At 41.8% G+C, this 576,716-nt stretch overlaps 4 protein-coding genes and 2 long non-coding RNA genes across 7 annotated transcripts in view; 4 read left to right on the top strand and 2 right to left on the bottom strand.

Annotated features, from left to right (window-relative positions):
* The first annotated feature begins 23,231 nt into the window (after positions 1-23,231).
* LOC109878154 (uncharacterized) lies at positions 23,232-24,980 on the top strand. Its single transcript, XR_002253350.2, has 4 exons — positions 23,232-23,334; positions 23,705-24,302; positions 24,428-24,593; positions 24,706-24,980. It is a non-coding gene; the product is annotated as an uncharacterized LOC109878154 (long non-coding RNA).
* Positions 24,981-53,320: 28,340 nt separating this feature from the next.
* ros1 (c-ros oncogene 1, receptor tyrosine kinase) lies at positions 53,321-195,963 on the top strand. Its single transcript, XM_020470344.2, has 25 exons — positions 53,321-53,886; positions 88,952-89,083; positions 96,408-96,545; positions 96,936-97,039; positions 100,995-101,167; positions 103,048-103,142; positions 113,866-114,000; positions 127,769-127,934; positions 136,347-136,494; positions 139,092-139,202; positions 147,192-147,330; positions 148,832-149,002; positions 150,872-150,970; positions 151,392-151,550; positions 155,527-155,640; positions 162,154-162,340; positions 163,683-163,773; positions 168,655-168,719; positions 169,062-169,191; positions 175,949-176,046; positions 181,767-181,859; positions 190,105-190,206; positions 190,738-190,872; positions 191,694-191,784; positions 192,128-195,963. The coding sequence occupies exons 1-25, from the start codon at positions 53,502-53,504 to the stop codon at positions 193,274-193,276; spliced, it is 4,410 nt and encodes a 1,469-aa protein (XP_020325933.2). The 5' UTR covers positions 53,321-53,501; the 3' UTR covers positions 193,277-195,963.
* A 2,033-nt stretch (positions 195,964-197,996) lies between these two features.
* LOC109878137 (CAP-Gly domain-containing linker protein 4) lies at positions 197,997-293,461 on the bottom strand. The gene is made up of 15 exons (XM_020470351.2): positions 293,337-293,461; positions 281,396-281,548; positions 273,709-273,848; positions 272,646-272,739; positions 271,892-272,053; positions 271,051-271,169; positions 264,060-264,302; positions 263,066-263,201; positions 262,640-262,771; positions 248,269-248,451; positions 247,721-247,855; positions 226,989-227,112; positions 208,951-209,015; positions 208,635-208,710; positions 197,997-200,357 (listed from the first exon to the last, which is right to left on the bottom strand). Exons 2-15 carry the CDS (start codon positions 281,532-281,534, stop codon positions 199,970-199,972), a joined length of 2,136 nt encoding a protein of 711 aa, XP_020325940.1. The 5' UTR covers positions 281,535-281,548; positions 293,337-293,461; the 3' UTR covers positions 197,997-199,969.
* A 1,668-nt stretch (positions 293,462-295,129) lies between these two features.
* LOC109878124 (uncharacterized) lies at positions 295,130-302,593 on the top strand. Of its 2 annotated transcripts, none has more exons than XR_002253346.2 (3): positions 295,130-295,929; positions 296,409-296,487; positions 299,862-302,593. It is a non-coding gene; the product is annotated as an uncharacterized LOC109878124 (long non-coding RNA). The 2 variants fall into 2 exon arrangements; XR_002253347.2 differs by having other exon boundaries at positions 295,139-295,929; positions 296,409-296,499.
* A 7,573-nt stretch (positions 302,594-310,166) lies between these two features.
* On the top strand, positions 310,167-321,900 carry LOC109878121 (photoreceptor cilium actin regulator). Its single transcript, XM_020470334.2, has 2 exons — positions 310,167-313,873; positions 321,475-321,900. The coding sequence occupies exons 1-2, from the start codon at positions 310,515-310,517 to the stop codon at positions 321,593-321,595; spliced, it is 3,480 nt and encodes a 1,159-aa protein (XP_020325923.2). The 5' UTR covers positions 310,167-310,514; the 3' UTR covers positions 321,596-321,900.
* Positions 321,901-435,171: 113,271 nt separating this feature from the next.
* Positions 435,172-576,716, bottom strand: part of LOC109878148 (leucine-rich repeat and fibronectin type-III domain-containing protein 2) — a 181,419-nt gene continuing 39,874 nt past the window's right edge. The window contains exons 2-4 of the mRNA XM_031788437.1: positions 536,413-536,514; positions 454,381-455,776; positions 435,172-438,025 (exon numbers count right to left, since the gene is read on the bottom strand). Coding sequence (XP_031644297.1) covers positions 437,008-438,025; positions 454,381-455,756 — 2,394 coding nt within the window. The 5' untranslated portion in view covers positions 455,757-455,776; positions 536,413-536,514 and the 3' untranslated portion in view covers positions 435,172-437,007. The remainder of the gene's footprint in view (positions 438,026-454,380; positions 455,777-536,412; positions 536,515-576,716) is intronic.

Genomic DNA, 576,716 nt, shown 5'->3' on the forward strand with positions numbered 1-576,716 from the left:
AGACAAATCATTACAAACAGTTACCAGCCAAGTAGAGGAGTTACACAAGGAGTTACACAAGTCACTTACCTTTGATGACCTTCATATGGTTGCACTCACAAGACTCCCATTTACTCAATAAATGTTTGTTTTGTTCAATAAAGTCCCTCTATATATCCAAAAACCTCCGCTTTGTTTGCGAGTTTTGTTCAGTAATCCACAGGCTCAAAGGCAGTTACAACAGGCAGACAAAAAATCGGAAAAGTGTCAGTAAAGTTCATAGAGAGATGTCAAACGATGTTTATAATCAATCTTTAGGTTGTTTTTAGTCATAATCAATAATATTTCAACTGGACAAAAACCTTGTCAATATAAAAGGAAAAAAAGAAAGGCGCGCTCTCAGTTGCTCGCATGAAAATCCTCTGGGACACTGCTGTGTCCACTCATTCAGAGTGGTCTTACTCCCTCATTTTTCAGGATACAAGCCTGAAACAATTTCTAAAGACTGTTGACATCTAGTGGAAGCCATAGGAAGTGGAATTTGAGTCCTAAATCAATGGAATCTGTATAGGGAGTCAATGGAAAACTACAAACACAATGGATTTTCACCTGCCATTTCAGTTCTGTTATACTCACAGACATTATTTTAACAGTTTTAGAAACATGCGTGTTTTCTATCCAAATCTACTAATTACATGCATATCCTAGCTTCTGGGCCTGAGCAGCAGGCAGTTTACTTTGGGCACGCTTTTCATCCGAAGGTGAAAATATTGCCCCCTACCCTAGTGAGGTTTATTGACAGCATGCCAAGGCGGATTGCAGAGGTCTTTAAAAAGAAGGGTCAACGCTGCAAATATTGACTCTTTGCGTCAAATACATGTAATTGTCAATAAAAGCCTTTGACACTTATGAAATGCTTGTAATTATACTTCAGTATTCCATAGTAACATCTGACAACAATATCTAAAGACACTGAACCAGCAAACTTTGTGGAAATTAATATTTGTGTCATTCTCAACTTTTGGCCACGACTGTACTCTTAATCATAGGACCTACTGAAGAGATGATTCTTCGATAAAGACAAAGGTCAAGACCGAGTCTGCGTTTCTCACATGGATACGCAGACCATTCTATAGAAATGTAGCTGTATAGGAGACAGCCCTGCCTCCAGCTGTTTGCTTAGAAATTCTAGGGACAACAAGTAGTCAGGATTCTAGCAGCCGTGTTTAGCACTAACTGAAGTTTATGTAGTGCTTTATCCAAGTAGCCAGAAAGTATAGCATTGCAGTAGTCTAATCTAGAAGTGACAAAAGCATGGATACATTTTTCTGCATTATTTTTGGACAAAACATTTCTGATTTTTGCAATGTTAGGTAGATGGAAAAAAGCTGTCCTTGAAGCAGTCTTGATATGTTCGTCGAAAGAGAGATCAGGGTCCAGAGTAACGCCGAGGTCCTTCACAGTTTTATTTGAGATGACTGTACAACTGTCAATATTAATGACCAGATCAAACAGAAGATCTCTTTGTTTCTTGGGACCTAGAACTAGCATCTCTGTTTTGTCCGAGTTTAAAAGGAAATCATTTTCCGCCATCCACTTCCTTATGTCTGAAACACAGGCTTCCAGGGAGGGCAATATTGGTGTTTCACCATGTTTCATCGAAATGTACAGCTGTGTATCGTCTGCATAGCAGTGAAAGTTAACATTATGTTTCCAAATGACATCCCCAAGAGGTAAAATACACAGTGAAAACAATAGATGTTCTACAACGGAACCTTAAGGAACACCAAAATGTACAGTGGATTTGTCAGACCATCCAGAGAGACAAACTGATTTCTTTCCAACAGATAAGATCTAAACCAGGCCAGAACTTGTCCTTTTACACCATTTTGGGTTTCCAATCTCTCCAAAAGAATGTGGGGATCGATGGTATCAAAAGCAGCACTAAGGTCTAGGAGCACGAGGACAGATGCAATGCCTTGGTCTGACGCCATTAAAAGGTCATTTACCACCTTCACGAGTGGGGTCTACAACCAGAATGAAGCATTTCGTATACTTTGTTAGTCTTCAGGAAGGCAGTACGTTTCTGGGCAACAGCTTTTTCTAGAATATTTGAGAGGAATGGGAGATTTGATATAGGCCGATTAGTTTTTTTATATTCTCTCGGTCAAGGTTTGGCTTTTTCAAGAGAGGCTTTATTACTACCACTTTTAGTGAGTTTGGTACAAATCCGGTGGATAGGGATCTATTTATTATGTTCAACATAGGAGGGCCAAGCACAGGAAGCAGGTCTTTCAGTAGTTTAGTTGGAATTGCGTCCAGTATGCAGCTTGAAGATTTAGAGGCCGTGACTATTTTCGTAAATGTGTTAAGAGATATAGTATTAAAAAACTTGAGTCGCTCCCCTGTTCCTAAGTTTTGGCAGTGTTGTGCAGACTCAGGACAACTGGGCTGATTTAAAGAGGAGTCCGTAATTTTATTTCTGATGATCATGATCTTTTTGTCAATAAGTTCATGATTTTATCACTGCTGAAGTGAAAGCCATCCTCTCTTGGAGAATGATGCTTTTAAGTTAGCTTTGCTACAGTATCAAAAATAAAATAAGGATTGTTCTTATTCTATTAAGTTGGAAAAATATGATGATCGAGCAGCAGTGCACAGTACTGTCTTTACAAGCTAATCGGATGACTTCCAGTTTGGTGTAGAACCATTTCCGTTCCAATTTTCTGGAAGCTTGCTTCAGGGCTGGGCTATTTTCTGTATACCAGGGAGCTAGTTTCTTAAGACAAAGGTTTTTTGCTTTTAGGGGTGCGACTGCATCTAGAGTCTTACGCAAGGTTAAATGAAGTTCCTCAGTTAGGTGGTTAACCGATTGTTGTACTCTGACATCCTTGGGTAGGTGGAGGCAGTCTGGAAGGGCATCAGGAATCTTTGGGTTGTCTGAGAATTTATGGCACGGCACGACTTTTGATGATCCTCTGTTGGGGTCTGAGCAGTTTATTTGTAGTGATTGCAAACGTAATAAAATGGTGGTCCGATTGTTCAGGATTATGAGGAAAAACTTTTGGACAAAACCCATTGAGTCAATGATGACTCAGCAAGCTTTTTGGAGTGGGTCTGTGGATATTAAAGTTACCAAAAATGGGAATATTATCTGCCATGACTACAAGGTCTGATAGGAATTCAGGGAACTCAGTGAGGATCCCTGTATACGGCCCAGGAGGCCTGTAAAACAGTAGCTATAAAAAGTGATTGAGTAGGCTGCATCGATTTCATGACCCGAAGCTCAAAATACGAAAATAAGTCTTTTTTTTTTTGTAAATTGAAATTTGGTATCGTAAACGTTAGCAACACCTCCACCTTTGCAGGATGCCCGGGTGATATGGTCACTAGTGTAAACAGGAGGTGAGGCCTCATTTAACACAGTAAATTCATCTGGCTTAAGCTATGTTTCAGTCATGCCAATCACATCAAGATTATGATCAGAGATTAGTTCATTGACTATAACTGTCTTGGAAGTGAGGGATCTAATGTTAAGTAGCCCTATTTTGAGATGTGAGATATCACAATCCTTTCAAGAATGACAGGAATGGAGGTGGTCTTTATTCCAGTGAGATTGCTCAGGCGAACACCGCCATGTTCAGTTTTGCCCAACATAGATCGAGGCACAGACACAGTCTCAATGGGGATAGTTGAGCTGACTACACTGACTGTGCTAGTGGCAGACTCCACTAAGCTGGCAGGCTGGCTATCTCATTGTGGAGCTAGAGGAGTTAGAGCCCTGTCTATGTTCATAGATAAGATGAGAGCACCCATCCAGCTAGGATGGAGTCTGTCACTCCTCAGCAGGCCAGGCTTGGTCCTGTTTGTGGGTGAGTGCCGGAAAGAGGGCCAATTATTGACAAATTATATCTTTTGGGAGGGACAGAAAACAGTTTTCAACCAGCGATTGAGTTGAGACTGCTGTAGAGATCATCACTCCTCCTAACAGGGAGGGGGCCAGAGACCATTACTCGAAGCCGACACATCGTTCTAGCTGATTTACAAGCTGAGGCTATGCTTCATGCCCTGCCTCCAGTCCACTTACCGATATCTGAACAAGAGAGCCTCATCGAAATTGCAACAAGCGGTTCTGTAAAAATGTAATTTAATCAGAAGCCACTGCCAGATTTCTGGAGTATCCTGCCTTGGCAAATCGCGCTGTTACGACACTGATGCCTTTTGCATCCACGTACCTATGTGAGAGTTGTTTGCCCTCACTAGCATGAAAACTAAATACAGGCACAGACTGTGTGGAAAATTATTTAAGACTGAGACTCTCTCCAATACAACCCAACATTGCAGAGTTATGTGCATCCTTTCAAGCACACCCTTCTCATTAACATGTGGTGAGTTATTTGTTCATCGAAAAATGTAAATAAGGTTTTATATGTAAGATCTTTAAATAAAGAGCAAAATATTGTTATATATATTATTATATTATTTGTGCTCCGGTCCTACAAGAGCTCGTTGTCACTTCCCATGAGCCGGGTTGTGACAAAAACTCACACTCATTCTTATGTTTAATAAATGTATTGTATAGTGTGTGTGTGGCAGGCTTACAATGATGGCAAAAAAATAATAATTGTCAAATCAAATCAAAGTTGAATTGTCACGTGCGCCTAATACAACAGGTTCACCTTACAGTGAAATGATTACATACAGGCTCTAACCAATAGTGCAAAAAATGTATTAGGTGAACAATAGGTAAGTAAAGAAATAAAAACAAAAGTTGTTTAGTCCCAGGATCCTTAGCTTAGTGATGAGCTTTGAGGGTACTATGGTGTTGAACGCTGAGCTGTAGTCAATGAATAGCATTCTCACATAAGTGTTCCATTTGTCCAGGTGGGAAAGGGCAGTGTGCAGTGCAATAGAGATTGCGTCATCTGTGGATCTGTTTGGGCAGTATGCAAATTGGAGTGGGTCTAGGATTTCTGGGATAATGGTAATGATGTAAGCCATTACCAGCCTCTGAAAGCACTACATGGCTACAGACGTGATTGCTACGGGTCTGTAATCATTTATCAGGTTGCCTTTGTGTTCTTGGGCACAGGGACTATGGTGGTTTGCTTGAAACATGTTGGTATGACAGACTCAGTCAGGGACATGTTGAAAATGTCAGTGAAGACACCTGCCAGTTGGTTAGCACATTCCCGGAGTATACGTCTTGGTAATCCCTCTGGCCCCACAGCCTTGTGTATGTTGACCTGTTTAAAGGTCTTACTCACGTCGGCTACGGAGAGCGTGATCACACAGTCGTCCAGAACAGCTGATGCTCTCATGCATGCCTCAGTGTTGCTTGCCTCTAAGCGAGCATAGAAGTGATTTAGCTCATCTGGTAGGCTCGTGTCACTGGGAAGCTCGCGGCTGTGCTTCCCTTTGTAGTCTGTAATAGTTTGCAAGCCCTGCCACATAAGACTAGCGTCAGAGCCGGTGTAGTATGATTCAATCTTAGCCCTGTATTGACACTTTGCCTGTTTGATGGTTCATCGCAGGGCATTGCAGGATTTCTTGTAAGCTTCCAGGTTAGAGTCTTGCACCTTGAAAGTGGCAGCTCTGCCCTTTAGCTCAGTGTGAATGTTGCCTGTTTTCCATGGCTTCTGTTTGGGGTATGTACGTACAGTCACTGTGGGGACAGCGTCCTCGATGCACTTATTGATAAAGCCAGTGACTGATGTGGTCTTCTCCTCAATGTCATTGGAAGAATCCCGGAACATGTTCCAGTCTGTGATAGCAAAACAGTCCTGTAGTTTAGCATCTGCTTCATCTGACCACTTTCTGATAGACCGAGTCACTGGTGCCTCCTGCTTTAATTTTTGCTTGTAAGCAGGAATTAGGAGGATAGAGTTGTGGTCGGATTTACAAAATGGAGGGCGAGGGAGAGCTTTGTACGCGACTCCGTGTGTGGAGTACAGGTGATCTAGAATTTTTTTCCCTCTGGTTGCACATTTAACATGTCGATAGAAATTTGGTAGAACAGATTTAAGTTTCTCTGCATTAAAGTCACCGGCCACTAGGAGAGCCGCCTCTGGGTGAGTGGTTTCCTGTTTTCTTATTTCCTTATACAGCTGACTGAGTGCGGTCTTAGTGCCAGCATCTGTTTGTGGTGGTAAATAAACAGCCACGAAAAGTATAGCTGAAAACTCTCTAGGCAAGTAGTGTGGCCTGCAATTTATCACAATATACTCTACTTCAGGCGAGCAAAATCTAGAGACTTCCTCAGCTGTTGTTTGCAAATATGCACAGACCCCCCCGTCCCCCGTCCCCCCCCATCTTACCGGAGTGTGCTGTTCTAACATGCCGATTCTATCTTGCCGTCCCATCTCGTCATTCAGCCATGATTCCATGAAACATAGTATATTACAGTTTTTGATGTCCCGTTGGTAGGATATTTGTGATCGTACCTCGTCTAATTTATTGTCCAAAGATTGCAGGTTGGAATATTGACGATAACGGCAGCTTTCCCACTCACCTTCTGCGGGTCCTCATGAGGCATCCTACTCTGTGTCTCCTGTACCTGAGTTTCTTCCTCTTTCAAATGTCGGGGATGTTGGCCCTGTCGGGTGTTTGGAGAATGTCCTGTGCGTCTTGCTTGTTGAAGAAAAAATCTTTGTGTAATCCGAGGTGAGTGATCGCTGTCCTGATATCCAGAAGCTCTTTTTTGCCGTTAAGATACAGTTGCAGAAACATTATGTACAAAATTATGCAGAAAAAACACATAATAGCACAATTGGTTGGGCTCCCGTTAAACTGCTGCCATTTCTTCCGGCGCCATTTTAGTGTGCTGACCCTGGTGCTAGAGAGGATATACAGCTGGAAGTTGAATGTTTGAAGGTTTACGTGACTATAAAAAGTTTGGGAACCTCTGCTCTATAGGGATAGCACTGTTGTGGTGGGTTAAGGCCGATGGACAATCTGTTCTGAAACTGCATGCACCTTCACAGCAAGTATCTCAAATCTGAGCGCAAACAAGAATACGGCGTACACCTCAAGGTACACTATATATACACAAAGGTATGTGGACATCCCTTCAAATTTGTGGATTCGGCTATTTCAGCCACACCCTTTGCTGACAGGTTTATAAAATCGAGCACACAGCCATGCTGTGTCCATAGACAAACATTGGCACTAGAATGGCCTTACTGAAGAGCTTAGTGACTTTCAACTTGGCACTGTCATAGGTGGCACATGCCACCTTTCTAACAAGTCAGTTCGTCAAATTTCTGCCCTGCTAGAGCTGCCCCTGTCGATGTAAGTGCTGTTATTGTGAAGTGGAAACGTCTAGGAGCAACAACAGCTTAGCCACAAAGTGGTAGGTCACACAAGCTCACAGAACGGGACTGCAGTGTAAAAAATAAATCCAATATCAATTTGTTTAGGCAGGTCCTAAGAAACATTACAAAACTAAAACATGTATTTTCAACACAACAGAATGGCATATTTTGAGTTTAATTATGTTACGTCCAAATTAATGACATATATATTTCATTATTTTGTTCTTAAACAGACAAGACACCAGCCCCAATCACAGTCAACACACATACATTTTGTAGTAAGAATATAACGGAATATAACATCATAAAATACAAATATTCTTCCCACACCACTTGTGTCATGGGTACGTGTGGAACCGCTATCAAATAAAATGTTATATTTTAAAACAGCCCAAGCCCATGCCTTTTGATCAGCATTTCATCTCTTTCCTACCCTCACTCCACTTTGTTAGGGAGCAAGCGTAGGGTCTTACATTAAGAATATTTCCATCATGATACCGATAGAAAATTAGCAGCAATCCTATTTTCAAAAGCCTGTGAGTCTCGTGTTCATATTTCACAACCTTCAGGCTTTTGGAGTTGCCTATACGCGACCGAGCAAAATAGGGTGACACTTGATTTGGCATACATTATTGCATGCTAAATGAGAAAACAAATACATGAGCTCAGGGCAGGGGGGGCTTGCCTGTTTGGCTTGTTATTTTTGGCAATAATACCTGTCGCATATCAGATTGCAACCAATGTAAAAAAATATATATACAAATATTGTGTTAATACAGCTGCATATGAACAAGCTTTCGAATAAAGCAGCCCCAAAATGCAGGTGTTTCAGCCTAGCTCAGTGCTTTCTGTGGTGGTGGGGCTAGCCAGCAGAAAATACAGAGAATTGTGCCTGATCTGCTAAGTTTTCTGTCACTCATGGGACAGTGCGTCATCCCCAATTAGGTTAGACCCATAGAGTTATATTAGAAGTGCCCATCAAAGAAGGCTCAAGGTCTTTGGCCACTGATAGTTATATCTACAGTAGCTTTGATTGGACTGATCATGTCAACATCTTACTTTCAACGTCTTAGCTAGCAGTGATCATCAAGTCAACAATATACTGGCAAATCCTTTTTATTCCTTGTCATATGAAAATAAATGATGAAGAGAAATTATAGATAAAATGTATCGGTGCTCATCAGCCATTGTACTTAAAAATTACACAAGTTGGAAATCCCAAATTCAACAATGAGTCGTTTGGAAGGAGTCAGTTGCTAACTGCAAGCATTGCAAAGAAACTACTAACGTTAGCCTGCTATTCAATGGAGTGGCTGTGGTTTTTTTCCGAGTTCCCACCATAAATCCAGAGAATACCAGACTTTGATGACAAAGTTTGAAGACAAAATTTCCCAACTTAGGACCGCTGTGATGCCTTCACAAGGTAAGCCCAAAATTGTTTTGTATGCTGCTGCATAAATTCTGTAATATTCCAGGGAGAAATGTATACTGTAGCTGACAAAGTAATAATAGGTCTATGCAGTGTAGTAAGCTGTTAGTAGCCCATATGCCTCACTCGAATAATTTGGTCTATTTTTACCAACGCATTATTGTAAACACATCGTTCGCGGTGTGTGCTTGTTTGGCTACTGTTTTTGTACAGCTTTGACAGTGATAGTAGTTGTTGTGCATGGCTTGCACTTGCTAATTCAGCAGGCATAACATTCTGTAATATAATTGTGTTATTTGACATGTCATATTAAAAGCTTATTTAATGCTTCATATAGTGTTATATGATGTGTATCTTTTTGACACGCAACGACCCAAACGGCGTTCAACGTGCCTCACCCTAATAATTTGGTCTATTTTCACCTCTTAATTTCGTCTACTGTTCTAACTTGGTGGTGCGCAAATAGCCTATAACCTGTTTTAGAGAAATGTAATCGTTGAATATTGTAAGAGCTTTAATTGTCTGTTTATATGCCCATGTATTTACACTATGGTTCTGACATGTACAGGGAGGACACTGTAAGAACGGCCCATGTCCTGAATTATGTTGCTGTACATTTCAGAAGTGCTGAACAAATAGTTATATTGACTACGTCCATTGACGCTTGCTCAATAATGTCTTAATCGAAATTACGGATTGCCTCTTATCCGCTTGTTGTCCCCTTTTGCCATAGTTTGAACATCTCAATTGTCAGTAGAAACCACATCAGCTATGTTTTTATGTGTGGGGGCTTTGCTGGCATGCATCCCACCTCTTTTTTTTTTGCCCGACCAAGATATAAATGCTAAAATCGCCACGGATCGTGAGCAGCACTCACCTTCACTTAGCTAACATTTCCCCAGCCTAATTGTAGCCTAACCAATATCCAAACGGAGATTCAGTGAAATCAAAACTCTGATTGATTTAAAGGAAGAAACCACAAAGTTAAATCTAGAATCGGCTTCCTATTTCGCAACAAAGCATCCTTCACTCATACTGCCGAACATACCCTCGTAAAACTGACCATCTTACCTATCCTCAACTTTGGCGATGTCATTTACAAAATAGCCTCCAACACTCTACTCAACAAATTGGATGCAGTCTATCACAGTGCCATCCGTTTTGTCACCAAAGCCCCATATACAGTGGGGCAAAAAAAGTATTTAGTCAGCCACCAATTGTGCAGGTTCTCCCTCTTAAAAAGATGAGAGAGGCCTGTAATTTTCATCATAGGTACACTTCAACTATGACAGACAAAATGAGAAGAAAAAAAACAGAAAATCACATTGTAGGATTTTTGATGAATTTATTAGCAAATTATGGTGGAAAATAAGTATTTGGTCAATAACATATTTACCCTTTGTTGGCAATGACAGAGGTCAAATGTTTTCTGTAAGTCTTCACAAGGTTTTCACACACTGTTGCTGGTATTTTGGCCCATTCCTCCATGCAGATCTCCTCTAGAGCAGTGATGTTTTGGGGCTGTTGCAGGGCAACACGGACTTTCAACCCCCTCCAAGATGTTCTATGGGGTTGAGATCTGGAGACTGGCTAGGCCACTCCGGGACCTTGAAATGCTTCTTACGAAGCCACTCTTTCGTTGCCCGGGCGGTGTGTTTGGGATCATTGTCATGCTTTAAGACCCAGCCACGTTTCATCTTCAATGCCCTTGCTGATGGAAGGAGGTTTTCACTCAAACTCTCACGATACATGGCCCCATTCATTCTTTCCTTTACACGGATCAGTCGCCCTGGTCCTTTTGCAGAAGAACAGCCTCAAAGCATGATGTTTCCACCCCGATGCTTCACAGTAGGTATGGTGTTCTTTGGATGCAACTCAGCATTCTTTGTCCTCCAAAAATGACAAGTTGAGTTTTTAATAAAAAGTTCTCTTTTGGTTTCATCTGACCATATGACATTCTCCCAATCTTCTTCTGGATCATCCAAATGCTCTCTAGCAAACTTCAGACGGGCCTGGACATGTACTGGCTTAAGCAGGGGGACACGTCTGGCACTGCAGGATTTGAGTCCCTGGCGGCGTAGTGTGTTGCTGATGGTAGGCTTTGTTACTTTGGTCCCAGCTCTCTGCAGGTCATTCATTAGGTCCCCCCGTGTGGTTCTGGGATTTTTGCTCACCGTTCTTGTGATCATTTTGACCCCACGGGGTGAGATCTTGCGTGGAGCCCCAGATCGAGGGAGATTATCAATGGTCTTGTATGTCTTCCATTTCCTAATAATTGCTCCCACAGTTGATTTCTTCAAACCAAGCTGCTTTCCTATTGCAGATTCAGTCTTCCCAGACTGGTGCAGGTCTACAATTTTGTTTCTGGTGTCCTTTGACAGCGCTTTGGTCTTGGCCATAGTGGAGTTTGGAGTGTGACTGTTTGAGGTTGTGGACAGGTGTCTTTTATACTGATAACAAGTTCAAACAGGTGCCATTAATACAGGTAACGAGTGGAGGACAGAGGAGCCTCTTAAATAAGAAGTTACAGGTCTGTGAGAGCCAGAAATCTTACTTGTTTGTAGGTGACCAAATACTTATTTTCCACCATAATTTGCAAATAAATTCATTAAAAAATCCTACAATGTGATTTTCTGGATTTTTTTTCTCATTTTGTCTGTCATAGTTGAAGTGTACCTATGATGACAATTACAGGCCTCTCTCATCTTTTTAAGTGGGAGAACTTGCACAATTGTTGGCTGACTAACTACTTTTTGCCCCACTGTACTACCCACCACTGCGACCTGTACGCTCTCGTTGGCTGGCCCTCGCTTCATACTCGTCGCCAAACCCACTGGCTCCATGTCATCTACAAGACCCTGCTAGGTAAAGTCCAACCTTATCTCTACTCGCTGGTCACCATAGCTGCACCCACCCGTAGCACGCGTTCCAGCAGGTATATCTCACTTGTCATCCCCAAGTCCAATTCCTCATTTGGCCGCTTCTCCTTCCAGTTCTCTGCTGCCAATGACTGGAACAAAAATCAAAAATCTCTGAAACTGGAAAACACATCTCCCTCACTAGCTTTAAGCACCAGCTTTAAGCACCAGCTGTCAGAGCAGCTCACAGATCACTGCACCTGTACCATAGCCCATCTATAAATAGCCCAAACAACTATCCCTTCCCCTACTGTATTTATTTATTTATTTTTCTCCTTTGCACCCAAGTATTTCTACTTTGCACACTCATCTACTGTCAAATCTATCATTCCAGTGTTTTAATTGCTATATTGTATTTACTTCGCCACCATTGCCTATTTATTGCCTTTACCTCCCTTATCTCACCTCATTTACTCACATTGTGTATAAACTTATTTTTCAAATGTATTATTGACTGTATGTTTGTTTAACTCTATGTGTAACTCTGTGTTGTTATGTGTCGAACTGCTTTGCTTTATCCTGGCCAGGTCGCAGTTGTAAATTAGAACTTGTTCTCAACTTGCCTACCTGGTTAAGGAGAAGTGTATCTATATTTCCATGCAAAACACTTGTATCTTTTATCAGTGTTTATTATGAGTATTTCTGTAATTTGATGTGGCTCTCTGCACTTTCACCAGATGTTTGAGACAATGCATTTCTGATCATATCACACCAATTTCAAATGAGGTTTTTGGACATAAAGATTAACATTATCGAACAAAACACACATTTATTGTGTAACATGAAGTCCTGTGAGTGCCATCTGATGAAGATCATCAAAGGTTTGTGATGAATTTAATCGCTATTTCAGATTTTTGTGAGCCCTCTTCTTGGCTGGAAAATGGCTGTATGGTTTCTGTGACTAGGGGCTGACCAAACATAATAATTTGGCGTGCTTTCGCCGTAAAGCCTATTTGAAATCGGACACTGTGGCTGGATTTACAAGAAGTTTATCTTTAAAATGGTGTAAAATACTTTTTAATTATGGGATGTCTGTTGTTTTGAATTTGGCGCCCTGCAATTTCACTGGCTGCTGGTGAGGTGGGACGCTACCGTTCCACATATCCAAGAGAAGTTAACAAGTGTCAGGGTCTCATACTTTCACAGCAGTACATGTCAGTCATCCTGGCCCAGTTTTAGTCTACTTGAATGAGAGAATGTGGATCGAGAGAGATTAAACCAATAGATGGATTCATGCACTGCATTATTTAGGAGGAAGTCTTGTCAGTCTGTAACTTCACTCCACCATACATTCTACACACTAACTCTCTCTCTTTCTCTCTTTTTCTCTGCCACTGAGGCTTCATTCACCATGTTTTATGCAATCTATTCAGTACATCACCAGAGTGAAACTAACTGCAATCATACAACCTTTATCCCACAATATTGAGCACTTTGGAGAAGGATGTAAATATTGTATCTCACATATTATAGTAAATATAGTCTTGAGGTTGGAGCTTGAGGGCAGTTACAAACTATGGTGTATTGTATACAGTGCCGTCAGAAAGTATTCACACCACCTGATTTGTCCACATTTTGTTGTGTTACAGCCTGAATTTAAAAAACATTACACCCAAATCAATTAAATAGATGTTGGATGGTGTATCAATACAGCCACTCAAAACAAAGATACAGGCATCCTCCCTAACTAAGTTAACGGAGAGAAAGGAAACCACTTAGGGATTTCACCATGAGGGAAATGGTAACTTCAAAACAGTTAGAGTTTAAAGGCTGTGATATGAGAACTGAGGATGGATCAACATTGTAGTTACTCCACAATACAAACCTAATTGACAGAGTGAAAAGAAGGAAGCTTGTACAGAAAAAAAATATTTGAAAACATGAATCCTGTTTGCAACAAGGCACTAAAGTAATCCTGCAAAAAATGTGGTAAAGCAATTAACGTTTTTGTCCAGAATACAAAGTGTTATGTTTGGGGGAAATACAATACAACACATTACTGAATACCAATCTCCATATTTTCAAGCAAAGTGGTGGCTGCATCATGTTATACGTATGCTTGTACAGTGCCTTGCAAAAGTATTCATCCCCCTCAGCCTTTTTCCTATTTTGTTGCATTACAACCTGGAATTTAAATGTATTTTTATTTGGATTTCATGTAATGGACATACACAAAATACTCCAAATTGGTGAAGTGAAATGAAAAAAAAAAATTACTTGTTTCAAAACATTCAACAAAAAAAGTGGTGCATGCATATGCATTCACCCCCTTCGCAATGAAATCCCTAAGATCTGGTGCAACCAAGTCACATAATTAGTTGAATAAAGTCTACCTGTGTGCAATCTAAGTGTCACATGATCTCAGTAAATATACACCTGTACTGAAAGGCCCCAGAGTCTGCAACACCACTAATCAAGGGGCACCACCAAGCAAGCGGCACCATGAAGACCAAGGAGCTCTCCAAACAGGTCAGGGACAAAGTTGTGGAAAAGTAGAGATCAGGGTTGAGTTATAAAAAATATCTGAAACTTTGAACATCCCACAGAGCACCGTTAAATCCATTATTAAAAACTAAAAGAGTATGGCACAACAAACCTGCCAAGAGAGGGCCGCCCACCAAAACGCACGGACCAGGCATGGAGGGCATTAATCAGATATAGGCAAAAAAGAGACCAAAGATAGCCCAGAATTTCCTGCAAACGGTAGAGTGGCCAGAAAAAAAGCCATTGCTTTAAGAAAGAAATAAGAAAAAACTTTTGGTGTTCGCCAAATGTGGGAGACTCCCCAAACATATGTAAGAAGGTACTCTGGTCAGATGAGACAAAAATTTTGCTTTTTGGCCATCAAGGAAAACGCTATGTCTGGCACAAACCCAACCCCTCTCATCACCCAGAGATGTTTTTCATCAGCAGGGACTGGGAAACTGGTCAGAAATGAAGGAATGATGGATGGTGCTAAATACAGGGAAATTCTTGAAGGAAACCTGTTTCAGTCTTGCATAAATTTGAGAGGTTCACCTTCCAGCAAAAGCAACACTCAAGTGGTTTAAGGGGATTAGGGGAAAACATTTAAATGTCTTGGAATGGCCTAGTCAAAGCCCAGACCTCAATCCGATTTGAGAATCTGTGATCTGACTTAAATATGGCTGTACACCAGCAGAATCCATCCAACTTGAAGGAGCTGGAGCAGCTTTGCCTTGAAGAATGTGCAAAATCCCAGTGGCTAGATGTGCCAAGCTAATATAGAGACATACCCCAAGAGACTTGCAACTGTAATTTCTACAAAAGGTGGCTCTACAAAGTATTGTCTTTGGGGGGGGTGAATAGTTATGCACACTTAAGTTTTCCATTTTTAATTGTCTTATTTCTTGTTTGTTTCACAAGAAAAATATTTTGCATCTTCAAAGTGTATGTTGTGTAAATCACACAAAAAAAAAATCTTCCAGGTTGTAAGGCAACAAAATAGGAAAAATGCCAAGGGGGGTGAATAATTTCGCAAGTTACCATAAATGTTAAGGATTGGAGAGTTTTTAAGGATTAAAAAGAAACGGAATGGTTCTAAGCACAAACAAAGTCCTAGAGGAATACCTGGTTCAGTCTGCTTTCCACCAGAATTGGGAGATGAATTCACCTTTCAGCAGGATAATAACCTAAAACATAATGCCAAGTTGCTGGAGTTGCTTCCCAAGAAGACAGTGAATGTTCGGTGGCTGAGTTAGTGGCTGAGTTGGTTTCTCCTTGAAAATCTATGGCAAGACCTGAAAATGGTTGTCTAGCAATGTCCAACAACCAATTTGACAGAGTTTGAAGAATTAAAAAAATAATAATGATCAAATGTTGGACAATCCAAGTGTGGAGAGCTCTTAGAGACTTACCCAGAAAGACTCACAGCTGTAATCGCTGCCAAAGGTCATTCTAACTTGTATTGACTTAGGTGGTTGAATACTTATCTAATGAAGATATCAGTGTTTTCTTGTTTTACAAATGTTAAGATTTTTTTACACTTTGACATTGCAGAGTATTTCGTGTAAATCGTTGACAATGATTAACAATTCAATCCATTTTAATCCCACTTCATAACACAACACAATGTGAAAAAAGTTAAGGGATGTGAATACTTTCTGAAGGCACTGTATAGCCACCTACAAGACATGCCTCAAAATATGTTAATTAGCCAGAAACAAAAATACCATGCACCTACTAGTACTGTACTGTATTATGTGGGTGGAATTAAAGTACCATTTCGAAATACAGCAATTCTTTCCCCGCCCACATTTTCCGACAATGCACCATCATTTACAGTATGCTGCAGTAAAATGTTGCATAGTATTTTGCTGTTGACAATACCAAAAATTACCATATACATTTATCGTAGACAAACCTTTGACTAACATGAATAATTGTGATGTTCTCATCACCCTTTAAGGGAGCATGAGTAGGTAGTCCCTATGAAATTACACAATTCAACCACACCTACTGTACAACTAAAACCTTTGTTTCCATGGGCTGTGATCTAAAAGCTGTCAGTTGTAAAAGGAATACCAAAGAGACTACCCTATTTTGTAGCATATTGTTGGGCTCGCTAGCTCTTCACTAGACACAGAGAGCTCCACTGTGTTTTGTTCTTCCTATGTACATATGGAACATACTATTTTTAAACAGCACTGAGGGCTTATGCTTTTCGAGATAAATAACAGTTTAAATATTCCCTTTCAAAAGGGAGCAAACACATTTAAAGTGGGAAAAGTACAAAATAATTGGAAGCAATCAAGATGTCAGGAGTAAAATTATGAGCAATACAAACCATACACAAATGCACCAAATCACCTCGGACCATTGAAGGCTCTTGCGCCAGTCAGCCCCACCTCCCTCACCCCCTTCCCCCCCATCGCAACCCTCCCCTATTCACCAAAGCTGTCATTTGGTATAGCAATTTCCTTTGGCTCACTTACGTATGAGTTTGAAGAGTAATTGAATTTGAGGCATAATTCAACCTAAAAAGTGCAAGCAGTTGTCATGTGATGTCTCCCCCATATTCCTTTCATCTTTGTAATTTAATAGCACTTTAGGCCCTAGTTACAATGTTTTCATCACTGAAATGAGTAGTGGGAGTTTCTAAGGATCTATTTTTCATTATATGTAATGTAAGGTAAATCAACAGGCCCTTGTTTAATGTGCCATTGCAATTTAATTTGCTGTTGTGTGTCGGGAACATACGTCTGGCTGGCAAGTGCTTGAACTTGGGAGTGGGATGTGTGTCTGCATCCCTAAGAACTGTTTTTGTGTGTATTAGCTCAGCACCCACTAATGTGAGTACTTATCTTCTCTCATGGAACCAATGCACAGCACATATCATTGCATACTGTTCTGGTACTGCACATCTGGTGTGAGACAGCACATTTGGTATACACATCATCATTTCAGGATGATGTGTATCCCCGGAAATAATCTAAATTCATGAAAACATAATTATTGGTTGTTCCAAAAAAGGGGTCTCTTGGCGCAATTTACCCTGGGGATGGGGTAAACTGATCTGCTTACAAATTTCTGTACTGAATTAAATATTACCTCTTTCTTTTTAAAACCATGTCTATCATTGTCTTTGAGTCATATTAAGCATATTTGTACAACAACAACAAAAACAGGCCCTGGTGTAACCCTTTATCCCAGCGATAACGCCTTAACGTCTGAGAAGAAAACACTTTTTTTGCTCAACTTGCCTTTGGCTCAACCATTGGCTCAACTTGCCCCTGGCCAAATGGACCAATTTACCCCAAAGCAACCACTTAGACTATATTAACCCACACAGCTACAAGGATACACTTTCATGCTAGGTTTAGGACCTCATATTAAAGCTTATAAAGACCTCAAATGATGTATAAAACAGTCTTAACTATTTACTTTGGTTTAGATACAAGTGTCATGAAACCTGCAACACAAATTAATTTGACTTTGTGAAAATCCGTTTTTTGGACCAAATTTTCTCAACTTTTTCCATGTTTTTTATTTTTATTTTATTTTTTATTTCACCTTTATTTAACCAGGTAGGCATGTTGAGAACAAGTTCTCATTTACAACTGCGACCTGGCCAAGATAAAGATAAAGCAAAGCAGTTCGACACATGTAACAACACAGAGTTACACATAGAGTAAAACAAACATGCAGTCAATAATACAGTTGAAAAATAAGTCTATATACAATGTGAGCAAATCAGGTGAGATAAGGGATGTAAAGGCAATAAATAGGCCATGGTGGAGGAATAAATACAATATAGCAATTAAAACACTGGAATGGTAGATTTGACAGTAGAGCAAAATAAATAAATACAGTAGGGGAAGAGGTAGTTGTTTGGGATATTTATAGATGGGCTATGTACAGGTGCAGTTATCTGTGAGCTGCTCTGACAGCTGGTGCTTAAAGCTAGTGAGCGAGATGTGTTTCCAGTTTCAGAGATTTTTGTTCCAGTCATTGGCAGCAGAGAACTGGAAGGAAGTGAGATATACCTGCTGGAACGGGTGCTAGCTATGGTGACCAGCGAGCAGAGATAAGGCTGTACTTTACCTAGCAGGGTCTTGTAGATGACATGGAACCAGTGGGTTTGGCAACGAGTATGAAGCAAGGGCCAGTCAACAAGTGCGTACAGGTCGCAGTGGTGGGTAGAATATGGGGCTTTGGTGACAAAACAGATGGCACTGTGATAGACTGCATCCAATTTGTTGAGTAGGGTGAGTAGGGTGTTGGTGGCTATTTTGTAAATGACATCGCCAAAGTCGAGGATAGGTAAGATGGTCAGTTTTACGAGGGTATGTTTGGCAGTATGAGTGAAGGATGCTTTGTTGCGAAATAGGAAGCCAATTCTAGATTTAACTTTGGTTTCTTCCTTTAAATCAATCAGAGTTTTGTTTTCACTGAATCTCCGTTTGGATATTGGTTAGGCTACAATTAGGCTGGGAAAATGTTAGCTAAGTTAAGGTGAGTGCTGCTCATGATCCGTGGCGATTTTAGCATTTAAATCTTGGTCGGGCAAAAAAAAAAAGAAGTGGGATGCATGCCAGCAAAGCCCCCACACATAAAAACATAGCTGATGTGGTTTCCACTGACAATTGAGATGTTCAAACTATGGCATAAGTGGACAACAAGCGGATAAGAGGCAATCCGTAATTTCGATTTAAGACATTAATGAGCAAGCGTCGACGGACGTTGTCAATATAACTATTTGTTCAGCACTTCTGAAATGTACAGCAACATAATTCAGAACATGGGCCGTTCTTACAGTGTACTCCCTGTACATGTCAGAACCATAGGGCAAATACATGGGCAAATAAACAGACAATGAAAGCTCTTACAATATTCAACAATGACATTTCTCTAAAAACAGGTTATAGGCTATTTGCGCACCACCAAGTTAGAACAGTAGACGAAATTAAGAGGTGAAAATAGACCAAATTATTAGGGTGAGGCACGTTGAACACCGTTTGGGTCGTTGCGTGTCAAAAAGATACACGTCATATAACACTATATGAAGCATTAAATAAGCTTTTAATATGACAGGTCAAATAACAAATTATATTACAGAATGTTATGTGTGCTGAATTAGCAAGTGCAAGCCATGCACAACAACTACTATCACTGTCAAAGCTGTACAAAAACAGTAGCCAAACAAGCACACACCGCGAACGATGTGTTTACAATAATGCGTTGGTAAAAATAGACCAAATTATTCGAGTGAGGCATATGGGCTACTAACAGCTTACTACACTGCATACACCTATTATTACTTTGTCAGCTACAGTATACATTTCTCCCTGGAATAGTACAGAATTTATGCAGCAGCATATAAAACAATTTTGGGCTTACCTTGTGAAGGCGGCACAGCGGTCATTTGTTGGCAAATTTTGTCTTCAAACTTTGTCATCAAAGTCTGGTATTTTCTGGATTTATGGTGGGAACTTGGAGAAAAAAAACACAGCCACTCCATTGAATAGCAGGCTAACGTTAGTAGTTTTTTTTACAATGCTTGCAGTTAGCCACTGATTCCTTCCAAACAACTCATTGTTGAATTTGGGATTTCCAACTTGTGTAATTTTTAAGTACAATGCATGATGAGCACCGATACATTTGATCTATTATTTCTCTTCATAATTTATTTTCATATGACAAGGAATACAAAGGATTTATTGTCGACTTGATGATCACTGCTAGCTAAGACTTTGAAAGTAAAATGTTGACATGATCAGTCCAATCAAAGCTACTGTAGATATAACTATCAGTGGCCAATGACCTTGAGCCTTCTTTGATGGGCACTTCTAATATAACTCTATGGGTCTAACCTAATTGGGGATGACGTACTGTCCCATGAGTGACAGAAAACTTAGCCAATCAGGCACAATGCTCTGTATTTTCTGCTGGCTAGCCCCACCACCACAGAAAGCACTGAGCTAGGCTGAAACACATGCATTTTGGGGCTGCCTTACTCGAAAGCTTGTTCATATGCAGCTTTATTCAATCAATATTTTTACTTTTTTACATTGTTGCAAACTGATATGCGACATGTATTATTGCCAAAAATAACAAGCCAAACAGGCAAGCCCCCCCCAAAAAAAGTGTGGTGCTCAGCCCCACCTGCCCTGAATGACGGGTGGCCACTGCTCATGATCATCTTGTCTAGTTGGCTCATTTATTGTTTTAGATTCCGTCTCTCACAGTTGAAGGATACCTATGATAAAAATGACAGACCTCTACATGCTTTGTAAGTAGGAAAACCTGCCAAATCGGCAGTGTATCAAATACTTGTTCTCCCCACTGTAAGTATTCAGACCCTTTGCTATGAAACTTGAAATTGAGCTCAGGAGCATCCTTTTTCCATTGATAATCCTTGAGATGTTTCTACAACTTGATTGGAGTCCACTTGTGGTAAACTCAATTGATTGGACATGATTTGGAAAGACACACACCTGTCTATATAAGGTCCCACAGTTGACATTGCATGTCAGAGCAAAAACCAAGCCATGAGGTCTAAGGAAATGTCCGTAGAGCTCTGAGATAGGATTGTGTCGAGGCACAGATCTGGGGAAGCGTACATTGAAGGTCCACCAAGACTCTTCCTAGAGCTGGCTGCCCGGCCAAACTGAGCAATCAGGGAGGTGACCAAGAACCCGATGGTCTCACTGAAAGAGCTCCAGAGTTCCTCTATGGACATGGGAGAGACTTCCAGAAGGACAACCATCTCTGCAGCACTCCACCAATCAGGCCTTTATGGTAGTGGCCAGACTAAAGCCACTCCTCAATAAAATCCACATGACAGCCTGCTTGGAGTTTGCCAAAAAGGCACCTAAAAACACTTAGACCATGAGAACAATATTCTCTGGTCTAAGGAAACACAAGACTGAATGCCAAGCGTCACATCTGGAGGAAACCTGTTCCAGAACACTCAGGACCTCAGACTGGGGTGAAGGTTCACCTTCTAATAGGACAATGGGCCTAAGCACACAGCCAAGACAACGCATGAGTGGCTTCTGGAAAAGACTCTGAATGTCCTTGAGTGGCCCAGCCAGAGATCGGACTTGAACCCAATCAAACATCTCTGGAGAGACTAGAAAATGCTGTGCAGCCAACCTGACAGAACTTGAGAGGATCAAATCAAATCGTATTGGTCACATACACATGGTTAGCAGATGTTATTGCGAGTGTAGCGAAATGCTTGTGCTTCTAGATCCAACAGTGCAGCAATATCTAACATGCAACCTAACAATTCCACAACTACCAAATGCACACAAATGTAAGTAAAGGAATAAGAACATATAAATATATTGACGAGCAATGACAGAGCGGCATAGGCAAGATTAAATAGATGGTATAAAATACAGTATATACATATGAGGTGAGTAATGCAAGATATGTAAACATTATTAAAGTGACATTAATAAAGTGGCCAATAATTTCAAGTCTGTATGTAGGCAGCAACCTCTCTGTGTTAGTGATGGCTGTTTAAAAGTCTGATGGCCTTGAGATAGAAGCTGTTTTTCAGTCTTTTGGTCCCAGCTTTGATGCACCTGTACTGACCTCGCCTTCTGGATGATAGCGGGGTGAACAAGCAGTGGCTCGGGTGGTTGTTGTCCTTGATCTTTTTGGCCTTCCTGTGACATTGGGTTCTGTAGGTGTCCTGGATGGCAGGAAGTTTGCCCCAGAGGGTGACGCGTTGTGCAGACCGCACCACCCTCTGGAGAGCCTTGCGGTTGTGTGCGGAGCAGTTGCCATACCAGGCGGCGATGCAGCCCAACAGGATGCTCTCAATTGTTAATCTGTAACATTTTGTGAGGGTAAAGGGTCTGAATACTTATGTAAATTTCATATTTCCGGGGAGGTTTGTTGCAAAAAAATCTAAAACCCAGTTTTTTTTTGTCATTATGGGGTATTGCGTGTAGATTGATGAGGAAAAAAACTAAACAATTTAATCCAGTAGGAAGCTCTTTCATCCATTTATATGCAGATGATGCAGTCTTATACTCAGCTGGCCCCTCCCCGGATTTTATTAAATGCTCTACAACAAGTTTTCGCTACCTTTAATTAAATGCTCTACAACAAGCTTTCTCTACCTTTAACCTTGTTCTGAACATCTCCAAAACAAAGGTCATGTGGTTTGTTAAGAAGAATGTCCCTCTTCCCACAGGTGTTATTATTATCTCTGAGGGTTTGGAACTTGAGGTAGTCTCCAAATACAAGTACTTGGGAGTATTGCTAGACAGCACACTGTCCTTCTCTCAGCACATATCAAAGCTGTAGGCTAAGGTTAAATCTATACTTGGTTTCCTCTATCATAATTGCGCCTCTTTCACCCCAGCTGCCAAACTAACCATGATTCAGATGACCATCCTACCCATGCTAAATTAGATTACGGAGACATAATTTATAGATTGGCAGGAAAGGCTGCTCTCAAGCGTCTAGATGTTCTTTACCATTCTACCATTTACACTCAAACTGGACAGTTCTCTATCACCTTCATTCAAAGACTCAATCTGGACACTATTACTGACAGTTGTGGCTGCAGTTGTGGCTGCTTCACGTGATATAATGTTGTCTCTACCTTCTTGCCTTTGTGCTATTGTCTGTGCCAATAATGTTTGTACCATGTTTTGTGCTTCTACCTTGTTGTGCTCCTGCCATGTGGTGTTGCTGTCATGCTATGTTGTTGTTTTAGGTCTCTCTTTATGTAGTGTTGTGGTGTCTCTCTTGTTATGATGTGTGTTTTGTCCTACATTTTTAATCCCAGCCCCTGTCCCCGCAGGAGGCATTTTTGCCCTTTGGTAGCCCGTCATTGTAAATATTAATTTGCTCTTAACTGATTTTCCGAGTTAAATAAAAATTAAAAGGATCACGGCTGTTTGAGACTAAAAAGCCCTATAATGGTGGTCATGGCTAGAATGGTTCCAGCTTTTGTCAAATGAATGTCAAAAGTTTATTTTAGCTAACCATAACGCTTTTCCTAACTTAACCTAATTCTGCTATGATAATTCTCCTAACTTGTTGTGTGAGTTATCCTAACCTACATTGAAAAGTCAAATCTGACGTTAATTTGACAAAAACTGGATCCCTTCTAGCATTGACCCTGTACGGATTGCCCAACTATGGTTTGCATGCCCTGATGAAGGAACCTATCATGCGGCTAGATGGTTGGAGCTCGTGGTCGACAGTGGTGGTGAGTATACCGGTAGCTAGACCATAGACTTCTGGTTATGTATCTGATTATGTGGTTATATTTTGATAATCATTATGACTATCATCACAAGCATAGCTAACATTAGCTAGCTAGCAACCAAACTATCTAAATATAACTCGGTTTTGGCTTGGAAACACGATAACATTTCAAAAGCAGGGCAAATAATTAGCAGGGATTTTTTTTGTCATGATTGTGACGTAGACTGATTGGCTTAAGATACAGTATAGTTAGCTAAAGCACTTTTGTACATCGCGCTGTAACGTACAATAGACCTTATTTTAGCGCCCCAAAAAGGTAATTCTTCCAGGTCAACTGTAATATTCTAAAGCACTATTTCTCCCGTTTCCAGAAAAATCAATGACGAGACCTTCATGCTGCCCGTCTCTGCATGATTGATGAAGGCAAAGAGCTCCGTCGGGTCTTTAAAAAAATGGTGGGTGGGGAAGCGAAACCTAATGTGTGATAGGGAAAGGGGGAGATATTGCTTTTTTCACCCAATCTGTCCAATTTATCACCTCTAAATGTAAATAAAACATGTCATTACATACCTATTTGAAGGTTTGTGTCGAATTTTAATTGTGTTTTAGGGCGCTGCTAAAGTTAACAGCGGCTGTCGCGGCTTTTGAGAGTCATGATGGCTTGCAGTGATGACGCAAAAAATTAATGCATTCAGTTGTACAACTGACTAGGTATCCATCCCCCCTTACCCTGACCCCGTCCCTGTCCCTTTCTTGTTTTTAATCTGCAAGAGAAGTGCTACACCTGGTGGAGAGGCTGTACCACACAGAATGAGTTGCATTATGCACGTTATGGCATGACATGTCACAATTTAAGGTACAGCGTGAGAGGGGTCCATTTTTTTCTTCTATCCTCTATCCTTTGCTCATGAATGGATGCCGGGACCTACCAGAAAGAGAAAAGATGGGTATCATAACATGTCCAGCAATGTGAGTGCAATTGTTTAGCGACCTCAAAATTATTACATTCACTGTTCACTTGCTATTTTCAAAAAATAATAAAAGTGTGTCATGCAACACAACTATTATTGTGACACCTCTTTCATTGTTGCCAGAGTTTCCTTGGACTCGTATGAATAGGATATGCCCTCATGAGGCCTCTGATAGATCCCTGATGATGTAGATGGCTTCATCAACAATTATAGCTAATGCAAAGACCTCACCTCCAGCCTCACATCTTGCCTGCTCACCAACAGTCGTCGATGGGGAGAAAATAATTAGGTAGGCTTAGGCTGACTTGTTCAAACTTCAACATTGTACCTGATTGTGTGTCAGATATTACCTATCCTATCTGTCATTGGTAATATAAATGTGACTGTGTATGTGTTCACAGAAACATGTTTGGAGCCAGCACAGTCCAGACTGATAGACAGGCTTCATACTGATGTCTCTGAATGGAAAAAGACCAGGCAATCGGCTTAAACATTTTACTAGCCACAACCTTTACTTGTATTGTCTTTTTTAATTATTGAATTGAATGGTATCGGTCAATATGGGGAGAAACCCTTCGTATTCTGCACCAAGATACCACACAGGAAGGTATGACCACTCTGACATGTTTGCCAAGGTAGCCCTATTACCACCAGACAAAATGCAGATAGGCACAGTATATGTATCTGTTGAGAATGACATTGAAATATTTGAATGTGCACATTTGTTATATTAGCAGAACACTGCTTCTATGGTATTATGTAAGTTCTAAAAACACTTAGTTTATAATATCTATATAAATTCAGCAATTGCATTCTTCTCATAATACTTTGTAGACTACTGACCTATTCAAAGCTTCCTCTGGCATTTCCCCATACATCTGCCTGTAGTTATAGAATTCAATGTGCAGGAGGTTTGTTTGTTGTGATTGAGTAGGGGGAAACGGGTGCGGGCAAGGTTCTGACAGATGGGTGTGTCTTGGTGGTGGCAAGGACACACCCAAGAAAAACCCACATCAAAACACACCCCTAAGCCAACTCACATGTGGCTTCTGTCATGGCCGCCAGCATTTCTTGAGGAGCAAGCCGAAAAAAACAAGGCCAAATCAGCGGGTGCAATTCCCCTTCAGAGGGGGATGACAGAAGAGCATAGATGCAGACTCAAACAGAGGGGGTATAAAGAGTGACAGTGAGCAAGAGGAGAGAGAGAAATAATGAACAGAAGGGAGACCGAGATAATGAGAGGGATAGAGGCAAACAAAAAGAATGACTGAGAAGGAAAGAGAGGGAGATAGAGAATTGTAACTAAGAGTTAGAGAGTGGAGAGAAGGAGGGAATGATGGAGTTGTCTTCCACCAAGGATACACTCAGGTAACTGCAGCCATTAGGTCAATGAGTAATCTGCAGCATGCACCACAGGACTTCACCAGAGTGCAAATAACTGTAATAATTTCATTCGTCCTTTATGCAACAAAGCATCTACAGTGCCCTCAGACAGTATTCATACCACTTGACTTATTCTATATTTTGTTGTTTCAGCCTGAATATAAAATGCATTAAATACAAATTCTCACCAATCTACACAAAGTTTTAGAAAATGTACAAAAATATATAATTTACATAAGAATTCACACCCATTTGCTATGACACTGATAAATTAGGCTCATGAGCGTCCAATTTCTTTTGATCATACTTGAGATGTCACTACAACTTGATTGGAGTCCACATGTGGCATATATCTGGGGAAAGATATAAAACCATTTATAGAGTGTTGAAAGTTTCCAAAAACACTGTGGTCTCATTCATTGGGAACTACCCTGACTCTGCCTAGAGCTGGCTGTCTGACCAATCGGGCAAGAATGACCTTGGTCAGGGAGGTGACCAAGAACCCAATGACCACTTCGACAGAACTACAGAATTTCTTGACTGAGATGGGGGAACCTGTCAGAAGGACAATAGTCTCTACAGCACTTCACCAATCGGGGCTTTATGGGAGAGTCGCCATATGGAAGCCACTCCTGAGAAAAAGGCACATGACAGCACTCTGGGAGTGCAAAAAGGCATGTGAAAGGCAAAAGGTTCTGATGAGACAGAAATTGAACTCTTTGGCCTGAATGCAAAAAGCTATGTATGGAGAAAACATGTCTAACAACCCTACTGTGATGCATGGTGGTGGCAGAATCATGCTATGGGGATGCTTTTCAGTGGCAGGGACTGGGAGACTGGTAATGATAGAGGGAACAATGAATGGAGCCAAATACAGGCAAAGCCTTGAATAGAACATATTTCAGAGTGCAAAGGACCTCAGACTGGGGTGAAGATTTACATTCCAACAGGACAATGACCCCAAACAGCCAAAGCAAAGCTGGAATGGCTACAAAATAAGAATGTGAAAGTCCTTGAGTAGCCAAGCCAAAGCCCAGACTTGAATCCTAATTGAAAATCTGTTGAAAGACTTGAAGATTGCTGTTCACTGCCGCTTCCCATCTAATTTAACAGAGCTTGAGACAATCTGCAAGGAAGAATGGGAGAAAATCCCAAAATCCAGATAAGCAAAGCTGATACAGACATACCCAAGTTGACTCAAAAAGTGCTTCTACAAAGTATTGACTCAAGGGTGTGAATACTTATGTAAATGGTGTCAAAGTGCTTACACAGAAACACAGCCTAAAACCCTGTCACTCCCTGACCGTAGAGATCCTTTTATTCTCTATGTTTGTTTGGTCAGGGTGTGACTCGGGTGGGAAACTCTATGTTCTTTGTTTCTATGTTTTGGCAGGGTATGGGTCTCAATCAGGGACAGCTGCCGATCGTTGTCTGATTGGGACTCATACTTAGGCAGCCTTTTTACCTTTGTGTATTGGTGGGTAGTTGTCTTTGTTAGTGGCCTGTATAGCCCTGGTAAGCTTCACGTTCGTTTTTGTTGTTTCTTGTTTTGTTGGCGACATTTATAATAAAGAAAAAGTACGCTCACGACGCCGCACCTTGGTCCGGTCATTTTCAAGATGATGTTCGTGACAAACCCCAAACAACAAGCAATGCAGGTGTAGAAGCATGGTGTCTAGGAAAAACTCACTAGATAGGCAGGAACCTATAGTTGAAGTCGGAAGTTTACATACACTTAGGTTGAAGTAATTAAAACTCATTTTTCAACCATTCCACACATTTCTTGTTAACAGACTATAGTTTTGGCAAATCGGTTAGGACATCTACTTTGTGCATAACACAAGTCATTTTTCCATCAATTGTTTACAGACAGATTATTTCACTCATAATTCGCTGTATCACAATTCCAGTGGGTCAGAAGTTTACAGACACTAAGTTGACTGTGCCTTCAAACAGCTTGGAAAATTCCAGAAAATTATGTCATGGCTTTAGAAGCTTCTGATAGGCTAATTGACATAATTTGAGTCATTTGGAGGTGTACCTGTGGATGTATTTCAAGGCCTACCTTCAAACTTAGTGCCTCTTTGCTTGACATCATGGGAAAATCAAAAGAAATCAGCCAAGACCTCAGAAAATGATTGTAGACCTCCACAAGTCTGGTTCATTCTTGGGAGCAATTTCCAAACGCCTCAAGGTACCACGTTCATCTGTACAAACAATAGTACGCAAGTATAAACACCATGGGACCGCGCAGCCGTCATACCGCTCAGGAAGGAGACGCGTTCTGTCTCCTAGAGATGAACGTGCTTTGTGGCAAAAAGTGCAGATCAATCCCAGAACAACAGCAAAGGACCTTGTGAAGATGCTGGAGGAAACAACAGGTACAAAAGTTATCTATATCCACAGTAAAACGAGTCCTATATCGACATAACCTGAAAGGTCGCTCAGCAAGGAAGAGCCAAAACCCGCCATTAAAAAGCCAGACTACGATTTGCAACTGCACATGGGGAAAAATATCGTACTTTTTGGAGAAATGTCCTCTGGTCTGATAAAACAAAAATAGAACTGTTTGGCCATAATGACAGTCGTTATGTTTGGAGGAAAAAGGGGGAGGCTTGCAAGCCGAAGAACACCATCCCAACTGTGAAGCATGTGGTGGCAGCATCATGTTGTGGGGGTGCTTTGCTGCAGGATGTACTGGTGCACTTCACAAAATAGATGCCACCATGAGATAGGAAAACAATATGTGGATATATTGAAGCAACATCTCAAGACATCAGTCATGAAGTAAAAGCTTGGTCGCAAATGGGTCTTCCAAATGGACAATGACCCCAAGCATACTTCTAAAGTTATTGCAAAATGGCTTAAGGACAACAAAGGCAAGGTATTGGAGTGCCCATCACAAAGCCCTGACCTCAAGCCTATAGAACATTTGTGGGCAGAACTGGAAAACAGAGCCTCTTCAACCTCAGGTGGCTGAAGAAATTTGGCTTGTCACCAAAAACACTCAATCTTCAACAGATGCACAATCGAGAGCATCCTGTCGGCTGTATCACTGCCTGGTATGGCAACTGCTCCGCACACAAACGCAAGGCTCTCCAGAGGGTAGTGAGGTCTGCACAAATCATCACCGGGGGCAAACTACCTGCCCTCCAAGACACCTACACCACCCGATGTCACAGGAAGGCCAAAAAGATCAAGGACAACAACCACCCGAGCCACTGCCTGCTCACCCCACTATCATCCAGAAGGCGAGGTCAGTACAGGTGCATCAAAGCTTGGCCCAAGAGACTGAAAAACAGCTTCTATCTCAAGGCCATCAGACTGTTCATGCCGTCACTAACATTGAGTGGCTACTGCCAATATACTGACTCAAATCTCTAGCCACTTTAATAATAAAAAATTGGATGTAATAAATGTATCACTAGTCACTTTAAACAATGCCACTTTATATAATGTTTAGTTACCCTACATTACTCACCTTATATGTATATACTGTACTCTATACCATCTACTGCATCTTGCCTATGCCGTTCGGCCATCGCTCATCCATATATGTATATGTACATATTCTTATTCATTCCTTACACTTGTGTGTGTATAAGGTCATTGTTAGATTTCCTATTAGATATTACTGCATGGTCGGAACTAGAAGCATAAGCATTTCGCAACACTCGCATTAACATCTGCTAACCATGTGTATGTGAACAATAACATTTGATTTACACCAGATTTGTCAGGAGTAATGGGCCAAATTTCACTCAACTTATTGTGGAAAGTTTGTGGAAGGCTTCCCGAAACGCTTGACCCAAGTTAAACCATTTAAAGGCAATGCTACCAAATACTAATTGAGTGTATGTAAACTTCTGACCCACTGGGAATGTGATGAAAGAAATGAAAGCTGAAATAAATCATTTTCTACTATTATTCTGACATTTCACATTCTTAAAATAAAGTGGTGATCCTAACTGGCCTAAAACAGTGAATTCTTACTAGGATTAAATGTCAGGAATTGTGAAAACTAAGTTTAAATGTACTTGGCTAAGGTGTATGTAAACTTCCTACTTCAACTGTAGGAAGAAACTTAGAGAAGAACCAAGGGGTGGCTGTGAAGATTAGGAGTACAAATGGGAACAAACTACATTACCTTTAGAAATGCCAAAAGCCCACAGTTTGCCAACTATACATCCAGCATGTTGATTGACCTCCTTTTCGGAAGTAAGAATATATATTTTTTTAAACTTTTGATGGCTCTGGCTTGGAGTCCAACAAGACAAAGTCTGTTTTAGTTTGGTATGTGAACTGTTGTGCGAGAACATTTTGGACTACTCCCGGAATCATGGCAATAGAGGATTCAAGGGTTGGCTATTACTTCTAGCTATAGCCATTTTCTAATTATTATATTTAGATAAATGGACATGGGAGATCTGTGAAGCATTTATGATCAATTGTGGGCATTAATATGTAAAGCCCATAGAGGGTTACAGTTTATTTTATAGTCTGCTGTGTACGTGCTATTAACGTGACATGATTACATGTTAATTACATGTAAGTGTCTTTGGGATTCATTGAAACATGAGTTTTGTACCAGGTAGTTACCATTTTAGTTGATTTACTTGAGGGGAAAGTACCAGAAAGTATCCATTCTTACCAATTCATTAAACCAGCTGAAACAAGTCTGAAAAGATTGTCACCAACAGTTGACCTGATTGAACAGCCTTAGCTGAGCCCTTCCCAACTTCCCAGAGCACTATATAGCTGGCACTTAGCACATCGGCCCAGATTTACATCACATTGCATACCAATTACAGGTCTAATGTGATTAGTCCTGCCACTATAAATTGCCCAGATTAGCCCAATGCCACATACACAAGATACATGCAGCAGCAGCAGCAGCACAACGACAACGGAAGCCACCACGCCGCAACTGCTAGCATTCTGTCAGCTGAATGTCAGCCCCCACTTCCCACATTCAGCACTGGCCTGGCGAGCACTGACACAGAAGGACTCAATTAATATATTCACTTAAGTAACCACACACACGTGCACGAGAACTCATACACACACAAAATACACACAACACACATTTCCTATCTTCACCTGTCTTGGGTGACATTCACTGCCTATCTTAACCTCTCTTTCTCTAGATTGACAGACACTCACACAAACACAGTCCACGTAGGATGACAGTTTATTACTGTCAGTTCTGTTTTCGTCACTCTTGTCGGCCCGCACAAGCGTCTTCTAATTTAGTCCATGTTCTGATTCCTTAAACACATCTACTATTATGTCAAACGTCAAATTTTCCTGGCATGTTGACAGTTAGAGCTGTTAAAATGTTTTGTCTGTGTCTTTTAGGCCTAAGAGTAGGAATGGGCTGTGTCGTGCCGACCTGAACCATGCTGTTCTGGCTCAGATATTTTATTTTCATAAATCTTCTCAAAGAATGTTCTATTCGCATCCACTTAGTTGCTGGAACTGTGCTGCAAAGGACAATGCCCTTTCAGCATAGTTTCAGCAACAATAGTGGATGAGTAATGTCGTGACTTTACTTTCATTAATCTGATGATTTATTTATTTTAATCCACTATGTTTAATTGTTACTCAATTAAATGAATCATGTGACAATTAACTCATTAGGATTTGGGGCACCACGGAAGAAGTTGTTTAGAGAGTTACCTTCTCCCGAATTAAATTCTATAATGTCTTTACCTATTTCATCGATAAACAGTCATGTTATTAATCATTACTTCTTATCAAATAATCATTCTGACCAGTCTTAACCTTCTTGGATCTGCAAAAACCCCAGCCTTGCGTATTTTTCAGTACTACACAAATTGGTTTAATAATTTATTTACTAGCTAACAAAATAATACCACAGAATACGCACCCACACTTACATGAGACAAAGGTCCCTTGTGGACTGACAAGATATGACTGCTTGTTACAACATAGATGGAGAGCGGGTGGGGAAAAGACAGAGAAAAAAAGGGACACCTATTCTCCCATTAACCATATACTTTGCACATGAAGCGCCGCCCGTTTGGAATAAGAACATTAATTTATTCACGCGTGAAATGCATTCGTTCATCGTTTATCTTGGTCGGAACCAGGCCTTCTCGGAAAGTTCTTGGCCTTCCAGCTGTATGGCTCTGATTGTTTCCCCTTTTCAGTATTCTACTGCTGTTCACTCAGGAAGATAAACAGCCATGTTGACGATTCCCATTGGTGGTGAGCGTAGCAGGATAGTCTCACTCAGATTTGCTTTTCTCTATATGAGTCTTAAGACAGCTAATCAGCTGTCCCAGTGATTGTCTGAGGTGAGCTACTCGCCTCTTCCTCATTGTGTTGGTATTCAGGGTTCGGACCACGATGGACATGAGCTGCAGCTCTTTATCTCTCTGGTCTAAAAGAAGGTGAGTATATTACTTCATCTCGTGTTGAGTGTCAACGTTTCAACCACTTCCAACATGAAGCTACCTGCCTCACGTTTCCTGGTCTAAAGGTTGATTCCTCTTCCAAGCCTTTATGCTCACTTGGTAAAAAGGGGTGTTCTGTCACGCTACCAAGCTCTCTGACTTCACTCAGGGCATGACTAGTTACTGTGCAAAGGATATCAACCTACCTGGTTAAATAAAGGTGAAATAAGTAAATAAAAAAATAAAAAAATGAACAACTATCTCATTAGAAAATTAAAATCACATTCCTATCAAGACAAATACAGGTGTAACTGAATTAGGTTTGTAGGCCTACTTACTCGCGCACACTTTTTCTGTTCTGCCCACACATTTTCTGTTCTGCCCACACATTTTTTTTTATAGGATTGAGGTCAGGGCTTTGTGATGGCCACTCCAATACCTTGACTTTGTTGTCCTTAAGCCATTTTGCCACAACTTTGGAAGTATGCTTGGGGTCATTGTCCATTTGGAAGACCCACTTGCGACCAAGCTTTAAATTCCTGACTGATGTCAGGATGTTGCTACAATATATCCACATTTTTTTTCCTATTTCATGATGCCATCTATTTTGTGAAGTGCACCAGTCCCTCCTGCAGCAAAGCTCCTCAACAACATGATGCTGCCACCCCCGTGCTTCACGGTTGGGATTGTGATCTTCGGCTTGCAAGCCACCCCCTTTTTCCTCCAAACATAACGATGGTCATTATAGCAAAACAGTTCTATTTTTGTTTCATCAGACCAGAGGACATTTCTCCAAAAAATACAATCTTTGTCCCCATTTGCAGTTGCAAACCATAGTCTGTCTTTTTTATGGTGGTTTTGGAGCAGTGGCTTCTTCCTTGCTGAGCTGCCTTTCAGGTTATGTCGATATGGAACTCGTTTTACTGTGGGTATACAGTTGAAGTCGGAATTTTACATACACTTAGGTTGAGTCATTAAAACTCATTTTTCAACCACTCCACAAATTTCTTGTTAACGAACTATAGTTTTGACAAGTCGGTTAGGACATCTACTTTGTGCATGACACGAGTAATTTTTACAACAACTGTTTACAGACAGATTATTTCACTTATAATTCACTCTCACAATTTCAGTGGGTCAGAAGTTCACATACACTAAGTTGACTGTGCCTTTAAACAGCTTGGAAAATTCCAGAAAATGATGTCATGGCTTTAGAAGCTTCTGGTAGGCTAATTGACATAATTTGAGTCAATTGGAGGTGTACCTGTAGATGTATTTTAAGGCCTACATTCAAAATCACTGCCTATTTGTTTGACATCATGTTAAAATCAAAAGAAATCATGCAAGACCTCAGAAAAAAAATTGTAGACCTCCACAAGTCTGGTTCATCCTTGAAAGCAGTTTCCAAACACCTGAAGGTACCAAGTTCATTTGTACAGAAAATACAACGGAAGTATAAACCCCATGGAACCACGCAGTCATACCGTTAAGGGGTATCCTTTCCAAGATACGGTATTTGGTCCATATAGTTTTTAATAACATCACAAAATGAAAAACAATATGACAGTTTTCTACATCTCCCCACAAACCATTCCACAAATTCTTTACTAGATTCTTTGGTTACATTAACCACTTTTTAGACGTTACAGTTTTGTGCGGGCAAAGGTGTCTGAACAAAGACATTCTTTTGATTGACACTAAAGAGCAAGAGAGAGAGTTCTCTCTTGCTTCAATTTACGAAGGGGTGTGAGCTGTCAACCCGGCAGGTCCCTCCCCCCCCCCCCCTTTGTGGGTGGGAGATGGTCTGGTTATTGTCAGCCTTGGCCAAGCTGATCTGGTCCATTATTGTCCTCACAGGACAGTCATGACTGTAACCAGGCCAGCCTAATATAGCTGAACATGAAGCCAGGTGGTTCCCTGAGCATGTGATGGATCCCTAAAACCTTGTTGAAACTGCAGGCTTTCCATTTTGGAATACTGACTTTCCAAACAGAAAGTTACAGGTGACCAAATCGTATCTGTGTGTGTTGAGATTGTAGTCATTTGCTGCCATGGCTACGCTAGTAGGCTGATTGGTGGTGGTGGTGCTGGGGCTTCCTTTCACTCAGAAGGTTGTTTTGCAAGTTAAGGTGACAATAATGCCTGCCATGAAAGTCTCCCAGCTGCTTTGAATGGTAATACAACTTTCAAAGCTTCAAAGGATAAGATCCAACTTTCAAAATGTGTCATTTTTGGCTAGCCACAGCAGTCAACTAGCTAGCTACCACATGTTCTTGTCAAACTGTCAACACAGTAGCTTGCAAGCGACAAGATACGCCAAATAACAGTATAAAAAAATCAGATTTGACCGTTCAGACAAAAGTCAGGTATCAGATTTGTATGTATGAGTTTAATCGGATATGTAAAAAAAAAAAAAAAGAAAAAGGATTTGAGTCACTTCAAACTGCAGTGTGAACAAGGCTTAAAAAGGGTTTTGGTTTTGAATGGGTTTTGTCAGCTGTGACATGGGGTCAATTTGGGACTCAATGGAAGTGTAGCCTCTCCTAGACTCCCTAGGGGCTTTCAGAGCCTGCAAATCTCTCTTCTTTCTTTCTTTCTCTCTCTCCTCGATCTGTGTCTTATTTTGAGCCAGTCTGGCTGCCTCACCCGGCCTGAATTTGAAATGAGGTTCAAGAGAGCTGATAGAAAGCGATGTGGACTGTATGTTCCTGCCTGTCTCATCAGCTGTTGCTTTTCTGTTTTTGTGAGTGTTTCTAGAGCATGTAAAATTGCCACCCCAACACGAATCCCTTGTCGACTCCTTTTTTCTCTCTCCTCGGTCTGTTTGTTTCGCTTCCCTTTCATCCTCTGTGGAAAAAAATGTACAATGAAATAGCTGACTAATTTGCTTCGCACAGAAAGGCGGGAAAGCCCAATCGCTTTTGTGACTCAGCTGTGAACAACATTGCTAATGCTTAGCCTTGAGCAAATATTCATAGTGGTCAACAAACTGTGTAATTTTCATGACTTCTGGGAAATAAAGATCTGCAGTCCTTTGAGAGATGTGATTTTAGATGCTGCTCGATGTCGACACCACAACAAACAGTCATGACAGTTGACTTTGAATGGAAGATTGGTTTTTTTGCGGAATGTTAAGTTGAGCATGTCAGATTTAGCCATTTCTATTGGTTCCCCTTTGAAATTACAGAGCAAACCCAACCAACCTCTTCCCAATCACACACCCTATTTGAAGGAGGGGCGCAACAGTTTCCCAGCCCCCTCGAGAGATAACATTAAAATGTGTCCCATTTAATTTTGGCTTGTCAAAGCGGTTGATCTTATCAGTTTACTTGGTGCACCGGGCCCCGCTTGTTCTGCAGTATGCTATTTGACAGTCAACATCAATGTGGCTTTAATAGGTACCCTGATCCTGAAATCTCCAAACTGGCAATATTGTCCCAACCACCAACCAACCTCCTCCTCTAGCCTCGATTTCATCTCAGGCATATAAAAAGCCACTGTATTAACCATGCACAGTCCCTGCATGATCAAAGTATTTTTAAGTATGTGTGTCTCAGGGTACAATTCCGTTATGTTAAGCCATGTTTCCATACTAACCTGCTCCACTACAGCCTTGTCGATGAGAATGGGGGCTTGCTTGGTCCTCCTTTTCCTGTAGTCCACAATCATCTCCTTAGTCTTGGTTTCGTTGAGGGATAGATTGTTATTCTGGCACCACCTGGTCAGGTCTCTGACCACCTCCCTATAGGCTGTCTCATCGTTGTCAGTAATCAGGCCTACCACTGTTGTGTCGTCTGCAAACTTAATGATGGTGTTGGAGTCGTGCCTGGCCATGCAGTCGTGAGTGAACAGGGAGTACAGGACGGGACTGAGCATGCACCCCTGGGGAGTTCCAGTGTTGAGGATCAGCATGGCAGATGTGTTGCTACCTACCCTCACCTCATGGGTGCGGCCCGTCAGGAAGTTCAGGATCCAGTTGCAGAGGGAGGTGTTTAGTCCCAGGATCATTAGCTTAGTGATGAGCTTTGAGGGTACTATGGTGTTGAAATCTGAGCTGTAGTCAATGAATAGCATTCTCACATAAGTGTTCCATTTGTCCAGGTGGGAAAGGGCAGTGTGGAGTGCAATAGAGATTGCATCATCTGTTTGGGCGGTATGCTAATTGGGGTGGGTCTAGGGTTTCTGGGATAATGGTGATGATGTGAGCCATTACCAGCCTTTCAAAGCACTTCATGGCTACAGACGTGAGTGCTACGGGTCTGTAGTCATTTAGGCAGGTTGCCTTTGTGTTCTTGAGCACAGGGACTATGGTGGTCTGCTTGAAACATGTTGGTATGACAGACTCAGTCAGGGACATGTTGAAAATGTCAGTGAAGACACCTGCCAGTTGGTCAGCACATGCCCAGAGCACACGTCCTGGTAATCCGTCTGGCCCCGCAGCCTTGTATATGTTGACCTGTTTAAAGGTCTTACTCACGGCTACGGAGAGCGTGATCACACAGTTGTCCGGGAACAGCTGATGCTCTCATGCATGCCTCAGTGTTGCTTGCCTCGAAGCGAGCATAGAAGTGATTAGGCAAGTACAAGACAGATACAATTCAAGCCAGATACAATTAAATAAAGGCTATCTGTTTCATTAGTTGACATTTTAACCCTTTTGAGGCGTACCAACAAATGGGAGAGATCATTCCATAGTGGTCCCAGCAGCATACGCTCAGACAGGTGTGATTAGAACACTTATTAATAAGAACGTCCAGTTTTGATTGACGCAACAGTCAGCATTTGAGCTAGACAAAATGTTTTTGCAAACACAGTCCTTACAAAGTTATGTCCTGAATGTGACCAGTTTTGGATGCAATGTTCAGACATTCAAAGCAGTATCGACAGCATAACACAATCATCCAAACCATAAAATGTATCCTACATTAGTCCTTGCACTAACTGAAGAAAGATTGACATAACACAAGCGGTCAAATTTAGCTAACTCTTGAGTGACAGAAACCACAATATGAATTAGCTAAGAGCAATTACTATTTATAATTCATCACATCACGGGTGAGCTCACCATTGATCGAAATAATTGAGTATAACACTTTCTAAAAATCGAAAGTAATCCAACAATGGGTAGTTTGTGTGCACCACCATGTTTGTTTTTTCGTGTCAACCAAAGATTAGATGACTTTGGTCTGTTTGCAGTATGTATGTTGAAGGGGGTGTGTTCCTTTCATTCAATTGAAAGATGAGTGAAACATTCCTTCACCTCATTATAACATCTTTTGTCTGAGAGATGTTTATATGACACCCAGAATGCATTATATAATATGAACAAACATGGCACCACACATAGCTGGAAAATAGCTTAGCATTAGCTCATCATAATCAGTACAACCTGCAAAGAATTCTTTTTGCACAGATCATAGGTGTCCATCACAATCGATATAATCCATAGAAGTTTTTTTAAACCTTTAGCCCTGTCAATTTGACTATTTACAAATGAAGCATTTGTGTTTAGGGAGTCTGCCAGATCAGAGGCAGTAGGGATGACCAGGGATGTTCTCTTGATAAATATTTGACAAACTAATGTCCTGCTAATCATTCAAAATGTAACAAGTACTTTTGTGTCAGGGAAAATGTATGGACTAAAAAGTACATGATTTTCTATAGGAATGTAGTGAAGTAAAAGAAACGTGTCAGGAATATAAACAGTAAAGTACAAATACCCCCAAAAAACTACTTCTGTAGTACTTTACATCACTGCCGTTTATCCCGAATTGAACTCAGTTCAATCAGTTCAACCTCGCGAACTCCCTAAACCTGATTCGTAGAATCAGGGCTCAGGACGAAGGACTTTCTGTCATCTCCTCTGTCCCACCGCTACAGCGCTGTGCTCCCAGTTGATCACTGTCTGTGAATGCATCCGCACACACACACACACACACACACACACACACACACACACACACACACACACCCACACACACACACACACACACACACACACACACACACAGACATACACACACAGACAGACAGAGAGAAGACATAACCGTAAATCGGTTAACTGTAAACCATAAGCTGCTTATGCTGAAAAGCCTTGTTAGTACATAGCTCAAATTAGCTCTGAATCTGTGAAAAACCTCTATTATACTCTATAGTCCAAATTGTTTGATGTTACATTAAAAGATATACTGTCTGGGACTGAGTTATTGGATTTGAACGTAGAATTGGTGTGTTATAGCCATGTTGATGTCATTGACTTTATTGTAGATGTAAGTTGATTCTGCCAGACTTTAAAGTTTACAGTACAATTTCTGTACAGTTTACAGTATAATTCACATCTGATTGATTGATACTACATGCAGTGTTGCATAAAGACTGTCAATGGAAATAATTCATATTTACATGTTGAGGTACCTAACTAAGCAACCATCAGTTGTTTTCATCAGCAATGTCACTGCTACCATACAGTATGTAACAAGGGGACCTCGGTATCACTGTGTTTGGAAAATAAACGCAGGAAAATTACAGAAGGGTTATTTTACACCACAAAAATAGTAAACAAACAAATATTTGACCAATATGGGGACATTTTGTTAGTCCCCACGAGGTCAAATGCTATTTTTAGGGGGTTTAGGGTAAAGGTTAGAATTAGTGGGTTAGGGTAGGAGTACGGGTTAGGGTTAGGTTTAGGGGTTAGGGAAAAAGGATTTTGAATGGGACTGAATTGTGTGTCCCCACAAGGTTAGCTGTACAAGACTGTGTGTGCGTGTTCAGTTATGTGCTGCCTTTACATTGACTTGAACACCCAAAGACACTCTGGCCTAGCATATTATGATATTTATCTACCATGACCTACTATACCAGCCATATACTGCACTGTTGTTACCATAGACACAAGATGGTGGGCAAGAGTTTATCTTCCTAGCACATTAGTCAATGACATTGGACCCATACCCCACAAGCGAATGTGTACGGATAAAAAGCTAATGCAAAAGAGAGACAGGCATAACAAACATGGTCAATACAGTAATGACCTTAACAACCCCATCCTGCCAAATTACCACAAACAGAGCAAGGCTGCGTGAGCCAAAAATAAATACCCTGTAAAATATGATTTTATATACAGTGTATATAAACTCAGCAAAAAAAGAAACGTTCCTTTTTCAGGACCCTGTTTTCAAATATAATTCGTAAAAATCTGAATAACTGCACAGATCTTCATTGTAAAGGGTTTAAACACTGTTTCCCATGCTTGTTCAATGAACCGTAAACAATTAATGAACATGCATCTGTGGAACAGTCATTTAAGACACACTGCTTACATACAGTAGGCAATTAAGGTCACAGTTATGAAAACCTAGGACACTAAAGAGGCCTTTCTACTGACTCTGAAAAACACCAAAAGAAAGATGCCCAGGGTCCCTGCTTATCTGCGTGAAAGTTCCTTCGGCATGCTGCAAGGAGGCATGCGGACTGCAGATGTGGCAGGGGCAATCAATTTCAATGTCCATACTGTGAGATGTCTAAGAAAGTGCTACAGGGAGATAGGGCGGACCACTGATCGTCCTTGCAGTGGCAGACCACGTGTAACAACACCTGCACAAGATCGGTACATCCGAACATCACACCTGTGGGACAGGTACAGGATGACAACAACAACTGCCCGACTTACACCAGGAACACACAATCCCTCTATCAGTGCTTAGACTGTCTGCAATAGGCTGAGAGAAGCTGGACTGAGGGCTTGTAGGCCTGTTGTAAGGCAGGTTTTCACCAGACATCACCGGCAACAATGTCACCTATGGGCACAAACCAACAGTCGCTGGACTAGACAGGACCGGCAGAAATTGCTCTTCACTGACAGGCCACGGTTTTGTCTCACCAGGGGTGATGGTCGGATTCCCATTTATTATCAAAGGAATGAGCGTTTCACCGAGGCCTGTACTCTGGAGCGGGATTGATTTGGTGGTGGAGGGTACGTCATGGTCTGAGGCGGTGTGTCACAGCATCATTGGACTGAGCTTGTTGTCATTGCAGGCAATCTCAACACTGTGCATTACAGGGAAGACTTCCTCCTCCCTCATGTCGTACCCTTCTTGCAGGCTCATCCTGACATGACCCTCCAGCATGACAATGCCACCAGCTATACTGCTCGTTCTGAGTGATTTCCTGCAAGACAGGAATGTCAGTGTTCTGCCATGGCCAGCGAAGAGCCCAGATCGCAATCCCTTTGAGCACGTCTGTGACCTGTTGGATCAGAGGGTGATGGCTAGGGCCATTCCCCCCAAAAGATGTCTGGGAACTTGCAGGTACCTCAGTGTAAGGGTGAGGTAACATCTCACAGCAAGACATGGCAAATCTGGTGCAGTCCATAAGGAGGAGATGCACTGCAGTACTTAATGCAACTGGTGGCCACACCAGATGCTGACTGTTGCTTTTGATTTTGAACCCCCTTTGTTCAGGGACACATTATTACATTTCTGTTAGTAACATGTCTGTGGAACTTGTTCAGTTTATGTCTCAGGTGTTGAATCTTGTTATGTTCATACAAATATTTACACGTTGCTGAAAATAAACACAGTTGACAGTGAGGACGTTTATTTTTTTGCTGAGTTTATATATTCACACACAGTATAGTAATAGTATGATGAAATGTATTTGATTAATTGGCAAAGGGCAGTAGTCTAGCCTACAGAGCCATCTGTCCGTTTTTGTTTCGGTACAATGAGGATACTTTCTGGTTAATGGATGGGCTTTTTGAGAAATGCGGGAGTAAACAGAGCCTCAAAGGTCAGTTGGTTTAAAGCACTGTGGTCGCTATCATTACGTTCCCTTCTGAGTTTGACTTTCAAATTGCACTCTATTCCCTTTGTAGTGCACTACTTTCAAACCAGGGCCCATAGGGCTCTGGTCAAAAGTAGCGCGCTATGTTGGGAATAGGGTGTCATTTGGGACGCAGCCTCAGAGTCATAATGAGAAATATTATCAGCTGTCTGTTCAGATGACGCGAGTGTGTATATAATCATAATTTCTATAACACATTACTTATTTATATGGAAGGGAAAGCCAGGGCACCGATTGACACACTATTCATTCGATTTAAATGTTTGAGTGATGATATTCAGTGGTTCTGTTCATATCATAATAAAGAGACACTTTAGCATTCAAATTATTTTCCAATTTCGTGAGAACTGAAATGGGAATATGTGATATTAAATGTGTATTACAGTGCATGCACACTGATATAGATTCATAAATCTAGAATCATATATGTTTAGATTAGTCTTTGCAATGCTTATATGAGGTCAATAGATAAACTTCCACACAAGACAGAATACTATGTAAATATAAGAGCATGCGTAGAATGTGTACTAAGTTAGGTTGTCAATAAGCAATAAGCCTTTCTCAATCCCCCCCCCCACACACACACACACACACACTACAGCATGCTAGTTGGCCTTGCCCTCTTCTATTCCATTCATAACCTGACAAAATATTCCTCTCAAGGCTGCTGTATACAGGGTAAACTCTTATCTGCTTTTTACCTTATTTAATTAATTTCTTTCTTATTGGGGCATCAGGTAGCCTAGTGGTTAGAGCTTTGGCATAGTAACTGAAAGGTTGCTAGATTGAATCCCCGAGCTGACATGGTAAAAGTCTGTCGTTCTGCCCCTGAACAAGGCAGTTAAAACTTCTTATGGGCAGGTGGGACGCTAGCCAACATCCGGTGAAATTGCAGAGCGCCAAATTCAAAATACAGAAATACTCAAATTAAACATTCATAAAAATACAAGTGTTATACATCGGCTTAAAGATGAACTCCTTGTTAATCCAGCCACTGTGTCAGATTTCAAAAAGGCTTTACGGCAAAAGTATACCGTTTGGTTATCTGAGGACAGCGCCCAGCTTACAAAATCATACAAACATTTTCAGGTAGAGGAGTCATGAAAGTTAGAAATAGCAATAAAATTAATCACTTACCTTTGATGATCTTCATATGGTTGCAGTCACAAGAGTCCCTGTTACACAATAAATGTTTGTTTTGTTTCGATTATGTCCCTCTCTATGTCCCAAAAACTCAGTAATCCACTGGCTCAAAGGCGGTCACGACATGCAGATGAATACATCCTAATAGTACCGCTAAAGTTCATTGAAACATGATTAATCCTCATGTTGTCTATTGTCTAAATCATTTATAATATTTCACCCAGACAATAGCGTATACAATAGAAAGGAAAAACAACAAACGGCATGCAATCGGTCACTCACACAAACGAGCTCTGCATTTTTCAGAATACAAGCCTGAAACAATGTCTAAAGACCATTGACATCTAGTGGAAGCCATAGGAACTGCAATCTGGGTCCTAACCATTTAGATACTGTATAGGCATTCAATAGAAAAGTACCCACATCAAAAGTATCCCACTTCCTGGATGGATTTTCCTCGTGTTTTCACCTGCCATATCATTTCTGTTATACTCACAGACAATATGTTAACAGTTTTGGAAACTTTAGATTGTGTTCTATCCAATACTACCATGCATATGCATATCCTAGATTCTGGGCCTGAGTAACAGGCAGTTTACATTGGCCACCTCATTCTTCCAAAATTCAAAATACTGCCCCCTACCCAAGAGAGGTTAACCCACTGTTCCTTGGCCGTCATTGTAAATAAGAATTTGTTCTTAACTGACTTGCCTAGTTAAATAAAGGTGAAAAAAATTGAATATAGTGGAGCATTGGCCCTTTATAACAAAGCTTATTCTCTATCAATGCAGAAATCCCCTCTTTCTTTTTCCCAGAGCCCATATTACTATGCTGGAAGGTGGATGGATGTGGGGAGGTGATAGGAGAGATTGTTGTGTTTGAGGATGGTTGGTGTGTGTCTGTGTGTGTGTGTTTTGCCTTTTCCTTAAGAGGATGATTGTGTGTGTGTTTTAGGAAACTGTATGTTGTCTGCAGTGAAGGATGTGTGTACAGATGTAGGATCTCTCAACAAGCTTCATCAGGAATGGTTTTCCAACAGTTTTGAAGGAGTTGCACATATGTTGAGCACTTGTTGGCTGTTTTTCTTCACTATGCTGTCCAATTCATCCCAAACCATCTCAAGCGCTCCTTGCCCAAGCAACTCTCTTCTTCTTATTGGTGTCATTTAGTAGTGGTTTCCTTGCAACAATTTGACCATGAAGGCCTGATTCACGTAGTCTCCTCTGAACAGTTGATGTTGAGATGTGTCTGTTAGTTGAACTCAATCTGAGGTGCAGTTAACTCTAATGAACTTCTCCTCTGTATTAGAGGTAACTCTGGGTCTCCCTTTCCTTTGGCGGGCCTCATGAGAGCCAGTTTCATCGTTGCACTTGATGGTTTCTCCGACTGCACTTGAATACATTTAGAAAGTTCTTGAAATGTTCCTGATTGACTGACCTTCATGTCTTAAAATAATGATGGACTGATGTTTCTCTTTGCTTATTTGAGCTGTTATTGCCATAATATGGACTTGGTCTTTTACCAAATAGGGCTATCTTCTGAATACCTCCCCTAACTTGTCACAACACAACTGAAGTTTTTTGGCATTCATTAAATACGGCAAGGTACTGTATTCCGTGGGGTGGTAATACATTATCATTCAAAATACAGCAATTATTTCCCTGCCCACAACATTTTCTCATAATGCACCTTAATTTACAGTATGATGCAGTGAAATGTTTTAGAGTATATTACTTTTAATAAAACACAAAATTGCTCTTTAATTTACAGTTTTCCATTACAGTTTAGCATAATTTTGGCCAGCTAATAGTCTAACCACCGATCAAGCAACATGACATTGGCGGAAAAGTGTGAATGGAAAAAAAAATCAAATCCTGTTGCTGCAGGATAATGTTGCTGCATCAATAATGGTCATATATGGATCCTACATCTGTATGTACTGGTCCTGAGTTACTTATGTGTCATGCATCTATTTGGTATGGTTTACTGACTGCTCCACCACTCAATGAAACCCTAGGAGGCACTGCAAACATCTTTGGAGATATTTAGTGTGATGTCCTCAGTAGTTCAAGCACTTTTAGTCATGTATCTTCATCGATAACATTATGGGTAACATTTTCTGTCCGCCAAACTGAACTCTGCAAGAAGAAAATACCATTTAAGTCACAATATTGAAGCTGGAGTTATCTTGTAAATGTATCTTTTACAACATCTACATGCGATGATTATCTGCGGTTTTAAAGTAAACAGCAAAGTGTGTCCAATGTAATACCGGATAAGTTCTGCCTACTCAAACATTTTTAGGATACCGATTACCCAAAAATGTTTTAGTTAAGAAACTTTACCCATTTAATCCCAAATTTGTCCCAGACATGAAAATATCCAAAACAAGTGTCATTAGTAACCCTTTGAAGTAATCAATCATTATTTTTGGAAATATTAATGGGAAAGTAGGTGAAAAAGTGTGTTTTATGGTCGGTCACAATTGTGACTGGTGGGATAATGTTACATATACTAAATTAACATATTTCTCCTATGCAGTTATCAAAGTTCTTATATATCTCAACCCAGTTAATTACACATTTAAAACTCTGTCACTAACAGTCCCCAGTGTTGCCTCTAGAATGCCCCGTCACATTCACACATCAAAAATCCTTATACAACACGATATGAATACTGAGAGCAAAGACAAAAACAAAAAAACATCAACGTATTTCAACATTGTTACTTTATTGTAACATACATTGTTACTTAAGTGCAACATATTTTGAAACATTAATATTGTAACTTTATTGTAACATTTGAACTTGTACTTTAGTGCAATATTCATTGTAACATTGTCATTGTGACATTTTAGTGCAACATTCACTAACAATTGTATAGCAGTCGTGTTATTCATTCCCACTGAACGTAAAGGTAACATTTAGGATAGAGGTAGCCTGTAGAACATGCATTCAAGTAGAGGCCTACACTGAACGAAATACAATTATACATGTATATATAAAAAGCTCCACTGCACAATGAGTGCTTTTATATACTGTATATAAAATAATGTCATATATATATATATATATATATATATATATATATATATATATATATATATATATATATATATATATATATATATATATATATATATCATAGAGGTAGGCTTCAGAACCAAGTGCAAGATTAGTTTGTGCATCACTATTTAAACTGTGATCAGTCAGACTTCCTGTCATTAATCGCTCCAAGGTGGCATAGCAGTTCAGACGTCTTTTGTCCTCGTCTTGTCGTGTCCTGTATATATATATATTTACAACTTTTTCACATACATTTTATTTTTATTTTCCATCAACTCTTCTTCAAAACACTCTCCTGCAACCCGCCTCACCAATGTATATTTATAAAAAAGTATTATTTACCTCAGATCTGTAATCCTCCAAGAAGCTAGCCAGAAACTCCAGGAGGCTGGCCTGAAACTAGCCAGAAGCTAATCCAGAAGCTAGTTCAGAAGCTAGTTGGCTCCTTTACTGGCAAGTCGTTGGTGTTCAGCTAACCACGGTTTGTGGTCATCGGCTATCCTTTGGCTCGAAAGTCTATCGCCAGTTCTGTACGGCGCAGCGCGGCTCGGAGCGGAGCATACCGGACCAATTTTTCTCTCCATGTCCCTGGATTTCGACTGCTCTCTGGACATTCATGCCCGGATCTCACAGCTAGCTAGCTGCTATCCGTGTGACTATCGGCCTTCGTCGATTCCGGAGCAAACATCAATTGTTCCGGAGCTAGCAAGCTCCGTCAATCACTCCTGAGTTCCATCAATCGCACCTGGGCTGCAGTCGCCTATCCGGACCCGTTTTGCTGCCTTCACGGAGCCCCACCGGGCCTTCACAACTGGACTGCCGACGTTATCTACCCGAAGGAGTTATTCGGCTGGCTCCTCCGTCGCGACGTTACCTGAACGCCCATCTGCGGCCTGCTAACCGTTAGCTGTCTTACCGGCTGCTATCTGAATAGACAATCGGACAATTTTTTTATTTATTTTAATTTTTTATTATTTTTTATTATTATTATTATGTTTTCTTCTTGGGCCTCTATAACTATATCTATTGTTTTTATTTTTGTTGTTGTTGTGTGATTTGGATTGATCCCCTCTACCACACGGAACCCCACTAATCTACTGACGGAGCGCAGGAGGTGGCTAACAACAGACCTCCATCCTATGCTAGCTTGCTACCGATGCCCTGGCTAGCTGTCTAAATCACCAACCAACCTCTCCACTCACCGGACCCTTTTGATCACTCGACTAAGCATGCCTCTCCTTAATGTCAATATGTCTTGTCCATTTCTGTTCTGGTTAGTGTTTATTGGCTTATTTCACTGTAGAGCCTCTAGTCCTGCTCACTATACCTTATCCAACCTATTAGTTCCACCACCCACACATGCAATGACATCTCCTGGTTTCAACGATGTTTCTAGAGACAATATCTCTCTCTTCATCACTCAATACCTAGGTTTACCTCCACTGTATTCACATCCTACCATACATTTGTCTGTACATTATACCTTGATGCTATTTTATCGCCCCCAGAAACCTCCTTTTACTCTATGTTCCAGACGTTCTAGACGACCAATTCTCATAGCTTTTAGCCGTACCCTTATTCTACTCCTCCTATGTTCCTCTGGCGATGTAGAGGTGAATCCAGGCCCTGCAGTGCCTAGCTCCACTCCTATTCCCCAGGCGCTCTCTTTTGACGACTTCTGTAACCGTAATAGCCTTGGTTTCATGCATGTTAACATTAGAAGCCTCCTCCCTAAGTTTGTTCTATTCACTGCTTTAGCACACTCTGCCAACCCGGATGTTCTAGCTGTGTCTGAATCCTGGCTTAGGAAGACCACCAAAAACTCAGACATTTTAATTCCAAACTACAACATTTTCAGACAAGATAGAACTGCCAAAGGGGGCGGTGTTGCAATCTACTGCAAAGATAGCATGCAGAGTTCTGTCCTACTATCCAGGTCTGTACCCAAACAATTTGAACTTCTACTTTTAAAAATCCACCTCTCTAAAAACAAGTCTCTCACCGTTGCCGCCTGCTATAGGCCACCCTCTGCCCCCAGCTGTGCTCTGGACACCATATGTGAACTGATTGCCCCCCATCTATCTTCAGAGTTCGTGCTGCTAGGCGACCTAAACTGGAACATGCTTAACACCCCAGCCATCCTACAATCTAAACTTGATGCCCTCAATCTCACACAAATAATCAATGAACCTACCAGGTACCTCCCCAAAACCTTAAACACGGGCACCCTCATAGATATCATCCTAACCAACTTCCCCTCTAAATACACCTCTGCTGTCTTCAACCAAGATCTCAGCGATCACTGCCTCATTGCCTGCATCCGTAATGGGTCAGCGGTCAAACGACCTCCACTCATCACTGTAAAACGCTCCCTGAAACACTTCTGCGAGCAGGCCTTTCTAATCGACCTGGCCGGGGTATCCTGGAAGGATATTGATCTCATCCCGCCAGTAGAGGATGCCTGGATATTTTTTTTAAAATGCCTTCCTAACCATCTTAAATAAACATGCCCCATTTAAGAAATTTAGAACCAGGAACAGATATAGCCCTTGGTTCTCCCCAGACCTGACTGCCCTTAACCAACACAAAAACATCCTATGGCGTTCTGCATTAGCATCGAACAGCCCCCGTGATATGCAGCTGTTCAGGGAAGCTAGAAATCATTATACACAGGCAGTTAGAAAAGCCAAGGCTAGCTTTTTCAAGCAGAAATTTGCTTCCTGCAACACTAACTCAAAAAAGTTCTGGGACACTGTAAAGTCCATGGAGAATAAGAACACCTCCTCCCAGCTGCCCACTGCACTGAAGATAGGAAACACTGTCACCACTGATAAATCCACCATAATTGAGAATTTCAATAAGCATTTTTCTACGGCTGGCCATGCTTTCCACCTGGCTACTCCTACCCCGGACAACAGCACTGCACCCCCAACAGCAACTCGCCCAAGCCTTCCCCATTTCTCCTTCTCCCAAATCCATTCAGCTGATGTTCTGAAAGAGCTGCAAAATCTGGACCCCTACAAATCAGCCGGGCTAGACAATCTGGACCCTTTCTTTCTAAAATTATCTGCCGAAATTGTTGCCACCCCTATTACTAGCCTGTTCAACCTCTCTTTCGTGTCGTCTGAGATTCCCAAAGATTGGAAAGCAGCTGCGGTCATCCCCCTCTTCAAAGGGGGGGACACTCTTGACCCAAACTGCTACAGACCTATATCTATCCTACCGTGCCTTTCTAAGGTCTTCGAAAGCCAAGTCAACAAACAGATTACCGACCATTTCGAATCTCACCATACCTTCTCTGCTATGCAATCCGGTTTCAGAGCTGGTCATGGGTGCACCTCAGCCACGCTCAAGGTCCTAAACGATATCTTAACCGCCTTCGATAAGAAACATTACTGTGCAGCCGTATTCATTGATCTGGCCAAGGCTTTCGACTCTGTCAATCACCATATCCTCATCGGCAGACTCGACAGCCTTGGTTTCTCAAATGATTGCCTCGCCTGGTTCACCAACTACTTCTCTGATAGAGTTCAGTGTGTCAAATCGGAGGGTCTGCTGTCCGGATCTCTGGCAGTCTCTATGGGGGTGCCACAGGGTTCAAATCTTGGACCGACTCTCTTCTCTGTATACATCAATGAGGTCGCTCTTGCTGCTGGTGAGTCCCTGATCCACCTCTACGCAGACGACACCATTCTGTATACTTCCGGCCCTTCTTTGGACACTGTGTTAACAACCCTCCAGGCAAGCTTCAATGCCATACAACTCTCCTTCCGTGGCCTCCAATTGCTCTTAAATACAAGTAAAACTAAATGCATGCTCTTCAACCGATCGCTACCTGCACCTACCCGCCTGTCCAACATCACTACTCTGGACGGCTCTGACTTAGAATACGTGGACAACTACAAATACTTAGGTGTCTGGTTAGACTGTAAACTCTCCTTCCAGACCCATATCAAACATCTCCAATCCAAAGTTAAATCTAGAATTGGCTTCCTATTTCGCAACAAAGCATCCTTCACTCATGCTGCCAAACATACCCTTGTAAAACTGACCATCCTACCAATCCTCGACTTTGGCGATGTCATTTACAAAATAGCCTCCAATACCCTACTCAACAAATTGGATGCAGTCTATCACAGTGCAATCCGTTTTATCACCAAAGCCCCATATACTACCCACCATTGCGACCTGTACGCTCTCGTTGGCTGGCCCTCGCTTCATACTCGTCGCCAAACCCACTGGCTCCATGTCATCTACAAGACCCTGCTAGGTAAAGTCCCCCCTTATCTCAGCTCGCTGGTCACCATAGCATCTCCCACCTGTAGCACACGCTCCAGCAGGTATATCTCTCTAGTCACCCCCAAAACCAATTCTTTCTTTGGCCGCCTCTCCTTCCAGTTCTCTGCTGCCAATGACTGGAACGAACTACAAAAATCTCTGAAACTGGAAACACTTATCTCCCTCACTAGCTTTAAGCACCAACTGTCAGAGCAGCTCACAGATTACTGCACCTGTACATAGCCCACCTATAATTTAGCCCAAACAACTACCTCTTTCCCAACTGTATTTCATTTTTATTTATTTATTTATTTTGCTCCTTTGCACCCCATTATTTTTATTTCTACTTTGCACATTCTTCCATTGCAAAACTACCATTCCAGTATTTTACTTGCTATATTGTATTTACTTTGCCATCATGGCCTTTTTTGCCTTTACCTCCCTTCTCACCTCATTTGCTCACATTGTATATAGACTTGTTTATACTGCATTATTGACTGTATGTTTGTTTTTACTCCATGTGTAACTCTGTGTCGTTTTATCTGTCGAACTGCTTTGCTTTATCTTGGCCAGGTCGCAATTGTAAATGAGAACTTGTTCTCAACTTGCCTACCTGGTTAAATAAAGGTAAAATAAATAAAATAAAAAATACAGTATGTCTTGAATCAATTGACCTTCTTTTCCAAAAACATTTCAGTCATTTTGATTGTCTTTTTTGACGACTTTTCTTTTCTTGCGTTGTACTGCTTCTCCTCACCCTTTATCGACTTTTCTATTTTTCTTTTATTGTCTTTTTCAGCCCTTTTTCATTCGCACTTATCACCTTTTCTACTGTCCATGGTATATCTTGAAGCACTCAAAGTGCAGTGGCGCTTTGCATTTCTCACATGCATAGGTAGTACGTTTGTCACAATGACGACTTCTCTGGAACCGGTGCATCGCGTTGATTGGCCAGTGAGAAGCTTTGTCATATCTTGCCTGATCTTCAACAGTAGCAGCCAGTAAAGATCTCCTTCCATGGCTCAGTGGTTTCTTGATGAACATTTGCATATTTGGGCTGTATACTACGTGTTTGGAATCACATCAGTGGCAGGCCTCTTCGATCATTTGAACACTCAATCTCTATTTTTGACCACCTGCAGCTTCCCCTTGGCTCTTCTGGCTGACCCCTATGGCTTGTAGAGGCCCTTGGTTCTTCTGACTGGATCCTCTGACGGGTAGAGGCCCTTGGCTCTTCATTATCAACAATGGAGGGGGGTGGGGGAGGTTGTGGAGGGGGGGTGGATGGTGAGGGGTAGGTCATCATCACTGATAACGTTGTTCCTGTCATGATCTGTTTGCATAGGTTCAGCATATGCATTCAACAGCCTGGCTGGCAAATGGCCTGTCCATAGTCCATATCTGACCCATCGCTATCACAATCACTCACAACAGCATCTTTCACATTTTGAGGGATAACTGCAATGTTGCATGCCTTGTCTGGGCAGTCACCTAGATCCAACATATCCAGAACTTGCCTCAAAGTGAAACTAAAAGAAAGAACAGAGTAGAACGTTAGGTTGAACAAGACCTATGTATGTGTATCAGTACGTGTATACCTAGATGCATGTGTTATCCTGCCTGTCACTATTGTTGCCATCAACATGTTTACACATTCTATGACCACACTGAACAAAGTTGAGTAATTGCAAATGCATATACCAATACAAAAGTGTCCTATCTTTATGTTAACATACATTACTAACCTTTTGTTTAGGAGCTTTGATGCAGCCATCCTCTTCTCAATCAGGAAGTAAACAGCTCTGCTCATGTGACAATTTACACTAAACATGTGACACTGCACATATTTCATTGAGACCCTTGATTTTTTCAATATTTTCTGGAAATGCATTGATACATTTCAGTGACATTTATAGAGCCTTATAACTGGGAATGTTTTTTTACGGTCACAAAGATTAAATTGGTTAAATAGCTGAGTGCTCTCTTGCTATGAGTAATACAAATGTAGTTTTTTTTAATAAGTATACGTCAAGTTAATGCCCCCACTAAGCCAAGCTTCCAATCATTTCCCAGTGTGCCTTGCCTTTTCGATTGAATTGTAGAGTTACCACCCATGACTGTCTTTGTCACTAACAAATACAACGTTGTTGAATTCGTTCATTTTCAGTCCTGTGGTCTTTCTAGGTGAATATTGTCATTAAAATGTAATGATTACAGACAGTGCATTTGGAAAGTATTCCGACCAATTTACTTTTTCCACATGTTATTACGTTACAGCCTTCTAAAATGCATTTAATATATCTATTTTCAATCTACACACAATACCCCATAATGATGAAGCAAAAACTTGTTTTATAATTTTATAATATGTATCACATTTACATAATTATTCAGACACTTTACTGAGTGCTTTGTTGAAGCACCTTTGGCAGCAATTACAGCCTTGAGTCTTCTTGGGTATGACACTACAAGCTTGGCACACTGGTATTTAGGGAGTTTCTTCCATTCTTCTCTGCAGATCCTCTCCAGCTCTGTCAGGTTGGAGAGATGTTCGATTGGGTTCAAGTCTGGGCTCTGGGTGGGCCACTCAAGGACATTCAGACTTATCCCGAAGCCAGTCCTGCATTATCTTGGCTGTGTGCTTAGAGTCATTGTCCTGTTGGAAGGTGAACCTACGTCCCAGTCGGAGGTCCTTAGCTCTCTGGAGCAGGTTTTCATCAAGGATCGCTCTGTACTTTGCTCCGTTCGTATTTCCCTCGATCCTCACTAATCCCCCAGTCCCTGCCACTGAAAAAGATACCACAGCATGATGCTGCCACCACCTTGTTTCACCGTAGGGATGGTGCCAGGTTTACTCTAGACGTTACGCCTGACATTCAGGCCAAAGAGTTCAATCTTGGTTTCATCAGACCACAGAATCTTGTTTGTCATGGTCAGAGTCTTTAGGCTTTAACTTAACAAAATTGGAAAAAGTCAAGGGGCCACATTAGACCTGCAAGTAGGGTTGCAAACTTTCCCAAACTTCCAGACAGAATTTCCGGAATACCTGGAAAAATTTACCATAATCTTGCAACCCTAACTGTAAATCGCACTATGCTGGTTTGCAAAGTGATGTGTAATTCCTATTGGAATCTATCAAGCGTTAGGCTATCCAACAGTTGAAATTTGTATTCACCCGCAACTTGCATTCATAATGAGTGCCAGGGTTAAGAACAGTGGGAGGAAACTACCTAAGTCATTAGAACCATTACAACCATTTCTGCAAAAATTATATTTATTTTATTGTGTAGCATAACATTTAACCAATCAATTACTCAATGTACAGGCAAAAACACATATATTAAAAACAATTCTAAAAAGTCTACCTGCAGTAGAGCAAGCTGGGAAAAAAAGTTCAGTTATCAGATCTTACAAAAAATATACCTGGTGTGACTTCTCATTTAGTTTTGAGTCAGTACCACAAACATTTTAAGTAATAATGACTTTTCATTGACTTTCAGTACAACTTACTAGAAGTGTTGTGGTTGTGGTTTACAGTATGTGTGCATTGTGTTTACCAAATAGCCACAAGCTACTGTACTTCCTCATGTTGTTTATTTTGATCCAATAGAGGGCGGAGAGGCATACAGTATGTCATAAAGAAATACTACAGAAAATAGGCATGGTGATAGGGGTTTGGTAGGGGAGAGGGGGAGGAAGAGAGGGCAAGGGGAGGGAGGAGAGAGAGCGGGAGGGATTAGTCATTGGTCAGTAGCCCGAATCCAACGTGATATCAGCTGCAATTTGCTTAATAAAATTATGGACCACGTTGAACTACACAAAGGCAGGCGGTGGCTTGCTGGAGAGAGCATTCGCTTCAGGATATCCTTGCACACAGGAGCTAGCATTGGTGTGTGTGGCATGCACACACCCTTTCTGACTCTCTCTCTCTGACACACACAGACCTGCACACTCTATTTTTGCCACCTCTGGTACTGAAGTGCAGGGTGTCATCCACGCACACCACCTGTCAGCTTTCGTAAGAGGCTTCGCCAAAAGCTTGTCCACACGTTACCCGGCAGGAGCATGCACCAACAGGCCAAAGATGAGGGGGAACCTCCCAAAATGCAGGGGGAGGAGGGGGACTCGAACACAACATGCTCCACACGAACCCAGTCTACCCCCTCTCCTGAGACCTCCACGGAGGGGGAAACTCAGGTGGAGGAAGAGGGAACTCCAGTCCTGACTCCCTACCCCTACAGTAGGAATGGGGGGCCCTGTCGCCCGGGGTGTCTACTAGTCGCCCTGATCTTCATGCTCATCTCTTTACTCGGCAGCTGGGCAGTGGTCCACCTCACCCTGGGGTCCCGTGGAATGGCGACCTTCAGGATCCAAGCCAGCTATGACCGGCCGAGCGAACAGGATGCCAACGCCACGATCAAACCGGGCTTCACCACCAACTGCACCATGGGTAAGTAAGCGTTTAAGTTAGCAATTGCTGTGTTGTGTGTCTGCACGCTACTGTACTGTGGAGTGGTTAATAGTTTCATCAAAAGACTGACCCAATGTCAGAAATGTTGGTTCTACTAATGGTTCCTAATCGTGAAGGTTAGGATTTTGAGTTGTGCAATCTGACCTTAGATCTGTGGTTATGGGCAGTGTCTACATCAAGTGTGTGCTGTATATCCACATCTAAACTAGGCTACCCTGGGGCGGCAGAGTAGCCTAGTGGTTAGAACGTTGGACTAGTAACCGAAAGGTTGCAAGTTCAAATCCCCGAGCTGACAAGGTACAAAACTGAACATGCAGTTAACCCACTGTTCCTAGGCCGTCATTGAAAATAAGAATTTGTTCTTAACTGACTTGCCTGGTAAAATACAAAAGTATGTGGACACGGCTTCAAGTTTTAGTGGATTCAGCTGTTTCTGAAAGGTGTATAATATCGATAACAGCCATGCAATCTCCATAGACAAACATTGACAGTAGAATGGCCTTACTGAAGAGCTCAGTTACTTTCAACGTGGCACCGTCATAGGATGCCACCTTTCCAACAAGTCAGTTTGTTAAAATTCTGCCCTGCTAGAGCTGCCCTGGTCAGCTGTAAGTGCTGTTATTGTGAAGTGGAAATTTCTAGGAGCAACAACGGCTCAGTCGCGAAGTGGTAGGCCACACAAGCTCACAGAACGGGACCGCCGAGTGCTGTCCTCTGTTGCAACATTCACTACCGAGTTCCAAACAAGAACTGTACATAGGGAGCTTCATGGGTTTTCATGGCCAAGCAGCCACACACAAGCCTAAGATCACCATGGCTAATGCCAAGCGTCATGAATGATGTAAAGCTCACCACCATTCGACTCTGGAGCAGTGCAAATGCATTCATTGGAGTGATGAATCCCGCTTCTGGTGAATCTGGATTTGACGGATGCCAGGAGAACACTACCTGCCTGAATGTATAGTGCCAACTGTAAAGTTTGGGGGGGAAGAATAATGGACTGGGGCTGTTTTTTGGCCCCTTAGTTCCAGTGAAGGGAAATCTTAATGCTACAGCATACATTGACATTCTAGACAATTCTGTGCTTCCCACTTTGTGGCAACAGTTTGGGGCAGGCCCTTTCCTGTTTCTGCATGACAATGCCCCTGTGCACAATGCTAGGTCCATACAGAAATGGTTTGTTGAGATTCGTGTGGAAGAACATGACTGTCCTGCAAAGAGCCCTGACCTCAACCCCATCAAACACCTTAGCGATAAATTGGAAAGCCAACTGCGAGCCAGATCTTATCACCCAGATCTTATCACCCAACATCAATGCCCGACCTCACTAATGCTCTTGTGGATGAATGGAAGCAAGACCCCGCAGCAATGTTCCAACATCTAGTGGATGGCCTTATACATTGGCTGTTATACATTGCCTTCGGAAAGTATAGGGACAATTTGTTAATTGTTTTTTCCCTCATCTATCTACACACAATACTCCATATTGACAAAGCATAAAATGTTTTTTTGAAAATGTTGCATGTGTACAACAAATTTAAAACGTTTCACATAAGTATTCAGACCCTTTACCCAGTACTTTGTTGAAGCACATTTGGCTGCGATTACTGCATTGAGTCTTCTTGGGTGTGACGTTACAAGCCTGGCCCACCTGTATTTGGACAGTTTATCCCATTCTTCTCTGCAGATCCTCTCCAGCTCTGTCAGGTTGGAGTTATCCCGAAGCCAGTCCCGTGTTGTCTTGGCTGTGTGCTTATGGTCATTGTCTTGTTGGAAGGTGAGCCTCGCCCCAGTCTATGGTCCTGAGAGCTCTGGAGCAGGTTATCATCAAGGATCTCTCTGTACTTAGCTCCATTTTTCTATGCCTTGATCCTGACTAGTATCCCAGACCCTTCCGCTGAAAAACACAGAGTCTTTTGGTGCCTTTTGGCAAACTCCAAGCTGGCTGTCTTGTGTGTCTTTTACTGAGGAGTGGCTTCCGTCTGACCATAAAGGCCTGATTGGTGGCGTGTTGCAGAGATGGTTGTCCTTCTGGAAGGTTTTTCTATCTCCACAGAGGAACTCTAGAGCTCTGTTAGAATGACAATCGGGTTCTTATTCACCTCTCTGACCAAGGCCCTTCTCCCCAGATTGCTTAGTTCTAGGAAGAGTTTTGGTGGTTCCAAACTTATTTCATTTAAGAATGATGGAGGCCACTGTGTTCTTGGGGACCTTCAATGCTGCAGAATTTATTTGGTACCCTTCCCCAGATCTGTGCCTTGACATAATCCTGTCTCGGAGCTCTATGTACAATTCCTTCTACCTCATGGCTTGGTTTTTGCTCTGACATGCACTGTCAACTGTAGGACCAAATATGGATAGATAGGTGGGTGCCTTTCCAAATCATGTCCAATCAATTGAATTTACCAGCAGCATACCACCCTGCACCCCACTGCCGGCTTGCTTCTGAAGCTAAGCACGGTTGGTCCTGGATGGGAGACCAGATGCTGCTGTAAGTGGTGTTGGAGGGCCAGTAGGAGGCCCCCTTTCCTCTGGTCAAAAAGCAATGTCCCAGGGCAACGATTGGAGACATTGCCCTGTGTAGGGGGCTGTCTTTTGGATGGGACGTTAAACGGGTGTCATTACTCTCTGTGGTCAGTAAAGATCCCATGGCACTTATCGGGGTGTTAACCCTGGTCCTGGCTAAATTCTCAGTTTAGCCCTCATACCATCATGGTCACCTAATCATCCCCAGTTTACAATTGGCTCAGGTATCCCTCCTCTCCCCTGTAACTATTCCCCGTAAATGAGAATGAGTTCTCAGTCTACTTACCTGTTAAAATAAGGGTTAAATAAATAAAAGTTGTAGAAATATCTCATGGGTGATCAATGAAAACAGGATGCACCTGAGCTCAATTGCAAGTTTCATAGCAAAGGGTCTGAATTATTTTGTAAATAAGGTATTTAAAAATATATATATATATATTTGCAAACATTTTTAAAAACCTGTTTTCGCTTTGTCAATATGGAGTATTGTGTGTGTATATTGCTGAGGATTTTCTTTTATTTAATCAATTTTAGAATAAGGTTGTAACGTAACAAAATGTGGAAAATGGAAGGGGTCTGAATACTTTCAGAAGGCAGAGATGGTAGCAGAAAAGAGGGGACCAACTCCACTTATTAATGCCCATGATTTTAGAATGAGGTGTCCACATACATTTGGTGATGTTGTGTATGCAGATAACATAGCTGATTCTCTCTAAAAGTTAGCCTCTGCTGTTTCCACTATTTAATTGTGAATACATGTCAAATACTTACTAAAATATAAGTATGTGAAGGCATGTTAAATCTAGTTTAATTGTTCTTTAATTGTTCTATAGTCTCGAATCCAGTGTCAAAGTGTTGCTCCTTGCTTACAACATATTTTAGCTTTTTGTGAAATTGACATTTATGTTCTGAGCACGATGCTCTGCTTTGTTGAACATTACAAAGAGAAGAACTGAGCAAGTTGCTTAAATGTAATAGAAATGTAATCTTTTACTATTTTACGTTATTTAAATGTTATAATTTATTATTTCAAATTTGAAAAGCGAACAGGTTAGTACATGTGTCTTTGTAATAAAACACTTACTTGATTTAGCTACTAATGTATTAGCTTCTGGGGAATACAGTGAACTTTGGAAAGAGTTGTTGCTTTCATAGCTATGTTTTGATGTCACTTCTAAGGGTGTTTGAAAAGCAGTGCAAATGTTTTTCAAACTGGAGATTTTTCCGGCTGCTGTTCTGGATGTAAACCCCATTACCATATGTTGTGGAATGAAATGCAGGGTTGGCGTGCTACAGGGGATAATATCTCTCTGTGAACCTCGAGAGGTCCTTAAATTAGGTTAATCCCGTTGATTCAATTTCCTCTGAGCTCTACGCGGAATTGTAGGGACCTTTGCTTTTGACGTTTCGAGGAAGTGTATAATATTGAAGAAATGTGGTATAAAATGTGGATTTCAAAAGAGTTACAGTTGAGTTATGGCTGGTTTCCCCTTTTGGTTATTGGAACAGACAAACCACTGTCACAGCAGCTATTGTGCATCAATAAAAGCAGAGAAACAGAATGTGGACAAATACTTTATGGGATATTCAAATTTAATTTACATGCTCAATTGACCAAGCGTCACAATGGAAGTAGACTGTTAGGGCACAGACATTAGACAAAAGTCAGTTGAGTGAATTTTCCAAACTCTGTCAACTATGTTAACCACCATTCACTCAGTGGTGTAAAGTTTGGGGTATCTGTACTTTACTTTAATATTTCTATTTTTGACATCTTTTAATTGTACTCCACTACATTCTTAAAGAAAATAATGTACTTTCTACTCCATACATTTTCCCTGATAACAAAGTTACATTTTGAATGCTGAGCAGGACAGGGAAATGGTTTAATTTACAAACTTAAACTTCCTACCTACTGCGTCTGATCTGGAGTCACTAAACACAAATGCTTTGTTTCTAAATTATGTCTGAGTGTTGGAGTATGGCTATCCGTAAATTTGAAAAACAAGAAAATCGTGCCGTCTGGTTTTCTTAATATAAGGAATTTAAAATCATTTACACTTGTAATACACTTTTAATACTTAAGTAAACTTAGCCAAAAAAGAAACCTCCCTTTTTCAGGACCCTGTCTTTCAAAGATATTTTTTTAAAAGCTCAGGACCCGCTAATCGTAGCTGTCTTGAGCATATCAGCTGCTATCTGAACAGGTTTATCGAACAATCTTCTTGGGCCACTATAACTATAACTATTTTGACAATTGGATTTGTCCCCTCTACCACACGGAACCCACTAATCTACTGATGGAAATGCATGGGGTGGCTAAAAACAGACCTCCATCTTCTGCTAGCTTGCTACCCATGGCTCGGCTATCTGTCTGAATCGCCGTGACCCCAACCAATCTCACTACTCACTGGAACCCTTATGATCACTCGGCTAAGCATGCCTCTCCTTAATGTCAATAAGCCTTGTTCATTGCTGTTCTGGTTAGTGTTTATTGGCTTATTTCACTATAGAGCCTCTAGCACTGCTCATTATACCTTATCCAACCCTTCAGTTCCACCACCCACACATGCGATGACATCACCTGGTTTCAATGATGTTTCTAGAGACAGTATCTCTCTCATCATCAGTCAATGCCTAGGTTTACCTCCACTGTATTCACATCCTACCATACCTTTGTCTGTACACTATACCTTGAATCTGTTTTATCGCCCCCAGAAACCTGCTCCTTTTACTCTTTGTTCCGGACGACCTAGACGTCCAATTTTCATGGCTTTTAGCCGTATCCTTATCCTACTCCTTCTCTGTTCCTCTGGCGATGTAGAGGTGAATCCAGGCCCTGCAGTGTCTAGCTCCACTCCTATTCCCCAGGCACTCTCTTTTGATGACTTCTGTAACCGTAAAAGCCTTGGTTTCATGCATGTAAACATTAGAAGCCTAAGTTTGTTTTATTCACTGCTTTAGTACACTCTGCCAACCCGGATGTCTTAGCCGTGTCTGAATCCTGGCTTAGGAAGACCACCAAAAACTCTAAAATCTCCATCCCTAACTCCAACATTTTCAGACAAGATAGAACGGCCAAAGAGGGCGGTGTTGCAATCTACTGCAGAGATAGCCTGCAGAGTTCTGTCCTACTATCCAGGTCTGTACCCAAACAACTTGAACTTCTACTTTTAAAAATCCACCTCTCTAAAAACAAGTCTCTCACCATTGCCGCCTGCTATAGACCACCCTCTGCCCCCAGCTGTGTTCTGCATACCATATGTGAACTGATTGCCCCCCCATCTATCTTCAGAGCTCGTGCTGCTAGGTGACAACTACAAGACCCTGCTAGGTAAAGTCCCGCCTTATCTCTGCTCGCTGGTCACCATAGCTGCACCCACCCGTAGCACGCGTTCCAGCAGGTATATCTCACTTGTCATCCCCAAAGCCAATTCCTCCTTTGGCTGCCTCTCCTTCCAGTTCTCTGCTGCGAATGACTAGAACGAACTACAAAAATCTCTGAAACTGGAAACACTTATCTCCCTCACTAGCTTTAAGCACCAGCTGTCAGAGCAGCTCACAGATAACTGCACCTGTACATAGCCCATCTATAAATAGCCCAAACAACTACCTCTTCCCCTACTGTATTTATTTATTTATTTTGCTCCTTTGCACCCCAGTATTTCTACTTTGCACACTCATCTACTGTCAAATCTACCATTCCAGTGTTTTAATTGCTATATTGTATTTACTTCGCCACCATGGCCTATGCATTAACTTTACCTCCCTTATCTCACCTCATTTGCTCACATTGTATATAGACTTATTTTTCTACTGTATTATTGACTGTATGTTTGTTTTACTCCATGTGTAACTCTGTGTTTTTATATGTCGAACTGCTTTGCTTTATCATGGTCAGGTCGCAGTTGTAAATGAGAACTTGTTCTCAACTGGACTACCTGGTTAAATAAAGGTGAAATAAAATAAATAAAACATTCTATTAAGGCATCTTTAATTTTACTAAAATATGAACATTTATTTCGTATATAAAACACAACATGTAAAGTGTTAGGTTATTTCTCTCAAACTTTATGCACAAATTTGTTTACATCCCTGTTAGTGAACATTTCTCCTTTGCCAAGATAATCCATCCACCTGATAGGTGTGGCATTTCATGAAGCTGATTTAACAGCATGATCATTGCACCTTGTGCTGGGGACAATTGAAGGCCACTCTAAAATGAGCAATTTTTTCACACAACACAATGCCACAGATGTCTCAAGTTTTGAGGGAGCGTGCAGTTGGCATGTTGACTACAGAAAGGTCCACCAGAGCTGTTACTTTGGTTTGGACTCATTCTCCGACTCTCCCGTGCTCCAGTTTGCGTGCTAAGAGCCCGGTAGTGTGCATTTTTGAGAAACACCCTATGTATGATCTCGCAAACAATGTAAAGTATGTATAGATAGGTGTAATCAGATTTTTAATCCGAGGGTATCCTGCTATTGGCACACTTGCTGAATAGAACGTGAAAACAACAGTAATTAATGAGGCAGTCTATACAGTGAAGGTGAGTGCAGGTAGGCCTAGACAGAGGATATTTTTGTGGTTGCAGCCCTGTGCACCCCTTTATGTTAATGTATCAATTGCACCCAAATGAATTCATGCAAATACATTTTCTTCATTTTATCACAAAATATAAAATAGATTCCTGTTACCATTAGAACATGAGATCATTCTAAGAAAAGAAACTCTGACATTTTACAATAATTGTAATACCTAAATTCCCACCAAAATCCCCGAAATCCATTATTTGTCTATGCCAGTAAAATGTTTTATGTGTTATAATTCAGTCAATACCTGATGGAGAATCGTTATCCATTGTCCAACTGCTGCATTCATTATAATTGTTTTTAAACCTTTTAACAAGTTTGATTACCTTTGCAACATACATGCAAGGACTGTATTGTTGTTTGTATTACTTCCTCATTTTGCCACATGCTGCACTTTACAGATAATGTAAAAATGCATTTGATGATCCCAACACACGTAGACACCCCCTCCACACATACAACTCATCCCTAACGACTCGTTGCGTACCAGTGCCTCTCAGACCTCCGACAACAGAACAGGTTGCTGTTGCTTATGCAAATCCCCAAAATTAGACAAGGCTAATTGTTCTCCTGTTGGGCAGCTCACAATGGCCCCATTCTGGGGCCAACACACACATGCCCGAGCGTGCGCCCTGGATATGTTTCAACACCCAACCACCTCTGCATGTCTCTCCAAGCTTTAATCTGTTGCGCCAGCTCTCCACAACAAGTATCGGCTGATCTACAATTGAGGTGAACGTTGTAGAGTGTACCTCTTGTCCCATGAGCACCTGTTGCTAAGCCTGGCTCGAAAAGGCCCACTTTTAAAACTCGTATCTCTTGTGCGATTTTTGCGTGTTTTGTTCCAGTCTCAGCCTCCCTAATGAGTTAAGTAGGACTATTAAGGATTGCTATTGTGAAGCTTCAGGGGGGCTAAGGCTGATTGGAGCTCAGGGTTTTAGTCATTGTTTAACTCTCCCTGTGGTTTGCAGTATGTTTGGGCTAAGAGTTGTGCCTCTTTCTCGATGTGCAGGCCACGTTTAAAAATATATTAGATGTACAGACTTGATATAAATTGAGATTTATCAAAAATGGGGGGAGGGGGGGGGGTGGTGGTATCTTCAGTTTAAAGCAGTTCTTTGAATTAGCGATCGTGCTTCAGATCAAATATTTTCCCATTTCCAACCCGCAAAAGCTGAGATATGCAGACTGTTCTGGTCGTCTCACATCTGTGGTCCTCATTTTCAGCTGTGATAAATCAAATTTACGGATTTCAAAAGCACTTATGCCAAGAGATGTTAAAAACCTCATAAATGTTACTAAATGTAATTGAAAATGTAATTATTTATCATGAGGGCACTAAACAATAACTAGTAGTGCTGCATACTCCAAGAAAGAAATCTCACCTTTCTGATAAAAAATTGTTAGTCACTGTAAGGAGTGCGTACTGGCGGCAGAGAAGTCAGGCGCAGGAGAGCAAAGACTGTGTTACAACGGCGCAATTTAATAATCAAAATCACCGTGAACAAAACAAGAAATATATACAATGGGACAAAAACACTTACAATAAACAATTATGGACAAGGACATGGGGGAAACAGAGAGTTAAAGTCACAACATGTAATTATGGAATTGGAACCATGTGTGTGGGAAGACAAGACAAAACAAATGGAAAATGAAAGGTGGATCGGCAATGGCTAGACGCTGGCGACGCTGACCGCCGTATGCCGCCCGAACAAGGAGAGGAACCGACGTCGGCGGAAGTCGTGACAGTCACTTTTGAGGACACAAGCTCAAGCACAAAGTACAAATATGATACAAGTATGGCTACCACAGCAGTCTTCAGCGATACGCCATCACAGCTGGTTTTGCGCTAAGTGGAACAATCATTTATTTTTCAACAGGACAATGACCCAACACACCTCCAGGCTGTGTAAGGTCTCTTTGACCAAAAAGGAGAGTGACAGAGTGCTGCATCAGATGACCTGGCATCCACAATCACCTGACCTCAACCCAATTGAGATGGTTTGGGATGAGTTGGACCGCAGAGTGAAGGAAAAGCAGCCAACAAGTGCTCATCATATTTGGGAACTCCTTCAAGACTGTTTGAAAAGCGTTCCAGGTGAAGCTGGTTGAGAGAATGCCAAGAGTGTGCAAAGCTGTCATCAAGGCAAAGGTTGGCTATTTGAAGAATCTCAAATATAAAATATATTTTGATTTGTTTAACACCTTTTGTTTACTACATGATTCCATATGTTTTATTTCATAGTTTTTATATTTTCACTATTATTCTAAATTACTAATTCTAAATAATACAAATGAAGAGAAATCTTTGAATGAGTAGGTGTGTCCAAACCTTTGACTGGTTCTGTACATATTTGTACATTTAGTTTTAGAGAAAATGTGTATATTTTCTAAAGGGCTCTCTTGATCAAAATATCTGCCCCCATCTCTGTGAACTTGTCATAGAGCTCAGGGCTTCTTGAACTCGGTAGGAACTCATCTTTCATCTCATATTAATCTTGTCGATCTATGACAAACAGAAAGTGTTTTTTGTTTAAAATCTGAATTATTTTAGATTACAGGCCATAAACAAATCTCTGAATTTACTACAGTGACTAAACCACCCTCTCCTGCTGCGTAACAATGTAGGGATTTCTGTTGATAGTGGTGTAGGATTTCTGTTGATAGTGACGTACGTAGGGTTCTGCCAGGAGTTGATGGACAGTCGGAAGAGTGAATGTAATGGTAGGAGGGACATCTGAGCTTCAAGTGGTGTCAGATTTCACATCCTGCTTCACACAGACAGAAGTTACATACTCCTGTGTCTGTGAGAATCAGGGATACCGCTCAATGCAAGCCATTTCGATCTATGCTGTCCACGTACATTACATGACCAAAAGTATGTGGACACCCACTTGTTGAACATCTCATTCAAAAATCATGGCATTAATGTGGAGTTGGTCTCCCATTTGCTGCTTCAACAGCCTCCACTCTTCTGGGAAGGCTTTCCACTAGATGTTGGAACATTGCTGCGGGGACAAGCTTCCATTCAGCCACAAGAGCATGAGTGAGGTCAGGCACTGATTTTGGGCAATTAGGCGTGGCTCGCAGGCTGTGTTCCAATTCATCCCAAAAGTGTCCGGTGGGGTTGAGGTCAGGGTTCTGTGCAGGCCAGTCAACTTCTTCCACACCAATCTCAACAAACCATTTCTTTATGGACCTCGTTTGTGCACAGGGGATTTGGGCCGAACTGATGCTACAAATTTGGAAGCACAGAATTGTCAAGAATCTCATCATATGCTGTAGCGTTAAGAATTCCCTTCACTGGAATTAAGGGGCCTAGCCCAAACCATGCAAAGCAACCAGGCATTTGGCATCATATGTTGCTTCGTTTTGTGTCATATGATATACCAAACTATACAGTTGGCACTATGCATTTAGGCAGGTAGTGTTCTCCTGACATCCACCAGATTCGTCTGTCGGACTGCCAGATGGTGAAGGGTGATTCATCACTGAAGAGAATGCGTTTCCACTCCAGAGTCCAACGGCGGCAAGCAGTATTGCGGATTGGGATCTTAGGCTTGTCAGCAATGGAAACCCATTTCATGAAGCTCCTGACGAACAACTGTGCTGAAACCTGGGACAGGTGATTTTTACGTGCTACGCGCTTCAGCAGTCCCTTTCTGTAAGCTTGTGTGCGCTACCACTTCGCTGCTGAGCCGGCTGAGTTGCTCCTAGACGTTTCCACTTCACAATAACTGCACTTACATTGACTGGGGCAGCTCTAGCAGGGCAGAAATTTGCCAAACTGACTTGTTGGAAAGGTGATAACCTATGACAGTGCCATGTTGAAAGTCACTGAGCACTTCAATAAGGCCGTTCTACTGCCAACATTTGTCTATGGAGATTGCACGGCTGTGTGCTCGATTTTATACAACTGTCAGCAAAGGGTGTGTATGAAATAGCCAAATCCACTAATTTCAAGTGGTGTCCACATACTTTTGTATATCTAGTGTATCGATTTATAAGCAAACGTCAGTCAGAACCGGTACCATAACCACGCAGGCCACCAAAACAGGGGACTTTACATCTAAAAGGTGATAATTATTAACATTCAAACGTAGCATCTTATTTTCATCTGATTCCTACAGATTTCCGTGCCTTAAGGTAAATCCAATCTTGATCGACTCCCCTCATAAGAAAAATATGTCTATTAGCTTGTTTCCGGGTCTGTACGAGTTTGACAGTGTACAATTTGCATTCTGACAAGCTCCCTCCTTTTGTGGCATCTTCCCTGCACTTGAGAACAGCGATTAATCAAGCCGTGGCGGTGTGAAAGACAAGATATTCGTCAGCTAACAGCCATGCGGGCCAAATTAATTGAGCAATGTGTCAAGTTTTTTTTCATCCTCTGCCATGCTAATTAACTCATCTGTCAAGGGGCCAACAAGTGATTCCCATTCATTACCCAGAAACCAACTTGAGCGCTGGTACATCTATCTCTTACACTCATCGTTCCCTTTGAAAAGTCGAAATGTCTTGAGCATATCGTCGGTGACACATTTGTATTTCTCACCAGCTGCTATATTGGAATACAGATTAGCTGGTTATTCAGGAGAATCACAGCCTTCCACACTGTTAGCATCCTCAAATATGTCTTGCACGAAGCAAACAGGACTGTTAGCGAAAAGACTGATGGATGAGTTCATTAACAGATCGTGGCAATAACAAATGTGTTTCAGTTTGTCTCTGTCTTTGTCATGATGTTGACTCTGGTTGCCGATTAACACTAGATTATCAATTGTCTTTTTGTTAATTCCTGTTTATACACTTTCACTCTGAATATATTTCTATTACTTGCACATTGTCACTTGTCATTTTCACAGATGGATAAGTACCTCTGACAAGACAGCAGCAAGTCCCCTCGGGGGACTTCAACCTCTAACCTCCTATTCCCTGGCCCATTTACCTATCCCTTACACCATGCAGCTGCTGGACTCTAATGTGCCGTTACTGCAAGTCTATACTCAGTGATTAGGTACTCAGCGGCGGAAGAGTGTTCCCCTGGCCCATCAATCACTCCTATCCCAGGGAGCCTTGGGAGTGAAATGAGTTAGGAGACTGGTGGTGGAGTAGAAAGAGTGTATATGGATGGATGGAAGGACAGGTTGTAGTGGCAGGGTAAGAGGCTGGCCACACTGATAGAGAACTGTAGACTCATCCCAATGCAATGGCTGTGTGGCATTGAAGCATATTGTGTCGTAACTGCTTTGGAACAAAATATTTCTCACGTACAGAATGTGCACCATGATACGTACTCTTGTACTGTGAGATCTAACAAATTACACATAGGATAGCAACAATGAGCTACAATAGACTGTTGCCGTTCATTCGTAACCGTCCTCTATCACAATACAAGCATCTCTTTGAATTGATCAGGAATCAAGACCACCAGTCTATTGTTTTTTTTTATTGTTTTTTTATTTCACCTTTATTTAACCAGGTAGGCTAGTTGAGAACACGTTCTCATTTGCAACTGCGACCTGGCCAAGATAAAGCATAGCAGTGTGAACAGACAACACAGAGTTACACATGGAGTAAACAATTAACAAGTCAATAACACAGCAGAAAAAAAAGGGGAGTCTATATACATTGTGTGCAAAAAGGCATGAGGAGGTAGGCGAATAATTACAATTTTGCAGATTAACACTGGAGTGATGAATAATCAGATGGTCATGTACAGGTAGAGATATTGGTGTGCAAAAGAGCAGAAAAGTAAATAAATAAAAACAGTATGGGGATGAGGTAGGTGAAAATGGGTGGGCTATTTACCAATAGACTATGTACAGCTGCAGCGATCGGTTAGCTGCTCAGATAGCAGATGTTTGAAGTTGGTGAGGGAGATAAAAGTCTCCAACTTCAGCGATTTTTGCAATTCGTTCCAGTCACAGGCAGCAGAGTACTGGAACGAAAGGCGGCCAAATGAGGTGTTGGCTTTAGGGATGATGAGTGAGATACACCTGCAGGAGCGCGTGCTATGGATGGGTGTTGCCATCGTGACCAGTGAACTGAGATAAGGCGGAGCTTTACCTACCATGGACTTGTAGATGACCTGGAGCCAGTGGGTCTGGCGACGAATATGTAGCGAGGGCCAGCTGACTAGAGCATACAAGTCGCAGTGGTGGGTGGTATAAGGTGCTTTAGTGACAAAACGGATGGCACTGTGATAAACTGCATCCAGTTTGCTGAGTAGAGTGTTGGAAGCAATTTTGTAGATGACGTCGCCAAAGTCGAGGATTGGTAGGATAGTCAGTTTTACTAGGGTAAGTTTGGCGGCGTGAGTGAAGGAGGCTTTGTTGCGGAATAGAAAGCCCACTCTTGATTTGATTTTCGATTGGAGATGTTTGATATGAGTCTGGAAGGAGAAACACATTTTCTATTTCACTAATAAACCAAGAATAGGTGTCTATCCTCTTGGTGAGATAAAGTACAGACATAGGTCTGCGTCCAAAACGGCACCCAATTCCCTACATAGTGCACTACTTTTGACCTGGGATCTCAATCAGCCTGGTAAATGTTAGGCCCACTGGTGAAACACTCATGAATCAATAAATGCATTGGTCTTGTAGATATATGCTCAGCCAAGTGGAGAGAACATAGTGATCAGCGGACCTGTAAAATTACAATGCATGATGAGGGTATTGGTGAATGGAAGTAGTAGGAGAGAAACGCACTAGAGCACAGAGAAACAATTAGTGTGTGTGTGTGTGTGTGTGTGTGTGTGTGTGTGTGTGTGTGTGTGTGTGTGTGTGTGTGTGTGTGTACTACTGCAAATGTAAGATACATATAAAACGTTTTTATGTTTCTTTTTTGGATTGAGATCCATCAAATGTAAACACCTGGAGTTTGCTAAACGGCATTGGCACTCGGTGCTATGGTCAGATGACATGAAAATAGAGCTCTTTGGCCACACACTAGTAGTGTTTTTTGACAAAGAAAGATGCATATGCATCTGTGGTTTGAATTGAAGATGGTAGTCCATAAGCGCAGACAAATGATATCAAGGATCTTGAAATATTCTTTATGGAGAAGTGGTCTAATTTCACAACCAATGTAAAAAAATAAAAAAATAAAAGGTGAGGTATTAATATCAGGGGTGTCAATCATTTAGATCTCTACGTTTTTGAGAAAAAATTATATTACTTGTCAAACAAAATCTGTTTCTCTAAGCAATTATATTAGTTTAAAGTAATATAATTTCCCAATTTTTAGCATACAATATACAGTTGAAGTCAGAAGTTTATATAAACCTTAGCCAAATACATTTAATCTCAGTTTTTCACAATTCCTGACATTTAATTCTAGTAAAAATTCCCTGTTTTACATCAGTTAGGATCACCACTTCATTTTAAGAATGTGAAATGTCAGAATAATAGTAGAGAGAATGATTTATTTAAGCTTTTATTTCTTTCATCACATTCCCAATGGGTCAGAATTTTAAATACACTCAAATCGAATTTGGTAGTATTTGTTCCTGTCATGTCGTAAATCTCAGTTTTGAATGAGACTGACTTTATGACCAAAATGATCTTATTTACACATATAGGCTGTTTTGTGTTGCCTTTGTGCTTGTCTTTCTTACACTAACACTTGCAGTCATCTTTTCTTAATAATTTGTTGATAGTTGCTTTTTTTTAAGGAAAGTTTTATTTGCAATGTCTGTGAAATGTGGTTGTCTTACAAACTTAATTGATTGCACTGACTGAGTCGCTCTGGATAAGAGTGTCTGTTAAATTACCAAAATATACATGTAATGTGTAATGTGATATTACTAGCATGATTCTTTTAAAAATTTGATTTGTGACAACTATATTTGAAAGATTAGGTTTCTGTAAATGTAATGTCCCGATGCTTTGATATGGGCCCATATCACTAACACTCTAACGGGTGGTGGTCTGCATGTAAAAAAAAATGACTGCAACTTTGACTGAGTACAGTAGCTCAGTATTTTAATTAAAATGTTTTGCTCATCTTTATCAAGGGTGTCAATAATTTCAGACCCCACCGTACAGCTTACCCCACAAAAAGACAACAACATATAAACAATCACTTTGATAGCATCAATTAATGATGTTTTGCCTTAAATCTCACTTACCCACAACTTCCTAAAAGATACACCCTTACCGTCTTTAGCTCGCGGTTCTCAGCCTCATCTCCTTTTCTATCCCTGTGACCACTACCCTTGGGCTCTTCCACAAACATCTTCTGTGAAATGTTCCCCCTCTTTACCAATAAAGTAAAATCCACCCTCTCGGAGGCAAATATAGCAGTGGGTCTTATTTGAGGATATTGAGGAAGTCTTCAATGGCCCTGGGCTAGCTGGGTGGAATATTAATACAAAGACAAATGCCAACTAGAACAGATGTCTGGATCAGCCTAGCATTCAGTCAGATTAGAAAACATTTTATAATGAATTACATGTCACATGTACATCTTACAATTACATGTCACACAGTGGTCATGATAAGTGGCTTGTTCATAATAGTATTTCATGAGCTCATACAGTATTACTTTCATAACTTCACTTTGGTGGATGTCTATAAACCCTGCAACCCTTTCAGATCTTCAGTAGACCAGAATGTGGATCAACCCCAAAATGTCTCAAAACTCCCCATACTTCAAAATCTCTCCATCTGTCTGATTATTTCCTTTGAAAGGGAGCATCACTAGCTCCTCTGTGACCCAACGAAGAGAGAGCCGTACATCAAGGTCATTGGACCACCGAGGTATCAAAGCCGACTCTGTGTAGCACAGGGGGCTTTACAAAGAGACAGACAGCTGACCCCTTTCACACTCCCACCATTCTGTGGTGCTTTGATGTACCTCGCCATTCTGTACACTTTTGGTAGCTTCGTATTTCTTTTAGCTATCCCCTTTCTCCCAACTTCCTAACCTTCACAGAGGACTTGGCTTGCCCACGTTAGTCTAGCCATTTCATTCCATGAACATGTCATTTCTGAGACACATTGTACGCAAAAGTATTTCAAAATGAAGGAAGATGTTTCTTTCTGTTCCTTTTCCGTTTTGTCACATTGGTCACCACACTCGCAATGCACCAGGCATACATCCCCCTTCTTCTCCTACTGAGCGGCATCCTCTGACAGAGATGGATCATGATTGGGCTCTATCTACTCTGACCAATCGAGCGTGGCTCTGGACAGTTAATAGAATTCTTGACCGAATGCCTCCTGTCCGCTGTCCAGAGGGAGCATCAGGGGCATCCATCTTAGGATCCCTCCAACTGTAAATCTGAATATCTCCCCATTCTGCCTCCAGTGAATTTGAATGAGTGAAGCGCTCGCCCTTGTGTGAGGGGGCACCTGGAGAGAGGGAAGACCCCAGAGCAAAACTCAGTATGTTAACAACGCAGTCATGTGGTAGTGCTTAATTTCACTCTTTCAGCAGGTACAGTATTTGCCTAGTGTTTACAGTTAAACATTGTGTTACAAATGGGTACTTTCTGGTACATTCAACACAATTGGTAACTACTAATTGAATAGCCCAGTACGGAAACAAAGCAGTGATGTGGTGGTAACCAGAGCAATATACTGTAGATACAGTGATGATCTAGTGATAGAGCATCATTTTACTGTCCTGTTTCAGCGGGTGTTTGCCTAGTGTTTACAGGGAAATATTGTGGTACAAATGGGTACTTTCTGGTAGTTCATTCAACATAACTGCTACCAAATAGTACAAAGTGGTGTTTGTTTTGATGAATCCCAAAGAAACCCTACTATTTAGTAATTATTGGATAATGATTATGTTACCATGTAATAGGAGACTTTAAATTAAACCATTGTCTTTATTGGCGATAATGGGGATGGGGAAAAGGGTTGAAACAAGAAAAGAGAACATGGATATGATAGGAAAGAATATGTGAATCATTTAATTGATATGGATATATACAGTATAAAGACATACAATGCATAGGGAAATTAGTATGGAATTACAACCGGCCAAGAAAATACATGGTTCAATTCATGATATAACTCCGGAGTACTTCTACTCATTGACTCACACGAAAGGTTTTAAGTCATTATAATGAAAAACACAAATAGGGAAGTCCATAGCATTAAGATAACTAAGGTTCTTATTAGAGGCTTGCTAAAGAACGAGCTAGATGTGATGGATTTCAATTGGTTCCCTTGACCTCAGGCCAGACACAATAATTGTGATTAAACTAAGGTGATTCACCCTCTCATGGCAAATAACAAAAACAGAAATGCATCACCCCAGAAGTGAACTTTCGTGTCTGCCACAGACTTGTTGTTGTATCGACTTTTATGATCCATGCTTCAACAGACTTACCTACACAGTCAGTATTCAAATCACTTTTTAATTCTGAACACAGCCGCAGTGAAAGTTGTATTCAAATGAGGTCTTAGAACTTGTTTTTACGTGACCTTACAATCAAAATATTGCCCCCAGATGTACTTACCAGCCTGATCCCAATCTGTGTCTATTCACTTGTCATACTGAGCATGTCACAAGCACAGTTACATGTAAATCTTTTGGCAAATGTGGGTTGGTGTGCTCCTCTTTTTTTTTGTTCTGTTGCATTTTGGTTGTGCATCCATACAGACTAAGAGGCTGTCCTAGTGTGGACACCCGGACAATCATATTAGCATCATCCAAGTATTATTCCAAGTTGTTCAGAGTAGGTTTGCTTGATGAGTTAAAGGAAAATTCTGCCCTAAAACAATCTTTTGTTATTTGTTTTGTTAGTCCATTGTTAATGTAGTCCCACAATGTCTTTCTTGTCAGCAATCAAGTTTTCAAGATTTATAACTTTCAAAATACAGAAATCATCCCTGTATGATGCATTCTGCATCACATGACGCAAAACGTAACAACATATGATGCCAAATGCCTGCCTATTTTTCATGGTTTGGGCTAGGCCCCTTTATTCCAGTGAAGGTAAATCTTAAAGCAATGATATTCTAGACAATTCTGTGCTTCCAACTTTGTGGCAACATTTGGGGAAGGCACTTTCCTGTTTCAGCATGACAATTCCCCAGTGCACAATGCGAGGTCCATATAGAAATGGTTTGTCGAGATAGGTGTGGAAGAACTTGACTGGCCTGCACAGAGCCCTGACCTCAACCCCATTGAACACCTTTGGGATGAATTGTAATGCCGACTGCGAGCCAGGCCTAATCGGCCAACATCAGTGCCTGACCCCACTAATGCTCTTGTGGCTGAATGGAAGCAAGTCCCCACAGCAATCCTCCAACATCTAGTGAAAAGTGTTCCCAGAAGAGTGGAGGCTGTTATATCAGCAAAGGGGGGGACCAACTCCATATTAATTTCCATGATTTTCGAATGAGATGTTCGACAATGAGATGTCCACATACCGTTGGTCAAGTAGTGTATCTTGAAAGGCTTTGCTTGCAAGTGTAACAAGTTGGATATGAACCCAGCTCTCCCACGGGAGCAACCAACGTCTTAAACCATTTTACAGTCTTGGGACGAAAGCAGACCCTGGTTTTGGAGTATGCAGGCATGGCTACCTCAACACATGGCCATGACCGACTCATATCCGCTTCACAAGCAGGAATAAGTAACACTGAAAAAAAATGTTTAGGGAGCGGTAATGAGGTGACCAATAACGGCTGCAATTGAGATCAGCTGTGCTGGTTCATTTAGCGCATATTGATGATGTAACAAGACATCCGCTGGCGATAATCTTGTGCCATCGATGTAGGCTTCTTGTTATTTGATTATATTCCAATGAAAGGTGTGAAAATAATAGGCTACTGTTTCTGTTTCCTGGCTGAGTTGATGACCTGATTTGAGCCATCAGTTGATTGACAGTTGTAGGCGTACTGTAGAATGCTAAACTTTCCTCCAGTGTGTATGCTTGCCCAGGCTTTATCGTTAGGTTATGTATAATTTGTCAATTTAGTTATGGTCTTTGGTGTGGATTGAAAGCCTGTATTGTATGGCTTTAATATTTAATTTCGTAAAGCTGTCAAGATGTTTATGCATTTGAGCCCATTCAAAGACAATTTTGTTGAGCTGAGACTCTTTTCTATGATGTATAAATTATCCGACTATTCGTTTAACTTCTTGAAAACATTGAATTAAATGCAATTAAGTCGTGTCACTAGATCGCAGAGCACTGGTATCGAACTCATGAGGCTCGTAGCCAGACTCGCCTGCTTAGACCACTGCGTTACAGCGGTGAATATTGACGATACCGAAGATGTTATTGATGATACATACTGTACATACTGACTCTGGCATATGTGTGCCAAGGGAAACCGCTGTACCACAAAGGCACTGCAGTAACCAATAATTTATTCTGCCTATTGCTTGCCTTCATATAATATAATAAAACAATTTATTAAAAAAGGATTTTCCCTAAGAAAAAATACATCTACATCCTGCAAATATGTCCATTTATTATAATTCACATAAGAATTCACACAAGATGTGCTGTAGCCTGCTTCCCTGACAGCGATTCTAAATATTATCTTCATATATTAAAATCCTCCATCTGCAAGATTATTTTCCTCCTGCGACGAAAGGGGTCAAATTAAGATCCGACATCTGTAGTTTAAATGACCTTGATGTTTATAATATATACTATTTTTCTTAAAGAAGTACACCAGTAAGGTCAGTGTCAACAGCCTGACTAACATTATTGAGACTATATGATATTAATTGAGTCTAATATTCTAGTTCATTACTTAAATGTTTGCTGTTTTGGCACCTTTCAAAGAACAATAACTGCGCCCCACTGACACTAACCTCATCAAATCTATCATATACTAATTCTTATCATCACTCGTTTTGACAGCTTGATGACGGCAACAGGAATCATAAGTGGGAAAAAGAAGCTTTAGATTACTGGTGATCCATCATTCCTTGTTTCGCAATAATCTAACAGTGCATCATCACTTTAACAAAACCAGGCAATCAGCATTTCATAAGAGAGCCGAGCTAGGTTCCTTATTGCCACAGACGTTGTCCACCGGTGACTGCTGTAAAATACACCATCAAGAAATAACAAATCAAATGGCAGGACTGAAACAGTGGCTTCCTGATTCTGGGTAGTGATATTGGAAATTACGTCATGGGGTGAAACCTAAGCGGCATGAGACCTAGACCTAAGCAGCATGAGAAAAAGTGAGCCATATGTGTTGCTTTGTAGGTCAGTTGATAGAGTTGTACTTGTAACACCAGGGTAGTGGCTTCGATTCCCGCGACCAGACATACATTAATCTGATGACTGTTATTTATCTAATCAACTAACTATGTTTAAGTTTTACCCGATTTAAATTAATAATGTAACAATTAACTCACTAGGATTTAAGGCACCACGAGAGTGGTTGTTTAAAGAGTTACCATCTCCCAAATTAAACTATAAAGGTCTTTACCTATCACATCCATAAAACAGTCAATGTATTAAAACTTCTTTGGGATAGGGGGCAGCATTTTCACTTTTGGATGAATAGCGTGCCCAGAGTGAACTGCCTCCTACTCAGTCCCAGATGCTAATATATGCATATTATTATTAGTATTGGATAGAAAACACTCTGAACTTTCTAAAACTGTTTGAATGATGTATGTGAGTATAACAGAAGTCATATGGCAGGCAAAAACTTGAGAAAAAATCCAAACAGGAAGTGGGAAATCTGAGGTTTGTAGTTTTTGAACTCACCCATATTGAATACACAGTGGGATATTGGTTATGTTGCACTTCCTAAGGCTTCCACTAGATGTCAACCGTTTTTAGAAACTTCAATAAGGATTCTACTGTGATGTGGAGCCGGATGGGAGCTCTTTGAGTCAGTGGTCAGCCTACAGCCTCGTTCTCAGTCACGTGCTTTAACTTGAGAGGTAGCTGTCGTTCCATTGCTTTTCAACAGACAATGGAATTCTCCGGTTGGAACATTATTGAACTTTTATGATAAAAACATCCTGAAGATTGATTCTCTACTTAGTTTGACAAGTTTTTTTGACCTGTAATATAACCTTTTGAACGTTTCGTCCGAATGGACCAGATCGCGTATTTGGATTTGTTTACCCAACACCCTAACAAAAGAAGCTATTGGACATAAATGGACATAAATGATGGACATTAGCGAACAAAACAAGCATTTATTGTGGAACTGCGATTCCTGGGGGGGGGAGTTCTGATGAAGATCATCAAAAGTAAGTGAATATTTATAATGCTGTTTATGAATAATGTTGACTACCCAAGATGGCTGATATTTCTCTGGCTGGTTTGGGCTCTGAGCGCCGTTCTCAGATTATGTTTTTTCCGTAAAGTTTTTTTGAAATCTGACACAGCGGTTGCATTAAGGAGAAGTGTATCTATATTTCCATGTCTAAAAATTGTATTTTCATCAACATTTACAATGAGTATTTCTGTGAATTCATGTGGCTCTCTGCAATATCACTGTATGTTTTGGAACTACTGAACGTAACACGCCAATGTAAAATACGATTTTTGGATATAAATATGAACTTTACCGAACAAAACATACATGTATTGTGTAACATGAAGTCCTATGATTGTCATCTGATGAAGATCATCAAAGGATAGTGATTAATTGTATCTCTATTTGTGCTATTTGTGCTTTTTGTGACTGTTTGGCTGGAAAAATGGCTGGGTTTTTCTGGGAGTTGGTGATGACCTAACATAATCATTTGTGGAGCTTTCGCTGTAAAGTATTTTTGAAATCAGACACTGTGGCTGGATTAACGAGAATTTTATCTTTAAAATTTCAGAAATGTGATTTCTGTTGATTTATATTTGGAGTCCTAGACAGGTTAATCATTACCTCTTATCATATCATCATTCTGAACAGTTGTAACCTCCTGCATCTGCTAAAACCCCAGCCTTACTTATGATTCAGTACTACACAAATCAGTTAAATTATTTATTTACTAGATAACTAAATAATAACATGATAAACATAAACACTTAACACATTAGGAAAAGGTCCTTAGCTGAATGACACAACATGGTGGCTTTTTACACAACAACATGGAGAGGAAGAGAAAGAGACACTTTTCGTTGATACGAAAAATTACTATTCTCACAGTAATCATATACTTTGCACACAAACCGCCACCTGTTTGGAGTAAGAAATCATGAATGTATTTACGTGTGAATGCCTTCATTCCCCGTCTATCTCTGTTGGAACCAGCCCTCCTTAGGAAGGAGGATGGGCCTTTCAGCGGCATGCTTGTAAGGCTTTGATTGTCCGAAAGGGTCCGGACCCGTTTTTTCTACTGTTGTTCACTCTGGACGATGCTCCTTTGAAGATAGGCTAGCCAGCCGTGTCAATGGTTCCATTGGGTGAGGAGAGTAGTACAGTGGTCCCACTTAAATTCAATTTTCTAGGGACAGCTTTTTTTAGGACAGCTAATCAGCTGTACCAGTGATTTGTGTTGATATTCAGAGTTCAAACCACTTTAGACATGGGCTACAGCTCTCCGTCTTTCCTGCTCTGGTGTTAATTTCTTTACCGATCCTTTTATGCACTCTGGTAGAAAGGGACATTTCTGTCAGCCTGACACACTCTCTGACCTCACTCGGGGCGTGGCTACTTACTATGCAAAATTTATAGGAGACATGTGATCTCATGGCTCCTAAAAACACATTCATATCTTAACAAAAATATGTTCATCATTTTTCATATGTCATATACAACGTAGAGGATGGAGACTTCTTACATGTAGTGTATATACTTTTGAAGTTACAGTATTTCCATTATAACCTTTTTAATGACATCACAAAATAAAAACCAATATGACACGACTTTTCTACAGCTAACAACAGACTATTCCCAACGTTCTTATGAAATATTGTCCCAGTATTCACTTTAGAACGTGTTCTTTTGGCGGGAAACCTCTGTGTAGACAAGCATATTCCTCTGTGAAATTTAGAGGGATGTTCTCGCTCCTTGAACTTACAACCCTCCAGCAGCTCCCTCTACTCCCCTCTGTGGATGAGAGAGGTGTGGTTACAGTTGTGACGGCCGTGGATGGGCAGAGGTTGGAACAACACAGTTCGTTCCTGTCGTGAGAACTTACTTTGGGCACAGGTGGAATAGCCCACAACAAAGGATCTCACATCTTCAATTATTCTAGCACTTGAGAACGGGCTCATTGCGGAACTTAAAGTATGCTAGTGGGACCCCCGCCAGGGTCAGGATCTCGGGTCTGGGCTTGTCGATCCGTGGTCTCTATACTCCATAAGACAGGAGCCACAATGCACGAGCTGGGGATGTTGAGCTTAGAGTCCCTCTCCTCGTTAGAGGCATTGTGTTGGCGGGACATGACATCTGCTTTCTGATTCATGGATCCTGGGCTATAGACTAGAGTGAAGTTAAACCTGTTAAAAAAACAGAGCACACATAGCCTGGCAAGTGTTTAACCTCCTGGCTTCTTGAATGGAGACCAAGTTCTTATGGTCTGTCCAGATCACAAAAGGATGCCCCGTCTAACCGGAGTTTCCACCCCTCAAAGGCCCATTAGACTACCAAGAGCTCCCGGTTGCCTACATCGTAGTTGCGTTCCACTGGTGTGAACCGCATGGAAAGAAAGGCACATGGGTGCATTCTCTTGTCCCCCTCGTTCCACTGTGAAAAGACCGCCCCTGCTCCAGTGTCCGAAGTGTCCACCTCTACCTCGAAGGGATGAGTAGGTTGAACAAGGATGGGTCCGGAGGTGAAACGTGCCTTGAGCTCTATTAATGCCCTGTCAGCCTCGGGGGTCCAACCAAAATGGGTCTGGGACTTGCGGGTTAGGGCCGTGAGAGGCGCTGCCACTGTACCAAAGTTATGTATAAAACGCCTGTAAATATTGGCAAACCTGAGGAACTGCTGGACTTGTTTGAGTGAGGCGGGACAGGGCCAGTCAGTGACCACCCTAACCTTAATGGGTCCATTTGGATGCCGGCAGTACAGAAAATGTGGCCCAGGAAAGAGACTTTGGATACATGGAACTCACACTTCTCAATGTAGTTGACTCTGCATGAGGCGCCTGAGGACTTGGCGGACGTCCAGAATGTGTTCTGGAAGGGTCTTGGAGAAGACCAGGAGGTAAACAAAGATGAACCGATTCCACATATCCCAAAGAGTGTCATTGACCAATGCTTGGAAGACTGCCGATGAGTTCGATAATCCGAATTGCATGACTAAATACTCAGTGGACACTAGGGGTGTTAAATGTAGTTTTCCATTCATCTCCCTCCCTGATTCTCACAAGATTGTAAGCATTGCGGAGGTCCAGTTTGGTGAAGAATTGGGCCCGCTGTGCCAGCTACAAGGTGGCGGACATCCGGGGTAGCGGGGTAACAGTTCTTAATCATGATCCTGTTCAGCCCTTGGTAGTCGATGCAGGGACGCAGACCTCCATACTTCTTTCCCACAAAGAAGAAACCTGCACAAGCCGGGGATGTTGAGGAGCAAATGAAACCTGCCTCCAGCAAGTTCTGGATGTAATTGTCCATGACTACAGCTTCATGGATCGAGAGGGAGTAAAGATGGCCACAGTCAGTTGCTCTGTGAACTGAAGTCAAAGGTAGAGGTCTGCTTTGGATTTCAACATGGCCTCCTCAAACTCAATCGATACTGAAACTCTCAGATGAGACAGGTAAATACCTAGCTCCAAGTTCTATAAGACGGTTGATGGTGCTAATGATACCTGGCTGTGAACTACAGCCGTAAGTGTTATACAGCTATGTCTCAAGGCGAGGTGTGATAATGAGGTGTAGATTAGGGTCTAGAAATCCTGTTTTGTTTTCTAATCAAGTTGTGGAATTGTCAGTTCTTCACAGTAAGCAACCAGGGAGTCAGAGTCACATAATTGCTACTGTCAACATACCTAAACACTCAAGGCCATAAAAAGCCCATATTATTATACTTAATTAACTGTATACAAAAGAGCTCACATATATGACCCCCCCCCATAATACACACATATTTCTATTATACTTTTGACTAAGATTGTCGTTCTCATTAAACTCAAGTTGAGCATTAGCAAGCATTTTCCCTCTGTCTAATGTTAGGGAAAAGCATTAACTGCCATGCCGATTACATGAGGTGGTGTTTTGTTTCTCACTGTATGTAAATTAGGCTTTCTAGCCAAGCGTTGGGAGAAATAAAGACCTAACACAAGAGGCAGTCACTGCTGAGATGTTTTTCTGAACATAATTGAAGGTCATTGTGCGAAGAAAGTCATTATTTGCGGGTATACCTTACTGTGCTAACAGGTGGGGGGAAAGCATAGAGATATGTCCCAAATGGCAGCCTATTCCCTATATAGTGCCCTATATGGGGCATAGGGTGCCATTTGGGACGCATGCCAGGTCTACAGTTAGCTGGCTGTACATTTGACCACACAGTTAGATATAAGAGTTTTATCGTTCTAAAGACATCTATTGGAGCAATCTTTGTCATTTGCATTTATACTATGACACATACATCGTTATATTCCTACACCACCTGGTTTTTATTCAATTGGAAGTGTAGAACTCACTGTCTGTGGTGTTTCTTTGGTGTGTACTCATATTCTCAGGTTTTCAGGCCTAACTTAATCTTATATTGTCTTACACAAATCAAGGGCAACTATGGTACAGTACGCGGACGCAGCCATCCACGATAATATCGCTCTTTCTTTCTTCCCTATGTAAATGGAAAAAGTGATCCCATCAGCAAGCTTCCTGCTTTTCTTTTTGTTCTCCCTTTATCTATGATCATCAGCTTCCGATGATGAACTCAGAGCGAGTTGTCAATTTTTACAAGGTCTGCATTCCAAATGTCACCCTAGTCCCTATGGGCCCTGGTCAAAACTAGTGCACTACTTAGGGAATAGGGTGCCATTTGCGACTCAATCAAGTCTCTCTGCTGATGCTTCTGTTTTACAATTTGCATAGATATGCACATTTTCCACAGCTACCATCTCAATGCTCCCGACTGATGGCCATGGTATCATGGTGACATCACACATTTGTCAGAAATCCTATCCCCCTGTGCCACCCTACTGTATGTGGTCCTTGTCCTATGGTAATGTCGCTGTATGCAACACGCGACTGTCAAGAGTTTACGTGATTTATGATGAGTTGGGTCAAAGATGGGATTCAGATATTTATGGCTAGAGTTATGGATTATCCTTGTGTTATACTTTGTCACAGACTTTACAATGTTAATGACAGAGTTTCTTTACATTTTATTTAATCCTTTTGTTATTTCCAGGAGCCATGGTTTATTAGGGGCGTGGCTTTCAGATATATTTTATTCGCTACCCGTAAGAATAAACGTTGTTCCTGTTTATCATATTAAGTTTATATACTGCAAATAATAGTTTTCCTTAATAGTTTTCATTTTACACACTATTCCAGGATATTACAATTATTTATTACCTATTATAATAAGCTGGTATTCTAACAATGCGTTAGTAGTACCCAACTTGCTATGAACCGTCAGATCACTAATGGCCTGGTACTCAGAGATCTATTGTCCCGCTAAGCACTATGAAATCAATGCAAATGCAATCAAAAATCACATCAAACACTGATCATCAAAACAGTAACATTATTTTAAAACTCACCTCACTGTGATGATCAATTTGAAGAAAGAAGCTCAACAGCAGGTTGAAACTGAGTGGAAAGCATGGTTGTTGTGGATGTTGTTTCAAAGTATAACACAACGAAATGGACAGCGCTTTCAAAGGTGATGATTAATTCAAAGCATTTAAGACATTACATGTAGAACACCCATACCCATATTACGCCTTATTCTGGAATGTCACAGTGATCGCGGTGAGTTAGTTGCAATTGTGTTTCTATTTCCAACAACGCTAGCGCATGCTAGTGGAGGGAGGCGAAAGCAGCAAAAGTGGTACTTTTATTTCAGATCTTGATTGTTTTACACTGGCAGAACCGCACAAAATCGTAAAATCTATCAACATGACAAGCATTATATGTTCAGTATGAAGAGGAGGCAATTTTTACAACAACGATGTTTTGAACACCAACCTCTATGTCAATCTGAATGTACCTGTGGAGCCCCATATGACCAGCATCCACCTCCTAAAGATGCAGTCTTTGAGGCTCTGCATCAAAGCGTTGAACCTAAAGAAACCACCAAAACATGTGCTCCTACCACTTCTTTGACAAGAAGCCTACGGTGGAGCATCTTTACCTAGAAAAATGGCTTGGCTGCGATGCTCCACTCGTGAAGAAGCATCGTGTGTTGGTCAGGCAGTCATCAGTGACAGGAAAGCCAAACGCTTGAGCATTTTTCCTGCTCTCATTTTGTGTCTCCCTCTTGCTCTTGTATCTAAGCACAGTCTCATGATAGCACCATTTATTTCCTATACAACTCAATAAAAAAATCCCATTTGATATATAGTGTACTTAATTATTATGATTATTAAATATTATTAGGAGCGTTCATGCAGTATGGTGTTTCATTGTACGGATTTGTTATTAATTGTCCATTGACAGATGACACAACAGGCTCAAGTGTTCACCAAATTGAAAATGGGGATTGGCCAACACAAATAGAAGGAATGGATATGCCTTCAGAGAAGGATGCCCAAACTCAATGGGAAGACCCATCTCTAAGTGATCACAACTACAACTCAGATGATCATATAAAGCCCACTACCTGTGAGGCACGGAAACAGTGCCCAGCAACACCTCTCTACAAAACCCTGCTGAGGAACGAAGCACTCTGTCGACTGCATACAGGCTTGTCTCTTGCTGCCTTTTCTACCCTGGCGGAACATCTTCTATCCCTCTACAAAGGCAGACCAACAGACCAACCAAAGGCAGACCTGACAGACCAACTCTTGATGATACTGATGAAGCTGTAGCTCAACTTGCTGCGGCAGGACTTGTGCAGAAAGTTTTGGTGTTTTCTAGAGTATTGTCAGTCAAGTGATTAGTTATTGGATTGGTATGATGGAAGAGAATCTGAGGATATTCCATGGTTGCCAAGGGAAACGATCCGTGCTACAATGCCACAATGTTTTAAGGACCACTACCCAGGAACAAACTGCTCAGAAACTGCTTTACAGAAGAGCAAGAATCTGAATTCAAGGGGAGAGTCATTCAGCCATTACTACGCCCAGAACACTATCACATACCTGGTGGCCATTGCACCTTGTGATGTTCATTTTCTCAGCATATGAAGGTAGATGTAGCGACAAATATGCAACATCGGATTCTGGGTTCCTGGAGTACCTCTGTCCAGGTAATGAGGTCATGGCTGACCGTGATCTGCTACACGAGAGGAAGGTCACAATTCCAGCCTTCACAAAGAGGCACATATCGGTCAGAGGAAGACACCACATGTACAAAATGGATAGCTAACGTGAGGGTTCATGTGGAACGCGTAATTCAGCGTCCTGCGGCTGGGGCGGGGGTACTGTCACCGTGTGCCAATCAACCTCTCATCTAAAATGGACAAAATACTGAATCTGTGCTGCCCTGTGTAACCTGCGTGGTGATATCATTAATGAAGATGCTGAATGAACTGACCAGTGAAATGCCATTCACAGGGTCGATTTCCCAATATGTATTAAAGTTGTTAAAAGTGTTGTTAAATACATTTAAATTAATTATGTAACAACTGAATTATTTGTTTTACATACTCATTAATATTAATAAAAAGCAAAGCCATAAAAACAATTTCAACAATACTGTGACTGTTGACGCATTAAGTCAGGCTTTTTAACAATTTGTTAATCGCATCTGCAAACAGGAGAGATATCTGACTACATACTTCTACAGAGTTGCATATATTTGTCACTCAGTGACAATCTGCCTGACTGATACTCCTCAACAATAAATGGCAGCATGTGTGTTGACTAGAATGCATTCAACCTCAAGACAACCTCTGCCCAGAACTGTGCATGATAGGGAGCAGGAACGACAACTTGCTGGGACGTAGTCCAGATGAACACCTTACTTTCTTCCAGTCCTGTGCAAAACATACCAATTTGCACCTGCATGTTGTAGCCACATGGTTGCAGTTGGGGTGTACCCTACACCACCTTCACAGGGAGGGAAGCTAAAGTCATTCCACTACTGTCACTTGTGCTCCCTCTCCGGCATCTAGGTCACCTCCCTGATTACCTTCCTTATATGTGTCACTCCCTTTGGTTCCTTCCCCAGACGTTATTGTTTCTGTTTCAGATTTATGTCTGTGCGTTGTTCGTGTTTCGTTTATTAATTAAATCACTCACTACCTGAACTTGCTTCCCGACTTTCAGCACACACCGTTACAAAATAACGCCTCACCTAAGGGAAGCATCAGGGAGCGTTTATATATTTTTTTGTGTCAGGTGGAATGATGTCGGGTCCGGGAGCAGCAATAGGCTTCCATGCCTCAGCCAGATCGCCAGGCTCCCCTGCATCCGCTGGCTCGTCAAGCTCTCTTGCCTCAGCCGGCTCGTCAGGCTCTCATGCCTCAGCCGGCTCGTCAGGCTCTCATGCCTCAGCCGGCTGGTCAGGCTCTCATGCCTCAGCAGGCTCGTCGGGAATTCATGCCCCACCCCAGATCGCAAGGCTCTCCTGCTTCCACCAGCTCGTCAGGCTCTCGTGCCTCAGCTAGATCGTCAGGTTCCCCTGCCTCAGCCCCCTGTCAGATTCATGCGTCCCAGCCGGCGACAGGTTCCCATGCATCAGCAGGGGTGACTGGTGCACTCCTAATCCCCGGGATTGTCCCCTGGGTTGGCATCCTGTGGCTGGAGCCAAACGCGCCGGGAAGGGGGTACCGTCAGGTATGCTCTCTCTCCGGCACTATAGGCCGCCATGCTCCTGTGTCTCAGCCGGATTGACAGGTTTCCTTCACCTCTGCAGAGGTGACCGGGCCAACTCCTGGTCCCCGGGATCGTCTTTTGGTCAGCATCCTGCAGCTGGAGCCGCGAGTCGTGGAGGGGGTACTGTCACGTGTGCTCCCTCTCCGGCCTCTAGGTCACCAGGCTGCTTGTTATGGCGCACACCTGTCATCATCGTTTCGTGCAACTGCGCATCATCACTCACCTGAACTCCATCACCTCCCTGATTCCTTCATTGTATGTCACTCCTTTTGGTTCCTTCCCCAGGCGTTATTGTTTCAGTTTCATGTCTGTGCGTTGTTCGTGTTTCGTTTATTGATTAAATCACTCACAGCTACCGAATAATAGTAAAGCCCCCTTTACTGGCTCAAATAGCCGACCAATCAGCCTGTTACCAACACTTAGTAAACCTCTGGAAAAAATGGTGTTTGACCAGATACAATGTTATTTCACAGTAAACAAATTGACAACAGAATTTCAGCATGCTTGGGAAGGACACTCAACAAGCAGAGCACTTACACAAATAACTGATGATTGGCTGAGAGAAATTGATGATAAAATGATTGTGGGGGCTGTCTTGTTAGACTTCAGTGCAGCTTTTGACATTATTGATCATAGTCTCCTAATGGAAAAACGTATGTGTTATGGCTTTACACCCCCTGCTATAATGTGGATAAAGACTTACTTGTCTAACAGAACACAGAGGGTGTTCTTTAATGGAAGCCTATCAAATATAATCCAGTTAGAATAAGGAATTCCCCAGGGTAGCTGTTTAGGGCCCTTGCTTTTTTCAAGTTTTACTAACGACATGCCACTGACTTTGAGTAAAACCAGAACGTCAGCTACAACAGCGACTGAAATGACTGCAACACTCAACAAAGAGCTGCAGTTAGTTTCAGAGTGGGTGGCAAGGAATAAGTTAGCCCTAAATATTTCTAAAACTAAAAGCATTGTATTTGGAACAAAACACTCACTAAACCCTAAATCTCAACTAAATATTGTAGTAAATCATGTGGAAATTTAGCAAATTGATGACTAAACTGCTCAGAGGAAAACTGTATTGTAAACTGTCATGGTCAAAACATATTGATGCAGTAGTAGCTAAGATGGGGAGAAGTCTGTCTATTATAAAGCGATGCCCTGCCTTAACAGCACTATCAACAAGGCAGATCCTACAGGCCCTAGTTTTATCGCACCTTGACTACTGTTCAGTTGTGTGGTCAGGTGCCACAAAGAAATTACTTAGGAAAATTGCAATTGGCTCAGAACAGGGCAGCACGGCTGGCCCTTGGATGCACACAGATAGCTAATATTAATAATATGCATGTCAATCTCTCCTGGCTGAAAGTGGAGGAGAGATTGACTTCATCACTACTTTTATTTATGAGAGGTATTGCCATGTTGAATGCACCAAGCTGTCTAAACTACTGACACACAGCTCGGACACCCATGCATATCCCAAAAGACATGCCACAAGAGGTCTCTTCACAGTCCCCAAGTCCAGAACAGACTATGGGAGGCACACAGTACTACATAGAGCCATGAGTACATGGAACTCTATTCCACATCAAGTAACTAATGCAAGCAGTAAAATTAGATTTAAAAAAAGGATAAAACACACATTATGTAACAGTGGGGACTGTGAACACAAACATTTGCACAGACACACGCATACACACACACACAAACACGCACACACACACACACACACACACACACACATGGATTTAGTATTGTAGATATGTGGTAGTGGTGGAGTAGGGGCCTGAGGGCACACAGTGTGTTGTAAAATCTGTGGATGTATTGTAATGTTTTACATTTTAAAAGCTGCTTTGGCAGCAGCTAATGTGGATCCATAATAAATACAAATACATCACAGGTTTTCCCAATGTAGACATCATCCAGATATCACAGCCCTTCCCCATGACAGGACACTTGATATCAAACAGTTCTTAGTAGTTCAGCACTCTGTCAGGGCTCTTCCACACTGACAACAGGGCCTCTGTGGTCTACAGAGTATCCACAGTCTTCCAGCCATTGGGAGGCCATCAGCTCATTATCTTCAAATACATTGAAATGGTACAGCCACAAATAAATATTCATTTCAGTTCATTTTGACCTAGGATGCTACTGGCTGTGATGTTATTGTCTGTTCAGCATTAACACACTTATAGAGCAGAGTCCCCATAGGCAGATTCAGGTGTCATTCAAAAATTCCAATCCTTTTCCCTCCTCCTGGTAAAGCCATTTGTGTGTGTTCCCAAATGTGAGCCACGTTTTGTTTTTGTTTATTTGTTAAGATGTGTTAAAGATGCATGTTTTTTAATTATTAGCTAGCCACCGCTCTGAGGTAATTCGCTAGCGTTGACAGAAGTTGTGAAACGGAAAGACAAACACAATTGCGTTTGAATGGAACTGGGTCAAGTGGGCGGGGCTACATAAGGCGGAAACTAAAAAATGAAACAAATTCTAGTTATCGCCTTCCCAGAATGGGGAAAAATTCCCTTTTTATTTTATTTTATTCAGTTCAATTATATTAATCTTAATATAATTGCATTCATTTGCATGACAAAATGTCATGACTGCCACAGCCCCAGCCACACTCCTACTAAACTATGCCTCCAGTCTTCTGATCTGACCCGCTGGGTCATATCTCAATAACTCAGTACCAAAAACCCAGCATCAACAACCCAACCTTGCTCTTTTTACAGAAAACAACCAAACCAATTTGACCCAAAGCCTGCAACCCAGCAGTTGGGTCAACCAAACAACCCATCAGTTGGGTCAACCAAACAACTCAGCAGACACTTCTATGCTGTACAGTTGTAGGGCTATTCAATGATGATCCTGGAGGGCCGAAACATTTAACTTTTTTCTTTCTCCCTGGTAGTTCCTTGATCCTTGACTGGAAGTTGACAGCTTTTGTACAGTATCTGTTGGAAGAAATGCAGTTTGAATCTCTTCTCCTATTCATTTTCTTCAGTGTTACCCTGCTGGTTTGTAATTATGTCCTCCAGCCCGTTATTTCACGTAAGAATATCATGTGACACATTACAAATGCATTACAATAGACTTACACATGCACCATGATGTTATGTATTAAATGGTGTACAGCAGTCTGGCGACATGGCTAATAACTGTGGAGATGTTTCTTGTTCTGATTTGTATTGTTCATGTAGAGACACGTATATGGCAGGTATGAGAGAGGGAGTCAGATAAATAGTGAAGGGGTAGACTGGTGGCCTCTAGGGGCAATATATGTGGACTCCATGGGCGATATACACTGAGTGTATAAAACATTAGGAACACCTTCCTAATTTTGAGTTGCACCCCCTTTTGTCCTAAGGTGTCGAAAGCATTCTACAGGGATGCTGGTCCATGTTGATTCACATGCTTCCAATAGTTGTGTCAAGTTGGCTGGATGTCTTTTGGGTGGTGGACTATTCTTGTGGGAAACACAGGATATTTTTTAGGGTGAAAAACTCAGCAGCATTGCAGTTCTTGACACATTCAAATCAATTTGTGTTTGTCACATGTGCTGAATACAACAGGTATTGTACCTTACTGTGAAATGCTTACTTACAAGCCCTTAACCGACAATGAAGTTCAAGAAATAGAGTTAAGAAAATATTTACTAAATGAACTAAAGTAAAAAAATGTAATCAAGAAGTAACAGAAGAAAATGACATAACAATAACGAGGCTATATACCGGGGGTACCGGTATCGAGTCAATGTGCGGGGTACATGTTAGTCGAGGTCATTTGGGAAGTGACTATGCATAGATAATAAACAACCAGTAGCAGCAGTGTAAAAACAGAGTTTGGCCATTTGATGAATTGTTCAGCAGTAAATTGTCTTGGGGATAGAGCCTTTTGGTCCTAGACTTGGTGCTCCAGTCCCGCTTGCCATGTGTTAACAGAGAGAACAGTTTATGACTTGGGTGACTAGAGCCTTTGACAAACTGGTACACCATAAGCACTTAAATATTTTGTCTTGCCCATTCACCCTCTGATTCTTTTATTTGACCTTTATGTCATTAGGCAAGTCAGTTAAGAACATATTCTTATTTTCAATGACAGCCTTGGTTAACTGCCTGTTCAAGGGCAGAATGACAGATTTGTACCTTGTCAATTCAGGGATTTGACCTTGCAACCTTTTGGTTGCTAGTCCACCGCTGTAACCACTAGACTACCCTGCTCCCCCAGCTACCCTGATAGGCACTCATACCAATCCATGCCTCAATTGTCTCGAGGCTTGAAAATCCTTCTTTATCACGCCTCCTCCCTTTCATCTACACTGATTAAGTGGATTTAAGAAGTGACATCAATAAGGGTTCATAGCTTTCGCCTGGATACACCTGGTCAGTATATGTCATTAAAAGAGTATGTTCCTAACGTTTTTTACACTCAGTGTATGTGATCTGACGGTGGCAGCAGTACCGCAAGACTAACCTCCAGCACTCATTGCTCTGTGTTTCTATCTCTCTCTATGATTTTTCCAGATCCCTCCTCATTCCACAACAACATGGGATCATATTGTAATGAAACAGCAGGGATCAGGTCTCGAACCCTCGACCTTTGAGCCGTGCCGCAAAAGCATGCTCGTGCAGCAGAGTCGATTTCCGTGCTGAAAAACTCCCTCCTTTCAAAGAGCGCGTCCTCGCGCTACCTTGCGACTCTATGTCTTACAGGAACCCGCTCACCTGCCAAGCACACGCACTGTCGTGGATGCAGGGTCCGATCACTTCTGACACAATGGTAATGAAACAGGCAGGGAAAAGGTCTCAACCCTCGACCTTCTTGCCCGAGGTCCGGCGCGCTATCGACTGTGCTGCAAAAGCATGCTCGTGTGGCAGAGTTGATTTCCGTGCTTATAAACCCAGGGTCGGTACAATATCATATGTGTGTGTGTGTCTATGCAAACTACACTTTTCTGTTGTAAATAGTACATGGTAGCAGTTTTGTTTACGGTGTCCATTTCATGACACCCTCAAGCCTCAACCATGTCATTGTGATGATGATTAATTTCTCTCTGTTGACAGATGTGTTTCTGTCTCGCTCTCTTTGCTTCTCTCCAGATCTCTCCCCTTTCCACAACATCCCCCTCCAGGGCCAGTACCATTGTCACCATGGCCCGGGGGTCCCTCTGGGACAGTTGTGTGATTTCACAATGGACTGCCCACTCGGCGACGACGAAGGGGACATGTGCAGTGAGTACAGCTTATCTATTCTGAACGAAAATATAAACATTCAACAATTTCAACGTTTTTACTGAGTTACAATTCATACAAGGAAATAAGACAATATACAGTGCCTTGCGAAAGTATTCGGCCCCCTTGAACTTTGCGACCTTTTGCCACATTTCAGGCTTCAAACATAAAGATATAAAACTGTATTTTTTTGTGAAGAATCAACAACAAGTGGGACACAATCATGAAGTGGAATGACATTTATTGGATATTTCAAACTTTTTTAACAAATCAAAAACTGAAAAATTAATGTACAGACTGGCGGCTCCTTGCAGACTGACAGCTCCTTGCAGACTGACATCTCCTTGCAGACTGACAGCTCCTTGCAGACTGACAGCTCCTTGCAGACTGGCAGCTCCTTGCAGACTGACAGCTCTGGCTGCTTCATGTAGACTGACAGCTCTGGCTGCTCCTTGCAGACTGGCAGCTCCATGCAGACTGGCAGCTCCTTGCAGACTGGCATCTCTGGCTGCTCTATGCAGAGTGACAGCTCTGGCTGCTTCATGCAGACTGGCAGCTCTGGCTGCTCCATGTAGACTGACAGCTCTGGCTGCTCCATGCAGACTGGCTGCTTCATGCAGACTGGCGTCTCTGGCTGCTCCATGCAGACTGACATCTCTGGCTGCTCCATGCAGACTGAACTCTCTGGCTGCTTCATGCAGACTGGCATCTCTGGCTGCACCATGTAGACTGACAGCTCTGGCTTCTCCATGCAGACTGACAGCTCTGGCTGCTCCATGCAGACTGACATCTCTGGCTGCTCCATGCAGACTGACAGCTCTGGCTGCTCCATGCAGACTGACAGCTCTGGCTGCTCCATGCAGACTGACAGCTCTGGCTGCTCCATGCAGACTGACAGCTTTGGCTGCTCCATGCAGACTGACAGCTCTGGCTGCTCCATGTAGACTGACAGCTCTGGCTGCTCCATGCAGACTGACAGGTCTGGCTGCTCCATGCAGACTGACAGCTCTGGCTGCTCCATGCGGACTGACAGCTCTGGCTTCTCCATGCAGGCTGGCAGCTCTGGCTGCGCTGAACAGGCGGGAGACTCCGGCAGCGCAGGAGAGGAGAAAGGCTCTGGCTGCGCTAAACAGGCGGGAGGCTCCGGCAGCGCTGTAGAGGAGGAAGGCTCTGGCTGCGCTGAACAGGCGGGAGACTCCAGCAGCGCAGGAGAGGAGAAAAGCGCTGGCTGCGCTGAACAGGCGAGACGCACTGAAGGCCTGGTGCGTGGTGCTGGAACTGGTGGTACTGGATCGAGGACACGCACAGGAAGCCTGGTGCGGGGAGCTGCTACCGGAGGACTGGAGTGTGGAGGTGGCACAGGATGGGCTAGACCGTGAAGGCGTACTGGAGATGTTGAGAGCAGTGTTGGCACAGGACGTGCAAGGCTAGGGATGTGCACAGGAGGCCTGGTGCGTGAGGCTGGCACCAACTTCACCAGCCGACTAACACGCACCTCAGGACGAGTATGGAGCGCTAACCCAGGTGCCATCAAATCCCCAACACGTTCCGTCGGGCGAATTCCATGCAAAAAGCACCAACACAGCAACTCCCTCATTTCTCTCTCCTCCAATTTCCCCATTAACTCCTTCACAGTCTCTGTTTCGCTCACCTCCAACACCGGCTCTGGTTCTGGTGTCCTCCTTGGCTCCTCACGATAAACAGGGAGAGTTGGCTCAGGTCTGACTCCTGACTCTGCCACACTCTCCCTGAGCCCCCCCCCCCAAGAAATGTTTGGGGCTGATTCTCAGGCTTCCATCCGCTATGCCGTGCTGCCTCCTCATATCTGCGCCTCTCAGCTTTCGCCGCCTCCAGTTCTTCCTTGGGGCGGCGATATTCTCCAGGCGGAGCCCAGGGTCCTTTACCGTCCAGTTCTTCCTCCCATGTCCATTTCTCCAGGTGGTGCAGCCTCTCCCACTGCAGCTGCTGCTGCTCCTGCTGCTGCTGCCTCTGTTGCCTCTCTTGTGGCTCCTGCCTGTTAACACGCTGCTTGGTCCGTTGGTGGTGGGTGATTCTGTAACGGCATTCGTCTGTTGAAGGAGAGTCGGACCGAAATGCAGCGTGGTGGTTACTCATGTCTTTAATGAAGATATAGCGATACACGAAATAACTTAAATACAAAAACAACAAACGAAACGTGAAAACATATACAGCCTGTCTGGTGCTAACTAACACAAAGACAGGAACAATCACCCACAAACACACAGTGAAACCCAGGCTACCTAAATATGGTTCCCAATCAGAGACAACGAGAATCACCTGACTCTGATTGAGAACCGCCTCAGGCAGCCAAGCCTATGCTACACCCCTACTCAGCCGCAATCCCAATGCCTACAAAACCCCAATACGAAACACAACAAAATAAACCCATGTCACACCCTGGCCTGACCAAATATATAACAAAAACACAAAATACTATGACCAAGGCGTGACACCACCTCTCCCTCTCTCCCCCTCTGTCCCATCTCTCTCTCTCTCCTCTCCCAGCTCTCTCGCTCCCCCCTCTGTCCCATCTCTCTCTCCTTCCTATTTCTCTCTTTCTGATCCCTCTCTCTTCTTCAGTCACTTGCAGTTGTGCCCTGCATTTGTGTCCATCTACCCTCCCTGAAACTTTTGTCTATCTCATTTCAATCAAGAGGAATTTATGGCATTGATATTGAAGATGGGGGGTGGATTCATTTTTACACATCCGCCCGTTAGAGGATCGAAGACTATGCTGGTCGATGTGTTAATCATAGGTCATCATTTCCACCCTCCCTTTCTCGCTCTGCCTCGCCTCTGCAGATGAGTCGCAACAGTTGAGCAGAGGCTTCACTGATCATCAATCGGTGGAAGACAGAGATATAATTGCATTTGTGGCCACTGATGCTGATTTGGTTGTGTGTGTTTGTGTGTGTGTGTGCATGCATGTGTGTGTGTGTTTGTGTGTGCATGAACGTGTGTTCCCTTCCCTGTGAGTATCTTTGAGTCTACTTAATTGTGTCATCCAGTGCCAATTAGTGTAGAGAGAACAAGTTACAGATGGAACTATTTCAGCATGGGAACGAACTGCAGGAGTGGTACAGGCCCTTAAAGTGCTAGTGTTGGCAGCATGCATCCTTGCTGAGATGACTTGGTAGAGTCAATGTGAAACAGGACAAATTGTCCTACTAGAAGCCTTGGGCAACTATCTTCCCCCTATGAAGTGGCTTTTAGGCAGCTATATATCAGTGGCGGTCGGTGCCAGTTAACTTCTTGGTGACAGGGGGCAGTATTTTCGCGTCTGGATGAATTGCATGCCCAAATTCAACGGCCTGTTACTCATCCCCAGAAGATAAGATATGCATATTATTATTTTCTTCCTGTATTGAACACAGATCATCCCGTCTTCAATGTATCGATTATTTACGTTAACCTCTCTGCGCACCGAACCCATTAACGGGATTAAATTCGACAACATACGGTGATCGCTACATAAATAGTCATATTAAACATTCATGAAAATACAAGTGTCTCACATGTTTCGAAAGCCTAGAATCTTGCTAATCCAACGGCGTTGTCAGATTTAAAAAAGGATTTACTGCGAAAGAATACAATGCGATTATCTGAGGATAGAGCCCCATTAAAAAACAACTATTTCAACGTAACAAAATCACAAACTGCAATAACATAAATTGTTTACCTTTGACGATCTTCCTCTGTTTGCAATCCAAATGCTCATTGTTACAAAATGAATGGTCTTTTGTTTGATAAAATCAATTTTATAGCCTAACACGAAACATTTTGTGAACCGCTTCTGTCGTGAATTCCGTCTCATTCCATTTTCGACGACACATTCGATGTAAATACACACACGAAACGTGACTTTTCAAGTCATGTTTGGTTACATTGCAATCAACTGGTTTGTTTGTAACACAACCAAACCTGATGGGTCATTTCGCGGGACATATTGACTGAAAGAAACTGATTTGAAGACAACAAGTAATGACATCATTGTGCACCAATGATAAGACCGCTGTTTCGTTGATTGACTGTATTTTAACCCAATGATCACTGATCGTCTTTAAATCTAGCTGGGTAGATAGCCAATGAGCTGAGGTAAACGGCAATATGCAATGTTTATGTGTTGGAAGACCAACCCATATCGTAAACTCTGGCGTAAAGAGGGTCATTCGCTATTGAAGTTTCATACCGGAAGGAGAAACACATAGCGTTGTTTTGGTAAAGCGCGTCTTCAGCTGTTTATATATCAATCAGTATGGCGACTAAGTCAGGGAAAGCTAAATCTAAGTGTAGATATACAGATGTACACACAATTTTAGAAGAAATTGACCGGGAAAATGAGACAGAGATTGTTGGAGGATGATTCATTTAGGGATTCCCAAATGGAGGAATATTTTTTGAACAGAGAGGACATGATTTTGGACTGGTAAGTTTTTCTCATGCCAATGCCGTTGTTTGAAATGAATAATATAACATATTATTTGTGAAATGAAATAGACTATTTGAGGCTGTTGAGGGGAGGGCAGGCCCACAACAATGGCCAAAGTGAAATGGAGACAGTAGATACAGCTGGTCTGTTGTAATATAATAAAGACAGTATATCTAGCTGGTCTGTCATAATATAATAGAGACAGTAGATCTAGCTGAAATGTCGTAATATAAAATAGACAGTAGATCTAGCTGGTCTGTCATAATATAAATGAGACAGTAGATCTAGCAGGTCTATAATAATATATTCAACCTTATATATATGTGTGTGTGTGTGTGTGTGTGTGTGTGTGTGTGTGTGTGTGTGTGTGTGTGTGTGTGTGTGTGTGTGTGTGTGTGTGTGTGTGTGTGTGTGTGTGTGTGTGTTTATTATACCTGTTGATACAGGGCTCATATGTGAAACTATTCTACCTGAACATTTTCTTTCACAGTGACACTGACTCCGAATGGGAGCCCCCAGTGCCAAGCTGTCCATCCCCCACTGAATCTGGTTCATCCAGCTCCTGCCACAAGTGGTGTTCATCTGCCCAAATGTATTTCTGCAGGCATGGATGTGCTATGGCACCTGGCATCAGCAGCAAACAGCATACTGAAAGTGTTATTTTGTAAATGTGTATATTTTTTTCATGTTTTTTCTCCATTTTTGGGGGGTCTGTTAGAATACCATTTTGGTATTTTGTATATAGTTATTCCATTCAAAATGTATAACTTCACCAATTTGGCCACTTGGGTACATTTGGGCTACTTGTGTGGGACACCTTGGTGATTTCATGATAAATGTCATGTAGCACAATCATTTTGGAAGTTATCATTCTGAAACTTTGCACAAGTTCTGTTGCTCTCTTATCTAAACCAGATCTATTGTGTTATATTCTCCTACATTAACTTCACATTTACACAAACTTCAGAGTGTTTTCTTTCAAATGGTACCAAGAATATGCATATCCTTGGTTCTTTGCCTGAGCTCCAGGCAGTTAGATTTGGGTTAAAGGAAAGTTGTATTACAAAAGTACTTTGAAATGTCTTGGCAAAGTTTACAGGTAACTTTTGAGATATTTTGTAGTCACGTTGAGCAAGTTGGAACCGGTGTATTTCTGTATCAAATGCGCCAAATAAATGGACATTTTGGATAAATATCGACAGAATTAACCGAACAAAAGGACCATTTGTGCTGTTTATGAGACATATCGGAGTGCCGACAAAAGAAGCTCGTCAAAGGTAAGGCATGAATTATATTTTTATTTCTGCGTTTTGTGTAGCGCCTGCAGGGTTGAAATTTGGTTTCTCTCTTTGTTTACTGAGGTGCTATCCTCAGATAATTGCTTCATTTGCTTTCGTCGAAAATCCTTTTTGAAATTTGACATGTTGGCTGGATTCACAACATGTGTAGCTTAAATTTGCTATCTTGCATGTGTGATTGAATGAAAGTTTGATTTCATAGTAATTTATTTGAATTTGGCACTCTGCATTTTCCCGGGCTTTTGGCCAGGTGGGACGCCACATATCCCAGAGAGGTTAAGATAAGATTACAGGCCTCTCATCTTTTTAAGTGGGAGAACTTGCACAATTGGTGGCTGACTAAATACTTTTTTACCCCACTGTAGGTCTCAGAAGATTCCTTAACCCCTGTTATAATGTAGCCAGGTAGCTGTTTGTTGGAGTGTAGAAGTATCATGGGGTCATATAGCACTCCGCTAAAAACAACAGAACCCCTTCTGTTGACCTTCTATACCTCATTTAGCATCTACCAATGTGTTTTAATTGCTGGGTTGTTGTGTTTCTGTGGTAATTATAAAAGTCTTGACTAGAAGTATAGCGGCTACAAATGGTTATGGTATGCTAGTAATAGTACACACATTTGCACCATTTCAATCCATTGTTATTTTCGTTATCAACTGTTATCAACTGTACTGTACTGTACTTTGATTGTGGCCCTGTTCCCATTTCCACAATAGCAAACCACTCAGAATGGAGCAATGTATTGGGGAGTTATTTGTAGTGTGGTTATTGGAACCAAGCTGACAACAACAAATACATCCTTGCGATGCTCTCTGGAATATTCCAATGCACTCTTGACATTGCTGTAACACCAGTTTTCTGGATTTTTTTCCCTCATTTTGTCTGTCATAGTTGAAGAGTACCAATGATGAAAATTACAGGCCTCTCTCATATTTTTAAGTGGGAGAACTTGCACAATTGGTGGCTGACTAAATACTCCCCCCCCCACTGTATATATAAAGTGCATTCAACCCCCCCAAATTGACAGCAGGCTTGCATCACCAAACCTTTTTTCTATAATTTATTTTTCATCCTCCCCTTTTCTTTCTCCTCTCTCTCTTCTACACATCTCTTTCATATGTGTAAAAGCTGGTTGGGTGCCCCCCCCCTTTTTTTTGCTCTTTCTCTCACTTTTTCTGAAATTATTAGCCCCTGTATTTTTGCTCCTTCTTCTGGTCTCTCCCCTTTCACCCTTCCCTCATCCCCCATCCCTCTCTCCTTCCCTCCATCAGTCAGTCACTCACTCTTTATAAAGCACTGGGACCAAAAGGATTAGCCCCATATTTTCTCTCCTTCTTCTCCCGCACTCCCCCTCAAAATCTCTAGCCGTATGCTCTCAATTTTCTCTCTGTTTCTCCCATCCTCTCTCCCTCTGCCCTTGCTACTGAGACACTCCTCTCATCATGTCCTCCTCTCTGATGTTCCATCTCTCTCATTGTCTATCTGTATCTCTCTAGGTCAATTGAGCTACAAGGCTACTCACTTTCTTCTCCTCTTTCTACCTCTCTTGCTCTCTCTGTCTTTCTCTCCCTCTCAGGTCAGTTTCTCATTGGCAGCTATTGCTCCTTCGAGGATGGTGAGTGCGGTTGGCAGCCAACAGCGGCCAAGGGATCCTCCTGGAGGCGTGTCCACACCCCGCCAAAGGGGGTGCGGCCCAGCTGTTCATCATCCTCAGGTGAATCATCCATTCTGATATCGATAACACAAGCCCTGTACACAACCCCTAGCTACCGTCGAGGCAGTCTATTACCCCTAAGACACTTGTGAAGATCTGAAACGACTGGATAGATGTAGGTATATATGTGGAAAAAGTAGAGCTGAACCATATTGCTTATACAGTACCAATCCAGTTCTGGAGAATAGGGGCTAGGGGTTGTTTCTGGACTTGGTCATCATCAATTTACTGAATGCCTTTAGTGGCTGTAATGCAAAGTAAGGCCTACACTGTATGCTCACATTCGGGCATAACAGAGAAAACACAACCTATAATCTTCTGTTCTGTCTGTTTATCTGTTTGTATGCATGTATGTGTGTGTGTGTGTGTGTGTGTGTGTGTGCGTTCCAGGTGCCATGTTCAGTGTGGATGGAGGGCAGTCCAAGAGTCATCAGGTGTCAACGTTGCTCAGGAGCCCTCTCTTCCCCCCTCCCCTACGGAACTCTCGATGTGAGGTGAGAGCCCTCTCTCTCTCTCTCTCACACACACACACACACACACACACACACACACACACACACACACACACACACACACACACACACACACACACACACACACACACACACACACACACACACACACACACGAGGAGAGACACAGATACACACACACACACACACACACACACAGAGACAGATACAGATACACCAGGCACTCAGAGACACACCAGACACTCAGGGACACACACACACACACACACACACACACACACACACACACACACACACACGAGGAGAGACACAGATAGACACACACACACACACAGAGACAGATACAGATACACCAGACACTCAGAGACACACCAGACACACACACACACACACACACACACACACACACACACACACACACACACACACACACACACACACACACACACACACACACAGAGACAGATACACACACACACACAGAGACAGATACAGACACTCAGAGACACACACACACACACACACAGAGAGAGACAGATACACCAGACACTCAGAGACACACACACACACACACATACAGAGAGACAGATACACACACACACAGAGACAGATACAGACACTCAGAGACACACACACACAGAGAGACAGATACACCAGACACTCAGAGACACACACACACAGAGAGAGACAGATACACCAGACACTCAGACACACACACACACACACACAACAAACAGAGACAGATACACACACACACAATGCCCTCCTGTTGTGTGCACATTTGGAGACTCAGCATTGGGTAATTATAATTAAGGCGCATAGCGCAAATAGTTCAGATGTAGTCTTTTAAGTCTGACCAACCAGACTGACACACAGGGTGTGTCCCAAAGGGCACCTTATTTCCTTTATAGGGCACTTCTTTTGACCAGGACCCATGTAGGGAATAGGGTGCCATTTGGGATGGAGACACAGAAAGTGTGGAGCACAAACAACAACATGTATGAATGGACAGACTAATTATGTTAGACAGGAGAGTCTGGAAGAAAACAGGCACACCTGGAATAAAAATAGAGCAGTATTACTATTGAAAAACAAAGTTCTTCATGATAGCAGGATTGCCGAAAGACTGAAAATTATTTGTAGGTATAATGAGCAGAGCTCTCCTTACTCCTTAATTCAACTAATGGATTTAAAAGTTCTTGTTGAATATCTTGAAGCAATATCTCTCCATTTAACTATTAGTTTACCTTGTAAGTTGCCGGAAAACAAACAGACAAACAGACAGACAAACAGACAGACAGACCCATGCACCCACGCACGCTTGCACATACACACACATTTACACTGGCCTGGGAAGAGCTCCAGTGGACAGGTGAGGGAGAGCGCATGTGGAAGCTTGCACTGCTTCATTTATCAAGTTAATTCATTAATTGAATTCAACTATTTCCTGAATGCACAGATTGCATGAAATTTGGTCCCAACCCTGATAGTGGCGGGTTAGCAAGCTATCATGGGGATTTCCAGACACAAGGTCAACCCAATTAATAAGAGGCTGGCGATATGGAATGCATTATTCATACCTTATTGGTCAGTCTGCGACCGGCGGGGTTGTTAGTCAGGTCTAGACAGGGTGAGTCCACGGCTATGGTTGTAAATGTCCGCCTCTTTATAGGGGGTGTCTGGCAAGTGGGCCAATATCATATTTAGAGGTATTTGGTATGTGTCCATAGATGGGCACCCCCTTCTTTATTTTGGAGGTGGGGGAAGGTGGAGTGCTGGGGAGAGAGCGTGAACAGGAGAGAGAGAGAGGAGTGTGTGGATAAGCACGACTAGAGAGAGAGAGCCAAAGATGAAGACATAGAAAGATAAACAGAGATGGGGATATCAGTCCTGAACTGTGCTCGCGGCACCGCTACAGCCCAGCTAGCCGCAGTCAGTGGTTCCTTGGCAAGGGTCCAAAGATTAGCCATGATTCCAGATTAGCACCTCAATCTTTCCCCTTACACGACCCTGAGCTGTCCAATGTACGGTACCTGCCTGTCTGGTTTGTCTGACGCAGGACCCAATCTCAAGAGTAGATTGGCTTGGTTATTAGTTGCAGGTCATGTTCACCTCAAAGTAATGCCTGGCAAACACTGTTTGACTTCTATAATCTTGATGTCGGGGAACTTCTCACAGTTTCACAAAGGTGAAATCTGGATCAATGATTATTGAGTGAGGGAGATGGTACACTGCGATAGAATACCTAATACTACATCATTGAAATTATAGTTACACATTTTATCAGAGGGAAACCCTATTCGTCACCTGTGCATACTGGAGAGACAGAAAGATAGCATTTAGTCAGGTGAAATGTTGTGCAGTTTGTTTGAGAAGAATATGAGCAATATGAATCGGGAACTTTGTATAGCAATGTGTACAGCTGAGACAATTGATGAATCTGCAGGTTTAACTTTCATGAAATAAAGACAGATACCCGCACACTGCTACTGCAGTTTTATCTAGATAAAAAAAAATTATACCCAAATGTCTTCCCTGAATGTCTGGCTGGATGAAGACATTTCAGGTTAAAATGTTGCATTTAATAACACTGTGTAACGGTTTTCTTCTGGTGAAAGAGAGGCGGACCAAAAAGCAGCGTGGTTAGTTTTGTACATCTTTAATAAAGATGAAAATACAACAATCTACAAAACAAACGTGAAAAACCAGTCCTATCTGGTGCCACAAAGACAGGAACAATCACCCACAAAACCCAACACAAAACAGGCTACCTAAATATGGTTCGCAATCAGAGACAATGACTAACACCTGCCTCTGATTGAGAACCATATTAGGCCAAACATAGAAATAGACAAACCAGACACACAACATAGAATGCCCACCCAGCTCACGTCCTGACCAACACTAAAACAAGGAAAACACACAAGAACGATGGTCAGAACGTGACACACTGGGGAACATTCAACAGAGTGCAGGTGTTTATCTTCATGATGTACCCTGCAACTGCAAGTAACTGGATGTGGGTACACTACTTCTAAACTAGTAATTATGACAGTAGAGCATCAAATCCAATCAAATCAAATGTATTTATATAGCCCTTCGTACATCAGCTGATATCTCAAAGTGCTGTACAGAAACCCAGCCTAAAACCCCAAACAGCAAGCAATGCAGGTGTAGAAGCACGGTGGCTAGGAAAAAATCCCTAGAAAGGCCAAAACCTAGGAAGAAGGCTAGGAAGGCTAGGTTTCTTCCTAGGAAGAAACCTAGAGAGGAACCTGACTATGAGGGGTGGCCAGTCCTCTTCTGGCTGTGCCGGGTGGAGGTTATAACAGAACATGGCCAAGATGTTCAAATGTTCATAAATGACCAGCATGGTCAGGCAGAACAGTTGAGACTGGAGCAGCAGCACGGCCAGGTGGACTGGGGACAGCAATGAGTCATCATGTCAGGTAGTCCTGAGGCATGGTCCTAGGGCTCAGGTCCTCCGAGAGAGAGAGAGAGAGAGAGAAAGAAAGAAAGAAAGAAAGAAAGAAAGAAAGAAAGAAAGAAAGAAAGAAAGAAAGAAAGAAAGAAAGAAAGAAAGAAAGAAAGAAAGAAAGAAAGAAAGAAAGAAAGAAAGAAAGAAAGAAAGAAAGAAAGAAAGAAAGAAAGAGAATTAGAGAGAGCATACTTAAATTCACACAGGACACCGGATAGGACAGGAGAAGTACTCCAGATATAACAAACTGACCCTAGCCCACCGACACATCAACTACTGCAGTATAAATACTAGAGGCTGAGACAGGAGGGGTCAGGAGACACTGTGGCCCCATCCGATGACACCCCCGGACAGGGCCAAACAGGAAGGATATAACCCCACCCACTTTGCCAAAGCACAGCCCCCACACCACTAGAGGGATATCTTCATCCACCAACTTACCAGTCAAGTCCTATTCTGACTCATAATACTCATACGTTTTTTAAATCTCCTGAACAGGTACGGTTCTTGATGTGTTCTGGAGGTGGCCAGAGAGGGGCACTGTCTTTGTGGCTGGTGGAAAACAGCACACGACCAGAGGAGCAGCGCAGACTGTGGTACTCTGCCAACGAGCCCAAGACCAAGAAAGGCTGGAGACGCATTATCGTTCCTCTCTACGGACTTGTTGACTGGTACGGCGGATCAATTTGGTCCATTGACAGAGAGACAAGTGATTTGGCCAATCCCAGCCTTGGGCAAACAAAGTGAAGTGTATGAATATTTAACAGGGTCAATATGGATGGTGAGATTTTAGAATCATACTACATTGGAAACATGCACCATGTCAAATCATAAAAGAACCTGCAAACCACAGAGATGCATGTGCTTTGTGTATTCTTTTGGGATGAAAAAAAAATATATAGCCTCTCAGGTCCAAAGACACAGTAATGAATAGCTTTTTTCTTCAGTTCTTCCTTCCAAATGCAGATTTTCAACATTTACATTCAATTTTAAGATAACCCTCCCTTTCACCCTGCAAACGTAATGAATCCCAATTTGTTCACTTGCCTTATACGGTGAATTCCATATTCACCTTATCGCTCACTGTATCACTTGTTTAAAAACAAACAAACAAGGTGAAAATCTATACAGAGGCCTCCACTCCTCTGCCTTTTCCTCCAATTAGCTATGGCATTTTTCAGTTATTCACTGTGAGGAGCTGAAATAAATCTAATTTAAAAAAGCTGTACGGCTTGTTTCATCTCTGTGTGCTTGATTGAGCACTCTCTATCGTCAGAGCTGGTGCTATTCCCAATCCTCAGAGAGTTATTATATTTTTATTCACGGTTTTATGGAGTTTGTTCTGCCCATGTTCTTAATTAAAATGCGTGTCCTTATGCCTTGTGAACTCGCCCGGACTCGAGGTATGACCTTTGGTCTGGATCTCTGAAATAAAGGCAGAGGAATAGGGAAGTCAGTGGATAAAGGTTAGGTTGTAGTAGCGACCCATGTTGTTGGACTGTGAAGGGCAGAATGGAAGTAGATGAAGGCCAAGTCAGGAGTTAAATTAGGAGTTACTTTATTAACCTTTTGGGTACTATGAAAAAGACGGCCAACACTTCCACATGGGGCGGCAGGGTAGCCTAGTGGTTAGAGTGTTGAACTAGTAACCGAAAGGTTGGAAGTTCAATATCCCTGAGCTGACAAGGTACAAATCTGTCATTATGCCCCTGAACAGGCAGTTAACCCACTGTTACTAGGCCGTCATTGAAAATAAGAATTAGTTATTAACTGACTTGCCTAGTTAAATAAAGGTAAAATAAAATGCAAATTAAATATTACTTAGATGTATTCTCAATCAGGAGTCACAATGGATGCATTTCGACCACCAAGAAAATGCCCAAGTTTTGGAGACATTTTTGTTAGGCAAGATGGGAGGAAAAGATGAGTGTCTTGATTTTGATAGGATTGTATTCTGTAACAAAGTAAAGTAACAAAGTTGTCTCTCTACAGTAGTCTGTCATGTATCTTTTTTCTGTTCCCTTTGTCTCACCATTGCACACTAAATAGCATGAGCAAATTGAAGGGAAAAGAACAGTAGCTACCTGAAATTCACTATGACTTGAAAAAGATCCTCGTCCAGTAATGTAAACTGGTCTTTGAGGCCATGCATCAGTGTTCTGTCTATTTGTCGTTTCTAATAGAACACTTTAGTAAGGGCAGAAGTCACTCATTCTCTACATGAGGTCTTTATGACATGTTCTAGTACTGGCAGAAAAATTCATTGCGATCAATAATGTTACTTTTGAAGTATGTAGTTGTGCTCGTAGAATATTTTAGTTATGTCATGTTTGAACTCCTTTATGTACTAATTCCAGTAGAAAACTTGAGTCGAGGATGAGAAGGATAAGACAGGGATATCATTAAGCTCAAGAAACTTTTTGCAAGGATATCTACACTCATTTAACATACTCTTTATCTTGTCCTAGACTTGAATCTGCATTGGGAGCAGGCATACTTCATCTTCATCTCATACTAGAGTTGAATGAGATCATATTGTGTTTCTCCTCAGGTTCTGGCTCCAGTTCAGTACTGACAATGGATCAGGTCCAGGATCAGCGATTTGTCTGGATAACATCTCCTTCAGTATGGACTGCTTCCTGGCCTGTAAGTATTGTTGTTTAGGGTTGTAAAACAACAATTTCAGACTGTCAATAGTAGTAGACGATTTAACCCATAAAGTGATTTAAGAACAGATTCTTATTTGCAATGTCAAACATGAAATAGAAATTAGAAAGTCATTTTAAATGTTTACATCATTTAGCAGATACTCTTATCCTGAGCGACTAGGGCTAAGATTTTTCACCTAGTCAGCATGGGATTCGTAACTTTAGTTTCCGGCCCAACTCTCTTAAAACACTTAAACATTTTTGGCCTGTTTCAATTTTTCAATTGTAGTCAAGGTTCTAAATTAAAAAATGTCATTGGTACCACTGGTGTTTCATTGATTGAGATGTAGCATAATTGGCCTATATGAATTCTAGCTACTTTTGAAGCACACATGCTCTAAAAATGATTAGAAACTGGGTGGTTCGATCCCTGAATGCTAGGTACGACAAAACATTTATTTTTACTGCTCTAATTACTTTGGTAACCAATTTATAATAGCAATAAGGCACCTCGGGCCAATATACCACAGCTAAGAGCTGTGTCCAGGCACTGTGTCGTGCATAAGAACATTGTACACTCTTTAAGAGTGTCAAGTTTGTGAGTGACAACATGCAAGAAATCAGTCATTCATTCATTGCTATGACCATTGATCTTCTAAAGAAGTTGTCCCTTTTCATTTTTTTCTGGGCCTCCAAATGTTTAGATACTCTGGTAAAGTAACCAGATTGTTAGCTTGATAGCTAATGAGGTAGTTTATGAACAGGGCCTAAAAAAATAGTCCACCAGCCACTGGGAGGTAGTTTTTACCAGCCAATACATTTATTGCCAGCAAATACATTATTTGCCATAATTAAGGTTTTCACTCTCAAAATCACACATTAGAAATAGAAACACAACCAACTTTGATGTTCTAAGTCCACAACAATGCTTAAACCAAATCAGAAGACCAAATAGGGCTAACTTCTGTATACCACCCCTACCTTGTCACGACACAACTGATTGGCTCAAACACATTATTAAGAAGTAAATAAATTACACAAATTAACTTTTAATAAGGCACATCTATTAATTTAACTACATTCCAGGTGACTGCCTTATGAAGCTCAAATCAAATCAAATCAAATCAAATGTATTTGTCACATACACATGGTTAGCAGATGTTAATGCGAGTGTAGCGAAATGCTTGTGCATGTTCCGACAATGCAGTAATAACGAACAAGTAATCTAACTAACAATTCCAAAAAAAAAACAAAAAAAAATACTGTCTTATACACAGTGTAAGGGGATAAAGAATATGTACATAAGGATATATGAATGAGTGATGGTACAGAGCAGCATAGGCAAGATACAGTAGATGATATCGAGTACAGTATATACATATGAGATGAGTATGTAAACCAAGTGGCATAGTTAAAGTGGCTAGTGATACATGTATTACATAAGGATGCAGTCGATGATATAGAGTACAGTATCTACGTATGCATATGAGATGAATAATGTAGGGTAAGTAACATTATATAAGGTAGCATTGTTTAAAGTGGCTAGTGATATATTTACATCATTTCCCATCAATTCCCATGATTAAAGTGGTTGGAGTAGAGTCAGTGGCATTGACAGTGTGTTGGCAGTAGCCACTCAATGTTAGTGGTGGCTGTTTAACAGTCTGATGGCCTTGAGATAGAAGCTGTTTTTCAGTCTCTCGGTCCCAGCTTTGATGCACCTGTACTGACCTCGCCTTCTGGAGGTCAGTACAGGTGCATTGAAAATGTTTTTTATTTGTTTAACACTTTTTTGGTTACTACATGATTCCATATGTGTTATTTCATAGTTTTGATGTCTTCACTATTATTCTATAATGTAGAAAATAGTAAAAATTTAGAAAAACCCTTGAATGAGTAGGTGTGTCCAAACTTTTGACTGGCTATATATATATATATATATATATATATATATATATTCTTAAAGGTCAAGACTTGGCTGACCTTTCCCGCTTTATCCATATGGTAATTGAGATGGAAAAAAATCAGAGGAGAAACAGCAACACATGATACTCACGTCTCTAATCAGCAGAAAATATGCTGTATATCCCTCACTCTCTCCCTCACGCTCTGAAGTACCTGTTTGAACTGGTCTCACCTGATCTTGCCTCCTCCTGACTACCTTCCAATTTTAAGAAATGTATTTTCATTGTTAGTGCGGCCACTTGAGTATCTGGTCAATAAAATAGATAATCTGTGACTGTGCCCAGAATAGCAAGCTGGGGAGCTCTGAAGCTGTTGCCGCTTGGAAGAGGGACAGTCATTAAGGCGAAACGGGTGGAATTTAACCGACTAAACTCAATTACAGACAGAGACATAATTAGGCTCTGTGTCACGGTGTTCTTCTGTTGAAGGAAAGGCGGACCAAAACGCGGCGTGGTTTGTGTTCATCTTGATATTTAATTAAAGAAAACACTGAATACAAAAACAATAAACAAATAACGACCGTGAAGCTAAATGACTCTGTGATGACTCAAGCAATCAACCTAGACAATCACCCACAAACAAACAGTGCAACCCAGGCTACCTAAGTATGATTCTCAATCAGAGACAACTAATGACACCTGCCTCTGTTGGAGAACCATACTAGGCCGAAACATACAAATCCCCAAATCATAGAAAAACAAACATATACTGCCCACCCAACTCACGTCCTGACCATACTAAATAAATACAAAACAAAGGAAATAAAGGTCAGAACGTGACACTCTGGGGGGTCGTTTCACTGGTTCATCTGCCTGCTTTGAATTCGACACTCAGTGAGATTGTCACCCAACAAACCAGGAACATTCCCAGAAGATTAGTTAAGATTCCCATTAAGTTCTGGTTAGGGTTTTAGCTAACATTGGGATGATAACATTCAAAGAATGTTTTTGATAACAAAATCTTATTTCTTTAGGTTTTATAAAAAATTTCCTCATAATGTTCTCCTAACATTTGTTAGATTGTGGCAAATCAAGCTCCGCCCCAGCAGTCTCCGGTGGGTTTAGGTCAGGTTGCCATTGTCCTGGCCTGCAGCTTTACACTGCTCCAGAGTATGCCCACTGAGTCCCAGTGGTATCTATTTTCACAGTAAAACGAGTCCTATATCGAGATAACCTGAAAGGCCGCTCAGCAAGAAAGAAGCCACTGCTCCAAACCCACCATAAAAAGGCCAGACTACGGTTTGCAACTGCACATGAGGACAAAGATCGTACTCTTTGATGAGGACAAAGATCGACCATCGTTATGTTTGGAGGGAAAAGGGGGATGCTCGCAATCTGAAGAACACCATCTCAACCGTGAAGCACGGAGGTGGCAGCATCATGTTGTGGGGATGCTTTGCTGCAGGAGGGACTGGTGCACTTCACAAAATAGATGGCATCATGAGGATGGAAAATTATGTGCCTATATTGAAGCAACATCTCAAGACATCAGTCAGGAAGTTAAAGCTTGATCACAAATGGGTCTTCCAAATGGATAATCACCCCAAGCATACTTCCAAAGTTGTTACAAAATGACTTAAGGACAACAAAGTCAAGGTATTGGAGTGGCCAATCACAAAGCCCTGACCTCCACCCTATAGAAAATGAAAAAAGCGTGAGCTAGCAAGGAGGCCTACAAACCTGACTCAGTTACACCAGCTCTGTCAGGAGGAATGGGCCAAAATGCAGTATACTTATTGTGGGAAGCTTGTGGAAGGCTACCCGAAACGTTTGACCCAAGTTAAACAATTTAAAGGCAATGCTACCAAATACTAATTGAGTGTATTTAAACTTCTGACCCACTGGGAATGTGATGAAAGAAATAAAAGCTGAAATAAATAATTTTCTCTACTATTATTCTGATGTTTTACATTCTTAAAATAAAGTGGTGATCCTAACTGACCTAAGACAGGGAATTTTTACTAGGAATAAATGTCAGGAATTGTGAGAAAATATGATTTTCAATATATTTTGCTAAGGTGTATGTAAACCTCTGACTTCAACTGTACATGAGTTCTGCCTCTCCGTCAAAGTTGCAGTGAGGTGTTTTATATGCAGACCACCACCCGGTAGATTGATTATGATATGGGCCCATATCAAAGCATCGGGATATTACATTTACAGAAACCTAATCTTTTAAATATTGTAGTAAAAAATTGACTTTTTAAAAGATTCATGCTAGTAATATCACATTACATTACACATTACATCTTATTCATTCCTTTACACTTGTGTGTATAAGGTAGTTGTTTTGAAATTGTTAGATTACTTGTTAGATATAACTGCATGGTTGGAACTAGAAGCACAAGAATTTCGCTACACTCGCATTAACATTTGCAAACCATGTGTATGTTACCAATAACATTTAATTTGATTTAATACATGTATATTTTGGTCATTTAACAGACACTCTTATCCAGAGCGACTCAGTCAGTGCAATCAACTAAGTTGGTAAGAAACCACATTTCACAGACATTGCAAGTAAAACTTTCCTTAAAAAAACCAACTATCAGCAAAATATTAAGAAAAGATGACTGCAAGTGTTAGTGCAAGAAAGACAAGCACAAAAGCAACACAAAACAGCCTATATGTGTAAATAAGATCATTTTGGTCATAAAGTCAGTCTCATCCAAAACTGAGATTTACGTCATGATAGGAAAAAATGGTATGTCACACAAAGAAGGGTACCATAACAGTGGGTAGGGTTTATTTCAATCCTGCTCTCATGCCAATGTTCCCGTGCACAGAGAAAGGTCCATACAGAAATGGTTTGTCGAGATCTATGTGGAAGAACTTGACTGGCCTGCACAAAGCCCTGCCCTCAACCCCATCGAACACCTTTGAGATTAAATTTAACACCAACTGCAAGCCAGGCCTGATCTGCCAACATCAGTGCCTGATCTTACTAATTATCTTGTGACTGAATAGAAGCAAGTCCCACAGCAATGTTCCAACATCTTTCCAGAAGAGTGGAGGCTGTTATAGCAGAAAAGGGGGGGGGGGATCATCTTCATTTTGATGTCCATTTTGTTTTTGGAATGAGATTTTCATCGAGCAGGTGTCCACATACTTTGGTCAAGTAGTGTATTTTAAAAGGTCAATAGCTCCAAATTTCAATGACTTAAAAACCTCAAACAAATACTGAACACATTTAATGAGACAGCTAAAATATATATTGTTCCATTTACATTGTGTAATTTATTGACAGTCTCTTACTAGCCCCAGGGATAGGCTATCCAATGTCAAACCAACTTTGCCACAAGTCCCACACGGGCCGGCTGAAGGTAATTGGCAAAATAAGTTGGCTAGCACTAGCTTGCCTAGGTGACTTCAAGACACAAGACCTAGTTAAGCTGTTTCAAGTTATCTAAAAGGGTGTTTTCGTGTAATTGTGTACTGTTTTGACAGAGTGAATGTACAAACGCTTGCCACGTGCAATCACACAAACACAAGAGACACCCACATTAAGCCACCCCTCAAGACTTTGTTTGGCTTCGGCCTCTTAATTTATTGGCCTCGTTTTTTTTGCTTCGGCCTCTTAATGACCAAACCAAAAAAAATGAGGCCAATAATTAAGCATAAAATCACTATGTTGTCGATATTACTAAAAATATTATCTTAAATATTAACTGTTTGTGTTGACCTGACAATCAAAATGGATGTCTTTCCCATTTTTTCCATCAGGGTTTGGGTCTTGAGTAGAATTTTACAGTCAGTGCATGGCTAAGACCGAAAGGCATGTACTGTACTCGAAGCGGTACGTACCGCACACAGCCATGGCGGGAGCCCCTTGCCATATTATGATGAACGAGAGCAGTTCAGCTCGAGGAGGTAGTGATGGCAGAGCCAGGTCAGGGGAACCGAGGGGGGAGGGTGTTTTTAGGAGATTATTAAAGAGACAAAAATGAAAGGTAGCCATTTTTTACAATGTCCCATAATGTCTGTGGAACGATGCGCGGAGGAAAAGTGGATTATCTGTTTTTTTGGCGAGCCGGCAAGAGCTGGCAAGCCGACATGATGTGGGGAACAAATGGGGCCTGTCATCATAATTAAGAAACATGCAGTTGGCTCTCAACTTGATATTCAGATGAGCTAGTCCCAAACAGAGTCCTCAATGCATTTTCCAGAGATGGATAGATTATGTATCTGGAACAGAAAGGCGCTGTTCTTTCAGAAGCTGCTCGGTGGGAAGTAATACAAAGGACCACCTTTAAAGGAAGTTGTCTAAATTAGTGGCATTATGTTGGAAGAAAGGGCCAGCCCTACTTCATTCTTCATTTTATAAGGCAACTGATTGACCATCTTGAGCCAAAGCAGAAAATGTTTTGATATCATGAGCTCGTTCCAGTTTTTAACTCTGCAAGACATTTAATATAGAACAAAATGCCCACTACTCTAGCAGTGGCTTCACTGCTAGAAGAAAAGGTGTGAAATAGAACCAAAAAGGGTTCTAGGGCTAGCTTCATATATGGCCCTGGAAAAGGCTCTATCTAGACCTGCAAAGCACCCTTTTTAGCAGTATACTATAACCCATTGGTGAGTTGATGACGATGGACACTGGTCTCCTGAAGGACAATCAATCAAGTTTATTTATTAAGTCCTTTTTACAGCAGTTGTCACAAAGTGCTTATACAGAAACCCTGCATAAAACCCCAACGAATAAGCAATGCAGCTATAGAAGCACGGTGGCTAGGAACTACTCCCTAGAGTATTACTCTAGAGTATATACTCCCTAGAGTATAGTATCCTGATAAAGATTATAAGAGTACATGGCCATTAAGGCCAGATCGTTCTTCAAGTTGTTCTAACCTTCATAGATGAACAGCAGGGTCGTCAAATAATAACCACATACAGTGGCAAGAAAAAGTATGTGAACCCTTTGGAATTACCTGGATTTCTGCATACATTTGTCATAAAATTTGATCTGATTTTGATCTAAGTCACAACAATGGACAAACACAGTGTGCTTAAACTAATAACACAACTTATTGTATTTTTCTTGTCTATATTCAAATCAAATCAAATCAAATTTATTTATATAGCCCTTCTTACATCAGCTGATATCTCAAAGTGCTGTACAGAAACCCAGCCTAAAACCCCAAACAGCAAGCAATGCAGGTGTAGAAGCACCTATTGAATACATAATTAAAATATTCACAGTGTAGGTTGGAAAAAGTATGTGAACCCCTAGGCTAAGGACTTCTACAAAAGCTATTTGGAGTCAGGAGTCAGCTAACCTGGAGTTCAGTCAATGAGACAAAATTGGAGATGTTGGTTAGAGATGTCCTGCCCTTTTCAGGGTTTACTAGAAGTGGTGGGCATCCAGGAGCAGACAGTGCTGCTACTCACTGTTTATCATCTATTATCTATGCATAGTCACTTTACCCTACATGTACATACAGTGCCTTGCGAAAGTATTCGGCCCCCTTGAACTTTGCGACCTTTTGCCACATTTCAGGCTTCAAACATAAAGATATAAAACTGTATTTTTTTGTGAAGAATCAACAACAAGTGGGACACAATCATGAGGTGGAACGACATTTATTGGATATTTCAAGCTTTTTTAACAAATCAAAAACTGAAAAATTGGGCGTGCAAAATTATTCAGCCCCCTTAGGTTAATACTTTGTAGCGCCATCTTTTGCTGCGATTACAGTTGTAAGTCGCTTGGGGTATGTCTCTATCAGTTTTGCACATCGAGAGACTGAATTTCTTTCCCATTCCTCCTTGCAAAACAGCTCGAGCTCAGTGAGGTTGGATGGAGAGCATTTGTGAACAGCAGTTTTCAGTTCTTTCCACAGATTCTCGATTGGATTCAGGTCTGGACTTTGACTTGGCCATTCTAACACCTGGATATGTTTATTTTTGAACCATTCCATTGTAGATTTTGCTTTATGTTTTGGATCATTGCCTTGTTGGAAGACAAATCTCCGTCCCAGTCTCAGGTCTTTTGCAGACTCTGTCAGGTTTTCTTCCAGAATGGTCCTGTATTTGGCTCCATCCATCTTCCCATCAATTTTAACCATCTTCCCTGTCCCTGCTGAAGAAAAGCAGGCCCAAACCATGATGCTGCCACCACCATGTTTGACAGTGGGGATGGTGTGTTCAGGGTGATGAGCTGTGTTGCCTTTACGCCAAACATAACGTTTTGCATTGTTGCCAAAAAGTTCAATTTTGGTTTCATCTGACCAGAGCACCTTCTTCCACATGTTTGGTGTGTCTCCCAGGTGGCTTGTGGCAAACTTTAAACGACACTTTTTATGGATATCTTTAAGAAATGGCTTTCTTCTTGCCACTCTTCCATAAAGGCCAGATTTGTGCAATATACGACTGATTGTTGTCCTATGGACAGAGTCTCCCACCTCAGCTGTAGATCTCTGCAGTTCATCCAGAGTGATCATGGGCCTCTTGGCTGCATCTCTGATCAGTCTTCTCCTTGTATGAGCTGAAAGTTTAGAGGGACGGCCAGGTCTTGGTAGATTTGCAGTGGTCTGATACTCCTTCCATTTCAATATTATCGCTTGCACAGTGCTCCTTGGGATGTTTAAAGCTTGGGAAATATTTTTGTATCCAAATCCGGCTTTAAACTTCTACACAACAGTATCTCGGACCTGCCTGGTGTGTTCCTTGTTCTTCATGATGCTCTCTGCGCTTTTAACGGACCTCTGAGACTATCACAGTGCAGATGCATTTATACGGAGACTTGATTACACACAGGTGGATTGTATTTATCATCATTAGTCATTTAGGTCAACATTGGATCATTCAGAGAACCTCACTGAACTTCTGGAGAGAGTTTGCTGCACTGAAAGTAAAGGGGCTGAATAATTTTGCACGCCCAATTTTTCAGTTTTTGATTTGTTAAAAAAGTTTGAAATATCCAATAAATGTTGTTCCACTTCATGATTGTGTCCCACTTGTTGTTGATTCTTCACAAAAAAATACAGTTTTATGTCTTTATGTTTGAAGCCTGAAATGTGGCAAAAGGTCGCAAAGTTCAAGGGGGCCGAATACTTTCGCAAGGCACTGTATTACCTCAATAACCTCAACTAACCAGTAGCCCCGCACATTGACTTGGTACTGGTACCCCCTCTATATAGCTTAGTTATTGTTATTTTATTGTTGCTCTTTTATTTTTTACTTTAGTTAATTTAGTAAATATTCTTAAATTGGACTTGTCTATTTTTTTTGCTTTACAATTATTTTTCTTAACTGCATTGTTGGTTAAGGGCTTGTAAGAAACATTTCACGGTAAGGTCTACACCTATTGTATTCGGCACATGTGACAAATAAAATGTCATTTGACAATTTACAGGACATTTGTCTACTAACTGAGTTTTTTAAATTTCTGATCATGGTCAAACAACATTTTGTGGCTTTTCAGTGGAAATTAATGGATTTGTGAGAAATTTGCAAAGGTGAGACATCCGGAATACTCACGAAATTCTCATTTAGACATCTGACAGTCCCTTTAATGGACAAAATGTCACAGTTGCTCAAAGATTATGTTCACATGTGAGTGACAAAGGCAGGTATCATATAACCTGGCTATTAACATTTGAATGGATCTCACGTGGATATGACAAGGATTCCGACAATAGTCTGACACAGTCTCACAACTGACACTGACATTGTGTTCTTGGGAGCTGTTCTTCAAACTTTTTTAATGGAGAATTTCAATGGTTTAGAACACTATTAACCACATTGGTTTCCACTGCTGGTAACAATACCGTGAAATTGCAATCACTATATCAGCATTTTGATAGTGACTCAATGATCATACGTTTTTTTTACCTTTTTTGTACGATTGGTTCGTTGTATAGTTTCTTGAGGAACGTCACACCTCTTACAATCAGATTGGCTATTTCTATCTTGCCTTTCCAGTTTCTCTGCTGCTGATTGGGGAACAGACCAATCAGAGACTGGGATTTACACCTGGCCCTTGCAGCTGATTATTGGGAAGAGTGTTATTCTTTTTCCCACTGCACCCTAGTCTGTGTGGGTTTTAACCAGAAGTCCAGTATGCAGTCCCATATCATCATAGCCCTCCTCACAGGCCCAATTCACAGCCTCTGCAAGGTCTAGTACTTAATGTCCAGAGTAGCAATACCTAATCAACATCCCTTTTACCTGGGAGATGTATTTCTAGGTTAGAAATTGAGGGGGAAAAGATCAAGGCACTTGTGAGCTTTATGATCTAAGGCCTTGGGGTAGGTTGAGGTGGTTGGTCTGTCTATATGCTTTATTGGGTTGAGCTGGTGGTATGAAAGCCCCGGATCCAATGTACTTACCCAACTAGGGATGGAGGAAGATGGGAAGGAGTTGGATTTAAGCACCCCCAACCTTTCCCACCACCACAACTATATCCAACTCTATTGGTCTTGAGGTAAGAGTGCCCCCTATTGGACAAACCAACACCATGCAACTTCAGATTGGAGTTATCCAGCCAAGTATTCACCAAGCTTAAACCTGGGCCATGTTCATTAGGGCTCAAAACTACAAATGTTTAAAATGTTTAACAACGGAAATGAAAATGAGTGTTTCTTATTGGACAAGTACAGGTAGTCCCCATCTGTCTCAGTTTGCTTTCTTTGGTTTATGGTCCCTAATGAACACAACCATGCTTATCTCCAACTGTTTGGAAATTTAGAGAGCTGTGCAAAGGCATGGTAAGCAAAGAATGTCACTAAGTTGTTATTTGTCTGTTTTTCTCCTCAGCCAATGGTGAATTTCCTCCAACGGTAACCGGCACCACTAAACTGCCATTGAAACCAACCAATCAGAACATTAAAACAACCACCCCGTCCAATGGAAACTCAAGAACATTGTCAGACCTTCCTACTCCAACTGACTGTAAGTGTCCATCTGTTGTCGTATAGTTGTGAGTGTCTCAGGCGTAGGCGCTGTATTTGTAATATACAGAAAAGCAGTCTGAGAGGGAAGATTATACATTTTTATCTCTGAATCTCAAGTTAGAACAATGTTCTCCACTCCCACACATAAAGACACTCTCTCCTCTCTCCATTCTCCTCTCGTGACACGCACACTAACCTAACACACAGACCCACACACAGTTACCCAGGCAGTCTATTTACTCTCACTCCACACATATTATAAAAAAGGCACACTTGCTTTTACCTCAAACAAAGTAAGTGCGCCACCTACCGGATTAGTCCATAACCACGTGTGTAACGGTAGGTCTCTTTTATGGATCAAATGGAGCAGGGCGGACAGTTTTGAAGTGCAAAACGCTCCAATTTGCCTCCAGAGAATGTCAATGTAGCTCGTTTCACCGAGTTCCAACCTCTACTGCATAAATTAACATTGTAAGCTGGAATTGGCTCCTTTTAGAGAACTAGAGAAATGTTAAACAGCACGCAACAATGACTGACGTTTTCCAGGAGTATAGTCAAGGTAATCGTGTATTTTGTCTCGTTGGTTTATCTTAGGGACTTACAGTACCTGTCAAAAGTTTTGACACACATACTCATTCAAGGGTTTTTCTAATTTTTACTATTTTCTACATTGCAGAATAATAGTGAATACATCAAACTATGAAATAACACATATGGAATCATGTAGTAAATAAAAAAGTGTTAAACAAATCTAAATATATTTATATTTGAGATTCTTCAAAGAAACTTTCAAAGTTCTTGAACTTTTCCGGATTGACTGACCTTCATGTCTTCAAATAATGATGGACTGTCGTTTCTCTTTGCTTATTTGAGCTGTTCTTGCAATAATATGGACTTTTTCCAAATAGGGCTATCTTCTGTATACCACCCCTACCTTGTCACAACACAACTGACTGGCTCAAACACATTAAAAAGGAAAGAAATTCCACAATTGAACTTTTAACAAGGCACACCTGTTAATTGATTTCCAGGTGACTACCTCATGAAGCTGGTTGAGAGAATGCAAAGAGTTTGCAATGCTGTCATTAAGGCAAAGGGTGGCTACTTTGAAGAATCTCACATATAAAATATATTTTGATTTGTTTAACACTTTTTGGTCACTTTACATCCAGTTCTTATACAGTACATGTGTAGTAACTTTGTGATTATTACAAAAGCAACATTGTTGTTACATAGGACTTTGGAAATAGCTTTATAATTGCATAATAATTAATTTATTACATAAGTGGAATAAGAAAGTCACTATCCCTTTTGTACAGTAGTTAAGAAAACTCATTGCCATGCAATTAAAATGCAATGACTAGTATTACGTAACAACATGCTAATAAAATGTTGCTCCATAAGTAATTACAGTTTTATTACACAGGCACAAGAAGTGTTTATTGTTAAGTGTTACTGAGAATGCTAACTGTAACAAAATATGTCTATTAAGTGTCGAACGGAAATTAAATATCATTGAATCAACAATAGCCAAGGTAGGTGGAAAATCATGTTAGTTTGTATTCTGAGTAAACTTTCCCTTTAAAGATGGTATAGAATATGTTGGAAACAAGAACACTGGATGGACAATGAGGTTCAAAGTTGTTTTCGCTAAGCTGTTTGCAAATGGCTTTGAATTTCTCTGCAGTATTTTCAGGCATCATAAAATGCATTGCAGCTTTCGATTTTCGAGTCTTACAGTAGTTGAGCGGCACAATTTATTTATACTTATCTGTACAAAATTGGTTAATTGTTTTGACTTTATTATGTACACCTTGGGCAATGGACATTTAGGAGAATGGACATTTACATAATGTTCAGCTAGAAATGTATTCTGTAGATCAAATAGGACTGTCGGATAGATCTAAATAGTATAGGTGAAAACCTACAGGACGGTAAGCTCTTCTGGAACAGGGTTAGAGAGTCCTGGTATAGGTGATTGTGTGTGCTTATTTCATTCTATTTCTATCTTCATGAATTCAGTTCCAGATAGAACCCTGCCATTTGTTGAAGGCAGCCAATCCAGTAGTTTCTGAAAAGTAGTCACTTTCTGAGATCTGTATTCAAGGTAGTTTTGAAAAGTAATGGTTTTTTGGGATCTTTAAACAAATATTTGTAGTCACCTCCAAAGTAACTATTTGTTCCCTCAAAAAAATAGTTACTTTCCACAAAGCATAGTTAAAATTATAGTTATTCCAGGTCTGTACCTTACGGTGATTGTTTTCAATTAAAATGGTCAAAAATAAACTAAATGTGTTCTTAGCAAATAGTAATTTCTGAAGCAAGAATTCTGCTAGGACTGTCTGGGAGTGGTTTGAGTGGGGAGGGGGAAACATAAAACTAGCTCTTACTGGCAGAGAGGCTTGGAATTCTCTTTATTACTGGTCTATTAACTAATATTAACTAATATTGAGTTGCAGTCCCTTTTGCCCTCAGAACAGCCACAATTCATCTGGGCATGGTGTCTACAAGGTGTCTAAAACGTTCCACAGGGATGCTGGTCCATGTTGACTCCAATTCTTCCCACAGTTGTGTCATGTTGGCTGGATGTCTTTTGGGTGGTGGACCATTCTTGATACACATGGGAAACTATTTAGTGTGAAAAACCCTGCAGCTTTGCAGTTCTTGACACAAACCGGTGCTCCTGGCACCTACCACCAGATCCCATTCAAAGGTACTTAAATCTTTTGTCTTGACCATTCAATGGCACACATACACAATCTATGTCTCAATGGTCTCAAGGCTTCAAAAATCCTGCCTTCTCCCCTTCATCTACACTGATTGAAGTGGATTTAACAAGTAACATCAATATGGAATCATAGCTTTCACCTGGATTCACCTGGTCAGTCTATGTCATGGAAAGGGCAGGTGTTTTTAATGTTTTGTATACTCAGTGTATATAAAACACACAGAAATCCAGTTTTTGACTCCACTGGGCCTTTAACATAGACAGGTTGGTTGTTTAGCAACAAATCCAACGTGTGCTTAACTAAGGGGCAAAACAGACGGGGTTGGCTTAGATTGTTGACAACATATAAGCTATATTTAGTTTCCAATGTTTACTGAAAACATTAATACATTTTCACAATGAGCACTTGTTGTTGCTCAAATACATTGTTAAAGTTGTTAATTTCCGGTGGATTTTAGCCAAATTAGCGGAGACGTGACATCAGTCAAATCACCTTAAGACAAGACATGGTACAATAACAATATAAAACTAGCTGAATCAAGCCACCTACAATTTCCCACATGGCAGCTTCTTGACATTGTTGCTAGCTCTCCGGCCATCAGAATTACAACAACACACAGACCTCTGCCCCATTTGAAGCGTGAGCATCGTTTTTGTGACACTGTCAGCTAACCCGTCTATAGCAGTCAACCTATTTCCTGGTTTTTACCCCCCTATGTAGATGAAGATAATGATACCCAAGTATCAGAATTAACCAATATGAAGCTATATGCAAATAACTTACATTCATATGAACTTCGTCGGCAAGAGTCTGTATTGAAAAGATTCCCATGTCAGGGGGGATACCTGTTTGGGCAATCCCTAGCTGCTGGGCTCTCAGTCCTGGCCCGGGGTGGTCTGCCGCACTGTTGGTTGTTACTCTGGCCTTGGCCTAACACACCTGAAACCGATAATTCATGTTTCACTAAGATCCTAAAGTTGAGTGGGGTGTGATGGGTTGGGGTGCTGCAGGGTGGTAGACCCCTAGGGGCAGGACTGGGCGATCCAGCTATATTGTGTGCAAGTAAAAAGAGCTCTACAGTACTATTAGGCCTATGATATGAATTACAGTGCACTCCGTAGTTATTGGGACAGTGAAGCATTTTTGTTTGGCTCTATACTTAAAATCAAACACTGACTATGAAGTTAAAGTGCAGACTGTCAGTTTTCATTTGAAGGTATTTTCATATTGGGGGGAACCGTTTAGAAATGACAGCACTTTTTGTACATAGCCCCCCCCCCCATTTTAGGGGGGGGGGCAAAACTATTGGGACAAATTCACTTGCATGTGTATTAAAGTAGTAAAAGGTTAAGTATTCCGCTCCCACATTCATAACATGCAATGGCTTCATCAAGCTTGTGACTACACGTTTGTTGGATGCATTTGCTGTTAGTTTTGTTTTTGTTTCAGATAATTCTGTGCCTAGTAGAAATGAATAAAGGCTACATAAAAAAATAAAAATAAAAATTCTTTATTTAACTAGGCAAGTCAGTTAAGAACAAATTCGTATTTTCAATGACGGGCTAGAAACAGTGGGTTAACTGCCTTGTTCAGGGGCAGAATGACAGATTTTTACCTTGTCAGCTCGGGGATAAAATCTTGCAACCTTTCGGTTACTAGTCCAATGCTCTAACCACTAGGTTACCTGCCACCCCAAGTAAAAAATAAAATTAATTAATTAATTAATTAATTATTGTGTCATTTTGGAGTCCCTTTTATTGTAAATAAGAATATAAAATGTTTCTAAACATTACATTAATGCGGATGATACCATAATTACGGATAATCCTAAATTTTATGGAGAATAATGTTAAGTGAGAAAGTTTCAGACCTCTCACCATCACAATAACATGGGAGGTTAGCATTTTTTTGGGGGGGAGGCATGATATTTGTGTGTCTAACTTTTTTACTCATCATTATTCACAGTTCATTATCCATAATCATGGTAGCATCCACATTCACGTATAAGTGTTTATTTGTATTTATTTAACTAGGCAAGTCTGCTAAGAACAAATTTTTATTTAGAAACATATTCTGGGCCTAAAATATTATTTTTTAACCACCAGCCACTCAGATTTTTTACTTGCCAAAACAAAATTATGAGCATGCTTTGTAGTGTTTCTAAAACAATAAATGTATTACAAGTAAGAAGTAATGTAGTATATTGTTTAATTTTATTTCATTTTTTGGGACCTGAATCTTTTAACCAAAATATCACAGATGAAACCAATGCCCCTTTAAGGCCTGGTAACGTGACTCCTCGTGTTTGTGCCTGTGAGATTGAGAGTCCGACTAGTAGCAGAGTTGTATTCTCTTCCCTAGCAGTTGAAACTCAAACATTGAAAAACAACCTAGCTTGTGAACAAAACAATGTAAATAGCCAAGAAACACAAGGACAAAGTCTCACTTCAGTAGACTTTTGTTTCAAGTAAATTAGACCAACTTTTATGCCTGTGCACAGCTCTTCTAAAAATGTTCTCTCTCTCAGATCTTTGGGTGGGCACAGTCCCCAGCCAGGTGGTATTTTAGCACAAGGTGGGATAAGCTATATAGGAGTCTGCATACTTTTGGTCATGTAGTGTAGGTTTGAAGTCCTGGAGTGGGGGGAATGTATGTTGTGTGTGGGTGAATGCGGCTTTGAGTCTGGAGTGAAGGAGTTTGTTTGTGTCTGAGAGGGTGCTGATGAGAGGTATAATCTGGAGTTCTGTCTCTGTTGGGGGGATTGGCACAGGGGGTCAGGGAAAGGTTTGAGGGTGGAGGGCGGGGATGGGGATAGGGATACGGACTCAGATTAGGGAAAGGGTTAAGGTGTGGGCTGTTCGCCCAGGTCATGATTCAGTGCCAGGGTTCTGCAGGGAGAGTTATGGAGGTTAAGGTTAGGCTTAGGGTTAGGGTTACAATTAGGGTTAGGTTTAATAATGTTAGGGGTTTGGGGTTATGGTTATGTTAAGGGTTAGGGTTAGAGAAAGTAGGATTTTTAATTGGAATCAATTATTTGGTCCCCAAGGCTTTGCAAAGACCTTTCTCAGAACAGGTGCCCAAAATGAAAAAAGAGCACCCCTGACCTTGAATTGTTTTAGCGACTTTCAGAATTCATATCTCGAAATTCATAACAAACTAACTGCCTATAGTGAATATTTTCGTTGTTGTTGCATATGCCTATTTTTCCTGCAACAACACACTCATTAACAAGCTAGTTACATTGTCTCCTAATGACATTATTGACATTGAGAAAAAAGGGTAGACCATCATTGACATTGATGTAGTTAGCTAGCTAAAAAATATGTTTTACTGATTGTAATTCATCTTCAATGCTCTTAAATAATAACTTTATAATATTCATAATCTTCTAAATCATGATATATGGCTGGCTGGTTTAGTGTGAATATTTTTGTATATGGCGTTAATTAAGCTAGAGTCTAGACTATCTGTGCATATTTGTAAATTGGGAGGTGCCAGAACAAAAGGTGAGCACGAGATGGGGGTGACTGAACACATGAGATAAAATAAAAAAATAAAAAACATGTTTATAATAAAGCATTGCATGCATATCAGCACATGTGCATAGAGCTGTAAGAGAAGAAGAGTTTACAGAAGTCACACATGTGGACCATTTTAAGGTGCCGAGGTCCGGGACGATTGTGGCCTTTTATAAACGCATTTCATGCAATTCTACATAATTTTACATGACTGAAGACTTTGGCATAATCTAACTCACAAACAATCGAAATGACAGCCTAATTTGACACTGACAGACTGAGAATCTGAGACACAACATATTGTACAATATGAGTAGGAAATTATAGTCCTAAAAAGCTTTCCAGTTTCACTGACTCAATGATGCAATGCGTTCATGTTAAAAGACTACCTTTCTCTTGTTTTACTTTGTATAGGGCTATTTTAAAGTTGATAAAACAAATATTACGATAGCCTACAGAAGCAGACAGATTAGTCTTCTCTTTTCAACGGGAGCCATTTGCTTTCCAATCTGTCTTTTCCCATGGTGGTATTTGAAATATTTCGAAAGTTCTGTTTTGTCTGCATGCTGTTCACTGAGAGGGCTACACAATCCACAGCTAGGCACATTTTTTAAAGAAGCTATAGATCCTTTGTAGGCCTACACATGGTGTAAAGGACTATTCTAAATGGAGGGCAGTGGGTTCAGAACAACAACAAAAAAACATGTGAGGGCAAAGGGGCAGGTGCTCAGGCACAGGTAGACCCCTATCTGTGCATGTGCCAGTTTGTCCCCGCAAGGACAGTAAAACCAGTATGTGTGTGTGTGAGAGAGAGAGAGAAAGAGGGTGTTCATATGTGTGAGAGAAGGTGTGCGTGTAGTGTGTGTAGGACTGGCCATTTCTGTGGCATACATGTGTTTGACAACAGCTGATAATCAGAATGAACCAATGGTGGGAATAAACGCAACTGCGCATTAGATGACACATTCTCAGTATGGATCAAATTGTATTTGTCACATGCGTCAAAAACAACAGGTGTAGTAGACCTTACAATGAAATTGTCATGTGTGCTCCCTCTCCGGCCTCTAGGTCATCAGGCTGCTCATTATCCCGCACACCTGTGTCCATCTTCACACGCACCAGCGCCTCATGACACTCACCTGGACTCCATCACCTCCTTGATTACCTTCCCTATATATGTCACACCCTTTGGTTCCTTCCCCAGGCGTTATTATTTCTGTTTATTATTTCTGTTCATGTTTCAAGTCGGTGCGTTGTTTGTGTTTCTTGTTTTGCTCATTTATTGATTAAATGTATTCACTCCCTGAACTTGCTTCCCAACTTTCAGCGTACATCGTTACAGAAATGCTTACTTACAAGCCCATAACTAACAATGCCATTTTAAGAAAATTAAGTGTTAAGTAAAAATAGATAAGGAAAAAATAAGTAACAAAAAATTAAAGAGCAGTTGTAAAATAACAGTAACGAGGCTATATACAGGGGGTAACGGTACAGAGTCAATGTGTGGGGGCACTGGTTAGTCAAGGTTATTGAGGTAATATGCACATGTAGTATGTTGCGACTAGTATGTTTGTTTACTGCACTCATTTTACTTAAGAGTCCGTTCTAAATTGTATGTAGACCAATTAGTACACAGTATGCAGTTAGTGGGTACACTGGGGGCTTCACAGCTTCTTTATCTGGTTTGGTGGCAAGAAGACCAGCTTAAGAACCCATTTACTTTCACTGGATGGTTTAGAGTCCTTGTGTCACGCTCGTCGAAATGATGAGACCAAGGCGCAGCGTGAATAGAGTTCCACATATTTTTTATAAACTGAAACTCACCGAAGCAAAACAACCAAATGAAACGTGAAGCTACTAGTGTGCACACAGGCACCTAACTGTAGACAAGATCCCACACCAGAAAGTTGGAAAAAGGGCTGCCTAAATATGATCCCCAATCAGAGACAACGATAAACAGCTGTCTCTGATTGGGAACCATATCGGGCCAACATAGAAATACAAAACTCCCTCGACCTACAACAACCCTAGACATACAATACTAGAGTACCCAACTTGTCTCACCCTGACCTAACCAAAATATATAGAAAACAGAGATATCTAAGGTCAGGGCGTGACACCTTGCCCCTCTAACCTCAGATTCATGTCTGTTTTTGGGGCTGGTGTTGACAGGTGGGGGAGATATCTAAATGACAGTTTAGATCCCAAGTCTGGGATTTATTCCAACGCAGATCTGGATACAACGAGAGACTTTTAAAAGCAATTGCACAGATGTTTGTGGAGATTGCGCTCACTGTAAATGCAGCAAATATTGACTCAAGTATAAATCTCCTTTACTGTAAATGTCACTCGCAGTACTGGTCGTTTATCTGTGTTTTTTTTTTATCACAGCACAAGTCTCTTGTCAGCAATGATGTCACTGGGTCCACAAGAGGGCATGTCCGCTTGACTAGGGGCAATTATAAAATGTTTTGTCTTTTACTCTGTTGCTCAGAGAACACTTGAACTATGCCAGTAATTTTTTAAACATACATCTGTCTCCTAATCATTCATATCATGTAAAGGTCTGTACATAAGACGAAGAACTGCAAATATGTTGCTACTGCTCTCAATAACATTGGTGCCCTGAGTTTATCAGACGCTGTCGACAAAGGTCAGTGGGAAAAAGCTGTGATGGACTACTTTTTTGGACGACAAATGCTGACTCTCTCACTCTGAAAGGAACACATTTTGAAATCAGTGGAACACAACGGGCCAAACAAGCAGTGCAAACTAAACGGATACACAGGATGTCTGAATAATGGGGTTGCAGTCTGCCATGAAGCTTTCATCCATGTATACAGGTAAGAATCTAGCTACAGATTCAGATATCATGCTTTTCTAATTTTGTAAGAAAGTTGTTTTCATTGCAAGCTAAAGCTTACTGTTAGCTAGCCAGCTGGAGTTCGACGGCTGGCTTGCAAACTAACATTAAACCTAAGGTTATTTGGTTAACTTTAGCTTGCTATGACAATCGGTTTGTATTGCTAGTAATGTTACTCTATGGATTTGGATTATAGTTCATTTTTTAGCTAGCTACTCTAATCCAAAAGTCGTACAGTCATCAACAAGAGAGCTAGCACAAGCAAGCAAAGGCAGCCGCGCAGTCAAATGCATGCACCATTTCTTCACCAAATACGGAGATTGGAAAACACGTTTGGACCTGAATTGTGATAACTGCAGTGGCCAAAACAAGAACAAGTTTGTGCTCTGGTATTGTGTCTGGTGAATCATTCACAAGCTCCACCACAATCTGGACATTCACATCACAGGCCACTCCAAGTTTGCCCCCGACTGATGCTTTGGGCTCATCAAGCAGCTCTTCAGAAAGACCAGAGTGAACACTTTGTCTAAGATTTCTGGTGTTGTGACGGACAGCACTGTGACAGGGGTAAACATCCCACAGCTGGTTGGACTGGAGGATGGTACGGTGCTAGTAGAAAGCTATGGCTGACAGCAACACCTGACTCTGTACCTCAGGCCCGCTGCCACAGATCAAGCAGCACCAGCACTTCAGGTAAAAAATCATTTTCATTGTATGAGGTTATTCTTATCTAAACTTGGGAGGTGAATTGATGTTGTGCAAGGTTGTAATGTCTTCTGATTTTTTTATTCCCTGTTTTACAGCTTCGATGCTCTGGAACCTGGTGTTGTCGTCACCAAGGAGCGTTCTGACTGTCGGGACCAGGTTTTAGCTGCTGCACTACGCTGATGTCCTTCCTCCCATAGATGGTCTCCCTGTAAAAGCACCACCTGGACTGGACACAGCTAGACAAACTATCTTTATGACAAGATCAGGGAGTTTTGCGACAAAGAGGCTATGGACATCACATGCCCTGCACCAGAGTCAGGACAGAAACAGGCTCTCCGAATATAGATTCCCTTGTTCATGCGTGGTTTGGACAGAGCATTCATCAGCACTATCTGCAGTGCCTCTATTCACGACTCTCTCCTATCACACATTGCTACTACAATAATTTTTTTATCCTGCTGTTCAGCCACTTTACCCCTGATTGTATGCATATAACTACCTTGTCTATCACTGATATCGTTATTGATATTGTCCTTGTCTATTTTATTTAAATTGACACAATCTATTTCTGATGTTGCTACTATGCAAGTAAACATTTGGCTGTACCGTTTACACCTTCTGTAGAGACCATCCACTTAGCAAGACAAAATATTGATATATAAAATTAATATTGATGTGTGGTCGTAACATGATTTTGTGACATACCACAACAATATCATGTGACCGTATCAAGTGTCCACCCCATAAATATATGGCGCATCACTCAGATTTCAACTCAGGTTGCATGGCCTTAACTTATGTATGGAATACTATGTGATAAGTGTGTGTGTAACAGTATATAAACTATGCTAATGTACTGGTGTGAAGGCATTTGGGCAGTGGTGTAAAGTACTTAAGTAAAAATACTTAAAAGTTCTACTTAAGTAGTTTTTTTGTGGTATCTATACATTACTTTACTATTTATATTTTTGGCAACTTTTACTTCACTACATTCATAAAGAAAATAATGTACCTTTTACTCCATACATTTTCCTTGACACCCAAAAGTATTCGTTACGTTTTGACAGGAAAATTGTCCAATAAATAAAAAATACAATTGTGCAGTCTGGTTTAATATAAGGAATTTGAAATTATTTATACTTTTACTCAAGAATAACAATTTAGTACTTGCTCCACCATTTGGATGTGGCTAGGGATTAAATCATTTATTTCACATGACCCATCAATTTAGACAAGGTTAAGCAACATCTAATATTTATAAAATATTTTTTATCTGGATTTTTCCATATTGTAGGCTACTACCACTTTTAGTCTTAATCTTTACTACAGTACTCACTGTTTAGCACATGACCACACAAGTAATTCCTTAAAAAGATGCGTGGGCCTGGCTTAAGAGGGTGTGAACAATGCTGAATGCGTGTAGACAAAGGAGAGCTCTCCAGTAGGTAGCAAATATTCAAAGGCCCTTTTCTGAAAAGTGAGGTTACAAGTGTATCAACTTTCAAAGTAAAAATACTTTTCCATTGTTCCTCAAAAATGCTGTATATGCTATTCCATTCTGTAGCTCTGAGTCTCTACTTTTATCCAATGTAAAAAAAAAAAAAAAATCCAATCTGGAGTGCCAGAGCGCTCGCAGTGTGCACTGTAAATTCTGAGGGAGCATTCAGAGCGCTTACTGGAAGTTCTGGCGTAGGGTTGATCTGGAGTAGGGTTAGGGTTGAGGAATAGGGTTGATCTGAGTTTTCTGACCTCAAAACGGCACAAATTCCAGACACAAATGACAGAACACAGCACTGTGACCATTTTACTCGCCCTAGCAGAGCTGGTTAGGCTGTTTTCATGTTATCCAGAGTGTTTGTGACTGTAACTGTGCTGATGGTAACAATTAAATTACACTGCCTTGCAAAAGTATTCATCCTCTTGGCATTTTTACTATTTTGTTGCATTACAACCTGTAATTTAAATAGATTTTTATTTGGATTTCATGTAATGGACATATACAAAATAGTCCAAATTGGTGAAGTGAAATTAATAAAATAACTTGTTTCAAAAAATATATATTTTTAACTATTTGAAAAGTGGTGAGTGCATATCTATTCACCCCCTTTGCTATGAAGCCCCTAAATAAGATCTGGTGCAACCAACTACCTTCAGAAGTCACATAATTAGTTAAATAAAGTCCACCTGTGTGCAATCTAATTGTCACATGATCTGTCACATGAACTCAGTATATATATACCTGTTCTGAAAGGCCCCAGTCTGCAACACCACTAAGCAAGGGGCACGACCAAGCAAATGGCACCATGAAGACCAAGGTGCTCGCCAAACAGGTCAGGGACAAAGTTGTGGAGAAGTACAGATCAGGTTTGGGTTATATAAAAATATCCGAAACTTTGAACATCCAATGGAGCACTGTTAAATCCATTATTTAAAAAATGAAAGAATATTTCACCACAACAAACCAAGAGAGGGCCGTCCACCAAAACTCACAGACCAGGGAAGGAGGGCATTAATCTGAAAGGCAACAACAAGAACAAAGATAACCCTGAAGGAGCTGCAATCTCCACAGCGGAGATTGGAGTATCTGTCCATAGGACCACTTCAAGCCTTACACTCCACAGAGCTGGGCTTTACAGAAGATTGGCCAGAAAAAAAGCCATTGCTTAAAGTGAGAGAAGAAGGTACTCTGGTCAGATAAGACAAAAATGTAGCTTTTTGGCCATCAAGATAAACGCTATATCTGGCGCAAACCCAACACCGCTCATCACCCCAAGAATACCGTCCCCACAGTGAAACATGGTGGTGAGAGCATCATGCTGAGTAAATGTTTTTCATCAGCAGGGACTGGGAAACTGGTCAGAATTGAAGCAATGATGTATGGCGCTAAATACAGAGAAATTCTTGAGGGAAACCTGTTTCAGTCTTCCAGAGAGTTCAGACTGGGACAGACTGTTCCAGCAGGACAATGACCCTAAGCATAATGCTAAAGCAACACTCGAGTGGTTTATGGGGAAACATTTAAATGTGTTGGAATGGCCTAGACAAAGCCCGGACATCAACCCAATTGAGAATCTATGGTATTACTTAAGGATTGATGTACACCAGCGGGACCCAACCAACTCAAAGGAGCTGGAGCAGTTTTGCCTTGAAGAATGGGCTAAAATCCCAGTGGCTAGATGTGCCAAGATTATAGAGACATACCCCAAGGGACTTGTGGCTGTAATTGCTGCAAAACGTGGCTCTACAAAGTATTGACTTTTTGGGGGGGGGGGGGGGGGGGGGGGTGAATAGCTATGCATGCTCAAGTTTTCTGTTTTTTTTTGTATTCTTGCTTGTTTCACAATAAAAAAAGTATGTTGCATATATCCCCCCCCCAAAAAAATATATATATTTTAATTCCAGGTTGTAAGGCAACAAAATAGGAAAAATGCCAAGGGAGGTGAATACTTTTGCAAGCCACTGTACGTTTTTTTGCAGACATTTAAAGACACCGGCCATATTCAATGAGTGTTGCGCGTTCATGAATTCATCAATTATTCTGTACTCTGTCACACTCAGACGAGAGTAAAAATCATGTCAAAAAAGAAATTGACAAAAAGTGAATGTATAGTTTGGAAGTGTTCTTTGGACAGTGACAATAGCATTGGAAATTCTTACTTCAGTGAAACATGATGAAGATGCTTATTTCATTAATGCCATGAATAACCAGGACTCAGACAAGCAGGGTGCATAATTATTTATGCCTTTTCAGTGTGTTGGGGTTTGATGATGTGATAGTATAGAGCATTGGAGTTGCTTGTTGAAGTGAAATAAAACATACATCTGATGAGTTTCAACAGTGTGTATGTGTGTGCGAGTGTGAGAGTGCGTGTGTGTGCATAATGTGTTCATGTGTGTGTACGTGTCCATACGCAAATGTTGATGTATGTGTAACAATGTGTTTTACAGCAACGAAATGGGCCTTTCACACTTGTGGGGCAGTTGGTTCAGAGGGGCCCACCCCAACCCAGTGTACCAGCTCCTATCGGAACAGCAATGTCAATGTTAATGTGGCAACCAGAAGCCCATTCAAAGGCATCCAAATCTGGAGGGTACCAGAGACTGGCATCTACAGGTAAGACAACCGCTGACATTCTTAATAATAATACATTGTGTAAATATACAGTATGGTTCAAAAGTTTGGGGTCAGACAGAAATGTCCTTGTTTTTTAAAGAAATGCAATTTTTTTCTGTCCATTATAATAACATGAAATGGATCAGAAATACAGCGTAGACATTGTAAATGACTATTGTAGCTGGAAACGGATGATGTTTTATGGAATATCTACATAGGCTTACAGAGTCCCATTATCAGCAATCATCACTCCTGTGTTCCAATGCCACGTTCTGTTAGCTAATCCAAGTTTATCATTTTAAAAGGCTAATTGATCATTAGAAAACCTTTTTGCAATTATGTTAGCACAGCTGAAAACTGATTAAAGAACCAATAAAACTGTCCATATTTAGACTAGTTGAGTATCTGGAGCATCAGCATTTCTGGGTTCGATTACAGGCTCAAAATGGCCAGAAACAAATAACTTTCTTCTGAAACTCGTCAGTCTATTCTTGTTCTGAGAAATAAAGGCTATTCCATGCGAGACATTTCCAAGAAACTGAACATCTCGTTCAATGCTGTGTTGTACTCACGTCACAGAACAGCACAAACTGGCACTAACCAGAATTGAAAGAGGAGTGGGAGGCCCCGGTGAACAACTGAGCAAGAAGGCAAGTACATTAGAGTGTCTAGCTTGAGAAACAGATGCCTCACAAATCCTCAACTGGCAGCATCATTAAATAGTACACGCAAACCATCAGTCTCAACGTCAACAGTGAAGAGGCCAGTGATGCTGGCCTTCTAATCAGTTGTGTTGTGACAAGGTAGGGGTGGTATACAGAAGATAGCCCTATTTGGTAAAAGACAAAGTCCATATTATGGCAAGAAGAGCTCAAATAAGCAAAGAGAATTGACATTCCATCATTACTTGAAGACATGAAGGTCAGTCAATCTGGATAATTTCAAGAACTTTGAAAGTGCAGTCGCAAAAACCATCAAACGCTATTATGAAACCGACACAGGAAAGGAAGAATCAGAGTTACCTCTGCTGCAGAGGATAAGTTCATTTGAGTTACCAGCCTCAGATTTATATGCAGCCCAAATAAATGCTTCACAGAGTTCAAGTAACAGACACATCTTAACAGCAACTGTTCAGAGGAGACTGCGAGAATCAGGTCTTCATGTTCAAATTGTTGCAAAGAAACCACTTCTAAAAGGACACCAATAAGAAGAAGAAGAGACTTGCTTGGGCCAAGAAACACAAGCAATGGACATTAGACCGATGGAAATCTGTCCTTTGGTCTGATGAGTCCAAATTGTTTCTTTGTGAGACACAGAGTAGGGGAGCAGATGATCTCCGCATGTGTGGTTCCCACCGTGAAACACGGAGGAGGAGATGTGATGGTGTGGAGGTGCTTTGCTGGTGACACTGTCTGTGATTTATTTTGAATTCAATGCACATTTAACCAGCATGGCTAGCACCGAATTATGCTGTGATATGCCATCCCATTTGGTTTGCACTTAGTGGGACTAATATATATTTTTCTACTGCACAATGACCCAACACACCTCCAGGCTGTGAAGGACTCTTTGACCAAGAAGGAGAGTGATGGAGTGCTGCATCAGATGACCTGGCCTCTACATTCATCCAACCTCAACCCAATTGGGATGGTTTGGGAAGAGTTGGACCACAGAGTGAAGGAAAAGCAGACAGCAGGTGCTCAGCATATGTGGGAACTCTTCAAGACTGTTGGAAAAGCATTCCAGGTGAAGGTGTTTTTGAGAATGCCAAGAATGTGCCAAGGGTGGCTACTTTGAAGAACACTTTCTTTGAACACTTTTATGGTTACTACATGATTCCATATATGTTATTTCATAGTTTTGATGTCTTCACTATTATTCTACAATGTAGAAAATAGTCAAAATAAAAATTTAAACTTAAATGATTAGGTGTGTCTAAACTTTGACTGATAATGTACATATGTAATGGGGTGACAGGTAGCCTAGCGGTTAGAGCGTTGGACTTGTAACCGAAAGGTTGCAAGATCTAATCCACGAGCTGACAACTTAAAAATCTGTCGTTCTGCCCCTGATCAAGGCGTCATTGAAATTAGTCGTGGCCAAAAGTTTTGAGAATGACACAAGTATTAATTTCCACAAATTTTGCTGCTTCACTGTCTTTAGATATTTTTGTCAGATGTTACTATGGAATACTGAAGTATAATTACAAGCATTTCATAAGTGTCAAAGAGTCAATATTTGCAGTGATGACCCTTCTTTTTCAAGACCTCTGCAATCCGCCCTGGCATGCTGTCAATTAACTTTTGGGCCACTGATGGCAGCCCATTATTGCATAATCAACGCTTGCAGTTTGTCAGAAATTGTGGGTTTTTGTTTGTCCACCCGCCTAATGAGGATTGACCACAAGTTCTCAATGAGATTAAGGTCTGGGGAGTTTCCTGGCCATGGACCCAAAATATCAATGTTTTGATCCTCGAGCCACTTTTGCCTTGCATTCGGAAAGGGGATTCATCAGAGAAAATGTCTTTACCACAGGCCTCAGCAGTCCAATCCCTGTACCTTTTGCAGAATATCAGTCTGTCCCTGATGTTTTTCCTGGAGAGAAGTGGCTTCTTTGCTGCCTTTCTTGACACCAGACCATCCTCCAATATCCTTAGCCTCACTGTGCATGCAGATGCACTCACACCTGCCTGCTGCTATTCCTGAGCAAGCTCTGTAAGGGTGGTGCCCCGATCCCGCAGTATAATCAACTTTAGGAAACGGTCCTGGCATTTGCTGGACTTTCTTGAGCGCCCTGAAGCCTTCTTCACAACAATTGAACTGCTCTCCTTGAATTTCTTGATGATCCGATAAATGGTTGATTTAGGTGCAATCTTACTGGCAGCAATATCCTTGCCTCTCAAGCCCTTTTTGTGCATTGCAATGATGATGGCACGTGTTTCCTTGCAGGTAAGCATGTTTGACTGAGGAAGAACAATGATTCCAAGCACCACCCTCCCTTTGAAGCATCCAGTCTGTTATTCGAACTCAATCAGCATGACAGAGTGATCTCCAGCCTTGTCCTCATGAACCCTCACACCTGTGTTAAAACTTCTTAAGGCTAGGGGGTGATATTTTCAAGTCCGGATGAAAAGCATGCCCAAGTAAAAAAAAGCATGCCCAGTAACCTACCTGCTACTCAGGCCCAGAAGCTAGGATCTGCATATTATTAGTAGATTTGGATAGAAAACACTCTGAAGTTTGAATGATGTCTGTGAGTATAACAGAATTTATCTGGCAGGCAAAACCCCAAGGACAAGCCATCCAGGAAATTTAATTTTTGAGGTCACTCAATGAGTTTTCTATGGGGATCTGGATTTCTAAGGCACTTGCTTGCAGTTCCTATCGCTTCCACTAGATGTCAACAGTCTTTAGAAATTGGTTGATGTTTTTCCTTTGAGAAATGAAGAAGTAGGGCAGTTCAAAACGAGGGTCATCAAGTATTGAACACAGTTTTTTCCCGTCTTAAATATGATCGATTATTTACGTTAAAAAACAACTAAAGTTGTATTAGGAAAGTTGTTTGAAATGTTTGGAACAAGTTTACAGGTAACTTACTAGATATTTTGTAGTCATGTTGCGGGAGTTGGAACCAGTGTTTTTCTGGATCAAACACGCCAAATAAATGGACATTTTGGATATGTAATGATGGAATTTATCGAACAAAAGGACCGTTTGTGATATTTATGGGACATTTTGGAGTGACAATAAAAGAAGATCTTCAAAGGTAAGGCATGAATTTTATTGTTATTTCTGAGTTTTGTGTCGCGCCCGGCGGGTTGAAATATGTATGTCATGTGTTTGTTTGGTGGGGTGCTATCCTCAGATAATCACATGGTTTGCTTTTGCCGTAAAGCCTTTTTGAAATCTGACATGTTGGCTGGATTAACAACAAGAGTCGCTTTAATTTGGTGTATTGAATGTGTGATTTCATTAAAGTTTAATATTTCTAGTAATTTAATTTGAATTTGGCGCCCTGCTATTTCACCAGATGTTGTCAAATTGATCCCGTTACTGGGATTTGATCCCTAAAAATTTAAGAGAGAATCACTAACATGATGTCAGCTGGTCCTTTTGTGGCAGGGCTGAAATGTTCTTGGGGAATTCAGTTAATTTGCGTGGCAAAGAGGGACTTTGCAATGAATTGCAATTCATCAAGATCAATCTTCATAACATTCTGGAGTATTTGCAAATTGCCATCATACAAACTGAGGCAGCAGACTTTGTGAAAATGAATATTTGTGTCATTCTCATTTTGGCCACGACTGTAAGAATGTGTTCTTTACTGACTTGCCTAGTTAAATAAAGGTAAACTAAATTTAAAAAATGCGTCGTCATATATAATGTAATTTTAACTTATTATGGCTGCAGGGGCAGTATTGAGTAGCTTGGATGAAAAGGTGCCCATTGTAAACGGCCAGCTCCTCAGTCTCAGTTGCTATTAATATGCATATTATTATTAGTATTGGATAGAAAACACTCAAAGTTTCCAAAACGGTCAAAATATTGTCTGTGAGTATAACAGAACTGATATTTCAGGCGAAACCCTGAGAAAAATCAAAACAGGAAGCTGCTTCTATTTTGAAATCTCCATGTTCCATAGCCTCCCTTTGCTGGATTTAAAGGGATATGAAACAGATTCCTTTTCCTATCGCTTCCTCAAGGTGTCAACAGTCTTCAAACATAGTTTCAGTCTTTTATTTTGAAAAATGAGCCAGAAAAATAACATTGTGTCAAGTGGTAACATGAGTTTTGCTCGCGCAACGGAATTTGGACAGTCACTGTTTTCCACTCTCCTACTGTGAAAGACATTTGCGGTTGATATATTATCAATTATATATTTTAAAAGCAACCTGAGGATTGATTACAAAAAATGTTTGAAATGTTTCTGTGGACATTATGGAAACTATTTGGAATTTTCGTCTGCGTTGTCGTGACCACTCTTTCCTGTGGATTTCTGAACATAACGCGACAAACAAACTGAGGTATTTTGGATCTAAAAATAATCTTTATGGAACAAAAGGAACATTTGTTGTGTAACTGGGAGTCTCGAGCTACCTGAATGCTCAGTGTACTTAATGTTTTATCGTGCGATCGATAAACTTACACAAACGCTTGGATTGCTTTCACTGTAAAGCATAATTTCAAAATCTGACACGACAGGTGGATTAACAAAAGGCTAAACTGTGTTTTCCTATATTGCACTTGTGATTTCATGAATATAAATATTTATAGTAATATTTATTGTATGTAGCGCTATGCTATTCAGTGGTTGTTGATGACACTTATCTCGATATCGGCATTGCAGCCATAACAAGTTTTAAAGACTAATAGGCTGGTGGAACCGTTCATAGAGCTTTCTAGGAAAAACTCTCCAAAGATGAAAGGGTTCTCAGTAAAACCCATCATTGAGGGTTCCAGGTAAAAAACATAGAGGATAAAGTTGTTTTTGGTAGAACCATATACTGTGTTCTAGGTAGAACCCTCTAGAAAGGGTTCTACCTAGAAACAAAATGTGCCCCTATAGCAGGTGTGCCAAACTCATTCCATGGAGGGCCTAGTGTCTAAGGGTTTTTGTTTTTTCCTTTCAATGAAGACATAGACAAACAGGTGATGGGAGATCTTTACTAATTAGTTACTTTGTTTCATCAATCAAGTATAACAGAGGATTGAAAAGACACTCAGCCCTCTGTGGAATGAGCTTGACACGTGCCCTATTGGGACAAATTGAAAAACCCTATATGGTTCTACTAATTTCTAAGTGTAGTGTGAAGACAACAAATGGTTGATTTGATATTTTGCTCTGTTTCAGAAGCCTTGTAGTGCACTGTGCCACCTGTGTGTAACGGCTTATGAATGTATTTACAGTCGTTGTGCATTTGAGATGTTATTATAACAAGCCTTAAAGGTGCAATCACTAGGAATCTATCCACCATTACCTGTTTGCTAAAATGTATAATTGCCGTTTGTGACAAAACAAGCCATGTTAAGTGTAGAGAATGATTTTACAATCTAAACCGCTATCAAATATATTTTCAAAAACCAAAATATTGTATTTTCAACTGTTTGAAAGTGATGTACAAAATTGAAAGTATTTGAATTTGTATTTATTATGGATCCCCGTTAGCTGCTGCCAAAGAAGCAGCTACTCTTCATGGGGTCTAGCAAAATTAAGGCAATTTACACAATTTTAAGACATTACAATACATTCACAGATTTCACAACACACTGTGTGCCCTCAGGCCCCTACTCCACCACTACCACATATTTGCAATACTAAATCCGTGTGTGTGTGTGTGTGTGTGTGTGTGTGTGTGTGTGTGTGTGTGTGTGTGTGTGTGTGTGTGTGTGTGTGTGTGTGTGTGTGTGTGTGTATGCATGTGTCTGTGCCAATGTTTGCGTTGCTTCACATGTGTTTTTTTATGTTTTATAAATCTAATTTTACTGCTTGCGTTAGTTATTTGATGTGGAATAGAGTTACATGGCTCTATGTAGTACTGTGTGCCTCCCATAGACTGTTCTGGACTTGGGGACTGTGAAGAGACCTCTTGTGGCATGTCTTATGGGGTATGCATGGGTGCCCGAGCTATGTGCCAGTAGTTTAGACAGACAGCTTGGTGCATTCAACATGTCAATACCTCTCATAAATAAAAGGAGTGATGAAGTCAATCTCTCCTCCACTTTCAGCCAGGAGAGATTGAAATAAATATTATTAATATTAGCTCTCTGTGTACATCTAAGGTCCAGCCGTGCTGCCCTGTTCTGAGCCAATAGCAATTTTCCTAAGACCTTTTTTGTGGAACTTTGTCAAGGTGCGACAAAACTAGGGCCTGTAGGACCTGCCTCATTTATAGTGATGTTAAGAAGGCAGAGCATCACTTTATTATAAACAGACTTCACCCCATTTTAGCTACTACATTTTAGCTACTACTGCATCAATATGTTTTGACCATGACAGTTTACAATCTAGTGTTACTCCAAGCAGTTTTGTCATCTCAACTTGCTCAATTTCCACATGGTTTATTTCAAGATTAAATTGAGGTTTAGTTCCAAATACAATGCTTTTAGTTTTAGAAATATTTAGGGCTAACTTATTCCTTGCAACCCACTCTGAAACTAACTGCAGCTCTTTGTTGAGTGTTGCAGTCATTTCAGTTGCTGTAGTAGCTGACGTGTATCGCGTAGAGTCATCCGCAGACATAGAAACTCTGCTTTACTAAGTCAGTAGCATGTCATTAGTAAAGATTGAAAAAAGCAAGGGGCCTAAACAGCTACCCTGGGGAATTACTGATTCTAACTGGATTATATTTGATAGGCTTCCATTAAAGAGCACCCTCTGTGTTCTGTTAGACAAGTAACTCTTTAGCCACATTATAGCAGGGGGGTGTAAAGCCATAACACTGTTTTTCCAGCAGCAGGCAATGATCAATAATGTCAAAAGCTGCACTGAAGTCTAACAAGACAGCCCCCACAATCATTTTATCATCAATTTCTCTCAGCCAATCGTCAGTTATTTGTGTACGTGCTGTGCTTGTTGAGTGTCCTTCCCTATAAGTGTGCTGGAATTCTGTTGTCAATTTGTTTACTGTGAAATAGCATTGGATCTGGTCAAACACAATTTTTCCAGAAGTTTACTAAGGGTTGCTAACTGGCTGATTGGTCGGCTTTTTGAGCCAGTAAGGGGGTCTATACTGTTCTTGGGTAGCGGAATGACTTTAGCTACCCTCCAGGCCTGAGGGCACACGCTCTCTAGTAGGCTTAAATTGAAGATGTGGCAATATGATCTGCTATTATCCTCAGTAATTTTCCATTGAGATTATCAGACCCCGGTGGCTTGTCATTGTTGATAGACAACAATAATTTCTTTACCTCTTCCACACTGACTTTACAGAATTCAAAGTACAATTCTTGTCTTTCATAATTTGGTCCGATATACTTGGATGTGTAGTGTCAGCGTTTGTTGCTGGCATGTCATCCCTAAGTTTGCTTATCTTGCCAATGAAAAGGGCGTTAAAGTAGTTTGCAATATCAGTGGGCTTTGTGATGAATGAATGAATCTGATTCAATGAAGGAAGGAGCCGAGTTGGCTTTTTAATATTAAAGACACAAAACTGAACCATGAGGACAGGAAGCATAGAAATAGTGCACATAGAACGGATCTACTGCTTATCAGTTTTGCTTTCAGTGTGGATGACACATATTTAACTCACATTTCTATGTGAATTTGGTCGGGTCGCCCACAAAGTTACATATCAGACCTTTAAGTGAAAGCAAATGTGATAAATGCATTTATAATGCCTTATGTACAGCTGGTTCATACAAAGTAGTAATACCAAAGTCATGCCTTTCTGTTTATGTGTATTTCCAAAACAGGATCACAGCTTGTGGGGCGGCTGGCGGTCGCAGTGTATTGGCCATGACCAAGTCACATGGTGTCCAACTCACAGCGGACTTCCTGCTTCAGAAGGGCGAGTTGCTTTATTTCCTGGTGGGCCAAAAGGGAGAGGACGCTTGCCCCAATGTGAGTACCAACTTCCCAAAAGCTCAGAATACATGTCAAGGCTCAGTATTTTAATTATGCCTCATCCCAAATTGACCCCTAGCCCCTGCCTCCTAGGCAGGCACTTGGATCGAAGTGGACTGTGTAGATCTAACCTTTTTATTTAACTATGCAAGTCAGTTAAGAACAAATTCTTATTTAGAATGACAGCCTAGACCGGCCAAGCCCAGACGATGCTGGGCCAATTGTGCACCGCCCCATGGGACTCCCAATCACTGCCGGATGTGATACAGCCTGGATTCAGGCTAAACCATGGTTCTTAGGCCAGGGGTGCTATAGTAATGCTTAATTTTGCTTTCTAATTAACCAGGTGGAATCATTGCTTCATCACTTACACCTATACGCAATCCTGTCAGTTATTCACGAGTGAATAAGTAGCCTATTATAGACTACAGCATGGCCTAGCTCGATCCAAACTGTAATGTTGAAGTCTCAGGGATATGGCAAAAGAAGAACGTCCTCAAAACTGCTTTGACATTTCCACTGTAAACATTGTTGGATTGAATTGACTCTCATTAGGAATGTGAGAAATGGAAAATAATTATTAACGTTTAAACAGCATTTTTATCCGTTTTCTGTTCAAATTATAACACATTTATAAAATTCCACGTGAATTCACAATGCAGCCGCACTGCTTCCAGTAACGGTTTAGGTCTCACCACATTTTCAATTTGTCACATCCCTAGGTGAGAGTCTCAGTCTAACAATGGAAATGGCAAGACACTTGATTTAACTTCTCAAAGTATTGCCATACAGGACTTCACTAATGTCGCTTGCCTTTCTCTACCATTTTCTCAAATGTGGATGAGGATGACGTAGTGGTGGAGAGTCGACTACAAAATAATTGATTCCTTGACTACTAGCATATCGACTCCCGGTGTTGACTCCCATTTCTAAGTGTCAAGATTAAATTTAGCTACGAAGCGACTCAAGTCCTAAAATTCAGTATTTTTGGAAAGGAGAGTGATTAGTTGCAGTACTTTGGAGAACACAAACACTTATATCTTTCAAAGTGAGATAGCTTGAGAGGAACGGAGGGAGAGGGACACAATATAAAGTCAGGTCTGCCTCCAGGCAGACAGTCAGAACCATGCACTAGGCCTATCTAACGGTAACCAAAAGCTGTATCTCACAATGGAATGCTGTATCTCGTAATTGTTTGGCTTGCAATGTCTCGCAACTTCAGTAAAGCAGGGCTTATCATCAATGAATAGGCTAGGATATTCTACACGGAACAGACCGATTACTGAACACACATGCGCATCGTTAGTGAAGAGAACGAACAGGCAAGCAGACGAGACAGCACGATGGAGTGAGAGGAAGGGGCAGAAAGAACCGTGGGCATATGTCTAAGTAATCTTGTCTTCCATGCCTCAGAAATGCATCAAAGTATATCTAAAGTTTGACTCTTCCTCTCTGGTTTTATTTAAATTTCACAACTTTCCCCTGGCCTTTATAGCCAATCGTCTACTTAGCCTACAACACAGAAAATCATATTTTGTGATAACTGGGGAAAAAACAAATAAACATTGTTTTTCGTTTAGGTATGATTTCTTAACATCAAAAATCCCAATTTTGTTTAAACCTTTACACCCCTACTCTCAGCCCATTATCTTGTTTTTGGCCTCATCCCAGAGTTGACTTTGGAGTTCTCAGTCAGGAATCATTTGGAAAATGGATCAAAATATCTCTGAGAAAAACTTTGAAATGAAAAGCTGAGAGGTGGCCCAGATGCATTTGGAGTCACTTGAGATCTATAATTCTATCATGTCTATAATCCTGAAGGTAGTAGATACTCTCAAAGGGGGCTTTTAAAACTGATTAGTTGAGTGCCGGTGTGTTCTATGTTTCTCACAGCCTCCCCTCTGTAGAAGTATTAATATTCTTTTAGGCTTTTACACACCATATTAGACACTCACTCACACACACACACACACAAAAGCGACAGCCAGAGGTGGGAGGGTGTCGGTTAGGGCGGGGGGGGGGGGGTAATTCTGTGTGAAATTGAGCTCTGGCAATCCACGGCCTCCCATGGGGCACTGGCCAAGGTCGGATTCCATTGCCCCCTCTCTTCCTGCAGCTGTCAATCAAACTCCGTATTGGCCCCTCCCTCTCCAGCTCTGGCTGTAGGAGCCTGAAGTCCAGATTGATGAAAGTGTCGTGGTTGGAAGGAAGAGGACTGACTGTTTGGTTACTATTACCTGTCATCAGCATCGCTGGTCGTTTGGCTCTCAATAAATCTCTCATTTGTTACAATAGCCCAAGGTAGTGATGGGTAGATTGGGTAGAATAAAACATTAGGTGCAGTACTCCTATGCTCTTGGACACTTGCTCCTATGCTCTTGGACACTCTTGGACACTTGGGAATAGGCTAGTAAAGGCCCAATCCTGCCTACAGATATGAGCTTGGAACTTGACTTTAGCAGACATCTTCCATTGATATCAATGCATGATTTGTGAGGAAGTCTGAATTATACAGATGTACAGTGTCTCAAATGTGTTATTTTCCCCTGAAAAAAGAAACTCGGGTATCACTCTCTCCCCATTCTCATTGGTAGACCAACGGGACACTGAACAAGATCTGTGTAGAGCAGACACCATTGGACAAGAAGACACAGGTCAAAGGGGGCGGGGGCGGAGGAGGAGGAGGAGCCACCTATGTGTTCAAGGTAAGGAGAAAAGGCTGCATCGCAAAGCTTTCCCTGTTTTCTTGCCCTCCTTGATCGCTGATAGGTGAAAAGATTGGGTATGCCTCCTCCATGTTGCCCTTCAACTGTCAGATGTGAAGGATGGAAGTAATGGAAATAAAAGAGTCTGGAAAGGATTAGGGCATTACCGCCACTCTGGCAGTCCTGAGTCATGGCCGCAGTCAAATTCCACGTCACTGTTGAGTCACAGTGATCTCCTCCTATGCACTCAGTACATGATTGGCGCTGATGCGTTGGTAGTACCCAACTCACTAACAACCGCTAATGGTCTGGTACTCAACTCTATTGTCCCTCTAATCACTCTGACATCAACACAAATGCAATCGAAAATCACATCAAACACTTATCATCAAAAAAACTCACCATTACAGGCTGACCAAACCGGAAGCACGTGTGCGCCATCGCACGCATGTTGATTTTGTACCCCCATACCAGACACGATCAGGACACGCAGGTTGAAATATCAGAACAATCTCTGCACCAATTATATTAATTTGGGGACAGATTGAAAAGCATTAAACATGTATGGCAATTTAGCTAGCCGGCTTGCTGTTGCTAGCTCATTTGTCCTGGGATATAAACAGTGGGTTGATATTTTACCTGAAATGCACAAGGTCTCTACTCCGACAACTAATCCACAGATAAAAGGGTAAACCGAACTCCTTTCTCGTCATCTCTCCTCCTTCCTCAGGCTTTCTTTTTTACTTCTTTGGACTTTGGACAATTTTACGGTGCATTCTACATTGTTGAATAATAGTGAAGACATCATAACTATAAAATAACACATATGGAATCAGTTAAGAATAAATTATTATTTACAAGGACAGCCTTCCTCCCCATCGGTGAATTGAACCATGGACTCCCAAGTGCCCACGCACGACACAGGGATTCTTTAGCTAAATAGCCCAGCACTGTAGCCTACTTCCAACCATCACGTTGTACATCGCCATATTTTCCGTTCCATCCTAACAGAAACCCAGAGGGTTTTTTGTTTTTCTTGGAATAGAAGCCGCATAATATTAATCAAATTAAGAAAAATTTCATAAAATCAGTCCCATACTAAGTCTAGTACAACCATTATTGAAGGCTATCAGATGCCCTCTGGTGGTAAAACTATCACTAACTAGCATTAATGGTACAAGTAGTTTGCAATTAAATAACATGCCATAGAATTCTTTGGAGCCACGCAAGCTGTGCTGCAGTGCGCTGCAACTTTTAAAGGAAGAACCACTGTACGAGTCCTGTTTACTCTAGCTGTTTTAACGTAACTTACTTATTGGCAAAAAGGCCTACTTCAATATACAGTATATCAATCAATTAGTCATTTAATTGTGCATGTCATCACACAGCATACAAGTTATCCATGTCTCTAAATACAGTCAAGCATTTTTTGTTATACATCACAACATGTCGGCTAAAGCGATTGAATTAACGAATACATTTGGCTGTTTATAATATTGGCTATACTAGAGACTTTAAAACCTTTTCTTGTTCGAACAGACTATTTGGAATTGATTGTAATTTGTTTGTAAATTATTATTGTAATCCTAACATTTCCACTCCCTAATTGTAGCCTAACCAATACCCAAACAGAGATTCGGTGAAAATAAAAATCTCATTGATTTATCAAGACTAGTCCCCATGCTTGTCTCAAAGCAGCGCTGAAATAGTTGACCATACAAGGGCGGGTAGGCTGTTGGTTCAAATCATTTTATAACAATTGGATGACTTTGGGTGTTTCAGTAAGCAACAAGTTGTTGCCTTCAATTCCATTAGCCTACTTTATTCCAATATTTCTGAAATTCAGTGATATTTATTCCATAGTAATTCTTTATGGATCCCATCCAGATGTGGTTAGAAAACAGTGCATGTGGTGGGCTATGCAAAGAGATGGGTGATGTGAAATGCCTCGCAAACACCCATGAATACATTTAAAGTCCCTAAACTTGGCAAGAGTCTCTTGTCCTGCTGACAGACCATCAAGATTGGACAGCTTCTTTTTAATTCACATTTATTGAAAAGGCTGCTAAACCATTTACACCTGGTCCGCAGAGTTGGTGCGTACTTACAGTACAGAGCACTTTTACTCCATTCTCCGCAAGACACTCTACCAATGCCACCAGGTTATTCTTTATATTCTTAATAAATAAAACACCTACATTAAATAGATCAGGTCTTCAAAATATGTGAAACCTTTTTATATGTAAATCTGTGCTTAGTAGCAGAGGCTTCATGTTTTCACCATCAACTTGTTAATTTAGCAGACATCACTTGCGTATATACAGTCAACATATATTTTAAGAATTAATGGAATATAACAGACCATTTTAGTTTCCCTTACAATAAAAACCTTACAGTGTAACAAAAGTTATATTAAGTAATAAGCTTTAATTTTTTAATTTAAATTATTACAGCTTTTTCGGACAGCTTTTTTTGTGTGTGTGTGAGCGTGGGACAGAGAAGAGCAATTCTTACACTACTGTTCCAAATTCAATCACTCTCTTCTTCTTCATCATCATCATTCAGTTGATTCAAATTCAATTATAATACATTTTGTCACTCCTATTCAACAACTCCAAATCGCTTTTGCATTTGCTCCAAAGGGATAACTTGAAATGACATTATATACAGTAGGTTAATTAAATCATCTATAATAATAAAAATGTTCTTTATTATTCTAGTGGATATAATTAGGTACAGTGCCTTGCAAAAGTACACCTGTTCTGAAAGGCCCCAGAGTCTGCAACACCACTAAGCAAGGGGTACCACCAAGCGAACGGCACCATGAAGACCAAGGACCTCTCCAAACAGGTCAGCGACAAAGTTGTGGAGAAGTACAGATCAGGGTTGGGTTGTATAAAAATATCTAAAACTTTGAACATCCCACAGAGCACAATTAAATCCATAATTAAAAAATGGAAAGAATATGACACAACAACAAACCTGCCAAGAGAGGGCCACCCACCAAAATTCAAGGACCAGGCAAGGAGGGCATTAATCAGAGTCAAAGCCCAGACTTCAATCCAATTGAGAATCTGTGGTATAACGTAAAGATTGTTGTTCACCAGCAGAACCCATCCAACTAACAGGAGCTGGAGCCGTTTTGCCTTGAAGAATGGGCAAAAATCCAAGTGGCTTGATGTGCCAAGCTTAGAGATATACCCCAGGAGACTTGCATCTTGTAATTGCTGTATAAATTGGCTCCACGAAGTGACTTTGGGGAGGTGAATAGTTATGCACGCTCAGGTTTTCTGTGTTGTTGTCTTATTTCTTGTTTGCTTCACAATGAAAAAATATTTTACATCTTCAAAGTGGTAGGCATGTTGTGTAAATCAAATGATACAAACCCCCAAAAATCTATTTGAATTTCAGGTTGTAAGGCAACAAAGGAAAAAAGCCAAGGGAGGTGAATACTTTCGCAAGCCACTATATATCATGTCATGTTACATTACAGGTCGAAGAAACTTGTCAAACTAAGTATAGAATCAATCTTTAGGATGTTTTTATCATAAATGTTCAATAATGTTCCAACCGAAGAATTCCGTTGACTGTAGAAAAACAATGGAACGAGAGATACCTCTCATGTGAAATGCGCGTGACTGTGAACGAGGATGCTGGCAGCTCACATCTGGCCCCCCTTCACAGGAGAAGCCTGACACAATGTTCTAAAGATGGTTGACATCTAGTGGAAGCCTTAGGAAGTGCAACATAACCCATATCCCACTGTGAATTCGATAGGGGCTGAGTTCAAAAACTACAAACCTCAGATATCCCACTTCCTGTTTGGATTTTTTTCTCAGGTTTTTGCCTGCCATGTGAGTTCTGTTATACTCACAGACATCATTCACACAGTTTTAGAATCTTCAGAGTGTTTTCTATCCAATACTAATAATAATATGCATATATTAGCATCTGGGACTGAGTAGGAGGCAGTTCACTCTGGGCACGCTATTCATTCAAAAGTGAAATGCTGCCCCCTATCCCAAAGAAGTTAACACGCTTAAATTATTTACTAACATTGGCCACGGAGAAGGAGAGCCCACAGTCTTTGGTAGCATTCCGCATTGGTGGCACTGTGTTATCCTCAAAGCGGGGGAAGAAGGTGTTTAGCTTGTCCGGAAGCAAGACGTCGGTATCCACGATGTGGCTGGTTTTCCCTTTGTAGTCCGTGATTGTCTGTAGAACCTGCCACATACGTCCCGTGTCTGAGCCATTGAATTGCAACTCCAGTTTGTCTCTATACCAACGTTTTGCCTGTTTGATTGCCTTACGGATGGAATAACTACACTGTTTGTATTTGGCCATATTCCCAGTCACCTTGCCCTGGTTAAATGCAGTTGGTCGCACTTTGAGTTTTGCGCGAATGCTGACATCTATCCACGGTTTCTGGTTAGGGTAGGTTTTAACAGTGGGTACAACATCTCCTATACACTTCTTGATAAACTCAGTCACCGTATCTGTGTATTCATCAATGTTATTCTCAGAGGTTACTTGGAACATATCCCAGTCCGCGTGATCTAAATTATCTTCAAGCGTAGATTCCGATTGGTCAGACCAGCGTTGAATAGTCCTTAGCATGGGTACTTCCTGTTTGTGTTTCTGCCTATAGGAAGGGCGGGTGAGGGCCTTGTAGGCATTCCAGATGTTGGAGTAGCAGTGGTCAAGGGTTTTAGCAGCTCGAGTACTACAGTCAATGTGCTGATATAACTTCGGTAGTGTTTTACTCAAATTTGCTTTGCTGTAATCCCCAGCTACAATAAATGCGGCCTCAGGATATGTGTTTTCCAGTTTGCATAAAGTCCAGTGAAGTTCTTTGAGCCATTGTGGTATCAGCTTGAGGGGGAATATACACGGCTGTAACCTAAGATAATTATCTTGGGAGGTAATACGGTCGGCATTTGATTGTGAGGTATTCTAGGTCGGGGGAACAAAAATACTTGAGTTTCTGTATGTTATCACAATCGCACCATGAGTGGTTAATCATGAAACATACACCCACACCTTTCTTCTTACCAGAGAGTTCTTTATTCCTGTCTGCGCAATATACTAAGAACCCAGCTGGCTGTATGGACAAAGACAGTATATCCCGAGAGAGCCATGTTTCTGTGAAACAGAGTATATGTTACAATCCCTGATGTCTCTCTGGATGGAGATTCCCTGAGCTGGTCTACTTTATTATCCAGAGACTGAACATTAGCGAGTAATATACTCTGAAGTGGTGGGTGGTGTGCGCCTCCTGTGTCGGACTAGAAGTCCACTCCGAATACCTCTTCTCCGCCGGAGGTGTTTTGGATCAGCCTTTGGAATCAATTCAATTGCATTGGGGGGTATGAACAAAGGATCCAATTCGGGAAAGTCGTATTCCAGGTCGTAATGCTGGTCTGCCAAAAACATTTCTGTCTGTATATAATAACAGAAAACATTTCTTGGGCTTGCAGACAAATTAATTAATGCAGGAAAAGAGGAATAATAGCCTACTGACTGTCGTCATAAAAACAATTAGACAAAAAAAGGTATATTATTTTGTTGGGTAACGGATCGGCTCTTGTAATTCATTAAGAGGTGGCTTCTATCTTCAATATAATTAGTAATTCAGAAGGTTAAACCCATAGGTCTTTGGCCTACAGTAAATTCAATTCGATTACCAGGTTAATTTTGCATTAGGTTATAATAATCCATGCCTTCTGGGAATGTTTTTAAATCCAAAAGTTATGGGTGGAGTTAGAAATGTGGCTGTCAGAAGTATCACAATGGAAATTAACTTTTTATCCATCAGTCTGCCTATTTCAAGACATGGCATGTAAGGGTGCCGAGATACCATACCCTATGCATTGGACGATACTTTTCTCGTCAATCATCTTGAAAAACATATACTTAAAAACTGAAAATCAACCAATGTCCGCCTTGAAATGGTTTATTATCCAAATGTTGAAAGTGCATGTGGGTGACAGAGAGAAATAAAATGGTGCAGTTTGAGGCCATGTGGCCGAGGGTGATGCGGGCGCTGGAGATGGCGGTGTGAGCAGGTGGATCTGGGCAGGTGTGATGTAGTTGTAGTTTGTATGTGTATGTTTTGTCTAAAAAGATTAAATCAAATCTTACAAAAATATAAATAGGGAAAAATGAAAGGCTTGCAAAACGCATTTGATGATTCATTATGAATAGGATTCATTTGATTTATTTTGTTAACATTCTTCATTGTAACCACATGAGCTGTGGACCTACACAACATGAGCATATTAACTTGGTCAAAACATTTGATGACAAATATAGCTTTATGCTGCAAAATAGCCTACTAAATAGGCCAAGACTAAACAAATATATTAGATTGCCTAAATAAACGAGTACATCTCTTAAATAAATTAAGTAGCTCAGGTCTTGAAAATATGGGCAACAACCACCCCCCTTATTCTCGCTGCACTCTCTTTCATTCAGTTACTTCTTCACATCAGCAAAGAAGGACTTTCAGAAACTCACTTTATACAGAGAGGCTATCACTCTTTCACACTGTGGTGAATAAAGTTTGTTATTTAGAATTATTTATTTCTGTTTTTAGAGGGAGAGAAACCAAAAGCCCACCGTGCCTATTTTTCAAAAATAATCAGTCCACATGTCAAGTGTAATTGTATTTGCCCAAGTCCTCTCTCAACTCCACGACCACCCGGCAGCAACTTTTTGGGGGGCCTGATGCAGGAATCTAGTGCCAGAGAAGAGAGACTCTCGGACTGAAACATTCACACCTCCATTAATTTACGAAAAGATAGTCAGTTGTGCCACAGTTTAGACTACTGATAGATCAGCATTCTAATTCCCCCTTGTGATAGTGTGGTGCAATGAGAGAATTACACAATTTACCACAATCTGACACCATCTACCACAGACGGTCATGGCATAAGCTCAAAACTTTTAATTGAGGAACCACTATATCTGAGAGATTTTAGAAAGATCAGGACACGTATTTATTTAATGTTCTTTTTTACATGCATTTAACACCTTATTTTTGCCCTAAAAAAGTCTCCATTTATATTTCCATAAATGTTTTAACTGGTACTGGGGGCATTCAGATGAGTCTTGTGATTGTGTCCTAGAGCAAAACAACCGATGTGTAAGTGTTTGTGAGAGTCTCACCTTTGCACAGAGGGGTCATATTAGTGTGTATCCCAAATGGTTCGAAAACTACAGACAGGAGTTGGCAAATCAGATGTACTGACTTCAGACGAGTCTCCTGACACTTGTGGAAGTCGTAGAGGAAAACATATGCGCACTCGATCAGGAATGGGAAGAATATCCTTCCAATTTCATTCAGCTAAGTTCAATTATATTTTTCTTACTATGAAGTCATATGATGTAAAAAAAATAAAAAATAATTATGGCACAAAGCATATCTTGTCTGCTGAATGAACTAGTCTCCAGCCTAGGCTGCCATTGACATTGCACATAGCCAGATAACATAATAGGCCGACTCAGAATATGCTATTCTGTTCTTCTTAAATACATTTTCCTCTTATCATAATGTTTCTTTAGACCAACCTAAAATAAATAATGGATTTATTGTGATGGTGTAGGCTATATTAAATGGATTTATTAGACTTTAAAAAAAATGCAGATGTTCTAAATGCACGCATCATGCGTGAAGGCCTGGAGATGCTAAATGTGTTTATGTTAAGTAACGGTTAATTACCCTAAGACCTGCAAGCATTTGTATAACAGTTACCGTCTGACAAAATTTCATGACCGACACAGCCCTAGTAAGATAAGGAAGTTAGGAAAGGAAATGAAAGGGGATATATTAGATCATTTAGAGTACATGTTGTTGTTTCTTTCCTCGATTGAGCACCTGTGCCTTTTTTAAATTTAAGCTGGGTTGGAGCGGGTCTGGGCACACCCACATTAAATGTATAATATATGTTAGAGATTGGTGTCACACTGACTAATTTGCCATGGTAACAGGTGGAGAGGGGTGTCCACATCCCCCTGATCATCGCAGGTGGAGGTGGGGGACGTGGGTACAGCAGCCAATCAGACAGCCAGAATGAGTTAATGGACGACCCCCATGTACCAGGGCGTAACGGGAAGTCTGGAGCGGCAGGTAAAACTTCCAACAACACTGTGTGTTTTGTGTTGTGAAGGACTGCTTGACTGTGTGTGTGTGTGTGTGTGTGTGTGTGTGTGTGTGTGTGTGTGTGTGTGTGTGTGTGTGTGTGTGTGTGTGCCTGCCTGTGTTTGTGTGTGTGTCAGCCTGTGTGCGCCTGTGTTTGTGGGTGTCTGTTTGTTCGTTTTGTGTGTTTGTGGGGGCATCTGCCTCAGTGTGTGCCCCCAATCCATTCTGGCCCCCTGTGTCCCGCTCCCTTGGTGCAGTTTGAGTTCAATATAACTACAGCATTTTAAAGGCATGCTCCCCAACTGAGTTCTATGAACAACTCAATAGAATTATTTACCACTTTCATCTCCCAATCCAGTGTTTTCAGTGTCTTGTGCTCCATTATGTGTTTCAAATACCTTTTCCTGTGTGGCTTGTTTGTACTTACAGCTAGAGTATGCTTTAGCGGGGATAGGCAATTTTTGTTAACAGTATTGTATAAAGTTGGTTTATTTGTTAAGTTTTCTATACATTTTATATGTGAGAAATTGACCGTAGAACGTTGCATTGGAAACTATACACTCCTGTTTTGGGTGTATTCCAGGTTTGTGGTCTGTTTATGGCAAAAGAAAAGGTGAGTTTCATAGGACCCCTACCTCTGTTCATAGTAATTTTTATATTTCTTACTAGTACAATAAGACAGGACAAGATGACAGGTTTGCATGCCTATTAACTTCACAATTTGTCTGTCTCCTTTTCTACCTGGGGTGCAAACACAACGCCTCTACATTACTGTAATTTTTTACACATCTCTGTATCCATTATTCACTCATTGTGAGTCATATTAGGCTGTTCAGTAGGCCTTTGGCTTACTGTGAGTGTAGCCCGGTGAGCGCAAATAATACATTTGCTCTGTCTGGTCTGTTTACTGTTTGTTGCTGGCGTAGGATTTTGGATGTACATGTTTGTCTCATTTGACTGGTGGGAAAGAAGAGGAGAAAATAGGGCAAGTTGCGAGCTGGGAGAGTTTGTGTAGGATTAATTGTGGGTGTCTTCGTGCTAACTAGAGCCGGAGCATGGTTTTGAGAGGAGAGGTGGAGGCCCCTACAACAAACTACTGCCAAGTCTCTATCAGATACAGAGGTGGTTACTGTCTTTCTGGCTCAGCGCTGGAAGCATTCCTGATTCTATTTTAGACATTGACCTGAATGTGAATGGGTGGATGCTAGGGAGTTTCAATCAAATTAATAATAATATTACCATCTGCCATCCCATAAGAACAGCCTTTATCTACATGTTGGTGCCCCATATGAGGATGATCATCCACATTATTGTGCCCATTTGAGTATTTGCTTGCAACATTTAAGGACTGTCCAGAAATCAATCAATCAATCGATCAAGTGTTAATTGATTGATTGGCTATCCAGAAGGTGTCAGTAAATGTGTGCACATGATTTAATCCAGTGTATAACTGTCTTAGTGTTTGTCCTTTGTATCTTTGTGTGTGTAGGTGGAGGCGGAGGTTGGAATGACAGTAACCCTGGGTCTCTGGGTGGGAGACCCCTAATACTTGGAGGCCAGGGGGGGCAACCCTGCCAGAAGTTGGGCTGGAAGACCCGAGGGGGCTTCGGGGGAGGGGGAGGCCCCTGTACATCCGGTGGTGGAGGAGGGGGCTATAGAGGTAGGTAAAAAATATATACAGTAAATATACAGTATATAGTAATATGAATATACAGCCCGGTTCGATCCCGGCGCACAATTGGCCCAGCGTCATCCGGGTTAGGGGAGGGTAAATAAGAATTTGTTCTTAACTGACTTGCCTAGTTAAATAAAGGTTAAATAAAATTTAAAAATAATATAAAGCAGTGCTTTCGGGAAAGTATTCAGACCCCTTGACTTTTTCCGCATTTTGTTACATTGCAGCCTTATTCTAAAATGTATAAAATATTTTTTCCCCCTCATAAATCAACACACGATACCCCAGTTTCCCCCATTATTCTCTGCAGATCCTAACAAGCTCTATTTGGTTGAATGGGGAGCGTCACGGCACAGCTATTTTCAGGTCTCTTCAGAAATGTTCGGGCTCTGGCTGGGCCACTCAAGGACATTCAGAGACTTGTCCCAAAGCCACTCCTGCGTTGTCTTGGCTGTGTGCTGAGGGTCGTTGTCCTGTTGGAAGGTGAACCTTAGCCCCAGTCTGAGGTCCTGAGTGCTCTGGAGCAGGTTTTCATCAAAGACCTCTCTGTACTTTACTCCATTCACCTTTCCCTCGATCCTGACTAGTCGCCCAGTCCCTGCCAGTCAAAAACAGCATGATTCTGCCACCACCATGCTTCACTGTAGGGATGGTGCCAGGTTTCTTTCAGACGTGATGCTTGGCATTCAGGCCAAAGAGTTCAATCTTGGCCTTATCAGATCAGAGAATCTTGTTTCTCATGGACTGAGAGTCCTTTAGGTGTCTTTTGGCAAACTCCAAGCGGGCTGTCATGTGCCTTTTACCGAGGAGTGACATCTGTCTGGCCACTTTACAATTAAGGTCTGATTGGTGGAGGGCTGCAGAGATGGTTGTCCTTCTGGAAGGTTCTCCCATCTCCACAAAGGAACTCTGGAGCTCTGTCAGAATGACTATCGGGTTCTTGGTCACCTCACTGAGGTCTTGGGGACCTTCAATGCTGCAGAAATATTTTGGTACCCTTCCCCAGATCTGTGCCTCAACACAATCCTGTCTCGGAGCTCTATGTACAGTTCCTTCGACCTCATGGCTTGGTTTCTACTCTGGCATGCATTCGTGGGACCTTTATATAGACAGGTGTGTGCCTTTCAATTGAATTTTCCACAGGTGGACTCCAATCAAGTTGTAGGAACATCTTAAGGATGATCCATGGAAGGAAACTGGATGCACCTGAGCTCAATTTCGAGTCTCATAGAAAAGGGTTTGAATACTTATGTAAATAACGTATTTATGTTTTTTTATTTGTAATAACTTTGCAAAAATGTCTAAGAACCTGATTTCCTTTGTCATCATGGGTATTGTGTGTAGACTGATGAGGGGAAAAATTATTTAATCAATTTTTAGAAAAAGGCTGTAACGTAACAAAATTTGGAAAAGTGAAGGGGTCTGAATACTTTCCGAATTGTAGATGTCATGTAGATTTTCAATCACCCTATCTGTCACTTTGTCATTGTTGGTCCATAAAACTTTATTATCATTATTTATTATTAGATAATATCATCAGGTAGCACTTTAGATGAAATTAAACCTACTGTACATACCAGGGGTGTCAATCTAGTTCCATGGAGGGCCTAGTGTCTGCGGGTTTTAGATTTTTCCTTTCAATGAAGACCTAGACAACCAGGTGAGGGGAGTTCTTTACTAATTAGTGACCTTAATTCATCATTCAAGTTTAAAGGAGAAGCGAAAACCTGCAGACAATCGGCCCTTTGTGGAATGAGTTCGACACCTGCTATATACCATGGAGGTACTCTGTAGTAAGTTCGCTGACTGATTGCGTCATTTTATTACCACGACCATCCCCTTCATTTCCTCTAGGTGGCAGCACCTCTGAAGCAAATGACCCAAAGCAGGACGGGGATGACGGTTCCTCTTTCACCAACCCAGAGGGAGAGATCTTCCTGGATGCTCTGAAAGGTAACAGATGATGAAATGAGAGACAATTACAGTACACAGTCTATGAACTACAGGGCGGCGACTGGCAAGGTAGTGGTTCGTGAGGCAGACCAGTAGTAAGGTTGTTGGTTCAAGCTTCAGGCAGGTGTCAGGCAGGGTGATGAAGGTGGGAATTGAACTGGCAATCGGAGGTCTGCTGGTGTCTGCTCCCAGGTACCTTTCACTACTGTTGTGCCCTTGAGCAAAGCGCTGCTCTGCAGCTGACACTGTGCTGCTCCCAGCCTATTCTATTCTATTATTTTCTATTCTAGTATATGGAGGCTATTGCATCTGTAACATTGTATACTGTAGGTTGAGGAATGAAGCAAAGGGGCAGCATATACGGTAAGACATCTGCACGGAGCATATCCATTGACCATTTCCTGTGTCTGTACCTGTATAGGGATGGAAAGTGATGGAGAAGTGATCATCTGCCCCGTGCAGAACTGTAGCCACTGTGAGACGGGCGAGTGTCATGAGAACGAGGAGGGGACAATGTGTTACTGTGACGAGGACCTCGAACTTGCCCCCGACGGTGTCTCTTGTGTCAATGCATCAACAGGTCAGACACACACACACACACACACACACACACACACACACACACACACACACACACACACACACACACACACACACACACACACACACACACACACACACACACTACCTTTGTAATATAACAACCAGAGATGTATGTGCCTTGCTCAATTTGATGACTATAATAGAATTCTACATATAAATTAAAACATAATTAATCTTCCTTAAATCATCCACTTAAAAGTAATCTATTAGCAGGGGTTCTATACTTTATTGAATCTTACTCATAGGAAATGCTTTTTAATGATGTAGTAATAATTCACAAATTGTTATAATTTTTTGATCAATTTATCAATTTTGATCAATACTTAGGATAGCTTGCAGAGGTGAAATCATTGTTCCATATTACTTTTCCAGACTTGGGTCAAAAACATAAGTCACATTCTTTTAAAAACTTTAAAGGTTAGTACTTGAAAGTATTTTAATGTGTGCTTGACTGACCTTGGAGTTTGCATTTTGTGGACTATACCATTGGTGACCATTGTGTAGCGCATGTAAAGTATTGAAATAATATGCCGTATGCAGGCGCTAATAGAAGTTTATTATGGTTCTTGTCTGGGTAAACAAAGATTCTGAGCCAACACAAAAAATTATCCACCACCAAAAGATGACTGCGACAACAATATATTCTGTAGTGGTTGGCACTAATATCAAACATTTTATATGATATAGCTCTCAGATCATTCATACCAGGCGCAATGGGCAATCAGCAAGCAGATGTATGGACTTAACAGAGCTGTGGAAGTCAACAGAAAAGTTAGTTTTTTATATAGTCGATATCTAGCATTATCGTATGGAAAAAAAATTCAGCTGATATTGGAATAGATTTTCCATATTTGTATCCATCCATAGGATTAGCAATTAGAACTTGTGCCCATCACTAATATTCACTTAATTTTGTGATGCTCTTTGTCATGACTGTCCTGTAATGATCTGAATGGGTCAGATCAGCTTGGCAATGGATCACAATAACCAGACCCTCTCTCACCCACAGAAGAGGGGAGGAGGGAGCTGGTGGGGGATTGACACCTCACCTACTGTAACTTGAAAAGTATATACACTAGGTATATGAAGTCTCCATCCTCTACGTTGTATTTTAAATATGACAAAATATCATATATTATCCTATCCTAAGAAAGGAATATGATTTTAGGAGCCATAAGAGATTGTTTGTCTCCTATAAACATTGCACAGTAAGTAGCCACGCCCCGAGTGAAGTCAGAGAGCGTGTCAGCCTGACAGAACCCTGTTGACCAGAGTGCATAAAAGGATTGGTAAAAAGATATTAACATGGAGACCAGAGAGACGTTTTAGCTGCAGCTCACGTCAAAAGTGGTTCGATCCCTGAATATCAACACGAGATAGAGGAGAGAAACTCCCCTCCTGAAAAATCACTGGTGCAGCTGATTAGCTGTCCTAAGGAACGTATCTAGAAAAGCGAATTTAATTGGGACCATTCTACTACTCTTCAAACCATTCTATTCTACTACCCTTTTCAAATCACCGTATTCAACTACTCTCATCACTAATGGGAACCGTCGAAATGGCTGTCTAGCCTATCATCCAAGGAGCATCTTGCAGAGTGAACAACAGTAGAAGACAGAGGGTAGGGGTGACCCCTTTTGGACAATCAGAGCCTTACAAGCTTTCCACTGAAATCTCAACACCCTTCCATAGGACGGCTGGTACCGACTGAGATCCACAGTGAACAAAGGCTTTTATACTTAAATATATTCATGATTTCTTACTCCAAATGGGCGGTGGTTCGTGTGCAAAGTACAGTGCCTTGCGAAAGTATTAGGCCCCCTTGAACTTTGCGACCTTTTGCCACATTTCAGGCTTCAAACATAAAGATATAAAACTGTATTTTTTTGTGAAGAATCAACAACAAGTGGGACACAATCATGAAGTGGAACGACATTTATTGGATATTTCAAACTTCTTTAACAAATCAAAAACTGAAAAATTGGGCGTGCAAAATGATTCAGCCCCTTTACTTTCAGTGCAGCAAACTCTCTCCAGAAGTTCAGTGAGGATCTCTGAATGATCCAATGTTGACCTAAATGACTAATGATGATAAATACAATCCACCTGTGTGTAATCAAGTCTCCGTATAAATGCACCTGCACTGTGATAGTCTCAGAGTTCCGTTAAAAGCGCAGAGAGCATCATGAAGAACAAGGAACACACCAGGCAGGTCCGAGATACTGTTGTGAAGAAGTTTAAAGCCGGATTTGGATACAAAAAGATTTCCCAAGCTTTAAACATCCCAAGGAGCACTGTGCAAGCGATAATATTGAAATGGAAGGAGTATCAGACCACTGCAAATCTACCAAGACCTGGCCGTCCCTCTAAACTTTCAGCTCATACAAGGAGAAGACTGATCAGAGATGCAGCCAAGAGGCCCATGATCACTCTGGATGAACTGCAGAGATCTACAGCTGAGGTGGGAGACTCTGTCCATAGGACAACAATCAGTCGTATATTGCACAAATCTGGCCTTTATGGAAGAGTGGCAAGAAGAAAGCCATTTCTTAAAGATATCCATAAAAAGTGTCGTTTAAAGTTTGCCACAAGCCACCTGGGAGACACACCAAACATGTGGAAGAAGGTGCTCTGGTCAGATTAAACCAAAATTGAACTTTTTGGCAACAATGCAAAACGTTATGTTTGGCGTAAAAGCAACACAGCTCATCACCCTGAACACACCAAACCCACTGTCAAACATGGTGGTGGCAGCATCATGGTTTGGGCCTGCTTTTCTTCAGCAGGGACAGGGAAGATGGTTAAAATTGATGGGAAGATGGATGGAGCCAAATACAGGACCATTCTGGAAGAAAACCTGATGGAGTCTGCAAAAGACCTGAGACTGGGACGGAGATTTGTCTTCCAACAAGACAATGATCCAAAACATAAAGCAAAATCTACAATGGAATGGTTCAAAAATAAACATATCCAGGTGTTAGAATGGCCAAGTCAAAGTCCAGACCTGAATCCAATCGAGAATCTGTGGAAAGAACTGAAAACTGTTCACAAATGCTCTCCATCCAACCTCACTGAGCTCGAGCTGTTTTGCAAGGAGGAATGGGAAACAATGTCAGTCTCTCGATGTGCAAAACTGATAGAGACATTCCCCAAGCGACTTACAGCTGTAATCGCAGCAAAAGGTGGCGCTACAAAGTATTAGCTTAAGGAGGCTGAATAATTTTGCACGCCCAATTTTTCAGTTTTTGAGTTATTAAAAAAGTTTGAAATATCCAATAAATGTCGTTCCACTTCATGATTGTGTCCCACTTGTTGTTGATTCTTCACAAAAAAATACAGTTTTATATCTTTATGTTTAAAGCCTGAAATGTGGCAAAAGGTCGCAAAGTTCAAGGGGGCCGAATTCTTTCGCAAGGCACTGTATATGATTACTGTGAGACTAGTTCCTAAAATGTATCAACGATAAGTGTCTCTTTCTCTCTCTATCTACATCTCCTTTGTAACATGTCGCCATATGTTGTCAGTCCGCTAGGGACCTTATCCTAATGTATTAAGTGTGTATGTTTATCCTATGTTATAATTTAGTTAGCTAGTAAATAAATAATTAAACCAATTTGTGTAGTACTGAATTAGTAAGGCTGGGTTTTTTGCAGATACAGGAGGTTACGACTGTTCAGAATGACGATATGATATGAGGTTATGATTAATACGTTGACTGTTTTATGGATGTGGTAGAGTTTAATTCGGGAGATGGTAACTCTTTAACCAACAACTCTCGTGGTGCCCCAAATTCCTAATGAGTTAATTGTTACATGATTCATTTAATCGGGTAATAATTAAAGATAGTTATTTATTTCGATAAATAACAGTCATCAGATGATTGAAAGTAAATTCACAACATCTTCTAATAAGATGTACTTGACCCAGATCTGAACTCTTCTCTCCCCTGACAGAGGTGTCTCTGCTGCCACCCCAGCCCTCCCTGTCCCATCTGGCCCTGGGTCTGTCTGTGGGGACCTCAGCCCTCATTGCTGCCCTGCTGCTAGCTGTGTCTGGAGTCATGATCAGTGAGTGGTGAAATGCGAGGGATACACACCTATAGTTGTGTGCACACACACACACACGCAAGCTTACGCGGAATCACACAGGCACACAAACACACAAATGTTGGTGTAAGGCATATTAAAAACATGTCGGTATCTATACATACTGTGAGAACACAACACACCATTACATGTGAACACGTTATGTGTGCACAAGCATGCGTATGTGCATACACACACACACTCAGGAAGATTGATGAGCACAGACTAGGTATTTTGATGGATCAATGGCTGATCCTTCGCAGACCTAACACGTCATCAGAGTGCGACGTATGTTTGTTGTTGTTGAACGCTGTTGAATGCCAAAACCTGAACTAGAAACCTCAAGTTTAAAAGCTGACAGTGTTTTAATATACACTGCTCAAAAGAATAAAGGGAACACTAAAATAACACATCCTAGATCTGAATGAATGAAATATTATTATTAAATACTTTTTTCTTTATATAGTTGAATGTGCTGACAACAAAATCACACAAAAATGATCAATGGAAATCAAATGTATCAACCCATGGAGGTCTGGATTTGGAGTCACACTCAAAATTAAAGTGGAAAACCACACTATAGGCTGATCCAACTTTGAAAGAATGTCCTTAAAACAAGTCAAAATGAGGCTCAGTAGTGTGTGTGGCCTCCACGTGCCTGTATGACCTCCCTACAGCGCCTGGGCATGCTCCTGATGAGGTGGCGGATGGTCTCCTGAGGGATCTCCTCCCAGACCTGTACTAAAGCATCCGCCAACTCCTGGACAGTCTGTGGTGCAACGTGGCGTTGGTGGATGGAGCGAGACATGATGTCCCAGATGTGTTCAATTGGATTCAGGTCTGGGGAATGGGCGGGCCAGTCCATAGCATCAATGCCTTCCTCTTGCAGGAACTGCTGACACACTCCAGCCACATGAGGTCTAGCATTGTCTTGCATTAGGAGGAACCCAGGGCCAACCGCACCAGCATATAGTCTCACAAGGGGTCTGAGGATCTCATCTCGGTACCTAATGGCAGTCAGGCTACCTCTGGCGAGCACATGGAGGGCTGTGCGCCCCCCCCCCCCCAAAGAAATGCCACCCCACACCATGACTGACCCACCGCCAAACCGGTCATGCTGGAGGATGTTGCAGGCAGCAGAACGTTCTCCACGGCGTCACCAGACTCTGTCACGTCTGTCACATGTGCTCAGTGTGAACCTGCTTTCATCTGTGAAGAGCACAGGGCGCCAGTGGCGAATTTGCCAATCTTGGTGTTCTCTGGCAAATGCCAAACGTCCTGCACCGTGTTGGGCTGTAAGCACAACCCCCACCTGTGGACGTCGGGCCCTCATACCACCCTCATGGAGTCTGTTTCTGACCGTTTGAGCAGACACATGCACATTTGTGGCCTGCTGGAGGTCATTTTGCAGGGCTCTGGCAGTGCTCCTCCTGCTCCTCCTTGCACAAAGGGGGAGGTAGCGGTCTTGCTGCTGGGTTGTTGCCCTCCTATGGCCTCCTCCACATCTCCTGATGTACTGGCCTGTCTCCTGGTAGCGCCTCCATGCTCTGGACACTACGCTGACAGACACAGCAAACCTTCTTGCCACAGCTCGCATTGATGTGCCAATCTGGATGAGCTACACTACCTGAGCCACTTGTGTGGGTTGTAGACTCATGTTTACACTTGAGTGAAAGCACCGCCAGCATTCAAAAGTGACCAAAACATCAGCCAGGAAGCATAGGAACTGAGAAGTGGTCTGTGGTCACCACCTGCAGAACCACTCCTTTATTGGGGGTGTCTTGCTTATTGCCTATAATTTCCACATGTTGTCTATTCCATTTGCACAACAGCATGTGAAATGTATTGTCAATCAGTGTTGCTTCCTAAATGGACAGTTTGATTTCACAGAAGTGGGATTGACTTGGAGTTACATTGTGTTGTGTTCCCTATTTTTTTGAGCAGTGTACTTTGTTTTGGATGCTGCAGCTCTGTTGGGCTTAGTTGCTGTGAGCGCTGCTGTCTGTCCCAGGATCCTGCCAGATTCCTCATGGGGGATAGACACGAAAGCCTAGCTGGCTCTGCGGTTTCAAATGGAGGCCGCTATTGAACGTTTCCAGCGTTGCAGGAGCTGTGTTTACTTTGCTTTGTTCCGGGACAATGTGGACAGTGCTGACTTTCAATGTAGCAACTGCTTGCTTGCGGAGGACTACAGGAGTGAAGCGGCTACTCATAGCAAGCAAGTAGCAAACCTACACATGGTACTGGGGTATCCACGCCCACCTATCTTTTATTTTTCTTCCACCCAAGTAGCCGGATGCCGCTCTGGTCTGGTGGAAGTTTCGCTCTCCACTGCTTACTGGCCGGTGCTCAGCAGGGTTCCATCCCCGAAGGGGTCTCCCCCTTCCATGGAGAACAGAGCTATTCTCGACCCAACCAACAAGCCATGGAGGTACGTCACCCGCCGTGAAAGACGAAGAAAGCTTCCTCTGGCAAAAGATATCTCCTATGCCACCCTGGATCCAGAGGTTCCGGTGCCTTCTTCCTTGGGGGCTTCCCATTCAACATCAGATCCAGGGGTACCTGCATCTTCGTCCTCAGTTCTGTCTCCCTCTCCGGAGGCTTCTACCTCGGGTTCAGATCCTCGAAGCTCCCACCCTCATCAGACCATGAGGCTGACTGAGAGACCGGCCCATTCAACAACACCAGCTGTCATTATAGGCAGCTTTATGGTGAGAAACATCTCGTCCCAAAGGCAAAAACGCTGTACTACCCAGGAGCAAGAATACAGGACATCACAAGGCTACTTCCGACTGTTCTGCGACAGATGCCGGGTAATTACATTGTCGTAGTCCATGTGGGGTTAAACAACATCAGCAGGGCTAGCTGGGAACAATTGAAAATGTCTGGTCTACAGGAATGACGGAGTCCATCCAAATCATCTTGGCTCCACACATTTCAAGTCTGCGTTGAAACAATGACTTTTCAATAATAATATGAGCAAGTCTACTTCTGATAAGCTTCCCAGTAAAGCATAAAAAAACAATCAAGCAACCAAGAAAAGTGCTACAAATAGCTCATATTAACCTATGCAGCCTGTAACAGATGGCATTCATATTCTGACTATCTGAAACTCACTTAGAAAATTCCTTTGATGATACAGTGGTAGCAATACATGGTTACCTAAAAGACTGAAATGCCAACGGGGGCAGTGTTGCGATCTATATTCACAACCACATTCCTGTAAATCTTAGAGACGATCTAATGTTAAATATTGTAATTACTCTGCCAATCCTGATGTCCTAGCCTTGTCTGGATCCTGGCTGAGGAAGGCCACCAAAAAGTCTGAAATCTCCATCCCCAACTACAACACTTTCCGTGAAGATAGAACTGCCAAAGGGGACGGAGTTGCAATCTACTGCAGAGAGAGCCTCCAGTTCTGTCTTACTATCCAGGTCTGTGCCCAAACAGTTCGAGCATTCTACTTTTTAAAATCCACCTTTCCATAAATAAGTCTCCGGAGAGGCGCAGAGAGTCTCTCACTGTTGCCGCTTGTTATAGACCCCCCTCAGCCTCCACCTGGAACCTGGACACCATATGTGAATTGATTTCCCCCCATCTATCTTCAGAGTTTGTACTGTTAGGTGACCTAAACTGGCATATGCTTAACACCCAGGCCGTCCTACAATCTAAACTAGATGTCCTCAATCAAATTATCAAGGAACCTACCAGGTATAACCATAAATCTGTAAAAATGGGTGCCCTCATAGATATCATCCTGACCAACTTGCCCTCCAAATACACCTCTGCTGTCTTCAAACAGGATCTCAGCGATCACTGCCCCATTGCTTGCATCCGTAACGGGTCCGCGTTCAAACGACAATCCCTCATCACTGTCAAACGCTGCCTAAAATACTTCAGAGAGCAGGCCCGGGTATCCTGGAAGGAAATGTACCTCTTCCCGTCAGTAGAGGATGCCTGGTTGTTCTTTAAAACCTCTCTGGGATATGTGGGACGCTAGCGTCCCACCTGGCCAAGAGCCAGAGAAAATGCAGAGCGCCAAATTCAAATAAATTACTATAAAAATCTAGCTTTCATGAAATCACACCTGTAAGATACCAAATTATAGCTACACATGTTGTGAATCCAGCCAACATGTCAGATTCCAAAAAGGCTTTTCGGCGAAAGCAAATGATGCTATTATCTGAGAGTAGCACCTCCGTAAACAAAGAGAGAAAACATATTTCAACACTGCAGATGCGACACAAAACGCAGAAATAAAAATATAAATCATGCCTTACCTTTTGATGAGCTTCTTCTGTTGGCACTCCAATATGTCCCATAAACGTCACAAATAGTCCTTTTGTTCAATTAATTCCGTCGATATATATCCAAAATGTACATTTATTTGGCGCGTTTGATCCAGAAAAACACTGGTTTCAACTTGCGCAACGTGACTACAAAATATCTCAAAAGTTAACTGTAAACTTTGCAAAAACATTTCGAACTACTTTTGTAATATATTTTTAAAAGTATATAATCGATCAGATTGAAGACGGGATGATACAGGAAGAAAACAAACTGACGCTACGGTCACGCGCCTCTAACAGTACACTTGAAGTGACCCTCATTTTGAACAGGGCTACTTCTTCATTACACAAAGGAAAAACCTCAACCAATTTCTAAAGACTGGGGACATTCAGTGGAAGAGATAGGATTTGCAAGAACGTCCCTTAGAAATCTGGATTCCCAATGAAAATGCATTAAAAAGTGAGTGACCTCAATTATTTTTTAAATCTGAATGGTTTGTCCTCTGGGTTTCGCCTGCTAAATAAGTTCTGTTATACTCACAGACATGATTCAAACAGTTTTAGAAACATCAGCAACTAATCAGCAACTAATAATCATATGCATATCTTATCTTCTGAGTAGCAGGCAGGGGAATTTGGGCATGCATTTCATCTGGATGTGAAAATACTGCCCCGTCACCAAGAAGTTAACCACGTCTCAGTAAGGACCAACACATCTGGATTGGAGCTGTGAACCTACACTTTAAATTGATCTAGTGTGGTAGAGTGGCTAGACGGAAGCCCCTCCTTAGTAAAAGACACGTGACAGCCCGCTTGGTGCCAAAAGGCACCTAAAGGACCCCCAGACCATGAGAAACAAGATTCTCTGGTCTGATGAAACCAAAATTGAACTCTTTAGCCTGAATACCAAGCGTCATGTCTGGAGGAAACCTGGCACCATTCCTACAGTGAAGCATGGTGGTGGCAACATCATGTTGTGGGGATGTATTTCAGCGGCAGGGACTGGGAGACTAGTTAGGATCGATGGGAAAGACGAACGGAGCAAAGTATACAGAGAACGTTGATGAAAACCTGCTCCAGAGTGCTCAGGACCTCAGACTGAGGCTAAGGTTCACCTTCCAACAGGACAACGACCCTAAGCACACAGCCAAGACAACACAGGGGTAGCTTTGTAAAAAGTTTCTGAATGTCCTTGAGTGGCCCAGCCAGAACCCGGACTTGGACTCGATCAAACATCTCTGGAGAGACTTGAAAAAAGCTGTGCAGCGACGTTCCCCATCCAACCTGAAAGAGCTTGAGAGGATCAGCAGAGAAGAATGGGAGAAACTCCCCAAATACAGGTGTGTCAAGCTTGTAGCGTCATACCCAAGAAGACTTGAGGCTGTAATCGCTGCCAAAGATGCTTCAACAAAGTACTTAGTAAAGGGTCAGAATACTTATGCAAATATCATACTTAAGTTTTGTATTTGTAATAACCTGTCATTATGAGGGTAATGTGTGTAGTTTGAAGAGGGGAAAAAACAAGCCTTCTAAATGTCTTATGGAGGCTTTATTATTTATGAAGCCTTAATAAAATATACTCCATTTAAAGAGTAGGCAAATAAGAACGTATGTCTTCCTGCTCACTTTGTCATATTGTTGACAAAGTATCAACTTTAAAAAAAATATTAAATAGTGCTTTATTTTCAGATCTACAGTATCACCACATATTAAATGAAATGCACAAGTGGTTTTGAATGACTTCAGTTGATCCTAGAGACATGAAACTTTCACAATACAATAACTTGATTTTCCATTGGCATGGAAATATATTTTTTTTAGGTCACCATACAGCAGTGGTTCCTATCCTTTTTCAGTTACTGTAGCACCAACTGAATTTCGCTCTGCCCATAGTACCCCTGAAGTACCCCATCATGTGTATTTTACCTGTAGGCTTATGATATCATAAGTCTTCCCAAGCATCCCCTGTGGATAGGCCAAGTGCCCCCAGTGGTCCTAGTACCCCTGGTTGAGAACCACTACCATACAGAATACACTAAATCAAGACACGATAATACAACATACAAGGGCACTGCGCATGGAGGGGAATGACTGCTTTCAATTTATGTGAAAAATAATCCAGGACGCCGACATTGCTCATATTTTACATCCCTTCACATATCTGTCCATGTTTCCTCATAATATATTTATATTCTTGTCTATTCAGTGTACAGACGGAAGCACATAGAGCTACAGTCCATTCAGCTGGAGCTCCAGAGCCCAGACTGTAAACTGAGCAAGCTGAGGGCCTCCACCATCATGACCGACTACAACCCCAACTACTGCTTCGCTGGGAAGACCGCCTCTGTCAACGACCTGAAGGAGGTGCCCCGACGCAACATCTCCCTCACCAGGTAAACCAACCTGTAAAAATTGTCATAAACAACTTCAATATAATATATTCCATTTAGCAGATGCTTTTATCCAAAGCAACTTGCAGTCAAGCGTGGATAAATGTATTGCGTATGGCTGGTCCCGAGAATTGAACCCTCTATCCTGACATTGAAAGTGCCATGATTTACCAACTGAGCGACAGAGGACCACAACAAAAATAACTAGAATACATTGTTGTATACTGTATACACACAAATAAATTGTTTACTTTAACACTGTGGGTGTTCAAATTATTATCACAAATTTGCAGTGTAAATTTGCAACTCAGACTTTTGAAAGTATGGGCATTTCATGTTCAGTATCACTAATTGGCTATAAAAAATATGAGATGAGTTCAAATGGTATCAACAATGTTTTTGTTAAGTAGTGATGGGGAAAACAAAGCTTCCTGAAGCATTGAGGCTTTCCAGCCAATTCTGTTGAAAATAGTTTACTCAAGGCTTTTATCAACAAAGTGTACACTAGTGGCGGCTGTTGGTAAAAATAATTTAGAGCAGCTAAATTATTGTAGATGACATCCCACGCGCCTTAGCGCATGCACAGTATGGCCTTTTTGCATCGACTTGATGCTGGTACGCTAGCAACCAATGTCCCAAACACAGCGAAGGCTGGTCACCAACAAAAACACTATGAATGCTGGTCACCAGCCTATGCTGGTCTATGTTGTTTTTTTCAGCAGAGTTAGAAGTCACGTTGATACGACTCATAATACAGTGAGTATGCATACATTTTTAGCTTGTGAGCCCTGCAGGAATTGAACCTAAGACCTTTGATTTGCTAACACCATGCTCTTACGACTGAGCCACACAGGACCAGAAAGCATATCTTCTGCTGCCATTCAGTGGAATGTCAGTTGTTCCTTCTGCTTTGCAAAGTAAAGCAATTCAGTAAAATGGGCTTCCATACTAAAGTCGGAAATGTCTTCCAAATATCTGAAAACTGATCAAACTTATTTTAATATTATACGGACGGTAGTTTCATACGGTAGTTGCCTGTACAATCCCAATGCAATGTTCTCACAAAGCACCAACATTACAGGTGACCCAGTGACCCCTGAAAGCCATAGTATTTATTGTTCGGAGGCGTCAGTACTTCAGATGTCAGAGGTTATAGTACATCACGGTGAAAAGCTAAGCTAGCCACCTGCTGCAATACTGTCCATAGGCCCACTTTCCTTCCACTCAGTAATCAATGACCTCTACTGAAGAAAGATTACTAAGTGCTGTGTGTGTGTGTGTGTGTGTGTGTGTGTGTGTGTGTGTGTGTGTGTGTGTGTGTGTGTGTGTGTGTGTGTGTGTGTAGGGGACTGGGACATGGTGCCTTCGGTGAGGTGTATGAAGGGATGGCAGTGGGGATACCTGGAGAGTCCAATCCCATGCAAGTAGCAGTTAAGGTGAGCCCTGGCACAAACAAACAAGCAAAACAACAAACAAACAAGCAACTTACAGACAGAATATACAGGGCCTCAAACATCACGAGTATCAGCAAGAATGTGTGTGTATTTTGTACATATGAGCATTTTATTCAATAAGGGGGAATTCCGACCCGAGTTAAGCTTGCGTGAATGGAATGGAATTCCCTTTGTATGCACTTTTCTTTAAATGCGTATTCTGACTTTGAACTTAAAGCATGAGAACAGCATACTATTCACCCACTATTAGTTTGGGGTGGAGATCAAAGAAATGAAATTGTGGCCTTCAGATGAGCCGAATTCTGACCTTGACTTAATTACCTCATAATTTTACCACCACACACGAGGAAACGATGAAAACAGCTCCAAGTGGAACAAAATCGAGTGTATTTCTTCCCTATATAAATAACACCATTCTCCGTGCACTTTAATTTACTAACTGATAAGAGCTATTGATAACAGCTTGATAAATTAGTAAGTCGTTTGGATAAGGGGATTTGAAATATAAATGACAATTGGTTTATATATATTTTACCTTATGGTCACTGGAGACAAATGTGAAACCAGTCATAAGGCAGCAAACTGAAGCATATCAGCATATCACGGTAGCCACCGTCACTTATACACCATACATTCAGAACTGTCACTTTAGTGTTAGTTTCCTTACATTTTTTGAATCATTCAATTACAACGTTAGTTTACCTTTTTTTCCCTCTGTCACGTTTGTGTGGTCGATCCTAAAGATTGCTAGCAATAGTGGGCCATATTAGGCTAAAGTATTACAAGGTGTGCTATAATTTGGGACATGTAGCCTATTTGAGTTACTATGGAATGCAGACCATGCGTAGCAGTTTAAACCTGGAGCCTGACACACGGTTCACAACAGATATGAAGTAAAGTTTGAGAAATCTCACAGGTTTTGCATACCGGTATGCATTTTTCATCGAAACAAATATATATATATAAATAGAAAACTAGGACTGCTGGGCCTTCGAGGCCCCTTCAAGCTAATGGCAGTCATTCTGACAGCAAAATTCTAACAGTGTAATTAATACTTGCATACAGTGCCTTGCAAAAGTATTCACCCCGCCTAGGCATTTTTCCTATTTTTCCTATGTATTTGTTTTGTATTATTTGAATTACACAACATGCCTAACACTTTAAAGTTGCAACATATTTTTTCTTGTGAAACAAACAAGAAATAAGACAACAAAACTGAAAAATTGAGCATGCATAACTATTCATCCCCCCAAAGTCAATACTTTGTAGAGCCACCTTTTGCAGCAATTCCAGCTGCAAGTCTCTTGGGGCTTTAAGCTTGGCACATCTAGCCACTGGGATTTTTGCCCATTCTTCAAGGCAAAACTGCTCCAGCTCCTTCAAGTTGGATGGGTTCTGCTGGTGAACAGCAATATTTACTTCATACCACATATTCTCAATTGGATTGAGGTCTGGGCATTGGCTAGGCCATTCCAGGACATTTGAATGTTTTCCCTTAAACACTCGAGTGCTGCTTTAGCATTATGATTAGGGTCATTTTCCTGCTTCCAAGTCTCAAATCTCTGGAAGACTGAAACAGGTTTCGTTCAAGAATTTCCCTTTATTTAGCTCCATACATCATTCCTTCAATTCTGACCAGTTTCCCAGTCCCTGCCGATGAAAAACATCCCCACAGCATGATGCTGCCACCACCATGCTTCTCGGGGTGATGAGAAGTGTTGGGTTTGTGCCAGACATAGCGTTTTCCTTGATGGCCAAAAAGCTAAATTTTAGTCTAATCTGACCAGAGTACCTTCTTCCATATGTTTGGGGAGTCTCCCACATGCCTTTTGACGAACACCAAACGTGTTTGCTTATTTTTTTTTATCTAACCAATGGCTTTTTTCTGGCGACTCTTCTGTAATGCCCAGCTACAGTGCCTTGCGAAAGTATTCGGCCCCCTTGAACTTTGCGACCTTTTGCCACATTTCAGGCTTCAAACATAAAGATATAAAACTGTATTTTTTTGTGAAGAATCAACAACAAGTGGGACACAATCATGAAGTGGAACGACATTTATTGGATATTTCAAACTTTTTTAACAAATCAAAAACTGAAAAATTGGACGTGCAAAATTATTCAGCCCCCTTAAGTTAATACTTTGTAGCGCCACCGTTTGCTGCGATTACAGCTGTAAGTCGCTTGGGGTATGTCTCTATCAGTTTTGCACATCGAGAGACTGACATTTTTTCCCATTCCTCCTTGCAAAACAGCTCAAGCTCAGTGAGGTTGGATGGAGAGCATTTGTGAACAGTAGTTTTCAGTTCTTTCCACAGATTCTCGATTGGATTCAGGTCTGGACTTTGACTTGGCCATTCTAACACCTGGATATGTTTATTTTTGAACCATTCCATTGTAGATTTTGCTTTATGTTTTGGATCATTGTCTTGTTGGAAGACAAATCTCCGTCCCAGTCTCAGGTCTTTTGCAGACTCCATCAGGTTTTCTTCCAGAATGGTCCTGTATTTGGCTCCATCCATCTTCCCATCAATTTCAACCATCTTCCCTGTCCCTGCTGAAGAAAAGCAGGCCCAAACCATGATGCTGCCACCACCATGTTTGACAGTGGGGATGGTGTGTTCAGGGTGATGAGCTGTGTTGCTTTTACGCCAAACATAACGTTTTGCATTGTTGCCAAAAAGTTCAATTTTGGTTTCATCTGACCAGAGCACCTTCTTCCACATGTTTGGTGTGTCTCCCAGGTGGCTTGTGGCAAACTTTAAACAACACTTTTTATGGATATCTTTAAGAAATGACTTTCTTCTTGCCACTCTTCCATAAAGGCCAGATTTGTGCAATATACGACTGATTGTTGTCCTATGGACAGAGTCTCCCACCTCAGCTGTAGATCTCTGCAGTTCATCCAGAGTGATCATGGGCCTCTTGGCTGCATCTCTGATCAGTCTTCTCCTTGTATGAGCTGAAAGTTTAGAGCGACGGCCAGGTCTTGGTAGATTTGCAGTGGTCTGATACTCCTTCCATTTCAATATTATCGCTTGCACAGTGCTCCTTGGGATGTTTAAAGCTTGGGAAATCTTTTTGTATCCAAACTGTATCCAAACTTCTTCACAACAGTATCTCGGACCTGCCTGGTGTGTTCCTTGTTCTTCATGATGCTCTCTGCGCTTTTAACGGACCTCTGAGACTATCACAGTGCAGGTGCATTTATACGGAGACTTGATTACACACAGGTGGATTGTATTTATCATCATTAGTCATTTAGGTCAACATTGGATCATTCAGAGATCCTCACTGAACTTCTGGAGAGAGTTTGCTGCACTGAAAGTAAAGGGGCTGAATAATTTTGCACGCCCAATTTTTCAGTTTTTGATTTGTTAAAAAAGTTTGAAATATCCAATAAATGTCGTTCCACTTCATGATTGTGTCCCACTTGTTGTTGATTCTTCACAAAAAAATACAGTTTTATATCTTTATGTTTGAAGCCTGAAATGTGGCAAAAGGTCGCAAAGTTCAAGGGGGCCGAATACTTTCGCAAGGCACTGTATGTGGAGTGTACGGCTTAAAGTGGTTACGTGGACAGATCCTCCAATCTCCACTGTGGAGCTTTGCAGCTCCTTCAGGGTTATCTTTGCTCTCTTTGTTGCCTCTCTGATTAATGTCCTCCTTGCCTGGTCCGTGAGTTTTTGTGGGCGGCACCCTCTCGGGGCAGGTTTGTTGTGGTGCCATATTCTTTCAATTTTTTTATAATGGATTTAATGATGCTCCATGGTATGTTCAAAGTTTCGGATATTTTTTTATAACACAACCCTGATCTGTACTTCTCCACAACTTTGTCCCTGACGTATTTGGGGAGCTCCTTGGTCTTCATGGTGCCGCTTGGTGGTGCTCCTTGCTTAGTGGTGTTGCAGACTCTGGCGCCTTTCGGAACAGGTGTATATAAACTGAGATCATGTGACAGATCATGTGACACTTAGATTGCACACAAGTGGACTTTATTTAATAAATTATGTGACTTCTGAAGCTAATTGGTTGCACCAGATCTTATTTAGGGGCTTCATAGCCAAGGGGGTGAATACATATGCACACACCACTTTTCTGTTTTTTAATTTAAATTTTTTAAACAGGTTATTTTTTTTCATTTCACTTCACCAATTTGGACTATTTTGTGTCCATTACATGAAATCAAAATCAAAATATATTTAAATTACAGGTTGTAATGCAACAAAACAGAAAAAACTGCCAAGAGGGGTGAATACTTTTACAAGGCACTGTATATGCTATCACAAAAATAATCATTTGGTTGTGTTTATGAAGGTCTTAGGTGACATTAGAATACAATACAAAACTATTTCAAATAACACAATATTATTGTCATTAGTTTATGTTACTGTAGACTTTATGTAAAACACAAATTCAAGTGTTTCAGGTGTCTTTGTTACATCTATGAAAGCATGTGTTGGAACGTGGGAACAGCACATTTTTATATCTGCAAAAAACAATACCCCAACCACCAAGACTCACGGTCAGCAAGACGTGCGGTCAAATGATGAAAACATCAGTAGCCTAAACATCATTAGAAGTGCCAAGTGTGCTTGATAAATAGTGAAAATCTGCACAAAAGCGATTTAAATGAACATAAGTGTCGATATAACAGCAGTCAATCATGTTTTGTACATTCAGTGTAGATTTATTTAGGGGTGCATGACTAAAAATGGCAGAGTAGTAAAAATAAATAATTAATGAGCAGTCCAGCATATGTTGATAAATTAGCCCCATTGTGTAGATTGCTCCCTAGTACTGTGAGACATTGTCTATGTTCTTTCTGAATGACCTCATTGTATGTTCTGTGTACGTCTAATATAGACACTCCCTGAGGTGTGCTCTGAGCAGGATGAGCTCGACTTTCTCATGGAGGCTCTCATTATCAGGTAACACACACACGTACACACAAACTCACACAGTCTCTCACACACGTAAAAGCTTTTGGTTGAAGAAGTATTACAAACATGCTCCTACCATGGCAGACCATTCTTCCACAACCATGTAATAACTTTTTATTTCTGACCCTTTCCTCCCACCTTCCCCGTCTCCCGTCTCCCCCTCATCCATCACTTTCTCTTTACTCCTTCTTCCTCCTTTGTTTCTTCTCTCCTCCCTCCTTCCGGCTCTCCTCCCTTCCTCCCCCTCTCTCCTTGCTCCATTCCCTATCCTCCCTCCCCCTTTTCTCCCTATTCCTTCCCCCACTCTTTTCTCTGTCTCTTCCTCTGCAGTAAATTCAGCCACCAGAACATAGTGCGGTGTATAGGGGTGAGTCTTCAGGCCCTGCCACGCTTCATCCTACTGGAATTGATGGCTGGAGGAGACCTCAAGAGTTTTCTGAGAGAGACGCGGCCCAGACTGGTCAGTTGAGTTGCTTGTTTGTTCCGTATATTTCAATTATAACAGTGTGTTAGTTGATAGCATAATTACTTTAGTTCACATCGTAGGTATTTTTGTGACATGAAAATGTTGCCCTAAGTGTCTCGCTCACAACAGCAGGAGATGGTTCCTTGGACCAGATATTTCTGAAATCTTGAAAAGTGTGTTTGACTACATTTGCCAAAATATAACAAGAAGATGCATGCACAGAGAGGGCCAAATACACAAGCTACAATGTGTTCTTTGTTATTCTTGGTTGTGGGTCTTTGCTTGCCATCATTAGGATAAACTAGTAAGTACCGAACAAAAGGTACTTAATTTTGTCCCTGCAGGGGAACACATTTTTGGGCTGTGGAGAACCTCTTTATATTGGTTCTTTGTATAGCCAATGATACTGTATGGTTCTTCATTACACTGCTATAACCAGAGGGTTCTTCATTACACTGTTAAAAATGGCCATGCTACTGGTTGTCGTGAAAATACAGTACATTTTAGGAGATGGATTAAGATATTATTGCTATAAGGGACAGTATGCTGCTGTATTCTGATTAATTGGGGGTCAATTTTAGGATTTGACCTCCAAAACTCTTGGTTGCCAGTGAACTGAATTGCCAGTGACCTGAATTTAAAGATAAGAACCAATAGAGTCGGACATTCTGTAATTTGTCCCTATGGGGGAACCCTTTTGGGTGCGACATCGAACCCTCTCACAAGGAACCATGGTGAGGTTCTTTGTTTTGTCCCTGTAGGGGAACCAAATTGCGTTCTGCAAAGAACCCTATCATGAAGAACCCTCTGGTTGCAGGATTTTGTCATATCTCCCTATTGGGGAACCCTTTTGAGTTCCATTTATAACCCTTTCATGCAGAACCTTCTGGATCCAGGTAGAACCAATGACAGGTTCTACAGTTATATAATAATAGGATACTAAAGATGCGCTTATGTCAAAAAATTTCGGTATTGCAGGTAGCCTAGTGGTCAGAGTATTAAACTAGTAACCAAGAGGTTGCAAGATCAAATCCCCGAGCTGACAAGGTATAAATCTGTCATTTTGTCCCTGAAAAAGGTAGTTAACCCCCTGTTCCTAGGCCGTTATTGAAAATAAGAATGTTCTCAACTGACTTGTCTCGTGAAATAACATTTTGAAAACGTACCCGGTACTGGTCGGTACCTTTAAGGGTGGGATAAGGCCCTGAGGTAACTGTCCCCCATCCTGTAATTCTTACAGAAACCACTTTGTCACCATTTTTTCCCAATACCTTCTCTTGCTGCTACTAATCTAGCTCAACTAAAAATGTTATCGGTCTCATAGGTCGCTCCACCTCAAAAAGTGCAAAAAAGGATTTTCCACACACCGTCTCAGATTGCGGAGAAATCATTTCTGTAGTTGTTGTCCTTTAGTAGTGCAGCAATTCGACCATGAAGGCCTGATTAACGCATTCTCCTCTGAACAGTTGATGTTGAGATGTGTCTGTTTCTTGAACTCTGTGAAGCATTTATTTCGGGCTGCAATCTGAGGTGCAGTTAACTCTAATGAACTTATCCTCTGCAGCAGAGGTAACCCTGGGTCTTCCTTTCCTGTGGCAGTCCTCATGAGAGCCACTTTCATCATAGTGCTTGATGGGTTTTATGACTGCACTTCATGTAATGATGGGTAGATTGACTGACCTTCATGTAATGATGGTCTGTTGTTTCTCCTTGCTTATTTGAGCTGTTCTTGCCATAATATGGACTTGGTCTTTTACCAAATAGGGTTATATTCTGTATATCACTCCTATCTTGTCACAAAACAACTGATTGGCTCAAATGCATTAAGAAGGAAAGAAATTCCATAAATTAACTTTTAACATCCTCCCGTCAGTAGAGGATGCCTGGTTTCTCTTCAAAAGTGCTTTCCTCTCCATCTTAAATAAGCATGCCCCATTCAAAAACTGTAGAACTAAGAACAGATATAGCCCTTGGTTCACCCCAGACTGCCCTTGACCACCACAAAACATCCTGTTGCGTTCTGCATTAGCATTGAATAGCCCCTGCGATACGCAACTTTTCAGGGAAGTCAGGAACCAATATACTCAGTCAGTTAGGAAAGCTAAGGCTAGCTTTTTCAAACAGAAATTTGCTTCCAGTAGCACTAATTCAAAAAAGTTCTGAGACACTGTAAAGTCCATGGAGAATGAGAGCACCTCCTCTCAGCTGCCCACTGCTCTGAGGATAGGAAACACTGTCATCACCGATAAATCTACGATAATCGATCATTTCAATAAGCATTTTTCCACTGCTGGTCATGCTTTCCACCTGGCTACCCCTACCCCGGCCAACATCTCAGCACCCCCTGCAGCAACTTGCCCCCCCCCCCCCCCCCCCCCGCCGCTTCTCCTTCACCCAAATACAGACAGCTGATGTTCTCAAAGAGCTGCAAAATCTGGATCCCTACAAATCAGCTGGGCTCGACAATCTGGACCCTGTCCTTCTGAAATTATCAGCCGAAATTGATGCAACCTCTATTACTAGCCTATTCAACCTCTCTTTCGTATCGTCTGAGATTCCCAAAGATTGGAAAGCTGCCATGGTCATCCCCCTCGTCAAAGGGGCAGACACTCTAGACCCAAACTGTTATAGACCTATATCCATCCTGCCCTGCCTTTCTAAAATCTTTGAAAGCCAAGTTACAGATCACCGACCACTTCGAATCCCACCGTACCTTCTCCACTATGCAATCTGGTTTCCGAGCTGGGCATGGGTGCACCTCAGCCACGCTCAAGGTCCTAAACGATATCATAACCGCCATCGATAAAAGACAGTACTGTGCAGCCGTCTTCATCGACCTGGCCAAGGCTTTTGACTCAGTCAATCACCGCTTTCTTATCGGCAGACTCAATAGCCTTGTCTTCTCAAATGACTGCCTCGCCTGCTTCACCAACTACTTCTCAGATATAGTTCAGTGTGTCAAATTGGAGGGCCTGTTGTCCGAACCTCTGGCAGTCTCTATGGGGTGCCAAAGGGTTCAATATTCGGGCCGACTCTTTTCTCTATATATGTCAATGATGTCGCTCTTGCTGCTGGTGATTCACAGATCCACCTCTACGCAGATGACACCATTCTGTATACATCTGGCCCTTCTTTAGACACTGTTCTATCTAACCTCCAGACAGGCTTCAACGCCATACAACACTCCTTCCATGGCCCACTGGCTCCAGGTCATCTATGAGTCTTTGCTAGGTAAAGCCCAACCTTATCTCAGTTCACTGGTCACCAAGGCAACTCCCACCCGTAGCCTGCGCTCCAGCTGGTATATTTCACTGGTCATCCCCAAAACCAACACCTGCTTTGGTCGCCTTTCCTTCCAGTTCTCTGCTGCCAATGACTGGAACGAATTGCAAAAATTGCTGAAGCCCGAGACTCTTTTTCTTCCTCACTAACTTCAAGCACCAGCTGTCAGAGCAGCCCGTCTAACTACTTCATCTCCATACTGTATTTTTTATTTATTTTTCTCCTTTGCACCCCAGTATCTCTACTTGCACATTCATCTTCTGCACATCTATCACTCCATTGTTTAATTGCTATATCATTATTACCTCGCCACTATGGCCTATTTTATTGCCTTACCTCATTTGCACACACTGTATATACATTCGTGGCCAGAATTTTTGAGAATGAAACAAATATGAATTTTCACAAAGTCTGCTGCCTCAGTTTGTTATGATTGCAATTTGCATATACTCCAGAATGTTACGAAGAGTGATCAGATGAATTGCAATTCATTGCAAAGTCCCTCATTGCCATGCAAATGAACTGAATGTCCAAAAAACATTTCCACTGCATTTCAGCCCTGCCACAAAAGGACCAGCTGGCATGATGTCAGTGATTCTCTCGTTAACACAGGTGTGAGTGTTGACGAGGACAAGGCTGGAGATCACTCTGTCATGCTGATTGAGTTTGAATAACAGACTGGAAGCTTCAAAAGGAGGGTGGTGCTTGGAATCATTGTTCTTCCTCTGTCAATCATGGTTACGTGCAAGGAAATACGTGCCGTCATCATTGCTTTGCACAAAAAGGGCTTCATAGGCGAGGATATTGCTGCCAGTACGATTTCACCTAAATGAACCATTTATCGGATCATCAAGAAATTCAAGGAGAGCGGTTCAATTGTTGTGAAGAAGGCTTCAGGGTGCCCAAGAAAGTCCAGTAAGCGCAAAGTTGATTTAGCTGCGGGATCAGGGCACCAGCAGTGCAGAGCATGCTCAGAAATGGCAGCATTCAGGTGTGAGTGCATCTGGATAGTGTCAGACTGATAGTAACGTTATCAACTTTGACAGTGGAATTACAGTAACCAACTTAGTTCCTAGCCAACATAGTTATTAGCTACTCCACATTACACACCTTGTGTTATTTTAGTTGAAAGACACTCTTCATAGAATACTAGAATGGACATGAACATTAATTTGTGGCAGCATCATGATGTCTGATAGCTAACAAGCTAACGGCAGGTAGCTAATGTGTTAGCCACCTAGCTAGCTTTGCCAAAATGTTGTGAAAGGCGGTAGGATGGTTAAACTGATCACAGATTTAATCTTTCCACTGAAGTCTCACTTTGTACAAGTAGTAACTAAATGGTTTCACTGACCTTTCTTGGTCAGTCAGTGACAGCGCCATGTTTAACTTTTCAGGTCTCTCGATAAGTGTTTAAACGTTAGCTACTTTTTCCAACAATAACAGTGTTGAAAATGTGTTTTGCAAAGTTGGATTACTTTGCTGTAATGATCATGTCTGATTTATGATTTCCCTATCTGTTGGAATAGGTCCAATTTAAAATATTTAGATTGAAAGACTTCCACACTACATTCGTGGCCAAAAGTTTTGATAATGACACAAATATTCATTTTCACAAAGTCTGCTGCCTCAGTTTGTTATGATTGCAATTTGCATATACTCCAGAATTTTTTGAAGAGTGATCAGATGACATGCAATTAATTGCAAAGTCCCTCTTTGCCATGCAAATGAACTGAATCCCCCAAAAACATTTCCACTGCATTTCAGCCCTGCCACAAAAGGACCAGCTGACATGTCAGTGATTCTCTCATTAACCCAGGTGTGAGTGTTGATGAGGACAAGGCTGGAGATCACTCTGTCATGCTGATTGAGATCGAATAATAATTGGAACCATTGTTCTTCCTCTGTCAACCATGGTTACCTGCACATGAACACGTGCCATCATCATTGCTTTGCACAAAAAGGGCTTGACAGGCAAGGATATGACTGCCAGTAAGATTGCACCTAAATCAACTATTTATCGGATCATCAAGAACTTCAAGGAGAGTAGTTCAATTGTTGTGAAGAAGGCTTCAGGGAGCCCAAGAAAGTCCAGCAAGCTCCAGGACCGTCTCCTAAAGTTGATTCAGCTGCGGCATCGGGGCACCACCAGTACAGAGCTTGCTCAGGAATGGCAGCAGGCAGGTGTGATTGCATCTGCACACACAGTGAGGCGCATTCTTTTGGAGGATGGCCTGGTGTCAAGAAGGGCAGCAAAGAAGCCACTTCTCTACAGGAAAAACATCAGGGACAGACTGACATTCTGCAAAAGGTACAGGGATTGGACTGCTGAGGACTGGGGTAAAGTCATTTTCTCTGATGAATCCCCTTTCCGATTGTTTGGGGCATCCGGAAAAAAGCTTGACCGGAGAAGACAAGGTGAGCGCTACCATCAGTCCAGTGTCATGCCACCAGTAAAGCATCCTGAGACCATTCATGTGTGGGGTTGCTTCTCAGCCAAGGGAGTGGGCTCACTCACAATTTTGCCTAAGAACACAGCCATGAATAAAGAATGGTACCAACACATCCTCCGAGAGCAACTTCTCCCAACCATCCAGGAACTGTTTGGTGACGAACAATGCCTTTTCCAGCATGATGGAGCACCTTGCCATAAGGCAAAAGTGATAACTAAGTGGCTCGGGGAACAAAACATTGATATTTTGCATCCGTTGCTGGGAAACTCCCCAGACCTTAATCCCATTGAGAACTTGTGGTCAAATCCTCAAGAGGCGGGTGGGCAAACAAAAACCTACAATTTCTGATAAACTTCAAGCATTGATTATGCAAGAATGGGCTGCCATCAGTCATGATGTGGCCCAGAAGTTCATTGACGGCATGCCAGAACGGACTGCAGAGGTCTTGAAAAAGAAGGGTCAACACTGCAAATATTGACTCTTTGCATCAACTTCATGTAATTGTCAGTAAAAGCCTTTGACACTTATGAAATGCCTGCTTTTGGCCACGACTGTATACTTTTTTCCTACTGTATTATTGACTGTATGTTTGTTTATTCCATGTGTAACTCTGTGTTGTTGTATGTATCGAACTGCTTTGCTTTATCTTGGCCAGGTCGCAGTTGTAAATGATAACTTTTTCTCAACTAGCCTACCTGGTCAAATAAAGGTGAAATAAATTTAACATTTAAAATAGACCAGCATGGACCAGTTTCAAATGTATGCTGTTTTCTTCAGCAGGGTCACCACTGACAAAGAACCCCTCAATAACCTTCTTTTTTTTAGTGTAGGGGTACTTTATTGAGTAGATAAAAATATTTCAGTCTGAAAGCTAACAGAAGAACAACAAAAGAGTTTGGCTGCTCTGCTCTTCAGTACATCCGTCTGTCTGTCTGCCCACCTGTTTGTATCTCTGTATATGTCTCTTTGTATGTATGAGTCTGATCTCTCCCTCTCTGTCTGGTATGTCTCTATAGGAGCACCCCTCTAGTCTCTCCATGGTGGACCTGCTCAACGTGGCTAGAGATATCGCACAGGGATGCCACTACCTGGAGGAGAACCAGTTTATACACCGGTAGGCCTACTATGGTAGAAAAACATACATGGACTTACACTACAAGACCAAAAGTATGTGGACACCTGCTTGTCGAACATCTCATTCCAAAATCATGGGCTTTAATACGGAGTTGGTCCCCCATTTGCTGCTATAACAGCAGGGCAGAAATTTGACGAACTGACTTGTTGGAAAGGTGGCATCCTATGACGGTGCCATGTTGAAAGTCACTGAGCTCTTCAGTAAGGCCATTCTACAGCTAATGTTTGTCTATGGAGATTGCATGGCTGTGTGCTCAATGTTATATACCTGGCTGAAATATCCAAATCCATTAATTAGAAGGGGTGTCCACATACTATTGTGTATTTATAGTGTAAGTGTGTGCACATAGTGTTCACATATAGTCAAACTAGCATAATATGCAGTGACAGACACATACTCTTTCTCACACACAAACTCATTTTACCCACTTATACATACCAGCACACATACGTGCGCACGCACACACAAACACACGAAGACACAGACCCCACATTCACTTGCTGACGGGCCACCCCCATGTGGTGAAGGTAGGGAACAATACCTCCGCTATGCTGATCCTCAACACAGGGGCCCCACAAGCGTGCATGCTCAGACCCCTCCTGTACTCCCTGTTCACCCATGACTGTGTGGCCACGCAGTCAATCATCAAGTTTGCAGTCAACACAACAGTAGTAGGCCTGATTAGTAGTAGGCCTGACAAGACAGCCAACAGGTAGGAGGTGAGGTCCCTGACGGAGTGGTGCCAGAAAAATGAAATAACCATAACCCTCCCAAAACCCTGCCCCGTGGTCGAACCCTCAGGAGGCGTCACACCGTATACTCTGGCTGGCCATCGATGACCCAGGGGGAGGGATGAGCTTAGAAACAGAAGATAAAGGACTGTGAAACACAGGCTTAATCCTAGACACAAGGTAGTGTGAATAAGGAGGGTACGGGGATGGGAAAAGGACCAATGCAATGGGGGACAGTTTGCGGGACTCCAACTAAAGGGGCAGGTCCCGAGTGGAAAGCAATACCCTATGCGGTAGCGGGGAGCAGGGGTCCAACGATGATCCGCTTGTCGACGATACCTGGAGTTGGTCTTGAGAATTGCCGCCTGAGCTCTTCTCCAGGTACATCGACAGCAGTAGACAAACATCTGGGCCGAGGGTACACTGACCTCCTGCTCTTGTTCTGGGAAGACTGGAGGTTGATACCCCAAAGAGCACTCAAAAGGAGAGAGTCCTGTGGCCGAACAGGGAAGGGTGTTCCAGGCATACTCCACCCAGACCAGTTATCGGCTCCAGGTAGTGGGGTTGGTTGAGACCAGGCTTCTCAGGGTGGTTTCTTGGTCCTGGTTTACTCGCTCTGCCTGGCCGTTGAATTGGGGATGAAATCTGGAGGACAGGCTGGCCAACGATCCAATAAGGGTGCAGAATGCCTTCCAGAACTGAGACGAGAACTGAGGACCCCGGTTGGAGACCACGTCCACCGGGAGTCCATGGATCGGGAAGATGTGCTGCACCATAAGCTGGATCGTCTCCTTGGCAGAGGTTAGTTTGGGGATAGGGATGAAATGGGCGGACTTGGAGAATCGATCCACTACCATCAGAATAACAGTGTTGTCATCAGTCGGAGGAAGCCCAGTGACAAAGTCCAGAGAGATATATGGACCAGGGACGATGAGGGACAGGTAGTGGTTTAAGGAGGCCCAAAGGAGCTTGCTGTGGAGTCTTGTTCTGAGCACGAGATGATGAATGCAGAAATGTCAGGAATCACTGTGGGCCACCAGAAACATTGTCGGATGAAGGCTAGGGTACGACGGGAACCTGGATGACAGGTCAGCCTTGAGGAATGAGCCCATTCCAGGACCCGGGACCAGATTAAGTTAGGAACAAATAACCGGTTAGCCGGGCCCCCTTCAGGTTCCGGCTAGGAACGTTGGGCCTTGCGAACCAAGGTTTCAATCCAATGAAGGCGCAAGGCATAAGGTAGGGAGAATGGTTTCGGAGACCGTGGGTGTGGCAGAGGAACTGTATATGCAGGAGAGGGCGCCCGGCTTCACATTTTTGGACCCTGGGCGTTGAATCTAGTGAAAAATAAAGCCCACCGGGCCTGCCTGGAGTTAAGGAGCTTGGCTGTACTGAGATATTCCACATTTTTATAGTCGGTCCAGACCAGGAAGGGCTGTTCCTTCCAGCCAATGCCTCCACTCCTCCAGCTCCAACTTGACAGCCAGGAGTTCTCTGTTGCCAACGTCATAGTTCCTCTCTGCCGGACAGGATGGCCCCCACTCCAACATCACAAGCATCAACCTCTACCACAAATTGATGGGATGGATCCGGATGGACGAGGATGGGTGCTGTGGTGAACCGATGTTTCAGGTCCACAAAGGCTTTGTCAACAGCTGGAGACCATGTAAACGGTACTTCGGGAGAGGTGAGTGCCGAGAGGGGGGTCGCTGGAGTTCTGTAGCCCCGAATGAAGCGGCGGTAGAAATTAGCGAACCCCAGGAAACGTTGCAACTGCACCCTGGGCTGGGCGTAGGCTGAGGCCACTCCACCATCGCTTTCACTTTTTCCTAATCCATTTGCACATTTCCATCAGCGATGACATATCCTAGATAGGAGATTGTTGAGCGGTGAAACTCACATTTCTCGGCCTTCACAAACAATTGGTTCTCCAGGAGATGCTGAACGACTCGTATATTATGAAGAACGTGTTCTTGGGCAGACCGGGAAAAAAACTGGATGTTGTCAAGGTAAACTAACGTGAAATGGTTTAGCATGTCCCGGAGCACATCGTTTACTAGAGCCTGAAAAACAGCGGGGGCGTTGGTGAGTCCAAAACTCATCTCCTTCGCGTATCCAAACCAGGTGGTAGGCATTCCGAAAGTCCAGTTTGGAAAAAATGGTGGCTCCCTGGAATGGTTCGAAGGCCGAGTAGAGGAGGGGTAGGGGATAACGATTCTTGATCGTTAAATCATTAAGACCCCGGTAGTCAATGCACGGACGCAGGGTCTTGTCCTTCTTCTCCACAAAGAAAAACCCAGCGACGTGGGGAAAATGAGTGACACCTGGAGGGGGGGAGACAATCACAATAGAGATTGCATCATCTGTGGATCTGTTGGTGCGGTATGCAAATTGGAGAGGGTTTAGGGTTTCTGGGATAATGGTGTCAATGTGAGCCATGACCTGCCTTTCAAAGCACTTCATGGCTATAGACGTGAGTGCTATGTGCCGGTTGTCATTTTGGCAGGTTACCTTAGTGATCTTGGGCACAGGGACTATGGTGGTCTGCTTGAAACATGTTGGTATTGCAGACTCAGTCAGGGAAGGGTTGAAAATGTCAGTGAAGACACTTGCCAGTTGGTCAGCACATGCTTGGAGTACACGTCCTGGTAATCCATCTGGCCCTGCGGAATTGTGAATGTTGACCTGTTTAAAGGTCTTACTTACATCGGCTACGGAGAGCGTGATCACACAGTCGTCCGGAACAGCTGATGCTCTCATGCTTCAGTGTTGCTGGCTTCGAATCGAGCATAGAAGTAATTTAGCTCATCTGGTAGGCTCGTATAACTGGGCAGCTCTCGGCTGTGCTTCCCTTTGTAGTCTGTAATAGTTTGCAAGCCTTGCCACATCCGACGAGTATCGGAGCCGGTGTAGTACAATTCGATCTTAGTCCTCTATTGATGCTTTGCATGTTTGATGGCTCATCGGAGGGCATAGCGGGATTTCTTATAAGCATTCGGGTTAAGGTCCTGCTCCTTGAAAGCAGCAGTTTTACCCTTTAGCTCAGTGCGGATTTTGCCTGTAATCCATGGCTTCTGGTTGGGATATGTATGTACGGTCACTGTGAGGACATCGTCATCGATGCACTTATTGATGAAGCCAGTAACTGATGCTGTGTACTCCTCAATGCCATCGGAAGAATCCCGGAACATATTTCAGTCTCTGCTAGCAAAACAGTCCTGTAGTTTAGCTTCTGTGTCATCTGACCACTTCTTTATTGTCCGAGTCACTGGTGCTTCCTGCTTTAGTTTTTGCTTGTATGCAGGTATCAGGAGGATATAATTATGGTCACATTTGCCAAATAGAGGGCGAGGGAGAGCTTTGTATGCGTATCTGTGTGTGGAGTAAAGCTAGTATAGAGTTTTTTCCTCTCTGGATGCACATTTAACATGCTGGTAGAAATGAGGTAAAACGGATTTAAGTTTCCCTGCATTAAAGTCCCTGGCCAATAGGAGCGCAGCCTCTGGATGAGCGTTTTCCTGTTTGCTTATGGCCTTATACAGCTTTTTGAGTGCGGTCTTAGTGCCAGCATAGTGCCAGCATATAAATATATGGGGGATTGGAAATTATGGAGACAGTTGCATTGATGGAAGCAACAATCTATCTGCAATATTAAAGCTGATCCACCCCTTTAAAAAAAAGGATAAAAAAAGATTTACAATAATTTACTCTATCTGCTGTCCTCCTTAAAAAAAATGTTTACCTTTATTTAACTAGGCAAGTCAGTTAAGAACAAATTCTTAATTACAATGACGGCCTAGGAACAGTGGGTTAACTGCCTTGTTCAGGGGATTCAATCTAGCAACCTTTAGGTTACTGGCCCAATGCTCTAACTACTAGGCTACCTGCCACTCCATAAGAGATAGTGGCAGAAACATTATGTACAAAATAAGTTACAAATACTGGAAAAAACACACACAATAGCACAATTGGTTAGGAGGTAGTAATACGGCAGCCATCTCCTCCGGCTCCTCCTCTGGCACCATAATAGATTCACCTCGACAGGACCGCAGGGGAGAAGGTGAAAAGCTTCAAGTTCCTCAGCGTACACATCACTGAAAATCTGAAATGGTCTACCCACACAGACAGTGTGGTGAAGAAGGTGCAAATACGGTTTGGCCCCTAAGAACCTCACAAACTTTTACAGATCCACAATTGAGAGCATCCTGTCGCACTATATCACCGCCTGGTATGGCAACTGCACCGCCAGCAACCGGAGGGCTCTCCAGAGGGTGGTGTGGTTTGCCCAACGCATCACTGGCAGCACACTGCCTGCCTTACAGGACACCTACAGTACCCAATGTCACAGGAAGGCCAACAAGATCATCAAGGACATCAACCACTTGAGCCACAGCCTGTTCACCCCGCTATCATACAGATGGCGAGGTCAGTACAGTTGCATTAAAGCTGGGACCAAGACACTGTAAAACAGCTTCTATCTCAAGGCCATCAGACTGTTAAATAGCCATCACTAGCCGGCCTCCACCCAGTACCCTGCCCTGAAGTTAGAAACTGTCACTAGCCGGCTACCACCCGGTTACTCAACCCTGCACCTTAGAGGCTGCTGCCCTATGTACTGTACATATAAATGGAATTACTGGTCACTTATATAGTGGAACACTAGTCAATTTAATAATGTTTACAAACTGTTTTACTAATTTCATATGTATATACTGTATTCTACTGTATTCTAGTCAATGACACTCCGACATTGTTCATCCTAACACTTATATTTTTCGTAATTCCATTCTTTTACTTTGAGATTTGTGTGTATTGTTAGATACTACTGCACTGTTGGATCTAAGAACACAAGCATTTTGCTACATATGCAATACTATCTGCTAAATATGTGTACGTGACCAATAAAATGTGATTTGAACACACACACACTCACCTCTGTAAGGTTCTTCTTGTCTTGTTACTTTGCAGGGACATTGCAGCTCGGAACTGCCTGCTGACCACCAAAGGACAGGGGAGAGTGGCCAAGATAGGGGACTTTGGGATGGCCAGGGACATTTACAGGTACTGCCGTCACACACACTCTTTAAACCCAGCTACTATGAAGGTATACTTTTGTGGTCTGGGATGGTCTGGCTGTCTGGGTTACTGCCTCTCGAGCACATGTACAATATACTGCTGCAAGCATGGGTCAAGTCTGGCCTACTACTATTTCAGCACTCTCTCATTTACATTTCACCTTTATCCAAACATGACAAAATATGTAAAGAGTGGGACTGTCCCAACACTTCGCCCCAGTCTAAAGTCGTTTGCACTCTGAAGCAGGTTCTCATTAAGGATTGGTCTGTATTTTTCTCCATTCATTGTTCCCTCTATCTTTACCAGTGTCCTAGTCCCTGTAGCTGAAAAACATCCCCATAGGATGATGCTGCCACCAACATGCTTCACAGTAGGGATGGTGTTAGATGGGCGATGAGCTGTGGCTGGTTTTCTCAAGACATAGCACTTTGCATTCAGGCCACAGACCAGATGTGGTAACTCGTATGTCTAAAGTTTAGTAATGATGTTTGGTACAGTGGGACGTTTTGTTAAAGGGCTTTATAACTGAAAACATAGCCATGTATCAAGCGACGTGACATCAAAGAGTGCCAACCAACTTTCTGGTAGAGATTGCAATGATGAATGCTAAAATTGTTGCCCGTAATAAAGCCCAGTTCACTATGATAAACTGTATCTGATGGCTTTAATGAAGTGAATTTCAGTCATAGTCTAGGACCAATAGGAACATTGACTGAATAATCTGCTTTCTACTATTTAGCGAGAGGCACTTCTATTTCTATTGAAGAAGCCACATTTTTATTCTCAGCTTCTAACTCATCAATATGCTAATTAAAGACAGCTATTTATGCGCTCTAGAGAACATTACAGTGCCTTGCGAAAGTATTCGGCCCCCTTGAACTTTGCGACCTTTTGCCACATTTCAGGCTTCAAACATAAAGATATAAAACTGTATTTTTTTGTGAAGAATCAACAACAAGTGGGACACAATCATGAAGTGGAACGACATTTATTGGATATTTCAAACTTTTTTAACAAATCAAAAACTGAAAAATTGGGCGTGCAAAATGATTCAGCCCCTTTACTTTCAGTGCAGCAAACTCTCTCCAGAAGTTCAGTGAGGATCTCTGAATGATCCAATGTTGACCTAAATCACTAATGATGATAAATACAATCCACCTGTGTGTAATCAAGTCTCCGTATAAATGCACCTGCACTGTGATAGTCTCAGAGGTCCGTTAAAAGCGCAGAGAGCATCATGAAGAACAAGGAACACACCAGGCAGGTCCGAGATACTGTTGTGAAGAAGTTTAAAGCCGGATTTGGATACAAAAAGATTTCCCAAGCTTTAAACATCCCAAGGAGCACTGTGCAAGCGATAATATTGAAATGGAAGGAGTATCAGACCACTGCAAATCTACCAAGACCTGGCCGTCCCTCTAAACTTTCAGCTCATACAAGGAGAAGACTGATCAGAGATGCAGCCAAGAGGCCCATGATCACTCTGGATGAACTGCAGAGATCTACAGCTGAGGTGGGAGACTCTGTCCATAGGACAACAATCAGTCGTATATTGCACAAATCTGGCCTTTATGGAAGAGTGGGAAGAAGAAAGCCATTTCTTAAAGATATCCATAAAAAGTGTTGTTTAAAGTTTGCCACAAGCCACCTGGGAGACACACCAAACATGTGGAAGAAGGTGCTCTGGTCAGATGAAACCAAAATTGAACTTTTTGGCAACAATGCAAAACGTTATGTTTGGCGTAAAAGCAACACAGCTCATCACCCTGAACACACCAAACCCACTGTCAAACATGGTGGTGGCAGCATCATGGTTTGGGCCTGCTTTTCTTCAGCAGGGACAAGGAAGATGGTTAAAATTGATGGGAAGATGGATGGAGCCAAATACAGGACCATTCTGGAAGAAAACCTGATGGAGTCTGCAAAAGACCTGAGACTGGGACGGAGATTTGTCTTCCAACAAGACAATGATCCAAAACATAAAGCAAAATCTACAATGGAATGGTTCAAAAATAAACATATCCAGGTGTTAGAATGGCCAAGTCAAAGTCCAGACCTGAATCCAATCCAGAATCTGTTGAAAGAACTGAAAACTGCTGTTCACAAATGCTCTCCATCCAACCTCACTGAGCTCGAGCTGTTTTGCAAGGAGGAATGGGAAAAAATGTCAGTCTCTCGATGTGCAAAACTGATAGAGACATACCCCAAGCGACTTACAGCTGTAATCGCAGCAAAAGGTGGCGCTACAAAGTATTAACTTAAGGGGGCTGAATAATTTTGCACGCCCCATTTTTCAGTTTTTGATTTGTTAAAGTTTGAAATATCCAATAAATGTCGTTCCACTTCATGATTGTGTCCCACTTGTTGTTGATTCTTCACAAAAAATACAGTTTTATATCTTTATGTTTGAAGCCTGAAATGTGGCAAAAGGTCGCAAAGTTCAAGGGGGCTGAATACTTTCGCAAGGCACTGTATAAGCTTAGTTTAACCTGCATGCAGTACTAATTTCAGGTCAATAAAGTTTTTCTGTAATACAATGAAGGAAGACTGTAGTTCAGATAGAGCCTGGCCAACCGTGGCGGCAATAGCATACACAACAGTGTCAGCGGCATACAAGTGCAGGTACTGTACTTATTTATGTATTTTTTTTACAGATAAGTCGATATTGTTAATGAAAACAGTTAACAAAGACCCAGAACCGACCCATGCTTTCGTAATATCCAGGAAAACTGATTTAACACCATTAGTAGGTATGCTTCGAGTTCTATCTGTCAAGTCATTTTTAAACCAGTTATATGCAGCCTGCTCTAGGCCAATTGAGGAAAGCCTCTGAATTAGCAGTGAGTGATCAACAGTATTGAAAGCCTTTGACAGGTCAATGAAGATGAGCAGCACAATGCAGCCTTTTATCCACACAGTTAATAACATCATTTATAACTAGGGATGCAGCAGAGATAGTGCTGGTCTAAATCCCGACTGATGTACATTTAGGATACATTTCAAAGATAAGAAAGATCTTACCTGATAATAAATCAAGGCTTCTAATAGTTTAGCTAGACAAGAAAGTTTAGAAATAGGGCTTTAATTATTTAGGTCACAAGTGTCACCACCTTTGTTAAGGGGGAGTACATGGGCCGCCATCCAAACCAGATATAATCTTCAGGTAAAAAATATGGATTAATGATTCAACAATCGGAGGGGCAGAGAGCTGCAGCAAAAATGGATCAAGCATATCAGCTCCAGCTGATTTTCTTTTACATCAATCTTAAGCAAGGCATCTAGCACCTCACAGATTGTAAATTGTTGAAATGAAAACAAAGATAAAATGAACTAGATGTTATTAACTTGATGTTATTGATCATGATTTATTATTGAAAAAACAAACTTGCCATCACACACTTGGAGAGTTACTTATCCAATAGAACTCAGAGTATTCTTCAATGGAAACTTCTCTAACATCAGCTATGAACAGTGCGGCATCCCTCAGGGCCGCTGCCTTGGGGCGTTACACTTCTTTATTTTACATATTATTTGCCACTTGTCTTACAAGAAGATAAAATGACTATGTATGCTGATGATTGCACAGTCTACACATCAGCACCTACAGGCACTGAGACTCTTAGCAAGGAGTTACAGTCAGTGTCAGAATGGGTAATTAGCAATAAACTGGTCTTAAATACATCTAAAACCCAAAGCATTGTATTTGGTTCAAAGCATTCTAGACCTAAACCTAAACTGCAGTTGAGCATAGTGGAAGAAACTGAACTCATAGGAGTAACATTGGATGGTCAGTTATCATGGTAAAGTCATATTGACAAAGTTGTTGTGAAGATGGGGAGAGGTATGTCTGTTGTAAAAAAAGATTCAGATTTATTTTTTACACAAAGATCAACTGTACTAGTTGTTCAGGCTTTGATCTTGTCGCATCTTGATTACTGTCCAGTAATACGGTCAGCAAAGAAAGACTGCACTTGGCTCAAAACAAAGCAACATGCATGATAGTCTTTCATGACTGAGGGTTGAGTAGAAATTGACTACTTCTCTTCTAGTCTTAAAAATAAACAATTGTGTGTTGAAAATGCCTAACCACATAATCTACCGTTGAAGTCGGAAGTTTACATACACTTTAGCCAAATACATTTAAACTCAGTTTTTCACAATTCCTGACATTTAATCCTAGTAAAAATGACCTGTCTTAGGTCAGTTAGGATCACTACTTTCTTCTAAGAATGTGAAAGGTCAGAATAATAGTAGAGAGAATGATTTATTTCAGCTTTTATTTCTTTCATCACATTCCCAGTGGGTCAGAAGTTTACATACACTCCATTAGTATTTGGTAGCATTGCCTTTAAATTGTTTAACTTGGGTCAAACATTTCGGGTAGCAAGCATCCCACAATAAGTTGGGTGAATTTTGGCCCATTTCCCCTGACAGAGCTGGTGTAACTGAGTCAGGTTTGTAGGCCTCCTTGCTCAAACACACATTTCATTTCTGCCCCAAAATAATCTATAGGATTGAGGTCAGGGCTTTGTGATGGCCACTCCAATACCTTGACTTTGTTGTCCTTAAGCCATTTTTCCACAACTTTGGAAGTATGCTTGGGGTCATTGTCCCGTTGGAAGACCCATTTGCGACCAAGCTTTAACTTCCTGAATGATGTCTTGAGATGTTGCTTCAATATATCCACATAATGTTTCCATCCTCATGTTGCCATCTATTTTGTGAAGTGCACCAGTCCCTCCTGCAGCAAAGCACCCTCACACCATGATGCTGCCACCCCCGTGCTTCACGGTTGGGATGGTGTTCTTTTAGATTGCGAGCATCCCCTTTTTCCTCCATACATAATAATGGTCATTATGGCCAAACAGTTCTATTTTTGTTTCATCAAATCAGAGGACATTTCTCCAAAAAGTACAATCTTTGTCCCCATGTGCAGTTGCAAACCGTAGTCTGGCTGATTTATGGTGGTTTTGGAGCAGTGGCTTCTTCCTTGCTGAGGGGCCTTTCAGGTTATGTCGATATAGGACTTGTTTTGATGTGGATATAGATACTTTTGTACCTGTTTCCTCCAGCATCTTCACACGGCCCTTTGCTGTTGTTCTGGGATTGATTCGCACTTTTCGCTCCAAAGTACGTTCATCCCTAGGAGACAAAACGCATCTCCATCTTGAGCGGTATGACGGCTGCGTGGTCCCATGGTGTTTATCTTGCGTACTAGTGGTATCTTCAGGCATTTGGAAATTGCTCCCAAGGATGAACCAGACTTGTGGAGGTCTACAATTTTTTTCCTGAGGTCTTGGCTGATTTATTTTGATTTTCCCATGATTTCAAGCAAAGAGGTACTGAGTTTGAAAGTAGGCCTTGAAATACATCCACAGGTACACCTCCAATTGACTCAAATGATGTCAATTAGCCTATCAGAAGCTTCTAAAGCCATGACATAATTTTCTGGAATTTTCCAAGCTGTTTAAAGGAACAGTCAACTTAGTGTATGTAAACATCTGACCCACTGGAATTGTGATACAGTGAATTATAAGTGAAATAATCTGTCTTTAAACAATTGTTGGAAAAACCGACTCGTAACCGACTTGCCAAAGCTATAGTTTGTTAACATGACATTTGTGGAGTGGTTGAAAAACGAGTTTTAATGACTCCAACCTAAGTGTATGTAAACTTCCGACTTCAACTGTATTTGCATACACTTCAAACAGACATAGATACCCCACCAGACATGCCACTATGTGTTTCTTCATACCCAAACCAATAACAGACTTAATGCGTCGCTCAGTTATGCATACAGCCATGTCATCGTTGAATGCTCTGCCACCAGAGTTTACTTAAGCAAAAAGCAAGTTTAAATGAAAAAAAAAATACATTGTTTCATAGCGCCTCTGCTCTTTCCAAAGATCTGATTTAACTGTACTGTATATAAGGATGTTAATATGTACACTATACAGTATATACAAAAGTATGCGGATACCCCTTCAAATGAGGAGATTCGGGTATTTCACCCATACCCGTTTCTGACAGGTGTATAAAATTGAGCACAGAGCCATGCAATATTCATAGACAAACATTGGCAGTAGAATGGCCTTACTGAAGAGCTCAGTGACTTTCAACGTGGCACCGTCATAGGATGCCACCTTTCCAACAAGTCAGTTCTTCAATTTTATGTCCTGTTAGAGCTGCCCTGGTCAACTGTAAGTGCTGTTATTTTGAAGTGGAAACGACTAGGCGTTTTAAATAAGCCTCTTAAATAAGAAGTTACAGGTCTGTGAGAGCCAGAAATCTTGCTTGTTTGTAGGTGACCAAATACTTATTTTCCACTATAATTTGCAAATAAATTCATAAAAAATCCTACAATGTGATTTTCTGGATTTCTTTTTCTCATTTCGTCTGTCATAGTTGAAGTGTACCTATGATGAAAATTACAGGCCTCTCTCATCTTTTTAAGTGGGAGAACTTGCACAATTGGTGGCTGACTAAATACTTTTTTGCCCCACTGTATTTGTAAGTTTTATGTGGACCCCAGGAAGAGTAGCTGCTGCATGTGCAGTAGCTATTGGGGATCTTAATAAACTAAACCTTGCAAGACATGCCACCAGGAGGAGTCTCTTCACAGTCCCCAAGTCCAAAACGAATACATGGCAATGCACAGTTTTATACAGTCATGATTGCATTGAACTTATACAGTGATGATTGCATTGAACTCCTATTACCTTTAAAAATCGGACTAAACATCAACTCATGCAATGGCGGACACACACACAAACACACACTCTAACACATGCATTATGTTTTAGTTGTATTGTTTGTTTAATTTGTGTTGTATTGTTTGTATATCATTGTATTTGGGTGTCTGTCTTTGGGTATCAGTGTTTTGTTACTTGTCATGTTTTGTGTTTTTTTTGTGGACCCCTCGAAGAGTAGCTGCTGCTTCTGCAAAAGCTAATAAGGATCCAAAAAAAAAAAAAAAAAAGCTAAGTATGTGTCCATCTGCCTGAGAAAAGGGTATTTAGAAAATTCTGTTGCTTTGAAAACTCTGGGGATTTTTATTATGAGGAGGACACTTCAGGCCAAATCAAGACATGGAAATGGTTACAGAAATGGTTTTGCTAGATAAAATCCTTCTTTATATCCCAAAAAGTCCCTTTAGTTGGTGCCATCGATTTGAGTAATCCACTCGTTTGACATGCAGAGAAAGGAATACGAAAATCTACCCCTAAACTTTGTTTCAACAAATCAAAATACATTTCTATTTACTCTTCAGATACCCAAAAATGTAATCAAACTATGATAGTTATTACTGAAAGAAGTATGTTCAATAGGAAACTGATTTTAGCAGGTGCGTCCTGTCTTCATGGGGCGCAAACACACATTTCCAAGACTGTGTCCCTGTACTAAATCTGACATTTCTTATTCGTTTTTGAAGTTACAAGCCTGAAACCTTGAACATAGACTGCTGGAGGAAATGGGTAAAAAAGGGGCCTAGCCCTAAGAAGTTTTAAATATTAGCCACTATCGGAGTCAAACTTTGGTAATACCCACATACATTTATAACTGTAGCATTAGTGTTAGTTTCCTTAAATTTGTAGCCTACATTTTGCATTATTCCATTCCATTACTTTACCTTTCTTTACTCGGTCACATCCGTGTAGTTGTTCATGTAACCTATTGACATGTAACCTATTTGAATCATGATGGAACTCAGACAGCACGTAGCAGTTTAAACCTGGAGCTTGGCGCACGTCGACAGTCATGACGACTGTACCGTTGTCATAGAACTCCACGATGAGTGAAGATTAGGGTAGATATACAGAACCATTGTTCAACCCCTATGTTACAATAATGGGGAGAGGGGAGGGGCTGTAACAATAGTGAGGTGTGATTGTCAGGATAACTTAATGGCATGTCTCAGGCATTCAGGATCCTTAGTCTCCACCGAGTGTTATTAACACCCATGTTCCCTTTATACTACAGTCGGTGGAGAATCCAACTTTTGAGTGTTCTGAGATAAAACACTTAAGTTCTTCCAACTGGAATGGATGTGGCTAGTCTTCAGAGGTTTAAGGATAATTAGGAGTCAAACTAGGGGCTCTGTCATTTATTTTCCTCTTTTTCTTTCTGTTCTGTTTTCATCCCTTTTTCTACCTGCTGTGCTTTCAATAAAGTCATGCTGCGTGTCTAACAAGATCCCCCTGTGTGTGTGAACGGGTTTGTCTCCACACAGGGCGAGCTACTACAGAAAGGGTGGGCGCGCCATGCTGCCTGTGAAGTGGATGCCTCCCGAAGCTTTCATGGAGGGGATCTTCACATCCAAAACGGACACGTGGTACGATCCATTGTAACTCACTCTCAATGATGTCTTAGTTCTCTTGAATGTCACTCCCTTTCATTTCACCCTTCCAGTCTCCATTACCTCCCTTTTTCCGTCCTTCAATGGAACTTTCTATTTTTCACCTTTTGAAAGCCTCCTCTCTTTTACTCTATCTGCTGTCCTCCTTTTTTATTTTTAATGTAACTTTTATTTAACTAGGCAAGTCAGTTAAGAGCAAATTCTTATTTACAATGACGGCCTAGGAACAGTGGGTTAACTGCCTTGTTCAGGGGCAGAACAACAGATTTTTACCTCGTCAGCTCAGGGATTCAATCTAGCAACCTTTCGGTTACTGGCGCAATGCTCTAACCACTAGGCTTCCTCCTTCACCCCTCACTTTGCCCTTATCACCCTTAAGATTTATGATTCTCTCTCCCGTCTAAAAACGAAATACAAATTATTCCTCTGTTGCTCCCTCACCTACCTCTCACTCCCCCCCTCTCACTTTCCTTCTTCCTCCTACCTCTCTCTCCTACTTTCTCTCAGGTCCTTTGGGGTTTTGCTATGGGAGATCTTCTCTCTGGGCTATATGCCCTATCCCAGTCGCAGTAACCAGGAAGTGTTGGAGTTTGTCACCAGCGGGGGAAGGATGGACCCTCCCAAAAACTGCCCAGGGCCCGTGTAAGTCCAATCACATACCACCCAAACACATGTAGCAGATGTGTGCTAGTGAAGCACTTTCTTGAGATTGAAAGTGAACTGTCACTCAGTCAACTTCCGTCCCTGTCTGAACTGTCACTCACATAGGGATGGAACTTACTCTGCTACATAGAGATTACACACACAACCTCACAGTATACTGTTTTCACTCATGCCCACACATAGAATGCAGATATGCACATGGATACAAGCGAACAAACACACAAAATACCAATAACTTCTCAAGCTTGATCACGTTCTCGCCCATCGCTGATCTTTCACGCCCACTCCATGTATGACAAACCACTTTTATTGTCCAATTCTCCTTTGAACTCTCCCAGCTGTCAGTTGTAGCCTTTGTATCACCACAGAAAAGCCCAAAACATTATTCTTTGATCGTTTTTTCCTTGAAAAATAAACACAGTTCCCATGTGTTACAATTAATCTGCGTCACGAAGGGCTCACAATAGGCATGTCACATTGCCAAAGAATATTACACAAGAGTAATGATTGCAAGTCAAATCAAATTCAGAAACAAGCTTGATTTTGCACTGTCTTGGGGGGTACCCCAGGACTCCGTTTTACCCCAACTGACTTTTCAACGGTGATCACTCAAACTAGCGGGATATTACACTTAATTCAGAATGATTTGTATTAAATCAGTCGAGTGGTATTATGATGGCGAGGCGGCACTTTTGATAAAGTGTGCGTGAGTTTGTTTCTGTCAAACGATTATCATCGAAGGGGGAAATATGTTTTTTGATGGTGCTTGTGGTCGTGTGTGTGATGTGTATGTGTTTCAGGTACCGAATAATGACACAGAGTTGGCAGCATCAACCGGAGGACAGGCCAAACTTCTCCACCATCTTGGAGAGGATTGACTACTGCTTACAGGTAGGGAGTGTGAACATCGAGAGTCAACACCCATCTGCACTAGAACTGTACTCAAGTATTAAATGTCTGTTTAACTGCCAAGAGGTTATTTTATTATGTACGGCTATTTTAAAATGTGATACAGCTCATAACCTGTCTGTCTGTGTGTGTAAAAGCTGTATTCCTTTTGGGATTGTTTCTGTCATCTACTTAAATAAAGTCAATCATGGTTGCATTAGAATTGACATTTTGAACTCTACTTGTGTAGTGTCATTTTCTACAAATTCAGACATCGGAAATGTTCATGATGTCATTGCACGTTGTTTGCCATTGTTAGTGTCTAATGCTCCCCTTTCCTCTCCAGGACCCCGATGTGGTGACTGTTACCTTGCCTGTGGAATATGGGCCCCTCCCCGAAGCGGAGGAGCGGGTGCCCATGCGCCCTGAGGATCTCACGGCCTCTCCCCTGCTGGTGTCCACTCAGATGCCCGACGGGGAGGGCCCTGCACCGCCACCCTCTGCCACCGACTCCAACGAGGAGAAACGAAGAGTCAAGCAGCCCCTCCTCCTTTCCAGCCAATTCCCCGAAACTATCAAGCCCCAGATGATGGCGCAACAACCCCAGTTCTACCCCCACCCTCAGACATTCACCACAACCACCATCACAGCCACCTCCTTCATCTCCACCTTCAAGGCGCCTCCCACCATCTCCACCCAGCAGCCCAACCCAGAGGGGGGCCACATAAATCTGGCCTTCACCCAGGGCTACCCTAAGGATAAGGATGGTCACAATGGGAAGCCCACCAACCTGTGGAACCCCACCTATGGCTCCTGGTTCCTCCAGCAGCAGCAGAGGAAGCAGCAGCAACAACAGCAGCAGCAAAGGCTGGGAGACATGGGCAGTGGAGGTGGGGGGGTTGGAGGTGGGAGGGTTCCGGGCGAAGGGCAGGAGTACCAGGGGCGGACTGTGGCCGAGGCTGCGGGGGCCCTGGGTCTCCAGCAACAGCAGCACAAGCAGCAGCAGTTCCAGCCACCGTATCCCTTCCATTCACAGCAGCAACAGCATCAACAACAGCAGATGCAGCTCCTGCAACACCAACAGCAGCAGCAACAGCAGGGGCTCTGCAAGCCCCTCTTGCCCCCTCCGCCCCCACCCCAGGTCACCTTCTCGGATATCACTGCCCCTACCCCGCTCCTGTTAGATTCGGCCACCCTCCCCCCAGTCCCCCTCTTCAGACTTCGCCACTTCCCCTGCGGGAACATCGGCTACGGCTACCAGGAGCAAGGGTTGCCCCTGGAGACGACCCACCACCACACTAACCCCCATCCTCCCCCGTCTCCTCCTCCCCTGCCACCCGTGGCCCTCCAGAGAGGAGTGGAGGGGACCCAGCTGTCGCTGAGCTGCTCAACGACGGCCAAACCCGAGGACAGCCGTCCGCTGCTGGTCACCATGGGGACGGTGCAGGACCCCAGGCTGCCCCGGATGGAGGGCCACAATGCCACGGTGCTTTAGCCCAACCTCCATCTTTATTTTTGTCTCTCACCTCAGAGACCATGTGTATAGGCAGACAGGCGTACAGCCAGACTAGATGGTACACCGTGCAACATTGTGTCAGGACAGTACCCGCCGCCTTACGACACCCCCCCCCCTCCCGTCTCGACGCCTTGGTTTCATCCACAGATCGGATTGACCCATTTTCACCTGGCCAATGGTTGCGAAGTAAAAAAAAAAGTTAAATAATCTCTAAAATGGTTGCGGAAATACCAATGGGTGTTAAAGTAACTGCCCAGTGTTTCCATATTTCTATGAAATTTGACTTATAATTACTTAAAATATGAGATAAATAGTTTTCCTTCCAAAAATGGTTAAATGAGTATGTTAAAAAGTAGCTTTTCTGTGTTGGAATGGTATGTGCGTACCCCATCAACAGAATGGTATGGACTTAAACCAGTCATAAACAATATACAATATTATTATAAGTATCCCGCTGATTGGCCAGCTCATCCTCCTCCAGACCACTGATTGGCCAGCTCATCCTCCTCAGGGAGATGATATGGTCTATGAGGAAATAGCAACCATTTTTTTGAAGAGAGTTTTGAAGTGTCCCCCCCCCCCCCCAATTCATGCTTTGGCCACAAATACGAGTATAGGACGAGTCAACAAAATTAACAGAATATAAAAGTTAGATTTTCACTGGGCAGTTACTTTAAAGCACATTGTAGAGCTTCAAAGACCATTGGGAAGAAAAAGTTGTGGACCAATGGCTAGAAAAACAGGAACGATGGACATTTTGCAACACCTGCTAAAATGTAGCCGCTAAGGGAGTGATACACTATACGAAGAGAGTGGGCTGAATGAGTTGTCAGCTATTGTAACAGGACAGGGTGAAATGTTTCCATCTCGTTGAACTAGTTAATTTATCCGCAACGTTCTCACGAGTCGACCGCTTATCTTCGTGGCTCTGTAGATGTCAATGCAGCCATTCATCACAAGTCATTCGGGAAACAAACAGTTTGTGTTTCACAATCAAAAACATGTAGAACATGGTAACTGAGAACAATACACATCTGCCAGATGTCTAACTGACTGTAGCATGAATTAACTTATTTGGCCGTCAATCATTGCAGTTCATCCATTTCCTTTGGGATTTCTGGCCTTGGCAGTTGATTCACCTATTAGAAATGATTTTTTACAAGAATATTGTGAGAATCGTGCACTGGATTCCGGGGAGGATGAAAGTGTTTGTTGATGATTGCCTGCCTTCTCATTTATTTATTATGTTGGGAACTCTGTATATTATTAAATGGACCCACTTCTTATACCCAACCATATCCAAATTAATTTGACATTGGTTAGCTATTTGGCATTTTTTTAGAAGCAGGAATTTTTGTCCAATGTCGAATTAAATTGACCAATGAATGGTATTTATGATAGTTGGAAACTAAATGCACTCATCTAGTTGAATGTTGCTATGGTATGAGGGTGGGAGTGAATGGGAATTGTTGGGGGGTGTAATGATGCCATAGGCACTGCATGTGGGTGGCTATTTTTGAACTTTAAGGTGCGTGAGTAAGGGGCATTCATCTGTGTGTGCATATGTTTGTGTGTTTGAGAGAGAGGAAGAGATGGAGGGAGAAGGGGAGAAAGAAAGAGAAAGAATGTTATTCGAGGCACAATACTATGGGGCTTACTTTATACCGTTTATTCAGGCAAGTTTACCTTCCATTTCTCATATGTATATATTATGGCCCTCTAGAAAGACAGAAATTAGTGTTCCATCAACTTCCATGGACACATAGTTGGAGATTAATTGAATTTGAAAGTGTGCTTTTAAAATAGGAAATGTTGGCATTTTTGCTGGGGGCCTTTTTTCAACAACCTTTTCTTGATTCAGAACTTTTTTTTTTTTTGCCTTACCCAGCAACTATATTTAACATTGCTGAATAGGTCTTTACCCCTAAACTGCTATTTTAAAGTACTCAATGTTAATACATTTGCATAATTTATCTTTTCTATTTTAAGAACGACTACTATAGAATATAAATTATTCTGAGTGAAAAGTTTGAATACAAATTGCTTGTGGTCCACTTGTGAAAAATCTATGGTTAATATTTTGTGAGGATCTAACTTCAGTTATCAACCATGTCTACATTTACATTCAATGTGCATAGCCTCAACACTGTCAATGCAGTCTGCTTTTAAACATTCAAAAAGTTTGTGATTATGAATTAATTTTAATGTACAGTGCGAATCAACTTTCATGTACTTAAGTCTCAAATGGACATGAGTGCTAGTCTATGCTAAGCTAAGATGAAGTTGATTTGAGTGTATCCAGGAAGTGCCAATGTGTCAGTTGTTTGCCTGGCTATGTTGTTAACCCCTTACTTGAACACTCTATCATAAAGCTTTACAAGCTGTTGTAGTGAAAACATTTGATAACACAAGGTGTTGTTTGGTTTATGCTTATGATAGAGGGTTCAAGTAACATGTTGCACTATTGCTCATCTCCAGTGGCTGTGTTCACATAATTTTCTGTTTCTTTGCAGCAACTCATCTGAACTCCGTTGCTCCGTGTAAAAACCAACTGAATTGCATCTGTAACATGTTGTAATTATGATGTATTGTACTATGACTGGTAACCTCTGTATGTTGCCCTTCAGATGACATCTGCCAAAATTAATAAATTACTATATAATGACTATTGGTTGTTGCTGCCAGACTTGACTTAACTCACTCAGACTTAGGACTCGATTCACTCCGTATCGCGGAAGTTCAGCGTTATAGCGCGATTGAAATTGAAAGGAAATTCCTGATTGAGCCGACGTTTACCTGAATGCAGTCTCCGCTAACGTGGGAACATTGCCTTACCATTTTTATTGCGCTGTAGCACGGATCTTTAGCGCTATGGATTGAATCGAGCCCTTATACAGCTCGATTCAAACATCCATTGCAGGATTTTACACAGTAGCAGATAGATATTGTTTTTGTCCATGTGGCAAATGCAAAAAACAGCAACTAGACTCTTTCCCAGTTGAATAGGGACATCCTATAAATATTGTTACAGAGGCCTTTAATTATTCAGAGTAAATTGGCATACTTAGATATTTCTTGGGAAAGTCATGCATCCCGGAAACTCGCATATTTTTCATTCAGTTAGAAGTAGCTGTGTAGTTCAGTATAAAACAGTGTGCCAGAGCAGTAGTTGAATCAACAAATAAAGGGAATAAACATGTTATTACAGGACTGATGGAATCTGGCCTCCAAATGAGAACGGTTGAGCCCCATTTTGTAATCGATCAAAAAGTGTAACCCCCCCCAGACATCTCTCTTCTCATCAGATATACAGTGCATTCGGAAAGTATTCAGTCCCCTTGAGCTTTTCCACATTTTGTTATTCTAAAATATATAAAAAATTTAAAAAAAGGCTAATTTATTAGAAAAAAAAACAATACCTTTTTACATCAGTATTCAGACCCTTTGCTATGAGAGTCAAAATTGAACTCAGGTGCATCCTTTTCCCTTGATCATCTTTGAGATGTTTCTACAACTTGATTGGAGTCCACCTGTGGTAAATTAAAATGACTGGACATGATTTTGAAAGGCACACACCTGTCTATAAGGTTCCACAGTTGACAATGCATGTCAGAGCAAAAACTAAGCCATGAGGTTGAAGGAATTTTCCGTAGCGCTCCAAGACAGGATTTTGTCGAGGCTCAGATCTGGGGAAGGGTATCAAAACATTTCTGCAGCATTGAAGGTTCCCAAGAACACAGTGGCCTCCATCATTTGAAAATGGAAGAAGTTTGGAACCACCAAGACTCTTCCTAGAGTTGCCTGCCAGGCAAAACTGAGCAATCGGGGGAGAAGGGCCTTGGTCAGGGAGGTGATCACAAACCTGATGGTCACTCTGACAGAGCTCCAGAGTTCCTCTATGAGGAGAAACTTCCATAATCCCAAACCATCTCTGCAGCACTCCATCAATCAGGCCTTTATGGTAGAGAGGCCAGATGGAAACCACTCCTCTGTAAATTGCACATGACAGCCCGCTTGGAGTTTGCAAAAGGCACCTAAAGGACTCTGACCATGAAAAAACAAGATTCTCTGGTCTGATGAAACCAAGATTGATCACGTCTGGAGGAAACCTGGCACCCTCCAGGATCGAGGGAAAGATGAACAGAGAGATCCTTGATGAAAACCTGCTCCAGAGCGCTCAGGACCTCTGACTGGGTGCGAAGGTTCACCTTCCAACAGGACAACGACCCTAAGCACACAGCCAATAAAATGTAGGAGTGGCTACGGGAAAGGTCTCTGAATGTCCTTGAGTGGCCCAGCCAGAGCCTGGACTTAACCCGATTGAACATCTCTGGAGAGACTTGGAAATAGCTGTGCAGCGACGCTCCACATCCAACCTTACAGAGCTTGAGAGGATCTGCAGAGAAGAATGGGAGAAACTCTCCAAATAGAGGTGTGACTCGAGGCTGTAATCGCTGCCAAAGGTGCTTCAACAAAGTACTGAGTAAAGGGTCTGAATACTTATGTAGATGTGATATTTAAATTTTTAATTTTTTATACATTTTTATACAAAATGTGGAAAAAGTCAAGAGGTCTGAATACTTTTCGAATGCGCTGCAAACAGGGATGGAATGTTTGCTAAGTCATTCAGGCGTTTGCTAATAGACAGTCCGCCAGCATGGGAGGTTTGGCGCACAGGCATCCAAAAGACAGAGAGAAATTAACGGTGAAATTAGAATAGAATCTTTATTAATTTTACAAATACAATTTTTACACTACGTGCCACTATTCCATACTGAAACCCTTTCGCTGCGCAGACACACAACGCAATCAATGACTTTCAAGTGCATTTTAACTTGGGCTTTCCGATCATGTGTCGTCTGAGAAGACATTATAGAACCCAACAGTACTAAGTAACAGTGTTACAGAATTGACTGAAAAGGCGATGACTGTTACACAATTGTCTCAATTGCCACAACAATGACCGTAACAGACCTGACTGTTACGACGGTGACTGTTACAGAAATAACAGAACTGACTGCAGAGAAGAGATACGAGCAGTTGAATTAGCACTCATACCACCGAGCTTCTTTCATCTCCAAACCTCAGGCGAATATCTCAGGCAACCATGATTCGTCCTGCCAACACATTTCAATTGCATAAGGCCCAACCAGACCGATCAATGGTACATCACATTCAGAATCTGGGCTACTGTTGCGTTCTACCTTTTTTAATGGGTGGCACATGGAGCTTGTGTTAAATAAGGTCTCTTTTTTTCTCCACAGATATAATCAATAGCTTGTTGCCTGCTGACTTGTCAAGACTGTAATCTATATCGGTATATAACTTTGGAATGCGCTTCACGGAAACCAGCTTTCACAAAGCATTTTGTAATTTGTCATAAGGACGACATAAGACGTCATTAGCAGTCGTGCAGATGGAAGTTATCTTTAGACAAATCTTATGTCACAGAGCCAGTGGGGTGTCCAATCTGACCAAAAGTAGGTAGCATACATCAATAGGCCTATGAGTGTCACGTCAGTGTAGGACCATATTTGTATAAATTGGCATCACTTGACGGCACTATACCAGTACTCAAGTGGTGCCATAGCATTAATGGCTGAATATGGCTGAATTCCAAATCAACCCCTAGCCAATATCCTTTATGCACTCCTGTAGTTCTTAAAACGATTGATAGGTGTAAGCAATATTTCTACCCAGCCAATCAGAAGGCAAGGTGAACCTATTACCATATTGCTTCCACCCATCCAATCCGCTCAGATCCACAGCAGTGCCTAGGGTGTAGGAGCTGATGGTCAATTAGCAATTCAGCACAAGTTGGCAGTGAATTCAAACTCAGTGTTGGCCAAAAACAGTGCACATTCTTGCTCATTTAGGAGTCAGCAGTGAATCCAGATAACCCTGCATTATCATTACGAACAGCCTTATCCATTTACTCCAAAGTGCTCAAATCAGGGGATATTTTAGTACCTCTGTACCAGGACATTGTCTTGCTTTAAGGTGCTTAGCTGCATTGTTGATATCAGTTCAAATTTCTACATACAGTACAGTGAGGGAATTTAGTATTAATTTACTGTATCGGATTTATACATATTTTCCATCAATCAAGTGCATTTCCATCAATTAAATCATATCACACAGTAAAATTATAAGTATAAATATTTCTGAAAATGATTTTCTTTCAACCTATCAAACCTATCTATGACAATCAAAGCTTATGTTGCCTCATACCTACAGTGTGTTCAATAGCATGACAACTCTCGTAGTCTCAATTTGAAATGTAATATCTAGTTTTCTAGTGTCCATTGATGGTCAACGGGTAGAGTAAACAGGTAAAACAAAACAGGTAAATCAGCAAGTAAATAGGACAAACTAGCTGATGTGTAGTTAAAATGTAGGCTAGCCACACCACCAAAACATACATCTTAAAATAAAACATTTCTTAAATGTATATAACAATAACTAATTAGGTAGTGTTGTTTTTGGGGGACATTTCAAGGAGCAAAAGAAACAAACACAAAACCCAAGAAAAAACGAACAAAGGAAAATCGCTAAACACCCCCCCCCCAAAAAAAACAACAACAAACAAACAACAAACAGAAACATTTCTCCGATATGCTCGCTCTACTGCTTTCCCACCCACCTAACCCAATCCCCTGGGTCCTAGTGTCCTCAGCTGTTCTCATCTACGAGCCGGGCACCATTAATGCCGCGGTAGGTGACACGGCTGGGCCTCACCAGCACGCCGTAGTCCGGGCGGCACGTGAAGTAGCGGCGGCCGCCCACCTGGCCATCATTCTTGCCCTTGGCGGTGCGCAGCTCCAGGCCTAGCCAAAGGCCTGGGGCGAAGTCAGCCTGGCCCATGTAGCGGATCAGAGCCATCTCGTTCGCACTGCTCAGCAGCACTTGCATGCCCAGGTGGAGGCGCACTGAGGCGTCCGAGCCAGACGAGGTGGTGGTGGTGGCAGTGGTTCCTCCGGAGCTTCCTGTGCCGCCTGTTCCCGGACCCCAGCCACCACTCAGGGTGCTCCAGCGCCGACGGTGGGAGTTGGAACGTGACCTGAGGTGAGAGGGAGAGATAAAGAGAGGGGAGCAAGAGAGAAAAAGAGTGAGCTCATGGAGTTCTTCTGCAAAAAATATAGAATTAGAGTTGAATAAATGTAGATAAAATATTTAAAACATTTGCAAGGACTTCTAGAGCATACTAACCTCAACATTAAAACCGTCAATACAAATCAAAATTCAGTAAGTAAAACCTTGATTTTGGACAAAAATACCTGAATGGACTATTACTACCAAGGACAATCAATAAAAAACAAACCAAAAACTGCAGAAGAAACACAGCGGAACATGGAAACACCATCCAACACAAAACAGAGTGTGAATATTCAGTTTGAAGCTACTTCTGAAGCAAAAAAGTAAAAGACAATCTCTAGGTGATTTTGATATACAGTTGAAGTCGGAAGTTTACATACACCTTAGCCAAATACATTTAAACTCAGTTTTTCACAATTCCTGACATTTAATCCAAGTAAAAATTCCATGTCTTAGGTCAGGTAGGATCACCACTTTATTTTAAGAATGTGAAAGGTCAGAATAAAAGTAGAGAGAATGATTTATTTCAGCTTTTATTTCTTTCATCACATTCCCAGTGGGTCAGAAGTTTACATACAATCAATTAGTATTTGGTAGCATTGCCTTTAAATTGTTTAACTCGGGTCAAACGTTTGTGTATCCTTCCACAAGCTTCCCACAATAAGTTGGGTGCATTTTGGCCCATTCCCCCTGACAGAGATGGTGTAACTGAGTCAGGTTTGTAGGCCTCCTTGTTCGCACACACTATTTCAGTTCTGCCCACAAATGTTCTATAGGATTGAGGTCAGGGCTTTGTGATGGCCACTCCAATACCTTGACTTTGTTGTCCTTAAGCCTCTTTGCCACAACTTTGGAAGTATGCTTGGGGTCATTGTCCATTTAGAAGACCCATTTGCGACCAAGTTTTAACTTCCTGACTGATGTCATGCTTCAGAATTTTCCTTCCCCATGAAGCCATCTGTTTTGTGAAGTGCACCAGTCCCTCATGCAGCAAAGGACCCCCACAACATGATAACGCCACACCTGTGCTTCACGTTTGGCATGGTGTTCTTTGGCTTGCAAGCTTCCCCCTTTTTCCCTCCAAACATAACAGCTGCCATTTTCAGTTCTATTTCTGTTTCATCAGACCAGTGGACATTTCGCTCTCCAAAAAAGTATGATCGTTGTCCCCATGTGCAGTTGCAAACCGTAGTCTGGCTTTTTTTATGGCGGTTTTGGAGCAATGGCTTCTTCCTTACTGAGCTGCCTTTCAGGTTATGTCGATATAGGACTTGTCTTACTGTGGATAGAGAAACTACCTGTTTCCTCCAGCATCTTCACAAGGTCCTTTTGCTGTTGTTCTGGGATTGATTTGCACTTTTCACACCAAAGTACATTAATCTCAAGGAGACAGAACGCATCTCCTTTCTGAGCGGTATGACGGCTGCGTGGTCCCATGGTGTTTATACTTGTGTACTATTGTTTGTACAGATGAACGTGGTACCGTCAGGCGTTTGGAAATTGCTCCCAATGATGAACCAGACTTGTGGAGGTCTACAATTTTTTTCTTAGGTCCTGGCTGATTTCTTCTGATTTTCCCATGATGTCAAGCAAAGAGACACTGAGTTTGAAAGTAGGCCTTGAAATACATCCACAGGTACACCTACAATTGACTATCAGAAGCTTCTAAAGCCATGACATTTTCTGGAATTTTCCAAGCTGTTTAAAAGGCACAGTCAACTTAGTGTATGTAAACTTCTAACCCACTGGAATTTGGATAGAGTGAATTATAAGTGAAATAACCTGTCTGCACAAAGTAGATGTACTAAAAGACTTGCCAAAACTATAGTTAGTAAACAAGAAATTAGTGGAGTGGTTGGAAAATGAGATTTAATGACTCCAACCTAAGTGTATTTAAACTAAATATTTATATATACAGTGAGGGAAAAAATTATTTGATCCACTGCTGATTTTGTACGTTTGCCCACTGACAAAGAAATGATCCGTCTATAATTTTAATGGTAGGTTTATTTGAACAGTGAGAGACAGAATAACAACAAAAAAATCCAGAAAAACGCATGTCAAAAATGTTATAAATGGATTTGCATTTTGATAAGGGAAATAAGTATGGTGGCAAAACCCTTGTTGGCAATCACGCCAGACGCCAGACAATCACGCCAGACGTTTCTTGTAGTTGGCCACCAGGTTTGTACACATCTCAGGAGGGATTTTCCCCCACAGATATTCAAGTCATTAAGGTTTTGATGCCGACGTTTGGTAACTAAAACCTTCAGCTCCCTCCACAGATGTTTTATGGGATTAAGGTCTGGAGACTGGCTAGGCCACTTAATGTGCTTCTTCTTGAGCCACTCCTTTGTTGCCTTGGCCGTGTTTGAGTTTGAGTTTATTTTTATTTTTACAGGGACAGTGCACATTAATCAACATTTCAGTAAAAGTGCCGGTTTTAGCCAACCGGCTAATTTTCAACCGCAGTCCCTGGGCAGGTTATTAAAAAGAATTACAATATAGACAATAGCAACATAGAACAAACAAGCAAGACATAGCAACATAGGACAAGCAAGACATAGCATACAGAAAGAGCAACATAGGACAAGCAAGACGTAGCATACAGACAGAGCAGCATAAAACAAAAAGCAGCAAGACAAAATTCATAAAAGCAACAAAGTGTTTCCACACCTCACAAGCTACAGACAACAGACAACATGGAGTGGCAACACACAGCTAGGGACCATGTTCACAAATCTGATTGACCTTTAGCCATGTCTTCAAGCATTTTGTGAAAGTGTGATATGTGGTGCAGTTATGTGTGTCTGATGGCAGTGTATTCCAGACATGGGAAGCTCTCACAGAGAATGCAGATTTACTAAAGGTGCTTTTCCTTAGGGGAACTATACAGTCACCTCTCATGGCAGACCTTGTGGATCTGCTGCCATATGTCTGGGTTTTCTGTTTAACAAAAATATTGAGTGGAGGGGGAGCCAGGCCATTGAGGATCTTGAATACAAGACATGTGTGTTTTGGGTCATTGTCATGCTGTAATACCCATCCACGACCTATTTTCAATGCCCTGGCTGAGGGAAGGAGGTTCTCACCAAGCTGCTTGGCGATGGTCTTGTAGCCCATTCCAGCCTTGTGTAGGTCTACAATCTTGTCCCTGACATCCTTGGAGAGCTCTTTGGTCTTGGTCATGGTGGAGAGTTTGGAATCTGATTGATTGATTGCTTCTGTGGCCAGGTGTCTTTTATACAGCTAACAAACTGAGATGTTGAGCACTCCCTTTAAGAGTGTGCTCCTAATCTCAGCTTGTTACCTGTATAAAAGACACCTGGGAGCCAGAAATCTTTCTGATTGAGAGGGGGTCAAATACTTATTTCCCTCATTAAAATGCAAATCAAATTATAACATTTTTGACATGCGTTTTTCTGGATTTTTTGTTGTTATTCTGTCTCTCACTGTTCAAATAAACCTACCATTAAAATTCTAGACTGATAATTTCTTTGTCAGTGGGCAAACTGACAAAATCAGCAGGGGATCAAATACTTTTTTCCCTCACTGTATATATATCAACACAGCAAAAAAAGTAATATCCCTTCTTCAGGACACTGTCTTTCAAAGATAATTTGTAAAAATCCAAATAACTTCACAGATCTTCATTGTAAAGGGTCTAACAATGTTTCCCATGCTTGTTCAATGAACCATAAACAATTAATGAACATGTACCTGTGGAACGGTCGTTAAGACACTAACAGCTTACAGAGGGTAGGCAATTAAGGTCACAGTTATAAAAACTTAGGACAATAAAGAGGCCTTTCTACTGACTTTCCACTAACTATGAAAAACACAAAGAAAGATGCCCAGGGTCCCTGCTCATCTGCGTGAACGTGCCTTAGGCATGCTGCAAGGAGGCATGAGGACTGCAGATGTGGCCACGGCAATACATTGCAATGTCTGTACTGTGAGAAGTTTAAGACAGCGCTATAGGGAGACAGAACCGACAGCTGATCATCCTCACAGTGGCAGACCACGTCTAACAACACCTACACAGGATCGGTACAGCCGAACATCACACCTGCAGGACAGGTACAGGCAACAACAACTGCCCAAGTTACACCAGGAACGCACAATCCCTCCATCAGTGCTCAGACTGTCCGCAATAGGCTGAGAGAGGCTGGACTGAGGGCTTGTAGGCCTCTAAGGCAGGTCCTCACCAGACATCACCGGCAACAATGTCTCAGTTGACTGAGTGGACATTTCTTTTTTTGCTGAGTTATATCTATCCATTGATTCTTGAAGAATATAATTTAAATGCCTTATGAGCTTAGTTCAACTGTCACACTCCATGAGAACCCAAAATATTCTCTTGTTTTTTCCCAATGCTTGTAAACATTGTAAATGTAAACAAACACTGTATAGCCTCATAACATGGTTAAAACAATTTGGATACCATGGACGGTCAGTCCTTGCATCCATAGCTCTGTCTATTAATCTGAGATTGGTTACATTTCTCCAGGCCTCGCAGTTAGCAGGAACCTTCCTGCTAACTGCGATAAGGAGTGGGCTGGACAATGCCGAGAGATGAGTTTCAGATTGTTCTGCGTTGTAGCATCTTGTGTCTATAAAATGAGATGCTCTTTATGCGTACACAATCCTTTCGGCTTTTTTAAAAGATATAACGTTGATCATGGAGAACTGCAAATATGTTGCACTAACAACAAAGGATAGAGGGAAAAAGTTGTGATGGACTACGATCGTGTCATGCTGACATTGTAGTCTTCTGATGACAGTGATTGATGGGGAAGAAACGGCGATCAACGTGAATGACCTGTTTTCTCAGAATGCCATTTCACATTGCTAGTTATAGTCTAATGTTAGCTAGCTAACTACAGCAGCTAACATTGAACCTATTTGGTTAACTAGCTAGCTATGACAATCGGTTTCTATTGCTACTACTCTATAGCTTGTGATTATAGTTAATTGTTCAGCTAGCTAACGTTAACGTTACATGTCTAAACAAAACAAAAAAACACGTTAAGGCTTGCTGTTAGCTAGCTAGTGTTAGCTGAGGTTAGATGGCTGGCTTGCTAACTAACATTAATTTACGTGTATGAACTGTGTGTAATGTTAGTGATGTTCTCAGAATGCCATTTCGAATGGCTAGTTATAGCCTAATATTAGCTAGATAACGTTGAACCTATGTTGTTATCTTTAGCTAGCAATGACAATCGGTTGGTATTTGCAGTACTCAATGGATTGGGCTTAAATGGTTCATTATTTAGCTAGCTACACGTCTAAACAAAATACTCCAAGTTAATTAAAGCTTGCTGTTAGCTAGATAATGTTAAGTGTATGAACTGTGTGTAGTGATCTCAGAATGCCATTTCGCATCTATTGTATAATAATTCTAAAATAAAATCTGGAATAAAAATCTTTCAACATCAAAAGGACACACCTGACAATCCTCCACCAGCCATACAAAGAGAATGGTCTAATGCCTCCCATCAAAAAGAGAGCTGGCCCAACCAAGCACAGGTTACACCTGAAGCATGAGGACTTGTAGCGAGTGGTGAACTTCATCAGCAAATACTTGGAGGATAATGCAATAGTATTACCTGGACACCACTCACTCATGATTGGCTGTACTTTTATTGATATCACATTATTTCTGTCTCTGGGGGCCCCTAACTGAACCAGCCATAGTCTGGACCTTCATTTCCTGATCATAGGCCACACCAAGTTTGCCCCCGACAGGTGCTTCGGCCTCATCAAGCAGCGCTTCAGAAAGACCAGAGTGAACACTTTGTCTGAGATTGCTGGTGTTGTGAAGGACAGCACCGTGACAGGGGTCAACATCACACAGCTGGTTGGACTGGAAAATGATACGGTGCTGGTGGAAAGCTTTGGCTGGCAACAACACCTGACTCTGTACCAGAGATCAAGCAGTACCAGCATTTCAGGTGAATATAATTTTCATTGCATGAGGATATTCATCTAATCTAAACTTGGGAGGTGAATTGATGCTGGTCAAGGCTGTAATCTCTTCTGATTTTTTGGTTTGTTATTCCCTGTTTTACAGCTTCGATGCTCTGGAGCCATGTGTTTTTGTAGCGAAGGAGCCTTTGGACTGTCGGGACCAGGTTTCAGCTGCTGCGCAACGCTGACATCCTTCCTCCCATAGTTGGTCTGCCTGTACAACACCACCTGGACTGGACACTTTTTTAGAAGATCAGGGAGTTTTGCAACGAGGAGGCTATAGACATCACATGCCCTGCATCAAAGTCAAGGGCAGGACAGAAACAGGCTCTCCGAATATATTGTTCATGCGTGGTTCTGACAGACCAGTCATCAGCACTATGCGCAGTGCCTCTATTCAAATGACTCTCCTGCTACTATTTTTTTTATTTGATCCTACTGCCCAGCCACTTTACCCCTGATTGTATGCATACAACTACCTCGTCTATCACTGATATCGTTGTTGATATTGTTCTTGTACATACTGTATATTATTTTATTGACACTATTTCTGATATTGTTACTATGCCAGTAACCATTTGGCTGTACCGTTTACACCTTCTGTAGAGACCCATCCATTTAGTAATACTTATCAATATCCATTTTAAATATCAATATTTTGCTATGTGTGGTTGTAACATGATTTTGTAACATACCACAACAATATCATGTGACCGTATCAACATCACTCAGGTTTCAACTCAGGTTGCATGGCCTTAACTTATGTATGGAATACTATGTGATACTACTGGGTTGATTATACTACTAAGTGTGTAACAGTATATAAAGTATGCTAATGCACTGGTGTGAAGGCATTTGGGCAGTGGTGTAAAGTACTTAAGTAAAAATACTTTAAAGTACTACAAGTATTTCTTTACTATTTATATTTTTTGGGAACTTTTACTTCACTACATTATTTTCTTTCTTAATGTACTTTCTACTCCATACATGTTCCTTACATTTTGACAGGAAAGTTGTCCAATTCACACACTTATCAAGAGAAAATCCCTGGTCATCCCTACTGCATCTGATCTGGCAGACTCACTAAACACAAACGCTTTGTTTGTAAATTATGTCTGAGTATTGGAGTGCTGGCTATCCGTCAATAATAATGAAAAAAATAAACTTGTGCCGTATGGTTTAATATAAGGAATCCCACCATTGGATGCGGCTGGGGGTTATAGCATTTCTTTCACATGACGCATCAATTTAAACAAGTGTGTCTGGGTAAGCGTCAAATATTTTTATCTGGACACTTTCCGTTAACCTGGAATGGGTATAGACAAAGGAGAGCTCCAATAAGTACCAAAACATTCAAAGGCTCTTTTCTCAAACGTCAGTTTACAAGTTTATCAATGTTAAAAGCAGAATTACTTTCCCATTGTTCCTCAAAAAATGCAGTGTATGATACACCATTTTGTAGTTGTGAGTCTACTTTTATCCAATGTAAAAAATAAAAAATCTGATTTCGCAACATAAGACCGATTTCAGCCGGTCAGTCACATTTCCACATCATTACAACACTGTATATAGACATAATATGACATTTGAAATGTCTTTATTCTTGTGTGTGTAATGTTTACTGCTGATTTGGTTATAGTTTATTTCATTTATTTGATCTATTCCACTTGCTTTGGCAATGTAAACATGTTTCCCATGCCAAATACAGCCCCTTAAATTGAAATTGAATTAAGATTGAGATGGATGAATGGGGTTAGAGGTGGAGAGAGAAAGAGGGACAGAAGGGTGAGTGTAGAGGGAGAGAAGCAGAGTAAGGTAGCAGAGAGGGAGAGCATAAGGCAGCAAGCAAGAGAAGGAGTAAAAGGGTAGAGAAAGAGGGTGAAATAGTGCAGCGTGAGAAAGATGATTAGATATCGGGATGGAGAAAGGAGAGTAAAAATAGTGAAAGGAGGGTGTAATGAGAAAGTGAGACAATGGACTGGGAAGAATGTAGAGAGTGGCAAAGGGAGGAAGGGAAGGGAGGGGTGAGAGAAAGATGTCAAACGAGAGAGGGAGAGGAACGCAAAGGAGAGGGATTGATCTTGGATTGCTTTCATATTCATTATAACCCTGCTATCGAGCATTGGCAATTCCCCAAAACTATAATTTTTGCTGACCACTATTGATTTTACCTCCGGTGGTGGGGGGATTAGGGAGAAAGCTGAAAACGGTCAGGGAGGAGAAATGCAGACACGTGGAATGTGGAGGAGAGTGCTTATGAGAAAATGGCCACCTGTTGACAGTACTCTTCTGGCTCTGCTCCTTCTGGGCAGCGATGGCCGTCGACGTGCTGAAGCTGCGCCTGATTCCTGAAATATGACAGACCACGTGTGTGAATACACAGACAGATTCACAAATATGAAGTACACATACACATACATATACACATACACACACTAACATAAACAAATACAAAGAAGGACACACACGCACACAGTGAAGTGTACTGAAATTATTGCATTTTCCATCATTAAAATGTTATCATCGTTAATTAAGTTTACTCAGCGTTTGCATGAATAAATAAGGAAAAACCAAGGCCAAAAACTCACTAGCAAAAGGACGGTTGAGACGTGAGGAGGACAGCTCTGAAAGACAATCCATAGAGCCATGGATCCTGTGGAAAAATGTTAAATAAAATTAAAAAACATTTACACTAAAGTCTAAGACACACAATCGTTAAAGCCCTTACTGAGTTCCGGAAACAGCAGCCTTCTTTAATAACACCCTACAAAATCGGCAGCTCTTTCTCTTACAGTACAAGGTTGGGGTCAATTCCATTTCAACTCGAGCGTATTCACTACACAGGGAATGAATTGAAATTCACTAAAAGAATAGGGCAGGAAAAAAGTTATAATTAAAAAATAATGGGCTATTTCTCCAATTACACCATTGATTATCCATTAATTTCCAGAATGGAATGAGTTGAGATGGAATTGACCCAGAACCGCTCACCTGCCATTCATCAACTCTCGAATAGACACAAAATAAAATAAAAATGTGGTATCCCAGCACAAGGTGCCTGTCCAACTTGGTGGATGTGTTTGCCGTTGTGTGTCAGTGATAATAGCTGGAGCTTTGAAAACCATTACCACTTAGGCAGGCGAAGTGGAGAATTGAGCAAAAAAACTGCCTTATCTTATTTGGAAAGCAGAAAAGGAGAGGGGAATGAAAGAAAGCAGAAAAAATTTGAAGAAAAAAGTAACGCCTCACTATTTGTTATCTAATGGGTCCTGATAGCTGCTGACAGGAAGAGAAAGACAGCAAGAAGGAGAGAGAGAAAGAGTGGCTGTTCTGGCTCTAGGTGATGGAGAGAATGCAAGAGGAAGATCTCTATTAGCCCAAGCCTCGATTTAGCAGAGCTTCCTGCTTGCCCCGCAGGTTAATTAGGGAAAAAAATCAGGGGAAGAATGAGACAAGGAGTCCAGTCCTTTCAGAAAAAACACTCTACTCATCACACAGTAAAAGTAGAGTAAGAAAAAAGAGAAAGATGATTGCAGGTGTGGAGCTGGGAGAGGAATAAAATGTAAGGGGGTAGACGGAGAGAAGGAATGAGATAAAAAAACTAAAAAAACTAATTAACTCCATCTCAACACTCCTCTTCCTTGATAGGTTGCTAGTAAATACGTATGTATAGTGCCGTCTACCTTTAAAAGAAACTTCAATCAAATTAATCAACTTCCTTGACTCTGTGTCCAGGAAAACCTCCCCATAATGTTTAAATGAGTGGAATGGGATGATGTCATGCATGAAAAAACATGTTTACATTACCAAGTACATTAATGGTGTAAACCTACTCGAAGAGTACGCATTAGGCTGATTGAGAGAAGGTTTGAATCCTAATCAACCCATCCAATGTGAGTACATCTGTTGTTGAACAACAGTTGATCAATAAAGCTACAGTATTCTAGGAGTAGTCAAGCTGCTTATGCTGAAAAGCCTTGTTAGTACATAGCTCAAATTAGCTTTAGAATTTCCTGGATTTTTTGTATTAATAGCACAAGTGTCGCCACCAAACATTATTACTATGCACTATAACTAGTTGAAATTGCATATATTGTTGCTTTGATTGAATTGAATTTATTTTGGGTAACAGAAAGAAACATTTGAAGTCAGACGTTTAAATGTATTTGGCTAAGGTGTATGTAAACACACTTTATTTTAAGAATGTGAAATGTCAGAATAATAGTACAGAGAATGATTTATTTCAGATATTATATCTTTCATCACATTTCCAGTGGGTCAGAAGTTTATATTAGAGGTCGACCGATTAATCGGAATGGCCGATTAATTAGGGACGATCGGAAATCGGTATTTTTGGGCGCCGATTTGCTGCAAAAAAATTTAACACCTTAATTTAAACTGTATTTAACTGGCAAGTCAGTTAAGAACACATTCTTATTTTCAATGACGGCCTAGGAACGAGGCAGAACGACAGATTTTTTACCTTGTCAGCTCGGGGGATCCAATCTTGCAAACCTGCAGTTAACTAGTCCAATGCTCTAACAACTGATTACATTGCACTCCATGAGGAGCCTGCCTGTTATGCAAATGCAATAAGCTAAGGTAAGTTGCTAGCTAGCATTAAACTTATCTTATAAAAATCAATCAATGACTGTCATTGCTCCAATGTGTACTTAACCATAAACATCAATGCCTTTCTTAAAATCAATACAAAGTATATATTTTTAAACCTGCATATTTAGCAACAAAAAAAATCCAGGTTAGCAGGCAATATTAACCAGGTGAAATTGTGTAATTTATCTTGCGTTCATTGCACGCAGAGTCAGGGTATATGCAACAGTTAAGGCCGCCTGGCTCTTTGCGAACTAATTTGCCGGAATTTTACGTAATTATGACATAACATTGAAGGTTGTGCAATGTAACAGGAATATTTAGACTCAAGGATGCCACTCGTTAGATAAAATACGGAACGGAATAAACGTTTTGTTTTCGAGGTGATAGTTTCCGGATTAGTCAAAGGTATATGGTTTAGAGAGAAATAGTCGACGCGTTATAATTCCTGTAATAACTTGCGGCTGAATTTGAAAGGGTTTCCTTCGTTATTTTACCGTTCATGTCTTCCATAGAGAATGTCTTGATCTACTTCAAATAAGGTCTGTGTTTCGTGCAGGCTTAAACCGCCTCAGCGTTTTGATACCCGTGTAAATCTCACTAGGATAAGGTAACGTTTGTCAACATATTTTCATAAATGCACTCTACAAAAAAAAAGATCTTCGCTTATATTTAGCCAATATTGATCAGAGTTACCTTGTCCTATGGATATCTACACAGTTATAAAATTGGCACGGTGTTGTAAGCCTACACGAAACACAGACCTTATTTTAAGTGAATCTAAAAATATCCTATGGAATAAATGAAGGAACCACTTTTCAGATTTTGCTAGAAGGTGTCATGGGAATTATGACTCGCACTTTGGTCGTCAATTCTTACCATGTCCATTATTAAAATAGGATTTGCTGCATATAGAAATGACAGTTTTTGTTTTCAACATTCATCACAGGTAACTTAAACTATTTTTATTCAAACAGTTGAGAGTATTTGTCTCCTAAGCAGACTCTTCAGTATCATTGTCACTTCAGAGCTGTGTGTGTGTGTATTTATGTATTACATTACGTTAAAATAAGTGTTCATTGAGTATTGTTGCAATTGTAATTATTACAAAAATGTGTGTGTATGATATATATATATATATATATATATATGTACATTTATTTGTATTTGTAAATAAATCTGAAGATTAATCGGTATCGGCTTTTTTTTGGCCCTCCAATAATCGGTATCGGTAACGGCGTTGAAAAAAATCATAATCGGTCGACTTCTAGTTTAAATACACTCAATTAGTAATTGGTAGCATTGCCTTTAAATTGTTTAACTTGGGTCTAACATTTTGGGTAGCCTTCTACAAGCCTCCCACAAAACGTTGGGTGAATTGTGTCCCATTCCTCCTGACAGAGCTGGTGTAACTGAGTCAGGTTTATAGGTCTCCTTGCTCGCACACGCTTTTCCAGTTCTGCCCACAGTTCTGCCCTCCTGCAGCAAAGCACCTGCACAACATGATGCTACCATCCCCGTGCTTTACGGTTGGGATGGTGTCTTCATCTTGCAAGCCTCCCTTCTTTTTCCTCGAAACATAATGATGGTCATTATGGCCAAGCAGTTTGTTTCATCAGACCAGAGGACATTTCTCCAAAAGTCCGATCTTTGTCCCCATGTGCAGTTGCAAACCGTAGTTTGGTTTTTTTTATGGCGGTTTTGGAGCAGTGGCTTCTTCCTTGCTGAGTGGCCTTTCAGGTTATGTCGATATAGGACTTATTTTGCTGTGGATATAGATACTTTTGTACCTGTTTCTCCAGCATCTTCACAAGGTCCTTTGCTGTTGTTCTGGGATCGATTTGCACTTTTCACACCAAAGTACGTTCATCTCTAGGAGGCAGAATATGTCTCCTTCCTGAGTGGTATGACAGCTGTGTGGTCCCATGGTGTTTATACTTGTGTACTATTGTTTGTACAAACGAACGCGGTACCTTCAGGGGTTTGGAAATTGCTCGCAAGGATGAAACAGACTACAATTGTTTTCTGAGGTCCTGGCTGATTTCTTTTGATTTTCCCATGATGTCAAGCAAAGAGGCACTGAGTTTGAAGGTAGGCCTTGAAATACATCCACAGGTACACCACCAATTGACTCAAATTATGTCAATTAGCCTATCAGAAGCTTCTAAAGCCATTTTCTGGGATTTTCCAAGCTGTTTAAAGGCACAGTCAACTTAGTATATGTAATCTTCTGACCCACTGGAATTGCGATACAGTGAATTACAAGTGAAATAATCTGTCTGTAAAAAATTGTTGGAAAAATGACTTGTGTCATGCACAACATAGATGTCCTAACCGACTTGACAAAACGATAGTTTGTTAACAATAAATTTGTGGAGTGGTTAAAAAACGAGTTTTAATGACTCCAACCTAAGTGTATGTAAACTTCCGACTTCAACTGTATAACAAAATGTACAATGTGGACCCAGAGGATATCACTTGAAAATATTTAATCACATTTGATCACATCAGAAGATAACCTCCTCGCAATCTCCAAAATACAACAGCCACAGGTCAACTTTGTTTGGATGTCGTAAAGGACCATGCACAGAAACTGAAGAGATATAGCTCGCTAACGACCTCCTTTTCCACGTGGAAAAAACGGCGGACAGAGACTTGCTAGCTACGTTAGCTAGCTAGCTGGGATTTTCTATCAGGATCTGCTTCCCAAAAAAAGCTTCTCCCAAGTGGGTGTGACACCTACTCCCATTGCCTGCTGGATTGCTGCATTGCTGCTTGAATTCCACATGGCAAACTGTTAACCATCTTGCTCTGGCCTGTCTCCCCCTGTCTGGTACAGGTACTCCTGCCACACTGCCCCCTATCTTGTGGGGTTTCGCTCGCCTCCAGTACACACGCACTGTTGGGGCGAGTGACTCTGGACTTACAATGGCTAGCACCAAGTCGTTCAATTTTTTTCTTGTGCTTTTTGCCATTGGCCTCATGACTCCTGCGTGCTTTGTTGACTATGAACTTGCTTGTTTACCTAACTGTGGGACAGACTGTTTGTTCCCACACTCGGGACTCTGACTCTCTATTGGTTACACAGATTCTCGGCCTCCCATCCTATTCTAACCACCTCTTGCCGGCTTTGTATTCATGTTACCTGATGAAATTGCTGTACAATATGATCTTGTTGCCATCTAATGCACATTCAAATGTCATAAATGAACATTGCAGAGCTCTCCATGTCCTTTGCCATACCCTGATTGTATTACTGCAGATGATATCTGGAAATGTGCATGCACACCCTGGCCCGTCTACTGTTGCTAGCCCCAATTCTGACTTGTGCTCTGATATCTGCTCTTGTAAAAGCCTGGGTTTTCTGCACTTTAACTTCTTAAGGGCTTTCAGGAACAAATATACACAGGCAGTTAGGAAAGCTAAGGCTAGCTTTTTCAAGCAGAAATTTGCATCCTGTAGCACAAACTCAAAAAGTTCTGGGACACTGTAAAGTCCATGGAGAAAAAGAGCACCACCTCCCAGCTGCCCACTGCACGGAGGCTAGGAAACACTGTCACCACCGATAAATCCTCTATAATTGAGAATTTCAATAAGCATTTTTCTACGGCTGGCCATGCTTTCCACCTGGCTACCCCGGTCAACAGCCCTGCACTCCCCACGGCAACTTGCCCAAGCCTAAACATTTCTCCTTCACCCAAATCCAGATAGTTGATGTTCCTAAAGAACTGCAAAACCTGGACCCCTACAAATCAGCCGGGCAAGACAACCTGGACCCTCTCTTTTTAAAGTTATCTGCTGAAATTGTTGCAACCCCTATTATTAGCCTGTTCAACATCATTCGTATCGTCTGAGATTCCCAAAGATTGGAAAGCTGCCGCGGTCATCCCCCTCTTCAAAGGGGGAGACACTCTAGACCCAAATTGCTACAGACCTATATCCATCCTACCCTGCCTTTCTAAGGTCTTCGAAAGCCAAGTCAACAAACAGATTACCGACAACTTCGAATCCCACCGTTCTGACTTAGAATATGTGGACAACTACAAATACCTGGGTGTCTGGCTAGACTGTAAACTCTCCTTCCAGACTCACATTAAGCATCTCCAATCCCAAATTAAATCTAGAATCGGCTTCCTATTTCTCAACAAAGCATCCTTCACTCATGCAGACAAACATACCCTCGTAAAACTGACAATCCTACCGATCCTCGACTTCGGCGATGTCATCTATAAAATAGCCTCCAACACTCTACTCAACAAATTGGATGCAGTTTATTACAGTGCCATCCGTTTTGTCACCAAAGCCCCATATATTACCCCCCACTGCGACCTGTACGCTCTCATTGGCTGGCCATTGCTTCATAGTTGTCGTCAAACCCACTGGCTCCAGGTCATCTACAAGGCTCTGCTAGGTAAAGCCCCGTCTTATCTCAACTCACTGGTCACCATAGCAGCACCCAACTCATGAGCTACAGCAGGTATATCTCACTGGTCACCACCAAAGCAAATTCATCCTTTGGCCGCCTCTCCTTCCAGTTCTCTGCTGCCAATGACTAGAACGAACTGCAAAAATCTCTGAAGCTTGAGACTCTTACCTGCCTCACTAAACTTTAAACACCAGCTGTCAGAGCAGCTCACAGATCACTTCACCTGTACATAGCTCATCTGTAATTAGCCCAGCCAATCTACCTCATCCCCATACTGTATTTATTTATTTATCTTGCTCCTTTGCACCCAAGTGTCTCTACTTGCACATTCATCTTCTTCTGTACATTCTACCATTCCAGTGTTTAATTGCTACATTGTAATTACTTCGCCACCATAGCCTATTTATTGCCTTACCTCTCTTATCCGACCTCATTTGCACATGCTGTATATAGATTTATCTACTGTATATTTGTTTATTCCATGTGTAATTCTGTGTTGTTGTATGTGTCGTACTGCTTTGCTTTATCTTGGCCAGGTCACAGTTGCAAATGAGAACTTCTTCTCAACTAGCCTACCTGGTCAAATACAGGTGAAATAAAATAAATAAAAAAGGCTAGGGGGCAGTATTCGGAAGTTTGAATGACTGATGTGCCCAAAGTAAACTGCCTGTTACTCAGGCCCAGAAGCTAGGATATGCATATAATTGGTAGCATTGGAAAGAAAACACTCTGAAGTGTCTAAAACTGTTAAAATAATGTCTGTAATAACAGAACTGATATGGCAGGCGAAAACCTGAGGAGAATCAATCCAGATCTTTTTTTTGGAGGTCACAGGCCATTCCAATGCTTGTCTATGGGATATTCAAAGGAATTACTCCAAGATTGCAGTTCCCATGGCTTCCACTAGATGTCAACAGTCTTTAGAAAGGGTTCCAGGCCTGTTTTTTGAAAAATGAGTTAGCAGTTGTAGTCTTTGAAGGTGTCTCTCATTAGGACTGTAGTCTTGTGGCGCGCGTGGATGAGGGCGAGCACTTCATTATTTATCTCTGGTCTTGAACATACCATATTCCGTCTTAAATTTGATCATTTATTTACATATTAGGGTACCTGAGGATTGATTAGAAACATTGTTTGACTTGTTTGGACAGAGTTTACCGGTAACTTTTGGGATTCCTTTGTCTGCATGTTTAATGAGTGGAACAGGTGGATTACTGAATCAAACGCACCAACTAAACATACTATTTTGGGATATAAAGAAAGACTTTATCGAACAAAACGACCATTTGTCGTGTAGCTGGGACCCTTGGGATTGCAAACAGAGGAAGATCTTCAAAAGGTAAGTGATTTATTTTATCGCTATTTCTGATTTTTGTGACGCCTCTGCTGGTTTGATTTTTTTTCTTCAATGCTGGTGTATGCGCTGTCCTCAGATAATCGCATGGTATGCTTTCGCCGTACAGCCTTTTTGAAATCTGACAACGCGGTTGGATTAACAAGAAGTTAAGCTTTTAATCAATGTAAGACACTTGTATTGTCATGAATGCTTAATATTACGATTTTTGTATTTTGAATTTCGAGCTCTGCAATTTCACGGGATGTTGTCGAGGTGGTGCGCTAGCGTCCCACCTAGCCCAAAGAGGTTTTAACACTAGAAGCTTATTACCAAAAATGTATTAATTAAAAGTGTGGGTTCACAGCTCCAATCCAGATGTGTTGATCATTACTGAGACGGGACTAAGAAAGAGTGTTTTGAACACTGATGTTAACCGTTCTGGTTAAAATCTTTTTCGGCAAGACAGATCTTCTAAAGATGGTGGAGTGGCAATCTTTACCAAGGAACACCTTCAGTGCTCAGTTGTCTCCACCAAGTCTGCCCCCAAATCATTTGATTTGCTGATTTTAAGCATTGTCATGACTTTCCCTCTTGGATGAGGATCATAGGCGCCAGATCCGCTCGGCACAGGGCCGACAGATCTCCTCCCCCCCTCTCTCTCCCAGCAGAGTTTTAATGATTTAACAACCGGATCTGAAATACCTTGCAGGAACTCTCTCTCCGACTCTGCAGAAACGGAAGTTAAAAATGCCTTTGTTTCCACAGAGAGAGACTTTGCAGTACTGTAACATAAAAAGGTTGGACATTGAGACAATATTCCTTACACAAAGAATGTGGGAATTGGTTGGGAAGGACATAAAGAACAATTTTGTCAAATCAGTTGTTGTTTTGGGAGATCATTAAGGACGGTATAACCAAATTATGGTAACTCTACAAATGTATACGTCCCAGTTATCAGATTGACATCTAAATGTTGTGGAACTTATATGATTAAATATGAAACTATTTGTGAGAAGATTAAATTTAATTTTAGTCTTCTAAAGTTTTACCCAGTCAGTAACTACACCCACTTGAGCACAGACCATGTGGCAACGTCATGGAACCGCCCTCCAAGGAGGGGGCATAAAAGGACAGTGCACGAAATTCACATATAACCAGAGAATATGAGGACCATCCACACATTGAAATAGTTGGAATCTCTACAGACCAGCATACGGACGGTAAGCCAGACGTGTAAAATGGATAGACTCCACATTAGACCAGTGTGACCGACAGCGTGAGCTGAAATGTACGAAATGGTTAGAAACTCTGAAACTTTCAACAGAGAAGAAGAAAATCACTTACAGACGAGAAAACGTGGAGACTCTTGAAGAAGAAGACTACACAGGAACATTTAGTATGCAGATGTTTATGCACGGTTAGCCTAAGAAATTTGACCGAAGACGAGAGACAAAGAACAATTTCCTCTCACCACTACTGGTATCTCTCTAGGGTATCTATTCTAAACAAACAGAGTGAAGAATAAGGCCTGCTGAACACCACGTGGTACACCTCTGGAAGATCCATTCTAACAGACACTCTGAGACCAACCTACTACAACTACAAAGGACATGGTGACCTCCGGTGGAGAACCAGAGACTTACACAACATTTTTCTGTGGTGCCCCTAGATTGCTAATGAGTTAATTGTTACACGAGTAATTAAAACAACGTAATAATTAAACATTGTCAATTGAATTGATAAACGAATCATCATCACATTAAAAATGGTACCAACGTCACGACAGCATTAAACTTTCAAATAGCTCTTTGTTGACTGTTACTGGGTGTTATCGTCCACCATCAGCACCGGCCTGTACTCTAAGTTCTCTCCTGGCCCCTTACATTAAGTCTGGATTTGACCTGCTAGGTGACGTAAACTGGGACACGCTTAAACAACTGACCAAGTGGTAAAGAAATGCGACTCCCTAAATCTTTCTCAGATTACATTGAAGGCAGCCACGGTGTGTCTTTTATTTAAGGCCAATTTCTATTTTGCCCTGTTTATCAAATGTGTTGGAAAAAATTGCCAATATTCAACTGATTGGCTTTCTTGAAGTCTATAGTATTCTCTCTGGTATGCAATCTGGTTTCCGCTCAGGTTTTGGATGTGTCATTGCAACCTTAAAGGTCCTAAATTATGTCACCATTGCCCTTGATTCTAAGCAATATTGTGCTGCTATTTTTATTGACTTGGCCAAAGCCTTTGATACGGTAGACCATTAAATTATTGTGGGCCGGCTAAGGAGTATTGGCGTCTCTGAGGGGTCTTTAGCCTGGTGCCTGCTGTCTCAGCAACTGCCTGTCACCAAGGGAGTACCCCAATGCTCGATCCTAGTCCCCACGCTCTTATCAATTTACATCAACATAGCTCAGGCAGTAGGAAGCTCTCTCATTCATGTACAGTGCCTTGCGAAAGTATTCGGCCCCCTTGAACTTTGCGACCTTTTGCCACATTTCAGGCTTCAAACATAAAGATATAAAACTGTTTTTTTTGTGAAGAATCAACAACAAGTGGGACACAATCATGAAAAATTGGGCGTATCAAAACTGCAGGCTAAGGTAAAATCTAGACTTAGTTTCCTCTACCGTAATCACTCCTCTTTCACCCCAGCTGCCAAACTAACCCTGATTCAGATGATCATCCTACCCATGCGAGGGTGCTCTCGAGATTTGCCACCAATGCTCCTTATAGGACACATCACTGCACTCTATACTCCTCTGTAAACTGGTCATCTATGTATACCAGTCGCAAGACCCACTGGTTGATGCTTATTTATAAAACCCTCTTAGACCTCACTCCCCCCTATCTGAGATACCTACTGCAGCCCTCAAACTCCACATACAACACCCATTCTGCCATTCACATTCTGTTAAAGGTCCCCAAAGCACACACATCCCTGGGTCGCTCCTCTTTTCAGTTCGCTGCAGCTAGCGACTGGAACGAGCTGCAAATAAACACTCAAACTGGACATTTTATCACCAACTCTTCATTAAAAGACTCAATCATGGACACTTACTGACAGTTGTGGCTGCTTCGCATGATTTATTGTTCAAATCAAAGGTTATTGGTCACCTTCACGTGTTTAGCAGATGTTTTTGCGGGTGTAGCGAAATGCTTGTGTTTCTAGCTCCGACAGTGCAGTAATATCTAACAAGTAATATCTAACAATTTCACAGCAATACACACAAATCTAAGTAAAGGAATGTAATTAAGAATATATAAATATTTGGATGAGCAATGTCAGAGCGGCATAGACTAAAGATACATTAGAATAGAATACAGTACATACATGATGAGTAATGAAAAATATGTAAACATTATTAAAGTAACTAGTGTTCCATTATTAAAGTTGCCAGTGATGTCAAGTCTATGTATATAGGGCAGTAGCCTCTAATGTGCTAGTGATGGCTATTTAACAGTCTGATGGTCTTGAGATAGAAGCTGTTTTTCAGTCTTTCAGTCCCAGCTTTGATGCACCTGTACTGACCTCGCCTTCAGGATGATAGCGGGGTGAACAGGCAGTGGCTAGGGTGGTTATTGTCCATGATGATCTATCTGGCCTTCCTGTGACATCGGGTGTTTGTAGGTGTCCTGGAGGGCAGGTAGTTTGCCCCCGGTGATGCATTGGTGCATTACTCACTTACCATATTATTATGATGAATCATCAATTCCTAATTATTGATTGGTTTGTTAATTGTTTTAGTGTTATGTCTCCTGTGTGTGTGTGTGTGTGTTTGTGTGGGGATGCATTCACAGACACAGCGATCAGCTTGTTGGGGATGAACTTTGAGCACAGTGCTGTAGCTGGTGGGACAGAGGAGACGGCAACAGAGAGGGCTTCATCCTGAGCTCTATACTACGAATAATGTTTGACGAGTTAGCGAGGTAACTTTGGTCAACTCTGAGTTCAACCTGGAATAACCAATACCGTGAAAGTGGCCAGGTTAATTTCTATGGCAATGAAGCTTTCAGAACTAACCTGCTCCGGGGCAGGCTAACTCCATTTATCCTGAATTATTCGTCTGAGGCATGAGTTGAGGACCAACGAAATCAGATACCCTACGTCTCGCAAATATTGTCATCATCCCCTTCATTTGAGGTAAACGACTGATTAAATATTTTATTAAATAGGTTTTGTACATAAAATAATCACATTACACATTTAGTAAGGACAGCATTTGCTTTCCAAATGGTACATTTCTCGCAGGATTGTATTTTGAAATTTGCGATAGGCAAACAAACTAACCAAGCATAGAGATATAATTCATAGATGGTAGTTCCCATTCAAGTCAAGACTGGCAGCTATTGCTAGGGTACCCATGAGTTTAACAGTCAAATTTCCAGGGTTAGAGGTTCCAAAACCCTTCTATGGATTACAGTGTCTTCAGAAATGATTAATTTACTTCTACATTTTGTTGTGTTACAGCCAGAATTCAAAATGGATTAAATATACACACTAAACCCCATAATGACAAAGTGAAATCATGTTTTTAGAAATGTAAGCAAATTTATGAAAATGAAATACAGAAATATCTCATTTACATAAGTATTCACACCCCTGAGTCAATACTTTGTAGAAGCACCTTTGGCAGCGATCACAGAGGTGTGTCTTTCTGGGTAAGTCTAAGAGCTTTTTACATTTGGATTGTGCAACATTTGCCCATTATTCCTTTCACAGTTCTTCAAGCTCTGTCAAATTGGTTATTGATCATTGCTAGACAACAATTTTCAGGTCTTGCCATAGATTTTCAAGTAGATTTATGTCAAAACTGTAACAAAACTGTAATTCATTGTCTTCTTGTTAAGCACCTCCAGTGTAGATTTGGCCTTGCGTTTTAGGTTATTGTTCAGCTGAAAGGTAAATTCATCTCCCAGGAAAGCACAATGAACAAGGTTTTACTCTATGATTTGGCCTGTGCTTAGCTCCATCCTGTTTCTTTTTTGATCCTGGAAAAACTCCCTTGTCCTTAATGATTACAAGCGTACCCATCACATGAGGCAGCCACCACTGTGCCTCAAACATAACACTTTGTATTCAGGACAAAAAGTGAATTGCTTTGACACATTTATGCCAGCATTACTTTAGTTCCTTGTTGCAAACAGGATGCTTGGAATATTGCTTTTGAATATTGTTCTTCTTCTTTTCACTCCGTCAATTAGGTTAGTATTATGGAGTAACTACAATGTTGTTGATCCACCCTCATTGTTCTCCTATCACAGCCATTAAACTCAACTGTTTTAATGTCACCATTGGCCTCATGGTGAAATCCCTGAGCAGTTTCCTTCCCTTCCGGCAACAGGGTTAGGAAGGACGCCTGTATCTTTGTAAAGACTGGGTGTTGATAAAACATCCAAAGTTTAAGTAATAACTTCACTATGCTAAAAGGGATATTCAATGTCTTCTTTTTTATTTTTACCCATCTACCCTTTAGGTGCCCTTCTTTGTGAGGCATTGGAAAACCTCCCTGGTCTTTCCGGTTGAATCTGTGTTTGAAATTCACTGTTCGACTGAGGGAGCTACAGAGAATTGTATGTGTGGAGTACAGAGATGAGGTAGTCATTCAAAAATCATGTTATTATTGAACACAGAGTGAGTCCACGTAACTTACTAAGCAAATTTTACTCCTGAACTTATTTAGGCTTGCCAGAAAAGGGTTGAATACTTACTGACTCCAAGACATTTTAGGTTTCATTTTGAACTAAATTGTACAAAAAAAGGTAAAACCTTATTCCAATTTGACATTATGGGATATTGTGTGTAGACCAGTGACACAAAATGCAGGTAGTAACAACAAAATGTGGAAAAAGTCGAGGGGTGTGAATACTTTCTGAAAGCACTGTATATGTCTATGGCCACCACGCGACAAGCTCCACAAGAAGCGATAGGAGCGGGAAAAAGGTGCTTGTGCATTGATAAGTGTAACAGTATAACTTTAGACCGTCCTCTCGCCCATACCCGGGCACGAACCAGGGACCCTCTGCACACATCAACAACAGTCACCCACGAAGCATCGTTACCCATCGCTCCACAAAAGTCGCGGCCCTTGCAGAGCAAGGGGAACTACTACTTCAAGGTCTCAGAGCAAGTGACGTCACCGATTGAAACGCTATTTAGCGTGCACCGCTAACTAAGCTAGCCGTTTCACATCCATTACATAAGCACCAAAGACAGCATTAACAATAATTAATAAAATAACGTCAACACTTTTAAAAGCTTATTTTACACCACAGCCTGCTGAATTTGCAAGATTACTTTTTTCATTTTGATTGAGGCACAAATTAAAAAGTGGCACTGTCTCACCCATGGATTGATGTTTCAGCATTGAAGAGTTCGGCATTCGACCAGCCATGTGTCAAATCAAACAGTATTGGTCACATACACATGGTTAGCAGATGTTATTGCGAGTCTAGCGAAATGCTTATGATTCTAGATCCGACAGTGCAGCAGTATCTAACAGGTAATATCTAAAAATCCCACAACAAAACCTAATATCTAACAAGTTCCACAACAAAACCTAATACACACAATCTAGTAAAGGAATGGGATAAGAATATTTAAATATACAATATATAGATGAGCAGTGAGAGCGGCTAAGATGCAATAGATAGTGTAGAAAACAGTATACAGTATATACATGTGAGATAAGTAATGCGAGATATGTAAACATTCCAAAAGTGGATTTATTAAAGTGACTAGTGTTCCATTTCTTAAAGTGGCCAATGATATCAAGTCTGTAGGTAGGCAGCCGCCTCTCTGTGCTCGTGGTGGCTGTTTAACAATCTGATGGCCTTGAGATTGAAAAACATCTTCTATCTCTCGGGTCCCAGCTTTGACGCACCTGTACGGACCTCGCCTTCTGGATGGAAGCGGGGTGAACAGGCAGTGGCTCGGGTGGTTGTCCTTTTTTGCCTTCCTGTGAACTCGGTGTTGTAGGTGTACTGAAGGGCAGGTAGTTTTCCCCTGGTGATGCGATGTGCAGACTGCACCAGCCCTGCGGTTGTGAGCGGTGCAGTTTCCGTACCAGGCGGTGATACAGCCCGACAGGATGCTCTCGATTGTGCACCTGTAAAAGTTAGTGTGTCACACCCTGACCATAGTTTACTTTGTATGTTTCTATGTTTTGGTTGGTCAGGGTGTAATCTGAGTGGGCATTCTATGTTGGATGTCTTGTTTGTCCATTTCTATGTCTGGCCTGATATGGTTCTCAATCAGAGGCAGGTGTTAGTCATTGTCTCTGATTGGGAACCATATTTAGGTAGCCTGGGTTTCACTGTGTGTTTGTGGGTGATTGTTCCGGTCTCTGTGTTTGCACCAGATAGGACTGTTTCGGTTTTCACATTTTCATTATTTTGGTAGTTTTTCATGTATAGGTTTTTCCTTTATTAAAATAACATGAATCATCACAACGCTGCATTTTGGTCCGACTCTCCTTCACCACAAGAGAACCGTTACATAGTGAGTGTTTTCGGTGACAAGCCACATTTTTTCAGCCTCCTGAGGTTGAAGAGGCGCTGTTGCACCTTCTTCACCACACTGTCTGTGTGCGTAGACCATTTCATTTTGTCGGTGATATGTACATCGAGAAACTTAAAACTTTCCACCTTCACCACTGCTGTCTTGTCGGTGTGGATAGGGGGGTGCTCCCTCAGCTGTTTCCTGAAGTCCCTTGATCATCTCTTTAGTTTTGCTGATATTGAGTGACAGGTTATTTTCCTGACGGAGGGCCTTCACCTCCTCCCTGTAGGCTGTCTCGTCGTTGTTGGTAATTAAGCCTACCACTGCTGTGTCGTCTGATGATTGAGTTGGAGGCGTGCATGGCCACACAGTCATGAGTTTACAGGGAGTACAGGAGGGGGCTGAGAACGCACCCTTGTGGGGCCCCAGTGTTGAGGATCAGCGGAGTGGAGATGTTGTTTCCGACCTTCACCACCTGGGGGTTCACCACCAGGATCCAGTTGCACAGGGAGGGGTCAAGACCCAGGGACTTGAGCTTAATGATGAGTTTGGAGGGTACTATGGTATTTAATGCTGAGCTGTAGTCAATGAACAGCATTCTTACATAGGTATTCCTCTTGTCCATATCGGATAGGGCATTGTGATGGCGATTGCATCGTCTGTGGACCTATTGGGGCTGTAATCAAATTGAAGTGGGTCTAGGGTGACAGGTAGGGTGAAGGTGATATGGTGGCCATATTGAAGCATGTGGGGACAGCAGTCTGGGATAAGGAGAGAATATGTCCGTAAACATACCAGCCAGCTGGTCTGCGTATGCTCTGAGGACGCGGCTAGGGATGCCGTCTGGGCCAGCAGTCTTGTGAGGGTTAACACGTTTAAATGTTTTACTCACCTCGACCACGGAGAAGGAGAGCCCACAGTCCGTGGTAGCGGTTCGTGTCTGTGGCACTGTATTGTCTTCAAAGCGGGCGGAGAAGGTGTTTATTAGCTTGTCTGGAAGCAAGACGTCGATGTCCGCGACAGGGCTGGTTTTCTTTTTGTAATCCGTGATTGTCCGTAGACCCTGCCACGTACGTCTCGTGTCTGAGCCGTTGAATTGCGACTCCACTTTGTCTCTATACTGACACTTTGCTTGTTTGATTGCCTAACAGAGGAAATAACTACAGTGTTTGTATTCGGCCATATTCCCAGTCACCTTGCCATGATTAAATGTGGTGGTACGTGCTTTCAGTTTTGCGCTGATTTCGTTAGATTTTCCCATGATGTCAAGCAAAGAGGCACTGAGTTTGAAGGTAGGCATTGAAATACATCCACATGTACACCTCCAATTGACTCAAATTATGTAAATTAGCCTATCAGAAGCTTCTGAAGCCATCTTCTTCTGGAATTTTACAAGCTGCTTAAATCCACAGTCAATTTAGTGTATGTAAACATCTGACCCACTGGAATTGTGATACAGTGAATTATAAGTGAAATAATCTGTCTGTAAACAATTGTTGGAAAAATTTATTGTGTCATGCACAAAGTAGATGTACTAATCGACTTGCCAAAACTATAGTTTGTTAACAAGAAATTTGTGGAGTGGTTGAAAAACGTGTTTTAATGACTCCAACATAAGTGTATGTAAACTTACGACTTCAACTGTACATAGAATTGAAATCACTGGTCACTTTAATAATTGGAACACTTGGAACAATTGGAACACACACTAATGTTTACATATTTTGCACTACTCATCTCATACATATATACTGTATTCTATTCTACTGCATTTTAGTCTATGCCGCTCCGACATTACACGTCCAAATATTTATATTCTTAATTCCATTCCTTTACTTAAATGTGTGTGTATTGTTGTGAAATTGTTAGATATTACTTGTTAGATACTACTGCACTATTGTAGCTCGAAACACAAGCATTTCGCTACATCTGCAATAACATCTGCTAAACGTGTATGTGACCAATAAAATTGTATGTATATATTTCTAACAGACAGACCAGCCCAGGTAGCCCTTTGGCCTTCCCTGTTTCGTAATGAACACAGTCCAGTCAGCTTGGCTGTGAATAGGCCTTAGCTTCCTGTCCCTGTTTGACACCCGTGGTCTAGTAAATCACCAATCTGGACTGTTAGCAGTGTCCTCAAGAAAGCAAAAATCAAATATTTCAACAGCTCTCACAAATGGCATTGTCGAGGCCTGGCTTGTTAGTGCCATCCAAATATTGATGAGTGTAATGAATAGCGCTGTGATGGTCATGGAAGTTTGGATGATGGTTATTGGCCTGCCAAATTACTGATGTCACTGTGATAACCGTTCGAATAGAAAAAAAGAAAAACAGGTTCTCCTCTCCTCCACTCTCACGTGCATGTGCTGCCATAGAAATAGAATGAATAGAATTTGGCATCCCCATTGAAGTCAATGATGTCATAATGGGTGGACTGGCAGCCATTGTGAGCGTACCCATAGGAGCAAAGCAGGAAGTAGAGCAGTAAGTGTACCCATTAATATGCACTGAAACTGTTCATTCCACATATGGCGGTTATTTTATTTTCATCACAGACTTCATCCATAACCGTCAATTACACGGTTATACGGTAATTGTGCCAGTGACATTCACCAGATGCAACTTCGGTTCGGTAATTTTCTTTGTCTAAACCCATTTCTAAATGTGAGAAATAATTAAAGACAATCCTTCCAGATTTTTTTTGTTTGTTGTTTACAAATATAAAATGGAGTAGCCCAGAGGGGTATGTACTTACCTCTGTACACGCGATGGAGGGGCAAAGACACCATGTTTGGGAGGACAGCTGAAGTAGTTCACCCCGCCGACCGAGCCATCGTTCTTCCCGCTGGGCTTGTCCAGCTCGATCCCCAGCCAGAACCCTGAGGGCGGACAGACAGTCAAAGTCAAACCATGATTAGAGCAGTTTCTCAAGGCCAGCTTCGCGAGGCCATCTAGCAGCTTCTCGAGGCCATCCATTTTATTATTTTGCTTGGCAAGTCAGTTAAGACCAAATTCTTATTTACAATGTTGGCCTACCAGGGAACAGTGGGTTAACTGCCTTGTTCAGGGGCTGAACGACAGATTTTTACCTTGTCAGCTCAGAGATTCGATCCAGCAACCTTTCGGTTACTGGCCCAACACTCTAACCACTAGGCTACTGCTGCCCCTTCAATATTTGCATTCAATACTTGATTGCAAATATCACAATGCAAAACAAGGGTAAGTGCATTCATGTGGAAGAAACTCTTGCACTCTGTGTCTACAATAACCAATGTAGTCACATTCTTAAACAACTGTCTTCTACAAGATTCAGCAGCTTGATGTATTCCAATGGATGACGTTAAGGACCAATGGAAATTTACTGTGTGGGGGGGGGGGGAAGTAGCACGTTTTTCCCTGGTTTACAATTGCTCTTCTAATCGTATCTTCCCTATAAACAATGGCTTAACTTACTTCTGATTTTACCCCAATAAAAAGTTTAGAAACGTTTGGTATGGTGTGGCTATTATTAAACTTTAGCAGGCCTATGATATGAAGGCAGTTTGCCCCTGAGTACCAACTGACTCCGACAGCTGAACTTGAGCTGAGGAAGACTGTTTCCGGCCTACCAGAGTAACTACTACAATGCCTTATACAAATAATTCAGATTGAAAATGAACTTATGACCTTCCTTTGTACGTCTATATTTGTATTACAGACGCAGTAGCCATCGGTGTCGTAGCATGCCACCAGCATATCCCTGTCCCTCTGGGGTTAGGCCTAAGCTTATCTTCTATTCATCTTCTATGAGAGAGTACCAGTTAAAAGTTAGGACATACCTACCCATTCCAGGGCTTTCCTTTATTTTTTACATTTTTTACATTGTAGATTAATAGCGAAGACATCAGAACTATGAAATAACAAATGGAATCATGAAGTAACCGAAAAAAAATAAAAAATAAAGTGTCATGCAAATCAAAATACACTACCGTTCAAAAGTTTGGGGTCACTTAGAAATGTCCTCGTTTTTGAAAGAAAAGCAAAAAATGATTCCATTAAAATAATTGTCAGAGACTCCAGTCACCCAAGTTACAGACTGTTTTCTCTTCCACCGCACGGCAAGCAGTACCAGAGCGCCAAGTCTAGGACCAAAAGGCTCCTCAACAGCTTCTACCCCCAATCCATAAAACTGCTAAACAATTCATTAAAATCGCCACCAGACAATTTACATTACCCCCCGCTCTCCCCTTTTGTACACTGTTGCTACTCGCTGTTGGTTTGTTATCTATGCATAGTCACTTTTCCCCCACCTACATGTATAGATGACCTCAACTAGCCTGTACCCCTGCACACTGACTCGGTACCGGTGCCTCCTGTATATAACCTTGTTATTGTGTTACTTTTTATTTTATTTTAGTCTACTTGGTAAATATTTTCTTCTTGAACTGCACTGTTGGTTAAGGGCTTGTAAGTAAGCATTTCACGGTAAAGTATACACTTGTTGTATTCGGTGCATGTGACAGTTGGATTTTGATTTGACTTAATAAACCCATGTAAGTGGATGCTCGTGATTGTATTTTCCTTTCTTTTAACACCAAATAGGCATAATGAAATAATACAATGTTGTGCAGTGGATTTAATGGCAAAAAAATATTTGAAAAATATTGGTTGAGTTCGCCCCACCAAGATTAACATGTCAAAATTGCCATTGTTAACGACATTTGGAGATTGTCAAGCCAAGCCTTCGATACTGGGTAAGCCTACAATGTAGGGAGGGATGTACAGTTGAGGTCGGAAGTTTACATACACCTTATCCAAAAACATTTAAAAACTCTGTTTTTCACAATTCCTGACATTTAATCTGAGTAAATATTCCCAGTCTTAGGTCAGTTAAGATCACAACTTTATTTAAAAAATGTGAAATGTCAGAATGATAGTAGAGAGAATTATTTATTTCAGCTTTTGTTTCTTTCATCACATTCCCAGTGGGTCAGAAGTTTACATACACTCCATTCGTATTTGGTAGCATTGCCTTTAAATTGTTTTACTTGGGTCAAACATTTCGGGTATCCTTCCACAAGCTTCCCACAATAAGTTGGGTGAAATTTGGCCCATTCCTCCTGACAGAGCTGGTGTAACTGAGTTAGGTTTGTAGGCCTCCTTGCTCGCACGCGCTTTTTGAGTTCACAAATGTTCTATAGGATTGAGGTCAGGGCTTTGTGATGGCCACTCCAACTCCTTGACTTAGTTGTCCTTAAGCCTCTTTTCCACAACTTTGGAAGTATGCTTGGGGTCATTGTCCATTTGGAAGACCCATTTGCGACCAAGCTTTAACTTCCTGACTTAATTTTCATTCCTCATGATGCCATCTGTTTTGTGAAGTGCACCAGTCCCTCCAGCAGCAAAGCACCCCCACAACATGATGCTGACACCCCCATGCTTCACGGTTGGGGTGGTGTTCTTTGGCTTGCAAGCCTCCTCTTTTTCCTCCACAACATAATGATGGCCATTATGGCCAAACCGTTCTATTTCTGTTTCATCAGACCAGAGAACATTTCTTCAAAAAGTACGATCTTTGTCCCCATGTGCAGTTATAAACCGTAGTCTGACAATTTTTATGCTGGTTTTGGAGCAGTGGCTTCTTCCTTGCTGAGCGGCCTTTCAGGTTACGTCGATTTAGTACTAGTTTTACAGTGGATACAGATACATTTGTACCGGTTTCCTCCAGCATCTTCACAAGGTGTAACGACTGTCTTCGGGTGAAAGAGAGGAGGACCAAAATGCAGCGTGATGATAATCCATATTTAATGATATACTTAAACAATGAACAAAACAATAAACCGACAAAATCAACGAAGACAAAACAGTCCTGTAACACTAACACATAGGAACACTGGTAACAGGTACAATCACCCACAAAATACCCAAAGAATATGGCTGCCTAAATATGGTTCCCAATCAGAGACAATGATAGACAGCTGCCTCTAATTGAGAACCAATCTAGGCAACCATAGACTTACAAAAACACCTAGATAGGGTCCACTCCCATAAACTTACAAAACCCCTAGACAAGATAAAAACACATACATCACCCATGTCACACCCTGACCTAACCAAAATAAGAAAACAAAGAATACTAAGGTCAGGGTGTGACAGTACCCCCCATTTAAAAGGCCCGTCGTAGGAGGTTCCGGTCTGCGGCCCTTCGTAGGAGGTTTCTGGACTGCGAACTATCGCCGGACGCTCTGGACTGGGTACTGGTGCCGGACGCTCTGGACTGGGCACTGTTGCCGGACGCTCTGGACTGGGTACTGTTGCCGGAGGCTCTGGACTGGCAAGGCGCACTCTAGGCCTGGTGCGTGGTGCCGGTACTGGTGGTACTGGGCCGAGGACACGCACTTCAGGGCGAGTGCGGGGAGGAGGAACAGGGCGCACTGGACTGCCGAGGCGCACTATAGGCCTGGTGCGTGGTGCCGGCACTGGTGGTACCGGGCTGGGGACACGCACTTCAGGGTGAGTGCGAGGAGCAGGAACAGGGAGTATTGGACCCTGGAGGTGCACTGGTGGCCTGATGCGTGGTGCCGGCACTGGTGGTACCAGGCTGGAGACACGCAACTCAGGGCGAGTGCGGGGTGGAGGAACAGGAGGTACTGGGCTGTGGAGGCGTACTGGAGGTCTGGTGCGTGGTATTGGCACTGGTGGTACTGGATAGACCGGACCGTGAAGACGCACTGGAGGTCTCGAGCTAATGGCCTGCACAACCCGTCCTGGCTGGATGGTGACTCTAGCCCGGCATGTGCGGGGTGCAGGCACAGGACGCACTGGGCTGTGCAGACATACGGGAGACACAGTGCGCAACGCCAGCGCAGGATATCCTGGCCTGAGGAGACCCACTGGCTGTCTGGATAGCAGGGCTGGCACCATCTGCCCTGGCTGGATCCTCACCCAGCCAGGGCAGATGGGAGCTGGGATGTAGAGCACCGGGCTAAGCACGCGTACTGGAGACACCGTGCGTTCTACCGCATAACACAGTGCCTGACCAGTACGACGCCCTCTCTCTCCACAGTGAACATGGGGAGTTAGCGCAGGTCTCCTACCTGGCTTCGCCACACTCCCCGTGTGCCCCCATCCAATACATTTTTGGGGCTGCCTCTCGGCTTCCAGCCGTGCTGCCTCTTCATATCACTGCCTCTCCGCTTTGGCTGCCTCCAGCTCTGCCTTGGGGCGGCGATATTCCCCCGACTGCGTCCAGGGTCAATCTCCATCCAGTATCTCCTCTCAAGTCCAATAGTCCTGATTGCGCTGCTCCTCCTGCTGCTTGGTTCATTGTTGGTGGGTGATTCTGTAACGACTGTCTTCGGGTGAAAGAGAGGAGAACCAAAATGCAGCGTGATGATAATCAATAACTTAATGGGATAATTAAACAGCGAACAAAACAATAAACCGACAAAATCAACGAAGACGAAACAGTCCCGTAATGTGAACACTAACACATAGGAACAATGGTAACAGGAACAATCACCCACAAAATACCCAAAGAATATGGCTGACTAAATATGGTTCGCAATCAGAGACAACATTTGACAGCTGCCTCTAATTGAGTACCAATCTAGGCAACCATAGACTTACAAAAACACCTAGATAGGTGACACCCCCATAAACATACAAACCCCCTAGACAAGCCGAAACACATACATCACCCATGTCACACCCTGACCTAACCAAAATAACAAAGAAAACAAAGAATACTAAGGTCAGGGTGTGACACAAGGTCCTTTGCTGTTGTTCTGGGAATGATTTGCACTTTTCGCACCAAAGTACGCTCATGTCTAGGCGACAGAACGGGTCTCCTTCCTTAGCGGTATGACGGCTGCGTGGTCCCATGGTGTTTATACTTGAGTACCTTCAGGCATTTGGAAATTGCTCCCAAGGATGAACCAGACTTGTGGAGGTCAACAATTATTTTCCTGAGGTCTTGGCTGATTTATTTGGATTTTCCCATGATGTCAAGCAAAAAGGCACTGCGTTTGAAGGTAGGCCTTGAAATACATCCACAGGTACACCTCCAATTGACTGAAATGATGTCAATTAGCCTATCAGAAGCTTCTAAAGCCATGACTTAATTTTCTGGAATTTTCCAAGCTGTTTAAAGGCACAGTGTATGTAAGCTTCTGACCCACTGGAATTGTGATACAGTGAATTATCAGTTAAATCATCTGTAAACATTTGTTGGAAAAATGACTTATGTCATGCACAAAGTAGATGTCCTAACCAATTTGCCAAAACTATAGTTTGTTAACATGAAATTTGTGGAGTGGTTGAAACACTTAGGTTGGAGTCATTAAAACTCATTTATGTAAACTTCTGACTTCAACTGTATATCTCCCTCACTAACGTTAAGCATCAGCTGTGAGAGCAGCTTACCGATCGCTACAACTGTACACAGCCCATCTATAAATAGCCCATCCATCCAATCAACCACATACCTCATTCCATTATTTGTTTTTTTCTGCTCTTCTGCACACCAGTATTCTACTTGCACATCCTCATCTGCACATCTACCACTCAAGTTTTAATTGCTAAATTGTAATTACTTCGCCACTATGGCCTTACCTATTACCTTACCTCCTTACTTCATTTTCACACACTGTCTACAGATTTTTACATTGTGTTATTGACTGTATGTTTGTTTATCACATGTAACTCTGTGTTGTTTTTGTCTCACTGCTTTGCTTTATCTTGACCAGGTCGCAGTTGTAAATGAAAACTTGTTCTCAACTGGTATACCTGGTTAAATAAAGGTGAAATATATATATTTTTTTATGAATGACCCTTTTACAGCACCTTGAAAATGGCTGAATGAATCGAAAACAAAACTGTGTGGCACCAAAGTTGTTCCGAATGACAAATAGACCTGCCCAAAGCCGTCACTTGTCACTTAATAGTAACCAACTAGTTCTGGCTTTCGTGTATCTAAAGGATTGATCCTGCAGAGTAATGTTTCAATAACACTTCAAGTAAAGTGATACCAAACATGTTCTCCAGTGGAGAGTTTATAACACTAGTACAGAAAACACAATCATAGCTATATTTACGTATATGATATACAGTGGGGTCTGAAATGATAGACAACCTCATTAAAGATAAGCAATAATGATGACTGTATAAAATAAATACTTCAAATACTGAGCTACAGTGCATTTAGAAAGTATTCAGACCCCTTGACATTTTCAAAAGGTTGTCATGTTAAAGACTTACTCTAAAATGGATTAAATAGTTTTTTCCCTCATCAATCTACACATAATATCCCATAATGACATAGCAAAAACAAGTTTTTCACATTTTGCAAATGTACATCAAAAAAAGTTACTGAAATATGACATTTACATAAGTATGATGACACTTTACTCAGTACTTTGTTGAAGCAACTTTGGCATCGATTACAGCCTTGAGTCTTTTGGGGTATGACGCTACAAGCTCGGCACACCTGTATTTGGTGAGTTTCTCCCAATAGCACAGCTTTTTTCAGGTCTCTAAAAAAGAGATTTTCGATCACGTTCAAGTCTGAGCTCTGGCTGGGCCACTCAAGGACATTCAGAGACTTGTCCCGAAGCCACTCCTGTGTTGTTTTGGCTGTGTGCTTAGGGTCGTTGTCCTGTTGGAAGGTGAACCTTCGCCCCAGTCTGAGGTCCTGAGTGCTCTGGAACAGGTTTTCATCAAGGATCTCTCTGTACTTTCCTCCGTTCATCTTTCCCTCGATCCTGACTAGTCTCCCAGTCCCTGCCACTGAAAAACATCCCGACAGCATGATGCTGGCACCACCATGCTTCACCATAGGGATGGTGCCAGGTTTCCTCTAGACATGAAACTGAGCATTCAGGCCAAAGAGTTCAATCTTGGTTTCATCAGACCAGAGAATCTTGTTCTTCATGGTCTGAGAGTCCTTTAGGTGTCTTTTGGCAAACTCCAAGCGGACTGTCATGCCCCTTTTACTGAGGAGTGGCTTCCGTCTGGCCACTCTACCATAAAGGCCTCATTTGTGGAGCGCTGCGGAGATGGTTGTCCTTCCTGGAAGGTTCTCCCATCTCCACACAAGAACTGTATCAGAGTGACCATCGGGTTCTTGGTTACCTTCCTTGCCAAGGCCCTTCTCCCCCGATTGCTCAGTTTGGCTGGGGGGACAGCTCTAGGAAGTCTTGGGGTTCCAAACTTCTTCCATTTAAGAATGATTGAGGCCAGTGTGTTCTTGGGGACCTTCAATGCTGGACACATTTTTTGGTACCCTTTCCCAGATCTGTGCCTTGACGCAATCCTGTCTCGGAGCTCTACGGCAATTCCTTCAACCTCATGGCCTGGTTTTTTCTCTGACATGCACTGTCAACTGTGGGATTTATATAGACAGGTGTGTGTCTTTCCAAATCATGTACAATCAATTGAATTTACCACAGGTGTAGTCCAAGTTTAAGAAACATCTCAAGGATAATCAATGGAAACAGGATGCACCTGAGCTCAATTTCGAGTCTTAAAGCAAACGGTCTGAAAACATATGTAAACAAGGTATCTGTTTAATTAAAACTTATTTGGGACTGGGGGCAGTATTGAGTAGCTTGGATAAAAAGGTTCCCAGAGGAAACTGCCTGCTACTCAGGCCTAAAAGCTAGAATGTGCAAATAATTAGTCGATTTTTTTAAATCTGACACAGCGGTTGCATTAACGTCTCTGGGATATGTGGGACGGTAGCGTCCCACCTCGCCTACGGCCAGTGAAATTGCAGGGCGCCATATTCAAAACAACAGAAATCCCATAATTAAAATTCCTCAAACATACAAGTATTTTACACCATTTTAAAGATGAACTTGTTGTACATACAGCCACATTGTCCGATTTCAGAAAGGATTTACGACGAAAACACACCAAACGATTATGTTTGGTCAGCACGTAGTCACAGAAAAACACAGCCATTTTTGCAGCCAAAGAGAGGAGTCACAAAAAGCAGAAATAGAGATAAAATTCATCACTAACCTTTGATGATCTTCATCAGATGACACTATAGGACTTCATGTTACACAATACATGTATGTTTTGTTCGATAAAATCAATATTGATATCCAAAAATCCTATGTTGAACATAATAAACGGCTCTCTATCCACCGGATGTGTACCAAACTCACTAAAAGTGGCAGTAATAAAACCTCTTGAAAAAGCCAAACCTTGACCCAGAAAATATAAAAAACTATCGGCCTATATCGAATCTTCCATTCCTCTCAACATTTTTAGAAAAGGCTGTTGCGCAACAACTTACTGCCTTCCTGAAGACAAACAATGTTTACGAAATGCTTCAGTCTGGTTTTAGACCCCATCATAGCACTGAGACGACACTTGTGAAGGTGGTAAATTACATTTTAATGCCGTCGGACCGAGGCTCTGCATCTGTCCTCGTGCTCCTAGACCTTAGTGCTGCTTTTGATACCATCGATCACCACATTCTTTTGGAGAGATTGGAAACCCAAATTGGTCTACACGGACAAGTTCTGGCCTGGTTTAGATCTTATCTGTCGGAAAGATATCAGTTTGTCTCTGTGAATGGTTTGTCCTCTGACAAATCAACTGCAAATTTCGGTGTTCCTCAAGGTTCTGTTTTAGGACCACTATTGTTTTCACTATATATTTTACCTCTTGGGGATGTTATTCGAAAACATAATGTTAACTTTCACTGCTATGCGGATGACACACAGCTGTACATTTCAATGAAACATGGTGAAGCCCCGAAATTGCCCTTGCTAGAAGCATGTGTTTCAGACATAAGGAAGTGGATGGCTGCAAACGTTCTACTTTTAAACTCAGACAAAACAGAGATGCTTGTTCTAGGTCCCAAGAAACAAAGAGATCTTCTGTTGAATCTGACAATTAATCTTAATGGTTGTACAGTCGTCTCAAATAAAACTGTGAAGGACCTCGGCGTTACTCTGGACCCTGATCTCTCTTTTGAAGAACATATCAAGACCATTTCAAGGACAGCTTTTTTCCATCTACGTAACATTGCAAAAATCAGAAACTTTCTGTCCAAAAATTATGCAGAAAAATTAATCCATGCTTTTGTCACTTCTAGGTTAGACTACTGCAATGCTCTACTTTCCGGCTACCCGGATAAAGCACTAAATAAACTTCAGTTGGTGCTAAATACGGCTGCTAGAATCCTGACTAGAACCCAAAAATTTGATCATATTACTCCAGTGCTAGCCTCTCTACACTGGCTTCCTGTCAAAGCAAGGGCTGATTTCAAGGTTTTACTGCTAACCTACAAAGCATTACATGGGCTTGCTCCTACCTATCTCTCTGATTTGGTCCTGACGTACATACCTACACGTACGCTACAGTCACAAGACGCAGGCCTCCTAATTGTCCCTAGAATTTCTAAGCAAACAGCTGGAGGCAGGGCTTTCTCCTATAGAGCTAAATTTTTATGGAACGGTCTGCCTACCCATGTCAGAGACGCAAACTCGGTCTCAACCTTTATGTCTTTACTGAAGACTCATCTCTTCAGTGGGTCATATGATTGAGTGTAGTCTGGCCCAGGAGTGGGAAGGTGAACGGAAAGGCTCTGGAGCAACGAACTGCCCTTGCTGTCTCTGCCTGGCCGGTTCCCCTCTTTCCACTGGGATTCTCTGCCTCTAACCCTATTCAGGGGCTGAGTCACTGGCTTACTGGGGCTCTCTCATGCCGTCCCTGGAAGGGGTGCGTCACCTGAGTGGGTTGATTCACTGATGTGGTCATCCTGTCTGGGTTGTGCCATGGCGGAGATCTTTGTGGGCTATACTCCCCCTTGTCTCAGGATGGTAAGTTGGTGGTTGAAGATATCCCTCTAGTGGTGTGGGGGCTGTGCTTTGGCAAAGTGGGTGGGGTTATATCCTTCCTGTTTGGCCCTGTCCGGGGGTGTCCTCGGATGGAGCCACAGTGTCTCCTGACCCCTCCTGTCTCAGCCTCCAGTATTTATGCTGCAGTAGTTTATGTGTCGGGGGGCTAGGGTCAGTTTGTTATATCTGGAGTACTTCTCCTGTCCTATTCGGTGTCCTGTGTGTGCGTTCTCTAATTCTCTCCTTCCCTCTTTTTTTCTCTCTCTCGGAGGACCTGAGCCCTAGGACCATGCCCCAGGACTACCTGACATGATGACTCCTTGCTGTCCCCAGTCCATCTGACCGTGCTGCTGCTCCAGTTTCAACTGTTCTGCCTTATTATTATAGGACCATGCTGGTCATTTATGAACATTTAAACATCTTGGCCATCTTCTGTAATAATCTCCACCCGGCACAGCCAGAAGAGGACTGCCCACCCCACATAGCCTGGTTCCTCTCTAGGTTTCTTCCTAGGTTTTGGCCTTACTAGGGAGTTTTTCCTAGCCATTGTGCTTCTACACCTGCATTGCTTGCTATTTGGGGTTTTAGGCTGGGTTTCTGTACAGCACTTTGAGATATCAGCTGATGTACGAAGGGCTATATAAATAAATTTGATTTGATTTGAGTTTACATTGGCGCGTTATGTTCAGTAGTTCCAAAACATCCGGTGATTTTGCAGAGAGCCACATCAATTTACAGAAATACTCATAATAAACATTGCTAAAAGATACAAGTGTTATGCATGGAATTTTAGATCCACTTCTCCTTAAAAAATGTTATACATTTGCTAACATTTCTAAAAAAACGGTTTTCACTTTGTCATTATGGGGTATTGCATTTAGATTGATGAGGAAAAATAATAAGGCTGAATAATATTTTAGATTAAGGCTGTAACATAGAAACTCAAGGGGCCTGACTACTTTCAGAATGCACATTGGAGGGTCAAAAAAAGTTTGAAATTATATTTTATACTAATACAATTGCTCAGCGATATAGATTTTTTAAAACAAGTAATACTTATTATCCTCAAAAAGGTAGGAGTCAAAATTGTTGACACCCCTAACGATTCTTATAAAATAAAGTAGTCACAAGTTTAGTACTTGGTCCCATATTCCTAGCACGGATTGACTACATCAAGCTTGAGACTACTTTGTTGGATTCATTTGCGGTTCGTTTTGGTTGTGTTTCAGATTATCTTGTGCCCAATAGAAATTTATGGTAAATAAGGTACTGTTATTTTGGGGTCACTTTTATTATAAATAAGAAGATGTTTCTAAACACCCTTACATTGTGGATTTTACCATGACTACAGATAATCCTGAGTGAAACATAAATAATGAGTGAGAAAGTTATAGGGTCAAAGATCATACGCCCAAGACATACTAACCTCTATCCATTATCAATAACAGGAAGTTTGCATAAAGTTTGTTAGAATCTTATTCAAAATTATTCACAGCTGTAATGGCTTCCACCAAGTATTAACTCTAAGACATCAAGAAGAAAAAAAAGTATTTAAAGTATTTATTAGGAAAATGTTCTAGAATTATCTTTGACTTTTACAATTTAGAAGGTTGGGTAGATCTGTAGGATTTTTAAAAAAATGTAATCCTTTTTAGATTTAATTATAAAGCAGCAAAATGTGAAGACTGCAAGGGGTGTGTAGACTTTCAGTAGGCACTGAATATTACGTATCATTGTATACATTGCATAATCCATATTGCTAATGGGGAGGTCAAGTGATGCTGCTGCCACTATTACTCAATGCTAATGGAAATGTTCAATGCAACCGCAATCGCTATGTAAAGAACATGTGTTAAGAGCATGATATACTTCAATATACTATCAACAACTTGCCATAAACTTGCAAACATGAAAATCCCTTGAAAACCAGCTTTGTTTGTTTCTGACTTGGTGAACATGTTTAAATAACAAATTGTTAACCCTGATTAAGGCAGCTTGTAGGAAATGCCTTGGCATGGCAACAGAAGTACAAACAAGTGAGAAAAAAAATATACAGCACTATGATGCTTAATATTATGTATGACGATACTCCATACAGTAGAGAATTTAACCCTGGGGATTGCTCATGGGTGTAATCCCAAAATAGTCCCAAAAACCAGACCATAGGCATTAGTGTCTAAGGTCTGATTTCAATTACATTATTTTGGCAACGATGACAAAATGAACAAAAAAAATTCTAAGATGGGTCTTCTTCAGACAGCCAACTCTCCCAACAAATCATGGATGTGGGAAGGCGGGCCTTAAAATGCGAGCGGGCGTTGTGGTCATGAAAAATCATCACTGCGGAAACATCTACAGTGGGGCAAAAAAGTATTTAGTCAGCCACCAATTGTGCAAGTTCTTCCACTTAAAAAGATGAGAGAGGCCTGTAATGTTCATAGGTACACTTCAACTATGACAGACAAAATTAGAGAAAAGAAATCCAGAAAATCACATTGTAGGATTTTTAATGAATTTATTTGCAAATTATGGTGGAAAATAAGTATTTGGCCACCTACAAACAAGCAAGATTTCTGGGTCTCACAGACCTGTAACTTCTTCTTTAAGAAGACCTGTATTAATGGCACCTGTTTGAACTTGTTATCAGTATAAGAGACCACAACCTGAAACAGTCAAACTCCACTAAGCCCAAGACCAAAGAGCTGTCAAAGGACACCAGAAACAAAATTGTAGACCTGCACCAGGCTGGGAAGACTGAATCTGCAATAGGTAAGCAGCTTGGTTTGAAGAAATCAACTGTGGGAGCAATTATTAGGAAATGGAAGACATACAAGACCACTGATAATCTCCCTCGATCTGGGACTCCATGCAAGATCTCACCCCGTGGGGTCAAAATGATCACAAGAACGGTGAGCAAAAATCCCAGAACCACATGGGGGGACCTAGTGAATGACCTGCAGAGAGCTGGGACCAAAGTAACAAAGCCTACCATCAGTAACACACTACGCTGCCAGGGACTCAAATCCTGCAGTGCCAGACGTGTCCCCCTGCTTAAGCCAGTACATGTCCAGGCCCGTCTGAAGTTTGCTAGAGAGCATTTGGATGATCCAGAAGAAGATTGGGAGAATGTCATATGGTCAGATGAAACCAAAATATAGCTTTTTGGTAAATACTCAACTCGTCGTGTTTGAAGGACAAAGAATGCTGAGTTGCATCCAAAGAACACCATACCTACTGTGAAGCATGGGGGTGGAAACATCATGCTTTGGGGCTGTTTTTCTGCAAAGGGACCAGGACGACTGATCCGTGTAAAGGAAAGAATGAATGGGGCCTTGTATCGTGAGATTTTGAGTGAAAACCTCCTTCCATCAGCAAGGGCATTGAAGATGAAACGTGGCTGGGTCTTTCAGCATGACAATGATCCCGAACACACCGCCCGGGCAACGAAGGAGTGGTTTCGTAAGAAGCATTCAAGGTCCTGGAGTGGCCTAGCCAGTCTCAACCCCATAGAAAATATTTGGAGGGAGTTGAAGGTCTGTGTTGCCCCGCAACAGCCCCAAAACATCACTGCTCTAGAGGAGATCTGCATGGAGGAATGGGCCAAAATACCAGCAACAGTGTGTGAAAACCTTGTGAAGACTTACAGAAAACATTAGACCTCTGTCATTGTCAACAAAGGGTATATAACAAAGTATTGAGAAACTTTTGTTATTGACCAAATACTTGTTTTCCACCATAATTTGTAAATAAATTCATTAAAAATCCTACAATGTGATTTTCTGGATTTTTTTTCTAATTTTGTCTGTCATAGTTGAAGTGTACCTATGATGAAAATTACAGGCCTCTCTCATCTTTTTAAGTGGGAGAACTTGCACAATTGGTGGCTGACTAAATACTTTTTTGCCCTACTGTATTTCGTGTCCTTTTCTGTTGTTTTACCTCAAGTTCCATATCCACTTCCATCTTCTCACTCGTTCTTCAACGTCCTCCTCCTCAACCCCTGCACTATCGCCCTCGTTTGTCTCCACCATGAAACATTTTAGAACGCCATTTACCCATTGTGTTTCTGGAGTGATATTTGGCTGTGTACAAGCTAGCAAGCGTGAAATGAAGTAGCTAGCCAGAATGATGTTTGTTTTGAAAAAAGTCAGCTAACCTAGCTACTATCGAGTTCAATTTCTCTCAGGATTATGAAGGCAATAAATTGTTTACAAAATTTGCATATTATTGACCTAAAAGGTTAGCTGTGTTAGCCCAGTCTTTAGCTTATCCAGGGTCAATGATACATAGAGCAACCATGTACTGTCTATCTATGGGAACAGCAGCAACCTTTTTGAAAGCAACATAGCTAAAAATGAATTAATAAATTATAATGAACATCACACTATGTTACCTGTAAAGCCTAATTGTCATCTCCTTATTTTCATTTTGTACCTAAATTACAATGGTTGGATATGCTGTGAGAATTTTTTCTCCCAGTGCTGCTGACAACTATTTTGGTCTGCTCATACAGGAGTAATAAAGGCCCAGTGCACTACTTTTGTAAACATTTGTTATACTTAATAACAACATTACATGGCAAGAATAGTAGCACTGGAAAGTTACATCCTTAGTGAAAAAGTAGAGGCATTGAATTATTTTGCCAGCAGCTAGAGTAGGCTACACACCGCTGTTTGAGTTGAGCACCGCGATGGAGCGGATTACAGACTATTTCATTCCCTTCATCTGAACATCAGAGTGTCAGCAATAATCATGCATGTCAGTTCAGTGCACACCGCGTAACCAAGAAAATAAAGTATTTGAGAAAACATTTATTTGGGAATATATTTCGTTGAACCCCTATCCACCAGGAGATTTTTATTGTGGATCTAAATCCATATAGCTGAAATTAATCGCAGTGACGGAGAACATTAACCCGTTTTCTAAATTGCCTTGTAAATGCCTAACACTAAGATTTTATAATTTAGCTCGTCATGTCGGCAACGTAACAAGCTTTGAAATTATGCCCACCTGACCCAGATTGCGAGTTATAATGGAAAAATGTTGGATTGCGTAAACAACAACAGTAATTGTATGATGGTGGGGATGCAGGGCTGTGTTCCAAACAAAACAAGTCTGCTTGCTGTAGTTCCTCAGCAGCAGAGCTATAAAAAAAAGCACCTTATAGTTGAAGACTCTTCTTTGAGTCATAAAATTGCATTGAAATTACTAGGAACTGTGTAATGCTAGTATTTTTTTTGCTTATTTTGCACCTACCCCACATTTAGAAAGAATATTCTTATCATGTTACTGAATGTAACCAGAGTATTTTTTTTAGATTAGTTATCAACAAATGCAGTGAAAAGTTAAGTAAATGTAAAATGCACTTTTAAAAGTTTTAGAACACCTACTCATTCAAAGGTTTTTCTCTATTTTTACTATTTTCTACATAGTAGTAGAATAATAGTGAAGACATCAAAACTATGAAATCATGTATGAACAAAAAAAGTGTTATACAAATCAAAATACATTTTATATTTGAGATTCTTCAAAGTAGCCACCCTTTGCCTGGATGACAGCTTTGCATACTCTCTGCATTGTTCAAGTGCTTGTTCAATGAACCATAAACAATTAATGAATATGCACCTGTGGAACAGTCATTACGACACTAAACAGCTTACAGACAGAAGGCAATTAAGGTCACAGTTATGAAAACTTAGGACACCAAAAGAGGCCTTTCTACTGACTCTGAAAAACACCAAAAGAAAGATGGCAAGGGTCCCTGCTCATCTGCGTGAATGTGCCTTAGGCATGCTGCAAGGAGGCATGAGGACTGCAGATGTAGTCAGGGCAATATATTGCAATGTCCGTACTGTGAGACGCCTAAGACAGCGAGGACAGCTAATCATCCTCGCAGTGGCAGACCACGTGTAACAACATCTGCAGGGGATCGGTACATCCGAACATCACATCTGCGGGACAGGTACAGGATGGCAACAACAACTGCCCGAGTTACACCAGGAATGCACAATCCCTTCATCAGTGCTCAGACTGTCCACAATAGGCTGAGAGAGACTGGACTGAGGGATGGTAGGCCTGTTTTAAGGCAGGTCCTCACCGGCAACAATGTCGGGCACAAACCCACCGTTGCTGGACCAGACAGGACTGGCAAAACGTGCTCTTCACTGACAAGTCGCGGTTTTGTCTCACCAGGGGTGATGGTTGGATTTGCGTTTATTGTTGAAGGAGCGTTTCACCGAGGCCTGTACTCTGGAGCAGGATCGATTTGGAGGTGGAGGTTTTGTCATGGTCTGGGGCGGTATGTCACAGCATCATCGGACTGAGCTTGTTGTCATTGCAGGCAATCTCAACGCTGTGCGTTACAGGGAAGACATCCTCCTCCCTCATGTGGTACCCTTCCTGCAGGCTCATCCTGACATGACCCTCCAGCATGACAATGCCACCAGCCATACTGCTCGTTCTGTGCGTGATTTCCTGCAAGACAGAATGTCAGTGTTCTTCCATGGCCAGCAAAGAGCCCAGATCTCAATCCCATTGAGGACGTCTGGGACCTGTTGGATCGGAAGGTGAAGGCTAGGGCCATTCTCCCCAGAAATGTCCGGGAAATTGCAGGTGCCTTGTTGGAAGAGTGGGGTAACATCTCACAGCAAGAACTGGCAAATATGGTGCAGTCCATGATGAAGAGATGCACTGCAGTACTTAATGCAGCTGGTGGCCACACCAGATACTGACTTACTTTTGATTTTGACCACCCCTTTGTTCAGGGACACGTTATTACATTTCTGGTAGTTAGGTTTCTGTGGAACTTGTTCAGTTTGTCTCAGTTGTTGAATCTTGTCATGTTCATACAAATATTTACACGTTAAATTTGCTGAAAATAAACTCAGTTGACTGTGAGAGGACGTTTATTTTTTTGCTGAGTTTATATGGCAAAGTTGTGATTTTTTTTGGTCCTTAAATTAAACTGGTATACTTTTTTCATTCATCACCATTTTATTTAATCAATTTTGGTCCCTCTTCCACTTGCCTCTTCCGTATTTGCAGTAATGCTGCAATTAGTTGGTTGTAATTTTGGGTAGAGCAGACATTTCCATATTAGTTAGCTGTATGTGTGACATAATTTGACAAGTCCTATTTATGATATCCTTTACAAAGATTATACCTTTTTTTGAGTTTAAGCACAATATTTGTTGCATTATTTGTTCTGTGTTTTCTGGTGGATTAAACTGAAATTTCAACCAACTTTCTATGGCTTGTTTTTAAAATAGCAATATTTTGTAGATTATTTCATTTTCAAATAACCGAAAGTAAGAGGTTATGAACTGAATAAAGGGAAAAAGGCCTTTCTTGAACATGGGGTGAGACATTCTTATTAATTTGCTAGAGAACCAGTTCGGATTTAAGTATAACTTTTGTATGACTGACGTCTTCAGTGAGAAGTCCACCGCTTTAATACTTAAGAATTTCAGCTCTCCAAATTCATATTCTAAAAATAGGCCCCTTTAAATTTTGTCTGCCTTCACATTTCAAATAAAATTTAATATTTTTAGCTCATATAATTAATAAAACAGGTATAAGCAAGACCATACGCAAATAGGTAAACTGGGACATGACTAAAGAGTTAATCGGGGTGATTTTTCCATAGGCAGACAGGTTTTTCCTTTCCAAGGAGGCAAGATCTTATCTATCTTTGCTACCTTTCTATTAAGATAATTTCTCTCTTTCGGGATATGTATACCGAGTATGTCCACATCACCATAAGAACATTTTATTGGTAAACTACACGATAATGTAAAAGTTGTATTTTTTTGTGATCCAATACATAATATAGTACAATTTATTATAATTTGGTTGTAATCCAGAGAGGTTAGAAAAAGTAGATAATCTATGAGGGATCCAAAATATGGATTTAAAAGACAACATCAGCCTACAATTACATTTATTTTAATGCCCTAGATATCTAACCCTTTGATATTATTGTTGGATATAAACAACTAACATTTCGATGGCAATAATAAATAGATATGCCGATAGTGGACAACCTTGTTTTACTCCGACACTTTGAGAAGTAGCCATTATTTACTATACAGAACTTTAACCCATTTTATAAGCGATTCTCAAAAATGTAAATATGCCACGCATTTATATATAAACTCCAGTAGAACTTTATCAAAAGCCTTTTCAAAGTCAGCTATGAATACCAGGCCTGGTTTTCCATGTTTTTCATTAGTGTTCTATTGTTTCCAGTACTTACATTATCTCCAAAATATCATCCATGTAAAAAACATGTCTGATAAGGATGAATAATATCCGACAACACCTTTTTAATTCTATGTGCTACGCATTTTGCATCATAACACAGAAGTGTAAGAGGTCCCAATTTTTTTTTATGGACTAGATCTGTATATTTACCACTTGGACCCTGTTTCAGTAAAAACGAGTGGTTAAAACATGCTAATAACAGTCCTCTGAGTATATCGAAAAAAGTATTGGTACAGTTCCTTGCAAAACTATTCACCCCCATGGCGGTTTTCCTATTTTGTTGCATTACAACCTGTAATTTAAATAGATTTTTATTTGGATTTCATGTAATTAACATAAACAAAATAGTCCAAATTTGTGAAGTGAAAAAATAATAATAAATTGTTTCAAAACATTCTAGAAAAAAATAATAATGGAAAAGTGGTGCGTGCATATGTATTCACCCTCTTTGCTATGAAGCCCCTGAATAAGATCTGGTGCAACCAATTCCCTTCAGAAGACACATAATTAATTAAATAAAGTCCACCTGTGTGCAATCTAAGTGTCACATGATCTGTCATATGATCTCAGTATATATACACACGCCTGTTCTGAAGGGCCCCAGAGTCGGCAACACCACTAAGCAAGGGGCACCACCAAGCAAGAGGCACGGTGAAGACCAAGGAGCTCTCCAAACAGGTCAGGGACAAAGTTGTGGAGAAGTACAGATCAGGGTTGGGTTATAAAAAAATATCAGAAACTTTGAACATCCCACGGAGCACCATTATATCCATTATTAAAAATTTTAAAGAATACGGCATACCAACAAACCTGCCAAGAGAGGGCCGCCCACCAAAAATTATAGAACAGGCAAGGCAAGGAGGGCATTAATCCGAGGCAACAAAGAGACCAAAGATAACTCTGAAGGAGCTGCAAAGATCCACAGCTGAGATTGGAGTATCTGTCCATAGGACCACTTTAAGCCATACACTCCACAGAGCAGGACTTTACAGAAGAGTGTCCAGACAATAATAAGCAAACATGTTTGATGTTCGCCAAAAGGCATGTGGGAGATTCCCCAAAAATATATAAGAAGGTACTCTGGTCAGATGAGTCTAAAACTGAGATTTTTGGCAAACCCAGCATCATGCTGTGGGGATGTTTTTCATTGGCAGGGACTGGGAAACTGGTCAGAATTGAAGGAATGATGGAAGGAGCTAAATACAGGGAAATTCTTGAGGGAAACCTGTTTCAGTCTTCCAGAGATTTGAGACTGGGGCAGAGGTTCACCTTCCAGCAGGACAATGATCCTAAGCATACTGCTAAAGCAACACTCGACTGGTTTAAGGAATGGCCTAGTCAAAGCTCAGACCTCAATCCAATTGAGAATCAGTGATATGACTTAAAGATTGCTGTACACCAGCAGAACCCATCCAACTTGAAGGAGCTGGAGTAGTTTTGCCTAGAAGAATGGGCAAAAATCCCAGTGGATACAGTGCCTTGCGAAAGTATTCGGCCCCCTTGAACTTTGCGACCTTTTGCCACATTTCAGGCTTCAAACATAAAGATATAAAACTGTATTTTTTTGTGAAGAATCAACAACAAGTGGGACACAATCATGAAGTGGAACGACATTGGATATTTCCAACTTTTTTAACAAATCAAAAACTGAAAAATTGGGCGTGCAAAATTATTCAGCCCCTTTACTTTCAGTGCAGCAAACTCTCTCCAGAAGTTCAGTGAGGATCTCTGAATGATCCAATGTTGACCTAAATGACTAATGATGATAAATACAATCCACCTGTGTGTAATCAAGTCTCCGTATAAATGCACCTGCACTGTGATAGTCTCAGAGGTCCGTTAAAAGCGCAGAGAGCATCATGAAGAACAATGAACACACCAGGCAGGTCCGAGATACTGTTGTGAATTTGGATCTTCAAGTGCTAGAAATGTTGTGTAAATCAAATGATACAACCCCCCCGCCCCCAAAAATCTATTTTAATTCCAGGTTTTAAGGCAACAAAATAGGAAAAATGTCAAGGGGGTAAATACTTTTGCAAGCCACTGTATACCTCCACGGGTATGCCATCCAGCCCTGGAGTTTTGCTAGACTTAAAGGCTTTAATTGCATCAAGAAGTTCCTCCTCTGAAATTTGACCTTCACATGAGTCATAGTGGATATGGAGGAGACTGATATGAAAACATGCTTAAAATACTTAACTTCCTCTTTCAAAATATTGTTTGGTGAATCATGGGTGACTCCGTCATTTCATAACACTTTCCGTATAGACTGAATTGAAACATAATTGACCGCAACCCTGTTAGTATGGTAGTTATTATGCCAGTTCTCATGGTTACCAGTGGATGTAGCATGATGTGTGTAGTGGGTTTGGGGAATAGACAGTGATCTGACCTGGGGCAAAGTTGGTCTTGCCGTAGAAGCGGACCACCCCGGTTCTCTGGCCCACCACCAACACCCTCTCCCCTAGGCGCACCTCGGGCCCGTCACACACGGAGCTACTGGCCGAGGGAGTCCGGCTCCGGGGTACTGGAACATGGGAGGGGGAGAGAGAATATGAATGCTTTTACCAACACCGTAAGCAGCTGTAACATCAGGGAAGCCATTCAAATAATCACCATCATGTTCACTAATGCCACCATCATAATTATGACTTATTATTCAAGCACCTTCCTGGACATAATAATAAGTCACTTCAGCTCTCAACATTACCATGGCCTCAAGGTCAATACTAAAGTAATTATCGGCTATACTGCGCAAGAGCTCACTAATCGATGTGACTCTCAATTGTCAATGTAACTAACTAATAATTGGATCAGAGAGCGAAATGAAGGCTCCTCTACGACTTTAAACTGGTTCCACCATATAAGGTACATGGATATCACTCAAAGCAACGTAGGTGGATTTCATTGGTTTGAAATTATGACACGAGAGTGCAGTACCAATGAGGCTGGGGCTGGGATTAGACCGGGTCGGAGGGGGCATGGTTTTGGAGCTGGGCTGAAGCCGTTCCCGCCGCTGCCTTGCGGGAGGCCGTTGTCGTGGAAACGGCCGAGGTTGCACGGTCAGGCCATGTCTGGAGTCCAGGGAGGATGAAGAGGAAGAGAGGGAACGAGAGAGAGCACCTGGGGGAGGAAAATAAGGAGTGGACAGTTAGCGAAGAGGTAAAAGTTCATAATTCACCATAAGCAAAATAATATAAATGGGAAAAACAAGATATGCGATCAGAAGACAATGTTTAGATGAATGTGGTAAGGCCTTGAGGAAAACTACCAGAAATCAGTCACTGCACACCACTTTGATCAAGCAGTGCATCAAGCTTCCAACCGAAGCTTGCAAGACACGTACAGAGGAAGTGCTCTTTCTCTACACCCTAAATCACACAGCAGGGTGTGTGCCTACAATCTTAATACCAAACCATCCATTTCTATCATGTCTGCCATGAGAGCTATATCATTCCCTGGGTCCCATGAAGCACGCAATTCAGAGCCTGCTTAAATGGATCGACATTGTATCCATTTTATCGTTGTCCTTAAACCGGTACGGTTGTGGCTCAATATGCGATAATGTGATTAGAATGATATTGTAAACAACAGCCAACTTTCCGGAACATAGACATGTTTTATATGGGCAGAAAACTTATATTGATATTAATCTAACTGCACTGTCCAATTTACAGTATCTATTACAGCGAAAATTGCACAACAATAAAACATTTTATCACAGCAACTGGTTTGATACATTCACCTCTGAAGGTAAATAATGTACTTACATTCAGTAATCTTGCTCTGATTTGTCATCCTGAGGGTCCCAGAGATAAAATTAAACATAGGTTTCAAAAAAGAAAGGAGGACCAAGGCACTCTTCATATAATTAATTAAAATGCCTTTATTTGTATGACATATTCAACGGAAACAAAGGTTTAAAAACGTCTTATGTATCAAATCCCATTAGTGGGATCGTTTTGACAACATCCGGTGAAATGGCAGAGCACCAAATTCAAATAAAATTATTATAAATATTTAACTTTGATACAATCACAAGTGCAATACAGCAAAATAAAGCTTAACTTCTTGTTAATCCAGCCACCGTGTCAGATTTCAAAAAGGCTTTACGGCGAAAGCAAACCATGCTATTATCTGAGGACAGCACCCCAACAAACAAACACATGACAATCATATTTCAACCCGCCAGGCGCAACACAAAACTCAGAAATAACGATAGAATTCATGCCTTACCTTTGAAGATCTTCTTCTGTTGGCACTCCAATATGTCCCATAAACATCACAAATGGTCCTTTTGTTCGATTAATTCCGTCGTTATATCCCCAAAGTGTCAATTTATTTGGCGCGTTTGATTCAGAAAGAACACTGGTTCCAACTCGCCCAACATGACTACAAATTATCTAATAAATTACCTGTGAAATTGGACCAAACATTTCAAACAACTTTCCTAATCCAACTTTAGGTATTTTAAAAAGTAGATAACAGATCAAATTTAAGACGGGATAAACTGTGTTCAATAGCGGATAAAATCAAAGTGAAGCGAGCTTCAGGTCGCGCGCCCCAAACAAAAGAGTCCAGTTGGCTCGACTCCCAGAAAGGAAAGGGCTACTTCTTCATTACTCTATGGAAAAACATCAACCAATTTCTAAACACTGTTGACATCTAGTGGAAGCCATAGGAACTACAAGCATATTTCTATTAAAACGGGCTTGCCATTGAAAACCGATTGACATCAAAAATGTTTTCCCTGGATGTATTGTGCTCGGGGTTTCACCTGCCAAATCAGTTCTGTTATCCTCACAAACATTATTCAAACAGTTTTAGAAACTTCACAGTGTTTTCTATCCAAATCCACTAATAATATGCATATCCTAGCTTCTGGGCCTGAGTAGCAGGCAGTTTACTTTGGGCACACATTTCATCCGGACGTGAAAATACTGCCCCCTATCCCAGAGAGATTTTAAAAATCTGACGCATTTCAACTGTATGACCGTCAGGGAGTACAAAGAAATGTTAATACAATGTCCCCTTTTGAACAGATTTGTCTAATCAGATCCAATTTGAAGAGGGAGTGGTTACAAAATAGATTGGACAACACCTAGTTAGCAAAACTATACACATTAAAAAGTGAAATACTGTAAATATGTTATCAAAAAAATTCAGCTACAAGCAAAACGCCTGGAAAGGTATTCCTAACCTTACATATGACTGGGCAAAGTGCCAAGAATAGGAGAGCCATCTATTCCATAGTACACTAGAACACAGCAAACATGGACAACAACAGTCTAAACATAGCTGAGGGCAATAGAGCAAAATGTCCACTAGATGACAGGAAATGGATCTATCACGACTCCGCAGGAAAGGTGAGAAATCCATATCTTCATTTAAACCAGGGTACTTAGTGGCCTGTAGTTTGTAAATCCAAAAACGCTCCCATTGATTTAGCTGTTTAAGACGGTCCTCTTTTCTAATTGAGGCCGGAACATGATCAATACCCATAGCTTGTAGGGAGGCAGGGTTGCCATGGTGTAAGGAATTGTAGTGCCTTGCCATGGGGTCGTCTTTATTGCCTACCTGTATGACATACTTGTGTTCCGCTAAGCGGTCTTAAGGCGGTCTTTGTCCGTCCAATGTCGAACACCTTGCACTGTGGACATTCCAATCTGTAGATGACATCAGTGGTTTTGCAGTTAATTAAATGCTTGACTTGATATTTTAGAAGCTGTGTCAACAAAAAACTTTTTCTGTGAAATATTTCTGCAATGGTTGCATTTAAAAGAGACCCTGGGTTTGTGATCTAGCAAAGTTTTTTGAGAGTCACCAGGAAGATAGCTGTGGACTAATTTGTCATTTAGGGTAGGACATCTCTTAAAGCTTATTACTGGTGGCTCTGGGAAGACTTGGCGTAGTAGTGTATCGCATTGGATGATTCTCCAATTCTTTTTAATGATCTCTGCTTCAGTGCTCTATTTTGTAACAAAGTACACTCTCTCTGATGTATCACAAGGCAGTCCCCTACGCAACAAGTTCTCTCTCATGTCGTCCCGCCCATATACCTGTATATTTCAGGGCACGATTCAAGAAGTGATTCTCCAATTCAGCAGATTTGACACTGTAACAGCATTAACCCTCTGTTTCCAGATCGCAAATTCTGAGGACTGGAATTGGACATATGGAATGTTCTCTTTTAGCCTTTTGGGGTGAAAGCTGTCTACCCTCAGAATGATATTCCCATCTGTAGGTTTCCTAATGATTGATGTGTGCAAACAACCTTTGACATGTTTGTCAAAGTCCCAAAAATTTATGTTATCCTTGCTGTACTCCATAGTTAGTTTGATGTTAGGGTTAATGCTGTTATTGGTGGAAGGAAATAAGTTAATCTTCTGAGCCGGACCAGAACAGGCAAACATCATGAATATAGAGTCCCAAACATATAATCCGGTCAAAGAACTGGTTATTAGAAGAATCCAAAATGAAGTCATTTTCACAATTACCCAAGTACAAACCAGCGTAGGAAGGGCTGTAGCATGCTCCCATGGCACATCCTTTGACTTGTTTAAAAATATGGTCCTGAAAGACAAGGATATTAAGTCCATTCAGTCAGTGAGACAATGAATTATGCAGGAGGCATCTGGGTCTCAGGCCGGGTACTCAAGAAATGGTGCATACCTGCCAATCCTTGTTCCTTGTCCACATCCATGTTGACTAAAAAGGAAGCTGTACCCATATTGTTCAATTCCTTCATTTTATTCAACACATCTGTGGTATCTTGAAGATAGGCTGGGGGTGATGGCAGAAAAGGCTTAAAGTAATCAATGTCCTTAGAGATGGGTTCTGTCAGACTTTCATTACCACGAATGACTGGTCTGCTTGGGGGGTTTTCAAGATTCTCGTGGACTTTTGGAAGAAGATAAAAAGAAGCCACACGCGGACTGCCATTGAAAATAAATTTGAACTCATTGTCTGAAATGTAGCTTCTGTGAGGATCCCTTTCTATTCCGTTTTTAGGTCCTCTGTAGGGTATGAAGGTAAGAGATTGGTAGAATTCATCATTGTCTAATTGACGGTAGGCTTCTGTCACATATTTGTCTTTACCAAACTATTGTAACACCATCTTTGTCTGCTTTTTTTAACCACAAACCGTCCATTTTTGGACAATGATTGAACTGCATTCCTCTATGTCTTAGAAATATTACGTTGTGTTTGGTTAGAGTCAATTTGACCTTTAAACAGATTCTCCACATCAAAATGCACTTTCTTGGCAAGTGTATTTAGTGTGGCATTCTGGACGATGGGACAAAATGTGGACTTGGGCTTAAAATGTGTTTTGAGGGCACAGAAACTACCTGACCTGAGACACTGGTGTCTGTAGTTGGATAGATGTTTTGCAAAATAGGTCAATCTTTGAATTTAATGAATTAGTTGAGTATGTGTGTGCAAAGGACAGTCCTTTAGACAAGACCGTTAACACAATCATCAGAAAGGGGTTCTCCAGAAATGTTGATCACAGGCTTGTTCTGGTCCTGCTCCGTGTGGTTGGATTGTCTTGGTTTCTTCCTCCCCCCTCCATGTTAGCCGCTTCCGCGTCCTCTCCCTCTCTCGTTGAGGAACCTGTGTGGCTCCTCTTCATTGTCTAAAAAATGTTGGGAGGAGCTGGCCTCTGAGTGTCTGGGGTGATGCTCATCGTCACCTCTTGGAAAGTTGAAAGAAACAGATCAAGTCTTCCTCTGCGGATGCGATTCTGAATTCTTGTGGGTTGGTTTTCTCCAGGCAAAGACCTTGCCATCGCAAGAGTCTACTTTCAAGATCGTATCACATTGTGCTTTGTTAGAATTGTCGCTGTTGTGTGATTTTCCGTTTTTACTAATTCCATTTCTGTTTGGACTACTTGTCTGTCCTTTTTAAATGTTTATATTAGAAGTAGCATTAGGTCAAAATAACACCTGTTGAGAATAGCCTCCCATTTTTCTCTAAATTCAGTTTTACCTTGTGCTTCATTAGCTGGAAACTTCATAATACGGAGTCCTCTGGGGATTAGGCCTTTCCTCCAATAGTCAGACAAGGTAATAGAATTGAGGTCAAGTTTGGTGTCTTTCTCCATAAGCTGTTGCAAGTCTCCATAAGCCTTGTTTAACCTCTTTGGGCTGAAATACCGTTAACGGGATGATATGACAACAGCCAGTGAAAGTGCAGGGTGCCATTTTCAAAACATCAGAAAGCTCAATTAACATACAGTGGGGCAAAAAAGTATTTAGTCAGCCACCAATTGTGCAAGTTCTCCCACTTAAAAATATTTCATCATAGGTACACTTCAACTATGACAGACAAAATGAGAAAAAAAATCCTGAAAATCACATTGCAGGATTTTTTATGAATTTATTTGCAAATTATGGTGGAAAATAAGTATTTGGTCACCTACAAACAAGCAAGATTTCTGGCTCTCACAGACCTGTAACTTCTTCTTTAAGAGGCTCCTCTGTCATCCACTCGTTACCTGTATTAATGGCACCTGTTTGAACTTGTTATCAGTATAAAAGACACCTGTCCACAACCTCAAACAGTCACACTCCAAACTCCACTATGGCCAAGACCAAAGAGCTGTCAAAGGACACCAGAAACAAAATTGTAGACCTGCACCAGGCTGGGAAGACTGAATCTGCAATAGGTAAGCAGCTTGGTTTGAATAAATCAACTGTGGGAGCAATTATTAGGAAATGGAAGACATACAAGACCACTGATAATCTCCCTCGATCTGGGGCTCCACGTAAGATCTCACCCCGTGGGGGCAAAATGATCACAAGAACGGTGAGCAAAAATCCCAGAACCACACGGGGGGGCCTATTGAATGACCTGCATGTCCTGCATGTACATGTCCAGGCCCGTCTGAAGTTTGCTAGAGAGCATTTGGATGATCCAGAAGAAGATTGGGAGAATGTCATATGTTCAGATGAAACACTCTGGGAAGATCCAGAGTTACCTCTGCAGCAGAGGATATGTTCATTAGAGTTACCTGCCTCAGAAATTGCAGCCCAAATAAATGCTTCAGAGTTCAAGTAACACACACATCTTAACATCAACGGTTCAAATGAGACAGGCCATCGAATTTCTGCAAAGACACCACTACTAAAGGACACCAATAAGAAGAAGAGATTTGCTTGAGACGCAGAGCAGGTGAACGGATTATCTCAGCATATGTGGTTCCCACAATGAAGCATGGAGGTGGTGTTATAGTGCTTTGCTAGTGACACTGGCAGTGATTTATTTACAATTCAAGGCACACTTAACCAGCAAGGCTACCACAACATTCTGCAGCGATACGCCATCCCATCTGGTTTGCATTTAGTGGAACTATCATTTGTTTTTCAACAGGACAATGACCCAAAACACACCTCCAGGCTGTGTAAGGGCAATTTGACCAAGAAGGAGTTGTGATGGAGTGTTGCATCAAATGACCTGGCCTCCGCAATCACCTGACTTCAACCCAATTGAGATGGTTTGGGATTAGTTGGAACGCAGAGTGAAGGAAAAGCAGCCAATGTGGGAACTCCTTCAAGACTATTGGAAGAGCATTCCAGGTGAAGCTGGCTGAGAGAATGCCAAGAATGAATGTGCAAAGCTGTCATCAAGGCAAAGGGTGGCTACTTTGAATAATCTAAACTCTACAATATATATAAAATGTATTTGTTTAACACTTTTTTGGTTAACATATGATTCCAAATGTGTTATTTCATATTTTTGACAATTATTCTACAATATAGAAAATAGACAATAGGAAAAATAAAGAAAAACCCTTGAATGAGTGGGTGTGTACAAACGTTTGACTGGTAGTGTATGATAAGCCTTTGGAACCCATTCTGGGTAGAATTCATACTTCCCAAACACATTGCAAGACAGGCCATTCCAATTTGACTATAGTACCTGTCTTGGCCTCAGGGGTGTCATCTGTGCCCTGTTCAGGAACTGGGCAGTTTTTTCGGTTTATCAGGTGATTTTGGGGTGGATGGAGAACCTTTTCCCCACACGTAGACAAATAAATAAAGGGACCAAATCTGACAGAGAAAATGAGAACATGAGAATTTGACAGGGACAAGAGTGCGAAAAGGAAACAAAACAAGAAAAATGAGAAGGAAAAGTTGACGGGGACAGTATAGTGAAACGGAGACAAAAATAAGAAAAACATAGGAAAAGCGGGAAGGTTGCCAACAAGATGAGGAGAAAGAAAGAGTGAAACTCACAGAAAAATAAGCAAAAGAGAGAGAAAGAGAGCTGGTGATACAAATGTAACGAAAGACAGCGTGACATTGCAGTGAAGGGGACTATAGAGAGCGTGGGAGAACAAAAATAGACATATTGAAAAGCAGCACTGGTCACCAAGGCCCTCAGAGAGATTCCAACATCGTGCGAATGAGAGGTCACTCCCACGCAAGAGCCCCAATCAAAACCGGACCCGACTCCCAAGGACAGTGGAAGCGGCCATTCATTGTTATCCAATACAAGTAAATTATTTCACCACAATGGTCATCTTCTCATAGTTCAGCCTTTAGGTGTCTGATGCTAAATGGTTGAATGGTGAAGCTGAGTGGTTGACTAATGTCTGAATAGATACTCATTACAAGAAAGTCCAGAGCCTTTCAACGTGATGCTAGTCTTTCTTTTTAATCCAAAGTGAAGGGGGAGAAAACTGCAGGGAAACTACACGTATTTAACAGGTACCTTGTAGGGATGAACATGAGTAACCGAGTACTCAAAATTACTTCAAAGCTTGATATTTAACCAGAGCTTTAAAAAATAAAATAAAATCGCATTTTAAAGGTCACATGCACCGAATACAACAGGTGTAGTAGACCTTACCGTGAAATGCTAACTTACAAGCCCTTAACAAGCAATGCAGTTCAAGAAAATATTTACTAAATAAACTAAGGTGAAAACAATATAGTCAATGTGTGTGGGTACAGATTAGTCTAGGTAATTTCTAAAGTGACTATGCATAGATTTTGAAAAAAGCGAGTAGCAGCAGTGTAAAAATAAAATGTTCCCAATATTTTGGGCCTTTCTCTGACATCGTCTAGTATATACACAGTTGAAGTCAGAAGTTTACATACACTTAGGTTGGAGTCATTAAAACTCGTTTTTCAAACACTCCACAAATTTTTGTTAACAAACTACAGTTTTGGCATGTCGGTTACGACATCTGCTTTGTGCATGACACAAGTCATTGTACCAAAAATTGTTTACAGACATATTATTTCACTTACAATTCACGGTATCACAATTCCAGTGTGTCACAGGTTTACATACACTAAGTTGACAGTGCCTATAAACAGCTTGGAAAATTCAAAAAGTCATGGCTTTAGAAGCTTCTCATAGGCTAATTGACATCATTTGAGTCAATTGGAGGTGTACTTGTGGATGTATTTCAAGGCCTACCTTCAAACTCAGTGCCTCTTTGCTTGACATCATGGGAAAATCAAAAGAAAACCAGCCAAGACCTCAGAATTTTTTTTGTAGGCCTCCACAAGTCTAGTTCAACCTTGGGCATAATTTCCAAATGCCTGAAGGTACCACGTTCATCTGTAGAAATAATAGTACGCAAGTATAAACACCATGGGACCATGCAGCCGTCATACCGCTCAGGAAGGAGACGAGTTCGGTCTCCTAGAGACGAACATACTTTGGTGCGAGAAGTGCAGTCCCAGAACAGCAGCAAAGGACCTTGTGAAGATGCTGGAGGAAACAGGTACAAAAGTATCTACATCCACAGTAAAACGAGACCTATATCGACATAACCTGAAAGGCATTTTGTGGCAAAATGGCGTAAGGACAACAAAGTCAAGGTGTTGGAGTGGCCATCACAAAGCCCTGACCACAATCCAATAGAAAATTTGTGGGCAGAACTGAAAAAGCGTGTGCGAGCAAGGAGGCCTACAAACCTGACTCAGTTACACCAGCTCTGTCAGGAGGAATAGGCCAAAATTCACCCAACTTATTGTGGGAAGCTTGTGGAAGGATACCCAAAACATTTGACACAAGTTATACAATTTAAAGGCAATGCTACCAAATACTAAATGAGTGTATGTAAACTTCTGACCCACTGGGAATGTGATGAAAGAAATAAAAGCTGAAAGAAATCATTCTCTCTACTATTATTCTGACATTTCACATTCTTAAAATAAAGTGGTGATCCTAACTGACATAATACAGTTTTTTTTTACTAGGATTAAATGTCAGAAATTGTGAAATTGTCACGGTCGTTGTATGGAAGCGACCAAGGTGCAGCGTGGTAAGCGTACATTTTTAATTTATTACACTGAACTAACGTGAAGCTAACACAGACAGGCAACGACAGTGCAGACAGGCAACTAAACATAGAATAAGAACCCACAAATACCCTATGGTAGATGGCTACCTAAATATGGTCCCCAATCAGAGACAAAGGTAAACAGCTGCCTCTGATTGGGAACCAATTCAGGCCACCATAGACATACATATCCCTAGACTTACAAAACCCATAGATATATAAAAAACCCTAGACAAGATGTAAATGTATTTGGCTCAGGTGTACGTCATCCTCCGACTTCAACTGTAGGTCCTGGATGTCAGTTAGCTTTGTCCCAGTGAGGTACTGGCCGTGTGCACTACCTTCTGTAGCACCTTAAGGTCAGATGCCAAGCATGTGCCATACCAGGTGGTGATGCAACCGGTCAGAATGCTCTCGGTGGTGCAGCTGTAGAACTTTTTGAGGATCTGGAGAACCATGCCAAATCTTTTCAGTCTCCTGAGGGGGAATATGTGTTGTCGTGCCCTCTTCGCAACTATCTTGTGTTTGGACCATGATAGTTAGTTGGTGATGTGAACACGAAGGAACTTGAAACTATCGACCAGCTCCACTTCAGCCCAATCGATACCCTCCTTTTCCTATAGTTCACGATCAGCTCCTTTGTCTTACACACATTGAGGGAGAAGTTAATTTCCTGGCGCCACACTGCCAGGCCTCTAACCTCCTCCCTATACAGTGCCTTGCAAAAGTATTGACCCACTTTGGTGTTTTCCTATTTTGTTGCATTTACAACCTGTAATTTAAATGGATTATTATATGGATATCATGTAATATACGTGAAAACAATTACTTATTTAAAAAAATTACAAAACGGAAAAGTGGTGCATGTATATTCACCCCCTTTGCTATGAAGCCCCTAAATAAGATCTGGTGCAACCAATTACCTTCAGAAGTCACATAATTAGTTAAATAACGTCCACCTGTGTGCAATCTAAGTGTCACATGATCTGAGTATATATAAACCAGTTCCAAAAGGCCCCAGAGTCTGCAACACCACTAAGCAAGGGGCACCACCATGCAAGCGGCACCATGATGACCAAGGAGCTCTCCAAACAGGTCAGGGACAAAGTTGTGGAGAAGTACAGGTCAGGGTTGGGTTATAAAAAAATATCAGAAACTTTGAATATCCCACAGAGCACATTAAATCCAATATAAAAAAATGGAAAGAATATGGCACAACAACAAAACTGCCAAGATAGGGCCACCCACCAAAACTCATGGACCAGGCAATGAGGGCATTAATCAGAGAGGCAACAAAGACAACCCTGAAGGAGCTGCAAAGCTCCACAGCGGAGATTGGACTATCTGTCGATAGGACCACTTTAAGCCGTACACTCCACAGAGCTAGGCCATTGATTAAAGAAAAATAAGCAAACACATTTAGGCATGTGGGAGACTCACCACACATATGGAAGAAGGTACTCTGGTCAGATGAGACTAAAATGTAGCTTTTTGGCCAACAAGGCCATCCTGTGGGGATGTTAATCAATCGCAGGGACTGGGAAACTGGTCAGAATTAAAGGAATGATCGATGGCGCTAAATACAGGGAAATTCTTGAGGGAAACCTGTTAAAGTCTCCCAGAGATTTGAGACTAGGACGGAGGTTCACCTTACAGCAGGACAATGACCCTAAGCATACTGCTAAAGCAACAATTGAGTGGTTTAAGGGGAAACATTTAAATGTCTTGGAATGGCCTATTCAAAGCCCAGACCTCAATCCAATTGAGAATCTGTGGTATGACTTAAAGATTGCTGTACACCAGCGGAACCCATCCAACTTGAAGGAGCTGGAGCAGTTTATCCTTGAAGAATGGGCAAAAATCCCAGTGGCTAGATGTGCCAAGCTTATATAGACATACCCCCAAGAGACTTGCAGCTGTAATTGCTGCAAAAGGTGGCTCTACAAAGTATTGATTTCAGGGGGGTGAATAGTTATGCACGCTCAAGTTCTGTTTTTTTGTCTTATTTCTTGTTGCAAAAAATATTTTGCAACTTCAAAGTGGTAGGCATGTTGTGTAAATCAAATGATACAAACCACCCAAAAGTCCTGTTTTAAGTCCAGGTTGTAAGGCAACAAAATAGGAAAAATGCCAAGGGGGGTGAACACTTTCGCAAGCCACTGTAGGCCGTCTCATCGTTGTCTGTGATCAGGCGTACCACTTTTGTGTAATTAGCAAACGTAATAATGGTTTTGGAGTCATGCTTGGCCATAGAGTCGTGGGTGAACAAGGAGTACAGGAGGGGACTAAGCACACACCCCTGAGGGGCCACAGTTTTGAGGATCAGAGTGGCAGATGTGTTGTTGCCTACCCTTACCACCTTGGGGGCGGCCCGAAAGGAAGTCCAGGATCCATTTGCAGAGGGAGGTGTTTAGTCCCAGGGTCGTTAAGCTTATTGATGAGCTTTGAGGGCACTATGGTGTTGAACACTGAGCTCTAGTCAATGAATAGCATTCTCACATAGGTGTTCCTTTTGTCCAGGTGGGAAAGGGCAGTGTGGAGTGCAATAGAGACGGCATCATCTGTGGATCTGTTGGGGCGTTATGCAAATTGGAGTGTGGTCTAGGGTTTCTTTCAAAGCACTTCAAGGCTATAGACATGAGTGCTACGGGTCGGTCGTCATTTAGGCAGGTTACCTTAGTGTTCTTGGGCACAGGCACTATGGTGGTCTGCTTAAAACACGTTGGTATTACAGACTCGGACAGGAAGATGTTGAAAATGTCAGTGAAGACACTTGCTAGTTGGTCAGCGCATGCTCGCAGTACACGTCCTGGTAATCCATCTGGGCCTGCGGCCTTGTGTATGTTGACCTGTCTAAAGATCTTTCTCACATCGGCTTACTCACATACCCACGTAAAACTGATTATCCTACCGATCCTTGACTTCGGCGATGTCATTTACAAAATAGCCTCCAACACTCTACTCAGCAAATTGGATGTAGTCTATCACAGTGCCATCCGTTTTGTCACCAAAGTCCCATATACAACTTACCACTGCGACCTGTATGCTCTCGTTGGCTGGCCCTCGATACATATTCATCGCCAAACCCACTGGCTACAGGTCATCTATAAGTCTTTGCTAGGTAAAGCCCCGCCTTATCTTAGCTCACTGGTCACCATAGCAGCACCCACCCATAGCACGCACTCCAGCAGGTATATTTCACTGGTTATCCCCAAAGCCAACTCCTCCTTTGGCCACATTTCCTTCCAGTTCTCTGCTGCCAATGACTGGAACGAATTGCAAATATCACTGAAGCTGGAGTCATATCTCCCTCACTAACTTTAAGCACCAGCTGTCAGAGCAGCTTACCGATCATTGCACCTGTACACAGCCCATCTGTAAATAGCCCACCCAACTACCTCATCCCCATATTGTTATTTATTTTTTGCTCCTTTCACCCCAGTATCTCAACTTGCACATTCATCTTCTGCACATCTATACTCCAGTGTTAATTGCTACATTGTAATTATTTCGCCACTATGGCCTATTTTATTGCCTTACCTCCCTAATCTTACTACATTTGCACACACTGCATATAGATTTTTCTATTGTGTTATTGACTTTTATTTATCCCTTGTGTAACTCTGTGTTGTTTGTGTCGAACTGCTTTGCTTGATCTTGGCCAGGTAGCAGTTGTACCTGGTTAAATAAAGGTGAAATAAAAAATCTCTTGTCTGCTTAATGAACAAGCCTACAGGCTACAGGCTATGGTACTCATTCTGTTCTTCTGAAATAAATGTTCTTCTTATCAAACCGTTTCTTTATACTTGCCTAAAATAAATAATGGATTTATTGTGATGGTGTACAGTATATTCAATTTATCTATTAGACTTTTTTAAATGTAGATGTTCCAACGGCTTGTATGCGTCGAGGCCTGGAGATGCTAAACGTGTGTATGTTAATTAACGGTCAATTACCGTGAGACTGGCAGACTGTTGCATGACAATAACAGTCTGACAAAATTTCATGACTGCCACAGACCTAGTCAAGATGGTTATTATCAACAACAACAAGCTAGCAGAGATGGTGAGAAGCAATAGCACCAGAGGATGAGCACCAGATCTTTCCTCTGAAGAAGCCTCATCACCGTGGGCAGCTCTCCGTAAGCATGTATTAAGCAGCGAAAAAGGCAGGCCACCACAACAAGACAATCCAATCAAGGCTTGGGAGAGAACTTGACTTTTGCCCCGGAGAACTCGCCAGACAGATAAACCTACTCATTCCCAGGTGAGGTGGGGGAAAGAGTCACAAACATCAGAGGTGGCATTGCGCCTTTCCGTCGGGCATTCGCGGAAATCTGGTTAGCAGAGATAGGTCCTCGCTTTTCATGGGGTTTGTGACTTCATCATTGGCCCCTATTCTAGCCACCCCCGAGCAGCAGGGAGGTGGAGAAGCTATGGTTTACATGACCATTACAGTCTGAATCATGGCTTTGTGTTATAGAGTACACCCCCCCCCCCCCCCCCCCGCCCAGAGTGGATTAATTTCAGAGTTATGTCTCAGCCAGTGGAAGCATATTAAGGTGGAAGGGGGTTGAGACATTGCATCGAAAACTAATATCATTAAGGAGGGTGAGGTGGCGAGGTGTGTGTTTCTGTGATGTGTTGCCTCTAAAAATGCATTAATGTCTATGGGTCCCCAGAAAACACATCCTGGAGGGGGTGTAATGAGATAAACGGTGAAGTGGAAATTGGCTCTCCTCCCTTTATGCCATTCTCCATCTTCTCCCACCTGTCCGACTCCGCTCCCTACCTCCCTAACTCAACCTCTCAGCCCTTCAGGCTCAGGAGTTTCTCTATGCTTTCATAACGATTGGAGCTTTCCATCACAGGTAGGTCCATTTGTCTTTGTGGCCCGAGGGACTATAGGCCAAACTATCCTTTACCCTGTAGCCTATCCATCCATCCACTGACATGGTACAAATATCCCTGTCAGAGAAAAAAAAAAAGTCCCTGTCAGAGAAACTATTACCTGTGTTGATCTTGGAGGTGACGCGCGACAGGTTGATGCGCTGAGAGGGCCGTATGGGGGTGGCACTTCTCTGGGTGCTGGCTTTGCATCGCTCTGAGGGTTTGCTGATCTTGGACAGGGGTGCAAAGATCCCTGTCAGGGGGAAGAATGTGAGAAGAGATAGAGAAAAAGAGATTGCTAAAAGCAATGAAGAGAGCAAGAGGTCAAAATGGGCCAAACACCAGATCGGGGCAGCCATTTGAGATGTTCACTCACAACTCACATGAGGAGAATAGCTCTTGCCATAGTGAGACGCCATTGAGCAACCAACTCGATAGGTCATAATAGCTTCGGATGGAGGATATCGACTGAGTCTATGGTGATACGCAGCGATTGGATTGATTAATGCTTAGGGAGAACTGTCAGTCGGGGTTGTAGCGGACATACCGTGTTTGAGGCGGCAGGAAAAGTACTGAACTCCAGCGACGGATCCGTCATTCTTCCCCTCCGCTTGGTCAAGCTCCACGCCGGCCCAAAGACCGCCGGCGAACTCGGTGCTTCCGCAGAACTGTAGAGTGCCCACCTGAATACACACACACAGATGCACACACACATTAAACAGCTATAGAGCCAACAAACAGGGCCCTACTCCAAAAGATAAACAGTCAGTAAAAAAATAGGATGGGGGGGGACTCTCTCAATATGGTTGTTTCATCCTCTATCTGTCCATCCTTGGGAGAGCACGGCTGCGCATTTAGGTAAGGGCGGGCCCCCCTATCAAGAACCCGCGGCAACTCAAGCGTGTTTTGATGCGTCCAAAACTATAAACGTGTAGAGGAGAAGGGACAAAAATGAATTAAAAGAAAATAGAGATCAAAGTGCCTGGCTCGCCAGAGCGGCAGGGAGAAAATAGGGTTATGATTAGCCAATCTGTGTGAACTCAACTCCCGGCGTTCTCGCTCTCAGTGTGGCGCGGGAATTCATTAATAGCTTATTCTTTGAGGGGGCACTGTCTGTCTGTCTGTCTGTGTGCACACGCGCGCACTCAGAATCTGTTTGGAGTGTGTGCGTGTCGGAGTGAGGGTGTCTTCAGGCAGGAACACAACACAGATTACAAGTCCTTAAATTCACCGTTTCACCTTTTTCTATTATTTTTCATCCCTTTCTTTTCCTTCCCTTGTCTTAAGAAGAAGAAAAACATACTTGACCGCCAAAGATGGTGTTGTCATAGACATTTTCCTGGGGCTAGAGTGTCATGATCTTTCACAGAGTGCTATATTGTTAAGAGTTACAATCAGTAATTGTCTTGGTAGATGAGCTGTTAATCATTCACTCAAATAAGCAGACGGCTCCTTTTTTCTCTACCAGTTATGGACAATCAACCAATGACAGTCTGTGGATTTGAGACCCTTAATTGATGGCTATGGAACTGGCCGCTTACCTTCTGACCGGCGATGACCACGCGGTCGCCCAGCTGGATGCCCATGGTGATGAGCTGGAGCCGAGCCTTGTCGGAGAGGCCTGATGGATCTTGGGCAGGGAGGGTCAGGGGGGCGCAGGGCCGGGGAAGGGCCTCTCTCAGCAGGCTGCGCAGCTCCTTGGCCAGGGCGGCGGCGTCCGCCATCTCCAAGAGCATGTCCAAGGGCTCCGATACCACGTCGGCCGGGCACTGGCCCCTCTCGTTCTGGGGGAAGAGAGATGGGGCAAGAAAAGGAAAATAAACGAGGGCACAGAGAGAGGGAGAAAGACAGGGAGAGAATAAAAAAGAATAGAAGAGAGTCAACACTGAAGTAGACTGATTTATCCCCAGCTGATTTATAAAATAGCAGCTGTCTGTAGTAATAGAGCAAAAATCCAAAAAAGTTAACAACAATGTCACTTCATGAGACTGGTGGTTCTACTTAGGTCTGGAAAGCTCAAGTTTGGACGTGATTACCACCATTATCAACGAAAATACAAACTATCAGTGTTTCATGTGCAGTACATTGACGCAGGCACACACCCTGGGGGTTCAGTGAAATGGCTAAGCCTCAGAGATCCTCATAACTGTCAGAGAGCCAGTCAGAGCACTGAGGTGTCAGAGGAGAGATAGCTTCAGAGGTGTAATAGACGAGGGAGGGCGTTTGAATTGGTGCTGCTGAAGTAATTGGGACCTCACTCACCCACCCCTCTGGAGGGGCGTGTGGTTCTTTATGAATTGTCAAAGGAGCTCTCTGCAAGAGCCTGCCTTTCACACTGTGCTAATGGACACGCTGCTGATTGACGTATATGTGTAATGTCTGTCGATATGATATGAATGTTATGTAAGTAATTTATCATGTTGTTGTACAAAAGCATATCCTTAGTGCATTAAGGTCTTTGGAGATAGAAGAGTGTGTGTGTGTGCCTTCAGAAAGTATTCACACCCCTTGACCTTTTCAACATTTCGCTGCCAAAGGTGATTCTAACATGTAAAATATACTTAGTTATATTTTTTTCCTCCACTGACTGAGTATTTTGTGTAGATCGTTGACAAATAAAGCTAATTACATTCATTTCAATCCCACTTTGAAACAACAAAACGTGGAAAAAGTCATGGGTGTGAATACTTCCCGAAGGCACTGTATGTGTGAGCTGGAATGTGTTTAAAGTCAGGCCATGGGTGTTAACGCAATGCTAGTTATGATGTGTTAAAAACAGCCCTTCAGGTGACCAGGAATGAATTTAAATGGCAGTGGCAATGGGTGTGTGGCAGGTAGTCATTTTCTTCACACCTTTAATTCAGTTCCATACTTTCATTCCTAGGAAAACCTTGACCTTGCCAGTGTAGCTCTTCCGTAATTTTCTCTTTTACATTTCCAGCTGGGCACCTAGTTACCTACAGTAGCCGCTTTTAACTGCAGACAGGTGTTAAGGAGAATCAACGGATCAATTAGCGTGTTGAGATATTTTCCATTTAGTGCTCAGAGGGGACGCGGAGAAGATAAAGCTCACGTATAATCACAACCAAATACGGAACTTTGCAAAGTTAGCCTTCATTAAAGTTATGTTCATACCACCTGGAGGGTGGCTCCCTAACATGTCATGTCTGGTTACAAGACTAACAACCAAAACAAATAGTTTGTTTATCTCTTGGCATCCGTTTCCGACAGCAACTGTTGCCATGGGCGGCGATCAGGGCGAAACGGTCAGCTTCTCTAATTGGGAGAAGGGATTCTTTGTGACATGGGCAGTAGTTTGCCAAGGGGTTGTAAGGGTAGGTGGCTTGCGGTGGAAGATAGCAGCAAGATAGCAAGTTGGGCAGGTAAATCAAACCACGTCTTGAACGTTTATTAAAATGTGAAAGAGGAGCTAGTAGGCAGCCAACAGAGCCAGGACATACATTTGGACAGGTTTTTCTCGTAACGGTGAGTAGCTCGGCAATGAAGCAAGATAGCAATTTCGGCCACTGACTGATATGGTTCCTGTGCTAGTGCTAACAACTGACCTGGACCAGTTTCAGTCGAAAGCAGGCTAGCTAATGCTAGTCTGCACTAAATAGCTCAGAGAGATAAACACGTACACAGTAGCAACCATGTTGCTTTCCATCGTTAGATACAGTTGAAGTCGGAAGTTTACAGACACTTAGGTTGGAGTCATTAAAACTTGTTTTTCAACCACTCCACAAATTTCATGTTAAACTATAGTTTTGGTAAGTCGGTTAGGACATCTACTTTGTGCATGAATTGGAGGTGTATCTGTGGATGTATTTCAAGGCCTACCTTCAAACTCAGTGCCTCTTTGCTTGAAATCATGGGAAATATCAAAAGAAATCAGCAAAAACCTCAGAAATAAATTTGACCTCCACAAGTCTGGATCAACCCTGGGAGCAATTTCCAAACACCTGAAGGTATCACGTTCATCTGTACAAACAATAGTATGCAAGTATAAACACCATGGGACCACGCAGCAGTCATACCGCTTAGGAAGGAGACGCGCTCTGTCTCCTAGAGATGAACGTACTTTGGTGCGAAAAGTTTAAATCAATCCCAGAACAACAGCAAAAGGACCTTGTGAAGATGCTGGAGGAAACCGGTACAAAAGTATCTACACTTTGTAAAATCTGCATCGCATCCTGTCCTATGTCTTTACCTGCTCCTTCACCTTAACCCTTTCCTTGTTGTCTGAATAAAAGTACAATGCATTCTCCTTCAAAAAATGCAAGAGAAAAAGGAGCAGACAAAATGTTCAACTTATATCAACAGTACGTTTCTTGACAGCTCATAGACTTAGTAACAGCTAGGTCAATTAGGAATAAAGAAAGGCAGCAATGTATTTTTGCCCTGCTTCCCTTTCATGCTTACGTATTAAGCTGGCGATTAATATTTATGCCCTTTAGCACTGTCATAGTCTTGGATCTTTGTACTCCTTGGAGACCAAGTCTTGTTTTCGAGAGAGGTTGAAATGTATAGCCAGTACACTGTGCCAAATCAAACATCAGTTTTCTCCTCGAAACTCTAGTTGTGTAAGGAGCAGAATCGATTCACAGATACGCCAGCACTCTGCTGCCCTCATGCGATGAAATAAAACATATCCAATGATGCAGAAGGGGCAAAATGATAGAGGCAAATCCATTTGAATGCAAATATGGACAACACTGGATGAGGGCGCATTGTCAATTTCACCTGGTGCAAGTCTCTATTCAAAGTAAATGTCAGAGTTAAATCAGGGAGCCGCTGAAGCAAAGCCCTCAGCATACACTTTGCAGTGCTACAGAGACAAAAAGCCTCAGAGTGAGCCTATATGAGAAAGCACTTTGTCTAAGATGAGAGGGGAAATTCAAAGCACATTGAAGACATTGGTATTCCAAACTAATACCTGTTTAGTGTACTGCTTCAACTGAGGCCAAATGGTAAATGTGATGCACAAAAACCTGTTCCCCCAATCAAAAGCCCCAGATTAACACAGAGGTTGGCGCTAAAATAAAGGTTAGGCTACAGCACGCAGGGCTAGTGCAGCAAACACAGAGGCTACGGCAGAGGACACAAACAAGTATGAGAAGTCCTGCTACGCCCTCTGCAGAGCCATCAAAAAAGCAAAAGGACAATCTAGGAACAAGGTTGAATCCTATTACACAGGCTTTGACGCCTGACGCATGTGGCAGGGGCTACAGTGCATTACAGATTAGAAAGGAAGACCCAGCCGTAATCTGTCCAATGATGCCTTACTACCAGATGAACTCAATGCATGCTTTAAAAAAATGCAAAACTCTTGAGCCGTGCACAAGGGCAACGGCTGGCCAGGGGACTGGGTGATCTAGCTCTGCGAGGTCGATGTGAGTAAGGTTTTTAATGAGGTTAACAGGCGTAAGGCAGCAGGGCTGGAAAGTATAGCAGGGCTCATTCTCAGAGCATGTGCAGAACAGCTGGCAGGCATATTCACGATCATCTTCATCGACGGATCTGCAATGGAGCGGGTTGAGACCTTCAAGTTCCTGTGTCCAAATCACTAAGGACTTAAAATGGTCCACACACACGCAATCAGTCGTAAAGAAGACGCGACAGTGCCTCTTCCCCCTCAAGAGGTTGAAAAGATTTGCCATGGGCCCTCAAATCCTTAAAAAGTTCTACAGCTGCACCATTGAGAGTATCTTCACTGGCTGCATCACTGCTTGATATAGCAACTGTACTGCCCTCAATTGCATGGTGCTTACAGAGGGTGGTGCGGACAGCCCAGTACATTACTGGAGCTGAGCTCCCCGCCATCCAGGACCTCCATATCAGGCGGTGTGAAAGGCCCAGAACCCATAGTCTGTTCTCTCTGCTTCCACAGAGCAAGCGGTACTGGAGGAACAAGTCTGACACCAACAGGATCCTGAACAGCTTCTAACCTCAAGCCATAAGCTAAATATCTACCAAAATGGCTACATGGACTATCTGCATTGACCCTTTTAGTTTGTTTATATTTTTGCACTGTCTCTATGAACACTCACTCTATGCATACTCTACACACTCACTCCCAAACACTGACACTCCAACACACACAAACACTTCATTTGCTCACACACACAAATTCATACTTGACCCTACACACAGCAACACACACTGACATACGCTTCTGCTACTCTGTTATACATCCTGATGCCTCTACCTCTATCACTCCAGTATCCCTGCACATTATTAATATGGTATTGGCACTGACCATGGAACTGACAATGTATAAAGCTTACTTACTTTCTTGTGTTCTTCTTATTTCTATTTCTCGTTTGCTTTTGTTCTGCTTGTTCTGCTATTGTACAATTGATATTGATTACTGCATTGTTGAGAAATAACAACAAGAATAGGTATTACACTGCACTTGTGCACTACAGAGGAAGGATAAGCTCCACGCTCCCTGCCCCCCAAATATAGGCAGAACTACAACGTACAGTTAACAATCATTGTCATCCTCCTCGGGTATGCTATTGGAAGTATACACATGAAGCTACACTTCTTGATGAACTCTATCTTTCTAATTGACAGATTGTGATCGGGGCTCGGAGAGATGATTACGAACTTCAAAATTGCCAAGCCTGTGCCTTTCACAACGAACTCCCATCACCTCTCTCGTAGATCTCGCTGAATAACAATGTGCTGTGGTGAGTCACAAGCCTTACTGAATCAAACAGAGGGGGTGGCAGTATGGAGGACTAACACAGGAGCTTTTCTTCAAATAAGATTTATAGGGACAGGACAGTAGAGTGGGAGGGGGTGAGAATGTATATCCTCCGCCTACATCTCTGCAATCAAAGTGTTTTCTACTGCATTTTTTTTATTCACTTTTTTTGTTTTGTTTTTGTTGAGAGATGAACTGTAATACCTGGTTGTGATCCACGGAATTGCAGGACTGATTATGGCAAGTCTGTTTTGTTTTGGCTTGGCAAGCTAATATAGCTAGCTAATATGATTTGAATTATGCAACACCAGATTAACAGCATCAGTTTTTTGGCCACCTGCCCCGGTTCCTAGAGGGAAGTGGACTGTGGTGTGAGGGGATGCAGAAGCTCGCCTCATAGGGGGGCTTTTCCAAATTACTGCTGAGGTGTGATGGTCTTACTTATGCTTTTCAGTCGTCGAAGCATCACCCAGGTGGGTGCTGCATTTCAGTAGTGGACGATACAGCCTACCTACAGAAGAGGGACTGCGAACATCGAAGACGACACGGTACCCGATGAAGAACTCTGTGGCCTGTTTGTCAGATGTTTCTACCTCCCAGCGTGGCTGTTCCATATATGCTCCCTCCGCTCAAGATACTACCTTTTCGAACTGCCTACCTTCTAAAGCTGTGGAAGGCCATCACCGAAGAACTGCCAGATCAAAATGACGTAGCACTTCACAAGTAGAATCTACATAGAAAAGTGCTATATAGAACAAGTCTATTATTATTTATACTATACAAGTAGTGTCATTGGGGTATGGGCTGGGCATCTGAAAGAGTGCAATCAACCAATCGTTTTCATTTGACCTTGACAAAATGTTTCCGCAAACATATTGCCTTGAACATTCCCTCGCACCGTTACCTCTACCTGAGAACCAACCAAAATGTCCAAGGAACATTTCTCAATAGCTAAAGACTGAGCCACAGAGACTCTTTACTTGTCCCCCCTCTGGGCCTTAAACGCTTAAACAGGAGTCGCAGGTTGTTCGAGACACTTTTTAGCCGGGGTAAATAATATCAACAATGAAAATTAATCTGGTGTTGCGTTCCTCTCCACTCGCACCGAGGGGGTGTAAAATTGGTTTAGGAGATAAATTAGTGCTGTTAATTTGCAGGAAAAACCTGCGGGAGAGAACTGAATGAGAGAGTTGGGGAGGGTAAAGCGAAGAAGCGAGAGTCGGGCATAGGAGGGATGTGTGACATCTTCAGTGGCGAAGAAACACATCTGCTCGACGGGGTCTTTGTGTCACAAGGATTGCACATTCCTGAGGGGTATAATTTTGAGAGAGCGGGGAATGAGTGGAAAGGAGGCGTGACGGTATGTGTGACTGTGTGTGGTGTGTATATTCATTTACTATGACTATACATGAGTGGAATGGAGAACATCCATGCGTAGAAATGCAGACTTTCTATATGAATGAGAAGGCATGTGTAGTATGTGTGTTTGCGTGTGAGTGTGTATTTAAATAAAACCCACTCCTATAAATCAAGCCAGCACTGTGTTTATGGTAAAATGGTAGTAAAGTGGTCTTGAGTTGTGTTTTACATTAGTCAAATGTGAGGAGAGACAACTGAACAGCCTCTAAGCTAGTTAGGTAGGTGGTACCAGGTAGCTACCAGCTGAGTTGAATTATGTTACAGGAAGCAAAAGGTACCCATTGACACCACATTTCCCAGGCAAATGTACAGCACAGAGCGATTTAGGTTCTCTGTTGAAAGTGTCTGGGAAATCAGCCCTAAGTGTTTATCCAAGGGGAAGGGCAATTTGGAGAACATACCCTGAAGGTGGGGTTAGCTCCCAGTTCTAGCAGACACTTGACTGCAGAGGAGCACAGGTTGGAGGCGGCAATGTGCAGGGCCGTGCCGAAGTCAAAGTCACTGCAGGTGGTGTCTACCTCTGAAACAAGTTCATAGATGCAATCAAATTAGATTAAATAACACTTCATTGTATGCTTTTGCAGAAATGTGCTTTATATCTCAATGCTTCATCATCACAAGAAGACAAAAAGTTTAAGGAGAGAGAGAGGTGTGACATGCTGAAAGTCAGCAAATTGTATTTAGTTATTCTTTATTTGAACAGACAACAGTAAGTGTGGTCTATTTACTGTTTGTCTGTTTATTCAGTATATTTGAAAAATAATGTAAGAGTCTTACACTCTAGGAGCTCAGTGTTTGTCATTATACCTTGACAGACACAGTCTGTTGAAACATTGGTTATAAAATGATTGCGTCTGAGCTCCGAGAGTGTGCAGCTCTCCTTTTCTTTTTCATGTGTTCTACTCCGCTAGTTAGCACCTTGCCTAAACAGGTGTGCGGTTTTTGTTGCCTACAGATTATTCTGCATATTTGCCTTACACAAGTCCTCCCTTTGCACATACTGTATGAGTGTACTATTCTGAAAACTGGAAGCTTGAATCCTCATTTTTTGAGATCATGTGAGTGTGGTTGCAGGGGACAAAGTATCAAATGACAGTGTTGGTAATAAAGTTTCTTTCCCTTCGTAGCATTCTCTCCAGTTATCTGTTCCACAATTTATCTATCCAGCCCAAAGTGTCTCCCCTCTCTTATCCCCTATCCCCCCACCTACTCCCTTCTCTCCCCCATCTCCACTTTCCTCACCCCCGGGCTGGGAGGCGTGCAGAACCACCCGGATGAGCTGGGGCACATCGAAGTAGGCGGCGTAGTGCAGGGCACTCATGTTGGTCCACCGCGACCGCAGACCAGGCTCTGCCCCCAGGGACAGGAGTTGCTGGGCGAAGCTGGCCGCCATGTCTGCGTCACCTAAGGGGACAGACAGACGGTCAATGGCTGCCAGAACACTACAGTACACAATGTCAGGGCAGACTTTAAGCCTTCAAACAATATTTCTCACAGACAGAGAGACAGCGAGAGAGAGAGACAGACGGTCAATGGCTGCCAGAACAATACAGTACACAATGTCAGGGCAGACTTTAAGCCTTCAAACAATATTTCTCACAGAGAGAGAGAGAGCGAGAGAGAGAGACAGATGGTCAAAGGCTGCCAGAACACTACAGTACACAATGTCAGGGCAGACTTTAAGCCTTACAATCAATATTTCTCACAGACAGAGAGACAGCGAGAGACAGATGGTCAATGGCTGCCAGAACACTACAGTACACAATGTCAGGGCAGACTTTAAGCCTTCAAACAATATTTCAGACAGACGGATGGACGGACAACAAGACGGACAGTCGGTCAATGGCTGAACACTACAGTACACAATGTCAGGGCAGACTTTAAGCCTTTCAAACAGTATTTCTCATAGACAGAGAGACAGAGAGAGAGACAGACAGACAGACAAGACACTCAATCACATGCATGCACACACATATATACACTACCCTCTACTCACCTATGCCGGGTGCCCCCGCCTTGCAGCAGTAGTGCAGGAGGCTCATGTCGGTCAAGCCATCTCGGTCATTCACACCACAGCCTCTCTTTAGGATCTAACAGTGGTGCAACGATAAGCATCACTGCTATGTCTAAATAGTCAGTTAGCTATGTGCAACACAGATCTAATAATAGCCATGAAAACCTAGAAATGTCTGAGACCAAGGGATTTTACAGCACTGAACCGATACTAACTTCAGAAGCTGGAAACCCAAACAAAGGTGGCTATCACTTTTGTTGTGGGAAGTAATTTGCGAGGAGGTCTTTTTTTTTTTTGCAGTGCTATGTTATCACTAAAGCAAGTTGTAAGCTTTGGGATTCATAAAGAAATGTCCACCTGCCTGAATGCTAAATTTCCCTAAGGACAGAGGCAGAGTAGTTCCCTTTCTCAGGGGGTCAATTATCCAGTTGCCACACTATCTATAGAAAGTAATTTAAAAAATGGGGGGGGGTGGGGGAAATCTGGCAAAACACTGAGCACTAAGACAACGGGAAGAGAGAGATTACGTTTGATTTCAAGAGCTCACTGTACTGTATAGTATGTTGCAGTATTTAAATCAATACAAATGTTTTCCACAGGTGATTAGCTACACTGAATAGTTATTTTATCGTACAAATGAACGTTTTTGTGTAAAAAATATGTCTGAGTGTGGCTGACTGATGCCGGATTCAAATTATAGACCCAAATCGAGCAAAGCCAAAACGAGACGTACTGGCTTGGCCTAGTTACGCATGGACAATGGGAAAAGAAAATATTGACGCCAGCACACTATGGGTCAGCCCCATAGTGTGAATCAGGCATTAGTGTAGTCATTGACAATGTCTCTTTGTCTACAACCCCAGGAGGTTGAACAAATGGGTTATCTTAATGAACTAACCTGGAGAGATATTAAGTATATGTCCCAAATGTCACCCTATGCCCTTGATATAGTGCACTACTACTGACCAGAGCCCTGAGGGCACTAAATAGGGAAGACGGTGACATTTGGGACACAAACTAGGTGTAATGGAGGAATAAGGGTCACCTCATTGCCGATCAGGCTGATATTCTTCTGGACCTGGGGCACCCACTGCCTGAGTACGGCGAACAGCTCCGGTACCGTGGTGCTGGACTCAAACAGCACCTCCCTGCACTGGGGCTCCTCGGGGTCAAAGAAGGAGAACTCTGGAGGGAACGAGAGCAAAAACAGAAAGACACTTTTCATCCTGTCGCTTGCAATGAGACCTGGGGTGTATTCACTAGGAACCAAATTAAAGCAAATGGCCGAAACGGGGAGAGACTAACCTGAACTTGTCTAATGAGATATGCTCCGTTTTGTTATGGTTCGCAACTGTGTGCATTAATGAATACACCCTGGGTTCAAATAGTAATTAAAATAATTTCAAATATTTAATCTGGGCTTGATAGAGGATGTCTGGTAAAATGGAAGCAATAGAAAAGTCACAAAAATGCAAACCCCGCCCATCTGCCACTCAAGACAGGGTACAACAAATGCTAAAAATATATATTAACGATTTTGATTAATATTTAAACCCAGGTCTGCTTGCAATTAATACATGTATTCAGTAGACTGTACGTGTGCATACAATAAGTGAAACCTACAACCAAGGCAATATGAAATGACACGAATAGAGCAGATGAGATTCCTTATTCCACTACTATTATTCTACAATGCCAGGCAGCTTTGTACTACACAATATAGTTATATCTGAACATCTCACAACATTGTGCTCTGGTGAATGTAGCCCCGGAGTTGCAAGCACCATGCTCTAACCAACTGTGACATCTGAATCACAGAAGAACCTGGGTGGATGAGAAAAGAGCCATGATGCCACCATCACTTACTTGCACTTGTCTTTTCTTACTACCACTGACTGCAGCAAGTAAGGTTTTAATTGCAATGGCTTTGATAGGTGGTTGTCTTATCAACCTTAGTTGAAAACACTGACTAAGTCGCTCTAAATAAGAGCTTCTGTTAACTTCTTTGGGAACGGGGGGCAGTATTGAGTAGCTTGGATGAATAAGGTGCCCAGAGTAAACTGCCTGCTACTCAGGCCCAGAAGCTAGAATATGCATATAATTAGTAGATTTGGATAGAAAACACTCTAAAGTTTCCAAAACTTTACGGCGAAAGCAGACTTTGCGACTATGTTAGGTCAGCGCCTAGCCACAGAAAACCATACAGCCATTTTCCAACCAAGGAGAGGTGTCACAAAGGTCAGATGTAGCGTTAAAGTTAATCACTTACCTTTGATATTCATATGATGGCACTCCCAGGTCTCCATGTTAGACAATAAATGTTAGTTTTGTTCGATAAAGTTCATCTTTATGTCCAAATACCTCCTTTTTGTTTGCGCGTTTAGTCCAGTAATCCAAATGCACAAGGTGCAGGCACTTAGTTCAGGCGAAAAGTCAAAACATTTCTATGACACTTCGTAGAAACATGTCAAACGATGTATATAATCAATCTTTAGGATGTTTTTAACATAAATCTTCAATAATGTTTCAACCGGACAATTACTTTGTCATTAGAAATTAAAGGGAACGGAGCTTGCGCTCTTTAAGCCAGACCCCTGGTTCAAACAGCTCTTATTCGCTCCCCTTTCATAGTAGAAGCCTGAAACAACATTCTAAAGACTGTTGACATCTAGTGGAAGCCATAGGAAGTGCAATCTGACCCCATTTACACTGAATATTGGATAGGCAATCACTTACAAAAACTACAAACCTCCAAACCTCCGATTTCCCACTTCCTGGTTGGATTTTTCTCAGGTTTTCACCTGCCATATGAGTTCCGTTATACTCACACACATCATTCAAACAGGTTTAGAAACTGAGTAGCAGGCAGTTTACTCTGGGCACGCTCTTCATCCGGACGTGATAAATACTGCCCCCTATCCCAAAGGCACAGTCAACTTAGTGTAAACTTCTGAGCCACTGGAAAACCATACAGCCATTTTCCAACCAAGGAGAGGTGTCACAAAGGTCAGATGTAGCGTTAAAGTTAATCACTTACCTTTGATATTCATATGATGGCACTCCCAGGTCTCCATGTTAGACAATAAATGTTAGTTTTGTTCGATAAAGTTCATCTTTATGTCCAAATACCTCCTTTTTGTTTGCGCGTTTAGTCCAGTAATCCAAATGCACAAGGTGCAGGCACTTAGTTCAGGCGAAAAGTCAAAACATTTCTATGACACTTCGTAGAAACATGTCAAACGATGTATATAATCAATCTTTAGGATGTTTTTAACATAAATCTTCAATAATGTTTCAACCGGACAATTACTTTGTCATTAGAAATTAAAGGGAACGGAGCTTGCGCTCTTTAAGCCAGACCCCTGGTTCAAACAGCTCTTATTCGCTCCCCTTTCATAGTAGAAGCCTGAAACAACATTCTAAAGACTGTTGACATCTAGTGGAAGCCATAGGAAGTGCAATCTGACCCCATTTACACTGAATATTGGATAGGTAATCACTTACAAAAACTACAAACCTCCAAACCTCCGATTTCCCACTTCCTGGTTGGATTTTTCTCAGGTTTTCACCTGCCATATGAGTTCCGTTATACTCACACACATCATTCAAACAGGTTTAGAAACTGAGTAGCAGGCAGTTTACTCTGGGCACGCTCTTCATCCGGACGTGATAAATACTGCCCCCTATCCCAAAGGCACAGTCAACTTAGTGTAAACTTCTGAGCCACTGGAATTGTGATGCAATGCAAAAGTGAAATATTCTGTCTTTAAAAAATTTTTGGAAACTTTTCTTGTGTCATGCACAAAGTAGATGTCCTAACCGACTTGCCAAATCTATAGTTTGTTAACAAGAAATTTGTGGAGTGGTTGAAAAACGAGTTTTAATGACTCCAACATAAGTGAATGTAAACTTCCGACTTCAACTGATAATATATATATATATATATATATATATATATTGTGGCAGACCAGGGGGTTTGGTCAAGATGTTTACACCGTTCAGACATGGACAGAGTAGGATTAGCTCGGTTTCAAGGATGCCTATTTAAATAATAAATCATAAGAAAAGGATAGGTCAACCCCATGAGACCCTCTCCGGGATACCGTCTTCTGGGCTCAGGGATTTGCTGTATCCTGTCAGGCACAAAAACTGAACTCCCTCCTTTTAGCTCGGGCACCGTCTCCAACTACACGGAAGTCATCTTTCTTTGCCTAGTCCCTCTCCTTGTGTGCTGCCCTTCTGGCAGCTTTATGGGACTCGTACAGCTGGTGAGCAATCAGCCCTTGATTACCCACCAACCACAATCAGCCTCAATTAGTCCTGGCCGGAGAGCCGGTCGAGACCTGGCACGTCCAGCAGAGGGGGCCATCACCTCGTGATGTAGACTCCGTCTACCACCAGGCCTCGACGAGTCTCCATGTGGTGGCTGACCTGCTCTACGCCAAAATAAATAAATATTTAGTCTTTTATTTATTTTCAAACAGTCAATTTATATTTTCCAATGGGGCAATACATTTGGTTGAGGTTTTTGTGCTTTGTTTCAAAAACAAGGACATTTCTAAGTGACCCCAAACGTTTGAACAGTATTGTATGTATTGTAAAAAATATTATCTTTGAGAACTATCACCAAAATAAAAACTAGACAGTCAGGGAGAATCTAAAATTAAAGAAAAGGCATGGCATGGGGCCTCCATTGATTTTGTTACAATGTTTGAGTCACTCAGATAGCATAAGAACACGGCATAAGCCATGGCAAAATGTTTAGAATTACTGGAAATGTGCTTTAAACTGCACATTTTCACTCAGCCCCATGGCAAAATGTGTAGAATTGTAGGGAATTGGCTTCTAAACTGCAAAGTTGTCTCTGCGGCTAAGAGAAGGGCCTCTAAAGGGTCGGAGATGGCGTCGTTGGCCACACCCACTACAACGCTGATTTGTCTAATACTACGTATACTACAGTGGTTCCTCCTTTAAAAGTTGTGAGCTTGCGCCGTGGGACTTAGAGATACTTTGTGGTTTAGTACTGTACCCTGTGTCACCATTTCATTGCTCCAGATCTGCGCAAGGGGGAGTTAGAGCACTGATTATGCTTTTGAGTCCTACTGTGTCTCTAACTGACAATGACTGGGCGACAAACCTAAATAGAAACTGATAATTGTGCACAACTTCAGTATTACTTACTAAAACTATTATTATTATTATTTTGCTCTTACTGTAGTAGTGTAGGCCACTTCCGACCGGTCATGCTGTACAGTGCCTGAGTAGTGCAACGGTCCAAGACACTACATAGCAGTACAAGCTGTGTTGCTAAAGATGCTGGTTCAATACCGGTGCCGGCCTCGACTGGGAGACCCATGAGATGACTGTAGGTTTTTCTCCCGTTAGAAACATAAATAATTCTAAATAACAAATCTTTATGCTTTCATTAATAAAATAATGATAAAAATACTCTTGCAAAATGCAGATGTTTATTTAGTTATGGATCCATAAAGAATTACTTTGGGAATAAATATATAAATATATAATATATAATATATAATATATAAAAATTTAAATATATACTGAATTACAGAAATATCCTCCAATCCTCTATATATAATTATTGGGGAGAGTCACGTCAGATTTATCGATATATTGTAGGCCTACCGTAGATAACATGAGTCTCATTAGTGTTGAGTGAATGTGCTGTTAAAAGTGGTGTAGCGCTTATTTAATTAAAGAGCATATTGAAGTTAGAAGCAATAGGATTTGAGCACCATTTTGCGCTGGTCTGAGACAAGCATGGGGACTGGTCTTGATAAATCAATTAGATTTTTATTTTCACTGAATCTACATTTGCGTATTGGTTGGACTACAATTATACAATTAGGGTGTAGAAATGTTATGCTCTTAGTGTAACCTTTATTTAACTAGGCAAGTCAGTTAAGAACAAATTCTTATTTACAAGGACAGCTTACTCCTTCCTCCCTGTTGGGGAATTGAACCCCGGTCTCCTGCGTGCCCTGCCCACACGACACAGGGATTCTTTAGCAAAATAGCCCTGTACTCCCGACCGTCACGCTGTAGAGTGCCATATTTTCCATTCTATCCAAACGGAAACCCAGTGGGTTTTTCATTTTTCTTGGAATAGAAACACCATAATATTGATCACGTTAATTAAGCAGGTAATAGTCAAAAGTTTGGACACACTTACTCATTCCTGGTTTTTTCCCTTTGTTTTTACATTGCAGAATAATAGTGAAGACATCATAACAATGAAATAACATATATATGGACTCAGTTAAGAACAAATCTTATTTTTAAGGACAGCCTACTCCTTCCTCGCCGTCGGGGAATTGAACCCCAGTTTCCCGCGTGCCAGCATTCTCTAGTACAGCCATTATTGAAGGCTATCAAATGCTTCTCAAAGATGCCCTCTGGTGGTCAAACTAGCACTAATTATTTTATTTATTTTATTTAACCTATATTTACCAGAAAGGGCTCATTGAGATTTTAAATCTCTTTTTCAAGAGCATCCTGGCCAAGATAGGCAGCACCAAGTCATTACAAAAATTACAGACAAACAACATGAACAACTACAAGTAATCTAGTACAAACCATAGAATTCACAAGAGTATAACAAAATCAAAAACAGCAAATCAAAAACATTGACAGGTCAGGGAATCAGTCTCAAGATCAGTCATCAGTGATTTAAAAATACCAATCGGGACAAGTTCTTCCAGTTTAAAAGTATTTTGTAAGGCGTTCCAAGACAATGGCGCAGAGTTCATAAAATCCCTTTTACCAAATTCAGTTCGGACATTTGGAACAGTTAGCAGGATAAAGTCCAGCGAACGAAGAGTACCCACCACATTTCTGAACAATAAAAATGCCCAAATAAAAAGGTAGTAAACCCAAAACGGCTTTGTAAATAAAAGTATACCCGTGCCTGAGCATACGACTGACTAGAGAAGGCCAGCCAACCCTGGGATACAAAGTGCAGTTGTGCGTAAGGGTTTTGCAGTTTAAAATAAATCTCAAAGTGCCATGGTAAAGGGTGTCAATTGATCTCAAACACTGAGCGGAAGCATTCATATATAAAATATCCCCATAGTCTAGTAAAGGCACAAATGTAGCTGATACTATCCTCCTTCTGGCTTCAAAAGAAAAACAGGCCTTATTCCTAAAATAAAATCCCAATTTCAGCTTACATTTTTTTGTAAGTTGTTGAATATGCAATTTAAAAGAGAGTCCGTCATCAATTAAAATTCCAAGATATTTATATGAGGTTACAACCTCAATCTCCTTGCCCTGACAGGTAGTAATAGGTGAAAGGTTCAGAGGTATATTTCTTGCTTTAGAAAACACCATTAGTTCAGTCAGTATTGAGGATAAGCTTCAATTGGCACAAAGTATTTTGAACAGTATAAAAAGCGGTTTGCAAGTTCTGGAAGGCTTTTGCAAGAGACGAGGTACAACAGTAAATAACAGTATCATCAGCATAAAAATGAAGTGCCGCATTTTGGACATTTTTGTCTAAATAATTTATATAAATAGTGAATAAGAGAGCACCAAGTACAGAGCCTTGGGGCACACCATTAAAGACAGACAATTTAACAGACATAAGCCCATCAAATTGAGTGCACCGAGTTCTATCAGACAGATAGTTAGCAAACCATGCAACTGCATGCTCTGAAAGACCTACACTCGACAATCTCTGCCTTAGTATAGCATGATCAACTGTATCAAAAGCCTTAGAGAGATCAATAAAAAGTGAGACAGTGCTGTTTTTTGACAAGGGGTTCAGTGATATCATTTAAAACCTTCATGACTGCTGTAATTGTGCTATGCTTCTTCCTAAAGCCCGATAGTAAATAAAACCGCTTTTAGCTGTTCACTAACAAGGGCTTCAAGTATTTTCACCAGGGGTAATGGTACCAGCGGTTCACACTTAAATAACGTGCCATAGAATTCTGCGGCACCATGCAAGCTGTGACGTAGTACACTGCAACTTGTAAAGGAGAAACCACTGTATGAAGTTGAGTTATTGTAAAATTTAAATATATACATTTTTTGGAGACAATATTACCATGAATTTCATTGTCGGACACGGACAAATGGTACACCATACAACTCACAAGGCCCAGATGCTTATTTTGGTCCAACTTGTGTCCATATCAGACAAACACGCATATTTATTGAAAATGTTCTTTGATTTTGCCTTTTAAGAAGTCTGGAGAGCCGTAGAGACAATATACATAGTTTCGATTGCCCCGGTCGAGACTCATTCAATGGTACCTTGCAGTTCACTCTACCTCACACAGAAGTTTGTCTATAGCTGTTGACATCACATGAGCCTCTCTGAGCCAATGAAAATGTACAAAGCACACTTATGAAACGAGGTGGTGTAGTACCACTTACGTCACCTGGATGGCAGTATAATACACACCATTGAAATCACCACAGCGAGCTGATTCCAGCCATTTTTCAGATATACAGTATATGTCAGATTTATAGTTCTTGTTTTAATAGATCCATTCATATTTGTCAACTCAGTGTGGTTTTAAGGATTATATTAACAATCAAAGGATGTATGTACTCTGTGTGTGTGTGTGTGTGTGTGTCTGACATTTGTATGCCTTTGAGTGTGTGCATACATTTTTTTACGTGTAGGCCTAATGAAATGTTTCAAATGCACTTTAATCTTTCAATACACTTAGATCTGAATTTCATGTGATGTTGTGTTTCCTTACCGCAGTCAGTGGGCATGGGGGCCGAGGCCACCTGGTGGATGGTGGGGCGCGCTACACCACTGTGGGACAACGCGCTGTAACGGCCCAGGTCAGTGTCCCCCTCTGAAGACTCTGGCACCGGGACATCCTCTTTGGTCATCTCCCACCCAGGGCCTATAGACACACAGACAAGAGCAGAGTAATAAATACGGGTCATGATAATTTACCAATCAATCAAAAGTTTTAGGCTACATCAGCAGTTATCACATGTGCTGTACATTACACCATTGGCCTACATGCTACATTGTGACTGATTGTGATAAAAACGGATAGCCCCCTGAGCTAAAGCCCAGACACTAGCTCAGATCTTACCATCAGAATCCATCTAGCCTAGTACCATTTCATCATCATTGCTATCAAAGCAGAACATAAATGAGAAAATGGATGGCAGGCAACGGCATGCAAATAAAAAGGTCTGATTCTCCTAAACGAATGGCCTATCCATTTATATGCACAATTACTTTTCTAACAGGAATTCTAAATGGTTTTAGAAGGTTACCTGGTCCAAGTCCAACACCACTGCATGGATTTTGGGCCACACCGGTCTTAAAAATATATATACTTAGTGGAAACGTTCAACCACTACACATTCTGTGGTTGTTTGTGTTGGATTAAAAACCATGTTAGAAAATGTGGTTGTATAACTACAGGGTCCTTTCCAACTGACTAGAATAAAAAAAGAGCTACTGTGTACTATTATACCACAATTCCGGTTTCAACAGAATTAATAGTGGAAAATAGGGATATGTAAGCCCTGGTGTAGAGCAGACCCATTTAATAGTGCTGACTCCAACCAACAGCACATACAGTGAGCTCCAAAAGTATTGGGACAGGGACACATTTTTGGTTGTTTTGTTTTGGCTCTGTACTCCAGCACTTTGGACTTGAAATGATACAATGATAACAAGATTAAAGTGCAGGCTATCTTCATCCATATCGGGTGAACCATTTAGAAATAGTCCCCTCATTTAAGTCGACTGAAAGTATTGGGACAAATTCCCATATGTGTATTAAAGTATTCAAACGTGTAGTATTTGGTCCCATATTCCTAGTGCGCAATGATTACATCCATCTTGTGAATCTTCAAACTTGTTGGATGCATTTGCTGTTTGTTTTGGTTGTGTTCCAAATGATTTTATGCCCAATAGAAATTAACTCTAATGTATTGTGTGATTTCGGAGTCACTTTTATTGTAAATAAGAATAAAACATCAAATTGTATTTGTCACATGCGTGGAATACAACAGGTTTCACCTGAGAGTGAAACGCTTACTTACAAGCCCTTAACCAACAATGCAGTTAAGAAATAAGAATATATTTACTTTACTAAACTAAATAATAAATAAAGAGCAACAATGAAGAGTAGCGAGTAGCTGTTAATCTATGTTCTTAGATTAATGAGGATGCTTAATTCATGAATTACAGATAGTACTGAATGAATGGGGAATAATGACATGTGAGAAAGTTAGCATACCCCCAAGACATGCTAAACTATCAACATTACAATAACAGGGGAGGTTAGCATGTCTTGGGGGTATGATACTTGTGCTTCTGTAATTTTCTTACTCATCATTACTCATTTCAGCACTACTTTACAAGGTCACTTTACTTGACGTAAAAGTTTTGCCGGCAAATAGTCTGGAACAAAGATGTTTCAGTCTTCTCATACCAGATGGCCAGATGGCGTCACTTTACTTTAACTTGATTAACCTGTACCCCGTACATTGACTAGGTACCAGTACCCCCTGTGTATAGCCTTGTTATTGTTATGTATTGTGTTACTTTTTGATAGGTTAGGTTAGGTTAGGTTTATTTATTAAATATTTTATTAACCGTATTTCTTGAACTGTTGGTTAAGGGCTTGTAAGTAAGCATTTCACGGTAAGGTCTACAACTATTATATTTTCCCTGCATTAAAGCTATTTGACAAAGAAGGAAAGTGATGGAGTGCTGCATCAGATGACCTGGCCTCCACAATCACCCGACCTCAACCCAATTGAGATGGTTTGGGATGAGTTGGACAGCAGAGCGAAGGAAAAACAGCCAACAAGTGCTCAGCATGTGGGAACTCCTGCAAAACTATTGGAAAACATTCCAGGTGAAGCTGGTTGAGAGAATTCCAAGTGTGTGCAAGCCAAAGGGTGGCAATTTGAAGAACCTCAAATATAAAATATTGTTTTGATTTGTTTAACACTTTTTTGGCTACTACATGATTGCCTGTGTTATTTCAAAGTGTTGATGTCTTCTATTTTTCAACAATGTAGAAAATAGTAAAAAATAAAGAAAAACCCTTGAATGAGTTGTAGGTCTGTCCAAAATGTTGACTATTACTTGCTTAATTAACGTGATTCATATTATGGTGTTTCTATTCCATGAGTAGGTGTTCACTCACCTCGACATCATATTTTTTTTAAGTGCAAGGATGTGTCCGAATCCGTATCACTTTCTACAGTGAAAAGTCGTAGCCGCTTTGGCGTAGTCATTTTTTGTCAAATGAACGCATAACCGGAAACGGGGTAATGGTTGATGACAACAGCCACGTGAATATGACAACAGGTTGTTAGCAAGTTCATTTAGCGATTTTGACAAAGATATTATTGTGAGTAAAACAAGGCTGTTTGCGGCTGCTATAGTAATGTAAAGACAGGCCGTTGATGGCCGCTATGGGTTCTAAAGGGTTAACCTCTCTGGCGCCGGCGTTCCGCTAGCGACCCACCTCGACAACATCCAGTGAAATTGCAGAGCGCCAAATTCAAAATACAGAAATAGTCAGAATAAAGATTTCAAAAAAATACAAGTGTTATACATCGGCTTAAAGATTAACTTCTTGTTAATTCTTCTGCTTTGTCAGATTTCAAGAAGGCTTTACGGTGAAAGCATACCATGCGATTATCTGAGGACAGCGCTCCGCTTACGAAAGCATACGGACATTTTGCAACCAAGTAAAGGAATTACAAAAGTCAGAAATAGCGATAAAATTAATCACTTACCTTTGAATATCTTTATATGGTTGCAGTCACAAGAGTCTTAGCTACACAATACATCTTTGTTTTGTTCGATAAAGTCCCTCTTTATACCCCAAAAACTCAGTTTTGTTGGTTTTGTTCAGTAATCCACTGGCTCAAAGGCGGTGAAAACATGCAGACGAATACATCCTAATAGTACCGGTAAAGTTCGTCGAAACATGTCAAACGATGTTTCTAATTAATCCTCAGGCTGTCAATTGTTGAAATAATCGATAATATTTCAACCGGATAATAGCGTATTCAATAGAAAGGAAAAACAACGAAGGGCGCTCACTCGGTCACACGCGCAAACCAGCTCTGCATGATTCTACAGTTCACAAGCCTGAAACAATGTCTAAAGACTGTTGACATCTAGTGGAAGCCATAGGGACTGCAGTCGGGGTCCTAACCCATTAGATAATCTATAGGCATTCAATTGAAAACTACCCACATCAAAAAAATCCCACTTCCTGCCATATCAGTTCTGTTATACTCGCAGACATTATTTTAACAGTTTTGGACATTTTAAGAGTGTTTTCTATCCAAATCTACCATATGCATATCCTAGCTTCTAGGATATGACACATGTCAATCAGGAGTTCCAATGGGGCAGTCCCGTTTTAGTTCTCTTATGTACTTACACAGAAAGTAATATTTGCATGATTTAGCTTATTCATTATTCGTTTGCTATCATTCATGTGACTGACCAATACTGGTTCATGCATGTTTGCAGACCAATACCTCACGAGGCTTCTTCTCTCCAAGTTGAGACCTTGAAACTGAGATATCATTCTCAAAACAAGGGTGTGGGCACAGTGAGGATTTCTTCCAGGTGTTCAATCAGTCACTTGCATGAACACAAATGGGTTATTAGAAAAGCATAAACATTTCCATCACACACCCCTTTGAGCAAGATCAAGTTATTTATTATTACTTGGGATGGTGTATCAATACACTCAGTCGCTACAAAGATACAGGTGTCCTTCCGATCTCAGTTGCCGGAGAGGAAGGAAACCCCTCAGGGATTTCACTATAAGGCCAATGGTGACTTTAAGAGTTCTTTGTTGTATTGTTTCAGGTAGAATCTACTTAAAAGCTATAAAAGGCTACATATCAACACCCACGAGTTTAACTCAATTACTCTCCTAGTATAGGTTCTTTATTGGTGCCAATGGAAATGCCTACAGCAGCCAGGTGGCACCACCTGGGTAACCACACATCCTGCCTAGCCCTACTGAGAGAGAGAAAGGGAGACCTTTTCCACTGCCACCTGTCCTCTTTGATGCCAGGCAAATAAAGACACACACACAACCACACACTAGTCTCAGAAAGCCCTAGGTCTGATCATTGTTAATGAGGGAGGCCACCCCTCTGCCTAGGAAGACAGACTACACACAGACACACTCATGGGCTAGGTCAAAACCAACAAAAGAGCAGTCACACACACACACAAAACTGGGATTCCTGGCTTTTGGTCGATAAAAAAATATATTAAAAAGTTGATAAAACTGTTGCCCCAAAAAATGACTGAAAAAAAAAAATCCCATTTCAAAATAATGATTTTTATTCATTGCTGGTAATACATTTGACCATCATGATTAATGGCCTATAGGTTAATTTGTATAATAAAGTGGAATTAAATTGGTGTGTGTGTGTGTGTGTATTTTTTTAGGCTACATGATGAATATCTAACACAACTAATCACACACGCACAGCATACAGAGCCTTTTGAGATGGATTTCCCCTGCAGCTCCTCAGCTGGTTGCAGTTGGAGTAAAACATGTGCTTTTATAAGCCCATTCATTGACAAACAATTCTAAATGCAATCCCATGTCAAAAACATTTTTGGTGCACACTTAAAAAGAGCAAGGCCTACTATTTTTTTTCCTCAACTGGTAGCCTAATTGAAGTGCGCCTCCCATTCACAATTCAAGTGCAGGCAACAGGCTATCGGAGCGTCACCACCACTTTACAATGTGAGCTGGAGGCAGAATGCATTTTGAAAACACAGCCCTACTTAATTGTTTGAAACCTAAGTCTTTTACATCATATCATGTCTTACCTTGCTTCAAAGTAGTCTATAGGCAAATCCCACCATTTAAATGTGGAGGCAATTATTTTATAAAGACTTCAAAGGCGGAGCGTGAGTTTCAAGTTTGGGGAAGCTTACAATTTATCATACCATTTCTACCGATCTGCATGCCAGTTATGATTTTCATATGCACACTTTCGTGGAACAGTTTAATTTCAATATAACGTTTTTGTTTCTCAAAATTATTCTCACATGGTTAAAAACTTCTTACGGCTGAAATCCTGTTAACGGGATCGATATGACAACAGCCAGTGAAAGTGCAGGGCGCCAAATTCATTTCCTCAAACATACAATTTAAAATGTGAGATTTCTTTTGTTTGAATTTGGCGCCCTGCACTTTCACTGGCTGTTGTCATATCGATCCCGTTAACAGGATTTCAGCCGTAAGAAGTTTTTAACCATGTGAGAATAATTTTGAGAAACAAAAACGTTATATTGAAACCATTTTAAAGATACACTTGTTGTTAATCCCACCACAGTGTCCGATTTCAAAAAGGCTTTACGACGAAAGGATACCATGCGATTATGTTAGGTCAGCGCCTAGTCACAAAAAAACAGCCATTATTCCAGCCAAAGAAAGGAGTCACAAAAAGCAGAAATAGAGATAAAATGAATCACTAACCTTTGATGATCTTCATTAGATGGGACTCATAGGACTTCATGTTGCACAATACATGTATGTTTTGTTCGATAAAGTTCATATTTATATCCAAAAATCTCAGTTTACATTGGCGCGTTATGTTCAGTCATGTTTTGCCTCCAAAACATCCGGTGATTTTGCAGAGAGCCACATCAATTTACAGGAATACTCATCATAAATGTTGATGAAAATACAAGTGTTATGCATAGAATTAAAGATATACTTCTCCTTAATGCAACAACTGTGTCAGATTTCAAAAAAGCTTTACAGCGAAAGCACACCATGGAATGATCTGAGTACAGCGTTCAGCCACCAAAACAAGACATACAGATACCCGCCATGTTGTGGAGTCAACAGAAGTCAGAAATAGCATGATAAATATTCACTTACATTTGATGATCTTCATCGGAATGCACTCCCAGGAATTCCAGTTCCACAATAAATGCTTGTTTTGTTCGATAAAGTCCATCATTTATGTCCAAATACCTCCTTTTTGTTTGCACATTTAGTTCACAAATCCAAATTCACAAGGCGCAGGCATTTAGTCCAGACGAAAAGTCAAAACAGTTCCATTACAGTTCGTAGAAACATATCAAATGATGTATAGAATCAATCTTTAGGATGTTTTTATCAAAAATCTTCAATAATATTCCAATCGGACAATTCCTTTGTCTTCAGAAATTAAAAGGAACGGAGCTCGCTCTCACGGCCGCGAAGGGTGACTAAACTCATAACATTCTGCCAGACCCCTGATTCAAACAGCTCTTATTCTCTCCCCCTTCATAGTAGAAGCTTGAAACAAGGTTCTAAAGACGGTTGACATCTAGTGGAAGCCTTAGGAAGTGCAATCAGACCAAATTTACACTGTATATTGGATAGGCAATCACTTGAAAAACTACAAACCTCAGATTTCCCACTTCCTGTTTGGATTTTTTCTCAGGTTTTTGCCTGCCATAGGAGTTCTGTTATACTCACAGACATCATTCAAACAGTTTTAGAAGCTTCAGAGTGTTTTCTATCCAAATCTACTAATAATATGCATTTCTTAGCTTCTGGGCCTGAGTAGCAGGCAGTTTACTCTGGGTACCTTATTCATCCAAGCTACTCAATACTTCCCCCAGCCCAAAGAGGTTAATGATACAAATCTGAAATAAAATGATAAAATTCTAAAAGTTCAAATTAAACTAATGCGAGAGCACCAGCCTCTGCCATATGGACACAATAATAAACCGTGATCCATTGGCGGCTAAAGAAATGAGCGCATGGAACTCAAAGCCTGAGAGCATGGAACTCAAAGCCTATAGGCCAATGCAGCAGTAGACCTATAAACTTCAATTTTCAAATAAGTCAAAATACATAAAGCCGACAAATAAAAACTGTAAAAAAAATATAAGGAAAATTCAGGTTCTTTCAATTGCATTTCTCTCTTTACTCAGCCTGTCCGCCTCCCTTTCTATGTGTCTTTACTTGAGCTACTCCTTTCCCCATTACATTTGTTTAGTACCGATGATATATCTCATGGGGAACTAATAAAAATAAACAATCAAAGGGAACACAATTCACACAATGAATGCGAAATAATTGTCATTTTCTTTTATCATATTACTCCAGTGCTAGCCTCTCTACATTGGCTTCCGGTTAAGGCTAGGGCTGATTTCAAGGTTTTACTGCTAACCTACAAAGCATTACATGGGCTTGCTCCTACCAATCTTTCTGATTTGGTCCTACAGTACATACCTACACGTACACTATGGTCACAAGACGCAGCCCTCCCTATTGTGACCTAGAATTTCTAAGCAAACAGCTGGAGGCAGGGCTTTCTCCTATAGAGCTCCATTTTCATGGAATGGTCTGCCTACCCATGTGAGAGACGCAGACTCTGTCTCGACCTTTAAGTCTTTATTGAAGACTCGTCTCTTCAGTAGGTCCTATGATTGAGTGTAGTCTGGCCCAGGGGTGTGAAGGTGAACGGAAAGGCACTGGAGAAATGAACCGCCCTTGCTGTCTCTGCCTCTAACCCTATTACGGGGGCTGAGTCACTGGCTTACTGGGTGGCAGGTAACCTAGTGGTTGGAGCGTTGGACTAGTAACTGAAAGGTTGCTAGATTGAATCCCTGAGCTGACAAGGTATAAATCTGTTGTTCTGCCCCTGAACCGTCCCTAGGAGGGGTGTATCACTTGAGTGGGTTGAGTCACTGACGTGATCTTCCTGTCCGGGTTGGCGCCCCCCTCGGGTTCGTGCCGTTAAAAGGAGATCTTCATGGCCTATATTCGGCCTTGTCCCAGGGTAGTAAGTTGGTGGTTTGAAAATATCCCTCTAGTGGTGGGGGCTGTGCTTTGGCAAAGTGGGTGGGGTTATATCCTGCCTGGTTGGCCCTGTCCGGGGATATTGTCGGACGGGGCCACAGTGTCTCCTGACCCCTCCTGTCTCAGCCTCCAGTATTTATTTACGCAGTATTTATGCTTGGATCAGTGTGTTATATCTGGAGTATTAATTCATTCTTATCCGGTGTCCTGTGCGAATTTAAGTATGCGTTCTCTGATTCTCTCTCTCTCTCTTTCTTTCTTTCTCTCTCTCTCTCTCTCTCAGAGGACCTGAGCCCTGGGACCATGCCTCAGGACTACCTGGCCTGATGACTCATTGCTGTCCCTAGTCCACCTGGTTGTGCTGCTGCTCCAGTTTCAACTGTTCTGCCTGCGGCTTGTTCACCGGACGTGCTACATTGTAGAGGTCGACCGATTATGATTTTTCAATGCCGATACCGATACCGATTATTGGAGGACAAAAAAAGACGATGCCGATTAATCGGCCGATTAAAAAAATAACATAACAAATGTATTTGTAATAATGACAATTACAACAATACTGAATTAACACTTATTTTAACTTAATATAATACATCAATAAAATCAAATTAGCCTCAAGTAGATAATGTAACATGTTCAATTTGTTTTAAATAATGCAAAAACAAAGTGTTGGAGAAGAACGTAAAAGTGCAATATGTGCTATGTAAGAAAGCTAACGTTTCAGTTCCTTGCTCAGAACATGAGAACATATGAAAGCTGGTGGTTCCTTTTAACATGAGTCTTCAATATTCCCAGGTAAGAAGTTTTAGGTTGCAGTCATTATAGGACTATTTTCCTCTATACCATTTGTATTTCATTAACCTTTGACTATTGGATGTTCTTATAGGAACTTTAGTATTGCCAGTGTAACAGTATAGCTTCCGTCCCTCTCCTCGCTCCTCCCTGGGCTCGAACCAGCAACACAACAACAACAGCCACCACATCGAAGCAGCGTTACCCATACAGAGCAAGGGGAACAACCACCCAAAGGCTCAGAGCGAGTGAAGTTTGAAACGCTATTAGCGCGCGCTAACTAGCCAGCCATTTCACTTCGGTCACACTTCGGTTGATAGGTTTGAAGTCATAAACAGTGCAATGCTTGACACACAACGAAGAGCTGCTGGCAAAACGCACGAAAGTGCTGTTTGAATGAATGTTTACGCGCCTGCTTCTGCCTACCACCGCTCAGTCAGATACTTAAATACTTGTATGCTCAGTCAGATTATATGCAACACAGGACGCGCTAGATAATATCTAGTAATATCATCAACCATGTGTAGTTAACTAGTGATTATGATTGATTGTTTTTTATGAGATAAGTTTAATGCTAGCTAGCAACTTACCTTGGCTTACTGCATTTGTGTAACAGGCAGTCTCCTTGTGGAGTGCAACGAGAGAGAGGCAGGTCGTTATTGCTTTGGACTAGTTAACTGTAAGGTTGCAAGATTGGATCCCCCGAGCTGACAAGGTGAAAATCTGTCTTTCTGCCCCTGAACGAGGCAGTTAACCCACCGTTGCTAGGCCGTCATTGAAAATAAGAATGTGTTCTTAACTGACTTGCCTAGTTAAATAAAGATTAAATAAAGGTGTTAAAAAATATATATATATTTTAAAAAACGGCGCCCAAAAATACCAATTTCCGCTTGTTATGAAAACTTGAAATCGGCCCTAATTAATCAGCCATTCCGATTAATCGGTCGACCTCTACTACATTGTCCTGGACCTGCTGTTTTCGAATCGCTCTCTCTACCACACCTGCTGTCTCCAACTCTGAATGCTCAGCTATGAAAAACCAACTGACATTTACTCCTGAGGTGCTGACCTGTTGCACCCTCTACAACCACTGTGATTATTATTATTGTTTGACCCTGCTGGTCATTTATGAACGTTTGAACATCTTGGCCATGTACTGTTATAATCTCCACCCGGCAGTCAGAAGAGGACTGGCCACCCCTCAGAGCCTGGCTCCTCTCTAGGTTTTTTCCTAGGTTCCAGCCTTTCTAGGGAGTTTTTCCTAGCCACCGTGCTTCTACATCTGCATTGCTTGCTGTTTGGGGTTTTCAGCTGAGTTTCTCTATAGCACTTTGAGACAATGGCTGATATAAAAAAGGATTTATAAATCAATTTGATTGATTGATTGGACAGCCGAGCCATTCTGGAGAGAGACTAGCCTATATTTTCATCAAACTCCCCTCCTTCTTGTCTCAAGATTTTAAAGAATAATCAAGACATTATCTTCACACATATTTTAGATGCTTTTCACTGACAGCTGAAACTCAATCAGCTAGGCCTATTGCCATGCGCTCTGCCCAAATTGTGGGCTTCACAAATTGGCATGATATGAAACAATCCACAGCTATATAAAATAAAAATTGACTCCTCTGTGGCCAAGTCATGCTTTCTGGTGAAATATTTATGTATAGACAGGAGTAATTATATTGTTTTGGCAAATGTATTTCTATTTACTCCTCAAATGCCATTTCTCTCCTGTTCTATTGGTTTTCATCACATTTATTTCACTGTCCAAAAGCCAAAGGCACAATCCTAGTCATATTAGCAGCCCATCCTAGTTGTTGCATCTTTAGATTCCCCCTCTTTCTACGTTTCTAAATGAGATTTTCTTTTCTGTCACATATTAAACAACTCTCACCAGGTGCAATGTTTAGGATGGAGTTTTCCCCTGAATTGCATTTTGTCAAATGTTTGAAAATTAAGTTTATTGGCTGCTTCATAACAGGAGTTGCGTGTTCTGTTCAAATGAATTACCATAATCTAAATATGATTTGTCATTCTGAGCAACGTGGGTGGACTCCCCAATGCATATGGGTCTTTACATTTTTCAAATGGACAGTAAATAAATAAAAAAATCGAGGTGACATGGTCTGGCACTACATTGTCCTTTCGGGATTTTATTATTTTACCTTTATTTAAGTAGGCAAGTCAGTTAAAGAACAAATTCTTATTTACAATGTGGCCTACCTCGGACAAACCCTAACGACGCTGGGGCAATTGTGCACCGCCCTATGGGACAACCAATCACAGTGATACAGCCTGGAATCGAACCAGGGTCTGTAGTGACGCCTCTACCACTGAGTTGCAGTGCCTTAGACCGCTGTGACATTCGGGAGCCTATATCTGAACTCAATATCTGTCCAACAGAAATGAACATGTCATTGTGGCAGCAGTTAGCAATAGGGACTCCAAAGTGGGATAGCTCTTTGACTATTAACCAGGCCATCTATACAATTACCAAAAGCCCTGTATAGCCTATTTGGGTGTTTTGTCATTTCCCGCTAGCTAGCTAGCAGCAGCAAGATACATGATAATCTTGTCAATATACTTTCACAAACCAGCACAATGGATCCTGGTGAAGCGTGAGCTGAAAATATCATATGCATTTTATCAACTAGAAGACTCATTAGTCAGATTCAACCCGGTCTAAACGAAAACAATATTTCGACTAGACCGGGTTGCTAGCTTAGTCCATTTCATGTAGACAGGCTCTGCATCAGTAGTTGACGCTAACTACACAAGTTACCAATTCACATACACTGCTGATCATTTTCGCAGATACTAGCTACCGTGTCATTCACGAGTAAAGTATGATGCTTACTCAAAATATTAAATGGATGACAATGATATGAAAAGGTAATGTTAATTTACGCTCAGTTAGCTAGCTACACAACTGCATGAATGGCCACAGCTGATCAGGCCAAGCTTGCTGCGCATAAAAACAACAACAAACCACAACCTAGTACCAATTTACCACTCTAGCTATTGGTGCAATGTCAAACACTTTAGGGAGAACGACTTACAGTACCTAGTCTTCCTATGGAAAAGGTAACCGGTGAGCAATATGTCTATGTATTTGGTCCAGGATGCTCATGATGATGAAACAAAATTCCTCAACTCGATGTTAATGTTGACGTGTGTGTTGTGAGAAACAATAGTGGAATCTGCGATTCGGCTTCCAAATAAAAGTCCCACATTGAAACGAATGCAAACCGATAAAAATTGTGAAATCAAGCCACAATTGTACTAGATAAGGCTAAAACAAGATTTGTTTAAGCAATAAGGCATGAGAACCCAGGATTTATAATGTGATAACTCCACATCGGGCCTAACAACTGCTAGGAGAGTTACCACATGATAATCCCCAGATTTGAGGTCCTTAAACTGACATATGGAATTGTTTTAAGACGGTCATACAATGGATCATGTATCATGTTTTTTAACCTGTTTTCTCCCTAATTTCGTGTTATCCAATTGGTAGTTACAGTCTTGTCCCATTGCTGCAACTCCTGTACGCACTAGGGAGAGGCGAAGGCCGAGAGCCGTGCGCCCTCCCGAAACACAACCCAACCCAACCAAGCCACACTGCTTCTTGACACAATACCCACTTAACCCGGAAGCCAGCTGCACCAATGTGTCAGAGGAAAAGAAAAACTGTGCACCTGGCTACTGTATCAGCATGCACTCCTAGCCGCCACAGGAGTCGCTAGTGCGTGATGGGACAAGGGCATCCCTGCAGGCCAAACCCACCCCTAACCCACCCGGATGACGCTGGGCTAATTGTGCACCGCCCCATGGGTCTCCCGGTCACGGCCGGCTTCGACAGAGCCTGGAATCGAACTCAGGATCTCTAGTAGCACACTGCGCCACTCAGGAGGCGATGGATTATGTATCTATTTGCTTTTGAAATGTAGGACCCCTTTAGGTATAAAAATATATTAAAAAAAATATTTGATAAAATATTGAATTTGGCCTTTACTACTATAGCCCATAGAATAACGCACTGAATAACACATTCATAAATGTCAAAAAAAGACAGTAAAAAAATAGATCATAAGGAATAAGGTTTCTGTGTCTGTCCTATATCTAGGAGATATAACAAAACTCAGGAAATATATATCGTGTTTTTTTTACACATATTTAACCCCTTTTTGGGTAGGCACAAAACTACCTCCATACTTCCATAAATTATTTAAACCGGTAGTTTACCTTCAGAGGAGTTGTGTTCATGAGTCTCATTTTCCATAGAGTGGTCATATTAGTTTGTAGGCCAAACCGTTCGGACGCGACAGATGTTTTCGTGAGAAGGATGTCTCATGATCTGACAAACACCATAGTAGCTCGGCCACCTTCCACGCAGATGCGGAAGGTTGCCATAGGCGGATTGAGACGTCTCTAGATTAAATTGACAGATTTTGATGGGGATTTTTTTGTTATTTTACTTAGATTGACGCAACGGTGCATCAATAGACTCTAGACAAATTACACAAACATTAGCGTTGTAGCTCTTATTGCGGAACTTGAACTGTGCGAAATCACCTCACTATTCAGCCTATTGTGCGTATTGGACATTCATATTGTAATGTACAGCTGATTTTGGGTCCATGAAATGGGGTATCAGTTTACTCAGTGACACTCAGAGAATACAACTGTAAAGATGTTTCACAAATATTAGTGTCGTAGCTTTTATTACGGGTCTTTAACAGCAAGAAATAACATTTGATACTTTTTCCCGTTTGTAATAGTTTCAATTAAGACTTTTATTTTGAAGGCGAACCGCTGATGCCGCTATTGTTGTTCACAGCATACTTACGTTTCAAAATGCGCACTTCCGTTTTGCGTTCTCCGGTTCTTTTAGGCTCGGTGGAAGATGGTAAAGTCAGAACGTACCGATTGTAGCTGTTGCTTTAAGCTACCCTGGGTCGTTGTACATTCAAGCCTAGCACTGCGCAGCATTATTTTCAGCTTCAAACCGCAAATGTTTTCAGAGCCGCTATCACATAAATTAGCAGCGCGCCAGGCTGACAGCACGCTGCGGACGGGCAGATTTCCTTCGCGTTCACTAACTCGTAACCAGAGAAAAAAGATACAATTTAGCTACCCGTGTGATGTGACACCAACCCGTCGTAGCAAACTTCTGTCAACTTGCTACTGAGACTGAATGTGTTTGACTTGCATAGAGTGGTCATATTAGAGTGCATAGAGTGGTCATAATATGGGTTATGTGTATAATCCGTTTTTTACGCAAACCTGCGATCCAACCTGTTGCAAATTTAACATGAATAGCCCATAGTCTACATACTATTGTCTTGTCCATTGTTTTGTTTTTTAAGAAAACCAATACAAATGTATCAGTGTTTGTGTATTCATTTGAGAGTTCAATTCACTTGCTAGAAATAAGCGCATCAGAACTTCACAGTTTATTCTCATTTAGCAGCCTGGGGCACCTGTGGCTCAGAACACATTTTATGATCTGAGGGGTGGAGCCTTTGGTTACTTCACCACAGACCCTGTGGTATAAAGTAGGCAAAGCCTCCACCTCTCAGTGATCACCTAGGTGAGGACTCAAAGCGAAACCTGCACATACAGAGAGTACCTCAAGACCAAAACATTCCTATGAGGTAAGTGTTAAATCATTTCTTCTTTTTTTTTACATCCTTATACCATTAAGTTGATCTCCTTATAACATTATACTGTTAACAAATGTATCTTTCAATTTCTTCAGAATACAAGGGTGTATGGGTTAGTACCCACATCAATGACAACATAGAACTCAAGTCAAGTTTTTCAGTTGTCTATACTTGTGAATTCCAGGTACACTTCCATAGATGAGTTGTTAAATGGGTTATGTATTCCCCAGCTTGTTAATATCATACATTTTAAAAATTACATGAATTTACCCTCTGTGCAAGTTCCACCCCTTTCTGTTCCAATTTGCTCTCTCAGACAAGGCTCACACCTCGGGAAGGCCTCCCTTCACAGGGAGTAGGGAGGTACAGGTTGTCAGGGCTAGTTTTGTTCCAGGGGATAATGCTGGTTTCTGTATGGGGTTAATGCAGTGGAACATTGCATTGCATTGTAATGTTATTTTGTTTTGCAGGCAGACGCCAGTACCAGTATGGCAGAATTCATCAAGAAGACGGTGTTGGATGAAACCCCCAGTAAAAGGGGATAAAAAGGTTGAGGTCCATGTGAATAAAATAAATTTAAATAACATCACACAATTACTAAAGAAAACATCTGGAGGACCTAAGCCTAAGGCTTTCTGGTAGTTTCTGAAACACTCCACACACAAAATAAATGAAAAAGGGAGCCTGAATGTGGTTAAATGCAAGTTTGTTACAATCTTCTCATTTGGTTTGGCAAATTGTGGGGAAATGCCATGCACTTGTAACCGATGTGAAATAGCTAGCTAGTTAGCGGTGGTGCACGCTAAACGCGTTTCAATCAGTGATGTCACTCACTCTGAGACCATGAAGTAGTTTTTCCCCTTGCTCTGCAAGGGCTTCGCATTTTGTGGCGCGATGGGTAAAGATGCTTCGAGGGTGACTGTTGTCTGTGTGCATAGGGTCCCTAGTTTGAGCCCAGGTAGGGGCGAGGAGAGGAACGGAAGCTATACTGTTACATTGGTGCCGTGACCCGGATCACTGGTTGCTGCGGAAAAGGAGGAGGGTGAGTGTAACCGATGTGAAATGGCTAGCTAGTTAGCAGTGGTGCTCGCTAATAGCATTTCAATTGGTGACGTCACTTCTCTGAAACCTTGAAGTAGTTGTTCCCCTTGCTCTGCAAGGGCCGTGTGTTTTGTGACGCGATGGGTAACGATTCTTCGAGGGTGACTGTTGTCTGTGTGCAGAGGGTCCCTGGTTCAAGCCTAGGTAGGGGCGAGGAGAGGGACAGAAGCTATACTGTTACACACTCAAAACTATTAACAAAACTACCAGAACAGTTATGGTCAGATGGCTTTTCACAAAGTAAAGAAGTACTTTATGGTCCCTCACGTGTTTAGCAGATGTTATTGCGGGTATAGCGAAATGCTTAGTTTTCTAACTCCGACAGTGCAGTAATATCTAACAGTTTCACAACATATACCCAAAATACACGTAATTCTAAGTAAGGAATGGATTAAGAATATATACAGTTGGGGCCTCCCGGGTGGCGCAGTGGTTAAGGGCGCTGTACTGATCTGGGTTTGCGCCCAGCCTGTCATAACCGGCCGCGACCGGGAGGTCCGTGGGGCGACGCACAATTGGCCTAGCGTCGTCCGGGTTCGGGAGGGCTTTGCCGGTAGGGATATCCTTGCCTCATCGCTCACCAGCGACTCCTGTGGCGGCCGGGCGCAGTGCACGCTAACCAAGGTTGCCAGGTGCACTGTGTTTCCTCCGACACATTGGTGCGGCTGGCTTCCGGGTTGGATGCGCACTGTGTTAAGAAGCGCACTGTGTTAAGAAACACTGCGGCTTGGTTGGGTATCGGAGGACGCATGACTTTCAACCTTCGTCTCTCCCGAGCCCGTACGGGAGTTGTAGCGATGAGACAAGATTGGATAACAATTGGATACCACGAAATTGGGGAGAAAAAAGGGTCAAATTCCAAAAAGAAAAGAATATACACAGTTGAAGTCAGAAGTTTCCTTACACTTAGGTTGGAGTCATTAAAACTAGTTTTTCAACCACTCCACAAATTTCTTGTTAACAAACCACGAAATTGGTATCAACTTGGCCTGGCACGGCTAGTGCAGGGATTACGACTTTACATCCGTAAACTGCGAAGTCAAGCTCATACATTGCTTTAGGGGTAACCTGATGACCACCACAGCCAACAATAACAACATCATCAGCCAAATATATTTTCATGTCCAGACGTGGAATGTAAAAAGGCTTGCTTCGGCTCCCTTACTCAGAGTGCATGCCATTGACCCACTGTCAATCATTGCTTTTAGTGTAGGGCCATTTGCAATAGAGACTGTTGTGTAAAATAAACTGTCAGCTCTTGGAATTCTCTGTGTCATTTGAAAAATGACAGTTTTGTTGTCAGGGATACTATCGCTGTAAAGCTTGTATAGGGACTCACAATCTTCCATATCATCAGTGGTGGTGTTGGGAGGTTTACTCTCATGATCAATTTTCGTCTTCGGAAAGTTGCATCTAGAATGGTGAGCTGAATGACACTGAACACAGTCTATTCTCACGGCAATGAGTGAGAGCAGAGTAAGTGCAATCTTTGCACACAGAACAAGGTGTGGCATTCAGGCCTTCAATCTTGGGTAGATTACTAGCAGTCCGTTTCCCCGAGATTTGAGCTGGTCTAAGGCCCCACAGCAATACCTTCTCTAGCATATCAATTACTCTCTCTAGAGCAGTGATCTGAGCTCTGAGGTTGCTGTGGCTCCTGTATATCTGCGGCTGAAGTGGAACTAACCTCGACTCTGTTCACTGTGATTCTCTCACTTGTTTCTCTGTGTACTTCTGTGGTGGCTTTGAAGCTCATCTCTGCATGGTAGTCGTTTAACACATCTTGTACTTCAGGTGCAGACCACTGGTAAATTGTTTTGGCTCTGAACGTGAAGGCTAGTTCGTTGCTTGGGCAGTTCCTGATGAACATGCGTGTGATGTCTTTGCTAAGATCTTCATTTACCTTACCCTGTTCCTTCAGGCCTTCTGTAGCAGTGTCTGCTGCACGGTTCAGTCTTAGCCATTATTCATATGGGTCCTCCTGTTCTTTGGGTAGATTTGTGTAAAAATCTTGAAGTGGGATATATGAGTTGACTGCAGCTAAAATGCTTCCTGAGGACACTATAGATGGCATCTGGGTTAGCTAGAATGTCAATGTCACTGTTCTTGATTCCGATTTTGACTACATCTTTTGCTCTTCCCTTGAGATGGATGAGAATCTGTTCGGCTTGCTCCTCTATTTTCATGTGCTCCTTTTTAATATAGTTTTTCATGGCCTCTTCCCATTCATCAAAGGTAATTGTGTCTGATCTCCCCCTCTAAAGGAAGGTGGTTCTTAGACTTTTCTTTGGGTGACTACTTGGACTTGGGAGAAGTCTAGAACTTGGCTAACTGGAGGGTCAGGTCTCTGTCTTGGTTCACTTTGGCTTGTGGCTGTAGCTCCTGTTGGGCTACTAGAGCTGAAGTGCAAGATAGGACAGCAGCTAGCTGATAGCATTATCTGTTGGACTATGGTACTCATCTGGCCTATTAGCACTGAATCATCTTTGTGGTTAGGAGTGGAGGTGCTAACAACATGGGGCCTATGTGAGTTGACTACATGATGACCATGAGAAGCTGCATTGTCCCCACTGACTAAAGGAACTTCCCCTGCAATTTCACTAACATTGACATCACCACACACACACACACACACACACACAATGACTACCAGTTGGGAAAGGAATAGGTGACCTCAACACACCTCTTCCCCTACCAACATTGACAGGTGTAAGCAGATCTGAACAACCAATACGGTTTAAACTCATTGTAGTAGCTCAAAATGAAAGAAAAAAACCGTAACGAATGACAGATGTATCTGTGTTTCCTCTCGCTGCCTGTAGACTGAGAAGATAGGACGGCTCCCAGTTCGATGAGGAACACCAATCTTGATTGATGATCCGGGTCACAGCACCAATGTGACCTTCCTGGTCCCGTCCGTGAGTCAACACAGGAAGGAGTAATGGATGGATAGTTATTTTATTTCCAAAACTACAATCATGGGACACACACAGTATGGATGAATGATGAGTAGTAGCCGGGATATAAACAGCAATCCCACAGCAATTCTCCATGTATCTGCTGTATAATATACTGACAAAATAACAATTGAAATGTCTTTCAAAGTCAGTGCATTTAACAATAATAAATAAATAAAAATGTGTTTCCATGTGTAATCTCATATTCACAACATCAGAATAAACTATCATCCTTTTTAGTATCAAAATAAATCAAATTAACCTAAAATTACTCTGTCACACTCTTGTGGTGAAGAAATATAATACACCTAGAATGTACCACATATTTTCCTCAGCTAACAAAACCAGGCTAATACGCTGGTTGGTGCTCATGAGTTTATAAAACATATATATTTGTCATAAATTACCTGCAATGATGGGACACACACAGTATGGATGAATGATCAGTAGTCGACAGGATACAAATGGCACTCCTAAAGAAGATGCATTCGTTAGCTAGCATAAAACTCACATGGCAAGTAACATATAGAGTGGCTTATTTGACGCTAAACCAACAACATTAATTACTAAACATAAATTGCTAATGTACGAGGTAAAATGTGGGTTTTATGATTTAATGTCAACTTTATACATTTCTGTCCCTAGACCATTCAATTTTCAACTCACCCACAGCAATTCTCCATAATTCTGCTGTGGATTACCCAGAATCCCATACCTTTATCACTGAGTGTGTTAGACAATGTAAACACAGTAATCCACCAGGAGGTGGCATAATGTTCATTTTATTTTGGAATTTAACAATTTAATCATACTGTTACAAGAGCAACTGTTGACAATTTGCAGAGCCTCGCTGTACAGTGGAAAAACGGGAAAAGTTCAGGATTGGAGGAATACATGATAAGGACAGTGGAGGATGACCTGGTGGAAATGAAGAATAAATGCTGGTCATGCTGCAAAGAATTTCCACTGTGTTAGCAGATGCTGAGACGGTACAACCTGCTGACTGATGCATACCATATACTTGGCCTTGGATACCAGTTCCTACTCACCCTCTCAGTTACCCAGGTAGTTCCTACTCACCCTCTCAGCAACCCAGGTAGTTCCTACTCACCCTCTCTGTTACCCAGGTAGCTTGTCAGTGAAGTTTCTCTACCTTAAAGTATATCAAGAGCACTCTCTCACAAGAACCTCTAGAGGCCTTCATGCTGATGGCCACCGGGAAGGACATCCTAATGGCCCTGGATACTGACATGGTGATCCATAGAGTTGCAGAGAAAAGCCAGCTGTTGTGACATATTTTCTATAACTTGCTTACTTACCATTATTTTACTCCTACATTTCTAATGTCTCTTTCCTGTCTGTGATATTGCTGTCCAATACTTTGACAGAGTAAAGCCAGCCAGCTGACCTTGAGCAGCAGTTAGACAGTTCTATGTTTCAGTGAGTATTGTGGATATTTTAGCATCTCTTTTTTACTCTAAGCTTCTGGTGATGTAGATGAATCATGATGGCTTGTGCTGCTCTCTTACAGGTTACATTCTATGTTTGGAGAGGTGTTCAACCATTGTTTTTTAGAAGGTGTACTCCCATGACTTAAAGCCAGCCAGCTGACCCTGAGCAGCAGTTAGACAGTTCTATGTCTCAGTGAGTATTGTGGATATTTTAGCATCTCTTTTTCACTCAAGGCTTCATGTGATGTGAGGTAGTTCAATCATGACAAATTCAGTGTGTTTTCTGTAGAGGTTTTATAACAATGTGCAGCATTTGTGTGTGTGCGTTCCGCAGCCTTTTTAAAGTAGTACTGCAATGGTGATCAATGGTTTTGATGCAGCTAGGTGGTTGTATTAGGGACTGGTCGTGTGTGCATTAGCAAGGCGGCCGTGGGGGAGTATACGGGGGCCAGTTCTGGTGGGCTGGTCTGGATCAAAGTCCTGGGCCGTTTTTTACTCCCAGTCCATCCATTACTGTAAGTAATGTATTGTCATAAAACATTTAATTATAATGACAACATTCACCTAGGAATTCACTTGTTGAAGGCCACAGGACTAAAAATGATCAAATTCAACAACCATCTCCATGTTACTAACAAATATAGTCATGGGTGGTAATGCTACAATTCACTCGAAAAGGCAAGGCACACAGGGAAATTATATTGGGGCTTATTTTTTATACACCTCAAATGTGAACCCCCTACAGGATCACAGTGACTCTATCGGTTTAAGTGAGGACTACAAAATCACTTTAAGTAACTGTACTCAGATATACTAAGTGCAATGGGTTTCCTAAAAGTTTTGAGAAATGATAGGGTTTACAGTGTATGACCAATATATTATGCAAGTATGATTTACATTTTAATAATTCTACTTTTTCTGTATTTAAACTATTGTATTTTGTTGTGAAATTAATCTTGCTGCTCTGTGTACCACTGACTTCTTTACTTTTTGGCCTTGTTTTGCATATATTTTAACTTCCTATAATCCTTATTATACTGTATTTATTCCTATATATATTTATTCATCATTTGTTTGTTAATGTTGTTTATGGACTCACGTTGTAAAATATCTGTTTATTTTTCCCCCTTCTGGAACAATAAAGACTTACTGAACTGAACATTTGAACATACTTTTGTTACCATATTTCTGAACTTGCTTATTAGCGTCTCACCCCTCTCCTCACTTGTTTCTACCCTCTTATCTCTTCTCTCGTCACCTTTTGTGTAATATATTGATCCAAGTGAGGCTGAAGTACAGTCGACCAGAGAATATAATTAAAGGTGTTCCCCTTTCAGGCCCACTATTAATAGAGTCCTCTTGGGAAGTGTGGGTATATTTACTGCAGTGAGCCTAAAACAAAAGCTTCTTTAGGATCGGTGGGTCCCCCACGGGAGGTTTGAGCTAATGTAGGCTAATGAGATTAGCATGAGGTTGTAAGTAACAACAACATTTCCCAGGACATAGACATATCTGATATTGGCAGAAAGCTTAAATTCTTGTTCATCTAACTGCACTGTCCAATTTACAGTAGCTATTACAGTGCAATAATACCATGGTATTGTTTGAGGAGAGTGCACAGTTTTGAACTAGAAAAGTTATTAATAAACAAATTAGGCACATTTGAGCAGTCTTGGTACAACATTTTGAACAGAAATGAAATGGTTCATTGGATCAGTCTAAAACTTTGCACAGACACTGCTGCCATCTAGTGTCCATAATCTAAATTTTACCTGGGCTGGAACAATACATTATGGCTTTTCTCTAGTATTTCAAAGATGATGGTACAGATCTAATGTGTTATATTTTTCCACATTCCTTTCACATTTCCACAAACTGAAGTGTTTCAAAGTCCTTTCAAATGGTATCAAGATTCCGGGCCTGAGCTACAGGCAGTTAGATTTGGGTGTCATTTTAGGTGAAAATTTTAAAAAAGTGTCTAATCATCAAGAGGTGATTAGACACTCTGAAGGTGAACTAAAATGGTCTTCAACAAAGATTTAAAAGACTTAAGCTAGGATAACAATATATATTTGGTGGCTTGTTTATGTAAGGTAAAACAAGAGGTATGCCTAATGACAAGGCTGGTGAAAACTATAAACAAGAATTATTAAGAAAACTGCATGTAACACCAGATCATGGCTATACAGTACATATCTTCAGCATCGACATCCTTAATAAGAAAGTCCCTAACTTCAGCAAGAGCAATGACTTCACCCATGGATTTGGGCCTTTTACTCAGTAGATATACATTTGATCTGATAATTGTATTTCAAAATAGGAAAAACACTCGAACATCTGAGTCGGCTTGCGTGGGAATAATTAGATTCAATCTTAAAGAAAATAAAGACCCGCACACTGCCCTTGCCAGTATCACTTTAGGTTTTTATACAAAGGTACAGGCGTCCTTTCGAACTCAGTTGCCAGAGAGGAAGGAATCCGCTCAGAGGCCAATGGTGACTTTAAAACAGCTACAGGATTTATTGACTGTGATAGTGGGGTCACTGTAGGGGTGCCTTGTACGGTACATGCATTGTACCATTAAGTATAGGCACACAGGTGTCCTCTTGCGTTTCGTACCTTAAAATAGTCAATAGTGTATCATAGGCCTTTTTATGGTACCACCACAGTGACAAAGCCATAGGTACCTTGTAAGTGGCAAAAATTTACCTCTTCTCAATATCAGGTCCCTAACACTTAACAATCTCTCTGCCATCACTCTTCTGACACCAGTGGAGCGAATTCAAGGGGAACCCCAACCAGAAATTGAACCTGGGTCCAGCGATTGTCAAGCCACCACCTTAACCATTACACCAAGAAGTCCATACCAAGGTTCACTACAATATTATTTACAGCTCTTCATTGTCACAGTCTTTTGTAAGCCATTACAAAGAGCAGGTTGGCGTTTATAGTCAAAAGTCTTGCCCTGGAGGCAAAACTGACCGTAAAAATGTATGAAAACTAAAATTATCAAATCATTTGGTCATAATTTAAGGTTAGGATGAGGCATTTGGGTTAGTCAGGTTAAGGTTTACAATTAAAAGATTGCATGACCTTGTGGCTGTGCCAGCTAGTGACCACTCTGCAGAGCTTCCTCGAGTACAGGTATTCCCAAACTGGGGTACAATGCTGTTGGGGGTACGCAAAATAAAAATATGATTCACATTTAAAAATACAAATGTGTATATATACATATTTACACTACTGTTCAATAGTTTGGGGTCACAGACACCTCACAAGTCCTCAACTGGCAGCTTTATTAAATAGTACCCGCAAAACACCAGTCTCAACGTCAACAAGTGAAGATTCGACTCCGGGATGCTGTCCTTCTAGGCAGAGTTGCAAAGAAAAAGCCATGTCTCAGACTGCCCAATAAAAAGAAAAGACTAAGATGGGCAAAAGAACACAGACACTGGACAGAGGGACTCTGCCTAGAACGCCAGCATCCCGGAGTCGCCTTTTCACTGTTGACGTTGAGACTGGTGTTTTGCGGGTACTATTTAATGAAGCTGCCAGTTGAGGACTTGTGAGGTGTCTCTTTTTCTCAAACTAGACACTCTAATGTACTTGTCCTCTTGCCCAGTTGTGCACTGGGGTCTCCCACTCCTCTTTCTATTCTGATTAGAGCCAGTTTGCGCTGTTCTGTGACGGGAGTAGAACACAGCATTGTTCGAGATCTTCAGTTTCTTGGCAATTTCTCACATGGAATAGACTGATGATTTTCAGAAGAAAGTATTTGTTTTTGGCCATTTTGAGCCTGTAATCGAACCCACAAATTCTGATGTTCTAGATACTCAACTAGTCTAAAAAAAGGCCAGTTTTATTGCTTCTTTAATCAGGACAACAGTTTTCAGCTGTGCTTACATAATTGCAAAAGGGTTTTCTAATGATAAACTTGGAATAGCTAACACAACGTGCCATTGGAACACAGGAAGGATGGTTGCTGATAATGGGCCTCCGTATGCCTATGTAGATATTCCATACAAAATCTGCCGTTTCCAGCTACAATAGTCATTCACAACATTAACAATGCCTACAATGTATTTCTGATCAATTTGATGTTATTTCAATGGACAAAAAATGTACTTTTCTTTCGAAAACATGGAAAGTTTGAGGTCTAAGTGACCTCAAACCTTGAACGGTAGTGTGTGTGTATATATACAGTGCCTTGCGAAAGTATTCGGCCCCCTTGAACTTTGCGACCTTTTGCCACATTTCAGGCTTCAAACATAAAGATATAAAACTGTATTTTTTTTGTGAAGAATCAACAACAAGTGGGACACAATCATGAAGTGGAACGACATTTATTGGATATTTCAAACTTTTTTAACAAATCAAAAATTGAAAAATTGGGCGTGCAAAATTATTCTTCCCCCTTAAGTTAATACTTTGTAGCGCCACCTTTTGCTGCGATTACAGCTGTAAGTCGCTTGGGGTATGTCTCTATCAGTTTTGCACATCGAGAGACTGACATTTTTTCCCATTCCTACTTGCAAAACAGCTCGAGCTCAGTGAGGTTGGATGGAGAGCATTTGTGAACAGCAGTTTTCAGTTCTTTCCACAGATTCTCGATTGGATTCAGGTCTGGACTTTGACTTGGCCATTCTAACACCTGGATATGTTTATTTTTGAACCATTCCATTGTAGATTTTGCTTTATGTTTTGGATCATTGTCTTGTTGGAAGACAAATCTCCATCCCAGTCTCAGGTCTTTTGCAGACTCCATCAGGTTTTCTTCCAGAATGGTCCTGTATTTGGCTCCATCCATCTTCCCATCAATTTTAACCATCTTCCCTGTCCCTGCTGAAGAAAAGCAGGCCCAAACCATGATGCTGCCACCACCATGTTTGACAGTGGGGATGGTTTGTTCAGGGTGATGAGCTGTGTTGCTTTTACGCCAAACATAACGTTTTGCATTGTTGCCAAAAAGTTCAATTTTGGTTTCATCTGACCAGAGCACCTTCTTCCACATGTTTGGTGTGTTTCCCAGGTGGCTTGTGGCAAACTTTAAACGACACTTTTTATGGATATCTTTAAGAAATGGCTTTCTTCTTGCCACTCTTCCATAAAGGCCAGATTTTGTGCAATATACGACTGATTGTTGTCCTATGGACAGAGTCTCCCACCTCAGCTGTAGATCTCTGAAGTTCATCCAGAGTGATCATGGGCCTCTTGGCTGCATCTCTGATCAGTCTTCTCCTTGTATGAGCTGAAAGTTTAGAGGGACGGCCAGGTCTTGGTAGATTTGCAGTGGTCTGATACTCCTTCCATTTCAATATTATCGCTTGCACAGTGCTCCTTGGGATGTTTAAAGCTTGGGAAATCTTTTTGTATCCAAATCCGGCTTTAAACTTCTTCACAACCGTATCTCGGACCTGCCTGGTGTGTTCCTTGTTCTTCATGATGCTCTCTGCGCTTTTAACGGACCTCTGAGACTATCACAGTGCAGGTGCATTTATACGGAGACTTGATTACACACAGGTGGATTGTATTTATCATCATTAGTCATTTAGGTCAACATTGGATCATTCAGAGATCCTCACTGAACTTCTGGAGAGAGTTTGCTGCACTGAAAGTAAAGGGGCTGAATAATTTTGCACGCCCAATTTTTCAGTTTTTGATTTGTTAAAAAAGTTTGAAATATCCAATAAATGTCGTTCCACTTCATGATTGTGTCCCACTTGTTGTTGATTCTTCACAAAAAAATACAGTTTTATATTTTTATGTTTGAAGCCTCAAATGTGGCAAAAGGTTGCAAAGTTCAAGGGGGCCGAATACTTTCGCAAGGCACTGTATATATGTATATTTGTTTTAACATGTGCTTTTCTTCATATTTTCAAAAAGTCCATTTATATTTTCCAATGGGGATATACATTTGGGTGAGGTTTTTATCTCACCTGAGTAGAGTCGTTTCACTGCCAAAAATAACATTCAACCATCTAGTGTTCAGCGAAATAACAACACAATGTCAAATACAGGTAGCCCAGTCAAATAATTAGCATCCAATCACATTAACCGTTACTCTCTCGCAGGAATTCCACCAACGGTCCGTATGTAGCCAAACGTAGCTGCTGCTCATGTTGGTATCTGTACTGATGGAGCAAAAGCCATGACAGGGAGACATAGTGGAGTGGTAACGCGTGTGCAAGCAGTTACTCCCGACACCACTTGGGTACATTGCAGCTTCCACAGAGAAGCTCTTGCTGCCAAGGGAATGCCTGACAGCTTGAAAGACGTTTTGAACACTACAGTGAAAATGGTTAACTTTGTTAAAGCAAGTTCCCTAAAGTGTTGTGTATTTTCTACACTATGCAATGATATGGGCAGTGACCATGTAACGCTTTTACAACATACAGAAGTGTGCTGGTTATTAAGGGGGAAAGTATTGACACGTTTTTTTTAAATTGAGAGACGAGATTAAAGTTTTCTTTGCTGATCATAATTTTCACTTCAGTTTCTCACATGACTGGCCTATCTGGGTGTTGTTTTTTCTCACCTGAATAATCTGAATCTAGGATTACACTCTCCGCAACTAAATTCAATTTGCTGGACAACATTGAGGCTATGATTTAGAAGTTGGAGCTCTTCTTTGTCTGCATTAACAAGGACAACACACAGGTCTTTCCATCATTGTATCATTTTTCTGTGTGCAAATAAACACAAATTTACAGACAATGTCAAATGTGATATAGTGAAGCACCTGAATGAGTTGGGTGCGCAATTACACAGGTACTTTCCTGAAACGGATTACACAAATGACTGGATTCGTTATTCCTTTCATGCGCTGCCTCCAGTCCACTTACCAATATCTGAACAAGAGAGTCTCATCGAAATTGCAACAAGCAGTTCTGTGAAATTTGAATTTAAGCAGAAGCCGTTGCCAGATTTCTGGATTGGGCTGCGCTCAGAGTATCCTGCCTTGGCAAATCGTGCTGTTAAGACATTGATGCCCTTTGCAACCATGTACCTACGTGAGAGTAGATTCTCGGCCCTCACTAGCATGACAATTAAATACAGGCACAGACTGTGTGTGGAAAATTATTTAAGACAGACTTTCTCCAATACAACCCAACATTGCGGAGTTATGTGCATCCTTTCAAGCACACCCTTCTCATTAACCTGTGGTGAGTTATTCACAATTTTCTATGAACAATAAGGTTTTATATGTAAAATGGTTAAATAAAGAGCAAAATTATTGATTGTTATTATGTTATTTAATGGTGCCCTGGCCCGTTAATAAGAGCTCTTTGTCGCTTCCCACGAGCCTGGTTGTGACAAACTCACACTCATTCTTATTTTCAATAAATGTATCGAATAGTGTGTGTGTGGCAGGCTTACAATGATGGCAAAAAAACAACATTTGAGTGCGCTGACCCTGGTGCTAGAGGAGGTATGCAGCTGGAGGTTGAATGTTTGAAGGGGTACAGGACTATAAAAAGTTTGGGAACCACTACTCTAGTACAATAGTAAGCTCATTAAATACCAACCTGCTGATAAAGCAAACATGCAAAAACAAATATTAACTTCAACTAACGGGTGGCCAGAAAGAACTAACTGAAAGTCACTCCCCCACTAATCCATACATCCACCCTGTTAAACAGAAATATAGCGTCACCGTACCCATTTTGTGTGTGTGATGAGTGTACCTTTATAAAAAAAATATTATACTAGATAATCTGCGCATGTACCCTAAAAGGTCCCGAACAGTACCATTTGCGATCATTGTGTGTACCACTGAAGGTAAAATGTGTATTTGATATTTTTGCACCCCAGGTGTCAGGTGTGTGCATACTGGTAGCGATGTCAGGTGCAGGAGAGCAGGGAGTTGTGAACAGGCACACACTTTATTGAGGCAGGAGAAACCAACAGACGGACGCAATTGCGTCAAAACCTCCAGCCCCTAGGCAAAAGTGCAAAACGCTCAAAACAGTCACAAATAATTTTAACAATAAACATCTTCGTGAACAACACGGTATAAGCAAACCCTTCTGGCGCGTCAACATTTAACACGTAACAAACAATTTCACACAAAGACATGAGGGGGAACAGAGGAATAAATACATGCAGTGTGATTGGGGAATGAAAACCAGGTGTGCAGGGGAGAAGACAAAACACATGGATCAATGAGAAATGGAGCGGCGATGTCTAGAAAGCCGGTGACGTCGACTGCCGCCCGAACAAGGAGAGGAGCCGACTTCGATGGAAGTCGTGACACCAGGGAACAATGCTGTAGTCCAACCATAACTTTTTTTCTGAGAGTGTAGAATAACCAGCTATTGGTTGCAAGTATACTTTGGATTACATAATGTGCATGAGCAAAGCCGTTCAGGTTGAGTTCAGTTGAAAAACCCACTATTGGTTCATCTGTTGTATTGAAATAACAATATTAATATAGGAGTTGATTTTGAGCATCCAGTCCATTTTACTTGGCAGTATACTGTGTTTACAGTATCCTTTGGGTTTGGCTAGGGCACTAAACAGTGAGATATTGTTGTCTGTTCTATAAAAAGCCACCTGAAAGCAGCCCTGATTACCGTAATGAGCTTAAGGTCTTACAAGTGTGATTTTTTCTTTGCTTTAATGTGCCATGTGCACACTGAAGAGTTCACTGAAAGCCTCTCTAATCCTTTCAGCTTCTCGTCCTCTACAAGTACACAGGGATGTTGTTCCATAGGACAAGCTGTAAGATGTTGATGTTATGCAAAAGGGAATTAACAGAAAACATGAAAATGGATATGCGGATATTTTGTTATAACCTATCTATGATAGACAAGAAAATAGGACACTTTTGAATGGATTTGTCCCTGTTTTGTGTTGTTTGTCTTCTTTTTTGTAAGGATAAAGAACCTGCCAGTATCAACAACCCTGTCGCGGATTGGAGCCATCTGAAGATGACAGGTGCAGCTGATAGCTAAGGACCTTGGCTATTATTCTCTTTCCTTTGTGAAGGTTATTTCCCCTCTGTCTTTGTGGGAGTTTCACAGAGTTCTTGTTCACTGAGGAAATCAACTTAAATTGAGCTGCCGCAATGGGCTGTTCCCCGTCTAAAGGTAACAATTTTCCGGGTCAGGCCACGTTTAGGAGGGGAAGGACACTACTACCAGGGGGCCAAGAGAGTCAAGGGAAGTCCCAGTCTGATGATGGAGGGAGTGGAGGCTCCTCCGGAACAGGAGACACAGATGGAGAGACTTGGGAGAGGGGAAGTGGGGAGAGTAGACTGGCTGGTCAGAACTACTCTGTTCAGAAGGACGCACCTTCAACCCCACAGAAAAAAAGACCCTCCCTGACCGAGTTGGTTCCAGAGGGGGTCATCCTTGACGAAAAAGTGGGGACTCAAGAGACAGGGCCACATGTAAAAGAGGAACAAGGAGATAGGCAAGATATGGCTGACAAAAAGGGTGGACGAAAACCAAAGAAAAATGGCAAAGGAATCAAACCGACCAAAAAGAAAGAGAAGGAGAAAAAATCTCCCCTTGTGGAGCAGAAAGTAGATTTTCCGGAACCTTTAGTGAAAGCCCACCAGGCTGTGTATGCCTATTTAAACCCAAGCATCAGCAAATATGAGATTCTGCTGAGGCTCCTGGACCAGGCGACCCAAACCCAGGTGTCTGTGCAGCCAATGGTGACCTTCATGGCTATGCGCTACGAGGAAATCAACCGAGGGCTGGAGGAAATGGCAGACGAGGGTGAAAGGCTTCTGAAGGACAATGGGGAGCATCTCGCCTGGCCAAGCCCAATAAAAAACCTATCCAGTTTCACCCCCCTCAAGTCTGGATCCACCAATGCTGAGTCTTCACCAGACCTCTTGCAGCAGCTACTTCAGTATACCACTCAAAGGATGCAAAATGTGGGTCAGTCTGTGGGTGGCATTGGGGACTCTGCCTTAGAGGAGGCAGCTGAGTATTTCATCTCTGTCTCTGAGCTGCTGGAGGAGAAATTAAAAGCTAAGCGTAATGTAGAGACAAGACTGATGCAGTTGCTGACCCGCATTGAGGCTGCCTCACTCCGTACGACCGGACCAGAGGACTCTGCATTGTCCAGTGAGGACAGTGGAATTGGGGCAGAGAGTGAGTCACTAGCTGGGTCTGAAAGAATTCACAGTGAAAGCTGTGAGTACACTGTGACCAACCAAACCACTCCTTACAGCCCTATTGGCAGCAATGCTACCCTAGTCCGGCAAGGGGCACCAAGGCGAAAGTTTACCAAGAAGGTTAGTCCAAGCAACTCCCTAAAGTCCATAGACTCGGCCTGCACCAGAATGGGTAAAGAGCAGAAAGACACAGAGTCACTACTAGGATCTGCCTTTTTAAATGATGGTGAGGAGGATGACAATGATGATGAGGATGGGGAAGAAGAGGGAGAAGGTGGCAGGAAGCAATCTTACTCCTCTCCATCTGATCCTAACCAGCAACCTAGTCGCCTGGCACCCAGGCGCATAGAGAACCCTCAAAATGTGGAAATGACCCTGAAAATGAAAGATGCCATAAGTGGTCAGATTAGATTTGTTCCCTCACAATGTGACAGTGCCAAAACTAAACCAACAGACAGCCCCAAGACCAGCAGGCGCCAGTGGACAGAGGGGGAGGAGCGATCACCAAAAAGGCCCCAATCAGCAGCTCCTGTACAGAAGGCAATTAAAAAGACCCCTGTTCCCAAAGAGGGCCGTTCACAGTCTGTAGAATCCCTCCGCAGCAAAGGTGAAGATCCAACATTGCTTGAACTAGAGAGGACGCAGAGGGATCTGAGTCAGAGGCTAGAGAGGATGAGCAAAGGCAGGATGGAAGAGAATGCCAAGACAGGTCCCACTAAACAAAACCCAGGATATACTGCAAAGTCCCTGGCATCCAAACGTCTACAATCCACCCTGCGGAAGAACAACAACACTTTTCCAATTCAGGACCAGGCAGTGCTTAGTAAGCGTAGCTCCTGGGAACAGGGGGCAAGCAAGGACATGGAGGAGGAAAAAGAAAAGAAAGACAAGAAAACCACCAAGGGGCTGTTGAAAGCCACCCCACCTCCTAGCCCTCCACTGTCACCTCGTCTGTCCTCAGGGCTGTACCGGGGAAGGAATTCTGTCAAAAGGCTGATTGACACTTTCAGCCAGGGGGTGGAAGAGCCCAACCAAGAGCCCTCCAAAATGTTTGGGCCTATCAAAGTTGTTCGAAAGTGTGGGGTCCCTGTTATGCCTGGAGTAGGTGACATCGAGGCCATACTGAGCAGTGGGGTCAGCAGTAGGACAGATGACTTAGACGTACAAAGTCTGCCACCCCCTCCCCTTGAGGTCCTGATGGACAATTCCTTTGAAGATGCACAAAGCCTCACAGTAAGCGACGTAGACGATGGGGTTGTTAGTAGGGGCCGATCCCCTATTCCCAAGATGGCTATTGCATCTCAGAAGCTGCGTGCTTCCATGCAGTCTGTGCCATTGCTACCCAGCAGAGGCAACCTGCTCCAGGGCTCGAGCAGCATGCCCCATGTCTGGACTGTACAGCAGAATACCTCTGCTAGTTCCAGGGTTAGCCACAATGAGCCTCAGCTGGGGGTAAACCCAGAGACAGAGGAGGCGGCCACTCTCTACAAGCAAGCCAGAAAAGTAATCCACTTGCGGCACTCCTCAGAGTCTTCGATGGAGAAAGGTCAGGATGTGCCCAGGTGGCCCTCCCCCAATCGAGCTGCATCGGGATGTAGACAAAGCGATGACAGCCCCTTTAAGACAGTGCCTCCCACTTCAACCGTCAGTATCCAACCACCTGCCACCCTGCCTGTATCTAGAACTCGAATACTGCTTTCCACACCTTCAACCCCAACCTGCTTGCATCGAAGATTCCCCAGTCCCCCCACCTTCAGAAAGCTGTCTATGCTTCCATCCTCAACCAGCGCTCCGGTCATTCGCAAACTTCCCACCCCACCACCACTTCAGAGAAGACTCCCAAGCCCACCTGCCTCAAGACAAGTAATGACCCCAAACTCCAGCTCTTCTGGCTCCACACATTCTTTCAAGGCACCCTCACCACCAGCGTCCCCTAGGTTACAAAGATGGAGACAAGAGAACAACAGCGAGGACTCCACCGCAGGGGCTTCAGCTATCTCTCAGTTAATAAGTAACGCTCGCTCTGTTTTCTGCCCGGCCTCACCCTCACTGTTTGAGGCCCAGCCTTGTCCCTTACCCCGCCCCCCACAGACTTCACCGGTGGCCTCCACCGGTGGCCATGTTGTCCCACGTCCTTGGGGAGATCGTGGCAGGCTCCCTATGTCCGTGCGAGGGCCACAGCCTTTCATCCGACGCAGCCACTCAGACCAGAGGCCCAGTCTAAGCCTGCCACCCAGGGCAACCATCGTCTCATTCGCAGAGACTTGTGGGAGTGAGCCAGCCATCAGCACACAAGGGTGAGTGTCAATGTTTCCCTCTAGCTAAATCTCTCTCTTTCAAAATCCAATAATAAAGTAGTATGCTCCCACTAGTCATATGCTCTAATATCTTTCAATTCATAAATCGATGTGTTCACATGCAAATTTATCGAAGGAAGGGTATGTCTATGATTTAGGATATTGCAATGAGTATTTGTTTTTTCTTAAAGAAGGGAAAAGCCCCCTGTCACTCTCCTTGTAGTCAAAACTCTCTCTCTACTGTAGCACAGTATGGGATCACTAATAGGGAAACAATATGAACCAAGAATTGGCTGTCTTCATGAGGCGATTATCATCCTGTTTTAGTAAAAACTGCAAATGAAAGAACAAGGCATGTGCATCATGTACCCCTCTATTTAAAAATAGTCAGCACATATGGTCCTTTCTGCTCCATTCAACTATTCTATTGACTTGATTCATTTCACAATAGCCATAAGACTATGTGCTCTATCCTCGACTAAAACTATTATTACAAATCACAAATATTAAAATGCATGACCTCTGAAATTAAGTTTACTAATTGTGGGCCGTGTTAGACAGGTTTCTACTTTCGGGTTTTCATCAACACAACCTGTTATGGGTTACATAAAATGACAACTGCATTCATGCTGGAAATGTAGCATTCTTTTATCTCATCACTGAAGTTGAAAATACTATTGGAGAAATGATTTACTAATCTCAATGGTATTTCAAAGTGCACCCTTGTCTCTTTTTATGAAATCAATTTGTACTTTTTTGGTGGTTAATGTCACCCAGATTCAGAGATCAATATTAGAGGGAAAATGTAATGGATTCACACACTTGTCATGGTGTAAACATTTGAGCGCATATTTCATTTTGTTGAAGCCTGGTGGTTTCGTTGAGCTATTGATATAAAACCACTTGAGAGGAAATTATGCTTGATAAGATTATACATAACCATTATGGTTTGACTACCAGCATGAATGTCATTTGAAATCTATGACCAATATAGGTGATACAATTACAAGACACTTGACAACTACTCCCAAGGTTTCGGGTCACATCAGTCTTCTCCTTTTGGTAACCAAATTATAAAATCTGTATAAATAGTTGAGAAAACAACCATCTACACTGCTCCAAAGTGCAGTGTTTTGTGTTTTCAGGCTTGAAGAAGTTCGATTAGTTCATTTTACTAAAATAACTGACATACATTTGCAGGGGAGAGTGGGGTAAGTCATGCCAAGTGTTAGTTGAGCCACCAGGGCCGGCTTCAGGCATAAGCGACAGAAGCGGTCGCATAGGGCCCCCGGGCAAAAAATATATATTTTTAGGAACTTAGTCGAGGTCTCAATTTGCTGTTGAGAGTTAGAATAGTAGAATACACAAGGTGCCATTTTTAAATGTGGTTGTGCATCAGCACTTTTTATCACCGAGAGTCACTAAATTAAAATGTCAGCAAGGCAGCTAACTAAACTTTTAGTAATTATGGCCGAATACCAACTGTGCATGCCCAGGAGTGGGCAGGTCCCTTGATTTTGTTAGTCATTGACACTCATATATCATTAACACGTCTTGGCAAAATGTGTAGAATTGTAGGAAATTGAAAAATGAGTAGCTATAGTTAGTATATATACTATAGTAATTAATATAGTGTTTCTGATGATAATAGTATACTGTAGTATTTACTGTAGTGTTTTTCAGACTGATGTAATTTACTATAGTGTTTTTGTTTTTAATATCTTTGACATAGAAGTGGAGGCTTTCTCCTTGAGGAAACCCAATTGAGAAATACTAAAGAGCACATTTTCCATAAACTGTAGGTATGTAGGTAGGATTGGGTCTGGCGGGATAATTCCAAGATCCTGCTCTTTCTACAACCTGTAGGAGACACAACATATGGTCTATACTATAGGTTTCTCACTTATGGGTGGCACAAGAGGAACGGGCAGGGTATCTGGAAATTAAATACTGCAGTATTTACTATAGTAAAAAAAAATGTTGCGTTTTAGAGGACATTACTGTAGTAATTTTAACAGTGATGTTTTTATCGGATAATAGTGGAGTATTTACTATAATATTCAAGTATTACACATGATTATGTACATATTCTTTATCCCTTTACACGTGTGTATAAGGTAGTAGTTTTGGAATTGTTAGGTTAGATTACTCGTTGGTTATTACTGCATTGTCGGAACTAGAAGCACAAGCATTTCCCTACACTCGCATTAACATCTGCTAACCATGTGTATGTGACAAATAAAATTTGATTTGATTTGATGATCGAGGATAAACAAGTTAGGTCCCCAAAGTCATTATATGTTTCATGAAGCTTGTATCTAAACCAAAGTAGATTGTTTTATACACCAGTTGGAGTCTCTATAAGCTACACTATTTGGTCCTAAACTTAGCATGAAAATGTATCACTGTACTGTAGCTGTGTTTGCTAATATACTGGAGTCAAAATGTTTGCTTTGGGGTTAATGCATCAGCATGCATCCAATCCGGAAGCCAGCCGCACCAATGTGTCAGAGGAAACACCGTGCACTTGACAACCTTGGTTAGAGCACACTGCGCCCTGCCCGTCACAGTAGTTGCTGGTGCGCGATGAGACAAGGATATCCCTATCGGCCAAACCCTCCCTAACCCGGACGACGCTAGGCCAATTGTGCGTCGCCCCACAGACCTCCCGGTCGCGGCCGGTTACGACAGAGCTTGGGCCCGAACCCAGAGTCTCTGGTGGCACTTAACCACTGTGCCACCAGGGAGGCCACATTTAGTCAGTTTTATGCAAAATATGCTTCGACTCTGTTTTGCAATTTGTCATGCATATGAACTCAAGTGCATTTTTATTGTTACAGAGCAGACATCATCATGCCTTGGAGACTAAAGTTGTGTTCATTTAATCTGATGATTTAACAAGCAGGGGTCTAGTCCCCCTGGAGGTTCTTGAAAGAGCAGTCATAGAACTGAGAAGGGAAGTCCATTCGAGCACCAGCAGGGGATGGAAAAAATAGACAGAATGACACTGAAGAAGTACATTGACAAAAAATAAAACTATGGCTCAACTTACACTGTCCCTACACTGAAAAACTTTCCCTGTAAATTTGCAGCGTTAAACTGCCAGGTGAGTTAGCAGGTAAATACTGTAATTTTGCTTCACAGCAGGGATGTTGTAAAATGTTCTACAGTAAGAAACAGTGCTGTATTATTAGTTAGTTAATAGTTATTGAGACCACTGTAATCATTACAGCAACACAGATGTATTATATAATTACAGTAATTTGCTTGCAACTCTGCTGCCATGCTGAAAATGCTGAAAATGTACAGTAATTTACATTATTTACAGTATGTTACCGTAATCCTTTTATGGTACCAAAACTCGGACTGTAATGTTTTAACGGCAATTGTAATGAATAAATGAATGAAATTCATTGAGGGAAGGTGGGGTTTGTATTTTACAGTATTTACCTGTAACAGCATGGGATTGGTGCAAGAAGGTTGGCTGCTAGGTCATATATTTTCATATTACAGCATATCAAATATGTATACTGAGTGTACAAAACATTAGGAATACTTGGTAACTAAAACTAAAACTATGATCCTGTTAAATCCAATCAGTGTAGATGAAGGGGTGGAGACAGCTTAAATTAGTATCTGTAAGCCTTGAGGCAATTGAGACATGGATTGTGTATGTGTGCCATTCAGAGGTTGAATGGGCAAGTCAAAAGAGTTAAGTGCCTTTGAACAGGGTATTTTACAGTAGTAGGTGCCAGGCGCATCAGTTTGAGTGTGTCAAGAACTGCCAAGCTGCTGGGTTTTTCACACTCATCAGTTTCCTGTGTGTATCAGGAATGGTCCACCACCCAAAGGACAGCCAGTTATCTTGACACAACTGTGTGAAACTTTGGAGTCAACACGGGCCTGCATCCCTGCAGAACACTTTCGACAACTTTTTGTCCATGCCCCTTCAAATTGAAGCTTTTCTGAGGGCAGAAAGAGCTGTAACTCAATATTAGGAAGGTGTTCTTTAATATCACTTGCACTTATAGAGGCCTTGGCAAAGGTTTCCAAACTTGCAGGGAGTACAGGGCAAAATAGACCAAGGACATGAGAAATACTCAACCATTAAAGGTTGTAAGCTTGCTGCCACTCCATTCTGTCCCCTATACACATTTTATTGTTTGGGACCTACAACCACAAATCAATTGGTACAGTACTTTCACTTACAGATGCAACAAATGCAGTGTCTTACAAGGCACGCCTCAAAATATGTAGATGAGACAGAAACAACAATACCATGCACCATGTGGTAAAAAGGTTTTTGCTGCTCCAAAACATGGCAAGGTACTGTATTCTGTGGGGTGGAATTGCAGTACCATTTGAAATACATGTATGTACTGTTAAACCAACATTTAATTAGAATTTACGGTATCATTTACAAATTACACCTAAAATAACCATTGCGATTTACAACAATTTAGTACATTGCTATTAGTTGTATTGTATAATACCATAAAAAAATATATATAAATGAACAGTGTATTTAACCAAAGAAGAGGATTCATTACAACACTAATTCAAAACCTATATTGTGTTGGGTGAAAGAGAGACAAAGAGATAAATTAAAATTGGGATTGGGTAGAATCCTAGATCTACAGTCCCTTGCAAAAGTATTCATCCCTCTTGAAGTTTTTGTTGCATTACAACCTGTAATTTAAATGTATTTTTATTTGGATTTCATGTAATGGACATAAACAGAATAGTCCTAATTGGTGAAGCGAAATTTTTAAAAACAACAGAAAAGTGGTGCATGCATATGCGTATTCACCCCCTTTGCTATGAAGCCCCAAAATAAGATCTGGTGCAACCAATTAGCTTCAGAAGACACATCATTAGTTAAATAAAGTCCATCAGTGTGCAATCTAACTGTCACATGTTCTGTCACATGATCTCAGTATATATACATCTGTTCTGAGAGGCCCCAGCGTCTGCAACACCACTAAGCAAGGGGCACAACCAAGCAAGCGGCACCATGAAGACCAAGGAGCTCTCCAAAGAGGTCAGGGACAAAGTTATGGAGAAGTACAGATCAGGCTTGGGTTATATACAAATATCCAAAACTTTGAACATCCCACGGAGCACCATTAAATCCATTATTCAAAAATAGAAAGAATATGGGACCACAAAAAACCTGCCAAGAGAGGGTCGCCCACGAAAACTCACGGACCAGACAAAGAGGGCATTAATCAGAGAGGCAACAAAGAGAACAAAAATAACCCTGAATGAGCTGTAAAGGTCCACAGCAGTGATTGGAGTATCTGTCCATAGGACCACTTTAAGCCATACACTCCATAGAGCTGGGCTTTACAGAAGAGTGGCCAGAAAAAAGTAATTGCTTAAAAAGCAAAAGGCATGCGGGAGACTCCCCAAACATATGGAAGAAGGTACTCTGGTCAGATGAGACTAAAATGTAGCTTTTTGGCCATCAAGATAAATGCTATGATTGACACAAACCCAACACCTCTCATCACCCCGAGAACACTATCCCCACAGTGAAACATGGTGGTGGCAGCATCATGCTGTGAGGATGTTTTTCATTGGCAGGGACAGAGAAACTGGTCAGAATTTAAGGAATGATGAAGGGTGCTAAATACAGGGAAATTCTTGAGGGAAACCTGTTTCAGTCTTCCAGAGATTTGAGACTGGGACAGAGGTCCACCTTCCAGCAGGACAATGATCCTAAGCATACTGCTAAAGCAACACTTGAGTGGTTTATGGGGAAACATTTAAATGTCTTGGAATAGCCTAGTCAAAGCCCAGACCTCAATCCAATTGAGAATCTGTGGTACGACTTAAAGGTTGCTGTACACCAGCGGAACCCATTCAACTTGAAGGAGCTGGAGCAGTTTTGCTTTGAAGAATGGGCGGAAATTCCAGTGTTTAGATGTGCCAAGCTTATAGAGTCATATCCCAAGAGACTTGCAGCTGTAATTGCTGCAGAAGGTGGCTCTACAAACTGTTGACTTTAGGGGGTGAATAGTTATGCATGCTCAAGTTCTGTTTGTTTTTGTTTTTACATTTCTTGCTTGTTTCACAATAAAAAACATTTAGCATCTTCAAAGTGGTAGGCATGTTGTGTAAATCAAATGATGCAAAGCCCCAAAAATATATATTTTAATTCCAGGTTGTAAGGAAACAAAATAGGAAAAATGCCAAAGGGGGTGAATACTTTCGCAAGCCACTGTATGAACAGGGGAAAATCTATTCGGGGTTAGGGGATTCAGAGGCGGTGAAACACAGAACGGAACAGTTTGAGCAGGAGAGCATCCAGGAGAGAGAAGTCAGCAGCTGCTGAAAATATTCTTCCACTTCACCGCCGTTTCAAGGAGATATTTACTAAGCTTCATGTGTCTCACCCGCAACATGAGGTTGTAGATTTGAATCTACAGTAGGCATACGCTTTTACTGTAAAAAAAGGCAGTATGGTAGTGAAACTTTTACAAGAGGCTGCCAATTACAGTTAATAACAGTAGTCTTCTGGTTTTTACCCATAATGCAGTGCAATCTGCAGCATTAATTCCATAAACACATTTAATACAGTGCAGTCAAAAATGTGATTTCCTGTATTTTATGTATTTTTCCACACGGAGGTTGAATACTGTGAAATTGTGAAAAATGTCAATTGTGCCACAGTGCAGATCATCAGCGGTACAGATTGAATCAAGCTCAAAGACACTCACACTGTTACGATAAATGAGTGAAGAGGTGTGGAGTCAGGCGCAGAGAGCAAAAGATGTGTGAAAAACACGCTTTAATGTCCAGGAAAAATAACATGAACAAAAGTAGGAAAACAAATGATCAGAAATAATAACGGACAGCGCAAACCCGAAAATGCAAACAAAATACACTCAAACACAGAACAGACAAACAAGCCTGCACGAAACAGAAGCGGGCTGAACAAACTTATATAACCCCACCCTAACAACCAAACAAGAAACAGGTGATACCAATCAGACAAAACCAAAGGAACACAGAACGACGGATCGGTGATAGCTAGTAGACCGGCGACGACGACCGCCGAGCGCCACCCGAACAAGAAGGGGAGTCACCTTCGATAATATTCGTGACACACACAAAGTTCTGTAGATTCTCTGTTTTACTAGGAAACCACTAGGGCAACATTAATGCTGCAAAACTGGTTTGTTTGTATGTTGCGGAACTCAGCCAAATGACAGGTGGGTGAGAGGGGAGCTTTGCATAAAAAAATTGAAGTTCTTTAAGGAGATTACGGCACAATGATGAGACATACAAGACTGATGGTGAATTTTCAAAACCATTCATGTACCCTGACCCTTCTGTTTTGAGTTACAATGATTAACTGTTTTAAAATCATTATGTTTTCACTCTGATCTTGCTACTGTGAAGTCATAACACTAGATTTTGTGTGCCCTCTATTATCCTCATCCAGGTAGCCAACAGTAGTAATGTAGCTAGCTAATCCTTAACACATTATTCCACTATGACTAAGAGTAGCTTGTTCTGCCCGGTGCTAACTGGTTGCTGACCAACCTGTGATATTTCTCTAATCCTCAAACCACCTCTTCATTTCACTCCCATAGGCTGGAGGACGAGCCAAACAGAGACGACAAGTCATGGGACAGCAAATCGGACTTTAGATGGAATGCCCGCTCTGCTTCGCACCCGGACCTATGCATTGTGGGTCAGAGCCTTACATTGTGAATGAGGGGGCTGGTTAGTGGAAGGCCAAGTCGGATTACGAATTAGCAGGAGGATTTAATACTTTGTTTTCACTGGGAGTGCTAATTCCAAGAAAGCTTCTTTACCAGGTGGTACCACTACCCACTACTCCCTTTAATTATTCTCAGAGACATTTTCCTATCATGTTATTGTATTCTGGATTCAGCGTGCTTGTGTGTGTGTGTACGTGTTTATTTTTCATTTTATAAACTCTCTTTCTGACTTATATTTTCCATTAAACATTTTCAACTCCACGTTTCCTATTTTGGTTTGTCAAAGTATTTCTCTTGTTTTTCTATCTAGATTTTTTCCAATAAAAATGTGCATACATGAACAACTTCGATACTATGGAATTCAATCAAAACGCATACTGTACTACTTGTTATTGCTTTTTGCACAACATTCAATTTACAGTCATATATCATATCTGAATATCCAGAACAATTATGTCAGATCTCGTACTTAGCTATCATTCTCATTTTAATGGGGATTGTTATGTTTAAGTCTTAAAGAGGTCTCAATAAATTTATTAATGATTTCATGTTCTCTCCTGCTCTATCTTAGTACCATTTCATAATTTTGACACCCATCATTAATCTTTTTTTCTCAATAACATTCTCAGTCTTTTTCTCCTTGTTTAATCTCTCTGTGCTTTGTTCTTTGTAAGGACTTGCCTTTAGGGTTGTCATTGTCACTTGTGGTATGGGACTGCAGCAGTTACTGTAAAGTAGTACACTCTGTGTGGGTTTAAGTTTCAGTGCTGGCCTGTAGGTTGTTAGCAAGTGTTGCCTTCAGAGCCATATCTAGTTGACTCACTGCCCAGCATAGGTACTTAGTGTGACATGCCTGGTCCAATCCCTCAAGTCAGTAAGTCAACACAGGAAGGAGCAATGGATGGATAGTTCATTTATTTCCTAAGCTGCAATGATGGGACACACACAGTATGGATGAATGGTCAGTAGTTGACGGGATATCAATAGCACTCCCACAGCAATTCTCCATAAATCTACTGTATAATATACTAACAAAAGAAACAATAGAAATGTCTACCAAAGTCATTGTGATCATATAGTGGATTTAACCATTTATAATAATTCCTGATATACTATAATACATTAAATACATTGTTTCCATGTGTAATCTCATATTTAGAACATCAGAATAAACATCCATTTTAGTATTCAAAAGATATCAAATTAACCAGAAATGACTCAATGTCACACTCTTGTGGCGAAGAAATATAATAGAACCTAGAATGTACAACATATTTTCCTAAACTAACAAAACCACACTGCTAGCTTCTGCTCATGAGTTTATAAAACATATACAGTGGGGCAAAAAAGTATTTAGTCAGCCACCAATTGTGCAAGTTATCCCACTTAAAAAGATGAGAGAGGCCTGTAATTTTCATCATAGGTACACTTCAACTATGACAGACAAAATTAGAAATAAAATCCAGAAAATCACATTGTAGGATTGTTGGAGGAAATTATAGTTGAAATGATTAATTATGTATACATTTATTTAAGAACCATTTATTATAATACTATTATGTTATGGTATGAAATGTATGGGTTCTTGGTTAAGCTGTTACTGAAAATGTAAGTAAAACAAATTAATTGTCTATACCTTGCGGGTTTAAGGGGGAGAGATGAGATAGCTTTTCAGACAGATAAATAAGAATGTTTGGGTTGTGTTCCATTAGTGGAGAAAAGTATATCTTTTAGACAGGTTGGAATGTAGTTTTATGAGGGGAGTAGAAGATCTCCAGACCTGAATACACTATGCTATTGTGAGGATGGGAGAGAGTGTGAAACTGATGACGTCATTTTATGTTCTCTCTTTAAAATGTAATGTTCTTTGTATTTTGGGTCAGTACTCATCAAGAATAAATGCTGAACTTGTTCTTAAGACTGGTCTCTTGCTAATTCATGCAAATGATAAACTTACAACTTATCATGAAATAGATAAGAGTGTGAATTTGGTTTTGGCTGCAAAACACACAGGAATTTAGAATTCCTCTATCAAGGATTTTTTTTTGCAAATTATGTTGGAAAATAAGTAGTTGGTCACCTACAAACAAGCAAGATTTCTGGCTCTCACAGACCTGTAACTTCTTCTTTAAGAGGCTCCTCTGTCCTCCACTTGTTACCTGTATTAATGGCACCTGTTTGAACTTGAAAAGACACCTGTCCACAACCTCAAACAGTCACACTCCAAACTCCACTATGGCCAAGACCAAAGAGCTGACAAAGGACACCAGAAACAAAATTGTGGACCTGCACCAGTCTGGGAAGACTGAATCTGCAATAGGTAAGCAGCTTGGTTTGAAGAAATCAACTGTGGGAGCAATTATTAGGAAATGGAAGACATACAAGACCACTGATAATCTCCCTCGATCTGGGGCTCCACGCAAGATCTCACCCTGTGGGGTCAAAATGATCACAAGAACGGTGAGCAAAAATCCCAGAACCACACGGGGGGACCTAGTGAATGACCTGCAGAGAGCTGGGACCAAAGTAACAAAGCCTACCATCAGTAACACACTACACTACTAGGGACTCAAATCCTGCAGTGCCAGACGTGTCCCCCTGCTTAAGCCAGTACATGTCCAGGCCCGTCTGAAGTTTGCTAGAGAGCATTTGGATGATCCAGAAGAAGATTGGGAGAATGTCATATGGTCAGATGAAACCAAAATATAACTTTTTGGTAAAAACTCAACTCGTTGTGTTTGGAGGACAAAGAATGCTGAGTTGTATCCAAAGAACACCATACCTACTGTGAAGCATGGGGGTAGAAACATCATGCTTTGGGGCTGTTTTTCTGCAAAGGGACCAAGACGACTGATCCATGTAAAGGAAAGAATGAATGGGGCCATTTATCGTGACATTTTGAGTGAAAACCTTCTTCCATCAGCAAGGGCATTGAAGATTAAATGTGGCTGGGTCTTTCAGCATGACAATGATCCCAAAACACCCTGCCCGGGCAACGAAGGAGTGGCTTCTTAAGAAGCATTTCAAGGTAATGGAGTGGCCTAGCCAGTCTCCAGATCTCAACCCCATAGAAAATCTTTGGAGGGAGTTGAAAGTCCGTGTTGCCCAGCAACAGCCCCGAAACATCACTGCTCTAGAGGAGATCTGCATGGAGGAATGGGCCAAAATACCAGCAACAGTGTGTGAAAACCTTGTGAAGACTTACAGAAAACGTTTGACCTCTGTCATTGCCAACAAAGGGTATATAACAAAGTATTGAGATAAACTTTTGTTATTGACCTTATACTTATTTATTTCCACCATAATTTGCAAATAAATTCATTAAAAATAAATTCATTTTTTTCTGTCATAGTTGAAGTGTACCTATGATGAAAATTACAGGCCTCTCTCATCTTTTTAAGTGGGAGAACTTGCACAATTGGTGGCTGACTAAATACTTTTTTGCCCCACTGTACTTTACACATTTGTCATAAATTATCTGCAACGATGGGACACACACAGTATGGATGAATGATCAGTAGTCGACAGGATATAAATAGCACTCCTAAAGAAGATGCATTTTCGAGTTAGCTACCAACTTCAAAGAGGGAACTTTAGCTAGCATAATACCCACATGGAAAATTTAGATTCGGCAAATAACATATAAAGACTGGCTTATAAGCATGTAACTCTATAAAAGGAGTGGATAGAGACTGAGGCCGGCAGTTGATCCATGGGCCTGCTTGGCTTGTTACTTTTTAATAAAGTCTATTTGAATTAACAAGTTCCGGTATCTGACAAATATGATTGGGCGAATATTTCCACAAAAATACTGACTGTTAGCACTTGGTGGTCAATTCAGCTAATCACAAGAATGGGCTTTAGGTGAGGCAGATGAACCTGTAACCATATTACTTCAACACTTATTCAGGATTGGTGGGTCCCCTGCTGGATGGTTGAGCTAAAGTAGGCTAATGCGATTAGCATGACGTTGTAAGTAACAATAACATTTCCCAGGACATAGACATATCTGCTATTGGCAGAAAGCTTAAATTCTTGTTCATCTAACTGCAAAGTCCAATTTACAGTAGCTATTACAGTGAAAGAATACCATGCTATTGTTTGAAGAGGGTGCACAGTTTTGAACATCAACAGTTATTAATAAACAAATATTTACATACACTGCCAATCTTTGCTGGGTGAAGCTCCTTCTCCTTCCTTTCCCTTCTCCGACCTGTCTTTGCAAGACCCTCTTCTAGTTGCAATATATATTCATTGCACTTTGTGTACTGGGCGCAGGACTGTGCTGTGGCATATTGTGACTCAGACTGCTGCTTACTGATTGATGAGGGACAATTAGGGTGATGTCCTGGTCCACTCTTGTCTTGTATGGGGGAGGGGGCAGTGCCAGTGGCAGGGGGAACACTGGCCCTCAGGTGAGAGCCTTAGGGGGGACATCATAGAGTAGAGAACCTGCAGACAAGAGGAATTTAATTCAGAATTATAAAAAGTTACTCAAACCTTGCTAATCGTTATTAATTCTATGGGAAGATTATTCATCGAGAAAAGAAAGCAATGACAACCCTGACTTGATTATAGGTTTATTTGAGACATTGGAGATATTTAATAAGAAAATGTGCTTGCAAGGACTAGCCTGAAATGTGAGATTTTAGATTTCACCTATCATGCTGTGATGAACCTGACCAGACATACATATACTGTAAAATAACTACAAACCATGTTGTAGTACATTCTCCTGGCAATTGATACAAACTCAACCACTTACAAAGGTCCCGAACCAAAAATAAATTAAAGTGAAAAATTTACTTTTTGGGGGTGAGGGGGGGACACAATCAGGGTCTCAACTTACTGTTGAGAGTTAGAATACAAGTTTCCATTTTCGAAATGTGGTTGTGCATCAGCACTTTTTATTTTGTTATGTCAGTGACTGACACTCAATTAGCATGTCAGCTAACCATTTTTAGATTGGTAAATTAGTCTAGCAAGCTATCTAAAGTTGTAGCAATCTTGGCCGAACACCAACCGTGTAAGTAGGAAAGGTGCCCAGGGTCCATGACCTCAAGGGGGCCCCTATTGATTTTGTTAATCAGTCTCACTCAGATATCATTAACATGGCATAAGTGCATAATGTTCTATTTGGCCCATGGCAAAATGTGTAGAATTGCAGAAAGGTTGCTTTAAATAGGAATAGGAATAGGAATAGGGTCTAGTTTTCTGCCTGACTGATGTGCCCAAAGTAAGCTGCCTGATACTCAGGCCCAGAAGCCAGGATATACATATAATTGGTAGCATTGGGTAGAAAACACTTAGATGTTGTTTTTTTTTAAATGCCCGAGACTACAACAGAATTGATATGGCAGGCGAAAAGCCAAAGAAAAACCAACCAGAATGTTTTTTTTTAGGTCCCAGGCTTTTATAATGGAAACCTATTGTTCCTATGTAAATCTGTCTCCCAGATTGCAATTCCTATAGCTTCCACTAGATGTCAACAGTCTTTATTCAAGGTTTCAGGGTTGCTTTTTGAAAAACAAGCAATAATTTTGAGTTTTGGTGAGAAGAGCACCAGAACAATATCAGTTTTCGGCGCGTGAGGGAGAGCGTAATTTTCCTTTCCTATTGAACATACTACTTTCCGTATGAAATATTATAGTTGATTTACATTTTAGAGTACCTGAGGATTAAATAGAAATGTCGGTTGACTTGTTTTGACGAAGTTTAGCGGTAGCTTTTTGGACTCCTTTGCATGTTGAACAATGAATTATGGTGGTGGTAGCATCATGCTGTGGGGATTTTTTTCAGTTGCAGGGACTGAGAGACTAGTCAGGTTTGAGGGAAAGATGAACGGAGCAAAGTGTAGAGAGATCCTTGATGAAAACCTGCTCTATTCTGCTCAGGACCTTAGACTGGGTTGAAGGTTCACCTTCCAACAGGACAACGGCACTAAGCATACAGCCAAGATAACACAAGAGAGGCTTCAGGATCAGTTTCTGAATGTCCTTGAGTGGCCCAGCCAGAGCCCTGGACTTGAACACGATCTAAGATCTGTTGAGAGACAAAATAGGGGAAGCAAGAAGGCTGTAATGTAACAAAATCTGGAAAAAGTCAAGGGGTCTGAATAATTTCCGAATGCACTGTAAATACCGTAGTTAAAGAAAACAGTTGTGTATATACCATAGTAATGAATTTAGTGTTTTTGTGGATTGTAGTATACTGTAGTATTTACTGTAGTGGTTTTATGGACCATGGTATACTGTAGAATTTACTGTAGTGTTTTTTCAGACATTGTTGAAGTATTTACTATAATGTTATTTAAAAAATATATCTTTGTCATAGAAGTGGAGGCTTTCTCTTTGAGGAAACCTACTGGAGAAACACTAAAATAGCAACTTTTCCACAATCGGTAGGTAGGTGGGTCTGAGGGTCTGCTCTTTTCTGTAACCTGTAGGGAAAACAATATATGGTCTATACTTGGCAAGTTTCTCACAAATTGGGATATGGGGGAGGCGAATGGGAAGGGCATATGCTAAGTAAATACTGTACTATTTACTATAGTTAAAAAAGTTTACATTTTTGCAGACTGTAGTGTTGTTGACGACAATACTGTAGTATTTCCTATAGTATTCTACAGTACTGTATACTACAGAATTCTACAGTAAGTACTACACATTATCAAGGGATACTAGTGTATAGTAATTACTGTAGTATTCTATAACAAACTGTAGTATTTTTTCATGTGGGCTGCAACATTTTTGCTACTCCTACTGTGTAGAATTGCAGGAAATCAATGTTTCTTTCTTTCCACCATCAAGACGGGGTCACTAAAATGTTTTGCCCACAAGGTGCTATGGTACAACCAGATCTCACGTAGGGCTCCCAAAAGGCTAGGGCCGGCCCTGCCTACGACAATCAAAAGTACTCTATACTGTACGTCAACATATCAGCACTGAGTGTCAGCACTGAGTGCTCTAATATGGCATTCTAACTCATGTCTTTTTTCAGGACTCACTATATCTGGTGTCATGAATGTCCTGTGAGGATCCAGATGGGTCGGATCAGCTTGACTTCAGCCAGACTCCCTCTCACCCACAGAGTGAGAACTTTCAGCCATCTTCCTTTCAGCTCCCTCTCCAAATTCACACAGGTATGTGTCTTTGTTCACAGATATTTTTCCGCCAGAACTAACACATTCTAAAGCGAATAATGGAACAATTATTTATTGGTTATTTTACCAGGTAAGTTGACTGAGAACACATTCTCAATTGCAGCAACGACCTGAGGAATAGTGACAGGGGAGAGGAGGGGGATGAATGAGGCAATTGTAAACTGGGGATTATTAGGTGACCGTGATGGTTTGAGGGCCAGATTGAGAATTTAGCCAGGACACCGGGGTTAACACCGCTACTCTTACGATAAGTGCCATGGGATCTTTAATGACCTCAGAGAGTCAGGACACCCGTTTAATGTCCCATCCGAAAGACGGCACCCTACACAGGGCAGTGTCCCCAAAACCTGCCCTGGGGCATTGGGAAATATATACAGTGGGGAGAAGTATTTGATACACTGCCGATTTTGCATGTTTTCCTGGAGGTCTGTAATTTTTATCACAGTTACACTTCAACGGTGAGAGACGGAATCTAAAACAAAAATCCAGAAAATCACATTGTATGATTTTTAAGTAATTCATTTGCATTTTATTGCATGACATAAGTATTTGATACATCAGAAAAGCCGAACTTAATGTTTGGTACAGAAACCTTTGTTTGCAATTACATACATCATACGTTTCCTGTAGTACTTGACCAGGTTTGCATAAACTGCAGCAGGGATTTTGGCCCACTCCTCCATACAGACCTTCTCCAGATCCTTCAGGTTTCGGGGCTGTCGCTGGGCAATACGGACATTCAGCTACCTCCAAATATTTTCTATTGGGTTCAGGTCTGGAGACTGGCTAGGCCACTCCAGGACCTTGAGATGCATCTTACGGAGCCACTCCTTAGTTGCCTTGGCTGTGTGTTTCGGGTAATTTTCATGCTGGAAGACCCAGCCACGACCAATCTTCAATGCTCTTACTGAGGGAAGGAGGTTGTTGGCCAAGATCTCGCGATACATGGCTCCATCCATCCTCCCCTCAATACGGTGCAGTCGTCCTGTCCCCTTTGCAGAAAAGCATCCCCAAAGAATGATGTTTCCACCTCCATGCTTCACGGTTGGGATGGTGTTCTTGGGGTTGTACTCATCCTTCTTCTTCCTCCAATCAAGGTGAGTGGAGTTTAGACCAAAAAGCACTATTTTTTGTCTCATCAGACCACATGACCTTCTCCCATTCCTCCTTTGGATCATCCAGATGGTCATTGGCAAACATCAGACGGGCCTGGACATGTGCTTGCTTGAGCAGGGGGACCTTGCGTGCGCTGCAGGATTTTAATCTATGACAGCGTAGTGTGTTACTAATGGTTTTCTTTTAGACTGTGGCCCCAGCTCTCTTCAGGTCATTGACCAAGTCCTGCCGTGTAGGTCTGGGCTGATCCCTCACCTTCCTCATGATCATTGATGCCCCACGAGGTGAGGTGTTGCATGGATACCCAGACCGAGGGTGATCGACCGTCATCTTGAACTTCTTCCATTTTCTAATAATTGCACGAACAGTTGTTGCCTTCTCACCAAGCTGCTTGCTTATTGTCCTGTAGCCCATTCCAGCCTTGTGCAGGTCTATAATTTTATCCCTGATGTCCTTACACAGCTCTCTGGTCTTGGCCATTGTGGAGAGGTTGGAGTCTGTTTGATTGAGTGTGTGGACATGTGTCTTTTATACAGGTAACGAGTTCAAACAGGTGCAGTTAATACAGGTAATGAGTGGAGAACAGGAGGGCTTCTTAAAGAAAACTAACAGGTCTGTGAGAGCCGGAATACTTACTGGTTGGTATGTGATCAAATACTTATGTCATGCAATAAAATGCAAATTAATTACTTAAAAATCATACAATGTCATTTTCTGGATTTTTGTTTTAGAGTCCGTCTCTCACAGTTGAAGTGTACCTATGATAAAAATTACAGACCTCTACATGCTTTGTAAGTAGGAAAACCTGAAAAATCGGCAGTGTATCACATACTTGTTCTCCCAGCTGTATATATAGATAGATATTTTTTTTAGACCAGAGGAAAGAGTGCCTCCTACTGGCCCTCCAACACCACTTCCAGCAGCATCTGGTCTCCCATCGAGGAACAATATTTCTAACATAGAACTTGGGGAATGGTCAGAGGCAATCTGAAGAATAATAAGGTCATTTGGGTTGTTATTTTGTGATGTCATTAAAAAGGTTATAAAGTAAATTCTGTAACTTGAAAAGTATTCACACTACATGTCTCCATCCTCTATGTTGTGTATGAAATATGAAAAATTATGAATGTGAATTTGTTAAGATGGGAATGTGATCTTAGAAAAAGTTGTTTCTATAACTTTGTACAAGTGAGTAGTCACCTCCCCTTGAGTGAGCTCCGAGAGCGTGTCAGCCTCTAAATGTACCAAAGTATTATGTCTCTGTCTCCCTCTATCTCTTTTGTAACAAGCCACAATATTGTGTCAGTAAAGAACCACTCTCGTGGTGCCCCAATTCCTAATGAGTTAATTGTTACATGATTCATTTAAATCGGATAACAATTAAACATAGTTAGTTGATTAAATAAATAACTGACACTGGTCTCTCCTCTTGGTCACTCTCAGAGTCTTTGTTGGGTCTTATTTTTGCTATCATCCCCCAGGGGAAGCTGATAAGACTGGCGGTTTGGGCCCAGGGTGGGAGCCAAAGGGGTTAGAGGTTGACGAGCTCTCAGTCTGGCCAGCCTGTCAATCGGGATAGACAGTGTTGAGTGGCACCTGCGCTGTCATCCGTTGTCCACTGGGGGGAGGCCTTGATCCACGCTTACCTCACTGAGCCAGAAGCACAAGAACAAAGAAAATGATTTCACTTGTGTTAGTTTGGTGACATAATCAATTAAATATGAAGATAATTCAAATATATATATATATATATATCATTCTCCCTTTAATCAACCCAAACATTACCACTTTAGCATGGCAATGTCTCTACATGGACAGAGGAAACCATTTTAACATGGTGAATGGATAAAGATATATTTGCATGAAAATAATAAGTTCATAGACACTGGTCACCTTGTCTAGCGTTTCCTTTGTGAATTGCTGTTTCTATCTCCTGGTATTGTTCTGGAGCCTCTAGGACTGATATTCTCCTTTTTCAGTCAGCTGCAGTTGTGGCTGTCCTAAGGCGTTCTACTCCAATAGGGGGAAGAGGCTGTGAGAGAAAAGAGGATCTCCAAGGAACGTGTCGTGAAAGGTGTAACCTATGAACCTTCATCCCCTGAGGGACAGGGAAGGGAACATCATCCAAACTAATATAACAGAGTTAGAAATGCATCCCTGGTATATCCCTGTCTCCTTCAACTAGCACTGCTAGACATCTATGAAGCTGCAACCTGCATTACACTACCAGTTACAGAAATACTAACACAAAATCTTTCCCAACAACCACAGATACATGTGTCTGACACCATAAATTCAGGCTCCTCGAGATAAATAATGTTATTCTACTTAAATTAAATGTCAGCGTAGCATTTGGTCGCCTTCTGAGGCGACCACAATGCAAAAATAGCATCAACCATTGATTGCATGTCATGTCATCGACTGCACAATCGTGGATCTGATTGCTATATCATTTGTGTTTGGCTGATATGTTAAACACCTATCCAGGCACCTATCTGGCATGTGTCTGTAATGTAGTCAGCCTGGAACACGGCCATTGACTGTGATTGTTTGCAGACAGGGCCCTATTCCATTCTCACCAGCACAATCTCCTGTCTGTGTCCCCTTCTGCAATCATTCACAGTCAATGGTTGCGTTCCGGGCTGCCATTAGCCATGTTCTGTGTTTCAAGATATTTGACAATTTCCACGGAGTGAATCTAATTAGTAATCTGACTTTATACTGGCAACAAAATGCTACTTTCTATCATTTGAAAAGGCAATCAATTAATATGTTGGAGTTGAAGTGACATGTATAGTTGTGTTACTGCCCACACATTGTTGTATAGCAATACCACAGACTGTCAGGCGTAGAATGAAGTCAACACTTTGGCAATTCCAGACCAGGTGTCTCATAGGGCTGTCCAGTGTGTGCGTACTGGTAGTGAAGTCAGGTGCAGGAGAGCAGATAGTTGTGGAGAGGCGCACACTTTATTGAGGCAGAAAAAAACAACAGATGGACGCAATTGCGTTAAAACCTCCAGCCCATAGGCAAAAGTGCAAAACATGTAGAACATGTAGAACTGTCACAAATCATTTATGTTTAACAATAAACATCTACGTGAACACCACGGTATAAGCAAACCAGTCTGGCTTGTCAACAATTAACACGTAACACAAACAATTTCACACAAAGACATGAGGGGGAACAGAGGAATAAATATATGCAGTGTGATTGGGGAATGAAAACCAGGTGTGCAGGGAACAAGACAAAACAAATGAATCAATGAAAAATGGAGCGGCGATGGCTAGAAAGCCGGTGACGTCGCCCGCCGAACGCCGCCCGAACAAGGAGCCGACTTAGGCGGAAGTCATGACAAAGGCACAGTTCCACAATATAAGACAATGTGTTTGATTATGATTCCAATTGATTCCCATTCAAAATTCTATTTTCCCTAACCCCTAACACTAACTCCTAATTCTAACCCTAACCGTAAACCTAATACCAAAGCCTAAAATAGCCTTTTTCAGTGATAGATTCAGACCAGGGAGACCTGGGCCCGTACCTGCAAGGGTCTCCGAATAGTGGTGGGGGAAAAAAGCTTCCTGAAGCATTGAGGGTTTCCAGACAATAATGTTGAAAACATACTTAACAAAAAGTATGTGATGACCCGCTCGTTGAACACTTCATTCCAAAATCATTGGCATTAATATGGTGTTGGTCCTCCCTTTGCTGCTATGAAAGCCTCCACTCTTCTGGGAAGGCTTTTCACAAGATTTTGGAACATTGCTGCAGGACTTGATTCCATTCAGCCACAAGAGCATTAGTGAGTTCTGGCACTGATGTCTTGACAAACTTGTTCTGTATGGATCTCGCTTTGTGCACGGGGGCATTGTCATGCTGAAACAGGGAGGGCCTTCCCCAAACTGTTGCCACAAAGTTGGAAGCAACAGAATCGTCTAGAATGTCATTGTATGCTGTAGCGTTACAATTTCCCTTCACCATCAGGATGCGAAACTACAATACCAACACATATGAGCAGCCCTTATTTTGTCGCCAAACCCTATTCTCACGTACTTTTATTTCTTTACTTTATGAAAAGCCATCTGACCATAACTTATTTGGTAGTTGTGTAACTGTTTTGAGTGCAGGGGACTTCCCCACAATTTTCCAAAGCAATTATCCACATTCAGGCTCCCTTTTTCATTTATTTTGTGTGTGGCGTGTTTTGGAAACTACCAGAAAGCCTTTGGTTTAGGCCCTCCAGGTGTTTTTTTAGGAATTGTGTGATGTTGGTTTTTTATTTTAATCACATGGACCTCAACCTTTTTATCTCCTTTTACTGGGGTTTCGTCCAACACCGTCTTCTTCATGAATTCTGCCATACTGGTACTAGCATCTGCCTGCAAAACAAATTAACATTACAATGCAATGTTCCAGTGCATTAACTCCATACAGAAACCAGCATTACCCCCTGGACCAAAACTAACCCTGACAACCTGTACCTCCCTACTCCCTCTGAAGGGAGGCCTTCCCGAGGTGTGCCTTGTCTGAAAGAGTGAATTGGAACAGAAAGAGGTGGAACTGGCACAGACGGAAATTCATGTATGTTTTTGTCATTGAAGGTTAACAATCTGGGGTATACATAACTTCACAAGTGTATACAACAGAAAAACTTGACTTGAGCTGTAACGGTTTTCTTCCGTTGAAGGAGAGGAGGACCAAAGAAAATGCAGTGTGGTTAGTGTTCAACATGTTTAATAAGGACAATAAACGTGAACACTACAAAATACAAACCAACAAATGTGAAAAAAACGAAACAGTCCTATCTGGTGCATAAACACAAACACAGAAGACAACCACCCACAAAACCCAACACAAAACAGGCTACCTAAATATGGTTCCCAATCAGAGACAATGACTAACACCTGCCTCTGATTGAGAACCATATCAGGCCAAACATAGAAAACCTGATCCTATAGGGGAGGGTCTGGGTGGGCATCTGTCCACTGTGGCGGCTCTGGCGCAGGACGTGGACCCCACTCCACCATAGTCTTTGTCCGCTTTAGTCTCCTCCTAGGAACGGCGACCCTCGCCGCTGACCTAGGATTGGCAACCCTACTAAAGGGCCCCACTGGAATAAACAAACTCCTCCGGACTGAGGGGCAGCTCAGGACTGAGGGGCAGCTCAGTACAGATGGGCAGCTCAGGACTGCGGGGCAGCTCAGGACTGAGAGGTAGCTCAGGACCGAGGGGTAGCTCAGGACCGAGGGGTAGCTCAGGACAGAGAGGTAGCTCAGGACCGAAAGGTAGCTCAGGACCAAAAGGTAGCTCTGGCGGCTCCTTGCAGACTGGCGGCTCTGGCGGCTCCTTGCAGACTGGCGGCTCTGGCGGCTCCTTGCAGACTGGCGGCTCTGGCAGCTCTGGACAGGCGGGAGACTCTAGCAGCTCTGGACAGGCGGGAGACTCTAGCAGCTCTGGACAGGCGGGAGACTCTAGCAGCTCTGGACAGGCGGGAGACTCTAGCAGCTCTGGACAGGCGGGAGACTCTAGCAGCTCTGGACAGGTGGGAGACTCTAGCAGCTCTGCAGTTGGTGCAGGTCTCCTACCTGGCTTTGCCACATTCCCTGTGTGCCTCCCCCAATATATTTTTGGGGCTGCCACTCAGGCTTCCTTGCCAAAATAACTATGGTCAGAACGTGACATGAGCTCTATGTTGTCATTGATGTGGATACTAACCCATACACCCTTTTATCTTTCCATTAATATAATTTTGTTTTGTTATAACACTATAATTGTACAAGGACATAAAAACATGAGTTAAAACTTACCTCATAGGAACATTTTATCTCATCCTGAGGCACTCTCTGAAGGTGTAGGTTTTTCTTTGACCCCTTACCACAGAGACTGGATTACAGACAGTGGTGTGGTGAAGAACAGCACCTCTTCAACCTGGCCCCTAAGATCCTCTTAAACTTTTCCAGATGCACCATTGAGAGCATCCTGTCGGGCTGTATCCCGGCCTTGTACGGCAACTGCACCGCCCAAAACCGGAGATCCTGAGTGGCACAGCGGTCTACGGCACTGCATCGCAGTGCTAGAAGCATCACTAGAGACCTGGGTTCATTCCCGGGCTGTATCACAACCTGTCGTGATTAGGAGTCCCATAGGGCGGCACACAATTGGCCCAGTGTCATCCGGGTTAGGGGAGGGTTTGGCTGGGGTAAGCCGTCATTGTAAATAAGAATTTGTTCTTAACTGACTTGCCTAGTTAAATATAGGTTGAATATAAATTAAAAACAAAGGGCTCTCCAGAGGGTTGTGTGGTCTGCCTTGAGCATCATTGGGGGCACACTGCCTACCCTCCAGGACACCTACAGCATCCAATGCCACAGGAAGGCCAAAGATCATTAAGGACATCAGCCACCCGAGCCACAGTCTGCTCATCCCGCTATCATCCAAAATCAAAATCAAATCAAGTGTATTTATATAGCCCTTCGTACATCAGCTGATATCTCAAAGTGCTGTACAGAAACCCAGCCTTAAACCCCAAACAGCAAGCAATGCAGGTGTAGAAGCACGGTGGCTAGGAAAAACTCTCTAGAAAGGCCAAAACCTAGGAAGAAACCTAGAGAGGAACCAGGCTATGTGGGATGGCCAGTCTTCTTCTGGCTGTGCCGGGTGGAGATTATAACAGAACATGGCCAAGATGTTCAAATGTTCATAAATGACCAGCATGGTCGAATAATAATAAGGCAGAACAGTTGAAACTGGAGCAGCAGCACGGCCAGGTGGACTGGGGACAGCAAGGAGTCCTCATGTCAGGTAGTCCTGAGGCATGGTCCTAGGGCTCAGGTCCTCCGAGAGAGAGAAAGAGAGAATTAGAGAGAGCACGCTTAAATTCACACAGGACACCGAATACGACAGGAGAAGTACTCCAGATATAACAAACTGACCCTAGCCCCCCGACACAAACTACTGCCTCATAAATACTGGAGGCTGAGACAGGAGGGGTCAGGAGACACTGTGGCCCCTTCCGAGGACACCCTCGGACAGGGCCAAACAGGAAGGATATAACCCCACCCACTTTGCCAAAGCACAGCCCCCACACCACTAGAGGGATATCTTCAACCACCAACTTACCATCCTGAGACAAGGCTGAGTATAGCCCACAAAGATCTCCGCCACGGCACAACCCAAGGGGGGGGGGGCGCCAACCCAGACAGGATGACCACATCAGTGAATCAACCCACTCAGGTGACGCACCCCCTCCAGGGACGGTATGAGACAGCCCCAGTAAGCCAGTGACTCAGCCCCTGTAATAGGGTTAGAGGCAGAGAATCCCAGTGGAAAGAGGGGAACCGGCCAGGCAGAGACAGCAAGGGCGGTTCGTTGCTCCAGAGCCTTTCCGTTCCCCTTGCCACTCCTAGGCCAGACTACACTCAATCATATGACCCACTGAAGAGATGAGTCTTCAGTAAGGACTTAAAGGTTGAGACCGAGTTTGCGTCTCTGACATGGGTAGGCAGACCGTTCCATAAAAATGGAGCTCTATAGGAGAAAGTCCTGCCTCCAGCTCTTTGCTTAGAAATTCTAGGGACAATTAGAAGGCCTGCGTCTTGTGACCGTAGCGTACATGTAGGTATGTACGGCAGGACCAAATCAGAGAGATAGGTAGGAGCAAGCCCATGTTATGCTTTGTAGGTTAGCAGTAAAACCTTGAAATCAGCCCTTGCTTTGACAGGAAGCCAGTGTAGGGAGGCTAGCACTGGAGTAATATGATCAAATTTTTTGGTTCTAGTCAGGATTCTAGCAGCCGTATTTAGCACTAACTGAAGTTTATTTAGTGCTTTATCCAGGTAGCCGGAAAGTGTGTGTGTGTCATTAGCATAGCAGTGAAAGTTAACATTATGTTTTCGAATGACATCCCCAAGAGGTAAAATATGTAGTGAAAACAATAGTGGTCCTAAAACGGAACCTTGAGGAACACCGAAATTTACAGCTGATTTGTCAGAGGACAAACTGATATCTTTCCGACAGATAAGATCTAAACCAGGCCAGAACTTGTCCGTGTAGACCAATTTGGGTTTCCAATCTCTCCAAAAGAATGTGGTGATCGATGGTATCAAAAGCAGCACTAACGTCTAGGAGCACGAGGACAGCACGAGGACAGATGCAGAGCCATTAAAAGGTAATTTACCACCTTCACAAGCTGTCTCAGTGCTATGATGGGGTCTAAAACCAGAGTGAAGCATTTCGTATACATTGTTTGTCTTCAGGAAGGCAGTGAGTTGCTGTGCAACATCCTTTTCTGAAAAGTTTGAGAGGAATGGAAGATTCGATATAGGCCGATAGTTTTTTATATTTTCTGGGTCAAGGTTTGGCTTTTTCAAGAGAGGCTTTATTACTGCCACTTTTAGTGAGTTTGGTACACATCTGGTGGATAGAGAGTCGTTTATTATGTTCAACATAGGAGGGCCAAGCACAGGAAGCAGCTCTTTCAGTAGTTTAGTTGGAATAGGGTCCAGTATGCAGCTTGAAGATTTAGAGGCCATGATTATTTTCATCATTGTGTCAAGAGATATAGTACTAAAACACTTGAGCGTCTCTCTTGATCCTAGATCCTGGCAGAGTTGTGCAGACTCAGGACAACTGAGCTTTGAAGGAATACGCAGATTTAAAGAGGAGTCCGTAATTTGCTTTCGAATAATCATGATCTTTTCCTCAAAGAAGTTCATGAATTTATCACTGCTAAAGTGAAAGCCATCCTCTCTTGGGGAATGCTGCTTTTTAGTTAGCTTTGTGACAGTATCAAAAAGGAATTTCGGATTGTTCTTATTTTCCTCAATTAAGTTAGAAAAATAGGATGATCGAGCAGCAGTAAGGGCTCTTCGGTATTGCACGGTACTGTCTTTCCAAGCTAGTCGGAAGACTTCCAGTTTGGTGTGGCGCCATTTCCGTTCCAATTTTCTGGAAGCTTGCTTCAGAGCTCGGGTATTTTCTGTGTACCAGGGAGCTAGTTTCTTATGAGAAATGTTTTTCGTTTTTAGGGGTGCAACTGCATCTAGGGTATTGCGCAAGGTTAAATTGAGTTCCTCAGTTAGGTGGTTCACTGATTTTTGTCCTCTGGCATCCTTGGGTAGACAGAGGGAATCTGGAAGGACATCAAGGAATCTTTGTGTTGTCTGTGAATTTATAGCACGACTTTTGATGTTCCTTGGTTGGGGTCTGAGCAGTTTATTTGTTGCAATTGCAAACCTAATAAAATGGTGGTCCGATAGTCCAGGATTATGAGGAAAGACATTAGATCCACAACATTTATTCCATGGGACAAAACTAGGTCCAGAGTATGACTGTGACAGTGAGTGGGTCCAGAGACATGTTGGACAAAACCCACTGAGTCGATGATGGCTCCGAAAGCCTTTTGGAGTGGGTCTGTGGACTTTTCCATGTGAATATTAAAGTCACCAAAGATTAGAATATTATCTGCTATGACTACAAGGTCCGATAGGAATTCAGGGAACTCAATGAGGAACGCTGTATATGGCCCAGGAGGCCTGTAAACAGTAGCTATACAAAGTGATTGAGTAGGCTGCATAGATTTCCTGACTAGAAGCTCAAAAGACGAAAACGTCAAAAAAAATTGTAAATTGAAATTTGCTATCGTTAATGTTAGCAACACCTCCGCCTTTGCGGGATGCACGGGGGATATGGTCACTAGTGTAGCCAGGAGGTGAGGCCTCATTTAACACAGTAAATTCATCAGGCTTAAGCCATGTTTCAGTCAGGCCAATCACATCAAGATTATGATCAGTGATTAGTTAATTGACTATAATTGCCTTTGAAGTAAGGGATCTAACATTAAGTAGCCCTATTTTGAGATGTGAGGTATCATGATCTCTTTCAATAATGACAGGAATGGAGGAGGTCTTTATCGTAGTGAGATTGCTAAGGCGAACACCGCCATGTTTAGTTTTGCCCAACCTAGGTCGAGGCACAGACAATTACTCGATGCCGACACATCTTTCTAGCTAATTTACACGCAGAGGCTATGTTGCGCTTGGTGATCTCTAACTGTTTCATCCTAACATCGTTGGTGCCGACGTGGATAACAATATCTCTATACTCTCTACACTCGCCAGTTTTAGCTTTAGCCAGCACCATCTTCAGATTAGCCTTAACGTCGGTAGCCCTGCCCCCTGGTAAACAGTGTATGATCACTGGATGATTCGTTTGAAGTCTAATACTGCGGGTAATGGAGTTGCCAATGACTAGAGTTTTCAATTTGTCAGAGCTAATGGTGGGAAGCTTCGGCGTCTCAGACCCTGTAACGGGAGGAGTAAAGACCAGAGAAGGCTCGGCCTCTGACTCCGACTCGCTGCTTAATGGGGAAAACCGGTTGAAAGTTTCTGTCGGCTGAATAAACAACACCGGTTGAGCATTCCTACAGCATTTCCTTCCAGAAACAGTGAGAAAGTTGTCCGGCTGCGGGGACTGTGCCAGGGGATTTATACTACTATATGTACTTACTGGTGGCACAGACGCTGTTTCATCCTTTGCTACACTGAAATTACCCTTGCCTAACGATTGCATCTGAAGCTGGGCTTGTAGCACAGCTATCCTCGCCGAAAGGCGATCGTTCTCCTGTATATTATGAGTACAGCGACTGCAATTAGAAGGCATCATGTTAATGATACTACTTAGCTTCGGCTGTTGGAGGTCCTGACGAACCGTGTCCAGATAAAGCGTCCGGAGTGAAAAAGTTTAGGGAAAAAACTAAAATATAAACGGTAATTAAAAAGTAAAAACCGTAAAGTTGTCAAGTAGCAAAATAGGATGGCAGCAAAACGCACAGCAACACGTAAACAAGTCTGCAAGTTGTGACCGGAAATGATGTTTCCTTTGGCTTTCCCCAAATCTCAAATCACAGGGAAATAATCCAGAAGGGAAGGTCAGTACATGTGCATCAAAGCTGGGACAGAGAGACTGAAAAACAGCATAAAAAGTCCCCATGAGTTGGAGTTTGCCAGAACAGCACCTAAATGACTCTCGGACCATGAGACACAAGAATCTCTGGTCTGGTGAAACCAAGATTGAACTCTTTGGCCTGAATGCCAAGTGTTACATCTGGAGGAAACCTGTCACCATCCCTACGGTGAAGCGTGGGGATGTTTTTCAGCGGCAGGGACTGGGAGACTAGTTCAAGGGATCAAGGGAAAGAAACTGAGCAATGAACAGAGAGATCCTTGATGAAAACCTGCTCCAGAGCGCTTAGGACCTCAGACTGGGGGAAAGGTTTACCTTCCAACAGGACAACAACCCTAAACACAAGGCCAAGACAATGTAAGCGTGGCTTCGGGACAAGTCTCTGAATGTCCTTGAGAGGCCCAGCCAGACCGCGGACTTGAATCTGATCGAACATCTCTGGAGAGACCTGAAAATAAATGTGCAGTGACGTTCCCCATCCAATCTGACATAGCTTGAGAGGTGTGCCAAGCTTGTAGCATCATACCCAAGACTCAAAGTTGTAATCACTGCCAAAGGTGCTTCAACAAGGTACTTAGTAAATTGGTCTGAATACTTACTGTATGTAAATGTGATATATTTCCAAACATGTCTAAAAAACAGTTGTTGCTTTGTCATTGTAGGGTATTGTGTGTAGATTGATGAGATAAAAAGTATTTAATCAATTTTAGAATAAGGCTGTATGTAACGCCCAAAAAATGTGGAAAAAGTCAAGGGGTCTGAATAAGTTCCGAATGCACTGTCTGTGTATGTGACCAAAAACATTTGATTTGAGTCACCTAGGTGATCACTGATAGGTGGAGTCTTTGCCTACTTTACCACAGGGCCTGTGGTGAAGTAAGCAAAGGCTTCACCCCTCAGATCATAAAATGTGTTCTGAGCCTCAGGGGCTCATGAAGAGGCACTCCAGGCTGCTAAATAAGAATAAACTGGTAAGTTCTGATGTGCTTATTTCTAGCAAGTGAATTGAACTCAAATGAATACACAAAAACTGATAAACATTTGCAGTGGTTTTCAGGTCCTCCTGGATGGAAGGGAGAGAGGGAGAGAGAGAGAATTAGAGGGAGCATACATAAATTCACACAAGACACCAGATAAGACAGACTGACCCTAGCCCCCTGGCACAAAGTCTATTGCAGCATAGATACTGGAGAATGAGACAGGAATGGGTCGGGAGACACTGTGGCCCCGTCCGACGATAGCCCTGGAGAGGGTCAACCAGGCAGGATATAACCCCACCCACTTTTCCAAAGCACAGCCCCCACACCACTAGAGAGACATAAACAGACCACCAACTTACTACCCTGAGTCAAGGCTGAGTATAACCCACAAAGATCTCCTCCACCGCACAAGCCCGAGGGGGCACAAAACCAGACAGGAAGATCACGTCTGTGACTCAACCCACTGAAATGATGCACCCCTTCTAGAAACGGTATGGAAGAGCACTAGTAAGCTAGTGACTCAGCCCCGTAATAGGGTCAGAAGCAGAGAATCCCAGTGGAGAGAGGGGAGCCTGCCAGGCAGACACAGAGGGGAGCCTGCCAGGCAGACACAGCAAGGGTGGTTCGTCGCTCCAGTGCCTTACCGTACACCTTCGCACCCCTGGGCCAGATTACACTCAATCATAGGACTGACTGAAGAGGTGAGTTTTCAGTAATGACTTAAAGATCAGAGTCTGCGTCTCTCACATGGATAGGCAGACCATTCCATAAAAGTGAGCTGAATAGGAAAAGGCTGTGCCTCCAGCTGTTTGCTTAGAAATTCTAGGGACAATTAGGAGGCCTGAGTTTTGTGACAGTAGCGTACACGTAGGTATGTACGACAGGACCAAATCAGAGATCAGTAGGAGCAAGCCTATGTAATGCTTTGTAGGTTAGCAGTAAAACATTGAAATTTGCCGTAGCCTTAACAGGAAGCCAATGTTGAGAGGCTAGCACTGGGTTCTGGGTTTTTGGGTTCTAGTCAGGATTATAGCAACCGTGTTAAGCACTAAGCAAGGTTTATTTAGTGCTTTATCCAGGTAGCCGGAGAGTAGAGCATTGCAGTAGTATAATCTAGAAGTGACAAAAGCGTGGATTAGTTTTTCTGCATAATTTTTGGACGAAAAGTTTCCGATTTTTGCAATGTACAGATGGAAAAAGCTGTACTTGAAATATCCTTGATATGTTCGGCAAAAGAGAGATCAGGGTCCAGAGTAAAGCAGAGGTCCGTCACAGTTTTATTTGAGATGACTGTACAACCATCAGGATTAATTGTCAGATCCAACGGCAGATCTGTTTCTTGGGACCTAGAACTAGCATCTCTGTTTTGTTCGAAGTTTAGGGTAAAACATTTGCCGCCATCCACTTCCTTATGTCTGAAACACAAGCTTCCGTAGTAGGCAATTTTTGGGATTCACCATGTTTCATCGAAATGTAGTTCTGTGTCGTCTGCATAGCACTGAAAGTTGACATTGTGTTTCTGAATGACATCACCAAGAGGTAGAATATATAGTGAAAACAATACTGGTCCTAAAACGGAACCTTGAGGAACGCTGAAAGGTCCAGTTTACTCTAGGCACCTTATTATTCCAAGCTACTCAATACTGCCCTCCAGCCATAAGAAGTTTTAATGCCCTCCTTGCCTTGTCTGTGGGTTTTGGTGGGCAACCCTCTCTTTGCAGGCTTGATGTGGTTCCATAATTCTTTCTATTTTTTAATAATGGATTTAATGGTGCTACATGGGGTATTCAACGTTTTGGATATTTTTCTTAACCCAACCCTGATCTGTACTTCTCTGTACTTCTGTACTTTGTCCCTGACCTGTTTGGAGAGCTCCTTGGTCTTCCGGGTGCCGCTTGCTTGGTGGTGCCCCTTGCTTAGTGGTTTTGCAGAATCTGGTGCCTTTCAGAACAGGTGTATATATACACTGAGATCATGTGACAGATCAGGTGACACTTAGATTGCACACAGGTGGACTTTATTTAATTAATGAAGCTAAATGGTTGCACCAGATCTTATTTAGGGGCTTTTTTCATTTTTTTCATTTCACTGAAACAATTTGACTATTTTGTGTATGTCCATTACATGAAATCCAAATAAAAATAAATTTAAATTACAGGTTGTAATGCAACAAAATAGGAAAAATGCCAACAGGGTAAATAATTTTGCAAGGCACTGTATGTACCTTTTTTCCCATGCTTTTCATTTTCTTTGTTTTTAGGCCCAAGGGGAAGGGTTGGGGAGAGGAGGACTTACAAGCTACCCTGGTTGCTAGGGGGGATGGGAACGGATGGAAAACCTTGTTTCCAACCCATGGTAATGTTTAGAGTACAGATTAGTGTACATAGAATTGTAATAGGCAGAATAGTGTACAATAGTAGGCTGTACCCTCATCTCCTGCCTGCATTAACCGTGGAACTGTGTGATGACACGGCCAACTGTTGGGCCATGCATCGGCTTCAAACTGTTACTGCTTGGTCTGCATTCGACCCAGTGTAATTAGTCTAGATATCTTCTTTTTTAAATTATCAACTGTTATAATGATTCTCCTCATAAACGACCACATGGCCGTGATGGCGTTTACAGAGGAAGCAAATCAAGGTAAACGAAACAATGTAATTAAATGGAATGATAATGTAGGCTTCACCAAATGGAAGAGTAAATTGGTAGTTGAATATGTGTGGTTACTGACAGTCGATACCGATAGTGGCTATTATTTAACATGATAGAAATAGGAAAGAGAGAAAGTCGAAGTAGACTATAATTAAGACATTCGAGAGTGCCCATCGCTGCAAGTTAAAAGAGAGTAGAATATACATTCTGCATAATGGCACAGCATTTAAAACAATATATTCACAATTCCCTTATTCAAATGAATGACTCATTTACCTAGCTCTCATCAATAGCTCTTATAAAGTTTGAAATAACACCATTCTCCATGCATTGAAATGTACAGTGCATTCGGGAAAGTATTCAGTCCCCTTCTCTTTTTCGACATTTTGATACATTATACAGCCCTTTTCGATTTATTTTAAATTTTTAAATCCCCTCATTAATCTACACGCAATACCCCATAATGACAAAGCAAAAACACATTTATATATATATATATATATATATATATATATATGCTCACCCAAACAAACTGCAACAAAAGAATATTCACCTCAAAATAAAGTAGAGGCTATTGTGTCAGACACTCAAAAACAAGGTGTACGCATGAACGAACAAGGGCTATTGTGCCCTCAGAATGTTTATTTTGGTTTGATAGTTACACAGTTTGAAGATTACCATGCGTGTCTATTTAGCATTCACGCCGAAATAGGTCTCCTTTTTCCTCGTCTTCCGGCAACACCAATATTATCATGTTGTTTTGTTCTCATTGTGTTTTCTTGCTGGTCCAATTAATCTTCTAAAGTTTGCAACTTTTGTTTCCAAAAGGCACATTTTGTTATCTTGTTCATTCATGCGTACACCTTGTTTTTGAGTGTCTGACACAATAGCCTTTACTTTATTTTGAGGTGAATGTTCTTTTGTAGCAGTTTGTTTGGGTGAGCATTGAGAGCATGTTAGCTATGTTTTCCTGTACAGTCTTTAACTGTTCATTACTCTCGTTTGCGTCTTCTTATCTTTTCCTCTTGAGGAAGCAATGGCTTGTTGGATTCCTGTCGCCGCGCCGCTTTACCAACTGATTGAGTCGCAGTTGTACATAACTGATCGCTCACACTCTCCCAGTTGCTTGGGGATATGTTGATTTATCAGTTTTAGAGGATACATTTAAACTTTGTTGTCTGGTTTCTACATATAACCAGTTTTGCCGTTACAAAACGGAGCTAATCACTCCCCATGCATCCTATTGGTAAGTGCATGTGCCTGTCCATCTCTTCTTGCCAGTATAATTTTTTTAATACAAAATTAAACAAATTAGTAGGGAGATAGCTACCAACTTATATTGCCATTTTTATCCCAAATGGATTCAATGTGCTGTAGCCACATAAGAAAACAGTTGGAGTATATAAGACACCTCCATATATTTTCCATTGTTCATTAATTGGCGTGTTGTCATCACTGTGTAAATGTCCTTGACCATAGGCAAAATAATTATAACAAGTTCGATGCTCAGCAATAACAGTAATATTATTCCTTGTACCCAAACTTGAGGTGTCTTGTCTTGTGCTGAGGGCAGCGTCATAGCCATAGGCTCGACTACGTGATTGTGCATGGGTATCACCTGAATAATGAGCCAGTCAAGGGGTTTCCATCTGCCAACTTGTCCCCTTGTGTGTTGGATTTGATGTGCTTCTCCAAGAAGTCTTGAGCTTCCTTGGCGGTGGAAAACATGTGTGTTCTATTCTGAACCCGTTCTCTCAATATTTTCTAGTGAGTCTGTCGACAAAAGTCTAACTTAAAGGTGCACTGTATTTAAATAAAGGGATTTGAATACATCAGCTGAAAACCCTATTGAATGAAAACACCATGAGAAAATCTGTTTGCCAACAAGTGCTCGCTCGGGTTTTCAGCCGTTGAATGACATCAAGTAGCACCTCCTGCAGAGGACGTTACACGACTGAATAAGTCTGAAAACCAAATACTGAGAAGTGCGTAGGAAAGCTCTACATTTCCTACGTCTGACTCGGCCCCCATTAGTATCCACAATCTGTAAAATGATTTATTCTCAATGAGGCTTTAAATCAAAATTCCACTTCTACCAAACTGAACCATTTGGGCCTGATTCCATGTGTTCAATTATTAAAGTTTGATACACTAATTTCTTATTTGATAAAAAAAAAACTGTACTGTACTGATAATTTCTGATAATTTCATTTTCATGATCCTATGATCTTTTTCTTATCCGCCAGACAAATCATTCTCTAACTCTCCCCCTTGGACCTAACCCTTTGTTTCTGCAGATCGTTAAGGTGGAAGTAACTGCACTGCTTATACCTATCCAGATCTTACAGATCTGCAAACATCGAGGGGTTATGGAAAGGGTTAGGGAGAAATTTGAGACTGGATGGCACTGAGGAAATGAACATTTGACATAAACCTTGCACAGTGTTTTTCATTGCACTAGGTGGAAGTGTTGGCAAAGGAATCGACTCTTCATTTTTGTATAGATGGAGGAGTCATAGCATACCTGTGCTTATTCATTTTGAATGTATACAATCTAGAAATTGGTTTAAACATTCAGTCCACTGAAAATGAAATCACTAAAAGACAATAACAGAAAGTTGTACGACATCAGTCATGCATTGTATTTGTTTGTGCATGTGATGAGAATGAAGAAATCTTTTACACACAACGTACAGACGCAAATAACACACTTGATCGCACAACATTTCTGATCAGTTGTTAAAAATCCCAAACTTTGATTTAAAAAAGACTGAAAAAAACAGTGCCAGCAACATTCAGGGGTTCTTTCCTCCAAAACAGAGTTAGTGGCTGCATTCTCATTCTCTAACCTTCTCCCGAAGTGTGTACTCGTTCACGCCTCCTCATTCATTCTAAAGCATTGGATTGGTGCAAGCAGGGCTGAAGGTAGTTCCCACCATACTACTTACACTAGTCCATTCCCTTTAAATACATGAAGGGGAGTGTACGAGTGCACACTTCGGGGGAACGGTAAATAATCAGAACTGTTTTGGACCATATTGCCCACATGCGGTGTCACCACCAGCTGAGAGGACAACAACATTGTGTCGTGAGAGCCTTTGTGAAAGGTCAGGTAAGCAACAAAGACACTGTTTTCCTCCTAAAATGTCACGGTATCCCAAGAGTTAGCTTGACTGACAGGAGACCTTATCGAGTGGATCAGACTACTGGTGGAGGGAATGCCACTGTGTTTGTGTGGGCTGCCTCTTCATCATCTTCCATCCCTGTCCCCCATTCCCCCTAGCTTTCTTTACTTTCAGCTTGGGCTATCCTTTCTGTAGCAGCCCTGCTGTGGAAGGAGGGATATATTAGCCAGTTCCTCCTCCTATTATGACAGTGACAAAGCTGCCAGTGCAACAGCAGTAGCAATAGCTCTGGTGGCAGCAGTGGTGGCCTTTCTCATCCTCTGTCGACAGGTTTCATTGCTTGCAGCTTTGGATTTTATCTAAGGTGGCACCTCTAGACACAAGATAAATGAAGAAAATTCCCTTTCAAACTGAAGGGGGATTCAATGGTATTCAAGGTGGCATTAACAATTTACATAACTGTTGCAGTTGGCAGTAAGCAGCTTTCTCTAATAGGCTGCATTAGAGCGAAGAGTAGTATAGAATTTTTACAGCTGTTACTAGTACAACTCAAAATAACCACAGCACAGAAAAAAGGCAATAGAGGGTTAAGTGCCTTGCTCAAGGCCATATCAACAGATTTTTCACCTAGTCGGCATAGGGATTTGAACCATCAACCTTTCGGTTACTGGCCTAATGCTCTTAGCCAACCTGCCGCCACAGTTAATCACAATGTGAAGTATCAAAACCCTGAAGTGTACAGCGTCGCTCTACTAATTCAATGCCGCGGCGCTGCGACCTCCAACACCTCATTAACTGTCCTCAATTTGAGGGAACATGGAACGGGGATGTAGGCGCGTCATTCGCTATGTAAATAAATTGTTGCTAATTTGAACTAATTATTCCAGCTGCAGCTGAAACAACTGAAAACCCTCGTGGGCATTTAATTAAAGCACAGCTGCTGGGAGAACCATAACACTTTGTTGTCTCTCTGTTTGTTATTAAAGAGGCTTGCCGGGGAGTGTTTTCAGTTAATTTAAAGTCACAAGCAAAGGCTGGAAGTAAATCATCTGTAGGCTGATTGATATCATTGATATGAATTAGTGGGCGGGGGTTGGCAAACTTTTGACTGGTACTGTACATTTTTTTAATTCATGCATATCGGTTACGACGCAAACTGCAGTCAGGTCAAGACCCGGGTGAGGACGACGAGCACGCAGATGAGCTTCCCTGAGACGGTTTCTAAACAGTTTGTGCAGAAATTCTTTGGTTGTGCAAACCCACAGTTTCATCAGCTGTCCGGGTGGCTGGTCTCAGACAATCCCGCAGGTGAAGAAGCCGGATGTGGAGGTCCTGGGCTGGTGTGGTTACACATGGTCTGTGGATGTGAGGCTGGTTGGACATACTGCCAAATTCTCTAAAACAACGTTGGAGGCGGATTATGGTAGAGAAATTAATATTAAATTATTTGGCAACAGCTCTGGTGGACATTCCTGCTGCCAGCATGCCAATTGCACGCTCACTCAAAACTTTAGACATATGTGTTATTGTGTTGTGTGACAAAACTGCACATTTTAGAGTGGCCTTTTATTGTCCCCCTGCACAAGGTGCACATGTGTAATGATTATGCTTTTTAATCAGCTTCTTGATATGCCACACCTATCAGGTGGAGGGATTATCTTGTACTTTAAAATGTTTGATTTTGTTGATCAGATAATATGAATTGAAAACAACTTATCAATCAGAAAAAATACTCTAAATTGTAAATATTATCATTACAGACATAAAAACGATTTATACAGTTTACTTACCTTGTTGTCCAAATCTGAATGATGGAGCTGCCAAAGTTAGTCATAACCTGTCATATTGAGTGGGGGAGAGGTGCCTCCCTGTGGCAGCAGCGTCAAATGACCCATTATGCAAGTTTTTCCTTTCGAGAGAAAGGCTAATTTCCACCCCTTAAACAATCATATATCATTCATGCAGACATTATAACCTTTCAAAAGAGGTGTTTTATGAAGAAACATGTTTCCAATTTTTTTTTATGAACAGTGTGGAAAGGGTTTTACTTTCATTTTTTTTTACACCAGCATCATATAGCTGAAAATATTTTGGGATATGGAGAATATATTTTACAAAGGTTTAGATGGTACAATGATTCTCTACACTCTACTTGCTTGTTTTGTCCCATAAACTGATATTAGGAGAGCTATTCCAATTTTAGCAACTAAGAAATGGCAGTGATTTCTGCATAGTGCACCTTTAAGGCATTTACATATCCTAATAATTTGAAAGATTGAACAATAAACAAGTTGTTTAAATCGTGTTTGCTTACATAGATTATGACTTTACTCCAATTAAGATAAGCAGAGTAAGGTGTTTACATGACTAATGCCATATTCTGCCTACTGCCATCAGTTTCATATTGAATTATTAGTGTGCATGTAAATGTACTTATTGTCTGTTACAGACAGGGCAGGTAAAGTCTTGGTGTGGTGGTAGAGGTGCATCCAGCAAAGGCCTGTATGACTCACACTTAATAGTATTTAGATGTAAAGCGCTTTTTAAGACACTAGTCTACATATAGTTTTAATACACGTTTCAATTGATCCATTTGAAGAGCAATACAGTGGTCTCCTCTCTCCCTTAGATCCAGTATGAGAATGATAGCATAATCATCAGCATGATCCACATTGTTATGATCATTCTTATGGTGACAAACCAGGGCTGTATTCCAAAGGCTTGGAGTGTATGTGGATGATGTCTATAGAGTAATGGTATTGATGGTGGCTTCGTGGTGTTGTTGGGAATGTTGGTTCTAATCTCAGCATCAAGAACTAAATGGTGCAACGGTCTAAGGCACTTAGAGGTTTGATCCCAGGCTGTGTCACAACTAGGCGTGACCAGGAGTCGCATAGGGCAGTTCAAAATTTGCCCAGTGTCAGCCAGGTTAGGGGAGGGTTTGTCCGGAGTGTTTTACTTGGCTCATCGCACCCTAGCAACTTCTTGTGGCGGGCTGGCTAACGTCAGTTGAATGGGGTTTCCTCTGACGCATTGGTGTGGCTGGCTTCCAGGTTAAGCAGGTGTGGTTAAATGGGTCATGCTTCAGAGGACACATGACTCAACCTTCACGTCTCCTAAGCACATTGAGGAGTTTCAGTGATGAGGTTGGATATCATGAAATTAGGGAGAGAAAGGGGATATAATACACCAAAAAAGTGATCTCATGTGAGCACTGCAGGGCAGAAACTCTTTGATCCTCCAAGCAAAAATTCTCAACATCTATTCCAAAATCGTGAATTGTCTAGTGACACAAAACTAGCACGCCAGATGTTTTGTTTCTCATAAATCCTAAATGTACAGTGGCCCTAAAGGGACAAAAAAGCTTTTATAATGAAGTGACAGCACACACACATTTGAAAGTCACGAGAGACTAGTGTGACACAAATACAAGAGCATGGGTGATGTGCAACAGAAGAGAGATAGTTACCCCACACACTGCAATTTCCATCTTGTATACGTTGTTATTTATGGAAGAGTGTGTATTTGTAGGTATGTACTATGCTAACTGTGTGTCTGCGGAGTTGAGTGTGTGACCTTGTGCATGTGTGCAATTTCAAGGTGGTTACCCCAAAATGAATAAATAGAATCATAGCTCTAGTTTGTCCAAGTACCCAGAAAAAGGCACACCTTACAATGCAATGTGTTGACCAATATTTGTCAACTGCTATTGAGTAGAGTCTTAGGGCTATCAGACTGGCATGTGTGTGTTTTCAAATGGCACTGAGAGTGGCAGTCCTGCTGAGTGCAATGTGAGGGTGGATGGCAACATGGGCTATACTCAAGCATTTATAACATTTTCTCACAGGAGTTTTTACAGACATATTAAATCTCTCCATATCACAGGCTGTTGTCCCCACTTGCTTCAAGATGTCCACCACTGTTCCTGTACCCAAGAAAGAGAAGGTAACTCAACTAGATGACTATTGCCCTGTAGCACTCACTTCTTTCATCATGAAGTGCTTCTAGAGGCTAGTTAAGGGCCATATCAGCTCCACCTTACCCGACACCCTAGACCTACTTCAATTCTCATATCGCACAAACAGATCTACGGACGACACAATCACTATTGCACTGCACACTGTCCCATCCCAGGGTTTCCCAAATTCGGTGCTGGGGCCCCCCCTGGGTACACGGTTTGTTTTATGCCCTATCACAACACAGCTGATTACAATCATCAAGCTTTGATTATTTGAATTAGCTTCATAGTTTTATTAAATTTTTTATTTCACCTTTATTTAACCAGGTAGGCCAGTTGAGAACAAGTTCTCATTTACAACTGCGACCTGGTCAAGATAGAGCAAAGCAGTGCGACACAAACAACAACACAGAGTTACACATGGAATATATAACATACAGTCAATAACACAATAGAAATGTCTATATACAGTGTGTGCAAATGAGATAAGATAAGGGAGGTAAGGCAATAAATAGGCCATAGTGGTAAAATAATTACAATTTAGTAATTAAACACTGGAGTGATAGATGTGCAGAAGATAAATGTGCAAGTAGAGATACTGGGGTGCAAAGGAGCAAAAACATTATAATAACAGTATGGGGATGAGGTAGTTGGATGGGCAATTTACAGATGGGCTATGTACAGGTGCAGTGACCTGTGAAATGCTCTGACAGTGAGTGCTTAAAGTTAGAGAGGGAGATATGACAACAGCTTAAGTCATTTTTGCAATTCATTCCAGTCATTGGCAGCAGAGAACTGGAAGTGCTAGGGCTAAAACCCCATGACGAAAAGTGTCCCCTCCTACGTCACAATGGGATTTGATGAGTTCTAGCTTCTGTTCTAGCTTCTGTTACTATTCTGATCTGATTACGTCCTTGGTATGCTGGTTGCTTGGCTCTATTTTACCTCGTAGTGGTCGCGAAAAAAGGAGGATGCGGGCAGTTCCCAGTGCCTCAAGCTTAATGATGAGCTTGGAGGGTACTATGGTGTTGAACGCTGAGCTATAGTCAATGAACAGCATTCTTACATAGGTATACCTCTTGTCCAGATGGGATAGGGCAGTGTGCATTGTGATGGCTATTGTGTCATCTATGGACCTATTGGGGCGGTAAGCAAATTGAAGTGGGTCTAGGGTGACAGGTAGGGTGGAGTTGATATGATCCTTGACTAGTCTCTCAAAGCATTTCATGATGACAGATGAGAGTGCTACGGGGCGGTAGTCATTTAGAAAAGTTACCTTTGTATTCTTGGGTAGAGGAACAATGGTGGCCATCTTGAAGCATGTGGGGACATCAGACTGGGATAGGGAGATATTGAATATGTCCATTAACACAAGCGGGCTGGTCTGTGCATGCTCTGAGGAATGTGATGGCATTTGCCTCGCTGCTAGCTCGCCGTTTTGTCCTCTTTCATTGGAAGTCGACAAAATCACCTTCTTTTATGAAGTTGGTTTAGGCCGCTGGAAAAGTTTGACTTCCATAATGTAAATGGTTTATTTTAGTAAGCAGTCATGTCTGTTGTAGTGGCTATATATTGTGCTGGTAAGATTCACTATAATTTCAACACCTGTTATTTTGTCTTTTCTTTTTTATGCTCTATAGTTTCAATTATTATACCTGGCAAGTCAGTAAAGACCAAATTCTTATTTACAATAACAGCATACTAGGGAACAGTGGGTTAATTGCCTTGTTTGGGGTTAGAACAACAGATTTTCACCTTGTCTGCTCTGGGATTCGATCCAGCAACCGTTTTGGTTACTGACCCAACGCTCTAACCACTAGGCTACATGCTGCCCCTAATTATTTTTCTATCCTGTCATTCGATGCTGACTTACTGTTTTTTTCTACAGCCTGGGCCGGTGCGTCTCGGTCCTGGGGGCACGGGTGGTGCACATCATTGTTCATGCCGTAGCGCGAGCATACTCGACTCAAACTTACCAACTCATTATCAAGCCCTTGATTGGCGTCGTGTTTGCTGGAGGCTGGGGTGGGGGTGTGCGCCTCTTCTGGGTTGATGATAAAGGGGTGATGATAAAGACTATATGTTGTTGGTGCTTCTGATGGAGAATGGTGTTGTTGATAGTGTTATAGGACAGTATTCCACCCGGCATTCTTAGTGTCAGCAGTGATGTTGCAATTACCATCAATTACTGTCATTAAGGGTTTGAGCAGCGAAGGTGGTGAAACCCTATTAAAATCAAATTTGATTTGTCACGTGCGCTGAAAACAACAGTGAATTGATTACTTACAAACCTTTAACCAAAGTGTTCAACTTCTCTGGGATAGGTGGGACGGTAGCGTGAAAATGCAGAGCACCAAATTCAAATAAATTACTATAAAAATGAAACTTTCATGAAATCACACATGCAATACACCAAATTAAAGCTACACTTGTGAATCCAGCCAAGGTGTCAGATTTCAAAAAGGCTTTACGGCATAAGCAAACGATGCTATTATCTGAGGACAGCACCCCAGCAAACAAACACAGACAATCAAATTTCAACCCTCCAGGCGCGACACAAAATGCAGAAATAAAGATATAATTCATGCCTTATCTTTGAAGAGCTTCTTCTCTTGGCACTCCAATATGTCCCATAAACATCACAAATGGTCCTTTTGTTCGATTAATTCCGTCGATATATATCCAAAATGTCAATTTATTTGGCGCATTTTATCCAGAAAAACACTGGTTCCACTCGCGTAACATGACTACAAACTATCTCATAAGTTACCTATAATCTTTGTCCAAACATTTCAAACAACTTTCCTAATACAACTTTAGGTATTTTTTTAACGTAAATAATCAATAAAAAATTTTACGGGATAAGCTGTGTTCAATACCGGAGGAAAACAAAGTGTAGCGAGTTTTCAGGTCACGCGCCTCTAACAAAGAGTACACTTCTCTCTACCCTCGTTCTGAACAGTGCTACTTCTTAATTTCTCAAAGGAAAAATCTCAACCAATTTTTAAAGACTGTTGACATCCAGTGGAAGCGATAGGAACTGCAAGCAAGTCCCTTAGAAATCTGGATTCCCAGTGAAAAGTGAGTGACCTCAAAAGTTTTTTTTCTGAATGGTTTGTCCTCGGGGTTTCACCTGCCAAATAAGTTATGTTATACTCACAGACATGATTCAAATCTACTAATAATTTGCATATCTTAGCTTCTGGGCCTGAGTAGCAGGCAGTTTACTTTGGACACGCTTTTCATCCGGACGTGAAAATACTGCCCCCTATCCCAATTAAGTAAAAAAACAGATAAATAAAAAAATAATTAAAGATCAGCAGTACAATAACAGTAGCGAGGCTATGTACAGGAAGTACCGGTACAGAGTCAATGGGCGCGGGCACAGGTTTGTATATTGTATTTGTTCCAGTTCATTATTGTTATTATTAGGGGTTCAAGCAGCGAAGCTGGTGAAACTCTATTTGCTTCTTCTGGTTCATTAGGGGTTCAAGCAGCAAAGCTGTCAAAACTTTATATACGGTATCTAATAAATGGACAGAGCTCTGTAAATGCACTATAATCCAGGCTAGCATGTCAAACAACATGGCCAAATCTAACCAATAAACATTCATATAACATGGTGTGGTATGTTATATAAATGCATATAAATCAGTCACAGATATTCATATTGTAATGAAACAGTGAAGACTGAACATATGCTGCCACATTTATATCGACCACACGGTAGCGCTATAATGGGCAAATTTGGCACACATGTGATGAAATTTGGCACACATGCTCAAGGTTCTGAGTCTAGCTAACCTGTAAAATATGGTTGAGTTTAGCCACATTGTGTCGCTGTCGGACAGGAAAAACAATTGATGGAAGCTTATTGGCTCATAGAGGACATATTGTTTCAGCTAGAATTTTGGAAAATAGTGCATTTGAAGATGTATTATCATAGATGCTATATACCACATTTGGAAGAAGACATTTAAAGACATTTAAAGTAGTCAACATAATTGAAAATGGTCCAAAATACATCAAAAGCAAATAATACTGCATGATCAGTTTGATTTTGAGTTCTGATATTTGGCAAGAGTGGTAAATAGTATAGCAGTTACTTGTCCTAGGGCAATATTTCCAATTTGTGATGATGGTGGCACAGTGGGCACATGTCTGAACCTTGGCAATGCTGCTTTAATTATTGTCATGTTCCTTTTTCTGTTGTTTTTGGTGAAAAATATGCTAATTCCTGTGAGATTAAAAAAAAGCCCAGAACTGTGTAACTTAGAAACATGCTATAGGCCCAATGGCCACACCCTCTAATGTAATACCATGCCAATTGGCCACATGGTCACTGCTATAACAAGCGATTGAAAATGCTAACTTTGAAAGGAGAGCTCCCCGCACCCCGTTTGAACTAGAGTCATGTGGCGTTGTTGGACAGGAAAAAACATTCATGCAAGCTCATTGGCTCATAGCAGCCATATTGTTTCAGCGATAGTTTTGGAAAATAGTGTGTTTGAAGATGTGCATTCATTGGGGCTACTGGAGAAGAAGACGTTTAAAGTAGTCAACATCACAAAAAAGTCAAAAATACAGATGTAGGCACACACACAGAAACATACATACACACACACACACTGGAATTTATTTGATAATCGGGTAGGGCTTATTCATTAACTCAAGTGCTATAAATGTTTGTTGTGTTACAACTCATTGCTCATTGCTGCAAGACTGAAAAGGTATTAGATATACAAGGGCATCTGAATGCAAGACAGCGGGGTGAAAGTTGGGAGGGATAGAGAGTTCAGTAGAATGAGAGCGAGTTGTTGATTCCTTGGGTTTAGATTTAGTGAATGATTTTAAAATGGTGAAAATATGCCAATATGCCTATATATTAACTGATTACCTGAATTCAATTCCTGGTTGTGTACTAAATGTGTTAACTTATCCTGATTGGATATTTCTGCTACAGAGTGACAGAAAAGGATGCAGTAACACTGAGTTATACAGGGTCATTAACATGAGAGGCAGGAGGTGTCACACCCTGATCTGTTTCACCTGTCCTTGTCTCCACCCCCTCCAGGTGTCACCCATCTACCCCATTATCCCCTGGGTATTTAAAACCAGTGTTTTCTGTCTGTCTGTGCCAGTTCGTCTTGTATGTTCCAAGTCAACCAGCATGGTTTTCCCATGCGCCTGCCTTTTCTATTCTCCTTTGCTAGTCCTCCTGGTTTTGACCCTTGCCTGTTTTCTCGACTCTGTACCCACCTGCCTGACCATTCTGCCTGCCCTGACCTGCCACACTGTACCTCCTGTACTCTGAACTGGTTTTGACCTTTTGCCTGTCCACGACTATTCTCTTGCCTGCCCCTTTTGGATTATTAATAAATATCAAAGACTCCTCCCGTGTCTGCATCTGGGTATTGCCTTCTGCCCTTATGAGGTTTCTAAAGCACAAGAGAGAGGATGTGTGTAATTGTATCCATGGAAATTATTTGAGCCACTTGTGCATGTTATGATGCTTAAAATATGGTAATCATGTTTGGCATTTGTCTATACCCACTCAGATGTACAGTACATGTACATTGTTATCACAGTGAGGAAAACGTTTAACCTATGTCTATTTGTAAGTGTGTTATATATCATTTGGTGAACATCTTCAATGGCCACATTCAGCAAAATCTACTCTGGGTCTTCAAGTGTTTTTGTAACGCTGTCACTTTAAAAATAGTGCTGATGCCTGCACAGAATGTTGCCAAGTGCAAATGTATATCAGATAATGGAAAATCAGACATTTGTCAGGTCGTCCGTTAGTAAAGAGTGTATAAAGATAAGCATGTGAAAGTTATGCCAGACTAACGTGAAGCAGTTCAACGTGAAGATTTCAATCAAATTGGCTTGTTGGTATTTGTTGCAGTAAAATCTCTGATGGTATGTAGCTAGCTAGGTAGTGACAGAATAACGTTGGTTATCTAACTAGCTACAACAAACAGGTTGTGGATAACAAGCTAATGTTAGTAACAAATTATAGGTGTTTTTTTAAGCAGTTTTATATCTACGTCTTTAAGATGGTGGTGGATAGTGTCAGACTGATAGTAACGTTATCAACTGTGACAGTGGAATTACAGTAACCAACTTAGTTCCTAGCCAACATAGTTATTATCTACTCCACGTTACTCACCTTGTGTCATTTTAGTTGAAAGACACTCTTCATAGAATACTAGAATGGACATGAACATTAATTTGTGGCAGCATCATGATGTCTGATAGCTAACAAGCTAACGGCAGGTAGCTAATGTGTTAGCCACCTAGCTAACTTTGCCAAAATGTTGTGAAAGGCGGTAGGATGGTTAAACTGATTTAATCTTTCCACTGAAGTCTCACTTTGTACAAGTAGTCCCTAAATGGTTTCACTGACCTTTCTTGGTGTTTAAACGTTAGCTACCTTTTCCAACAATAACAGTGTTGAAAATGTGTTTTGCAAAGTTGGGTTACTTTGCTGTAATCATCATGTCTGATTTATTATTTCCCTATCTGATGGAATAGGTCCAATTTAAAACATTTAGATTGAAAGACTTCCACACTACAGTCGTGGCCAAAAGTTGAGAATGACACAAATATTCATTTTCACAAAGTATGCTGCCTCAGTTTGTATGATGGCAATTTGCATATACTCTAGAATGTTATGAAGAGTGATCAAGAGTGATCAGATGAAATGCAATTAATTGCAAAGTCCCTCTTTGCCATGCAAATGAACTGAATCCCCCCAAAACATTTCCACTGCATTTCAGCCCTGCCACAAAAGGAACAGCTGACATGTCAGTGATTCTCTCATTAACACAGGTGTGAGTGTTGATGAGGACAAGGCTGGAGATCACTCTGTCATGCTGATTGAGATCAAATAATAATTGGAACCATTGTTCTTCCTCTGTCAACCATGGTTACCTGCACGTGAACACGTGCCATCATCATTGCTTTGCACAAAAAGGGCTTGACAGGTAAGGATATGGCTGCCAGTAAGATTGCACCTAAATCAACTACTTATCAGATCATCAAGAACTTCAAGGAGAGCTGTTCAATTGTTGTGAAGAAAGCTTCAGGGAGCCCATGAAAGTCCAGCAAGCTCCAGGACCGTCTCCTAAAGTTGATTCAACTGCGGGATCGGGGCACCACCAATGCAGAGCTTGCTCAGGAATGGCAGCAGGCAGGTGTGAGTGCATCTGCATGCACAGTAAGGCAAAGCCTTTTGGAGGATGGCTTGGTGTCAAGAAGTGCAGCAAAGAAGCCACTTCTCTCCAGGAAAAACATCAGGGCAGACTGATATTCTGCAAAAGGTACAGGGATTGGACTGCTGAGGACTGAGGTAAAGTCATTTTCTCTGATTAATCCCCTTTCTGATTGTTTGGGGCATCCGGAAAAATGCTTGTCTGGAGAAGACAAGGTGAGCTCTAACATCAGTCCTGTGTCATGCCAACAGTAAAGCATCCTGAGACCATTCATGTGTGGGGTTGCTTCTCAGCCAAGGGAGTGGGATCACTCACAATTTGCCTAAGAGCACAGCCATGAATAAAGAATGGTACCAACACATCCTCCGAGAGCAACTTCTCCCAACCATCCAGGAACAGTTTGGTGACGAACAATGCCTTTTCCAGCATGATGGAGCACCTTGCCATAAGGCAAAAGTCATAACTAAGTGGCTCGGGGAACAAAACGTTGATATTTTGGGTCCATGGCCAGGAAACTCCCCAGACATTAATCCCATTTGAGAGCTTGTGGTCAATCCTCAAGAGGCAGGTGGACAAACAAAACCCCACACATTCTGATAAACCCCAAGCATTGATTATGCAAGAATGGGCTGCCATTAGTCAGGATGTGGCCCAAAAGTTAATTGACAGCATGCCAGGGCGGATTGCAGAGGTCTTGAAAAAGAAGGGATAGCTACTGGGTGTGCCGGATTTTCCTCCAGCCCTGCTGAAAGATCAGTCAGCTGATAAAGGTCATGTTGAGCAACAGATTTTTTACAATGAGGTGTGTTAAAGCCTGCACACCCAGGAGCTTTCCTGGAGTATGTTAAATATTGCAACATTATGGAAATCTAGCTAATGTTTTAGAAAGAGGCATTATGTTGCCACACTTGCCAGCAAATTATAAACATAACCATCTAAGAATGAATACACACAGACACACAAACAACCACAATGTACACACACAGTTGGCACACTCAAGAACACTTTTTAGATTGACAATCAATGTATTTGATAATATACTATATATATAAAATGTTGCTGACATTGGCTAGCCTAATTATCTTGTCTCTTGTGTGTATTGTGGATGGTGTTTTCGGGTAAATTATAACACACCACACATTGGTGTCCATCTGTTTCGCAGATTCAAAGCAAATAACTTTTTTCTCATATGCGCAAACATGCACACTCACTCACTTTCACACACAAACACTTAACACAAACATTTAATGTCCATATGTAGCTCATTTTTGGTCACAGGTCCAGGAATGGCTGAAGATTTGCAACATTTACCTAGAACTAATGCTGCAGATAGCAATACTGGGTGATTTTGAGAATTCATAGTCAATCGATCAATAATATAATAGTTATTTAAGCGAAAATGTTTCTTTAATTTACACTCTGTAGAAACTACGAGAATAAAACAGTTCAGTACTTTTGTGAATCATCACAGCACAATTGAAAATATATGGCAAATAGAAATCCAATATGGTTGGTGTTAAGAGATACTGTACAGTGGGGAGAACAAGTATTTGACACACTGCCGATTTTGCAGGTTTTCCAACTTACAAAGCATGTAGAGGTCTGTAATTTCTATCATAGGTACACTTCAACTGTGAGAGACGGAATCTAATACAAAAATCCAGAAAATCACATTGTGTGATTTTTAAGTAATTCATTTGCAATTTATTGCATGACATAAGTATTTGATACATTAGAAAAGCAGAACTTAATATTTGGTACAGAAACCTTTGTTTGCAATTACAGAGATCATACGTTTCCTGTAGTTCTTGACCAGGTTTGCAACACACTGCAGCAGGGATTTTGGCCCACTCCTCCATACAGACCTTCTCCAGATCCTTCAGGTTTCGGGGCTGTCGCTGGGCAGTACGGACTTTCAGCTCCCTCCAAGGATGTCCTATTGGGTTCAGATCTGGAGACTGGCTAGGCCACTCCAGGACCTTGAGATGCTTCTTACGGAGCCACTCCTTAGTTGCCCTGGCTGTGTGTTTCGGGTCGTTGTCATGCTGGAAGACCCAGCCACGACCCATCTTCAATGCTCTTACTGAGGGAAGGAGGTTGTTGGCCAAGATCTCGCGATACATGGCACCATTCACCACTCAATACAGTGTAGTCGTCCTGTCCCCTTTGTAGAAAAGCATCCCCAAAGAATGATGTTTCCACCTCCATGCTTCACGGTTGGGATGGTGTTCTTGGGGTTGTACTCATCCTTCTTCTTCCTCCAAACACGGCGAGTGGAGTTTAGACCAAAAGCTCTATTTTTTTCTCATCAGACCACATGACCTTCTCCCATTCCTCCTCTGGATCATCCAGATGGTCATTGGCAAACTTCAGACGGGCCTGGACATGCGCTGGCTTGAGCAGGGGGACCTTGCGTGCGCTGCAGGATTTTAATCCATGACGGCGTAGTGTGTTACTGATGGACCTGTTGCCTATTCAGAGGTCACACATCCGCCGCCCTCTAAACTATCATGGTCAAAACATATTGATCAAATCAAAAACAAATTGTCACATGCGCCGAATACAACAGGTGTAGACCTTACAGTGAAATGCTTACTAACAAATTCTTACTTACAATTGATGCTACAGTAGGTAAGATGGGGAGAGGTCTGTCCATAATAAAGAGCTGCTCTGCCTTCTTAACATAACTATCAACAAGGCAGGATCTACAGGCCCTAGTTTTGTCGCAACCGGAATACTGTCCAGTCATGTGGTCAGGTGCTACAAAGAGGCAAAATTACAATTGGCACAGAACAGGACAGCACGGCGGAAAACATGTCTCAGAACATCAATGACACAGAAGAGACTGACGAATGTTCACCAGGAAAGGTTGGACAAGTTAGAGCAGACAAAAATCTGCAAACGCATAGTCAGTATGTGACATCCGCTAAATATTTTTCGGGATAATTTATTTGAGTCCAGTCCAGCCTCTGTCAGCCACCTTCAGAGCCCATCACTGTCTGCCGCCTAGAAAGGTCAAGTCCAGTCTCTGTCACCCATCTTCAGAGTCCAGCTAGTCTTTGCCTCTTAGAAAACTCCAGTCCAGCCGCTGTCACCTGCACTCAAAGCCCAGCCACCATCTGCACTCTCTGCCTCCTTCAAAGTTAGTTCAGTTCAGTCCAACCTCTGTCAGCTGCATTCAGAGCCCAGCCAATGTCTGCATCCTTCAAACTCCAGTCCAGTCTCTGTCAACCACTTTCAGATTACATCAACCCTCAAGCTTCAGTTCCGGTAAGTATTACTCCTGGACTAATTTAGTTTCACTGGAGACTCTCCACTTACACCCCCCCCCCTAAACTGATTAAATACATGTTTTTCTCTCACCCATCTACACACAATGCCCCATAATGACAGTGAAAACATGTCTTTAGAAAATGTAGCAACTTATTGAAAAGGAAATACAGATATTAATTTACATAAGTATTCACACCCCCGAATCAATACATGTTAGAATCACCTTGGGCAGCAACTACAACTGTAGTTTTTTGGGGTAAATCTCTAAGGGTTTTGCACAATATTTGCACATTATTCTTTTTTAAATTCTTCAAGCTCTGTCAAGTTGGTTATTGATCATTGCTAGACAGCCATTTTTCAAGTCTTGTCATTTCAAGTGATCATGCTATTTAATCAGCTTCTTGATATACCTCACCTGTCAGGTGGATGGATTATCTCGGCAAATGGGAAACGCTCACTAACGGGGATGTAAACAAATTTGAGAGCAATGTTTTTGGGCATATGGAGCATTTTTATTTCAGCTCATGAAACATGGGACCAACATGTTGCGTTTATATTTTTGTTCAGCATGGTTGACAATGCCTACTCTCAATTGGTCAAAACCACACGATGCAAACCGATGACGTCATAAGTAAAAAAAAAAGGTATTCAATTCGACAACATGATTGGAGTCCACCTGTGGTAAATTAAATTTTTGGGAAATTATTTGGAAAAGCACACACCTGTCTATATAAGGTCCCACAGTTGACAATGCATGTCAGAACAAAAACCAAGCCACGAGGTTGAAGCAATTGTCCGTAGAGCGCCGAGACAGGATTGTGTCGAGGCACAGATCTGGGGAAAGGTACCAAAACATTTCTGCAGCATTGAAGGTCATGAAGGACACAGTGGGCTCCATCATTCTTAAATGGAAGAAATTTGGAACCACCAAGACTCTTCCAAGTGCTGGCAGCCTGGCCAAACTGAGCAATCGGAGGAGAAAGGCCTTGGTCAGGGAGGTGACCAAGAACCTGATGGTCACTCTGACAGAGCTCTAGAGTTCCTCTGTGGAGATGGGGGGACCTTCCAAAAGGACAACCATCTCTGCAGCACTCCACCAATCAGGCCTTTTATGGTAGAATGGCCAGACGAAAGCCACTCCTCAGTAAAAGGCACATGACAGCCCACTTGGAGTTTGCCAGAAGGCAAACCTAAAGACTCGTAGACCATGAGAAATAAGATTTTCTGGTCTGATGAAACCCAGATTGAACTCTTTGGCCTGAATGCCAAGCATCATGTTTGGAGGAAACCTGGCACCATCCCTATGGTAAAGCAAGGTGGTGGCAGCATCATGCTGTGGGTATGTCTTTCAGCAGCAGGGACTTAGAAACTAGTCAGGGTAAGATGAAGAGAGCAAAGTACAGAGAGATCCTTGATTGACAACCTGCTTCAGAGCATTTTTAGTAAACATGAAAAATGAAGTTGAAAATGTAAAAATAATATTTGAGGAAATGCTGAATAATGGACATTGAGATCAAAAACAAATAAATTAAAAAGCTCGCAGTACGCTCAGTGCTCCGTTGATATTTCAGAGGTTTGCGTGTTTTTGAGATTTTTTACCTTAAGAACAGGAATTCTGCAATATGAAAACTGTACACTAAAATGTTTCAAAATCAATATCTATCTTACCTCCTATAATGGTTTATGTCCTCCAGATTCGAGAAGAAAGATGACGTGTTAAACAGTGAGCCTGTCAGCTAGCCTTAATTCTCTCATAGTGTCCAGCCTGGCTGACATAATCCTATTTTTGACTACTTGATTTAGTTACCCCGGGCCGCAGGTAGGCTAGTAGTTAGAGCGTTCGGCCAGTTACTGAAAGTTACTTGACAGTTACTCGAATCCCCGAGCTGACAAGGTAAACATCTGTAATTCTGCCCTTGAATGAGGCAGTTAACCCACTATTCCCCAGTAGGCTGTTATTGTAAATAAGAATTTGTTCTTAACTGGCTTGCCTAGTTAAAGAAAAAAACACGTTTTTAAAATGTGATAATCCTACAAGGGTAAAAACTCCAATAACCTTTGAATAGATTATGATGGAGACATGAGGTTTGGACCATTGGAGAGGTATCTACACAATTATTTTACCCATTGGTCCAAAAATGCATTTTTGATTTTGATTGAAGGCATTTGCAGTTCGTTTTGGTTGTGCTTCAGATTTATTTTGTGCCCAATAGAAATTAATGGTAAATAATATGTGGTGTCATTTTGGAGTCACTTTTATTGTAAAATAAGAATATAATACGTCCAACATTTTCTAGCATTAGAGCTACGTTTTTTTATGTTGCGAGCTGGGCACATTCTTCTCCTCTACCCTGCAACTCGTGTCCTTGGTGTACAAGAGATGTCATTTCTGTCAATATGCATGGTAAAATAATGGTTAATAAACAGTATTTGGCATGACATGCCCCATAAAGTTATATTTTGTATTTTCGCGAATGTGGTTCTCTCTGTTTTGTATTTTTCCTGCTTTTTAGATTTAGAGGTTTTTTTCCTCTCAAAATTACAAGTATCCATAGAGAAACCACAAACATGTATATTCTGAGTACATGTCAATGCTTAAATCACATCAGAAGACCATTTTTGAGGTCTTGACAAAAAAACAAGGAAATTGGGCAAATTTGCTGGAAATTAATTGGCAGATATTGTGTTTCGTTTATATATTTTTTTTTTTATGCCAATAGTGGTTAACCAGTGGTGGGTTAATGTCAATGTGGATTTGATTGGATAGTAGCTGGGAAAGCAGGTTCACACTGAGCACGTGACAGACGTAACAATCTGGAGATGCCATGGAGAACTTTCTGCTGCCTGCAACATCCTCCAGCATGACGGGTTTGGCGGTGGGTCAGTCATGGTGTGGGGTGGCATTTCTTTGGGGGGCCGCACAGCCCTCCATGTGCTCGCCAGAGGTTGCCTGACTGCCATTAGGTACCGAGATGAGATCCTCAGACCCCTTGTGAGACCATATGCTGGTGCAGTTGGCCCTAGGTTCCTCCTAATGCAAGACAATGCTAGACCTCATGGCTGGAGTGGAGTATGTCAGCAGTTCCTGCAAGAGGAAGGTAGCATTGATGCTATGGACTGGCCCACCCGTTCCCCAGACCTGAATCCAATTGAGCACATCTGGGACATCATGTCTCGCTCCATCCACCAACGCCACGTTGCACGACAGACTGTCCAGGAGTTGGCGGATGCTTTAGTCCAGGTTTGGGAGGAGATCCCTCAGGAGACCATCCGCCACCTCATCAGGAGCATGCCCAGACGTTGTAGGGAGGTCATACAGGCACGTGGAGGCCACACACTACTGAGCCTCATTTTAACTTGTGTTAAGGACATTACATTAAAGTTGGATCAGCCTGTAGTGTGGTTTTCCACTTTAATTTTGAGTGTGACTCCAAATCCAGACCTCCATGGGTTGATAAATTTGATTTCCATTGATCATTTTTGTGTGATTTTGTTGTCAGCACATTCAACTATGTAAAGAAACAAGTATTTAATAAGAATATTTCATTCATTCAGATCTAGGATGTGTTATTTTAGTGTTCCCTTTATTTTTTTGAGCAGTGTATATTGTGCATTTAGCTATTTGCCTCATGACTCCTGCATACTTTGTTGACCACAAACTTTCTTTACCCAACCGTGGGACAGACTGTTTCGGGACTCTGACTTTCTATTGGTTACACAGACTTTTGGCAACCCATCCTATTCTAACCTCTCGACAGCTTTGTATTCATGTTACATGATGAAATTGCTGTACAATTGCTGTACAATTCCTCTATCATAATCACTCCTCTTTCACCCCAGCTGCCAGTATTTAGTATTTAGTTTTCATGCTAGTGAGGGCCAAGAATCCACTCTCACATAGGTACGTGGTTGCAAAGGGAATCAGTGTCTTAACTGCACAATTTGCCAAGGCAAGAAACTCTGAGCGCAGCCCTATCTGGAAATCTGGCAGTGGCTACGAATTAAATAAAATTTTCACAGAACTGCTGGTTGCAATTTCAATGTGGCTCTCTTGTTCAGATATCGGTAAGTGGACTGGAGACAGGGCATGAAAGGGATAACGAATCCAGAGTGCTTTGTTTTGTCCATTTCAAGGTCAGTCTCGCAAAAAGACGCATTCTTGCGTTCTAACTACCCGCTTTTCAAAGTGCTCTGAACAAATTAAGGGAATTGTTCAAACATTGGCACATCCTAAAATCCGATGATAGTCTCGGTAATGTGTTTTCGGACCTTCCCTTGGTTGTATTCTCGCGGGGCAGAAATCTCAGAGACCAATTGGTAAACTCTGATTTACCACCCCAAGATATTCCTGAACAACGTCTATTTGCGCCTCTACTGGATGGAAATTACAAATGTAATGGCTGTGCTCAATGCAATGGCACTTATAAATGTAGATCCTTCAAACACCCACAAACAGGGAAATTGATCCCAATAAAAGGTGTTATTACGTGCTCCACTAAGGCAGTTATTTATCTTATAACTTGTCCTTGTGGTAAAAATTATGTAGGTAAAACAAAGCGCGAATTAAAAGTGCGTATCTCAGAGCATCGTAGCACCAACAGTTGTAAAAACTTTACTTATCCAGTTGCGGCCCACTTCTTGGAGGCAGGCCACTCGATTTCATCTCTGCGTTATATTGGCATCGAGCATGTCACCCTCCCTAGGAGAGAGGGTGACCTTGATAATTTATTGTTAAAACTAGAGGCTGCCTGGATCTTTAATTTAAAGACCCTTGCGCCCTTCGGTCTCAACGTAGACTTTGATCTGAAGACTATTGTGACTTTGCCATTGTAATTGTTTGTAAGCTTGTGTAGTCAAATTAATCTATGATCGTATGCTATCCATTTGTTGTCTGTATGTTGTTCTTTGTATGTCATTTTAATATTTTATTATTAACCAATGATATTAGGCCACTCTTGGCCATAATTACAGACACCTGTCTTTTGACACTATATTAACGAGTCATCCTGCAGTGTTTGTGATTATACCCTGATGAAGACAGCTTGGCTGTCAAAACGTTGGTAACTACATTTTTGCATCTGAGCTCCTAGAGTGTGCGGCTCTCTTTTATTTTCGAGAAAAAACATCACCCAGATAGGCCAGTCGTGTGAGAAACTCGTCAACATGCAAGCTGTCAGACAAGTGAAAATGATAGTCAGCAAAGAAAACTTTAAGGTCGTCTCTCAAAAAAAAAAAACGGGTCAATACTTTGCACACTTCTGTATGTTGTAAAAGCCTTACATGGTCGCTGCCCATATCATTGCAATATGCAAAAAAATACAGAAGAGTTAACCATTTTCACTGTAGGTGTCCAAAGCATCTTTCAAGCTGTCAGTCATTCCCTTGGCAGCAAGAGCCTCTCGGTGGATGCTGCAGTGTGCCCAAGTGGCATTGGGAGCAACTGCTTGTATGCACGTTACCAGTCCACTATGTCTCCCTGTCATGGCTTTAGCGCCATCAGTACAGATACCAACACATCTTGACCACCAAAGCCCATTTGATGTCACATTGCTGTCTAGTACTTATAAAATATCCTCTCATGTTGTCCTGTTGTCCAGTGGTTTGCAGAAGAGGATGTCTTCCTTAATTGACGCCCCATAAACGAAACGGACTGTCACGTTCTGACCATAGTTCTTTTGTGTTTTCTTTGTTTTAGTGTTGGTCAGGACGTGAGCTGAGTGGGCATTCCATTTCGTGTTTCTATGTTGGGTTTGTTGTTTGGCCTGATATGGTTCCCAATCAGAGGCAGGTGTTTGTCATTGTCTCTGATTGGGAACCATATTTAGGTAGCCTGTTTTGTGTTGGGTTTTGTGGGTGGTTGTCTTCTGTCTTTGTGTCATTGCACCAGATAGGACTGTTTTGGTTTTCACATTTGTTGATTTGTATTTTGGAGTGTTCTTGTGTATGGTCTTGATTAAACATGTTGAACTCTAACCATGCTGCGTTTTGGTCCTCCTCTCCTTCAACGGAAGAAAACCGTTACAGAACCACCCATCAACCAAGGACCAAGCGGCGTGGTAACAGGCAGCAGTAGCAGCAGCAGCAGCAGCAGGAGTGGCAGCACTATTTAGAGACATGGACTTGGGAGGAGATCCTAGACGGGACAGGACCCTGGGCACAGCCAGGAGAATATCGCCGCCCCAAAGAAGAGCTGGAGGCAGCGAAGGCGGAGAGGCGCTGGTATGAGGAGACAGCACGGGGGCGCGGTTGGAAGCCCGAGAGTCAGTCCCAAAAATGTATTGGGGGTGGCACACAGAGAGTGTGGCGAAGCCAGGTAGTAGACCTGCGTCTGTAAAGTTTTTTTTCGCCTTTTCCCCCAGCCATATCCGCGGCAGCAGGTACAATTAAGTCCTCCACAATAGTATCGGGCTTCACTGTCCTAGCCACTTGGAAGCCAACCATATAAGATGCTTATAGCCCCTTCATTTTAATGATATCTGTTGCTTTTATACATGTCTTACTACTTGAAAGTCATCTTTATTCTCGCTCCAAAATCTCCTGTCGCTTATTTTTCAAATGATCATGTTTCCTGCAAGAGTGAAGGTTTCTCGCGAGAGAGTAACAGTTAATGTGATTGGATGTTAATTATTTGACTAGGCTACCTGTATTTGACATTGTGTTGTTATTTTGCTGAACACTAGATGGTTTCATTTTATTTTTGGCAGTGAAACGAGGCTACTCTGGTGAGAAAAAAAACTCGCCCAAATGTATAGCCCCGTTGGAAAATATAAATGTACTCTTTGAAAATGTGAAGATTATTTAAAAAAAAGTTAATCACATTTGTATTTGGCGTACCCTATAAACGGCATTGGTCGACTGAGAGCATGAATTAAATAAACCAAATCAAATGTACCATTCATTTCTATTGGGCACAAAATAATTTGAAACAAAAACTCACTTCAAATGCATCCAACAAGTTTGTAGAGTCCAAAGCTTGATAGTAGTTGCGTGCTTAATATTTTGTGGACAGAAAAATCTTTCAATGCTCAAGTAGAATTATGTGATTTTCTAGAAGCAGTAGTTCCTGGTTTTGTGTTTTTGTCATTGATTAAGGATGTGCTTAAACTGGTGCTGTGATTTTCAAGACCGTGATGAGAAATGTTTTCCACTAGATTCCACAGCCACAAAGTCAAAATTGGCAATATACAGTATGTGCTTTTTAACCATGATAAACACGGGTGAAATTAGCGGAAGGGAGGGGTTTGGCCGAGAGTTGCAGTTGGTGAAGAAGGACACTTCGATTCCTTCCTAGGCAAAAAGGCAATCACAATTGTTAACGGCATCCCCGCGAGCATTCCACGTAGTTTGATATGTTATGTTTGGTGTTAAGGTTTTCTTCCGTCGAAAGAGAGGAGGACCCAAATGCAGCGTGGTTATTTGTATACATCTTCAATAAAGATGAAAACACGAACAGTATACAAAAACAATAAACGTGAAAACCCGAAACAGCCCTATCTGGTGCAAACAAACAGAGACAGGAACAATCACCCACGAAACACTCAAAGAATATGGCTGCCTAAATATGGTTCCCAATCAGAGACAACGATAAACACCTGCCTCTGATTGAGAACCACTCTAGGCAACCATAGACTTACCTAGACAACTCTACTATGCCACAATCCCAAAACACACCACATAAATAACCCATGTCACACCCTGGCCTGACCAGAATAATAAAGAAAAACACAAAATACTAAGACCAGGGCGTGACCACACCTTGGGGTCGGGTTCTGACTCCTGGCCGCACACCTAGACCCATAGGGGAGGGTCCGGGTGGGCGTCTGTCCACGGTGGCAGCTCCGGCTTAGTCCGCTTACATTGCGTCCTTAGATTGGCGACCCTCACCGCCGACCTTGGCCTAGTAACCCTAACCAAGGGCCCCACTGGACTGAGGGGCAGCTCCGGACTGAGGGACAGCTCGGAACTGCGGTAGCTCGGGACTGAGGGGTAGCTCGGGACTGAGGGGTAGCTCAATACTGAGAAGAAGCTCAGGACTAAGAGGAAGCTCAGGCAGGTAGATGGCTCTGGCAGATCCTGGCTGACTGGTGGTTCCCGCAGATCCTGGCTGACTGGTGGTTCCGGCAGATCCTGGCTGACTGGCGGTTCCGGCAGATCCTGGCTGAATGGCGGATCCTGGCAGACTGGCGTCTCTGGCTGCTCCATGCTGACTGGCGGCTCTGGTTGCTCCATGCTGACTGGCGGCTCTGGCTGCTCCATGCTGACTGGCGGCTCTGGCTGCTCCATGCTGACTGGCGGCTCTGGCTGCTCCATGCTGACTGGCGGCTCTGGCTGCTCCATGCTGACTGGCGGCTCTGGCTGCTCCATGCTGACTGGCGGCTCTGGCTGCTCCATGCTGACTGGCGGCTCTGGCTGCTCCATGCTGACTGGCGGCTCTGGCTGCTCCATGCTGACTGGTGGCTCTGGCTGCTCCATGCTGACTGGCGGCTCTGGCTGCTCCATGCAGACTGGCGGCTCTGGCTGCTACTTGCAGACTGGCTGCTCTGGCTGCTCCTTGCAGACTGGCAGCTCTGGCAGTGCTGAACAGGCGGGAGACTCCGGCAGCGCTGTAGAGGAGGAAGGCTCTGGCAGCGCTGGACAGGCGGGAGACTCCGGCAGCGCTGGAGAGGAGGAAGGCTCTGGCAGCGCTGGACAGGCGGGAGACTCCGGCAGCGCTGGAGAGGCGAAGCGCACTGTAGGCCTGGTGCGTGGTGCTGGCACTGGTGATACTGGGCCAAGGACACGCACAGGAAGCCTGGTGCGGGGAGGTGCCACTGGAGGGCTGGTGTGTGGAGGTGGCACTGGATGGACCGGGCCGTGAAGGCATACTGGAGATCTTGAGAGCAGGGCTGGCACCAACCGCCCTGGCTGGATCTTCACTCTAGCCCGGCAGATGTGAGGAGCTGAGATGTAGCGTACTGGGCTAAGCACGTGTACTGGGGCCACCGTGCGTTCCACCGCATAACACGGTGCCTGACCAGTACCACGCCCGCCACGGTTAGCACTGCTAGGCGCACTGTAGCACTGAGCTGGCACAGGACGTGCAAGGCTAGGGAGGTGCACAGGAGGCCTGGTGCGTGAGGCTGGCACCATCTTCACCAGCCGACTAGCACGCACCATACACGCAGGACGAGTATGGAGAGCTGACCCAGGTGCCATCAAATCCACGACACGCTCCGTCGGGCGAATTCCATGCCTCATGCACCAACACAGCAACTCCCTCATAACTCTCTCCTCCAATTTCCCCATTAACTCCTTCACAGTCTCTGCTTCGCTCACCTCCAACACCGGCTCTGGTTCTGGTTTCCTCCTTGGCTCCTTACGATAAACAGGGGGAGTTGGCTCAGGTCTGACTCCTGACTCTGCCACACTCTCCCTGTGCCCCCCTTTTTGGGGCCGACTCTCGGGCTTCCATCCACGCCGCTCGTCTCTCCAACTCCATTCTCCTATAACCCTCCTCGCACTGCTCTAGCGAATCCCATGCGGGCTCCGGCACTCTCCCTGGGTCGGCCGCCCACCTGTCTATTTCCTCCCGAGTCGTACAATCCAGACTTCGTTACTCCTGCTGCCGCTGCCTGTCAACACGCCGCTTGGTCCTGTTGTCGTGGGTGATTCTGTTAAGGTTTTCTTCCGTCGAAAGAGAGGAGGACCAAAATGCAGCGTGGTTATTTGTATACATCCTAAATAAAGTTGAAAACACGAACAGTATACAAAAACAATAACCGTGAAAACCTGAAACAGCCCTATCTTTTTTTTATTTTTATAAAAAATAATTTATTACCTTCAATACCATTCATTCTTTACGACTCATAATTTTCATACATACTCCAACAATGGTATTTTAATTTAACTAAACAAAAACCCCAAACAAAACCTCAGGGGAGCATCTTCCCTCCCCGTCACCCTACAAACTACCTTTCCCTATCTCCCCGTCCCTAATCTATCCCCTTACAAATCAAAATGACACCCAGCCCTAAACCCCCCTTCCACCTCTCCCGAGCAGCATGCTGCCCCCACTTCCTCTCCTCCCTCTTCATCCTCCCCCTCAAATCTTCTTCCACCCTCCTCACTATCCCTTCCAACCCCCCAATCTCTCCCTGTCTTCACCATGTTCTGCCTGGCTTCCCACAGCCCCCGTTTAAAGAGACTCATGAGAAGCCAGATCAGAAACCTGTCCCTATCCGTCCCTCTCGCTCTCCCTACACCTCTCTCTAACCTGGCCCATGTCAATACAAAATCTCCCCTTACCAAACCTAACAACACCCGTGCCCTAGCCCATACTACTCCGACAAAGGCACAGTCCCAAAAGACATGGCGCACAGTCTCCTCCCTGCCACAAGAGGATCTTGGACAGGTGGGGGATTGCACCAAACTATACCGGTACATGATGGAACGTACCGGCAAGCACTTATGGAGGCTCAACCAATTCAGGTCCTTGAGCCTGTTGTCCAGACCCCGCGCCTGCACTCCCTCCCAGACCACTTCCGAGATGCCCACTACAGGCGGCAGACTCTCTGCATTTCTGACCTCCTCGTACAGGTGCCTGTGATCTAAACCTACTCGGGCAACTTCAACCTCAGGGTGCGCACGCAGCCACTTGGCCGCATGACCAAAGTGCCACGGCAGCTGTTCCGCCCGAGGACCCGTGTTAGACCACTCCATTACGCTTCTCGCCTGATACGAGAAGAACACCCGCAGGAGGTAACCGGACGGGTGTATCACTGGATGAGCAAGCTCCGTTAACAAGAAAGAAACAAAAATTGCGTCCAGCTTGAGGGGAAAATGTGGTACCCCCCTACCTCCCTCCCCGATGGGACAGAGCTTGCGTGCCCTGGCGACCCACTCGCACCTGCCACTCCACATGAACTGAAACACAAGCCTCACTAGAGGCCTCCTCAGACAAGCCGGCAATGGGTAGATGTACGCCAAATACAAAAGAGACGGCAACACATCCACCTTTAGGACCAGGACTTTGCCCATAAAAGACAAATACCTAGCCTTCCACATTGCTAGCTTCCTCTGACCACTGCGATACGCATGTTCCAGTTTAGTGTCGCTGAGCCGGAGGTCTCAAAATGGACCCCGAGAATCCTCAGGGCCCCCTCACAGAGAGATAACCCCCCATGCACATCCGATTTTACCGCGCCATCTTCCGAAAAACTTGACGGAAGACTTTGCATGGTTCAGAACCGCTCCCGACGCTCGGATGAAATCCCCAAAGATGGCAAGGGACCTTGTCAGGCACGAGTCCTTGCACAGCAGCAAGGAAGTGTCGTGGGCATCCCTGCCTGACCCCAGACGAGAGGTCAAAAATGTCACCCAAGTGACTATTTACACTAACTCGGCACCCCGCTCCGACATATAATGTACGAATCCATCCTATGAACTTCTCCCCAAATCCTAATCGACCTAACACTCTGAATAAAAAGGATCTATTCACGCGATCAAAGGCTTTCGCCTGATCTAGCGCTGCTACCATTAAAGGCAGTCCTCTATCTTCAACCCAAGCGATGGAGTCCCTGATTAACTGTAGGTTCCATCTAATAGAGCGGCCCTCTACCCCGCATGTCTGATCCTCATGGATGACGTAGGGACGGGCTGTGCGCAACCGGTCTGCTAAAACCTTTGCAAGTAGCTTGTAATCTACACACAGCATGGTCAACGGCCGCCAGTTGCCAAGGTCTGTTACTTCCCCTTTCTTATATAAAAGTGACAGCACACCAACAGCCATTGATCCCCCCCGGGACCCCCGTCTCAAGGCCTCAAGGATGGCCTTCAAGACTTTGAGGACCACTGGTCCAAGTATACCCCAAAACTTGAGATAAAACTCAGCCGGCAGCCCATCCATCCCAGGCACCTTCCCTTTTCCCATCCTCCTAAGAGCGCTCTCAACCTCTTCTAGTGAGATCTGGGCCTCCATCACTTCTATAAAGTCCTCCGGCAACCGCCTGGACAAGTGTTCTAAAAACACATTTCCCTGCTCTACATCTATTTCCCTTTCCTTAAATAAACCTTGGAAATGATCAGTTGTCACCCTGACCATATCCTCTGGTTCTCTAACTATACTACCATTTTCTTCCCTAACACCATGCATTACCTTCCTGCTCTGTCTGGCCCTAACCGACTTAAAGAACATAGCAGAACAAGTCTCATTGTGTTCTATAAAGCCACTATGCGCACGCTCCAGGAAAGCTCGAGCCTTCCGCTCCTGCAACTCCCTGAGCTGCGCCTTTAGGGTTGCGGATCTCTCCCAGTCAAACGACCCGCCGAGGTTGCCTGCCTCGTACTCGAGTTCAATTAACCTTTGGATACGATCCACCTCCCTCCTCTCCTCCCTTTTTGTCCTCTTGCAATACCCTATTATAAAAGCCCTAATCCTCACCTTAACTAATTTCCACCACTCTAACACCCCCTCGCACATGGACCGGAGGCCTTCAAGCCTCCAAAAGAAACCAAAAAACCTGTCAACAAAAACCTGCTCCTCCAGCCCATCCCGATCTAACTTCCAGTACCCCCTACCAAAGAGGCAGACTGGCGACCCCACCTGCAGGAGCACCCCGTCGTGATCCGAAAAGAAAACAGGCAACAGCCGCCCAGACAACTTACCCAAAGACCTGGGTACAAAAAAATTGTCGAGCCTCCGCGCAACCCCCCTGTAGTTGTGTCATGTAGGACCGGCCATTTTCGGAGTAGTGTGCAGGCCACCATCAACCAGACCATGGCAAGCCATTAGCCCGGTGATGGCGCCTGCACTGCTATCCCCCCCTATTCCTAAATCTGTATTAAAATCCCCCCCTATCACTAATTTCCTATTTGTGACACACAGGGGCGCCAGACAGTCCCATCTCCCTCCTGTCTGCCACCACCTGTGGCCCATACACCACCACTAATCAAAATGTATAATCCCTTATCGTGACATCCACCCCTATAACCCTCCCCTGCATCACCACAAAAGAACCCTCCACTTTTACCTCCCTGTGCCCACACAAAATCCCTACCCACGATGAGTGCACCCCCCCAATACCCCAAACCGACTCCCCCTTGTCCCACTCCCTCTTAAACCTACTAACATCCCCTCCATCTCTCAGGTGAACCTCCTGTAAAAAACAAAAATCAAACCCTACACCCTCCAAATAACTAAAAACCGCCCTCCTCTTAACAAAATCCCTTAAACCCCTTACATTTAAACTAACAAAAGTAAAATTAGACCCCATGAAAGAATAAAATAAAAACATGTAATACACTCAAATACTAAACCCAGACAGAAAAAAAAAAAAAACAGGAGACTCACCCGATGCTCCCCTGCTCCATATCTACCGGTGATAACAACATCCGTACTCCCGACGTCTCTTCCTCCATCTCACCAACCCAGGATGCAGGAATAGTGTTTGGTTCCGGGGTGGCCTGCACCCTGGGTCTACTACCACACTCCTCCCCCTCCCCAGCGCTGCAGCTGGTTTGGAAAAAAATAGGGGAGGCTGAGTCCCCAAACAAAAAACTCCCCACCTCCTCCTGTACCCAGTCCTGGGTCTTGTTAGGTGTGTCCCCACCCAACAGAAGTTGAGGTCCTGGGGAAACCAGCAGCAACCCAGAGGTTTCTCCCACCCCCATCGCTCTCTTGGCCATCCCCTCTCTCTCACTGTCAGCCAATCGCACCCTCCTCTTCACTCTCTTCTTTGGTGATGGTGGCAGTGGAGAGATACCACCCTCCCCCCCGCCAGCTCCTCCACCATACCCCTCATCTCTTCCACCAGGGCACTTTCCCCCCACTCCACTTGCTCTTCCACCGTCTCCTTCTCCACCACCCCTCCCTCGCTTTCTTCTCTCTCATGCTCCACTCGGTTGCCTTCTTCCGGCGCTTTTCCTGGTTCTCCTACTCCCGTGCCTTCCGTTTCCTTCTCTCTTCCATCCGCCGCTTCTTGCTCCTCCTCCTTCCTTGCGGCCTTCCCCTCTGGACCTGTACTCTGATCATGAGGCGTGCTTCCTTCCCCTCCTCTTCTTCCCCCATTCCCCGCTCCTGATCCCCCCCCCCCAGCCGCAGACGCGTATGACCTCTGACGAGCCGGGCACCCCCGCCACAGGTGTGCTGACGAGCCACACCCGTGGCACGCCTTAGGCTTGTCACAATCCTTCGCCTCGTGTTCCCCAGATCCACAAAATCTGCATTTTCTTGTGCTGCACGAGGCGAAGATGTGGCCGTAGGCCATACAGCGCCTGCAAAATGGGGGCTGACGTGCATAAAACAACGTCGCCCTGTCAGCCCCTAGGGAGAACATAGCAGGAGGATGGAGGTAGCCCCTTTGAGTCCTCCCTGAGGAGGGCCTGGAAGCCTCTCCTCCCATTCCAAAACCCAATGGAGTCTTTGAGGTGCCTTGCTGAGGAGATGTTATCCATGTATCTCCCCAGAAAGGCCCTCACCTCTTCGTCCTTAACGTATGGGTTGTAAATGTTGACAGTTACAACCCTAAAGTTGTTCCTCGCCAGGCTTGTTATTTCATAGTGGCTCATCGGCCTCCCACTGCTCTTGCCCTTCTCAGGATATCATCATGTTTCTCCTCTGTATTTCGTGCCACGTCGTATGCTCCCTCCAACGAGTTGCCTTGGAAGCAAAATACGTCCTTCACCGTCAGCTTTAGAATCCCCATCAAGATTGTCCTTCCAAAAGTTTCCCGTTCCTAAAGGCTCCAACTCCTTTTCCTTCCAAGCAAACCGAATCGTGTTGGCCAGCCCAATCCCAGGGACCGACCGTGTTGGTGGATTTTGCACCATCTCCGCAAGGAGAATGGCGCGCCCGGCTCACGTTCTCTTCCAAAACCAGGAAAAAAGAAAAACCAAAGTGACTGAGCCTATACTGGTGAAAACTAACACAGAGACAGGAACAATCACCCACGAAACACTCAAAGAATATGGCTGCCTAAATATGGTTCCCAATCAGAGACAACGATAAACACCTGCCTCTGATTGAGAACCACTCTAGGCAACCATAGACTTACCTAGACAACTCTACTATGCCACAATCCCATAACCTAAAAACACCCAAGACAAAACACACCACATAAATAACCCATGTCACACCCTGGCCTGACCAAAATACTAAAGAAAAACACAAAATACTAAGAACAGGGCGTGACATTTGGTATGGTTACTTAAAACCTGTTGGGGCAAGGCGTTCCCCACATGGAACTCCACCCCCCCTCACAAAACAGGATTAGAAAAAAATGAATCACTAACCTCTTGAAAATCTTCATCAAATGACAGTCATATGACATGTCATACAGTACATTTATGTTTTGTTCGATAATATGCATTTTTATATCCACAAATCTCGGTTTACATTGACGCCATGTTCAGAAATTCCTCAAAAATATCCGGAGGAAATATAGAAAGCTACGCCAGATAACAGAAATACTCATCATAAACTTTGACTAAAGATACATGTTCTATATATAATTAAAGATACACTGGTTCTTAATGCAACCGCTGTGTCAGATTTTGTTTAAACGTTACGGAAAAAGCCTAACATTGCAATAATCTGAGACGGCACTCAGACGTAACAATATTTCTCCGCCATGTTGGAGTCAACAGAAATACGAAATTACAACATAAATATTCCCTTACCTTTGATGATCTTTCATCAGAATGTAGTGCAAGGAGTCCTAGTTCCACAATAAATCGTTGTTTTGTTCCATAATGTCCAATACTAGTGTCCAAGTAGCTGCATTTGCTATCACTTTCAGCTCACATGCCCAAAACTGACTGCTGGTCCAAGATAACTTGCACGAAAACTTCCAAAAGATATATTCCAGTTCGAATAAACTGGTCAAACTAAGTACAGAATCAATCTTCAGGATGTTATGATCACATATATCCAATAACGTTCCAACCGGATCATTCGTTTTCATCTGGGGCCGAATGGAACAGCCGTAGCACCCACAGAGAAATGCACCACAGCAAAATGGCATTCTGTTGTGACACTGACTATTTTCCCTCCCATTAGGTCAAAGTTCACAGCAAATACTCCATTACACTTACTACTGAATGAGGGCATGTATTGGAAGGTGTAGGAAGTGCTTCCAGATCCATATCTTGTTGGGAAAGGAGGGGGCGATGACGTCAAAGTTGACCCACATTCAGAATTTCACTTCTTGTTTGGAAGATTGCCTGCCCTATGAGTTCTGTTATACTCACAGACATAATTCAAACAGTTTTAGAAACTTCAGAGTGTTTCCTATCCAATAGAAATAATAATATGCATATATTAGCAATCTAGGACAGAGTTTGATGCAGATCACTATGGGCACGCAATTCATCCAAAGTGAAAATACTGCCCCCTATCCTCATGAAAACCTCTTTGGGGTAGGTGGGACGCTACCATCCCACCTGACCAACATCCGGTGACATTGCAGAGCGCGAAATTCAAATGACAAAAATCGTAATATTAAACATTCATGAAAATACAAGTGTCATACATCATTTCAAAGCTTAACTTCTTGTTAATCCAGACGCTTTGTCAGATTTCAAAAAGGCTTTACGGCGAAAACACAACATGCAATTATCTGAGGACAGCGCCCCGCACACAAAAGCATTAGATAAGTGTTCCAACAAAGCAGAGGCATCAAGTCAGAAATATCAATAAAATAAACAGTTACCTTTGAAGATCTTCATCTGCTTGAAATCACAAGGGTCCCAGCTACATAACAAATTGTCATTTTGTTCAATAAAGTCCTTATTTATATCCCCAAAAAAGTCTGTTTAGTTGGCGCGCTTGACTCAGTAACACACCGGTTTCCCTCGTTCAAAATGCATACAAATGAATCTCTTAAGTTATCAATAAACTTCGTCCAAACAAGTCATACAACGTTTCTAATCAATCCTCAGGTGCCATAATATGTAAATAAATTATAGAATTTAAAACTGAGAATAGTATGTTCATTACCGGAGATAAATAACGAAGTGCACGCCCTCACCGGAACGCGCTACAAACACTACAGCCAAAATGGGAGCCACGTACAAAAACTACAAATTCTAGCTCATTTTTCAAAAAACAAGCCTGAAACTCTTTCTAAAGATTGTTGACATCTACTAGAAGCCCTAGGAACTGCAATCTGGGAGGTATTCATTTTATATTCCCGTGGTGAGCCCCCAAAACAATTCCCGGATGGATTTTCCTATGGTTTTCGCCTGCTATATCAGTTCTGTTACACTCACAGACATTGCTTTAACAGTTTTGAAAAGTTTAGAGTGTTTTCTATCCAATACTACCAATTATATGCATATCCTAGCTTCTGGGCCTGAGTAACAGGAGGTTTACTTTGGGTACCTAATTCATCCAAACTTTCAAATACTGCCCCCTATCCCGAAGAAGAAGGCAAAAAAAAGAAGGCAAAATGAAGGCAAAAAATGAACGTTGGGTGGTTGGTCGGGGTAAGCGTATAATACGAACGTCTCGCAACCCAAAGGACAGCTTTAGCATTTTAGAAACGTTTCAACTACTTTTGAGCTATTTTGCAACAACGTAGCATTTTAGCTAACACTTCCCCCAAGCCTAACCTTAACCGTTTCAGCTAATTTTGAACCTAATTCCTAAACTTAACCCTAACCCAATAACCTAACCTCTAAACTAGCTGACGCTAGCTAGCTAGCTAAAGTTAGTCACCTAACTAGAATCCGTAACATATTGGCAAAAATGAGACCAGGTTGCCCCCAGAAGTCAAACAGTAAATCAAATTTTACTCTTGGATAACCGAGATTATTGCGTGCTAGGAATAATGGACCATACTATACTTTTGACTACTTTATTTATAAGAATCTTTAGGGGTGTCAATAATTTTGACCCGTACCTTTTTTGAGAAAAAATACATTGTTTCAACAAGTAAACTCTTTCTTTCTCATTAGTATAAAATAATATAATCTTTAGACTACAATATAGCTCAGTATTTTAATTTGTTGACTACATATTTATTTTATATAGTCTAATATTACTCATCTTTATCAAGGGTGTCAATAAATTCAGTCCCCACTTTATGTTAGCAGATGTTGTATACAAAAATACAGCAAAAACGTCACAGTGTTTAAACCTATTACAACTGGTGCAGCCATCCCTGCCTACAGTGCCTTGCGAAAGTATTCGGCCCCCTTGAACTTTGCGACCTTTTGCCACATTTCAGGCTTCAAACATAAAGATATAAAACTGTATTTTTTTGTGAAGAATCAACAACAAGTGGGACACAATCATGAAGTGGAACGACATTTATTGGATATTTCAAACTTTTTTAACAAATCAAAAATTATTCTTCCCCCTTAAGTTAATACTTTGTAGCGCCACCTTTTGCTGTGATTACAGCTGTAAGTCGCTTGGGGTATGTCTCTATCAGTTTTACACATCGAGAGACTGACATTTTTTCCCATTCCTCCTTGCAAAACAGCTCGAGCTCAGTGAGGTTGGATGGAGAGCATTTGTGAACAGCAGTTTTCAGTTCTTTCCACAGATTCTCGATTGGATTCAGGTCTGGACTTTGACTTGGCCATTCTAACACCTGGATATGTTTATTTTTGGACCATTCCATTGTAGATTTTGCTTTATGTTTTGGATCATTGTCTTGTTGGAAGACAAATCTCCGTCCCAGTCTCAGGTCTTTTGCAGACTCCATCAGGTTTTCTTCCAGAATGGTCCTGTATTTGGCTCCATCCATCTTCCCATCAGTTTTAACCATCTTCCCTGTCCCTGCTGAAGAAAAGCAGGCCCAAACCATGATGCTGCCACCACCATGTTTGACAGTGGTGATGGTGTGTTCAGGGTGATGGGCTGTGTTGCTATTACGCCAAACGTAACGTTTTGCATTGTTGCCAAAAAGTTCAATTTTGGTTTCATCTGACCAGAGCACCTTCTTCCACATGTTTGGTGTGTCTCCCAGGTGGCTTGTGGCAAACTTTAAACGACACTTTTTATGGATATCTTTAAGAAATGGCTTTCTTCTTGCCACAGATTTGTGCAATATATATGACTGATTGTTGTCCTATGGACAGAGTCTCCCACCTCAGCTGTAGATCTCTGCAGTTCATCCAGAGTGATCATGGGCCTCTTGGCTGCATCTCTGATCAGTCTTCTCCTTGTATGAGCTGAAAGTTTAGAGGGACGGCCAGGTCTTGGTAGATTTGCAGTGGTCTGATACTCCTTCCATTTCAATATTATCGCTTGCACAGTGCTCCTTGGGATGTTTAAAGCTTGGGAAATCTTTTTGTATCCAAATCCGGCTTTAAACTTCTTCACAACAGTATCTCGGACCTGCCTGGTGTGTTCCTTGTTCTTCATGATGCTCTCTGCGCTTTTAACGGACCTCTGAGACTATCACAGTGCAGGTGCATTTATACGGAGACTTGATTACACACAGGTGGATTGTATTTATCATCATTAGTCATTTAGGTCAACATTGGATCATTCAGAGATCCTCACTGAACTTCTGGAGAGAGTTTGCTGCACTGAAAGTAAAGGGGCTGAATAATTTTGCACGCCCAATTTTTCAGTTTTTGATTTGTTAAAAAAGTTTGAAATATCCAATAAATGTCGTTCCACTTCATGATTGTGTCCCACTTGTTGTTGATTCTTCACAAAAAAATACAGTTTTATATCTTTATGTTTGAAGCCTGAAATGTGGCAAAAGGTCGCAAAGTTCAAGGGGGCCGAATACTTTCACAAGGCACTGTATATTTAACCCCCCAAAATGTAATTCTACTTAGCAGCTAATGTGGCTATCATGAACTAGAAATGCCATGATGATCTGGGGTGGCAGGTAGCCTAGTGGTTAGAGCTTACAAGGTCGTTCTGTCTGTCGTTCTGCCTCTGAACAAGACAATTAACCCATTATTCCTATTCCGTCATTGAAAATAAGAATTTGTTAACTGACTTGCCTAGTTAAATAAAGGTAAAACATTTAAAAACAAGACTGCAGAAACGAGGCAAAGGTAAGATTCTCTGATTTAACTACATATTTGCTAAATGTAGTAATGAATAAATTGGCAACATTTCTTTAAATTAACAATTATGTGAACTGTCTTGTGTCTTTTAAATTGACACAATACCTGTTCTGCAAAGGTGTTTGCTAGAGATGAAGTGCAGGAGCTTGCAGCGATTTTTAGTCTTGCATGATGTCTACTTAGATGTTAATTAGCATGATCAAATCTGAGAGTAAATTGAGTTGAATGAATACATTTATAAAAGTCACTGTTTCTGAGAGATTTACATGATTATCAAAACACCACCCCAAGGTAAACATCCCCTATGGGAAAAACGAACGGTGGAAAAATTATTGGAACCATTTCCCTGTTTGACCGCTCAGTTTTATGAGCTCTATTGCTGGGTTGGAACAGAAGTCTGCTCACACAGTAGATCAGGAATCAGTGGAGCAAGGTTGGACATCGCTGATATGCACATTTCTTTCACCTAAAATTATACTTTTGTAATAATAGGCTGCTCAACCAGTGAGCTATGGAGTGCCACTTCTGTCTTACCCTTAGTTCTGATGGTTTTCCAGAATATATGTATTTTAAAGTTGTAGTTTTTATTGTGTTGATTGTCTTTTGCATATATTATTGAGAATTGTGTCAAATAATTCAACATCGCCTGCCATTGATACAGGATGGATATAGGTCTCTAACAGTTTGGGTCTAAAGTGTCTCCCCCTTCGAAAAGTGGGATGGCCGCGGCCGCTTTCCAAGCTTTAGGAATCACAGACGATACGAAAGAGAGGTTGAACAGACTAGTAATAGGGGTTGCAGCAATGGCGGCGGATAATTGTAGGAAGAGCGGGTCCAGATTGTCTAGCCCAGCTGATTTGTAAGGATCCAGATTTTGCAGCTCAATCAGAACATCAGCTGTCTGGATTTGGGTAAAGGAGAAGCGGGGGGGGGGGGGCTTGGGCCAGTTGCTGTGATGGGAGCAGAGCTGTTGGCCGGGGTTGGGGTAGCCAGGTGGAAAGCATGGACAGCCGTAGAGAAATGCTTATTGAGATTCTTGATTACTGTGGTTTTTCAGTGGTGACAGTGCTTCCTAGTCTCAGTGCATTGAGCAGCTGGAAGAAGGTACTCTAACTAACTGACTGTGTGTGTGTATTGGTGTGTATTGGTTCCTGACTTCCCTGAAAAGTTGCATATCGCAGGGACTATTCGATGCTAGCGCAGTACGCCACAGGGTGTTTTTGTGCTGGTCAAGGGCAGTCAAGTCTGGAGTGAACCAATGGCGATATCGGTTCTTAGTTCTACATTTTTTGAAAGGGACATTCTTATTTAAGATGTTGAGGAAAACACTTTTATAGAACAACCAGGCATCCTCTACTGACGGGATGAGGTCAATACCCTTCCAGGATATCAGGCCAGGTCAATTAGAAAGGCCTGCAGAAGTGTTTCAGGGAGCATTTGTCAGTGATGAGGGGTGGTCGTTTGACCGCGGACCCATAACGGACGCAAGCAATGAGGCAGTGATCGCTGAGATCCTGGATGAAAACAGCATAGGTGTATTTAGAGGGCAAGTTGGTAAGGATTATTTCTATGAGGGACCCATGTTTACGGATTTGGTGTTGTACCTGGTCGGTTCCTTGATAATTTGTGTGAGATAGATGCCCTCAATCTTAGATTGTTGGGCAGCCGGGGTGTTAAGCATATCCCAATTTAGGTCACCTAGCAGTATGAACTCTGATGATAGATGGGTGACAATCAATTCACATATGGTGTCCAGGGCACAGCTGGGAGCTGAAGGGGGTCTATAACAAGCGGCAACAGTGAGGGACTTATTTATGGAGAGATGGATCTTTAACTTCTTGCGTCGAGCAATCCCGTATCCGGGAGCGTAATCATAGCCTCAAGCTCATTACCATAACGTAACGTTAACTATTCATGAAAATCGCAAATGAAATAAAAAATATATATTCACTCACAAGCTTTTTTGTTAACAACACTGTCATCTAAGATTTTCAAAATATGCTTTTCAACCATAGCTACACAAGCATTTGTGTAAGAGTATTGATAGCTAGCATAGCATTAAGCCTAGCATTCAGCAGGCATCATTTTCACAAAAACAAGAAAAGCATTCAAATAAAATCACTTACCTTTGAAGAACTTCGGATGTTTTCAATGAGGAGACTCTCAGTTAGATAGCAAAAGATTATTTGTGTAGGAGAAATCGTTCCGTTTTGTTCATCACGTTTGGCTAAGAAAAGAAAACGAAAATTCAGTCATTACAATGCCAAACTTTTTTCCAAATTAACTCCATAATATCGACAGAAACATGGTAAATGTTGTTTAGAATCAATCCTCAAGGTGTTTTTCACATATCTATTCGATGATAAATCATTCGTGGCAGTTGGGTTTCTCCTCGGAAGCAAACGGAAAAATACACGCAGCTGGAGATTACGCAATAATTGTGACGGAGGACACCAAGCGAGCACCTGGTAGATGTAGTGTAAAATGGTCAATCTTCCAATGATATGCCTACAAATACGTCACAATGCTGCAGACACCTTGGGGAAACGAAAGAAAGTGTAAGCTCATTCCTGGCCCATTCACAGCCATATAAGGAGACATTGGAACACAGCGCCTTCACAGGCACTTCCTGTTTGAAATTTCATCTTGGTTTCGCCTGTACCATCAGTTCTGTGGCACTCACAGACAATATCTTTGCAGTTTTGGAGTGTTTCCTTTCCAAAGCTGTCAATTATATGCATAGTCGAGCATCTTTTCGTGACAAAATATCTTGTTTAAAACGGGAAAGTTTTTTTATCCAAAAATTAAAAGAGCGCCCCCTATATCCAAGAAGTTAAAAGTAGATGCTCAAACATGAGCATAGACCTGGACAGTATGACAGAACTCTGCAGGTTATCTCTACAGTAGATTGCAATTCTGCCCCTTTAGAAGTTCTCTCTTGATGGAAAATGATGTAATTGGGGATCGAAATTTCAGAATTTTTGATTGACATTTCTATGAGTTCGTCTAGGGTGAGGGTGGCATCCCGACAAGCTAGCTCCCTGCGGATGTCCTCCCGGAGGCTAACCCGGTAGAGGTCCATCAGGGCCCTGTCGTTCCAACCCGCTCCAGTGTCCGAAACTCTAGCGCGAAGTCCTGTGCGCTCCTTGTCTCCTGCATAAGGTGGAACAGCCGTTAAACCGCCGCTCGACCCTCCGGTGGGTGGTCGAACACAGCCCGGAACTGGCGGGTGAACTCAGGGTAGTGGTTCCTTGATGAGTCTGGACCCTCCCAGACTGCGTTGGCCCACTCCAGGGCTCTGCCCGTCAGACAGGAGACGAGGACGCTCACACTCTCCTCTCCAGAGGGAGTCGGGCGAACGGTAGCCAGGTCAAGAATCCCTTGCACCCGGCAGCCGTTCCATCGTACTCCCTCAGGGGAGTACGATATTCGTCGCCAGACCCACTGGCTCCAGGTCATCTACAAGTCTATGCTAGGTAAAGCTCCGCCTTATCTCAGCTCACTGGTCACGATGGCAACACCCATCCGTAGCACGCGCTCCAGCAGGTGTATCTCACTGATCATCCCTAAAGCCAACACCTCATTTGGCCGCCTTTCGTTCCAGTACTCTGCTGCCTGTGACTGGAACGAATTGCAAAAATCGCTGAAGTTGGAGACTTTTATCTCCCTCACCAACTTCAAACATCAGCTATCTGAGCAGCTAACCGATCGCTGCAGCTGTACATAGTCTATTGGTAAATAGCCCACCCTTTTCACCTACCTCATCCCCATACTGTTTTTATTAATTTACTTTTCTGCTCTTCTGCACACCAATATCTCTACCTGTACATGACCATCTGATCTTTTATCACTCCAGTGTTAATCTGCAAAATTGTAATTATTTGCCTACCTCCTCATGCCTTTTGCACACATTGTACATTGTATATAGACCCCCCCTTTGTTTTCTACTGTGTTATTGACTTGTTAATTGTTTACTCCATGTGTACCTCTTTGTTGTATGCTCACACTGCTATGCTTTATCTTGGCCAGGTCGCAGTTGCAAATGAGAACTTGTTCTCAACTAGCCTACCTGGTTAAATAAAGGTGAAATAAAAATAAAAAAAATAAAAAAATAAAAAGCCGAGCCGAAGAGCACTGGTCCGGACGCCGCCGGAGAAGTTGGTAACGCAGGTTGAAGAGGAGCTGGAGACGAGGTAGGGAGGCCGCTCCTCTCCCATCTGTCCATTCTCTCCAATGCCATCCCGATCCGGGTGTAGGATGGCCGTGTGATGGAAGACACGCTCTTCCATGGATGGGAGAGGGGGCGCAGCTACTCCTGCTGACTCCATGGCTTATGGTGCGGTCTTCTGTCACAAAAGCTAGGAGTGGTGGGTGTGGAGTCAGGCGCAGAGAGCAAAGCTTCCGATGTAGACATATTTATTCATCTGGGTCTAGCCAACATACAGGCACAATGACCAATAAACCTCTTACAGCTACCCCCCTACTTTTTTCAATTTCCCCCTGAAGACATACCCAAATTTAACTGCCTGTAGCTCAGGCCCAGAACCAAGGATATGCATATTCTTGGTTTCATTTGAAAGAAAACACTCTGAAGTTTGTGTAAATCGGAATTGAATGTAGGAGAATATAACACAATAGATCTGGTTTAGATAATACAATGAAAAAAACGTTTATTATTTTCATTGTTGTATCATCATCTTTAAAATGAACAAGACAAACATTCAGATAGGATGATGGGGACAATTTCAGTGAAAAACATAAGAGGGCAACAGTACTTGTTCAGAATGATAACTTCCAAAATGAGTGTGCGACATGACATTTATTATGAAGTCACCCAGGTGTCCCACACAATTAGCCCAAATGTACCCAAGTGGCCAAATTTGTGAAGTGAAACATTTTGAATGGAATTACTATATACAAAATACCAAAATGGTATTCTAACACCCCCCCCCCCCAAAAAAAAATGGGGAAAAAAAACATGAAAACATATATACATTTACAAAATAACACTTTCAATATTTGGAAGACCCTCAGTCCTCTACACAATATTATGCTGCTGATGCCAGGTGCCATAGCACATCCATGCCTGCAGAAATAAATTTGGGCAGATGAACACCACTTGTGGCAGGAGCAGAAGAGCCGGAGGTGGAGGGGCCAGAACTTGATGCAGTGGTGCTGTAGCCAGCAAGCTCCTTGATGAGCAGCTTTCTGAAGGCTAGGTGTGAGATAGGGGGCTTTCCACAGATCTTAGGCATTTCCTTGTGTAGGATGAATGCATTCACCACAGCAATGTCGATGAAATGATAGAAGGTCTTGTACCATTTCATCGTCTTATGGAGAACATTGTAATAGCCTATCAGCGCATCTGACAGGTCCACACCTCCCATGCTCTTGTTGTAGTCCTTTATTGCAGTTGGAATGGGGACATTTTTTGCGGTCCATGCCCCAGTAGCGCTGAGACAACAGGTGTCCGGCTGGATGAACCAGCTTCAGTGGGGGATGGACACCTTGGCACTGGGGGCTCCCATTCGGAGTCAATGTCACTGTGAAAGAAAATGTTCAGTTAGAATAGTTTCACATATGAGCCCTGTATCAACAGGTATAATAAACATATATATATATATATATATATATATATATATATATATATATATATATATATATATATATATATACATATATATATATATATATAGAGTACAGGGGACATAAGGTTGAATATATTTTTATAGACCTGCTATATCTACTGTCTCATTTATATGACAGACCAGCTAGATCTACTGTCTATTTTATATTATGACATTTCAGCTGTATCTACTGTCTCCATTTCACTTTGGCCATTGTTGTGGGCCTGCCCTCCCCTCAACAGCCTCAAATAGGCTATTTCATGTGGTGGTGGGGTGGAGCAGCAGACACACGCATCTCGGCCATGCTCCCTTTAACCCACAATATGTATATATACACACACAAACATAGGCTATGGGTCATACACATGCATACAAACATACTCCCACCCACAATGTATAGCCAATGTGTACTTTACACATTTCATAAATGTTTTATATATTGCTACTAAAATGTTAAAAAAAATCACAAATAATATTTGATATTATTAATGATCAATTTCTTCTAAAATTGTGTGTACATCTGCATATCTAGACTTAGATTTAGCTTTCCCTGACTTAGTCGCCATACTGATTGATATATAAACAGCTGAAGATGCGCTTTACCAAAATAGTGCGTAACATGCGCGGCTCCTTCCAGTATGAATCTTCAATGGCGAATGACCCTCTTTACGCCGGAGTTTACTACATGGGTTGGTCTTCCAACACATAACCATTACATATTGCCATTTACCACATCTCATTGGCTATCTACCCAGCTAGATTTCAAGACGATCAGTGGTCATTGGGTTAAAATACAGTCAATCAACGAAACAGCGGTCATATCATTGGTGCACAATAATGTCATTACTTGTTGTCTTCAAATCGGTTGCTTTCAGTCAATACGTCCCGCGGAATGACCCATCACGTTTGGTTGCGTTACAAACAACCAGTTGATTGCAATAAAACCAAACATGACTGGAAAAGTCACGTTTAGTGTGTGCATTTACATCGAATGTGTCATCGAAAATTGAATGAGACAAAATTCACGACACAAGCGGTTCACAAAATGTGCTATAAAAATGGATTTTTATCAAACAAAAGATCATTCATTGTGTAACAATGAGCATTGGGATGGCAAACAGAGGAAGATCGTCAAAGTTAAACGATTTATTTTATTGCAATTTGATTTTGTTACACTTGTGCTGGTTGAAATAGTTGTTTTTATGGGGCTCTATCCTCAGATAATCGCAGTAAGTACTTACGTACTTATTAAATGAACGGAGAAAAGAATAAAGACCAACATTACTAAAGGGTAGGGTATTACAGATTATTACAAATACATAATAACAGCCATAGTCACAGTGATGTGGGCATTTCAACATGTTGACCATATGCACTGGAATAGAGACAGGTTGGTTAGATTTTTTGAGGCCACACCACACTTTATCCCCATAATGACGATTGATGATTCATAATGTAATGTTCAGAAGCCAAGTAATTGGTTTCCCTACCAGTGTTCAAACTCTGTGATTAACAATTGGTTTCCGTAACATTGTACAAACTCAGTCCATAAAAGTCACAGAAAAGCCTTTCCCCTTTCCAATGCATCTTTCTTTCTCTCACTTCCTTCTTTTCTCTTGGGCCCCTCGACAGCCTGAAATTGTCTACTTGGGGGTAAGTAATTAGCTTTCTCATCGTCTAGCCTGTGAAACTCAACCATCTAAGCGATATCTATTCAAGTCGTTGAAAATCCAATTCTCAGAGTAAGCCGTCACAGCATAGGTTGGTAACCTAAACTGATAAAGGAGTGATGGAATATTCAGCTCAGCCTTCCCCCTGTCGGCAGGGCTGGATTAATGTAGGTGCTCAGCAGGGTTGAAGCCCCTGTGCCCAGGCCCATGGGGGGCCCTAGAGGAAAGCAATTATTGTTATTATTATTAGTATTTATTATGAAACCTCATAAGCTGGTGCCAAGGCAGCAGCTACTCTTCCTGGGGTCCAACCAAAATTAAGGCTGTAACACACTGTACATTATAATACAAATTGTAATAATTAAAACACATTTTCCAACAGATTTCACAATACATTGTGTGTGCCCTCCGGCCAAACCGCTACTACAACACACATACCAGGTGTGTATAGTGTATGTTATTTTTGTACCTGTGTGCTGTTCCATCGGATGTATATATAATTTAAAAAATCTAATCTGATTTTACTGCTTGCTTGAGTTACTTCAATCAAATGTATTTATAAAGCCCTTCTAACATCAGCTGATGTCACAAAGTGCTGTACAGACACCCAGCCTAAAACCCCAAACAGCAAGCAATGCAGGTGTAGAAGCACGGTGGCTAGGAAAAACTCCTTAGAAAGGCCGAAACCTAGAGAGGAACCAGGCTATGAGGTAGCACGTCCGGTGAACAGGTCAGGGTTCCATAGCCGCAGGCAGAACAGTTGAAACTGGAGCAGCAGCACGGCCAGGTATAACCCACTCAAGTGGTGCACTCCTCCTACGGACGGCATGGAAGAGCACCAGTAAGCCAGTGACTCAGCCCCTACAATCCCAGCGGAGAGAGGAGAATCGGCCAGGCAGAGACAGCAAGGGTGGTTCGTTGCTCCAGTGCCTTTCATTCACCTTCATACTCCTGGGCCAGACTACACTCAATCATAGGACCTACTGAAGAGATGAGTCTTAAATAATGACTTAAAGGTGAAGACCGAGTCTGCATCTCTCACATGGATAGGCAGACCATTCCATTTAAATGGAGCTCAATACGATAAAGCCCTGCCTCCAGCTGTTTGCTTAGAAATGCTAGGGACAGTAAGGAGGCCTGCTTCTTGTGACTGTAGCGTACATGTAGGTAAATCAGAAAGATAGGAAGGAGCAAGCCCATGTAATGCTTTGTAGGTTAGCAGTAAAACCTTGAAATCAGCCCTAGCCTTAACAGGAAGCCAGTGTAGAGAGGCTAACACTGGAGTAATATGATCACATTATTTTGTTCTAGTCAAGATTCTAGCAGCCTTGTTTAGCACTAACTGAAATTGTTTAGTGCTTTATCCAGGTAGCCGGAAAGTAGAGCATTGCAGTAGTCTAACCTAGAAGTGACAAAATCATGGATGAATTTTTCTGCATAATTTTTGAATTGTTATGTAGATGGGAAAAAGCTGTCCTTGAAACAGTCTTGATATGTTCGTCAAAAGAGAGATCAGGGTCCAGAGTAACGCCGAGGCCCTCACAGTTTAATTTGAGACCACTGTACAACTATCAAGATTAATTGTCAGATTCAACAGAAGATCCCTTTGTTTCTTGGGACCTAGAAATAGCATCTCTGTTTTGTCCGAGTTTAAAAAGAAAACATTTGCCGTCATCCACTTCCTTATGTCTGAAACACAGGCTTCCAGGGAGGGCAATTTTTGGGCTTCACCATGTTTCATCGAAATGTACAGCTGTGCGTCCGCATAGCAGTGAAAGTTAACATCATGTTTCCAAATGACATCACCAAGAGGTAAAATATATAGTGAAAACAATAGTGGTCCTAAAGCGGAGCCTTGAGGAACATCGAAATGTACAGTTGATTTGTCAGAGGACAAACCATCTACAGAAACATATTGATATCTTTCCGACAGATAGTATCTAAACCAGGCCAGAACTTGTCCGTGTAGACCAATTTGGGTTTCCAAACTCTCCAAAAGAATGTGGTGATCGATGGTATCAAAATCAGCACTAAGGCCTCGGAGCACGAGGACAGATGCAGAGCATTGGTCTGACGCCATTAAAAGGGAATTTACCACATTCAAAAGTGCCGTCTCAGTGCTATGATGGGATCTAAAACCAGATTGAAGCATTTCCTATACAGGAAGGCAGTGAGTTGCTGCGCAACAGCTTTTTCAAAAAAATTGAGAGGAATGGGAGATTCGATATAGGCCGATAGTTTTTTATATTTTCTGGGTCAAGGTATGGCTTTTTTCAAGAGAGGCTTTATTACTGCCACTTTTTGTGAGTTTGGTACAAATCTGGTGGATAGAGAGCTGTTAATCATGTTCAACATAGGAGGGCCAAGCACAGGTAGTAGCTCTTTCAGTAGTTTAGTTGGAATAGTTGATGTGGAATAGAGTATAGTAGTACTGTGCACCTCCCATAGTCTGTTCGGGACTTGGGGACTGTGCAGAAACCTCTGGTGACATGTCTTGTGGTGTATGCATGGGTGTCCGAGCTGTGTGCTAGTAGTTTAGACAGACAGTATTCAACATATCAGTACTTCTCACAAAAACAAGTAGTGATGAAGTCAATCTGTCCTCTACTTTGAGCCATGAGAGATTGACATGCATATTATTAATGTTAGCTCTACGTGTACATTTAAGGGCCAGCCGTGATGCCCTGTTCTGGGACAGTTGTAATTTTCCCAAGTCCCTCTTTGTGGCACCTGACCACATGACTGAGCAGTTAGTCCAGGTATGAAACAACTAGGGCCTGTAGGACCTGTTTTGTTGATACGGTTGTTAAAAAAGGCAGAGCAATGCTTTTAATTGACAGACTACTGTTGCATCAATATGTTTAGGCCATTACAGTTTACAATCCAGGGTTACTCTAAACAGTTTAGTCCCCTCAACTTGCTCAATTTCCACATTATTCATTACAAGATTTAGTTGAGGTTTAAGGTTTAGTGAATGACTTGTCGCAAATACAGTGCTTCTAGTTTTTGTAATATTTAGGACAACTTATTTCTTGCCACGCATTCTGAAACTGACAGCAGGTCTTTGTTAAGTGTTGCAGTGATTTCACTTGCTGTAGTAGCTGACATGTAAAGTGGTGAGTCATCCGCATACATATGCAGTACCAGTCAAAAGTTTGGACACACTTACTCAAGGTTTTTCTTTATTTTTTACTATTTTCTACATTGTAGAATAATAGGGAAGACATCAAAAACTATGAAATAAAACATCTGGAATAATTTAGTAACCAAAAAAGGGTTTATAAAAAAATATTATATTTCATATTTGAGTAGCCACCCTTTGCCTTGAAGACAGCTTTGCACACTCTTGGTATTTTCTCAACCAGCTTCATCTGGAATGTTTTTCCAACAGTCTTGAAGGAATTCTTACATATGCTGAGCACTTGTTGGCTGCTTTTCCTTCACACTGCAATCCAACCATCTCAATTGGTGATTGTGGAGGCCAGGTCATCTGATGCAATCCATCACTCTTCTTTTTGGTGAAATAGCCCTTACACAGCCCGAAGGTATGTTGAGTCACTGTCCTGTTGAGAAACAAATGATTGTCCCACAAATCGATAACCAGATGGGATGGCATTTTGCTGCAGAATGCTGTGGTAGCCTTGCTGGTTAAGTGTGCCTTGAATTCTAAATAAATTAGACAGTGTCACCAGCAAAGCACCCCCACACCATCACACCTCCTCCTCCATGCTTCACGCTGGGAACCACACATGCAGAGATTATCCGTTCACCTACTCTGTGTCTCACAAAGACACGACGGACCGAAGGACATATTTCCACCGGTCTAATGTCCATTACTCGTGTTTCTTGGCCCAAGCAAACTTCTTCTTATTGGTGTCCTTTAGTAGTGGTTTCTTTACAGCTACTTGACCATGAATGCCTGATTCACGCAGTCTCCTCTGAACTGTTGATGTCGGTTACTTGAACTGTGTGAAGCATTTATTTGGGCTGCAATTTCTGAGGCTGGTAACTCTAATGAATGTATCCTCTGCAGCAGAGGTAACTCTGGGTCTTCCTTTCCTGTGTCGGTCCTCATGAGAGCCAGTTTCATCATAGCGCTTGATGGTTTTGCGATTGAACTTGAAGATACTTTCAAAGTTCTAGAAATTTTCTGGATTGACTGACCTGCATGTCTTAAAGTAATGATGGACTGTTTGTAATGGATCTCGTCCTCCTCTTCTGAGAAGGAGTAGCAAGAAGGATCGGAGGACCAATGCGCAGTGTGGTAAGTGTCCATAATGTTTAATCAAAATGAACACTGAAATACAAAACAATAAACGTGAATCAACGACACAAACGAAACAGTCCCGTGTGGCAGAAACACTGACATGGAAAATAAACACCCACAACTCAAAAGTGAAACCAGGCTACCTAAGTATGATTCTCAATCAGGGACAACGATTGACAGCTGCCTCTGATTGAGAACCATACTAGGCCGAACACAGAAATCCCAAATGATAGAAAAACGAACATAGACAACAACTCACGCCTTGACCATACTAAAACAAAGATATAATAACAGAACTAAGGTCAAAACGTGACATTGTTGTTTCTCTTTGCTTATTTGAGCTGTTCTTGCCATAATATGGACTCGGTCTTTTACCAAATTGGGCTATCTTCTGTATACCACCCCTACCTTGCCCCAACACAACAAATTTGCTCAATCGCATTAAGAAAAGCCGAGGTAAATATTGCTTGTGTAGAGAATATTTTAATTGTCAGTCATTTCCAAAAAGGCTATAATTTCTTTAATTTGTGTTATTTTTAAGTTCTTTTTAATTTTATAAATATTTTATGCATTTAAGGTAAACAATATGCTAGCTGTAATACTAATCAAAGCATGCTAAGCTGTCTGTCAATTTTCTACAGAAACTGTAGAAATGTAATTTCCATCACAAACTTAAATTTTTTTTATTACCTTAGGCTTATTTAATCATGTTTTAAATTATTTGAATCTAGAAAATGCTCCAAGGTGTGCACAAGTTAAAAACTAAGTAGTATTGGTCTTTAGTTTTAGAAGATGCCACATAAAACAGCACAGAGGTCACAGACATATTGAAACAAAATAAAAATAAATATCCTATACGATACCAGGAACATCTGCAAAAAGACAGGGAGAGATACTGGAAGAAAAACAGAGAAGGGAGAAGTGAAATCTATCTCTGAGCTTACAAAGCGAAACAAAGAAACAAGAGATGGCAATGACAATGTAACCAACGGAATAGAAGACAGACTTTAAAGAGAACAGTTGCAATGGAGACCTACCTATCAGCTAACACACCACCTCAGTCACCAGATGGCTTGCAGCCAGAACATGAGGCTAACATACCTGCCCCTAACTTACCTACCCCTGATGCACACCCTGGTACCCCTTCCTCATCGTCTGCAACATGAATGAGAAGTCAAATACTTGCTGGAAGGAAAAAGGTTGGAAGAGGTCGCACAAAAGCATACAGAGGTATTAGTATGACAAATGCCAAACCTGATAATGCTTTACGGAAAGTGAAAAATACAAAAAAAAGGTATGATCGACTGGTGAACAAAATGAATAGACAAGATTCCCCAAAGACAAAAACAGAACAGCAAATGAAGTGAACTCCGAAGAGCTTGAGAAGGATTTTATTGTTGCAAAATGCCATCATTGCAGAGTTAAAACAAAAGTATAAAAAAAATGTGCAGTGCCAAAAACAAACAAGTGGCTTCAAAAATTCTCAGAGGCAACATCCTGAGAAAGTATGGCCTGGTCAAAGCCGCAAACAGAGAATTTGGATTTTCAGCAAAAGCAATGAGGTCAAATGAAAACAGGCCATCAAGTCTTCAATACTCAGTGTAACAGAATTAGCACTGCCACAGAAGATAAAATCACTAGATTCTATGAACGTGATGACAACAGCAGAGCAACAGGGGAAAAGGACACACTAACGAGGAACAAGAAGAAAAACAGACTCACTTCTTGAATGGCGCAATTCAGAACCTTTATCAGAAGTTTAAGAGGGAATATTAAGAAATTCAAATTTCCTACTGTGAATTCTGCAAAAGATGTCCTTTTTGGGTTGTCAAGCCAACAGTCCGGGATAGGGACACAATGCCTCTGCAAAACCCACGCCAACCTCCAGTTCATGGCGGACAAACTACAGTATCACAAAGTGATAAACTGCAGCAACATTGAGAAAGTTATTGAGTCTTTGTGCTGTGAGAACCTGAAGAAAGAGTGTATGTATAGAGAGTTCTCCCTTTGCCAAGCAAAAGAGCTTAAAACATCTGACTTTTATGCTGGTAAGCAGACATGGTGGTTTGAGTGGAAAAACAAAGCTAAAGAGAGAGAGAGAGGGAAACATGGAGAAGTTCACTGTACATTTGACAGTAAAAAAAAAGGTATGTGGCACACTGCAAATTCTATTGGAGGACTTCTCCAAAAGATTGAAAGAGAAGTTGGGGAAGCACGTGTACAACATACGACACCAATACTCAACTGAGAGAATGAAGATAATCTGGGGAAAGAGGAGATCATTGTGCATATTGACTTTGCAGAGAACTACCTGTGTAAATACTGTGTCAACTTCCACCTGACTGTGCTGCTGCTCCAGTTTCAACTGTTCTGCCTTATTATTATTCGACTATGCTGGTCATTTATGAACATTTGAACATCTTGGCCATGTTCTGTTATAATCTCCACCCGGCACAGCCAGAAGAGGACTGGCCACCCCACATAGCCTGGTTCCTCTCTAGGTTTCTTCCTAGGTATTGGCCTTTCTAGGGAGTTTTTCCTAGCCACCGTGCTTCTACACCTGCATTGCTTGCTGTTTGGGGTTTTAGGCTGGGTTTCTGTACAGCACTTTGAGATATCAGCTGATGTACGAAGGGCTATATAAATAAATTTGATTTGATTTGATTTAAATACACCTGTGAAATCCAGGTAGTTCACTTTGGTGATTCTCACACGCAGGTACCCTCCACACCTGTGTTGGATATACCACAAATGATACAGTTTCACTTTGCTCACTGAGCTCTTCTATGCGGCATGTTATCTGGGCCCATCTCTCAAAAACACTGGCCTACATCCTTGAGCTCTGCCCATCGGCTACTGCTGTACACTTTGTGAGTGATGGGCCTACCACCCAGTATACGTCTGAAATGTTTAACAATGGTTGTTGTTCAAAATGTTTGCAATAAAATATTGTCTTCATATGTTTTTTTTTACATAGATGTCATTTCCACCACACCTTGTCATTTCAATCACAACCCATATTTTGAGGGAAATGAGTATATTATGTATAATTTACATATGGAAATAATATGGTTGTTGTCATAATCTCATAAAAAGGTTGGAGGGAAATATATTATTTTTAATGATAAAGAATTGTTTTCACATTTCACCAAGGCAAGTGTATAGATTCAGGTATCGTGTTGAATTATTAAAATTAGGAAAACTTTAAAAATCACTTTAAATAATATTCAATACAAGTTCATGTACAAATGTATAAGAAATCCGTTATAAATCAATTGTATGATATTTCATTTTCAACTAAAATTGATGTTTAATGACGTGATGGAAATTACATTTGTCTATGGCTGTCTGGGAAAATTGTAAAAAATATATACATTCCTGAATAGTACGATCGCAACCATTATCAGATATAGTTTCTAGACAAATCAAAGACAAGTACAATACTGGTAAAATGGTGTTTGAATAAGTTTTAATTTCTGAAAGTTTGCATGGCCAAAGTTGCATAATCACCCGTATACTGTAGCTAAGAAAGTAATACTAAGTGTATGTGGTGTAGTAAGCTGTAGTCCATGTGCCTCACCCTAATCATTTGGTCTATTTTACCCCTCTTCATTTTGCCTACTGTTCTACTGTATCCTGTAACCTGTTTTAGAGAAATGTAATTATCGAAGATTGTAAGAGCTTTCATTGTCTGCTTATATGCAACCTTTATTTATCATACGGTTCTAACTTGGTGTACAGAGAGAGGACTGTAAGAACGGCCCAAGTTCTTAATTTTGTCGCTGTACATTTCAAAATGGCAAAACAAATAGTTACAGTTGAAGTTGGAAGTTTACATAAATGAGTTTTAATGACTGCAACTTATTTGTTGAGTGGTTGAAACACTTGTCTTGTTAAGGACATTAAAGTCAAAGTTTTAGAGTGGCCATCATAAAGCCCTGACCTCAATTCCATACCAAATGTGTGGTCAGAACTGAAAAAGTGTGTGTGAGCAAGGAAGCCTACAAACCTGACTTAGCTACACCAACTCTGTCAGGAGGAATGGTCCAAAATTCACCCAAATTATTGTGGGAAGCGTGTGGAAGGCTACCCAAAATGTTTGACCCAAGTTAAATAATTTAAAGGCAATGCTACCAAATACTTCTGACCCACTGGGAATGTGATTTCACATTGTGGCCAAAGTGAAATGGAGACAGTAGATACAGCTGGTCTGTTGTAATATAATAAAGACAGTAGATCTAGCTGGTCTGTCATAATATAATAGAGACAGTAGATCTAGCTGGTCTGTCATAATATAAATGAGACAGTAGATCTAGCAGGTCTATAATAATATATTGAACCTTATGTTCCCTGTACTCATATATATATCTGTTTATTATACCTGTTGATACAGGGCCCATATGTGAAACTATTCTAACTGAACATTTTCTTTCACAGTGACACTGACTCCAAATGGGAGCCCCCAGTGCCAAGGTGTCCATCCCCCACTGAAGCTGGTTCATCCAGCTCCTGCCACAAGTGGTGTTCATCTGCCCAAATGTATTTCTATGGGTATCCACCATTCCCAATACAATCACATTCCCAATACAATCTATTTGGAAAACTATATAGCTATTTAGATTAAAATAAAATACCAAATCCTTGTTTGAATCATTAATTTGGGTCTGGGACTGATAGGTTAATTTACACAACAATGTCTTGGAGTGTGCAGTTATGCATAACAGATTTTGGAATGCTATCATCTAATTTCCCCATCAATCTGCCCATGCCTTTGCACTTTAAGTCAATTAAGGACTTTCTGGTCTCTTTGAAGCTGCATCAGTATGTCTTCCCCCCAATCTTGTAGACTGGTGTTGGGAGGACCATTGGCAGAAGTCTTAAAGCAATATTACCTTGTGGATCTGGAGAATAGAATGTTTAGTGAATAACTTATTTGTTTCAGGAAAAACATTTATGAATATCTGAGGCACCACCAGCAGGGTCATTTCAAACTCTTCAAAGAGAAGATATTGGGCCTGTTTCTCTCAGCTGGAGAAGCATGGGTAGGATGGTCATCTGAATCAGGGTTAGTTTGGCAGTTAGGGTGAAAGAGGAGGCGGAAGGTCAACAGGGTGAAGTATAGATTACAGCTCCGCAGTGACTACCGTTTCTAATTTCATGTCTCCCTTCTCAGGCCGGTTGTTCTTGGTCCCCTGGCTGAGGATGTCCCCCATAACACCCCTCTGCCGCCCCTGGAAGTTGAGGGAGGTCCCGCCTATGCTGTCAGATCCCTACTGGACTTCCGGGCGTAGGGGTCAGCTCCAGTAGCTGGTGGACTAGGAGGGGCAAGGTCCAGAGGAACGGTGTTGGGATCCTAACATCATCCATGATTTCCACCTTCGCCGGCCTGCTCCTCGCCCTTGAGGCCGTCCCCCTGGCCGCCGGGTACTGTCACATCTACTCTAGCTCCCCCTCGAGCTCGCACTCAACGTCACCGGTTTAATCACTGGCTCTAACTACCATCATTACGCACACCTGGCACCATCATTATGCGCATCTGAGCCTCATCATGAGACACAACTGGACTTCATCACTTCACTGATTACCTCATCTATATATGTCACTCCCTTAGTTCCATTACCCAGGCAGTATTGGTTGTGATTCGTGTCCAGATGCTACTCTTGGTTTTTATCAGTCTATGTTAATTGTATTATTAAACTCACCCCCTGTTCTTGCTTCTTACAGGTCTGTGAGGGCCAGAAATCTTGCTTGTTTGTAGGTGACCAAATACTTATTTTCCACCATAATTTGCAAATACATTCATTAAAAATCCTACAATGTGATTTTCTGGATTTTCTTATCTCATTTTGTCTGTTATAGTTGAAGTGTACCTATGATGAAAATTACAGGCCCCTCATCTTTTTAAGTGGGAGAACTTACACAATTGGGGGCTGACTAAATACTTTTTTGCCCCACTGTAGATACTTTTGTACCAGTTTTCCCGAGCATCTTCACAAGGTCCTTTGCTGTTGTTCTGGGATTGATTTGCACTTTTCACACCAAAGTACGTTAATCTCTAGGAGACAGAACACATCTCCTTCCTGAGTGGTATGACGGCTGCGTGGTCCCATGGTGTTTATACTTGTGTACTATTGTTTGTACAGATGAACATGGTACCTTCAGGCATTTCGAAATTGCTCCCAAGGATGAACCAGACTTGTAGAGGTACACTTTCTGGGGTCTTGGCTGATTTATTTAGATTTTCCCATGACGTCAAGCAAAGAGGCACTGAGTTTGAAGGTAGGCCTTGAAATACATCCACAGGTACACCTGCAATTAACTCAAATTATGTCAATTAGCCTATCAGAAACTTCTAAAGACATGCCATCATCTTCTCTGGAATTTTCCAAGCTGTTTAAACGGACAGCCAACTTAGTGTATGTAAACCTCTGACCCATTGTAATTGTGATACAGTGAATTATAAGTGAAATAATCTGTCTTTAAACAATTGTAGGAAAAATGACTTGTATCAAGCACAAAGTAGATGTCCTAACCGTCTTTCCAAAACTATAGTTTGTTAACAAGAAATTTGTGGAGTGGTTGAAAAACGAGTTTTAATGACTCCAACCTAAGTGTATGTAAACTTCCACATTCAACTGTAGCTAAGCGCTAGCCAGTCAGATTTAAACTGGTATAAACTAAATTTGTTTAACTCTATCCCATAAAACAAGACATTGCTGGCTAGGTATCATTTAGCTAATAAAATGTTAAAGTTTATTAAGAAGTTTAATTCATTAGATACTCATGTGAAGGATGACTGTGAGGCAGCTAGGTTTCCATTTTCCAACACATGTTTTTAATCCATCTGATTGTTCTTCAACAGAAATGGCTTCTGGTAAACCGTTTGCCACTAGTGGCTATAGATATTGCCACAGATTGAAATATACTGAACAAAAATATATATGTGTATAGTTTCATGAGCTGAAATAAAAATATTCCAGAAATGTTCCATACACACTAAACGTATTTCTCTCAAATTTTGTGCACAAATGTGTTTACATAAGTGAGAATTTCTCCATTGCCAATATATTTCACGTGTGGCATATCACGAAGCGGAAAAAACAGCACGACCATTACACAGGCGCACCTTGTGCTGGGGAGAATGAAAGACCACTTTAAAATGAGTTTTGTCACACATCACAATGCAACAGATTGAAGGACCATGCAATTGGCATGCTGACTGCAGGAATGTCCACCAGAGCTTTTGCACACATAATTGTATGTTAATTTCTCTACCATAAGTCTCATCCAACGTCATTTTAGAGAATTTGGCAGTACGTCCAACCGGACACACAACCGCAGACCACGTGTAAACATGCCAGCCCAGGACCTCCACTTCTGGCTTCTTCACCTGCGGGATCGTCTGAGATCAGCCACCCGGACAGCTGGTGAAACTGTGGGTTTGCACAACCGAAGAATTTCTGCACAAACTGTCAGAAACCATCTCAGGGAAGCTCATCTGCCTGCTCGTTGTCCTCCCCAGAGTCTTGACCTGACTGCAGTTCAAAGTTAGAACCGAGACTTCAGTGGGCAAATGCTCACCTTCGATGGCCACCGGCACACTGGAGAAATGTGGTCTTCATGATGAATCCCTGTTTCAACTGTACCGGGCAGATGGCAGACAGCGTTGTGTAGGCGAGCGGTTTGCCGATGTCAATGTTGTGAACGGAGTGCCCCGTGGTGCCAGTGTGGTTATGGTATGGGCAGGAATAAGCTACGGACAATGAACATAATTGCATTTTATCAATATACATTTTAAGTCAGAGATACGGTGATGAGATCCTGAGGCCCATTGTTGTGACATTCATCCATCGCCTCATGTTTCAGCATGATAATGCACGGCCCCATGTCGCAAGAATCTTTAAACAATTCCTGGAAGTGGAACATGTCCCAGATCTTCCATGGCCTGCATACTCACCAGACATGTCGCCCATTGAGCATGTTTGGGATGCTCTGAATCACCGTGTATGACAGCTTGTTCCAGTTCCTACTAATATCCAGCAACTTCGCACAGTCATGACCTTCATGCCCTCAAATGCGATGAAGGATTGTTGGTGAATAATGCAAAACTATTTTACTCAGTGAAGTACAGTAGATACCTACTACGACACCTTATTAATTACATGTAAGGCCATGAGTGTTATGTGTGGCGGACGAGGAGACCGGGACAACGTAACTAAGGTATTTATTGAAAAGCTGGGGGAGATGGGGTGCAAGGCCAGGGGAAGCTCAGGCTGGTAGTAGGGAACCAGGAACTGAGGCTGGGACAAGGGAGTAGGGGCAGGGTAAGCAGGTTCGGAGCAGAATCCAAGGAAGCTGTAGAGCGGGGTCCAGGGCAGGGAAGCAGGGCAGACGAGACGAGGGACTGGAGACAGGGACCAGAGTCAGAGCAGACGGCACTATAGCAGAGAGAAAAGCATTGTCAAGCTAAGGAGGACCAAGCTCAACTGGATAATGAGATCTATGATGCAACAAATGGCTTGAACCACAGACTGACTGAGCAGAGGCTACAATCTGGCAGCATGGAAGTGGCAGGGCTGAGTATTTGTAGAGATCTTGATTATGGAACAGGTTGCAGCTGGTGGGGATCTGCTCTGCCTGTGCTGGAGGCAGGTTAGGGAGAAACAGGATGAGGTGTGGCAGGAGCAGATGTAACAATGAGGAAATGGCCAGACAGAACTGACAAAGATGGCCCTAAAATAATGTACAGTACTTTAATTAATTAGTTACTGGGTGGTGAATTCGCAGACACATTTGAGTCAGTCACATTAAGTTACATGTTATCATGCCTGCCTTATGCAGCTTCTTTTATTAACAGTTTATTGTACAGTGCCCACTGACTTGTATCTAATTATGTAAATTTCAAGTATTCCTCTGGGCACAGACATCAGTTCAACGTCTAGTTTTGATTTACATTTGATTGAGTTGTTAGCTAATTTGAATTTCAAGTAAAATATAAAATGTTTTTACCAGGTGTCGTTGGAATTATGTTAAACGTTGGGTGATTTTCATTTTTTTTGCAAATCGAGTCAGTTTTATATGCAAGAAGGAAGGAAGAAGATTGTTTTTTGTTGTTGAAATGACGTGGAAATAATATTGACTGTAGGTATACCCATTTGCCTGCCTACCCATCCACATCGATCTGGCCAAACGCTATTGATGATGAGTCTGGATTTGCTTCCCCTCGATGACTTGAATGCGAACACATTCAAACCATTCGGACTGGTCCCAGAAACCAATGGGTTGGGCCAGAGTCGATGTACCCAAATCATGAATCACGCCATTTTGACCTCAGCTCAAACGACTTCTAGGATAGCAGGTTCAGACGGGTGTATGGAGAGATCGATAGAGCACCCCTAATTTAATCCAGGCAATATATTATTCAGTGAGGCAGTGGTCAAAACATTAAATGGGCACCCACAAAGTGGTGAGAAGGGGCTTGAGATAGAAGGTTGACGTATGAGAACGAGTTTCTGGAGGGAGGGGAAATGTAGTGACCAGTGACCATGTCTGTAAATGCTCCATATTGACCCAAACAGATAGCATTTAATAGATAGCATGTTAGGACCTGTGTTTGTGCCCTGCTCCCAGCTACCAGCAAAGTTGCTACAATATCACAGATTTATGATAAAAGTTATTTTTATTATACCCATATAGCAGTCAATACAAACTGAAGTACATGAGCATATGTTTTTGTTAGTTGATGATGTTATCTGTTGAAGTCATTTGCTACAAAATTCACAGTTACTAAAAATCCTGTCTCAGTGAGGATTATAAATGAATCATTTCTTCACAGTGAGAGCGAGAGCGTATCGTCATGTTCAGGAAAACAGCATGTGCAACACCATCTCAATTCTCATTTGCTTGCAAAATCCCCTTTGTGCACTTTAGCGATCTAGAAGTTTGATTTGAAGTGAAAGCCTCAGGGTTAACTGTGAACCATTTAATCTTGTCTGTAATAGTCTGAAGGTTTGTGGATTATTGTATTGGAAAGTTCAGGCTCTGACACTTAATTAGCTTTCCAGGTTTGACCAACGACCAAATCTCGACTCATTTCATTGAATTATAAATATAATTATCATAAACACAGTCCTTATTATTGATCGACTCAGGCTATGTTGGAATGAATGGGGAAAGGCTTTTCTCCCCTGCAGCGTGTTTTTACGACATTATAATACATTTTCCGCCTAATTTGTCTGAGGAGATTGTTTCACTAAGGCATAATCCATTTCTTATTAGGATGGATGGACAGGCGGTTGGCGGCCGGAGACAGTGATGGGAATTAATTTGAGACACAGAGCAGATCCCCTAACATGATCCGAGTCGAGGTATAACCTATTGGTTCCCATCATGGGCAAACATACTGTACCTCCTCACTGTTTCCTGCTGAGCGAAACAACATCATTTTCTACTGGTATGGGAGTCGGACTTGCTTTGAATTAAAAAAATGTTCTCCCATTGATTCTGTGGTTTGAGCAGTGAAAATTTGTTGACCAATGGGAAGCTTTAATCCTTTCTTAACTCTATCGCCGGCTGGCGTTAAGTCAGCGCAATTGTCAAATGCACGCTCATTTGCAATTTCAGCCTGTTAAAGCCAGTGCTCTTCTATTTTCAAACCATAGCACCAGAATTGGTAATTGACCTGCCTTAAATGAGCTCGCTTGCGCTGAGGTAAGAGGGGAGCAATATCTGAGGTGTGTCCTTAAAAACATGCACTAAAGTGTCCATTTCAGTACGCGATGGTGGGGATATTTAAGACCAAAAGAAAGCTGGTCTTAGCGGTAACGTGGTTGGATATGGCATGGATTTCAACAACAGAAGGTCAAAACAAATCATCAGATCAAATTTTAAACACAGACACGTGTTTAGAAGATGTTATTGCAAGTGTAGCGAAATGATTGTGCTTCTAGTTCCGATAGCGCAGCAATATCTAACAATGTCACAACAAATACCTAATACACACACATTTAAGTAAAGGAATGGAATAAGAATATATACATTTGTCGATGAACAATGTCAGAGCGGCATAGGCTAAGATGCAATAGATAGTATAGAATACAGTATGTACATACAAGATGAGTATGGCAAAATATGTAAACATTATTAAAGTGGCCAATGATTTCAATTGGCCACTTTAGTATGTGGGCAGCAGCCTCTGTGCTGGTGATGGATATTTAACAGTCTGATGGCCTTGAGATAGAAGCTGTTCTTCAGTCTCTTGGTCCTAGCTTTGATGCATCTATACTGACCTTGCCTTCTGGATGATAGCGGGGTGAACAGGCAGTGGCTGCCCTGATGCACAATGCCCATAGAACAGTAGAGGTGTGCTTTTTGTTCCCATAAACATTGTATTTATAAACATAACAAACTAATGTTTTTCCCCATTTCGTTTCATTTGATTAAAAATCAAGCATAACTCCAGTCCTCTCAATGAAGCAGGTTAGCATTTTCCTTCATGAATCTCATTCTGGAGGCAGCTCTGCAGGGTGGTAACTTGCTGGTACGCCAGTCATAAAATCTAAAAATGTTTACCCTAACCTTAACCGCACTGCTAACCATAATGTCTAACGCTAACCTTAAATTAAGATCAAAAAACTAAATGTTGTTTTTGCCGCTGACCTAAGGGGAAAATTACTCAGTTCTATCTCCAGGACAAGACTCACTACAATAAACATCAACCTGCCTCAATGAAGGCAATTTGTTTAGTCATGCCCAATGGATTCACCAAGTTGTCAAGACTATTGATAAAGGGTTTGGCTCGTGAAACCGAGTCTTCGTCTCTCACATGGATAGGCAGACCATACCATAAAATTGGAGCTCTATAGGGGAAAGCCCTGCCTCCAGCTGTTTGCTTAGAAATTCTAGGGACAATAAGGAGGCCTGCGTCTTAGCGTACATGTAGGTATGTATGGCAGGACCAAATCAGAGAGATAGGTAGGAGCAAGTCCACGTAATGCTTTGTAGGTTTGCAGTAAAACCTTGAAATCAGCCTTAGCCTTAACAGTAAGCCAGGCTATGATCACATTTTTTGGTTCTATTCAAAGATTCTAGCAGCTGTGTTTAGCACTAACTGACATGTATTTAATTTAATGTAATTTAATTATATATCCAGGTAGCCAGAGAGTAGAGCGTTGGAGTAGTCTAATCTAGAAGTGACAAAAGTATGGATTCGTTTTTCTGCATCATTTTTGGAGAAAAATGTTACGAGGATGGAAAAAAAGCTGTCCAAAAAGGGAGATCAGGGTCCAGAGTAAATGTTGAGGTCCTTCTGTTCTATTTGAGATGACTGTACAACCGTCAACATTATTTGGCAGATCCAACAGCAGTTATCTTTGGTTCTTGAGAACTAGCATCTCTGTTTTGTCTGAGTTTAAAAGTCAAACATTTGCCACCATCCACTTCCTTACAATCTCTTGCAAAAGTATTCACCCCCTTTGGTGTTTTTCCTATTTTGTTGCATTACAACCTGTCATTTAAATTGATGTTTATTTTAATTTCATCTAATGGACATACAGAAAATAATCCAAATTGTGAAGTGAAATTTAAATAATAACTTGTTTGGAAATAATAAAATACAGAAAAGTGCAAACAATTACATTCAAAAGTCACATAATTAGTTAAATAAAGTCCACCTGATCGGTCACATGATATCAGTACAAAAACACATGTTCTGAAAGGCCCCAGAGTCTGCAACACCACCAAGCAAGGGGCAACATGAAGACCTTGGCAATTTTTCTATTTTGTTGCCTTACAACCTGGAATTTAAATAGTTTTTTTTTGGGGGGGGGGGGTTGTATCATTTGATTTCTACAATATGCCTACCACTTTGAAGATGCAAAATATTTGTTATTGTGAATCAAACAAGAAGACAGAAAACAGAACTTGAGTGTGCATAACTATTCACCCCCCAAATTCAATACTATGTAGAGTCACCTTTTGCAGCAGTTATAGCTGCAAGTCTCTTGGGGTATGTCTCGAAAAGCTTGGCACACCTAGCCACTGGGATTTTTGCCCATTCTTCAAGGCAAAACTGCTCCAGCTCCTTCAAGTTGGTTGGGTTCTTTTAAGTCATACCACAGATTCTCAATTGGATTGAGGTCTGGGCTTTGACTAGGATTTAATGGTGCTCTGTGGGATGTTCAAAGTTTCTGATTATTTTTATCACCCAACCCTGATCTGTCCTTCTCCACAAATTTGTCCATGACCTGTTTGGAGAGCTCCTTGGTGTTCATGGTGCCATTTGCATGATGGTGCGTAGTAGAGTTGCAGACTATGGGGCCTTTCAGAGCAGGTGTGTACAGTATATATACTGAGATCATGTGACACAGATTGCACACATGTGGACTTTATTTAACTAAATGTGTGACATCTGAAGGTAATTGGTTGCACCAGATGTTATTTAGGGGCTTCATAGCAAAGGGAAGGAATACACATGTACGCACCACTTTTCCGTTATTAATTGTAAAAATATATCTTTGACAAGTTATTTTTTAAATTTCACTTCACCATTTTGGACTATTTTGTGTATGTCCATTACATGTAATAAAAATAAAATGTAAACAATGAAATCGATTTAAATGACAGGTTGTAATGCAACAAAATAGGAAAAATGCCAAGGGGGATGAGTACTTTTGCAGGGCACTGTAGGCTGATAGTTTTTTTTTACATTTTCCGGATCAAGGTTTGGCTTTTTCAATAGAGGCTTTATTACTGCCACCTTTAGTAAGTTTGGTACACATCCGGAGGATAGGGAGCCATTCATTATGTTCAATATAGTAGGATGATAGAGCAGCAGTGAGGGTTCTTCGATATTGCACGATACTGTCTTTCCAACCTAGTCGGAAGACTTCCAGTTTGGTGCAGCGCCATTTCCTTTCCAGTTTTCTGGAAGCTTGCTTCAGGGCCCTGGTATTTTCTGTATACCAGGGAGCTAATTTCTTGTGACAAATGTTTTTTGATTTTAGGGGTGTGACTGCATCTAGGGTATTACGCAAGGTTAAATGTAGATCCTCAGTTAGGTTGTCAACCGATTGTTGTACTCTGACATCCTACGGTAGGTGGAATGGCATCTAGGAATCTTTGGGTTGTCCAAGAATTTTTAGCACAGCTTTTGATGATCCTTGGTGGAGGTCTGAGCAGATTATTTGTTGCGATTGGAAACATAATAAGATAGTGGTCCGATAGTCCAATATTTATTCCAAGGTACAACACTAGATCCAGCATTTGACTGTGGAAACGTGTTGGTCAAAACCCACTGAGTCGATGATGGTGCGGAAAGCCTTTTGGAGTGGGTCTATGGACTTGTGAACGTGAGTATTGAAGTCACCAAAAATTCCGATAGGAATTCAGGGAACTCAGTGAGGAATGCTGTATATGGCCCAGGAGGCCTGTAAACAGTAGCTAAAAAAGTGAATGAGTAGGCTGCATAGATTTCATGACTAGAAGCTTTTATTTTGCTGTTGTAAATGTTAGCAACACTTCTGTCTTTGCGGGATTCGCAGAGGATATGGTCATTAGTGTAACCAGGAGGAGAAGCCTCATTTAACACAGTAAATTCATCAGGCTTGTGCCATATTTCAGTCAGGCCAATCACATCAAGATTATGACTAGTTCCGTGAGTATGACTGCCTTGGAACTGAGGGATCTAACATTAAGTAGCCCTATTTTGAGATGTGACATATCACAAACTCTTTCAATAATGAAAGGAATTGAGGAGGTCTTCTTTCCAGTGAGATTGCTAAGGCAAACACCACCATGTTTAGTTTTGCCCAACCTAGCTCGAGGCATAGACACAGTCTTAATGGGGATAGCTAAGCTGACTACACTGACTGTGCTAGTGGCAGGCTCCACTAAGCTGGCAGACTGGCTAACAGCCTGCTGCCTGGCCTGCACCCTATTTCATTGTGGAGCTAGAGTAGTTAGAGCCCTGTCTATGTTGATAGATAAGATGAGAGCACCCCTCCAGCTAGGATGGGGTCCGTCACTCTAACACATTCTAAAGCGAATACCGGGAACAATATTTATAACATAGAACTTGGGGAATGGAGGCAATTTTAAAAATAATAATGTCATTTTGGTTATTATTTTGTGATGTCATTAAAAAGGTTATAAAGGAAATATTGTAACTTGAAAAGTATATACACTACATTTCTCCATTCTCTACATTGTATATTAAAAATAATGTGTGTTTTTGTTAACCTTTCTGGCGCAGGCGTTCCGCTAGCGCCCCACCTTGACAACATCCGATGATATTGCAGAGCGTCAAATTCCAAATACAGAAATAGCAATAATAAACATTCATAAAAAGTGTTATAAAGTGTTATACTTCGGCTTAAAGATTAACTTCCAGCCGCTTTGTCAGATTTCAAAATGGCTTAACGGCGAAAGCATACCTTGCGATTATTTGAGGACAGCGCCCCGATTACAAAAGCATACAAACATTTTGCAACCAAGTAAAGGAATTACAAAAGTCAAAAATAGCGCTAAAATTAATCACTTACCTTTGAAGATCTTCATATGGTTGCAGTCACAAGAGTCCCATCTACACAATAAATGTTAATTTTGTTCGATAAAGTCCTTCTTTTATATCCCAAAAATTCTGTTTTGTTGCCACGTAATCCACTGGCTCAAAGGCGGTCAAAACATACAGACGAATACATCCTAATAGTACCGGTAAAGTTTGTCGAAACATGTCAAATGATGTTTATAATTAATCCTCAGGTTGACAATTGTCTAAATAATTGATAATATTTAAACCGGACAATAGCGTATTCGATTGAAGGGAAAAACAACAAACGGCGTGCACTCGGTCACGCGAGCAAACCAGCTCTGCATTCTTCCCCAGTCCAATGATAGAAAGGTCTCATTGTTCTTCATTTTTCAGAAAACAAGACTGAAACAATGTCTAAAGACTGTTGACATCTAGTGGAAGTCATGCGAACTGCAATCTGGGTCCTTACCCATTAGATACTCTATAGGCATTCAATTGAAAATACCCACATAAAAAAAATGCCGCTTCCTGGATGGATTTTCCTCAGGTTTTTGCCTGTCATATCAGTTCTGTTATACTCACAGACATTATTGTAACATTTTTGGAAACTTTCGAGTGTTTTCTATCCAAACCTACCAATTATATGCATATCCTAGCTTCTGGGCCTGAGTAACAGGCAGTTTACTTTGGGCTTGCTTCTCATCTAGATGTTGAAATACTGCCCCCAAGCTATAAGAAGATTTAATTAAGAGAGGGATGTGATCTTAGAAACCATAAGAGGAAATTGTTAATGTAACCTTGTACAAGTGAGTAGTCACCACCCCTTGAGTGAGCTCAGAGTGTGTGTTTTGAAGAACTGTATAAAATGAAGGGTTAAGAATTAACATATCAGACCAGAAAGGCATCGAGCTGCATCTCACGTCCAAAGTGGTTTGAACTCTGAAATCTGAACTATTCTACTACTCTTGTCAAATCACCATTGCACGCTACTCTCATCACTCCAATGGGAACCATCGACACGGTTGGTTAGCCTATCTTTAAAGAGGCAGCTTCAGGAACGAATGGAAGGGAAATCAACTCTACAGTTCTGTTCAGAATGACACGACAAACCAAGACATTTACACGTAAATACATTCATGATTTCTTACTCCAAACTGGCGGCGGTTCGTGTGTTAAGTATATGATTACTGTGAGAGTAGTTTCTAAATGTACCTTAGTATTATTTCACTGTCCCTCTCTCCCGCCATATTGTGTGTCTGGTAGGGACCTCTTTCTCATGAATTACGTGTGTATGTTTGTCCTGTGCTACTATTTAGTTAGTTAGTAAATAAATAATTAAACCAATTTGTGTCTGTGGTTTTTGCAGATGCATGAGGTTATGACTGTTCAGAATGATGATATGATAAGAGGTTATGATTTAATAAGTTGACTGTTTATGGATGTGACAGGTAAGGACCTTTAGAGTTTAATTCAGATGGTAACTCTTTAAAGATCCACTCTCATGGTGCCCCACATTCCTAATGAGTTAATTGTTACATGATTAATTTAATCGGGTAACAATTAAACAGTTGATAAGATAAATAACAGTCATCAGATTAATGAAATTAGTCACGACAAACTTAACATGGCTGGTGCTGACGTGGATAACAATATCCCTATATGCTCTACGATCATCAGTTTTAGCCTTAGCCAGCACCCTCTACGGATTAGCCTTTATGTCGGTAGCCCTACCCCCTGGTAAACAGTGTGTTGGATGATTATTTTTAAGTCTAATATTGCACGTAATGGAGTCGCCAAAGACTAAGGTTGCCAATTTGTCAGAGCTAATGGTGGGAGACTTCACCGTAACGGGTAGAGGAGAGGCCTGAGAAGGCTTGGCCTCAGAACCGGTTGAACATTTCTGTAGACTGAATGAGCGACACCGGTTGAGCATACCTACAACATGTTGTTACAGAAGCCTTGGGGGGAGGGGGGATATATACTACTATCTTTACTTACAGGTGGCACAGACACTGTTTAATCCTTTCCTACACTTAAATTGCCCTTGCCTGATTGTATATGAAGTTGAGTTTGCAACACAGCTATCCTCACCATAAGTGGCAGTTCTCCTGTATATCATGAGTACAGCAACTGCAATTAGATGGCTTAGTGTTAATGTTACTTCTTAGCTTTTTCGGCTGGTGGAGGTCCTGTAGAACCATATGCAGATAAAGCAGGGTTAAAAAGTTTAGGAAAAAACTTAGATGCTGGTAAATGTGTTCATTTGATTAAACGGTTATTAAAAGTAAAAACTGAACATTTTGGCAATTAGCCAAGTAGCAACAAACAGCAAAGCAGCATGGAGACACGTCCGGAAGTTTGAAAGCTGGTTCAGCGGCAATGTGTAAGGTGTCGGTCTTATTAAAACCTCTCTGGGATAGGCGTCCCGCCACCTGCCGACAACTTCCGGTGAAATTGGAGGATGCGCATTTAAAATAAATAATAATAAAATTAAGTGTCTTATATCGGTTAAAAGCTTACATTCTTGTTAATCTAACTGCATTGTACAATTTACAAGAAGCTTTACAGAGGAAACATGCCATGCGATTGTTTGAGGATGGCGCCCCAGATCAAAACATTTTTCAGCCAGCACAAGGCTTCGTAAAATCACAAATACCAATTAAATATTCACTTACTTTTTGAAAATCTTCCTCTGATATGCAATACAAAGTGTCCCAGCTACAACATGCATGGTCTTTTTGTTAGATAAAATCCTTCTTTAAAACCAAAAAAAGTCTAGCGCCAACTAATCATTGATTTGAGTAATCCACTCGTTCAACATGCAGAGAAAGGAATCCAAAAAGCAACAGCTCCAGAACATCACTGCTCTAGAGGAGATCTGCATGGAGGAAAGGGCCAAAATAACAGCAACAGTGTGTGAAAACCTTGTGAAGACTTACAGAAAACGTTTGACCTCTGTCATTGCCAACAAAGGGTATATAACAAAGTATTGAGAAACTTTTGTTATTGACCAAATACTTATTTTCCACCATAATTTGCAAATAAATTCATAAAAAATCCTACAATGTGATTTTCTGGATTTTTTTTCTCATTTTGTCTGTCATAGTTGAAGTGTACCTAGCAGGTGCATGTCATCTTCGTCATGCACGCACACACTGATTTCCAACTCTGACTCCCAGTACCAAAACTCCAAATTCTTCCTAGTTTGGGAAGAAACAAGCCTGAAACCTTGAGCAAGACTGTTGATATCTGGTGGAAGCCATAGGAATTTCAATCTGGGAGCTGGAATTGCATTTGACCCATAGCTTTCCATTGTAAGAGCATGGGCTCTCAAAATGTTTTTATTCCGGTTGGTTTTTCTTTGGATTTTCTCCTACTATATTAATTGTGTTATAGTCTCATACATTATTTTAACAGTTCATCAAACTTCAAAGTGTTTTCTATCCAATGGTACCAATTATATGCATATCCTGGCTTCTGGGCCTGAGTAACAGGCGGTTTACTTTGGGCATGTCAGTCAGACAGAAAGTGGAGAAAAATAGACCCTAGTCTGAAGAAGATTTATCCTGGCCATGCACAAGTAGCGTATCCATAAATGGTTTCTCAATGGTCTACTGGTGACGCATGTAGGCCTACCAGCAGTGCTCTATTTTACTGTTCTTATTACTCATTACTAGTCTGTACCTAGTCATTACTAGTCTCATTACCAGTCTGTTATTTACTAAACTGTGGGATCAATCCACAATGGACTAGGACTAGAATATTCCATGCACCCAGTTAGAGATGATGACAATGCAAAGACTTTCAATATCCTATAGAACGAGACAAAACATATTAAGCCATGGAACGTCTTGATTGGCCATTGAGTGGCTTAGCCCTTGTCACACCTACAACTGGTTATTCATCAAAACCCAGCCCTTTCACTCCACCGCCAGCTATTTGGCTCATAATAACAGCTGTGAATTTAGCAAAAATATTTCTGACTCACCCTCAAACCTATAGTGCTATCAACAGGGTTTAGAATTACAGTTTTCTTAGGTTTGTTAAAATAGAGGCCTTAATATTTACCCTATTTTAACATTATTGTTTAGTGTTTTCAAATCATTATATCAAGTATGATGTTGCCATATTTGTATCATCAATTGACAGCTACTAAAACTAAATTCAGAGATTATTATTAAGTAACCTCCCAAAAAAGTTTGACTCAATATTCTGGATTCAATGGTTGGTAAAAAATGTTGAAATCCAATCCAACAAAAGTAATACCCCTCAGAAAACTTCTGGTGGTGATGTGGTTATTACTTCCTCATCCCCCGACACATCCATTTCAATCAGGCGGCAGACTATGCTCTATTGAATTCCCAGACAGAAATAGACTGGGGATTTCTCACGCACGTAATCATAATGGCACAAGAGGAAGACATCAGTGAAAGCATTATGATTAACATGACGGGATTGGGAGGGCGAAGAGAAATCCAGATTGATGTTGCACACATCGTATTGTTCATTACCAAGATCATCAGTCAGAGAAGAGACTTAAAGCTCTATTTTAATAAAGCTAACGCAATTGTAAATCTTAGTGCCGGTGGTAAGAGCTATAGTTTGGGGGTGTGTCAGAAATATTTTTGCTATTTTCACTGCGGGAATAATGAGTGCAATAACTGGCGGTGGCATGAAAGAGCTGGGTTTTGATGAATTATAGGTGTGATGAGCGTTTCATGGCTTAATACTGCATGCAGTTGTCTCAAGTTCTGTAGGTTATTGATGGTCTTTGGATTGTCATCAACTCCAATTCAGCTAGGGGCACGGAATATTCTTTACCTAGTCTAGTGTGGATTGATACAGTTTATTATATTGCATAGGCTACAGTAACGAGTAATAGCAACAGGAGAAAAAAAACATCCAGTGTTTGCTCAATATGTTTGGAGTCTTGAGAGTCAACATTGTTGTAATTGGCTTCAACAAATATTGGCCTTTACGCATCACATTTCTCCTGAAATAAAAAATACTAGGCTCCCGTAAATTGTATTGTATGTGTGAGGTACGTTCTCAATTAGCAAACAGCCATAGCCTATCGTTGATATTGCATTATAGGACTGAATAATTTGAATATGTTTGGGGGGGGGGGCGCATCTTTGGTAACTGGACTAGAGGCATTCTTTGGAAATGGAGATGGATACAAACCAAATGGAGTAGCCTATCCACTGCAGGTAGGATTATGTGAATTGTGAATAATGCAGAAGCGTTTTTTACGTTGGATAAAAGTAGAGACTAGAAAATAGTATATCATACTCTACAGTTGAGGAACAATGGGAAAGGAATTCTGCTTTGAAAGTTGATACATTTGTAACCCCACTTTTGAGAAAATGGCTTTTGAATCATTTGTACCACCTACTGGAGAGCTCTTCTTTGTCTGCATCGTTCACACCCTCTTAAGCCTTAGCCCCACTCTTCTTTTTAAAGATTCACGTGAAGCCAAGTGATATACAGAGTGAGTATAATCGTGTACTAAACAACCAAAGATTTCAAGACTAAAGGCTGGTTTATACTACGTCTATCTACATGTCTGTAGACAGTTGTCGTCCAACAAACTGTCACAAGTCAGGTTTTCTCCCTTGAGTCTACTACCTGAGATTGCCACTGGAGAGCACCCTTGGGTTACTTCTAGTATCCAGGTGGCCATGATTGGGCTTATTTTTATCATCTGCTGGATGACTATTTAGGTTCCTCTGTGGACTGGGCCAGTTGCTATGAATACCTCAAGTAAATATTCTGGATTTACCCTTACCTCTGCGCCTGGGTCCGAGTTCACACTAGCACTAATGTTACACAAACATGTCATTGTCATTATGAAAAAGTATTAACACAAAAAATAACAGGCTGCATGATATCAGCATTCTAGTGGTCCAAAAAAGCATACCTGCTGTACTTATAACCAATAAACCCATCTGTTTAAAAATGTATTAATTATATGACAATCTAACTAGGCAGCTAAAATCAACATTCAAAACAATGTTTTGTATCTAGCTTTTTAGCTAGCTATCTAGCTAATATTAAATTGGCTGGCTAGCCAGTTCAAATAATGATCATATCATAACTAACAACGTCTTAACTTTAGCTAATTTGGAATTACAAGAAAATACACTTACAAAACGATCATTATTTACAAGTTAATGGTGAGCTAATTACAAATATAGCTTATGGTTGTGAGTGTGACGAAATAAAAGCAAGGCATTTTACTGGAGAATTTTAGAACTTGGACCATCTCATTTCCCTAACGTTATATCCTAATTTGACTTCGGTGCAGGTCATGTTTTTCTTCACATTACCATCTCTGGTAAACAAACACTATCAAATAAAAAGTTTAATGAAATTAGCTAGCTAAACAATGAACCATAATCCTAATTCATAATATTAGTACCCTGCAAGAATATGCTGGTAGCTAACGCTAACCAACTAGCTAGGTTCAATGTTAGCTAACATTAGGCTATAACTAGGAAAGCAAATGGTTCTGAGATGCAAATAATATTACTACACAGATCATAGATGTAACGTCAGCTAGCTAGCAATGAAAACGACTTTCTGACTAAATTTGAAACTTAAAATATCTGGAAATGTAGCTAGCTAGACTCTCACCTGTATACATGGATGAATGCTTCTCCCTCTCTGTCACAGACATTTTTATTTTTTATTGTTCAGGGGCAGAACAACAGATTTTTACCTTGTCAGCTCAGGGATTTGATCTAGCAGCCTTTTGGTTACTAGTACAACACTCTAACCACTAGGCTACCTGCCATGGTTGCCCTTAGTTTGAAGAAATAATCCAGAGACAGGTGTTTAATACAACAGCCTTCTTCTGCCTGTTCTTTTTTTGACTCCATCTGCATTATTTCCAATCAAACACAATAATTGTCTCCATCTCCTTAGCTATCATACTCTGCTTCCACTGGGCATTTCACTGATGTCAAAACTCGGTCCTCCAGAAAGTGGACAGCATTAGCAACACTTATACAGTTCTTCGGGATATAAAAAAGATGCATTAAAAAAATGATTACCTACAGATACTGAGCAACTCATGTTATAGATAGAAGCGTGCTACATTGAAGACCAACCCGAACTCATCTCTCGGCATGTCCTGCCCACCCATTATCTCAGCCAATCATGGCTAATGGGCTAATTTTTCCGTGGCTAAACCAACTAGGCTCGTAATTTAAACGTTTTATTCGTATTTACAGATGGCATACAAGTTTGTTATTAAGGCACAGGAAAGTTCACATGTTACAGATGCGATTTTTGCCCAAAAACGAATTTTGATAAAACATAAATGTTTATGTTCAAAACATTTATGGAAGTAGTAACATGCGTAGTAACATGCGACATACGCCTAGTTTCCTGAAATTAGTCATATTTAGAAACCTTTTATGGATAGGCTACTTGGCTAATGCATGGCCAGGATAAGAAAGATAAGATAAGAAGACTAGTGTTGCAAAGGGAATGTGTACTACTCTAAACTTTCTAGCTATACCATTAGACTACCAGAATGTTGGTATCTTTCAATAATTTAATGTAATCTATCACACGACATCTAGTGTCCCTTTTGGGTACTTCAGACTTTTACAGGTGACTGCAATGATCTCTGGCCCTCTGTGTGGCCTTAACATATGTAAAATATGTGACAATTAAATAAAAATAGAATGACAAAGCTGTAAAACATTTATACAACGGGTGGGTCTAATCCTGAATGCTGATTGGTTAAAACCGCATTCCAGCTGGTGTCTATTCCACAAGTTACCACCGGCTAAATCTATGACGGTAAAATGCCTGTTTACTCTGTTCCATCTGACTGCGCAATCCACTGTCTCATCAGCCTAGCCAGGCACTTTATGAACTTGATCTCTACTATAAAAAGCATCAAGACTTTATCTTTACATTTCTTTTTGTCTAACATTTAGTTTTCAACAGCAGAGATTTGTATAAACCTTGGTGTCTGTTTCTCCGACATTTGCAACATTGTTTCAATATTCAAATTTGATCTCCAGCTGTCCCATAGTAATGAACGTGTTGGGAGTTGGGACGAGACAGTCGGGCATGCAGCGTTTTTCAGCCATTCAAAGTTATGAATCAGCTGGTATCATTTTTATGGATATATACAAAGAAATGTAAATTGAAAAAAGGTCAAACAAAATAAAGTGCAACTAGTTTGCAGTTTTTCCAGTTTGAAGTTATTGTGTTTTCTGTGTTGTTGGCTAGCTCCTCTGAACAACAGTGTCCTGACGAGTGAGCACATTATCTATGCCAGGCAAAATCACATCGCATTAGCTCAACTTAGTAAATATTAATATTTATTTTTACCTTTGTTTAACTAGGCAAGTAAGTTAGGAACAAATTCTTATTTTCAGAAGAGTGGGTTAACTGCCTATACCTTGTCAACTCAGGGATTTGAACTTTCAACCTTGTGCTTACAAGTCCACCGCTCTAACCACTAGGCTACCCTGCCGCCCAATGTGAGGGTTTATATTTAATTTCACACAATTTTATTTATTTTACTCTGTCAGTATGTATTTGCTGTCAATGTTTTGGTGTCAAACTGGTAACAGTTGTGAAAAATATCTGGAGTTGGAAGTGTTGATTAGATTTCTTTTTCATTAATTAGGCTATTTTCTCTTGAACCATATGGTCTATCTACTACACATTCATGTACAATATTGACACAGATAAAAAATGGATACTATATATATATATATTTTTTTAAGTTGTTAAAGTATAAATTACCTAAATTACAATAGATTGCCACATATTTTCTGTTAATAACCAAATATTATGAAGATTCCGGTAACTTTGGTTAACTAAGCTTTGCAACCCTACACCAGATGCATTTCTGTTGAACCAGCTTTCATTATAGCAGGGTAAGGGTAGCCTAAAAGATTTTACCAACCTTTTTTAATTTCCTTTTTTTTAGGGGGGGGGGGGGGGGGGGTTCAAATCACAGACAGTCAATAGTCTTTGTAGTCTTTGTAGCAATGCATGTGTTGAGCTTTATATATTGTTTGTTTATTTGTATGTGGACTTTAGCTGAGATTATCTTTACAGTCAATTATATTTGTCCAGGCCTCAATTGTTCCATGACTACCACCATTAAATCTATTTGTTGATCATTCTAATGTTAGAACTTCTGTAAGAGTATTTTAAGATAACACACAACGCAGAGGACTAGAGGTCAATAGGGAATTAACGATCAGTGGAAATAGTTGTTTTTCAGTTCAATCTGATTAGAATCCGTGTAGGGGTTTCAGTCCTAGACTCAAAGCTACATGTGGCAAGTTCTCATTGCTTCGATTGGTCTATACATTGAGCCTGAAATGGGATACTTGTTATTTGGCCATTGGCCCAATTTTACTGCAAGGAATTCTAAGTGGTCAACCACAGAAGAGGGTTGGTTTATAAATGTCATCATGTTACTTTGTTCTGTGGAGAATCACTGAGGACAGGGAATAAGGAACATCTGTCGTCTATTTCCGAGCATAACAACTTTGATTTGTTCTCTTTGAATAAACCTATTTTTCTCCCACTGATTTGCTTTGGTGTCTGTGCTAACACTTCTAATAGTAACTGTATCCACTGCCGGATTGGGAGAGAGTGGGGTGATTACGAGCGTTGGAAAATAAATGTACACATACATATTATTCAATAATTTCATCTAAAATGCTCACATTTGCCAACGAGCGTCTGTGGAGTCAGGTGCTAAAATAGAACTTGGTTCAAAGTCCCGCCTCTCCCATATCCTCATAGATTTTTAAGAGCATATACCCATGTGGGTGATTGAAAGATGAACTGAGGTCCACACTCCAGTCCAGTTGGTGGTAAAAATGCACCTTAAAGTTGGTTGCCAACTGCAATATAAAGCCCATAGAAGAAGACTACTGAAGAAGGAGAGATTACTAGAAACTAACTAGGTTTCCCCTTTTATCTGTGGATTAATAATTGTCGGAGTAGAGAACACACAATTTTGTGTGACTCAAAATTCTACACAGATCCAGAAAAAAGAACCTTATCCATTTTAGATAACATAACAACCACAATGTTTATATCCCAAGACAAATTAGGACAAATTAGCTAGCAACAGCAGCTAGCTAAATGTCCATGAATGTTTCCTGAGTTTTAATCTGTCCCCAAATTAATATAGTTGGTTCAGAGTTAATTTTGATATTTCAACCTGCGTGTTCGGAGCGCGTCTGATGTCGATATACAAAATCAACATGCGCACACACATGTGCCTGGTCTAGTCAGCATGTTTTTTTAATCAAAGTAATGGGAAAAAAACAATTGTTACAGGAAAATAACTTGTTTCTAAATACAAGTGTCACCGGATCATTTCACCTCTCGTTCCATGATGGGCATAGCCTACATGGAAGGTGTTTTACACATACCAAAATAATAACAGGAGCTGGCTAAAATAATGTACAATAGCCTACAGATTAAAAAGGGGATGCTCCCAATAATGATTCTCCTTTTATAATATTGAGTTGGTGATTAGGATTTATTTTAAAGTAGTCTCTCTACTTAGCAAATGCATTGTAAAAGACAAAAAACAGCCTTCATTGACAGGAGGGGAGGATTTGCTTGGTTTCTAATCAAATGTGGCAAAATGGGGATTTTTTTGTGTGTGTTTCTTAATACATGCACAAAGAGCACATCTCTCTTATTCCATGTGCATATGGGCACTGTGTGTCAAGGCTGGATAGGCTGCACATCTGATTTTAAAATCCATACCATAATCAACCACATTACTGTTAAGACCAACGTTTGGTTGGTCTTAAATATCCCCACCCGTGCACATTGCACGTTTTTAACGATGCACCTTAGATATTGCCACCCCTCCCACCTTAGCTCAAGCGAGCCCATTGAACACAGAAGAACAGGTCAAAATTGCAAACTAGCGTGCGACAATTGAACTGGCTTAAAACTAGAACTTCTCAATTCGTTTTTAGTCAGTATCACATAAACCTTTTGGGGCTAGGGGGCAGAATTTTCACTTTTGGATAAATAGCCTGCCCAATTTCAACTTCCTGATACTCATGCCAAGAATATAAGAGATGCATATTATTCATAGATTTGGATAGAAAACACTCTGAAGTTTCTAAAACTGTTTGAATCATGTCTGTGAGTATAACATAACTTATGTAGCAGGCAAAACCCTGAGGACTAACTGTTCAGAATTTTCTTCTTTTTTTCCCTCTCTCTGTTCCCTGTATGTTATTGCCAAGGGATATTTCTTAGAAACCTGTTTTCAGTTCCAACCGCTTCCACTGGATGTCACCAGTCTTTGGAATTTGGTTGAGGTTATTCCTTTGTGCAATGAAGAAGTAGGCCAACTAGGAACTGGGTAAATTTTTGTGAGTTGTGCAAGACCTGAAAAGTGGCGCTGGGTTGTTTTCATTCCTGTATTGAACACAGATTGCCCCGTCTACAATTTGATAGATTATTAACGTTTAAAAATGCCTAAAAATGCCTTAAAAGTTGTACTACAAAAGTAGTTTGAAATATTTTGGCAAAGTTTATAGGCAACTATTGAAATATTTTGTAGTGACATTGCGTTTTTTTGTAAGCTGTTTTTTTTTCTGGATCAAACGCTCTTTATAAATGGACATTTTGGATATATATATGGACGGAATTAATCAAACAAAATGACCAATTTTGATGTTTATGGGACATATTGGAGTGCCAACAAAAGAAGCTCATCAAAGGTAATGCATGTTTTATATTGTATTTCAGCGTTTTGTGTAGCGCCTGCAGGGTTGAAATATGCTAACCCCTTTGTTTACTGATGGTGCAGATGGTGCAGGCTATCAGATAATAGCTTCTTATGCTTTTGCCGAAAAGCATTTTTTAAATCTGACATGTTGGCTGGATTCACAATGAGTGTAGCTTTAATTGAGTATCTTACATGTGTGATTTAATGAAAGTTTGAATTTTATAGTATTTTATTTGAATCTGGCGCTCTGCATATTCCCTGACAATTGGCTGAGACATTTGCGTCCCGCCTATCCCTAACTAGTAGAGTTCAACAAGTTGAGTTCAAATTGTTAAAAGTACTCGATTAAAATATGTCTTGGGCTTTACAGTGCAGGTTCAGCAAGATGTGTGGTCAAATTATGAAAACATCATTAGCCTAATCATTATCAGCGCCAAGTGTGCTAGATAAATAGGAAAAATCTGCACAAAAGCAATAATGGCATTATAATGAATGTGTCCATATGATAGCAGTCAAAAATAGTCAATTATTTACATTTTGGATACCATAGTGAATGTCTGTTTCCAGGCGTCTTGTTCTCGTTTCTTTGTCATCAAAACAGAGGTAACGCATGATCTCTCTGAAGCAATCACGTGACATGGTTTCGCCAAAGACACATCAATTGACAGAATTTAGTAATTAACATAAAATCTATGGCAATCTATCGTATTTTAGGTCATTTATACTTGAATTACTTTGTAAAGAATTATTCATATTTAGTATACATTTGCAACTCTAGTAGGGCCTGCTCTCTCAGTGATGACATTTTGTGCTGATAATCGGCCCGTTGCATTGTCACCAGCTTGTCCTATCCAAACGGTGCCATCCCTTTCTGTCTCACAATTTCAGTTGGTGGTGTGCTCAGTGCGTACTGTCTGACTTTTTTACTCTTAGGCCTCGGAGGTATATAATCAGAAGAATAATCAGAAATATCATAATTAATTTCTTCCCCACCATCTGAGTCTGTTTAATTCAGATCTTGTAGCAGCGTTAACGCAGCATGTGCATCCATTCGTCTTGGTCTTCTTGCCATTGTAAATTATGTGCATGCTCTAACTGTGTACTCCAAGCAGGACAGAGTCAACTGATAAGACTGCTTTAATTTTGGAGACTGATATAGGGACATTGCATTTTGAGATTATAATTAAAATGTACTGTACCAATACAATAGATTGGCCTGCCCTGTTTTTCATTCACAGTTGGTGATTTCATGATTATGCATTGTTCGCTTCCCTTTGCTCATCAACTCACCCATTCTCCCGACTTTCTCCCCATCATACTTTACTTAATTTATTTAATCTGTTGTTATATGCGTGAAATTAGTTACGGTAAAGTTTAGGTTCAGTTTCAAGGCAATTACCTGGGTGATTATTAACTGGGCGTGGCATCTTCCACTGTTGGGAGAAGGAGCGGAGCACCTTCCACTGTTGGGAGAAGGAGCGGAGCAGGCCCTACTGTCGGGAGAAGGAGGGGCAATGGAAAAAAAACATAAAAAATGCCAGCCTTAAAATGGTTATAACTCCAGTTCTGTTTGTGATATTACGATTCTAACAATGGCAGTGTGTTATATATACTTATTTAGTCAAATTAAATTCATGAGCAGTCGAAATGATTGACTTTTTTTCAATGGTAAATGGCCTGAGTGAACCATCTTCATTTATCCACCATCTTTGGTGAACATGTGTCCATACCCCAACCTCCCACTGGACTGTCCAATACGACATAAGCAGAGCACCCACGCAAGGCCGAGGTGGTGACTGCAGCTTCTTATTGGCTCATTTGATGCAGCAAAGACTCATGGGAACTCAATAAAAACAAGTCCGGTGAAATCTTACCATATCTAATCGCTTCCCCCGGGTATTGTTAAAGGGAAAGAAAGAGAGATGGAAAGAGAGGAGAAGAGAGAAGACCTACAAAAGCCCTTCATCTATCAAGGAATGTTTGTGTAACAAAAACGGACTGCCCCCATGAAGTGTATGGGCTACAGATTTGGGACCAGTTGGATTTTAGCAGTACAGACAAGCTTGTTAGGATTTAAGAAACCTGTTGTATTATGTGTAGCAGAATATCACTAGAACTCTTTGGGTTATAATGTAGGTCTTGTGATTATTTATCCTTTTCGGGGGAATACTGTGCATGTGATACCTTGGTTGGAAAAATATGTAAATCTCTACCTCAAAAATTATTTGCAACAAGCCCTACCACCTAACTCTTGGCCAATGGGTGCATTTGTTTTTATCTCCAGAGGAGGCCTGGGTAGATGGACATTTCACTTCAGGACCAATGGCAAGCATGTGCACATTTTGACCACCCGGTGCCCTGATCGAACTACAATGAATGCACCCAATGACAAGTACCAGCAACAAATCAATATCATAACTTGTTTCTAATGTGGAAATGATGACACTATTATAACTTAAGATTTCTGACTTCCATATGGCCTATTCCACTCATTATGATACTAATACTGCATTAAACATACATTTTTTTATCATTCAATACCATGTCTCATCTTTCCATTTGTCAGTTTTATTGGTAATAAACAGAGGTTGCTATTTCATGCTCTGTACCCCGTAAACCATTGTAGCTTCATTGGGATGTTAAGACTGGATATGAGAAATAGTGTAATGATTGCTTTCTAATTACTCGAAATTGCAATTGTTTGGATTTGATCTTGTCTGTAAGAACCCCTTTATCCCAAATTGCCTGCAGATGTTTTGAATAAATTCTACGGTTTATAATTTTAACTGTATGATAAACTTATCTGAACACACCAATAAGATCTCAGATGCTAAGTACGGCATAATCACGATCTATGTTAAGCAAACTCGGCCAAATAGTAATTTGTGAATATTAGTATTTACTTAGTTGGTATAGTTATTACCGTAGTAATTAGTATAGTTAAGTTATTATTAGCATTATTTTGGCACTAGTAGACATAACACTCGGGTGTGGGTTGAAATAACATGAGAATATAAGACAGTTCAAAAGCATGTTGTTACAGAAGTATATGCTGTTTCATGATACACTGTATGTAATAATGGTTATGCACATCAGTGGAGTGTGAAAATGGCATGATGTTCAGTTTTGTAGACAAGTTGCCTCACCTCAAGAAGAGATAAAAATAGTATTTCCCAGCAAACATGCAGGTAAAAATATTGCCCCCATTTGAGCTTCCCACATTGGGTTGATGTGACTTTGCTCATGGCCCCAAGGTATTGGCCCTGTGTAGACAGTCCATTTCAGGTAAGGGCAGCCCTCACTTTGCCTGAAAAAAGCCCACCCTTTGGATCGGCTGCCCTTATTGGTCTTATTTGTGCCCCAATATGAGCTCATGGTATTAGCCCTATATGTATTGCCCACCCTATACCAAGTCATCACACTAGGCCAATGGGGTCATGTTTGCCGGGTTCTTTGTCAGTTTCACATGCCCGTTGCTTAGCATTTTCATCTCAGCAGTGCCACGATTCTGGCCAAGTTTATGCTTATACTTTCAGAGAAATACTGCACATTGGCTTATAAAACATTTGACAAAGGTGATTTGTGAAATAAAGGTGAATGTTGTCAACTAACATTCACTGTTAAACCAACTCAACGCCCAGCTGTTAGCCCACTTGCCAATGTCCCAGGGATCAAAAGTTGCATTTAATTCAAAGAAAGTCTATTAGAGGTCCAGGTTAGCAGATGGGCCCAATCTGAATTAATAATGTGCAGTTCGCATGACAGCTCCAATAAGCCCCCTATGGTGGACGAGAGGCTTGTAGAATCATGATTGTTTCGAGTTGTTAGTTCATTGGGGTCCTGCATGCTTTGATCATTACTGAATCAAATGAACAAAATTATTATAAATATTTTTACTATTGACTGAACGAGTTGAAAAGAGTTTCAATACATAATTTCAATGCAATTTTGATTCCCCTTTTCCATATCCAGGAATTAGATTAATATTTCTAAGAACATGGGCTGTGTCCCACCCACAACTTTTGACCATGGCATTTTATAGGAAAAATGGTACCATTTGGGATGCAACCTTGGTACTTCTCAGTAGTCCTTTTACAGACTCTATTGGTACCATGGAGGCCTCAGTCTTGGATTAAGTTGCAGGCTCACTTTAGAACAGCAGTACTGCACTGATCCTTTCCTTAGCCCAGGCAAAAGTCCCCTAGCTATATGCTTTAACAAGAAAAAGAGACAGAATTGCATATATAGAGTGTGTGTGAGAGATGGAAATTGAGTGTGTGTGTGTGTGTGTGTGTGTGGGTCTAAGGGATGTTTAAATTGTGATCAAAAGCTCTGTGCATGCATAATGCCAGGGCAATATTTTCATTATCATGATTCTTTGCTCTCATGAAACAAGTGTAAACATTGTAGAATATTACCAGGAGAACATTCATTACTGCGAGATCAGTGCCAGTGTAGGAAATTATGGCTCTGCCTTCTCAATACAAATTAACACAGCAATCCACCCTTCTCTGGTCCCTGCTCTCTGTCTCCCCCAGAATGGTGGAAAGGATTTCTTACTGTTGCAAGGTCTGATGACAATACCAAACATTTAATTCAGTGGCGAACCTCCCGGGAAAATATGTTAACTGGTAGGAGAAATGCTGCCGCAAAAGCCTTTGTGTAAGTCATGTGGCCATAGCTAGCTACAGTATCTTGCAACTCGATGTTATGCGGTGTTATTCCACAATGGTGCTGGTCCCAACATTTCTATTTTTTCCAGTTCGTCTGAGTATCTGTGGGTGTCCACCCTATGATCCCTCAGCCATATGTACCCTCAACCTCAGCCCTATGTCAAAATCAAATCACATCACAATGTATTTGTCACATGCTTCGTAAACAACAGTTGCTTGACATCTGACCGCAAGGCGCTACAGAGGGTAGTGCGTATGGCCCAGTATATCACTGGAGCCAAGCTCCCTGCCATCCAGGAACTCTAAACCAGGAAAGTGTCAATCGTGAAAGACTCCAGTCACCCAAGTTATCGACTGTTCTCTTTACTACCGCAAGGCAAGAAGTACTGATGCAACAATCTGGAACCAACAGGACCTTGAACAGCCTCTAACCCCAAGCCATAAGACTGATAAATAGTTAGTCCAGATAGCTATTGGTTAACTATTTAACTGTCCGGTTGACACTTTTTGCACAAATTATTTTGACTCATCACATACACTGCTGCTACTGTTAATTATCCCAAACTACAGTACCAATCAAAAGTTTGGACACACCTACTCATTTCAGGGTTTTTCTTTATTTTTACTATTTTCTATATTGTAGAATAATAGTGGAGATATCAACACTATGAAATAACACATATGGAATCATGTAGTAACCAAAAAAGTTTTAAACATATCAAATCACATTTTATTAGTCACATGTGCCGAATACAACAGGTGTAGTAGACCTTACAGTGAAATGCTAACTTAGAGCCCCTAACCAACAATGCAGTTGAAAAAATCTGGATAAGAATAAGAAATAAAAGTATCAGGTAATTTAAGAGAGGCAGTAAAATAACAATAGCAAGACTATATGCAGGAGATACCGGTACAGAGTCAATGTGCGGGGGCACTGGTTATTTGAGGTAATATGTACATGTAGGTAGAGTTATTAAAGTGACTGTGCATAGATGATAACAACAGAGAGTAGCAGCGGTGTAAAAGAAGGGGAAGGGGGGGGGGGCAATGCAAATAGTCTGGGTAGTCATTTGATTAGATGTTCAGGAGTCTTATGGCTTGGGGGTAGAAGCTGTTAAGAAGCCTCTTGGATGGGATGTAGACCTGGCGCTCCGGTACCACTTGCCTTGCGGTAGCAGATAGAACAGTCTATGACTAGGGTGGCTGGAGTCTGACATTTTTAGGGCCTTCCCCTGACACCACCTGGTATAGAGGTCCTGGATGGCAGGAAGCTTGGCCACAGTGATGTACGGGGCTGTTCGCACTACCGTCTGTAGTGCCTTGCGGTCGGAGGCTGAGCAGTTGCCATACCAGGCAGTGATGCATCCACTCAATGGTGCAGCTGTAGAATCTTTTGAATCTTTTCAGTCGCCTGGGGGAAAAATAGGTTTTGTCGTGTCCTCTTCACGACTGTCTTGGTGTGCTTGGACCATGTTAATTTGTTGGTGATGTGGACAACAAGGAACATTAACCTCTCATCCTGCTCCACTGCAGCCCCATCAATTAGAATAGGGGCATGTTCGGTCCTCTTTCTCTTGTATTCCACAATCATCTCCTTTGTCTTGATCACATTGAGGGAGAGGTTGTTGTCCTGGCACCACACAGCCACGTTTCTCACCTCCTCCCTATAGGCTGCCTCGTCGTTGTCTGTGATCAGGCGTACCACTGTTGTCATCTGCCAACTTAATGATGGTGTTGGAGTCGTTCCTGGCCATGCAGTCATGAGTGAACAGGGAGTATAGGAGGGGACAGAGCACTCATCCCTGAGGGGCCCCTGTGTTAAGGATCAGCGTGGCGGATGTGTTGTTACCTACCCTTACCACCTGGGTGATGAGCTTTGAGGGCACTATGGTGTTGAACGCTGCGCTGTAGTCACACTGCTGAGAAAGGGCAGTGTGGAGTGCATTATCGATTGCGTCATCTCTGGATCTGTTGGGGCGGTAATGCAAATTGGAGTGGGTCTAGGGTTTCTGGAAAAATTGTGTTGATGTGAGCCATGACCAGCCTTTCAAAGCACTTCATGGCTACAGACATGAGTGCTACAGGTCGGTAGTCATTTAGGCAGGTTATCTTAGAGTTCTTGGGCACAGGCACTATGGTGGTCTGCTTAAAACATGTTGGTATTACAGACTCAGACAGGGTTTGGTTGAAAATGTCAGTGAAGACACTTGCCAGTTGGTCAGCGCATGCTCGCAGTACATGTCCTGGTAATCGTCTGGCCCTGCTGCCTTGTGAATGTAGACCTGTTTAAAGGTCTTACTTACATTGGCTGCGGAGAGCGTGATCACACAGTCTTCCGGAACAGCTGATGCTCTCGTGCATGTTTGTGTTATTTTCATCGAAGCGAGCATAGAAGTAGTTTAGCTCGTCTGGTAGGCTTGTGTCACTGGGCAGCTCTCAGCTGTGCTTCCCTTTGTAGTTTGTAATGCTTTGCAAGCCCTGCCACATCCGACGAGCGTCAATGCCGGTGTAATACGATTCGATCTTCATCTGGTTTTGACAGTTTGCCTGTTTGATGGTTAGTCTGAGGGCATAGCAGGAAAGTCGATGCTGTCTTAGTGCCAGCCTCTGACTGTGGTGGTATGTAAACAGCTACAAAAAATACATATAAAAGTCTCTAGGTAGATAGTGTGGCCTACACTTTAAATTGTGATCAAAAGCTCCGTGCATGCATAATGCCAGGGCAATATTTTCATTATCATGATTCTTTGCTCTCATGAAACAAGTGTAAACATTGTAGAATATTACCAGGAGAACATTCATTACTGCGAGATCAGTGCCAGTGTAGGAAATTATGGCTCTGCCTTCTCAAGGCGAGCAATAGCTAGAGACTTCCTTAGATATCGTGTACCAGCTGTTATTTACAAAAATACATAGTCGTCGGTCCTTGTCTTACCAGTAGCCACCCTTTGACTTCATGATAGCTTTTTACACTCTTTGCATTCTCTCAACCAGATTCACCTGGAATGTTATTCCAACAGTCTTGAAGGAGTTCCCACATATGCTGTGTTGGCCGCTTTTCCTTCACCCTGTGGTCCAACTCATCTCAAACCATCTCAATTGGGTTTAGGTCGGGTGATTGTTTAGGCCAGGACATCTGATGAAGTACTTCATCCCTCTCCTTGGTCAAATAGCCCTTACACAGCCTGGAGGTTCATTGTTCTGTTGAAAAACAAATGGATAGTCCCACTAAGCGCAAACCAGATGGGATGGCATATCGCTTCAGAATGCTGTGGTAGTCATGCTGGTTAAGTGTGCCTTGAATTATAAATAGATCACAGACAGTGTCACCAGAAAAGCACCCCTACACCATCAAACCTCCTCCTACATGCATCATGGTGGGAACCACACATGCCGAGATCAGCCGTTCAAATTAGTTCCAGTGAAGGGAAATGTTAACGCTCAGCATCCAATGACATTCTAGACGATTCTGTGCTTCCATCTCTGTGGGGGGAAGGCCCTATGGGGAAGGCCCTTTCCTTTTTCAGCATGACAATACCCCATGCACAAAGCAAGGTCCATACAGAAATTGTTAGTCAAGGTCTGGTGGAAGAACTTGACTGGCCTGCGCAGAGCCCTGACCTCAACCCCATCAAACACCTTTGGGATGATCCTGGTTCGATCCCAGGCTGTGTCGCAGCTGGCCGCGACTGAGAGACCATTGAGGCGGCGCACAATTGGCCCAGCGTCCATTGAGGCTGCGCACAATTGGCCCAGCGTCTTCCGGGTTTGCTCCTCCCGAGTCCATATGGCAGTTGGAGCGAAAGTAGAAGACTAACACAAAATTGGGGTGAAAAGGGGGTAAAAAACATGAAAAAACCTTTGGGATGAATTGGAACACCACCTGCGGGCCAGGCCTAATCGCCCCTCATCAGTGCCAGACCTCACTAATGCGCTTGTGGCTGAATGAAAGCAAGTCCCCGCAGCAATGTTCCAACATCTAGTGGAAAGCCTTCCTAGAAGAGTGGAGGCTGTTATAGCAGCAAAGGGGGGACCAACTCCATAATAATAACCATTTTGGAATGAGATGTCTTTTGGTGATTTAATGTATGTTTAGTGCTTCTAATAATTATTATGCAAACTAGTAATCACCCTTAGAATACTTCCAGAACCTACTTTATTTTTATTTCAATTTGAGAAAATCTACAATAGAAATTGGCCCACCCTAGTCTTCATTGATAGTGATGCATGTGACATTGCACAGCAGTAAGCTGTTTTTTCCTCCTTCATAAATGTTTTCTTCTTGATTTTAATATGGAAGTGAAATCAGGTACTGGTGTTTTTATGTACTGTTTCTTGATGAGTAAAAGGCTAATTTATTAACTAAATTGGAATAATTGTTTCATTGTGGCACACATTTTAGTAAATTTTGTTTGGCCCAAACCCACTTTCATGGCATTTCATCATGATTCTAAAGATCCCCATTGTGTTATCATCACTTCCAACTGCCTGTCTCTACTTGAAATCATGTCACTTTTGACACAACTTAGCTAATTATTCCACTTTGCAACGACTTAGACAAAAAGTCAGAGCATTCACATCTTCGTCTACTTCTCTGCTTCTCAAATCTGGCGTTTGAACAAAAAAAATAATCTGATCTTGAACACAACCACACAAAATTCTGAACACAACCACACAACTGCTTACCACATCTAATGACCTCAAGCACACAACTTCTGACCACAACCAGAAAACTTTTGACCACAACTACATAACTATTGACCACAACCACACAACATCTGACCACATCTAGGGACCACAACTACTGATCGCAACCACACTACTTCTGACTATATCCACACAACTTTTGACCACAACCACAATACTACTGACCACAACTATTGAACCACATAACTACTTACCACTACTACTGACCACAACTTCTGACAAAATCTACTGACTATTGATGAGAATTACAAATTATTTCACTTTTTTAATAATTTAATCAAAATACCCATTTGTAAACTTCTGTCACTACCACAATTATTTTTAAAGAGATTTAGGAAGCCCCACAACTTTACTTCTAAAGTTACCATCTAGTTCTTATACAATATTGTGTAACAACCAGAAGGGTATTGACCCGGTTAGCATGTGCCACTATATCGCTATAACGGTCAGATTAAGGCAATATACTGAGTGTACAAAACATTAGGAACTCTTTCCATCACATAAACTGACCTGGTGCATCCAGGTGAAACTATGATCCCCAATTGATGTCTCCTGTTAAATCCACTTCAAACAAGCCATTTGTATCTACAGTATATCTGTATGGTATTGCAGACGGAAAAATGCAGTCGTACTAAAAGCAACCGACTAACCTACAATACACCTGCATTGCATTGCAGATGGAAAAACACTCATACAAGCAGCAACTGTCTAGCAACACATGTTCCAATCCATGGTCACTGACGCCCCGTTGTCTCCCAAACCTTCCCCGTAATTATGCAAGACTTGCTAAATGTGTATCAAAGCCAAAGGCAAGCTAGTGGCTCCAATTGTTCCAGATGAAATCTCTTTCTGGATGGTATTCTGTCTAATTGTATCCTTTAAGTATACAGCGCATTCGGAAAGTATTCAGACCCCCTGGTCTATTCCAAATTTTGTTACGTTACAGCCGTATTATAATTACAGTTGTATTTATTTTTTATGACAAAGCAAAAACATTTTTGCAAATGTATTAGAAATAAAAAGCTTAAATACCATTAACATAAGTATTACTCAGTACCTTGTTGCAGCACCTTTGGCAGCAATTACAGCCTTGAGTTTTCTTGGGTATGACGCTTCAAGCTTGGCACACCTATATTTGGGGAGTTCTTGCAAGCTCTGTCAGGTTGGACACTTGGCATTCAGGCCAAAGAGTTCAATCTTGGTTTCATCAGACCAGAGAATCTTATTATTATTTTATTTTTTACCTATATTTAACTAGGCAAGTCAGTTAAATACTACCCATCCCGGATCCGGGATCGTGACTACAGGCTCAAGCTCATTACCATAACGCAAAATGCAAAAAATATTCTTAGAAATATTTAACCTCCACACATTAACAAGTCCAATAGCTCAAATGAAAGACAAACACCTTGTTCATCTACCCAGCAAGTCAGATTTCTAAAATGTTTTACGGCGAAAACACACCGCACATTTATATTAGACCACCACCGAAACAAAAGACAAGAGGCAGCCATTTTCAATGACGGCCTAGGAACAGTGGGTTAACTGCCTGTTCAGGGGCAGAACGACAGATTTGTACCTTGTCAGCTCGGGGGTTTTGAACTTGCGGTCCCTTACTAGACATCTGACGGTGTTATTAAAATAGGCCGATGGCCTCAGGTTGTCTCCAAGGGCCCGGTCTTCCGGGAAGTCATCAAATAAAGTCTCTAGGACATTTGGTTTCCGCATTATACATTTTTTTGTGACATTTTTCTGTTGTACCGGAAAATTCCACCAGATGGCGACTGGCTGCTTATGGCAAATGGACAAAACATCACCAAATGGACATGGCCATTTCTCATAAACGGCAAAGACAAAACTCACAGGTTTGGCCAAAAAAGATTGCTTTGAAGCCTCAATGCTCTTTGAGTTAATGCACATTTTCTGGGATTAAAGGTCAAAAATGGTAATACAACGCTAATTTGGCCACTTCACGTTGAAGTACATAAACCTACGGTGTGAGGAAAAATAGAACCAGCCATTTATCTATCGTAATTTAAGAGAAATCATACAACGTCTGTTTGATGATGGTTAATGAGGGATTTACCATCACCAAATGGACAGGCTGAAATCAACACCAACGAGTGATGAATAGGAACCACTATCACTGCTCGGCCATCCCGAATTCAACGAGCCAGTCAATTGGACATTTCTGTAGTACATTAGAGCATGTCAAATTTGTGATGGTAAATATCCATTGTAAGACATTGCAAATGGACAGTGTACAATTGTACCTTTCCAATGTATTTAACGGGGGATTTAACATCACCAAATGGACAGGCTGAAATCAACACCAACGAGCAATTGGACAGTGTCCATTACACATATGCTATATTGTCAGTGTGAACATGTTCTTCTGCAAGTTGACTGTGTCCATAAGGACTTCCCATTACGAAATGGACATGGTGAATCAACATCAAAGATAAATTCTTATTTCTTATGATCAAACATGACAAATAGACCTTCTAGGTTGATTCAGGGCTTAACACAGTGGTATATATCATTTGGTCAGTGTATATGCCATTTGGACATGGGTCACTGACTTTTGGGTTCGGAAGCCGACTTCCTATGATCATATATGACAAAATGGACAAAACATAGGCCTTATTGACAAACTCAATAAAATAAGACAAATGTTTGTCCATACGGTTACTATATATATATAATTGACCATATTATATTGGGACCTGACAATGTGACCATTTCCCATATAAAATCTACGATGGAGCGCGATCACCCCCTATAAGATTTTTAGTTTATTTCACTTGGCATTTGTAATGTTCCAGTTGCAATATGGTTTTGATGAACTGCCATTAATTTGAGTGCTATTTGCGATTGTGTATATGGTTCACCAAATGCCAATAAGCTGCCATTCAATTTTGTCCATTTCATGGGGGTCTTCCCTTACCTGACTGAAGAGCTCAGTGACTTCCAATGTTGCACCGTCATAGGATGCCACCTTTCCAACTTTCCAACTAGTCAGTTCGTTAAATATCTGCCCTGCTAGAGCTGCCCCGGTCAACTGTAAGTGCTTTTATTGCGAGGTGGAAACATCTAGGAACAACAACGGCTCAGCCCGAAGTGGTAGGCCACACAGGCTCACAGAACGGGACCGTTGAGTGCTGAAGCGCATAGGGTTAAAAAATTGTCTGTCCTCTGTAATCTCACCGAGTTCCAAACTGCCTCTGGAAACAACGTCAGCACAGTAACTGTTCGTCGGGAGCTTCATAAAATTGTTTTTGATGGCCGAGCAGCCGCACAAAAGCCTAAGATCACTATGCGCAAAGCCAAACATCGGCTGGAGTGTTGTAAAGCTCGCCGTCATTGGAATCTGGAGTAGTGGAAATGCGTTCTCTGGAGTGATGAATCTAGCTTCACCATCTGGCAGTATGACGGACGAATCTGGGTTTGGCGGATGCCAGGAGAACACTACCTTCCCAAATGCATAGTGCCAACTGTAAGGTTTGGTGGAGGAGGAATAATGGTCTGGGGCTTTTTTTCATGGTTTGGGCTAGGCCTCTTAGTTCCAGTGAAGGGGACAGGACATGTTAAATAAAGATTTTAGGCCTTGAGGCAATTGAGACATGGATTGTGTATGTGTGTCATTCAGAGGGTGAATAGCCACGACAAAAGAATGAAGTGCCTTTGAAAGGGGTAAAGTAGTAGGTGCCAGGCGCACCGGTTTGAGTGTGTCAAGAACTGCATCGCTGCTGTGTTTTTCATGCTCAACTGTTTCCTGTGTGTATCAAGAATGGTCCACCACCTAAAGGACATCCAGCAAACATGACACAACTGTGGTAAGCATTAGAGGCAACATGGGCCAGCATCCCTGTGGAAAGCTTTCGACACCTTGTAGTCCATGCCCCGAAATATTGAGGCTGTTCTGAGGGCAAAACGGGGTGCAGCTCAATATTAGAAAGGTGATCCTAATGTTTGGCACACTCAGTGTATGTTGCACATATTTGGATATGAGATGATTGTTGGAGATATGATTCAAATTGATTCCTGATTAAATTCCTGATTAAATCTATCCAGTGATAATATATTCCATTATGTAACATGTTTGTTGAAGTGGCCAGTGTTGCTAGTTAGCAGTGAAGATGAATGTTTAGTTGCACACTGTACTGTAATAAGTTACCAATGTTATAAGGGCAACAATAATCATAGACCGGAGTTGTCTGCTGTATCTGCAATGCATTAATTATTTCCTACAATTCAATTTAGCAATTGCTACAATCTGTTGCACACAAAAACGTTCACTTGTCACGGTTATAGCACTGAACACTCCACAATGTTTGCTTACAAACAATTTCCCTGTGGCTAAATTGCTAGCCTTCACAACTATGTTGTCGAGCTATGTTAGCAAAATGTCTTACCATGTTAATTGTTTAGGCACAATATAATGTAGCTCCAGGAAAGTCATTGCATGACTCGATGAAACTTGTGAAGGAAAAACAACTCTCAAACTGTACCGGATGCAATGCAAACACAAGAATATACACCATTTGGTTATTAGGAATTCTTCATATTTTATCTTTAGTAGCAAAAATGTTTAAACACATATTATTATTTTTATTTTTTTACAACCTCAGGTCAGAATCATGACTTTCTCACGTCATGTACACACTTATAGGGTTGTTGTTGATTAGCAAAATGGAAGGTGACCGCGCAAAATTTAATGTAGAATTGTAATATCTATAACAGACACAGGTTTATTCCAGATTTTTATTTGCTCCGTTATACAGCGTCACCTTCCATTGCGCCAACTAAACACATTCCATGTTATAAACCACAGTAAAGCACCTTCTCACTTTTACTGAACCACAAAATAAAAGCACTACAGCACAGTTTCCCTTTTACATTCTCACCCATAGTTATTGTACAAAAAATGTCAATATATGGAACAGTATACACCAAGAGAAGTAACAAATAAAAAAACTATGAAAAAAAACTATATTGTAATGCAGCAGAGAGTCAAAGAGAACATTAAAAGGCATCAGAATCTGCACACGATCCGAGAGGAATCATCATTATGAGTTGATCACATAGGCAGTAGTTCAGATAGAAACTCATGTTATAATTCATCACGTTCCTATGCAACTTCATACATATCCGGTCACAGTCTGTTACTGTAGCGTGGAGACAATAGACTAATATTAGAGGATGAAATGAGAAAATAAACCAAACTCCAAATTAATACAATAAATTCAGACGTTTGATATTTTAACTTAAACAAACCAACATGGTTCTGTGTGTTCAGACAGACACTGTATAATTATTTATACATTTGTTGATGAATATCGTTCTCTTTCCCTTTTGTATTGGATTATAGCAGCATGATGACATTCATTTAAATTGTTGAGGGTTCTCAATAAGTCTCAACTGTGTAACACATGGCTCGTGTATCATCCTGGGGCAACACATATCAATGGCCGATACACCAAAAGGGATTTTGATTGATAATTGTATTGAGTAATTCCCCGGAAAATTGACATAAGGAAGATTATTTTCATATGATATGCTATTTCTGAAATAATCAATTTTATTCAGACTATGTATTTCATATAATTTAGAACCTGAGGTAGAATATGTGACCTGTTTGAAAGTCAACCTCTACATATTTTATTATCACAACTCCCCTAATGAACCATTGATGTTTTGAAATAAATGACCAGGGTTTTCAGATAGTGTATATCTAAGATTTCCTATATGTTTGTGCCAAAATAGAAACTAGGCTGTTATGAAATGTTGTCTTTCTGAGGGGACTGGGTAACGATATTATATTATTCTTGATTGACTATCATTTATATTGTTTTGTTTCTTTATTCATAAAGTGGAACTCTCAATGGTGACCTCTAAAATATATAGTACAAATTATATAAACAACAAAAGGAAACATGAAAAATTATTCATTTTGTTACACATTTGCTCTCCCATTGCTTCTACTGAAGAAGTCCCATTTTCATGCTGAGAGTCTCAAGCAGGGCTCTCTAATGCTGTTCCCGGAGAGCTACCGTCCTGTAGGTTTTCAATCCACCCCTAATCTAGTGCACCTTATTAATAATTAGCTAGTTGATAAACTGAATCAGGTTAGTTACAAATGGGGTGGGATTGAAAACCAACAGAGGGTATCTCTCCAGGAACAGGGTTGGAGAGCCCTGGTCTAAAGCATTGTGATGCACATCTACTTTGCCAGTCTCAGGAAAATCCCCTTGGCAAAGAGCTCGAAAGATAAAGACACGGGATATCCACTTTGAATTCCTCGCCTTTATTTCCCCTGTTTCTCAAAGATACTCCCACATTAATTCCCAGGGTTCGGGCATTATTCCATATACTGTATGCTGTATCTACACAATTCCATAGGGGCTTTGTTCCGTAATGTATACATTTTTTCAAATGCGGTTAAGGACAGTCTTCCCTGCCAGCGAATTGAGAGCGTGGCCAACCCTGTCGATTGATTTGTACGGTCTTAGGAACAACCAACTTGGGTGTTTGTTTCGGTAGAATTACATGGACAGAAGAACAATAAATAGTATTCACATGGATGAACTTCATGCAGTACAGCGCTGTGGATGACCCAGAGGTATTATTCCAAATAATTCTTCGGTCCTTTGTTTTTTTCCTGTAAAGTCTGTTTCTCTTTTGACCTTTGACCTCATAATCCGACATAAACCCGTGCTCAAACAGTGCTCTCCATCACCCACTCTGAGCTCTCGAATGGCACCTCTTCGGCCTCACCGTCTTCGCTGTCGTCATACTGCAGTAGCATCCCGTTTACTGACAGACTCCTCTTAGTCCAGATGTTGCTGATGTGACGAGGGTAGTTGCTGAGGCTCTGTGCGCCACCGCTGCTACCCACGTGGCCGTAGTCGAATGAGTGGCTCCTCTTGGGCTTCCCTTCCTGGGGCAGGCCTAGAAAACGCCCCAGCATGGTGGTGGACTCGGCTCGGCCCAGCAAGGGTTCCTTGTCAGACGGAGGGGCCATGGTCACAGCCACCAATGCACTGGAGGTGGTGGTGGAGGAACAAGATGCCCCTTGGTCCCTAGTCGTAGCCGAGCCCCGGAGCTCCAGTGAGGCAAAAGCCCCTAAAAGGTTGTCTAAGTTGGGCCTAGCCTTGGCTGATGATGGCCCCCTGTGCCTCCTCCAATTACTGGTGCTGGGGAGTGTGCTGAACTCGATGTCTCGAAGACTGTACTGGTCCTCGTTTCCTAATCTGCCTCTAGTTTTGCGACTGTCCAACGAGTCAGATGAAGACGAGGAGAGGCTGCTCTGGAGCGAGCCACATTTGAATTCCACCATCTCATCCCGCATTACGACCACTGTGGTTGTGATCTGAGGTTTGACCTGTGTACTCACACTGTTGGTCTGGGAGTACATGTTGCTAACCACTGGCAGCTTACTGGAATGGGGGCTGCTGCACACTTTGTACCGAACCATGAGGATGATGATGAAGATGAGGAGCGTGACCACGATAATGCCACCTATCACCAGGATCATAGTGCCGCCCAGGAACTGGCTTTGGAGGGACTGGCACTGCGGGTAGTTGTCACGGGTGATGAACTGCACACAGCCCACTACGTTGGTGGCAGTTAGGGTGGTGGCAGTGTCATCCCAGATAGCCAGGACACATAGGTCGTACTGCATGTCTTGGACCAGGTTGGTGACTAAAAAGGTTTTGCTGGCCACGGGAATCATCCTATATAGGAAAGACAAAAACAGAAACAAGAGTGAAGAGTTAGATTAACATAATTTAGCGTTAATAATTTGTCCCACTGCAAGGGGGGTTCAAGAAGAGGCTAAAGCACTTTTGAGTCGTAAATATCAATTAGTCATTCTACTGAAACGCGATAGATCAATTTAACAGTCAAAATGAGGCAAAGTAGCTATTTAAATGCACATAGTCATTTAGAAATATTACTCACACTGAGTGATTAAAAATGCAAAGGCCCATACTTTTTAAAGTGAACTATTCAATGGTCCTTGTGCTTTGTTTTACAATTGAGTCTAACTTGCTCTTGCTGAAAATATATAAAGCCATGTTGATATTCAAATGTGTCTGACAATATCAATACACTTCCCTCTCCTAATTAAATCACAAAGGTTAGGGAGAGATTGAAAGCCGTGGTGGAGCAATCTTTATTTGGTTTGACCTTGTACTAACGCCCAAAGGACAAGACCATGTAACGCTAGTGTGGAAATCGGTAATGAAACATGGTGGCTGAATAAACCATTGTAATTACAGCAGGCAATTCATCAACTCGCACCTCCTCACAAACAAGCCATTTGTATCTACAGTATATCTGTATGGTATTGCAGACGGAAAAATGCAGTCGTACTAAAAGCAACCGACTAACCTACAATACACCTGCATTGCATTGCAGATGGAAAAACACTCATACAAGCAGCAACTGTCTAGCAACACATGTTCCAATCCATGGTCACTGACGCCCCGTTGTCTCCCAAACCTTCCCCGTAATTATGCAAGACTTGCTAAATGTGTATCAAAGCCAAAGGCAAGCTAGTGGCTCCAATTGTTCCAGATGAAATCTCTTTCTGGATGGTATTCTGTCTAATTGTATCCTTTAAGTATACAGCGCATTCGGAAAGTATTCAGACCCCCTGGTCTATTCCAAATTTTGTTACGTTACAGCCGTATTATAATTACAGTTGTATTTATTTTTTATGACAAAGCAAAAACATTTTTGCAAATGTATTAGAAATAAAAAGCTTAAATACCATTAACATAAGTATTACTCAGTACCTTGTTGCAGCACCTTTGGCAGCAATTACAGCCTTGAGTTTTCTTGGGTATGACGCTTCAAGCTTGGCACACCTATATTTGGGGAGTTCTTGCAAGCTCTGTCAGGTTGGACACTTGGCATTCAGGCCAAAGAGTTCAATCTTGGTTTCATCAGACCAGAGAATCTTATTATTATTTTATTTTTTACCTATATTTAACTAGGCAAGTCAGTTAAATACTACCCATCCCGGATCCGGGATCGTGACTACAGGCTCAAGCTCATTACCATAACGCAAAATGCAAAAAATATTCTTAGAAATATTTAACCTCCACACATTAACAAGTCCAATAGCTCAAATGAAAGACAAACACCTTGTTCATCTACCCAGCAAGTCAGATTTCTAAAATGTTTTACGGCGAAAACACACCGCACATTTATATTAGACCACCACCGAAACAAAAGACAAGAGGCAGCCATTTTCAATGACGGCCTAGGAACAGTGGGTTAACTGCCTGTTCAGGGGCAGAACGACAGATTTGTACCTTGTCAGCTCGGGGGTTTTGAACTTGCGGTCCCTTACTAGACATCTGACGGTGTTATTAAAATAGGCCGATGGCCTCAGGTTGTCTCCAAGGGCCCGGTCTTCCGGGAAGTCATCAAATAAAGTCTCTAGGACATTTGGTTTCCGCATTATACATTTTTTTGTGACATTTTTCTGTTGTACCGGAAAATTCCACCAGATGGCGACTGGCTGCTTATGGCAAATGGACAAAACATCACCAAATGGACATGGCCATTTCTCATAAACGGCAAAGACAAAACTCACAGGTTTGGCCAAAAAAGATTGCTTTGAAGCCTCAATGCTCTTTGAGTTAATGCACATTTTCTGGGATTAAAGGTCAAAAATGGTAATACAACGCTAATTTGGCCACTTCACGTTGAAGTACATAAACCTACGGTGTGAGGAAAAATAGAACCAGCCATTTATCTATCGTAATTTAAGAGAAATCATACAACGTCTGTTTGATGATGGTTAATGAGGGATTTACCATCACCAAATGGACAGGCTGAAATCAACACCAACGAGTGATGAATAGGAACCACTATCACTGCTCGGCCATCCCGAATTCAACGAGCCAGTCAATTGGACATTTCTGTAGTACATTAGAGCATGTCAAATTTGTGATGGTAAATATCCATTGTAAGACATTGCAAATGGACAGTGTACAATTGTACCTTTCCAATGTATTTAACGGGGGATTTAACATCACCAAATGGACAGGCTGAAATCAACACCAACGAGCAATTGGACAGTGTCCATTACACATATGCTATATTGTCAGTGTGAACATGTTCTTCTGCAAGTTGACTGTGTCCATAAGGACTTCCCATTACGAAATGGACATGGTGAATCAACATCAAAGATAAATTCTTATTTCTTATGATCAAACATGACAAATAGACCTTCTAGGTTGATTCAGGGCTTAACACAGTGGTATATATCATTTGGTCAGTGTATATGCCATTTGGACATGGGTCACTGACTTTTGGGTTCGGAAGCCGACTTCCTATGATCATATATGACAAAATGGACAAAACATAGGCCTTATTGACAAACTCAATAAAATAAGACAAATGTTTGTCCATACGGTTACTATATATATATAATTGACCATATTATATTGGGACCTGACAATGTGACCATTTCCCATATAAAATCTACGATGGAGCGCGATCACCCCCTATAAGATTTTTAGTTTATTTCACTTGGCATTTGTAATGTTCCAGTTGCAATATGGTTTTGATGAACTGCCATTAATTTGAGTGCTATTTGCGATTGTGTATATGGTTCACCAAATGCCAATAAGCTGCCATTCAATTTTGTCCATTTCATGGGGGTCTTCCCTTACCTGACTGAAGAGCTCAGTGACTTCCAATGTTGCACCGTCATAGGATGCCACCTTTCCAACTTTCCAACTAGTCAGTTCGTTAAATATCTGCCCTGCTAGAGCTGCCCCGGTCAACTGTAAGTGCTTTTATTGCGAGGTGGAAACATCTAGGAACAACAACGGCTCAGCCCGAAGTGGTAGGCCACACAGGCTCACAGAACGGGACCGTTGAGTGCTGAAGCGCATAGGGTTAAAAAATTGTCTGTCCTCTGTAATCTCACCGAGTTCCAAACTGCCTCTGGAAACAACGTCAGCACAGTAACTGTTCGTCGGGAGCTTCATAAAATTGTTTTTGATGGCCGAGCAGCCGCACAAAAGCCTAAGATCACTATGCGCAAAGCCAAACATCGGCTGGAGTGTTGTAAAGCTCGCCGTCATTGGAATCTGGAGTAGTGGAAATGCGTTCTCTGGAGTGATGAATCTAGCTTCACCATCTGGCAGTATGACGGACGAATCTGGGTTTGGCGGATGCCAGGAGAACACTACCTTCCCAAATGCATAGTGCCAACTGTAAGGTTTGGTGGAGGAGGAATAATGGTCTGGGGCTTTTTTTCATGGTTTGGGCTAGGCCTCTTAGTTCCAGTGAAGGGAAATCTTAGTGCTACAGCATACGATGACTTTCTATCCAATTCTGTGGTTTCAACTTTGTGGCAACAGTTTGGGGAAGCCCCTTTTCTGTTTCAGCATGACAATGCCCCTGTGCACAAAGCGACGTCCATACAGAAACGGTTTGTCGAGATCGGTGTGGGAGAACTTGACTGGCCTGCATAGATCCCTGACCTTACCCCCATTGAACACCTTTGGGATGAATTGGAACTCCTACTGCGAGCCAAGCCTAATCTCCCAACATCAGTGTCCAACCTCACTAATGCGCTTGTTGCTGAATGGAAGCAAGTCCCCTCAACAATGTTCCAACATCTAGTGGAAAGCCTTCCTAGAAGAGTAGAGGCTGTTATAGCAGCAAAGGGGGGACCAACTCCATAATAATAACCATGATTTTGGAATGAGATGTTCGACGAGCAGGTGTCCATATGCAATACTTTTGGTCATGTAGTGTATCTACAGTATATGATGACCTTCATTACCCAATATCCATATTTCAGTCTTACAGTCTATCAGTATTGCTCCGTGTACAGTAGGTTGGAGTACTTTGAAATCCCTCAATTTTATGTGTTCATTGATGATATTGATTATTGATTATTTCAACCTCATTGCATTAGTTAGCTAGGAGGATCTGTGTGTTCGTGGAATGGCAATCATGACTCAAGGAACACAAAGCAAGCACAACTAATATTTGATTTGAATATTCACCAATGGCACAGAAGTGCATGGAAATTTAACATCACAGCTTGCTAGTGTTAAACGGATTTCCTGACTCTCTGCGATCATTTAGGATCCCATGGCACTTATCGTAACAGTAGTGTTGTCCTTGCTGTATTCCCAACCTGGCCTCGTTCCATCATGGCCACCTAATCATACCTTTGGTTCACCCAGGTGGGTGCTACACATTGGTCGTGAATGAAGTGACTTCTCCCTTACTATGCAAAGAGCTTTGAGCTACTAGACTAAAAAAATCCAATCAAATATTATAACGTAGCAGAAAAAAGTTCCATCTTTACACGAGAGAGAGAAAACACATACTCAAAGTGTTGAAGCAACTTTAATAATCAAACATTGTTATTATTTGTCCTTTTTCTAAGACCCCAATCATCAATAACTTCAATACTTCCCTGCTGTGACCGTACATAAATTAATAGCTTTGATCAGATAGTGCAGAGAGTTTACCTCCACACTATGTGGTCGTGTACATTATTCATTCTTAATTTCCTTTTCCATAACCGGGAGGACAGCACGTTGCCTCGTGAAATCTATACGAGGGGCTTTCAACACACAACACACTGATCAAATGTTTAATCATGTGCTACCATGGGTTAACACAGCACTTTGGATATTCTGAGAGAAATTGAACCCTCTAGAAATGTCACTTAACTAAGAGACTCCATTCCGAGACTACTGGGATGTTTTTTCAGGTGACAGAGGTCATTTTCCAAGGGGCCCTGCTCAATATCAAAGGATGGGTTGTTTTATGGATGTAGTCAAACATTTAAACACATATCATTTTTTATTTTCCTGTAAAGTTCCACAAAAGTTCATAAGAGTTGAATGTTGGCCAGTTTTCACAAAGCATTCTACATGCCGCAAACTAATGAAGTGTCAAATGTATGTAATCAAGTCAAATTGTGTTTAGCAGATGTTATTGCTTGGTGTAGCAAAATGCTTGTGTTTCTAGCTCCAACAGTAAAGTAATATCTAACAACACACACAACCTAAAAGTAAAAGAATGGAATATAAAATGATATAATATATAAATATTAAGATGAGCAATGTCGGAGTGGCATAGACTAAAATACAGTATATACATATGAGATGAGTAAAGCAAAGATGTGTAAACATTATCAGAGTGACCAGTGATTTCAGTCTGTGTATATGAGGCAGCAGCCTCTAAGATGCAGAGTTACGTAACGGTGTGGAAGCAGCCTAGTGATAGCTATTTAACAGTCTGATGGCCTTGAGATAGAAGCTGTTTTTCAGTCTCTCTGTCCCAGCTTTGATGAACCTGTACTGAACTTGCCTTCTGGATGAAAGCGGGGTGAACAGGCAGTTGCTTGGGTGTTTGTTGTCCTTGATGATCTTTTTGCCCCTCCTGTGACATCGGTTGCTTTAGGTGTACTAGAAGACAGGTAGTTTTCCCCTGGTGATGCGTTGGGCAGACCGCACCAACCTCTGGAGAACCCTGCATGTCTTACTCACATCGGCCACGGAGAAGGAGAGCCCAGAGTCCTTGGGAGCGAGCCATGTCAGTGGCAATGTGTAATCCTCAAAGTGGGTGAGGAAGGTGTTTAGCTTGTCCGGAAGTAAGATGTCGGTGTCCGCGACATGGCTGGTTTTCCCTTTGTAGTCTGATTGTCTGTAGATCCTGCCACATACGTCTCGTTTCTGAGCCGTTGAATTGCGACTCCACTCGTCTCTATACTGGTGTTTTGCCTGTTTGATTGCCTTACGGAGGCAATAACTACACTGTTTCTATTCTACCATATTCCCAGTCACCTTTCCATGGTTAAATGCAGTGGTTCGCGCTTTCAGTTTTGCGTGAATGCTACCATCTTTCCATATTTTTGGTTAGGGTAGGTTTTAATGTTATTTTCAGAGGCTACCCAGAATATATCCCAGTCCGTGTGATCAAAACAATCTTGAAGCATGGTTTCCGATGGGTCAGACCAGCGTTGAAAGGTCCTTAGCATGGGTACTTCCTCTTTGGGTATCTGCCTATAGGGAGGGAGGAGCAAAATGGAGTCGTGATCAGATCCTGTAGAGTTTCCCTCAAATTTGCTTTGTTAAAATCCCCAGCTACAATAGGTACGAGGTAATATGTACATGTAGGAAGAATTAAAGTGACTATGCATAAAGAGTAAACAGAGAATAGCAGCAGCGTAACAGGTGGGGGGGGGGGAATGCAAATAGTCTGGGTAGCCATTAGATTAGCTGTTCAGCAGTCGTATGGCTTAGGGCTAGAAGCTGTTGAGAAGCCTTTTGGGCCTAGAATTGGCGCTCCGGTACTGATTGCCGTGCGGTAGCAGAAAGACCAGTCTATGACTTGGTTGGCTGGAGTCTTTCACAACCATCCTCTGACACCACCTGGTATAGAGGTCCTGGATGGCTGGGGCGTATGCACTGCTCTCTGTAGTGCCTTGCAATCGGAGGCCGAGCAGTTGCCATACCAGGAAGTTATGCAACCAGTTAGTTAGCATGTTCTCAATGGTGCAGCTGTAGAACTTTGAGCGGGAATAGGTTTTGTGGTGCCCTCTTCACAACTGTCTTGGTGTACTTGGACCATGAGAGTTTGTTGGTGATGTGGACACCAAGGAATTTGAAGCTCTCAACCTGCTCCACTGTAGCCCCATCGATGAGAATGAGGTGTGCTCAGTCCTCCTTTTCCTGTAGTCCACAATCATCTCCTTTGTCTTTGATCCACAATCAACTCCTTTGTCTTTGATCACATTGAGGGAGAGGTTGTTGTCCTGGCACCACACGGCCAGGTCTCTGCAATCCTCCTTATAGAATGTCTCATATTTGTCAGTGATCACTGTTGTGTCAATGGCAAACTTAATGATGGTGTTGGAGTCGTGCCTGGCCATGCAGTCATGAGTGAACAGTGAGTACAGGAGGGGACTGAGCACGCACCTCTGAGGTGCCCCCGTGCTGAGGATTAGCGTTCCGCTCTGACATCGCACGTCCATATGTATATAGTCTTAATTCATTCCTACTTAGATTTGTGTGTATTGGGAACACATTTGCATGCAGAAGTATTCACTCCCCTTGACATTTTTCCTATTTTTTTTAACCTGAATTTCAAACAGTTTTTTGGGGGGTTTGTATCATTTGATTTACACAACATGCCTACCACTTTGAAGATGCAAAGTATTTTTTTTGTAAAACAAGCAAGAAATAAGACACCCCAAAAAAATTGAGCGTGCATAACTATTCACCCCCCAAAGTCAATACTTTGTAGAGCCACCTTTTGCAGCAAGTCTCTTGGGGTATGTCTCTATAAGCTTGGCACATCTAGCCACGGGTGATTTCGCTGGAAGTATTGACGGAAAGAAACCGATTTGAAGACAACAAGTAATGATATCATTGTGCACCAATGATAAGACCGCTGTTTCGTTGATTGACTGTATTTTAACCCAATGACCACTGATCGTCTTGAAATCTAGCTGGGTAGATAGCCAATGAGATGTGGTAAACGGCAATATGTCATGATTATGTGTTGGAAGACCAACCCATGTAGTAAACTCCGGCGTAAAGAGACGCATATTATGCACAGCCTTGTTTTGGTAAACGCGCAGGTTCAGCTGTTTATATGTCTAAATCTAAGTCTAGATATACAGATGTACACACAATTTTAGAATAAATTGATTGGGAAAGTGAGACAGAGATTGTTGTAGGACGATTAATTTAGCGATTCCCAAGTGGAGGAATATTTTTTGAAAGGAGAGGACATTATTTTGGACTGGTAAGTTCTTCTCATGCTAATGCCCTTGTTTGAAAGTAATAATATAAATTTTTATTTGTGATTTTTTTAAATTTCAGAAGCAATATTTAAAAATGTAATGTAATGAAATGTGAGATGCGTGTGTCTGCCGCCCCACCCCAACCCACATGAAATAGCCTATTTGAGGCTGTTGAGGGGAGGGCAGGCCCACAACAATGGCAAAAGTGAAATGGAGAGAGTAGATACAGCTGGTCTGTTGTAATATAATAAAGACAGTAGATCTAGCTGGTCTGTCATAATATAATAGAGACAGTAGATCTAGCTGAAATGTCATAATATAAAAGAGACAGTAGATTTAGCAGGTCTATAAGAATATATTCAACCTTATGTTCCCTGTACTCTATATATTTATCTCGGATTTATTATATATATATATATATATATATATATATATATGTATATATATATATATATATATATGTGTGTTTATTATATCTGTTGATACAGGGCTCATATGTGAAACTATTCTAACTGAACATTTTCTTTCACAGTGACACTGACTCCGAATGGGAGCCCCCAGTGCCAAGGTGTCCATCCCCCACTGAAGCTGGTTCATCCAGCTCCTGCCACAAGTGGTGTTCATCTGCCCAAATGTATTTCTGCAGGCATGGATGTGCCCCAGGGCCAAAAGGGCACAGCATGGAGGCGTCGCTGTGTTCTTTGCAAAATGAAGTCCCCCATCACCTGCACCACATGCTTGGTGACCCTCTGCTTTACAGCAGAAAGAGACTGCTATGGCACCTGGCATAAGCAGCACAATATTGTGTAGAGTTTGGCAAAGTGAGTGGGGTTATATCCTTCCTGTTTGGCCCTGTCCGGGGGTCTCATCGGATGGGGCCACAGTGTCTCCTGACACCTCCTGTCTCAGCCTCCAGTATTTATGCTGCAGTAGTTTATGTGTCGGGGGGCTAGGTTCAGTTTGTTATACTGTATCTGGAGTACTTCTTCTGTCTTATCCGGTGTCCTGTGTGAATTTAAGTATGCTCTCTCTAATTCTCTCTTTTTCTTTCTCGGAGGACCTGAGCTCTCAGACCATGCGTCAGGACTACCTGGCATGATGACTCCTTGCTGTCTCCAGTTTACATGGCCTTGCTGCTGTTCCAGTTTCAACTGTTCTGCCTGCGGCTATGGAACCCTAAACTGTTCATATTTACTCTTGAGGTGCTGTCCTTTGCATCCTCTACAACTACTGTGATTATTATTATTTGACCCTGCTGGTCATCTATGAACGTTTGAAAATCTTGGCCATGTTCTGTTATAATCTCCACCCGGCACAGCCAGAAGAGGACTGGCCACCCCTCATAGCCTGGTTCCTCTCTAGGTTTCTTCCTAGGTTTTGGCCTTTCTAAGGAGTTTTTCCTAGCCACCGTGCTTCTACACCTGCATTGCTTGCTGTTTGGGGTTTTAGGCTGGGTTTCTGTACAGCACTTTGAGATATTAGCTGATGTACGAAGGGCTATATAAAGAAATGTTAGTTGATAGACGACTGAAAGTGTGTAATATTTTGTAAATGTGTATATTTTTTTCTTCATATTTTTTTTACATTTTTTGGGGGTGTGTTAGAATACTATTTTGGCATTATGTATATAGTTATTTGGCTACTTGTGTGGGACACCTGGGTGACTTCATGATAAATGTCATGTAGCACACTCATTTTGGATGTTATCATTCTGAAACGTTGCACAAGTACTGTTGCCCTCTTATATTTTTCACTGAAATTGTACCCATCATCCTAACTGAATGTTTGTTTTATCTTGTTCATTTTCAAGATGATACAACAATAAAAATTAAAAATTAATGTTTTTTTTCATTGTATTATATTCTCCTACATTCACTTCACATTTACACAAACTTCAGATTGTTTCCTTTCAAATGGTTCCACGAATATGCATATCCTTGCTTCTGGGCCAGAGCTACAGGCAGTTAGATTTGGGTATGCCTTCAGGCAGAAATTGAAAAAAAGTAGGGGGTAGCTCTAAGAGGTTATTAACATCCCCACAGCATGATGCTGCCACCACCATGCTTCACTGTGGGAATGGTATTCTCAGGGTGATGAGAGGTGTTGGGTTTGCGCCAGACATAGTGTTTTCCTTGATGGCCAAAAAGCAACATTTTAGTCTCATCTGACCAGAGTACCTTCTTCCATATGTTTGTGGAGTCTCCCACATGCCTTTTCGTGAATACCAAACTTGTTTGCTTATTTTTTTAAAGCCCAGCTCTGTGGAGTGTACGACTTAAAGTGGTCCTATGGACAGATACTTCAATCTCCGCTGTGGAGTTTTGCAGCTCCTTCAGGGTTATCTTTGGTCTCTTTGTTGACTCTCTGATTAATGCCCTCCTTGCCTGGTTTGTGAGTTTTGGTGGGTGGTCCTCTCTTGGCAGGTTTGGTGGATAATAATAATAATGGATAAAATGGTGCTCCGTGGGATGTTCAAAGTTTCTGATATTTTTTTATAACCCAACCCTGATCTGTACTTCTCTACAAATTTGTACCTGATCTGTTTGGAGAGCTCCTTGGTCTTCATAGTGCCGCCAGCTTGGTGGTGCCCCTTGCTTAGTGTTGTTGCAGACTTTGGGGCCTTTCAGAACAGGTATACTGAGATCATGTGACAGATCATGTGACACTTCGATTGCATTGGTTGCACCAGATCTTATTTAGGGGCTTCATAGCAAAGGGGGTGAATAGATATGCACGAACCACCTTTTTTATTTTTTTGAATTTTTTTATTATTTTCATTTCACTTCACCAATTTGGACTATTTTGTGTATGTCCATTACATGAATTCCAAATAAAAATCCATTTAAATTACAGGTTGTAATGAAACAAAATATGCAAGGCACTGTATGTTGTGTAATTTGTTATTACTTGTTAGATATTACTGCACTGTCGGAACTAGAAGCACAAACATTTCACTACACTCTGCTAATCATGTGAATGTGACCAATAAAATTGTATTTGATATGCTCAGCATCCAACCATAAGGCGCTACAGAGGGTAGTGCGTATGGCCCAGCACATCACTGGGCCGATCTTTCCTTCCATCCAGGACTTCTATACCAGGCAGTGTCAGAGGATCCCAAACAATTGTCAAAGACTCCAGACACCAAAGTCATAGACTGTTCCCGTTGGCACTGAATGGAAAGTGGTACCGGAGAGGCAAGTCTAGAACCAAAAGTCTCCAAACAACCAATACCCTCAAGTCATAAGACTGCTGAACAGTTAATCAAATGGCTACCCTGACTATTTACATTGACCCCCTTATTGAATTATTATTTATATAACTCTCTTGCACAAGCTCGATGTACACTCACTGGACTCAACCAAACACTCACACATACGACAAACACACACACACACACACACACACACACACACACACACACACACACACACACACACACACACATACATTCAAATTCCTTCACACTCTTTGGTTATTATTTTCAGAGTAAATAACTCAACGGACACTAGAGAAGCTTAACTTCACTAGGGTAGGGGGCACTATTTTCACCTCTAGATGAAAAGCGTGCCCAAAGTAAACTGCCTGCTACACAGGCCCAGAAGCTAGGATATGCAGTTTCCAAAACTGTTCAAATAATGTCTGTGAGTATAACAGAACTGATTTGGCAGGCAAAAACCTTAGAAGAATCCATCCAGGAAGTGGGATTTTTTTATGGTTGTAGTTTTCTATTGAATGCCATTACAGTATCCATTGACTTAGGACTCAAATTGCACTTCCTATGGCTTCCACTAGATGTCAACAGTCTTTAGAAATTGTTTCAGGCTTGTATTCTGAAAAATGAGAGAGTAAGACCACTCAATGAGGGGACACCACAGTGCCCCAGAGGTTTTTCATGCGCGCGGACCAGAGTGCGCCTTCCTTGTTTACCTTTTAATATTGATGACGTTATTGTCCGGTTGAAATATTATTGATTATTTAGGCTAAAAACAACCTGAGGATTGATTATCAACATCGTTTTACATGTTTCTACAAACTTTAAGAATACTATTAGAATTTTTATTCTACCTGTTGTGACTGCATTTGAGCCTGTGGATTACTTACCAAAACGAGCGAACAAAATTGAGGTTTTTGGATATAAAGAGGGAATATATAAAAACAAATGGGAGTCTTGTGAGTGCAAACAGATGAAGATCATCAGAGGTAAGTGATTAATTATATCAATATTTTGACTTTTGTTTCTCCTCTACTTGGCTGGTAACTGTTTGTAATGATTTGTCCGCTGGGCACTGTTCTCAGATAATCGCATGGTATGCTTTCGCCTTTTTTAAAGGCTTTTGAAATCCGACACTGTGGTTGGATTAACAAGAAGTTCATCTTTAAACCGATGTATAACACTTGTATGTTTTATGAATTTTTATAATGAGAATTTCTGGTTTTGAATTTGGCGCTCTGCAATTTCACTGGATGTTGGCCAGGTGGGTCGCTAGCGTCCCACAGACCCTAGTGAGGTTAGCCAAGTTTAATTCTTCCCAAAGGGTTGATACAGCTGCACCCAGACAAAAACATGTTTCCACCACCACAAGTATACATATATCCTCCAAATTAGGCACTCCTCCTTCTCTCCAATCCTTACATCTTATGGTTTGACAGGAAAAGGGTAATAGGGTACTAAATCATAATTTCTCCCTTCAGGGGATCTGACCTGACCTCAACCCCTCCTTCGCCTAATCCACAGATGTCCATCCACTTCCCCTATAGCAATCCTGCGACTTCCTCCCATCAAACCAACACATTCCAAAGCCATATGTTTCCTACAGATAAACATGAACTTCTGATTTTTAAAAAACAGTCTCTGACACTCCTTTATACTATGCTTCTGAATATAACATTGTTCCAAGTTTCACCCAGAATCTAAAAACGCTCTTCACATACAGTTGAAGTCATTAAAACTCATTTTTCAACCACTCCACAGATTGCTTGTTAACAAACTATAGTTTTGGCAAATCAGTTAGGACATCTACTTTGTGCATGAAACAAGTCATTTTCCAACAATTGTTTACAGACAGATTATTTCACTTATAATTCACTGTATCACAATTCCAGTGGGTCAGAGGTTTACATACACTAAGTTGACTGTGCCTTTAAACAGCTTGGAAAGTTCCAGAAATGATGTCATAGCTGTAGAAGCTTCTGATAGGCTAATTGACATCATTTGAGTCAATTGGAGGTGTACGTGTGGATTTATTTCAAGGCCTACCTTCAAACTCAGTGCCTCTTTGCTTGACATCATGGGAAAATCAAAAGAAATCAGCCAAGACCCCAGAAAAAAAATTGTAGACCTCCACAAGTCTGGTTCATCCTTGCGAGCAATTTCCAAACGCCTGATGGTACCACGTTCATCTGTACAAACAATAGTACGCAAGTATAAATTCCAGCTCTGTCGTGAGGAATGGGCCAAAATTCTCAGAATTTATTGTGGTAAGCTTGTGGAAGGCTACCCGAAATGTTTGACCCCAGTTAAACAATTTAAAGGCAATGCTACCAAATACTAATTGAGTATATGTAAACTTCTGACCCACTGGGAATGTGATGAAAGAAATAAAAGCTGAAATTAATTCTTGTCTCTGCTATTATTCTGACATTTTACATGTTTAAAATAAAGTGGTGATGCTAACTGACCTAAGACAGGGAATTTTTACTAGGATTAAATGTCAGGAATTGTGAAACTGAGTTTAATTGTACTTGGTTAAGGTGTATGTAAACTTCCAACTTCAACTGTACGCTGCTGCTCATCTCTGTTTATTATCTATGCATAGTCACTTACCCCTACCTACATGTACATATTACCTCAATTACCTTGACTAACCCGTACCCATGTACATCGACTCTTGTATATATAGTGCATTCAGAAAGTATTCAAACCCGTTGACCTTTTCCACATTTTGTTTTACGTTGCAGCTTTATTCTAAAATGGATAACATTACATGTTTTCCTCGTCCATCTCCACAAAATACCCCATAATGACAAAGCGAAAACAGGTTTTTAGAAATGTTTGCAAATGTATAAAACATTAAAAACAGATACCTAATTTGCATAAGTATTCAAATGTGTCGAGGCACATATCTGGTTCTGGTTAGAGACAGTTTGAGCTGTTCAGTGAAGAGAGTAGTACACAGCGTTGTATAAGTCTTCAGTTTCTTGGCAATTTCTTGCATGGAATAGCCTTCACATCTCAGAATAAGAAGAGACTGACGAGTTTCAGAAGAAGGTTCTTTGTTTTTTGGTCATTTTGAGCATGTCTTCGAACCCACAAATGCTGATGCTCCAGAAACTCAACTAGTCTAAGGCCAGTTTTATTGCAGAACAACAGTTTTCAGCTGTGCTAACATAATCAAAAAAATGATTTACTAATGATCAATTAGCCTTTTAAAATTAAAAACTTGGATTAGCTAACACAATGTGCCATTGGAACGCAGGAGTGATGGGTGCTGATAATGGGCCTCTGTATGCCTATGTAGATATTCCATATAGAATCTGCCATTTCTAGCTACAATAGTCATTTACAACATTAACAATGCCTACACTGTATTGCTGATCAATTTGATGTTATTTTAATGGACAAAAAAATTGGCTTTTCTTTCAAAAACAAGGACATTTCTAAGTGGCCCCAAACCTTTGAACGGTAGAGTAGATGGGTGAGGAAAAAAAACAATTTAATCCATTTTGAATTTAGGCTGTAACAAAAGAAAATATGGAATAAGTCAAGGGATATGAACACTTTCTGAAAGCACTGTATACAGCATTCATAACTTGGAAATGCAATATGAACAGCGCCAGTCTATTTAAACACATTTGTAGAAATGCTGGGATAAGAATGCATTCATATAAACTGTGGGTGGGTGGAAAAAGGTTGAGTCACCCGTCCGCCACATTCATTGGACAGAGAAAAGCTGTAGCTATATTGAGGAAATTAAATTACTTCTTGGACTGTAAAGGAGCAGGTTGAAAAAACTAGCACTGAATGTGCCTGGTGAGCTAATCAGATAAACATATCCTATTATTGTATTCTTAAGAGGTGATGAGTTCTATTCAGTCCTTTGAGCAGAATAATATCTCAACACAACTCTGAGCATGATTTCAATATCGCATTCCCCCAGTAAACCAATAAGCAACAGTGTCCGCTCTCGGTTATTAAACAATTCAGAACCCGGGACTTGCATAAGAGGTAAATCTCAAAGGGCTATGGCACGTTGGCCATTAAAAGGTAAAGTATTGCTAAGGGGGCTCATTGGTATTCAATTTAATGTGTTTACGAAGGTTTACGATCGAACACATAACTTACTGTAAATGCATTCAGCAACAGCCAGGTGGCCCGCTTTTCCAACTCCTGCACAATTATTTTATTAACAAAGTAAGGGTAGTAAATATCCAGGGACAGTCCCTCAGCATTCTTAACCACATCACGCTATTGGTAGGCATGGGAGATATATGGTTTATTCCCATGCCTGCTAGTCTAGATCTGCCAATGTCATTCCCTTTCCTTCTTATAGCAATGGAGTCAAATAAAGGGTGGGGTAACTGTTCTAATGCAATTCTGTTACTAGTGTAATTACAATGTTACTACACAGGCAACCTAAATGTAAAGTGTTGGATTGCCAGGCTAATTATCATTATACTAATTCTTCTTTGTGTGTTTTCTGTTAATTTGTTGTAGTGGGAACATTTGTGGTTGTTTGGACATCTTCCATCACTAAAGTAAGCGCTTACTTTTTTAAGCTAGAAAATGTTTGGATGACAGATTTATTTCCATGCTATATATATTCCTAATTGTCTAGGGAATTGGGATTGAGATAAATAGTTGAAAGAACATTTAGAAAAATCCTCTTTGTTAGGATTGCAGGAATAAACTATTAAATAGTTGGATTATTTTTGTGGCTGGTTTCACTTTGATACATTTTTTTTGTTGAAGTGCCTTGGTCAGTGCTTGTCTGCAATGGGATATCAAAAGCTAACATTGAGGAAAGTGTCAAGAGGACATGCTATCAATACTCTTTGGATAACACATAGGAGCAGTAGGCTACATGTCGGATGTAGTTAACAATTAATTGGCGACAGACTGGTTACGTACAACTGAAGTGTTGTAAAGTTCTAAAGGCAAATGGGGACCCTAGGGATTTGTTAAACTGTATTGTGATATTGCAACCACCTCTCATCAAACCCTCAAGTCTATTAAAATAAAAGTTTTAAAAAATGTTTTAATTTTAAAAAAGTCACAATGTTTTTTACCTGTAAATCAGGACTTCATCTTCGGAGCAGTTGTACTGGAGCTGGTACATCTTGACCTTGGGTGCTGTTTTGCTAACAGTCCACTTGACCAGAGCAGAGGATGCAGACACCTCCGATACAGATACCACCTTTTCCGGTAGAGGCTTGGACTCCCCCTTACTGGTCTTGGTAGAGCTGGTGATATCCGAGAGCCGGGACTTGGGCTGTGCGGTGTGGTTGGTACCATTGCTGAGGTGTGGCAGTTGAATGATGGATAGTTCTATAGAGGCAGTCGATTCCCCTGCTGCGTTGGCTGCGATGCAAGTGAAGGTGCCGTAATCCTTGGACGTGGTGATGGTAATATCCAGGGTGCCGTTATCGTACACGGTCGCTCGGGACGAATTGCTAATCAAACGGTCGTCTGGGGCGACCCAGTGTATGATCGGCATTGGGTCGCCGATAGCTTTGCAGCGTAGGCTAGCTGTTTGGCCCTCCAGGACTAACAACTTGTGCGTGTGTTGGGTGATCAGGGGCGGTTCACAGACAAACTCTTCTTCCCGAACGGACCAAAAGTAGCGTCCCTTTAGACTGGGAGGGGAAGCGCAGGTCTCCATATCGTCCTCTCTGTCCAGCCTCCGGAGCCAAAGCACTTCACAGTTGCAATGCAGGGGGTTTCCCCCAAAGCTCAGGGAAAGCTGAGGGGCGTAGGGAGTGGTCAGTATTAAGTTAGTCTGGGAACGGGTGAAGATGGGGTCTGGCGGGAGCTTCTGGAGACGGTTGGACGTGAGGTCCAGGCGCGCCAGCTTGTCCAGGTCCGTAAATGTCCCCTCTGCGATGTGCGAGATGAGGTTATGATCAAGACTCAACTGGTGGAGGTTGACCATCTTGCAGATGGACTCCCAAGGTACACCCCGCAAGTTGTTGTAGGACAGGTCCAGGTCTTCCAGTGTCAGCATCAGATCATCAAAAGCCACCTTGGAGATGCGGTTGAGCTGGTTGTTGTTGAGGATGAGGTGCTGCAGGTTGACAAGGCCACGCAGGTCGTCTGGTCCCAGCTCGGTCAGGCGGTTGCTGTCCAGGTGCAGGGAGCGCAGGGTCTCCAGGTCGAGGAAGGAGAAAGGCAGGATGGCACTGATGGTGTTGCGGGACAAGGTGAGGTCCACCAGGCCCGTCATGTTGGCAAAGTCCTGCGGTGTGACCTTGAGGATGAAGTTGCCGCCCAGGCGGAGCTCTACGGTCCGCCGGTCTATGTCCAGTGGTACGAAGAGCAAGCCTTTGGATGGGCAGAGGGTACCCAGGGACTCAGACAGGTTCTGGCAGACACAGTACTTGGGGCATGCATGGGCCATCATCACTGCAGTTCCCAGAAGCAGGAGGCTGCTGAGCACTTTGTCCATGGTAGATCATATGCAGGGACCTACGAAATACAGAGGAGAGAAGGGAAGAGCATGGTAAGATCATTTCGTCCAAATAATGATGAAGGACCTGACAGATAATTCAATTACATACTTTCATCAGTGGTCTAAAGTTCATCACACTCAGACCTTTATTCAGTAAAATAAAGACACATTAGGACCACCAATATGAGAGGAACCATGTGCAGTTGGTTACTATTTGCAATGGCACTATGTTAGTAAGCAGGTTTACAGGCAATTTTCTCTATCTGTGTCTATCACAGCTATTAATTTACAGTATGTACTGTGCATGAGTCCCAGTCACATCATACCTAGGGAATATTCAAACCAAATCAGTAACCAGGACATACAAATGCATACTATTTCTGCATGTTTGAAAGCATGTTTAAATAAATACACTGTTACTGTAAGTCTCATTTTGTTTCACAATTATATAATCTCATAATTTAGTCCATTCTTGCAGTGCAAGGACAACTGCATTTTAATTAACTTTGTTAATAACCTGGTTGTGAATTGCTTTTTCAAAGTAGTTTTTAGTTCTGATTATACATTTACAATGACCCAATTGCTAATAAGATGTTGTTTAGGCACTTAAAATGAATCTAAACGTTTTAAATTACTGTTGTTGAGCAGGAGCAACTACAGTAGTTCTAGCTTTAACTGCACTGGTCACACTAGCCCAACATGCTAGACATGATAAGTCAAAAATTGAGGAGCATAATAATTGAATATTATTCCACCCAGCAGGAGTCAAATAGCAAATCTCTCTCTCAAACTCTCTCTCTACACTAACACTGTTCCTCACTTTGATCTCTTTCTCTCTCCCTCCCTTCTTCTCTCTCCCTCACCCTGAGAAGATGCTACAGTATGAAATTTGGTCAGGTGTCGGGCCATGTAGACACCCTTCATGCTCATGTGAATATCTAAGCAGCCCTCCCAGCAAACCAAAATTGGTTCTATGAATGTTCTCAGAGCAAATGTTCTCAAAACAACTGTCCAGTCGTGGTGATGAATATAGAAAAACATTCACCTGATGTTTCAAGAACTTTCCCAGAGCAGCTGATTATTACATTTTTTACTTTACCCCTTTTTCTCCCCATGGTATCCAATTGGTAGTTATAGTCTTGTCTCCGCAACTCCCGTACGAAGGTCGAGAGCCATGCGCCCTCCGAAACACAACCCAACTATGCCGCACTGCTTCTTGACAATGCCCGCTTAACCCGGACGCCAGCCACACCAATGTTTTGGAGGAAACACCGTACACCTGGTGATCGTGTCGGCTCCCGGCCCGCCACAGGAGTCGCTAGAGAGCAAGGAACTCGTGGCACACCTAGCAACTTCAATGCAGTGCCTTAGTCCACTGCGCCACTCAAACGCAACGTGTAAAGTGCAGGTGTTTCATGAGCTGAAAAAAAATATCCCAGAAAATGTCCATACGCACAAAAAGCTTGTTTCTCTCATTCTGGGCATAGATTTGTTTACATCCCTGTTAGTGAGCATTTAATAATTTGCCAAGATAATCCATCCACCTGACAGTTGTGATATATCAAATTAGCTGATTACACAGCATTGTCATTACTGGCCTGTGAGGGTCAGGTTACAGTGGATCACAGTTCTACAGAGATACAGTTGAAGTCAGAAGTTTACATACACCATAGCCAAATACATTTAAAACTCAGTTTTCACAATTCCTGACATCTAATCCCAGTAACAATTGCTTGTCTTAGGTCAGTCAGGATCACCACTTTATTTTAAGATTGTGAAATGTCAGAATAATGGTAGAGATTTATTTCAGCTTTTATTTCTTTCATCACAAAGCTGGTGTAACTGAGTCTGGTTAGTAGGCCTCCTTGCTCGCACATGCTTTTTCAGTTCTGAACACAAATGTTCTTTAGGATTCAGTTCAGGGCTTTGTGATGGCCACTCCAATACCTTGACTTTGTTGTCCATTTTGCCACAACTTTGGAAATATGCTTGGGGTCATTGTCCATTTGGAAGACCCATTTGCGACCAAGCTTTAACTTCCTGACTGATGTCTTGAGATGTTGCTTCAATATATCCACATAATTTCCCTACCTCATGATTCCATCTATTTGTGAAGCGCACAAGTCCCCCTGCAGTAAAGCTCCCACGCAACATGATGCTGCCACCCCCTTGTATCACGGTTGGAATGGTGTTCTACGGCTTGCAAGTCTCCCCCTTTTTCCTCCAAACACAAACAGTTATATTTTTGTTTCATCAGAACAGAGGACATTTATCCAAAAAGGATGATATTTTGTCCCCATGTGCAGTTGCAAACCGTAGTCTGGCTTTCAATTTATGCCGAAATAGGACCCGTTTTACTGTGGATAACGATACTTTTGTACCTGTTTTCTCCAGCATCTTCACAAGGTCCTTCACAAGGTTCACAAGGTCCCACAACGTCTCCTTCCTGACCAGTATGATGGCTGTGTGGTCCCAAGGTGTTTATACTTGCATACTATTGTTTGTACAGATGAACGTGGCACCATCAGGCATTTGGAAATTGCTCCCAAGGATGAACCAGACTTGTGGAGGTCTACAATTATTTTTCTGATGTCAAGCAAAGAGGCACTGAGTTTGAAGGTAGGCCTTGAAATTCATCCACAGGTACACCTCCAATTGACACAAATTATGTCAATTAGCCTATCAGAAGCTTCTATAGCCATGCCATCATTTTCTGGAATTTTCCAAGCTGTTTAAAGGGACAGTCAATTTAGTGTATGTAAACTTCTGACCCACTGGAATGGTGGTACAGTGAATGATAAGTGATATAATCTGTCTGTAAACAATTGCTGGAAAAATGACTTGTGTCATGCACAAAGTAGATGTCCTAACCGATTTGCCAAAACAAGAAATTTGTGAAGTGTTTGAAAAATTTGTTTTATTGACTCCAACATGTGTATGTAATCTTCCGATGCCACAGATGTCTCATGTTTTGAGGGAGCGTGCAATTAGCATGCTGACTTCAGGGATGTCCACCAGAGCTGTTGCCAGAGAATTGAATGTTCATTTCTCGACCATAAGCCGCCTCCAATGTCATTTCAGAGAATGTGTCAGTACGTCCAACAGACCTAACAACCAGAGTCCATGTGTAACCATGCCAGCCCAGGACCTCAACATTTGGCTTCGTCACCTGCGGGATCATCAGAGGGGGTCGGGGGGCTTGTGGAGTAGTGTTTCTGTCTGTAATAAAACCCTTTTCTGGGGACAAATTTATTCTGATTGGCTGGGCCTGGCTCCCCAGTGGGTTGGCCTATGCCCTTGCAGGCCCACCCATGGCTGCTCCCCTGACCAGTCTTGTGGAATCCATTAGGGGCTAATTTATTTATTTAAATTGAATGATTTCTATATATGAACTGTAACTCAGCAAAATCTTAGAAATTGTTGCATGTTGCGTTTTATATTTTTGTTCAGTATATAATGTTTCTATTTGGTTGCAAAAAAACATTTTCCTGATTTTGCAAGAACATTCCCAGAACAAATGTTCTATATTCTTTAAAAGTTCCTAAAACATTCCTTTAGGTTGTGGGAACAGTGTGGGTACATTACAAGAGATAGGTTCTCAAAACACAAAAAAATGATCAGTTGTGATGACATTCATATAATGTTAAAGTTAGGATGCACATTACATGTAACAATGAAATGAGTCAGTTTCTGAAATGAGTCAGCATATTTGTTTGAGATTTAACATAATATTCCATTGGTGTTCACACAATATACGTTTTACCTTGTCTTTGAGGTCCTCAGAACATTTCAAGAACATTCAGAATGTTATATTAACGTTTTACCTAATATTACCACAACATTCTCATTGTGCAAATGTGTATATCCTTAAAGCAAAATTGGATGCATCTCCATTATGTTTCTCTCCAGATGTAATGGTAAATATTGTAGGTGATATAGAAACATATTATATGGAATTCTAATTTCATTCAAATCAAATTTTATTCACATACACATGGTTAGCAGATGTTATTGCGAGTGTAGCGAAATGCTTGTGCTTCAAGTTCTGACAGTGCAGCAATATCTAACAAGTAATCTAACAATTCCACAACAAGTATTTAATAATCACAAATCTAAGTAAAGGATTGGAATAAGAATATAAACTCAGTAAAAAAAGAAACATCCCTTTTCAGGACCCTGTCTTTCAAAGATAATTCGTTATAATCCAATTAATTTCACAGATCTTCATTGTAATGGGTTTCAACACTGTTTCGCACAATCCCTCCATCAGTGCTCAGACTGTCTGCAATAGGCTGAGAGAAACTGGACAGCTTGAAGGCCTGGTGTAAGGCAGGTCCTCATCAGACATCACCAGCAACAACGTCGCCTATGGGCACAAACCCACCGTCGCTGGACCAGACTGACAAGAAGTGCTCTTCACTAATGAGTTGCGGTTTTGTCTTACCAGGGGAGATGGTCAGATTCAAGTTTATCGTCGAAGGAATGAGCGTTACACCGAGGCCTGTACTCTGGAGCGGGATCAATTTGGAGGTGGAGGGTCCGTCATGGTCGTTGACGGTGTGTCACAGCATCATCGGACTGAGCTTGTTGTCATTGCAGGCAATCTCAACGCTGTGCATTACCATCTTCCCTCATGTGGTACCCTTCCTGCAAGCTCATCCTGACATGACCCTCCAGCATGACAATGCCACCAGTCATACTGCTCATTCTGTGCGTGATTGTCCGTGTTCTGCCATGGCCAGCGAAGAGCCTGGATCTCAATAACAATGAGCACGTCTGGGACCTGTTGGATCGGCGGATGAGGGCTAGGGCCATTCCCCCCATAAATGTCCGGGTGGAAGAGTGGGGTAACATCTCACAGCAAGAACTGGCAAATCTGGTGCAGTCCAATAGGAGGAGATGCACTGCAGTACGTAATGCAGCTGGTGGCCACTCCAGATACTGACTGTTACTTTTGATTTTGATCCCCCTTTGTTCAGGGACACATTATTCCATTTCTGTTAGTCACATATCTGTGGAACTTGTTCACTTTATGTCTCAGTTAATGAATCTTGTTATGTTCGTACAAATATTTACAGATGTTAAGTTTGCTGAAAATAAATGCAGTTGACAGAGAGGACGTTTCTTTTTTTGAGTTTATAAATATATGGATGAGCAATGACAGAGCAGCATTGGCAAGATGCAGTAGATGGTATAAAATACAGTATATACATAAGAGATGAGTAATGCAAGATATGTAAACATTAAAGCGGCATTATTAAAGTAACTAGTGATCCACTTAATAAAGTGGCCAATAATTCTAAGTCTGTATGTAGGCAGCAGACTCTCTGTGTTAGTAAAGGCTGTTTAACAGTCTGATGGCCTTGAAATAAGCTTTTTTTCAGTCTCTTGGTCCCAGCTTTGATGTAACTTTACTGACCTCGCCTTCTGAATGGTTGCGGGGCGAACAGGCAGTGGCTCGGGTGGTTGGTAGGTTTCCTGGAGGGCAGGTAGTTTGCCCCTGTTGATGAATTTTGCAGACCACACAACCCTCTGGAGAGCCCTGCAGTTGAGGGTGGTACAGTTTCCGTACCAGACGGTGATACAGCCTGACAGGATGCTCTCAATTGTGCACCTATAAAAGTTTGTGAGGATGTAGGTGACAAGCCACATTTCTTCAGCCTGCTGCGATTGAAGAGGTGCTGTTGCGCCTTCTTCGCTACACTGTCTATGTGGGTGGTCCATTTCAGTTTGTCCGTGATGTGCACACCGATGAACTTAAAACATTCCACCTTCTCCACTACTGTCCCGTTGATGTGGATAGGGGGGTGCTCCCTCTGCTGTTTCCTGAAGTCCACAATCATCTCCTTCTGAGAGCCCTCACGTCCTCCCTGTAGGCTGTCTCGTCGTTGTTGGTAATCAAGCCTACTACTGTTGTGTCATCTGCAAACGTGATGATTGAGTTGGAGGCATGCAAGACCACGCATTCATGGGTGAAAAGGTAGTACAGGAGGGGGCTGAGCACGCACCCTTGTGGGGCCCCAGTGTTGAGGATCAGCGAAGCGGAGATGTTGTTTCCTACAATCACCACCTGGGGCCCGTCAGGAAGTCCGTGACCCAATTGCACAAGGCGAGGTTTAGACCCAGGGCCTCAAGCTTAATGATGGGCTTGGAGGGTACTATGGATTCTATGAATGCTGAGCTATACTCAATGAACAGCATTCTCACACAGGTACAGTATTTCTCTTGTCCAGATGGGATAGGGCAGTGTGCAGTGTGATGGTGATTGCATTGCCTGTTGACCTATTGGGATGGTAAGCAAGTTGAAGTGAGTCTAGGGTGTCGGGTAAGGTGGAGGTGTTATGATCCTTGACTAGTCTCTCAAAGCACTTCATGATGACAGAAGTGCTCATTTAGTTCAGTTACCTTTGCATTCTTGGGTACAAGAAAAATGGTGGCCATCTTGAAGCATGTGGGGACAGCAGACTGGGATAGGGAGAGATTGAATGTGTCCGTCAACTCACCAGCCATCTGGTCTGCGCATGCTCTGAGGACGCGGCTAGGGATGCCATCTGGGTCGGCAGCCATGCAAGGGTTAACCCATTTAAATGTCTTACTCACGTCAGCCACTGAGAAGGAGAGCCCACAGTCCTTGTTAGCGGTCCACATCGATAGCACTGTATTATCCTCAAAAGCGGGAAAGAAGGTGTTTAGTTTGTCTGAATGCAAGACGTCGGTGTCAGTGACGTGGCTAGTTTTCCTTTTGTAGTCTGTGATTGTTTGTAGACCTTGCCACATACACTTTGTGTCTGAGCCGGTGAATTGCAACTCCACTTTGTCTTTATACTGACATTTTGCTTATGTGATTGCCTAGCGGAGGGAATAACTACACTGTTTGTATTCGGCCATAGTCCTTAGCACGTGGACTTCCTACTTGAGTTTCTGCCTAAAGGAAGGGAGGTGAAAGATGGAGTCACGGTAAGATTTGTCAAAAGAAAGGTGGGGGAGGACCTTGTATGCATCGCGGAAGTTAGAGTAACAATGGTCCAGTGTTATTCCAGCGCAAGTGCTACAGTCGATAGGATGATAGAATTTAGGTAGTCTTGTTCTCAAATTTGCATTGTTAAAATTCCCAGCTGCAATAAATGCATTCTCAGGATATATGGTTTCCAGTTTGTGTAAAGTTCAGTGAATTTCCTTATTTCCTTGAGGGCCATCGTGTTATCGGCTTGAGGGGGGGATAATAACCGAGGAGAATTCTCTTGAGAGATAATATGGTCGACATTCTTCTTCCTAGAGAGATGTTTGGTCCTGTCGGTGCAATGCACAAAGAATTCCAGGTGGCTGTATATCCCGAGAGAGCCATGTTTCTGTGATACAGAGTTTGTTACAATCCCTGATGTTTCTCTGGAAAGCAACCCTTGCTATCTAGAGACTTGACATTAGCAAGTAATGTACTCGGAAGCAATGGGTGGTGTGCGCACCTCCGAAGTCTGACCAGAAGACCGCTTCGTCTTCCTCTTCTCAGGCGGTGTTGTTTTGGGTCAGCCTCAGAATCATTTCAAATGCCCTGGGTGGTTCGGACAAAGGATCTGATTTGGGAAAGTCGTATTCCTGGTAGTAGTGCTGGTAAGTTGACATCGCTCTATCCAATAGATCTTCCCGGCTGTATGTAATAACACATTGTAAGAATAATACATAAGCGATGCAGCCCTCTCTGTCAGGACATTTGAACTGCATTTATTCATACAAACATAATCATATTTTTTACACTTCATATGTTGACGATCTGAAGATGTCAGGAGTGAACATGCAAGGTTTGGTTCCCAAGACGGATCATTAACACTCTATTCCACCAGGAGATAGTTGTGGCCTTGTGTTTTTTCCCCCAGTCAAATATGGTCAATAATGATTCAGAACAGTTAACAAAATGTTCACATCTTCTTCATATGGTGTGTACTTGTAACGCTGTATTTTATAATTTTCTTTCTTCATCACATTTGTCCCCACAATGTTGCCACAACCTAATAAAACATTCTGGGAACCTTTAAAGAACATACAAACTGTGTTCTGGGAAAGTTCTTGTAACATCAGGTGAATTTCTTTTCAACAACAAAATAAACATTGTAGAATCATCTGCACAACTGGATAGTTTTTGTGTTTTGGGAACATCTTTTTTGATTTTTCAACAACGTTCCCACAAGCTAATGAAACATTCTGGGTACCTTTAAAGAACAGATTAAATGTGTTATAGGGCCTCCCGAGTGGCTCAGGGCACTGGATCATCGTGCTAGCTGTGCCACTAGAGATTCTGGGTTAGAGTCCAGGCTCTGTCACAGCCGGCCGCGACCGGGAGACCCATGGGGCGGCGCACAATTGGCCTAGCGTCGTCCGGGTTTAGGGGAGGGTTAGGCCAGCAGGGATGTCCTTGTCCCATCGCGCACTAGCGACTCCTGTATCGGGCCAGAAGCAGTGCACGATGACACGGTCGGCAGGTGTACGATATTTCCTCTGACACATTGGTGCGGCTGGCTTCCGGGTTAGGTGGGCATTGTGTCAAGAAGCAGTGCGGCTTGTTTGTGTTGTGTTTCGGAGGATGCCCGGCTCTTGACCGTCGCCTCTCCAGTGAATGTTAGGATAACATTCCAATTATATTTTATCTATTTATTATCATCGTAGTGTTAGATAAAACCTGAACTAGAACTAAATGGGATTCTTAGCTACTGTTCTGAGAATGTTCCCAGTTTGCTGGGCTGACTCATCTACGCCTTAGACAAATGTATGGCCACATTTGGCTTCCTCTGACGCCGTTTAATTAATTCCAAATGCACACAAAACTTTTAATATATTTTAAATCAGCTATTTTAACTGGGCCATTCGTTACTTCCAAGCCAGGCCCTGGAGTAACATATAGGTAGGCTGCTGTGATCGCCTGCCTCGAGTTTCTGGTTCAAGTGATAGTCGTCTTAATTTGATAGATTCAAGGCATAAGTCATCGCTATCATCTTTTATTCCACTTTTGAAAATGCGGTGCACCAAACAACCACTCCTTATTGTCTACCACCTGCACTGCCCCCTTCGCCTGTATAAGGTGGTTTTCAATAACTCATAATTGTGAGGCATTATATGTGACAACCTCACTTCTTGCCAATACCAGTTGTTCAATTATGCCATTTAGCACCGCCACATTTGGACTGAGTGTCACACAGATATAATTGGAGGAATGAGCATTTCAATTATGGGGAATCCACAGTTACCAAGGAGAAAACCATAGAGGAAAGGCAAGGCAGTTGTTAGAATCATGTTAGAAGGGGAGCAAAGCCAGAGCTTTATTTTAGATTGTCATTAGCTTATGATTTGTTTCACACCAAAGTAATGCGCCGGAGCTGGCAAGGTTATTGCAGCACTATGTGATCAAGCCCAACTATTTTGAAACAAAGAAATTACAGGATTCAAATGGTTCTTAATTAGGCAATGGGTTCTTTTTTGGGGACATCGTTTCCTCTGATTTGTATCAGTTACAAGCTCTGAAGAGAGCTGTTAAAGAGCAACTGCCCCAAAAAATAAACTTCTCCCTTGGAAAACAGCCTATGTGACATCGATATGAGTCAGAAACATTTCTTCTAGTGTCAAAATTGACTACAAAGTGTAAATAGGATAATGTTGGTCATAAAGTCAGTCTCGTCCAAAACTGAGTGCATCACGACATACTTGAGAGTTGGGTATGGATTACTTACATGCCCACTTTTGCCAAAGCTGCCCAATTGCCCTGAGACAACATGTCAATCCAAGATGGCGTAGCAGTCAGACGTCTTTGTCATGTCGTGTCCCTTGTATATATCGTTTTACATATTTTTCGTCACATATCCTTTAAAATATTTTGCTAAACCTCAACATCTAAATACTCTCCTGCAACCCGCCTCACCCAGGATCTGCTTTTTTTTCCTAAAGTATTTATATTTACTTCGGATCTGGAATCCCTTAACTGAAGCTAGCCAGCTACCTACCAGTTATCAGTCAGCAAACCATTGCCAGCGAACCATTGTCATCAGCTAACCTTCAGCTCGGAAAGCTCTCGTCAGTTCGAACAACGGGACTCTAACCAGAGCATAACGGACCTGTTATTTTTATCCCCAGATTCCTACCGCAAACTGAACATCCCGGGTGACTACTCCTGGCTAGCGTTTCCATCCCAGAGCAAGCACAAATTAGCTTGAAGCTAGCCCGGCCAGGGCTTTAGTGCTACCACCGAAGTGTACTCCTGGGCTACCACCGAAGTATACTCCTGGGCTACAATATCCGGACCCCTTCTACAGCCGGTACGGGCATGGAACCACGCAGATCCCTACATAATCTGCCCGAGCACTCCCAACAGGCCCCTCAGGCGCGACGCCTGCTGAAGGCCCATTATGCTAACCAGCTAGGCCTGCTAGCTACCTAGAGCTACTTGGAACCCTACTAATTCCACGGCTGGTCTATCGACGTCACCGCACGAATAGGCAAAAACAGACTTACCCCCACTGCGACGTCCACCAAAGGCTAACTTTCTAGCCCCTGCTATCTGCTTGCTTGCTAAATCGGTCGGCTAACTGCTAGCTTACCTGCCCGGTCTGTAACTGCTAGCCCATGCTAACTGATTGCTTGCTAACCCGGCCTGCTAACTGCTAGCTTGCCCCGGTCTACTAGCTGCTAGCTTGTTAGCATTGGCCTGCTAACTGTCTGAATCGCCGTGTCCTCAGCCAGCCCAAACACTCACTGGACCCATATGTTCACTTGGCTACGCATGCCTCTCTCTCGCATGCCTCTCTATCAATATGCCTTGTCCATTACTGTCCTAGTTAGTGATTACTGTCTTATTTCACTGTAGAGCCTCTAGCCCTGCTCAATATGCCTTAACCAACCATGTTGTTCCACCTCCTACATATGCGATGACATCACCTGGTTTAAACATCTCTAGAGACTATATCTCTCTCTTCATTACTCAATGCCTTTACCTCCAATGTACTCACATCCTACCTTACCTTTGTCTGTACACTATGCCTTGAATCTATGCTATCGTGCCCAGAAACCTGCTCCTTTTACTCTCTGTTCTGAACGTGCTAGACGGCCAGTTCGTATAGTCTTTAGCCATACCCTTATCCTACTTCTCCTCCTTCTTCCAGAAACAAGTCTCTCAATGTTGCCGCTTGCTATAGACCTCCCTCTGCCCCCAGCTGTGCCCTCGATACCATATGTGAATTGATTGCCCCCCATCCATCTTCTGAGCTCGTGCTACTAGGTGATCTAAACTGGGACATGCTTAACACCCCGGCCATCCTACAAACTAAGCTTGATGCCCTCAATCTCACCCAAATTATCAATGAACCTACAAGGTTCAACCCCAAATCAGTAAACACGGGCACCCTTAGTCATCCTAACTAACTCGCCCTCCAAATACACCTCTGCTATTTTCAATCAAGATCTCAACGATCACTGCCTCGTTGCCTGCATCCGTAATAGGTCTGGAACCAAACGACCACCCCTCATCACTGTCAAACACTCCCTGAAACATTTCTGCGAGCAGGCGTTTCTAAATCGACCTGGCAGGGGTATCCTGAAAAGACATTGACCTCATCCCGTCAGTAGATGATGCCTGGCTATTCTTTAAAAGTGCCTTCCTCACCATCTTAAATAAGCATGCCCCTCTCAAAACATTTAGAACTAGGAATAGATATAGTCCTTGGTTCACTCCAGACCTGTCTGCCCTTGACCAGCACAAAAACATTCTGTGGCGTTCTGCATTAGCATCGAATAGCCCCCGTGATATGCAACTTTTCAGGGAAGTTAGGAACAAATATACACAGGCAGTTAGAAAAGCTAAGGCAAGCTTTCTCAAACAGAAATTTGCATCCTGTTGTACTAACTCAAAAAAGTTCTGGGACACTGTTAAGGCTATGGCAGAATACTGCCCCCTTCGGAGGAATGCGTGCCCATAGTAAACTGACAAGAAATCTGTAAAAAATTGCTAATATATGCATATAATAAATATTATTGAATAGAAAACACTCTAAAGCTTCTAAAACCGTTCAAATTATCAAATTATGTCTCTATGTAAAGCAGAACTCACAGGGCAGCCATTCTTCCAAACTCTTTCTGTCATCAGAAAAGTTGGCCCAACTTTGACGTCATCGCCCCCACCCTTCCCAACCAGCTACAGATCTGGGAACAGTTTCTATCTCTTCAGCGCGATGTCCTCTTTCAATGGGGCGCTTCATTGTGAAGATTGCGCGCTCCCTCACCCTTTGGCGGGACGAAACCCTCGGGTCACGCAATAATACGTGCGCGCCTCTGCCTTTTTCTCTCTTTGTTCCAAGATCCACCAAACGATATAGGCTTGTCCTTTCGAGCTAAGGATTTTTATATATGATTATAACATGTTTTAGCTCGAATCTGAACTTAGTTTGACCAGTTTAGTCGACATATAATATGTAATTTTGAAGTTTTGATGCGCAACCCATAGATTTTTGAGTGCTTTTCAGCCGAAATTAGTCGCGTTTGATAACCCAAAGACACACATTTGAAAGGCAAACGCTGGTTTTGGTAAGTATGACTTCTTCCACGACTTCTGATCGAACAACTGCAAAGGTAAGGGAATATTTATGTGGTTATTATGTGTTTCTGTGGACTCCGAAATAGCGATGCCATATTGCTAATCTATGAGCGCCGTCTCATATTATTGACAAGTGAACGAATTCTGTAACGTTAAAAATAAATGTAACACAGCTGTTTTATTAAGAAGAAGTGTATCTTTCTAACTATATGTAGAACATGTATATTTAGTCAACGTGTATGATGTGTATTTCTGTTATCTGGCAGAGTTATCATAATTTCTCCGGACATTGTAGTAGCATTTTCTGAACATGACGTTCAATGTAAACCGTGATTTATGGATATAAATAGCATATTATTGAAAAAAACATAAATGTACTGTATAACATGTCCTATTCCTGTCATCTGATGAAGATTTTCAAAAGGTTAGTGAATTATTTTTCTTTTAATCCTGCTTTTGTGATTGCATCTATTGTTCTACAAAATGGCTATGTAAATTAGCCTATCTTTTGGTGGTGGTTTGACATAAATATGTGCTATGTTTTCGCTGTAAAACATTTTAGAAATCTGACTTGCTGGCTAGATGAACAAGGTGTTTATCTTTCATTTGAGCTATTGGACTTGTTAATGTGTGGAGGTTAAATATTTCTAAGAATATTTTTGCGTTCTGTGCGCCACTGTGTCAGTTGAGCAGTGGGGGATGGTACCCCTAGAGGTACGTGTGGGGCCATGTAGGTAAAGTCCATAGAGAATAAGAGAACCTTATCCCAGCTGCCCACTGAGGCTAGGAAACACTGTCACCACCGATAAATCCACTATAATTGAGAATTTCAATAAGCATTTCTCTACGGCTGGCCATGCTTTCCACTTGGCTACCCCTACCCCGGTCAACTGCCCGGCACCCTCCACAGCAACCCGCCAAAGCCTCACCATTTCTCCTTTACCCATATCCAGATAGCTGATGTTCTGAAAGAGCTGCAAAATCTGGACCCCTACAAATCAGCCGGGCTAGACAATCTGGACCCTCTCTTTCAAAAAATATCTGCAACCCCTATTACTAGCCTGTTCAACCTCTCTTTCGTATCGTCTGAGATTCCCAAAGATTGGAAAGCTGCCATGGTCATCCCCCTCTTCAAAGGGGGTGACACTCTAGACCCAAACTTCTATAGACCTATATCTATCCTACCCTGTCTTTCTAAGGTCTTTGAAAGCCAAGTTAACAAACAGATTACTGACCATTTCGAATCCCACCATACCTTCTCCGCTATGCAATCTGGTTTCAGAGCTGGTCATGGGTGCACCTCAGCCACGCTCAAGGTTCTAAACAATATCGTAACCGCCATCGATAAGAGACATTACTGTGCAGCAGTATTCATCGACCTGGCCAAGGCTTTCGACTCTGTCAATCACAATATTCTTATTGGCAGACTCGACGGCCTTGGTTTCTCAAATGATTGCCTCACCTGGTTTACCAACTACTTCTCTGATAAGAGTTCAGTGTGTCAAATCGGAGGGCATGTTGTCCAGTCCTCTGACAGTCTCTATGGGTGTGCCACAGGGTTCAATTCTCAGGCCGACTCTCTTTTCTGTATACATCAATGATGTTGCTCTTGCTGCTGGTGATTCTCTGATCCACCTCTACGCAGACGACAACATTCTGTATACTTCTGGCCCCTCCTTGGACACTGTGTTAACTAACCTCCAGACGAGCTTCAATGCCATACAACTCTCCTTCCGTGGCCTCCAACTGCTCTTAAACGCAAATAAAACTAAATGCATGCTATTCAATCGATCACTGCCCGCACCTGCCCGCCCTTCCAGCATCACTACTCTCACTACTCTGGACGGCTCTGACTTACAATACGTGGACAACTACAAATACCTGGGTGTCTGGTTAGACTGTAAACTCTCCTTCCAGACTCACATTAAGCATCTCCAATCCAAAATTAGATCTAGAATCGGCTTCCTATATCGCAACAAAGCATCCTTCACTCATGCTGCCAAACATACCCTCGAAAAACTGACCATCCTACCGATACTCGACTTCGGTGATGTCATCTATAAAATAGCCTCCAACACTCTACTCAACAAACTGGATGCACTCTATCACAGTGCCATCCGTTTTGTCACCAAAGCCCAATACACTAACCACCATTGCGACCTGTACGCTCTCGTTGGTTGGCCCTCGCTTCATACTCGTCGCCAAATCCACTGGCTACAGGTTATCTGCAAGTCTCTGCTAGGTAAAGCCCCTCCTTATCTCCGCTCACTGGTCACCATAGCAGCACGCGCTCCAGCAGATATATCTCACTGGTCACTCCCAAAGCCAATTCCTCCTTTAGTCGTCTTTCCTTCCAGTTCTCTGCTGCCCATGACTGGAACAAATTGCAAACATCTCTGAAGCTGGAGACTCACATCTCCCTCACTAGCTTTAAGCACCAGCTGTCAGAGCAGCTTACAGATCACTGCACCTGTACATAGCCCATAGCCCAACAGGTAGTACAGTTGGAGACTAAGCACGCACCCTTGATGGGCCCACGTGTTGAAGATCAGCATGGCGGATGTGTTGTTACCTACCCTATAGTGTTGTACACTGAGCTGTAGTCAATGAATAGCATTCTCACATAGGTGTTCCTTTTGTCCAGGTGGGAAAGGGCAGTGTGGAGTGCAATAGAGATTGCATCATCTGTGGATCTGTTAGGACGCGATGCGATAGGTTTCTGGGATAACGGTGTTGATGTGAGCCATGTGAGTCAAAGTACTTCATGGCTACAGACATGAATGCTACGGGTCGGTAGCCTTTTAGGCAGGTTACCTTAGTGTTCTTGGGAACACGGACTATGGTGGTCTGCTTGAAACATGTTTGTATTAAAAGACTCAGACTGTTAGAGATTGAAAATGTCAGTGAAGACACTTGCCAAATTGGTCAGCGCATCCTCGGAGTACACATCCTGGTAATCCGTCTGGCCCTGTGGCCTTGTGAATGTTGACCTGGTTAAAGTTCTTACATTGACTGCAGAGAGCGTGATCACACAGTCGTCTGGAACAGCTGGTGCTCTCATGTTTCAGTGTTACTTGCCTCGAAGTGAGCGAAGAAGTAATTTAGCTCGTCTGGTAGGCTCGTGTCACTGGGCAGCGCTCGGCTGTGCTTCCCTTTGTAATCTGTAATAGTTTGCAAGCCCTGCCACATCCGACGAGCATCGGAGCCGGTGTAGCACAATTTGATCTTAGTCTTGTATTGACGCTTTGCCTGTTTGATGTTTCGTCGGAGGGCATAGCGGGATTTCTTATAAACTTCCGGTTTAGAGTCCAGCTCCTTGAAAGCGACAGCTCTACCCTTTATATCAGTGCGGATGTAGCCTGTAATCCATGGCTTCTGGATGGGGTATGTACGTACAGTCACTGTGGGGACGATGTCATCGATGCACTAATTCATGAAGCCAATGACTGATGCGGTGTACTCCTTAATGCCATCAGAAGAATCCCGGAATATATCCCAGTCTGTGCTTGTGAAACAGTCCTGTAGCTTAGCATCTGCGTCATCTGACCACTTTTTTATTGACCGAGTCACTGGTGCCTCCTGCTTCAATTTTTGTAAGCAGGAATTGGAAGGATATAATTATGGTCAGAAATGCAGGGAGAGGGAGAGCTGTGTGGAGTAAAGCGTCTCTGTGTGTGGAGTAAAGGTGGTCTCAGTTTTTTTCCCCTCTGGTTTCATATTTAACATGCTGGTGGAAATTTGGTGAAACTGATCTAAGTTTCCCTGCATTAAAGTCTCTGGCCACTAGGCCTCTGGATGAGCATTTTCCTGTTTGCTTATGGCGGTATACAGCTCATTGAGTACGGTCTGATTGCCAGCCTACATACCTCTGCGGTGGTATGTAGACAGCTACAGCTAGGTAGATAGTGTAGTCTACATCTTATCATGAGATACTCTACCTCAGGTGAGCAAAACCTAGAGACTTCCTTAGATATTGTGTACCAGCTGTTGTTTACAAATATACATAGACCGCCACCTCGACTCGGTGGAACATAAGATATTACAGTTTTTAATGATCCGTTGGTAGTTTAGTCTTGCTCGTAGATCATTGATTTTGTTTTCCAATGATTGCATGTTTGCCAATAGACCGGATGCAACTGGGGGTTTACTCGCTCGGCCTACGAATTCTCAGAAGGCAGCCTGACCTCCACCCCCTTTTTCTCCGTCTTCTCTTCACGGGGATTTGGGCCTGTTCCCGGGAAAGTACTGTGTGTACAGTACCCACATCAAACCACACCCCCAACACACCTTTTGTTTGGCTTCAGTCATGACCTCTAGTATTCTTAATGAGCAATATGAAAAATTAGGCCAAAGGGGAAATTTCAGAGTGACTAAAAACTAAAAATACAACTTCGTAACATTAAACATTCTTGAAAATGCAAGTGTCTTACACCCTTCAAAAGATTAGAATCTTGGTAATCAAACCTCGTTTTCCAATTTAAAATAGCTATTACAGAGAACAAATCCCATGATTTTGTTTGAGAAGAGCAGTCAACAACAGAAACATTTTCCGCCTAGACAGTTTTTACACATTCACATCTGAAGGTAAAATTATGACTTACATTCTGATATCTTGCTCTTATTTCTCTTCCAGAGGGACCCAGTGATCAAATGAAGTGCCGTTTTCTTTGATAAAATCCATTTTTTCTAGTCTAAATCGAAACATTTTGGAAACCGTTTGACCAGAATGGTCAATGGTCAATTTTTTTACGGAGCATTCGACGTGATTACACACCGTAAACAATCGTTTATCTAGTCATGGTTGGTTTCAGTGCATTCCTCTGGATGTTTGCAACACAGCCAAAGACATTGTTTTTTTTGCGGGGACTATTGACAGAAGTGAACTGATTTGAAGACAATGAGCAATGGCTACCTTACGCACCAATAATTTTAGCAAAGCTTCATTGATTGACTATATTTCTGCCCAATGACCACTGATCTTCTTGAAATATAGCTGGGTAGATAGCCAATGAGCTGAGGTAAACGAAAGTATGTAATGGTTTTGGGTTGGACCACAATTCCTTGTTTGTAATCGCACGCGCAGGGAACTCCATTCTCGCCATGACGATCAGAGGAGTTGCTGTAAGGCAACTGCTGTAAGGCTTTTTACGCGCAGCTGTATTTCGGAAAGTTGTAGTTTCAACGATTTCATTGAAGATATCATGGCGAATAAATCAGGAAAAGCGAAGTCAAAGTCTAAAGTGAAAAAGTGAAAGTGAGACAGATTTTTTTTAAATCATAACACAAGATTCCTCAAACAAAAAAATCTGTCTTACCTTCACTTTAGACTTTGACTTCGCTTTTCCTGATTTATTCGCCATGATATCTTCAATGAAATCGTTGAAACTACAACTTTCCGAAATACAGCTGCACGTAAAAAGCCTTACAGCAACTCCTCTGACCGTCAAGGCGAGAATGGAGTTCCCTGCGCGTGCGATTACAAACAAGGAATTGTTTTTTAAAATATATTTATTTTCTAATATTTTTGTAAACATTTTTTTTTGTGTGTGTGTGTTAGAATTGCTTTTTGATATGTTGTATATAGTTATTTGCACTGCTGTATATAGTTATAGGTCATTTCACCAATTCGGCCACTTGGGTACATTTGGGCAACTTGTGTAGGACACCTGGGTGACTTCATGCTACATGTCATGTAGCTCACCCATTCCTGAAGTTATCAGTCTGAAGTCTGAAACTTTGCACACCTACAGTTGCCCTCCTGTGTTATCCATCAAAATTATCTCCAGCTTCCTATCTGACTGTGTGGCTATTCTAGTACATGTGAAAGATGATCCTACAACAATAAAAAACAGAAAACGTATGCTCTTTCTTTCTCTTGTCTTCCACCAGATCTACTGTGTTATATTCTCCTACATTCAATTAACATTTCCACAAACTTCAGAATGTTTCCATTCAAATAATACCAAGAATATGCATATCCTTGCCTCTGGGGCTGAGCTACAGGCAGTTAGATTAGGGTATGTCTTCAGGCAGAAATTGAGAACAAAGGGATGCAGCCATAACAGGTTAAAGGGGAGAAAGTGCATTTGAGATTCAATTAAACCAATTCGCAGCACATTTGAGATGTAACTTCATAAAACAAAAATGTTAAACTTGCATAAACCAATGCATTTCAGGCCTCATATTTCCAATTTGACATTGTAGAATATTTTGCAGACAGATGGAAGGTGCAGTACTCTCTCCGTATTTAAAATGTCTTGTGTTATCCAGTATTAGATACCGATGTTTAAGTCTATGGACATTCTGGTCTATAGTATGTGAACCTTCATTAACAAGACTGTCAGGTGCAAGGAGAAATGTATGCAATCAAAGTGAACTCAATCCCTCCATTTACCCAGTAGGCAGCCCTTTTCCTCTCCAGCCATCAATCACGTTCTCTATCAGTTTTCACTTCGCACTCATTTCAAATTCTAGTGGTACTACATTAATCTGGTGAAATATTAGCAGAACTCCGTGCTACGTGACCCTCTCAGAACACCATAGTTCACCCCCGACTGGTTTCCGCTGTGAGAGCTGTCAGTTGTGATGACAGACACCGCTTCTCACCTGGAGTGGTCAGTTTAATGTGTGCAATATCTTCCTGCTATTTGATCATATGAGAAAGACAGATTATATAAAACTGATGACTTTGATTTTTAGAGCTTAAGAGCGAGACTCTAAACCCGAAGCTTATAAGAAATCCTGCTATGCCCTCCGACGAACCATCAAACAGGTAAAGCATCAATACAGGACAAAGATCGAATCATACTACATCGTCTATGAAGCTCGTCGGATGTGGCAGAGCTTGCATTTCATTACAGACTACAAAGGGAAGCACAGCTGAGAGCTGCCTAGTGACAAGAGCCTACTAGAATAGCTAAACTACTTCTATGCTCGCTTCGATGAAAATAACACTGAAACATGCATGAGAGCATCAGTATTTCCGGAAGACTGTGTGATCACGCTCTCTGCAGCCGATGTGAGTAAGACCTTTAAACAGGTCAACATTCACAATGGCGCGGGGCCAGACGGATTACCAGGAATTGTACTGTGAGCACGCGCCGACCAACGTCTGTAGCCATGAAGTGCTTTGAAAGGCTGGTCATGGCTCACATTAACACCATTATCCCAGAAACCCTAGACCCACTCCAGAGGCGAAGGTCAAGAGCAGTGTGTCCTCCGAAACACGATACCGCCAAGCAGCACTGCTTCTTGACACAATGCTCACTTAACCTGGAAGCCAGCCGCACCAATGTGTCGGAGGAAACACCGTACACAGGAATCGCTAGAGCGCGATGGGACAAGGACAACCCGGTTGGCCAAGCCCTCCTCTAAACCTGGACGACGCTGGCCTCAGGGCTCTCCCAGTCATGGCTGGCAGCAACACAACCTGGGATCGAACCAGGATCTTTAGTGACGATGCAGTGCCTTAGACTACTGCACTACTCGGGAGGCCCTTTCTTGGTGGGGTTTGCACTTTTCGGGACAATTCCAATGTGCTGGGTGAGCTAAATCAAGTGCACCTTCAGTATGTGAAAGAAAAAAATACTATTTTGACCCAGGTTTGCTTGCAAGTACAGAAGGTGAAAGGAGGTGAGGAAGATGGAGGATGGAGAGGGCTGGCTTGGTGTAAAGTGATGTAAGTGCAGAAAAATGTAATGCTGTGGCCCTGATGAACTAATGAATGGAAAGTAGATTACAGTTAAAGTGTCCTTCATCTGTTGAGGTGAAGAAGACAATAGGAGGTAAAATAAAGAGAAGAGGGAGAGAGGAAGAGAAAGACAGAGAAATAGTCAGGCGAGAGAAATGGAGAGTGACTTTTCAGGAGAGAGGCAAAAGCCAGGGGGTACAATCACAGAGGCATTGAGACAGGATGAAGGTAGGTTAGAGCCCCTGGTATCAAAGAAAATGTACTGGAGACCTGGAGAGTCACCAGGCTCCCAATAGCGACCCCTTAATGGATATTCAGAACAAAGGGTCTAATGAAACGGAGTGGGAGAGAGCCAGACATGGGGCCTTAATTGAAACCAGTGTTAATGTCTAGATTCAAGGTGAAATTAAAGTAGCCCTTAAATGCCGCCAACCATTTCTAGCAGGCACATTTAGCTAACTGTCTCATCCTCAGATGATAACAGGGTCTGAAATGTGAGAGGGCTGTGCTTCTTGGATCTTGTGTTATTATGAAGGACCCTGGGTCAGAACTTTAGAAGAACTAATCAGTGGGAATGATGAAATGTTATACACGAGTTTTACAGGTCAAATGCATTTCCTTTCTATCCATTTGATGAAATTATGAGTATGGTTTAATAGATGCCAAAACTCTATCCATTAAATATGTTATTTCAAAGCCACATATTGACAGTATACATTGCTTACCCCATGTTGAAACACTGGTACAAATCACAAACATACAGTGCCTTGCGAAAGTATTCGGCCCCCTTGAACTTTGCGACCTTTTGCCACATTTCAGGCTTCAAACATAAAGATATAAAACTGTATTTTTTTTTTGAAGAATCAACAACAAGTGGGACACAATCATGAAGTGGAACGACATTTAAAACTTTTTTAACAAATCAAAAACTGAAAAATTGGGCGTGCAAAATTATTCAGCCCCCTTAAGTTAATACTTTGTAGCGCCACCAGTTTTCAGTTCTTTCCACAGATTCTCGATTGGATTCAGGTCTGGACTTTGACTTGGCCATTCTAACACCTGGATATGTTTATTTTTGAACCATTCCATTGTAGATTTTGCTTTATGTTTTGGATCATTGTCTTGTTGGAAGACAAATCTCCGTCCCAGTCTCAGGTCTTTTGCAGACTCCATCAGGTTTTCTTCCAGAATGGTCCTGTATTTGGCTCCATCCCTCTACCGATCAATTTTAACCATCTTCCCTGTCCCTGCTGAAGAAAAGCAGGCCCAAACCATGATGCTGCCACCACCATGTTTGACAGTGGGGATGGTGTGTTCAGGGTGATGAGCTGTGTTGCTTTTACGCCAAACATAACGTTTTGTATTGTTGCCAAAAAGTTCAATTTTGGTTTAATCTGACCAGAGCACCTTCTTCCACATGTTTGGTGTGTCTCCCAGGTGGCTTGTGGCAAACTTTAAACGACACTTTTTATGGCTATCTTTAAGAAATGGCTTTCTTCTTGCCACTCTTCCATAAAGTCCAGATTTGTGCAATATACGACTGATTGTTGTCCTATGGACATAGTCTCCCACCTCAGCTGTAGATTTCTGCAGTTCATCCAGAGTGATCATGGGCCTCTTGGCTGCATCTCTGATCAGTCTTCTCCTTGTATGAGCTTAAAGTTTAGAGGGACGGCCAGGTCTTGGTAGATTTGCAGTGGTCTGATACTCCTTCCATTTCAATATTATCTCTTGCACAGTGCTCCTTGGGATGTTTAAAGCTTGGGAAATCTTTTTGTATCCAAATCCGGCTTTAAACTTCTTCACAACAGTATCTCGGACCTGCCTGGTGTGTTCCTTGTTCTTCATGATGCTCTCTGCGCTTTTAACGGACCTCTGAGACTATCACAGTGCAGGTGCATTTATACGGAGACTTGATTACACACAGGTGGATTGTATTTATCATCATTAGTCATTTAGGTCAACATTGGATCAGTCAGAGATCCTCACTGAACTTCTGGAGAGAGTTTGCTGCACTGAAAGTAAAGGGGCTGAATAATTTTGCACGCACAATTTTTCAGTTTTTGATTTGTTAAAAAAGTTTGAAATATCCAATAAATGTCGTTCCACTTCATGATTGTGTCCCACTTGTTGTTGATTCTTCACAAACAAGTACAGTTTTATATCTTTATGTTTGAAGCCTGAAATGTGGCAGAAGGTCGCAAAGTTCAAGGGGGCCGAATACTTTCGCAAGGCACTGTACATTGCAATCTCAACACGCAAGCCACCAAATTGTAATAAATGTATGTGAGAAAAGTGCATTAACAAGGAAGTCATTGCTATTTTGGATGGAAAGTTTGCTGCTTTTGGAATAGTAGACAAATACTCAGTCACTAACAGACAGTATAGGAAATGGAGACGAAGAGAGAAAGACAATGAACGAGAGAGTGACATAACAAGGAAGAGAGAGAGAACAATTCTGCCAGAGAGGGAGTTTGTTCGACAAGCATAACCTTCAGAAGAGCATTTGAGCACAGCTGTATTGCCATCTGTTAGATGAAGCTCAGGCTCAGGTAGCCCTTGAGGGAGAGGGATTATTTTGACAGTTCCATCCTCCCCTGGCACCACCCAATTAGCAGCACCCATCAATCAAGGCCAAAGCCATTGATTTTCAAACATATTAGTAAACCTAGATCGCCAGAACGCCAAACACTGGTAAACCATTTGAGGTGCTATAATTCGTCAATCCCTCTTCCCCTATCTCTTTCCAACAGCCCTCGGGTTCTTCTGTTGTCTCTCCCATGAATCGTTTTGTTGGGTGTATTAGAGATGGAAAACCTCATTTGGATATATGAAACCTTGATTGCATCAACGATCACATGGAGAACTTTTGGGTGGAAACATTGACCATGCAAATGTGGAAACAACCATTTCTACACTGAAAATAACAGAGCTATCATCTCTTTCATTAACTTGCGCACGCAAACACACACAAGGTCTGTGCTGAATCCACTGTATCTGATTAATCGCAGAAGAAAATGTCTGCATTTTGCGTCAGTAGGGACAAGCTCAGTCTGAGCCATGTAGATACTGGATTGCCATCTAGCGTGATATGAGGCAGGCGATCAACTCTCAGACACATTCTCAGAAAAGCGATTTAAAATGTGATGTTTCTGACAAGCATTTGTTGGAGAAATACAGGAGGGTCAGGTTCAATCACAGCTAAGACAATCCATTCCTAGGGGGTAACGGAGATAATGTATCTCTACTTTTGGAGTTTTAGCAAAGCACAGTATGTCGCTTACCATTGACAGCCAAGGCCATTCAGTGCTCAAAACTTCTATCATTTTCCTTTTGACACTTTCTTTGACAGTCCACTTTCTTTGAGATGGTAACAAATCCCATTAATTAATTTCATGGAGGGCCTAGTGTTGGCTAGTTTTTCGTTTATACTTTAATTTAAGACCTAGACAGCCAGGTTAAGAGAGTTCCTTACTAATGAATGACCTTAATTCATCAATCAAGTACAACATGTTTGCTCGGGATTCTTTTGTTTAAGATTTACAAAATGTATGTTAATCTGATGTGTATGAGGAAGTGAATCCAGATGCAGCAGCACTGGAGGTATTTGTAAAATGATTCATGCCAGTTGCATGTACTTGTTAAGAAACTGTGAGAACTGTTAGAGCCCCCTGGATTGAGGGTTGGCAAGAGATTAACTGCTCCTCTTCTAGTTTTAATGAGAATATTAGTGTGACAAATTTCAGATTTTCATCATAATGAAATAACATTCAGCTCAGACACCCATACATTTGCCACCAGGAGTCTCTTCACAGTCCCCAAGTCCAAAACGAATACACAACAATACACAGTTTTATACAGAGCCATGATCAAGTGGAACTCCCTTCCATCTCCAATTACCCAAGCAAACAGCAAAATTACCTTTAAAAACAGATAAAAAAAACAAATCATGGAACGGCGGGGACTGTGAGGGGAGGGGAACAAACACACACACACACACACACAGACACACTCTTTACACACACTATTTGTGTTGTATTGTGTGTATTATTTTTTAGTTGCATTGTTTTTTGGGTGGGGGGTAAAATCATCTTTAATATTGCAGATTGTGGCTTCTATCAATGATCTGCATAATTTCCAATCATTTGCATTTGTACACTGCATTCGGAAAGAATTGAGACCGCTTGACTTTTTCTACATTTTGCTACGTTACATTCTTACTCTAAAATGTATGAAATATTTTTTGGGGGCTTCAGCAATCTACACACAATACCTCATATTAACAAAGTGAAAACTTATATTTGCAAATGTGTGTGTGTGTGTGTGTGTATGTATATACTGTATATATATAAAAAAAAGAAATGTCCCCTTTTCAGCACCCTGTCTTTCAAAGATAATTCGTAAAAAATCCAAATAAAGTCACAGACGCCTAAGACAGAACTACAGGGAGACAGGACGGAAAGCTGATTGTCCTCGCAGTGGCCACGTGTAACAACACCTGCACAGGATCGGTACATCCGAACATCACACCTGCGGGGCAGGTACAGGAGGGCAACAACAACTGCCCGAGTTACACCAGGAACACACAATCCCTCCATCAGTGTTCAGACTGTCCGCAATAGGCTGAGAGAGGCAGGACTGAAGGCTTGTAGGCCTGTTGTAAGGCAGGTCCTCACCAGACATCACCGGCAACAACGTCGCCTATGGGCACAAACCCACTTTCGCTGGACCGGCAAAAAGTGCTCTTCGCGGTTTTGTCTCACCAGGGGTGATGGTTGGATTCGCATTTATCGTCGAAGGAATGAGCGTTACACCGAGGTCTGTACTCTGGAGCGGGATCGATTTGGAGGTGGAAGGTCCGTCATGGTCTGGGGCGTTGTGTCACAGCATCATCGGACTGAGGTTGTTGTCATTGCAGGCAATCTCAACTCTGTGCATTACAGGGAAGACAGCCACCAGCCACACTGCTCGTTCTGTGCGTGATTTCCTGCAAGACAGGAATGTCCGTGTTCTGCCATGGCCAGCGAAGAGCCTGGATCTCAATAACAATGAGCATGTCTGGGACCTGTTGGATCGGAGGGTGAGGGCTAGGGCCATTCCCCCCATAAATGTCCGGGAACTTGCAGGTACCTTGATGGTAGAGTGGGGTAACATCTCACAGCAAGAATAGGCAAATCTGGTGCAGTCCATGAGGAGGAGAAGCACTGCAGTATTTAATGCAGCTGGTGGCCACTCCAGATAGACTGTTACCCCCCTTTGTTCAGGGACACATTATTCTATTTCTGTTAGTTACATGTCTATGGAACATGTTCCGTTTATTTCTCATTTGTTGAATCACGTTATGGTCATACAAATATTTGCACATGTTAATTTAGTTAGTTTATATAATTCAGTTCATAAAGCCGCATACAAACATTGTTTCTTTTTCTTTTCTTTTTTCTTCAGTAAGGCAACTTCAGAATGCAGGTGTTTCATCCTAGCTCAGTGCTGTCGTGGGGCAGTCGGCAGAAAGTACGTGTTCTGTCACTCATGGGGACACTACGTCAATGCCAAGTCTAAGGGTAGAGGGTGAAAAGTCAAACCCCATGCGTGCAGCCATAGAGTTACATTAGAAGTGCCCATCCAAGAAGGCTCAAGGTCATTGGCCGCAGATAAAATGACGTCAAATCACGTTACATCTACAGTAGCTTTGATTGGACAGAACAACTTTCAAAATCTTTGCTAGCAGTCATCGTCATGAATCAAGTCGCCAATCTATTGGCAAATCCTTTTTAATCCTTGTCATATGAAGATAAACAATGAAGAGAAATGATAGATAAAATATCTAGGTGTTCATTGGCCATTGGACGTTAAACAAGTTGGAAATCGTAAATTAAACAATGAGTGGTTTGGAAGGAATCAATGGCTAACTGCAAGCATTGCAAATAAATCACTAGCCTGCTATTCAGTGGAGTGGCTGTGTGGTCCCAAGTCTAGTAATAAGGGTGCCTTTTTTAATCTTAAAATTATAAACATTTAACATGCTGTCAATGAAGCATGATTTATGCCGCACTCAAAAAAACTTGGAACTGCAAAATCTGACTTCAGTGAGTTCAAGACAACTGGAAACTTGGGAAAATATGTTTTGATTGGCTCAGCCAACTAAATCCGGAACTTGGGCCTCTTTCAAGAGCCATGACCTGAAGATCTCTGACGTCACCGATGATTCAACCTTGTTTTTTCCCGACTTCCCAGTTGTCTTGAAAGCACCATAAATCCAGAGAATGCCACACTTTTCAAAGTTTGATGGCAAAATATTCCCACGAAGGACTGCCGCGCCACCTTCCTGCCTCTTTGGGCTAGGGGGCAGTATTTTCACGTACGGATGAAAAGCGTGCCCAGAGTAAACTGCCTGAGTATAACAGAACTTATTTGACAGGCGAAACCCAGAGGACAAACCATCCAGGTTTAGTTTTCTATGGGGAACTAGATTTATGAGGCACCTGGTTGCAGTTCCTATGGCTTCCACTAGATGTCAACAGTCTTTAGAAATTGGTTGATGTTTTTCCTTTGAGAAATGAAGAAGTAGCCCTTTTCTTTCTGAGTGTCAAGCCAAGTGTACTTTATTAGTTTGGTGCGCACGATCTGGAACTCGCTCCACTTTCATTTGATATTTTATAGCTATTGAACACAGTATATTATGTCTTAAATTTGATCAATTATTTAAATTTTAAAATACCTAAAGTTGGATTAGGAAAGTTATTTAAAATGTTTGGACCAAGTTTACAGGTAACTTATTACATACTTTTGTAGTCATGTTGGGCGAGTTGGAACCGGTGTTTTTCTGAATCAAATGCGCCAAAATTTGGGGATATAACGATGGAATTTATCGAACAAAAGGACCATTTGTGATGTTTCTGGGACATATTGGAGTGCCAACCGAAGAAGATCTTCAAACGTAAGGCATGAATCATATCGTTATTTCTGACATTCGTGTCGCACCTCCCTGGTTGAAAAATGATTGTCATGCATTTGTCTGATGGGGCGCTGTCCAGATAATCGCATGGTTTGCTTTTGCCATAAAGCATTTTTTAAATTTGACCTGGTGGCTGGATTAACAAGAAGTTAAGCTTTATTTTTTATGTCTTACACTTGTGATTTCATGAAAGTTAAATATTTATAGTCATTTAATTTGAATTTGTCGCTCTGACATTTCACTGGATGTTGTCAAATCGATCCAGCTAAAGGGATTTGATCCCTATATAAGTGAGCACAGCACAACAACAATGTATTGTATGCTACTGCATAAATTAAATGCTAGGGAGATATGTATACTGTAGCTAAGAAAGTAATACAAAGTGTACGTTGTGTAGTAAGCTGTTAGTAGCCCTTGTGCCTCACCCTAATCATTTAAATCAAATCAAATCAAATTGTATTTGTCACATACACATGGTTAGCAGATGTTAATGCGAGTGTAGCGAAATGCTTGTGCTTCTAGTTCCGACAGTGCAGTAACAACCAACAAGTAATCTAGCTAACAATTCCAAAACTACTACCTTATAGACACAAGTGTAAGGGGATAAAGAATATGTACATAAATATATATGAATGAGTGATGGTACAGAGCGGCATAGGCAAGATACAGTAGATGGTATTGAGTGCAGTATATACATATGAGATGAGTATGTAAACAAAGTGGTATAATTAAAGTGGCTAGTGATACATGTATTACATAAAGATGCAGTAGATGATATAGAGTACAGTATATACATATACATATGAGATGAATAATGTAGGGTATGTAAACATTATATTAGGTAGCATTGTTTAAAGTGGCTAGTGATATATTTTACATCATTTCCCATCAATTCCCATTATTAAAGTGGCTGGAGTTGAGTCAGTGTGTTGGCAGCAGCCACTCAATGTTAGTGGTGGCTGTTTAACAGTCTGATGGCCTTGAGATAGAAGCTGATTTTCAGTCTCTCGGTCCCAGCTTTGATGCACCTGTACTGACCTCGCCTTCTGGATGATAGCGGGGTGAACAGGCAGTGGCTCGGTGGTTGTTGTCCTTGATGATCTTTATGGCCTTCCTGTGACATCGGGTGGTGTAGGTGTCCTGGAGGGCAGGTAGTTTGCCCCCGGTGATGTGTTGTGCAGACCTCACTACCCTCTGGAGAGCCTTACGGTTGTGGGCGGAGCAGTCGCCGTACCAGGCGGTGATACAGCCCGACAGTATGCTCTCGATTGTGCATCTGTAGAAGTTTGTGAGTGCTTTTGGTGACAAGCCAAATTTCTTCAGCCTCCTGAGGTTGAAGAGGCACTGCTGCGCCTTCTTCACGATGCTGTCTGTGTGGGTGGACCAATTCAGTTTGTCTGTGATGTGTACGCCGAGGAACTTAAAACTTACTACCCTCTCCACTACTGTTCCATCAATGTGGATAGGGGGGTGTTCCCTCTGCTGTTTCCTGAAGTCCACAATCATCTCCTTAGTTTTGTTGACGTTGAGTGTGAGGTTATTTTCCTGACACCACACTCCGAGGGCCCTCACCTCCTCCCTGTAGGCCGTCTCATCGTTGTTGGTAATCAAGCCTACCACTGTTGTGTCGTCCGCAAACTTGATGATTGAGTTGGAGGCGTGCGTGGCCACACAGTCGTGGGTGAACAGGGAGTACAGGAGAGGGCTCAGAACGCACCCTTGTGGGGCCCCAGTGTTGAGGATCAGCGGGGTAGAAATGTTGTTGCCTACCCTCACCACCTGGGGGCGGCCCGTCAGGAAGTCCAGTACCCAGTTGCACAGGGCAGGGTCGAGACCCAGGGTCTCGAGCTTGATGACAAGCTTGGAGTGCACTATGGTGTTAAATGCCGAGCTGTAGTCGATGAACATCATTCTCACATAGGTATTCCTCTTGTCCAGATGGGTTAGGGAGGTGTGCAGTGTGGTTGAGATTGCATCGTCTGTGGACCTATTTGGGCGGTAAGCAAATTGGAGTGGGTCTAGGGTGTCAGGTAGGGTGGAGGTGATATGGTCCTTGACTAGTCTCTCAAAGCACTTCATGATGACGGAAGTGAGTGCTACGGGGCAGTAGTCGTTTAGCTCAGTTACCTTAGCTTTCTTGGGAACAGGAACAATGAAGGCCCTCTTGAAGCATGTGGGAACAACAGACTGGGATAGGGATTGATTGAATATGTCCGTAAACACACCAGCCAGCTGGTCTGCGCATGCTCTGAGGGCGTAGCTGGGGATGCCGTCTGGGCCTGCAGCCTTGCGACGGTTGACACGTTTAAATGTTTTCCTCACGTCGGCTGCAGTGAAGGAGAGTCCGCATGTTTTAGTTGCGGGCCGTGTCAGTGGCACTGTATTGTCCTCAAAGCGGGCAAAAAAGTTATTTAGTCTGCCTGGGAGCAAGACATCCTGGTCCGTGACTGGGCTGGTTTTCTTTTTGTAATCCGTAATTGACTGTAGACCCTGCCACATACATCTTGTGTCTGAGCCGTTGAATTGAGATTCTACTTTGTCTCTATACTGAAGCTTGTTTGATTGCCTTGCGGAGGGAATAGTTACACTGTTTGTATTCGGTCATGTTTCCGGTCACCTTGCCCTGATTAAAAGTAGTGGATAAATGGATTCCAGTTTGCAAAGAGTCAAATAAAGTTCGTTCAGAGCCATCGATGTGTCTGCTTGTTGGGGAATATATATGGCTGTGATTATAATCGAAGAGAATTCTCTTGGTAGATAATGCGGTCGACATTTGATTGTGAGGAATTCTAAATCAGGTGAACAGAAGGACTTGAGTACCTGTATGTTGTTATGATCACACCACGTCACGTTAATTAACCATGAAGCATACGTCCCCTCCCCTCTTCTTACCAGAAAGATGTTTGTTTCTGTCTGCGCGATGCGTGGAGAAACCAGCTGGCTGCACCGATTCCGATTGCGTCTCTCCAGTGAGCCATGTTTCCGTGAAGCAAAGAACGTTACGGTCTCTGATGTCCCTCTGGAATGCTACCCTTGCTCGGATTTCATCAACCTTGTTGTCAAGAGACTGGACATTGGCGAGAAGAATGCTAGGGAGTGGTGCACGATGTACCCGTCTCCGGAGTCTGACCAGAAGACCGCTCCGTTTCCCCCTTTTACAACGTCGTTGTTTTGGGTCGCTGGCTGGGATCCATTCCGTTGTCCTGGGTGAAAGGCAGAACACAGGATCCGCTTCGCGAAAGTCATATTCTTGGTCGTGCTGATGGTGAGTTGACGCTGCTCTTATGTTCAGTAGTTCTTCTCGACTGTATATAATGAAACCTAAGATGACCTGGGGTACTAATGTAAGAAATAACACGTAAAAAAAACTAAAAACTGCATAGTTTCCTAGGAACGCGAAGCGAGGCGGCCATCTCTGTCTGCGCCTGAAGTTGCACATTTAGTCTATTTTCACCTTTTAATTGCACCTTCTGTTCTGACTTGGTGGTGCACATGAAGCCTATAACCTGTTTTTGAGAAATGTAGTCATCAAATACAGTAAGAGCATTCATTGTTTGCTTACATGCCCCCTTTACTTATCCTACGGTTCTGACTTGGTGTACAGGGAAAGCACTGTAAGCACTGCCCATGTTCTGAATTCTGTCGCTGTACATTTCAAAAGTGCTGAACAAATAGTTATATTGACTACTTCCGTCCTAGCTCGCTCATTAATGTATTGCCTCTTATCCGGTTGTCGTCCTCTTATGCCATAGCTTGTACATCTCAATTGTCAGTAGAAACAACATTTGTTTAAGCAAGTCAGTCATATCAGCTATGTTGTTTTTTTAAAGGCAGTAAATGAGGCTGAAGGAACTGTTTCGCTGCCGGACAAGGCTCCGCTGATAGCCAGGTGTAGCAGTGGTAAGGTGTTGGAACTGCTGTTGGACCTCTGCTGTTGGGGCAGCTTTATGTAGGCCCTAAGTTTGTGGGCACCGTTTGTCACCGTTGTAGTGCAATTCATGTATTGTTTAGTGTTGTGTTGTGTAGTGGCTATGCTGGCATGCATCCCAAATGTTTGTTTTGTTTGCACCACAAAGATTTACATGCTAAAATCGCCACTGCATTGATATATTATACTTTTTTAAATGTAGATGTTCTAATGGATTCCATACTAATGTATACACTAGCTTTTCATTCTCAATCTAATATTGCTGAGTAGGTCTAAGGCCAACACACACTCAAAATATGCAAATATTTGAAATCAGTTTACAGCCCTGTGACACAACAAAATATTAACCATCACCTAGGTTTGCTGGTCAATGAAGTCACGAGATGACTTCAAATAAGGTTGGAGACTAACCTGTACCCCCGCAAATTGACTCGGTACCGGTATCCCTTGTATATTGTCATGTCTTGTCATATTATGTCTTGTTCCTGTTCTTTCTCTTCACTCTGTCTCCCTCTGCTGGTCGTATTAGGCTACCTTCTCTTTCTCTCCTCCTCCAGCTGTTCCTCATCTCCTCTAACTACCTCGTTCACCCTTTTCCCACCTGTTCCCTTTTTCCCTCTGATTAGGTCTCTATTTCTCTCTCTGTTCCTGCTTCTTTCCTTGTCAGATTCTCGTTTGAGTTTCTCATGCCAGAACCAAACTATCGTCTTGTTTGCTTCACCCTTGTCCCATCCTGTTGGAATCTGCCTGTTCTTCTGATGCTACGTGTGATCAGGTACCTCTGTCCGCTACGACCCGCGCCTACCCAGAGAGACCAGCAGTCTGTCGCCGCAACCCAGCTATTCTCCTCTGCTGCTAAGAAGGGGACTCTTTAGTAAATATCAGAAGGACTTTCTGTTTCATTTGTCGCCCTCTCTGAGGGTTGTCTATTTTGCCATTTTCTACATCTGAAGAGGATCTATGTCTTCCCTGTGTTTTTACATTAAAGGACTCTGTTTTTGTTAAATCGCTTTTGGGTCCTCACTCAAGTGCACAACATATATAGCCTCGTTATTGTTATATAATTTCCTTATGTTAATTCGTTTTTTATTTAATTTTATTTAGTAAATAAGCTTGTTAACTCTATTTCAACCACTTTGTTATGGCAAGCCTAAATACGTTCAGGAGTAAAAATGTACTTAAAGAATCACATAATAAGTTGCATGAACTCATTACGTGTTAAAACCTGTTAAGGATCATGCGCATTTTCGCAGCTTTTTGTTAAAAATCACGCAACATTTCAGCGCCCTGCTACTCATGCCAGGAATATAGTATATGCATATGATTAGTATGTGTGGATAGAAAACACTCAGACGTTTCTAAAACCGGCTGTGACTATAACAGAACATGCGTTTCATCGAAAAGTGCAGGAAAATCTGATCACTGAAAATGGGAAAATATATCCATGCGCCACTTCAACCCATTGTTAAACGTGACCCACATTAAATGGGGCCGAGGTTGCAATACCTACAGCTTCCACACGATGTCAACAGTCTTGTCATTTGTCTCGGATTTGTTTCTTGGTCAAACCGAAACAAGGCAGCGCATTTTTTCCGGTCTCCGACCGAATGTTTTGGTTGAGAAATATTTGGACATGATATCAGAACGTGGAGCTATTGAATATACATCGCTCCGTGATAATTCTGATAGATTTTTAACGTTTACTAATACCTAAAGTTGCATTACAAAAGTATTTCGAAGTGTTTTGTGAAAGTTTATCGTCGACTTTTTTAATTAAAAAAAATGACGTTGCGTTATCAAACTCCGTTTTTTCCCTTGATTACACAGTCTTCACAGATCGATATGTAGGCTATATATGGACCGATTTAATCGAAAAAAAAGTCCCAATAGTGATGTTTCTGGGACATCTAGGAGTGCCAAGAAAGAAGCTCGTCAAAGGTAATGAATGTTTTATATTTTATTTCTGCGTTTTGGGTAGCGCCGGCTACTGCAAAATCTGTCGTTTTAAGTGGCGTTGTAGTATTTTGGGGGTGCATGCTATCAGATAATAGCTTCTCATGCTTTCGCCGAAAAGCATTTTACAAATCTGACTTGGTGGATAGATTCACAACGAGTGTAGCTTTAATTCAATACCTGGAATGTGTGTTTTAATGAAAGTTTGAGTTTTATCAAAAACTATAGGTGTCTCTCTGAAATTTCCGCTGAGTGATGTTCCTTCATGGGAACTATATCTGCGTCATCCTTAAGAAGTTAAATTATAGTAGTTAACAGGATTTTGGAATGACAACCCCATCCCTGTACACCACACATATACTTCTCTGTAAGGTCCAAGCAAAGATTCAACAACAAATAGCAGGGTTTTTTTCAATGCCTTGCAAAGAAGGGCAATGATTTGTTGATGTGTTTAAAAAAAGCAGACGCTGAATATCTCTTTGAGCATGCTGAAGTTAAAGAGAAATAACGAGATATAACATCTGACTCTGTAAAGCCAGTTGGGTTCTCAGTACATCCCCCGACAGGAATAAACATCTCTCCTGGAAGCAGAAGGGTGGAGGTATATGTTTTATGATTAACGATTTATGGTGTAACTGTGATAACATACAGGAACTCAAGTCCTTCTGTTCACCCAACCTAGAATATCTCACAATCAAATGCAGACCATACTATCTCCTGAGATAATTTTTTGTCAATAAAAGCCACAGCTGTCCATATCCCTCCTCAATCCGACACCACGACGGCCCTCAAAGAACTTCACTGGACTTTATGCAAACTGGAAACCACATATCCTGAGGCTGCATTTATTGTAACTGGGGATTTTAATGAAGCAGATTTGAGGAAAAGGCTATCGGAATTCTATCAAGATATTGATTGTTGTACTTGCGCTGCTAAAACTCTGCGACCATTGTTATGCTACCTTCCAGAATGCATATAAGGTCCTCCATCGCCCTCCATTCGGCAAATCGGACCACAATTCCATCTTGCTCTTCCCCTCCTAATGGCAGAAACTCAAACAGGAAGAACCCGTGGTAAGGACTATTCAATGCTGGTATGACCAATTGGAATCCACGCTTTAAGATTATTTTGATCACACAGACTGGGATATGTTCTGAGTAGCTTCAGAAAATAATATCGACACACATACCGATACGGTGAATGAATTTATCAGGAAGTTTTTTATTTGTATTTATTTATTTTTTATTTCACCTTTATTTAACCAGGTAGGCTAGTTGAGAACAAGTTCTCATTTGCAACTGCGACCTGGCCAAGATAAAGCATAGCAGTGTGAGCATACAACAAAGAGTTACACATGGAGTAAACAATTAACAAGTCAATAACACAGTAGAAAACGAAGGGGGGGTCTATATACAATGTGTGCAAAAGGCATGAGGAGGTAGGCAAATAATTACAATTTTGCAGATTAACACTGGAGTGATAAAAGATCAGATGGTCATGTACAGGTAGAGATATTGGTGTGCAGAAGAGCAGAAAAGTAAATTAATAAAAACAGTATGGGGATGAGGTAGGTGAAAAGGGTGGGCTATTTACCAATAGACTATGTACAGCTGCAGCGATCGGTTAGCTGCTCAGATAGCTGATGTTTGAAGTTGGTGAGGGAGATAAAAGTCTCCAACTTCAGCGATTTTTGCAATTCGTTCCAGTCACAGGCAGCAGAGTACTGGAACGAAAGGCGGCCAAATGAGGTGTTGGCTTTAGGGATGATCAGTGAGATACACCTGCTGGAGCGCGTGCTACGGATGGGTGTTGCCATCGTGACCAGTGAGCTGAGATAAGGCGGAGCTTTACCTAGCATAGACTTGTAGATGACCTGGAGCCAGTGGGTCTGGCGACGAATATGTAGCGAGGGCCAGCCGACTAGAGCATACAAGTCGCAGTGGTGGGTAGTATAAGGTGCTTTAGTGACAAAACGGATGGCACTGTGATAGACTGCATCCAGTTTGCTGAGTAGAGTGTTGGAAGCCATTTTGTAGATGACATCGCCGAAGTCGAGGATCGGTAGGATAGTCAGTTTTACTAGGGTAAGCTTGGCGGCTTGAGTGAAGGAGGCTTTGTTGCGGAATAGAAAGCCGACTCTTGATTTGATTTTCGATTGGAGATGTTTGATATGAGTCTGGAAGGAGAGTTTGCAGTCTAGCCAGACACCTAGGTACTTATAGACGTCCACATATTCTAGGTCGGAACCATCCAGGGTGGTGATGCTAGTCGGGCATGCAGGTGCAGGCAGCGACCGGTTGAAAAGCATGCATTTGGTTTTACTAGCGTTTAAGAGCAGTTGGAGGCCACGGAAGGAGTGTTGTATGGCATTGAAGCTTGTTTGGAGGTTAGATAGCACAGTGTCCAAAGACGGGCCGAAAGTATATAGAATGGTGTCGTCTGCGTAGAGGTGGACCAGGGAATCGCCCGCAGCAAGAGCAACATCATTGATATACACAGAGAAAAGAGTCGGCCCGAGAATTGAACCCTGTGGCACCCCATAGAGACTGCCAGAGGACCGGACAGCATGCCCTCCGATTTGACACACTGAACTCTGTCTACAAAGTAATTGGTGAACCAGGCAAGGCAGTCATCCGAAAACCGAGGCTACTGAGTCTGCCGATAAGAATATGGTGATTGACAGAGTCGAAAGCCTTGGCAAGGTCGATGAAGACGGCTGCACAGTACTGTCTTTTATCGATGGCGGTTATGATGTCGTTTAGTACCTTGAGTGTGGCTGAGGTGCACCCATGACCGGCTCGGAAACCAGATTGCACAGCGGAGAAGGTACGGTGGGATTCGAGATGGTCAGTGACCTGTTTGTTGACTTGGCTTTCGAAGACCTTAGATAGGCAGGGCAGGATGGATATAGGTCTGTAACAGTTTGGGTCCAGGGTGTCTCCCCCTTTGAAGAGGGGGATGACTGCGGCAGCTTTCCAATCCTTGGGGATCTCAGACGAGATGAAAGAGAGGTTGAACAGGCTGGTAATAGGGGTTGCGACAATGGTGGCAGATAGTTTCAGAAATAGAGGGTCCAGATTGTCAAGCCCAGCTGATTTGTACGGGTCCAGGTTTTGCAGCTCTTTCAGAACATCTGCTATCTGGATTTGGGTAAAGGAGAACCTGGAGAGGCTTGGGCGAGGAGCTGCGGGGGGGGCGGAGCTGTTGGCCGAGGTTGAAGTAGCCAGGCGGAAGGCATGGCCAGCCGTTGAGAAATGCTTATTGAAGTTTTCGATAATCATGGATTTATCAGTGGTGACCGTGTTACCTAGCCTCAGTGCAGTGGGCAGCTGGGAGGAGGTGCTCTTGTTCTCCATGGACTTCACAGTGTCCCAGAACTTTTTGGAGTTGGAGCTACAGGATGCAAACTTCTGCCTGAAGAAGCTGGCCTTAGCTTTCCTGCCTGACTGCGTGTATTGGTTCCGGACTTCCCTGAACAGTTGCATATCACGGGGACTATTCGATGCTATTGCAGTCCGCCACAGGATGTTTTTGTGCTGGTCGAGGGCAGTCAGGTCTGGGGTGAACCAAGGGCTGTATCTGTTCTTAGTTCTGCATTTTTTGAACGGAGCATGCTTATCTAAAATGGTGAGGAAGTTACTTTTAAAGAATGACCAGGCATCCTCAACTGACGGGATGAGGTCAATGTCCTTCCAGGATACCCGGGCCAGGTCGATTAGAAAGGCCTGCTCACAGAAGTGTTTTAGGGAGCGTTTGACAGTGATGAGGGGTGGTCGTTTGACTGCGGCTCCGTAGCGGATACAGGCAATGAGGCAGTGATCGCTGAGATCCTGGTTGAAGACAGCGGAGGTGTATTTGGAGGACCAGTTGGTCAGGATGACGTCTATGAGGGTGCCCTTGTTTACAGAGTTAGGGTTGTACCTGGTGGGTTCCTTGATGATTTGTGTGAGATTGAGGGCATCTAGCTTAGATTGTAGGACTGGCGGGGTGTTAAGCATATCCCAGTTTAGGTCACCTAACAGAACAAACTCTGAAGCTAGATGGGGGGGCGATCAATTCACAAATGGTGTCCAGGGCACAGCTGGGAGCTGAGGGGGGTCGGTAGCAGGCGGCAACCGTGAGAGACTTATTTCTGGAGAGAGTAATTTTCAAAATTAGTAGTTCGAACTGTTTGGGTATGGACCTGGAAAGTATGACATTACTTTGCAGGCCATCTCTGCAGTAAACTGCAACTCCTCCCCCTTTGGCAGTTCTATCTTGACGGAAGATGTTATAGTTGGGTATGGAAATCTCTGAATTTTTGGTGGCCTTCCTGAGCCAGGATTCAGACACAGCAAGGACATCAGGGTTAGCAGAGTGTGCTAAAGCAGTGAGTAAGACAAACTTAGGGAGGAGGCTTCTGATGTTGACATGCATGAAACCAAGGCTTTTTCGAACACAGAAGTCAACAAATGAGGGTGCCTGGGGACATGCAGGGCCTGGGTTTACCTCCACATCACCCGCGGAACAGAGAAGGAGTAGTATGAGGGTGCGGCTAAAGGCTATCAAAACTGGTCGCCTAGAGCGTTGGGGACAGAGAATAAGAGGAGCAGGTTTCTGGGCATGGTAGAATATATTCAGGGCATAATGCGCAGACAGGGGTATGGTGGGGTGCGGGTACAGCGGAGGTAAGCCCAGGCACTGGGTGATGATGAGAGAGGTTGTATCTCTGGACATGCTGGTAGTAATGGGTGAGGTCACCGCATGTGTGGGAGGTGGGACAAAGGAGTTATCAGGGGTATGAAGAGTGGAACTAGGGGCTCCATTGTGAACTAAAACAATGATAACTAACCTGAACAACAGTATACAAGGCATATTGACATTTGAGAGAGACATACAGCGAGGCATACAGTAATCACAGGTGTTGAATTGGGAAAGCTAGCTAAAACAGTAGGTGAGACAACAGCTAATCAGCTAGCACAACAACAGCAGGTAAAATGGCGTAGACTAGGCAACGGGGCCAACAGATAAAACAAACAAGCAGAATGGAGTACCGTGATTTATGGACAGTCCAGCGTGCATCAGCTATGTAGCCAAGAGATCAGTGTCCAGGGGGCAGCGGTGGATGGGGAAGGGAAGCTGGACTGGCGAGTGTTATCCAGGTTAAAAAAAACGAACAATGACTAAATAGCTTGTAGCTAGTTAGCTGGTTAGCTTCTGGAGGTTCTTGAGTGTGTTCTAAAAATAAATAAAAAATAATAGCGATTCCGTATCACATTGGGTGAGGCAGGTTTCCGGAAGGTATAAACAAATTAAAAGTCAAAAGAGATAGAAAGTAAATATGGGTCCAGTGGGCGTTTGGGACGCGGCGATTCAGGCGGTTAGCAGGCCTGTGCTAACAAGCTAACAGTTTGTAGGCCCGGGCTAGACAAGGTAGCAGTTAGCGGACCGGAGCTGGACAAGCTAGCAGTTAGCAGGCCGAATTAGCAAGCAGGGAGATAGCGAGGGCTAGAGAGTTAGCCTTTGGGGGACGTCGCGATGGGGTGAGTCTGTTTATTCCTCTTCATGCGGTGACATCGATAGACCGGTCGTGGGCCCGGGTATTGTAGCTCAGGAGTATGCTACGGTGGTAGCGCAGGCCGGGCTAGCTTCAAGCTAAGTGGGTGGAAACGCTAGCCAGGGGTAATCATCCGGGGTTGCGGTTTAGCTAGATAGCTAGTTGTGAAGATCCAGCGTATTTGGAAGCTTAGGTTTAGCAAAATGTTTTTAAAGGGATAGCTATGTAAAAAACGAAAAAGATGTAAAAAAAACGAAAAATATGTAAAAAACGAAAAATAAACAAAATATAAACAAAATATACAGGGACACGACACGACAGGACGACTTACTGCTACGCCATCTTGGAATCCAGAAGTGCATAGGAGATGTTGTACCCATTGTGACTATTAAAACCTACCCCAACCAGAAACCGTGGATAGATAGGAGCATTCGCGCAAAACAGAAAGTGAGAACCACTGCATTTGACCAGGGAAAGAAGACTGGGAATATGGAAGAATGCAAGTCTGGTTATTCCCTCCACAAAGCAATCAAGCAGGCTAAATGTTGGTATAGGGACAAAGTTGAGTCACAGTTCAACAGCTCAGACACGAGACGGATGTGGCAGGGTCTACAGATAATCACGGATTATAAAAGGAAAACCAGCTACGTTGTGGAAACCGACATCTTGCTTCTGGACAGGCTGAACACCTTCTTCGCTTGATTTGAGTATAATAAAATGGCACCGACGCGGCCCGCTATCAAGGACTGTGGGCTCTCCTTCTCCGTGGCCGACGTGAGTGAGACATTTAAGCGTGTTAACCCTCGCAAGGCTGCCGTCCCAGATGGTATCCCTAGCTGCGTCCTCAAAGCATGCGCAGACCAGCTGGCTGGTGTGTTTACAGATACATTCAATCTCTCTCTCTATCCCAGTCTGGTGTCCCCACATGCTTCATGGTGGCCACTATTGTCCCTGTATCTAAGAAAGCAAAGGTAGCACTCACCTCTGTCATCATGAATGTGCTTTGAGAGACTAGTCAAGGATCATATCACCTCCACCTTACCTGCCACCAGGTAGCCCCAGTTCTATTTGCTTACCACCCCAATAGATCCACAGACGATGCAATCGCCACCACACTGTACACTGCCCTGTCTCGTCAGCATTCAACACCATAGTACCCACCAAGCTCATCATCAAACTCGAAGCCCTGGGTCTGAACCCCGCCCTGTGCAACTGGGTCCTGGACTTCTTGACGGGTCGTCCCACAACACCTTCTCTTTGATGATCCTCAATACTGGGGCCCCACAAGGGTGCGTGCTCAGCCCCCTCCTTTACCCCCTGTTCACCCATGACTGCAAGGCCAAGCACGCCTCCAACTCAATCATCAAGTTTGCAGATGACACAACAGTAGTAGGCTTGATTACCAACAATGATGAGACAGCCTACAGGGAGGAGTTGAGGCCTCTGAGTGTGGTGCCAGGAAAATAACCTCACTCAACGTCAAGAAAACTAAGAAGATGATTGTGGACTACAAGAAACAGCAGAGGGAGTTCCCCCCCATCGACATCGATGGGACCACCGTGGACAAGGTGTAAAGCTTAAAGTTCCTCGGCGTACACATCACTGACAAACTGAAATGGTCCACCCAGACAGACACTGTGATGAAGAATGCCTCTTCAACCTCAGGAGGCGGAAGATATTTGGCTTTACATTTAAAATCTTCACAAACTTTTACACATGCACAATTGAGAGCATCTTGTTGGGCTGTATCACCGCCTGGTATGGCAACTGCACCTCCCACAACTGCAAAGCTCTCCAGAGGGTGGTGCGGTCTGCCCAACACATTACTGGGGACAAACTTCCCGCCCTCCTGGACACCTACAGCACCCTACACCATAGAAAGGACAAAAAGATGATCAAGGACATCAACCACCCGAGCCACTGCCTGATCACCCCGCTATCATCCAGAAGGCGAGGTCAGTACAGGTGCGTCAAAGCTGGGGCAGAGAGACTGAAAAACAGCTTATATCTCAAGGCCATCAGACTGTCAAAAAGCCATCACTAGCACATCAGAGGCGGCTGCCTACAGACATAGATTAGGAATCACTGGCCACTTTTAGAAATGAATCACTAGCGACTTGAATAAGTATTACTCATATCATATGTATAAACTGCACTCCACACTATCCTACGGTATCTTAGTCATTTTTAAAATGTTTTTGCATATTGCATATCCCATCTCACATGTACATACTCTATTGTATTCTATACTACACCACTGACTGACAGCCCTCTCCAGCACATCATAGGCTGCTGCCTGTAGACATTGATTAGGAATCACTGGCCACTTTAAGGAAATTAAAATGTAGCCACTTTAATAATGTCTCTGTGTCTTGCATTACTCATCTCATATGTATAAACTTTACTCTATACTATTCTATGGTATCTTAGTCACTTTAATTGTGTGTAAATATTGCATCACCCATCTCATATGTACAGTTGAAGCTGGAAGTTTACATACACCTTAGCTAAATACATATAAACACAAGCACAAGCATTTAGCTACACTTGCTTTAACATCTGCTAACCATGTGTATGTGACAAATACAATTTGATTTGATTTATAAACTCAGTTTTTTACAATTCCTGACATTTAATCTGAGTAAAAAGTCCCTGTCTTAGGTCAGTTAGGATCACCACTTTATTTCAAGAATGTGAAATGTCAGAATAATAGAAGAGAGAATGATTTATTTCAGCTTTGATTTCTTTCATCACATTCCCAGTGGGTCAGAAGTTTACATACACTCATTTAGTATTTGTTAGCATTTCCTTTTAAATTGTTTAAGTTGTCAAACGTTTCAGGTAGCCTTCCACAAGCTTCCCACAATAAGTTGGGTGAATTGTGGCCCATTCCTCCTGACAGAGCTGGTGTAACTGAGTCAGGTTTGTATGCCTCCTTGCTCGCACACGTTTTTTCAGTTCTGCCTACACATTTTCTATAGGATTTAGGCCAGGGTTTGCGATGGCCACTCCAATACCTTGACTTTGTTGTCCTTAAGTCATTTGGTCACAACTTTGGAAGTATGCTTGGCATCATTGTCCATTTGTAAGACCTATTTGTGACCAAGCTTAACTTTCTTCCTTGCTGAGCGGCCTGTCAAGTTATGTCGATATAGGACTTGTTTTACTCTGGATAAAAATACTTTTGTACCTGCTTCCTACAGCATCTTCACAAGCTCCCTTGCTGTTGTTCTGGGATTGATTTGCATTCTTCACACCACAGTACCTTCATCTCTAGTAGACAGAATGAGTCTCCTTCCTGAGGCATTTGGAAATTGCTCCCAAGGATGAACCAGACTTGTAGAGGTCTACAATTTTGGGCTGATTTCATTTGCTATTTCTGTGGTGTCAAGCAAAGAGGCACTGAGTTTGAAGGTAGACCTTGAAATACATACACAGGTACACCTCCAATTGACTCAAATTGGTCAAATTGGATATTGGTCATGCTTCCACTAGATGTCAACAGTCTTTAGAACCTTGTTTGATGCTTCTACTGTGAAGTGGGGGTGAACGAGAGGGGAATGAGTCAGAGGTCTGCCAGAATGCCTTGAGCTTGTGATGCTCGTTCATGTGAGAGCGAGCTCTGTTCCATTGCTTTTTTACAGACAAAGGAATCCCCCAGTTGGAACATTATTGAAGATGTATGTAAAAAAAATTGATTGATTCTATACTTCGTTTGACATGTTTCTACAGACTGTAACGGAGCCTTTTGGCAGTTCGTCTGCTCCTAGTGAACACACTTCGTGAGTTTGGATTTGTTTACCAAACGCGCTAACAAAAGGAGCTATTTTGACATAAATTATGGACATTATCGAACAAAACAAACATTTATTGTGGAACTGGGGTTCCTGGGAGTGCATTCTGATGAAGATCATCAAAGGTAAGTGAATATTTATAATGTTATTTCTGACATCTGGTGACTGCACAATATGGCGGATATCTTTTTGGCTTGTTTGGGCTCTGAGCGCCGTACTCAGATTATTGCATGGTTTGTAAAGCTTTTTTGAAATCAGACGCAGCGGTTGCATTAAGGAGATGTGTATCTAAAGTTCCATGTATAGCACTTCTATTTCCAACAACATTTATGATGAGTATTTCTGTAAATTGTTGTGGCTCTCTGCAAATACACTGGATGTTTTTGGAACTACTGAACATAAAGCGTCAATGTATACTGAGATTTTTTTATATAAATATGAACTTTATCGAACAAAACATACATGTATTGTGTAACATGAAGTCCTGTGAGTGTCATCTGATGAAGATCATCAAAGGTTAGTGATTTTTGTGACTCCTCTCTTTGACTGGAAAAAATGTCTGTGTTTTTCGGACCTAACAATATTGTTTGTGGTGCTTTCGCCGTAAAGCCTATTTGAAATCGGACACTGTGGTGGGATTAACAAGAAGTGTCTCTTTAAAATGGTGTGAAATACTTGTATGTTTGAGGAATTTTAATTATGGGATTTCTGTTGTTTTGAATTTGGCGACATGCACTTTCACTGGCTGTTGTCATATCTATCCCGTTAGAGGGATCTCAGCCCTAAGAAGTTTTAAAGGCACAGTCAACTTAGTGTATGTAAACCTCTGACCCACTGGAATTGTGATACAGTGAATTATTAGTGAAATAATCTGTCTGTAAACAATTGTGCCATGCACAAAGTAGATGTCCTAACCGACTTGCCAAAACTATAGTTTGTTAACAAGACATTTGTTGAGTGGTTGAAAAACGAGTTTCAATGACTCCAACCTAAGTGTATGTAAACTTCCAACTTCAACTGTATATAGTGTATTCTATACTATTCCACTCTTAGACCAATGCTGCTCTGACATATGTATATATTCTTAATCCATTCCTTACTTAGATTTACATGTTTTTTGGGTATATGTTGTGAAACTGTTAGACTTGTTACATATTACTGCACTGTCGGAGCTTGAAGTACAATAAGTTCACTACACCCACAATAACATGTGACCAATACATTTGATTTGATTTGAGTTATTCGGTTTTGTATGGTGTGTACACACAGTCAATACAATGATACAGGCGTCCGTCCTAACTTAGTTGCCTGAGAGGAAGGAAATTTCAGGGATTTCACCATGAGGCCAATTTTTTAAATAGCTACAGAGTATAATGTTTGTGATTGGAGAAACTGAGGTTGGATCAACAACATAACTAAACTAAATGACAGAGAGTGAAAAGGAAGCCTGTACAGACACTGGGAGACGAATAAACCTTTCAGCAGGACAATACCCTAAAACACAAGGCCAGATCTACACTGGAGTTGCTTACCAAGGCGACATTGAATGTGACCTAGTTATAGTTTTGACTTAAATCGGCTTAAAAATCTATGGTAAGACTTGTAAATGGCTTTCTAGCAATGATCAACAACCAACTTGACAGAGATTGACATTTTTCTTAAAGAATAATGGGCAAATGTTGTACAATCCAGACTTAAGACTTACCCAAATAGATTGAAATCGCTGCCAAAGGTGTTTCTAACATGTATTGTCTCAGGGGGTGAATACTTAGCTAATCAAGATACTGTATAGTAGTGTTTATTTTTGTTCAAATTTTTCCTCCACTTTGACATTAGAGTATTTTGTGTAGATCATTGACCAAAAATTACAATTAATCCCACTTTGTAACAACAAAATGTGGAAAAAGTCAGCAACATGGCAGTAACACATGACAACAACACAGTGGTAGTAACATGGTAAAATAATTATTGGGCACAGACAACAGAACAAAGGGCAAGAGGTTAGAAATAACAATACATCATGCAAAGCAGCCACAAGTGTCAGTAAGAGTGTCCATGATTGAGTCTTTGAATGAAGAGATTGAGATAAAACTGTCCAGTTTGAGTGTCTGTTGCAGCTCGTTCCAGTCGCTAGCTGCAGTGAACTGAAAAGAGGAACCGACCCAGGGATGTGTATGCTTTGGGGAGCTTTAACAGAATTTAACTGGCAGAACAGGTGTTGTATGTGGAGGATGAGGGCTGCAATAGGCATCTCAGATTCGGGGAGTGAGTTCAAAGAGGGTATTACAAATACGCATCAACTAGTGGGATTTGTGCTGGGTAAACAGAGGAGTATAGAGTGCAGTGAAGTGTAATATTAGGAGCATTGGTGGCAAATCTAATGGCTGAATGGTAAAGAACATCTAGCCGCTCGAGAGCACCCTTAATTGCCAATCTATGAATTAAGTCTGTAATCTAACATGGGCAGGATGGTAATCTGAATCAGGGTCCTTTTGGCAACTGGGTGAAAGAGGAAAAATGACCATAGAGGAAAGCAAGTCTAGATTTAAGCCTGCATCTTCGATATGTGCTGAGAGAAGGACAGTGTTCGTCTAGCCACACTCCCAAGTACTTATATGTGGTAGGCTCCAACCCCTCAGAGGTAGTAATCACACATTATTATTACCAAACCACATGACATTTGTTTTGGAGGTGTTCAGAACAAGGTTAAGGGCGGAGAATGCTTTTTGGAGACTGAGAAATCTTTGTTGTAAAGTATTTAACACACATTCGGGGAGGGGCCAGCTGAGTATAAGACTGTATCATCTGCAAATAAATGGATGAGAGAGATTTCTACTGCCTGAGCTATGTTGTTGATGTAAATTGCCTAGGATCAAGCCTTGGGGTACTCCCTTGGTGACAGGCAGTGGCTGAGACAGCAGATGTTCTGACTTTATACACCTCACTATTTTAGAAAGGTAGCTAGCCAACCAGGCCAATGACCTTCAGAGACACCAATACTCATTACCCGGCCCACAAGAATGGAATGGTCAACCATATCAAAAGCCAAGTCAATAAAAATAGCAGCACAACATTGCTTAGAATCAAGGGCGATGGTGACATCATGTAGGACCTTTAAGGTTGCAGTGACACATCCATCACCTGAGCAGAAACTAGATTGCACACCATACTATAGACATGAAGAAAGCCAGTCAGTTGATTATTGACAAGTTTTTCCAACACTTATGATAAACAGGGCAAAATATAAAATTGGCCTATAACAGTTAGGATCAGCTTAATCTCCCCTTTTAAATAAAGGACTCACCATGGCTGCTTTCCAAACAATGGGAACCTCCCCAGAGAGGAGAGACAGGTTAAAAAGGTCAGAGATAGGCTTGGCGATGATAGGGGCTGCAACCTTAAAGAAGAAAGGATCTAAACCATCTGACCTAGATGTTTTTTTGGGGTCAAGTTTAAGGATCTCCTTTAGCACCTCAGACTCAGAGAAACTGTGTAGCGGGGCAGGGGCGAAAGAGGGATGAGCATTAAGGCTAGTCACATTAGAAGGACTGGGAGATTAGGAAATGTTGGATGAGAAAGGAGGGATGGCTGAATCAAAAAGGAATCCTGACTTAATGAAATGGTGATTAAAGATCTCAGCCACACACGCCTTGTCAGTAACAACCACATCATCGGCATTAAGGGACATGGACAGCTGTGAGGAGGAAGGTTTATTCTCCAGGTCTTTCACCATTTTCCAGAATTTAGACCTCCAGAGTAACTAACTTTAGCCTTCAAGATAGCCTGAGTGCACATATTTCTCATGTGCCTGAACGAGAGTCAGTCAGCCTGAGTATGCATGTGCCGAGCCTTTTGCCAATTCTTGAGGTGGACCACATCATGGTCAAACAAGGGGCTGAACCTGTTAATAATTCTCATTTATTATGGGGGCATGTTTGTTAAGAATATCACCGAAAATATCAAAAAAGAAGGTCCAAGCGCCTTCGACAGAGGGGACCAAGCTGATTCTATACCAATTTACAGAGGCCAGGTCATGAAGAAAGGCTTTCTCATTAAAGTTTTTTAGCAAGCGTCTATGACAAATCAGGACAGGTCGTTTAACTTGTTATGGCTGCAATCCTCCTATCGGGATAAGTGTCATCAACAATCGCTGAATAGCATAGCGCTACATTCAATAAATATTACTATAAATATTTATATTCATGAAATTACAAGTGCAATATAGGACAACACAGCTTAGCCTTTTGTTAATCCACCTGTTGTATCAGATTTTGAAATCATGCTTTACAGCAAAAGCAATCCAAGTGTTTGTGTAAATTTATTGATCGCACGATAAAACATTAAGTACACTTAGCATCAGGTAGCTTGGTCACGAAAAGTAATCAAATTAATCGTTTACCTTTGATGATCTTCGGATGTTTTCACTTTTGTTCCTTTTGTTCAATAAAGATTATTTTTATTTCCAAAATACCTCTGTTTGTTTGCCGTGTTATGTTCAGAAATCCACAGGAAAGAGCGGTCACAACAACGCAGACGAAAATTCCAAATAGTTTCCATAATGTCCACAGAAACATGTCAAACGTTTTTATAATCAATCCTCAGGTTGTTTTCAAAATATATAATCGATAATATATCAACCGCAAATGTCTTTCACAGTAGGAGAGGGAAAAGCAATACCTATCCAAAGTTGTTGCGCGAGCAAAACTCGTGACCCCTCGACCAATGTTATCATTCTGGCTCATTTTTCTAAATAAAAGCCTGCAACTATGTCTGAAGACTGTTGATACCTTGAGGAAGCGATAGGAAAAGGAATCTTGTTGATATCCCTTTAAATCTAGCAAAGGGAGGCTATGGAACATGGAGTTTTCAAAATAGAAGCCACTTCCTGTTTTGATTTTCCTCAGGGTTTCGCCTGCAATATCAGTTCTGTTATATTCACAGACAGTATTTTGACAGTTTTGGAAACTTAATAATGTTTTCTATCCAATACTAATAATAATATGCATATATTAGCAACTGAGACTGAGGAGCTGGCCGTTTACAATGGGCACCTTTTCATCCAAGCTACTCAATACTGCCCCTGCAGCCATAAAAGGTTAACTGAGCAGCCATTACGAACACAGGCTGTAAAACAGTGATCACTAAGGTCATTGCAGAAAGCACCAGACTGATACCTATCAGAATTATTTGTGAGGATAACATCGAGGAGAGTAGCCTTTCTTGGGTGTTCGGAGTCATATCTTGTGGGATTGGTAATCATCTAAGAAAGATTAGGGAGTCCCATTGCTTTAGATATCATCCTAACTAACTCACCCTCCAAATACACCTCTGCTGTTTTCAACCAAGATCTCAGCGATCACTGCCTCATTGCCTGCATCCGTAATGGGTCTGCGAGCAAACGACCACCCACTGTCAAATGCTCCCTAAAACACTTCTGCGAGCAGGCCTTTCTAATCGACCTGGCCGGGGTATCCTGGAATGACATTGACCTCATCCCGACAGTAGAGGATGCCTGGTTATTCTTTAAAAGTGCCTTCCTCACCATCTTAAATAGGCATGCCCCATTCAAAAAATGTAGAACCAGGACTAGATATAGCCCTTGGTTCACTCCAGACCTGTCTGCCCTTGACCAGCACAAAAACATCCTGTAGCGTTTTGCATTAGCATCGAATAGCCCCCATGATGTGCAACTTTTCAGGGAAGTTAGGAACCAATATACACAGGCAGTTAGGAAAGCTAAGGATAGCTTTTTTAAACCGAAATTTGCATCCTGCAGTACAAACTCAAAAAGGTTCTGGGACACTGTAAAGTCCTTGGAGAATAAGAGCACCTCTTCCCATGTCACACCCTGACCATAGTTTGCTTTGTATGTTTCTCTGTTTTGTTTGGTCAGGGTGTGATCTGAGTGGGCATTCTATGTTGTGTGTCTAGTTTGTCTGTTTCTGTGTTTGGCCTGATATGGTTCTCAATCAGAGGCAGGTGTTAGCCATTGTCTCTGATTGGGAACTATATTTAGGTAGCCTGTTTGGTGTTGGGTTTTGTGGGTGTTTGTCTCCTGTGTCAGTACCACACGGGACTGGTTTCGGGTTTTCACATTTATTGTTTTGTAGTTTGTTCATGTATAGTTTTTCTTATTAAAAAACCATGTCCTACTTCCGGCGCCGACAGAGATGGCCGCCTCGCTTCGCGTTCCTAGGAAACTATGCAGTTTTTTGTTTTTTTTTACGTGTTATTTCTTACATTGGTACCCCAGGTCATCTTAGGTTTCATTACATACAGTCGAGAAGAACTACTGAACATAAGAGCAGCGTCAACTCACCATCAGTACGACCAAGAATATGACTTTCGCGAAGCGGATCCTGCGTTCTGCCTTTCACCCAGGACAGCGGAATGGATCCCAGCCAGCGACCCCAAAAAACGACTTCGAAAAAGGGGAAAACGAAGCGGTCTTCTGGTCAGACTCCGGAGACGGGCACATCGGGCACCACTCCCTAGCATTCTCCTCGCAAATGTCCAGTCTCTTGACAACAAGGTTGATGAAATCTGAGCAAGGGTAGCATTCCAGAGGGACATCAGAGACTGTAACGTTCTTTGCTTCACGGAAACATGGCTCACTGGAGAGACGCTATCGGAGACGGTGCAGCCAGCTGGTTTCTCCACGCATCGCGCCGACAGAAACAAACATCTTTCTGTTAAGAAGAGGGGCGGGGGCCTATGCATTATGGTTAACGTGACGTGGTGTGATCATGACAACATACAGGTACTCAAGTCCTTCTGTTCACCTGATTTAGAATTCCTCACAATCAAATGTAGACCGCATTATCTACCAAGGGAATTCTCTTCGATTATAATCACAGCCGTATATATTCCCCCCCAAGCAGACACATCGATGGCTCTGAACAAACTTTATTTGACTCTTTGCAAACTGGAATCCATATATCCAGAGGCTGCATTCATTGTAGCTGGGGATTTTAACAAGGCTAATCTGAAAACAAGACTCCCTAAATTTTATCAGCATATCGATTGAGCAACTAGGGCTGGAAAAACCTTGGATCATTGCTATTCCAACTTCCGCGACGCATATAAGGCCCTGCCCCGCCCTCCTTTCGGAAAAGCTGACCATGACTCCATTTTGTTGATCCCTGCCTACAGACAGAAACTAAAACAAGAAGCTCCCACGCTGAGGTCTGTTCAACGCTGGTCCGACCAATCTGATTCCACACTCCAAGACTGCTTCCATCACGTGGACTGGGATATGTTCCGTATTGCGTCAGTCGACAACATTGACGAATACGCTGATTCGGTGTGCGAGTTCATTAGAACGTGCGCTGAAGATGTCGGTCCCATAGCAACGATTAATACATTCCCAAACCAGAAACCGTGGATTGATGGCAGCATTCGCGTGAAACTGAAAGCGCGAACCACTGCTTTTAATCAGGGCAAGGCGACTGGAAACATGACCGAATACAAACAGTGTAACTGTTCCCTCTGCAAGGCAATCAAACAAGCTAAGCGTCAGTATAGAGACAAAGTAGAATCTCAATTCATCGGCTCAGACACAAGAGGTATGTGGCAGGGTCTACAGTCAATCACGGCTTACAAAAAGAAAACCAGCACCGTCACGGACCAGGATGTCTTGCTCCCAGGCAGACTAAATAACTTTTTTGCCCACTTTGAGGACAATACAGTGCCACTGACACTGCCCGCAACTAAAACATGCGGACTCTCCTTCACTGCAGCCGACGTGAGGAAAACATTTAAACGTGTCAACCCTCGCAAGGCTGCAGGCCCAGATGGCATCCCCAGCCGCGCCCTCAGAGCATGCGCAGACCAGCTGGCTGGTGTGTTTACGGACATATTCAATCAATCCCTATCCCAGTCTGTTGTTCCCACATGCTTCAAGAGGGCCACCATTGTTCCTGTTCCCAAGAAAGCTAAGGTAACTGAGCTAAATGACTACCGCCCCGTAGCACTCACTTCTGTCATCATGAAGTGCTTTGAGAGACTAGTCAAGGACCATATCACCTCCACCCTACCTGACACCCTAGACCCACTCCAATTTGCTTACCGCCCAAATAGGTCCACAGACGATGCAATCTCAACCACACTGCACACTGCCCTAACCCATCTGGACAAGAGGTATACCTATGTGAGAATGCTGTTCATCGACTACAGCTCGGCATTTAACACCATAGTGCCCTCCAAGCTTGTCATCAAGCTCGAGACCCTGGGTCTCGACCCCGCCCTGTGCAACTGGGTACTGGACTTCCTGACGGGCCGCCCCCAGGTGGTGAGGGTAGGCAACAACATCTCCACCCCGCTGATCCTCAACACTGGGGCCCCACAAGAGTGCGTTCTGAGCCCTCTCCTGTACTCCCTGTTCACCCACGACTGCGTGGCCACGCACGCCTCCAACTCAATCATCAATTTTGCGGACGACACAACAGTGGTAGGCTTGATTACCAACAACAACGAGACGGCCTACAGGGAGGAGGTGAGGGCCCTCGGAGTGTGGTGTCAGGAAAATAACCTCACACTCAACGTCAACAAAACTAAGGAGATGATTGTGGACTTCAGGAAACAGCAGAGGGAACACCCCCCTATCCACATCGATGGAACAGTAGTGGAGAGGGTAGTAAGTTTTTAGTTCCTCGGCGTACACATCACAGACAAACTGAATTGGTCCACCCACACAGACAGCATCGTGAAGAAGGCGCAGCAGCGCCTCTTCAACCTCAGGAGGCTGAAGAAATTTGGCTTGTCACCAAAAGCACTCACAAACTTCTACAGATGCACAATCGAGAGCATACTGTCGGGCTGTATCACCGCCTGGTACGGTCGACTGCACCGCCCACAACCATAAGGCTCTCCAGAGGGTAGTGAGGTCTGCACAACGCATCACCGGGGGCAAACTATCTGCCCTCCAGGACACCTACACCACCCGATGTCACAGGAAGGCCATAAAGATCATCAAGGACAACAACCACCCGAGCCATTGCCTGTTCACCCCGCTATCATCCAGAAGGCGAGGTCAGTACAGGTGCATCAAAGTTGGGACCGAGAGACTGAAAAACAGCTTCTATCTCAAGGCCATCAGACTGTTAAACAGCCACCACTAACATTGAGTGGCTGCTGCCAACACACTGACTCAACTCCAGCCACTTTAATAATGGGAATTGATGGGAAATGATGTAAAATATATCACTAGCCACTTTAAACAATGCTACCTAATATAATGTTTACATAGCCTACATTATTCATCTCATATGTATACGTATATACTGTACTCTATATCATCTACTGCATCCTTATGTAATACATGTATCACTAGCCACTTTAACTATGCCACTTTGTTTACATACTCATCTCATATGTATATACTGCACTCAATACCATCTACTGTATCTTGCCTATGCCGCTCTGTACCATCACTCATTCATATATCTTTATGTACATATTTTTTATCCCCTTACACTTGTGTCTATAAGGTAGTAGTTTTGGAATTGTTAGCTAGATTACTTGTTGGTTATTACTGCATTGTCGGAACTAGAAGCACAAGCATTTCGCTACACTCGCACTAACACCATGTGTATGTGACAAATAAAATTTGATTTGATTTGATTTGAACTTCAACCACGCTGGGTATTGGTCCGCCTCTCCTTCGACGGAAGAACCCCGTTACATCCCAGCTACCCACTGCTCTGAGGCTAGGAAACACTGTTACAACCGACAAAACCACTATAATTGATAATTTCAATAAGCATTTCTCTACGGCTGGCTATGCTTTCCACCTGGCTACCCCTATCCCGGTCAACTGCCCGGCACCCTCCACAGCAACCCGCCCAAGCCCCCACCATTTCTCCTTCACCCATATCCAGATAGCTGATGTTCTGAAAGTGCTGCAAAATCTGGACCCCTACAAATCAGCCCGGCTAGACAATCTGGACCCTCTCTTTCTAAAATTATCTGCCGAAATTGTTGCAACCCCTATTACTAGCTTGTTCAACCTCTCTTTCGTATCGTCTGAGATTCCCAAAGATTGGAAAGCTGCCACGGTCATCCCTCTCTTCAAAGGGGAGACACTCTAGACCCAAACTGCTACAGACCTATATCTTTCCTACCCTGCATCTCTAAGGTCTTCGAAAGCCAAGTTAATTAACAAACAGATTACTGACCATTTTGAATCACATCGTACCTTCTCTGCTATGCAATCTGGTTTCCGAGCTGGTCATGAGTGCACCTCAGCTATGCTCAAGGTCCCTATCATAACCGCCATCGATAAGAGACATTACTGTGCAGCTATATTCATCGACCTGACCAAGGCTTTCGACTCTGTTAATCACCACATTCTTATTGGCAGACTCAACAGCCTTGGTTTCTCAAATGACGTCCTGTCCTTGTAGAAACAGCTCCTCAGCTCCTGTTTGAAACATAACTCAAAGATTCCTCAAACAAAAAATCTGTCTCACTTTCCCGATCAATCTCTTCTATAATCTGGTGCAAATCTGTTTTCGCTTTTCCTGATTTATTCACCATGATGTCTTCAATGAAATCGTTGAAAACACAACTTTCCAAAATACTGCTGTGCTTAACAAGTGTCACAGCAACTCCTCTGATGTGAATGTGTAAAAACTGTCCTGGCGGAAAATGTTGTTGTTGATTGCTCTTCTCAAACAAAAGCATGGTATTTGTTCTCTGTAATCGCTATTTTAAATCGGAAAAGGTAGTTTGATTACCAAGATCCTAATATTTTGAAGAAATATTTTCAAGAATGTTTAATGTTACGACGTTGTATTTTTAGTTGTCAAAATTTCCCCTGATGTTGATCCCTGTACGGGGATCGCAGCCATAAGAGGTTCTAACCTCCAAACGAGCTTCAATGCCATACAACTCTCCTTCCGTGGCCTCCAACTGCTCTTAAACGCAAATAAAACTAAATGCATGCTATTCAACCAATCATTGCCCGCACCTGCTCGCCCATCCAGCATCACTACTCTGGACGGCTCTGACTTAGAATACATGGATAATTACAAATACCTAGGTGTCTGGCTAGACTGTAAACTCTCCTTCCAGACTCACATTAAGTGTCACGAACCGGCTCAAAGCCCGTAACAAAAGGGAGACAATGTGGAGATAAGGAGTAACAAAATATATATTTATTAAATAGGTAACTAAGTACAATATACAATGGTGTGTGTAATCAGTAATCAGTAGTGTAAGTGAGTGTAAGTGAGTGTTTTGCATGCATGAATGTGATAATGCAGGGTTGAAAGGTGCCAAAGAAAACAACCAAAAGGCCACGAAGATACACAACAAAATCTGTAAAGGTGTCTGCATGGAGAGAGTCTCTTCCATGAATGTGGAAGAGGTCTATTTATCCTGGGACACACCGGTCCCAGGTGTTTCCCATGTAGCTGACGACCCTCCCAACTCCGCCACCCAGCATCCTAATAAGGAAACAAGAACAAAGAGAGAATACGGCAGACAGTGTGGGAGGGTCGTCACATTAAGCATCTCCAATCAAAAATTAAATATAGAATCGCCTTCCTATTTCGCAACAAAGCTTCCTTCACTCATGTTGCCAAACATACTCTCGTAAAACTGACCATCCTACCGATCCTTGACTTCGGTGATGTCATCTATAAAATAGCCTCCAACACTCTACTCAGCAAACTGGATGTAGTCTATCACAGTGCCATCCATTTTGCCATGAACGCCCCATACACTACTCACCACTGCGACCTATGCACTCTCGTTGGCTGGCCCTCGCTTCATACTCATCGCCAAACCCACTGGCTACAGGTTATCTACAAGTCTCTGCTAGGTAAAGCCCTGACCTATCTCAGCTCGCTGGTCACCATAGCAGCACCCACTCGTAGCACACGCTCCAGCAGGTATATCTCACTGGTCACCCCCAAAGCCAATTCCTACTTTGGTCGCCTTTCCTTCCAGTTCTCTGCTGCCACAGACTGGAACGAACTGCAAAAATCACTGAAGCTGAAGCTCCCATCTCCCTCACTAGCTTTAAGAACCAGCTGTCAAAGCAGCTCACAGATCACTGCACCTGTTCATAGCCCATCTGTATACAGCCCATCTATCTACCTCATCCCACAAGCTGTATTTATTTATTTAGCTCCTTTTGCACCACAGTATCTCTTCTTGCACATCCATCTTTTGCACAGCTACCATTCCAGTGTTTAATTGCCATATTGTAATTACTTCGCCACCATGGCCTATTTATTGCCTTAACTCCCTTATTTCACCTAATTTGCACTCACTGTATATATACTTTGTTTTCATTTTTTCTACTGTATTATTGACTGTATGTTTTGTTCATTCCATGTGTAACTCTGTGTTGTTTTATGTGTCGAACTGCTATGCTTTATCTTGTCCAGGTCGCAGTTGCAAATGAGGACTTGTTCTCAACTAGCTTACCTGGTTAAATAAAGGTGAAAAAAAGAAAAATAAACATTGTTTTAGGACTTGGTCAGGTGGTTTAAGCATTTACCAGTTTAGGTCACCTAGCAGTACAAATTCTGACTTAGTGTAAGGGGCCAGGAGAGCACTTAGGGCAGGTAGGGTACAGGCCGGTGCTGGTGGAGGACGAGAGCTATTTGAAAGTTTAATGCGTAAAACCTGCAAATCGTTTGAGGACAGACTTGGTGGAGACAACCGAGCACTGAAGGTGTTCCTTGGTAAAGATTGGTACTCCACCACCTTTGGAAGATCTGTCTTGCCGAAAAAGGTTACAACCAGAAAGGTTAACATCAGTGTTCAAAACACTTAACCTTTTATAACTAGGGGGCGCTATTTTAATTTTTGGATGAAAAACGTTCACGTTTTAAACAAGATATTTTGTCACGAAAAGATGCTCGACTATGCATATAATTGACAGCTTTGGAAAGAAAACACTCTGACGTTTCCAAAACTGCAAAGATATTGTCTGTGAGTGCCACAGAAAAAACCCAGATAAAAATCCAATCAGGAAGTGCCGCATTTTTTTTAACCGCCTCATGGCAATGACTCCTTATATGGCTGTGGAGGAGCTAGGAGTCAGTTTACGTTTTCCACGTTTTCCCCAAGGTGTCTGCAGCATTGTGACGGACAATATCTTTGCAGTTTTGGAAACGTCAGAGTGTTTTCTATCCAAAGCTGTCAATTATATGCATAGTCGAGCATCTTTTCGTGACAAAATATCTTGTTTAAAACGGGAATGTTTTTCATCCCAAAATTTTTATAGCGCCCCCCTAATACTTAACTGGTTTAAGTAATGTAAAGCATTTAAAAAAATGTTTACAAAAAAACACGTTGGCTAAGGTGATGCCTCAAACTGGTTCTAATTTAAGACAGAGGAGCTGTAGTTAGCTAGCTGCCCCTGGAACGCGAGATAAGCAGCTCCTTTAAAATGTAGATGTCTGTAAAGAGGAGGCGAATCACATCACTCCAAATCTAAGGGGAGATGCTTCTTTGATTAGTATGGCTTAGTCAGAGCTTGTCACTGAAGCTCTCTCTGGAACTTTATAACCATCCGTTGCCTCAAGCTTTGTATCCCCACTGGCTTATTTGGGATCACTAGGGGGCAGCTGTTCAAAATGATGACCCTAATCAAGTCTTTCATCTCCTTTTCCTGGTAATCTTAAAAGTATGGCCCAGCTAAGTAGACATTTCAAAAGACAAGTTGTTCCCATTGGGCTTTTGGGGTTAACCTCAAACTAGCTCCAGACCTATGGAATTGGTCGTTGAGACTCTGACTTCGCCGGGGTCTTAAGGCAAAAAAACACTGCTCGGCGGTATCCCCGACGCCCCTGATGTAAAAACGAGAAGCAGTGAGCGGCTCTTCTCTCCCTCGTCTTATCAGAGGCTGCCAGACTCCAGCCCACAACAGCATCCCACGCAAAGCCTGGAGGTGCACCTCCACATGAAGGCATCTCACATCAGAGGGAGGGAGAAAGAGATTGAGGAGAGAGAAAGGGAGAGAGAAAGAGAGACACCTAGCCCAAGAACATTTGAGGGGAAAACAGAGAAGGGTTGATGTTAAGCAGCAGAAGGCCAGGAAAAAGGATTGGTAGTCCAACTACTCACTCCTCTTCCCATGAGCTCTGAGAGCTGATGCAAACCAACACAAACATACACACAACACACACACACACAAATACACAAATAAACATCTACACTCATAAAACACACACAGAGACAAACATAAAAATAAAACCATAAAACAGTGTGATAGTGGTAAAGATGCATATCAGTAACAGACTACAGGTCCAATCCATCAATTTTTAAACATACTGTATAGGCTAGGCACAGACACACCATGTGAAATGGGAAGAGCTAGGAGAAATCTCTCAATGTAGGCATGCACATTATTTATTTTGAAGAATAGGCATAAAAATATAAATATCCTTTCACCTGAGGAGGATGCATTGTTTAATGTAGGTGTCTGACATTTATATTTTGATGAGTCACTGAAACTGTGGATGTTGACACCCAGAAAATGTGATTCCGTCTCCCTCTCCGATCTGGCGAGTACAGAACTCTCTCTCTCTCTAACACACATTGTGGCTAGCAGCTACGAAGCGCAGAGACAAGAGACACACAAGAACAATCCATTTTTTAGGCCTTGCAAATGCATTGATAAAACGTATTATTATATTCTAAAATATGTAAGACTAATGTGAACTTCCCTACCTAAATGTGCATCTGAATACAGTGCCTTGCAAAAGTATTCACCCCCCTGGCATTTTTCCTATTTTGTTGCATTACAATTTATTTGGATTTCATGTAATGGACATACACAAAATAGTCCAAATTGGTGAAGTGAAATTTAAAAAATAACTTGTTTCAAAAAACAAAAATCAGAGAGGCAACAAAGAGACCAAAGATAACCGTGAAGGAGATGCAAAGCTCCACAATGGAGATTAGAGTATCTGTCCATAGGACCTCTTTAAGTCGTACACTCCACAGAGCTGGGCTTTACAGAAGAGTGGCCAGAAAAAAGTCATTGCTTAAAGGAAAAAATTAGCAAACACATTTGGTGTTCGCCAAAATAAATGTGGGAGACTCCCCAAACATATGGAAGAAGGTACTCTGGTCAGATGAGACTAAAATTGAGCTTTTTGTCATCAAGGAAAAAACTATGTCTGGCGCAAACCCAACACCTCTCAGCACCCCAAGAACACCATCCAGTGAAGCATGGAATGGCCTAGTCAAAGCCCAGACCTCAATCCATTTGAGAATCTGTGGTATGACTTAAAGATTGCTGTACACCAGCGGAACCCAACCAAATTGAAGGAGCTGGATCAGTTTTGCCGTGAATAATGGGCAAAAATCCCAGTGGCTACATGTGCCAAGCTTATAGAGACATACCCCAAGAGACGTTTTCTGCTTTTTTGTCTTATTTCTTGTTTGTTTCACAGAAAAATATATTTTGCATCTTCAAATTGTTCAACATGTTGTGTAAATCAAATGATACAAACCCTCAAAAAATCGATTTTATTTCCAAGTTGTAAGGCAATTTTTTTTTTAAATGCCACTGTATTTTACCAAAATCAAAGCATAAGCACAAAAAAATCTAAGCACAAACAATTGAGGACTCTCAAACCCCCCACAATGTTTGCATGAGGTGAAAATACAAAATCATATGCAATGTAATGTGATCACGGATGAGTGCTAGACCCTAACAATACTTAATCTTAAGGATAATTCACCTAAAAAGCTTTTTCCTTGACACAAACAGGAAAATGAAAACAGCAAGTCTAAAACAGCAAGTCTAATTCAAGAGGGAGAAATTAATAAATAAATATCCACAAGTTAACGGTATAAAGCTGTGGTATGGCTTAGGAGAAGACGGCTTTACACCTGTGAAAAATGTGAGAAAATGCAGCACAAGTTCATAAGCTGACTCCTATTTGATGAGGTGGAGAACTTCGGGTTTTGACTCCGCTCCACATGTACTTAATGGCATGATGTAAGGTGTCAGGGAGTGAACAAAAGATCCGACCCAAATAATGTTGGGAGCTGGTGCAGTGTTTTCACAGCATTAGTTCTGCTCCAATGGTTTTGTCACACTGAATTGGGTGGGATATAAAACTTATGCCGCTTTACCGCAGATCAATGCAGTGCCTTCCTAGGGAATTTTGCATTATGTGAAACACGGCAAAACATCAGAGGTGGCCTAGTTTTCGATGTTTTCGCTAAGCTTATTCAGCTGATGGGGCCTATACAGGAGGAATTTCAATTGTTGACTCGAAAATGGATTAATTATCATGTGAAATAATGATCACCAAAACGCAGAGCAATCTCAAGGTAATGAGCAATTAAGACAAACTGAGATATGAAAAAGCCTTAAAAAGCCTCATTATTGCTTCGGTATCCTGCCTAGTCAGTGCCGGAAAATAAAAGCAGCGGTTTGTTGAATTCAGGTCTGGGGGCTTTAGGATTTAGGGGTTGGAGGAAGCAGACTTAAAAAGACTTGAGTTATAACGTCTAAAAAATCTGGTAATAACAATGACCCAATGACGCTGAGGAAGGCTCTGCAGCTGAAATACTTCCACTTTGAAAAACGAATAGAAATCCACTTTCCATGCATATTAGCAACTAAGCTTCCGGACTGTACTTATAAGATAATGTGCCATGCACATCGTGCCACAAGGGAAACTCCCTCCTTACTTGCTCCATGACAATAACAGGAGGGAAAGTGTTGCCCAAGTCCAAGCTGCATTGGCAACCTCCCCAGGCTTGGATATGAGTTGCAGGTCACGCAGTATAGACTGACAGGTGTCTAACAGCCTAGCAGCAACACCTCCAACCCTTAGCACTACCTCTGTCACCAACAAGATAGAAGTCAGAAAGGAAAGACAGGTGATTGGCAGGCTAGAATATTATTGTGTCCTGACCTACATACCAGAAGTTAAAGAACATGACTTCTTTGTTTTATATATATTTCCTCACTATGAGGTTGGAGTAATACTGTGAAAATTATGATAGTGCCCTTTTAGTGTAAGATCTGTTTGAAAAGACTGCCTGAAAGGTCAGCCTGTTTTGGTGGAATGGAGTTTTGGCATGCCTGTTGACATCACCAGGTGGTAAATTAGTTAATAGACCAATAATAAAAACAAAATCTAACCTCTTAGTTTTCCCCTTTCTACTCCCAGACAGTCCTAGACCATCCTAGCGAAATTATTGCTTGAGAAGCTGCTCTTTGCTAATAACTAAACTAAACTTGAAGATTTTGTCACAGATTATGCACAAAAAAATGGCTAACATGATGCTGATTATCATAATCCGAATTGCATTTCCAAATCAATTTCATCAGCTTTATGCTTTCATAATAATTGTGCTCAACACTGAACAATAGGCATTTAGCTATTTCCCCTGCCTTCCACATAACCGGAATACTGGCCATAGAGTACAGTGGTTGTGGTACATTGTGCGTACACAGCATCAGTGAATAAAGACGGATTTATAGAAGTAATTATCAATTATCATGCCGTTATTATGACATTTACATTATCGCATGTGATCTTTGGGTGAATAAAGTGTAACCCATTACTCAATACCATTTTCTGTTGAATTTAAATACATATTCAAGCATATAATTCTAATCAACACTGGCTAATTATTAAATTAGGCTTCAAAATGAAAGTTAACAGATACAGGCTTATCTACTAAATAAGATGGGGGATGGATCTGCTGAAAATAGTCCAATGAACTGAACACACCTCTTCTGGGAAACTAAGTGGAACTCGGGGAGTTTTTCTCTGTTTGCTATAGGGTCATTTCCACAGCTGACGTCTATCTCCAGGTTTCGCGACCAATACAGATAATTGGATGACCTTTTGAATGTAATAAGACCTGCAAGGGCTAGGGTTATAATTATTCTATATTCTCCTTTACAAGGGGGTTTGGGTATTTTTTCAGTCTACCAGGCCATATTAATCTTTCTTGTTTTGTGGGGACTTGGGTCACTGCACATTGTTATTAATAGTTAAGACCATGGTTAAAAGGGCAGCAGGGGCACTACCTCAGAGCTACTTTTCAGTACAGAACAACCCCTCCCCTGAGTGCAGTCTAATTGTTTCTGGTCCTGCATATGGAAAGTGCACTCTGGGTAATTCGATGCAGCTATTCCAGGACCTTGTCTTGTTTACTTGCCGGATGAGAAGGGAAAACATTAGCACCATTCCAAGACACCTGTTTATTTATGAATATTTGTGTGTAGGCTTTATCGTAGAGAATATGGTGTATAATATGTACTGTATAGTTGTTTTGGAGTGAGTGTGACAAAGAACGTTAGGCTAACTCTAGTTTATTTTGATTGATCTTCCCTCTCTGTGTTTGTCAGATGCTCGGTGCCATAGCTCAAGCAAAAAAAAAAACAATGACAGAACACGCGATGACTCAACACTTCATATTGTTTTCAGAGGAATCTGCTACTGACTGCTTCTCTGGAAGCTGACTTCTCCCTGTATCTTTGATCGGTCTTCTTTGATATTTTCTCGAGTCGGGGACCAGCGCGAAATTGCTATATGGCATGATATATGGTATTCTATCTCGGAAGAGTATGAAAAATACATTTGATCTCCCTACACCATTTTCTGATTTCTCAACCCCCCCACCTCTCCCTCCCCCATCGTCCTGCTTTTTCAAGTAGACTGGAAGTCTCAGTGAACAGAAAAGCTACGAGGGGTCCTGTCAACAAATAGATTACAGAACATGCACTCAGTTAATGAGATAATTAACTTCTGTGTGCAAAATTCATCAATTAAGATTCTCTCCTCACAGATTAGAAATGATAAAAGGGGAACCAATTCAAAAACTACATGATAGCTTCCAGATATTAACGAGAAGTCACGGTTTTCCAACTTGTTGGGCTTGATTGAGATCTAAAATGTAAATTATCATTACGTGGTGCAGTGCTGTTTTCTTCATAGCAGTCAACAATCCCTCTTCCTATTATAATTCTAACAGTGGCTAATTCTCACTGTGCTGCATTATACTGGAAGGGATGAGGGAGCCAAGCCTATGGGTTCATAGCTTCAACTACACTTTCACACACCAGATGATTAATTGACTGCTGAATGTATATATATTTTTCTCTTGCCATGTTTGCTCCTTTCCATATTTTGTCGATCTCTGACAAGATACCCAGGAAAGGGCTGAATATAGCCCATATTAAAATATGTAGCCTTAGAAATAATGTTAATGAAATCAGTAACTTAATCTGATAACATTCATATATTAGCTATTTCTGAGACTCACTTAGATAACTAATTTGATGATGCAGCAGTAGCAATACAATAATATCAAATCTATAGAAGAGACAGAAATGCTTATGGGGTTGCTGTATATATTCTGAGCCATACCGTAATGCTTAAGGAAGAGCCGTAATGCTTAGAGGAGATCTTATTTGAAGTGTTGTGGTTGCAGGTTTACTTGGTACATCTAAGACCTTTTCTTTTGGGGTGTTGCTATAGGCCACCAAGTGCTAACAGTCAGTTTCTAAATAATGTGTTTTCAGCAAGCTGTCCGCTCAAGAGGAACTTCTCATTGTAACCAGTGCTTGTAATCTGGTTCGGGTTATTAATCAACCTACCAAGATGTTTACAAACACTACCGGAACAGCTTCAGAACTTTGTTCTGAAGCTGTATCAATACCAATTGGATGCAGTGATCACAATATAGTGCCATAAAAACTGGGCCTAAAATGGTGTATAAGAGCTCATACAAAATATTTGCTGTGACTCTTATGTGGATGATGTTAAAAATGTTTGTTGGTCTGATGTGATTAAAAAGGAGCATCCAGGCACTGCACGAGATGAATTTATGAAATTGCTTCTTCTAATTATTGTTAAACATGCACTTGTTGCGAAACTGTCTGTAAAGGCTCAATGGATTGGATTTGAAAAACTGTATGGTTGAAAGAGATGAGGCAAAAGGAGTGGATAATAAATCTGGCTGCACATCTGACTGGCTGACTAACTGCAAATTGAGAAATTATGTAACTGAACAAAAAGAAGAAGAAACTGTATTATGAAGCCAAGATCAATGATGAATGATGGGAAAAAAAACGTTGGCGTACTTTAAATGAAATTATGGGCACAAAGACAAATTCAACTCCATCTTATGGGCATATTCATCAAATCAAATCACATTTTATTGGTCACATAATACAATCACATGGTTAGCAGATGTCATTGCGAGTGTTGCGAAATGCTTGTGCTTCCAGTTCCGACATGTCTAAAAAAGTATTATTTAACAATTCCACAACAAATACCTAATACACACAAATCTAAGAAAAGGAATGGAATAAGAATATAGAAATATGAATATATGGATGAGCAATGTCAGAGCGGCATAGGCTAAGATGCAATAGATAGTATAAGATACAGTATATACATATGAGATGAGTAATGCAAGATATGTAAACATTATTAAAGTGGCATTATTAAAGAGACTACTTTTCCATCTATTAAAGTGGCCAATGATTCCAAGTCTGTGTGTAGGCCTCTCTGTGCTAGTGATGGCTGTTTAACAGTCTAAAGATAGAAGATTTTTCAGTCTCTCGGTTCCAGCTTTGATGGACCTGTACTGACCTCGCCTTCTGGATGGTAGCGGGGTGAACATGCAGTGGATCGGGTGATTTTTGTTCTTGATTATCTTTTTGGCCTTCTTGTGACATCGGGTGCTGTACGTATCCTGGAGGCAGGTAGTTTTCCCCCAGTGATGCGTTGTGCAGACCGCACCACCCTCTGGTAAGCCATACAGTTGTGGGCGGTGCAGTTGCCGTACCAGGCAGTGATATAGCCCGACAGGATGCTCTCAATTTTGCATCTGTAAAAGTTTGTCAGGGTTTCGGTTGACAAGCCAAATTTCTTCAGCCTCCTGAGGTTGAAGAGGCGCTGTTGTGCGGGTGGACCATTTCAGTTTGTCAGTGATATGTACACCGATGAACTTAAAACCTTCTGCCTTCTCCACTGCTGTCCCGTCGATGTGGATAAGGATGTGCTCCCTCTAATGTTTCCTGACGTCCACCATCATCTCCTTTGTTTTGTTGACAATAAGTGAGAGGTTATTTTCCTGACACCAGACTCAGAGAGCCCTCACCTACTCCCTGTAGGCTGTCTCATTGTTGTTGGTAATCAAGCCTACTACTGTCATCTGAAAACTTGATGATTGAGTTGGAGGCGTGCATGGCTACGCAGTCATGGGTGAACAGGGAGTACAGGAGGGGGATGAGCATGCACCCTTGTGGGGCCCCAGTGTCTCCTGACCCCTCCTGTCTCAGCCTCCAGTATTTATGCTGCAGTAGTTTATGTGTCGGGGGGCTAGGGTCAGTTTGTTATATCTGGAGTACTTCTCCTGTCCTATTCGGTGTCCTGTGTGAATCTAAGTGTGCGTTCTCTAATTCTCTCCTTCTCTCTTTCTTTCTCTCGGAGGACCTGAGCCCTAGGACCATGTCCCAGGATTACCTGACATGATGACTCCTTGCTGTCCCCAGTCCACCTGGCCGTGCTGCTGCTCCAGTTTCAACTGTTCTGCCTTATTATTATACGACCATGCTGGTCATTTATGAACATTTGAACATCTTGGCCATGTTCTGTTATAATCTCCACCCGGCACAGCCAGAAGAGGACTGGCCACCCCACATATGCTCTCTCTAATTCTCTCTTTTTTTCTCTCTCTCGGAGGACCTGAGCCCTAGGACCATGCCCCAGGACTACCTGACATGATGACTCCTTGCTGTCCCCAGTCCATCTGACAGTGTTGCTGCTCCAGTTTCAACTGTTCTGCCTTATTATTATACGACCATGCTGGTCATTTATGAACATTTGAACATCTTGGCCATGTTCTGTTATAATCTCCACCCGGCACAGCTAGAAGAGGACTGGCCACCCCACATAGCCTGGTTCCTCTCTAGGTTTCTTCCTAGGTTTTGGCCTTTCTAGGGAGTTTTTCCTAGCCACCGTGCTTCTACACCTGCATTGCTTGCTGTTTGGGGTTTTAGGCTGGGTTTCTGTACAGCACTTTGAGATATCAGCTGATGTACGAAGGGCTATATAAATAAATTAGATTTGATTCATAGAGAGGGGTTGAGACCCAGGGCTTCAAGCTTAATGATGAGCTTGGAGGGTACTATAGTGTTGAATTCTGAGCTACGGTCAATGAACATCTTTCTTACATAGGTATTCCACTTGTCCAGATGGGATAGGGCAGTGTGCAGTGTGATGGCAATTGCATCGTCTGTGGACCTATTGGGGCGGTAAGCAAATTGAAGTGGGTTTAGGGTGACAGGTAAGGTGGAGGTGATATGATCCTTGACTAGTCTCTCAAATTCTTCATGATGACAGAAGTGAGTGCTACGGGGCGATAGTAATTTAGTTCAGTAACCTTTTCATTCTTGGGTACAGGAACAATGGTGGCCATCTTGAAGCATGTGTGGACCGCAGACTGGGATAGGTTCTGGTCTGCACATGCTCTGAGTACACTGCTAGGTATGCCATCTGGGTGGACAGCCTTGCAAGGGTTAACACGTTTAAATGTCTTACTCACGTCGGAGCCCACAGTCCTTGGTGGCGGGCCTCGCTGGTGTCACTGTATTATCCTCAAAGTGGGCAAAGAAGGTGTTTAGTTTGTCTGGAAGCAAGATGTTGGCGTACGCAACGTGGCTGGATTCCTTTTTTAGTCCGTGATTGTCTGTAGACCCTGCCACATATGTCTCGTGTATGAGCTGTTGAATTGTGACTCCACTTTGTCTCTATACTGACATGTTGCTTGTTTGATTGCCTTGAGGGGTGAATGACTACCGTGTTTGTATTCTGCCATATTCCCAGTCGCCATGGTTAAATGCGATGGTACGCCCTTTCAGTTTTGCAAGAATGCTGCCACCTATCCATGGTTTCTGGTTAGGTTAGGTTTTAATAGTCACAGTGGGTACAACATCTCCTATACACCTCTTTATAAACTCACTCACCGAATCAGCGTTTATGTCAATATTATTCTCTGAGGCTACCCTGAACATATTTATTTATTTTATTTAACCTTTATTTAACCAGGTAGGCAAGTTGAGAACAAGTTCTCATTTACAATTGCGCCCTGGCCAAGATAAAGCAAAGCAGTTCGACACATACAACAACACCGAGTAACACATGGAGTAAAACAAACATACAGTCAATAATACTGTAGAAAAATAAGTCTATATACAATGTGAGCAAGTGAGGTGAGATAAGGGAGGTAAAGGCAAAAAAAGGCCATGGTGGCGAAGTAAATACAATATAGCAAGTAAAACACTGGAATGGTTGATTTGCAGTGGAAGAATGTGCAAAATAGAGATAGAAAAGGAGCAAAATAAAGAAATACAATAGGGAAAGAGGTAGTTGTTTGGGCTAAATTACAGATGGGCAATGTACAGGTGCAGTAATCTGTGAGCGGCTCTGACAGCTGGTGCTTAAAGCTAGTGAGGGTGATAAGTGTTTCCAGTTTCAGAGATTTTCGTAGTTCGTTCCAGTCATTGGCAGCAGAGAACTGGAAGGAGAGGTGGCCAAACGAAGAATTGGTTTTGGGGGTGACCAGAGTGATATACCTGCTGGAGCGCGTGCATATCCCAATCCGCGTGATCAAAACATTCTTGAAGCGTGGATTCCGATTGGTCAGACCAGCGTTGAATAGTCCTTAGCATGGGTTCTTCCTATTTGAGTTTCTGCCTATAAGAAGGGAGGAGCAAAATGGAGTTGTGGTCAGATTTGCCGAAAGTAGAGCGGGAGAGGGCCTTGTATGCATCGCGGAAGTTAGAGTAACAACAGTCCAGTGTTTTTCCAGCGCGAGTGCTACAGTCGACATGCTGATAGAATTTAATCCCCAGCTTCAATAAATGCAGCCTCAGGATATATGGTTTCCAGTTTGCATAAAGTTCAGTGAAGTTCCTTGAGGGCCGTCATGGTATCGGCTTGAGGGGGATATACACTGATGTGACAATAACCAAAGAAAATTATCTTGGGAGAATAAGGTCGGCATTTGATTGTGAGGAATTCTAGGTCAGGTGAACAAAAGGACTTGAGTTCCTGTATGTTTTTACAATTACACCATGAGTCGTTTATCATGAAACGACTTTTCTTCTTCCCGGAGAGATGTTTATTTCTGTCGGCGCGATGCACTGAGCATCCAGGTGGCTGTACTGACCCCGACAGCATATCCCAAGAGAGACATGTTTCTGTGAAACAGAGTATGTTACAATCCCTGATGTCTCTCTCGTCAACTTTGTTATCTAGGGACTGGACATTAACGAGTAATATGCTTGGAAGCGGTGGATGGTGTGCGCGCCTCCGAAGTCTGACTAGAAGACCGTTCCAACTCATTCTCTTCCGGCGACATTGTTTTGGGTCGGCTTCTGGAATCAGTTCAGATGTCTTGGGTGGTGGACAAAGGATCCACTTCAGCTGCAGCTGGCTCTTCATTGTAATCAGAGGGCTAATATAAATACTACACATGCCAGTCTCTCTTGGCTAAGAGTTGAGGAGAGACTGACTGCATCACTTATTTTTTTACAAGAAACATTAATGTGTTGAATATCCTACATTGTTTGCATTGTCAACTTACACATACTGTAGCTTTCACACACACACTTACCCCACCAGACATGCCACCAGTGGTCTTTTCACAGTCCCCAAATCCAGAACAAATTCAAGAAAGCATACAGTATTATATAGAGCCATTATTACCTGAACGCCGTTCAATCTCATATTGCTCAAATGAACAGCAACACTGATTCCAAAAACAAATAAAGCAACACCTCACCGCACAACGCCTCTGCCCTATTTGACCTAGATAGTTTGTGTGTATGCATTCATATGTAGGCTACGTAAGCCTTTAAAAAAAATTGATGTAGTTCTGTCCTTGAGCTGTTATTGTCTATTAATGTTCTGTATTATGTCATGTTTCAGGTTTAGTTTGGAGCCCAAGAAGAGTAGCTGCTGCTTTTGCAGTTAATTGGGATCCTAATAAAATACAAAATAATGGGATCTGCTTTACACAAGCACACAACACTGAATATACTAATGCATTGCCTTCAAAACGGAAAATGTTGCTTAAACAACCTGATATACTATACTTGTAATGAAGTTGTTTTCTGGTAATTTTCCAGTTAAAGATGCCTGTTTTACAATGACATTAGCTTGTCTTGGAAAGACATCATATTTTGGTTGTTGAAGCAACTACAGTGCCTTGCGAAAGTATTCGGCCCCCTTGAACTTTGCTGTTCACAAATGCTCTCCATCCAACCTCACTGAGCTCGAGCTGTTTTGCAAGGAGGAATGGGAAAAAATTTCAGTCTCTCGATGTGCAAAACTGATAGAGACATACCCCAAGCGACTTACAGCTGTAATCGCAGCAAAAGGTGGCGCTACAAAGTATTAACTTGAGGGGGCTGAATAATTTTGCACGCCCAATTTTTCAGTTTTTGATTTGTTAAAAAAGTTTGAAATATCCAATAAATGTCGTTCCACTTCATGATTGTGTCCCACTTGTTGTTGATTCTTCACAAAAAAATACAGTTTTATATCTTTATGTTTGAAGCCTGAAATGTGGCAAAAGGTCGCAAAGTTCAAGGGGGCCGAATACTTTCGCAAGGCACTGTACATATCAGATTACACCGATTTTTCAGGTTGCTAAATATATATATAACAACAATACTATTAGTTTAACGTAACTAAATGAATCAGCCTGACATCATTGCAACGTTGGGATTCCTTCAGTAGCTAGGCACCAAAAACATCCAATACGGTATCCATATTACAACATCTGTCCTAATACGGACACTGTAAACCAGAAACCACAGACTCATTCCATAATCTTTTCCCCTCTCTCCTTTCAACTACTCCCTCAGCTAGAAGTGCTGTGGATAGGGTCAAAGGTAAATACCATTCCCAATTTCCTCAGGCCACTGGCTTTACATCTCCAACAGTGAGCCATGCCTAGCTGCAGCTTTGAAGTACACTCTTAGATAAAAGGGTTCTATGTGAAGGGATAGGGTTCTACCAAGAACCGTTTTGATTTGAAGAATCCTTTTTGTAAGACAAGAGTTCTTTGTAAGGCAAAGGGTTCTACCTAAGAATGTTTTACATCCTAAAAACTATTTTTGGAAGAAAGGGTTATTTGATGATTCTTTGGAAGCAAGAATGGTTTATTAGATAGGCAAGAAGGATTCTACATAGTCATATATCATATTTCCCAGCATACTCTATTGCAGTGTGGTTTTCATAATTGTTTGTTTTAATATCTTCTTTTTTTTGCATGTACATTGATTGGTTGATACATTGTTGGAATTATTGCACTTGTTACTGGAATGGTTGTTCTAGCTTAGACAATTGAGGTAGTCTCACTATTCAACCTTCCCTACCCTGGCAGTCATTCTCAATGAAGGCTTGCTAGATATCCTACATCTGGCTGGATTCTAATAGGAATTACACCAGCATAGTGCGACTTGCAGTCCTGATGTGGCCTGTAAAGCAGGAGTTTCCTAACACCTGTGTTAGGGTATAATTACATACTCAAAGAAAGGCCTTATGACATACTGCATATATAATTATTGTCACAAGTTATTTAATTTCAAAGGCTAATAAGGCTGGTGGAACCATTCATAGACGGTTCTAGGTAAAACCCTCCAAAGATAAAATGTTTCTTGGTATAACCTTTCATAGAGGGTTCTAGGCACAACCCTTCATAGAGAGTTCTAGGTAGAACCTTTAGATTATAAAATGCTTCTTTGTAGAACCATTCATAGGATATTCTACTCTATATGCTACTCAGTATGAGAAGAGTGCCATCCTCCTGCATCTTACATCTGCCTGTAGATATTGAACTCTGCCTGCTGGACCCATGCGGTAAACTCTGTCATATCCAGGATGGAGTATCATGCACTCCACCCCTTCTGCCACCTTACTGCACATGTGCATAACCTGTAATACATGATATACTGTTGATGAAAGGGACTTCATCACCCACTGGAGACTTGAAGACAGAACCTCACAAAGAGAGCTGTGCATGTCAATGTGTTAGACAGCCAAATCCTTAGATTTGGGCAAATAGACCATAGAAATGCCACTCTAGTTCTGGTTAGACAGCTGAAGTTGTACTCACACACAACAGATTTTGATTTGTTAGGTAAAGTGTAAGCAAACTGTCTTTTTAAGCACATCAATATGATTTTTACAACAGAAACTGTTTTGTCATTGTTACATGAACACATCCATCGATTTTTGTTGTTGTTGATATCTACACTCAAGCTGGTCGATGTTTGTGCAATGTCCATATTTAGCCAACACCTGTTTATATGTTAGTTCTGAGATTTGTCTCCTGGGAAAGATCTAACAGTGGACATAAGGACAGACAAGACGAGACAAAACTAGCCAGTTATAGAATATTGTGTTGTAGGACAGCTGAGCTAACTGAAGACCGCAGGCATTCAACTCCCAGTAGTTGATACCGTTTCCACTGTAACATGTACAGTATTTACATGACGTGATACTACTGCACTGTTGGACCTAGGAACATCAGCTAAATATGTGTACAGTTCAAGTCAGAAGTTTGCATACACCTTAGCCATTTTTCACAATTCCTGACATTTAATCCTAGTAAAAATTCCCTATCTTAGGTCAGTTAGCATCACCACTTTATTTTAAGAATGTGAAATGTCAGAATAATAGTAGAGAGAATGATTTATTTCAGCTTTTATTTCTTTCATCACATTCCCAGTGGGTCAAAAGTTTACATACAATCAATTAGTATTTGGTAGCATTGCCTTTAAATTGTTTAACTTGGGTCAAACGTGTCGGGTAGCCTTCCACAAGCTTCCCAAAATAAGTTGGGAGAATTTTGGCCCATTCCTCCTGACAGAGCTAGTGTAACTGAGTCAGGTTTGTAGGCCTCCTTGCTCGCACACGCTTTTTCAGTTCTGCCCACACATTTTCTAAATTGAGGTCAGGGCTTTGTGATGGCCACTCCAATACCTTGATTTTGTTGTCCTTAAGCCAAATATCCACAACTTTGGAAGTATGCTTGGGGTCATTGTTCATTTGGTAGACCCATATGCATCCAAGCTTTAACTTTCTGACTGATGTCTTGAGATGTTGCTTCAATATATCCACATAATTTTAGTTCCTCATGTTGCCATCTATTTTGTGAAGTGCACCTGTCATGTTCGTCATAATGATGAGACCAAGGCGCAGCATGAGTAGAGTTCCACATAATTTTAATAAACTGAAACTCACCTAACAAAACGTGATGCTACTGATGTGCACCATATATAGACAAGATCCCACCACACAAATTAGGAAATGGCTACTTTATTTTATTTATTTTTATTTCACCTTTATTTAACCAGGTTGGCAAGTTGAGAACAAGTTCTCAATTACAATTGCGACCTGGCCAAGATAAAGCAAAGCAGTTCGACAGATACAACGACACAGAGTTACACATGGAGTAAAACAAACATACAGTCAATAATACAGTATAAACAAGTCTATATACAATGTGAGCAAATGAGGTGAGAAGGGAGGTAAAGGCAAAAAAGGCCATGGTGGCAAAGTAAATACAATATAGCAAGTAAAACACTGGAATGGTAGTTTTGCAATGGAAGAATGTGCAAAGTAGAAATAAAAATAATGGGGTGCAAAGGAGCAAAATAAATAAATAAATGAAATACAGTTGGGAAAGAGGTAGTTGTTTGGGCTAAATTATAGGTGGGCTATGTACAGGTGCAGTAATCTGTGAGCTGCTCTGACAGTTGGTGCTTAAAGCTAGTGAGGGAGATAAGTGTTTCCAGTTTCAGAGATTTTTGTAGTTCGTTCCAGTCATTGGCAGCAGAGAACTGGAAGGAGAGGCGGCCAAAGAAAGAATTGGTTTTGGGGGTGACTAGAGAGATATACCTGCTGGAGCGTGTGCTACAGGTGGGAGATGCTATGGTGACCAGCGAGCTGAGATAAGGGGGGACTTTACCTAGCAGGGTCTTGTAGATGACATGGAGCCAGTGGGTTTGGCGACGAGTATGAAGCGAGCGCCAGCCAACGAGAGAATACAGGTCGCAATGGTGGGTAGTATATGGGGCTTTGGTGACAAAACGGATTGCACTGTGATAGACTGCATCCAATTTGTTGAGTAGGGTATTGGAGGCTATTTTGTAAATGACATCGCCAAAGTCGAGGATTGGTAGGATGGTCAGTTTTACAAGGGTATGTTTGGCAGCATGAGTGAAGGATGCTTTGTTGTGAAATAGGAAGCCAATTCTAGATTTAACTTTGGATTGGAGATGTTTGATATGGGTCTGGAAGGAGAGTTTACAGTCTAACCAGACATACTTAAATATTATCCCCAATCAGAGACAACAATAAACAGCTGTACCCACCCTAGTCACACCCTAGTCACACCCTGACCTAAACAAAATATATAGAAAAACAGAGATATCTAAGGTCAGGGCGTGACAGCACCAGTCCCTCCTTCAGCAAAGCACCCCCACAGCATGAGGCTGCCACCCCTGTACTTCACTGTTGGGTTGGTGTTCTTCGGCTGGCAAGCCTCCCCTTTTTCCTCCAAACATAACGATGGTCATTATGGCCAACAGTTCTATTTTTGTTTCATCAGACCAGAGGACATTTCTCCAAAAAAGTACGATCTTTGTCCCCATGTGCAGTTGCAAACCATAGTCTGGCTATTTTATGGCAGTTTTGGAGCCGTGTGTTCATCTCTAGGGGACAGAACGCGTCTCCTTCCTGAGCGGTATGATGGCTGTGTGGTCCCATAGTGTTTATACATGAGTACTATTGTTTTGTACAGAAGAACTTCAGGCATTTGGAATTTGCTCAGACGTGGAGGTCTACAATTTTTTTATATTTTTAGGTTTTGGCTGATTTCTTTAGATTTTCCCATGATGTCAAGCAAAAAAGGCAGGCCTTGAAATACATCCACAGGTACACCCCCAATTAACTCAAATTATGTCAATTAGCCTATCAGCTTCTATAGCCATGACATCATTTTCTGGAATTTTGCAAGCTGTTTAAAGGCACAGTCAACTTAGTGTATGAAAACTTCTGGCCCACTGGACTTCTGATACAGTTAATTAATTATAAGTGAAATAATCTGTCTGTAAACAATTTTTGGAAAAATGACTTGTGTCATGCACAAAGTAGATGTTCTAACCGACTTGCCAAAACTATAGTTTGTTAACAAGAAATGTGTGGAGTGGTTGAAAAAAACAGTTTTAATGACTCCAACCTAAGCATTTGTAAACTTCCGACTTCAACTGTATGTGACCAATAAAATTAGATTTTATGAAATGTTGAAACTAAGTTGCAGGCTATATTTGTAACAAAGTCACATTCCAAACACTGGCTCTTGCTATCTTGCCAAAACTGATTTGACAGAGAAATATCAGCTAGATAGCTGCAGCTGGCTGTCCTATCACCAAGCTATTCTACCTAGCTGCTGTCATTTTGGCTAAACAATGTCAGCGCAGGCTTTAGCCTACATATAGAACTGAATTAGCTGACCTTCTTGAGATGGCGAGGCAGTCACAAAGGGAGAGGTCCTCAACTTCAAAACTTTGTTCTCTCCATTGCAAAGCTTTCTTTTCTTACATGCTGTACTCACTACTGCACTTGTTTGTTGTGATTGAATGGCATAGACACATCCAAGAAACGCCCACATCAAATCCCAACCACACGATAACTCGTTTGCCTTCAGTCATGGCCGCTAGCATTTCTTAATGAGCATTGATGAAAAACTATGCCAAATCAGGTGCAGTCACCCTTTAATCTTGAGCACCATTAAAGGGGGTATCCACTCACTGTGATAAAATGTACAGATTTACAGTGTTAATTTGGCAACTAGTGTTAATCGCACTGTACTAGGTTGAGATGGGGTGTCTGTTGTTTACTTGTAAACACAATGGATGCTTTTAACTGTGCTGCATTGGGCTGAGCTGTTTTGTAGTCCATTCTAATGTCTGCTGGAACACACAGAATAAATATGGGTATTCCATTACAGTGAAGTCAGATGGGTGATGAGCTGAGCAATATTCTGCAGCAGGCTACACAAGAACAGGGTCCGTATCCACAAAGTATCTCAGAGTACCACATTTGTTGTAAGTGCTGAGAATAGAGACATTTTACTCCTACTCTTACTCTTAGGGGTAAAAATAAAAGCTACTGAATGTATGAAGGCTCCTTAGTCATAAGAGTCACACCTAGTCAACAGATATTTAGGAGACGACAAGAAATGCTGGCAGCCATGACAGAAGCCAAATGTGAGTTGGCTTGATGTGGGTGTTTCTTGGGTGTGTCCTTGCCACCACCAAGACACAACATCTGTCAGACCTTGCCCGCAGCTGTTTCCCCCCACTCAATCACAACAAACAAACCTCCTGCATGTTGAGTTCAATAACTACAGGCAGATGTATTGTGAAATGCCGAAGAAAGGTTTAAATAGGTCTTTAGCCAACAGAGTAATATGAGGAGAATGCAATTGCTGAATTTATGTAGATATTATGAACTAAGTGTTTTGATAACTTTCAAATGGAATAACTTTCATGTAGAATAAACAACCCTTAACATATTACCATAGAAGCTAATATAACAATGTGCAGATTTAATCTTTCATTGTCATTCCCTGCCGATACAGATACTGTGCCTATCTGCATTTTGTCTGGTGGTAATGGGGCTACCTTGGCAAACATGTCAGAGTGGTCATACCTTCCTGTGTGGTGTCTCGTATACAACTAGAGTTATCTGATCCTGGTGCATAAATAGGTTTCTCCTCATATTGACCGATACCATTCATTTCAATAATAAAAAGACAATACAAGTAAAAATGATCTCGCAAAATGTTTATGTTGAGTGCCTTTTGATGCTCTCCATTCAGAGACATCAGTATCAAGCCTGTCTGTCAGTCAGGACTTCAGCACATCATCTTGCAAGTCTCCATGTGCTGGCTCCATACATATTTCTGTGAACATATACAGTTACTGTTCTATTACCAATGGCAGTTAGGATAGGTAATATCTGACACACACACAGGTACAACGTTGACGTTTGAACAAGTCAGACTAAACCTACCTAATTATTTTCTCCTAATCGACGGCTGTTGTTGAGCAGGCAAGAGGTGAGGTCTTTGCCAGAGACCCATTACATTTTCATGCCATCGATGAGCATAGCAGCGTAGATCAGATCCTGGCCCCTCATCAAAGATACTGGTTGGTCACACACACACACACACACACACACACACACACACACACACACACACACACACACACACACACACACACACACACACACACACACACACACACACACACACACACACACACACACACACAGAGCACTGATTACAATGGTGGTTATGATTAACCTGGTGGAACCAACCTGATCTCTGCGTTCACCTTTCTATTTCACTTCAGGAAGGGAAGTAGAACGGTGAACTCAGCAATCAGGCTGGTTCCACCAGGTTAGGTTATGCCCTGGACATTATATACATCTAAGAAGTACAAAAACAGCAACAAATCATGTCAGTTTAAATACATTACGCTATCAATTGGGTTATCAAATGTTTCAAAGTAATGAAGTGGGTTACCTTCTGTATTTGTGAAAGCTGTTGCCACTGACAGGTGAAGGTTGCAGGCCAGAAACTTGCCAACATGTGGCTGACTGTCCCATTCATAGTAATGCTCACAGCGAGGGCATGATGCATATGATTGCCCCCTTTGCTGGTCTTCTCGATGCTGCATACTCGGCTTCAGACTGGACATCTTTCAAACAACTGCAGCAGGAAATCGTATGAAGGGGTGTTGACTGGGAGGGCCTGTGACAGGGTGATATAATAGACAGACAAGTAGGCAAATTGCATTTTGTTTTAAAGAAAGGACAACGTTTTTTTGCGAATGCACTGCACAACCAAAATTACTCTACTTGTTGTATGTGCTTGGCTGGGGAATTAGCCTACTATTTTATCAAGCTGGGTATTTTTCATACACCTTTTTAAATAACACACATTACCTGTCACTGTTGATGAAGCCGTCTGTGTCATCAGGGCAGTAACTATGGTCCCTATCATAGGCCTCATGATGGCGTGTCCTTTTAAAGAGGGAGACTGAGGTCTTGCCTGACAAGCTGTAAAAATAGCAAGTGAACAGTGAATTCAATTGATTTTGGAGGTTGCTAAACCATTGCAATCACATTGCTGGAGATCTTATAATACCTAGCTTTTCTCCTTCTGGTAGGTCCCATGCATCCATTCATGACCAGGGGATCAGTCTGACACCCAACTGTGCACTTTGTATAACAGAAAAACAGGTTCAACAATTGTCACCATCCCTTAATCATAAACATAGCTCGAGAAATAACGTAATCTCGTTTGGACGCTAATTCCATTAGAAACAAAACACTTAAATGAACAGTAAAAGTTAAATATTTAACAGTAAAAATTCATACAGCCTAATTCATAGAGTAGGTGCTCTCACAATAATGTGATTTGTAATGCATACAAGGTAAAGTATTGGATTCTTCACACAACATGCTAAAACTGTCCCATTCCACTACATTTTCAAGCAAATATTATGCTTTACAGATTAAGACTGACTGGAACCAGATTGGATTAGATTTAGGCCGGGTGATGCCGTCACACTATGCAACCAACTGTGACATGTTTTGCTATGGCCCTGGGTTGGGTTGAGTTTGTTGCTGCTAATTAATAAACTGTTGTAGTCATACATGAGTTAGCTAGTACCACCATAGCTGCATCCAATATTTATCTGTGACCTAGACATGGGTTGCAGATCAGAGGCTAGTGACTGTTTCATCTAAATTACACTAAATAAGACTGGCATGGAAATACGATGGCATTCCTAAAGTTGGCAAATAATTAGAAGGAAAAAACTTTGCCATATTATTTCGTCAAATTTACTTTAGAGAGATGGCAATGTTGCCATTAATGTAAACTCACCCCATTCCATACAAATGTGCTTAACCGCGACATTCAAACGAGGCTACAAATAAAACTAATGGGACTGTAGTGACTGTGTTGACTTCAAAATCTGGGAACTACGTTTCTATTCAAGCGTTGATCGACATGGTAATGGCTCTATAGTATTGGAGAAAAGTTTAAAAAACGGACCCTCCGTTACATCGTGACGTGTCATGCCGTAACGTACAGCACGCATAAAGCAACTATTTCTGTCTTACAATCTCTCTCCACCAGGTGTAGCACTTCTCTCATCGTTTAAAAAAGAAATGGACAGTGACAGGGGTAACGGGGGGATACCTAGTCATTTTTTTGCATCATCACTGTAAGCGATCATGACTCTCAAAGCCGCTGTTTACTTCGGAAGATCACTTTAGCACCTCCCGAAAAACACGATTCAAATTCGACACCAACCTTCAAATAGGTATGTAATGACATATTATATAAACTCTGTATAGTGTTTTATTTACATTTTAGAGGCGATAATGTGATAAATTGGACAGATCACGTGAAAAAAAGTTATTTTCCCACACATCTCTCCTTCTCACTATCACGCATTAGTTTCGCTTCCCCACCCGCCATTTTTAAAAAGACCTGACATAGCTCATTGCCACCTTGAATTATGCAGAAACAGGCAGCATGGAGGTCATATCATTAATTATGTCGGAAAGGGGAGAAATTGTGCTTTACAATGGTATTGACATTACAATTGATCTGGAAGTATTACGTTTTTGTGGCGCTAAAATAAGGTCAATTGTATGGACCAAGGCGATGTATGAAAGTGAGTGAGTTTACATTACCGTTACCGGCAAAGTTCGTAAAAAATAGTTAGCATTGCTGATGTTTGCTAGCTAAAATAAAGTGTTCCCCTCAATCTTAGTTAGCTGGCTAACGTTCCACTGCATCTAAAGTCAATCTGGCAACATCACAATCATGACAAAAGGTGTTCCTACTAAATAGTTGCCTTCTTTTGAAATGTTATCGTGTTTCCAAGCCAAATCTCAGTTATATTGAGGTAGTTAGGTAGCTAGCTAGTTGGTTGCTAACCATAGCTATGCTAGTGATGATGGTAATAATGATTATCAAAATATACATACCATATACATAACCAACAGTCTATGGTCCAGCTACCGGTATACTCACCAACACTGGGGACCAACGAACTCCAACCACTTATTCCGCATGATGATCGGCTCCTTCGGCAGGGCATGCAAACCATAGTTGTTGGCAGTGCATCCTGCTGGAAGCATGCATTACATGGTCAATCCGAATAGGGATTTTCAGTCTCAAATGGCCGTGATCTCTTGATTGCATTGGTTGGGGGGGCGATGAAACACAAGGCCCCATTGGATTTGCCCGTGGAGCTTGGCAAAAGGGGGCATGATTTGTTGACATAATTGTAAAATCAAACCCAAACCCAACCTTCATTTACTCTTTGTTACGCACTGAGGTTTTGAACTCAATTTTAGACGAGACTCCAAAAAAATATCCTATTTACACTTCGTCAAGTTTGAGACTATAATAAATGTTTCTGACTCATATAGACATAGGCCGCTTTCAAAGTTATTCGTTGGTTTTTATGGGTAGTCGCTCTTTAAAATTAACCAGCAGGTGTCTTGATGATAGAAACATGCAGCAAGTCAGTGAATCCTGTGCCACATGCAATTCTTTGGATATGTTCAAATACTGTTTTGATCCGTCCATAAATAATCTAGGCCTACATGCCAACAGTATCTCTTGTACTTTTGAAAATGGTTTCACATGAGGCCTATCATAAACTAGTTTTCTTTTGAATACAGTGAGTATTCACATTTTTTTATGATAAAACCTGATTTTTAAATTGATTAAATTAAGATTTTTTGTCATTAGCCTACACACAATACCCCATAATGCCATAATGAAAAATGTAGCATACGGGCCATAGTTCTGTATTTTGAAATGTACATACATTAACTTGATTGCTGACATGCAAACCATTCTGGGATTGTATCAACAATGGACTAATGAAACAAATACCAAAAGATCATTGTCTTGTCTTAAGGGTAGAAAATGACCCAACACTATGTTTAACAGCAGAGAAAACCTCCTAAATGATATTTCTTCAACTTGAAATTCAATGTATTTTCCTAGACTGACCACAACATTAGAAAAAGTGAAACATCGCCTTTGTTCATATTTCCATGAAAGCTGTACACCATCAGGGTACAAAGGTTGTCTTAGGGTCATTTTTGACCTGGCTGTTATAAAATAATTTACACCACAAAAACCACAGACACACACACACACACACACAATGAGAAATTGAGATTGTGTGCTACTGATTGAACTCACATAAAACTAAAACTGTCTTGTGCATGTGCAGCATCTCCCCTCCACGACCCCACACATGACTCAAGTTCACAGACAAAATAAAAACAATTTCAGACAAAATAAGAATTTCTTGAAAGCATTGTTTACTAATGGGGAATGCAGTCAGAGGCTATAAAAGTGCTGCAGATGACAGTGCCTCCAGTTCTCTCTTTGCTGAAGCTATGAGTGCACGTTTCAGTGGCCAACAGGTCATAGATAAAAACAAAATCAGGTGTCCAGGGGAAGCAAGAATGTGGTCCTCCTGAGCACACTGCACACATGGCTGTGATCAGTGATCGTGAGGACAGGAAACCAGCCATCATCCTGGACTACAACCACAACAAACGAGGCTTGGACAACCTGGACAAGGCGATTGGAACTTACAGCTGCAGGAGGATGACTGGTTGTCTTCCATAACATTATTGATGTGTCCTCATACAATGCCTTCATGATATGGAACAAGATCAACCCTACCTGTATGCCTGATAAGCATTACAAGAGGGTGTTCCTGGAGCAGCTGGAAAAGGCACTTGTAACCACACACATTGAAAGAAGGGAGCGCCTGCCCTGCACAGCAGCCTCTGCAGCGCTTGTGAAAGCTGTTCAGGGGGCTGAATCTTGTCCAGATCCACCTGAGGCTGCAGCTGTGGTAGGCAAGAGGAGGAGATGCCAATTCTACCTCCCAAAGGAGGACTGTAAAACATGTGAGAAATACATCTGCATACTGTCCTATATGTGCTTATTAAAGTTGATTGATTTATGTTCTTCACGTTTTTGTTTTGTATCAATGATCTTATTCTTATTTATTGTTTATACATCTATTTGGGTGGGGACAATGGTTTAAAAAAATGGGAGAACACTGGTATTTTGTAGTTGAATTCCTCATTGTACAGTATATAAGAATATATCACTATGTTGCCAAAAAAGTTCAAGACTTATTGTTTCCCTTCAATAAAATGCATTCAAAACTACTTTCTTCACATGTTTAATACTTTCTTAGGCTCTACAAGTGCTATCTCTTGCTAAAAATGTATGTTTACACCTATGCAGTACCTTTAGCAATAATAATAATAATAAACCTCTACTTTAGTAAAGAAAACAATTATGACAGGTGTGTTGTAAGAAAAAGGAGTGGTGTCCACTGATTAAATGCAGTCTTTCTGCATTGTGAAGAGGGTAAACCCAGTAATTCAAAGTTTGTTATGAATGACAGGTTTTTTATTCATGCAAAATAGAATTAGGGTTTCAAATTCAATTAAGCTGCTTTATTTTAGAGGTTTAGTGAAGGTGGGTCAGTTTTTACCCTTAAGACAAGGGGAGTATACAGAATGATAAGATTACACAAGGGTTAGCATATTTTATGGGCTAAATCATGGTCACACAGTGTTTCTTGGTAGTCTTGCACAAATCTCTTTGTAACAAAAGTATACACCTCACACACATAGTTATGGGCTTTAAAAGAAGAAAGGGAAAGGGGGATACCTAGTCAGTTGTCCAACTGAATGTATTCAACTGAAATGTGTCTTCCGCATTTATCCCAACCTCTCTGAATCAGAAAAACACTTGTACCATATAAGATATAGAGTTAAAAATCGATTACATTTTCAGTTTGCATCCAAATATTTAGATATAGACACAGGATTTTAGTCCTTAAAAAATATATGATGAAATTATGAAAAGTATTAATAACAGTTCCACCCATGAGGCCACTAGAGGGAGATTTGGTTATTTGACTTTTCTGGGATGCATTGTTAATATGGGCCAAGAATTGTCAGGTCAATGATGATTAGCAATTGGTCAGGGTCTTGATTTGAGAGATTATGTAAATTATCCCAGCAACAAAAGGGTTTAGATGATATTATACAGTCTCCTTCTTACCTATATCGTGTGGTTTTCTGCCATAGGGTCCACTATACACTCCCAAGGCCAAGCATTCACAGTCTGTCAGTTCACACCTTGAGCTCTGAACAAAGAGCCAGCCTAGAGAGAAGAAGACAAATAATAACAAGAACTGTAGGATAATTAGAAAAACTAACAACCATTACAACTTAAAAGTTCGGTCCAAGTACAAACACAATGGAGTATAGAACAACCACTCCAACTCAAACATTTGATTGAGGATCAGGTTGAAATGAAATACATATATATGTTTGCGTTGAGTCATCTTTACCATTTTGGGTTTCAGTGTTTATAATTCATAGCAGTAAGGTTTCATCTGCTTCTCAAACATATATACTACAACCCCCTTAAACCAGGGTGTAGGAGGAAGGACAGATTACTTTGGTTTATAAATTATTGAAATAGCACACAGCAGGGGTATTTACGCAATGCCACAGTTCCCTAATGACATTATGATCTCAGAAATGCATTTTTTCTCTATCCAAATCTTCTTAATCCCTGTTTCACAGAAGCTGTGTTGTAATACGATGACTGTAATGAAGAGTCATTTTTGTTTGCTAGTTTCTTTGTTTCTTTGTTTGCATGTGTGTGTGTATCTTCATCCCTCTTTTAGGATTAAGTAGGACAGGAAAGGTGGTACAACAGGTATAATTCATTATTAAATGCCCACACCAGCAGAAATCCACTTTTTCGACCTGGCCAAAGATGTTGAACAAGAATTTACACCAATAGATCATAATTTTAGTAAAAGTATGATATATTTGGCCTTGAAGTGGGACATTTGTGGAAATCAGTGTCTATGCCGTGTCTTTTCCTATGAGACGACGTGCAAATTGTTTTCAGCCTTCGTTTTGTTTCAGGGCTGGGTTTTATTGTAATGTTACCACCCACAAGCATGGCATTGTTTATTAATCAGAAGCAGCTGCATAGTTCTTCCTCTTCACAATTTAGCTGAGCCAAACAGCCTTGCATTCCATTGGCTGCCTGAGCCGGACAACAGCACTGCACCCCCAACAGCAACTCGCCCAAGCCTTCCCCATTTCTCCTTCTCCCAAATCCATTCAGCTGATGTTCTGAAAGAGCTGCAAAATCTGGACCCCTACAAATCAGCCGGGCTAGACAATCTGGACCCTTTCTTTCTAAAATTATCTGCCTAAATTGTTGCCACCCCTATTACTAGCCTGTTCAACCTCTCTTTATTGTTGTCTGAGATTCCCAAAGATTGGAAAGCAGCTGCGGTCATCCCCCTCTTCAAAGGGGGGGACACTCTTGACCCAAACTGCTACAGACCTATATCTATCCTACCGTGCCTTTCTAAGGTCTTCGAAAGCCAAGTCAACAAACAGATTACCGACCATTTCGAATCTCACCATACCTTCTCTGCTATGCAATCTGGTTTCAGAGCTGGTCATAGGTGCACCTCAGCCACGCTCAAGGTCCTAAACGATATCTTAACCACCATCGATAAGAAACATTACTGTGCAGCCGTATTCATTGATCTGGCCAAGGCTTTCGACTCTGTCAATCACCACATCCTCATCGGCAGACTCGACAGCCTTGGTTTCTCAAATGATTGCCTCGCCTGGTTCACCAACTACTTCTCTGATAGAGTTCAGTGTGTCAAATCGGAGGGTCTGCTGTCCGGACCTCTGGCAGTCTCTATGGGGGTGCCACAGGGTTCAATTCTTGGACCGACTCTCTTCTCTGTATACATCAATGAGGTCGCTCTTGCTGCTGGTGAGTCCCTGATCCACCTCTACGCAGATGACACCATTCTGTATACTTCTGGCCCTTCTTTGGACACTGTGTTAACAACCCTCCAGGCAAGCTTCAATGCCATACAACTCTCCTTCCGTGGCCTCCAATTGCTCTTAAATACAAGTAAAACTAAATGCATGCTCTTCAACCGATCGCTACCTGCTCCTACCCGCCTGTTCAACATCACTACTCTGGATGGCTCTGACTTAGAATACGTGGACAACTACAAATACTTAGGTGTCTGGTTAGACTGTAAACTCTCCTTCCAGACCCATATCAAACATCTCCAATCCAAAGTTAAATCTAGAATTGGCTTCCTATTTCGCAACAAAGCATCCTTCACTCATGCTGCCAAGCATACCCTTGTAAAACTGACCATCCTACCAATCCTCGACTTTGGCGATGTCATTTACAAAATAGCCTCCAATACCCTACTCAACATATTGGATGCAGTCTATCACAGTGCAATCCGTTTTATCACCAAAGCCCCATATACTACCCACCATTGCGACCTGTACGCTCTCGTTGGCTGGCCCTCGCTTCATACTCGTCGCCAAACCCACTGGCTCCATGTCATCTACAAGACCCTGCTAGGTAAAGGCCCCCCTTATCTCAGCTCGCTGGTCACCATAGCATCTCCCACCTGTAGCACACGCTCCAGCAGGTATATCTCTCTAGTCACCCCCAAAACCAATTCTTTCTTTGGCCGCCTCTCCTTCCAGTTCTCTGCTGCCAATGACTGGAACGAACTACAAAAATCTCTGAAACTGGAAACACTTATCTCCCTCACTAGCTTTAAGCACCAACTGTCAGAGCAGCTCACAGATTACTGCACCTGTACATAGCCCACCTATAATTTAGCCCAAACAACTACCTCTTTCCCAACTGTATTTCATTTTTATTTATTTATTTATTTATTTTGCTCCTTTGCACCCCATTATTTTTATTTCTACTTTGTACATTCTTCCATTGCAAAACTACCATTCCAGTGTTTTACTTGCTATATTGTATTTACTTTGCCACCATGGCCTTTTTTGCCTTTACCTCCCTTCTCACCTCATTTGCTCACATTGTATATAGACTTGTTTATACTGTATTATTGACTGTATGTTTGTTTTACTCCATGTGTAACTCTGTGTCGTTGTATCTGTCTAACTGCTTTGCTTTATCTTGGCCAGGTCGCAATTGTAAATGAGAACTTGTTCTCAACTTGCCTACCTGGTTAAATAAAGGTAAAATAAATAAATAAATAAATCAAAATGGAGCAAATCAAAATAAAGTATGTTTTTGCAACTCCACTTTTTTACCAGAAAATTATCATAATCCATTGGCTCATTTGTCTATTTTCACTTTTTTTTAGCTAGTCTGTATTATATACACTACATGTCCAAAAGTATGAGGACATATCCTTGTCGAACATCTCATTCCAAAATCATGGGCATTAATATGGAGTTGGTACCCCTTTGCTGCTAAAACAGCTCCACTCTTCTGGGAAGAGTGCTTCTACACCTGCATTGCTTGCTGTTTCACGGTTTTAGGCTGGGTTTCTGTAGAGCACTTTGAGATATCAGCTGATGTAAGAAGGGCTATATAAATACATTTCATTCCCACCAATTGAGATTCTGCCCCTTTTTTTATTATACACTACCGTGTCACGGGTCATTTTTGAAAGATAAGCACATTTTCTGTCCATTAAAATAACACCAAATTGATCAGAAATACAGTGTAGACATGGTTAATGTTGTAAATTACTATTGTAGCTGGAAACAGCTTTGGAATATCTACATAGGCGTATGGAGGCCCATCATCAGCAACCATCACTCCTGTGTTCCAATGGCACATTGTGTTAGCTAATCCAAGTTCATAATTTTAAACGGCTAATTGATCATTAGAAAACCCTTTTGGAATTACGTTAGCACAGCTGAAAACTGTTGTTCTGATTAAAGAAGCAATACAACTGTCCTTATTTAGACTAGTTGAGTATCTGGAGCATCAGCATTTGTGGGTTTGATTACTGGCTCAAATTGGCCAGAAACAAATAACTTTCTTCTGAAACTCATCAATCTATTCTTGTTCTGAGAAATGAAGGCTATTCCATGCGAGAAATTGCCAACAAACTGAAGATCATCGTGCAACGCTGTGTACTACTCCCTTCCCAGAACAGCGCAAACCGTCTCTAACCAGAATCAAAAATAGGAATGGGAGGCCCCGGTGCACAACTGAGCAAGAGGACAAGTACATTAGAGTGTCTAGTTTGAGAAACAGACGCCTCACAAGTCTTCAACTGGCAGCTTCATTAAATAGTACCCGCAAAACACCAGTTTCAATGTCAACAGTGACGAGGCGAGTCCGGGATGCTGGCCTTCTCCGGACGCTGACCTTCTTGGAACACAGGAGGGATGGTTGCTGATAATGGGCCTCTGTATGCCTATGTAGATATTACATTAAAAATCTGCCGTTTCCAGCTACAATAGTTATTTACCACATTAACAATGTCTACACTGTATTTCCGATCAATTTGATGTTATTTTAATGGGCAAAATGTGCTTTTCTTTAAAAAACAAGGACATTTCTAAGTGACCCCAAACGTTTGAAAGGTAGTGTAAATGTTTTGCCCTTACCAGTGAATACAATAAAGTTGGATTTTTCAATATTTAAAGATAATTTGATTATCTGGACCCATTCAGAAAATTTGCCCATTCCTCATTTGGCTTCATTAATTAGTGAATCAAAATACTATCAAATTGGTACGGTAGAAGACACAGCAGCAAGGTCATTGATATAGATTAGGAATAACAAAAGTCCTATTATCCATTAGGATATCCTGGCCCTGGTAGATGCACAGCCGTCTGCATAAACACATTGTTCTTTATCAGAAACATAACTATATAGCCAATTACATATTACATCATGATTACCTAATCATGAAAACCATAATATTTCAATATAGAAAGTAATATTTCATGATCAACCATGTCAAACGCTTTGGATAAATCTCAAAAGATGCCAAGAGCATATTGATTGTTGTTCAGGGCTGTAGATTTTATCCACAAGTTGTAAAAGAGACATATCTTTGGAGTAATTTTTACGAAAACCATATAGGTGCTCATACAGAATACAGTGTTGATTCTAATGTTTCAACATTGTCTTATAGACATTTTTCTGGGATTTTAGAAAACATGGTAGTACATGTATTGTGCAATAGTTTCTAAAAGATCTTGGTTTTCCAGATTTATAGAGGGGGATAAGTTGGCAATTTTCAAACCATACCAGTTTGCATTGATTTGGTGAAGATATACAGTACCAGTCAAAAGTTTAGACACACCAACTCATTCAAGGGTTTTTCTTTATTTGTACTATTTTCTACATTGTAGAATAATAGTGAAGACATCAGAACTATGAAATAACACATACGGAATCATGTAGTAAATAATAAAAAATGTAAGACATCAAAATATAATATTTGAGATTCGTCAAAGTAGCCACCCTTTGCCTTGATGACAGCTTTGCACACGCTTGGCATTCTCTCAACCAGCTTCACCTGGAATGCTTTTCGAACAGTCTTGAAAGAGTTCCCACATACGCTGAGCACTTATTGGCTGCTTTTCCTTCACTCTGCGGTCCAACTCATCCTACACCATCTCAAATGGGCTGAGGTCGGGTGATTGTGGAGGCCAGGTCATCTGATGCAGCACTCCATCACTCTCCTTCTTGGTCAGATAGAGACCATGTTATTATGCGGCTTTATTAATTCATTTATATATTTTTATTTTACATTGTTTGCAAACTGATATGTGACACGTATTAATGCCAAAATATTTTACAAAGCAGGCAAGCCCAAAAACAATGTTTATTTCTTGGGGGCTAAAAATGTGGTGCTCAAAACAGCTGGGGCTCTGCCACTGGTTGACTTTTATTATTTAAGGATTCTTGGAATTTGAAGCAGGTGAGTAAATTTGTCCAGGGCCCCAAGCTTAATGATGAACTTGGAGGCTACTATGGTGTTGAATGCTGAGCTATAGTCAATGACCATTTTTATTACATAGGTATTCCTCTTGTCCAGATGGTATAGGGTAGGGTGCAGTGCGATGGCGATTGCATCATCTGTGGATCTATTGGGGAAGTTAGCAAATTGAAGTTGGTCTAGGGTGTCAGATAAGGTAGAGATGATATGATCCTTAAATGTCTTACTCATGTTGGCCACGGAGAAGGAGAGGCCACAGTCCTTGGTAGTGGGCTGCTTCGGTGGCACTGTGCTATCCTCAAAGCGAGCAAAGAAGGTGTTGAGTCCGAAAGCATGAGTTCGCAAACACAACCCACAACCCGCCTCCAAGGAAGCAAGTTCAGCCAGTGAAATTGCAAGCACACACAAGCAACATCACACACTTGATCACACACTTGATCACACATGCACGATAAATGCACGATAAATAGCGGAGAACTTGCTCACTGTATGGATGCTGGCTGCACTTTATTAAACTAGAGTGAGATAACCAATTGGCAAGTTAGTGCTGTGGATACAAGCAGTATGCAGGGCAGTAAGCCAAAACACTGGTAAAAGCTGCCTGAGACATTGATATGAGCATTGCTTACCCACGGGTAAGAATGTGACATCGAGTCACTTTTCAGGTTAATTTTATATATTTTGTATCCTGAAATGGATGATAGTTTATATTCTGTTGTACACATGAGATAACATTTGAAAACTATTTTTATTATAGTAAATTTGGAATTATTACAAAATTGTTAAACCCACTACATTTAGATTTTCTTGTGTGTCATTTATTATACACCAGATCTATGGAGAATCGTTGTTGGAGTCCTGTTAATATCCCTTTGATGACAGGACATTCATCTATACTGTGCATCATGAGCAAAATCATTGTAGCCTATCATTTCATTTTTTATTTTATTCTATTAGGATCCCCATTAGCTATTGCTGAAGCAGCAGCTACTCTTCCAAGGGTCCACACCTAACATAAAACATGACAAAATACAGAACATCAATAGAACATCACTTCCCTATGAGAACCATGAGCCCTGGCTGCCTTGGCTTTGCTGTACTGCAGCCGAAGTCTGCCAGCAGCCTACCTACAAAAGGTTGCACCGTGTATATTACCATGTAGAAAAGTGCATCTATATCCCACACCTTTCAATAGTTATCCATATTACCGGAGCTTCATCTTTATAACTATTTATATGGCGGTTGCAATTTATGGAAGATGCCAAAACTTTACTCAATACATGTCAAAGTCAAAGAAGCTTTCACTAAATGCTTATGACAAATCCAGATCCAGAACCAGCCATAGCCTAGCTAGCAGGCTAATCTTTAGAATACGGTGTATAAAAAAGAAATGCACCAACAACAGACAAGGTTAGCAAGCTAGCGTTGGCATGCTAACTACATTGACAGCTGTCAGTGCCCTATTTGTTGATTCTCCAGTCCAAGTGGAAATCATTTTTTGGGCGTGGAACTTTAAGCCATTATAAATCTTTGTAAAACTTGTTGTCATGCCTACTCCAGCTCCCTCTCTCCAGCGCTCAACTTCACCGGTCTACTAACCACAGGCTCTGGCAACCATTATTACGCACACGTTCTCCCCATCATTACACACACCTGGACATCATCACCTTTATTACCTTACCTTTATTTAGCCCTCAGTAGCCTGTCATCAGGTAATATTGGTTTATTTTCATGTTCAGTACGCATCTCCTGTTTCGTTCATTTGCATTGCATCATTGTTATTAAACTCTCCTTCTGCATATACGAGACAGAATATTACCTCGCAATATGGAAGCAGTAGAGGAAAAATAACATCTTCCAGACACTCAAGAAACAGGGTCATCTACTTCACCAACACCACGACCAGCTGGCACAACTGGATACAGCCATGGAGGAGGTCCTCTGCGTTCTACACAGCCTCGACACCACCAGAGAGGGTCTCCATACTTCTATCAGAGGGCCTACTACCATATGTCGTCACAATGAGCCAGTCCCCCAGCCTACCCAGCTGTCTGCCTTGGTCAGTGATGCCCGACTGTCCGTTCCATAGAAGTATGACGGTACTCCATCAAAATGCCGTTGCTTCCTACACCAGTGCTCCCTCTATTTCGCACATCAGACGGGAGCCCCCACCACTGAAAGGTTACCACGGTAATTTCCCTGTTGACCGGGCGGGCGTTCAAGGGGACTAATGCCGTCTGGGAAAGAGGAGGAGCTGGGTTCCTATGAGAGGGCAGAGAGGGAGGTGAGCAACTTCTCCAACTCCAGCAGGGTGCCCAGACTGCTGGGGAGTACGCCCTCACCTTTTAGATTGTGGCAACCTCCAGCGGATGGAATTAGTCGGCGCTCCGCAATCTCTTTCGGAGAGGACTGTGCAAAGAGGTCAAGACGGAGTTGGCATATCGGGATGCCAACCTATCCTTGGACGCACTCATCGCAATGGCCATCCGTCTGGATAACCTTCTTCGGGAGTGCCGGTGACCACCTCGCCACTCGCCTCCCCCTTTGGTTGCTGATAATGGGCCTCTGTACGCCTATGTATATACTCCTGTACGCCTATGTATATACTCCATAAAAATATGCCATTTCCAGCTACAATAGTCATTTACAACATTAACAGTGTCTATACTGTATTTATGATCAATTTGATGTTATTTTAATGGAAAAAACAAGGACATTCTAAGTGGCCACAATCTTTTGAACGGTAGTGTAGATGTGGACATTCGCCAGGCTCTGGAGAGGGAACACCCTCCTGCTACCTGCCCTGAAGAACGCATCTACGTAAGAACGCATCTACGTGCCCACGGGGGTAAAAGATTGACTGTCGACCTGGGCACCCACATACAGTGAGATATCTTTTGTTTGAGGCATGGTTCACATCAGGCAATGCTTCTTGTGAATAGCAAACAAAACATTTTTGAGTGTTTTCTATGGGGCAGGGCAGCTCTAACCAAAATCTACAAAATCGTTTCATTGATTCGACTCCAGGTTTGTTGACTCCTGACTCGAATTAGCTTTTGGAGAAGCCATTAGCTTAGGGGTTCACATACCTTTTTCAACCTATACTGTGAATGTTTAAAATATGTAATAAATATAGACAAGAAAAATACAATAATTTGTGTGTTATTAGTTTAAGCACACTGTGTTTGTCTATTGTTGTGACTTAGATGAAGATTTATGCAGATCCAGGTAATTCTAAAGGGTTCACATACTTTTTTCCCCACTGTACATCGCCACTGGACACCCAGGTATCAACCGCACTATCCAATCCCTCTCCGGTAAGTACTGGTGGCCCACCTTGGCCCAGGATGTGCCCAATCCAAATCTCCCCAGCATGATCCAGCAGGGAAACTACTTCCCCTTCCCGTGCCTCAGCTGCCTTGGTCCCATCTGTCCGTAGACTTTGTTAATGATCTCCCCCGTCTGATGGTTTCACCACTGTTATGGTTGTTGTGGACAGATTCTCCAGAATCGGTCTCCGACCGTGGCCCCCAATTCATGTCGCGGGTATGGAGAGCCTTCACGGAGAAGCTGGGGGTCACGGCCAGCCTCACAGCTGGGTACCGGCCTTAGTCCAATGGGCAGGTGGAGAGGACCAACCAGGAGTTTGGGAGGTTCCTAAGGAGTTACTGCCAGGACCGATAGGGGGAGTGGGCCCGGTTCCAGTCTGGGCGGATTACGCCAAGAACTCATTTCATCACTCCTCCATCGGGCTTACTCCCTTCCAGTGCGTCCTGGGATATCAGCCAGCCCTGGCTCCGTGGACTCCAAGCCAGACCAGGGCCCTGCAGTCAACAAGTGGTCCTCTGTCAGAAGGATCAGGTGGACCGCCACCCCAGTGAGGCTTCCGTTTTCCATCCTGGTGATCCCATCTGGCTCTCCACTAGGAATCTCCCGCTTGCCCTGCCAGAAGCTGAGCCCCCATTCTGTGGGGCCCTTCATGGTCTTGAGGGTCAATGAGGTAACTTACTGTTTATAACTCCCCACAAACAACCATATCTCACCCTCTTTTCATGTTTCCCTTCTCCGGCCGGTGGTTCCTGATCCCCTGGCTGATGCTGTCCTCCGCGACACCCCTCCGCCTCCCCTGGACATCGATAGGACCCCTGCCTATGCTGTCAGTTTCCTACTGGACCCCTGATGTTGTGAGGGTTGGCTCCAGTACCTGGTGGACTGGGAGGGGTACAGCCAGAGGAGTGCTGTTGGGTTCTTGCGGCCGGCGACCGACATCCCAACATTGTCTGTGATTTCCATCTTCCCAGTCCTCGCCCTTGGAGCCGTCCTTCCGGCCGGTGTTGTCCTGTAGATGTCACGCCTACTCCCGCTCCCGCTCTTCGGCACTCGACATCGCTGGTCTACTAACCACTTGGAAACATAATTACACACATCAGCTCCCCATTATTATGCACACCTGGACCTCATCATCGCCTTGATTACTCTCCCTTTATTTAGCCCTCAGTAGCCTCACTCAACAGGTAGTATTGGTTTGTTTTCCAGTTCAGTATGCATCTCCTGTTTTATTAATTTGCCTTGCATCATTGTTATTCAAATCTCCCTCTGCACCTGCTTCCTGATTCCCTGCGTATACGATACATTTGTCATAAGCATAAGCATAACGTCATCTTATAATTCAAATGTGGACGACGAAGCCAGTTCCACTGCCCCCCCCCCCATTCTTCCCCTCTTGATTTAGACCTTGAACACCAGGTGGGTTCAAGCAGTATACCAGACCTCATAGGGTAAGATTTGAATAGTCCTGTCCTACATGATGATTATTTTAAGAAACTAATAATAACACATTACAAAGGCTCTTACATGGTTATAACAAATAATAATGCATTATACCTTTCTGCATGAAGTGTTACCAAAAAGGTATTGGGTGTCCACATTAATTACTACATTGGCTATTGAAAGTAGTTAGCTTTACTCATTCTACCCAAGATATAAAATACAGTATATAGCCTACTTTATTACTCCCTTTGCGTAGATTCATTGTCATGGTTTCCACTCTCCCTCTCTTTCTCATTAGTTTCAATAGTTTCAAGTGTTAATGTCATATGCACGAATACAGTGAAATGCCTTTCTTACAAGCTCCAAACCCAACAATGTAATAATCATTATCATAGTAGCACTAAAAATAACATAAGGGCAATCAAAAACACATAAGAATTAAAAACAAGAAACAAGAACACGAGAAATTAAGAAGCGCTCTCTTTGTCTCCTTGTTATACATGAAATCAATCGCCCAATCCTCACTTTTCTCACATACACACAAGAGACTCGTGATCCACCTCACTCTCTCAGTTCCGATCCACCCATCTCTGACTCTGTGACACATGAACCAGGAAAGATTAATTGGTTATTCTCTTTCTCCCCCTCCATCTGTTTTAGACTCCCTCCCTCTCTCCTTGCAGAGTAGGCTGATTTGAGGATGGTCGTTGGCAGCACATTCCCATTGGTGCTATGAATTCTGTTGCAGATCTTCCTCCGCATTGTTTTCCTATCGTTCAAGGGACCTACAGAAGAAAGATATAAGGCTCTATTCATGGCGGCCCCCTCGTAATCGGCTTGCTGTCAATCACACACCTTCACAACATCAACACCGAAGACAGTCAGCCATCCAAGAGACCCACCGTATGTCGAGTAAACACTCCTTGCGTTGAATATTTAATGCCTTCATGAATGCTAAAATGTGACAAGTTAAAATTGATGAACATGATAAAATTCAGATCATTGTCTAAATTCAGACTTTAACTTCTTCGATATAGCGGGCGCTCTTTTAATTTTTGGATGAAAAACGTTCCCGTTTTAAACAAGATATTTTGTCACGAAAAGATGCTCTACTATGCATATAATTGACAGCTTTGGAAAGAAAACACTCTGACGTTTCCAAAACTGCAAAGATATTGTCTGTGAGTGCCACAGACTGATGTTACAGAAAAAACCCAGATAAATATACAATCAGGAAGTGCCACATTTTTTGAAACCGCCTCATGGCAATGACTCCTTATATGGCTGTGGAGGAGCTAGGAGTCAGCTTACCTTTTCCACGTTTTCCCCAAGGTGTCTGCAGCATTGTGACGTATTTGTAGGCATATCATTGGAAGATTGACCCGAAGAGACTACATTTACCAGGTGGTCGCTTGGTGTCCTCCGTTGCAATTATTGCGTAATCTCCAGCTGCAAGTACTTTTCCGTTTGCTACTGAGGAGAAACCCAACTGCCACGAAGGATTTATCATCGAATAGATATGTGAAAAACACCTTGAGGATGATTCTAAACAACGTTTGCCATGTTTCTGTCGATATTATGGAGTTAATTCGGAAAAAAGTTTGGCGTTGTAGTGAATGAATTTTCGGGTTTTTTTCTTAGCCAAAAGTGATGAACAAAACGGAGCGATTTCTCCTACACAAATAATATTTTTGCTATCTAACTGAGAGTCTCCTCATTGAAAACATCCGAAGTTCTTCAAAGGTAAATGATTTTCTTTGAATGCTTTTCTTGTTTTTGTGAAAATGTTGCCTGCTAAAAGCTAGGCTTAATGCTATGCTAGGCTATCAATACTCTTACACAAATGCTTGTGTAGCTTTGGTTGAAAAGCATATTTTTAAAATCTGACATGACAGTGTTGTTAACAAAAGGCTAAGCTTGTGTTTCAATATATTTATTTCATTTCATTTGCGATTTTCATGAATACAAAAAGTTGCGTTATGCTAATGCATATAGTTTAAGTATTTTTCTGTCGATTTCTCAGCCAAGCAGGATGAGCAAACGTGACGTTTTTCGCCTACAAGTATATTATTTTTGGAAAAAAGGAACATTTGCTATCTAACTGGGAGTCTCCTGAGTGAAGGCATCTGAGGTTCTTCAAAGGTAAATGATTTAATTTGGTTGCTTTTCTTATTTTTGTGAAAATGTTGCCTGCTGCCAGCACAGCCTAGCATAGCATTATGCCATGCTAAACTTACACAAATGCTTGTCTAGCGTTGGCTGTAACGCATATTTTGAAAATCTGAGATGACAGTGTTGTTAACAAAAGGCTAAGCTTGTGTTTGAATATATTTATTTAATTTCATTTGCGATTTTCATGAATAGGAAACGTTGCGTTATGGTAATGTGCTTGAGGCTATGATTACGCTCCTGGATACAGGATTGCTCGTCACTAGAGGTTAACAGATTTTGTCGTTTCTGGAAAAAACACAATCTGGGCGCTTTCCGATTGCAATAAGAGGTCATAATACAATCTTCGCTTATTGGAATGTGAAGGGATATCGACTCATTACAAAAGAGTCAATTAACGTCTCACTTTCATTAACCACCTTCATTAGGCTAATTCAATTTTCATTTGCAATCACATTCTATCAAAGGAACCAAACTACTATGTACATTTTTTGTGGATCAATATTTTTCTGTAGGCAGAGCTTTCTGACACTGCAATGGAGATCACAGCCCAGCACACTTATTTTACAGACTCAGTGTGCTCACCATGTTGATGGAGATTTTCATCGGGGAAACTGAGTCTGAGGAACAAACTGCACTGAGTTTAAAAAAACAAATAGAAGTTGCTCAGCTTTCTGGTCATAGCACAAACACTCTCATAATAGTCTGGTAGCCCTCCGTAACCTTGCCCAGGGTATTCAATAACCTTACAATGACCAGACTTTCGAGATTACGTTTCTTCTATTATTGAGCAGAAATGGCACAGAGGTAGAGCTTTTTGACATGTATTTTTTTATTTGAAAGTTGAAAGTTCTCAAAATGTTTTCTGTACTGTCCAACTTCATCCACACTGTGCAACTTTATACTTCTTTTTAGTTTAGAATGTTGTCCAACTTCATCTACACGGTGCTGACTTCTCTACAAGTCGTTGTTCCATTACTACAGATGGATGGTGACATTACATAATTTCCCTTCAAGAAGACAAGGCTTGTCATTTACTACAGAGCAAGAAGTCCAATGTCCTGCCTACCAAAAAACATTGAAGTTTATACGCTGAGTGTACAAAACATTAGGAACACCTTCCTAATATTGAGTTGCAACCGTTTTGCCCTCAGAACAGTCTCAATTCGTCTGGGCATGTCCCATGTTGACTCCAATGCTTCCCACAGTTGTGTCAGATTGGCTGGATGTCCTTTGGGTGGTGGACAATTTTTGATACACACGGGAAACTGCTGTGTGTGAAAAACCCATCAGCGATGCAGTTCTTGACACAGACCAGTGCGCCTGGCACCTACTACCATACCCTGTTCAAAGGCACTTAAATATTTTGTCATCCCCATTTACCCTCTAAATGGCACATAAACAATCCATGTCTCAATTGTCTCAAGGCTTAAAAATCCTTCTTTAACCTGTCTTCTACCCTTCATCTACACTAATTGAATTGGATTTAACAAGTGACATCAATAAGTGATCATAGCTTTGGTATCTGATTGGTATTATTTTTCCCTAACCCATCTGAAACTGGGTTGTGCCATTTGATCAGATAATGTACAATATAGGGGAAATCCTTGACATTTCCAGGAATATTAATTCAGTCTGTTTATAAAATAAAGTATAAACAGTAAAATAAAGTATAGGCTTACGTGCACTACTCGAACACAGTCCACCCTGCCACCACAGACCTGGGATTCGAACCAACCTCACAACAAAAGCTATTCCATAAACCACTGTCAACACACCACTACAATTATTGTCCAGGGTAGAGTGACAGTAGGCTACTTCACATCTCAGGAAGGTAAAGTCCTATGGACAGAGTCTCCCACCTCAGCTGTAGATCTCTGCAGTTCATCCAGAGTGATCATGGGCCTCTTGGCTGCATCTCTGATCAGTCTTCTCCTTGTATGAGCTGAATGTTTAGAGGGACGGCCAGGTCTTGGTAGATTTGCAGTGGTCTGATACTCCTTCCATTTCAATATTATCGCTTGCACAGTGCTCCTTGGGATGTTTAAAGCTTGGGAAATCTTTTTGTATCCAAATCCGGCTTTAAACTTCTTCACAACAGTATCTCGGACCTGCCTGGTGTGTTCCTTGTTCTTCATGATGCTCTCTGCGCTTTTAACGGACCTCTGAGACTATCACAGTGCAGGTGCATTTATACGGAGACTTGATTACACACAGGTGGATTGTATTTATCATCATTAGTCATTTAGGTCAACATTGGATCATTCAGAGATCCTCACTGAACTTTTGGAGAGAGTTTGCTGCACTGAAAGTAAAGGGGCTGAATAATTTTGCACGCCCAATTTTTCCGTTTTTGATTTGTTAAAAAAGTTTGAAATATCCAATAAATGTCGTTCCACTTCATGATTGTGTCCCCCTTGTTATTGATTCTTCACAAAAAGATGCAGTTTTATATCTTTATATTTGAAGCCTGAAATGTGGCAAAAGGTCGCAAAGTTCAAGGGGGCCGAATACTTTCGCAAGGCACTGTGTATATATATATATATATATATATGTGTATGTATATGGATATATTTTTTTACCAAAAAAAGATATGGGGGATTGGAAATGATGCAGACAATTACATTGATTGGAAGCAACAACAAAAAAGGTATGTTGTTCCAAGTTTCAATTACTGTTCATAACATCTGTTATGTCATATCATGTTGCCTCTGTAGGAATAAATAAATAAATCTGTAATGAATTGAATGAAATTGAATTGACACCCTTATAGTTCATGTTGGAGGGTTCAAGTACTGGAGTCTGGAAGTAGAGCATGAAAATCTGAAACACACAACACATAGCGAACATATTACTTATATTCCACAGTAATACTAGGGCATTTATGCAATGAATTGCAGCCTATGATTTATTTATCTCGGCTCCCTCTACAATTGCATACGGTGGCTTTTAAAAAAGACATTAAACTGAAGTACAATACTGAAACTTAAAACCCATAATAATACATTTAAAAAGGCCTGTTCTGCATTACTGTAATATAATGAGCAATATTACAGAGAAAAATAATGGGACACAAATATCAAACTTACATGCCATTAAAAATGGAAGGTCAAATTGTTGTCTGAGACAAGATTGTTGGTATTATATGAGCTAATGTCTTGTCCAATGACATCATATCAATAACCAACATCACATTCATGTGCATTGTTTTACACATAGCTTTGCATCATCAGCAAGTACTTACACAATTTCCAGTGTACTTGTTTCTACAATCTGAGAATGGGAAGAAAGGCCCAGTGCAAGATTCCTGTGTTTTACATACAGTGGGGAGAACAAGTGTTTGATACACTGCCGATTTTGCAGGTTTTCCTACTTACAAAGCATGTAGACGTCTGTAATTTTTATCAAAGGTACAAACATCCAGAAAATCACATTGTATGATTTTTAAGTAATTAATTAGCATTTTATTGCATGACATAAGTATTTGATCACCTACCAACCAGTAAGAATTCCGGCTCTCACAGACCTGTTAGTTTTTCTTTAACAAGCCCTCCTATTCTCCACTCATTACATCTATTAACTGCACCTGTTTGAACTCGTTACCTGTATAAAAGACACCTGTCCACACACTCAATCAAACAGACTCCAACCTCTCCACAATGGCCAAAACCAGAGAGCTGTGTAAGGACATCAGGGTTAAAAATTGTAGACCTGCACAAGGCTGGGATGGGCTACAGGACAATAGGCAAGCAGCTTGGTGAGAAGGCAACAACTGTTGGCGCAATTATTAGAAAATGGAAGAAGTTCAAGATGACGGTCAATCACCCTCGGTCTGGGGCTCCATGCAAGATCTCACCTCGTGGGGCATCAATGATCATGAGGAAGGTGAGGGATCAGCAAAGAACTACACGGCAGGACCTGGTCAATGACCTGAAGAGAGCTGGGACCACAGTCTCAAAGAAAACCATTAGTAACACACTACGTCGTCATGGATTAAAATCCTGCAGCGCACGCAAGGTCCCCCTGTTCAAGCCAGCGCATGTCCAGGCCCGTCTGAAGTTTGCCAATGACCATCTGGATGATCCAGAGGAGGAATGGGAGAAGGTCATGTGGTCTGATGAGACAAAAATAGAGCTTTTTGGTCTAAGCTCCACTCACTGTGTTTGGAGGAAGAAGAAGATTGAGTACAACCCCAAGAACACCATCCCAACCGTGAAGCATGGAGGTGGAAACATCATTCTTTGGGGATGCTTTTCTGCAAAGGGGACAGGATGACTGCACCGTATTGAGGGGAGAATGGATGGGGCTATGTATCATGAGTTCTTGGCCAACAACCTCCTCCCTCAGTCAGAGCTTTGAAGATGGGTCGTGGCTGGGTCTTCCAACATGACAACGACCCGCAACTAAGGAGTGGCTCCGTAAGAAGCATCTCAAGGTCCTGGAGTGGCCTAGCCAGTTTCCAGACCTGAACCCAATAGAACATCTTTGGAGGGAGCTGAAAGTCCGTATTGCCCAGCGACAGCCCCGAAACCTGAAGGATCTGGAGAAGGTCTGTATGGAGGATTGGGCCAAAATCCCTGCTGCAGTGTATGCAAATCTGGTCAAGAACTACAGGAAATGTATGATTGCTGTAATTGCAAACAAAGGTTTATGTACCAAATATTAAGTTCTGCTTTTCTGATGTATCAAATACTTATGTCATGCAATAAAATGCAAATTTATACAATGTGATTTTCTGGATTTTTGTTTTAGATTCCGTCTCTCACAGTTGAAGTGTACCTATGATAAAAATTACAGACCTCTACATGCTTTGTAAGTAGGAACACCTGCAAAATCTGCAGTGTATCAAATACTTGTTCTCCCACACTGTATTTCCACACTATGAGGTTGGAATAATACTGTGAAATGTAAAAATTGTGATAATGAACTTTTAGTGTAAGAGCTATTTGAAAAGACCCTTTGAAATTTCAGCCTGTTTTGGTGGGAGGGAGTTTTGGCCTTCCATGGTGACCATGTGGTACATTACTATAATAGTAGTTCCAAACCTCTTTGCCAATAACAGCACATGTTCTGTTTTCCCCTCCCCACTTAATTAAACCGCTCCCAGACAGTCCAAGCAAAGTTCTTGCTTGAGAAATTGCTCTTTGCTAAGAAGCTATTTTTGTTTATTTTTGACCATTTTAATTGAAAACAATCACAGTAAGGTACTTAATTGTTGCCCTGAAATTATTTGATATTGAGATAAAAATGGCTGCATTGGCCCTTTAACTGCATTGGCCCACACACACACACACACACACACACACACACACACACACACACACACACACACACACACACAGACACACACAGACACACACACACAGACACACAACTTGTGCTGAGCGATGAGCGTTTTTTGAGGTCGGTTCAATTTCGGTTTGGATTATTTCATTTTTTTCATTTTTCACTATGCATTATGTGAGTTGAATGCTGTAACAACACAGAATAAAACAATTAATAAAAGTCCCATGATAGTGACTTTCCATTGCTGCAAATCACTTATCAACCATAATTTATTCACATCACTTTACTTTAATAAAACATGTTTTTATTTTATTTAACTAGGCAAGTCAGTTAAGAGCAAATTCTTATTTACAATGACGACCTAGGAACAGTGGGTTAACTGCCTTGTTCAGGTGCAGAACAACAGATTTTTAACCTTGTTAGCACAGGGATTCGATCCACCAACCTTTCAGGTTCTGGCCCAAAGCTCTAACTGCTAGGCTACCTCCCACCCCAGCCGCCCCCTTATTTAATTCCAAGTCATCTCTATAGAGCTGTTGCCTATGGTGTTAGACAAAATCACTATTTTAGTAGTTCTTCAAAGTACATTAGTCCTACTTTTATAACTGCTGAAAACAAACTATCAATCACTTGCATTCAGAAAGTATTCAGACCCCTTGACTTTTTCCACATTCTGTTTCGTTACAGCTACGTTACGTTATGGATTAAATAAAAAATCAATATCATTTATCTACACACAATATCCATAATGACAAAGCCAAAACAGGTTTTTAGAAATGTTTGCAAATTTATAAAATACAAATAAAAACAGAAATACCTTATTTACATAAGTATTCAGAACCAGTGCAATGAGACTCAAAATTGAGCTCAGGTGCATCCTGGTGTCACCCTGATCTTTTTCACCTGTCTTTGTGCTTGTCTCCACCCCCCTCCAGGTGTCACCCATCTTCCCCATTATCCCCTGTGTATTTATACCTGTGTTCTCTGTTTCTCTGTTGCCAGTTTTTTTGTTTCGTGAAACCTACCAGCGTCTGTTCCCCTGCTCCTGTCTGTTTTTGCTCCTGTTTTCTAGTCCTTCCCAGTTTTGACCGTTCTGCCTGCCCTGACCCTGACCCTGCCATTCTATACCCTGTCCCACTTTACTGGATTATTGACCCCTGCCTGCCCTGACCCTGAGACTGCTTGCCATTCTGGACCTTTTGCACCCTCTCTCGATTACTGACCTGTGCATGCAATTGACCTGTAGTTTGCCTACCCCTGTACTAGAAATAAACTTTTCTTCTTCTGCATCTGGGTCATACCTAAAACCTGATACCTGGTTCCATTGATCATCCTTGAGACGTTTCTATAATTTGATTGGAGTCCACCTGTGGTCAATTATATTGATTTGGAAAGGCACACTCCTGTCTATATAAGGTCCCACAGTTGACGGTGCATGTCAAAAAACTAAGTCACAGAGTTCCTATGTGGAGATGGGAGAACTTTATCTGTGGAGATGGGAGAACCTTCCAGAAGGCCTTTATGGTAGAGTGGGCAGACAGAAACCATTCCTCAGTAAAAGGCACATGACAGCCCGCTTGGAGTTTGCCAAAAGGCACCTAAAGGACTCTGGCCATGAGAAACAACATTCTCTGGTCTGATGAAACAAAGATTCAACTCTTTGGCCTGAATGCCAAGTGTCACGTCTGTAGGAAACCTGGCACCATCCTTACGGTGAAGCATGGTGGTGGCAGCATCATGTGATATTTCATTATTATAATTTTGGGGAAAAATTCTAACAAACAGTTTTTGCTTTGTTATTATGGGGTATTGTGTGTAGATTGATGAGGGGAAAAAAATGCATCCATTTTAGAATAAGGCTGCAATGTAACAAAATTTGAAAAAAGTCAAGGGGTCTGAACACTTTCCAAATAAAAAATAAACTTCTTTCTATCTTCTCTCAGTATCCATGTCTGCTCCGCACAGACCGGCGCTCAATGCTATATGGTTATTGTAGTTTGTTTCGCTCAGAAAATGGTAATTAGGTAGAATAATGGTATGTTGGAAACAATGTCTCCTTACTACATCATACAGTCAAGGCTTGATATTTTTTATCTCTTCAGAAACTGCACATCGAGCTCACAAAAGAAAAGAAAAGAAAACAAACTGAAGTCAGTGAATTAGTTGTTTAAAAAAGCAAAAATACCCAACATTTCTGATAATCGTGCCGCACTACACATACACCAAAACAATCTCCACAAGCACACACAGCTCATCCTCAGTGGTGGTGGGTATAACAGTTTACTTTCCACATGCTGCACCTCTACATGCATTACAACGTCTTAAACTTTAGCAGGCATGAGACATCAAACGGGGGGGCCTGATGCGTCTCAATGACATCCAGTCCTCCTTACGACCGCCTTGCACATGGCAGCCTCCCGCCGAGATGTCTAATCACACGTTTCACAAGGGTAGCTCAAGTGTCCGCTGGTATGGGCTTATCGAATCCGCACACGTTGTCATTACTCGCTCCTTGTGGTTTCCCTCCATGCCCACTTATCTTATGGCCGTGCACTTCACAGAGCTGGGCTGTGAAATACTTCAGTGTCCCTTTACCAGGTAGTAATGCACTTCATACAGCGAGAGTGGAATTGCTGGGTATGTGTTTGGAGTATAATATCTGGGCTTTTAAACTATTCTGTCAATGTTAGTCCTACAGAAACGTTTCTAGTAGTTGTATGTTGATGTGAAGGATAATGACTTATATCACAATTTGATTGAGTCTGCCTGGAGTGCCAGAAGGACAGGGTTGAAACTTTTGGGACTATTCCATTGGTTCCATTGCAACAATCTCAATTAAGTGCCACTTAAGTATTTGCAAAAAATAAATATATCCTATTTGGACCCAGGTCTGCTCAATAACATTGATAATTTATCCCTTGAGGCACAGGTGTCAAACTCCTTCCACAGAGGGCCGAGTGCGCCATCGACACTTGGCCCACCATGGAATGATTTTGACATCCCTGCCTTGAGGAGACAATTCTATACAGATAAACACTCATTATAAAAATTATCATAATGTGCTTTGAAGCATAATAGAACTTTCAAAACAATTCTGCAAACTAATCCCCATTCAAATGGAGCGTCTGGATGAAGTAGCCCACCCTTTACATGAAATAACATCTTCACCTGCTGTGATGTTCAACACAGCCCTATAGTGATCGGTCGCTAACTAACACCAGCTAGCGGCTTAGCCGTGCCAAGGGAATGAGTTGACCGCTCACAATGGCGGATGCTTTCCTCCATCCACTGACCCGTGCAGTGCTGACTCTGCTCTTTCCCGGTTCATGTGTCACAGAGAAAGATAGAGGCACTGCCAGTGGACGGCAAGAAAGGACGCCATTATAAAGCCATTGGGAATAAAAAATGCTGCCTGGAGTCCTTATAAATCCTGCTGTGCTGAAACGTGATGATCTTATAACGAAAGCCTGTGTCAGGGGAGTATTGAGCAGCACTATCGCTTCCCAAAGACCATGGACTCTGGCGTGACACCGCATTAGTTTTGGATTTGGCCCAGTCATTTTTAATGGAATAGCGTGGCCTGCATGGTGTTATTGAGATTGGATGCATTACAACATGCAACGTCGGAGTCATTTTTCAGACGAGTGGTTGAATACGTATTACCGTAAGCACCAGTAATAAATTCTGTGTTTTAAGTCCGGTAGAGCGGGGTAAGTTTCAGACTTCACATTCACTACTCTCAAATCAAATCAAATGGTATTGGTCAGGGAATCACAGCGAGACTATTCAATTCCTGCTCATCAAGTCTCCTCAGATTCCCATGGTATTGGGATTCTCCTGGCTCCAATGACACAATCCCCTCATTAACTGGTATACTGGTGCCATCATGGGCTGGAGTCCGTTCTGCCACGCCCAGTGTCTGAAGTCAGCGCAACCTGCCCCGGGACGTTTTCCTGCTGGGGACTCGGAAGGTGTCCCGGACCTCTCCGCCATTTCCGCGGAGTACCAGGACCTTTGGGAGGTGTTCATCAAGGCCTGGGCTACTTTGCTTCTGCCGTACCAAACATATGACTGCAGGATTGACCTTCTCCTTAGCACTCCGCCCTGGGGACGACTGTACTCGAGACCGTAGACCAAGGCTATGGACACCTACATTGGGGACTCCCTAGCTGCAGGATTTACACGTCCTTCGTCCTCTTCCGCCGGCGCAGGTTTCTTCTTCATGGAGAAGAAGGGCAAGACCCTGTGCACGTGCATCAACTGCTGGGGACACAATGACATAATGGTGAAGAACCGCTACCCGCTACCACTCATCTCCACGGCCTTTGAGCCACTCCAGGGGGCTCAAAGATCCAAGCTGGATCTACGGAACGCCTACCGCCTGGTATGGGAATGGGAGAGGAATGAGTGGAAGGCTGCCTTCAACACGGCCAGCGACCACTACGAGTATTTCGTCATGCCATTAGGCCTAACCAACGACCCTGCTCTGGTCCAAATCAAATCAAATTTTATTTGTCACATACACATAGTTAGCAGATGTTAATGCGAGTGTAGCGAAATGCTTCTAGTTCCGACAGTGCAGTAATATCGAACAAGTAATCTAACAATTCCACAACAACTACCTAATACACACAAATCTAAAGGGATGGAATTAGAATATGTAAATATAAATATATGGATGAGCGATGGCCCGAGCGGCATAGACAAGATGCAATAGATGGTATAAGATACAGTATAAACATATGAGATGAGTAATGTAAGATATGTAAACATTATTAAAGTGGCATTATTTAAAGTAACTAGTGTTCCATTTATTAAAGCGGCCAATGATTTGAGTCTGTATATAGGCAGCAGCCTCTCTGTGTTAGTGGTGGTTTGATGGCCTTGAGATAGAAGCTGTTTTTTGGTCTCTCGGTCCCAGCTTTGACGCCCCTGTACTGACCTCGCCTTCCGGATGGTAGCGGGGTGAACAGGCAATGACTCGGGTGGTTGTTGTCCTTTTTGGTCTTCCTGTGAGATCGGGTGCTGTAGGTGTCCTGGAGGGGAGGTAGTTTGCCCTCGGTGATGCATTGGGCAGACCGCACCACCCTCTGGAGAGCTTTGAGGTTGAGGGCGTTGCATTTGCATTTGCCGTACCAGGCGGTGATACAGCCCGACAGGATGCTCTCAATTGTGCATATGTAAAAGTTTGTCAAGGTTTTAAGTGACAAGCCACATTTCTTCAGTCTCCTGAGGTTGAAGTGGCACTGTTGCGCCTTCTTCACCATGCTGTCTGTGTGGGTGGACCATTTCAGTTTGTCTGTGATGTGTACGCTGAGGAATTAAAAACTTTCCACCTTCTCCACAACTGTTCCATCGATGTGGATAGGGGGGTGCTCCCTCTGCTGTTTTCTGAAGTCCACGATCATCTCCTTTGTTTTGTTGACATTGAGTGAGAGGTTGTTTTCCTGATACCACACTCCGAGTGCCCTCACCTCCTCCCTGTAGGCTGTATCGTTGTTGATGTTAATCAAGCCCACTACTGTTGTGTCGTCTGCAAACTTGATGATTGAGTTGGAGGCGCGCATGGCAACGCAGTCATGGGTGAAAAAGTAGTACAGGAGGGGGCTGAGCAGCTGAGCATGGAGATGTTGTTTCCTACGTTCACCACCTGGGGTAGGCCCGTCAGAAAGTCCAGGACCCAATTGCACAGGGCGGGGTTGAGACTGTCAGGATTCACTTAGGGAATCATGATTTGGGGCTGTACAAATGTTTTATATGTTAGAATAATTGATTATGCTTATGTTATAAGACCCCTCCCTCCTTACATTTATAGGGTTTTAGACTACGAATTAACAATAGGTTCTATATTGTTCTACAGTTGTATTTTAGTTCTCTCTCTCTCTCTCATTATAAAGAGGCCCTCTTAGAAATGTGTGACTTAGACAGAACTCTGGAGGGAAGTGAAGGAGATAAGACTAGGCAAACATTCCACAATTAATCAACTTTGGGGGGAGGGGACATTTACTGCTAAGTGTTTAGCTAACAATAAAGGCCCTGTTTGTACAGCTTTGTAGGCATGGTTCTGGTCCCAGGAGTAGAGGATGATGACGTAAGCAGTGACATCACCAGGGTGCGACTTGGGGTTTAATAAAACAACTGGAGACCTTTTGTTTGATTCGTGCTATGTTCCCGTTTGTCAATGTCTGCAATTGCATTAATAAAGGTTTTTGAATGATTAATTAAAGATATTGTCATAATGCTAATTTCACCAATGAGTAACTGATTGATAAGGAAACGAGGAAACTAACCCTAACAAGACCCAGGGCCTCAAGCTTAATGATGAGCTCGGACGGCACTTTGGGGTTGAAAGCTGAGCTGTAGTCAATGAACAGCATTCTTACATAGGTATTCCTCTTTTCCAGATGGGATAGGGCAGTGTGCAGTGTGATGGCCATTGGGTCGTCTGTGGACCTATTGGGGCGGTATGCAAACTGAAGTGGGTCTAGGGTGGTAGGTAAGTTGGAGGTGATATGATTCTTGACTAGTCTCTCAAAGCACTTCATGATGACAGAAGTGAGTGCTACGAGGCGATAGTCATGAAGTTCAGTTATCTTTGCCTTGGATGTGGGGACAGCAGACTGGGATAGGGAGCGATTGAATATGTCCATAAACAGCCAGCTGGTCTGTACATGTTCTGAGGACGCAGCTAGTCCCTATACCGACATTTCGCTTGTTTGATTGCCTTGCAGAGGGAATAACTACACTGTTTATATTCGGCCATATTCCCAGGCATGGTTAAATGCAGTAGTTTACGCTTTCAGTTTGGTGCGAATGCGCTCCTGTTTTATGAAAAACAAAATGTGAATTCTGGAGTCTTTCTGTATGTTATAAAGATTTTACACTGGAATGATTCTTAGGAATACATCTCTACCCATTATTGTTTGCTCTATTATTAGTAATTTACTCTACTATTATAACATGCACAACTGGTAGCTTTGTACGATTGTGCTTCACATTAGAAAACAGAACATTCTGTAAAAAAAATTTTAATAATAATTCATAGGTTGTGGACAAACAAACAAAGCAAGACTGAGGAGGCAGAGTAAGATGATGTGTCATCCCGTAAAAAGCCCAGCTTACCCTCCAAGGCCATACTGTTCATACACTGGGGGGACTTCTTCCTTACCACTGTAGCTCAAGACTTAGCTTAGCATTTCATACTATCAATAAGAAAATAGCATTGTTGTCCCAATATTTATGAATGCCTCGGGAAGCTACATATTTACTGCAGTCACAGTTAATAAAAACTATTTGGATGCTCCAAACAGGCACAGGTAAATCAGTTACGGATTCCATTCATGCATTTGTAATGCATTGGCGCAACACGACGGGAATTCAACCTACAATGCAAAGCCAAAACATAACCATTACCCTGTTTACACCTTCAGCGAACAAGGTGAGTGTGCTCGATCCAGTAAGAAGGGTGGAGGGAGGGAGGAAGGGAAGGAGGGATATGTTGACAGGAAGTGTTTATCACTTAAAACCCCTTCTGCTCCAGCAGTTGAATTCTTTGTCAGACGTTGGTGTTAATCCTCCCTTTGAGAAGCCCCGAGCATTACATCAGAGTTCATACTCCCTTCCTTTGGTGGGTAAACCCAGGCTGTGTGAATTAAAAATAGCAAATCTCATCTCTCTTTGCATATTTCCGATACACCGTCTAATCTCCACAACTTTCTGATCCATAGACATGCTGGATCATCTGAATCCTTCAAACTTGGCTTATCCTGTCACTTGATGTTCCAGGGTATAATAAAATGTATGAGACGAGCATCTTTCAGCTGCAATGGAGTGCCTAGATACACATTTGTGTTACTAATGTGCCTTCCAATTAAGTCTAGGCATACAGGGATCGATCAAACAAATCTTGGAGTATCTTGGCCAAGAGTGAAAGATTAAGAAGGAAAGAAAACGGAACAGGGAAAAAAATATGTTCCCAGAGCACGTTTACTTTCTCTGATGATGCTGGTTGGAAATGGCAACGAGAGTTGGCACTGCACAACAAATAGGGTGAGAAACAACGTATTAGGAAACGTTTAAAACACCAGGAGAAAAATGCAAAGGGACATGCTTCATCTCCTCCTCCGATTAGAGATACTGTATTTGAGAGTGGGGAAAGCAATTTCTCAACGGAATGTCTGTGATGTGATATGTGAGCAGGTGCCGTTCGATACGTCTGATTGCAGTCATCATCCAGAGAAATTGTCATTACATTCAAGTATGATTTTTGGCACTCAGATATATGAAATCAAATATATTATAGAGAGGCATCTGTGCATTTGTGTGTTTGTGTGTGTGATAAAAACCTGCTCCAGAGTACTCAGGACCTCCAGACTGGGGCAAAGTTTCACCTTTTTTCACCAACAGAACAACAACCCTAAGCACACAGCCAAGACAACGCAGGAGTGACTTCGGGACAAGTCTCTGAATGTCCTTAAGTGGCGAAGCCAGAGCCTGGACTTGAACCAGATCAAACATCTCTGGAGAGATGTGAAAATAGCTGTGCAATAACGCTCCCCATCCAACCCCATCCAAGCTTGAGAAGATCTGCAGAGAAGAATGGGAAAAACTCCCCACATACAGGTGTGCCAAACTTGTAGCGTCATACCCAAGAAGACTCGAGGCTTTAATTGCTGCCAAAGGTGCTTCAACAAAGTACTGAGTAAAGAGTCTGAATACTTATGTAAATTTCTTGTTTCACTTTTATATTTTTAATACATTTGCAAAAATTCTGAAAACCTGTTTTTGCTTTGTCATTATGGGGTATTGTGTGAAGATTGATTAGGGGGAAAAAACGATGTAATACATTTTAGATTAAGGCTGTGACGAAACAAAATGCAGAAAAAGTCAAGGGGTCTGAAAACGTATTTATTTGCATTGTTTTTTACATTTGGGGGGTAGATCAGCTTTAATATTACAGAGAGATTGTAGCTTCCATCAATGTAAATTCAATAAAGGTTCAAAAAAAGTGTAAGCATAATTTCCAATTCCCTATATATACACACACATATGTACAATTGAAGTCAGAAATTTACATACACCATATAAATTCAGTTTTTCACCATTCATGACATTTCATCCTAGTAACAAGTCCCTGTCTTAGGTCAGTTAGGATCACCACTTTATTTTAAGAATGTGAAATGTCAGAATAATAGTAGAGAGAATGATTTATTTCAGCTTTTATTACTTTCATCACATTCCCAGTGGGTCAGAAGTTTACATGCACTCAAGTAGTATTTGGTAGCATTGCCTAAAAACTATTTAAACTTGGGTTAAACGTTTCGGCCCATTTCTCCTGACGGAGCTGGTATAACTGAGTCAGGTTTGTAGGCCTCCTTGCTCACATTCACTTTTTCAGTTCTGCCCACAAATGTTCAATATGATTGAGGTCAGGGCTTTGTGATGGCCACTCCAATACCTAGACTTCATTGTCCTTAAGTCATTTCGCCACAACTTTGGAAGTATGCTTGGGGTCATTGCCCATTTGGAAGAACCATTTGCGACCAAGCTTGAACTTCCTGACTGATGTCTGAGATGTTGCTTCAATATATCCACATAATTTTCCTACCTCATGATGCCATCTATTTTGTGAAGTGCACCAGTCCCTTCTGCAGCAAAGCACCCCCACAACATGATGCTGCCACCCCGTGCTTCACGGTTGGGATGGTGTTCTTCAGCTTGCAAGCCTCCCCCTTTTCCCCCCCAACATAACGATGGTCATTATGGCCAAACAGTTAAATTTATGTTTCATCAGACCAGAGGACATTTTTCCAAAAAGTATGATATTTTTCCCCATGTGCAGTTGCAAACCAGTCTGGCTTTTTTATGGCTGTCTTCCTTGCTGAGCGGCCTTTCGGGTTATTTCGAAGGTTGTTTTACTGTGGATATAGATACTTTTGTACCTGTTTCCTCCATCATCTTCACATGGTCCATTGCTGTTGTTCTGGGAATGTTTTGCACTTTTCGCACCAAAGTACATTCATCTCTAGGTGACAGAACACGTCTCCTTCCTGAGCGGTATGACAGCTGTGTGGTCCCATGGTGTTTACACTTGGGTACTATTGTTTGTACAGATGAATGTGGTACCTTCAGGCATTTGGAAATTGCTCCAAAGGATGAACCAGAGTTGTGGAGGTCTACAATTTTTTCTGAGGTCCTGGCTGATTTCCTTCGATTTTCCCATGTCAAGCAAAGAGGAACTGAGTTAAATACATCCACAGGTACACCTCCAATTGACTCAAATTACGTGAATTAGCCTAACAGAAGTTTCTAAAGCCATAACATAATTTTCTGACATTTTCCAAGCTGTTTAAAGGCACAGTCAACTTAGTGTATGTAAACTTCTGACCGACTGGAATTGTGATACTGTAAATTATAAGTGAAATAATCTGTCTGTAATCAATTGTTGGAAAAATTACTTGTGTCATGCACAAAGTAGGTGTCCTAACCGACTTGCCAAAACTATAGTTGAGTGGTTGAAAAACAAGTTTTAATGACTCCAACCTAAGTGTATGTAAACTTCCGACTTCAACTGTACATTTTATAGACACAGTCTATTTTACAATCGTTCTATTTGTTTGTTTTTACTCCTATTCACCCTCTACCTGTCACGTATACTCCCTCTAGGTCATCAGGCTGCTGATTATCCCGCACCCCTGTCAACATCGTCTCGCGCACTTGCGCCTCATGACACTCACCTGGATTCCATCAACTGCTTTATTATCTTCCCTCAGGTGACTCTGTTTTCAAAGTGGTACGTTGATTGTGTTCTTTGTTGCTTCCTGACTCTCAGCACACTCGTTACACTACCCTTAACCTCTCTATTTCTCTATTCTATTTACCATGTCTTGCAAACTGTAGTCTTTCAAAAAAGTTCTCAAACTATATTTGTTTTACGGGCAGAGTATGTTTTACGTTAGTTATCCTTTTGTTTTTAGTTGTTATTAGTCCCAACCTTCAGCTCAACTCCTCCCATCTACCTCTTAACACGATCCATTTTGGATTTCAATTTGCCATATATTTTTCAACATTTCTGTGATGTTTCACAAAAGTTCCGAACCTTCTATTCTCATTGTTTCTACAGATTGTAAATTGAATTTTTTATTTTTTTTGCTAAAAGTATTGTTATATTATTGATCGATTGATTATGACTTTTCAGATCGCCCGGTAATGCTATCTGCAGGGTTATCTCCAGGAAAATATTGCAATTCTTCAGGAATTCATGGACCTGTGACAAAAACAAGCTACATATGGACAGTACCTGTCACACCCTGATTATCAGGATAAAGTGGGTGGGGCAAAGGTAGGCTCAGGGGCAGGAACAGTGGTCAGGCAGGCGGGCTCAGAGTCAGGACAGGCAAGGGTCAAAACCAGGAGGACGAGAAAAGAGAGACTGGGGAAAAGCAGGAGCCGATACAAAAATGCTGGTTGACTTGACAAACAAGACGAACTAGCAACAGACAAACAGAGAACACAGGTATAAATACACAGGGAAACACCTGTAGGGGGCGACACCTGTAGGGGGGTGGAGACTATCACAAGGACAGGTGTAACAGATCAGGGCGTGACAGTACCCCCAACCATACCTGGTTGACCGGGGTGTCGGCAGCGAATGTTGTTGATGAGGGCCGGGTCCAGGATGTCTCTACAGCGGACCCAGCACCTCTCCTCCGGGCCATAACCATCCCAGTCAACCAGGTACTGGAAACCCCTGCCCCATGGTCGAGGTGTCTCACAGTGTAGGCCGGATGGCCATCAATGACACAGGGAGGAGGGTTGGGCCTGGAGACAGAAGACAAAGGGCTGTGAGACATGGGCTTAATCCTAGACACATGGAAAGTAGGGTGAATACGAGGGTACAAGGTAACAGAAGATGAACAGCAGTGGGGCTAATGACTCTAGAGATGGCGAATGGGCCAATGAAATGGGGGGAAAGTTTACGGGACTCCACCTGGAGGGGCAGGTCCCGGGTGGAGGGCCATACCCTCTGCCCGAGCCGATAGCGTGGAGCAGGGGTCCGGTGGCGATCGGCTTGTCACCTACACCTGGATGTGGACTTCAATAGAGTGGCCCAGGCTCTCTTCCATGTACGGTGACAATGGCGGATGAACATCTGGGCAGAGGGATTGCTAACTTCCTCCTCTTGCTCGGGGAAGAGCGGAGTCTGATAACCCAAGAAATACTCAAAGGGTGAGTATTGACAGAGCAAGAAAGGGTGTTGCGGGCGTACTGAACCCATGCCAGTTGCTGACTACAGGTGGTAGGGTTGGCGGAGACAAGGCAGCGAAGAGTAATCTCCAGATCCTGGTTGGCTCGCTCCGACTAGCCATTGGACTGGGGGTTGGAGTCCAGAAGACAGGCTTGCCGACGACCCGGAAGGAGGAGGGCTAAAGCTCGAAAATGAGGACACACTGGGGGGGATAAATGGGGCTCCCGAGAAGGTAGAGTGGCAGATGAGACGGCGCTGCTAACAACTGGGTTACCGAGGGGCTGTGGGATTAGCACCTTGGTAGGCTGCCTCCCAGACATCCCTCGGAATTGCTCTAGCAATGTATTTTGTATGACTGAAACCTTTAGTGAGTGAGAGGTCCAATGATTTCATATTTAATATTTTCTGCCCTCCAAATGAATATTCATTATATAAATAGGCCTGTTTAATTTTGTTTGGCTTGCCATTCCAAATTAAATTGAATCTTTTTTTCTCAAATAATTTGAACTGTTTGCTCGGTGTAGGCAAGATCATAAGCAAATAGGTAAACTGGGATATGACTACAGAGTTAATCATGGTGATTGTTCCACAAATAGAAAGGTATTTTCCTTTCCATGGTAGCAAGATCTTAGCTTTTTTTGCTCTTTCTATTAAATTGTATTGGAGTGAGATGATATATTTTTTGGGGGATATGTATATCGAGTATATCCAAATCACCATCAGACCATTTTATTGGGAAACTACATGGTAATGTAAAATATGTATTTTTTTGTGATCCAATAAGTAATATACACGTAACATTATTTGTCTGTAATTCAGAGAGGTTTGAATAAAATGGCACCTGAAGAAATGGCAGCAGTTTTATGGGCGCCCAACCAATTGTGCTAATAGAGTATGTGTTTTTTTTCTTATTTTATACATAATGTTTCTGCAACCGTATCTTACGGCAAAAAAAAGCTTCTGGATATCAGGACAACGACCACTCACCTCGGATTAGGCAAAGATTTTTTCTACAACAAAGAAGACGCACAAGGTATTCTCCAAACACCCCACAGGACCGACATCCCTGTTATTTTCAAGAGGAAGCGACGCAGGTACAGAGGACAAAAAGCTGGATGCCTGGTCAGGTCCCGGAGAAGGCGACTGGGAAAGCTGCTGTCACCGTCAATACTACTCGCCGACATGCATTCATTGGACAATAAATTAGACGAGGTACGATCACGAATATCCTACCAACGGGACATCAAAAACATCCTATGTTTCACGGAATCGTGGCTGAATGACGACATGGATATTCAGCTAGCGGCATATACGCTGTCCCGGTAAGATGGGGAGGGGGGTGGTCTGTGCATATTTGTAAACAACAGCTGGTGCACAAAATCTAAGGAAGTTTCTAGATTTTGCTTGCCTGAAGTAGAGTAGGCCACACTACCTAGAGACATTTCAGCTATACTTTTCATGGCTGTTTATTTACCACCACAGACATGCTGGCACTAAGACCGCACTCAGTCAGCTGTATAAGGAAATAAGGAAATAAATAAGCAAACAGGAAACCACTCAAACTGTAAGTGAAATAGATTTTTATTTGGAAGTCGTCTAATAGACATTAACAAAATAATTCAAATTAGTTCATTGAAATTTAAATAATAACTTGTTTCAAAGAATTCTTTAAAAAAAATGGAAAAGTGGTGAGTGCATATGTATTCGCCCCCTTTGCTGTGAAGCACATAAATAAGATCTGGTGCAACCAATTAACTTCAGAATTCACATAATTATGTTAAATAAAGTCCACCTGTGTGCAGTCTAAGTATCACATGATCTCAGTATATATACACCTGTTCTGAAAGGCCCCAGAATCCGCAACACCAGTAAGCAAGGGGCACCACCAAGCTAGTGGCACTATGAAGACCAAGGAGCTCTCCAAACAGGTCAGGGACAAAGTTGTGGAGAAGTACAGATCAGGTTTGGGTTCTAAAAAAAATATCAGAAACTTTGAACATCCCACAGAGCACCATTATATCCAATATTGAAAAATTTAAAGAATATCGCACCACAACAAACCTGCCAAACTCACGGACCAGGCAAGGAGGGCATTAATCAGAGAGGGAACAAAGAGACCAAAGATAACGAGATGCAAGGAGATGCAAAGCTCCACAGCGGAGATTAGAGTATCTGTTCATAGAAACACTTTAAGTCGTGCACTCCACAGAGCTGGGTTTTAAGGAAGAGTGTCCAGAAAAAAACTAAAACGTTTGGTGTTTGCATAAAAGGCATGTGGGAGGCTTCCCAAACATATGGAAGAAGATACTCTGGTCAGATGAGACAAAAATGTAGCTTTTTGGCCATCAAGGAAAACACTATCTGGCACAAACCCAACACCTCTCATCACCCCGAGAATATCATCCCCACAGTGAAGCATGGTGGTGGCAGCATCAAGCTGTGTGGATGTTTTTCATTGGCAGGGATCCAAGGAATATCCAAGGAATGATGGATATAATATAATAACCATTTATCTGTGAAATTAGACGATGAACTTGACCCCTGTTCTGACAACCATCAGCTGATTCTGAAAATAAAGGGAATAGCACGCAATTATTATTTTTTTAAATGTTTTGATGTGTCATTTGTTATGAAATGGATAGTCTAATCTATACAGGCTTACAATGTAGCTTTATTGCATTTGTAAAGCTTTATTTCCTTGTAATTAATTTTATTCAATAGCTTCACCTCTGTTCTCGCCAGCCAGGGTTGTGCAGCACTTAACAACATTACAATGATATAGTCTTGTGAATTTGTCATGTACATTTTCTTCAATTGAAAATGGGAACAAATGGGAGAGATGGACAAATACTAATTTCAAAACAAAATCGACTTACATTCTCATTCATATTATAAAGACATGAGGCGAGTAACAACATAGTTTTAAAAGATTGAAGTTGATAGATCTTTGATAGATACAGTGGGGAAAAAAAGTATTTAGTCAGCCACCAACTGTGCAAGTTCTCCCACTTAAAAAGATGAGAGAGGCCTGTAATTTTCATCATAGATACACTTCAACTATGACAGACAAAATGAGAAAAGAAATCCAGAAAATCACATTGTAGGATTTTTTATGAATTTATTTGCAAATATATGGTGGAAAACACCAGGTAGCGTTCTCCTGGCATCCACCAATCCCAGATGGTGAACCGTGATTCATAACTCCAGTGGCGGCAAGCTTTACACCACTCCAGCCAACGTTTGGCATTGCGCGTGGCGATCTTAGGCTTCTGTGCGGCTGCTCGGCCATGGAAACCCATTTCATTGTGATCCCGACAAACATATATTGTGCTGAAGTTGATTCCAGAGGCATTTTGGAACTAGATATTGAGTGTTGCAATCGAGGACAGAAAACTCGGTGGTCACGTTCTGTGAGCTTGTGTGGCCACTTCGCGACTGAGCCGCTGTTGCTCCTAAACGTTTCCGCTTCACAATAACAGTACTTACAGTAGCTCTAGCAGGCCAGAAATTTGACGAACTGACTTGTTGGAAAGGTGGCATCCTATGAAGGTTGCACGTTGAAAGTCACAGAGCTCCTCAGTAAGGCCATTCTACTGCCAATGTTTCTCTATGGAGACTGCATGGCTGTGTGCTCAATTTTATAAACCTGTCAGCAACGGATGTGGTTGAAATAGCCCGAATCCTCTAATTTGAAGGGGTGTCCACATACTTTTGTATATGTAGTATATCTGCAATAACAAAGCTGATCTACCCCACCTCCCAATTTGTTTTTCTAATAATAAGTATTGCAGAGCGACATTTCTTTCTCTTCAGATGCCTCACCAGGGACATTTTACATTGTATTGGGATAATGCTGAGAAAATATTGAGTTTTAAACAGCCATGACAATGCTATGCAGTGTCAGACAAATTACTATGTCATGAAGCCATTGTGGCACAACACCTCAAGTGAATGCCACCAATAATTCCACGGAATATCGCTCTATAGCCCAAAGTCAGCTCAGTGCCTTGTCCAAGGCTGGGCATTGTTTGCTACCAAACAGGCGCGGAGCTGTAAAAGTTAAACCAAAGTTTCAGATGTTTACAATTTTATGTCTATGTCATCCATATCACACATTGCAGGTTATCATTTAAGTTGTATCTGGTTTTGCTATCAGCATCAGAGCCACAACCAGACAATAACAGCAAAAACAAATCCATCATGTTTAGCAGGTTGGGGAAACTCTGCAGCCAAGCGCTGAGTCATGTTCACTTGGCTGATGCTAGCATGGATTGTAGCTAAGTAGCAGCCGACTCTATACCATAAAATAAGCATGAAATCGATGAAACTATAATGAATAGTTTTGTTTACTTTGTCTTTGTTCTGCCCTTGCATTGAGTGCATATTCATTTAGCCAAACTGCATCAGAAAGATTGCGACAGTAATGAAAGTACGAAATCAATTAAACGGCAGCAATATCAGCTTTTGTTGACTTTGTCTTTCCCATGCCCTTGCGCTGGCTTTGTACTTTTCACCTGAATAAAAAAATCAGCAAAGTACGGGAAGTAAGTAGCCTTCTAAAAAGATCCAATTTCTTTATGCAAACACAGTCGCCATAATGACATGACAGGTTGGTGAATATCTTATGGTATTATATCAGAAGGGATTTACATGTGGCATTATGGGTGCAAATTAGGTTTCTCAAAGACTTGTGGGTCATGAAAATGGGCCGCACGTCCCCCTGCCCTGCTGTTGGTGAAGTTTTGATCTGAGCATCAGTCGGTTTGGCCCAACCCGTCCCTTTGAATGCAAATGGGTGACGTCTTCAAAGCAGCCTCTCCCACAAGTCACCTTATGGTGTCGGGACTGATGTAAGAGAAAGCTCCACACAGGCAGTCTGGTGTACCGAGGTATCAAAGCATTGGCCTTATGAGAGGGCTATGTGTGAGCACAATATAGAAGCATATGCTGTACATGTGGTTGGGAGGGAGAGAAGGAGCAAGCCAATAGTTAACGGACCAGTTAGGTATTCAACTGCTTCTTAAATGTTGTATTTCTTTGTATTTTCCAAAACGTTCACTGTCAAAATTCAAATTATTTATAGAGTTCATGTCAATGCATAAATCACACCAAAATACTTTTTTTGTGTGTAATACTTTCATTTAAGTGTGCACCTAGTGAGAGAGGAATGTGTTTGGCTAGCAATGTTTACTGCCCCTGGGATGATGGAGTTTGCAAAACAAATGCCCACCCGAATGATACCAATAATCATGATATCATTCTGCCTACTTTGCAGTTAACATTTAATTTAGAAGGTTTTTGGGGAATCCTTTCAGTGTACTCTTAAGACTGTTATCATTAGCATTCCTAATTGGCTATACAAAGTGAGTCACACGAAATATAAATCAATTGAACTTCTGCGAATCAATAAATTTTTTAATTAATTCTAAACATTTAATAAATCTTGTACTAAGTTTGACCAAAAAATGTATATTGTTGAATTCCGTTTTAATGTCTGGATTACGTGATTCTGCCCGCTTTATCTGCATCATGGATTTTATTGGGCCCTAAACTGTGGATGAAGAGGTAGAACTTTGAAACGTGTATTTTTTTATAGAAAGTAACAAAAGCAACATGCAAATAAAAATTCTGTGGTAACCACCCTCTAATCTTTGATGGTTTTAGGGGCCGATTTCCACAGAATTCAAATAACTCAGTGGCAGTTGCATCTGTCAATAATCACCCATCGGAGAGTGTTATGGGGGGCTCACTGTGGGCAGAAAAAGAGACTGAAGAGTGCACTTTAAATGTTCCTGTTATCCATTAAACAACATGGGGTCCAGAGCATTACACTAAAAGGCCATATATTTCTGAACTATACACATCAGATCTGCAAACACAGTGCATACAGTATAATCCAATCTGGCATTATCTAGAGCCCTATACTACGAATGTAGTTTAAGAAGTTAGCAAGGGAACTTTGGTCAACTCGTAGTTCAATTTGGGATAACCAGTACCACAAAAGTGGCTCACCTTTTAGCCAGGTACATTTCTATGGCAACAAATCCTTCAGGTCTAAACTGCTCATTTATCGTGAAAAAAGTGTCTGAGTTGAGGACCAATGAAATCAGATTCCTTCCCACTCGCAAAGATTGCGTCATCATCCACTTCATTTGAAGAAGACAAATTATTAAATATATAATTAATCAAATGTGTTTTTCTGTATAACAAAAACAATGTTCAAATATTACACATTTAGTAATGAAAAATGCACACAGCAAAACATTTGTATGACATTTGTATGACACTCGACAGGAGTGGTAAAAAAGGTGATTGTGCATTGATCACCACACCAAAGCACACCGAAGTAATACAATAAAGACGGCACTTCTAAAGTCTATTTCACACGACAGCCTGCTGAATTTGCAAGACTGTAACTTTTCTTTCATTTTGATTTTAGCACAAATGTAAATGAGGCACTGACCTGCCAACAGATTGATGTTTCAGCATTGTCTCAGTAAAGAGTTTGACTAGCCACGTGTGACATGCACACGCAGTTACAAGCCTGCTAGAGCAAGTGGTAGGCGGACAAGCAATATCCACCGTCGTAGTACCGATAAAGCCCGAGCTGGAATGGGAAGCTAACCGAAGCTTTAGAAAACCCTGAGTCGATCTAGATTGCTTCGTAGTATACACCTCTGTACAGAAGGCTACATAATATATAATTAATCTGTAACAATGTTGATGTCCTTTCACACCATTGCGCATCACTCTGTCAGTTTTTTAATGCCAACAATTGTTTCTACAGCACAGTGCATTCGCCACGGGGATGGTCAAACTGTGGTTGTCTACTATGTTTAGCATTGCACTGTTTACCTGTACTCAGAGCTATAACATTGGTTGAATGAGTGGGGGTTGATGCATAATTAATATGTGTGGGACTGAAACCTGCTGTGTTTCAAGTTAGAATTCGCTACCCAGCCTCAAACTCACTCCACCTAATCATCATAATGGTGCTTTACCCAGTATCAAGCAGTTCTGCAGGCATCTTGTGAGAATAGAGAATAGGCAGTGTGTGTGCATGAGAACAGAGATGTGTGTGTTTGTGTGTGGTGTGTTGGACCTAAAAAGAGGGAGAGTGAATGAGTGTGCGACTGTTGGAATAATGGGGAGTGTTGTGCAAGTATTGTACATTTCACCGGCATGATGAATCTGGTGTATTTATAGTCTTACTTGCATTCAATAAATATTAGGAAGCCATATAATTGACTGAGGAAGTTGAGCCCCGTAGTCCCATAAAACATGAGAATTTATGCACTGAAAATGGAAAACGTTTTAAACAGAAACTAATGGAGCCCTGTAATGATGTGATTTGGGATCCTATTCCACAAAATATCCTAATTAAACACCTGCCGATGATTCTATCATCTGTGTTTAAAGCAGAAAGGACACATGAGTAAAGATTATAAACCTAATCTGAAATTGATTTTATATCGTGTTTTCTGTCATCCTGGTTTAGGTTCTAATATGGGCTCTAATGCATTTTGGTTTTGAAAATGTTTTTGTTTTTTTGGTGCAACAATACAATTCTAAAACAAGACCAATATATGAGGTTAGCCTATACAGCAGCCAGTCATCCGAAGCACTGTGGATTTCTGTGCAACAAAACATCCTAAAATGTTAAAACGAGCCCAATGTATGACATTAGCCTATACAACTGTGACTGTTGATTGAGACTGATGAGCATATGCAAATGAAGGAGCAATACCCCAAATCAAATGGGTTTGCGGTTGCTTTGTAGTTTGCTCATTCTAATCACACAGAGAGCCACCAGAGTAGAACAATCCATAGACTATGAGAGGATTACACAATGAGTTACACTTTTTACATTTAGACAGCTTTTCATGCACCAGCCTGACAAGGTGCAGCGTTAGATTCCACCACTGCCTACTATTACGAGAGTATTCCTCTCCTAGTACAGGGTCTATTGTAACTTAACAACTCACCATTGTTCTTCTGTGCTGGAAGGTCAGTCTTCAGAGATGACAAAGGATGACATTTCAAAAGGCCACGCCATCTTTTGAGTTCACTGTAACCTCTCTCACTTTGAAGCTTCTCTCTGTTATTTTTCGAAAAGTTTTGAAAATGGGGTGCATTATGAAGTTTTAAAATTGAAATGTATGAATTGAGTTACATAACATACCTTTGCCGTGCCCAATTTAGGACATCCTTAGTTGCATGCAGTAGATCTCAAGTCAGTGGTGTACGAAGCCTTCAGGGATGTCTGGTTTCAGATAAAAATATATGGCCATGAGAGCACTGTATTTTCTGGGCTAGCTTGCAGACTTAAAAACACATTTCAGTCTCCACTAGGCTGCCAGGCACTCCATGCAAAGCCCTAGTGGCATGGGCCCAAGCAGTCATGATAAAAGTGTGTCTGCTACCAAAGCAATGTGCATGAAGTCAACTGTTCTACCTGATGATGAAAAATATTTGGGGTTTTGCCACACTGCATGAATTAAAAGGGAACAGTGCTCATTTTAATACATCCATTTCCACCTTGGTATTAAGTGGTACCTTTGAAAAACACAGCTCCAATAGCATTTAACTTACAAACATGTAGTGTAGAGAATATACAAGCTCAATATACAAAACGTAATGTCAAAAGGCTCTATGGGAATTGCAGATTGTCCACTTAATTGACATCGAAGTATCATGTGTGTGTTTGTACATGTGAATCGCGGCTCAGCTAATCCGCTTGTACTCCAAGTAATGGGCTTCGGATCAGAAAATGGCTACCTGAAGCAAAGAGGTCCTGTCAGAACACAAGCACTGGGGAAGCCTCCCTCAACACTCCCCTTGCGCTCTCCCTGAAACACCTTCACAGGCCAGTGACTGAGCCAGCCAGCAGAGTAGATAAGAGTGACAGTGTATTGTACACAATTGAAGAGAAAGAATTAACACTTCAAGGCGGTTTTGCTGAAGTTCTTCGTCTCCAGGTTGGTAAATTGTGCTGTCTTTGTGAAAACACTGTGTGGAATATAAAGACTTATTTCCCTGGGTACAGCGGCACAATCTGATAGGGCAGGGGTTCTTAAACCTTTTCAGCCTGGGACCCAAATTAGAAATTCTGTGTTTTCCTGGGACCCAAGCTTAGGAAAATATGCAACTATTACGTAAATATCGGTACATTCCATTGCCATTATGCCCAAAAATAATGCAATATAAAAAATAAAAGAAATGAAATTCCAATAAATATATATTCATGTTTATTTTTCCCCATTTAAAAACACCCTTATATACCTGTCTAGTTTGGAATTGTTGCAGTTAAAATACAATAAAGCATTTTAATTCTGAACTGTAATAAATGGATTGATCACATCACACAGATGTAGACCAGAAAACACACACATACACACAGTCCTAATGAAAGGTGTGTGGCTGGTTGAAGTTTTCAACAAGCATGTCTATTCTGGGCTCAGTTTTTGGCAGTGTAACACTGAGGTCATGCTCAGCATTGACACTGTTTCTGTACTTGATAACCCTGACTTGCATAGGTATGTGGTGCCAAACTGGAGCAGAACATCTACTGATTTTTGTCAGGCAGGACATCGCTTCCTCCTGCAGATGAGCAACCCAGAACAGTGTGAGTGTTTGCCTCAAAAATAATCTTGCTTCAATCAGTTTATTCCAGTTCAGAATAAAAATCATTACTTGTAACAGCAACAGTTCCAACCTAGACTTGTTTTCAACAATAATTTCTACAGTAAGATGTACAGTAGGCCTGATCATTTTTCATCTTCATCTGTACTGTTTCTTAGGGTTGCACTATAAGTATCTAGTTAGCTTTCTTTGGCTAACGTTAGCTATTAGCTGTGTAATGTTATACGGCCAGGGGATTGTTTGAAAGAGAAACTTACATCTATTACTATGAGAGATAGTACTCCCTTATTTCTACTGTTATAAAATGACAACAATGCCTTGTTAGTTGACTTACTTTTTCACTTTCGAAGCACTGTTTCCTGAAGCATTCTGCCCTGTTCTGAAAGAACTCCCTGGGTTTACCGTCATGTTGTGCCTGGATGTGTCATTTTATTAATTTGTTCGTTT

This window comes from Oncorhynchus kisutch, linkage group LG14, assembly GCF_002021735.2.
Source record: "Oncorhynchus kisutch isolate 150728-3 linkage group LG14, Okis_V2, whole genome shotgun sequence".
Classification (NCBI taxonomy): Eukaryota; Metazoa; Chordata; class Actinopteri; order Salmoniformes; family Salmonidae; genus Oncorhynchus; species Oncorhynchus kisutch.

Excerpts from the sequence above, each read along its gene's own strand:
- ros1 (XM_020470344.2), top strand. The coding sequence starts at position 53,502 with ATGCACCAACAGGCCAAAGATGAGGGGGAACCTCCCAAAATGCAGGGG. Across the intron at positions 103,143-113,865 it reads TATGGACTGCTTCCTGGCCT|CCAATGGTGAATTTCCTCCA; the intron begins GTAAGTATTGTT and ends TTTTCTCCTCAG. Across the intron at positions 190,873-191,693 it reads AAAAACTGCCCAGGGCCCGT|GTACCGAATAATGACACAGA; the intron begins GTAAGTCCAATC and ends TATGTGTTTCAG.
- LOC109878137 (XM_020470351.2), bottom strand. The coding sequence starts at position 281,534 with ATGACCAAAGAGGATGTCCCGGTGCCAGAGTCTTCAGAGGGGGACACT. Across the intron at positions 263,202-264,059 it reads TGGTCATCGCCGGTCAGAAG|GTGGGCACTCTACAGTTCTG; the intron begins GTAAGCGGCCAG and ends GTGTGTATTCAG. Across the intron at positions 208,711-208,950 it reads TCTCAACCGTCCTTTTGCTA|GAATCAGGCGCAGCTTCAGC; the intron begins GTGAGTTTTTGG and ends GTCATATTTCAG.
- LOC109878121 (XM_020470334.2), top strand. The coding sequence starts at position 310,515 with ATGGGCTGTTCCCCGTCTAAAGGTAACAATTTTCCGGGTCAGGCCACG. Across the intron at positions 313,874-321,474 it reads CCAGCCATCAGCACACAAGG|GCTGGAGGACGAGCCAAACA; the intron begins GTGAGTGTCAAT and ends TCACTCCCATAG.